The sequence below is a fragment of the Microcaecilia unicolor genome, chromosome 7 (genome assembly GCF_901765095.1).
Source record: "Microcaecilia unicolor chromosome 7, aMicUni1.1, whole genome shotgun sequence".
Classification (NCBI taxonomy): Eukaryota; Metazoa; Chordata; class Amphibia; order Gymnophiona; family Siphonopidae; genus Microcaecilia; species Microcaecilia unicolor.
The window spans coordinates 144,233,725-144,810,440 of record NC_044037.1 but is presented as its reverse complement, the minus strand read 5'-3'; the positions used below and the strand labels follow the sequence as shown (position 1 = coordinate 144,810,440).

Sequence of the window (576,716 nt, the reverse complement as noted above, 5' to 3'; positions counted from 1 at the left end):
TCATTTCCATCTTCCAAAATTCCAGACAGCAGATGTACAGAACAGCAGAACCCAAAGCAGTCCAAAACAAGTAAACCCCCCCCCCCCACCCCATACACACACACACACAAACAACACAGTTTATACGTAATTGTTCAATCACACTTAGAATTAACCTTTGGGTTTAAAAAGCAACACTATGTGTATGTAAGGACTGGATAAACGAATTAAAACAAAGTTTATAGCAAATGCTCTTAATATGTAATACTTGGTATCAATAATGAAACAGTGATGGAATATTCACATAGAAAGCAGCCTGAGCCAACAAATTTATTTTCCATTTAACATAATTAGCTTTGAATAAACTTGGCGGCTAATATTGTGCTGAATTGGACAATGTTGGCACACTACTGTCTCTGGACAGAACATCTGCATGAAGGAAGCCCTTGCCTCATTATTCAATACATATCTGTGAAATAGTAGTAATAAAAAAAAAAAGCAAGTGCATTTTTATAATATGCTACTGCATTCCACAAAACAAAAAGGAGCAAGTTCCCACATGCCATCTTTTTCTTTTGATGTAGGCACAGGAAATAAAAGAGATGTCAAATGCTTCCAGTTTCAACCTAATTAATGCTTTTTTAATCCTACTATATAAATGAGCTTGGACCGACTCACCCGCAAATGCGCAGTAGAGAGCAGCTGTCATCAATGTTCCGCGCATCAGAGCTTAACATAGTAACAGTCCTACTTTGTCGAGAAGAGGAGTAACATAATTTCTCCTTTCCTCAGCAGTCCAACCTTGTCCAGCCGCTACAGCATAGTTCAAATCACTCATGCATACATCTGGACGTGACACTACTTACGACACTCAGATCTGAGTCTTCACAAATAAAAACATGCACTCTTTACCTTAGTCTTCTGTTCCTTCTCTTGTAACCTCTAGGTACAAACCTTGGAAATAGGATAACTATTTGCTTCCCTGAGTCTCCCTCCACAGATACTGCAGCCCAGCCAACAAATTGAGGGATTCCTTCACTCCCAGTCCTCCTCCTCCTGGAGAATTCTTCCATCAGGACCTCTCTTATCGCCTCTGTTCCAAAGCATTTAACCACCTCCTGGCTTGAGCCCTTCCCCTCTGACTCAGCCAAGTTAACACCACCCACTGTAATATCAGTAAAGGAGTGTTCTTAGGAACACCTGCCACTATACCACGAGCTCCCTCACAGTTGTGTTCTGACTGTTAGCTTACTGTAATATATTTGGATGAAACTTTTATAAACCACATTGAATGATTTTTTGTAACAATACATTTTTAATTAAAAGTTTTTGGTTTTCTTATGCGGATTACAAAAGAAAACACCTTCATACTTACAAAAAGAAATGAATATAGAACTATAACAATTGTTCAACCATGAGTACTAAATATCCCATCTCCAATACTAAACCCGTCCCCCCCCCCCCCCCCCCACATCCCATGCCCAGATAGCCATTAAGAAATCTGGACTAAATTCTCAAAGTAGGTCCACAGATCTCAGGTGGGGTCATAATGGCCCCATCTCCGATCTGTAAGTTGTTCCATTTTTCCAATAAAGGAAAGCTTTAAAGTCCAATCAAACTCAGTAGGACCAAAAGATTTCTTCCAATGTGCTGTGGTAATGCTTTTGGCAGCTGTTAAACACATACGCTTTAAGACAACGTTGCCACTTCAGAGCACGCTGATTACCCTTTCCCAATAGGCACCATTTAGCATCATAAGTACATAAGTAATGTCACACTGGGAAAAGACCAAGGGTCCATCGAGCCCAGCTTCCTGTCCATGACAGCAGCCAATCCAGGCCAAGGGCACCTGGCAAGCTTCCTAAACGTACAAACATTCTATACATGTTATTCCTGGAATTGTGGATTTTTCCCAAGTCCATTTGGTAGTGGTTTATGGACTTGTCCTTTAGGAAACCATCTAACCCCTTTTTAAACTCTGCTAAGCTAACCGCCTTCACTAAGTTCTCCGGCAACGAATTCCAGAGTTTAATTATGCGTTGGGTGAAGAAACTTTTCTCCGATTTGTTTTAAATTTACTACACTGTAGTTTCATCGCATCCCCCCTAGTCCTAGTATTTTTGGAAAGCGTGAACAGACGCTTCACATCCACCTGTTCCACTCCACTCATTATTTTATATACCTCTAGCATGTCTCCCCTCAGCCGTCTCTTCTCCAAGCTGAAAAGCCCTAGCCTCCTTAATCTTTCTTCATAGGGAAGTCGTCACATCCCCGCTATCATTTTAGTCGCCCTTTCAGTGTATTATTGACGACGACACCCAGATCCCTTTCTTGGTCCGTAACTCCTAAAGTGGAACTTTGCATGACATAGCTATAATTCGGGTTCTTTTTTCCCCACATGCATCACCTTGCACTTGCTCACATTAAACGTCATCTGCCATTTAGCCGCCCAGTCTCCCAGTCTCGTAAGGTCCTTCTGTAATTTTTCACAATCCTCTTGCGAGTTAACGACTTTGAATAACTTTGTGTCATCAGCAAATTTAATTACCTCGCTAGTTACTCCCATCTCTAAATCATTTATAAATATATTAAAAAGCAGCGGTCCTAGCACAGACCCCTGAGGAACCCCACTAACTACCCTTCACCATTGTGAATACTGCCCATTTAACCCCACTCTCTGTTTCCTATCCTTCAACCAGTTTTTAATTCACAATAGGACATTTCCTCCTATCCCATGACCCTCCAATTTCCTCTGTAGCCTTTCATGAGGTACCTTGTCAAACGACTTTTGAAAATCCAGATACACAATATTAACCGGTTCCCCTTTGTCCACATGTTTGTTTACTCCTTCAAAGAATTGAAGTAAATTGGTCTGGCAAGATTTCCCCACACAAAAGCTGTGCTGACTTGGTCTCAGTAATCCATGTCCTCGGATGTGCTCTGTAATTTTGTTTTTGATAATAGTCTCTACCATTTTCCCCGGCACTGACGTCAGACTCACCGGTCTATAATTTCCTGGATCTCCCCTGGAACCTTTTTTAAAAATCGGCGTTACATTGACCACCCTCCAATCTTCCAGTACCACGCTCGATTTTAAGGATAAATTGCATATCACTAACAGTAGCTCCGCAAGCTCATTTTTCAGTTCTATCAGTACTCTAGGATGAATACCATCTGGTCAAGGAGATTTGCTACTCTTCAGTTTGCTGAACTGCCCCATTATGTCCTCCAGGTTTACCGTGAAGTTAGTAAGTTTCTCTGACTCGTCCACTTGAAATACCATTTCCGACACCGGTATCCCACCCAAATCTTCCTCGGTGAAGACCAAAGCAAAGAATTCATTCAATCTCTCCGCTACGTCTTTATCTTCCTTGATCGCCCCTTTTACCCCTCGGTCATCCAGCGGCCCAACTGATTCTTTTGCTGGCTTCCTGCTTTTAATATACCGAAAAAAGTTTTGCTATGTTTTTTTGCTTCTAATGCTATCTTTTTTTCGTAATCTCTCTTGGCCTTCTTTATCTGCGCCTTGCATTTGCTTTGACACTCCTTATGCTGCTTCTTGTTATTTTCAGACGGATCCTTCTTCCATTTTCTGAAGGTGTTTCTTTTAGCCCTAATAGCTTCCTTCACCTCACTTCTCAACCACGCCGGCTGTCTTTTGGACTTCCGTCTTTCTTTTCTAATTCGTGGAATATGATTGGCCTGGGCCTCCAGGATGGTATTTTTGAACAGCGTCCATGCCTGTTGTACAGTTTTTACCCTCTCAGTTGCCCCCCTAAGTTTTTTTTAACCGTTCTTCTCATTTTATCATAGTCTCCTTTTTTAAAGTTAAACGCTAACGTATTTGACTTCCTGTGTATAGTTACTTCAAGGTTGATATCAAAACTAATCATATTATGATCACTGTTATCAAGTGGCCCCAGTACCATAACGTCCCTCACTAGATCATGTGCTCCACTAAGGACCAAGTCTAGAATTTTTCCTTCTCTCATCGGCTCCTGAACCAGCTGCTCCATAAAGCTGTCTTTGATCTCATCAAGGAATTGTACCTCTCTAGTGTGTCCCGATGTTACATTTACCCAGTCTATATTTGGATAATTGAAGTCACCCATTATTATCACAGTGCCTATTTTGTTTGCGTCTCTGATTTCTTTTATCATTTCTGCGTCTACCTGCTCATCCTGGTGAAGTGGATGGTAGTACACTCCTATCACTGTCCTTTTCCCTTTTATACATGGAATTTCAACCCACAATGATTCAAAGGTGTGATTTGTGTCCTGCTGAATTTGTAATCTATCTGAGTCAAGGCTCTCATTAATATACAATGCTACCCCCTCCACCAGTCCGGTCCACCCTATCACTACGATATACTTTGTACCCCGGTATGACAGTGTCCCACTGGTTATCCTCCTTCCACCAGGTCTCAGTAATGCCTATTATATCTAATTTTTCATTTAGTGCAATATATTCCAACTCTCCCATCTTATTTCTGAGACTCCTAGCATTTGCATATAGACATTTCAAAGTATGAAAAATGCCAACCAACATGAGTAGCAATCCTGATAGCAACCCTCTCCCAAAAAAGTTTTATCTGATCACATGACCACTAGATATGTAAAAAAGAACCAACACCATCTCCACATCGCCAACATTTATTGGAAACTGTGGGGAACATAGCATGTAACTTCTCAGGAGTATAATATCATCATGTTAATACTTTATATGCACTTTCTTTCAGGAGTACACACACTGAGGCTTTTTTCACTTCTAAACATATTGCTTTCCATTCACTCATGGTAAATTCAACATTAAGATCACGCTCCTATTGAGTCATATAAGCATACTTATAGAAGCCTGAACCCCTGATAAATCTATAAAGAACTGAAAGAGTCCCAGAAGTTTCCCCAATGACCCCCACAGGTTTTCAAAGTGTTCACTATCATCTGGGTCTTCTCTCAACCACCCTTGTTAGAGTATATAGTGCTTAACTTGTAAATAAGAAAAAACATCAGAGCTAGATAAATCATAACTCTCCTTAAGCACTGCAAAGGGGCATATTTCACCCACCTCCAAAAAATCCCCAAAACAAAACAAACCCTGAGTTGCCCACCATGTAAAAAAAAGCTGAGTCCCCAAATCCACTCCAGCTTGTGCTTCCAGTCCAGCCAAGCCAAGTCCGCTCTAGCTTGTGGTTCCAGTCCAGTCCAGTCCAGTCAAGCCAAGTCTGCTCCAGCTTTTGGTTCCAGACCAGCCAAGCCAAATCTGTTCTAGTGTGTGGTTCCTGTCCAGTCTGTTGGTGTTTGTCTGCGCCTCCCTGTTGGGTGGTCTTCCTGCTGTTGCTGGTCTCTGGCAGCAGCCCAAGGGCTCACTACTTCAGATCGCTTGCAGCGACGTAACAACGCTTTCCAAAAATACTAGGACTAGGGGGCATGCGATGAAGCTACAAAGTAGTAAATTTAAAGTGAATCAGAGAACATTTTTCTTCACTCAACATGTAATTCAACTCTGGAATTTGTTGCCAGAAAATGTAGTAAAGGCGGTTAGCTTAGCAGAGTTTTAAAAAGGTTTGAACAGCTTCCTAAAGGAAATGTCCATAGACCATTATTAAATTGGACTTGGGGAAAATATTTCTAGGATTAGCAGCATAAAATGTTTTGTACTTTTTTTTCGGATTTTGCCAGGTATTTGTGACCTGGATTGGCCACTGTGGAAACAGGATGCTGGGCTTGATGGACCTTTGGTCTGTCCCAGTATGGCAATACTTATGTACTTCTCTTCCCCCAAGTTCTAAGGCACTCCACATCACCTTTCTATTTAGGTGTGAGGAACGCCCTCCCCATTTATTTCACGCACCAGCACTGGTAAAGTAAGTCTAGGTGCCTGCACATAAAAGAAAACATTATCCGCAAACAATGCCAGTTTATACTCTATCCCACCAAGTTGGACACCCTTAATATCCATCAATGATTGAATTCTCTGGGCCAGAGGTTCTATAAAAAGAGTAAATAGCAAAGGAGAGAGCAGGCACCCCTGTTGGGTACCCCTCTTAATCGAAAAGATAGAAGAGTAACCCCAACTGATTTTAAGCCTCACCACTGGTGCCTCATATAAATGATTTAGCCATCATAAGAAACCCTGACCAAACCCCATATGCTGCAATACCTGACACAAATAGGGCCACTCAACCCTATCAAACACTTTCTCAGTGTCTATACTTTAAAAAGCTACTGGGTCCCCCCTCTGTTGTGCTTCCCGTAACACATGCAATGTGCGTCGAATGTTGTCTGGTACTCGCCTGCGTGCCACAAAGCACGTCTGGTCAGTATGTATCATCTGGGGAAGTACCTGCCCCAGTCGCTCAGCCAAGACCTTGGCCAGGATTTTAATATATAAATTCAACAAGAAGATAGGGTGATAGGATCCACAAAGTGCTGGGTGTCACCCAGGCTTCCCAAGTTTATCCAGCTCCATCAGTGACATCATCTGGTCGGCAATATAGTTTCCCTGAAACCTTTCTCTTGCAGACCAATGATGCTTTCAGAATGATGAAGTAACTGAAGAAGGCAGGCTTGGGAACCTGCAGTGAAGTAGCTGAAGAAGGCAGGCTTGGGAACCTGCAGTAAAGAAACACACAATCAGGCTTGGGATTCTACAGTAAAGAAACCCACAATCAGGCTTGGGATCCTGCAGTAAAGATACCCACCCGTGGCTGTTACTGCATGGCTATCGGGCATGGCCCCTATGGCGATGGGGATGCTGGTTTCAGTGTGATAACCAGTAATGGCTCAGCCATCCTGGACCAACGCAATACATCGCGCACACAAAACATAGCATGCTTTGACCTGAGTGGATGGCTGCTTGGTGGTGACATTGCAGAACGGGAGCGTGTCGGTGTTGTAGAGCACGATTTTCTCTCTGATGGTGCTGTTCGCGATCTGATTCGGGCAGACTCTTTTTTGATGGTTGGCTTTGAACTTTGGTGCATTTTATCATTTGCGCTGACAATGCCAACTTTGAAGAGATCCTGCAGGGCGGTTATAGATGCTGGTTAGTTGCAAATCTGGCAGTATTGTGTCCAGCATAGTGCTTGTTCGGGGTTTCAGGTCCGTGTCTTTGTTTGCGTGGAGGTTGTTGCGGTCTGGGTGTTGGTCCGGATGTGTTCCGATGGGTCGCGACCAATTTTGGTGCACACTTTGGGTCGGCTTGTTTGACTGGATTTTGCATCCATGGTGTTGAGGTGTATTTCGTCGGAGTTGGCATCAGGGACTGTGCGGGATTTGGGTTTTTTGGCCATTCTTGTAGGTGTGTTTGGCTTTTGTTAGACCCCCAGGGTGGCGTTTTGGTGGATGTTGCGCGCTCATGGACTGACAACCTTTCGGAGGGGGGGTCTGGATCTGCGGCTGTTGCGGTTGGAGACCTCGGATTTGGGAGGCTTCGTTTGGCACCTGACTCGCGCAACGGATGGAGTTTGAACGGAATTGGAGACATGATAGTGGGAAGGTTTGGACCACTTGGCATGGAATGACCCTTTTTCCTTTTCAGGTAGCTTTGGAATGCTCTACCAAGACCTATCTGTACCATTAATGGCCTTGTGCCCTTCAGAAAAAGCACTGAAGACCCATCTCTTCAAGATAGCCTATCCTAACGATTCAACCTAACCAAAACTTGCCCACATGATTCTTATTGACAACTGTTATACATTGACCATGTTTCCCATTATCCTTTTTGCTACCACATATCCATTCCTACGCCTACTTCCCAACGCTCATTTCCTTCTGCACCCAATCCCTCCCCTGCTCAATTTACTTATCCGTTAACTCCATTATTTTTGCTTTTACTACAAACTGTATATTCCTCTTACGACTTTATATTGTTACTATGTAAGCCGCATTGAGCCTGCCATGTGTGGGAAAGCGCGGGGTACAAATGTAATAAATAAATAAATAAATATTCCCGCTTCGTGCATACTGCCTGGAAGTGGCTGACCACCAAAGCAGGCATTCCCAACTCGCACCAGGAGCAGACCCACCTCCCCTACAAATACTTTTTAAAATTTTGCCGAGAAACCATCCAATCCTGGAGCCTTCCCTCCCTTAAGTCCTTTTATAGCCAGCATAAGGTCCTCCAATCAAAAAAAAGCCTCTATTTGATCATGTTCATCACTAGACAATTCAGGTAAATCAAACCCATTCAAGAATTCTTGAATCGTTGAAACCTCTATTCCCTCCTCTCTGCTATAAAGTGATTTATAAAACTAGACAAACTGTACCCTGATATCCCTATCTTGATAATATAAGACATTCCCAGAACCTTCAATTTTTGTTATTGTGTTTAGTTGTTGTCAGTGACAGAGATGATTGAACAAGTTTTCTCATACACTCCACATGTTCTACCTGTAGCTTGCTAAGCTCCATATGACATTGCCGCAACTGTAGGAAAACAGTATCAGATCCACCAGCCTGGTGGAGACTCTTCAAGTGAACCAAGTGTGATCTCAACTCTAGTTCTCTACGCTTTCTCTCTCTATTCTTTTGGGCCCCCAATTTTATTAGGTGGCCACATATTACCACCTTAAGAGCATTCCATAGAATTCCATCTGACACATTCCCAGTATCGTTAGAGGTAAGATAACCATGAATTACTTCCCTAATCTCGTTGCATACCTTCTTATCACCCAGAATGTTTACATTGTTTCCCCACCAAAATTGGAGTCTGTAGTCCTCCAGGCCTCCCAAAGTTACACCCACAGGTGCATGGTCAGAAATACAAATACTTTCTATTATAGAATCAGAAACCCTTCCTCACAACTGACGACTACACCATACCATAGCGATTTGTGCATAAGTGGACTGAGAATGAGAATAAAAGGAGAAGGACCTGGCGGAGAGCGGTCGCTGAAAAGCAGAGCTCCCACACTTCCTAGATTACTGATCTGCAAAACCTGCATGTGGTACACGACTTGCTAATATAAAACTTCTGTGGCAAACTGGAACGGAGAGCGAACAAAACAAGAACTTTTACTCACTTCCTAGTAGCAGAATGGCCTCCAGAATTCAAAAAAAAAGAAAAAGAGAAGGGCAAGACCCAGTGGCGTACCTAGGGTAGTTGACATCCGGGGCCGTTTATTTTTTAACACCCCCCCCCCCCCCCAAATCCAGTACTAGGCATACCGAGAATACAAAACATCAGGACCTATAGAGCGATTCTACCATACCATAAGCAGTAATTTCTACGAGTCACACAAGGAAAAGGAAAGCATCTTAAACACTACAGTGAGCACTAGAACATCAATTCACCTATTGTAAAACGAAACCAGACAGAATAATACAGATCGTCGATCCTGCACAGTCAATGCCAACTGAAAGCCATGTCTTTTTCACAAACACAGATACACCCTAATCCACTATAGAATAAGTAGTAATATTTAAACTTTCTATTTAGACAAAAATTAAACTGAACCCCCAAGATGTCAGACTCTGCATACAATGCAACACCACAGAAACAGAAAACGTCCCCTAGTACTGTGCAAAATATAAAGACAGCAGATGTAAATTTGAAAAAACTAACAAATACCAATCACCACTTTACAAATTAACAAATAGAAATAAAACAAATAATATCATTTTATTGGACTAATACATTTAGCTTTCAGAGGCCAAAATCTCCTTCCTCAGGTCAATACAGTATAGTGCTGTTACATTATCCTATCCTGACCTGAGGAAGGGGGTTTTGTTCTCTGAAAGTTAAGTCAAAATGTATTAAAATTAGTCCAATAAAAAGATGACCTTATTTACATGTTCTACTTATAAACATTTATTAACACAGCTACAATACTATATCCTAAAGCAAAATAATTAAAATACATATTTACAGTTTGTTGTCTCTGGTTTCTGCTTTCCTCATCTTCTTTTCACTGTCTTCCTTCCATCCAGCATGTCTTCGCTCACTCTCTGTCATCCAGTGTCTGCCCTCTCTAATGTCCCTTCCATCCAGTGTCTGCCCTCTCTCTCTGCCCCTTCCATCCACTGTCTGCCCTCTCTCTACCTTCCATCCACATCTGCCCTCTATTTCTACCCCTTCTATCCACCATCTGCCCCAGTCTGCCATCTCTCTGTCCCTTCCATCCACATCTGCCCTCTATCTCTGCCCCTTCCATCCACCATTTACCCCAGTCTGCCCTCTTTCTCTCTCCCTCTTCCACCCGCCATCTGCCCTTTCTCTCTGCCCCTTCAATCCGTCTGCCCTCCCTCTCCCATCCATCCAAGGTCTGCCCTCCCTCACGCTCCCCACTTCCATCCAGGGTCTGTCCCCTCTCTCTCTGCCCCCTCTTTTCAGCCCCCTTATTCCACCTGCCCCTAGTTCCAGCCCCAGCCCACATCTCCCACCTGTCCCCCTTTTCAGCCCCACTATCCCACCAGTCCCCAGCCCTTTTCTCCCATCAGTCCCGAGCTTCAGCCCCAGCCAGTTCTCCCTGTCCCCTTTAAAGCCCCCAGTTTCAGCCCCTGCCCCGTTTCAGCCCCCAGTTCCAGCCCCCTTCATCCACCACATGCCTTGCATCCCCCCTTTTCAGCCCCAGACCCATTCTCCCACCTGCCCCAGGCATGGACCCATTTTCCCTCTGCCCCCTTGTCAGACCCCCAGACCCCTTCTCCCATCTGAGCACTCCCCTCCCCAATCCCCTTCTCCCCTATGACCACCCCCACCCTCCCCAATCCCCTTCTTCCCTCTGAGCACCCTCACCCTCCCCAATCCCCTTCTCCCCTCTGAGCTCCCCAATCCCCTTCTCCCCTCTAAGCACCCTCCCCAATCCCCTTCTCCCCTATGAGCACCCCCACCCTCCCCAATCCCCTTCTCCCCTATGACCACCCTCCCCAATCCCCTTCTCCCCTCTGAGCTCCCCTACCCTCCCCAATCCCCTTCTTCCCTCTGAGCACCCTCACCAATCCCCTTCTCCCCTCTGAGCCCCCCCTCTCCCATCTGAGCCCCCCCTCCATCGAGAGGCCTGAGCCCTCTTCACCCTAAAGCCACCACCCTGCTTTTTTTTTTTAATCCGTGCAGCGATGCAGGCAGCGCCTCGCGTCTGCCCTGCATGAACTGAAAAGAGGAAATCGCTTTGCTGACGTCGGGCCTTCCCTCGCTTGTTGTCCCGCCCTCTTTTGAGGTAACTTCCTATTTTCTCGAGGGCGGGACAACAAGCGAGGGAAGGCCCGACGTCAGCAAAGCGATTTCTTCTTTTCAGTTCATGGAGGGGAGACGCGAGGCGCTGCCTGCATCGGCGATCGCTGCATGGATTAAAAAAAAAAAGCTGTTGGCTCTCGCGGAGCACCCCCCACCCGCTGACACCCGGGGCGGACCGCCCCCACCGCCCCCCCTTGGTACGCCACTGGCAAGACCCCGGATCCTAAAATGGCGGACAGCCCTCCGACACAGGGCTCCTCAGTATGCTCCATGTGGACTGCTGAAATAACAGCAGAGGTAACGGCAGCGGTAGAAACTGCACTAGATAAAAAACTAAAAGCTCTCTATGACAGAGCCAAAGCTGCTCACGAACGCTTAGATGGCTTTCATTTAGACTTAGACCATATTCAACAGCGAGTCAGTGACATTGAAGACCGTATGCAGGAGACTGAGGAGCCCAGAGAGACGCTCCAAAAGAAAATGAAGGAGATGGAACAGAAGTTGGACGACTTAGAGAACCGGGCAAGGAGAAATAATCTGCACCTTGTCGGATTACCTGAAAGCCTGAAAGATGCGGATCTGGTGAGTTTTTTGGAATGATGGCTTACAGAGAAGCTGCAATTAAACAACCTGCAAGACCCGTTGCGAATTGAACGCGCCCACCGGATAGGACCCCGCCGTCCATCAACAGAAAAACCCAGAGTGGTCATAATGAAACTTTTACAGTACGAGCAGAAACAGGCGATTTTGAGAGCCATTCGAGTGGGCCACATATTACAATATGAGGGTCGAAAAATCTTATGTTTCCAAGACTACTCGATTAGCGTGGCAACGGTGAGATGCGCTTTTGCTCCGATATGCACTGAGTTGTATGAGCGAAAAATAAAAAATTTTCTGATCTATCCCGCCAAACTGAGAATCTATCAAGAAGGAGTGGAAAAAAATTATGAAACAGTAGGGCCGGCCAAAGATTTCCTGAAGACATTACCAATCAGAACAACGAAATGAGGTAACCTATGGAAGTTTACAGACTGGTAAGCGGACATATTTCATGAGACTGGGAAACTGAAAGGGCCTCTTGAGAGATTAATCAGCAATGTAACGGAGAGACGTATTTGCTCATAGAGGTCCTGGGCGAATAATAGACCATGATAACACATTAAATTTAAATGGAAAAGAGATTGCAGCTCTCCTATGAGAGGACACAGCTACGTCAGATATTTCCATGGGAGATAGCCTCGGAGGACAGGAATAAGAGGTTGGAGAAGCATGAAGCCCCATGAGCTAAGCCTTGCCATGAGACAGCACGTGGCTTAATTTTGAATCGTGAGGACCGCGCAAATTGATCCCACACAGCTCAAGAGAGGGCCAAGCGGAGAATACAACACTCTTGGACCTTTGAGATAAGAAAACTCTAGGAAAGTTATCATTCTTTAAATATCTTTTTTTTTTTTATCTTTTATTTATCAATTTCAAATTTTTTCACAAGCATTTACATCTTGAATAAGTAAAGTAGTACATATTAATAATATAACCATAAATAATAAAGCAAAAATTATATCACTTGCATTAGACCACCAAAGAGTGGGGGATTAAGCAGTTACTCAGGAGATGAGATTCAAATTAAGAAAAAACAGTACAACATAACAGAAAGGCCTAGCCTAATTTGAACCAATTATTACATTATGTCTCTTTCGATCTATTACTTGAGGCAAATTATACCTGTTGGTCACAACATGTATTAAATTATCTTAAATATCTTATGTTTATATAATGTTTGAATGTGAATTAAAGGACAATGCCTTAGGAGGGATATTATAAATGGATATTTAGTAGCTTAAGGTGCCTGTCACTATAGTAACAGGGGAGGAAGTGGGGTACCCATACGTGACGGGTTCTATATAGAACTACATGGGGGCGACAGGGTTTGGGGAGATAGGGACTAGAAAGATTGGGGGGAGGGGCTTTGGGGGAGGTCAGTAAAGGGAGGGGAAGGTGGGTGCTCCAACAGGAAGAAAAAAACTTGACGGGGAAGGGTATGACTCAAGGGACTGGAAGATCACAGAGGACAATTAGGGGGAGGGGTAAGCTAGGATACTCCTCCTTTCTAGAGAATTTGCACCCCTCTAAACACCAGTTTAATGGAATCACCTAAATAGAGATATGATTAAGATATTGTCATGGAATGTGGGGGGTATAACATCACCAATCAAAAGATTTAAGATTTTACAAACATTGAATAGACAAAGGGCACACATAGCATTGCTTCAAGAAACGCATCTGAACGCAATTAAGCACAAAAATCTGGGCCGATGGTGGGTAGGTGGCCTGGTGGACAGTCCCACGACCAATAAAAAAATTGGGGGTGGTAATTTTATTTCAAAAAGGGCTACAATATGTGTTACACCGTAAAGTCACTGACTCTCAAGGGAGATATGTTATTCAACACATAACACTAAACAACAGACCATTGCTATTGGTTAATATATATGCCCCAAATCAATATGACAAACAATTCTATCAGAATATTATCAGGCAGGTGCAGAGTTTTGAGCAGATGCTGGTGATAATGGGTGGAGATTTTAATCAGGTATTTGGCCCAATGGTGGCCCAATGGTGGACAGCACTGGCCTCTCCTGGATTAGACCAGGGAGTGCCCTGGGTGTGTTAGGAGTTAGAGCTGTTGGATTCTTGGCGTCTGTTACACCCAGGAGAGCGTGATTACACCCATTTATCTAGGGCCCACAGTACACAATCGTGTATAGATTATTTGTTAATATCACAATACATTGCGACTCATCTGGAAAAGGCGGAGATAGGCCCATCACAAATATCCGACCATGCAATGATTTGGGTAACATTGAACTGGAACAATGAAGCCCCGAGGCCTTTTTCTTGGAGATTCCCTAGAGCTTTATATTATGATTCCCAGTTTCATGCATTTATGAAAGATAGATGGAGAGATTATGGGGAACTCAATAGAGAAAGCTTTCAATCAAACCCAGTACTTTTTTGGGAAGCCGCTAAGGTGGTGCTGCGGGGATACATAATATCTTACTCAGCTCATAAAAAGAAAGTGAGGGAAGCTGAGATGATACGATTGGAGGGGAGGGTGCGAAAACTCCGATAACTATATGGTAAAACACAATCTAGCACCCATAAGAAATTACTGATGATGTCGCAGGTGGAACTCAACCAACTGATTCATTCCCATACACAAAAATCCTTTACATACTATAAATACCAGTTGTATAAACATGCTAACAAACATGGGAAACTATTAGCGAGATTAGTTAACCAGACAAGGGGGAGGAGATGGGTGACACAAATCAAAGACGAACAAGGAACTAGACACCACACTAATAAAGATATTAATAGAGTATTTGAAGCCTTTTATACTCGATTATACTCACCACCAGAGGAGGAGGGCCTAGAAGCAACATCATATTTAGAGGGGTAGATCCTTCCCCGGCTTGAGAGAAGCCAGCAGGAGGTCTTAAACGCGGCTATTACTGCAGAAGAGGTTCAATGGTGTATACGAGATAGTCCAATGTATAAATCACCGGGAATAGACGGGTTCACCTCAGAGTGGTACAAAATTTTAGTTGATGATATTGGGGTCTCTAATACATATGTTGCACAAGGGGAACTTCCAGATTCACTGAGGACAGCACAAATAATTGTTTTACTGAAACCGGGGAGAGATCCAACTTTGGCAGAATCTTATAGCCCAATATCCCTGATATCCTATGAGGCTAAATTATTTGCTAAAGTTCTGTCAAACAGATTGGCTAGGTTCCTACCTCAATTGGTGCTAGACCCACAGGTAGGATTTGTGCGGGACCGATCGGTTGCGAAAAACTTGAGGAAGATTTTAATGGCATTGGAACAGATAAAACTTGGTAAGATCCCTTCAGTACTGATCAGCTTTGATGCTCATAAGGCCTTTGATCGGGTGTGCTGGGACTTTATGTTTTGTTGTAAATTTAGGGGTCCAGAGCCCCCCAAGAAGGCTGGAGTGACCTTAAATCTGACTCCATCTCTAAATAGCACTAGTACTGGGGTAATCAAGGAGTTGTGAAGTTCTAAAAGGAATTGCCACTAAGAGAGACGTTAGGTCTAAGGAAAAGATACCAGCCTTATGACAAACTGGATTTAGATTACAAGTCATACAATGCAGCGAAAGATAGCCTGATACAGCAAAAGCATTTATACTTACAGCCTTTCATTATTAAGTGAAGCCCACAAATCATCATTTGGAATGAGGAGTTTATTTGCCAAGGTACAAGTCAAATCAGTGATTGACAACAGGCACGTACAATCAATTAGTTATAGGAATATAATAATCCGGCTGCAAACAGGTGTTAATTAGTTCCTAATCTTTTATAATTTCTTTTACCAATTAGAGGTTTTACAAGGGAAAGCAATTAGGTAATTTGTCAATTCTGCTGGACACATTGGTTTCCCTTGGAGAGAGAGAGTGGCAACCCTTTTCTCTAACTTAAACCAGGAAATACCCTGATTTTTATAGGTGCCCTCAGGATATGGATAATATGACAATAGATGTACCTGATTGGATCTATGCTAATGTCATGGTTGTCACTGATTGGCTCATGCTAATGAGTAGCTTCTATCTTACTAACATGGTTTTGTCTCTAGCTCGCTTGACCACAAATCTTAAGCAAGACCCTGCATCCAGCTACACCTTTCCTTTCTCACACCATGGCTGACCACAATCCTGCTCACAGGAAAGTCTCATTTCTCAACTTGTTTTTCTAACTTACATTAGAGAAAATTCCACTTTGCAACAGATACGGCTTCCATTTTGTGCTGAAATCCTCCATTTTGTTTCCATATCTATTGACCTAACTTTTCCTAATTTAGCTTATTTAGGCCTCAATCCAGGCTACAAACTAGGCCATACTTTTCCAGTAAGCTCCCAGTTATGTCAGCCATCAGATTTCTGACTCAGCCAAGGTCTGTAATAGCCTGAGCTCTATGACTGGGCCCGCCACCATTCCAGTGGGGGGGGGGGGGGGGTCTCTGGCTGTACCATAATTATACATTCCCCACTTGTCACCCCATCTGGGGAGGGGTGACACAAAGCTCGTCAAGCTTGTCATCATCCATTCCAGAAGGTGGCAAGCTATCAAACGAGAGGGCGAGTTTTGGTCTTACAAATTGCTAGAAGGTATGGTGCAAGATAGGAAACTTCATTCTCAGGTGATATATTATTTGGGGCGTATGGAATTCCCGTTATATTACCCAACCCCTTGGGCCTCAATCATGATGTCACCCCTCTTGAGACTTGCTCAAACCTGTAGTGAGAGAGGTTTTATGAATGGGACAAATCCATGAGTTCATCTACAAAATCTCATGAAGTATCGGTATGTGGGTAATAGCAATTTCAGGTGGATCATGCTAATAAACACTTTCAGGTCTTTCTATGGCTTCTATTGTATCTGCTGCATAGTGCATGGGGAGATAATCCAATGTATCTGTCTCAGTGGTCCTGGGAAGGAATAGTGGTTTTGATTAAGCATTGTTATGGGCTCAACAAATATATGGTTAGTACTCTGATTGCAGGCTGTTGTAGGTATTCAGAATCCTTAAACAGGTCAGAATTCCTGGACCTTACTATTACTCATCATTGGCATCCAATCATGAGCACTAAAAAGTGGATAGCAAGTATGAGGTTGCCTCATACAGCAAAAATGGTCAATCCTAGGAAAATTTATATTAACAAAGGTCATGCATGGATCTTGACATATGCATAATGACCTGGAAGTATGGGAAGCATTTTATATATCCGTTACCCCACTTGGAGCTTAGTCAAACCTACAGAAAGACATGCAGCTTAAGTAAGCCTACACCAAAGTTAAACAAATGCATAACTGGTTGATTGGTTTACACCTACATTATGATATCTTAGCCAGTATTAGGGTTTGATGTTACCCCTGTGTCTGAGCAATATCAACTTCAATTTAAATTACATAAACAAAAATGGCAGAAAAGAGTTTCAAAACCAATACAACAAGAGAAAATAAAGAAAATTATAGTCCAATTCTGACTGTCCATTCATAATAGAGAGTGTGTCATTAGCTAGAAAGGGAATAACAAAAAAACAAAATAAAATTGAACTTTTCAATCAGGATTATTGCTAAAGTGGAAATAAAACAAAATATGAGTCTATAATGTCCATAAACAGCAACAGTAAATTTCAAATTAAGTATCAGTTGGTTCTGAATTCTCTTTCATCGATCATGGTTGAGGCGGTGGAAGCGCTGAAGAATCTGGACGGAGATCTGGAAGATCTAACAGGGCTGGATTTTCACAGTGACTTGGGCAAGGAATCAGTAGAAGTGACAGTCTTAATACTAGGAATTGGGATTTGCAGAATGTATCCCCACTTCTGGCTTGCATAATGTGCAAGACAGATTGGTAAGTGCTACTAAGAGATAATCAAATAACAATAGTTAAGTATATGGAACAAAAGAAAAGGGTACAAAAAAAACAATAAAAATTAAAATTTTGAGATGATGTTGCTTGTTCAAGTTATTGATGTATGGAGGGTCAGGAATATGGTGCACAAAAATAGTCAAAAGGCACAGGCAATGCGTTGCAATCTATCGCCAGTAGGTATGGAATCTTCACCTGCGATGATTACCATTCACCAAGGGTTGGGCCCTCAGCTGCAGGAGGCCAGCAGGACTTACGAGTTAGATGATTCAGAAAGAAGGGTAGCTTAGGAAATAGTCATAGTCAAAGCAGAAGACTAATGTGCAGAAATTTAAAACTCGTAACTAGTCCAGTTGATGGAAGTATCTTCTGGAATCACGGTCGCTGTCTGTTGTAACAGAGAGCTCACACGTAAAGTGCCATGTAGGTTCTGGAAAAGATGAGCCTGCAAAAATATTTAATACAGTAGAATATTTAAGAGCATAACCAAGAAGGTCTAAATTAATTACATCATTTGGACAAAAGAAAATTCCCATTGGAGAAGTTGGCGCTTCTTTTTCTTGCCAGAGGTCAGTGGTAGCAGAAGTACCAAACTGGAATAGAGGCGGTAGATCAGGAATTGGATTAGCAGTCTTCACTCAACCTACAGGACTTAATAAATAGAGCTGATATAAGAAGTAATATCTAGTAGTCAAATCTCAGCACAGGACCATTAGAAAGAAAAGTCAAAGAATGCATTGTTAGTTCCTTGGGGCACCAGTAGGTGGAGCATAGTCTCAATATATAAAATCACAAGTTACAAGTAGAAAACAATTTTTCTCTGTAAATTAGATTTTGCTGGCACAGGAAGTCAGCAGAGTCTGAGGAAACATTGTGGTCAGAGACTGCTCCAGGAAAATACAGCTTTTAATATGATATTTAGAGAGATAGAGAAAAGCCAATATCAGAAATGTAAAAACTATATATTTCTATGATGCCTCCTCACGTGACCTTTACAAGGTTTAAATAGGTCAAATGAGAAGGACAATAACTTCTAGTCCTCTGTAATAGTTCAGACCCAATTTGGAAAATGAAATTTATATTAAATTCTAAACTGATCCTTTCTATGCTTTCACAATTTGGGCCCTAAATTATGAGAGCATATCAAGATTCACATTCAGAGGGATAGCTAAAAATAAGCTTATATATTCCCAGGAATCAATTTACAATTTAGAGTATGTTTTAAATACAGAGGAGGAGCCGCTTTATAAGCAGGAGACAAGTAGGAGCATTTCTTAAAACATTTTAGTAAAATTCAAAAATCAAGGATATAATCACAAATCTTATTAAGTCAATAAATGCACACAATGGACCATTAGGATATGTTCATATAGACCAGTATGATAAATGGAACAGCTTGTAAGCCTACATTGTAAATTGAATTCTAAACAAAGAGTAGCAAGGATAACACAGAATCATAGAATAACCCATCTAGTTATTAAAAATCTGAAACACGTAATGAATTCCTGTATCATATACTGAGTTCAAAGCTTTTGTAAAAATGAACTTTAGAGAAAATAAGAACTACAAGGGTTAATCTCTGTCATTCGGTCCTAAGGAAATCACGAAATAACCGTGCTTCCTGTGTCTAATTTGAGTTTACTGCTCACTGCAAGCATTGGATATTATGGTGACTGAAAATAGGACTATACATCAAACAAAAACTGTAAGTTCAAGTTTTCGTATTAAAACTTCATGCTGGTGGAATTGGTCTTCATAGAATTAATACTTCAGGAGAGGAAAAGGAGGAAAAGAAGGTTATTACTTTATCTGTTTCCAGAGGTACGGTTCTCAATAAAAAGGAAGTTGGCAATTTTCAAAGAACACATACACGGACGCACACCTATAAATTTAAAACCGTAAGTCGATCTCCTTAAGTAAGAAGTCTGTCATATGATAGCTGAATAAGAATGACAAGTATGCCCAGTATATCTGTCTTATCCAGATTTAGAATCCGGATGTGAGTACCGGAGCCAACAAAGATAAATTATCGAAAACCCTTAATCTATTTATAGCTACTAGAACTAAAAAGTGCTCGGATTTCTAGTGAAAGCAATTTACGGGAAATCAAAAACAATCAGGTATTTAACATCACGTCACAAATCAAACAGACAGTGCTTAAATGAAATAATATACAATCCTGGAAAAAAAAACACTCCTTTGAGATTTACTACCACTGCAGTTGATAGGCAATCTCTCGGGGTAACCTTAGAGCACTAATTTAAAACTAAAGAAATGATTCCTTAATAACTAGCTGGTTTAATTTATGCCATTTATCACAGGACACACAGGAACATACAGACATAAAATTAAAACAGTAACCTAATCCTGATACGTAGAAAACTTAATGCTTAGAAGATGAAGCAAGATATTTCTAAATGTAGTTCAAAACCAATCATTGGAATTGTGCACGGTTAAGGAATTGTTTAGGGTTTCAAAACAAAAGACATAAAAATAAATATTCCAGTAGCCAATCACAAGTCACAGCACACAGACAGAATAGAAAAGGAAAACCACACTCATACACATACACAGTTATTGTCCCACATACAGAGGTATCCCTGTGTATTGAGGACAAAATCTTAATCCTAAATTTGGTAAAATAAAACATTTAAATTAGAGCTAATCCAACAGGCCATGAAAGTATACAACGGCAAGCTTAATAGTAACACATACAATAAATGAAAATATACTCACGATTCGTGCAATGTACTCTCCAGCGCAGAAAATCAATTGAGAAAGAAGGACAGTTGGCGGGATCACTACGCCCTTCCGAACTCTCGGTGGCGCAGGGGGATCAACCACAAAATAGAAAGGTCTGTTTCGGAAAGTCCTTACCAGAGATCTGATGTGATCACCAGTATCTGGTGTTGGGGGCGGAGGAGAAGACATGATATGATGGCTAGTGAACAACATCACCCAATATGTATAATAACGGGACCTAGTGAGCAAGTGGTCTACAAATAAGCTTCAGACCTGTAATCTGCTATAGAAAAATGAACTAGAGTAGTAACATGAGCCTGCCATGAGTGGGAAAGCGCGGGGTACTAATGTAACTAAAATAAAATAAAAATAAATATTGACCAGACCTAGAACCTGGTACAAGGTCAGTGGTTCAAAAGGCAGCTTCAGAGATAGCAGGGAGACCTAGAAATGATAATGTGCTAACAGGTTACAAAAACATGCAATGATTATCCTGATAGTAAAACATGCAGAGACATAATACAATCATACTCACGCATCTGCTAATGTACTCCAACATAGGGACCCAAAATAAAAATTACTAATTGGCGGAAAGCTCAACGCTTTAACCGCAAGTGACATTAGGAGAAAGCAAGACAAAAACTGCAAACAGAAATGTACCTAAAGAGTGGGTGTATAAGTGAATAAATACCTAGTGTCAGCTTACATATGTATCCTACTCTAAAAATACTGCCCTCCAGAGTATGCTTCTATAGAAATTGACCATGGGACTACACTCGCCATGAATTTGGCATGGGATTACACTCGCCATGATATGGGATTACACTCGCCACGAATTAAGCATGGGATTACACTCGCCATAATGAAACCCCAAAAAGCGGGGGAAGCTAAAACCCCTGAAAGATTTCAGAGAACGGCAAAAATAAGTTCCCTAAAATCGAAGGGCAGTGATCTGATGGGTCTTCACCGGTTAGGAGAATGGGAATACACTCGCCAGACTGTCACTAACCCCCAATAGATGCTTAAATATACGTCTAAAAATTTAAAAGGCCCTAGTCAACCAGTCCACAATTGCAACTTAAGGATTTTAGACGTCTCTTTATATCCCCAGCGCGCATCTGTACTAGGTAATTCCTATGTGGGCAATAATCCAGAATAGTGGAAGCAGGCCACTCCGAAAAATGGAATGGAATTTCTGCTCAAAATCTAGTAATGGAGATACCGTCATCCATCGAAGGGTCTCTGACCCTCAGATGGGTGTAAGCCCCAGGCATCGGTATCAAAGCCAATGGTTATAGCGTGACACTGGTAAAAGGAAAAATAAGGGCATAGCATGTCCTAAAGAGAATAGTAAAGCAGGAAAGAGTAAAAAGAGTGAAAAGGAGAATAAATATTCGAAAGCAAAACATATGTAAGCTCATGGGGGAAGGTACAACCATAAAGGAGCCATTAGTTGGAACACATTAGCCAGTATAAAAAATGTGAAAAATTCCACGTTCATCATTCACTAGATAATATATTTTCCATTCAACAAACCACGAGAAGGAAACTCAAAAGCATTAGAACGGAACAGCTGACAGTAAAGAAGCCTGCAATGCAAGGGCAAACACTACAAATAAATTCATTCATGCAGTTAAACCTATAGTTAAAAGAAGAAAACTATTTAGGATAAACAAGGAAAGAAAAAAAAGCTTTGCAGCTTGGCAACAAATCTATATACAATAGTGAGTATTGCTATTCTAGCATTGAAGTCTCAAAGAAAAATGACACACTGTAAAATAGGAAATGGGCGGGATAAATAAAAAAAAATTGACAGACAACCATTGCGAACCAATGAGTAAGCAGTTGTATAAGGCTGAGCTAAACTTAACGCTGGCAGATAGCTCAGAGAAATGGATTTAACATACCAATCAATAAGCAGTACATGAGAGACACAAAAAAAATTTGAAAGCCCTGTAACAGCATGGTGAGCAAGTCTTATTTAAGCTGAATTAAGGGATAGCAAGGGAAAGAAGTGTAAAACCACTAGAGTGAGAGTTGTGAGACAGAGTAACCATCAAGGAAGGGAGGGGCAGTGCTGGAGGAGAGTAAGTAAGAGAAGAAAAGCCCCAGGTAGAAACAAATTGAAATCTCTAATCTTAAGAAACAACTTCAGAAGTTCAGGCTGACAGACTGCCAATAGATTCAGTGAAACAGGAAACAAGTAGTGGAAACTGCTGCCAAGCAATAATGAGCATCTTAGAAACAGTTTCTACAGGAGTGCAACAAAAAAAGTTTAGAAATTAAGTTAGGTAACATAGGGCTGCAAAAAAAAAAAAAAAGACACTAAAAGGAAACCAATTTTAATTACAGGCAATGAACAGTGTAAAGTCACTAAAAAAAAAAGTCACGGAGATGCCTACTAGATATGGGGAGGGAACCGCCCAAGCCAGAAAAGGGGAAGTGAAGAAAAAAAAAATATGACGCAGTAAGCAAAACCTTGTAGCAACAGAGAAAGTGTTCTCAGGAAGTATCAAAAAAAAAAAAGGACTACGCAGGAGAAATAGAGATAAGATTTAGTATTGAGAACTCCTCTATTAAGGGAAAAGAAGCAAACTTTTTTTTTAAACTTTATAACCACATTGTGGAACACGATAAGATCTACCAGGCTGTTTCTTGCAGCATAAGAAAATCTGTCTCTGAGTTTTAACGAAACCGGGCAACAGATTAGATTGCCAAATATAGCATCCTAATTCTGAAAGTCGCACAAACAGTTTTAGAAAGAGACCAGAAAGCAAAAATAAAACAGCAGTTTATAAATTCCGCCAAAAATTATGCTAGTAAGGGCAACATTCAATTGGAAGATAAAACAACAGAATTTTAGTCAAGAGCTATAAGGAACCCCCACTTTGACAAAAATTCTGGTGGCGTGTTTAAATCTAACGCTGGGTCACCAATGTTGTAAATTTAGGGGTCCAGAGCCCCCCAAGAAGGCTGGAGTGACCTTAAATCTGACTCCATCTCTAAATAGCACTAGTACTGGGGTAATCAAGGAGTTGTGAAGTTCTAAAAGGAATTGCCACTAAGAGAGACGTTAGGTCTAAGGAAAAGATACCAGCCTTATGACAAACTGGATTTAGATTACAAGTCATACAATGCAGCGAAAGATAGCCTGATACAGCAAAAGCATTTATACTTACAGCCTTTCATCATTAAGTGAAGCCCACAAATCATCATTTGGAATGAGGAGTTTATTTGCCAAGGTACAAGTCAAATCAGTGATTGACAACAGGCACGTACAATCAATTAGTTATAGGAATATAATAATCCGGCTGCAAACAGGTGTTAATTAGTTCCTAATCTTTTATAATTTCTTTTACCAATTAGAGGTTTTACAAGGGAAAGCAATTAGGTAATTTGTCAATTCTGCTGGACACATTGGTTTCCCTTGGAGAGAGAGAGTGGCAACCCTTTTCTCTAACTTAAACCAGGAAATACCCTGATTTTTATAGGTGCCCTCAGGATATGGATAATATGACAATAGATGTACCTGATTGGATCTATGCTAATGTCATGGTTGTCACTGATTGGCTCATGCTAATGAGTAGCTTCTATCTTACTAACATGGTTTTGTCTCTAGCTCGCTTGACCACAAATCTTAAGCAAGACCCTGCATCCAGCTACACCTTTCCTTTCTCACACCATGGCTGACCACAATCCTGCTCACAGGAAAGTCTCATTTCTCAACTTGTTTTTCTAACTTACATTAGAGAAAATTCCACTTTGCAACAGATACGGCTTCCATTTTGTGCTGAAATCCTCCATTTTGTTTCCATATCTATTGACCTAACTTTTCCTAATTTAGCTTATTTAGGCCTCAATCCGGGCTACAAACTAGGCCATACTTTTCCAGTAAGCTCCCAGTTATGTCAGCCATCAGATTTCTGACTCAGCCAAGGTCTGTAATAGCCTGAGCTCTATGACTGGGCCCGCCACCATTCCAGTGGGGGGGTCTCTGGCTGTACCATAATTATACAGTTTGCGGTGCTGGAGGCATATGGAATAACCAGGTTTTTTGGGGAGGCCATTAAGACTCTGTATCATGGCCCATTGGCAGAGGTGATGGCGAACGGAGTGATATCCCGAAGGTTTGAAATAGCCCAAGGCACTAGACAGGGATGTCCATTGTCCCCTCTCCTGTTTGTGTTGGTGATAGATCCCCTAATTCATGATATTTTGGGGTCAAAAGAAATACAGGGGATACACGTGGGGCTTGAGCATTTTAAAATATCCGCTTTTGCGGATGATTTATTGGTCATCCTCAGACAGCCGAGCGTGTCTCTCCCAGTGGCTCTGGAACTCATTAGGGAATTTGGAGACTTCTCGGGTTTTGGACTTAATTTGGATAAGTCTGAGATCCAACCGCTATATATGACAGATGACAAATGGTCTCGATTAGCTTGCCCACTCAAACGTACAGATAACTCGTTTATCTATTTAGGAATACAACTACCAGGCGATCCCTCAAAGCTATACCAGAGAAACATAGCTGTCTTGTTAGAGTATAAAAAACGCCTCTTAGAGAGATGGTCTAATTTACCGCTATCTCTTTTGGGACGAATCGCCCTATTTAACATGATACTCTTCCCGAAATGGCTTTATTGCCTTCAGGTACTGCCAATATATTTTTTGAGAAGAGACTGGAGGAAATTGATGGGTCTGCTTTCTAAATTCTTTTGGAATAAGAAAAGGCCCCAAATAAACTGGCAAAACCTGTTAGATAATTGGGAGACAGGAGGAATGGGAGTGCTAGACTTAATGCAATACAATAGAGCCTACTTAATGAGACATATAGGGGATTGGCTAATGGGAACAACTTATCATACGCCGAGAGCTGAGGAAGAAAAATGGATTAGTCCGTTTAAACTGCAATATGTGCTGCAAGCCAAACAATCCTCTCTCCTGAAAAATATCAGGAACAGTTTGTTGATTAGGCCGCTTCGGCTGGTGTGGAGAGAACTAGGATGCACATGGGCCTTTGATGCTCATCAAAATGGGCTACTGCCTATAAGAGGGAATGGAGATTTTCTCCCAGGTATGGATAATGTACAATTTAGAATTTGGGGACAAAAGGGGATTCATAGTATACAAGACATGGTAGACTCAACCAGTAAGATTAAGCGGTTGGACTCCTTGGGACTGGGAGTGATAACATTGATGGACACCTTTGCATACCAACAGATTTTCCATTATATGGTAGGAATCCCTAAATAATCGCTTGCTATGGATATACCCAATAAAATAGATAAATTCTATGAACTACCAACAGACGAAGCCATATCAATATCACTGCTACACAAAAGGCTTCTGCAACAGGAAAAGCATAAGCACATAGAACATATAACGAAATGGTCGACGGATACTAAAAGAGTAATAACACTGCAAAGGCTGCTGAGCAATATGAGACAGATTCCCAGAAAAATACATAGTGCAGAATTAAGAGAATGCCAGGGAAGGGTGATTTTTCGAGCCTATACATCTAAATTGAGGCTCTATAAAATGGGAGGCTTGGATTCTCCTACTTGTGAAAGATGTAGAAGGGCCCCCTGTACCTTTTACCATGCCCTGTGGGAATGCCAGAGAATCCAACAGTTCTGGACTAGGATATTTGGGTTTTGGGGATACACAAACACATCTTGCCACGATCAGAGCACGCTCTTCTGGGTGAAGACGTTGTGTTGGGGGCTGGAGCTGTTCACTATAATCTATTGATTTACAAAGCATGTTTAATAGGCAAAAAAAGCATAATGGTCAATTGGGTCAAACCAGAACCTCCCACGTATTGGCAATGGCGTAATAGATTCCATGCCTTGTTGCTGATGGAATTGCGAGACGTCTCCTTGGATTCAAAAGACAAAAAGAATTATACCTTACCTGGAAGAGCTATATACACGTTCTTGCACCTCGAGCCCGTAGTTCTATTCTTAATCGACTGGGGGACCCCCACATTCCTACATGACTTAATCAGTAACATTAGATGGTGATATAAGTTCCCTGAGATTATGGGAAACTTCCTGTTGGGGAGGGGAAGGAGTGGGGTGGGATATAGGGAATTCCAAGAAGAGGAAATTGGAAGAGACATAAGGAGGAGGGAAGCAGAGACCGCTACTCTATCACTGCTAATAAATAGGCAGCACACTAATGACATAAACTGAGACTGGCACCTGTTGCTATATTATGTTTAGTCTACGCTGCAAAGCTTCTGAGATAAATTCAGTTCGGGTCTGCGGCGTACTGCACCTTGGAGGAAGAGCAGAGGAACGAGGAACAACTTTGTTTGTCAATTTCTGGATGATGATTCTTTTGGGGGGAAAAATATTACTAGGCCTGTTAAACAATTGCTTATGTGAGTTACAAATAATATTGGATACTTACAAATGGCTTTGTTTTTACAAAAAAAATACTGTTATAAAGCTTTACAGCAGGGAGAGGGTGGGAGAGGGAGGGATTTGGGCAAGGATAAATAGAAGACCTTGTTTAGACGTTTGAAATAGATCTGATAGTAGACTGCTGTATTAATATTGTTAATTGTTGAAATTTTATGCCTGTGTGGTTTCCTTATGTTATCAATAAACAGATTTAAATATAAAAGGAGAAGGACCTTTGGCCCGGATGCTGCAATCTTCAGACATCCAATAAGTCTAAACTGGTGATCAACTGTTTCAATTTCTTACAATATGCTAAACTAGAACCACCTCCTGTCTTAGAATGATCCAAATCCATAAGTGAAAGATTTATTTATTTGTTTCATTTGTATTCCACATTCTCCCACCTATTTGCAGGCTCAATGTGGCTTACATGGTACCGCGGCAGCGTTCGCCAGTTGTGGTATGAACAAATACAGGTGTTATTGTGGTAAAAGAAGGTTCGTGTTTGGTAGATACATTGGGGAGTTAGGGAGGGGGGGTGAGGGTTAAGGTATGTCCATCACAGTCTTTGGTTTTGCAGTGTCGCTGGAACTTAGGTTTTTATGTTGGGTCAGTGGGGTATGCCTTTTTGAACAGGTTTGTTTTTAGTTCTTTCTGGAAACTTAGGTGGTCGTTTGTTGTTTTTATTATCTATGGCAGAGTGTTCCATAGTTGTGCGCTTAAGTAAGAAAAGCTGAATGCATAAGTTGATTTGTATTTGAGTCCTTTAGTACTTGGGTAGTGAAGATTTAGGTAAGTTCATGCTGATCTTGTTGTGTTTCTGGTTGTTAGGTCTATGAGGTCTGTCATGTATCCTGGGATTTTGCCATATATAATTTTATGAACCATGTTGCACACCTTAAAAGCAATGCAATCTTTGATTGAGAGCCAGTGCAGTTTTTCTCGGAGGGGTTTGGCACTATCATAACGTGTTTTTCCAAATACAAGCCTGGCTGCTGTGTTCTGGGTGGTCCGAAGTTTCTTTATAATTTGTTCTTTGCATCCCGCATAAATTCCATTGCAGTAATCTGCGTGGCTTAGTACCATTGATTGTATTAGGTTGTGAAATATAGCCCTCGGGAAGAATAGTTTCACGCGTTTGAGTTTCCACATTGAATGAAACATTTTCTTTATGGTAGATTTCGCTTGGTTCTCTAGAGTGAGGTTTCGGTCGATTGTTACTCCGAGAATTTTTAGGTTGTCTGAGATGGGGAGGGTGTGACCTGGGATGCTTAGGTTTTTGGGTTTGTATGTTTTGTGTTGGGAAGAGATGATGAGACAGTGTGTTTTTTCTGTGTTGAGATTTAATTAGAATGCATTTGCCCATAATTCCATGATGTTCAAGCTGAGCTGAATTTCGTATATATATTTTTTTGTTTGTTTTTTGTTACATTTGTACCCCGTGCTTTCCCACTCATGGCAGGCTCAATGCAGCTTACATGGGGCAATGGAGGGTTACGTGACTTGCCCAGAGTCACAAGGAGCTGCCTGTGCCTGAAGTGGGAATCGAACTCAGTTCCTCAGTTCCCCAGGACCAAAGTCCACCAGCCTAACCACTAGGCCACTCCTCCACTCGTCTGCATAAATGAATGGGTTGAGGCCTTGAGCGGATAGGGCCTTGGCTAGTGGGGTCATCATGAGGTTAAAAAGGATTGGTGATAATGGTGATCCTTGTGGTACTCCACAGTTTGGTTTCCATGGTGATAAATTAGTGTTAGATTTCACTTGATATGTTCTGGTGGTTAGGAAGCCCTTGATCCATTTGAGTATGCTTCTGCCAATTCCGAAGTAGTCTAGGAGTCTTAGTAATATCTTGTGGTTGACCATGTCGAACGCACTGGATATGTCGAATTGGAGGAGAAGTATACTTTTACCTATTGCTATTTCCTGCTTGAATTTGGTTAGGAGGGTAAGTAGTACTGTTTCGGTGCTGTGTAAGGGACAGAAACCTGACTGAGATTCATGTAGTATTGTGAATTTGTTTATGTAATCGTATAATTGTTTGTTACCAAACCTTCCATTAGTTTGACTACCAGTGGGATAGATGCTACTGGTCAGTAGTTGGTAATGTCATTTGATTTTTTTCTTGGTGTCTTTTCGTATTGGGGTGAGTAGAATGTTGCCTTTTTCTTTTGGGGAAAATACCTTGTTGAAGCATGAAATTTAATTGGGATGTGAGGTCTGTTATGAAGCGGTGGGGGGTGGATATTATTAGATAGTTAGGGCAGGTATCCAATTCACAGTGACTGTTGGAATATCTGTTAATCGCTTGGGTGACAGTGTCGACAGTGAGGAGGGCGAAATTTGACCAGGTTCGATCCGCTGGGTATTTATTGGGGGTTGGGTCCAAGCCATTTATGAAGTTTTCGTTGTCCGTGTTGTCCTGTGGTAGAGTTTTCCGTAGGTTCACTATTTTTTCATTGAATTATTTAGCAAGGTTGTCTGCCGATGGGGTGTTGTTATTGGTTGTGGTGACTGGTGTTATGTCTACTAATTTGTTCACAAGATGGTATAGTTTCCTTGTGTCTTTGTAGTCCGGCCCTATTTTAGTTTTGTAGTATGATCTTTTGGTTTGTCTTATTGCATATTTGTATTTCCTTTGTAATTGTTTCCAAGCGTTAAGTGTATATTCATTTTTTATTTTTTTCCATGCGCGTTCTAGTTTCCTGGATTGTGTTTTTAGTTTTTTCAGTTCTTCATTGAACCACGGTATTCTGTTATGTCTGCGTGAGGTTTTTGTTCGTAAGGGTGCTATTTCGTCTAGTGTCTGTTTACATCTTTTGTCCCATTCTGAGAGGTAGTGTGTGGAGTCCGTTTGTGCAGTCCAGTCATTGTTGTATATCTGTTTTCAGAATGTTTCTGAGTGTATTTGGCCTCTTGTGGTGTAGGTTGTATGTTCTCGTGTGTGGGGTGAGCCCCTTTTCCGCTATTTTAGGTCTAGGTTTAGTTTGTAGTGGTCGGTCCATGGTGTTTCTGTCCATTTGGTTTCTGTTATTAGTAGGTTCTGATCTGAGGACAGTTTGTGTAAGATGAGGTCGTGTCCGCCCTTTCGCATGGGTTATTTGCATATGAGGCCATTTAAGATCACATGAATGAAGGAAATCCTTGCATTCTCATGCGTTGGCAGAGTTTGGGTCTTCTAGGTGAAGGTTTATGTCTCCTAGTACTAGTATATTGGAGTGGGATATACGAGTATTAGAGATGAAGTTCATGAAGTTTGAATGGCTATCGTTCCATCTGCATGGTGGTCTGTAGAACAGGATACAGTTTAGGTGGTCGAGCAGGGTTTTATGTTGGATTCTGATTGAGGCTATTTCGAGTTGGGTTGTTATGGATTTGCCAGTGATTTCGATGGTGAAATGGGTTCGGTGTATAAGCGCTATACCTCCACCTCTCTTTTCTTTTCTGGTCCAGTGGGTGATTTTATATCCTGGAGGGCATAGATTTAGGATGATTGGGTCCTCTTGATTATGGATCCAGGTTTTGGTGATGAAGAGTAGATCAAGTTTAGCTGCCATGATCCAGTCTGTTATTATTGTTGTTTTGTTTACTACGGATCTGGCATTAGTCTAGTCTACATGTATTTTTTTGAATGGGTCTTCTGTACTCGGTGTTATGTGGATTTTTGTCAGTTGTCGTTTCTTAGTTTGTGTGGATTTTTTGTGACCTTTCTTTCCCTTCTGTTGTGGGTGTCCGTTTGTTTGTGTTCTTCCTTCATGTTGGTTGTTGTCGGTGTGATGAGGTGTGGTGTATCTGTTTAGTCCTTGGTGATTGTGTTGTATGAGTATTGTGTTACTTTCTGCGAGTGGGGTGGTAAGTGTTAGGTGGATTAGTGATAAAGAGGGGAAAATTAGGTTCTTACCTTGGTAATTTTCTTTCCTTTAGTCACAGCAGATGAATCCATTACGAATGGGTTGTGTCCACCTACCAGCAGGGGGAGATAGAGAACACTGAAAACCATAGTGCCTCTAGGACGGCTAGCTCCATCTGCCTCTCAGTATTTTGAAGCTTCCAAAGCAGTGTTAAACCGCAAAGTAGCATAACATGAACTTTCCTCACAGCAAACGAACGCCCCAGAACAGGAGCAATAACACAAAGGAGGGACGAACTCAACCTCCTGTAGTAGAACAGAAATCCTGAAGACTGTTTTCCAACTTCTCCCAATGAGGGAACATGTCTGCAGGAAAAACTGAACACAAAACAAAGTCAATCAGGGAGGGATCATGGATTCATCTGCTGTGACTAAAGAAAAGAAAATTACCAAGGTAAGAACCTAATTTTCCCTTCCTTGTCATCAGCAGCAGATGAATCCATTACGAATGGGATATATCAAAGCAATCCCTAGATAGGACGGGAACAAGCCACACCATGCGCAAGTACTTGTGCTCCAAAAAGTGCGTCCCTCCTGGCAGCCACATCCAGCCTGTAATGACGGGCAAAAGAGAGCTTAGAAGCCCAAGTAGCTGCACTACATATCTCTTGAAAAGAGAGTGCTCCCGTCTCAGCCCAAGAGGAAGAAATCGCTCTTGTGGAATGTGCCCTAAAGGCGTCAGGCGGAGGTCAGCCAGATAGCAGATATGCAGAAAAAATGGCTTCCTTAAGCCAACGGGCTATAGTGGCTTTAGACGCTGGAGACCCTCTGTGAGGACCTGACAACAATACAAAAAGGTGATCAGAGGTCCTGAAAGCATTAGACATCTGCAGATACTGCAGATACTGCAACAGAGCCCTGCGCACATCCAGAAGGTGCAACTGCCCAAAAGATTCCGGAAACTCCTCCCTAGTAAAGGAGGGCAGATAAATAGGCTGGTTTAGGTGAAATGCTGAAACCACCTCTGGCAGGAAGGAAGGCACAGTATGTACCATTACTCCAGATTCTGAGAATTGCAGAAATGGGTCTCGACAGGACAGCGCCTGGAGCTCAGACACCCGTCTCGCCGATGTAATGGCCACCAAAAAAATCTGTCTTTAGAGTCACATCCTTCTCCGAAGCTCACCTCAGTGGCTCGAATGGCGAACACTGAAGAGCCTTTAATACTAGCCCCAGGTTCCAAGCCGGACAAGGGGCCCGCATGGGAGGCCGGAGCCGAAGCACCCCTCTAAGAAACCGTGCAATGTCCGGATGCGCAGCCAGGGAGAGGCCAGCGACCTTCCCCTGAAAACATGCCAAGGCTGCCACTTGAACACGCAGGGAATTATAGGCCAAGCCTTTTTGTATACCATCCTGCAAAAAGTCAAGTATCAGCGAGACAGAAGCCCGCATGGGTGTGATCGCTTTAGAAACGCACCAAGCCTCAAACTGGCGCCAGATCCGAGCATAGGCAACAGAAGTGGAACACTTGCGGGCCTGCAAGACAGTGGAGATGACCTTGTTAGAATAGCCCTTGTCTCTCAATTGCGCCCTCTCAATAGCCATGCCGTAAGACCATAGCGACCATGCCATAAGACCATGGTCACCGGACCCTGCGTCAACAGGTTCGGTACCAGAGGCAAAGGAAGGGGAGCCTCCACCAGCATCCGCTGGAGATCCGCATACCACGGCTGCCTGGGCCAATCCGAGGCAATGAGGATCACCACTCCAACCCCGCCGAGTGAGGATCTCTCCGTCTGCTGAAAAAGGACGGGACTTTGGCATTTTTGCTTGAGGCCATAAGATCCGCTACAGGCGTTCCCCATTTGGCACAGATCTGAAGGAACACTTCGTCTGCCAGTTCCCACTCCGCAGGGTCGATTTGATACCTGCTTAGAAAGTCGGCTTGCACGTTGCTCTGACCTGCTATGTGAGCTGCTGACAGAAGCTGCAGATGTAGCTCGGCCCAGTGGCATATCTGAGCGGCCTCTGTGGCCAGTGTTTGACACTGAGTGCCGCCTTGTCGATTTATGTAGGCCACTGCTGTCGTGTTGTCCGACAGAACTCTGACAGCCAGTCCCTCCAGAGTCATGTGAAAGGCCAGAAGAGCCTGGAATATCGCTCTCAGTTCCAAGCGATTGATGGACCACCCCGTTTCCTCGGGTGTCCACAGACCCTGGGCATAGCTTCCCTGGCAATGTGCTCCCCAGCCCTTCAGGCTGGCATCTGTTACCACCAGGCACCAATCGGGAAGTGCTAGCAGCATTCCTCGCCGCAGCATGCTGTCTGAGAGCCACCACTCCATATTGAGTTGGGCCGCAGGGAGCCACGTGAGTCTGCATTGATAATCCTGGGACATAGGAGACCATCGTTGAAGCAGGGCAATCTGCAGAGGTATCATGTGCGCTCTTGCCCATGGCACCACTTCCAAGGTGGCCGTCATCAACCCCCAACAGCTGGACAAAGTCCCAAGCTCGCAGGCGAGGCATCCTCAGGAGCAGACGGACCTGATTCTGAAGCTTGCACCGCCTTTGGTCGGGTAGAAAGACAAACCCCGAGGCCGTGTAGAACCGGACCCCCAAATATTCTAGCGATTGAGAGGGGGTCAGTTGACTTTTGGGTATATTGACGACCCAGCCCAGAGATTGCAGTACTGAGACCTCTCTGGCTGTTACATGACAACTCTCTTCCGCAGAGTCCGCTCTGATGAGCCAGTTGTCGAGGTACGGGTGAACCCGGATACCCTCTTGCCTGAGAAAAGCAGCTACTACTACCATTACCTTGGAAAAGGTTCGGGGAGCTGTGGCAAGGCCAAAAAGGCAAGGCCCGAAATTGGAAATGGTTTCCCAACACCGCAAACCGGAGGAACAGTTGGTGCAGGGGCCATATAGGAATATGCAAGTAAGCTTTTTTTAGGTCCAGAGACGTGAGGAATTCTCCTGGCTGTACCGCCGCAATGACGGAGTGCAGGGTTTCCATGTGAAAATGCCGCACTCTTAGTGACTCGTTGACTTTTTAAAAATCGAGAATGGGTCGAAAAGATCCGCCTTTTCGCGGCACCACAAAATAAATGGAGTAACGACCGCAGCCGTGTTCGGCGGCAGGCACAGGGATCACCGCCCCAAGGTGCAACAAGACTTGTAAGGTCTCCCCTACCGCCGCCCATTTGACGGCAGTACCGCATCGGGACTCCACAAACACGTCTCTCACCGGGGCACCGAATTCCAATTGGTAACCTTCTCTGATCAGGTCCAGGACCCACTGATCTGAGGTAATCTTGGTCCACTCCACGAGAAAGAGGGAAAGGTGTCCTCCTACAGCTGTAAAGGAGGAGTGGACCGGCGTCCCATCATTGTGGAGGACGGCCCTGAACTCCTGGCCTTGAGCCTGCCACTGCGGAGCGTTTGTCCGAATGAAAGGAGTTCCTCTGCTGAAAGCGGGCACGTTGAGTAAACCCAGCAGAGCGCCCCGGGCGATACCTTCTAGCTTCATGGAAGCGAGGTCTGGAGGAGGAGGGAACCACTTGACCCTTGGAAGAAGGCCACGGCCTATCCTTAGGTAACCACTGGGGTTTAGCATCCCCCAGGTCTTTAACAATCTTCTCCAACTCCTCTCCAAATAACAGAAGGCAACTTCACCAGCCTTTGCTTTGAGGCCATGTCAGCCGCCCAATGCCGTAGCCATAGAAGGCGGCAGGCAGACACCACCACAGACATCTGTTTAGCCGAAGCTCTGACCAGATCATAGAGGGCATCAGCTAAAAATGACAAGGCCGACTCCATGCGTGGTGCAACCTGAGCGAGGGACTCCGCACCATCCACGGGCTGTTCCACTGCCTGTTGTAACCAAGAGAGGCAGGCTCAAGCAACATAAGAACTGCAAACAGACGCCCTTAAGGCTAGGCCCGAAATCTCAAAGACCGTTTTAGCGCTGATTCCAGCCGCCGGTCCTGAATGTCCTTCAGGGCGACCCCTCCCTCTACTGGGAGGGTGGTCTTTTTTGTCACCGCAGTGACTAAGGCATCCACTTTAGGCATCCCAAAACGGGCCAAGTGCTCCTCACTCAGAGGGTAAAGATACCCCATTGCCCTGGCCACTTTCAAGGGCCCCTCAGGGTCAGCCCATTGAGCAGAAATAAGCTCTTGGATGAAGTCATGCAAAGGAAAGGCACGAGCAGGCTTCTTAGTACTCGCCATCCTCGGATTGATGGTCATCAATAGAGAGGGCCTGTAAGGCATCAGAGATAAGTGCTGGCAGCTCATCGCGGTGGAAAATCCGAACCGCAGTGGGATCATCCAGATCCAGTGGCAAACCGGCTCCTTCCTCTGGCTCTTCAGACCACAAAGGCCTGCCAGATCCCTCAGAGTCCCCACAGCCTAACCACGGGGGGGGGGGGGGGGGGGGTAGGGGGGAGTGCCACTCTCCGACAGGGAATTTACCCATCTATGCTTAGTGTGCATCCAACGCTCAGGGGCATCCACGTCTGGCATCAGCCCCGGGCCATCATTTGTTGGAGGGGAACCAGGTAGCAACATAGTGTCAGACACCTGCGGCAGAGCTCTTTTCAGCATGAAAGCTTTATGTAAAATAAGCACAAACTCGGGGGAGAAAAACTAACCCTGACCTCCCGTCTCTGAATTAGGAGCCACGGTGAACGGATCTCCTCTGGTAGCCTCGGCCCGAGGCACCCCTCTGCTCTCAGACTCTTCCGCAACCGTGGGGGTCGAGCCATGCGGAGCTTCCAAGATGGCGCCCACTGCCAGCTCCATCACACGGGAAGAATAATCGCTCGCCATGCTCGTACCGGCTCTACTGTCTAAACAGCACGTTTTACAGAGACCCACTGCTGATCTGCGCTTGCCACAATGGGAACAGCACTTAACTCCCTCAGCAGCCATTGCCGAAAAACGGCATAATAAAATTCAAAATGGCGGCTTAGCACCAAAATCACCCCGATCGGAACGCCATCCACGGGCCCTCCCTGGAGAAGCTGAGTATTGCTCTTACCTCAAAGGGCCGAGTCTACGAGCTCCGGTCACGCTGCACAGTCAGGAAAAGCCTCAGACATAGCAGCGCTGAAAAGCGCAGTTTTTTTTGTTATTTTTAACGCTGTGAGGAAAGTTGGAGGCAAACAGCTACAGAGGCACTCCGGAGGCAGAAGAGGGTGGGAAAGGCAGGGAAAGGGCGAACCTATATGCCTACATCCACACAGGGGGAAGGGTAAGGCAGGGAAAGGGCAAACCTATGTGCCTTTAAAGTGGGTTCCACTTAGCCACAACACCCCTGCTATAACTGGCAAAAGCACAGGAGCCACCCCAGGCAGAATCTTCAAGGAGCTGAACAAGCTGCATCCAACCCTGCTGGGAGATAGAGAAATATTGAGAGGCAGATGGAGCTAGCCGCCCTAGAGGCACTATGGTTTTCAGTGTTCTCTATCTCCCCCTGCTGGTAGGTGGACACAACCCATTCATAATGGATTCATTTACTGCTGATGACAAGGAATAGGTTATTATAAGTAGTTTGGCAGTGTTCATTGTGGTTTTGGTGCACTCGGAGTACAGCGTCAGAAAGTTTGATATTTTATGAGTCCTGTCACCCACCAGCACCCGCCCCACACAGCCCCCCCCCCAAGTGCCGGAAACCGCTCCCCCAATGTACAAAGGAGCAGAGGACCCAAAGCAGGTGAAGAGCCCAGAAGGCAGCACACACCCAAACAACAACACAGCCAGCGATGCCACCCACTAGCACCCGCTCCACAGAGGCCGCTTTCTCCCTGTTCTGAGTGCTGGAAACCGCTCCCCCAATGCACAGAGGACCCGAAGCAGGCGAAGAGCCCAAAAGGCAGCACACACCCAAACAACAACACAGCCAGCAATGCCACCCACCAGCACCCGCTCCACAGAGGCCGCTCGCTCCCCCAATGCACAAAGAAGCAGAGGACCTGAAGCAGGCAAAGAGCCCAGAAGGCAGCATACATTCAAAAAATATATATTACTGTCCCTCTCCTAAATTGCACTAGGGTATCATGTATGGACCCAAAAAATTCCCCTTGACAATTGTTGGGTGCACAGAGATTAATTAAAGTAACTTCTTGTCCAGAGAGAAATCCCCGAACTGCTAGACACCTACCCTGCTCATCCCTATGCACAGCATCTTTAATAAAGGGAACCCCCTTGCGAATATAAATTGCTACCCCCCCCCCCCCCCCCCCCCACACACACACACACACACACACTTTTCCCCCTCTGGGGTCCGAATGAACAAAATAATCACTGTAAGCTTTATAATGTAGTAAGGAAATATCTTGCTTGCGAATATGTGTTTCCTGAAGTCCCAGTGAAGGCAGTGTAGCTCCTGATAAAACATAATTCATTTCCTGGAAAATTTAAACCATTAACATTCCATGAACCTACCATCTGCCATGACCCTTTAACCCTCCCCCATCCCCCATGCACCCGCCCACCTGCTGGCTGATCAACACCCCCGCTGGCCAGCTCATACCCTGAGGAAGCACACCAGCACCAGAGCAGATACCTGAATCAAAAGCTTCCTGATCCTTCCCTTTAACCCCTAAATTTTACATATTATCTAACCTTCCAATCCTTTTCCCCAAAACCATTTTCACACCCATTCTCCCATTCACACTCATACCTAATATTTCGTACATTCACCTATGTCACATGCCCACCACTGAGCTCCTCCCACCCCCACCCCCAAAACAAGGGAGGAAAGGGGATAAAGAATGGAAATACATCCATTCCCTGTATCTTGAAAACTGTAGACCCAATAGCAGTCAGAAAACTCAAGTAGTCTCTTCTGCCACTATGAGACCAGTGCACTGAGTCTGAGCTGATTGACCATGTCTACTGCGAACTTTCTGCCAGGTTGATTTCACTGCTGCTGATGTCCCTGTAGAGGCACAGCCTGGGAGATCTTTGCATGCCAAATTCCAGTAGGGCCTTCCAGGCTTCTGCTATGGTTTGCACTCTTCTTAATTGTCCTGCCATAGTGAATATCAACCCAAACAGGTAGAGCCAGTGGTATCGATAGTCAGACTGCTGTAAAAACATAGTGACATCCCTGAATTCCCTCCGCCTCTGAAATGTGGCTCTTGCCAAATCTTGAAATACTGTGACTTTGCAGTTCTCCAACTGAATCTCCCCAAGGGTCCTTGCCTTTTTCCACACCACCTCCTTTACCATAAAGTCATAAAAGCATGCTATGTCTCTGGGGAGGATATCCCAAACTTCTGTGAACCCGGTCAAACTTGATAGCGGGTATAGGCTCATCTCCCGATGAGGACAAGTGTAGTACACAGTTCCCAGACTATGCGAGCATAGTTTTTATATTGGTCCAGTTCTGGAATTCCTTTAAATCTTAAATTACAGTGCCAAGACTGATTCTCCAGGTCCTCAAGCACTAACTGTAAAGTCTCTCACTCTCGTTTCTCACTTTGGAGCTCCACAAGTACCATCTGCAGTTCGCCTTCCACATTCTCTTCAGCCTGCTCCATGCAGTTCCCGACCTCATGCATCTCTCTCTCTCTGCATGTTGGATACTGCTGTTTCAGCACCTTAAACCATCTGGCCACATCATGCTTAGTGAGTTGCCCATCACTCTCAGCGATCTCCACTGGGTCCTCCGTTTCTGATCCCGAATCTTCTGCCACCATTTTAGTACGAACCTTTGCCAGCTTCTGCCCAGAGCAGGTCAAACAGTCTCGTATATCAGCTGCAAATTTATACTTTTCCAGTCGCTTTTGGGCCGACATTTCAGCAGGCAAATCCGACACTAAGGGGAAGAAGAAAAGCTCAGAGATCCAGGAATATAAACAATTTATAAGCTGCTCCGATGGAGCAAGGTAATCATACATCCATCATCTAGCGCTGATGTCACTTCCTCCACATTGAATAATTTTTAACCAGTTTGCATTTTATAATAATTCTGAAATAAATCAAATTTAATTTAGTTTGCTTAACAGAAAAAATTGTTTAGTTTGCTTATAAACTAAGGTGTGTGCCATGATTATTAATTCAAAGAGCATCTCTTGACAATTGCTTTATATAGTCCTCTGGCAAACACACATGTTGCATTAAATTGTATAGATACAGTTTAAACTAATTTTTGATACTAGGAAAAAGAAACATTTAAGCATTTTGCAAAAAATGTTATTGTATTTTAAATTGCATCAACATCAATATTTGTTAAGGGACTGAAAGCTAAACAGAACTTCAAATAAATAAGAACTACTTTAGATTCACTGTAATGAACTTTGAGAAATTTTAAGCAACCATACTCATCTCATTTCTAAAAATTAATAAAATATACTTAGTACTGCAGATTTTAGACCACTGGTTCTCAACCCAGTCCATGGGAATTGCCTGGTTAGTCTGGTTTTCAGGACAACACAACATAGTAACATAGTAGATGAAGGCAGAAAAAGACCTGCACGGTCCATCCAGTCTGCCCAACAAGATAACTCATATTTGCTGCTTTTTGTGTATACCCTACTTTGATTTATACCTGTGCTCTTCAGGGCACAGACCGTATAAGTCTGCCCAGCACTATCCCCGCCTCCCAACCACCCGCCCCTCCTCCCAACCACCGGCTCCGGCACAGACCGCACAAGTCTGCCCAGCACCATCCCCACCTCCCAACCACCAGCCCCTCCTCCCAACCCCGGCTCCGGCACAGACCGTACAAGTCTGTCCAGCACTATCCCCGCCTCCCAACCACCAGTCCCGCTGCCCACCACCGGCCCTGGCACAGACCGTACAAGTCTGTCCAGCACTATCCCCGCCTCCCAACCACCAGCCCCGCCTCCCGATCCTGACTAAGCTCCTGAGGATCCATTCCTTCGGCACAGGATTCCTTTATGCTTATCCCACGCATGTTTGAATTCCGTTACCGTTTTCATCTCCACCACCTCCCGCGGGAGGGCATTCCAAGCATCCACCACTCTCTCCGTGAAAAAATACTTCCTGACATTTTTCTTGAGTCTGCCCCCCTTCAATCTCATTTCATGTCCTCTCGTTCTACCACCTTCCCATCTCCGGAAAAGGTTCGTTTGCAGATTAATACCTTTCAAATATTTGAACGTCTGTATCATATCACCCCTGTTTCTCTTTTCCTCCAGAGTATACATGTTTAGTTCAGCAAGTCTCTGCTCATACGTCTTGTAACGCAAATCCCATACCATTCTCGTAGCTTTTCTTTGCACCGCTTCAATTCTTTTTACATCCTTAACAAGATACGGCCTCCAAAACTGAACACAATACTCCAGGTGGGGCCTCACCAGCGACTTATACAGGGGCATCAACACCCCCTTTCTTCTGCTGGTCACACCTCTCTCTATACAGCCTAACAACCTTCTAGCTACGGCCACCGCCTTGTCACACTGTTTCGTCGCCTTCAAATCCTCAGATACTATCACCCCAAGATCCCTTTCTCCGCCCGTACCTATCAGACTCTCCCCGCCTAACACATACGTCTCCTGTGGATTTCTATTCCCTAAGTGCATCACGTTGCATTTCTTCGCATTGAATTTTAATTGCCAAACCTTAGACCATTCTTCTAGCTTCCTCAGATGTTTTTTCATGTTTTCCACTCCCTCCGTGGTGTCCACTCTGTTACAGATCTTAGTATCATCCGCAAATAGGCAAACTTTACCTTCTAACCCTTCGGCAATGTCACTCACAAATATATTGAACAGAATCGGCCCCAGCACCGATCCCTGAGGCACTCCACTACTCACCTTTCCTTCCTCCGAGCGAATTCCATTCACCACCACCCTCTGGCGTCTGTCCGTCAACCAGTTCCTAATCCAGTTCACCACTTCAGGTCCTATCTTCAGCCCCTCCAGTTTATTTAAGAGCCTCCTGTGGGGAACCGTGTCAAAAGCTTTGCTGAAATCTAAGTAGATTACGTCCATAGCTCGTCCCTGATTCAATTCTCCTGTCACCCAATCAAAGAACTCAATGAGATTCGTTTGGCACGATTTCCCTTTGGTAAAGCCATGTTGTCTCGGATCTTGCAACTTATTGGCTTCCAGAAAATTCACTATCCTTTCCTTCAGCATCGCTTCCATTACTTTTCCAATAACTGAAGTGAGGCTTACCGGCCTGTAGTTTCCAGCTTCTTCCCTATCACCACTTTTGTGAAGAGGGAACACCTCCGCCGTTCTCCAATCCCTCGGAACCTTTCCCGTCTGCAAGGATATATTAAACAAATCTTTAAGAGGACCCGCCAAAACCTCTCTGAGCTCCCTCAATATCCTGGGGTGGATCCCGTCCGGTCCCATGGCTTTGTCCACCTTTAGCTTTTCAAGTTGTTGATACACACTTTCTTCCGTGAACGGTGCTGTATCCACTTCATTCTCAATTGTATTATTTCCAGTCCATCGCGGTCCTTCTCCAGGATTTTCTTCTGTGAAAACAGAACAAAAGTATCTATTTAGCAAATTTGCTTTTTCTTCATCATTTTCCACATAGCGGTTCGCAGTATCTTTTAGTCTCACAATTCCCTTTTTAGTCATTCTCCTTTCACTAATATACCTGAAGAAATTTTTGTCACCCCTCCTTACATTTCTAGCCATTTGTTCTTCAAAAGATTATATATGAGAGAGATGTGAATACACTTTAAGCAGTACATGCAAATATATCTCAAACATATTCGGGCCCGATAGATTCAGTGATAGCTACCTTGCAACAGTGGGTTTTTCAGAATTTGGAAAAAATGGAGAGAGATATGTCTAGAACTTATGGAAATTTATCAGTGAATCATAAAAAAAAGCTCTTAAGGAGTTACAACAGGATGAAACCATAGTTATATCTAGGGCTAAGGGTGGAGGGGTAGTAATCCAGGATAGGAATCAATACATGGAGGAAGGTTGGAGACAACTTCAGGATACTTCATTTTATCAACAGTTAGGGAAAAATCCTACGGGTCATAACATTGACATTCGCACATCAGTCAGTCTCTAACCACTCGACTCCTTATATATATTTTAAATAACACCACAACACTTTATTTGGAATAAAATTTGGCTGCAGCTTTATTCACCATACTAGTAAAAAAGGCCCGTTTCTGTTTGAAAGGAAATGGGCGCTAGCAATGGTTTGTTTGTTTTTTTTGGTAACTATAGAGTTGTTAGGAAAGTATTATAATGAGAAGGAATAATTGTTAAATTTGTAAATCATCTGTTGCTGTGTTGTATCGTCATGTGAAGCAACTGTCTTCCCAGGTGCAGTGTATGTTTGATAGAGTGTGAGAGTGTGTGTGTGTGAGAGAGAGAGAGAGAGTGAATGTGAGCGTGTGTGTGAGCGTGTGTGTGTGTTACAGAGAGATATTTTGAAAGGTCTGTGTTTGTTAGACATGAAACTTGTGCAAGTAAGGTTAGATGACAAAGTTGTTTTTTGTTAACCAAACAGGTTTAATGTTTTTTTTACATTTTTAAAATGTCTTTATATACAATGTTTTTTGTGTAAACTTTTGTACAGTTGTTGAAAAGGTGTCCTTGTTCAGGTCCATTAATGACTTTCACAATTGCATCTGCAGATGTTTTAACTCTTGAGAATGCTACATATAGTTTGCCCATGGGTAAACACAGGTTCTGGTAGATAAATTCCGACTTTGTCAAAAGTTTGTCCTTGTGCTTTGTTTATAGTCATGGCAAAAGCTAGTTTAACTGGAAACTGTTTTCTTAGTAATGTGAAAGGCAGTGTTGGATTGTGCTAGTTCTATGCATGGTATAAAGACAATTGTTCCTGCTGTTGATCCTGTGATTATTTGGCTAATTATTAGATTTTTTTCAAGTCTTTTACTATCAAGTGAGTCCCATTGCATAAACCTTGTGTTTTTCCTACCTCGGGAAGAACTGCCCCTCTTCCATGTTGGACAACAGTCCGGATGACAGAGGGGAGTCTCTCAGAAGGCTTTCAATATACTCCCTGGCCATAACCTCTTTTGTCTGACTCCTGGTATCTGTGAGTATCAGCAAGTGAGTGAGTGTCCTATCCACTAATAATTTAGACCCAAAAGATTTAGCATCCCTCTGGATATTATTTAAGAAGGGGCATAGGCGTAGTTTGACTGTTTCATTTGGGGGGGCAAAGGATGGGGCGGAGCATATTAGCATATCATTTGCATATATACATATGCAAATGAATATGCTAATATGGAGGAAGGAAGGAAGGAAGGGGAAAAAAGCTGGCTTTTTTTGGGAATAACCATAATGAATATGTATAAGATATCAAGCCAGCTCTTTCTCCCTTCCTTCTTTCCTTCTTCCACTCCAGTAGTATTTCCCCACCCCTTTTCCCATACTATGCCACTGTTGACCTTAGAAATGCATAAGCTCTATATGTAGATCCTTCAAGAGGTAGTGTGTCATGATTTAGGCTCTACACCCTTTCTGATGTTTTGGTGCCACCTCAGTAAAGCCAACACACAATCTCTCCACTGCAACACACTATACACAAACTTGTGCAAAAACACACTCATAACAGCACTAATTCCAAGGACAGGACGAGCTGCAACCTTATGCGTGAAAAGGCAGAACTGTAATTACAGCAGGCTCTAAAACACCAATACACTACCTCATGAAAAACACATGACACAACAGACATGACACAAGGAACTAGAAAGCAAAAAATATGAAGGCAAAATACTGAACTGGAAAGTTAACTCAAGAAGTCAGACTCAGCATGCAGCAATACCAGAAAAATTGAAACTTACATGCAAAAAATCACAGAAAGCTGACATATTCCAATTAATAAATTCTGAATAAAATACTTTTTTCTACCTTTGTTGTCTGATCATTTAGTTTTTCTATTCGCTTTGGTCCCAGTGTCTTCTGTTTTATGCAGTGTCTTCTTTCCATTTGATATTCCATTTAATAGATTCAAAATAAAATACTTTTTTGTACCTTTGTTGTCTGGACATTTTACTGTTCAATCATGCTGGTTCCAGTTTCCTCTTTTCCTGTCTTTCTGCTAATTCTCCTTCAACTGCTTGCTATCCATTTGTCTTTTCTCTTCTCTCCTGTCTTATTCCATTCCTTCACTACACCTACCTTTGACACATTATTTCTTTTTTAGCTCTTTCCTCTCTGTTTTGTTTCTTTACTGCCTCTCTGTTCACTTAAATTTCACCCTCGTCCTCATCCTTCTCCTTTTTAGTTTTCAGCTATCAAATTCCATTTCTTTCTCTCACCCACTAGCTGCCCCATTCCTCTTCTCAGTCCTTCCTCCAACCTTTCATTTTTAATCAACTCTCCATTACCACATTTCTGCCCCCCCCCCCCATCACTATCATCCTCTCATTTGTTTCCTTCCCACCTCCCCTTTGGCCTCTCCCAAATAGTTCCACCATTTGCAGCATCTTCCTCCCTCCAACCTTCTAGCCTAGCACGCCTGCTCCCTTTCTCCCATTGTAGCCTAATATCTCCCTGTCCCTTCCACACACACACCCACACCCCAGCATCTTCCAGCCCCCCCTTCCCTGTGGTCCAGCATTTCTTCCTCTCTCTCTTCCCTCCCTCCAATTGTCCAGCATTTCTCCCTCACTCCCTTCTGTCCCTGGATCCACAATCTCCCTCTTTTTCTCTTTCCCCTCTAGTGTATATCTATCCCTCCCTCTCATTCATCCCCATGTACAACCTCTCTTCCCTCCTTCTTCTCTCTCACTGCCCACATCACTCTCAGTATCTCCCTTCCTTGCACCCTGGGCCCAACATCTATCTCTTTCGTTCTCTTCCTTCCCCTTTTAGCATCTCTCCCATCCCCATACAGCATCTCTCTCTGTCTCCCTCCCTCCCACTTCCATGTTCCAACATTTCCCCTTTTCTCTTGCTGTCCCTCCCTCCTCCTCCACATCCAGTATTATTTCTCCCTCTCTCTCCCCCATGCATTTCCCCCCACCAACATTCCCCACCTCTCTCGCTCACCTCTACCTAGCATTACCCCATCACCTCAACAGTGCTCCTGTGACTGTCTCTCCCTGTCTCCCTGCCACCATGCTGCCTCAGTCTTCCCCGCCGGCGCTGCCTCAGTCCCTGACTCCCTGCAGCATTTTTGTCTTCACCCGTCCTGTACCCGTCGCCATCAGCGCTGCCATTCATTCTCACAGGCAGCCTCGTTCCCGCTCCCCTTTGCCGCGTCCTCCGGCTCTCTCTGATGCACTTCCTGTTTAACAGGAAGTGCATCAGAGAAAGCCGGTCGGAGGAGTGGACGCGGCAAAGGGGTGCAGGAACGAAGCTGCCTGTGAGAATGAATGGCAGCGCTGATGGTGACAGGTACAGGACGGGTGAAGACAAAAATGCTGCAGGGAGTCAGAGACCGAGGCAGCGCCGGCGGGGAAGACACAATTAAGCCCCGCCAGTTCGCCGGTGCGACTCGTTTGGGGGGGCAATGCCCCCCCTCGCCCCCCCCCCCAATCTATGCCCATGAGAAGGGGAGAAGACAGGTTGCAAAGATACATAGATTTATTGATTCTTACCAAAGCAATACAGAGCGATCATGAACATCAATCTGATTTCAGGTCTGTCCGTCAGCATCTCTGGATGGAATTTGCAACTTCTCCGACTCCACCCAGATTTGCTCTGTCTTTTATACAATTCTGAGTACATAGAAAACCAATGCATTTACATTGACTCCAATGTTAAGAGTTGTTTATTCCAAACTAGCTTAACTGCAACCTCCAGTACCGCCTCTATTTCAACAGAAAATTTCCCCACACCTGCACCTGGCATGATGTTTTTAGACAAACACTTTTTTTCTCTAACTCAGATGGGGAAATTGGGGAAAATCCACTTTATAACTGACACTTTAGTTTCCATTTTGTTTTCTGATCTTCCATTTTGTTTCATATTTCCCTGACCTATCTTTTCTGTTTCAAGCCTTAGTCTGGCCTTTAAAGCTAGGTCCTGCTTTTCCAGCAGACTTTGGCTGGCTGAGCCAATTTAACTTTATGCCGACCTAGTTTCTAATAGACCAAACCCTTCAAAACCTGGCCTCCCACCATTCTGGTGGGGTCTTCTAGCTGTACCATAATTCTACATTCCCCTCATCACCCCAACTGGGGTGACACCAAGCTCGTTATCATCTGTTCCAGAAGATGCCAAGCTATCACAGGGGAGGATACTTCGTTGCCTCAAACTTTCGACTATGATGTGGATCAAATGAGAGGTATGGTAAACCGATGGTCACATTCACAGCTAAGCAAGATGGGAATTACAACTATGCTATACAAAACATTTTGATTTACACATATTGCTAACTCATTCCTTTAAGCTGATTATACGGATATATATATTTTATCTAGGCTATGCATTGATTACATATTGATTAGCTATTGGTTAAATATTGAATAACTATTGCTTAAGATCATCATTCTGTGTTAACACAAGCAATGTTCCCATGTGCAACATTCCACTAAATAGTGCTAGGTACTTCTACTGGCTCTCTTGCGTTTGCATAGCGATTTGTCCACCGCATGGGGAGATAATCTAATGTATTCTCTCCAGTGGTGTTGGGGAGGAGGTTTTCATACATGACATATTGTCCTGCAGGCCCTTTCTTGCTTATAGCAGTTTCAATTAAGCGTTCTACTAATCCTCTAGCACATGGGATTATACAACATCCTACCAAAATAAAAATGGCAACCACTATTATGATGGTGGTTGCTGGAGTGGCCTAGTGGTTAGGGTGGTGGACTTTGATCCTGGGGAACTGAGGAACTGAGTTCAATTCCCACTTCAGGCACAGGCAGCTCCTTGTGACTCTGGGCAAGTCACTTAACCCTCCATTGCCCCATGTAAGCCGCATTGAGCCTGCCATGAGTGGGAAAGCGTGGGGTACAAATGTAACAATAAATAAATAAAAAATAAATGTCTTCCATTTACCAAAAGCTTTATCCATCCAACTGGTCCAAGATGTATCAACCCCAGAGTTTTCTGCAAGTTCCTCAGAAAGTGAGGTAAGGCCTTCCAAAGCTCTGGTAATTGACCCATCCGGAGCTGTATTATTGGGGATAAAGGTACAACACTGGGTACCTATCATTTTGCACATGCCCCCTTCTGCTGCCAGAAGTTGGTCAAGTGCCAATCGGTTCTCAAACGTCATCCTACTGGTGGCATCTAATTGAGCTGCTATTCCTTTGACAGCATCCCTAGTGTAATTCACAAATCTTTGTTGGTTATAATAGATGTAATTTATCCAGTCTACGTTTTTGTTTATTGTAGACCACCAAAAGAAAACTGACTCAAATCCGGCAGCAATTTGGTTACGGGCTTTAAATTCATCTGGTACCCCTCTTGGAACACCAATCGCATCTATTACACCCGGTTATCGAACCAGAGGGTGAGGCGCTCCATTTTGTTCTGGAGGGGGTCTGAGGCCACAGAGAGGCAATGGTAAGTGGAATAACCAACTTTACCAGGGCACATTTTCCCTTCCACTTCAGATTCAAAGTCTGGTAAAGGGTGTTAGTTCCACAATGCCACCATACATCAGCTCTAGGATGGGTAAAGCTGGTGAAATTCACCAAGTCAAAAGTGTTTTCCAGAGTAACATTGCAGTTGGTCAAATTACCCACAAATTTTGGATTACACTTTGGGCTTCTACCTATGCAGGTTGGGAATACCAATTTTGGATCTGGTTTTCTGATTGTAGGTAGGGATTCCCAATCGAAGGGGTATTTCAGGATACTGCTTACTCAAAGCTAAGCAGGATTTGTTGTCGGACACGACACCCTGAAATAATCGTAGCATACACTTGAAACCCTCTGGATGATGGTTGGAGTGCAGGGGGGAAGGGACGACTATGGGTTCTAATCGGGCCTCCGCACTGGCTGTGGTATAGTGAGCCCATTCTAACCATAGGTTATGTTCACCAAATCCTGTTTCTCCTTGGTACTGCTTACTTGATGGACCTGGAAAGGAATTACCACCTCGGATGCCCTCGTGGGCATCAAAGGGTTTTGGGTTGGTTTCAGGAGAGGCACAATCAGGAAGGTGGCCATCGGATCTCTTCCCGTGGCATCCAACCCCAGGGTATAGGCTCAGTAGGTAGCCAAGGTCACCCATCTGAGTGTGATTGCAATCGGGTTGCACTGATTCACTTGACAATTAGGTGGTGTTCGTGTTCTCATTATTGAGATAGTCTTTACAAAGGAGTCTGGAGGTTGGGGCTTCCAGTCTCCTGCATACCACCATACCTTCGACCAGCTGTCACATGTGGAGGAGGTACACATGTAAATATTGAATGCTGAATAGTATCTTTGGTAAGGCACCTCACCACACCTAGCATAAGCACAAAAGTCGAAAGTAAGGACAACTGTTTCATTAGTTGGGGCTAAGTGTATCTTGTAACGTATCCTCTCAGGCCCCCATGATCTGCGCTCTCAAAGGGAGTGGGGCAATGGTTAAAAAGCATAACAGAAAACCAAGGGTGGTCATTTTGAGTACGGTTGTGAAATCAGTAGTATTAGGTCAGGGCTGAATCAAGGCTGAAGGAATGGCAATTGACGAATGGTAAATATTGTGAGTACCAGGATTAACCCAAAGGTTTCAGCAATAACGGAAATCACAAAGAGAACTATTCCCATATACAATAGGTATGGGTATAACATTGGGTACTGGTGTATTCAGGAAAGATTCTGATGGCTCCTGCTGGGGAAAGAGTGTACACCTCTAGTGGTCTGCTTCCTACTTCTCTAAAGAATAACCAGGGTCTCCAACTAGTGTTGAGGAGATTGAAGGTGAGTAGCCAGAAATCAACTACCTCGTGGGTGTCGGGTCTAACTAGAGGTATGTCTGTCTGTTCTAATCTTAAGGCAACACTTCCTCAAAATAAGGAAAGTAGGTCAATTATATTTCAGCCAGGGCCAATGGTCCATGGATCAAGTAAGGGCTCACACAGTGTCTGGAATCTGGTCAACGGATCCCAATTGGGATTGTCTTCTGGGGCGGGGTCCCAATGAGTCCACCTTACGTCATTCTCAGAATCTGAATCCCAAAGGTTCAGATCGTCCACACTATCCTCAGGGTCAAAGTTTCCAAAATCCCAAGAATCCCATGGGGGCAATGGGCCCCAAGATGGTGTTGGAGAAAACAGGGGGAGAGGTGATGAGTGTATTGGGGAATTCTGGATGGCTGTCTCTTCTGTTTCAGACATGTACTTCCACCACTAGGCTACGGTGTAACCTGGGTGAAGGCACACAGCTGCAAAAGACCCTCTACCGTCAGGGGAAATACAATATTTCTCTAAGGGTCCGTTCCCAATTTTCCTTAAAAAGAGCCAGGGGAGCCACCCAGTGCAATAAAGTCTATAGGTTACTATCCAAAATACAACTTCTTCCCTAGTTTCAGGTCTAAGCAACGGATAGGTGCTTCGTGAAACCTTGACTAATCCTGCATCACGTAATACAGGGAAATTATCTTGTATAATTCTGGCCGGCCCTGTACTGGTGGTTTCCAGTAAAGGTTGGCACAGGATGTGATATCTATCCATCGGGTTCCACGAGGAATTGTCGTCAGGCGCGGGATCCCAGAACTCAAAAATGCTAGGCTCAGGGCTTGGTAGGCTCATATGGGGCCGGGGATACCCACTAAGAGCTTTTGGTGGAAATATAGGAACCAAATGAGGGCTACAAATGTTGAGCTACATATTTTTGAGGGCTGTCAAATCTGCCACTGTGGGTTCCCGTTGAAGGGGAACAGGGGGTGGCGTAATGCTTGTGGCCGTTTTCAAGGGGATTTCTTCTGGCTTAGGATTTTGTTGCATCTAGCTGAGGTCGTTGGGGGAAGAATAGATGCAAAATTTCAAGCAGATCAGAAAGTTTTGTGTGGAGGTTCTGCAAGGTGAAAAAATCAGCAGATTCTGGATCAACCAATTCTCCAATTACAGTCCGTATTCGTACAAGGCGGGCCCGCAGCTCAGTGTGTGGAAGGCAAAGGAGCTGTGTAGGCGTTGGAAACCACTCTTGAGGGGCTGCTGCAGCTTGGGGTGAGAGCGGTGGTGGTGAGTCAGGTGTCTGTGCAATCGCCTGGTCGGAGGTGTCAGGAGAAGTCTAGCAGAGGGAGGTGTGGAAGGGCAGGGTACTCATGGTGACCTGGAATTGGTGTAGGTGGTCGTAGGCTCAGTGGAGGTGGAGGTGGGGTCTGAGATGGGGTTGTTCTCTCCAAGGGCTGCTGGGCTAGCAACATCAAGGAGGCCTGATGTGGTATCCGGGTAAATCCGTACATCCTTCAGATTGACCCAGGACGAGTGATCCTGAAGTTTAGCTGTGGTGGCAGAGAGGGCTTCAACCTTAAAGTGACCCACGTAAATGGGATCACGCCAACTCTTATGAGTATAATAGCGGCGGTGCACCAGGTCTCCCACTTTGAGAGCTGGGGATCTATTGTCATTACAATCCCCTCTTCTATCCGAGACAGCCTGCGAAATCGAGGATAGAGAACCAATTATTGTCTGCAAAACATCCCAATAAACTGAGTACTGATCAGGTAATTGAGTATCTGGATTGCCAGGCAGGAGTCGCATATGGCGACCAGTGCATAATTGGAAGGGTGTCAGTTTCAAGGAGGCAGATAGTGCGGCATGGAGAGATAAAAGTGCCAATGGTAGGGCATCAAGCCAATTTTTAATACCATTCGCCATGAGCTGTCTCAATTTGGTTTTAAGCAATCCATTGTAACGTTCAACTAAACCATTACTGGTGGGTTTGTAAATACAAACAGATCTGTGTGTAATACCTAGAGCCGGGAGAAAAGATTTCAGCAAATCATTAACAAAATGTGTACCATTATCAGTAGTAATCTTACAAGGAATGCCAAATCTAGGGATGATTTCATTGCAAAGAGACTGTGCCATGACATGGGCCGTTTCTCTAGAGCAGGGGAAAGTTTCCACCCACTTAGAGTTATCAATAGAAATCAAACAAAATAAAACATGGAAAAGAAAATAAGATGATACCTTTTTTATTGGACATAATACATTTCTTGATAAAGAAATGTATTAAGTTACAGTATGTCCAATAAAAAAGGTATCATCTTATTTTCTTTTCCATGTTTTATTTTGTTTGATTTCTATTGATAACCTTAAGAGTGGACTAACATGGCTACCATACTCCTCACCCACTTAGAAAAAGCGTCCACGCAGACAAGCAGTTACCGTTTGCCACGGATGGGTATCTGCATGTCAGTGAAGTCAATGTACCAGTGTTGGCCAGGCCCTTGAACTACGGGCAAATGACCAGGAGGGATAGCGGGTCCCCGCTTAGGAGTATACAGAAAACATTTGTAACAATTATGAACCACAGTGTGGAACATTGGTAGCAACTGAGGTGCCCATAGCTTAGGAGAAAGTTGATCATACAATGTTTTAGCATTCAAATGTGAATGTAGGGAACAAAAGACAATCAGAATTGGTTACTATGCTTACATTGGAGTGTAGAGCTTTAAATTGCAAGACATACAGGACTGCAGCAAGTTCAGCTGTTTGGGCAGTGAATGTATCAGGGAGTCTGAATTGCACAGGGTCAAGTATATCCTCTTCCGGCGTATATCTGAGGGCCGCGAAACCAGCAGCGCCATTTTGATATGAGCCATCTGTAAACCAAGTCTCACCATCCTGTAAAATCTCTGAATGTATGTGGAGGAAATCAGGCACCGACAATTGGGTAGTGCACTGATGGGGAAAGATAGCATTCTGAGCTGTCTCATGTACCATGTTCTGTGTGATGGTGAGCATAGGATCAAGGCGTTGAAGATCAGTTAATGTTAGGGGATGTATAGAGTGTACCACACTGAACAAAGGGACTTGATATTTTTGCAATCGTGAAACAGTCATGTGACTAATCTGCTTATCTAACAAATATTTGACAGGAAGGTGTAAAATGACAGGAAGGTGAGGGATGTAACTATAGAATTTAGTGACGGCTGTACTGGCGACCAGTAGGCCCTTCTCAAAGGTGGCGAAAGCTCTTTCAACCGGTGAAAAGGTACCGGAAAGGTAACCACATGCTATATCCTCATGTTCTTGTGTAATCAAACAAGACCATAGGTGCACCTCTTGGGATACATCAATTGTTGCCAATGGTGAGGAAAGCATTACGCTCTTCACCAAGGATATAAGATCTTTAGTTTCCTGAATAGTGAAGTGTAAACATTCGTGTTTAACTTTTTGTTTTCCCTGTAGCTTGACATAGAATGGTTTGGTTCTGGCCGAGTAGTCTGGTATCCAAAGACGGCAGAAATTCAACATACCCAATACCGCTCTGAGATCGGAAACCGTGGAGGGTGCGCAAAGATGAGACGTGTTGTAAGGTTTCGGGTCCAAGGCCTTTCTCACGGGGGCCAATCTGGTGGCCAAGAAAGGTAACATGAGTTTGTGCAACTTTTAATTTCTTCCTATTAACACGGAGATCTTGCACTATCCGCAAGGTTCCGGGCTCCTTCTTCTCTACGGGGAACAATGGGGTATTATATGGGGAGTGGCATTTCTCTATAATGCCTTGCTGCAACAGCAAATTTATTTGTTCCTGTGCTCCAGCAATGACTTCGGGTTTCAGTGGATACTGGCCAATCTTGGGGCCTTTACATTTGGGCAACAGCTGAATATGATGGGAACGGCCAATCACCTCACCGTAGGGTGAATCAGGGGTGGCCCAAAGGAAGCCAGGTAGGTCGTTCAGGGCGTCATTTATTTGCTTGTCAACGAAGGAAGTAACAGCCATCATTAGGGAGGTATTTTCATTAGGACTGGGAAGATCAAAATGAATTTCGAAGTGAAACAGGGGCAGCAGATCTCGGCCAAGTAAATTAACTGGGCATAGGGGTGCATACAAAAGTGGGGCAGAAAGCTGTTTGTCAGCATACTTGATGGGTAGTGGCTCTAATAATAGGGTGTCTGTTGGGACCCCATCAAAGCCTGTGGTGGTGATATTTTCAGAGGACATTTTTAGACTCTTTTGTAATTTATGTGGGACCTGGGCCAAAACCGAGCGAGAAGCGCCCGTATCAATTAAGAACGGGACAGGGACATTGCAAATGAGCAGTGTGATCATGGGATCGTATAGGCCTGCCTGGGTGTGGACTACGCCTAGTCACTGCGGCCGGCATTGGTCAGGGTTCCAAAGGGGGAACGACTGGCAGTCCGGGGGAGGTTGACGTTGCTACATACGGGGGAAAGGAGGCTGAGAGCATTCGGAGGCAAAATGGCCAAAGTTATGACATCAGTAACATTCGACATTGGCACGGTGATTGGGACTAGGCTGGGAGCGGTAGTCCCAAGGTCGCCTATTGTTATTGGAGGGGCCTCTTTGTGGGCCTCTGTGAGGCTGTCTTCCCCGAGAATCGGGGTAATCACTTCTACGGTCCGGGCGGTAAGGCCTTGGAACTAGGTTTCTGGCATTATTATCCATGCGATTGTCTGTATACATGATGGTGGTAGGGGAAGTAAGTTGGCCCAACACAGAGATGAACTTTTTATCCTTGTGCAGTTCCCTCCATGGATTTGGTACCCCGGGGGAGCTGGAATCTGTGGAACTAGAGGAGTCCCGCAAATCAGAATAGGATTCGGGAGTGGGAGGATACCTTGGGGAATCCGGTGGGGAATCCCAGGAAGGGGTGCTGGAGTTTGAGGTGGAAGGACTAGATGGGGATGGGGAGGAATTTTTAGATTTAATATCAGCAATCTGTAACATTGCAAGATGCCTATTTGTGGCCTGATCCTGACGCACAACGCTCTGCTGATTCTTAATGAGCCTTCTACAATGGTGAAGGACATGATCCCGAATCTCTGGCCATTTCTTGTGCTGGAGGCCTACTGTGTTATCCCAGTTTTTTCTGACTTCAGAGGGCAGGGTCTCTTTAAGTAAATGGTAAAATACAGGGAGAGCATTGTCAGAGTCAAATTTCTCTTCGGTCTCTTCCCGGAAGAGTTGTTGCATTCTAATTAAGTAGGTCTCGATAGGTTCTGGACCCGACTCCCATCTTTGGGAGGTTATGACTGAGAAGTCCTTCTGGGCCGGAAATGAAGTACGTATTTCTTGAAACAGCTTGGTTTCAATCTCTGTTAAGGGATTACCGTCATACTGATTATCTGTCACAAACTTAGCATAGCCAGCCTGTGCAAATAAATCAGTAATGCTTGCATGGGCAGTCCTTCCCAATAAAGCCTTAATGTCTCCTACAGATAAGGTGGTCCCCAATGTAATTTCTTGCAACTTGAGTATCCACTTGTTCCTGCCCTTAGCAATATCAGGAAGTTGTAGAACTAGGCCATTCAAATCAGTGGCAGACAGTGGGGTGTACTCTGTGTGGGGAACCCCTGCTGACATTCTGTTTAGTAAGGGCATAAGTTTGGTAGCGGAGGAAGTAGTAGGCCCTACAGTGGCCAGAAATTGATTCTCATGTTTCTTCCATACCTGAAGGCCTTGGATCAGGTAAACCCTGGTGTCATGATAGCGGGGATGGGACGACTTCCCTATGAATAGCGGGGATGGGACGACTTCCCTATGAAGAAAGACTAAGGTGGCTAGGGCTATTCAGCTTGGAGAAGAGACAGCTGAGGGGAGACATGATGAGGTATATAAAATAATGAGTGGAGTGGAACAGGTGGATGTGAAGCGTCTGTTCACGCTTTCCAAAAATACTAGGACTAGGGGGCATGCGATTAAACTACAGTGTAGTAAATTTAAAACAAATCGTAGAAAATTTTTCTTCACCCAACATGTAATTAAACTCTGGAATTCATTGCCAGAAAATGTGGTGAAGGCGGTTAGCTTAGCAGAGTTTAAAAAGGGGTTGGATGGTTTCCTAAAGGACAAGTCCATAAACCGCTACTAAACGGACTTGGAAAAATCCAAAATCCCAGGAATAACATGTATAGAATGTTTGTACGTTTGGGAAGCTTGCCAGGTGCCCTTGGCCTGGATTGGCCACGGTCGTGGACAAGATGCTGGGCTCGATGGACCCTTGGTCTTTTCCCAGTATGGCATTACTTATGTACTTATGTACTTATGTACATGGTTCCAATGAGGATCAGGGTGGTCATAGATTAGATCATGAATCAACTGAAGCTTGTCTGGATGTAAAGACCCGTCACGAGGGTACAGGGCAGACTGGGGCTGGAGAGCCTCAGACCATCCCGCAAGGTTATCAACCCATGGTACTACATGGTACCAGGAATTTTCCTGTTGAGCTACATATTGAGCGGGGGTAGTGGGTGGATTAGATAATCGCGGAGCAGAGGCAGAAACAGGAAGACACTGTTCGGTACAATTGGCAGCAAGGAGAATTTTAGGTTTTCGGTGCCTGATATTATCGATAAGGCACCGATCGGTACCATCTGCGGCAAGGTAGTCCTTAGGTTGCTGATGCCTGGTATTATCGGCAATGCAGCCCGGTTGCTGGGGTAACTCAGAAGTTATACCAGCAACGGCCCCAATATCAGAGGCGACAGGCAAGGAACCTGTGTCAGCCCGAAAGGACTTGTGTAGGGTGGTGAGTCCTTGGGTGACATATGTAAGGTCGTCACCCATTTCTGCTAAGGTCTGGGCAACTGGTGACAAGGTAAATTGAGATAATTGGGGACCTGCTCCTGGTTGACCCTGCACAGCTGGCAAGGGAGCAGAGGGAAGGGTCAAACGAGGTGTGTCATCAGCGAAGGTGGGAATGGGCCCACAATCAGCAAGAGAGGTAAATTGGAGGACCGGCGAGGGTTCTTCATAAGTAAGTAGTCTGTTCCTTAGAGGTAGACTAAGCTTAGTAGGCTGTAACAAGTTGAACTGGGGAAGTTTAAGGAGGTCATACTCCCCTGAATCTTCCTCAGATGACAAGGTAGGGGATGGCAGGCGAGAAGGCGCCATACCCCTTAACTTAGGGTGTGCGCCTAAGTTGTCCCACCCACAGGGATCCTGCAAGGCCTCCTGGGGCGGAGGGACAATGGTAGGTTTTGCAGGGCTCACAGGTGCAGAAGGAAATTTTAGACATCCTCTGTTCTGCAGCTCTTGACAAACAGCTCTGGCATAGGTGGCAGGGCCATAAGATGGCAGTATAAAGCCCATCTGTTGCAATTGTGGAAAAGTATGGCTCGAAGCAGGGATGCCCACTGTGGGGTGACTCTGAGGCATAGGAGGCAAATGGCAAGTCTGGGCAGAGACGTCTAGAAGCTGTGGGGAGGGGGACGTCTGAGTGGCTGCACGTACACCAGGACGTGCAGCAGTCTGAACAGCCGCCTCTGTAGTTGTCAGAGGTAGGGACTCAGGATAGGAGGCCGTGACCCCGCAACTTGGCAGGGACTGTGGCATAACAGATTGGGAAGGAGGACTCGAACTTCTTGTCTGGAGCTGCGACAGCTGAGCAGTGGGGTACAAGGGCCCAGCCACAAGCGGCTGTTCAGGGGTCTGGGTGGAAGTATTATGAATAGTTGAGTTAGTAGTAGCGCATGGATAGTGCTCTATCGTGGTCACAGAGAAAGGATTAGGCTGGGGTTTGGAAAAGGTGTGCAGAGCTACGGGGGGTAGGGCAGACACTACCGGTGAGCCTGCCGAGACAGGTGGTGCAGGCGGATTCTTAGGATCCGGAGGTGCACCGGGGCCTTTGGGTTCTGGTTTGGAAGGAAGGGGAGATAAATCCACAGTGCCAGAGATGTGCACAGCTGTAGGGCTATCAAGGGTAATGAAAGTCAGGGGTTCAGGTAATTCTGAAGGTGATTGGGTTATGGGTGGTTATGCTTGTGAAGGCCTTGGAGATGAAGTCACCTCTGTAGAAGGCTTATCACAGTAGCCAGGGAGTATGGGAGTGTATCCCACAGTGCAAGGTAGCAGCTTGGCAGGACTAGCAGCGAGTGCCACATCGTAAGAAGGAGGGGCACTAGGGGTCACTGCCTCTACACAAGGGGGTTGGTCGGCATCAAAGTTAGCCAACGCTTTGCTATTATCATTTCTTGCAATCAAAATAAATTTATTGATGGCGTCTATATGTTTGATCCGCGATTTTCCAGATTTATGCGATTCGTTATAGCAGACCAAAGCCTGTAGCTTATTTTGGTCAAATGAACCGAACTTCGGCCATTTTAACCCTGGGTCCTGACGGCTCCAGGAGGAGTACCACTTATGGCACAGCTGTGTAAGTTCTTTCCTATCTGAAGGAAAGAAAATTAACACTCTCTCTAAAGGAGTGGGGGATGTGGGTGCGGTCATATTGGTAAAGGTGACAAGTGCTATCTGGGAGGCCTCTAAGATGATGATCTAGAAAGGAAATGGTTCTAGAACTAGGTTCTAGAACATGTATACATTGAATCCTCACTTAATATAAAATATTTGTGGTGGGTTCTAGAGTCAAAGCAGTCTAGAACTATGTTCTATATCAATGTTCTCGACCCATAATATACTCTAGAACAATGTTCTAGAGTAGCAATATATTAGGATCAGACCTGGAACCAGGTTCTAGGTTATAAATTTAGAAGGCAGTTTCAGGGGCTCATATAACAAGGGAATCTACTACAGTGTACAAGAGCATGCAATGGTTATTCTAACAATAAAACATGCAGCATGCAGAAAAATAAAAACCATACTCACGCATCTTCATGTGCTTACCTCCCACATAGAAAATCTAAAACAAAAATGGACCATTGGCGGGAGCTCTACCCCCTGCTGAACACTCAGCAGTGGTGCGCGTCGACTGCAAAGGAAAAAGGACTGAAAGAACTGCTACACTCAAGGGCATATTCCCAGATAGGAGTAATGTCAAAGATATAGTAAAGGTAGGTTCCCAAAAAGGTGGGTATATATATATTTTTTTCTCTTTCTATGAATGGTAAACTCTACAGTGATCCTTAAAGACAGCCCCCTTCCTCCTACCTGCTAAAGGATACAATAATTTAGAAATACTGTTTCCCCAGGGTAAGCCTCAGCAGCCCCCTTCCTCCTACCTGCTAAGTCCTTAAAGAGGATATGCTTAAACCCTTCTGAAGACTCTAGAAGCCGGCGATTAGGGTTCTAGAGCGAGAAAACAGTGCCCCCTAGGGATCACATGCTAAGTACAGTCAAGCACCTAGGGGAACATATTGCTCGCTAAGTATAGTCTGACGTCTAATAGTACCTAAAATAAACCCGTCTGGCAGTCAACTTACTTTGACGCATGCAAACAAGGGCGTCCCCTATGAGTAAGCATGGGACCAAAGGTAAAGCTAATTGTTTCTCAGACCATAATCAAATTAACTAAGATCTAGAGGTGACAATTTAGGTACCATGTGGCCTTGGGCATCAGTGGCAAGCCAATTACCTATAAAGTTATTTACCTAAAAGAATAGGATTAAGAAAAAATAAGAGGAGAGAAAGAGGGAAAAGGGGACAGAAAAAAAGGAAAGAGAAGAGGAGAAAGATATAGATATAACTGTCCAATACTAGAGTGCTGCAAAACATAGGTAAGCACATGAGGGCAAGAGCCATAAATGCATGAGAGGCTGGTAGATCCTTCGTAACAGTTCAGAGCCAAATAAGAAAATGAAGATTTTATTAAAATTTAACCTGATCCATGTTATGCTTCCACGATTAGGGCCCTTAATCATGGGAGCATATCAGGATACAGAAGAAAAGCCACAAATAAGCTTATATATTCCCAGAAAGCCATGGGGAGTTCCAAAATAACCAAAAGGAAAAACAAATCCAACTAATAAAATAAGTATATAATAGAATAGCAAAAAGTGGTAACAGCAAAGCAATGTCGCACCAGTGCCTGCTGATGTCTTAAGCAAGAGATGTGGCCAGCTGCCAGTGAACGAATCAGGAAACGCAGCTAGTGAGGGGAGGGAACAAACTAAGAAAATCAGTAATAATAAAGTCACAGCAAGATTAATCCTAAAAAGAGACACTATAAAGCACTTATAGAAACAAATCAATAGGAAATATATATATAGCTGACACCGTGTCATTCTTAAATTAAAAAAAAAAACATCCATGATATGCTATAAAACCCATTTGACAGAGCCACAAAAAGAGAACATACACTAACTACAGCAGAACAACTGATACGTTTAAGAGGGGGGGGGGGGAGAAAGAAGTGGGTGAGAGACAAAATATAGCAATCAGGAAGACCGACACAGATGTAATGCCGGACATGCCCATACTAAAATCAAGCCAGCCACCAGCAGTAAGAAATCAGCCAAGGTAGGACTGTTATACAATTAGATTATATTAGAAGAAGCACAATAGTTAATCATACTGTAAGCCAAAGCCACCCTGTGAGCTACTGCACGTACTGTTTCCTGCAGATAACAGAAAAGAACCTGGCAGTGGTATACTACAAAGGCATGACTGGCACAACTAATCCTAGTTAATAAAATATTACAATATAAATTGTTAATAGTTAGAATAGCATTAAAGTTGGAAAGCATTTGTTATTTCTGCAAAAACACAAACGTATGCAAATAGCTCTCTAATTTGCTGAGGCATGTTGCTCATGATTGCATCTTCTAACATGTTGTCCCATAGTGCCTCATCTTGAACCCATTCCTCTGGGTCCTGTGTCCCCTCGGGGACACGCGCTCGCGTGATGGCCTCAGCATTTTGTAAAATCTTCCGCCTCTCCTCAGTTGTGAAGAGGGTCAGGAGGAGCTGTTGACAATCAGTCCAAGTTGGGTTATGGGTGGCCATAATACTAGCCACTAGGTCCACCACTGCCTAAGGCTTTTCAGTATAAGAGGGGTAATGCGTCTTCCAATTCAGGAGATCAGTGGTTGTGAAGGGTACATACTGGTAGGCCTGTGCCTGTATAACCTGATCCTGATTATTAGGATCCGGTCGAGTGGTGGTTACCTGACGGAGGGGCAGAGCTCTCGAGGAGGTGGGAATGCAACCTGAGGTAGAGCGAGGAGCTACCCCCTTATCATGCTCAAAGGTGATTGCAGCAGGTCTAACCCGTTCAGGGGAGGTGTGTTGAACCCCTGAGGGATGGGGAGGGGTACTCATAGGCTGAGAGGTGATCACAGGTGATTCAGTCCATTGAAAGGGATGCTGGGCCCCTGATGAGTGGGAAGGGGTAATAGAGGGAGAAGCTGGGCTGTCGGGAGTTGAGGAGTCAGGGAGTGGGGCCCAAAGCGGGTCATGGGAGGTTAGCAGGGAAGGATGTGGCAGAGGAGGGTAGATGCTGGCTGAAAAGTCCAACCTAGGATGTGGCGGGGTTTGCGCAGAAGGGGAGGAACTATCCAGAGAAGCCTGTGCTGGAGAGGCTTGGGCTGGACGCCGTGGATCTCTGGGGGTGGAGCGGAACCCCAACAATGGGCCATAAGGTGGTGGCTCAAGATCTGAGGGGTCATCAGAGAGTATGGGTTTCTCGGACAGGGTAGGGGCGGAAGCCACCGATTGGATGGTGGGCTTCCTGGGGCTCTTTCCCTCCTCCAGTTTAGATTTTCTAATAATCTTTCTTTGAACGCGGCCCAGCATGAACTTTACCGGGGATCCCATATAGGTTTTTAACCAAGAGGGAGGGTCAGTGATAAGGCTGTCCCAGGAATCTATATAGGGGAGCTGTTCAAGATATCCTGGTTCTCCTACAACTATGCTGTAGACCTTCCGGATTACTTCAATATCTAAGCTGCCACCAGGGGGCCACCCCACTCCCATAGATGGCCACTCAACTTCACACAAAGTTCTTAGAGTACTTAAACTTAAAGTCTGTCCATAATCATTAACTAAAAATCCTTTCTTAAAATTCTTAAGCATACAATCTAGGGGAGTACCAGTTTGACTAGACGATGTCCCCCCCATAATGCTTACAGTTACAACACACAGAAAGGAAGGGAAATTTTTGGAAGTGTGGTAAGGGGTCCACACGTCCCGAGACACAAGGTAGACAAACAACAATCGCTTCCTTCCGTCGCTGGCCAGTTGAACTCGCGTTAACTGGAACCGCAGCTATAAGAAGTCCACACTTATTTAACATTCATACATCACACACACTGTACAAAAAATCCCACCCAACAATTTCAGATTTTTCAGATACAGATAAGCTCTGACGGTTTCCCTGCTAGTCCCCACTAGACTAGAAGGTACTAAGGCCTTCGCTGAGAGTTGATCAGACTCCCCTTCCCTCAACTTTTGAGGGGCTGATTACAGTTTCCTAGGATTACAATACAGAATACAGAATACATACCCGGCCAGTGTTCCTCAGTCAGTTGGGCGCCAGGAATTGATGCAGGAATTACCACTATAGTTAGCAGAATCTGTGGTACTTCAGGAGTCAAACACCACACACCAGAATGAGAGAGAAGTCTTCTTTATTTGCCAGCAAACAAAGTAGGACATCAGCGCTAGCCCTCTCTGTGTCCTGTCCTTCTGTGTCCTGTCTCTCTCTCTCTCTGTGTCTCTCCTTCTGAGCTCTCTGGATCCTGCGTCTCCTGTCTGTTGTATAAGCTGCTTCTGTTCTCATTTATATATGGTCCTAAACCCCTCTAGCCCCCCTTTCTCACCAGATGGTAAGGAATAGATTGATTACCCTGTCTTGAACTAATTATCTCTACACATTTACTCAAAATATCAGTTACATAGGTTTCAGATATTTCCTAAACTGACCTACGACCTGGGGCCTCTCAAACTAGAGAATGTGGCACCTATCTCCTGCATTTTATTATTATTAAATTCTCAGATTCCCAGTTAATTTCATAACTAGCTGGATTCATTAAGGGGCTAGTCTTGCTTAATGGCACACAGACATGGTTTGTTATTACTTTCAGAAGACCAGTCCTACACTTAACTATAATCCATCAAGGAAAAGAGTTGACTTTTCCTGACCTCTTTCACCTTTAGCTTCATACACAGAACTAGCTAGGACTGTGGATAATTCAAACCAGATGACCTCTTAAACTGCAGACAAAGACTGAATTAAAAAGATATTTTACAGGGAGAAATAGAACTTATTAAGTAAACAGAATAAAACATATTTTATAATAAGCAGAAATCAGAATTCCTTATAAGACAAAATCTAAATTATCAAGAAATTATTTAAATCTAAACTATCTTCTTCTCTCTAAACAGCATTCAGCCTAATCTTTTAAAACTGCCTGCTTGCTGATCCCCTCGAGACTGTCCAGTATGCCTTGCTTAGAATGGCATCCAGATGTGGTTTATTATTATGCCTATGAACTAGCCTTAACAATCCATCACTCAAAAAGGGACAAAGAAAGTTTTATTTCTTGCTGACCTTTCTAACCTCTAGTCTAGCAAAAGCTAGACATTTGAGTAATTAAACCCAGATGGCATTCTACCACTTTCAGGACTGAACCAAAGTTAAACAGAATTAGCAAATTAATATGATTTCTCTGTCCAGGCTGCCTCAGTCCAATGCCAATCAGGAAGGAATACTATCAAGTACAGAATATAAATATTTGTATAAACAATTTCCAGTTCCAAAAATATATTTTGTACCTAAAATACATAAGTCTATACAGAAATCTCCAAGTAGACCAATTGTTAACGAGAAGGGTTCTTGGTTTGAACCACCTAAAATTGCATCATATGTTAAAGATTCGAGTCATATATTACAAATATTGGAGGGTTTAAAGATGGAGAATCATAAAGTAATTTTGGTTACCTTAGATGTAACAGCACTATACACAAATATCCCTCAGAGGGCTACACTGTATATGATCAAAAGATATTTGGTGAAATTCGATATTTCTGAGAAACAAGTGAAAATGTTATATGAGATAGCAGAAATAATTACTATGGAGAATTATTTTCAATTTGATCAACAGTTTTTTCTCCAAATTAAAGGGGGTAAATATGGGGGCCACTGTAGCCACTACAATTGCTTACTTACATATGGCAGCATATGAATAACAATATGTGTATGATAGTCAGTATAGATCTTATATAGTACAATTGGAAACATTTTATAGATGATCAATTTTTGGTATGGGGCAGAGAGGATATTTTGAAATAATTTTGGGACTATTTGAATTTGTGTGATGAAAACATAAAATTTTAATCGCTTATAGGGGGACAAGAAGTAAATTTTTTGGATATTCAAATTCAGATTTCTCAGGAAATTTTTAGTACTAGGGTATATAGAAAGGAAATGGATAGAAATTCGGTTTTACACTATAGGCACCACCATCCAGCTAAATTAAAGGATAGTATACCTTCTGGACAGTTTTTGCATATAAGAAGGTTATGTACTCATCAATCTGATTTTGTACAACAAGCATGTGATATAAAACAAGGTAGAAACTGTGAAATAAAGTAATGCGGAAGAACCTATAAAAACAAGCTGCAATATGAAGACATAAACAACGTGAAAAAACAGAAACAAAGAAACATACCTTACTGCTTTCTATTGGTAATAAAATGTAAAAACACTTGGACTCTGCGGAGTACAAACTAGAAAAAAACATGGGCAGAAACAGCCACTTTTAAACTGAGTGATGCAACTGTCATCACTACAAAGATATGTGACGTATACAAAGCATGTGACTAGTGGTGAATGAGGATGATGTTAAATGAGAGAACTTGAATATATGACATAATTGCACAGACTATCCAGCTTATAATCGAAAGAGAAAAACGCCTATATTTAGACCCAATTCGGGAGATGGGCGTTTTTCTCGCAAAGGCGCCCAAATTGGTATAATCGAAAGCCGATTTTGGGCGTTTCCAACTGCACTCTGTCGCGGAAATGAATAAAGTTGACGGGGGCGTGTCGGAGGCGGGACTGGGGCATGGTTATCAGCCGAGGAGAGATGGGCGTCTATAGCTGATAATCGGAAAAAAAAGGCGTTTTTACCGCGATTTTGGGTCACTTTTCTTGGATCTTTTTTTTCACGAACAAGGACCCGTTCTCGGAGATAAACGCCAATGGAGATAGGCGTTTGCGTTCGATTATGCCCCTCCACATAATATGCTGCTTAGTATTAGGATAAAGGCTCTCTCATTTCTAGATAATTAAGGATATTATGATCTATTACTATAAATACTTAAAAACAAATAAATACTGATAAAAAGGATAAAACTTAAGCTAATGGCGTTAGGTCCAGTTCAGCATTTAAACCATTAGATATAATGGTATTTAATTTAAAAATAAAATGTTCTTCTTCTCTTAAAAGTATGGTTTCTAAATCTCCACCTCTCCATTTTTTCTGTATCTGTTTTATAACAAAGAATTTGATGTTTTCAGTGGTATGATTTAACTCTTGCCAATGTGACACTATCGGAGCAGATTGTATATTCCTACTGACAACTCCTGTGCTCTATAATTCTCGTTTTGATCATGCGTTTTGTTTTACCTACATAAAGAAGTTGGCACGAATAAATAATCGCATACCATCTTTTGAATTACAATCTGTATTGTATCTGAAAGGGTATTTCTTACTAGTAATTGGATGTTCAGATTTTGCAATAGTGAGGCTATGTTTATATACTGTACATTTGTCACAACAAGAATGGCCAAATGTTACAAGATCAAGTAAATCTGTCTCAGGTAATGTTGAAGGTACTAGCTTTTCTCTGAGATTTTTACTCCTTGAATAAGCTATTGTTGGTTTTACATCTTTAAAGCATGGAAGGACTTCCAATATATGTCAGTTTTTTTATATAATTTTGCGAAAATCTCCTGCATATTGTGAAAACTTCATAGTACATACAATGTCAGGTGTTTTTCTGTCTTGAGACATTGCTTTTAAAAGACATTTATCAATACATGAAGAAGGATATCCACTCTTTTGAAATCATGAGATCATCTCTGCTGATTGTAGTTGAAAATCTTCACAATTTGTACACAAACGACGTACATAAGTATTGCCATACTGGGACAGACCAAAGGTCCATAGAGCCCAGCATCCTGTTTCCAACAGTGGCCAATCCAGGTCACAAATACCTGGCAAGATACCCAAAAAAAGTTTAAAAAAAAAAAACATTTTATGCTGCTTATCCCAGAAATAGTGGATTTTCCCCAAGTCCTATTTAATAATTTTATTTTAATACATTTGTACCCTGCACATTCCAGTCATGGCAGGCTCAATGCGGCTTACATGGGGCAATGGAGGATTAAGTGACTTGCCCAGGGTTACAAGGAGCTGCCTGTGCCTAAAGTTGGAATCGAACTCAGTTCCTCAGGACCAAAGTCCACCACCCTAACCACTAGGCCACTCCTCCTGGTCTATGGACTTTTTCTTTAGGAAGCCATCCAAACCTTTTTTAATCTCTGCTAAGCTAACCATCTTTACCACATTTTCTGGCAACAAATTCCAGAGTTAAATTACAAGTTGAGTGAAGAAACATTTTCTCCGATACTTTTTAAATTTACTACTTTGTAGCTTCATCGCATGCCCCCCTAGTCCTAGTATTTTTGGAAAGAGTAAACAAACGATTCACGTCTACCTGTTCAACTCCACTTATTAGTTTATAGACCTCTATCATATCTCCCCTCAGCCGTCTTTTCTCCAAACTGAAGAGCCCTAGCCACTTTAGCCTTTCCTCATAGGGAAGTCGTCCCATCGCCCTTCTCTGCAACTTTTCTAAATTCCACTATATCTTTTTTGAGATACGGCGACCAGACCTGAACACAATATTCGAGGTGTGGTTGCACCATGGAGCGATACAAAGGCATTATAACATCCTCATTTTTGTTTTCCATTCCTTTCCTAATAATACCTAACATTCTATTTGCTTTCTTAGCCACTGCAGCACACTGAGCAGAAGGTTTCAACGTATCATCAACGATGACACCTAGGTCCCTTTCTTGGTCTGTGACTCCTAAAGTGGAACCTTGCATGACGTAGCTATAATTTGGGTTCCTCTTTCCCACATGCATCATTTTGCACTTCCTCACATTAAATGTCATCTGCCATTTAGACGCACAGTCTCCCAGTCTCGTAAGGTCCTGTTGTAATTTTTCACAATCCTCCCTCGATTTAACTACTTTGAATAATTTTTGTCGTCAGCAAATTTAATTACCTCACTAGTTACTCCTATCTCTAGGTCATTTATAAATATGTTAAAAAGCAGTGATCCCAGCACAGACCCCTGGGGAACTCCACTAACTACCCTTCTCCATTGAGAATACTGACCATTTAACCCTACTCTCTGCTTTCTTTTAACCAGTTTTTCATCCACAATAGGACACTACCTCCTATCCCATGACTCTCCGATTTCCTCTGGAGTCTTTCATGAGGTACTTTGTCAAATGCCTTCTGAAAATCCAGATACACAACATCAACTGGCTCACCCACATGTCTGTTCACCCCCTCAAAGAAATGCAACAGATTGGTGAGGCAAGATTTCCCTTCACTAAATCCATGTTGGCTTTCTCTCATTAATCTATGCTTTTGAATATGGTCTGTAATTTTGTTCTTTATAATAGTTTCTACCATTTTGCCCCGCACCAACATCAGACTCACCGGTCTAAAATTTCCCGGATCTCCTCTGGAACCTTTTTTAAAAATCAGTGTTACATTGGCCACCCTCCAATCTTCCAGTACCATGCTCAATTTTAAGGATAAATTATATATTACTAACAATAATTCCGCAAGTTCATTTTTCAGTTCTATGAGTACTCTGGAATGAATATATTCTGGTCCAGGAGATTTGCTACTCTTCAATTTGTCAAATTGCCCCATTACAGCCTGTAGGCATATAGAGATTTCATTCAGTTTCTCCGACTCGTCAGCACTGAATACCATTTCTGGCACCGGTATTTCTCCCAAATGTTCCTCGGTGAAGACAGAAGCAAAGAATTCATTTAATCTCTCCGCTACGGCTTTCTCTTCCCTGATCGCCCCTTTTACCCCTTGTTCATCTAGCGGTCCAACTGATTCTTTTGCCGGCTTCCTGCTTTTAATATACCTAAAAAAAATTTTACTATGTGTTTTTGCCTCCAACGCAATCTTTTTTTCAAACTCCCTCTTTGCCTTCCTTATCACCGCTTTGCATTTGACTTGACATTCTTTATGCTGTTTCTTATTATTTTCAGTTGGTTCCTTCCATTTTCTGAAGGATTTTAGCTCAAATAGCTTCCTTCACCTCACTTTTTAACCATGCTGGATGTTGTTTGGTCTTCGTCCTCATTTTTTAATACACGGAATATATTTGGCCTGGGCTTCCAGGATGGTGTTTTTGAACAGCATCCACGCCTGATGTAAATTTTTGACCCTCAAAGCCGCTCCTCTAAGTTTTATTTTCACCGTTTTTCTCATTTTATCATAGTCTCCTTCATAGGCGCCCGGTATAAGAGGCTTGGACAGGCTAAGCCTCCCCTGCTGTGCTCTGAGGGGTTTAAATTGTTGATTTACCTCCATCCTCACAGCAGGAGCTGCAGTGAAAGTCCTCTAGCCTTGTCCAGTTGTAGAAATTGGTTTATGGTTTGTTTACCTTACTGCTGGGAGAGCGGGGGAGGGGGGTTGGCTGGAGGTGTCCTGGGTTGCCAGGGAGATATTTAATGAGGATGACTTCCTGACCTGCACTGAGGACTGATAGCAGCAGAATCATACTGGGCCAGCATGATCAGAAAAACTCACCAGACAACAAAGGTAGAAAAGATCATTTTATTTTCATTATAGTGTTTGGAATATGTCCACTTTGAGACTCAGGTGCTCAACATTAAAAGTTTATGTTTATTTACTTATTTATGGCATTTTAATCCACATTAAACATGAATTAGGGTGTTTTGTGGCTCTACATGAGAATTGTGATGATATGATCCCTTGTTTCATATTGTTGACGGTCTGCATTTTCCGTATGGGTGGTATATTGGTGTATTAGGTTCTGCCCAGTGTAATATTTATGGTACAGTAAGGTTCGGAGTGTGTTTTTGCACAAAGTTGTGCATGGTGTTTTGCAGTTGAGCGATTGTGCTTAGAATATGCTTTGAGCAACCACTTTATTCTTTGACATATGATACATATCTAATATCTAAATTTAATAAAAGGTATTAATTGTGATTATTTTTTATTTATTTATTTTTTCTGTGTGTTATCAGATAATTATGTATATAAGCTCCGCCCATGGCTCCACCCCTAACTCCGCCCCCTTTAGCCTCCCCAAACAGTTGGGCCACCTATGGTCTCCTTTTTTTTTAAGTTAAACGCTAACGTATTGGATTTCCTGTGTATACTTACTCCAAAGCTAATATCAAATTTGATCATATTATGATCACTGTTACCATCAGCCCTAGCACCATTACCTCCCGCACCAGATCATGCGCTCCAGTAAGGACTAGAATTTTTCCTTCTCTCGTCGGTTCCTGTAGCAGCTGCTCCATAAAGCTGTCCTTGATTTCGTCAAGGCATTTTACCTCCCTAGCATGCCCCAATGTTACATTTACCCAATTAATATCGGGGTAATTGAAATCACCCATTATTATTGTGTTGCCCAGTTTGTTTGCTTCCCTAATTTCCTTTAACACTTCTACATTCGTCTGTTCATCCTGGCCAGGCGGATGATAGTACACTCCTATCACTATCCTTTTCCCCTTTACACATGGAATTTCAATCCATAGGAATTCCAAGATGTGTTTTGTTTCCTGCAGAATTTTCAATCTATTTGATTCAAGGCTCTCTTTAACATACCATGCTACCCCTCCACCAATTCAATCCACCGTGACACTGCAATATAATATGTACCCCGTTATGACAGTGTCCCACTGGTTGTCCTCCTTCCACCAGGTCTTAGAGATGTCTATTATATCTAATTTTTCATTTAGTGCAATATATTCTAACTCTCCCATCTTATTTCTTAGGCTTCTGGCATTTGCATATAGACATTTCAAACTATGTTTGTTGTTCCTATTTACATCATGCTCAGTACTTGACAGTATTAATTTGCAATCTTTTGTTTGATTTTTATTTTTATTTAAGTACACCTGATCTACTACTGTCGCGTCTTCCGCGCCTACCTGTTCTTCTTCGCCCGCGGAGGGCGGGAGTCGGCGGTCGCGGCGTGGCCGTGGAGGTCGGCGGGCCGAATCGGGGCCGGCGCATGGCGGCGGCGACAGCCGGTCTCGCCGGGGGGGCGCCGTGGAGGATTCGCACCGCCCAAGATGGCGGTGCTAGAGTACGGCCCGACGTCTTCCCCGCCTCGGAGTGGGAAGGCTCTGAGGCTCCGCCTCTCCACTCCTGATTGGTGAGACTTGCCCTCGGGGGGGGGCGGGAAAGCGCGGGATTTAAATCCCGAAGATGACTGCCGTCGGGACTTCCGGGTCGGATGTCAGATGCCGACACAGTGTATTCCCAGAGCGCTAGCCGCCCTTGCTAGCGGCTCTTCAGAGACTGTGTGACTTCTTCCTTACAGCGCTAGCCGCCCTTGCTAGCGGCTCTTCAGAGACTGTGTGACTTCTTCCTTACAGCGCTAGCCGCCCTTGCTAGCGGCTCTTCAGAGACTGTGTGACTTCTTCTTTACAGCGCTAGCCGCCCTTGCTAGCGGCCCTTCAGAGACTGTGTGACTTCTTCTTTACAGCACTAGCCGCCCTTGCTAGCTGCCCGTCAGAGACTGTGTTACTTCCTTCACAGCATGCTAGCCGCCCTCGCTAGCTGCCCTTCAGGGACTGTGATACCAGAGACTGTGTTGCTGACTACCAACCAGGTCAGCCGTCACCCCGCGGTTCCAGCAGTCCTGCTGGCCGCCTGCAGCTGGGGGCTCAACCTCAAGATTCGGGGTGCACGGCTGTCCTCTGAGGTCTCTCGGGCCCTCAGGGAACCTAAGGGCTCACCCATAGTAGAAACAGGACAGGATCCGGAAGTCATGAGCTCGCCTACGCAGCCTGATCTACGGGACCTGGCTAAGGTACTTCAGCAGCAGCAAGAGCAGCTAAACGCCCTGTCAGGGGCGCTCCAGAATGTCTGCTCTCAGCTTTCAACACTTCAGGTACAGAACCAGGCCGCAGCGGCTCCCCGTTCGGGAGGGTTCCGCACGGCGGAATATGATGGGGCCCCCGGAGGTTGCCGGGGGTTCCTCAATCAGTGCAACCTGGCCTTCCGGATGCAACCAGAGGCATTTTCTTCAGACCAAAGTAAGGTGGGATATATCATGGGCCTATGCGAAGGGAAGGCCCTGGCATGGGTGTCTCCGTTAAACGAACAGCAGGACCCCATTTTGGACGATTATGGCGAATTCCAGCGCCGTTTCCGCATGGTGTTCGACCTCCCTGGCAGGCCATCGTCCGTGGCGTCGGAACTGTTGCGGATACAGCAGGGCGAGGGGACGGTGGCTGATTATGCCATTCGTTTTCGGACCTTAGCCACAGAACTGCGTTGGAACCAGGAGTCCCTGGTGGCAATCTTTATGGAAGGATTGCAAGAGCGAATCAAGGACGAATTGGCAGGACGTGAAGTCCCGGGGCAATTGGACGCCCTGATTTTGCTCTGTATACGAGTAGATACCCAGTTCCAGGAGCGGGCCAGAGCCCGGGCAGAACGGCAGAAGTGGGCACGGGAGCGGCCCGGACCGGCAAGGGCCCGTCCCTCGCCAGGGGAACCGGGACTCCAAAGACAATGGGGAGGAGCCGATGGTGATTGGCCGTCAACAGCTGGCTCCTTCCGACAGGAAGAAGCGTCTGTGGGACGGACTATGCCTCTATTGTGGTGAGGCCGGGCATTTTGTCCGTTCTTGTCCCGCTCGGGCGGGAAACGCGTCCCCCAAGGCACCTTGAGGGGAAGGGTCTTGGGGCACTCCGCTCCCCTACCGGATTCCCTGGTAACACTGCCAGTAACTCTACGATGGCACGAGACCATGATCCAGACCCGGGCCCTGGTGGACTCGGGGTCGGGGGGCAACTTCATTGGCCACGAACTACTACTACAGACGGGCTGGCCTACGCTTCCTCATCGACCGGCATTGCAAGTCACCTCCATTCAGGGAACAACCTTACCGCAGCCGGTCACGGAAATCACCCCCTTTTTGGGACTTCAGGTAGGGGAGGATCACCGGGAAGACGTTCAATTCCTGGTACTATCCAGGACCATTCACCCGGTGGTCCTGGGCCTGCCATGGCTACGGCACCATAGTCCCGTTATTGACTGGACCGGGGGGAAGATCCAGTCTTGGGGTGACACCTGTCGGGAGAGCTGTTGTAAGGGCCGGACTGGCAGCTGCCCCGTATTAATTATGACACCCGAGGGGGCACCGGCAGGTCTGGGCTCCCTACCACTGGCCTATCGGGACTTCGCAGATGTCTTCAATCCAGTGGAGGCGGAGATCCTACCGCCTCATCGGTCTTTCGACTGTGCCATTAGATTGATGGCAGACACCATGCCACCCCGGGGCCGACTGTATACCTTGTCCCGGGAGGAATCCAAGGTGATGCAAGAGTATATCCGGGAGAGTCTTCAGAAAGGGTTCATCCGCCCCTCTACGTCCCCTGCCGGGGCCGGGTTCTTTTTTGTGACCAAGAAGGACGGATCCTTGAGGCCCTGTATTGATTATCGAGGGTTAAATGCCATCACGGTAAAGGATCGCTTTCCCCTACCGCTTATTCCAGCCCTCCTGGACAGACTGCAAGGAGCCCAGATTTTTACTAAGTTGGACTTGCGGGGGGCTTATAATTTGGTTCGGATCCGGCAGGGGGACAAATGGAAGACTGCATTTAATACCCACGAGGGGCATTTTGAGTATCGGGTGATGCCGTTTGGCTTATGCAACGCCCCTGCAGTATTCCAGTGATTCATCAATTTCGTACTCGAGGATTTGTTGAACTCCACGGTGATTGTATACCTGGAAGACATCTTGATCTTCTCCAAGGACCCCGCCGAGCATGTGAGTCATGTTCGCGCTGTGCTGCAACGTTTACGGCAATCCCGCTTGTTCACCAAGCTCAGTAAATGCGCTTTTCATCAGCGGTCTCTGCCGTTTTTGGGACAAATCCTGTTCCCCGGGGGGTTGCGGATGGACCCTGATAAACTCTGCGCTATTCGGGACTGGCCTCAACCACTGGGATTGAAAGCATTGCAACGTTTTCTGGGGTTCGCGAACTATTATCGCCAGTTTATTCCCCAGAATTCGCAGCTGACCGCGCCACTGACGGCGCTCACGAGGAAACACGCGAATGTCCGGGACTGGCCACCTGAGGCGCAAGCAGCCTTCCGCCAGGTAAAGGAGGCCTTCAACGCAGCGTCCATCTTGTTGGCCCCGGATCCAAAGAAACCTTTTATTGTGGAGGTGGACGCCTCCGCGTTAGGGGCCGGGGCGGTCCTCTCTCAAGTTAACTCCAAAGGCCGGCGTCAACCTTGCTCCTTCTTCTCTCGTAAATTCTCCCCAGCGGAACGTAATTATACGGTGGGGGATAGGGAGCTCATAGCATTGAAATTAGCCTTGCAAGAATGGAGGCATCTGCTGGAGGGAGCCGAGCACCGGTTTACGGTGATCACTGATCACAAGAATCTTCTGTATCTTCAACAGGCCCAACGGCTGAATCCCCGGCAGGCCCGTTGGTCATTATTTTTTGCCAGATTTCATTTCCAACTGGTGTTCAGGGCTGCTACTCAGAATACCCCGGCGGACTCTCTTTCCAGAGCATTTGAGGTCCCAGAGGAGACAAAGGAGATCCATCCTATGTTGGATCCTGCATGTCTCAGTGCGGTGGCAGGGGGGGTTGCGCCGACGACAGAGTTAGTGCAGCCCGCCGAGCGAGAAAGAGTAATGCAATGGGGACATTCGTCCCGGTGGGCCGGGCATTTCATAGCAAGACAGTATCGGTGGCCTCAAATGAGGCGAGATATTCTCCAATTCGTCACCTCCTGTCCGGTTTGCGCCCGGACTAAGCCGGTAGTTGGGCACCCGGTGGGGGACTTACAACCGCTGTCCGTACCGACAGCCCCTTGGACGGAGTTATCAATGGATTTCGTCACCGACCTCCCCAGCTCCCGGGGACACACATTGATTTGGGTGGTGGTTGACCGTTTTTCCAAAATGGCCCATTTCGTCCCATTACCAGAGCTTCCATCGGCGACTGACTTAGCCCAACACTTCATTCAACACATTTTCCGGCTTCATGGGCTACCCACTCGAATCATCAGCGATTGAGGACCTCAATTCACCTCACGCTTCTGGAGAGCCTTGTGCGCGGCTCTGGGAGTTAAAACTCATTTTTCTTCGGCCTATCATCCCCAGACCAATGGAATGGTCGAACGGATTAATCAAACATTGAAGGGGTTTCTGCGGGCCTTCGTCAATAAGCGTCAAGATAATTGGACCTCTTTGCTCCCTTGGGCCGAGTTTGCCTACAACCACAGTGATCACTCGGCCTCGGGGTACTCCCCCTTCTTCCTAATGTATGGGCGACATCCTCGGCTTCCAGCACCATTTCCTTCTGACTCCCCGGCGCCCATGGTTACTCAGACCTTAACTGACCTATAGAAAGTCTGGAAGATGACTCAAGCGCAACTACAACGAGCGGCTGCCAAGTACAAAAGTTTTGCTGATCGCCACCGGAGAACGGTCCCGGCATTGCAACCGGGCCAGAAGGTATGGCTCAGTACGAAACATCTGAGACTTCGCGTTCCCTCGCGAAGACTGGGACCCCAGTATATTGGGCCCTTTCCGGTCCAATCTCGGATTGGGGCGGTCACGTACCGATTACGCCTACCTAGTACTCTGCAAGTACATAATGCCTTTCATATCTCACTACTGAAGAGTTTCAGAGGCTCTCGGTGGCACCCACAAGACCGGGAGACGGTGGCCCCCGAGGCGGATCCTGATCCGGAGTATGAAGTGGAAGACATTCTGGACTCCCGGAGGCGACGGGGGAAGTTGTACTATCTACTGGCATGGAAGCATTTCGGGTCCGAAGACAATTCCTGGGAACCCGCTGTCAACGTGCATGCCCCGGACCTGGTAAGGGCTTTCCACACCCGGTTCCCTCGTAAACCGGGCCCCGGAGGAGAGGGGGCATCCGGGGGAGATACTGTCGCGTCTTCCGCGCCTACCTGTTCTTCTTCGCCCGCGGAGGGCGGGAGTCGGCGGTCGCGGCGCGGCCGTGGAGGTCGGCGGGCCGAGTCGGGGCCGGCGCACGGTGGCGGCGACCGCCGGTCTCGCCGGGGGGGCGCCATGGAGGATTCACGCCACCCAAGATGGCGGCACTAGAGTACGGCCCGACGTCTTCCCCGCCTCGGAGTGGGAAGGCTCTGAGGCTCCGCCTCTCCACTCCTGATTGGTGAGACTCGCCCTCGGGGGGGTGGGAAGGCGCGGGATTTAAATCCCGAAGATGACTGCCGTCGGGACTTCCGGATCGGATGTCAGATGCCGACACAGTGGATTCCCAGAGCGCTAGCCGCCCTTGCTAGCGGCTCTTCAGAGACTGTGTGACTTCTTCCTTACAGCGCTAGCCGCCCTTGCTAGCGGCTCTTCAGAGACTGTGTGACTTCTTCCTTACAGCGCTAGCCGCCCTTGCTAGCGGCTCTTCAGAGACTGTGTGACTTCTTCCTTACAGCGCTAGCCGCCCTTGCTAGCGGCTCTTCAGAGACTGTGTGACTTCTTCTTTACAGCGCTAGCCGCCCTTGCTAGCTGCTCTTCAGAGACTGTGTGACTTCTTCTTTACAGCGCTAGCCGCCCTTGCTAGCGGCTCTTCAAAGACTGTGTGACTTCTTCCTTACAGCACTAGCCGCCCTTGCTAGTTGCTCTTCAGAGACTGTGTGACTTCTTCTTTACAGCGCTAGCCGCCCTTGCTAGCGGCCCTTCAGAGACTGTGTGACTTCTTCTTTACAGCACTAGCCTCCCTTGCTAGCTGCCCGTCAGAGACTGTGTTACTTCCTTCACAGCGTGCTAGCCGCCCTCGCTAGCTGCCCTTCAGGGACTGTGATACCAGAGACTGTGTTGCTGACTACCAACCAGGTCAGCCGTCACCCCGCGGTTCCAGCAGTCCCGCTGGCCGCCTGCAGCTGGGGGCTCAACCCTTGGTGAACAGCGGCCGCCGCGGGTGAAGATTCGGGGTGCACGGCTGTCCTCCGAGGTCTCTCGGGGCCTCAGGGAACCTAAGGGCTCACCCATAGTAGAAACAGGACAACTACGGTCTCTTTTGCAACCTATCGGGATACCCTTTCTTTCCTGTTTTGATGATATCTTAGAAAGATACCTTATCCCAAACCATGCATTTTTGAGCGATTGTCGGCCTTCCCCAGTTCCTAGTTTAAAAGCTGCTCTATCCCCTTTTTAAATGCCAATGCCAGCAGCCTGGTCCCACTCTGGTTAAGGTGGAGCCCATCTTTTCGGAATAGGCTCCCCCTTCCCCAGAATGTTGAACAGTTCCTAACAAATCTAAAAACCCTCCTCCCTGCACCATCGTCTCATCCAGTCATTGAGACTCTGGAGCTCTGCCTGTCTCTTGGGCCCTGCACATGGAATGGGTAGCACTTCTGAAAAAGCTACCCTAGATGTTCTGGATTTGAGCTTTCTACCTAAGAGCCTAAATTTGGCTTCTAGAACTTCTCTTCCACATTTTCCTATGTCATGTACCAAGACAGCCGGCTTCTCCTCAGCACTATCTAAAATCCTATCTAGGTGACACGTGAGGTCCGCCACCTTCACTCCAGGCAGGCAAGTCACCAGGCAATCCTCACGTCCACCAGCCACCCAGCTATCTATATGCCTAATGATCAAATCACCAACTACACAGATGTCCTAACCCTTCCCTCCTAGGCAGCACTTGGAGACATATCCTCGGTGCAAGAGGATAGTACATCCTCTGGTGGGCAGGTCCTGGCTACAGGAGTACTTCCTACTTCACCAGGGTGATGCTCTCCTTCTAGGAGACCTCCCTCCTCCAAGGTAGCACAGGGGCTACTAGACTGGAGGTGGGACATCTCTACAACATCCCTGTAGGTCTCCTCTATGTACCTCTCTGTCTCCCTCAGCTTCACCAAATCTGCTACTCTAGCCTCAAGAGATAATCACCAACTGGGAGATAATCATACATGTGACACTCAATGCAAAAGACTGGATAGCTCCCCTCTCGCTGCTGGACTGCTGACTCCATCTTAGTACTTTGAGTTTTTCAATAATTTAAAACTTGCTAAAGTATTAAGGATATTAGCCTAGTATAAAAATGTCTTTTAGTTGATACAGTATATTGTGTGATTTATTTAGTGTTTCCTTCTTAGATGTAAGAGCACTCCTTGCTTGTTACCCTAAGTACAATAACTGACTATAAATGAAGAGTTGTCCTAGGGGTGGGTGGGAAGACTAAACTAGATCCTGTAGTGCCTGCTAGAGGCCATCTGTTAATGCTGTGGTACAAAGTTCAAGTTTTAAAACTAAGGGGAAAGACTATGGAGATTAGTTGATAAAATTTGCTTTTTTATATTTTTATTCTGCCTATCACTAACCTACAATTCCTCCTTTAAACCCGAATCTTTAAGTTCCCAAAGCACAAAGCAAAATAGTGTTCACTTACCAGAGAAATATCCTCTTCTCTCAGAACTTCTCAGAAAGAAAGTTCAGTGGGACCTTTCCTCTTTATATAGTTTTGAATCTAAGGGGACCTTTTCAAGACAGGCTCTTTGAACTAACTCAGCAACCTATGCAATTATTCTACTTCCTCACACCTTAGGTAACACCTAATTGAGGTCACGGGCTGTGCTACCTCTCCAGCAACCAAAGAACAGAAAATAACTGTCTTTTAGAACAAGATTTGAGCCAGAGAAATGTCCTCTTCGCTCAGAACCAGAGGAATTGTGAATATGGTAATTGCTTTTTAAACTACAATTAAGGAAACTATTAAAATGTAAATATGTATTTCTGTCAGTTGGCTTATCTGTCTGTTTTGTACTACTATTGCTCCACCTCTACCTGCAGGTTTTATTACAATGTTTGTATTTCTAAGACAAAGAAATCATTTGTTCGTGTTCAATCTTTGTTAAATTATAGAAACACTTTTTTGGCCTATTTTTTTCTAGCTCCTCTATATCTTTGAGTACACATTGGTTAAAAGTGGAGATAATAGGATCTGGTAACCCTGGTGGGACCCACTTTGAATTTTTCTTCACAATAGATGTATCGTATGTTGTTTTTCTGTAAAAAAAAAAAAAAAAATGAACAATTTGTAATTTTCTATGAAAACAGAAAAGGTCAACTCTGGTTTGGAAAGGATCCTGTTGTGGTGTAGGTACAAATGATGATCCTTTTTGTAGCAATTTAATTTGAGACTCTGTGAGATGATGAGCAGAAAGGTTAATAACTGGGATGTCTTCTTCAGTACTTTCTCTTCTTGTATTACAACATTCTCTGTTGCAGGCCTCCTCTGCCTCTTCCTCTTGTGCTTGGAAAAAGTATCTATGATTTTGAAATCCCTCTGTGTCAAGATTTCTTAATGTATTTATTGATTTTATTTAATGCATATGTGTTTTTAGACTCCTGAAGAAGGCCTTTTTAGGCCGAAACAAGACTCGTGTTGAGTCTCGGATGTCATAATAAAGCCAACTGTTTTTTGGACAACGTCTGCTGCGCCTTCTTTTGTGACCTATGCTGTGCCAGAGCCAGTCAAAAATTCATCCCCTGCTATGACTGGTGAGTCATCTGAGACCGCTGCACATGCTGTTAACGTGAACGAATGTTCTGGGGTTGAACTGGTTGAAGTAGGGCGAGAAGGAGTGTTCCTATGCCTTTGATAATAGGGACCTTGCTTCAACTTGCTGCAAAACCTCCTAGAAGAGGAGGGTGCTGAAGGCATCCACTGGGTGAAAGTGTTACGTCTGTGGCCGTGACCACCCTCAGACTTACCCTGTTTCTGGGAGTCAGTGGCTGTGCTGGCTTCTGCTTGTCTCTGTGTCTGTCTCTGTCTTAGTTTCTCTCTGGCTCTGTGTGCTGATTGCCCTACTGAACCTCACCTGTGTGGGCTATGCCTTTTCCAAGATGGCTGCCGCCGACTCCTCTATGCCAGCATCCAAGATGGCTCCCGCTGGGCTGACTGCTCTGTGTGTCAAGCCTCTGTTTGGATGCAAGGTGATTGCTGCAGCTGTGCCTCTGGTGTGGAAGGGCTTTATTAATGACTTAGAGACTACAGCCCTGGCCTTTGCATTTCATCTAGGGCCCTGGTGTATAGAGTGCTCTGTACACTGTTTCAGTGTTTGCTCTGTGTGAGTTTCTATGTTTGACTAGATAGCTTAGGCACCGTGTGGCTTGTTAGCCTGTGTATAGCTTTGCTAGTGCTCTGTGTTTGGTTAGACTAGCCAGCTTAGACACCGTGTGGCTTGTTAGCCTGTGTATAGCTTTGCTAGTGCTCTGTGTTTGTTTCCAGTGCATGACTTGTTAGCTTGGGCACAGCTTTGTTGTTAGCTGGTGTATAGCTTTCAAGTCTCCTGAGTGTGCTCTGTGTATGTTCTTGTGTATGACTGGTTTGCCTGGGTATAGCGTTTCTATTAGCCTAGGTACAGTTTACTAGTCATTGTGTTTAAACCTGCCGACTGCCAGAACCCGGACAGTCCCTGCCTGTCGGCCTTGCCTGCGCCTAGGTGCCAGGGGGCACTCCTAGATCTTCATTCCTGCTGTTCCTGCTTGCAAGTTCCAGTTCCGGGTTTTCCTGTAAGTCCTACCGGCTGCCAGAACCTGAGGGCTCAACCCTCGGGGAAAGGTGGTCAAGCGTAGGTGAAGCCTAGGTCCAGTGTGTTCCAGTCCAGCGGGTTTCACTCCTGTATGTTCCAGTCCTGTGGGGCCCTCCAGTGTGTTCCAGTCCAGCGGGCTCCACTCCAGTGCGCACCCGTCCGGTGCGTTCCAGTTCCGTGTATTCCGGTGTAGAACTCCAGTCCGGGGTTCCAGTCTAGTTTTGTCTCATCTCTACCTTGGAGGTGATCTTGCCTGCCACTGCCGCTCCACGGTAGTGGCCCATGGGCTCACGAACCCAGTGCTCCAGGGGAAGAAGCCTGACAGTATGCCAAGGTCCTCGAGCACGCGACAGAAAGTTTTTTTGATTAGGTTCACAACCTCTTTCACCCTCTGTACAAATCTCCATGGAAAGTGGTGTCCACCAATCTCTGCTGGACCGCCTGGTCTAAGACAGAGACACACAACCATGAGAGTCTGATCAATGCTATACCTTGTGCAGAGATTCTGGACACTATATCAAAAGTGTCAAATGCACCTCTCGCCAGGAATTTACCACAGGCCTTCTGCTTTTAAGCCAACTGGTGAAGGGCCTGCTTGCTCCAGAGATTGTCTGACAAGTCAGTCATACTGCGCACCAAAGACATCAAGTATAGGCTCATGTAGAGCTGGTATGAATGCAGAAAATGAGCATTGAGGCCTGATACATCTTACGCCAAAAGAGCCCAGTGTTCGAGCTTTTCTGCCTGGGGGTGCCAAAGCAAAGTCTTTTGAACTTCTAGCTCATTTGAGCATTAATTCAACTACCAAGGAATGATGAGACAATTGTGGCCTATCAAAACTAGGTGCACTCTGAATCCGGTACATGTTGTGAAGCTTTTTGGGAGGACTGGACAGAGAGAGGGGACTTCCAATTCTTCAGCTGAATCTCACACAATATCTTGTGAACAGAGCCAGTGACAGCCTTTCTAGGAGAGTTGTAATCCAGAACTTTGAATATCTCAGCTCTGGGTTTGCCCTCCATCTTCAACTTAATGGTGAGAGCAGTCATCATCTCCTTTATAAAAGCTGGGAAGGAGAGCTTTCAGGTGGAGACATGCCTCTCCTCTGGTGGGGAGAGATCTGATGGTATTCCATAGAACTCCTCCTCCATGAAGTACCGTGGATCCTCACCAGACACCCATGAATGGTCGGAATCAGAATCAGCAAAGAACTCCAAATGGGAGGGCTGAAACTGTGCCCGCCTCAGATGAGAGGAACCATATCCATGCCTGGAATGGCGTCAAGATGCAGGCTCTCCTGTAGACTATGGCAAAGCTTCCTCCACTGACATTGAGGGAGTACCCACATGGGCTGGTGTTGACATCGATATCCCATGTGGCACCGGCGTTAGTGACCTCACCACAGCATGAAGGCCATGAAGGCCTTGCATGGCAGACTGTGTTAGAGTCATGGCTGGTGCAAGCGCCCCTTGTGCTGATGAGCTCTGCATTTTTAAAAGCCCCAAGTGCTCTTGGAGTATGGCCCAGATCTGTTCATCAAGGGCTGACATCAGTAAAGGCTTGTGTGTCAGTTCAGAGACAGCCTGTAGAGTTGTCTGTGTCATCTCGGGTACCGGGTCTTGGCTACCTGGAGATCTGCGCAAAGGCACCTCCACAGTAAAGGGAGAGTGTTCCAACTGCAACAATGCACCGGAGCTCCTGGCACCATGTGTTAAGGGGGATCAATGCTGATGTCAAGCTTCAAGACCCCTTGGTGCCGAAGAGGACAATATTTAATCAATACGCCTCTTCGGTGTCGGGTCCGATGCTGATCAGTCCCGGGGGAGGGGGGAGGGTCCTGCTCAACAGTCTGTGTCAAGGCAGGTGAATACCCACTCAATGCTCGACCATTCCCAGTGTCAGATGCAGGTCTGGTAGCAATACGGGCCAAGGTCGATACCAATGCAGACATTGACAATTTGGACCTGGCTCCAAAAATCTTCTCTTTCTGAGCCTTTCTGGATTTCTGTGTTCTTTTCTGCATACACAAAGAATATAGTTTAGATGATTATGGTCTCGTCCCAAACACTATATACACCAAGCATGTGTATCAGCTCCAGAGATAGTCCACTGGGAACCTTTGATGACATGAAAGGAAAAACAGCCATGGCTAAATCAAACGACTCAATGGTGATTGAAAAAAGGGGACATATCACCTCAAAAAAGATTGGGGAGTACCCAGCCAATACTCAGGCCTAAGAAGACCCAATGAGCCGAAAAGAAAGAAAAAAAAAAGAAAAAACCAGAGTAAAAAGTAACTAATATAATAGGATTAGATCCCAAAGGAAAAATACTAATTACTCCATGAGGGAAGGCACCAGAAGAACTGGAAAAATATATATTGTTCAGAGGAGCCATTTCAGATGTGTCTTCCCTCACCATGGATGAAAAACGACTAATGGTCCTGTGCTTGTGAGTTGGGCGGGAAGGCACCTGCATATATGCTGTGGGAGCACTGCCTTGAGCTCTTAAAGAAATATTACTCTGGGCAGCATTCCATACTGGGCTCGTAGATGACGTCACCAACATATACAAATAACCTGGCCTGTTTGTTCTCATGTCATCTGAGGAGAAGCAACATAAATCTCTCCACTTCCAGATACATTGTGAAATACAAAAACCTGAAAAAAATCCTAACTTAACCATAAATGTAGCAAACAGGTCATATGACAGTAGCACTAATCCTATGATTCAAACAGTAAGATCCCCACCTATGAATAGGCAGCACAACTGCCATTACACTGGGCTTTAAAACACCAATACACCAACTACAGGCATAACAGAACAAGTGGAACTGCTAATAAGTTTTACACAGAATCTACAGTACATACAAACAGAATACCACAATTACCACAATTCAGTCACATCCAAAACACAGACAGATCCTCATCAAATACAGAAAAAGGCATCTCAAATTACAAATAGAAATATGAAGACAAGAATTGAACTGGGAATCCCAAGAAGTCAAACTCAGCACATATTTGCAACACTGAAGAAATAAAAGCAGAAATGAATGATCATCATACAAAGCCATCTGCAATGCACATTTCCCAAAGCTAACATATTCTTGTTAATAAATTCAAAATAAAACACTTATTTTCTACCTTTGTTGCCTGAATATGCTATTTTCCCATCAGGTTGGTCCCAGTTTCTCTTTTCAGTTTCCTGCCTTCTGCTCTCCTTCCATCAGTTGTTGTCCATTCATTTCTCTCTTCTCCTCCTGTCTTGTTTCATTCCCTCACTATACCATTCCAACACACTGATCTTTCCCTTTTAGCTCTTTCCTCCCTTTTTTCTTTTTTGCCTCTCTGTCCACTCAAGTTTCACCCTCTTTCTTACCTTCCAGTTCTCCATCTCCTGTTTCCTTTCACCATCCTATCAACTTTCCATCTCCTTCTTCAAGCACTCCATTTCTGGTATCACCCCTTCCCCAGCCTTCTTATTCCATTCTGTCTTTCATCTACTCCCAATATCACATTTCTACCCTCTGTACTCACTATCCTCCTCTCACTCATCACCTTGACAATCCCCCATGGCCTCTCCTATATAGTTCCAACATTCCAAATATTGCCCCTCCCCCTGCAGCTTTGTAGTCTGATATACTTTCCCATGTACCCTGTCCCACCCATTGTCCTGCATATCTCCCTCTCTTCTTTCCTTCCATTGTCCAATATCTCTTACTCCCTCCCTTCTGCCCCCAGGTCCAACACCTCTCCCTCCCTCCCTTCTGCCCCAGGTCCAACATCTCTCCCTCCCTCTACCTGTTCCTCTATTTCTCTCCCTCCCTCCACAGGTCCAACCTTTCTCCCTACCCTGGGGATCAACATCTCTACCTCCCTTCCCTCTACACCCACATCCAACATCTCCCACTCCCTCCCCTCCACCCCCATGTCCAATATCTCTTCATCTCTCTTCCTTCAGTGCATTTAATATTTATCTCTCTCTGTTCCCTTTCCCCCTCCTGACCCCGGGTCCAACATCTCACCATCTCTCTTCCTTCCCTTACCCCATCCCATCCAATCCCACCTCACATGTCCAACATGTCTCTCTTCTTCCCCTGCCACCCCTGGGTTCAGCATCTCTCTCTCAATCCCCTCTGTCCCTGGGTACAACATGTCTCTCTCTCTCCTCCTCCACCCCCGTGTCCAACATATTTCCATCTCTTTTCCATCTGTTCCCCCCTGTGTATAACATCCCTCCCTCTTAGCCAATAAGGGGCAATTAGGATCATAGTTGCCTGGCCTAGCTTGAGTTTCAGCAAATCTTCTCTATGAGGGGTAATGGAGGATACACATACAGAAGACGTTCCCACCAATGGAGGAGAAAGGCATCCAACGCTAGTCTGCTGTGTGATCTGAGCCTGGAACAAAACTGGGGGATCTTGCTGTTGAGATAAGAGGCAAAAAGATCCACTGAGGGGGTGCCCTACTCTCATTAGATCTTGCAGGCTATGCCTATGTTGAGAGACCAGCAGTTGCAAAACCCTGCTCAGTGTCTGGCAGACAGTTGTCCTTTCCTGCTAGGTACATGGCTTAGAGGACCATTCTGTGAAGGAGGGCTCACTGCCACCTGACCCATCCACATGAGCTCTCCATCCCAAGCTGGATGCATTTGTTGTTAACACCTTCAGAAAAAGTGGAATTTGGAATGGTAGTCCCACTGTCAAATCTGATCAAATTGTCCACTAGAGAAGAACATGTCAACTCTGCAGGAATCTGGATTATATCCATTAGATTCCCAGCTGCACAAGACCACTAGGAAGCTATGGTCCACTTTGCCTCTCTCAAATTGAGACATGACATGGGAGTGACATGTACTGTTGAGGCCATGTGGTCCATTAATGTCAACATTTGCCAAGCTATGATCTGCTTGCTGCTTCAGACCTGCGAGGTGAGTGTTATGAAGGCCTCTGCTTTTCCTTGTGCAAGAAAACCCCGAGTCTGCAATGTATCGAGCAGGGCTCCTATGTACTCCGATCACTGAACTGGGTGAAGGTGGGACTTGGGTAGTTTATCACAAACCCTAGTATCTCCAATAACCAAATAGTTAGGCACATGGACTCTGTCACTCCCTCCTGCAATGTTCTCTTGACCAGCCAATCATCCAGATAGGGAAACACATATACTCTCAGTCTGTGCAAACATGCTGCAACTACCCCTAGACACTTGGTGAATACTCTGGGAGCTGATGTGAGGCTAAAAGGCAGAACACGATACTGGTAGTGGTGTTTCCCTATTCAGAATTTGAAATACTTTCTGTAACTGAGAAGTATCGAAATGTGGGTATAGATTATCTTTTTCCTAAATCATGGGAAGTAGGGTGACCAGGAAATCGTGAACTTTTCTTTGACAAGGAATTTATTCAGGACAAAATCACCCTCTTATCTTTTTGGTGCAGAAAGTACCTGGAATAGAATCCCTTCCCTCTTCCCACGATGCTCTCAGTGGGCAGTTTGGTGATCTTTGATGCCAATGCAGGGTGTAACTGAGACAATTTGAAGAACCCACCGGTTGGAGGTTACAAGGGGCCATATTTGTTGGAAAAAAAGTTCAGCATCCCACTACTGATAGGCCATATGGGATGGTTACTTGGACTGTGGCTATGCTCTCCTGGAGCAGTCAAAAGCTTGTCCCTTGCTTTGATTGGGGAGCCAGATGGGACTGTTGAGGATGGGACTGGCAAGGCTGAGAACGCTGGGCCTGGGGCTGCTGGGTACAGTGAGAAGGCGGCGGAAACCTATACCTGTTGAGGGTTAGTAGGGTTTGTCGCCTAGGTCCACTCGAATAGATGTAAAAAGATGTTCTATTCTACCTGTGCTGCACTGCCTCCCATCCCACCTCTGTCTTTTCTGTATCTGGTTGTTGGTCTCTGCTAGTAGCCACATGCAGGAATGCAGACATCCCTGGCTAATCACAAGCTGTGATAAGCTTTGGTTACTATGGCAGCCCAGTATCTGGAATATACAGTACATCTTTCTTCAAGTTACCTGAGATGGTCAAGGTCAAATGTACCAATAAGGTGTTGGCAGGACACCTATGCTACCTTCGATTGGTGTAGGAGGGGGGAGAGGTGATGACATCACTTTTTCTATAAGAATACCTGCACACAAAGAAATCTTCAGAATTAGCCATATTTTGCACGAGACTTTTCTCTGTCCTGATTCAGGGCATCATTGCTAATTGGCTATTCTCTAGGAAATATATTTTCCCTTCTTTATTTCTGCATTGCTCCGGGTAAGAACTATTTCTTTATAACAGAGAACTATTCTCTCTTTCTCTTTATATTTATTCACTTCAGGACTGATATATTTCCTGCTAGTGATCCCTCCCTCCAGTGGTGTGCTGGAGCCGGCTCGCACCGGCTCGCAAGAGCCGCTTGTTAAATTTACTGGCATCTTGCGAGCCGGTTGTTGGGCAGTGCGAGCCGGCTCACCTCTGCTCTCCCGTTGCCCCGGTCCATCATCCATCTGCCCTCTGCTCCCACCCCAACAGACCTGGTTTCCTTCCCGCGCCGCTGCTTGCCTTTAAAAATTTTATTTTCCCTCGAGGTGCGCCGCTGTTGAAGCGAAGGCAGCAGGCTCAGCTGAGTTCCAGCCTTCCGTTCCATTCTCTTCCCTCGCATCATGGCTCCGCCCTCTTCGGACGTATTTCCTGTTTGCGCGAGGGCGGAGCCATGATGCGAGGGAAGGATGGAGGGCAGGGGAGAGGAGAGGAGGGCTGCTGGACATGGGTGGGTGGAGGGCAGGGGGGAGAGGAGGTTTGCTGGACATGGATGGAGGGGAGGGAAGAGTGAGGAATGAGATGAGAAGAGGGAAAAGGAAGAGAGGAGAATACCTGAACATGGATGGAGAAAATAGGCTGAAGCTGGATCCACTGGACAGTCAAGTCTGCGGAGGACCCAGCTTTTACTTACAGATGTAGGGCAAGAAATGAAGAAGAAAGGCGGAAAGTAAAGAAAAAAATGAAAAGGAAGTCCTGGAAATGGAGTTAAGAGGACAGATAGCAGAATCGGATACTGGGCCGGCATGATCAGAAAAACAGTCACCAGATAACAAAGGTAGAAAAAATCATTTTATTTTCATTATAGTTGTTTTGGAATATGTCCACTTTGAGAATCAGGTGCTCAACATTAAAAGTTTATTTTTATTTATTTATTATGGCATTTTATCCCACATTAAACATGAATTAGATTGCCCCCCCCCCAGGCTCTCTCCCCAGCTATAACCAGCTCTGCAATTGGGGGAGGGCGCAGAGGTGGACCGGGGGGGGGGGGGGGGCGCAGAGGTGGACCGGGGAGAGAGCCTGTTGTTAAACATTTACCAGCACACCACTGCCTCCCTCTCTCTCTAAGAAAGCATGGTCTCAGGAAACACGCTGTGATCTCTCTCTCTCTCTCTCTCTCTCTCCATACTTCTAGATAACATGTGCTGACCTCTCCATGGTCTCGGATAACATGTGCTGATCTATCTCTCTCATTTTCTTTGTCCTCTTTACAACTGTTCCTTATCAAATTAGTCTGATTGCTTATTATTATTACCTAAGCTATTGATATTAGATTCTGTACATGTGATATTTTTCCAACTGAGATTCTGTACATGTGATATTTTCCCAAGACTTTCAAACTGATATCTGAAGCTGTGCTGGTAAGAATAAAAACCACTTCTAACTCTCTGATTCCTTTAAACTTATTCTATGATATTTTTCTTTATTTTGGTACAAAGTGAATAGCATAAACGCAGCCAGTACATACCTCCTAGAAAAGGAGGCTGCAACTGGAGGTTGCCAAGACAGGGGTGGATGGAATCACTATATCCTATATAATAATTCTCACCTCCAACGTTCTATGCTTGGGACCGTGGCTCCCTGGCTGCAAGTGGTCTGCGAGGCAGACACGCACGGACGTCACTGACGTCAACACAGCTGATTCCAAGGCGAGGGGAGGAGTTTCCCTACTCCTCCTACTGCCTCGGAATCAGCTGTCACCCTCCCCCCCCCCCCGCACTATGGCCCCCTCAAAACCCACCCCCTCCCCCGAACCTGTCGATCCCCCCCCCGGAACGCCAAAAACTGCCACCACCGCCGCCGTTGTTGTGCTACCTTCCCTTCCCGTAGGTTCTTCAATCATCTTCTTAGAAAGTTTAACTCCGTGCGTCTGACGTCAGATGCACGGAGTTAAACTTTCTAAGAAGATGATTGAAGAACCTACGGGAAGGGAAGGTAGCACAACGGCGGCGGCGGTGGCGGCAGTTTTCGCTGGCACGGGGGGGAATGACAGGTTCGCAGAAGGGGGGGGTTCGAGGGGGCCGTAGCACGGGGGGGGGGGGGGGGAATTGCCTGCCTAAGGCCCTTTTCCTTGCCTACAGAATTGGCCTTTTTTACTAGTTTCTTTATAAGATCAGCGACCTACTCCACTATGTCCCCAAAAAGATTGTCTCCTCAGCAAGGTATGTCTGCCAACCTCTCCTGAACCACTTGTTCTAGGTCAGAAACACAGCCATGAGAGTCTGTGAATCCCCACACCCACGGTGGAGAGTCCGGATGCAATATCAAAAGAATCATAAGTGCCCCTGGTCAGATACTTCCTGCACACCAGCTGCTTACTGGCCAACTGGCAAAGCTGTGCAGCCTGCTCCTCAGGGAGAGGATCTGCAAGACTAATGGGCTCATTTCAAAACAGAAAAACATCTAAAAGTGTCATAAAGCAGCATTTGGACGTTTTTCTCACAAAAATGTCCAAATCAGTATTTTCAAAACCTATTTTTAGATGTTTTTCTATGAAGTTCGTCAGAAGTATGTCCAAATCTCAAGGGGCGTGTTCAGGGTGGGACTTGGGTTGTTCCTAAGACATAGAAGTTTTTCAGCCATAATGGAACAAAACAAAAATGTCCAGGACTGAAAGTAAGACATTTTGAGCTAGATCTGTTTTTATAATGAATAAGGCACAAAAGATGCCCTAAATAACCAGATGACCACTGGAGGGAATCAGGGATGACCTCCCCTTATTCCCCCAGTGGTCACTAACCCCCTCCCACCCCCCCCAAAATGTGATGAAAAAACATTACTTGACAGCCTCAGATGTTATACTCAGGTCCCTGAAGTAGTCTAGTAGTGGTGCAGTGCACTGCAGACAGGTGGACACAGGCTGCTACTCCCCCCTACCTGTTACATTTGTGGAGGAAACTGTGAGCTCTCCAAAACTCATGAGAAACCCACTGTACCCACACATAGGTGCCCCCCTTCACCCGTAAGGGATATGGTACTTGACGCATCGTTCACCGCCGTTGTCTTGACTTTCTTTCTTCTCATTCCTATTCTTGACACACTCCAATCTGGTTTCCGCCCACTTCATTCTACTGAAACTGCACTTACCAAAGTCTCTAATGACCTGCTGCTGGCTAAATCCAGAGGTCTCTACTCTATCCTTATCCTCCTTGACCTATCTGCAGCTTTCGACACTGTTGACCACACCATACTCCTAGATACGCTATCCTCGTTGGATTCCAGGGTCCTTTCCTGGTTCTCCCTCCTACCTCTCACGTCGCACTTTCAGTGTTCACTCTGGTGGTTTCTCTTCAACTTCCATCCCGCTTACAGTTGGTGTGCCTCAGGGTTCTGTCCTTGGACCCCTCCTCTTCTCCATCTATACCTCTTCCCTTGGTATCCTGATTTCATCCCACAGCTTTCAGTACCATCTTTACGCTCTTTACGCGGATGATTCTCAGATCTACATCTCCACCCCTGAAATCTCAACCTTAATCCAGGACAAAATTTCATCCTGCTTGTCTGACATTGCTACTTGGATGTCTCTTCGCCATTTGAAGCTAAACATGACTAAAACTGAAGTTCTCATTTTTCCCCCAAGGCCCACCTCCCCTCTTCCCCCATTCTCTGTCTCTGTTAATGGCTCTCACATCCTCCCTGTCTCCTCAGCTCGTAATCTTGGTGTCATCTTTGATTTCTCTCTCTCCTTCTCTACAACATTAACAAAATTCACCCCTTCCTTTCTGAATATGCTGCCAAAACCCTTATCCACACCCTTGTCACCTCTCGCTTGGATTATTGCAATTACTTCTTACTGGTCTTCCGCTCAGTCATCTCTCTCCTCTCCAATGTGTCCAAAAAATCTGCAGCACGGCTTATTTTCCGCCAAAATCATTATACCCACACTAGCCCTCTCCTCAAGTCGTTTCACTGGCTCCCTGTCCGCTTCCGTATACAGTTCAAACTTCTCTTACTGACCTTTAAATGCATCCATTCTGCGCCCCCCACTACCTCTCCACTCTCATCTCTCCCTACATTCCTCCCCGTGATCTCCGCTCGCTGGACAAGTCTCTCTTGTCGTCCCCCTTCTCCTCCACTGCTAACTCCAGGCTTCGTTCCTTTTCTCTCGCGGCACCTTATGCCTGGAATAAACTTCCTGAGCCTGTACGTCTTGCTCCATCTCTACCTATTTTCAAATCTATGCTGAAAACCCACCTTTCACCGCTGCTTTTTGCTCCTAGCCACTACTCATTTGCCTCCCCTGGTTCCTTCTCACCCAGTACTTGCCCTTATTGTCTTGTCTATCTGTATTAGATTGTAAGCTCTATTGAGCAGGGACTGTCTCTCTGTGTCAGGTGTTCAGCGCTGTGTGCGTCTGGTAGCGCTATACAAATGCTAATAATAATAATAATAATAGTGGTGTACAGTTGGGGTTAGTGGGTTTTGGGGGGCTCAGCAGACAAGGTAAGGGAGCAATGGTGAGATGTGTACCTGGGAGCTTTTTCTGAAGTCCACTGCAGTGACCCCTAGGGTGCCCTACTGCTGTCCTGGGATGTCAAGGGGACCAGTCTACTAAAAATGCTGGCTCCTCCTACATCCCAATGGCTTGATTTTGTGCGTTTTGCACTTGGATGTTTTTTTTTTCTTTCGAAAATGTACCAAAAAACAAAACGTCCAAATCACAAAAGAGTATTTTCCAAAAAAATAAAAGGTAAACATTTTTCTTTTTCACAAATGACCTTCTTTCCTATTTAGATTTTGGACGTTTTTTGCCAAAATGCCCAAAGTCGGACTTAGACGTCATATCAAAATGCCCCTCTGTGTACTGCATAGCAAAGATTAAGAATAAAAGAATGGCAAAAGGGACAAAAATACCCACACGAGAAGGCACTGCAATAGCAGAGAAAAAAAAACACACTGTGAGGAGAACATGAAGACGCATCCTCCATGCTCCATGGAAAAACAAAGACTGAGGGATCCGCACTCGCATGTCAAGTGAGAAGGCACCAGCGCATTCATGATGAGATGCTGCTAGAAATTTTTACAATCATCTCACTAGTCAGCATCTGCACTAGGCTTTGTCAGATAACGTCACCAAGATGTGAGAATACGGACAACCTGCTTGTCCTCAGAGAAATTATTTTTTTTAATAATTTTAGGAGGGGATATATCATGGGCAGAGAGTGGACATTCCTGCATTATCCAGTTAGAGCATTATGATTAGCGTGCGCTGACTGGATAATGCAGGGTTAATGCAAGAGTACTTTAAATAGAAGGCAGTAAGTGTTCCTGCATTAATTTTTTGCAGAAATCCTCTACAAAGTATTATGTTTAAATCTGAGCTCAGTGTGCAGGAAAACCTCACATTAGAATGCGCTAAGCCCAAATTTTATCAGACTTTATTAAAAGGGACTCATAGTAATCCCCCCTCCCCCTTTCTCATTTCTAAGAGAAATTATTGAAGTTACCTAAATAATTTTCCTGTTTGGCTAAACCAGAGCATCACATAGGAACAAATCAAATCCATGGTTCACCGAAGAGCTGAAAAAACTTAAAACACAAGTCAGGAAACTAGAACGCGCATGGAACAAAAAGAAAGATGAACAAACACTAAATGCCTGGAAACTAACTTCGGAGGAAATACCAAATATACCATAAAACAGGACTAAAAGACTACATTACAAAACAATGATAGGACCCAACTACAAAGACACACACAAACTCTTCTACCTTGTGAATAAATTGCTAGACACCTCACCAGTTACAAACAACAGCAAAGACACACCAGATGTCGACAACCTTGCAAAATACTTTAAGGAGAAAATTATACAACTACGACTTAAAATACCCGCCAGCACTATTGAATACGCCACACTTCTAGACTGTCTAGACCCAGAAGACGGAATATACCCAGCAGACAGAACCTGGACCGAATTTGAATTACTATCAGAAGACCTCATCTCTGAAACACTTAAAAGATTTGCTAAATCCTACTGCAAACTAGACATATGCCCAAACAACCTCATGAAATCAGCAACTCAACAATTTATAATAGACCTAATGAACCACGTAAACTTCATGCTACAAAACGGACTCTTCCCAAAGGAAAAAGGAAACATTTTACTTACTCCAATACCCAAAGATACAAAGAAAAGCGCAAGTGAAATAACCAATTACAGACCAGTACCATCCATACCACTAATAACCAAAATAACCGAAGGGATGGTAACAAAACAACTCACAAACTATTAAAACAAGTTCTCAATACTGCATGATGCCCAATCAGGATTCCGATTGAATCACAGCACAGAAACAGTATTAATTACCCTTATGACTAAATTCAAACAAATGATCACAACCGGCAACAATATACTCCTCCTACAATTTGACATGTCAAGTTCCTTTGACATGGTTGACCACGGAATTCTTTTGCACATACTTGAATATTTCGGCATCGGAGGAAATGTCCTAAACTGGTTTAAGGGGTTCCTAACCCTGCGTTCATATCAAGTCACATCAAATTCAACTACGTCCGCTTCATGGACATCTGAATGTGGAGTACCACAAGGATCTCCCCCTCTCACCAACCATCTACAACATAATGATGATCCCATTGGCAAAACTTCTATCAAATCAATAACCTTAACCCATATATATATACGCCGACGATGTAACAATTACATCCCTTTCAAACAAGACATCAAAGAAATATCCAATGAAATCAACCAAAGTCTACACATCATGAACACCTGGGCAGATGCATTTCGATTGAAAACTAACGCAGACAAACTCAATGCCTAATACTCACCTCCCAATACGCACGAATGATTACTGCTTTAACACACCAAAACTAAACCTTCCAATCTCAGAAACTTTAAAAATCCTGGTAGTCACTATTGATCGCCATCTAACACTCGAAACCATGCAAACAATACAACCAAAAGATGTTCTACTGCATGTGGAACCTGAAAAGAATAAGACCATTCTTCCCAAGATCCGTCTTTCGCAACCTAGTGCAATCCCTCGTACTTAGCCATCGGATTCCGCATTCACTAAGCAGGTTGTAAAGAGCAAATACTACTTCTAACTATACTACTTATCACACTTAACTCCACGCGAATTACAAGCTGGTCTCAAATTGCTGAGGAGTAAAATTAATCTTGTACACTGTCAAGCCTCATCATAAAATACCTATTCATACCCATTCAACAAATCAAGATGACTTTTATTCTCTGTAATAATTGTGGAGCTTTAGTTTCAAGGCCAATCATCTGGAAACTTAAGGCTTGTCCTAATCTGTAATCAGCTCACTAGTTTAAAACAAGAGGTCAGTAAATTAAAGCAGGAATTAGATGCACTTAAAGCAACTTCTAAGACTGCACAAAATCAACCAAATTCACACCACACTGCCTCAAAGGAGATAAAACCTCCTAAGAATAGATGGTTCACAGTAGGCCTCAGGCAGACTTCATCATGTGACACCGAGGCATACACCCTCACAAGTGTTACCCCTACAGAATCTTTTGCTCCATTAGAGCTCTGTGAGGTTCCTAAAAATAGAACTGAGCCAGAAGAAACAGCAAAAGAAATTAAGGTGGAACAAAAAGATATGGAGGGACCCAAAGACAGAAAACACACCAAAATATCAAATGTTGAAACACATACCAGGAAATGTAAATGTAAATGGAAAGTGATGACCACAAATGCTCATAGTCTTGGCAACAAAGTTCATGACCTTCAAGCCCTGATGTTGGAGGCAGACTTGGACGTTGTTGCAATCACAGAGACATGGCTCAATGGTTCCCATGAATGGGATGCAAACATACCAGGCTATAATCTATTTAGGAAGGATAGAGAGGGTTGTAAAGGTGGAGGAGTAGCTCTATATGTGAGAAATGATATCACAGCAACCAAAATGACAGGGACCTGGGATAAGGAAGAAGCGATATGGATCACCTTAAAAAGAGATGATAGAACCTCTGTCCACGTGGGTGTTGTCTACAGACCTCCAACACAATTGGAAGAATTAGATAAAGACCTGATCGCAGATATTCAAAAGTTGGGAAAGAAGAGAGAGGTGCTGTTGCTGGGAGATTTCAATCTGCCGGATGTAGATTGGAAGGTTCCGTCTGCGGAATCGGAAAGAAGTAGAGAGATTGTGGATGCTTTCCAAAGTGCTCTGCTCAGACAAATGGTCATGGAACCCACGAGGGAGGGAGCGACGCTGGATCTGGTGCTCACAAATGCGGATAGCGTGTCAAATGTCCGAGTGGTTGCCCACCTGGGCGGCAGTGACCATCAAACGGTTTGGTTTGATATGACGGCTGAAGAGGAGGGTTGCCACTCAAAACTCAAAGTCCTGGATTTCAAGCGTGCTGACTTTAGTAAAATGGGGGAATACCTAAGGAGGGAGCTGATGGACTGGGAGGACGTACGAGAAGTGGAAGGACAGTGGTCCAGGCTGAAAGAAGCTATAAATAGGGCCACAAACCTTTATGTAAGGAAAGTAAATAAAAGCAAGAGAAAAAGGAAACCGCTATGGTTCTCCAAGCAAGTGGCTGAGAAAATAAAGGCTAAAGAGTTTGCATTCCAGAAATACAAAAAAACTCAAGACGAGGAACACGGGGAGGAATACCGGAGGAAACTGAAAGAAGCCAAGAGAGAGGTATGTCTGGCGAAAGCGCAAGCGGAAGAACAAATGGCTAGAAAGGTAAGGAGGGGTGACAAAAATTTCTTCAGGTATATTAGTGAAAGGAGAATGACTAAAAAGGGAAATGTGAGACTAAAAGATACTGGAAACCGCTATGTAGATAATGATGAAGAAAAGGCAAATTTGCTAAATAGATACTTTTGTTCTGTTTTTACTGAAAAAAATCCAGGAAAAGGACCGCGATGGACTGGCAAAAGTTCATTTGAGAATGGAGTGGATATAGCACCGTTCACGGAAGAGAGTGTGTATCAACAACTAGAAAAACTAAAGGTGGACAAAGCCATGGGACCGGATGGGATCCACCCCAGGATATTGAGGGAGCTCAGAGAGGTTCTGGCGGGTCCTCTTAAAGATTTATTTAATAAATCCTTAGAAATGGGAGAGGTTCCGAGGGATTGGAGAACGGCGGAGGTTATCCCTCTTCACAAAAGGTGGTGATAGGGAAGAAGCTGGAAACTACAGGCCGGTAAGCCTCACTTCAATTATTGGAAAAGTAATGGAAGCGATGCTGAAGGAAAGGATAGTGAATTTCCTGGAAGAAAATGAGTTGCAAGATCCGAGACAACATGGTTTTACCAAAGGGAAATCGTGCCAAACGAATCTCATTGAATTCTTTGATTGGGTGACTGGAGAATTGAACCGTGGATGTGCTATAGACGTAATCTACTTAGATTTCAGCAAGGCTTTTGACACGGTTCCCCACAGGAGGCTCTTAAATAAACTGGATGGGCTGAAGATAGGACCCAAAGTGGTGAACTGGATTAGGAACTGGTTGACGGACAGGCGCCAGAGGGTGGTGGTGAATGGAGTTCGCTCGGAGGAGGGAAAGGTGAGTAGTGGAGTGCCTCAGGGATCGGTGCTGGGGCCGAAGGATTAGAAGGTAAAGTTTGCCTATTTGCGGATGGTACTAAGATTTGTAACACAGTGGACACCCCGGAGGGAGTGGAAAACATGAAAAAGGATCTGAAAAAGCTAGAAGAATGGTCTAAGGTTTGGCAATTAAAATTCAATGCGAAGAAATGCAAAGTGATGCACTTAGGGAGTAGAAATCCAAGAGAGGCATATGTGTTAGGCGGTGAGAGTCTGCTAGGTACGGATGGGGAGAGGGATCTTGGGGTGATAGTATCTGAGGATCTGAAGGCGATGAAACAGTGTGACAAGGCGGTGGCCGTAGCTAGAAGGTTACTAGGCTGTATAGAGAGAGGTGTGACCAGCAGAAGAAAAGAGGTGTTGATGCCCATGTACAAGTCGTTGGTGAGGCCCACCTGGAGTATTGTGTTCAGTTTTGGAGGCCGTATCTTGCTAAGGATGTAAAAAGAATTGAAACGGTGCAAAGAAAAGCTACGAGGATGGTATGGGATTTGCGTTACAAGACGTATGAGGAGAGACTTGCGGACCTGAACATGTATACCCTGGAGGAAAGGAGGAACAGGGGTGATATGATACAGACGTTCAAATATTTGAAAGGTATTAATCCGCAAACAAACCTTTTCCGGAGATGGGAAGGCGGTAGAACGAGAGGGCATGAAATGAGATTGAAGGGGGGGCAGACTCAAGAAGAATATCAGGAAGTATTTTTTCACAGAGCCAGTGGTGGGAGGCGGGGCTGGTGGTTGGGCAGCGGGGATAGTGCTGGGCAGACTTATACGGTCTGTGCCAGAGCCGGTGGTGGGTGGCAGGGATAATGCTGGGCAGACTTATACGGTCTGTGCCAGAGCTGGTGGTTGGGAGGCGGGGTTGGTGGTTGGGAGGCGGGGATAGTGCTGGGCAGACTTATACGGTTTGTGCCAGAGCCAGTGGTGGGTGGCAGGGATAGTGCTGGGCAGACTTATACGGTCTGTGCCAGAGCTGGTGGTTGGGAGGCGGGGTTGGTGGTTGGGAGGCGGGGATAGGGCTGGCCAGACTTATACGGTCTGTGCACTGAAGAGGACAGTACAAAAAAAAAAAGTAGCCATATGAATTTATCTTCTTGGGCAGACTGGATGGACCGTGCAGGTCTTTTTCTGCCATCATCTACTATGTTACTATGTAAATACTGAGGAAACTTCAAACAGCCCAGAACACAGCAGCCAGACTCATCTTCGGAAAACCAAAATACAAAAGTACAAAACCCTTACGAGAGAAGCTACACTGGCTCCCACTTAAGGAACGCATTACTTTTAAAGTATGCACATTAGTCCACAAAATTATTCACGGTGAAGCCCCAGCCTACATGTCTGACTTAATAGACCTACCTCCCAGAAACGCGAAAAGATCATCTCGAACTTTCCTTAACCTCCACTTCCCTAATTGCAAAGGCTTAAAATACAAGGCGCTGCACGCATCAACCTTTTCTTACATAAGCACGCAATTCTGGAATACACTACCACGCAACTTGAAAGCGATCCACGAACTAACCAACTTCCGCAAACTATTGAAGACTCATCTTTTTGATAAAATTTACTGTAAGGATCAAAACACATGAAGTCCACACTCACTATTCAGAAATACACCAATACATTCTCTTCTGAATTCTCATCCCCCGTAATCTTATCACATTTATACCTTTACTCACAGAAAAATGTTACACCGAATGTTCTCCTGCTAATGTTCTATTACCCTATTAGTTTCCCGTTGTCTCTTTCCACTGTTCCATTGTTCTCTTCCTTTGTCCTTTTCCCTAACGATACTTTGACTTTGTCTTCACATAACTCTTACAATGTAATCCATAACTGAGTTGTAACAAATTGTACTTCCATCATTTACAATGTATTGTAAGCCACACTGAGCCCGCAAATAGGTGGGAAAACGTGGGATACAAATGCAATAAATAAATAAAATTGAGTTTTCCCATTCCATGCTTATAAAAACCAGGTTTTAAATGGGTAACTAAATCTAAGCTATTTAAGATAAGAATCCACTGAAAATAAGTTTTGAGTATTAACAATTATATCTATAACTTCACTGGAAGAGATGGCTGTTAATATTTATACAGTAATGTAAAGCCATAACTTTTAAAAGACTTGTTGGGGTAAATGTTGAATATTGTCATTTAAAAACTGCATCTCCTACAGCTTCACAAGCTACATAAAGGGAATGCAAAAGTCTCAGTCCTATCTATACAGCTCCAAATATCAACTTGTCTGTAATATCTAGTGTTAAGTGAGGAGCTCAGAGTGAGAAGACACTCAGCTCTTGAGCTCTTGACTACCCCTGAAATTATCAACTTTTATCTGAAAATATGATGTTGGTGTTTTGTCTCCTTGTCTCTTTGGATTTCCTAGTACATTATGGCCAGATTTCTAGTGACTCCATGGAAAAGGCATTGACCCCCCCCCAAATAAACAGTGGCCCTCTGAAATAAAGGTGGCAGCGGTGGCAAGTCCAGGCTTTCCGCTAAGCGAGGTTCTCATTGCTCAACTAACAGCCATGGAGGTGAAATCTCTGGAACCTCGCCTGGAGCACCTGTTGACCCAGTTAAGCAAGGTAACCAGATCACTATCAGAATTAAGCAGCAAAATGACTGAAATGGAGAGACACACAACGGAGATATTGAAGTAGGTGCAAATACAAATTGTGCACCTCACCAAAAAGTTAACACATGCAAAGCAAAATGTTTAAAATAGGTCAAGGAGGAATGACGTATGATTAGTGAGGTTCCCAGATAACTTGCAAAATGCTGAACTGGTTAGTTTCCTGGAACAGTGGCTGCCACATGAATTTCTATCCTGCCAAGCTTGGAGCACCTTAGAGTTGAAGGTGCTGTGTGGGCCACAGAGGCAATAACACCAATAGATCTCGGGTTATTATAGCAAAGCTACTTGATTATGCACACAAAGCCGTCATGTTAAGGAATTACAAAAATAAAAGGACTGCGGTGACTTGTGACGGCAAATATTCCTTATTTTACAAGATTATTCAGCAGCAATTTCAGCAAGTTGGTGGGCTTTTCATCCATTCTGTGCCCAATTGGTACAGAAGATTAAAGTTTGCCCTTATTTATCCTGCAATTTTGAAAATCACGAAGGGTAATCATATGGTGACATACGCTTTCCAGAATACAAAAAAAAGAGCTTTGAGTTGCTAAGAATCAACAGTTCCCATCCCAGTTATGAGAACATTTGATACCACTTTGGATATGGATATTTGTTCAGGGGGTTTGGTGAAGGTCCAGATTCTATGAGAAGTCTGCTGACCTTGAACAAGGTTGGATTCTTACAAAGACTGTGGTATTTGAATTGTTTTTGCATAGTTGTTTAAAATACAATTTTTTCTCGTTCCCTTTTCTTGTCTTCTTTTTCTCTTTGCTCTCCTCTTTCTGGAAAGGAGGGGGCATAACTGTTTGCACTATTGTACAGCAATCTATAGTCTTACATGTCTCTGTTTGTGGATTGGATAGAGAGGGTAGATGGGAAGCCTGCATGTGATCATTGCAGTTGAGTCAGTGAATATAAAGGGATCAGAGGATTAGGGTTAGAGGTGGATATAAATACATCACTTCACAGAGCTTAGGGTTGGGGGTGGGTGGAGTCAGTACTCAGGTACAGATGCTAGTAAGGTATCTTGGCAATGTATGTACTGAACAGTCTCAGATTGTCATGCTCCTCCTAGTCACGCTCCCCCTCAATCCCACTCCTCCATACCTCCGTTCCCGCGCTGGGAGGGCACAGTCTTTCTTAATGGAGCCAGCACCTCCTGAGTAACGCTGGTCTTCTGGGCTGGCACCACTCCAATTCAGGCTCACTGTGGGTTGGCTGGTGGTGGGCGTGTGCGCCTGGTGGCGTTTCCGCACACCCCCGCCCCCGCCGTCATCAACCCTGCCATCATCAGCTCCACCCCCGTCGTCATCAACCCCGCCCACATCACTGTCGTTAACACATCGTTGACACGTCATTGACAGGTCTTAACCATGCCCCCCCCTGCAGGGCGAGAAAACCCGCAGCCGGCGGAGAAAAACAACCCGCCCAAAAAATTAAATGCCGCCCAAAAACTGCGACCTGCAGCGGGCCGCGGAAAGCCGCCCAATTAGGCAGGAAAACCGCCCATCTGGCAACTTTGGTTTCCGGCAGCCGGTGAGCCTCCGAGGTCCGGGACACTAGTGCCATGCTCGCTCCGCCCCCAGCTGCGTTTGATTGTAGCCTCGCTCCCAAGCTCCACCTCTGCTGACTACCAGCCTACCGGAGGCCTCCTGCACCAGCTGATTTCTCTTCCTGTGATGGTGGGGGCTATTTTAGGAGCGGCTGTCCTCCACTTGGGTGCTTCGGCTTCTACTTCGGTAGGTTCGCTCGTGCTACTGTGTGACTTTGTTTTCTACTCGCGCTACTGACTACCTGGTTCCTGACCATTGGCTTTATCTGACTACTCTCTGCCTGCTGCCTGAACCCAGATATTCTCTGCCTGCTGCCTGACCTGACCATTGCCTGGACCTGACTACTCTCTGCCTGCTGCCTGACCTGACTACTGCCTGAACCTGGATATTCTCTGCCTGCTGCCTGACCTGACTACTGCTTGAACCTGGATATTCTCTGCCTGCTGCCTGACCTGACTACTCTCTGCCTGCTGCCTGACCTGACTACTGCATGAACCCGGATATTCTCTGCCTGCTGCCTGACCTGACGCTTGCCTGGATCTGACTACTCTCTGCCTGCTGCCTGACCGGACTACTGCCTGGACCCAGATATTCTCTGCCTGCTGCCTGACCTGACCATTGCCTGGACCTGACTACTCTCTGCCTGCTGCCTAACCTGACTACTGCCTGAACCCGGATATTCTCTGCCTGCTGCCTGACCTGACTACTGCCTGAACCCGGATATTCTCTGCCTGCTGCCTGACCCGACCCTTGCCTGGATCTGACTACTCTCTGCCTGTTGCCTGACCTGACTACTGCCTGAACCTGGATATTCTCTGCCTGCTGCCTGACCCTTGCCTGGACCTGACTACTCCCTGCCTGCTGCCTGACCTGACTAACGCCTGAACCCGGATACTCTCTGCCTGCTGCCTGACCTGACCCTTGCCTGGATCTGACTACTCTCTGCCTGCTGCCTGACCGGACTACTGCCTGGACCCGAACTAATCTCTGGTGACTGCCTGCCTCTGCTCTTTACTAGAACCCAGATATTCTCACTGCTTGCTGCCTGCAGCCGTCTGCCGCTGCCTGCATCCAGAAGTCCTGTCGGTTGCCTGCACCTGGTGGCTCAACCCTCGGGGAACAGCGGTCATCACAGGTGAAGCCTCAGGGTTGCTCAGCTGCCCAACAGAGCACAGGTTCATCTCCTCGTGCTCCGCCTGGGCACAAGGACTCATGAACGCGACACAGATTGACAACTTAAGGGATCTGTTACGGGCTGGGTGCTGGACTCCTAGCTTAGGTGAACTTTTTCAAGTGTGCCACACAATATTGTGCTTATAGGGTCCTCTGCCTTGAAGGTATGTTCATAGAACGTAGTTAGGATTAATTGTCTCACAGGGGAAAAACAAGATATGTATTATAGTATACTTACAAGAAACTCATCTGATAATGAACACTTAAAACAAACAAAATGGGGTTGGAGAAGTACTTTATGCATCTGGTACAACGCATAGTACTGGAGTAGTGATATTAATTAGCAATTTTATTCCAGCCCACGAGTGGTATTAAATACTAAGGTTCATGAAAAAGCTGCCAAGTCACACTTCTTTTATAAATTGTATCACTTTGGTAATAGAATGGGGGAAATGTATCTCATTTGGTAAAACCCTGGCTGGATACGCCGTTTTATTGAAGGATAGCCAGTGTGTTTTTTTTCTTTTTTTTTTTTTGAAAATGTTTTTATTAACTTTTTTCTTTAACATTGCATAACAGCATTGTAAACAGCACAATATTCTAATCATCAGCTCATAAAACAACTTCAAATCTCCCCATTCCCTCCCCTTCCCCCCTCAGAGTATCTCAGCCAGTGTGTTTTTTTTTTCTATCAAAAAAGGTGCCGGTACTCAAATGCCAGGTCACCCTTCAGGGGTGGGGTGATTCCTGAGAGACCCACCCCACAATAGCCAGGCCTCCTGCAACCAGTCACAGAATCTGTGACAAGGCAGAATTGGTGTGTAGAGCCTGAGCTCTTTCATTTAAAACTTGGGGACCATGGGTCAATTTTAGCAGACAATGGAAAAGGTGCCGGTACTCAGTACCCCCAAGTACCCCCTCAAAAAAAGCCCTGGGGATAGCCCATCAAAAGTGGGTGTTGACAGATAGGGAGAAACTCATTTTTTTATTCTATCATCTTTTACCAAAGCCTAGCAAACTATACAAATGAATCTCTAGTCGTACTGGCTTCTCTACAGTTGCTTGTGTTTAAAGAGGTGGATCTTCCTGCCCTACATGAAAAGATTTTGACCTATGATATTTTGGAGATAATTAAATGGGCACCAATGGCAGTCTCCTGGATCTGATGGTATGCCCACAGAATTTTATAGATTTTACAGGAACAAATAGCTATTTCTTTGGAGGCATACTTTCAACTAGTGGTTCAAAATAAAACATTCCATGATAATGCTAATTGGTCAATCATAACCCAAGGCCAGAGAGGAATCTATCATCCAGTAGCACTTAGTAAGTTTGAACTAAAGTTACTTGTGAAGATCTTGGCAACTAGATTAGCAAAATTAATACCAGATACTATACATACTGACCAGGTTAGGTTTGTCCAAAATAGGCAGGCAGTATGGAATGTAAGACAGGCTATGGTAGCTTTGGGCTACTGTGCCACACAAGAATTCCCAGCTTTACTGCTTAGCTTGGAGGCTCAAGAAACATTTGACTGTGTTGACTGGAATTTTGTGTTCGCACTGTTGGCAAAGTATAGGTTGCAGGATCCCTTCTCAGATATGATCAAAGTGCTTTGTATGGTCCCTGTGGTGGCAGTAACAGTCAATGGATCTGTGACTTTTTTTCAGTTGGAACAGGGTACCAGGCTGCGTTGTCTCCTGTCCCCACTACTGTTTATTTTATCTTTAGAATGACTATTGCTGCGTCTGAAGGAAGATCAGGGTGTGAAAGTGGGGACTGAAGTTTGCTGCATGGTCTTTGCAGACATGATGGTGACCAAACCGTAAGCTTCACTGCAGAGTGTGTTACAACTAGTTCATACACAAGGTGAGGTTTTGGGTTTGATCCTCAACATGGATAATTCAGAGGCAATGCCAGTTGGTCAGTACTGTTCAGAACTCTGCTGCACGTCTCATATTCCGCCAGAACCGATATACTGATATCACCCCTCTCCTCAGGTCACTTCACTGGCTTCCGATAAGATACCGCATTCAATTCAAGCTTCTCCTTCTTACCTACAAATGCACTCAGTCTGCTGCCCCTCACTATCTTTCTACCCTCATCTCCCCTTACGTTCCCGCCCGTAACCTCCATTCACAGGATAAATCCCTCCTCTCAGTACCCTTCTCCACCACCGCCAACTCCAGGCTCCGCTCATTCTGCCTCGCCTCACCCTATGCTTGGAACAACCTTCTTGAGCCCTTACGCCAAGCCCCCTCCCTGCCCGTCTTCAAGTCTTTGCTTAAAGCCCACCTCTTCAATGCTGCGTTCGGCACCTAACCCTTACCGTTCAGTGAATCCAGTCTGCCGCAATTTGACTGCCCCTATCGGACCGACCGTTCACTTGTCTATTAGATTGTAAGCTCTTTGAGCAGGGACTGTCTCTCTTTGTTAAATTGTACAGCGCTGCGTAACCCTAGTAGCGCTCTAGAAATGTTAAGTAGTAGTAGTAGTAGTAGTCTAATTTTGCTGACAGGCATAGTTCCTTTCCATTAAAAAAGAATTTTAACCAAGTCAAATACTTAACGGTGTATCTCACCAAAAATAATGAGATGCTTAATTTCGGGATCCTCCTGCAAAAATCTATGGAATTACTTACCATGTGGACATCACTGCCACTGTTCACTAATTTCTATTGCATTATATAAAAATAGTATTTTTTCCAAAATGGTTATATGTGCTACTGATATTTCCAAAAGATTCTAAGGAAATTCTTGTGGAATAACAAAAAGCATCAAGCTACTCTACACCAGCTTTCCCTTTTGGACGAGGATACTTATTGTCCCTTTTGGACAGGATGCCTGATTTGAGGAGATACAATGGGACACAGTATTATATGCTAGACTGCTAGAACAGATTCTTACTCCAGTGCATCCTTTGTTTTACTTACATGTCTCTCAGACCTACACTTGCAGGTGGGTCACTATATCTGCTCACTGGACTCTTCACAGCTTAATGAAGATGCAGCTGATCTTATTTCTGAGACATTTATTCTTGCTCAGCAAACTAAAGTGAGTTTGTTATTTCAAAGAGTGTTGCTTGGCCTCTGTCCAAAATGGACTATGATCATGTGGAAGACACCTGGAACAGAGAATTGGCGGGTGTGGGTCAGGTCACTGGAGACAGTCTCTGCATGTCATGCACACCATCACCAACGTTACCGCGGCCCGATCGAGAGTGCAGCACTGAGCGGAGAGTATAATTTGAACTGGCACATTCAACGTTAAGGGCTGCAAACTTTCGATTTCATCCAGTCTGAGAATCCTGGGCATAGAGTTGGATAGTCACTTACAATTGGTCAATCAGGCAAAAATCATCACTAAAAGAATGTTCCATGCAATGTGGAAGCAGAAGCATGTCAGGCAGTCCATTTCAAGAGATCTATTCTGCACCCTTGTTCACTGGTTGGTCCTATCCCATATCGACTACTGTAGCGGGATTTATGCTGGTTGTCGGGACTACATTCTGAAGCGGCTTCAGACTGCTCAAAACACGGCAGCAAGGCTCATTTTGGGCAAATTGCGTTTTGAGCATGCACAGCCACTGCTTTTTAAATTACACTGGCTCCCTGTTAAAGATAGTATTCAATTTAAGATCTGCTCACCAACACACAAGATTATTCATGGGGAAGCCCCAGAATATATGCTCCAACTCATAGATCTACCTTCTCGCAACGCGCTCCCGACTGCAAGGACCTACCTCAATCTCCATTATCCCAGCTGCAGGAATGTTAGATACAAGACCCTTTGCTTCATCCTTCCCCTACATCTGCCCAAAATTCTGGAACATTCTGCCAAGACAACTGAAAGAACTGGCTGACCACCAACTGTTCAAAAAGTCTTTAAAAACATTCTTATTCACCAAAGCACATTCCACAGGCAACTCCTCTGTTTAACCCCTCACCCTTGCTGCCTATATATGATTATCTGCCGGTTGCTTTGCCCCTTTCTCTCATCCCGTGTAGTCCCCTATTCCATTCCCTGCCTGTCTCACTCTGTAACTGTGTCCTCCATGCATTGTATAGTTTCCTCTTGTATTAATGTAAGCCACATTGTGCCTGCTCTTGTGGGAAAATGTGGGGTAAAAATGCACAAAAATAAAATAAATAAAATGTTGATGAAAGACCTCAAGAAACTAACTTGATTGGCTACTGTGCAGGAGAAACAACATACAGTTTTGCTCTGAATGTGTGTTTCTCCATATCGGGTATGCCAGGCCAGACTGACTAAGGAGTCCACATTTCCCAACTACCATGCTATAAATGCTACTTTGGTGCATATGTTTTGGATCTGTGGCCAGATTAAAGTCTTCTGGGCATGTGTAACTATTTACGTGAATGGAATACTGCATAGAAGAATTCCTATGCGAGTGGGCATACAATTATTTACTAATCTGGACAGTTTGGATATGAGAAAAAGTAATAGCATTTTCTTGGCATTAAAGTGTAATTTATGTTCTTGGAGAGCCCAAGAGGCTTCTACATTGACAGGCTGGAAAAATGAACTCTATTAGTTGTTAAAGTGGAAACACCCAAGAACATAAGTATCACCATACTGGGACAGGCTGAAGATCCATGAAGCCTAGTCTCCTGTTTCCAACGGAGGTCAATCCAGTTCATAAGTACTTGTCAAGATCCCAAAAGAGAAACAGATTTTATGCTACTTATCCCAGGAATAAGCAGTAGATTTTCCCAAGGCCATCCTAATAAGGGTTTATGGACATTCATTTAGGAACTTGTCCAAACCTTTTTTAAACCCTGCTAAGCTAAGCGCTTCTACCACATTCTCTGGAAATGAATTCCAGAGTTTAATTACACATTAAGTGAAGAGGTGTGGTAGCTGTGTTAGTCCACTTTTAAAGGTAATCAATAGAAATAAAACAAAATAAAACATGGAAAAGAAAATGATACCTTTTTTTTTAAATTTATTTATTTACTTTCACTTTATAACAAGCATTACACACTTGTGATAGGAAAGGTACATTCGTCAAGAAAAGAAAAAGAAAATTATAAGAAATAATAATTAAAAGTAACATTTCCTGAGTCAGTACACACAAGTCCTCAATATTGATCCAAGATATAACAATATATAGAGGATATCATAAGAAAATATAAGGAAAACTAAACTGGTCAAAAGAGGTTTCTCATTTTACCATATACGAGCTCATTCTCTTCGATCCAACAATTCTTTTTTAGCTGTCATAAATTCACTGAGTTGTACAGACTCAAAGAATACATACTTGACTGATTGATAGCAAACAATGCACTTACAGGGATATCGCAAAAAGAATGTTGCACCCAGGTGGAGAACTCCTGGTTTCTGTAACAAAAACTGCCTACGCTTCTTTTGAGTCTCCTTAGAGACGTCAGGAAAGATACGGACTTTTAGACCTAAAAATTCTCTCTCTTTATTTTTAAAGAATTTTTTCATAATTAAGACTTTATCAATTGACATAGCTAGAGTCACTAACAATGTTCCTGTAGTTACCAAGTCCTCTGTTGGTGCCTCCAGCATCGCTGAGACATCCAATGGTTGCCCTTGTTGTTGGTTAGGAACTTCTGGTAATCGTTGTGGTAAATAGTAAACTTGACTCATTGGAGGAAAATTCCCCTCCGTAAATCCCAATATTTCCTTCATATATCTGGCTAACATCTCTCTTGGAGTGATAGTTATTGTTCTTGGGAAATTCAATAGTCGTATATTATTAGCCCTTTGAGAGTTTTCCAGATTTTCAATTTTCTTTCTCATATTAGTAAGATCTTTTATCATATTTATTTGCAAGTCATTCATTTTATCTATTCTTTGTACTGAAGGTCCAAATTTCCCCAATAAGTGTTTATTCTCTCCTTCTATAGATTCGACAGATTTTTCTAGATTTTTGACTCGTGTCTCCAAGCCCTGAATTTGTGGACATAATACTTTTCCCAAATTAACAATTAACCCTCACAAACTTTCCAGGGTAATCTCCGCTGGTTTATCTTGAAGAAAAGTTAAAGTACCTTGTTTTTGCTTCTCTTCAGCCAATGTAGCCCTTGTTTCTGTATTCCCCGTGACAGCCATGCCTCCTCTTGCTAGCTGAACGTTATCCTCCAGGGTTAATCGGGAGCTCCCAAAACCTTCTGCTCCACTACTCTCCGTTGAAAGATCTTCTGCCCCCTGAGGTTCCATTGCTAAACCAGTTTCTGGGAGCTTCGGAAACGATGCCAGAATCGGAGAGGAAACAGCCTGGGGTTGCAGAGGGGGGGCTCGTTGGTCGGGGCTAAGGGTGACTTCATGCACAGACAGCATCTCGGATCCTCCATTCTTTCCGGACGCTGTCGACGTGCTGCCCTCCGACCCACCCGAAACCTCCGGTCGCCGCACAAAAGCATCAAGAGGGCCAGTCAACGTTGAGGTTAGTCGACCTGGGGGAACATTGGCAGACTTCCCTCTACGCTTTGGCATTTGGAGTAAAAAGAAGGAAATAATCAGTGTGGCGACCTACGGCCAGTTCAGTCAGCCATCTTGGATCCTAGCCTACCGAGCGAAAATGATACCTTTTTTATTGGACATAACTTAATACGTTTCTTGATTAGCTTTCGAAGGTTGCCCTTCTTCGTCAGATCGGAAATAAGCAAATATTGGTAGATGACAGTATATATAAGTGAAACATCAAAGCATTTCAGTGGCAGTCTAACAGGATGGGGGTGGATAGGTGAGAGACAGGGAGATATGCATGGAGACAGGAGGGTGACAAACAAAGAAGTACATTTTTATGGTTTATAATGGGCTAGAAAACCCAGATCTTTAAGTCCTGTCTGGTGGGTGTCAAAATATTTAATCATTCTGACATCAAAGGTCTTACGTTCCTGTATTGTTTTAAAATTACCTTTCAGGATTCTTACTATGAAATCACTGGTACAGTGTTCTGGTTTTGTAAAGTGCAATCTTCTTTTGCAGATTTTTCCGTTTTAACAACTATTGATTTTTTAATTGGAATAGGTCTGGCAAAAACACTGCTTCTATGTATTTTATGAATTGTTTGACGTGTAGATATTTATTTGTCTAAAGTTTACTCCACCTTTTATCTTTGTTTTGATTTCTTTCTTATTGTATGCATTATTTTTATACAAATACTCGTATTTTAATTTGGATTATAATAGGATAGATTTGTGAGTTATATGGACTATTTTAGCTTGGATGTTTAACATTTTGGCGGGAAAAGCATTTGACCTTTGACATTTGCATCAATATAAAGGACACCGTCTCTTACGCCCGGTTTTCCCAGCACTAGATCTTTGCGACCATATGATGTTCCTCCTTTGAGCGCAGTAAGTTGCTGTGTCTATTTCAATTCTATTCTTTTGTAAGATCATGATGTGCCTCATTCTGTTTCATGTATTTTTAGACTTAGTATTGTAAGAAGCTGACTTGCTGGTTTTCTGCTCTGTTGTTCTTTAGCAATTGTAAGGAGTGACCATCTATTATTTACTTTCCTCAGGCACTATTTGTTCTGAGACATTTTTATCACTATTTAATCACTTATTAATTTTGAAGACGTTTTTAGGGTTTAATATCTATACTTATCAAATTATTTATTTAGCCATACTTTTCAGCACCACTTAATTATTTATTTTGCAACACTTTGCACTTTTTTCAGTTTTTAATAGCACATTCTAATATATTTTTCTACTTATGTTTCTCAAAACGTTGCCTTTATATATCATTTGATGAATTGTAGATATTTATTTAAAAGTGACTCTATGTTTTAATTTCTATTGTATGCATTATATACTTTTTACTTTGATTCACAACAGCACAGATCTGTGAGATACATGAACTAATTTGGTTGCTTAACATTTTGGCGGTAAATGCATTTAACATTTGACATTTGCATTAATATAAAGCGCGCCGTTTTCACGCTTGGTTTTTCCAGTACTTGTTTTTTGAGACCATATGATGTCCCTTCATTGAGCACAGTGAGTAGCTGTGTCTATCCCGTTTTATTCTTGTGTAAGATCGCGATGTGCCTCACACTGTTTAATTTACCTTTAGACATTGTATTGGGAGAAGTTGACCTGCTGGTTTTTTTGCTCTGCTGTTCTTTGTTTTTGCAGCGATTGAAGTGACTATTCTTCTTTATTATTCTTTATTAGTTATTGTTTGTCTCCTCGTATATCAATTAATTATATAGTTATTTTGAGACGTTTTAAACATCATTATTTTTTTGTCATTTTTAGAGTCCCATATATTATTCACCCACAATCAAATCATTTTATTTATTTTTAAAATGTTTTTCTGCACTATTTAATTATCTATCTATTTTGAGATGTTTCTAGTGGCCAATATACATAGTAATATATTTTTTTATTTTTATGTTTGTCGTCATGGTATCCTTTTTTTTTTTTAATTTATAGAAGTCTTTATAGGTGTCGTTAAGACCAAAGCAACCCAAGAACAATGCACAACATTTCACACCATAACAAGGTTGCAGTAAATATAGCAAAGTACATTACAATAACAAAAGATAACCACACTATTCCAGCATCCATTTTACTTCAGGATTTAACAGTTTATAGAATTACAAGTCCCTATTCTACTACCCTATTGAGTCCTTAATATCCCCCCCATCTCCCCTCCCTGCACCCCCTACCTTCCCCCCTCCCACCCTTCCAATTCAATCAAACTAATTATCCAGAACCAAGCATTCAAAAGGGTCTCCACACATTTTCCCACTTAGGCAGGGTTTTCTTTTTAACTGCTGTCAATCGCTCCATCTCACATATATAATGCACCTTTGTAATCCAACCCACCAATGAGGGTACCAGCAGAGATTTCCAACTCTTTGCCAGGTTTATACGAGCAGCCTGCAAGGACCCTCTAATCATAAACCACTGGTTACCCGTTAAGCCCACAGGTCTCTGCCCCAGCAAGAATATTAAAGGATGCCACTGCACAGATTTTCCCATCCAGGCTTGAAGGCAAGATCGAACTCCTTTCCAGTAAGCTATAGCTTTAGGACAGGACCACCAAATGTGGCCCATCGTCCCAACTCCTCCACAATTTCTCCAGCAACTCGCAGATACTCTAGGGAACATGTGGTGCAAACGTACCAGAGTAAGATACCACCTATAGAATACCTTAAACGAGTTCTCCTTAACAGCCACTGCTATAGAGGATTTCAAAATGCACTTCTCCAATTGCAGCCAATCCGCATCAGGTAAAGTAAAATTCAACTCCTGTTCCCATCGTCTACGATGCAAGTGGGAGGGTTTTAGATGCGACCCCAAATAACCATATAAAAAAGTTATCATTCCACGTGTACTGCGAGAGTCCACACACACTTCCTCTAAGGGATGAACCTCTCGCCTCCGGCACTCCACATAAGCAGGCTCTTTCAGAAAATGTATCAATTGCCCATAAGCATATTTGTCACAAGTTTGAAACCGATAATCTGCCATCAGTGTCTCAAAGGGCACTAATTGTTCTCCTACATGTAGTTGACCCAACATCTCCACTCCCGAAGCAGCCCACTTACGGAAAACTGTGTTCCCCATTCCCGGACCAAACAGGGGATTGTCAACAATCGGGGCCAATCCAGATACTAGAGGCCGGCGCTCCCGGAACATTCAGTCCCAGTAATAAAAAGTAGCCTACATCATAGGCGGAAATCGGTCAACCTGTCCCCTATATTTACCCGGAAGCCACATCAAGTGCCCCAGTCTACGAGAACCGATTAGATCTTGTTCAAGATGGACCCACAGTTTATGATCTGCCCTTCGGAACCACTCCACAGCCGATCTAGCCTGCGCAGTACAATAGTACCAATACAGATTGGGCACTCCGAGACCTCCAGCTCGCTTACTTTTATACAGGAAGGCTCTTGGCAAGCGCGGTCATTTCTGGTGCCAAACAAAACGGATCAGGCTATCCTGTAGCTTAGATATAAATGCCCTGGGGACACGCAACGGCAGTACCTGAAATAAGTACAGCAAGCGGGGCAAAATGTTCATTTTAAGTGCAGCTATTCGCCCTAACCAGGAAAGATCCATCAAATTCCACCTATCTAAATCCCTCAGGACCTCTTTCTGAAGAGCCGGGTAGTTTACAGCAAACAAATCTGCTAGGTTCCCTGGGATCTGTACCCCCAAGTACCTAATGTCCCGGTCTGTCCACTTAAAAGCAAAGGAGGCCCTCAACGCCTCCAATCGCTCCGGCAACATCCCCACAGCCAGCCCAACAGACTTACTCGCGTTGAGTTTATAGCCAGATATCCTGGAATAGGCCCCTATCTCTTTCATTAAATTTGGAAGGGAAATTACCGGATTAGTTAATGATAAGAGCAAGTCATCCACAAATAAAGCAATCTTGTATTCCTTGGCCCTCACCCGCACTCCAGTAATATCAACATTCTCCCGAATAGCAACCGCCAAGGGCTTCATCGCCAAAGCAAACAGCAGAGGTGACAGAGAGCATCCCTGGCGAGTGCCACGGCCCAGGCCAAATATCCCCGAGTTACCACCATTTACTCTTACACAGGCCTGTGGCGAAGTATATAGTGCTTGAATCCAAGTTCTAAAATAGGGGCCAATTCCCACTCTATTCAAAACTTTATCCAGATATCCCCAGTGGACTCGGTCGAAGGCCTTCTCCGCATCCAACCCCAGTAATACCACTGGCAAGGCCTTCGACCGAGCTGCAAAGAGTAGGTCCAGCGTTCTACGGATGTTGTCCAAAGCCTATTTGCTACAAAACCAACTTGATCTGGGTGCACCAAGCTAGGCAACATATCACTCAACCGGTTTGCCAACACCTTAGCCAAGATTTTTACGTCTGTATTAAGAATCGAAATGGGGCGATACGAAGCACACTCAGTAATATCTTTATCTGGCTTTGGTATCACCGCCACCCAAGCCTCCATCATTGACTTCGGGAAAGGCGCACCATCCCGTACCGAATTAATAACCAACATCAAATAGGGCGCCAATTCCCCCACAAAAAGCTTAAAAAACTCATTGGTAAATCCATCTAATCCCGGCACCTTCCCCGTCGGCAGCGCTTTAATAACTTGAGTTACTTCCTTCACTGACACCGGTGCTTCCAACTCTCTCTTCTGTGAATCAGATAGCACCAACATACCCAGGTCTGCCAAATATTGGTCAATGGCTTCAGTCTGTACAGCAGCATCCTCCTTATAGAGATTCTCATAAAAAAGGGCAAAACGCTCCCTAATCTTGTCTGAGGTATGCAACATGGTACCCCTATCGTCTTTCATTCTCAAGATATGCCTGTCTGCCCTCATCTTCCTTAACTTAGTGGCCAGCATCCTGCCTGGTTTGTTTGTAAATTCATAATGGACTTGTCGCAGACGTGCATTAACAAACTGCAAGCTCTCATCATGTAAGGCTGCCAGCTCCAGTCGTATTGCTTGCAGTTTGCGGAAGTCAGATACCGAGCCAAAGGCCCTATATCTGTCCTCCAGAGCACCTAACCGCTCCATACACTGGACTAATCTCACTTTGTGAGTTCTAGAGCGCTGGCTGGCACACTTAATAAAGTAACCTCTAGATACTGCTTTAAATGCATCCCACACTGTACCCAAAGCTGGCCCTGAATCCAAGTTGAGGTCAAAGTACTCCTTCAACACAGAGCGAAAGTTAGTTACAATTTCTGGGTCCTGTAGTAGACAGTTGTTAAGAGTCCACCTTCTATCTCGCATCTCTTCCTTCAATGAAGGAATTATTGCCCAAACAGGAGCATGGTCTGAAATGGTAGTGTGTCCGATGAATGATCCCCCTCCCCCCCCCCTTCTGACAAGCCCTTATCCAAAAAAACATAGTCCAGTCGGGAGTGAGAGAAGTGTACGTGTGAATGAAATGTATAGTCCCTTCTCCCCGAGTGGTCTAATCTCCATACATCATAAAGTCCCATAGTCTCTACAAAATTCCCCAAAGCTTTAGAAATTCTGTAATCATTGGAGGAGGGTGCAACAGTCTTATCCAACCTAGGTTGCATAGTAGCATTGAAATCTCCCGCCACTATCACCTTGCCCCGAGCAAAGTTCTGCAACTCCTTCCGAAGGTGCAGGAAAAATCGCTCCTGCCGCTCATTTGGAGCATAGACACTTGCCAGCGTATATTCCTTGCTTTCCAACATAACATGCAGGAATAGAAAACGACCCTCGGAATCCCTCTTGGAGTACAGAAGTTGCATTTGTACATTTTTGTGGAACATAATAGCCACTCCCCTTTTCTTGACACCTTTAATATCAGAAGCATGAAAGATTTTTGGGTACTGTAAAGAGGTCACAGGTGCTCATGCTTTTTATGAAAATGAGTTTCTTGTAAGAATACCACTTGGGGACACATTAGCTGTAATTCCTTAAATAAGGAATGCCTTTTAAATGGAGTGTTTAAACCTTTGATATTATATGTGAGAATTTTAAAGTCAACCATCTACCTCACTATATATGGAACACTTGCTGGATAAAAAAATTTGCTTCCTACCTTCCCCTCTACTCCCCTGAACTCCCCCCCCCCATCCCCCCTAGCTATCCCCCCGTTCCTTCCCCAAACCCACCCTCCCAATCCTTCCCTCTTCCCTTCCGACCCCCCACCAAACAGTGCACTAAGCCACTGAATGGGATAGCAGAGGAACAATGACCCAGGAGCCGAACTCATACCCCTCAAACCCCCCACCCACCGCCCCCCTCCTACCTTTAGTTTTCACCTTTATATTATCCTTCTCCTTTCTCATGCATTTCAGTATGTGTTGCAAAAGCAACTCAAGAAAACATTCAAATTTTTCAAAGTCAAGTACCCTTTGCATGTTAACAGCCATCTAACTCTTATCAAACCAGTTCAGACTACCAGTCTCAAGATTGGCTCCTCGCTGCTTTTTCCACTCTCTGCCACTTTTGGAGCCGTTTCTTAGTAGAGGAAGCCATCGCCACTGGTAAAGACTCCTTAAGGGCTAATCCAGCCTCGTGCAGGTGTTTCCACGCAGCTCCCACCGAACGACAACGATGTTGCTCCCCTTTAAGGTCGAAGCAGATCGCAAAGGGGAAAGCCCAGCGATATGCAATTTTTTCTTTTAACAAAATCTCGAGTACTGGCTTCATTGCCCGCCTTTGGTTTAAGGTAAACAAAGAGAGGTCTTGAAAGATGTAAACGCGGGCATCCTTATACTGTAAAACAGGATTCTGACGAGCTTTCTGCCAGAGCTGGTCTTTACACGCATAGGTGGAAAAGCGCACTACAATGTCTCTCGGCTTATTGTCCTTGGGTTTACCCAAAGCTCTGTGGGCACGCTCTATTCCCAGCGTTTCAGCGTCAAAGGTCTCACCCATGAGTTGCGTACATAGGGCCCGCCCACCAAACTGGGACATTCTCCCTTGTCGCCATTTTCTGGCACGCGCCGGAAATCGAAGATTCTGGCGACGGTCCGCGGTTCTCGATGTCGTCCAATTTGTACTGCAGGTCTTCGGCTTGTGCAGCTAATTTAGCCATGCTCACTTCCATAGCCTCATGCTTATCCGCGTGCTCGTCCACTCGCTCTTCAAGCATTTCCACTCTGCCTCCAAGTTCTCGCAAGTCGACGCTGAGCGCATCCACGTGCTCCAGAATCTCATTTTTAGAGGCGCGAATTTCTGCACGTATTGCCTCTAAGCACTTTGTCAAATCCTGTGGGCTCTTAGGTTTAGCCGCACGCTCGCCTCGTTCTACATGTGAAGAGCCAGAATCAGACCCCGAAGACTCCCGCGCCCCGGGGAAAGCATGGCGCGATGAGCCCCGCACTGATTTTCGGACTGCCGCCCGCTCGTTGTCCCGTGGGATCGCTGAGATTTTCTTACTCATTTTGCACCCCGGTCCCGTGGGGTAAGTCTCCGGGCGTCGTGCAGATGTAATATCAAAGGATAATATAGTGCTTATAGCTGTAAAAAGGTAGGGAAGCTCGGGAGCTAGTAGTCTAAGTGGCCATTCATCTCCGTGACGTCACTTCCTCCATGGCATCCTTTTTAACCCCCTTTTTCCCTTCCAAGTATCATGTTCATTTATTCAATTGACACAATATGTTTCTATGTACATTATTTGTGGTTATATAATTTTGTTTATTAAACATCCAGAACATTATTACATTACCATTTCAAAATATTAATTACAATATAGGTTGTTCTTGGGATTTTCCTATAATTCTACTACAGAACCCCTTGCCCCCCCTTTACTACCTCTCCCCATCTTACCTCTTCGCCCCTCCCTCCCAACCCACAGCTACCCCTATCAAACTATCCATTCAAAAGTTTATTTCTGGCAACGGAGGCGAGAGAGTCCCAGAATGGAGACCAGGTTTTGCAGAACTTGTCACCTTTCTTAGAAGCCAAGTCCACAGTTCCTTTCCTCTCCAGTGCACAACAATGAATCATGGCCGAACTCCAATGGGCCACGCTTGGTGACTCTGGGTCCAGCCACAACTGTAGAATCATCTGCTTTGCCATCAAGGTGGATCTTTTCAAAAATCCTTTGTATCCTTCAGACATCGGCCTTTGCGTGCGAAAGATATCAAATAGTTGTTCTGGGGCTGGGCACCAGCGGCAAGACCATAATCATGAGACATGAGTGCCAAGTAATCCCCAAAAGGCATAAACTCTTGGACAGTGCCAGTACATGTGGCCGAAGGTTAGCATTAGTGGCCCCGCACTTCGGGCAAGAGTCTGTCTCGCGGAGGGCGACCCGAATGCTCTATGGGGAGATATATGCAATCTTAGTAGAAATTTGTATTGGATCTCGCCTCACGCTGCATTCTCTGTCAAGGTGTGTGCAGACCTGAGGCACATCTCAAGTTGTTCTGATTGGAGGCCGATGTGCAATTCTTGATTCCAAGCTTGCGTTACCAAGGAAAGGTCCAGGTTAGGTAACGAGTCTCTTAAATGTTTATGAAAGTAGCTCATTGGCACAACGCAATTGTGCATCCAACCCCAGCAACTCCTCAAGTTCGTCCCACGCTTCTGAAGTCAATGCAGCTGAAGGGAGCGATTTGACATAGTGGCGAATCTGATAATAGACAAATATCTCCTGACTACCCAGCCCGTATTCATCACACAATTCCTCAAAGGGCCGAATCCCTCCCTGCTCTGATATCAAATGGTATATATGGCGTATCCCTTGGATGGCCCATCTCCGGAATGTAGCTGAGTCACTCCCCGCCGGGAATGCCCCATTGCCTTGAATCGGCAGCAAAGGTGAAACCTCCCTATTTCTCCGGTAGTGCTTGCACACCCATCTCCATGTGGTTCTTAGTGGCATGAAAATATATTTAAATGGACCTAATTTTGGCAATGTTTCCATGGGGCCTTGTAGCCAATATGCAAAATGGAGGGGGCCTAGCAAGGATGTCTCGGTGAGCGTGCAAGAGAAGAAATGTTTCGAGCAGAACCAGTCTGATATGTGTCTAAGGTTTCTGGCTAACGTGAACAGGCGCAGGTCTAGTAAACCCAGGCTGCCTTTGGGTCGTGGGAGCATCATCTTGGTCATCGGTAATCAGGCCCTCTTACCCTGCCACAAGAAGTATTTTAGTTTCCTCCTCAACCATTGGTCCTCTTTGGCCCGCCACCACATGGGGAGCATTTGAAACATATACGTCCATTGAGGAAATAATACCATGTTGTAAAGTGCAATGCGGCCTGAAAGATTGATCGGGAGTGCCTGCCATCCCTGCAAGACTTCAGTCACCCGCTGCTTCAGTTCAACCACGTTTACTTTATAGAGTTGGGTTAAATCAGATGTTATCTGGACTCCCAGGTATTTTATTTCCGCCCCTTCCCACTGAAAGCTAATCAGAAGTAAACTTCCATCATAGACTGAAAAGGAACAGAAGGGCACACTTCCCTGTAATTTATCCAGTTGCAAACTATGCCAAAATATTTCACAGGACCCCAAAGTCATCCACAAATGAAAGATATTCAACATAAAGGGATCTTTCACTTGCTCATCTTCCAATGTGGTATATATCATTCAGTGTAAAAAATGTAACGAAGGATGCTATATTGGAGAAACAGGCCAGATGCTTAAGACAAGATTCAATTTACATAGATATCACATGAACAGTGCTGGTGCCAGTAGGGTTCCCACACCTGTTGTTCAACATTTTACAGGACCAGGACACTGTACCAGTGACTTCACAGTGAGAATCCTGAAAGGTAACTTTAAAACCATACAAGAACGTAAGACCTTTGAAGTCAGAATGATTGAATATTTTAACACCCAACAGAAAGGACTTAACAAGGATCTGGGGTTCTTAGCCCATTATAAACCATAAAGCTGTATGTCTCTGTTGATCACCCCACCCCTCACCTATCCACACCCATCCTGTTAGAATATCAATGATATGCTTTGATGTCCCCATGCATACCTCCTACCCACCCCCATCCTCCCACCCTGTCAGACTGTCATAGTAATGCTTGAATGTTTTCACTTATATACACTGTCAGCTAGCACATTTGCTTATTTCCAATCTGACGAAGAAGGGCAACCTTCGAAAGCTAATCAAGAAATGTATTAAGTTATGTCCAATAAAAAAGGTATCATCTTATTTTCTTTTCCATGTTTTATTTTGTTTGATTTCTATTGATAACCCACCGAAAGGGAAACTGACCTATCCAGGATGATCTGATTCCATTTGGTACAGGGAGGGCCACTGATTTTGAGAACCCCGTAAGAAAACCAAACTCATCCAGGGCCCCTGTCAACTGTCTCACCGATTGTGCTGGGTGTGTGAGAGTTAGAAGAATGTCATCGGCAAAGGCCAAGACCTTCACTGTCTGGTGTGGCAAGGCTACACCCACGATGTCTGGATCTACTAATATCGTTCTCAAAAGGGGTTCTAAATACAGAAGGAATAATGTCGGCGATAGGGGGCAGCCCTGCCGGGTCCCTCTCTGCACTTCAAAAGCTGCCGATTGAGTGCCGTTAACCACTACGCGCGCCGTGGGAGAATGGTATAGTGTTGTGATAGCCTCCATGATCCACCCCCCTAGTCCAACATATATCAATACCTGGAATAAGTAGTCCCATTGTACTTTATCGAACGCCTTTTCGGCGTCAAAGCTTATTAGCAGTAAGGGGGCTTTAGTGGATTGGCAGTGCGCTATGGATAGAAGTGCTTTTCTTACGTTCAGGGTTGCATGATGGCCTCTCACGAAACCTACTTGATGTTCGCCAACTAGTTGGGGTAGATACTTTGCCAATCTATCCGCTAGTACATGTGCCAAGATTTTTGTGTCAACATTTAATAAGAAGATGGGCCTGTAAGACTCCACTTGGTCCTGGGGCTTGCCGGGTTTGGGGATAAGAGTTATTATTGCTTCGTTCTCCCCTGGTGAGAAGTGTCCCCGCTCAATTGCCGCTTCATAATATGAAATTAGGGGCCCTACAAGATCTTGGTTTAGAATTTTATAATATTCGCTTTTGAGTCCATCTGGACCTGGCGCTGATTTTGTTGGGAGAGTTTTTATAACCCGTTGTATTTCTTGGGTCGTTATAGGAGCAGACAATTGTTCCCTGGCACTCTGGTCTAATCGGGGCATACCCGCATCCTCTAGATAGTCTACCGGAGACTGACCCTGATCCTCCTTCCTTGCTGCGTATACCTCTTTTAAAAAGGTGTAAAATGCGTCTGTTATCTCATCTGGTTTGCTAAGCTGCATCCCATTAGGCCTCTTCAAGACTGGGCTAAAGTGTTTTGCTCTAGCTACCCGAGCCAATCTTCCCGGTTTGTTTCCAAACCTTTGGAAGTTCAAGTGTCTTGCATAAAGATGTTTCTTAGTTTGTTCGTGTATTAGGAAATTTAAAGCTGTCAGTGTTGCAGTCACCTTTTCTCTATTTTCCTGTCGGATTTTTAAGGTGCGCTTTTTTTGCTGTTTTATAGTCCTGTTCTAGGCGGACCACACCCGCCGCTAGGCATTTAGTCCTTGCGCTCACAAATGCTATTATTTCTCCCCGCAAGACTGCTTTGGAAGCTTCCCATAATAACATGGGGGATGTGCATGATTCTTAATTTATGTCTAAGTAAAAGGCCCATCTTGTTTTGATGTGGTCCATAAAAGATCTGTCCTGAGCTAGATAAGAGGGGAACCGCCAGAATCTTGCCGGAGTCCCCCCAGAGTGGAACTCTAGCATTATTCCTATTATAGCGTGATCAGATATTGCAGTTGGGCCTATAAACGCCCCCTGTACTCTAAAAAAACAGGAATTTGTTATCAGGATGTAGTCTATACGAGACCATGAGTGGTGTGCCTTAGATTGGTGGGTATAGTCTCGTGTCGAAGGATGTAGCAAGCGCCAGGGGTCTACCAATTGTAGAGATTTGCACAGAGCTGGAAGACCCTCTCCCTTTCCTGTTGCCGCCCGTGTGGTACTAGAGGATCTATCTAGTGATGGGTCCATCACGATTGAAGTCGCCTGCCCACTCCCACGGTGCATCTGTATATTTCATCCCCAGTGCGGCGAGCAATTGAAAGAATGCTGGGTAATAGGTGTTGGGCCCATATATTGAGCATAGATAACTTTAAATTACCTAGGACAAAAATTTTATCAATACTATCCTCCCTTCTGTGTCCTTGTACACCAGCTTAGATTGACAGGGAATACCTTTTCTCAGCAGGATAATTCCCCCACTCCTCCGCGTCCCCGACGACGAGTAATGACACTCCCTGACCCATTGCTGCCTCAACTTTGCGTATTCACTGTCAGATAACTTTGTCTCTTGTAGGCAGGCTATCGAGACTTTATGTCAGTTTAGCAGTGCTAGAATTTTGCTACGTTTCACCGGAGAGGAGATCCCGACACGTTCCAGGAGAAATTTTTGAGACTAGATTTACCCGTGTCCCTTGGTCTCTATTGGTACTCGTATTCTCTCAACCCATCCTAAAAGGGGATTCCCTGAGGGCCCAGCCTCCCCCAGGGGTGCATTAGGAATCATCGGAGCAGGGACGTTGCCCCCCCCCCCCCCCCATTGTTCCACTCCTTCCCGGTCTCCATTCGCTGCATACACACTTTCTCTCCAGATTTCCCCCTAGTTCCCTCTTCCCCTTCCCTCGCCCCCCTCCCTCCCTCCCTCTCCCCTGCCCTCCCTATCCCCATTCACACTGGCTGCGTCCCGCTCCCAACTGGGAGACGTGACGTGGGTCATCTAGATGCTTTTTGAGGGACATCTCCCCCCTTCTGTTAAACACAGAATAAAAGAAAAAGAAAAACAGCACGTTCATAACAACTATTCATAAGTGGGCTATACAGTTAACCTCCAACACAAATCAGAACTGCGTATACTTAGCCAAACTGCAGCTCTGAGCCAGTCAAGTTAAGTGTCCGGGTCCTTCTGCTGATCTAACCCAAGTGGTAGCTTCCTCTGGAGAGCTGAAAGAGTGCCATTTGTTATTGTGCTGTATCTTCAGCGTCGCTGGGTACTGTAGCAAAAAGTGCATGTGGGTTTTCACCAGCTGTGAGCAAACGCCGGAGTAGGCTCTTCTTTTCGAGGACAACTCTGCAGAGTAGTCCTGGAAGATCCGGAACGGTCGTCCCTCAAACACAACTTCTTCCGGTGCACTTTTATATAGGCGCAGGATCTGTGCTTTTTGTGAGTAATCGTGAAATTTGGCAATCATGATTCTTGGGCGATCCGCTGCTGTGCATACCGGCCCGATCCAGTGAGCTCTGTCTAGATGTATTGGCCTTGCTCCCCCGCCGCCAGGAATTTCTCCAATAGCCAGGCCTCGAGTTTTGTCAACAGGGCGGAGTCCTTCAGCAATTCCGGGAAGCCCACAAATCTCAGGTTCTCTCTTCTTGCTCGATTCTCGAGGTCTTCGAGCTTTTGTTGCTGAGATTTAGTTATTGCTTTCAAGGTCTCCAGGGTTTCTGATTATTCTTGAATGGTGTCTTCTGCGTCCGCCACTCTGCACTCCAATTCTCCTGTCCTGCGGGTGAGGTCCGCCGTGGCTTGTATCATGCCCGCAATCTGCTCTGATAATTGTGCGAATCTTGGATCAAGAGCCTTCACCACTGCCTCGGTGAGCTCTGGAATGAAACTCCGTCGAGGACAGCGTGGGGGTGGGCGAAGCCGCCATTTTCTCCTCGCTGGGGCGCGACTTTTCCACTCCTCTCCGTGGCATTTTAGAGGCCATTTGGCGGTCCGTTTTGGACACTAATTTGTCCATTCACCTCCCCACTTCGCTGCTTGACTCCGTGCTCGTTTGGCATTACAAAGTGCCGGTTGTAAAGTTAAAGGGAGAGAGTCCCCGGAGGAGCTCCGTCTCTGCACGTCCTCCTTTCCTCACAGCATCACGTGACTCATGTTTTTAATTTGTTTTAATATTGTTTGTTATTTTAGAGCCCCTGACTCCGCCCTTAAACACAGTCTGTGTCGGGCGATCATTATTTTTCTAATAAATTTTCAACTACACCACTGATTGATCTGCTCTTTTTTTGCCTTCACTTTGCACTTGTTCATATTAAACGTCATCTGCCATTTCGACACCCAGTCTCGTAAGGTCCTCTTGTAGTTTTTCACAATCTTCCCGCGATTTGACTACTTTGAATAACTTTGTGTCATTGACAAATTTGATTACCTCACTAGTTACTCCCATCTCTAGGTTATTTATGAATATGTTAAGTAGAGGAATGTGGTAGCCGTGTTAGTCCACTCTTAAGGTTTTCCATGTTTTAAAAAAAGGTATCATCTTATTTTCTTTTCCATGTTTTATTTTGTTTGATTTCTATGAATATGTTAAAAAGCAGAGATCCCAGCACTGATCCCTGAGGGACCCCGCTAACTACCCTTCTCCATTGCGAATATTGACCTTTTAATCCTACTCACTGTTTCCTATCTTTCGACCAGTTTTTAATCCACAGTAAGACGCTACCTCCGATCCCATGCCCCTCTAATTTCCCCTGTAGTCTTTCATGAGGGACCTTATCAAATGCCTCCTGAAAATCTAGATACACAATCCAGCTTATAATTGAAAAAGAAAAACGCCTATATTGCGACCCAAATCGGGAGATAGACATTTATCTCACAAAAACGAATAAAGCGGTATAATCGAAAGCCGAATTTGGACGTTTTCAACTGCACTCCGTCGCGGATGCGGACAAAGTTGATGGGGGCGTGTCAAAGGCGTGGTGAAGGCGGAACTGGGGCGTGGTTATCGGCCGATCAGAGAGAGGCGCCTTTCGCCGATAATGGAAAAAAAATATGCGTTTTTAGCGAGAATTTAGGGCACTTTTCCTGGACCCTGTTTTTCCACAAATAGGGCCCCAAAAAGTGCCCTAAATGACCAGATGACCACTGGAGGGAGTCGGGGATGACCTCCCCTGACTCCCCCAGTGGTCACAAACCCCCTCCCACCACAAAAATATGCCATTTCACAACTTTTTATGTTCACCCTCAAATGTCATACCCACCTCCCTGGCAGCAGTATGCAGGTCACTGGAGCAGTTATTAGGGGGTGCAGTGGACGTCAGGCAGGTAGACCCAGGCCCATCCCCCCCCCCCCGTTACACTTGTGCTGGTAAATGGGAGCCCTCCACACCGCCCCCCAAACCCACTGTACCCACATGTAGGTGCCCCCCTTCACCCCTTAGGGCTATAGTAATGGTGTAGACTTGTGGGTGGTGGGTTTTGAGGGGGATTTGGGGGGCTCAACACCAAAGGGAAGGGTGCTATGCACCTGGGAGCTCTTTTACCTTTTTTTTTTTTTGTAAAAGTGCCCCCTAGGGTGCCCGGTTGGTGTCCTGGCATGTGAGGGGGACCAGTGCACTATGACTCCTGGCCCCTCCCACGAACAAATGCCTTGGATTTATTCGTTTTTGAGCTGGGCGCTTTAATTTTCCATTATCGCTGAAAAACAAAAACGCCCAGCTCACAAATTGTCGAATAAAACATGGACGTCTATTTTTTCCCAAAATATGGTTCGGTCCGCCCCTTCACGGATCCGTTCTCGGAGATAAACGCCCATGGAGATAGACGTTTTCGTTCGATTATGCCCCTCAATATCAACCGTCTCACCTTTGTCCACATGTTTGTTTACCCCTTCAAAGAAATGCAGCAGATTGGTGAGGCAAGACTTCCCTTCACTAAATCCATGTTAACTTTGTCCCATTAGTCCATGCTTTTGGAATGTGCTCTGTAATTTTGTTCTTGATTATAGTCTCTACCATTTTGCCCGGCACCGACCTCACACTCACCGGTCTATAATTTCCCGGGTCTCCTCTGGAACCTTTTTTAAATATCGGTGTTACATTGGCCACCCTCCAATCTTCCGGTACCACACTCGATTTTAAGGATAAATTACAAATCAATAACAGTAGCTCTGCCAGCTCATTTTTTAGTTCTATCAGTACCCTAGGGTGAATACCATCTGGTCCAGGAGATTTGCTACTCTTCAGTTTGCTCAGTTTGCAGAACTGCTACATTACGTCTTCCAGATTTACAGATATTTCAATAAGTTTTTCCAACTCTTCAGCTTCGAATACCCTGTTTGGAACCAGTATCACACCCAAATCTTCCTCGGCGAAAACCAAATCAAAGAACTCATTTAGTTTTTCTGCTATTTCTTTGTCTTCCTTGATCACCCCTTTTACACCCTGGTCATTCAGCGGGCCAACTGATTCTTTTGCCGGTTTCCTGCTTTTAATGTATCTAAAAAAAATTTTACTATCAGTTTTCGCCTCTAACGCTATCTTTCTTTCAAAATCCCTCTTTGCCTTTCTTATCAGTGCTTTGCATCTGACTTGACATTCCTTATGCCGCTTCTTATTTTCCTCATTAGGTTCCTTCTTCCATTTTCTGAAAGATTCCTTTTTAGCTCAAATAGCCTCCTTCAGTGGCGTAGCCAGACAGCCAATTTTGGGTGGGCCTGAGCCTAAAGTGGGTGGGCACAAAATTATCTCTGCCCCGCCAAACCTCCACCTCAAAATATAAATACTTTAGCTAATGAGGATCCTCAAGCTCTGTTAGCTGAAGACTTTCTCCGAAGGCAATTAATACCAATCGGTCCACCACTTTTCTCTCTTCCCCGCCTCCAGTCCCCGGTCTGGCACCTCTCCCTAGCTCCACCCCATTGACAATTAATACCTTTAATTAAATTTAGATATTAGATATGTATCAAATGTCAAAGAATTTTAGATATTAGATATGTGTCATATGTCAAAGAATAAAGTGGTTGCTCAAAACATATACTAACCACAATCGCTCAACTGCAAAACACTATGCACAAATTTGTGCAAAAACACACTCAGAACCTTACTGTATCATAAATATTACACTGGGCAGAACCTAATACACCAATATACCACCCATACAGAAAATGCAGACCGTCAACAATATGAAACAAGGGATCATATCACAATTCTCATGTAGAGCCACTAAACACCTTTTTAGGGTGGATAGTGTTCACAATGAGCTCCTTTTATTAACGACCATATTTTATAACGATCCTTCAAGAGGTAGTGTGTCATGATTTAGGCTCTACACCATTTCTGATGTTTTGGTGCCACCTCAGTAAGGCCAGCACACAATCTCTCCACTGCAAAACACTATACACAATCTTGTGCAAAAAACACACTCATAACCTTACCAAACCATAACAGCACTAATTCCAAGGCCAGGACGAGCTACAACCTTATGCGTGGAAAGGCAGCACTATAATTACACCGGGCTCTAAAACACCAGTACACAACCTAGTGAAACAAAAAACAAAACAAAACAAAGAAGGCTGCAAATACTACACACTAGCAGAATACTGCACCTTGATCACACATGAAAAACACATGACAACAGTGTAGCGCTCTAGAAATGTTAAATAGTAGTAGTAGTAGTAATATGAAGGCAAATTTCTGAACTGGAAAGTTACCTCAAGAAGTCAGACTCAGCATGCAGCAATACTAGAAAAATTGAAACTTACATGCAAAATATCACAGATGCACATTTCCAAAAGCTGACATATTCCAATTAATAAATTCTGAATTAAAAAAATGTTTTCTACCTTTGTTGTCTGATCATTTAGTTTTTCTATTCGCGTTTGTCCCAGTGTCTTCTGTTTTATGCAGTGTCTTCTTTCTATTTGATATTTTTTCACTCACCATGTCCACAATCCTCCTGTGTCCTTATGTTCTCTCCCCCTGCCCTCCCCTCTCCACATCCATGTCCAGCAATTTCCTCTCTCCCCTCCATCCATCCATCCATGTCCTGATGTCCAGCAATTTCCTGTCTCCCCTCCCCTCCAGCGATCCGTTCTCTCCCCACCCCGCCCTCCTCTTCATGTCCAGCGATCTGTTCTCTCCCTCTTCCTCCCCCTGCCGTGATGGCCAGCGATTCTCCCTGCCCTCCCTCAGCTCTCCTCTCCCTCTCCCTGCCATCCCATCCCATCCATGGCCAGTGATTCTCCCTCCCATCCCATCCATGACCAGCCATTCTCCCTGCCCTCCCTCAGCCCCCCAACAACCCTCAGAGTACTCTCCGTTCCCCCCTCCCCTCCCATCCATGGTCAGCGATTCTCCCTGCCCTCCCTCAGCTCCCCAACAGCCCTCCGAGTCTTCTCCGTTTCCCCTCCATGGCCAGTGATTCTCCCTGCCCTCCCTCAGCTCCCCAACAGCCCTCCGAGTCCTCTCCGTTCCCCCTCCCCTCCATGGCCAGTGATTCTCCCTGCCCTCCCTCAGCTCCCCAACAGCCCTCCGAGTCCTCTCCATTCCCCCTCCCCTCCCATCCATGGCCAGTGATTCTCCCTGCCCTCCCTCAGCTCCCCAACAGCCCTCCGAGTCCTCTCCGTTCCCCCCTCCCCTCCCATCCATGGCCAGTGATTCTCCCTTCCCTCCCTCAGCTCCCCAACAGCCCGAGTCCTCTCCATCCACCCCCCCCCCCGCATCGAGTCCTCTCCATCCACCCCCCCCCCTCTTAGAGAGCGAGGCCCTGTCAACCGCACCGCCCTAAGACCGACTCGACTCGGGGTGCACCATTCCTGGGTGGGCCCTGGGCTTAAGTGGGTGGGCCTGGGCCCACCCAGGCCCACCCGTGGCTACGCCCCTGGCCTCCTTTACCTCACTTTTTAACCACGCCGGCTGTCGTTTGGTTTTCCGTCCTTCTTTTCAGATACGTGGAATATGTTTGGCCTGGGCCTCCAGGACGGTGTTTTTGAACAGCATCCACGCCTGTTTTAGGTTTCTTACCCTCTCAGTCACTCCTCTAAGTTTGTTTTTTCTTTTTACCGGTCTTCTCATTTTCATAGCTTCCTTTTTTTAAAGTTAAACGCTAACATATTTGACTTCCTATGCTTACCTTTTTGAAAGCAAATTTCAAAGGCGATCATGTTATGATCACTGTTGTCAAGCGGCCCCTGGACCGCTACCTCCAGTACCAGATCATGCGCTCCACAAATGACTAAGTCTAGAATTCTTCCTTCTCTCGTCGGCTCCTGTACCAGTTGCTCCATAAAGCTGTCCTTTATTTAATCGAGGAAGTTTATTCCAATTCTCCATTCTTATGTCTTAGGCTCCTAGCATTTGCATATAGACACTTCAAGCTAGACTTGTTGTTCCTTATCACATGTTGAACTATTTTATTATCTTTTGTCAGGTTTTCATTATTTTTATTTAAGGACATTGAATCCACTACAGTATCTTTTGCAACCTCACTATCAAGAAACCCTGTCTTCCCTCTTTGGACGATATCTTTGCAAGATACCTTATTCCAAACCATACGCTTTTGTGCGACTGTCAGCCTTCCCCCCCCCTCCCCCCCCCCCCCCCCCCCCCCCCCCCCCCCCGTTTCTAGTTTAAAAGCTGCTCTATCTCTTTTTTAAATGATGATGCCAGCAGCCTGGTCCCATCCCGGTTAAGGTGGAGCCCATCCTTTCAGAATAGGCTTCCCCTTCCCCAGAATGTTGCCCAGTTCCTGACAAAACTAAAACCCTCCTCCTTACACCATTGTCTCATCCACTCATTAAGACTCCGGAGCTCTGCCTGTCTCTTGGGCCCTGCGCGTGGAATGGGTAGTATTTCAGAAAACGCCACCCTAGAGGATCTGGATTTGAGCTTTCTTCCTAAGAGCCTGATACAGCCAGTAGGGCCCCCACCCCGGTGGGACAGCACTTCACAGAACCAGGACACTGTACCAGTGATTTCACAGTGAGAATACTGAAAGCTAACTTTAAAACCATACAAGAATGTAAGACCTTTGAAGTCAGAATGATTGAATATTTTAACACCCAACAGAAAGGACTTAACAAGGATCTGGGGTTCCTACCCATTATAAACCATAAAGCTGTATGTCTCTGTTGATCACCCCACCCCTCACCTATCCACACCCATCTTGTTAGAATATCAATGATATGCTTTGATATCCCCATGCATACCTCCTACCCACCCCCATCCTCCCACCCTGTCAGACTGTCATAGTAATGCTTGAATGTTTTCACTTATATACACTGTCAGCTAGCACATTTGCTTATTTCCAATCTGACGAAGAAGGGCAACCTTCGAAAGCTAATCAAGAAATGTATTAAGTTATGTCCAATAAAAAAGGTATCATCTTATTTTCTTTTCCATGTTTTATTTTGTTTGATTTCTATTGATTCCTAAGAGCCTAAATTTGGCTTCCAGAACCTCTCTCCCACATTTTCCTATGTCATTGGTACCCACATGCACCAAGACAGCTGGCTCCTCCCCAGCACTATATAAAATCCCATCTAGGTGACGCGTGAGGTCTGCCACCTTGTCACCAGGTGATCTTCCCGTCCACCAGCCACCCAGCTATCTATATGTCTAATGCTCGAATCACCAACTACAACAGCTGCCCTATCCTTTCCCTTCCAGGCAGTAACTGGAGACATATCCTCAATGCGAGAGAATAGTAAATCCCCTGGTGTGCAGGTCCTGGCTACAGGAGTACTTCCTACCTCACCTTCTGGGAGACCGCCCTCCTCCAAGGCAGCATAGAGGCTACCTGACTGGAGGTAGGACTTATCTACAACATCCCTGTAGGTCTTGTCTATGTATTTCTCTATCTCCCTCATTTCTACCAAGTCTGCTACTCTAGCCTCGAGAGAACGAACACGCTCTCTGAGGTCTAGGAGCTCTTTGCATCGAGCACATACATATGACATCACACCAACCGGGAGATACTCATACATGTGGCACTCAGTGCAAAAGACTGGGTAGCACCCCTCTCGCTGCTGGACTGCTGACTCCATCTTAGTGTTTTCAAGTTTTTCAATCTTGTAGGAGTTGCTACAGTATTAAGAATGTTAGTCTGATATAAAGAGTCTTTTAGTTCATATAGGGTAGTGTATGATCCTTGTAGTGCTTCCTCCTTAAATGGTAATGATTGGTAATGTAAGAGCACTCCTAGCTTATTACCCTAATTACACTACTTGCTATACATGTAGAGCTGTCCCAGGGGTGGGTGGGCGTTGGGGAGGGTGGGTGGGAAGACTAAACTAGATCATGCAGTGCCAACTAGATCATGCAGTGCCTGCTAGAGCCTGTTAATGCAGTTAATTGGATTACTTCCCTCGATAGAAAAACAGTTGCAGGGAACACTTTTAAGACAACTTAGGAATGACCAGCACAGAAATGTTACACAGTTGAAGAAGGATCTACCAGCACAGAATCAAAACCAGTTATTTTAGATTAGTTTATAGGAAAGAGAGGCCATCATCTACTATGTGAATGAATTCTTTGCTTCAGTCTTTATGGAAGATGTAAGGGATCAACCTCTACTAGAAATGGTTTTCAAGGGTGATGATACAGAGAGACTGAAAGAAATCTCAGTGCCCTGGAAGATGTACTGAGCCAAATCGAGAAGTGCTATACACCCCAATATACAGAAAGAACTCAAACATGAAATTGTTGATTTGCTGTTAGTGATCTGTAACCTGTTAAAATCGTCCATTGTATCCAATTTCTTAAGATTTCTAGGGGTGATCTGGGAAATTATAGACCAGCAAGCCTGACTTCAGGGCTAGGCAAAGTAGTGGGAAACTATTATAAAAATAAAGTTGCAGAACACATAGACAAACATAATGTAATGAGAGAGTCAGAATGGCTTCAGTCAGGGGAAGTCTTGCCTCATCAATTTGCTTCATTTCTTAGACGGTATAGATAAAGGTAAGCTGGTTGATGTAGTGTATCTAGATTTTATGAAAGCTTTTGACAAAGTTCCTTATGAAAATCCTGACAAAATTAAGATGTCATAGGATAGGAGGCAGTGTCCTTCTGTGGATTAGGATTTGGTTAGACCGAGAACAGAGGGTAGGGTTAAATGGCCAGTTTTCTCAATGGAAGAGGGTGAATAGTGGTGCCACAGGGATCTGTACAGGGACTGGTGATATTTAAGGGAATGACAAGTGAGGTAATTAAATTTGCAGAGGACATAAAACTATTCAAACTTATCAAAACACATGTGGATGGTGAAAAATTGTAGGAAGAAACTGGAAGACTGGGTATCCAAATGGCAAATTAAATTTAATGTGGACAAATGCAAAGTGATGCACATTGGGAAGAATAATCTGAATCATAGTTACTTGATGCTAGGGTCTACCTTAGGAGTAAGCACTGAAGAAAAAGGTCTTGGTGTCACTGTAGACAATACACTGAAATTTTCTGCCCAGTGTGCAGCAGCGGCCAAAAAAGCAAACAAGCTGCTAGAAATTATTATGAAAGCGATGATAAATAAGACCAAGACTATTATAATGCCTCCATATTGCTCCACGGTGTGACCTCATCTTGAGTATTATGTTCAGTTCTTGTCGCCGTATCTCATTGGTGGGGGCCCACGAAGGAGCTACAAACAGCTGGCTCATCTTTTCACATTCAGTGCATCAGCAATGGTATATAGTGCTGAGGAGAAAAGGGAATAGAGTGTTAAAAACATTAGATGGATGGTTACGTCAGCACAATTGCAATATAATACAACAACTTTTTTTATACCTTTTGTCTCCTCACTCTTCTGCTTTTCTCTTTTTTTCTTCTTAAACCTCTTTTCAGGATCTTGTGTCCTTTTCACATTTCTCCTCTCTTTATTCCTAATATCCATCTTTCTTCTGGATCCCTATCCCAGCATCTACCCCCGTGTTTCTGTCCTTATCCCCATCCAGGTTCAGCACCTACCCTCTCAAGTGTCCTTATCCTTCCCCATGTCTCTACTTTATGATCCTCCATACCCAGCATTCATGTGTCCCTTTCTCTCTGCTTATCCGGCTTGTTGCCTTTCTTCCCATCCTTCCACAACCCCCACTCCAGGCCTAGGATTTCTCCCTTCCCCCCCCCCCCCCCCCCCATCCCCACAGTCTGCCATCACTTTCTCCCTCCACTGGTCTAGTGTATCTCCAACTTCAGGAACTCTTTTTCCTCCGCTTACCCTGGGGGTCCAGCATCCATCACTTGCCCCCTTTTCCAGTCTCACTCTCTCCATCTCCCTATCCTCTTCCCTCAGCTCCTTGGGTCCATCATCATCACTCACCTTTTCTTCCCCAGGTCTCTTTCTCTTCCTTCTACCTCAATTCCCTCCGTCCTGGTATCTATCCCCCTTCTCCCCCTCCCCCGTGATCTGGTATGTGTAATCCCTCATCTCTCCAGCCCCCCTACCCCCTACGGGGGTAGGTCCTGGAATCTCTCCCCTTCTACCCCTCCTCCTGTAACAGGTCCTAGCATATATCCTCCTTTCTCCCCCCACTGCCACTGATATCACCCCTCCCCCCCAAGGGTCCTGGCATCTTTAGCTCCCCCACCTTAGCCCTTGAAACCCGTGGCAGCCGGCTGGCAGCAAAGTAGACTGCGTCCAACCACTGCCATGTCTTATCCACAAGAAGTGACCCACGGGGAGAGGGAAGGAAAAATGCCGGGATCGGGGGCAAGCAACAGCAGGTGGCCCCCTACCATTAGGAGGCCCTGGGCATTTTGCTGGGCTCACTCAATGGTAGCTACGCTCCTGGTAACATTGTAGAAATAAGAGTAACTGCCATGAAGCAGGAAGCTGGTATTTGTTCACTGATTCCAACTCTGCTAACATAAAACTATAATTTAAAAAAAGGACTCACTTATCTTATTGAAAAATCATTTGCAGTTACATAGATTATAAGCCAGAGCTAATTTCACCACACAATCAATAGCATACACATCATACAACAAACCTGTAGACAGTAGGTGCTCCAGAGCGTCTGAGTACTGCAGCATCCGCTGAGTGAACATCCAGAACTGTAAACGGTATGAGTTCCCATCCACACTCTTGGGACTGTTGTAAAACTTCTCCAGGCTGCAGCTGCCACTGAACTTGGGGTCTAAAATTGCTCCGTCACCAGTTGTCCTATCCAAGTAATATACATCTGGCTCTGAGAAATGTCGAAGACCTAAGAATTAATGGGAGATTTAGTCTGTTTGGATTTGGTCTATATTTTTACAACATAAAATTTCCACACAATTCTATTTTATTATTATGTCAATTCTTGTATTCTGCCTATACCTATTCAGTTCAAGGACAGATTACAGTAATCAAGAGCTGTATCAATTTATCCAGAAGCTACAAATAATTAGAACAAACTAATATCACATATTAAACAGTAGGCAACCTCAACACCTATGTACTTTTAAGAAACATGCCATTATCCTGCATAGTGGGGGGGGTCACAGCCACATGAAAATTGATAAGCACATAATTTTGCTCATTAAATCCTGTCAACTGTTTTTTTTCTTTCTGAGAAAGCAAGTAGTCTGCATAGATAAGCTGCTGAGATTCACAAAATCCTGTATTTGTACTGCTTCTTTGAGGCAGCCTGGACAGAGAAATCATATTAATTTGCTAATTCTGTTTAACTTTGGTTCAGTCCTATAAGTGGTAGAATGCCATCTGGTTTTAATTACTCAAATGTCTAGCTTTTGCTAGACTAGAGGTTAGAAAGGTCAGTGAGAAATAAAACTTTCTTTGTCCTTTTTTTGAGTGACGGATTGTTATAGGCATAATAATAAACCACATCTGGATGCCATTCTAAGCAAGGCATACTGGACAGTCTCGAGGGGATCAGCAAGCAGGCAGTTTTAAAAGATTAGGCTGAATGCTGTTTAGAGAGAAGGAGATAGTTTAGATTTAAATAATTTCTTGATAATTTAGATTCTGTCTTATAAGGAATTCTGATTTCTGCTTATTTTAAAATATGTTTTATTCTGTTTAATTTTTAATACTTTCTTTTAATTAATAAGTTCTATTTCTCCCTGTAAATATCTTTTCAATTCAGTGTCTGACTTTCAAGTGAGATTTTCTACAGTTTAAGAGGTCATCTGGTTTGAATTATCCACAGTCCTAGCTAGTTCTGTGTATGAAGCAAAAGGTGAAAGAGGTCAGGAAAAGTCAACTCTTTTCCTTGATTGATTATAGTTAAGTGTAGGACTGGCCCCTTAATGAATGCCAGAGTCCAGTTAGTATTTTAAGTTGTGAAGTTAACTGGGAATCTGAGAATTTAATAATAATAAAATGCAGGAGATAGGTGCCGCATTGTCTAGTTTGAGAGGCCCCAGGTCGTAGGTCAGTTTAGGAAATATCTGAAACCTATGTAACTGATATTGTAAGTAATGTGTAGAGATAATTAGTTCAAGACAGGGTAATCAATCTATTCCTTACCATCTGGTGAGAAAGGGGGGCTAGAGGGGTTTAGGACCATATATAAATGAGAACAGAAGCAGCTTACGTTAGAGACAGAGAGAGAGAGAAGGAGCCAAGACACAGAGAGCTGAAGAGAAGGAGAGGGCTAGCGCTGATGTCCTACTTTGTTTGCTGGCAAATAAAGAAGATTTCTCTCTCATTCTGGTGTGTGGTATTTGACTCCTGAAGTACCATAGATTCTGCTAACAATAGTGGTAATTCCTGCATCATCTTGACATAGTTAAGGGATTTATGTCCCTCTTTTTTTCACATAAAACATTGCCACCTGATTGTCTATTTCAGGAGTGACTGGTCGCAAAGGTGGTATATAAACTCCTAAAGAGAATAACACGTAAAGACAATTCTCATTTCTTGATGAGCAGTTCTGTGTATTGCCAAGACCAAGATGAGCTCTCCAATTTGGGGAGTACACAATGCTAATACTGGAGCCTAAATGGGAATCCTTTGAACAAGTTGGATTCAATGTCTACCGCTGAATTCAACTGTGGGATTTCCAATGGCCACAGGTGCACCCAACACACGTAAAAGGTCACACTCTAGACCTGCTAGCATATAGATTCATGCCAGAGCAAATCTTTTCTACAACAAACCACAAATGGTCAGAGACCCCCTGGTCTGACCATTTCAAACTAAACTGTTCTAGAATTTTCAGGCATAATACTTTTTGTCTCAGTTCTGCTTTCTTTGTTTGCTGTTGTTAGTTTCAGTTGACATCAGCACAGGGAAGGCTTACAACCCTGATAAGGCCCCCCGTTGCCAGGGCAATTCAACTGCTTGGTACAAATAGTTACAGGGATAACTTACAGAGTAAAGTTATGGCAATGACATAGTGCAGGGGTGTACTGTGTATGTCCAGCCCTCATGATTGGCGCACAACAGTGGTCGTGGCTAAGAGAGGCACTATAAAAGTACAGTACATGCAAAGAACCTTGGAATACACCTCCTGGACAAGTTAGAGTTTTATAACCTTGCCAGAGCCTATTTCCCAGGGGGGGGGAGGTATACTCCCCCCCCCCCCCCCCGTAAGTACTAAATCTTTGCAGCTAAAAATCTCATTCTTTCTTTCCTTTCTCAGCCTTGCGAACGTTATTCCTTTCTATTTTGTTACCACTACATGACAGTTTCTATGCATCATACCCTGTAAAACTGCTGATGCTCGGAGCCACTGTTATTTCCTTATTTTCTGTACAAGTGAGTAATAAACATTCCTTTCTTTTTCTCTCTGAGTCCAGTCCAGTGGCGTAGCCAAGGGTGGGCCCAGGCCCACCCACTTTGAGCTCAGGCTCACTCAGTAGCAACACATCTATGACCAATTGCCTGACCAATTTACTTCAATTCTTTGAAGGAGTAAACAAACATGTGGACTAAGGGGAGCCGGTAGATATTGTGTATCTGGATTTTCAAAAGGCGTTTGACAAGGTACCTCATGAAAGGCTACAGAGGAAATTGGAGGGTCATGGGATAGGAAAAAATGTCCTATCGTGGATTAAAAACTGGTTGACGGATAGGAAACAGAGAGTGGGGTTAAATGGGCAGTATTCACAATGGAGAAGGGTAGTTAGTGGGGTTCCTCAGGGGTCTGTGCTAGGACCGCTGCTTTTTAATATATTTATAAATGATTTAGAGATGGGAGTAACTAGCGAGGTAATTAAATTTGTTGATGACACAAAGTTATTCAAAGTCATTAACTCGCGACAGGATTGTGAAAAATTACAAGAGGACCTTACGAGACTGGGAGACTGGGCGGCTAAATGGCAGATGACGTTTAATGTGAGCAAGTGCAAGGTGATGCATGTGGGAAAAAAGAACCCGAATTATAGCTACGTCATGCAAGGTTCCACGTTAGGAGTTACGGACCAAGAAAGGGATCTGGGTGTCGTCGTCGATAACACACTGAAACCTTCTGCTCAGTGTGCTGCTGCAGCTAGGAAAGCGAATAGAATGTTGGGTATTATTAGGAAAGGTATGGAAAACAGGTGTCAGGATGTTATAATGCCGTTGTATCGCTCCATAGTGCGACCGCACCTTGAGTATTGTGTTCAATTCTGGTCGCCGCATCTCAAGAAAGATATAGTAGAATTGGAAGGGCGACTAAAATGATAGCGGGGATGGGACAACTTCCCTATGAAGAAAGACTAAGGAGGCTAGGGCTATTCAGCTTGGAGAAGAGACGGCTGAGGGGAGACATGATAGAGGTTTATAAAATAATGAGTGGAGTGGAACAGGTGGATGTGAAGCGTCTGTTCACGCTTTCCAAAAATACTAGGACTAGGGGGCATGCGATTAAACTACAGTGTAGTAAATTTAAAACAAATCGGAGAAAATTTTTCTTCACCCAACGTGTAATTAAACTCTGGAATTCATTGCCGGAAAATGTGGTGAAGGCGGTTAGCTTAGCAGAGTTTAAAAAGGAATAACATGTATAGAATGTTTGTACGTTTGGGAAGCTTGCCAGGTGCCCTTGGCCTGGATTGGCCGCTGTCGTGGACAAGATGCTGGGCTCGATGGACCCTTGGTCTTTTCCCAGTATGGCATTACTTATGTACTTATGTGGCTGGCAGGTATCCCAAGCCCTACCAGGTGAAAACTCTCAACAACTGCATACCTTGTAAATAGCAGATCTTCACCTGCAGCGAGCAGCAACTCATACATGCTGTGAGGCCAACATGAGCAGTGTGTACTACCTGTTGCTCACTGCCAATGAAAATCTACTATTTAAAAGGTATGCCGGGGCGGGGGATGTTTGAGAGACAATATGGCATGCAGGCGAGAGAGGGCGAGACCATAACACTTGTGGGACAAGGCGGAGTTCTTCTGCCCACCCATCTTGGGCCCAGGCCCACCCAAAATTGGGTGTCTGGCTACGCCCCTGGTCCAGTCCGATTCTTTCTATTTCTGAGAGTAGCATGCAAACACACGCAGCACAACAAAACATGATCCTCCACTGAAAGAAGTTGGTAACTCGCCACACACAAAGCCGCACCACATACAAATCAAGAGGGATTCTGGCAATCACTATACGAAAACCAATGGTCAACACCCACTAACTCCAATCAAACGTATAAAATGTGAGTGACCATACTCACCCGCAAATGCGCAGTAGAGACTTCCCTCTCTGTCCCGCCCCCGCGTCAATATGTGATGACGAGGGCGGGACAGAGAGGGAAACTGCGCGAAGGGGAGGGAGGGTACCGCTCCCCCCTCGAGGTCGCTGCTACCGCTCCCCCCACCCGGAGTCGCCGCCGCCACCGCCCCCCTTCCACCCAGCTCGGGCCCTCTCTTCGCTATTGAACTTACATCGCCGAAAACGCAGCAGGGCAGATCTGCTGAGCTCCCGTCGGCCTTCCTTCCCTGCCTGTGTCCCGCCCTCGCCGACGTTATGTCACACGAGGGCGGAGAGGGCCAGGTGGAGGGGGAGGCGGCGACTCCGGGGGGGGGAGGGACTGGTAGCGGCGCCCTCGGGGGGGAGGGGCAGCGGCGACCTTGGGGGGGGGCGGAGGGCAGGAGAAATGATGGACATGGGAGGTATCAGAAGGAGGGGGGCCTTGGAGCTGGGAGGGAGAGGGACAGAGGGCCTTGCAGCTGGCAGGGAAGGAGGGGGGCCTTGGAGCTGGGAGGGAGGAACAGAAGGGGGCCTTCGAGCTGGCTGGGAGGGACGGAGGGGGGCCCTTGGAGCTGGGAGGGCATGGGGCCTTGGAACTGGGAGGGCAGGCAGGGGGCCTTGAAGCTGGGGAGGGACGGAGGGGGGCCCTTGGAGCTGGGAGGGAATAGGGCCTTGGAATTGGGAGGGAGGGCAGGGGGCCTTGGAGCTGGGAGGGAGGGATGGAGGGGGGCCTTGGAGCTGGCAGGGAAGGAGGGAGAGCAGGGGGCCTTGCAGTGGTGAGGTGGGGGGAAGGGGTCCTGCAGCAGCGAGGGGAGGGGGCCCTGGAAAACCCCCATACCAATACTCACCCGTTTTAACGGGCTTAACGGCTAGTGAGTATATAACAGAATGAGACAAGAGATGTACCATGACTCTAGATGAAATAGCACCCATACGAACCAAAACCACACAAAAACGGAACATAGCCCCATGGTTCAATGAAGAACTGAAAGAACTAAAAGCACAATGCACAAGACAAGACCATTCATGGATAAAAAATAAAAACGACAAAGCGAAATCCACATAGAAGGAAACCCAAAAAAGGTGCAAACACAAAATACGACAGGCCAAAAGGAAATTCTTTAAAGACCAAATAGGCCCAGACTATAAAGACTCGAAGAAACTATTCAAACTAGTGAACCAACTAATAGACACCAAATCAGTGACATCAAAATAAACGAAGATCTCCCACCTGCAGACGACCTAGACAAATACTTTGAGGAAAAAAAATCATCAACCTACGCAAAAAACTGCCGCATGAGACCACCAAACTAGACACCTTTTTAGATGAACGACCCACACCCAGGAGAAACACCAGCGGACCAGACCTGGACAAACTTCACTCACCTCTCCACTGAGACAGTAGCCCTAACAATAAAAAAGTTCTCCTCAGCCCACTGCCCACTAGACACATGCCCTAACTATATTATGAAAACACCCCCCAACCAATATATTGAAGACCTCACATCCCACCTTAACCATGTTTGGCAAAGGAAAATTCCCAATGGAAAAAGGAAACATCCTACTTACACCTATCCCAAAAGACCCCAAGAAAAAAAACAATGATACTTCAAACTACAGACCAGTTGCATCAATACAATTAACGACCAAGATAATGAAAGGTATAGTAGCCAAACAACTAACGGACTACATCAATAGCTTCTCAATACTACATGAATCTCAATCAGGCTTTAGAGCAAACCACAGTAATGAAATGGTCCTAATCACATTACTGGCCAAATTCAAACAGGAAATCGCAAGAGGCAACAACATCCTATTACTCCAGTTTGATATGTCGAGCGCCTTCGACATGGTGGACCACCAAATTCTTCTAAGAATACTAGACAAGGTAGGAATTGGGGGGAAAACACTCTCCTGATTTAAAGGATTCCTAACCACCAGATCATACCATGTCAAGGCAAATTCGGAAATCGCTTCCTGGAAAATGGAATGTGGAGTCTGTCACGTCCGTGGCCGTGACCACCCTCATACTTACCCTGTTTCTGGGAGTCAGTGGCTGTGCTGGCTTCTGCTTGTCTCTGTGTCTGTCTCTGTCTTAGTTTCTCTCTGGCTCTGTGTGCTGATTGCCCTACTGAATCTCACCTGTGTGGGCTTTGCCTCTTCCAAGATGGCTGCCGCTTCCTCCTCCTTGCCAGTATCCAAGATGGCTCCTGCTGTTCCTTCCTATGGGATGACTGCTTTGTGTGTCAAGCCTCTGTTTGGTTGCAAGGTGATTGCTGCAGCTGTGGCTCTGGTGTTGATGAGCTTTATTAGTGACTTGGAGACTACAGTCCTGGCCTTTGCATTGCCATTTCCTCCGCAGTGCCTTAGGTCCCGAGGTTAGTGTGCTGTTAGCACCGTTTGCTTTCCTTGTCTTCTGCTCTGTGGGTTTTCAGCCCTTCTGTGTTTATTGCTCTGTGGGCTTCCTACCCTTCTGTGTTATTTGCTCTGTGGATTTTCAGCCCTTCTGTGTTTATTGCTCTGTGGGCTTCCTACCCTTCTGTGTTATTTGCTCTGTGGGTTTTCAGCCCTTCTGTGGGTTTCCTACCCTTCTGTGTTTTTTGCGCTGTGGGTTTTCTACCCTTCTGTGTTTATCGCTTGTGGGTTTCCAGCCTCTCTGTGTTTATTGCTCTGTGGGTTTTCTGCCCTTCTGTGTTTATTGCTCTGTGGGTTTTCTGCCCTTCTGTGTTTATTGCTCTGTGGGTTTTTTGCCCTTCTGTGTTTATTGCTCTGTGGGTTTTCTGCCCTTCTGTGTTTATTGCTCTGTGGGTTTTCTGCCCTTCTGTGTTTATTGCTTTGTGGGTTTCCCGCCCTTCTGTGTTTATTGCTTTGTGGGTTTCCCGCCCTTCTGTGTTATTGCTCTGTGGGTTTCCAGCCCTTCTGTGACCATTGCTTTGAACCTGCCTACTGCCAGAACCCGGACATTCCCTGCCTGTCTGCCTTGCCATCGCCTAGGGGCCAGGGGGCACTCCTGGACCTTCATTCCTGCGGTTCCTGTAAGTCCTACCGGCTGCCAGAACCTGAGGGCTCAACCCGAGGGGGAAGGCAGTCAAGTGTAGGTGAAGCCTAGGTCCAGTCCGGGTTCCAGTCCAGCGGGTTTCTCTCCTGTATGTTCCAGTCCGGTGGGGCCACTCCAGTGTGTCCAGTCCAGCGGGCCCCACTCCAGTGCGCACCCGTCCGGTGCGTTCCAGTTCTGAGTATTCCTGTGTAGAACTCCAGTCCGGGGTTCCAGTCCAGTCTTGTCTCATCTCTACCTTGTAGGTGATCTTGCCTGCCACTGCCGCTCCACGGTAGTGGCCCAAGGACTCACGAAACCAGTGCTCCCGGGGAAGAAGCCTGACAGTGTGCCAAGGTCCTCGTGCACGCGACAGAATGCAAAGGCCATGAGTCCGGCAAGATCATCACTCCCAGTGGGCTGCCTGCCCATGAGTTCGTTCCCTGTGGACAATCCGGGTGCAGTTTCTGATTTTGACTCTGATCCTTATGTCAGCCCAGTTTCTTTTTTGGGTCCTTTTATGACGCTTCGGGAGTACCGAGATAAACTTTTGTCTGATCCAGCCCTGAAGGCTACTCCTGAAGCAGCAGCTGAAAGAAAGCGTCTCTGGTGGCGTCTGGTCCGCCATAGCCCAGTTTCTGACATGAATCCTGCTATCTTGCTCTGTGAGTACCACCTCAGACTTCTGGAGGAGCCAGCTCTGCGGGATACTCCTGAAGCTGAGGCCGAAAGAAGACGCCGGGGAATTCCTCCGCTCAGGTCTCCTCAGCAGAGCAGCCTGCGGTACCATAGCGGGTTAGTTCCTATTCGGGATTCCAGTCCACCGGCGCTGAGTCCAGTCCAAGGAGAGTTTCAAGTGGAGTCTTCAAATCCTGTTCGAGTGAAGCCGCCAGTTAAGCCTCTGAGTTCGTTCCGAGGGACGGTCCTGACCAGGTCTCTGAGGTCAGGCCGAGTGAGGCGTCGGACCAAGCCCCTGACCCCAGTTCAAGTAGCGCGGCCGCTTAAGAGCCTGAGTCCAGTCCAGGGGATGCTTCATACTGAACCTCCAATTCAAGTCCAAGTAACGATGCCACTTAAGGCTCCGAGTCCAGTCCGAGGGAGGCTTTCGATGGAGCCTCGGATTCCTGTTCGAGTGGTGCTCCAGGTCGAGCCTCCAGTCCTCGTTCAACTGGCACGCCCTCTGAAACCTCTGAGTCCAGTCCGTGGGGTGCTTCTGACGGAGCCTCAGATTCCTATGCAAGTGGCGCTCCAGGTCGAGCCTCCAGTCCTCATTCAAGTGGCACGCCCTTTGAAGTCTCCGAGTCCAGTCCGAGGGGAGCCTTCAATGGAGCCTCAGATTCCTGTGCAGGTGGCGCTTCGGGTCAAGTCTCCGGTTCTTGTTCAAGTGACCCGTCCAGTCAAGCCACTGAGTCCAGTTCGAGGGGGGCTTCTAACCAAGCCTCCGATGCCAGTCCACAGGGTGGTTCAGGTGGCACCTCCGCTTCCAGTCTGGAGGGTACCTCCAATCAAGCTCCGAAGGCCAGTTCGAGTGGCGCTTCCGCTCGAGCCTCCGATCCCTGTCCAAAGGGTGTGTTCTGCCAAGCCTCAGTTAAAGTCCAGTTCGCGGGGCGCTCCCAGCCAAGCTCCTGAGTCCAGTTTGAGGGGCCCTGCCAGTCAAGCTTCTGATTCCAGTCCGGGTTCCAGTCCCAGTTCTACTCCTGTTCAAAGTTCCAGTTCCAGCCAAGATGCTGAGTCTGTTCCAAGTTCCAGTTGCAGCCAAGATGCTGACCCTGCTCCGAGCTCCAGTTCCAGCCAAGATGCTGACCCTGCTCCGAGCTCCAGTTCCAGCCAAGATGCTGAGTCCGTTCCTAGTTCCACTTCCAGCCAAGATGCTGAGCCTGCTCTGAGTTTCAGTTCCAGTCAAGCTCCTGAATCCAGTTCCAGTTACAGTCAAGGGGTTGATTCCAGTCTGGGTCCCAATCCCGGCCCCGTTTTGGATGCCAACCCAGGTTCCAGGTCCAGATCTACTGCTGTTCAGACTTCTAGTTCCTGTCAAGACTGGGTTGCCACCTCGGGCCCCGGCCCAGCTGTTGATGTTAGCTGGGGTAGTGGCTCCAGCTTTGTTCCTGTCATTATATGGAATTGCCAAGAGGTCCAGGACATTGTGGGTTCCCTCGGAGAAGGGTTCCTTTTGAATGTGGTTCCTCTTGATGCATCCAAGTTCCTGAGTGGGCCCAGCGGTGATTGGAAGGAGCCTCCTGTTGACAAGTTCCGCTCCTGTCTGCCAGTTTTGAACTTCTTTGTGACTTCCAGTCCAGTGATCTATGTCGGGCTTTTGAGACCCATCAGGAGGTTTCACCATAGTTACCCCTGGACACCTGAACTCCTCAGGGGGACCGAGAGGGGGGTCTTGAGGAGGGGGTACTGTCACGTCCGTGGCCTTGACCACCCTCATACTTACCCTGTTTCTGGGAGTCAGTGGCTGTGCTGGCTTCTGCTTGTCTCTGTGTCTGTCTCTGTCTTAGTTTCTCTCTGGCTCTGTGTGCTGATTGCCCTACTGAATCTCACCTGTGTGGGCTTTGCCTCTTCCAAGATGGCTGCCGCTTCCTCCTCCTTGCCAGTATCCAAGATGGCTCCCGCTGTTCCTTCCTATGGGATGACTGCTTTGTGTGTCAAGCCTCTGTTTGGTTGCAAGGTGATTGCTGCAGCTGTGGCTCTGGTGTTGATGAGCTTTATTAGTGACTTGGAGACTACAGTCCTGGCCTTTGCATTGCCATTTCCTCCGCAGTGCCTTAGGTCCCGAGGTTAGTGTGCTGTTAGCACCGTTTGCTTTCCTTGTCTTCTGCTCTGTGGGTTTTCAGCCCTTCTGTGTTTATTGCTCTGTGGGCTTCCTACCCTTCTGTGTTATTTGCTCTGTGGATTTTCAGCCCTTCTGTGTTTATTGCTCTGTGGGCTTCCTACCCTTCTGTGTTATTTGCTCTGTGGGTTTTCAGCCCTTCTGTGGGTTTCCTACCCTTCTGTGTTTTTTGCGCTGTGGGTTTTCTGCCCTTCTGTGTTTATCGCTTGTGGGTTTCCAGCCCCTCTGTGTTTATTGCTCTGTGGGTTTTCTGCCCTTCTGTGTTTATTGCTCTGTGGGTTTTTTGCCCTTCTGTGTTTATTGCTTTGTGGGTTTTCTGCCCTTCTGTGTTTATTGCTTTGTGGGTTTCCCGCCCTTCTGTGTTATTGCTCTGTGGGTTTCCAGCCCTTCTGTGACCATTGCTTTGAACCTGCCTACTGCCAGAACCCGGACATTCCCTGCCTGTCTGCCTTGCCATCGCCTAGGGGCCAGGGGGCACTCCTGGACCTTCATTCCTGCGGTTCCTGTAAGTCCTACCGGCTGCCAGAACCTGAGGGCTCAACCCGAGGGGGAAGGCAGTCAAGTGTAGGTGAAGCCTAGGTCCAGTCCGGGTTCCAGTCCAGCGGGTTTCTCTCCTGTATGTTCCAGTCCGGTGGGGCCACTCCAGTGTGTCCAGTCCAGCGGGCCCCACTCCAGTGCGCACCCGTCCGGTGCGTTCCAGTTCTGAGTATTCCTGTGTAGAACTCCAGTCCGGGGTTCCAGTCCAGTCTTGTCTCATCTCTACCTTGTAGGTGATCTTGCCTGCCACTGCCGCTCCACGGTAGTGGCCCAAGGACTCACGAAACCAGTGCTCCCGGGGAAGAAGCCTGACAGTGTGCCAAGGTCCTCGTGCACGCGACAGAGTCCCACAAGGTTCACCACTCTCTCCCATTTTATTCAACCTAATGATGATCCCCTAGCTAAGTCCCTATAAAACCAAAAACTCAACCCATTCCTATACGCCGATGACATCATAATCTACATCCCTTTCAAAAACAACCCATCAGAAATCGACTCCAAAGTCACAACCAGCATGATCATCATGGAAACTTGGGGCATCTGCCTTCAAACTAAAACTCAACAGGGAAAAAACGCATTGCCTTGTACTCTCAACCCCGTACAACACTACACAATTTAAACCAATCAATGCACTGGGCTTATCGCTCCCAATCTCAGACAACCTGAAAATCCTAGGCATCACCATAGACCAGGACTTACCCCTTGAAAAACAAGCCAAGGCCACCACAAAGAAAATGTTCCACTCAATGTGGAAACTCAAACGCATAAATAATACTTCCCATGAGACACATTCCACAATCTGATTCAAACCATGATCCTAGCTCATGTGGACTACTGCAATGGAATTTACGCAAGGTGCAAAGAGCAAATCCTAAAAAAGTTACAAACAGAACAAAACACAGCAGTGAGACATCTTCACAAAAACAAGATTCAAAAGCACCAAACCCCTCCTCCTGAAACTACACTGGTTACCGATTAAGGACCACATAACCTTCAAGATCTGTTCGCAGGAATACAGAATAATCTTCAGCCTCTCACCAGGCTATACGATCAACCTAACAAACTTCCCAATCCGGAACACAAACAAATCAGCAAGATCCTACCTTACCCTCCACTTCTCACCATTTAAAGACATCAAATACAAATAAACTCTTGCAACTAGTTTCTCCTATATTTGCACTAAAACTTGTAATACACTCCTAAAGGACCTAAAACTGAAAGACAACTATGTAACCTCCGAAAACACCTAAAGGCCCACCTATTCAGGAAACACATCCCTGCTGAAGCAACCTAACCATCCAGTGGACCAATCGAATTCCACCCATAAATTTACTACTTTGTAGCTTCATCGCATGCCCCCTAGTCCTAGTATTTTTGTAAAGAGTAAACAAATGATTCACGTCTACCCATTCCACTCCACTCATTATTTTATAGACCTCTATCATATCTCCCCTCAGCCGTCTCTTCTCCAAGCTGAAGAGCCCTAGATGTTTCAGCCTTTCCTCATAGGAAAGTCGTCCCATCCGCTTTATCATTTTCATTGCCCTTCTCTATACCTTTTCTAATTCCTATATATCTTTTTTGAGATGCGGTGACCAGAATTGAACACAATATTTGAGGTGCAGTCACACCATGGACCGATACAAAGGCATTATAACGTCCTCACTTTTGTTTTCCATTCCTTTCCTAATAATACCTTACATTCTATTTGCTTTCTTAGCTGCCACAGCACACTGAGCAGAGGATTTCAACGTATCATCAACAACGACGCCGTGATCCCTTTCTTGGCCGGTGACTCCTAATGTGAAACCTTTTCACTACTTCTGAGTCTAGGAACCACTTGTGTGGTTGTAGCATTTGGCTCAGTCTGCCCAACACAACACTGTCTTTCCCTGCCAGACATGTGGCTCTGGGAACCACCCCATGAGAGATTGCCCAGTTCTACGATCTGACATGTTCTCTATATAGGTGGTGAAAACCTGTTCCTTTGTTTGTTGATATGGTATACAGCTAAGGTCTCATTCACTTAAAGAGACCGCTACCCCTGAAGAATCAGGAGCCCCCATCACTGAGGCAAACACTCCCGCTTGGGGATGCTACCAGAATAGATCAAAGCCAGTGCTAGGGGAGGGAGGGTCGCACACTAGACCAGACTTACAATAGTGTCAGCCTAAAGCAGAGAGATCATTCATCCACCCATAACTGTAGATAGAGCATCAGTCGGTAAATGGTGGGCAAATTGAACCATCAATAACTGCCCTGGTAAGGTCCTTTGAGGAAACAGAGAAACCCCTCTGACTCTAGCATTCCATTTGCCCATACAGGTAAAAGAAGAAAAGAAATACAGCGAGAAGAGATCCAAGATGGCTGCAATTTGAGGTCAGCTTGCTGCACATTTTGTGTTAGGACACGGACTTTCTCCTTTTTGGAGATTTTGGACATTACAATGGCGAAACAGAAGGAGACATCTTCTCTCCCAAACGCAACATTTCACCAGACCGCTATTCGTCTCTTTTTGGTTCAAAGGAAATCTCATGGGGGGGGGGGGGGGGGGTTAGAGCTAGCATTTCAAATAATGGAGCCACTGCAGCGTTTTTCTACACAACTATTAGTTTGTACCCAGTACTGAATTAAACTAAACATTCAAAGTGCTCAAGATAAGACCTGATCAAACTGGGCAGCTCCTTGAGCTAGATTAAGTTTTACTTCTATGCTCCTCTACTCCAGTTACTAGCTCACACTGGAAATCTGATTCAGATGAGGACTTTCTTGCAGCACTTGAGAAGCCTGAAGGGGAGTTTGCTGACTTAGCAGAAGAGCCACTGGAAGTACAGACGCAGTTTTTATCAAAGCTCAAGAGATCATCGATGGCTCAGGTAAGGCAAGTACTGCTTCAAGATCAAGATATTATTGGGAAGAACCAAGTATTTTTGCAAGCTTACCGGCGGCACAACTCCAAAGCTAAGTAAAAGTTTTGTTAAAGTCATTAGTAGCTTGATTGTAGCTGCTGCATCTAAATTTAAGAAGTTTATTAAAGCATTTTTGCACTTGGTACAATGAACGTTTTTTATGCTGATTAATAGTTACTAGCTCTATAGGAAGTTCTTTCCTGGAACTTTTTGAGGCTTTTCTCCTTTCATTGTTTAATATGAGACTGATGCATGGAGATATTTTCCTGAGAGTGATTTTCTAGTTTGGATTACTGAATATTATTTACCTAATAAGGTTAAATTCCTTACTAAAGGGTCACCCTGATTCTAAAAACAATGATGAAAGAAATCAGAAATAGGAAGTGTGGAACTGTCAAAAGTCAGATTTCATTTCAAGTTTCTTGCCAGCAAATATGGATTCTGCTATACTACAGGTGACTTTTCTTTTGAAGACAGATGGGATCGGATATTTTGTCTTTTTTTTTGTTTTCCCCTAATCATGATAATTTTTTAAGGCATACCATAAGGATTTATTCAGATGTTACTTATGAAACCCAGATTCCCAGGATGACGTTTTGGGCTATGAAATCATTAGTTATACCTATGGGAATTTTTTGTTTTTTAATTATCCTTGTTACATAAGATAGTTTATCAGAAGAATGGATATATTTTCTTTGAACTTGAACAACTGAATGACTTTGGCTGCACATTCACAGGAGCCTATGCTGGAAAATTTTGATTATGATTTGTCACTGGAATGTTAGTTTTCTTCTTGATAGGTTCTGATTTAGTAGATGTGGATGCTAACTTGAGAGTACATAAGTATTGCCATACTGGGACAGACTGAAAGTCCATATTCCCAGCATCCTGTTTCCAACAGTGGCCAATCCAGGTTACAAGTACTTGGCAAGATTACAAAACAGTACATTACATTTTATGCTGATTATCCTAGAAACAAGTAGTGTATTTTCCTCAAGTCCATTTTAATAATGGCTTAAATGAAGATACATACCTGTAGCAGGTACTCTCCGAGGACAGCAGGCTCTATATTCTGACTGATGGGTCGTCGTCTGAGACAGCCCAGGGAACCAAAAGAAACTTCAAAAGCACAGGAATCCTCTTGAACGTTCCGTCGCGCAGGCCGACTCACCGCTCATGCTCGAACGGCTTCCCGCCCATGACGCAAACGTACAGTGCTCAGTTTAATAAAAAGTAAAACAATGTAAGTGGAACAACTTCAACAGGGAGGAGGGAGGGTTGTCAGAATATTGAGCCTGCTGTCCTTGGAGAAAGCGAATGATACATACCTGTAGCAGGTGTTCTCCGAGGACAGCAGGCTGATTGTTCTCACGACTGGGTAGACGTCCACGGCAGCCCACTCCAACCGGAAGAAAAGTCTCGTGGGAGGTCCCGAACGCGGGGCACGCCCACCGTGCATGCGCGGCCGTCTTCCCGCCCGTGCGCGACCGCTCCCTCTCAGTTAAATGACAAGCAAAGGAATAAGACAAACACAACTCCAAAGAGGAGGAGGGAGGGATGGTGAGAACAATCAGCCTGCTGTCCTCGGAGAACACCTGCTACAGGTATGTATCATTCGCTTTCTCCGAGGACAAGCAGGCTGCTTGTTCTCACGACTGGGGTATCCCTAGCTCCCAGGCTCACTCAAAACAACAAACAGGGTCAATTGGGCCTCGCAACGGCGAGGACATAACAAAAAATTGACCTACGAAGAACAACTAACTGGGAGTGCAGTCTGAACAGAATAAAACCGGGCCCAGGAGGGTGGAGTTGGATTCAAACCCCGAACAGAATCTGCAGCACCGACTGCCCAAACGGACTGTTGCGTCGGGTATCCTGCTGGAGGCAGTAATGAGATGTGAATGTGTGGACTGATGACCATGTCGCAGCCTTGCAAATCTCTTCAACAGTGGCTGACTTCAAGTGGGCCACTGATGCCGCCATGGCTCTAACACTATGAGCCATGACATGACCCTCAAGAGTCAGCCCAGCCTGGGCGTAAGTGAAGGAAATGCAATCTGCTAGCCAATTGGAGATGGTGCGTTTCCCCGACAGCGACCCCTTTCCTATTGGAGTCAAAAGAAACAAACAATTGGGTGGACTGTCTGTGGGGCTGTGTCCGCTCCAGGTAGAAGGCCAATGCTCGCTTGCAGTACAATGTGTGCAACTGACGTTCAGCAGGGAGGGTATGAGGACGGGGGGAAAATGTTGGCAAGAGAATTGACTGGTTAAGGTGGAACTCCAACACCACCTTTGGCAGGAACTTAGGGTGAGTGCGGAGGACTACTCTGTTATGATGGAATTTTGTATAAGGAGCATGAGCTACCAAGGCTTGAAGCTCACTGACTCTACGAGCTGAAGTGACTGCCACCAGGAAAATGACCTTCCAGGTCAAGTACTTCAGATGGCAGGAATTCAGTGGCTCAAAAGGAGGTTTCATCAGCTGGGTGAGGACGACGTTGAGATCCCATGACACTGCAGGAGGTTTGACAGGGGGCTTTGACAAAAGCAAACCTCTCATGAATCGAACGACTAAAGGCTGTCCAGAGATGGGCTTACCCTCTACACGATAATGGTAAGCACTAATCGTACTAAGGTGATTCCTCATTGAGTTGGTTTTGAGACCAGACTCCGATAAGTGCAGAAGGTATTCAAGCAGGGTCTGCGCAGGACAAGAGCGAGGTTCTAGGGCCTCGCTGTCACACCAGACAACAAACCTCCTCCACTTAAACAAGTAACTCCTCTTAGTGGAATCCTTCCTGGAAGCAAGCAAGACATGGGAGACACCCTCGGACAGACCCAAGGCAGCAAAATCTATGCCCTCAACATCCAGGCCGTGAGAGCCAGAGACTGAAGGTTGGGGTGCAGAAGCGCTCCCTCATTCTGCAAGATGAGGGTTGGAAAACACTCCAATCTCCACGGTTCTTCGGAGGACAACTCCAGAAGAAGAGGGAACCAGATCTGACGGGGCCAAAAGGGCGCAATCAGATTCATGGTGCCGCGGTCTTGCTTGAGTTTCAGTAAGGTCTTCCCCACCAAAGGTATGGGAGGATACGCATACAGGAAGCCCTCCCCCCAATGCAGGAGAAAGGCATCCAACGCTAGTCTGCCGCGGGCCTGTAGTCTGGAACAGAACTGAGGCAGCTTGTGGTTGGTCTGTGAGGCGAAAAGGTCCACTCTTGGAAGATCTTGCGTACCACCCTGGAATGAAGAGACCACTCGTGCGGTTGCATGAGTCTGCTCAGCCTGTCGGCCAGACTGTTGTTTACGCCTGCCAGGTACGTGGCTTGGAGAAGCATGCCATGACGGCGAGCCCAAAGCCACATCCCGACAGCTTCCTGACACAGGGGGCGAGATCCGGTGCCCCCCTGCTTGTTGATGTAATACATTGCAACCTGATTGTCCGGATTTGGATAATTTGGAAGGACAGCCGATCTCTGAAAGCCTTCAGCGCGTTCCAGACCGCTCGGAGCTCCAGGAGATTGATCTGAAGACCTGCTTCCTGGAGTGACCACACCCCTTGGGTGTGGAGCCCATCGACATGGGCCCCCCACCCCAGGAGAGACGCATCCGTCGTCAGCACTTTTTGCGGCTGAGGAATTTGAAACGGGCGTCCCAAGGTCAAATTGGTCCGAATCATCCACCAGCGCAGCGAATTGCGACAACCGGTGGGCAGGTGGATGGCATCTTCTAGATTACCGGTGGCCTGGCACCACTGGGAAGCTAGGGTCCATTGAGTTGATCTCATGTGAAGGCGAGCCATGGGAGTCACATGGACTGTAGAGGCCATGTGGCCCAGAAGTCTCAACATCTGCCGAGCTGTGATCTCCTGGGACACTCTGGCCCGGGAAGCGAGAGACAAAAGGTTCTCTGCCCTCGCCTCGGGGAGATAGGCATGAGCCGTCTGTGAATTCAGCAGAGCTCCTATGAATTCCAGAGGTTGGACTGGCTGGAGATGGGACTTCGGCTAATTTATTACAAACCCCAGTAGCTCCAGAAGTTGAATAGTGCTCTGCATGGACCGGAGAGTTCCTGCCTCCGAGGCGCTCTACACCAGCCAATCGTCGAGATACGGGAACACATGCACCCCCAGCTTGCGGAGGTATGCCGCAACCACTACGAGACACTTTGTGAATACCCGTGGTGCAGAGGCGAGCCCAAAGGGCAGCACACAATACTGGAAGTGCCGTGTTCCCAGACGGAATCGTAGATACTGTCTGTGAGCAGGCAGTATAGGGATGTGGGTATACGCATCCTTTAAATCCAAGGAGCACAGCCAGTCGTCTTTCTGAATCAGGGGAAGCAGGGTGCCCAAGGAAAGCATCCTGAACTTTTCTCGAACCAGATATTTGTTCAGGCCTCTCAGGTCTAGGATGGGACGCATCCCCCCTGTTTTCTTTTCCACAAGGAAGTACCTGGAATAAAATCCCTGTCCTTCCTGCCCGGGTGGCACAGGCTCAACCGCATTGGCGCTGAGAAGGGCGAAGTGTTCCTCTGCAAGTACCTGCTTGTGGTGGGAGCTGAAGGATTGAGCTCCCGGTGGTCAATTTGGCGGAGTGAAGATCAAATTCGGGGTGTACCCGCACCGCACTATCTGGAGAACCCACTGGTTGGAGGTTATGAGAGGTCACCTTTGGTGAAAAACTTTTAACCTCCCCCCGACTGGCAGGCCGTCCGGCACGGGCACGTTTATGGCGGCTATGCTCCCGTGGATCCAGTCAAAAGCCTGTCCCCTGCTTTTGCTGAGGAGATGCAGGGGTCTGCTTGGTCGCACGCTGTTGACGGGAACGAGCGCGCTGGGGCTGGCCCTGTGCCTGAGGAGGCCTTCAGGCCGACTGGTTGTACCTACGCTTACTGTAGGCATAGTGTGCAGACCGCCGGGCCCGGGAAAAACGTCCACCTGCGGAGGTGGATACTGAAGGCGCCCGGTGGGAGAGATTGTCGAGAGCGGTTTCCCGCTGGTGGAGCTGCTCTACCAACTGCTCAACTTTCTCGCCGAAAATATTATCCCCCCCCCCCACAAGGGACATCTGCCAGCCGTTGCTGGGTCCGGTTGTCCAGGTCAGAGGCACGCAGCCAAGAGTGCCTGCACATCACTATACCCTGGGCAGCGGCTCTGGATGCAACATCACAAGTGTCATAAATACCCCTGGACAGGAATTTGCGACACGCCTTCAGCTGCCTGACCACCTCCTGAAGAGGCCTGGCCTGCTCCGGCGGGAGTTTGTCGACCAGGTCCGCCAGTTGCCGCACATTGTTCCGCATGTGGATGCTCGTGTAGGGCTGGTATGATCGGATCTTGATCACGACCATGGAAGAATGATAGGCCTTACTCCCAAATGAGTCCAGAGTGCGAGACTCCCGCCCCGGGGGCACCGAGGCAGTATCCCTCGAACTCTTGGCCCTCTTGAGAGCAGAGTCCACGACTGCTGAGTCATGCGGCAACTGAGGCCGCATCAACTCTGGGTCTGTGTGGACTCTATATTGGGACTACGCATTCTTGGGGATGGTGGGATTAGATAGGGACTTCAACCAGTTCCGAAGCAGTGTCTCCTTCAGGACATTGTGCAACGGTACCGTGGAAGACTCTCTAGGTGGTGATGGATAATCCAGGACCTCGAGCATCTCAGCCCTCGGCTCATCCACAGTGACCACTGGGAAGGGAATGCTCACAGACATGTCCCGGACAAAGGAGGCAAAGGAGAGGCTCTCTGGAGGCGACAGCTTCCTCTCCGGTGAAGGCATGGGGTCAGAGGGAAGACCAGCAGACTCCTCAGAGGAGAAATATCTGGGATCCTCCTCCTCCCCCCACGAGGCCTCCTCCTCGGTGTCGGACATGAGCTCTCTGACCTCAGTCCGCCACCGGGCCCGTCTCGACTCCGAGGAACCACATCCTCGATGATGGTGCCGAGAGGTGGACTCCCGCGCTGGCGGGGACGAAGCTCCCTCCATCGACGTCAACGGGGATTTCACATGAGTGACGGTCGAGACCGGTGCCGCAAGCGGTACCCAGTGTTGAGGGCCGCATCACAGGGCCAGAGCCAGCTGGCGCTTCCATCAACGGCGCTGAGGGCACAAGCACCCTCGGCGCCAGGAGAGACTGGCGCAGCAGCCCCTCCAGGATACCTGGGAGGATGGCCCAGAGGCACTCGTCCAGGACCACTGTCTGGAGAGGCTGGGGGGCCGGTGCAGGCGTCGGGTGCCCGAATCTGCCCGGGTCCAGGAGACGGTACCGCAGTACACGATGACCTGCGCATCAACACCTCTTCAATAGAGGGGGAGCGCTTCTCCCGGCGTCGACGCTTTTCAGGGACCGAGTCTCTCGACGCCCCAGAGCTCCCAGTACCGTGCGCCGGGGGCGACCAATGACGGGGCTTCTTAGCAAGCTTCTTCCGATGCCCGTCATCGGCGCTCTGCGGCACGGACGAGGAGGACGTGGAGTCCCCACGCCTCCTTGGGGTCGGGTCCGACAGGGTTCGGTCCCGATGGCCCTGTACGGCGGGACCAGCCGAGGCGGGTGGAGGCCCACTCGGCTGTTCCCCACTCCCATCGCTGGCAGGTCGTCGGGCCAAATGAACCTGTACTCCTGGGGGTCGATGCCATGCTCGGCACTTAAGTCGTCGCCACCGGTACCAATGCCGAAGTTCCTGCAGGCGGCACCGATGCAGTCGAAGGGCCAGCGCAAGTTCCAAAAAGACAGTCCCAAAGAACTTGCCTCGCAAACTGTGTCCACTTTTTCAAGCCGAGACACAAGGTGCATGCTTTGGAATTATGCTCTGGCCCAAGGCACTGGAGGCACCAAGCATGGGTATCGGATTGCAAGATTTGCCGGCCGCACCAACCACACTTTTTAAAGCCGCTCGGGACCTTCGATGACAGACGGAAAAATGCGTCGGCGAGGTCAAAACCGTCGATGGTGGCGGTAAAAAGGCCACAAAAAGGGAAAAAAAAGTTGAACGCGCAGCCACAAGGCTGTGACGGCGGCGAAAAGAAAGATCGAGAAAAAAAACTCGAAGGGGAAAGGAGACTTCTCTTTTTTTTTTTTTTTAACACGAGGGGAAAGGAAACGTGAAAGCGCTACAATGAAATAAAATAGCGGACAAGGCCGCAAAAACGGTTTTCTGGGGCAAACAGAGGAGAGGGACGAAACTCCGTCTCTCTCCAAGCGTGGAAAAACAGAAACTGAGCGGGAGCAGTCGCGCACGGGCGGGAAGACATGCGCGGTGGGCGTGCCCCACGTGTGGGACTTCCCGCGAGACTTTTCTTCCGGTTGGAGGGGGCTGCCGTGGACGTCTACCTAGTCTTGAGAACAAGCAGCCTGCTTGTCCTCAGAGAATACCACAGGTATGTATTTTCATTTTCTCCGAGGACAAGCAGGCTCAATATTCTGACTGATAGGGTATCCCTAGCCCCCAGGCTCACTCAAAATAATAAACATTGGTCAATTGGGACTCGCAACGGCGAGGACGTAATAGAGATTGACCTGAAAATAAATTCAACTAGGTAAGAGTGCAGCCTGGAACAAAACAGAAATGGGCCTAGGAGGGTGGAGTTGGATTCTAAACCCCGAACAGATTCTGCAGCACCGACTGCCCACACCGACTGTCGCGTCGTGTATCCTGCTGAAGGCTGAAGTGAGATGTGAATGTGTGGACTGATGACCACATTGCAGCCTTGCAAATCTCTTCAATGGAGGCTGACTTTAAGTGAGCCACTGACACAGCCATGGCTCTAACATTGTGAGCCGTGACATGGCCCTCTAAAGTCAGCCCAGCTTGGGCATAAGTGAAGGAAATGCAATATGCTATCCAATTGGAGATGGTGCATTTTCCGATGGTAACTCCCATCCTATTGGGATTAAAAGAAACAAACAGCTGGTCGAATTGTCGGTAGGGCTTTGTCCGCTCCACGTAAAAGGCCAATGCTCTCTTACAGTCCAAGGTGTGCAACTTGTCCTCACCAGGGCGGGTATGTGGACGGGGAAAAAATATTGGCAAGACAATTGACTGGTTCAGATCGAACTCCGACACCACCTTCGGCAAGAACTTAGGGTGAGTGCGGAGGACTACTCTTCTATGGTGAAATTTGATATAAGGTGCATGTACTACCAGGGCTTGGAACTCACTGACTCTGCGAGCTGAAGTAACAGCCACCAAGAAAATGACCTTCTAGGTCAAATACTTCAGATGACAGGAATTCAGTGGCTCAAAAGGATCTTTCATCAGCTGGGTGAGAACAACGTTGAGATCCCATGACACTGGTAGAGGTTTGACAGGGGGCTTTGACAAAAGCAAACCTCTCATGAAACAAACAACTAAAGGCTGTCCAGAGATAGGCTGACCTTGTACACGTTGATGGTAAGAACTGATTGCACTAAGGTGAACCCTTACGGAGTTGGTCTTGAGACCAGACTCTGACAAGTGTAGAAGGTATTCAAGCAGGGTCCGTGTAGGACAAGAAAAGGGATCACCACCAGAGGATGTCGCACCAGATGGCAAACCTCCTCCATTTGAAAGAATAACACTTTTTCATGGAATCTCTCCTGGAAGCAAGCAAGACTCGGGAGACACCCTCCAACAGACCTAAAGAGGCAACCTCTAAGCTCTCAACATCCAGGCCGTGAGAGCCAGAGACCGGAGGTTGGGATGTAGAAGCGACCCGTCGTTTTGTGTGATGAGGGTCGGAAAACACTCCAATCTCCACAGTTCTTCGGAGGACAACTCCAGAAGAAGAGGGAACCAGATCTGACAGGGCCAAAAGGGTGCAATCAGAATCATGGTTCCACGGTCTTGCTTGAGTTTCAGCGAAGTCTTCCCTACTAGAGGTATGGGAGGATACGCATACAGGAAGGCCTGTCCCCCAATGAAGGAGAAAAGCATCTGACACTAGTCTGTCATGGGCCTGAAGTCTGGAACCGAATTGAGGGACCTTGTGATTGGTCTGAGTGGCAAAAAGATCCACCGAGGGAGTGCCCCACGCTCGAAAGATCTTGTGGACAACGTTCATGTTCAGTAACCACTTGTGAGGTTGCATGATCCTGCTCAACCTGTCGGCCAGACTGTTTTTGACGCCTGCCAGATACATGGCTTGGAGAAGCATGCCGTGATGGTGCGCCCAAAGCCACATCTTGACGGATTCCTGAAACAGAGGGCGAGATACAGTGCACCCATGCTTGTTGGTGTAATACATTGCAACCTGGTTGTCTGTCTGAATTGAAATGATTTGATTGGACAGCTGATCTCTGAAAGCCTTGAGAGCGTTCCAGATAACTCGTAATTCCAGGAGGTTGATCTGAAGACCCTTTTCCTGAAAGGACCAAGCTTCTTGAGTGTGAAGTCCATCTACATGAGCTCCCACCCCAGGAGGGATGCATCCGTTGTCAGCACCTTTTGTGGCTGAGGAATTTGGAATGGACGTCCCAAGGTCAAACTGGATTGAATGGTCCACCACCAGTGGCGTACCAAGGGCAGGGTGATGGGGGCGGTCGGCCCCGGGTGTCAGTGGGTGGGTAGGTGCTCCGCTGGCACCCCAGTCCCCACCCGCCTACCAGCTCCATCACCAGACGACCCTCTTCTGCCACCCGGCACCTGACCCAGCCTTTAAAAAAATCTATGAAGCAGCGGCATGGTGCAGCGCCTCGCATCTGCTCTGCGTGTAAAGGAAGAAAAATCGCCTCGTCGGCCGGCCTTCCCTCACTGTGTCCTGTCCTCTGATGTAACTTCCTATTTCCAGGACACAGTGAGAGAAGGCCAGCTGACGAGGAGATATTTCTTCATTTACACGCAGAGCAGAGGCAAGGCGCCACAGCTTCATAGACTTTCTTAAAGGCTGGGTCAGGTGCCGGGTGGCAGAAGAGGGTCATCTGGCGACGGAGCTGGTAGGCAGGTGGGGACTGAGTCGGGGAGGAGGGCTCAGATGGGAGGAGGGCTCAGATGGGAGATGGGGACTGGAACTGGGGTCTGAGAAGGGGGCAGGAGAGAGAATGGGGCTATGCCTGGGACAGGTAGGAGAATGGTTCTGGGGCTGAAAAGGGGGGCCCTAATGCAAAGCATGTGGGTGAAGGGGACTGAAAGTGGGGGTTGAAAAGGAGGGTAGGTGGGATAAGGGGGCCAGTACTGGAACTGAGGGCTGAAAGGGGGCAGGGGCTGAAACTGTGGGGACTGGAGGCTGAAGAGAGGACAGGGAGCAGTGGCTGGGGCTGAAGCTAGGCACTGGTGGGAGAAAAGGGCTGGGGCTGAAACTGGGGGCTAAAAAGGGGGGACAGGGAGAAGTAGCTGGGGCTGAAGCTCGGGACTGGTGGGAAAAAAGGGCTGGGGATGAAACTGGGGACTGATGGGATAGTGGGGCTGAAAAGGGGGGCAGGTCGGAGATGTGGGCTGGGACAGGTGAGATAATGGGGCTAGAACTGGGGGCCAAAAAGAGGCAGCAGAGAGGGGACAGATCCTTGATGGAAGGGGGGGGGGGCGAGAGGGAGGGCAGACCCTGGATGGAAAGGGGAGCGAAAGGGAGGGCAGACCCTGGATGGATGGGAGAGGGAGGACAAATGGTAGATTGAAGGGGCAGAGAGAAAAGGCAGACAGTGGATTGAAGGGGGAGAGAGAGAGGGCAGATGGTGGATGGAAGGGGCAGAGATAGAGGGCAGATGTGGATGGAAGGGGCAGAGATAGAGGGCAGACAGTGGATGGAAGGGAGAGAGGGCAGACAGTGGATGGAAGGAGAGAGAGGGCAGACAGTTGATGGAAAGGGCAGGGAGAGAGGGCAGACATTGGATGGAGGGGACAGCAGCGAGGGCAGACACTGGATGGCAGAGAGAGAGCGAAGATAGATGGTGGATGGAAGGCAGACAGTGAAAAGAAGATGAGGAAAGCAGAAACCAGAGACAACAAAAGGTTTGTTCTCTGTTTCAAAAAAAAAAAAATCCTAAGCTGCACAAGTCTGAGCTGTGTGTTTAAATTTCTCTTACTGTGTGTGTTCACTGAGGACTGTTGAAGCTTATCTGGTAGTCGTAAATCTGTTGCTTTTGCCAGATTTATGACCTGGCAGTGAACCAGGTTTTTTTTGTATGTTTGTATTAGCTGTGTTAATTGCTAGTTGTTTTTTTTTTTTCTTTCTTTCACTTTCCTGTCTGTACAGTGTCAGTATGACGGCACCTAGCCATAGGCTCACGCCTCTAGAAGTAGCAGTGTTTGATGCAATGGTGGCAGGGGGCCAGTCTAAAACACTTACGGAGGGCTTTCTGAAGTCTATGTTGTCCTTATTTCGCAAAGAAGACGCACAAAGTTTCAAAGCATATGAGGTAGTCTTGAACCAAATCTTGAAGGTAAAGCATAGATTGACTGTTCCAGCATTAGTGGAGCTCTCATGCACCCTGCTGGCCAAAATGGAAAGTGCAAGTTGTACTCGCTCTACATTGCAAAATGAAATTCAGCAGTTGCAGACTGAAGTTGACGCCCTAAAGAAAGAGAGACTTGATTTACAATTGGCTCTTGAGAGCAAAACTTCACAGGCAAATGGTGAAGGGGGGGGGGGGGGGTGACTGAGAGTTCCCATGATCATGGTATATGCGCCGAATGTGTGGGTCTTCAGGACAAATGTGCTACTTTAGAGAAAGACAGATTACATTGGGAGCAGACTGCCCAATCTTTACAGACTGATTTGAGGCTGAAAAATGATTCCCTCTCTGCTAAATCATATCAATTAGAGGAGGTAATGCGAACTTTAAGTTTGCGAATGAAAGAAATAAATCACACTCACTCCCGGCTACAGGAGGAGAGAGAAATGCATCAGGATATGATTTCTGCTTTGCATAGGGAGTTACAACATGAGAAAGGGAGTCATAGCTTTGCTCAGCAGGCTTGGCATAAAGCCGAAGGAGAACTAGCGGAGTCCTGGGAGAAAAATAATACACTGTCACTGTAGTTATCTCAGGCTTTGCAGGATAAAGAGATGTGTATAAAAGCACTCAATCAGCATAAAGGAGACCTAGAGATGTTGCGGAAGGAGGTATGTGACTTGGTGGATGAGGCTACTGCTACACCCACGGAGTTGCAGGATAGGGATGACGTGAGATCACACAGCCCTGTACTAGAACAATTTTGCCTGCCTGAATGGGTCCCTTGTAATGAATTAGAGCAGGAATCTAATCCTTTTCAGTTGACAGCGCCTCCCCGATACAGTACTCTTGGTCCACAGACCTTTGACAGCATGCCGGAGCACAGGCTCCACCCAGTCCGGTCACAGAACACTGTATCCCCCGATGAGGACACTGACACTAGTAATCAAAGCCTCCCACCAGTCAGGTCCTGGAATACTATGCCCACTGATGAGAGTCATGATACAATTGGTCCTATGATCCTCCCAGGAAGGGCACAGCACAATGCAACTACTGATGAGGTCACTGGTACCATTGGGCCTATGCTCCTCCCAAGAAGGCCACAGCTTTCTGTCCTGCCTGATGATGTCACCAGGAACAGTCGGCCTGTGCCACACCCAAGGAGGTCACATCCCTCTGCACTACCTGATGACATCAACAGTACACCCGCACCACCATTTTTGTCCCCTACTGGTGAGCAGCGGTATTCCACTCAGACACTTAAAAATAACACTTTATCTAGGGAACAACACTCCCAAACAATGAAGACTATTCACACTATGATCAAACCTTTTAAGGAGTCTTCTAAGGTATCAATACATGCTCATTTGCGGTCAGTCCATGAAATCTTTAAGACTTTACAGGTCACTGCAGAGTCAGATAAACTGACTTTACTTAAGTGGACGTTTGACGAAGAATGTCAGGTGTACTTGGAGGCTATAGTGGAAGACAGCCCAGACCTGTTTACTGTGGAACAAGCTTTGAAGAAGTGATATGGTCTATTTGCAGATGACACGGAAGCAAAACGGGCGGCCTATAATATGCTCTGTGGTCCCAAGGAGAGTCCGCATGAGTGGGCCTTTCGCTTGAAGCAAGCCTTTTTCCAGGAGCAGGCCATACCAGATGCAAAGGATCTTGAATTTGGTGAATTCAGAAATCTTTTCCTGAAAGAGCTGCCTGAATGAGTGAGATTTCACTTGACAGGACAACAGAAAGAACCTTATTCCAAGCTTCTGAAACAGGCAGATGAGGTTTTTGATATGTGTCGCGCCCGGCCTACGGTGGAGGCACCCAAACCCGCATCAAAGCATCGCAGCCCAGGGGCTCAACCCAGTGTTTGTGCAGTCACCTCCACCCTTTCACTGGAAAACAAGGGGTCAAGTCCGTCGACACAATCACGGCCTAGCAATACCCAACCTCGCCAGCCAGGTGGCACCGCACAGCCTGCTGCACGTGAAGGACAACAACAAGACCCGAATAAGAAGCATTTTAACAAAAGGCAGTGGTCTCAGGATAAGATCAGAAAGCAGCAAGCACAGATTGAGCAATTGTTGGCGCAACTACAACGAACAAATTCTGAAACCGCACCTCAGCCATCCTCTTCACAAAACAGAGGAGGCAATTTTTTGAAGAATAAGGAGAAGCCTTTCGGGCCTACCACAACTGGGCCTAGTGTCAACTCCATTGAGGTGGAACCTCTGTCCATGCCTGAGGACGACCAGGCATGACTAGGCTTGGATCCACCTACACCACCATCCATGCCCACAGTGCAGGTGGAAGCTGTGTCGGCTGTCAGTGATGAGTCTCCTGTGACCCAGGCTGATGTCCACCCCTCAAACCCGGAAGGGCCTCTATTATGTGACTCGATTAAGGAAACCAGGTACTTTATGGGTCAACTTACTCCTAAAGGTTACAGATATACCGTGGAGCTGTTGATTCAACAGACATTTTCCTGTCAGGGTCTGCTGGATACAGCCTCATAGGTGACTTTGATTATCCAAGGCCTGTTTCAGAAACTCGAGGCATCTCTAGGGGGGGAGCGGGATGTGCTGAGTGTCACTCCATGCGATTTATCCCTAATGGCCTATGGCAACCAGAACATCGGTACTGTGGGACAGGTTTGGCTTTCATTACAGCTCGGTGAGATGAGTATCAAACATCCTGTCATCATTACCACCAGTGCTGGCGAAGAATTCTTAATTGGAAATGATCTGTTAAAAAGATTGCAGCCTGATTTGGATTATCACCATGAAGTCATCTGGGCTCGTCACAGGTCCCCTTCCATATAGGAAGGTACGGCATATGAGCAGAGTCAGTGGTTCCAGCTCTGTGGGTCTTAGGGATTCTCCATGTCATATTAATTTCCAGACTACAGAAGACCCTCTCACCTGGGAGATCCAGTTGAGTGGTGCACCAGGTGGGGAAGTCCAGAATGCTGAAGTAATCCAAGTCCAGACAGATCGGATAGCTGACATCGTCATCCATGACAAGTTGGAGATTGTTTTGAATAACCCGCCTATGACGCATGACACTCCAGATGATGCTACAGACATACCTCAAGAGATCACGGCATCCTCTTCCAGTCATGAGACACCACATCCTCGCCGGTTGACTGACATCCAGCAAAAGGATGATGCTTTCACCATTCCTGTTCAGATGGCTGACATCCAAACACTTCAGACCACTTTGCTGTTGCCTAGCGATTCCTTCATCAGTGACACTCTGTTCTTCCGTCTGCACAAGTCTGTGCAAACTTCACTTCAGTAAGTGTTCTTCCACTTCGGTGCAGGTACCTGGACAAGGTGCCAAGACGCTCATGGGAATGTGCACTCTCTCTTTGACCGTGGGACAGAAGACATTCACCCACCACTTCTCAATTGTGAAAGGCCTCCAACAGCCCTTATGCCTGGGATCCGATTGCCTTGTGTGACTGTGAGTTTATGTGGATCTGGTGAACCTTGTCTTGTGGAGTAGACTTGATGGCAGCCCCGTGGAATCCGAGGTAACGCCTGTTAGCCTGAAGTCTGGACAGACCATACCCGACCATACCCGAGGTCTGTGAAGTAGTCTGTGATAAAGATGTGATCATTCTGGCAAGAGTGAGGGATTTTTCCATCAAGCTCCGTCTTGCTCAGGGACAGCGTCTGTTGGACAAAGTGGTGTACTTCAACCCTCATGCTCATTTTCGTGACCTAGGGTTGTCCATCGGTGTTCTGCCATGTTTGGAGGTATCTGATGCTCCTTTCCACTTGTTGGTCACCAATCCGCAATCAGATGAAGTTGTTGTGTCTAAAGGAGACCCTTTTGGATTTCTGGTGGGACAATCTTTTCCTGATGTCGAGGTAAGTTTGCCTATGTCACGTCTGTGGCCGTGACCACCCTCAGACTTACCTTATTCCTGGGGGTCAGCTTCCTATCTGGCTCCTGTTTCTTCTGTCTGTCCTTTCTGAGCTAGCTCTGGCTCTCTGTGCTGGCTGCATCCAGCAGCATGACACTAATTGCCTCACTATACTGCACCTGTGAGTGTTGCCTGGGTTAGCTCTCTCTCTCTCTCTCTGTGCTGGCTGCTTCCAGCATGACTCTAATTGCTTCACTACACTACACCTGGGTGTGGGAAGCCTCTCTGTGTTTCACTATGCTTTCTGCCTGCTCTGTGGTTTGTGCCTGAACAGCCTCCGCAGTTGCTTAGAGATTGCTGCAGCTGTGCCTTTGGTGTTGAAGGGCTTTATTAAGCACTTAGAGACTGCAGCCTTGGCCTTTGCATTGCCAATGCCTCCGCAGTGCCTTAGGTCCCGAGGTTAGTGTGCTGTTTGCACAGTTAGCTTTCCTTGTCTTTTCTTGTGGGCTTCCAGCCCTTCTGCTTTGCGAGTTACTATCACCTGTGGGCCTTGCCTTCTGGCCCTTCTGTGTTTATTGCTCTGTGGGCCTTCTGGCCCTTCTGTATTTATTGCTCTGTGGGCTTTCAGCCTTTCTGTGTTTATTATTCCCTGTGGGCTTCTAGCCTTTCTGTTATCCCTGTGCAGTGGTGCTGCTCCCTGTCTGAGGTTGGTCAGCGGCTGATGCTGCAGCCATTTCTCTCCTTTCTATCTGTTAGCTACTGTAGCTCCAGTCTAACCCTTCCTCTGGCAAGCGTAGCTGTCATTCCCATTCCCTTGAGCTTTGCTTGTATATAGCTCCTGTGTCCTCTTCCCTGCCTGTCTGCCTTGCTTTAGCCTAGGTACCTGGGAGCACCACTGGATCCTGACTCCGGTTGTTCTTGTTGCTGGTTCCAGTTCTGGTTTTCCTGTAAGCCCTACCGGCTGCTCGAACCTGAGGGCTCAACCTTCGGGGAAAGGCAGCTAAGCGTAGGTGAAGCCTACTCCAGTGTGTTCCGGTCCAGTGCGTTCCAGTCCCGAGTGTTCCAGTGCAGGACTCCAGTCCGGGGTTCCAGTCCAGCCTTGTCTCTTCTCTGCTCCAGAGGTGATCTTGCCTGCCACTGCCGCTCCTCGGCCGTAGTCCAAGGACTCACGTACCCAGGGTTCCCGGGGAAGAAGCCTGACAGAATGCCAAGGTCCTCGAGAACACGACAGCCTATTATTGGCAGGCTGCCTTCCTCTTGGAACACCTGCCGGGGGGGGGGGGGGGGGGGAGAGACTGAGAGTCTGTTTACCTCTCCCAGAGGCCTCATATCTCTGGAGTTCATGTGGCCATATGATGCAATGGATTCACAGGTGCAGTTGGAAGACGACTTCTTGATTTTGTCCAGAAGGATGTCTCTACCCCAGAGGTCTAGAGGGGTGAATTCTGTTGAAACCTCATCTCTGCAGGCGGATATTGAAGATCAAGTGGAAATTCCATCCAACCAACCTTTCTCAGAGTTTGATGCTATGGTGAAAGATCAAGTGGAACAGGCTGATGCTTGTACTACTGACACAGAGAAGATGCAGTTGACTGAGTTGCTGTACAAATACAAGGAACTTTTTGCTGTAGACTCATATGATTGTGGCCTTACAGACCTGCACATCACCAGAGTGCCTACAGAACCAAATAGTAAGCCTGTCTTTGTGCGCCAGTATAAGATTCCATTGGCTTTTTATGAATCTGTGCAAGAGATTCTCAATACCTTGGAGGCCAGGGGCATCATTAGGCAATGCAACAGCACATACAACTCCCCTCTGTGGCCCATCTTGAAAAAGAACAACAGCTGGAGAATTGCACTGGACTACCGTCAGCTGAATAAGCGAGTACCGTTGTCCAGGTGGCCGATGGCTCCACTGGATCAGAGTCTTGCTACTATCAAGGGGGCTAAGTATTTCACCAGCTTAGACTTGGCATCAGGGTTTTAGACCGTACCTGTACATCCACATGATCAGTATAAACTGGCTTTCACCTTTGGGAAGAAACAGTACACGTGGAACAGAACTCCCTTTGGTTTTCTCAATTCACCGGCTGAATTCAACATCTTCCTACACAAAACACTTCCAGATGCTGAAGCTCAAGGAACTGTAGTCTATGTGGATGATATTTTGATCAAAAGCCCTACCTTTCAAGAACATTTGTCAGAGATTGAGCACGTTTTCAGACAGTTGACAAATGCTGGAGCTAAATTGACATTGGCCAAAGGACAATGGTGCAAGAAATCTCTGAATTACCTAGGGTATGAAATTTCTGCTGAGGGTCTGCGGCCTCAGAAGAAGCGAGTTCAGGCCTTACAACAGCTGAAACAACCTACCAATCTCACAGAACTTCGTTCCTTTCTGGGAATATGCAATTATTCCAGACAGTTCATAAATGAGTATGCAGAGATCACCCAACCATTGGTCAAGTTATTGAAGAAGGATGTACCCTGGACTTGGGGGTCCAGAGCAGGAGTCTGCTATGCAGGAGCTGAAGGAGCAGCTCAGCCGCTTTCCATGCCTCGCGTACCCTGAGGGGGGTCGTGAGTTCTACGTTGACCTGGGATACTCCAATCACTCTATGAGTGCTGTCTTGTATCAGAAATATGATTCTGATAAGTGGGTTGTGGCCTGTGCCAGTAAAGGCCTATCCGAAGTGGAAAAGAAGTATTCAGACTGTGAAAAATCCTTATTGACCACGGTATGGGCTCTGCAACATTTCCGGAGTTATATCCAAGGGGAGAAGCTAATTGTGGAAACTTGTCATCAAATTATTAGTTTCCTGGGTAGCGACCGAATCAAATCTGGTCGGGTGTCCAACAGCAGGATAGTCTCCTGGACACTGGCTCTTCAAGGATGGCCTCTAGAGGTAAGGTATGCTCAAAAACATTGCAATGCAGAAGCCCAAGGTATGGCTGACCTGCATGACTGTGCAGGACATGATTCCTTTGCTGGTAATCCTGAAACAGATATCCCACCACCAGAGGTAGAACCTCATCGACACCACCTGTATGATGAGAAGATTTGTACTACCATGCCCAAAGTCTATGTGGATGGTTGTGCCTGCCGCCGTGACACAGACCATGAGTTGGTTGCAGGTGTGGGAGTGGTATGGAATCCAACCATTCCTGAAGAGACTTTGAAGCACAGCTTGGGTTCACAGACAAATCAGTACGCTGAGATTGCTGCAGCTTTGGTGGCGGTACAGTCTGCCGTTCAGAGAGGAATTAGGGGACTAGTCATCTGTACAGACTCCAATTATGTGAGACAGAACTTTGTCTCTCATCTACCCAACTGGAAGCAGAACAATATGCTAAACTCGAAAGGAAAACTGGTACATCATGGAAGTTTGATTCTGGCCTTAGATCGCCTGGTATGGGATCATGACATGACCATCTATTGGAAGAAGGTTAAGGGTCATGCCAAGGGTGATAGTCTTGACAAGATAGGGAACGACTTAGCAGACCAACTCGCCAAGGAAGGTGCACTCACCGGAGAGCCATGGCAGTTCTCAGAACCTGAGACATTGGCAGTTCATGCTGTCACTCGACGGCAAACAAAACAGTCGAATGAGACTCCCGTGTTCCAGTGGTGCGGTGAAGTCCCATCATTTGATCTTGTAACGGCTCAGAAATCGGATCCAGTGGTTGGACGATTTTATGAGTACATCCAGAATCCGCAAGAACATCCATTGACAGAAGAGGAGTGTCAATCTGAAGAACTGAGGATACTCTATACATCCAGGAAGAAGTTCAAGATCCGACAGGACCTGCTGATTCGGACGAGTAAGCATGGCATTGAGCAATGGGTTGTGCCTCAGACATATCATGGTATCATGTTGCAACATGCTCATGATGAACCATGTGCAGGACATAGAGGAGAAGGCATCACCTATGAGACCTTGAAGCAAGTGGCTTATTGGCCCCATATGCGTCAGGATGTGAAGCTGTATACTCGAGGTTGTCTGACCTGTTGTCAGTTCCAGCCATCTTCTCCATCGCATCGAGCACCACTCAGGAAGAAGGATATTGCTATGCCCTGGTCAGATATCCAGATTGATTGGGTTGGACCTGTGGTTCGATCCACCCGAGGCAACAAGTACATGCTTACTGTCACCTGCATGTTCACCAAGTGGGTGGAGTGCCTACCTGCACCCAATTGCACCACCGAGACTACGGCTACCTTACTCCTGAATCATGTGTTCAGCCGGTGGGGTTTGCCCATGCGAGTGGACTCAGACCAAGGATCCCAGTTTACCGCAGAAGTGACCCAACACATGTGGAAGATGTTAGGCGTGAAGAGTAAACTACACATTGCCTACCGACCTCAGTCCTCAGGACAAGTGGAAAGAGCTAATCGTACCATCGTCACCATTCTGAAGAAGTATGTGTCATCTTCAGGTAAGGATTGGGACATGAAGTTACCATTGGTCCTCATGGCCATCCGTGCCACACCTCATCGGTCTACAGGAGTGTCACCTTTTGAGATGATGACAGGTAGGGAAATGATGTTACCAATTCATTTGCTTTACAGGACTAATGATGTGAACTTGTCCAGTGCTACTTCCTCTCATGAGTATGTCACCCATTTGCGGCAGCATTTGCAAAGTGCCTTTGCCTTTGCCCAAAAGAACTTGGAAAGTAGTGCTAGAAGTAGGAAAGCCTACTATGATCAAGGGACTACCTCCAAAGAATACCAAATTGGCGGCAAGGTATTCTATTTCAATTTTGCCAGAAACAAGGTAAAAGAAAAGAAGTTTCTGCCCAGTTGGCATGGTCCTTTCCCTATAGTGGAAAAAGCTTCACCTGTGGCTTACCAAATTCGCCTCAGAAAAAATTCTCAAGGTGAAGATAACCTTAAATGGGTCCACATCAATCAGTTGAGACCATGTCATCCCAGTCATTTGGTTCCAGATACATGCATTATTGAAATGACACAAACTAACCATGAAGCAGAATAGCTTCGTCTTCTTTTGTTTTTCAGCTACAGAAGAAAAACAAAATCTTGAAGATTTGGTGCAGTTGCCAACCGGAGTAATCCTGTTTCCATTCCTGATGTCGTTCTTCAAGATGTTCCTGACGCCCTGCTTCCTAATCCATTGGTGGTTTTCAACATTCCTTCCCCTTGTTCCTCATGATTTCCATTGTTTAGTCATGACTGTTGGAGTTTTTCTTTGCCCAAGAACCATTCTTCGTGTTGGGGGGGGAATGTGTTTGGTTTTATTTTTATTTCAACTGATCCAGTGTTCCTGAAAGTGAAGTTTTGGATGTGTTTGTTTGTTTTTGGGACATTTGATTGACTTTCTTTTTGAACTGTGTCCAATGCATATGTTTGAAGACTTTCTTCATCATCACCATTACGTGGACCATTTTGTTCCTGTTTGATGTCTTCTTGATGTGAGAAGTTGTCCATTTACACCTCATCATTCATCACGGTCCACCCTATTGACTTTGGTTTGGACATTATCCAGCTTATAATCAAAAGACAAAAACGCCTATATTGCGACCTAATTCGGGAGATAGGCATTTATCTCCCAAAAACGATTAAATCAATATAATGGAAACCAAAGTTTCAGTGCGTCCATGTCGCTCCTACGTTTACTTAAAAATGCCCAAATAAGGGGCGTGTTAGGGGCGCTGATACGACGTGGTCGTGTACAACGTATAACGGATAGCGAAATGGCTCTGGTTGAGAGCGAAGACGGGCGTAATATGTTGGACCCGAAATAAAAGCGACCAGAGCAAGGGGGAAATCGTCTTTAGACCCATTACCGATTGTGTGTAGTTGGAGAGTGGCGAGATTGTTGGTGGAAGAGCTGAATTGGTGGTTGCAGAGAGAAAGCCGAGCGTGCTGAGTACCTGTGACGTTCGTCTGTGTGCCCTGCCTCTTTTGTGACTTACCCTTTGACCTTTCCCTACTCCTACTCCTTTGCTCCATCGCCCCCTTTCCCTCCCCCTATCCCTCCCCATTCACTGTTCCCACGTGTATACTCTATTCCCTGACCTCCATTTGTCTCTGTGTTCTTGTACTGTTTGGCGAGTGAGTGGCCAGAGGGCGTGGTGGCTGGAAGTGAGAGATCTGTGTGTGTTGGTGTTTGACTATTAGTCCTAATACTTGCACTGGTGGTGGGGATATGGATGCACTTAATGCACTTGTGGCATGCATGCTACACGAAGAGGCCACCCACCGCAGGAGGTATTCACGGCCCCGAGTGTTTAGGCCCCGCACCACCTTCCTACAACTCACTGACCAGCAGTGTCTAACAAGGTTCAGGTTTGATAGGGCCACCATTCTTCAGCTGTGTGAGCAGCTGAAACCCCTCCTTCAGCCCCAGACATGTAGGAATAACCCCATCCCTGCCCACCTCAAAATCACTTCCTCTCTCTCTGTCCTGGCCACTGGGAGTTTTCAATCCGTATTAGCTGCTAACACAGGGCTCACCCAGGCTTCTATTTCACACTGTCTCACCCAGTTCCTGGATGCCTTTCTAACTCACACCTCACACTACATCACTTTCCCCACCACCCCCCAGGCCCTGCACAACAACATGGCTGCCTTCTATGCTCTTGCTAGATTCCCCTCGGTCATCGGTGTGATAGACTGCACACACGTAGCCCTCAGACCCCCCCGGCCACACGAAGCCACCTACAGAAATAGGAAGGCATTTCATTCTATGAACATGCAAGTTGTATGTGATGCCCAGGGGGAGATATTAGACATGTGTGCCAGGTACCCCGGGTCCACCCACGATGCCTACATCCTACAGCATTCGGGCATCTTCTGCAGGTTTGAGCGAGGGGAGTTCATTCGTGGATGGCTACTAGGTAAGTGCAACCTGCATGTACCCATACTATACCTCCTCCACTGGGCAACCCTCCACCATGGCTTCTTCCACCTCACTCCACAACCCACTATCCAAATCCCCACCTCCCCCCCCCCCCCCCCATACCTGCTCCAAGCAATACACACTCATCTATCTCATTCTGCTTTTCTCCAAAGGTGACCGAGGCTACCCGCAGAGGACATGGCTCATGACCCCCCTGATCCACCCACAACCAGGGGCAGAAGAAACCTACAACAGGAGACATTGCAGCACCCGGGGGATCATAGAGCGGACCTTTGGTTTGTTGAAAAAACGGTTCCGCAGTCTGGACCGGCCTGGAGGAGAGCTGCTCTACAGTCCAGAAAAGGTGGCCAAGATCTTTGTGGCGTGCTGCATGTTGCACTATTTGGCCCAGCGCAGAGGACAGCCTCTCCCAGAGGAGCCACAGCCACCACCAGAAGAGGCCCCAGATGAGCAGGAAGAGGAGCCCCCTCCACCCCCAGCCCACAGAGCAGAGCTCAATGCTTACCAGCTTGGCGTAAGAGCAAGACAAAGACTCATTGAAACAAGTTTTAGGTGAAAGTAAGTGTACATTTATTGATTTATATTAAGTGCATGTGTTCCTGTGTTCACCCCCACCACCACCACCCCCCTCCCACCCTCACTCTCACCAACCCTAACCCTACAGCATGTGGCATCACTTTCCCCTTCCCTTCCCCCGTCCCCTCCTACCCCTCCCACGGCCTTCCTTTGCAGCTGGTGCTGCACGGGAAGTCTGTTCAGACTCTTCAGAGGTGCTGCTCCCAGTGTCCTCCTCCGTATCCCCACAGCAGCATGCAGCTTCAGCTGCACTGTGGAAATCCGGCCACCTTGTTGGCTGTAGGCTGGCCACACAACCCAGAATGGGAGCAGGTTTGGTGGGTGCTGCAGGAGTGGGTGTGGAGGTGGATGATCGCAACGCCCACCTCTTAGCTGGTGGTTGGTGGTCAGTGGAGGAGGAAATTGATGGCAGGCCCTGCTCCAGCAGCACGGCTGGAGTAGGTGCTGTGACCTGAGGGCGCAGGCATTCGATGCTCTGCTCCAGCCGATTGAGTTGCTGGAGCACCTCCTGGTGGGCTAGGTGTTGTGCGTGGAGCACCTCCTGGTGACCTTCGCGTTGCGCCCGGAGGAGTTCCTGGTGGGCTTGCTGCTGTGCCTTCAGTGCTTGCCGCTGCAGTTCTAGTTTCTGCTGCCGGTACTCCTCCAAGCACACATTGTGGCGTAGCAACTCTGTGGCCAGCCGCAGGAGTTGCCTCCTTTGGCTGGATGGCCTCTGGTGAGGAGCTGGCCCCCTATATGCATCCTCCTCCTCCTCACCAAAGTCATCCGATGCTGGAGGTGCGGCCTCTGCTGGTGGTGCTGGTGGAAGATGAGCCTGTACTGCAGGTTCTGCTGCTGCAGGTGGTGGAGGCAGAGGCTGGACTGGTGCAGGTGGTGGAGGCAGAGGCTGGTGCTGCAGGTGGTGGAGGCAGAGGCTGGACGGCTGGTGCTGCAGGGGTTGGATGCAGAGGCTGGATGGCTGGTGCTGCAGGGGGTGGAGGCAGAGGCTGGACTGCTGGTGTAGGGCGTTGGCCTTGCAGGCCACTAGGGCCAGCCTCCTCTGAGTCATCACCTGTATAGTACAAGAGTGAGGAACTGTGTTGGTGCAAATAACCCACTTTTGTCTTTCAGCATTCATATACATTGGCATGTCCCCCAACCTGATGACCCAGCAAAGAGATGGTGAGGAGGAATGGAATTGACACCGGTGCGAAAGAGAGAGCCCCACAGGCAGCTGGGTAGAGGTGGTGGACGATCAGCCAAGAGAAGGACACCGCTCACAACGTTTTGGACAAGCTGTTTGTTGTATAATTGTTACCTTGAAGAACATTTCAGCATGTGTTGTGTTACTACTGACTTGCTAGACTGCATAGAACTGCTTTATGACCCCCATTACAGGCTCCTTCAGTTGAATGCATGTGGCCCACGCTCACTAGAGCACAGAGGTGACAGAAGGAAATAGGCACAGTTTGGTGATGGGAAAATAGGAGGGAGTAGTAGGGAAGGAAGGCCCCCAAAGTTGTGCCACAGTAGTAACCTACACACACCCATAGGAGCCAACTGAAAAGTATTATTGGGGGTGCTAAGCCCAGTGCACAAAACTCCTCCCTGCACAGCTACATGATCTTTCCTCAATATTGGGGGTGCTCAAACACCCACAGCACCCACCGAGTCTGCTCCTATAACACACATGAACACTACCAGTACTCAAATAGAGCTTACAATTAAATTAAGATGCGCACACAGGACAAGTAGGAGGAAAGCCAATGACAACGGTAGGGATAGGGAGTAAGGGTACAGAGCAAGTGAGTAGGGGTTAACAGGTCACAACACCATCATAAAGGTGGCCTGTTATTGTACATAAAGACAGCCAGAGACACTCTCCCCCACCTCCCTCCTCCTTCCGGGTTGCGGGCTGACGCGGCGGCATTGTACCAATGGGGTTTTCGAAAATACGGAGTGGGCGTTTATATAGTCACCAAGAACGCCCATTGACACGGGGGAATAGGCGTGTCTGATATGGGCGGTTTTTTTTTTCAATTATACACATAATTCCTAAGCGTACCCAGCTCAGATAGCGATTTGGAGCACATGATTTCGATTATGGGTAGATAATTATGGGCGTCCCCACCTGCCTTCCCTTTCTTCATTGCCATCTAATCCGCCATTTCCTGCACTGGGACCTTGCCAGTTGTTCTTAAGAATCGTTTACAGGGTTTTACCCTCACTTATAATAAGGTTTGTGTTTGGCAATGTATGTTTGGGCACACCTGTGTATTTGGGGGGGGGGGGGGAATTATTGCTGGCCCTCAGCCACCACGCCTTCCGTTTCCACTCTTCCACATCCCGTGAGGCTCCCTTACTTTCTCCCATTCCCTCTGCCTGCTTGTAACAGGCAGTCTGTGGGGCCAACGAAATTCCTACACTCGCCCCAAATCAAGCACCCCTCGGTAAGGGACATTTCAATGAGAGAGATGTGAAGCTAATGTTCCAGATGATAAAAGGCGCACTACACAGTCTTGAAACAGACGTTCATGGTAAGCTCTCATTTGTCTGCCATCTCTTCTCTTTGTGCTCATAGTCAAGGAGAGTGCATTCACTGTATGTAGTCTGGAGTCAACTCTTAGCTGGCTGTCTTTTCACCAGGTTCCTGTGCACTGTACTGTGGGGTTGGCAGGTCCTCAGTGGTGTGGGCCAGCTGTTGGAGCTGCTGTATTGGTTCCCGGTAGGTTCCATCTTCCTTGTTTATGTGGTGAACCCCAGTCCCCATTTATGCAGTGCCCACCCATTCTGAAGCTGCATAGGAGGGGGAGGGGGAATGATATATGCAATGGATGTGTTTAGCACATTATGGAACACCTTCCTAAATTCCTCCATAGGTAGGGAACAAGAACATTTTGTCACAATTGGTAGCCTGGAAAATATGCTCAGGTACTGCCACTGAGGCCTTAAGACGTGGTGGTGAGAGAGAGGGTTGTGTGTACAGGTCGCAACCCAAAGTAACTGCAGGTGGCTACAGCCTGGTGGCTGCTGTGGCCTAGTGGTTAGAGCACCAGCCTTATAATCACAAGGTTGCCGGTTCAATTCCCACCTAAGGCAAGTCACTTCACTGTTGGTTGGCTCAGGGACAAACTTTGAGACAGACCCAGAATACCTGAATGTAACACACCTTGATCTGTCCTTCCCCATGTTTTAACTTGTACAGCGCTGCGTAACCCTTGTAGCGCTATAGAAATGCTAAGTAGTAGTAGTAGATCTACTACTGGAGAAAGTGTGATCACAGCTGCAAATAATGAGCACCATTTTTATTTGTGCCCTTCTGTAACACAAGTATTACATTGCAACTGTGATGAAGTAACCATCCATCTAATGGGTTTCCCCTTTTCACCTCAGCACTATATACCATAGCTGATGTATTGAATGTGAAAATATGAGCCAGCTGTTTGTAGGTCCTTCTTGGCCCCCCCCCCCCCCCCCCACCAATGTGGCTTGTGGGTAAGGATGTCTGGCCATCAGACAGCAAACACTGTGTATGTGCTACCTGGGGTTATGTGGACATGTCTACTTGGGAGATCACACGTGCTACACAATTAATCTCTTATTGATGGCACTCTGTGTTGTGGGTCAGTATGGTGGAGGGGACGGAGGGAAAGAGGCTGGCTGGCCATTTGTATTCATGAACACTAATATCCATCCAGCCTCCCCGGCCCACCTCCCCTGCACATATGGCCATGCAGGTTGGAATGAACAGGTGGCCTTCTGTATGGCCAACATTCTCACACATACATCAACTTTCTCATTCACACTGCACATTTCATGCTATGCATATTGCTGCCTGCTTCCTCTCAACTCAACAGCACCATTTGCTTATATGTAATGCACAAGGGAGACAAACACACAGACACCCTGATAGTTAAAGTGTAACAAAAACATTTATTTCCCCCCCCACCCCCACCCCTACAAAACAACCCCGAACAATGCCCTCCCCCCCCACAACTCCCCACAACCCCAACAATTCCCTCCCCCCTCCACACACAACCCCACCAATTCCCCCCCCCCCCACAGAACCCCAACAATTCCCTCCCCCCCACACAGAACCCCAACAATTCCCCCACCCATTTAAGTCGAGGGCGGGCACGCCCTCTGAGTAAGGCCCTCTGTAGCAGGGCAATGAGCAGCCCCAGCAGTACCCTTAGTGGGCCCTGGAGCTGCTCATTTCCCTGCCGTAGGGCTCGGACCTCCTGCAGCAGCTGGTGCTGGCCATCTACCAGCTGCTGCTGGCCATCTACCAGCTGCTGCAGGAGGCGCATCATGGCACCTGCGCCTAGGGCTGGTGGAGGTGGCCCAGGGGCTGGAGCTGGCCCAGGGGACGGAGCAGACCCAGAGGAAGGCGGTGGGGCAGGTGATTGAGCTCCCGCAGGGGATGAGGATGGCCAAGGGGAGGGAGAGGGCTCTTCTGGTGTTACAGGTGGGGAGGAGGCCTCCATATAGTCCTCATCTATGACGAGGACCCCCTCCTCTGAACCCGCCGACTCCTCCTCCTCCTGTGCTGGGGCCACCGCCTCCTCCTCCACGTGGCTTCCCTGCCCTGGATCCTGCTCCTGCTCCTCCTGCAGGTGGTGGCCCTTTTCATCAGCACGCTCGGCTTGCTGCTGGTGGAGCCCTGTGTATGTAAAAGGAGTGTGATTGAGATCAGCACATACAACATGACTTGCATAGTGCAGTAGCTGGGTGGCCTGAGATGGGGGATGGGCCATGGTGTGGTAAGGCGTGGCCTATGCCCATGGGGAATGAGCTGCATCAGATGACATGACAAAGAACCCTGGAACCTCCTCTGACACACACCACACAGGACATGTTGCCATACCACATTCATTGCTGACCAGCATGTTTGCATTGTGAGATGCGACAAGGGGTTGATGGGCAGTTGTTGTTGGTTTTATTGGGGGGGGGGGGCAGTGGGAAGGGTGTTGAGCACAAAACTTTTATGTGAGTTAGGCCATGACATCCACTAAAAGTAGGGCCTCAGGCAGGTCTACCAGGACACACTAATCAGCCACCCCAGAAAGGGGAATAGTAAAGTGAGGCATATCATCTCATTCATCTCAGGGGGATGGTCGGAAGTTGCAACCACACTCATGGGAGGACCCCTGCAACCTGTATCCTTGATCTGGGTCAGATATGTTATTACTTACTAGTTGGCTATTAGCCACATGGGAAATGATATTGTACAGCACATTGGCATTATTCAAGACGTGTATTTAGAAATCTGTACAGGTGTCCTGTTTTTGAATACTTACGCTGAGCCCTGAGGTGCCGTCGCACCGCCCGGATGAGCTCGGGCCTATCACGCCGCACACGGTGGAACCGCCTCCTCAGGGACTCCAGGTCCCGGTGCACTCCGAAGCGTCTGTAAGATATAAGTTTGTAGAGCAGGGGTCAGGAGGGGATGGTCCTTTTTGTCCTCTGCACACATTGATTTGTTATTCAAATAGCAGAGAGAGAGGGTCAACAGTGTTTGGGGGGGGGGGGGGGGAACCACCTCCATTGGTACTGAATCATAGGAGCCACCTTTTTACCATTTTGGGGGGTGCAACCCCCAGTGGAGATTACCCCTCCCTCCATACATACATACAAGACATTTATTTTATATTGGGGGTGCTCAAGCACCCACAGCAGCCACCGAGTTGGTTCCTATGCAGATGATGCCATAGAGGTGGCCATGAGGCCAGAAAGTACCGTTTGTATGCATTATAATGTATGCTTGTAAAACTACTTTATATGTGTTATCATTACCATGTTATAAAGTATGGTATATGTTTAATTGGTATCATGTTTCCACTATTCGGATGTGTTGTAAGCCACATAGAGGCTGCAAAGAGGGATTGGAAATGTGGCCTTCACAGGCAAGATATACATAAATAACAAAATACATTCTTGTAGGGATTTGGGAATGGTCGTCCTTTCAATAACATACATTTTATTAGTGATATTGTGCATATTCCTATATTACTCATTATCCTTGCATGCACACTCCAGTTACTGGTGGTAACATTGATGATGGAGCTGTTATATGTGTAGGTACAGGAGTGGGGGTGGGCCATAACCTTACCTTTCAAGCCTGTCCCTGATGCGGGACCAGGCTCGCATGGCCTGGAGCCTGGGGGGCAGGTGGTGGTGCTGGACGAAGAGCCTGTGCCAGTGCCTTAGGCACAGGCGCACCAGCAGCAGGCTCTCCTCCTGTCCAAAGTTGGGCTCTCGTCGCTGCGCCATTTTTCCACATGTTGGAAAACAAGAGCCTTATATAGACGACCTTGCATGAGGGACGTCGTTTCATGCACAGCTCCATATATGGATGACCATCCCATATATGTCCCTATCAGCACGTGGACGCCGTCGTAAGCATAGACGTCTTTGACGTGCACATGCCTGGTTATGTGTGCGGAACGTGCCTTATATAGATGAGTATGACGCACCCCACCCGACCCCTTTCACATATACACAATATGCATATAGCTGCATGTTCAGTAGGTGTACAGTGCATGCAGGTCCGGACATGCAGATGGGCACATATGAGGAAAATATGGGTGCAGCAGCATGATTTTTCTGTAGTTGACGCATATACGCGTTCCTCATATTTTCCCGTACCTGGATGGCCAGACCAACATGTACTGTACTTGCGGTACACCTATGTACATTATTTTACACACTTTCTGATTTGGTCATTTGCACCTGCAATAATCGACCGTGTTAGGGTGCCCAATTTAGTCACGCTTATGCGCTCCTCATTTGATTGTTTTCCTACAGGGATAATCGATTATCAAAAAACGCCCATACTATTTTTCGATTTTACATGTCTAATTTTGGACGGTTTCTTACGAACGTCCTAATTCGTACTTGAACGTTCTTTCCATTATGCCTCTCCACGTCATTTTACAGTCTAAAGACTCTCATATTATTGACTTTGTTAGACTTTGTGGAGTTCAACCATGAGTAATTCTCCACGATGCAACAGTTTTAGTCTACTATCATATTAAGGACTAATTTGCTGATGCTTTTGCCATGCATTTTATAATAGTATGATAATTGATTGTTGATTATATTTTCATGCGTTAGGACATAACTGCTAACACCCTATGATTTGTTCCTGTATTAATGATCTGCTGTTTTAGCATTTGAATTTACTTGTGAACATAAAGCCATGATTCATGAAGTGCATTAATAGAGTGTTAGTATGGAGTTACTGACCTTTACAGTTCTTGTTTTATTTGGTCCTGACCATGAGTCTTGATGTCAACCGTCTACTTATATTGCTAGTTAGGTTGGAGAAGGCATTTACTCCTTTGTAGTAAATTCCATCTCCAAGGGGGGGAAACTGTAGGGGTATTTCCCTGTGATCTAGCCTAGGCTGGTCTTGGCCTATACAAGCCTATGACATCTTGGTATAATAAGATGGCTGCTGCAACATCTCTGTGTCAGCAAGATCCAGCTTCAGCTTGTGGAAAATCACTGACAGGCTTGCTGAAGCCAAGGACATTCTGTGTTCCAACCATCCCCCTTCTATCTCTGAGACGCTGGGAAGGGAGTCATACTCATGGCACCAGAAGTTACCAACTCCAAGGTCACAAAACAAAGAACTCTTCTTACCCATGCACTGTACGGTACGAGAGGAGAATGGGTCCAGGCTATCACCCGACAGAGAGAGGTCTGAAAAGAACGGGGAGAGAGTGAGAGAAGAAAGTTGTCGGAGACCCTCGGAGGGGTACCTGTGAAGGACCTGTGAAATCCAGCAAGGCTCGGGGTGAGCTAGAGACTGTATGATACCAACCTTGTGACCTGCATAACTGGTGCAAATACCTGTGGCAGAGATATTGGCTCCGAGAACCAAAGGAGAGACTGGAACCTGTGTGTTTGCTGAGAAACTACCAACTACCGCCCCATCTCCCTCATACCCTTCCTCTCCAAGATACTTGAGCGTGCAGTCCACAGCCGCTACCTTGATTTTCTCTCCTCTCATGCCATCCTCGATCCTCTTCAATCCGGTTTTCGCCCTCTTCACTCGACAGAAACAGCACTCTCTAAAGTCTGTAATGACCTGTTCCTTGCCAAATCCAGAGGCCACTACTCCATCCTCATCCTCCTTGATCTATCCGCCGCTTTTGACACTGTCAATCATAACTTACTTCTTGCCACACTGTCCTCATTTGGGTTCCAGGGCTCTGTCCTCTCCTGGTTCTCCTCCTATCTCTCCCACCGCACCTTCAGAGTTCACTCTCATGGATCTTCCTCCACCCCCATCCCCTTATCTGTTGGTGTTCCCCAGGGATCTGTCGTTGGACCCCTTCTCTTCTCAATCTACACCTCTTCCCTGGGCTCCCTGATCTCATCTCATGGTTTCCAGTATCATCTCTACGCTGATGACACCCAACTGTATCTCTCCACACCAGACATCACCGCGGAGACCCAGGCAACGGTATCGGCCTGCTTATCCGACATTGCTGCCTGGATGTCCAACCGCCACCTGAAACTGAACATGTCCAAGACCGAGCTTATCGTCTTTCCACCAAAACCCACTTCTCCTCTTCCTCCACTTTCTATCTCAGTTGATAACACCCTCATCCTCCCCGTCTCATCTGCCCGCAACCTCGGAGTCATCTTTGACTCCTCTCTCTCCTTCTCTGCGTATATCCAGCAGATAGCCAAGACCTGTCGCTTCTTCCTCTTTAACATCAGTAAAATTCGCCCTTTCCTCTCTGAACACACCTCCCGAACTCTCGTCCACGCTCTCATTACCTCTCGCCTGGACTACTGCAACTTACTCCTCACCGGCCTCCCACTTAGCCATCTATCTCCCCTTCAATCTGTTCAGAACTCTGCTGCACGTCTCATATTCCGCCAGAACCAATATACTCATATCACCCCTCTCCTCAGATCACTTCACTGGCTTCCGATCAGATACCGCATTCAATTCAAGCTTCTCCTTCTTACCTACAAATGCACTCAGTCTGCTGCCCCTCACTATCTTTCTACCCTCATCTCCCCTTACGTTCCCGCCTGTAACCTCCGTTCACTGTACCCTTCTCCACCACCGCCAACTCCAGGCTCCGCTCATTCTGCCTCGCCTCACCCTATGCTTGGAACAACTTTCCTGAGCCCTTACACCAAGCCCCCTCCCTGCCCGTCTTCAAGTCTTTGCTTAAAGCCCACCTCTTCAATGCTGCGTTCGGCACCTAACCCTTACCGTTCAGTGAATCCAGACTGCCCCAATTTGACTGCCCCTATCGAACCGACCGTTCACTTGTCTATTAGATTATAAGCTCTTTGAGCAGGGACTGTCTCTCTTTGTTAAATTGTACAGCACTGCAAAACACTAGTAGCACTCTAGAAATGTTAAGTAGTAGTAGTAGTAGAAAGACCTGCACACATAAGACACAGACAGCTGAGATAGCATCTGGGGAGATTCTGCTCCGGTCTTATCTGAAGCCGTCATCAGGACAGCGTGGTAAGATCACAGTGATATATTTCTTGGTCTGGGGTTAGGCAGTGGTTTTATCTAAGTACGACTGGTTTATGTCAGCTCTTGGTCAGGGAAAGCTGCTAATGTGTATTTTGCATAAGATGTGATAAGTTTTCATAAGGATCATTAGGATATCATTTGTACTGTTCTAATCATTACTGTACGTAGTCTCAGGATAATCAGAGTGTAGTTAGACAATATATTTTGTTAGTGTGCATCAGTAAGACATATTATATTACATATAAGCTATTGCAAAGTGTCTATTTTTCTACCTGTAATAAATAATAACAATTATCATCTGTGACGTGGCTTTGGTTCTTTGGCGAAGAACAAAACACTGGCAGGGTGCCAGCACAAGGTTTCTTTATTATATTTCCCCTAGACTGAGCAGAAACCTTGTAATAAGTATTATCAGGGAATAATTATTGCCCAAATTACTTATTTTCATCCTACAGTATATCTGAATCTTGGCTGTGAGCACAGCAGCCTGATACGTCTTTCTCCAAAAAGAATCCAAGGTCCTAGACTCTCTGCCTGGGGGCGCCAAGGCATAGCCCTAATACATAAGTACATAAGTAATGCCACACTGGGAAAAGACCAAGGGTCCATCGAGCCCAGCATCCTGTCCACGACAGTGGCCAATCCAGGCCAAGGGCACCTGGCAAGCTTCCCAAATGTACAAACATTCTATACATGTTATTCCTGGAATTGTGGATTTTTCCCAAGTCCATTTAGTAGCGGTTTATGGACTTGTCCTTTAGGAAATCGTCTAACCCCCTTTTAAACTCTGCCAAGCTAACCGCCTTCACTACGTTCTCCGGCAACGAATTCCAGAGTTTAATTATACGTTGGGTGAAGAAAAATTTTCTCCAATTTGTTTTAAATTTACTACACTGTAGTTTCATCGCATGCCCCCTAGTCCTAGTATTTTTGGATAGTGTGAACAGACGCTTCACATCCACCTGTTCCACTCCACTCATTATTTTAAATACCTCTATCATGTCTCCCCTCAGCCGTCTCTTCTCCAAGCTGAAAAGCCCTAGCCTCCTTAGTCTTTCTTCATAGGGAAGTCGTCCCATCCCCGCTATAATTTTAGTCGCCCTTCACTGCACCTTTTCCAATTCTACTATATCTTTCTTGAGATGCGGCAACCAGAATTGGACACAATACTCAAGGTGCGGTCGCACAATGGAGTGATATAATGGCATTATAACATCCTCACACCTGTTTTCCATACCTTTCCTAATAATACCCAACATTCTATTCGCTTTCCGAGCCGCAGCAGCACACTGAGCAGAAGGTTTCAGTGTATTATCGACGACGACACCCAGATCCCTTTCTTGGTCCGTAACTCCTAAAGTGGAACTTTGCATGACATAGCTATAATTCGGGTTCTTTTTTCCCACATGCATCACCTTGCACTTGCTCACATTAAACGTCATCTGCCATTTAGCCGCCCAGTCTCGTAAGGTCCTTCTGTAAATTTTCACAATCCTCTCGCGAGTTAATGACTTTGAATAACTTTGTGTCATCAGCAAATTTAATTACCTCGCTAGTTACTCCCATCTCTAAATCATTTATAAATATACTAGTAAAAAAGGCCCGTTTCTGTTAGAAATGAAACGGGCGCTAGCAAGGTTTTCCTTGGAGTGTATGTTTCAGAAAGAGCGTGTGTGAGAGATGGAGCGTGTGTGTCAGAGAGAGAATGTGAGAGAGAGAGAGAGAGAGACAGAGTGTATGTGTTTGTGCGAGAGAGAGTGTGTGAGAGACAGTGTTTGTGTTTCTGTGTGACACTGTGTGAGAGAGAGGGACAAAGACAGTGAGTGTGTGAGTGAGAGTGTATGTGGCAGACAGAGAATGAGTGACTGCGTGTGTGGTGTGAGGAACCCCCTCACCCCCTCCCTCTCCCCTGCCCCCTTGCAGCCAGGCATGTGCAGCGACCCTCCTCTCCCCGTGTTCCCCCTGCAGCCACCCATGCCCATCAACCCTCCTCTCCCCCTGCTGCGTCCTTCCTGTCTCCCCTGCTCCCCCTGAAGCCACCCATGTGGTCTCAGGCCCCCCCTCAGCATCCCTCCTGTCCTCCTGCAGGCACACATGTGCAGCATCCTTCCTCTCTCCCCTGTCCCCCCTGCAGCCAGCCATGTCCAGCGACCCTTCTGTCCCCCTGCCCCCCCTGCAGCTACCCATGTCCAGCGACTCTCCTCTCTTGTGCAGCCACCCATGTCTGAGGACACTCCTCTCCTTTTTCCCTGTTCCTCCCCTGTGGCCAGCCATGTCCATCGACCCACCTGTCCCCCCTGATGACCACCAACCCTTCTGTCCCCCTGCCCGCCCTGCAGTGTCCGTCCTGTATCCCCTGTCCCCCTTGCAGGCACCCATGTGGTGTGTGGAGCCCCATCCCTATCTCTCTGTTCCCTGCCCCCCCTGCAGCCACCCATGTGCAGCGACCCTCCCCTCCCCTCCGCCTGCTTCCTTCCAGCCACCCATGTCCAGCGAGACCCCCCCTTCGCCCCCCCAGCTGGCACAGCACCCAAAGAAAGCCCCTTTTCCCCCCTTCACGCATCACCCGACCCCCCCCACCGTGGCACATCACCAAGCCCCTCCCCCCCTCATCAACCCCCTCACCACCCGCAACCGCTAATACAAACTGTGTCCGGCGGCTGCTGCTTCTGCTATTCAGCAGCAGCAGCCCGTACATAAAGAAAACAAAAAAAAAAATCCTCCTAAAACGCACCTCCGTTGAGAAGCATCTCACATTGGCTGAAGTCTCAGCATGCGCTCCTCCTCTCCCCTCTGACGTCTCAGCGTTTCTCCGGGGTCTTCCGGCAGGGGCACTGACGTTGAGGGGAGAGGAGTGTGTGTGTGTGTTTGTATGTGTGTGTGTGTGTGTGTGTTTGTATGTGTTTGTGTGTGTGTGTGTGTGTGTTTGTTTGTGTTTCTGTGTGTGTGTTTGTGTTTCTGTGTGTGTGTTTGTTTGTGTGTGTGTTTTTTTGTGTGTTTGTGTGTATGTTTTTGTGTCATATTGTCTTTATTGAAACTTGCAACAAGACAAACCAAGCATACAAACAAGCGATAAAACAAGCAATAAAACCCGCTAACTAATACATAAATAAAACCTTACTGGCCAATACCCCCGCCCCTCAACAAACCCTCCCACTCAGGGAGGCTGAAACGAAAAACCCCTCCAATGCCTTGCCCACTGTAGTCCAGAACAATGCTCCTTCTCCCTCACTGCCAGCTGCTGGACAAAATGTACCACATCCCCTGCCACCTCCTGTACAGACAGCCACTTCCGATATAATGAAGCTTGGCAGCGTGCCTGCCACAGGAAGTAACAAAGGGCTGCAGCGATGATATACAGTGTCTCCCTACACCACCCCTTTCCTTTTGGAAACCCTCCATAGGCCCATTCTGCATAAGATAGCTGGTGGAAGAAAGGAATCCCTAATTGGCGGGCTACTGCCTGACAGACTTGTTGATTGAACGGGCACTTGAGGAGGAAGTGGTCCATTGTTTCATCCTCCGTCACGCACTCCCCCCTCGGGCACTTACGATCATTGCTGTTTCTATTTTTCATGTTAGCTCGAACATAAAGCCGGCTGTGGAAAGTCAGCCAGGCCATGTCCGCAATCTTCCGGGGGAGGCGTGATGAATTGAGGAAAGCCAGACCTTCCTCCTGTAGTGGACCTGGGCAGTCCCTCAAGGCTAGACGTGTTGAAAAGTGTGTCTGAATAATGCGGTGTTGTAGCTGCCTCCTGTCCTCCTTCTGGATTTCCTGTACTGTGATACCCCATCTCTTCACCAATCTCAACAGAGGTGAGATGTACTGTGGCAAGTATCCCGCCTTCCCTCGCAGGGGCATTGCCTGACCTCCCCTCACCCAATCCCTCAAGTACCGCTGAAGCCAGGAGGCCATGCAGTCTGCCCAAGCCGGCCTCCCTTCCCGCAAGACCCCTCCCAGATTTTGTTGGAAAAAGAAACAACTAAAATGTACCACAGGGTTGACCATTCCCAACCCCCCCTCCCTTTTGGGCAAATAGGTCACCTCCCTCCGGATAATATTCATCCTGTTCCCCCATAGCTGTTGGAAAAACAAGCTGTATACTCTGGCATGTAACGATATAGGCAGTAAACAGACCTTGGATATGAACAGGAGAAGGGGTATCAGATAGGTCTTAATGACATGCAGTTTTTCCACAAACCGCAACTTATATGATTTCCACTGGGCCACCCTTTCCTCGACTCTCCCCAGCCCCTTCTCCCAGTTGATCATATCATAGTCCTGTCTGCCTACCCAGAGACCCAGGATCCGTACTTCATCCCTTGCTACTGGGTACTGACTGGGAAGTTTGAAAGCTGGTCTGCCCTGTCCTACCCAAATTGCGGAGCTCTTTTCCTGGTTTATCTGGGCCCCCGCAGCCTGTGTGTATTCTGCCATCCAGGTCTGAACTCGCTCGGCTTCCTCCTTGCTACTGATTACTACTGTGACATCATCTGCGTAGGCGACACATCGCCATGTGTGTGAACCCAAAGAGATGCCCTCTAGTTGACCGCTAAACCCTCCACTCAACCTTCTGAGGAAAGGATCTAAGGAAAGGACGTACAGCAAGGGGCTGAGGGGACACCCCTGCCGTACCCCTGACCTCACTGCAAAGCTCTTGCCCACCCAACCATTTATTAGAGTGCTACTCCTTGCATTGCGATACAAAGTCTGGATCCACCCTATAAACTGGTCGGGTATCCCATAGCACCGAAGCACTAGCCATAGGTACTCCTGGGACACCCTGTCAAAAGCCTTAGACTGATCAAGGGTCAGCAAATACTTTCCCTTTGTCCCACCTTGACTCCTTTCCACTATTTCACGGATGGTACAAACTGCTTCCACTGCCCCTTTCCCCTTCACCGAGCAAAACTGTGCTGAGGACAAGAGACCACCCACTGCCCCAGCCAGGCGGTTGTAAATAATCCTGGCCATTATTTTCCTATCTACATTCAGAAGACTTATGGGTCTCCAGTTCTCGATAAGTTCCAGATTTCCCTTCTTTGCGAGGAGAACCAAAATAGAACACTGCTGTGAAGGGGCCAAACGCCCGTTCTGCAAACAATTATTAAAAATTGCAGCTAACACTGGAATCAGGACCACACGGAATTTTTTGTAGAACTCTGGGGTCAGCCCATCGGGACCCGGAGTTGTACGTGCTGATAGCGTATCAATAGCATCATCTACCTCTCCTGTGGTAATGGGCCTAAGCAGTTGTTCCATCTCCCCCTCCGAAACCTTTTCCAAGCCTGGGGCACTCTGCACGTATGATAGCATGAAGTTAGAAACCAAGCTCTCTTTCCCCCACAATTGGGTGTAAAACCGAATGACCCTGGCCTCGATTGAACGTTGGTTCGTCAATCGCTGCCCTGCTTCATCTCTCATAGCATAAATGACCTTGTGTCCTACTGCTACCTTGCAATTCTGGAAAGGATCCGGGGAATACCGATGCCCATATTCCCTTTCCAGAAGCAAAGCAGCGTATCGATCATATTGCAACAGCCTCAACTGGGCCTGCAAAGCTTCTATCTCTCCCTTCTCTAGATGGTTGGAGACCGCGTGGTCCAATTGCTTACGAAGACGACAGCACTGTGCCTGTAACCCCAGACTCTGCTTCCTGGCTAGGGACCGGAAAAGGGCCTTGACTCGCCCCTTTACCATGTCCCACCAGGCTCCCTTATCATCCATCACCTCCCATAGTGTTTCTTGGTCTGCTAAAAAACCCTCAAATATTTGTCTGTTTTCCTCTACTTCTAATAACTTTGCACTCAGTTTCCAAAATCCTGGGCCTTTCTGCGCCCCTTCGCATATTGTTAAGACTGTGGAAACTAAGGCATGATCTGAATATTCCGTCCATCTATTCGGCTGCCCCTGAAACTTAGCCAACCCGCCTACAAAGAGCCAGTCAATACGGCTCTCCGTGTCTCCCCTTCTAAAAGTGAACCCCTTCCCTCCCGCCACCTCCAGTCTTGCCTGTTTTACAATTGCTGCCAGCTGGAGGCTGTCATAACCCACCTGACGCCTGGACCCCTTTCTATCTGCTTGCTGTAAGACCATATTAAAGTCTCCTCCAAATACCACCAATTTGCTTGTATATAAATACGGTTTCACCCGGAGCAACAGCTGCTTGCGTTCCCAACTAATCTGGGGCCCATAAAAGTTAATGATTCGCACTGCTACCCCTCTAATGAAAACGTCTAAGACAACACACCTCCCTATCTCCACCTCTATTTCCCTCGTAATCTCCACTTCTCGGGTGGCAAAAAGAATAGCCACCCCTGCGCATCTTTCTTTGGCCAGAGACCAGAATGAGGGCCCCCCTTTCCAATCTCTCTTGGCCCGGTGCAGGAGCTGCAAAGAATCCAAATGAGTCTCCTGCAACAGGATGCAGTCTACCTTGCACTGGGTCAAATCGCTAAAGGCGACAAATCTAGTTCTCTCTGCCTTTATGCTGGCTACATTCAGAGTTGCAAAGATTAAGGACAAGGCAGCCATGGTTTATTTCTTAAATTTCTTACCCCTCCTCATCTCTTCACCGCAATCCCTCTTCACAGATATTCCTGCCCCCATCATTTCTTCAGGATCCTCTATAATTTCTTCTAATTCCAAATCCTCCCACTCTGAGTCATCTTCCCCGGCTTTCTTTCTACCCTTTTTTTTCTTGGTTTCCTCTGGACCAGCCCTTTCCCCTTTCATCCCTTCCTTACCCTCCTCTATTTCCTGCATGAGGCCCTTCGTTAAACTAGTAGGATGTGATGTTAGACTTGGGGGTAACACTGCTGGCTTCTCTCTGTTAAGTCTTTCAGATGATTCATTCCTTGCTCCCCTCCCCTCCCTCCTCTTCTCCTCCAAAACCTCCCTTTGGGGTGGATTCATCTCAAGATCACCCTCTCCTTCACCTGAAACCTGAAACACTGCATATCGATTACTCTGGCTCTTCTCCAGAATATCTGTTCTCCCCGCTCGGGCTAGCCCCCTCCCCTCCTTCCTCCGACCCCCCTTCCCTCCATGTTTCCCTACCAGGGTCCATGCTTCCCCTTCTTCTCCCCCCTTCTCCCCACCTCCTTCTTCCATCCTTTCACAAATACCCCTTCTTTGAATGTGATCCAAACCTGATGCCCTTTTCTCCCCCTTTCCCTTTCCCTTAGTGCCTGCCTCTGTATGAATAGTGGTATTTGATTTATCCATTAATCCCTTTAATGCTTCCCGCTTCTGTCCTTGTATCCTTGTAGTTTCTGCTTGTGCCCCTTCCTCCCCCCTCCTCTCTTCCTCTACCTGATTGTGCGATGCTTGTGGGCACTTGCTAAAAGGGTGCCCCAAGCCTCCACACAGGTTACAGCGTATGGTAGTGCAGTCGCTGGTGTCATGATCTGTACTACCACATCGCGAGCACTTTAACACTGTACATGACATGCTTAAGTGACGGAAAGATCCGCACCTGTAGCACTGTCTGGGTTGTCCTGCATAAAAGCATTGAATTCGATCCCTTCCAATGTATGCGGCTGAAGGTATATGTTGGGTGACATAGCCTGCCTGTTTTAATTTTACAAGGGCACTCCACCCCCCCGCCCACACACGACTCTGGTCTGGTATTTTGCTTAATGGGGTCCTAATTTCGGCATACCGTCCCAACCAGTATGACAGGTCTGCAGCCATAAGAGATTCATTACGTACCAAAATGGTAATCTGGACTGCGTCCTGTCTACTGATGGGGACAGCCTTAAAATCCACCCATCTACCCTGATGCTGCACCTCTGTGTACTTTTCCCAAAACAGGTCCAAACCTCGCCCTGTTAAGAAACTAATATCATATTCAGGGATTCCCACAGGGTGTATGCATGCATACAAATCTTCAGGGATAAAGCCAAGGGAGAATACCATTCTTAAAACAACCTCTCTAGGTGGTGCTACCCCTGTGCCCACCCAACGCAGCTGGACAACATTTCGACGTTTTGGGGTAACACCGCTCCCGGGACCCCGCAACGGACCAGAAAATGGATTTCCCCTTGTCTCCATGTCTGACTCCTGCCTCCCCTCCTCCTTCCCTGTCTCTGCCCCTCCTCCCCGTACTACTGCTGCAAAGGATAAAGGGGCTGATACCAGTATGCTCCCCCCTTCCCCACTCCCTTCCTGCCTTCCTCCCCTCCCCCTCTCTTCCCCTCCCTCCTCTCCCATGTCCACTAACCCCACTATGTTCAGTTCACTTGTGCTGTTTCTGTCTCTTCCCCCTCTGCAATATTCTACTTCCAGTCCTTTGCCAGTTGCTGCTGTTCCCAACCAGCACTCGTTCCCTTGCTCTGCAACTGTCCCACTCAGACCAGGTCTGGGATCTGTCTCCTCTTGTAGCTGACACTCTCCTCCATGCACTTTCTCTGTTTCTGACACTGTCATACTCAGTCTGAGTCTTGGCTCCGCCTCCTGGTGCAGCTGACACTCTCCTTCATGTACTCTCTCTGTATCTGGCACTGTCTTACTCAGTCTGGGTCTTGGCTCTGCCTCCTGGTGCAGCTGACACTCTCCTCCATGCTCTGTCTTACTGGGTCTGGGACTTGGCTCCGCCCCCTGGTGCAACTGACACTCTCCTTCATGTACTCTCTCTGTATCTGGCAATGTCTTACTCAGTCTGGGTCTTGGCTCCACCTCCTGGTGCAGCTGACACTCTCCTCCATGCCCTGTCTCACTCGATCTGGGTCTTGGCTCCGCCTCCTGGTGCAGCTGACACTCTCCACAATTCTCTCTCTCCTTTCTGGGACTCCTGCTTTGATGGGCATGAGTTTCTGAGAAGCTCCCTTCTGCTCTTTCTTCTTGTTTCTGAGTGGCAGAATCTATTGGGAGCCCCTGCCTGTCACTGAGCTTCCCCCATGATGTCATCAGCACTTCTGATTGAGATTGGATGGCAGCTCTTGGACAGCCCTGCTCAGAGGTCTGCCCTATCAATTCTGTCCATGAGTGACTGTGGTGTTCCCACGATGTTCCCGCCCTCTGTCCACCATATTTGCTCTCAGCTTCTTCCATCTCTTGTAGTACTCCACTACTCCATTCCTGTACTTTCCCATCCTCTTTAGTCTCTGTCTCCATCTGCAAAACCCCTTGTTTTTGCTCTACTTTCCCTCCCGTTGTTCCTGGTAACTTCTGTACTTGCTCAGTGTGTAGTGATTCTTCTCCTACCTCAGCATTCAAACTGTTCTGATTCTCCTCAGCATTCAAACTGTTCTGATTCTCCAGGCTGTCTTTCTTCTCTGTCTCTCCCAGCAAACCTGAGCTCTTCTCTGTGGGTTCGGCTATGCCCTGCCAGCTCTCTAAGTATAAGGGACGTTTTTGAATTTTTTTCAGTTTCATAGCTCTTTTGTGTTCCAAACTTGCCAGGCTCTCTTGCTGCATGCAGTGCTGGAGCCCCTCCTTATCCACAGTACCTGCCACAACTGGACTAGGAGCCTCTGTTCTACAAGGCTGGTAAGTGGATGGAGCACCTAGCTCTTGGGAATCCTGTAGGAAATAAAATACTGGTGATAACTGGGAATTATTTGTGTCAGTCTTGTCTTTTCCTCCTTCTGGCTGCTGCTGTTTCTCTTCCCCTGCTGTCCCTTCCAACATAGCCTCTGGGGTGTCTGGAACCACGGAGTCCTGTGTGTCTCTGGGTTCTGCTTCCTGCTGGATCTGGGACTGCGTCTGGGTCTGCTGCATGCGTTCCCTGTTCAGGAAAACCTCACGAAGGGGATTATCTCTGCAGTTCTTTAGTTTTTGCAGCTGCCTTTGTTTTGCTGTAAGCCGCTTCTGGAGCGCTTCAACTCCCTTAACATACTTGTCTCGTGGGCCAGTGGAAGCCAGGTTACACATAGTTTTTGCTAGCTTCAGCCGCTTCCTCAGTACCTCTATTTCACCTTCTACTCGATTCATTTTCTTCACTGATCTAATTACCTCTTCAGGAGTCATATGCTGGGCCTCTTTCTTCTGCCAGGCCCTAGGCCTGGATTCCTTCTCCTCCTCTTCTTCCTCACTAACGTCCTCTTCAGACTCTCTGCTATTCTCTTCCACCACCTCTCCTCTGATACTGGATGCAGAGAACCCTGCTCTGGAACCCAGGCCCTGCCTTCTTGCCCCCTGTTCTTCACCCAGCTTAGGAATGTTATGGCCAGGACTTACAGTCAGGGTGAGCTGGCTCCTCAGCAAGCGCTGCTGGGCTCTGGTCCTTCCTCCGTCCACAGGCCTGGGCTCTCCTGGTTGCATGCTTGGGGCTTGGGTGGAGGAAGCCTCCCCTTCATAGTGTTTCTCAGCTCCAAGTGTGCTAGGCCTTTCAGCCTGGGGCCCTCCTGCAGGGGGGCCCCCTCCCCTCTGCATTGTTCAGCAGCCACAGGGTACAGCAGCTCTCCTTTCAGCACCTCTTCACCACAGGTCTGTACTCTGTGTGTGTGTGTGTGTGTGTGTGTGTGTCTGTGTTTGTGTTTCTGTGTGTGTGTGTGTGCATTTGTGTGTGTGTGTGCGTTTGCGTGTGTGTTTATGTGTGTGTGTGTGTTTGCGTGTGTGTGTTTATGTGTGTGTGTTTAGGTGTGTTTGCATGTGCGTTTGTTTGTGTGTTTGTGTGTGTGTTTGCGTTTGTGTGTGTGTTTGTGTGTGTGTGTGCATGTGTGTGTTTCTGTGTGTGTTTCTGTGTGTGTGTGTGTGTGCATGTGTGTGTTTCTGTGTGTGTTTCTGTGTGTTTGTGTGTGTGTGTTTGCATGTGTGTATGTGTTTGTGTGTGTGTATGTGTTTGTGTGTTTATGTGTTTGTTTGCGTGTTTCTGTGTGTGTATGTGTTTGCATGTGTGTGTGTGTTTCTGTGTGTGTATGTGTGTGTGTGTTTGGTGTATGTGTGTGTGTATGTGTTTGTGTGTGTTTGCGTGTGTGTGTATGTGTGTGTGTGTGTGTGTGTGTGTGTGTGTTTATGTGTGTGTGTGTGTGTGTTTGCGTGTGTGTTTGTGTGTGTGTTTATGTGTGTGTGTGTGTTTGCGCGTGTGTTTGTGTGTTTGCGTGTGTTTGCGTGTGTGTGTGTTTGTGTGTGTGTGTGTGTTTGCGTGTGTGTGTTTGTGTGTGTTTGTGTGTGTGTTTGGGGGGGTTGCGGGTGGCTTTTGTGGTCGTGTGGTTGGGGAGTTTGCCAGCAGTCTGTAGCGATTCCTAGGCAGGGGGAGGAGTACGGAAACACTCCCCCTGCCTGGGTCGTTGTTTGTTGGAGGGGGTTGCCAGTTGGTAGGGGTGCCTTTATGGATCCCTTTACTCTCTGTGTTCCGCCCTTGAGGGCGGGGCAGAGAGACATGGTGAGTTCGATGGCTTCACCACCATGAACTTACGAACTGTTTAGGGATTTTGCAGATGGCTTCAGCAGGTTGTCTTCAGAATGTTGAGGTAGCGTTTTATATACAGATGGGGCGTGGCTGAGGGCGGGTCTATGAGTGAGGGTGACTGGTCCTAGCCTATGAAGACTACAGGATTTTTGTGCTTCTCTGCCTTGGAGTGAGCTTCTCTGCCTTGGAGTGAGCTTCAGGTGGGATTTATTAATATAGATTAAAAAGCAGCAGTCCTAGCACAGACCCCTGAAGAACCCCACTAACTACCCTTCTCCATTGTGAATACTGCCCATTTAACCCCACTCTCTGTTTCCTATCCTTCAACCAGTTTTTAATCCACAATAGGACTTTTCCTCCTATCCCATGACCCTCCAATTTCCTCTGTAGCCTTTCATGAGGTACCTTGTCTAACGCCTTTTGAAAATCCAGATACACAATCAACCGGTTCCCCTTTGTCCACATGTTGGTTTACTCCTTCATAGAATTGAAGTAAATTGGTCAGGCAAGATTTCCCCACACAAAAGCCGTGCTGACTTGGTCTCAGTAATCCATGTCCTTGGATGTGCTCTGTAATTTTGTTTTTAATACTAGCCTCTACCATTTTCCCCGGCACTGACGTCAGACTCACTGGTCTATAATTTCCCGGATCTCCCCTGGAACCTTTTTTAAAAATGGGCGTTACATTGGCCACCCTCCAATCTTCCGGTACCACACTCGATTTTTAGGATAAATTGCATATCACTAGCATTAGCTCCGCAAGCTCATTTTTCAGTTCGATCAGTACTCTAGGATGAATACCATCCGGTCCAGGAGATTTGCTACTCTTCAGTTTGCTGAACTGCCCCATTACGTCCTCCAGTTTTACCGTGAAGTCAGTAAGTTTCTCCGACTCGTCCGCTTGAAATATCATTTCCGACACTGGTATCCCACCCAAATCTTCCTCGGTGAAGACCGAAGCAAAGAATTCATTCAATCTCTCTGCTACGTCTTTGTCTTCCTTGATCGCCCCTTTTACCCCTCATTCATCCAGCGGCCCAACCGATTCTTTTGCCGGCTTCCTGTTTTTAATATACCAAAAAAAAAATTTTACTATGCTTTTTTTATTTATTTTTGTTACATTTGTACCCCGCGCTTTCCCACTCATAGCAGGCTCAATGCGGCAGGCAATGGAAGGTTAAATGACTTGCCCAGAGTCACAAGGAGCTGCCTGTGCTGGGAATCGAACTCAGTTCCTCAGTTCCCCAAGACCAAAGTCCACCACCCTAACCACTAATGCCTCTAATGCTATCTTTTTTTCGTAATCCCTCTTGGCCTTCTTTATCTGCGCCTTGCATTTGCTTTGACATTCCTTATGCTGCTTCTTGTTATTTTCAGACGGTTCCTTCTTCCATTTTCTGAAGGCATTTCTTTTAGCCCTAATAGCTTCCTTCACCTCACTTTTCAACCAGGCCGGCTGTCTTTTGGAGTTCCGTCTTTCTTTTCTAATTTGTGGAATATGTTTGGCCTGGGCCTCCAGGATGGTATTTTTGAACAGCATCCATGCCTGTTGTACAGTTTTTACCCTCTCAGTTGTCCTCCTAAGTTTTTTTTCCACCGTTTTTCTCATTTTATCATAGTCTCCTTTTTTAAAGTTAAACGCTAATGTATTTGACTTCCTGTGTATAGTTACTTCAAGGTTGATATCAAAACTGATCATATTATGATCACTGATATCAAGCAGCCCCAGTACCATAACGTCCCTCACCAGATCATGCGCTCCACTAAGGACCAAGTCTAGAACTTTTCCTTCTCTCGTCGGCTCCTGTACCAGCTGCTCCATAGTACTCTTGGCTCTACCATGGAATCGTTAGGTAGTTAGGACTTTACCATTACCGGCTCTTCATGGACTCTGTACTGGGACTCAGCTTTTTGGGGACAACTGGATTAGGGAGAGGGAACAACCAGTTTCACATAAGAACTTCCCTGAGTGTGTTATGCAAAGGAGCTGTTGCAACCTCTGTAGGTGGAGAAGGATAATCCAAGGCCTTGAGCATCTCATCCCTGGGCTCATCCACAACCTCCATAGGGAAGGGAATATCCTAAACATTTCCCGAACAAAGGAGGAAAAAAGACTTTCAGGTGGAGACATCCTTCTCTCAATGGGCGGAGTAGGATCAGAGGGGACCCCATAGGGCTCTTCTTCAGAAAAGTATCTGGGATCTTCCTTTTCCTCTCACGAATGCTCATCCTTGATATCGGACAAAAGCTCTGTAACAGCAGCCCAAACCCAATCCTGTCTCGACGTTGAGGAACAACAGCCTCGAGGGGGATGTCGAGAAGTCGACCCCTGCCTGGACTGCGGCGAAGCTTCCTCCGCCGACGTCTGAGAGTCGACCCGGGTGGCAGCTGACGCCGCAAGAGGCACCGAGGTCGGGGACCTCACCACAGGCGAAGGACCAGATGCCGCTTCAACAGACGGTGCAGAAGGCGCAAGCACCCCTGGCATCGAAGTAGACTGGCGCAGCAATCCCTCCAGAAGCTCTGGAAGAAGGGCCCTGATGCACTCGTCGAGAGCTACCATCGGAAAAACCTGTGGGGCCGGTGGCAGTATCTGTGGGGGCTCGACATCCGGGACTAGGCTGCCAGAAGACCGATGCATTGGCACCTCCTGTATAAGAGGGTGAGCGGTCCTCTTGGTGCCGATGCTTCTCAGGCTCCTAGCTCTTGGTACCGCGCATGGAAGATCAATGACGGTGCTTCTTATCCTTCGCTTGATACCCGTCATCGAGACTCCTCGGTACCGAAGAGGACGTAGAATCCTCATGCCTCCTCGGGGCTGGGTCCGACGAAGGGTGGTCCCACATAGCAGTAGGCCTTGAAACAGGTGGAGACCCACTCGATGCCTCACTGCTCCCAGCGCGATGTGGTCGTTCGGCAGCCATTACCTGTGCTCTCGAAGTCTACGCTTCCCTTGACTTCAACGCCACCGACCTCGGTACCGATGCAGACGTCGAATGACCGGACCGATCAGCAAAAAGGTTTTCCTGTTGAGCCTCCAGAGACACGTCGGTCTGTTTTTTCATTAAAGGACACAGCTTACAAGCAACTGGAAGATGATCAGGCCCAAGGCACTGGAGACACCACGAGTGGGGATCGGTACCCGAGATGGTCCGGTTGCACCGAGTACAACGCTTGAAGCCACTGGGTGTCTGCAATGACATGGATGGAAAAACGGCAGCTGCGAAATTAAAGGACGCGATTGTGCCAATTAAAAAGGCACAAAAAGGAAAAATAGGGCCGCAACGAAAAGAAAGAAAACATACTCAGTGACTAAAACTAAGGAAAATAAGGGCTAATAAAAAAACCTTTTTTTTTTTAAATTTTGTTTAAAAACTAAACAAAAAAAGTTAAAGAAGGAAAAGAGGAAGCAGTAATGCTAAGATCTCCAGGGCTGAATGTAACACAGTGAAAAGTCTCCGTGTCATCTCAGTCACGGGAAAAAAAAAACCTGAGGATGACATGCTCGTGCAGCGGGCGGGAAGCTGTTCGCGCATGCGCAGTGCGCTCTGGAGCGTTCTCGAAGATTCTTATTTTGCTTGCCGGTCTCCTGGGCCGCCACGGTTGTCGGCCCAATCGTGAGAACAAGTAGTCTGCTTTGCCTCAGAGAATTGAAATCACCAAGTAACAGTAGAGCGAAGGGACCTCTCACAGATGGTGTTCAGAAATGTCTTCATTAAATAGTTCTTCAAAAACAATGAGGGAGACCCGGTGTGACTCTTTCTTTTTGTTACTGCTTTTTTTTATACATTTGTTAATGCTATTATTTTTTTGCAACATATTATTAGTTTTGTCTCTTTCTACGTTTTTTGTTTTTAAATTGTTAATAGGAGATTTTGCCATTTGACAACTAATCTAGGAACACATATTAAATGATAAATTCCTAGGTATGTTATCTTTCCAATTATTTAACTTGTTTATGTTATTTATGTATACAGTTCATATTTTTGATTATTTTGTACAATTTTTAAACTTTTTTAGACCCCCTGATGCAGGCCAGTTAGGCCAAGAAACGAGTCAGGTCGGGTCTCCCTCATTGTTTTTGAAGAACTTTTTAATAAAGACATTTCTTAACACCATCTGTGAGAGGTCCCTTTGCTCTACTGTTACTTGCTTGGTGTTTTCCCTTCAGTGGAGCAACTTGCCTTCTGTTATTGATAATTGAAATCACCCATTATTATACTGTTGCCCAATTTGCCAGCTTTCCTGATTTCTGTAAACATTTCACACATGGAATTTCTATCCTTAAGGATTCCCTCCAGTTAAACCTGTTAAACCTGCACCATAGCTTCAGAGAAAATTTGGGACACTATTACCAGGATGCAGCAAGTAGTTTAGTATTTTTATGCAATAAAAACTTTATGGATACTTCATTGCAAGTGTGTCTTAGAAAAGGCAAAAAGCTTGTAGAGTTACAGTGGGGGAAATAAGTATTTGATCCCTTGCTGATTTTGTAAGTTTGCCCACTGACAAAGACATGAGCAGCCCATAATTGAAGGGTAGGTTATTGGTAACAGTGAGAGATAGCACATCACAAATTAAATCCGGAAAATCACATTGTGGAAAGTATATGAATTTATTTGCATTCTGCAGAGGGAAATAAGTATTTAATCCCTCTGGCAAACAAGACCTAATACTCGGTGGCAAAACCCTTGTTGGCAAGCACAGCGGTCAGACGTCTTCTGTAGTTGATGATGAGGTTTGCACACATGTCAGGAGGAATTTTGGTCCACTCCTCTTTGCAGATCATCTCTAAATCATTAAGAGTTCTGGGCTGTCGCTTGGCAACTCGCAGCTTCAGCTCCCTCCATAAGTTTTCAATGGGATTAAGGTCTGGTGACTGGCTAGGCCACTCCATGACCCTAATGTGCTTCTTCCTGAGCCACTCCTTTGTTGCCTTGGCTGTATGTTTTGGGTCATTGTCGTGCTGGAAGACCCAGCCACGACCCATTTTTAAGGCCCTGGCGGAGGGAAGGAGGTTGTCACTCAGAATTGTACGGTACATGGCCCCATCCATTCTCCCATTGATGCGGTGAAGTAGTCCTGTGCCCTTAGCAGAGAAACACCCCCAAAACATAACATTTCCACCTCCATGCTTGACAGTGGGGACGGTGTTCTTTGGGTCATAGGCAGCATTTCTCTTCCTCCAAACACGGCGAGTTGAGTTCATGCCAAAGAGCTCAATTTTTGTCTCATCTGACCACAGCACCTTCTCCCAATCACTCTCGGCATCATCCAGGTGTTCACTGGCAAACTTCAGACGGGCCGTCACATGTGCCTTCCGGAGCAGGGGGACCTTGCGGGCACTGCAGGATTGCAATCCGTTATGTCGTAATGTGTTACCAATGGTTTTCGTGGTGACAGTGGTCCCAGCTGCCTTGAGATCATTGACAAGTTCCCCCCTTGTAGTTGTGGGCTGATTTCTAACCTTCCTCATGATCAAGGATACCCCACGAGGTGAGATTTTGCGTGGAGCCCCAGATCTTTGTCGATTGACAGTCATTTTGTACTTCTTCCATTTTCTTACTATGGCACCAACAGTTGTCTCCTTCTCGCCCAGCGTCTTACTGATGGTTTTGTAGCCCATTCCAGCCTTGTGCAGGTGTATGATCTTGTCCCTGACATCCTTAGACAGCTCCTTGCTCTTGGCCATTTTGTAGAGGTTAGAGTCTGACTGATTCACTGAGTCTGTGGACAGGTGTCTTTCATACAGGTGACCATTGCCGACAGCTGTCTGTCATGCAGGTAACGAGTTGATTTGGAGCATCTACCTGGTCTGTAGGGGCCAGATCTCTTACTGGTTGGTGGGGGATCAAATACTTATTTCCCTCTGCAGAATGCAAATAAATTCATATACTTTCCACAATGTGATTTTCCGGATTTAATTTGTGATGTGCTATCTCTCACTGTTACCAATAACCTACCCTTCAATTATGGGCTGCTCATGTCTTTGTCAGTGGGCAAACTTACAAAATCAGCAAGGGATCAAATACTTATTTCCCCCACTGTAAATTGAGGAGAAATATGAAGAATTAAAACAGACTGCCTCGGATATACAGAGGTTGGGAGACTTGACGACGAGAGGTGTCTCAGGTTTGAATAGGAAGGTTGAGAAACTAAAAATTCATGTACAGGAACCTTTATATATATTTGGTACACCCCCAGTATATGCCCAAGTGAGGTGTTTAAGAAATATTATGTCTCAAGAAGTTCTACCACCCATCTCCCAATTATACTATCTTCCTGAGTAACAGCATTCTAGATCAAGCGGAAGAAACATCCCGGATAGAGAACAGTTTTAATATCACTCAACTGTGAAAACCCCTATTAAAGAAGTTGTAAATAAAACATAGAAAAGACTAACAATACATTTTTTGATTAGCATTCGAAGGTAACCTTTCTTCTTCAGATAAGAAATAAGCAAATGTTGATAAATAACAGTATATATAAGTGAAACATCAAAGCATTCCAATGACAGTCTGACAGGAAGAGGGTGGTGTGGTTAAGGTGAGAAACATGGGAGCTGGGTGGATGAGAGACAGGGAGAGATGCATGGTGATAAGAGGGTGACAAACCAGTAGAATGTTATGGTTTATAATTGGTTTGAAAACCCTGATCTTTGTTAAGTCCTGTCAGGACTTAAATATAGTCTATTATGGAGTATTATGCAGGCCTGAAATCATATTTTGGTTCAGGCTCTGAAATGACAGTAAAACTGATAGGCCCATTTCTAAGTGACTTTCAGTTGAACTAATGGGTGACTCAAGATCTCATGAGCTGTTGAGACACAATGTCACAAGCTATATGAGGGAGGGTGCAGGTGCAAAATAGCTGACCACAGGCGTTTAGAAATATAAGTTAGTAACTGTTAACAGATGTTCCGGAGAAAGCGGGAACAAAGTAGTTCCTCGGGGAGATGACGATGACAATGCTGTCGAGAAGTGTAGGCCTCTTCATTATCATACAACCAATTATCTGTAACTAATTAATTACCATGAACCTATCATAGGTAACCAATTAATTAACATGTAGCCAATTACCTGTAACCACAATATTACAATATGCAATTGAAATTACCTGTATAAAAGTGATTTTATTAGGAAGTTAGGGCCAGAGTAGCAGATTCAGCCAGTACTTCTGTATAAGCTTGTCTGTACTCTCATGAGAAATTACAATTTGTAATCTGCAATTGGTGAGTAATAAACGACCACATTTCTCATTCTAAACGTAGCCTTGGTTTATTTATTCCACCTATTAGGAGGTGACTGGTCCATACACTTCAGTAAGGAATAGATAAATCTAAAATTCATTGGTGACAACCCGACAGTTGATAGGAGTGATCGTTAACGAACAACCCTCTGGCCGACCCTTTTTGGGGGTCCCAATGAGTGCCCTGGTGTGTGGAGTCGTGACCCTCCAGGTGCACTCGTGTGGTTTTGGTGGATTGATCTGCAGGATCCACGGAACGAGAGACTGTCCTGTTAAGAACGAAGTGTGGTGAGTCTAACAGTTTAAATTTCTATTAAATTTTTGTGTGTAAATTTTTAGTGAATCTTTACGTGCACATATTATGTTTAAATTTCTGTAGTGAATCTAGTGAATCTTAAATAGCAAGAAAAGCTACCAAGTTAGACATTATGGCTAGTACACCACTGGAGATTGTGATCAGGTATTTCCCAATTGAGAAAAAGGAACTGACCCATCTGTGTGATAAACGGCACAAATGGAACAAAAAACAGAATGATCTCTGTTGGCCCCCAAAAGGTTCCTTTGATCCAAGTACATTGCGTAGAATGATCCAATATGAGTCCTTTTAAGAAGGGGAAAGCTCGTTTGAAGCACCTTCAGGCCCTGAACAAATGGATTCTTGTAGGAGATCGCGAAGCAGAAATGAAATCCTTACCAGACTCTTCTGCGTTTCCACCGCCTCCTCTATCTGTGGGTCTGACTGCACCTTCGGCCCCTCCACCGTACGATGACCCACCTAAAAATGGTACAACCAAAGTTATGGCATGTGGCACTGCCATCGGCTATAAAAAATTTGGCAGGGAGCCTAACTCTGCACCAGTCTTAGAAACTGCTACATGCCCACTCCCAGTAGATGCTTTGACAGTACAGATTAAAGGTGTTGTAGATTTAATCCAGATGCCTGATGAGCGAAATGCCCAGGAACCGGAGCTTATTCCTGCTCAGAGCCAGGACTTAAGTCAGAACGAGGAAACTTATGGCCTCCCTAACCCTGGGCCAGAAAGAGTTATTTTAAATTGTTATCCTACAGAGGATGACAATCACATGACACTTACTCCATGCCAGATAGCCCAATTGCACCAGAGCCAGGTTACGCCCATTACCCAACAGACATCCCAGTTGAACCAAAGTTCTACCTCATTTGTTGATCCTCACATCGATGAAGCTATCGATGATGCTATTGCGAATCTTCAACGTGACATTGACACACTCTGTCAGGAAGCAATCACATATCAAGCTTTTAAAAATACTCAGTCACGTATTGCTGACAATACCAGGTCCAAAGTTCCCAAGGTCCCGTTTACTGAACCTGTGGCTCGCCCCAAGATCAAGACCACTCCTCAAAGTTCAATTTCATATGTTTAATGGTACTGTCTCTTAGACCCCTTGTGAATATGTATCTCAGCAGGAGCATTCTTATTATTGGGTCCAACTTGGGCCGATAATCTTGCATCTTGGTCTGAATCCTTACGCCCTCAATCTACTGCTTTTCCCAGACGCCCTCCGCCTTGCTCACGACCTTATTTTCTCTTACCCCGACCCCGGCTGGGGTCCTAGGGTTATAACCTATATGCAAGAAGGTCTTAAGATCTGGAAAAAATATGAAAACCAATTTCCTCCACAAGAATGTAGCTCCAGCTGCCAAACAAAACTTTTGCCCCTTTTTAACAAGTTATCTGGGGGAGTCCCGCATAGTGAATATGTGCCCTACACTAATGTTGATTTAACTAGTTTAACTCAGCAGCTGCCTGATCTCACTGAGGGAGGTAACAAGTGGATACGTAAGTTTCACAAGCTTACCATGGGTTCTACTCTTGCTATAGGTGACATAAAGGCACTGTTTGGGCGAATCCCTCAAGCTAATGTCTTAGAACTTTTTAATACTGCTGCCCTCACCAATGTTGCCTCTCAGAATGAATGGGATGATGATCAATTTGATACAATTAAAAATAGATTGTTTAATGCCATTCGCTATTGTTTTCCTATTCAGAAAGACTTCTCTGTCATTACTTCCCAGCACTGGGACGGGATAGAGCCCATAAAAAAATATATGCTCAAGTTACAGCAGTTATACAGAGATGAGACTGAAGAACGCTTTGATGCTCCTAACTGCCTCCCAGTTTTCTATCTCCTTTTTAAAGAAACTTTCCCAGTTAAAGTTAGGGAGGGACTTGACAATATTGTAGGTCTCTCACAGAAGCAGTGGCCAGAAATGAAGGAACACATTTTACACCATTGCCGTAATTTTCTTAAAAATGCACAGAACCAGAACAATCAGCTGCAAAAAACGCAGACTCATTTAATGTCCCTGCAAATAAAACAAACTGAAGATCAGAAAACACTTGATCAACAAGAATCTAAATTTTATGCAAAACGCATACACAATGATGACCCTTTTTGCCATGACCCTCTTGCAATACCCGCTGACATTTTTTATTTAAATAATAGAGATAGAGATCCTACCCGAGGAAATTTTAGGGGGAGACAAAGAAATTCTTGTTACTTTAGAAATGACAGAGACTTTAGCCAACCTAGTCCTTCTAGACACCCAGGGGTCCAGTGTTGGCACTGCAACAAATTTGGACACTATGCTGATGAGTGTATATCTTCTCAACGTCCCAGAAAGACAAATCGTAATGCATGGTTCCATAATTCCAATCCTGGAAATCAATCCTTTCCCCTGTGGGACCCTGAGAACCAAAATTCACCACGACTAGGTGTGGTACACACACATGCTGGGTATACGACCCCATGAGTTCCAGTACCTTTTTTAGTTGATACCAGAGCCTCACGGTCAGTTTTGGCCAACGCCCCTACAAATCTGAAAAGTAAACTCAAATTTTCCAAAGAATCGCTTACCACAATGGGTTTTAATGGAGTACCAACTGATACTCCTATGTTGGAACCCATGACTATTAATTTTGCGGGTCAGGATATCACTGCTCCCTTGTTGTTTGCCCCCTCTTGCCCTGTTAATCTTTTAGGGAGAGATTTGCTAACACAGTTTAAATTTCAAATTCACTTCGATATCCCTGAACCCACCAGCAGTACTTCTCTTATATTTGCTGTTACCACTTTTACTGAGCAAACCATCTCCCGTGCTTTGGAAAGATTGCCCCTTTACTTGTGGACTTCTCCTGAGGTTCCATATGGAGAGGTAGATGCCCGACCACATCGCATCGAGCTACAACCAGGATGTAATGGCCCCAAAATAGGACAATACCCTCTGAAACCTGAGGTTATATGGGGAGCTAGGGACCAGATACAGCAATTGTTAGACCAAGGCATCATAGAAGTTAGTCATTCCCCGAACAATACCCCACTTTTTCCTGTTAAAAAGAAGGAACCAGGACAATTTAGAATTGTCCAGGATTTACGTGCTTTAAATGATGCTGTTAAACACATTTATCCTAATGTTGAGAACCCTACCACTTTGTTACAGAGTGTTACCTTGCAGTCCTGTCACTCCACTATTGATTTATCTAATGTTTTTTTTTCTATCCCCTTAAACCCTGATAGCAGACCCCTTACTGCCTTTCAATTTGATAATGTTACATACCACTGGGCCCGTTTACCACAAGGTTTTACTGATAGTCCCACAGTTTTCTCTCAAACACTTGCACGAGATATAAAAGAGTTTGGAACATTATGTTATGTTTGGCCCAAGAACACTCATTTGTTACAGTATGTGGATGATATGTTGATAACCGCTCCTGATTTTGATACTTGTATTAGGGTTAACTGTGATTTCTTAGGATTTTTGGCTAGCAAAGGCTATAAAATTAATAAAAAGTTGAGAGTTGCTCAGACGCAGGTCACCTTTCTGGGACACAAAATTGGTACCCAGAAACGTGCCCTTGGTCCTGATGCGTTGAAACATGTTGCTAAATTGAAAACGCCCTCTTCGGTTACAGAGCTAAGAGCTGTGTTAGGAATGTTAAACTTTTGTCGGTTGTGGATACCAAATTACTCCGAGCGCACTAGGCTGTTTTACCAGAAGCTGTCAGGAAAGCATAATTCTAAACATGAAGTTCTTGATTTTGCTGCTGATGAAAAAACTTTACTGCTTGCTCTGGTTAAGGATGTAATGGGTAGTTCCCCACTTGCTACAATTGATGTTTCTCAGGATGTACACTTATGGATTGCCCACAATAATACAACATGGGCTGCCTTGATAACACAAGACGAAGATGTTTCTTGTGGGTACTTATCTGGTAGCTTTACCCCTGTAGAGTTAAGTTTTGCCCCTTGCGAGTGTGGATTGGTTGCTGCATCTACAGCCGTATTGAAGCTATACAGTTATATTCCACACCTCCCAGTAATCCTTCATACTTCTCATGATGTTAAGTACTTGTTGGACAGAAACATTAGCCACGACTCCTTCTAGGCTGCAAAAGTATCAGGTTATCTTACTCAGCGCTGTACACAGACTACAGCCTCTTACATCCGCTGACACAGAAAATTAGACCTTTGTTTGCTATCACAGAATCTGATAGTTTACTTCCTACCAGTGCACAGCTCAGCTTCCAGTCCTTCCTGAATCTTGAACTGTTCCATTTGAGATTCTGCAGAACAGAAGTGTGTGGTTCACTGATGGTTCATGCCAGAATGGCTGCATGAGTTTTGCAGCCATACATTACACACCAGACGAGAATATACTTGAAACGCTGCAGTTTAGGCTCCCTAAATCTTACACTGCCCAAGCTGCTGAATTAGCAGCTGTTTTATATGTGCTGTTATTTAAATCCACATCTGAACCCTCCATTGCCCCTGATACAAAATAAGTACCTGAATATATGTAAACCACTTTGAATGTAGTTGCAAAAACCTCAGAAAGGCGGTATTATCAAGTCCCATTTCCCTTCCCTTAATTGTTCCTCAGGTTTCATCTCACAGTTTCTTCTGTTAGATTATTTTTCTCTCGTCACAGATGGTGTTTATCAACATCTTTATATTTTTCACTCTCTATTTATGTTGTTTTCATTATTCCATAATCCTTTTATATTTTTTATATACCTTTTCTGGAATAGATGGTTGTTATTACAATTTTTGCTGTATCCAGATTACTACAAAATTGGTATACTGATTCATCCTTGTATGTATTATTCACATCATGTTTTCTGTACATTTTATACTTTTTACATTAAGATTCTTAACTATATGATCTGTATGATTTAATTGAATATTTTATTGATGTACATGCGGAGCCCTGTCCTATCCAATATTGTAGTTTCTTTTCTACTTTGATGTTTGTTTTTTTAAAGTCTGTTAAACCGCTTAGATCTGCCAGTTAGGTTAGGCAGTATAGCAAATATTAATAAACTATAAACTGTGCCTTTCTTAAAATAGGTAAAACATATGTGCCTTCCCTGCCTAGATACCATATTGAAAAACATTACCTGCTATGGGGATATTTTATAAGCCTTTTTTTGTCTGAGGATCTTCAGGATAGCAAGTCCTCATAAATTGATGTCATTCAACAGAGCCTGTGTTGAGAAGCTTACAGAAACTTAGCCGAGATTGGGTGGCAGAGCCGGTGGGAGGAGGCGGGGCTGGTGGTTAGGAGGCGGGGCTAGTACTGGGCAGACTTACATGGGCTGTGCCCTGACAATGGCAGATACAAATCAAGGTAAGGTATACACAAAAAGTAGCAAATATGAGTTTATCTTGATGGGCAGACTGGATGGACCGTGCAGGTCTTTTTCTGCTGTCATCTACTATGTATCCATTGTCACAGACTCCAGTTATGTTTTCTCATCATTACAATCTCACATACATAAATGGAACTTGAGGGGTTTAGTATCTTCCACAGGCCACCCTTTAGCTCACCTTAAACTCTGGAATAAGGATTTTGAATCTCTGCAACAGCGCCATAAAAATAAACTGCGCACAGCCATACACTGGATTAGAGCCCACCAAGAGAGAGTCTTTTCTTTTGAAATTAATGGGAATTTTCTGGCAGACGAATTGGCCAGAGAAGTTACTGTTTCCCTCCCATGATGAGGATTGTTATGCAGATGCCTCTTCCTTGTGTGTAAAAATTTCCCGACCTGTGCTCCAATAATCAGATCTCCACACCACTTTACAGGCTTCTGCAACTCAAGCTGAGTTGCGCGCCTGGCAACAAGCAGGATGTATGCAGAACTCTAACAAGCTGTGGGTTCACCCGGCTGGTCAGATTTGTATCACATTTGATAAATTGTCATTGATTCTTCACTCCTTACACTATCCGTTACACCTAAATGCATCCACTCTTTATGACACTTTGTTCCCCAAAGTTTGGGCCCCGCAAATGATGTCACTGTGTCATGATATAGTCCGGGGATGTTGTGTTTTCTGAACACCCCCAAACGTGGCTCCGTTGTCCCTCTTGGGAAATTACCTGTTATTCAAGGCCCTGGTTTGCACTGGTATTGTGATTTTACTGATATGGTTTCACCTGTGAAAGGGAAGAGATTTTACTAGTCTGTGTAGATGGTTTCTCTAAGTGGGTCGAAGCAATTCCCTGTACCCGCGAGACAGGGCAGGTGATGATGGCACAAGTACTATGTAATCATATCATTCCCCGATTTGGCATTCCTTGTAAAATTACTACTGATAATGGTTCACATTTTGTCAGTAAGTTAATCCAGACTCTCACTGCAAAATTACAGATTTCTCACCGGACGGTATCTATAAACCCACTAGTAATGGACTGGTGGAAAGATATAATGGTCTTTTAAAGACAAAACTGAAACAAGCTCATGGCAAATGGAATTAAATCCTGGCTAGATGCCTTCCCACTAGCCCTTTTAACTTTACGGGCTACACCTTAGGCCACTTTAAAATTGACCCCTTTCCAATTGTGCACTGGCCGCAAAATGCGCCTGGTTCCTGGAAATCCAGAACATCACTTGCCTGATACTTACTCGGTGTACTGGGACCAACTGCAATTTGTCATAACATCTCTGCCTTCTTTCCGGACTCGTCAGACAGAAGGGGGGATGCTAGTCCGAAGGGCTTGGAAAACACCAATACTGTGAAGACAGGAGACCTTGTCCATAGGAAATATTACATACACAAGACCTGGAAAGATCCTATTTACGTTGGTCCATTTAAGGTAGAAGCTGTAACCGCAACTGCAGTCAAGTTACAAGACCATAATTCCTGGGTCCATCTGAAAGATAGTTGAGTCTTCAGAAAGACACATGTCCCTGGATCCCTCGGAAATACCACTCCAAGTAATACGCTCACAAAAGAACTAACAGATAGAGCAGAGTCAAGGAGTACTGCAGACACAGCAAAACCTGGACATAGCAAGTGAACAGAGACAACTTACTTTTTGCATTTATAAACTTTATGGACTCATTAGTTGCTTCATACTCATTTCAGCATTAATCATTTACTTATTATATCTGTTTAAGGTTTAGTGTTTAAGGCTTAATTGCATTTTAGTTATTTTCAGTTTTTACATTAAGAATAGTTAAGATTTAGTTTAGGTCAACATTTTTAGATAATATTTGCTTAACGTATAGCTGCCTGATCCAGCCTGTTCCAGCCCGCCTGATCCAGCTTGCTCCAGTCCATTTGTTTCAGCTTGTTCTAGTCCGCCAGCTCCTGCTTCATACCATTCCAGCTTGTTCCAGTACTGCTACTGTGCTCTCCACCGCACTCACCTGCTCCTGCCTGCCTGCTGCCCAATCCACCTTGTTCCAGTCCGACTGATCCGGCCTCTTCCTGCTTGTTCCAGCCCGCCTGATCCAGCTTCTCCCTGCTTGTTCCAGTCCATCTGATCCGGCTTCTCCCTGCTGTTCCAGTCCACCGATCCGGCTTCCTGCTTGTTCCAGTCCATCTGATCTGGCTTCTTCCTGCTTGTTCCAGTCCGCCTGATCCGGCTTCTTCCTGCTTGTTCCAGTCCATCTGCTCCAGTTTGTTTCAGTCTGCCTGATCCAGCTTCTCCCTGCTTACTCCAGGCCTTCTGCTCCAGCCTGCCTGCTCCAGGCCTCTGCTCCAGCCTGCCTGATCCAGCCCGCCTGATCCAGCTTGCTCCAGTCCATTTGTTTCAGCTTGTTCTAGTCCGCCAGCTCCTGCTTCATACCATTCCAGCTTGTTCCAGTACTGCTACTGTGCTCTCCACCGCACTCATCTGCTCCTGCCTGCCTGCTGCCCAATCCACCTGCTCCTGCCCACAAGCCGATCACATGACTGACTGACTGACTAGCCAATCACCTGACTGACTGCCCACCCTGAAACCTGCCTGCCTCCCAGCCCATCTTCCTACCAGCTCATCACTCCCTGCCCGACTGCTCACCCTCACCTGCCTGTCTCCCAGCCCATCTACCTGCCCTGTGAACACCTCAGTTACTACTCATGGCCACCATTCACATTCTACTCCTTGCCCTGTCCCTCCCTAATCTTTTCCCCCTCCCACCGCTGTATACCACACGATCTCACTACCCATCCATGTCCTCTCCCGTCCTGCTCACTACTGCAATACCCTACCTACCCCTGTCCCCCACCACCTCACCATCCCTATTGTCCTCCTCCTCCTTCTTAGCTCTCAACCTTCAACACCTCCTTCCTGCCATGAATCCTTCCCCATTCCTCCTAAGCACATCCCGTGTTCGTCGCCCTTCCTCACCCACCCTTCTCCGCACTCTCTTGCTCCTTCTCCTGCTATCCGCGGGAGACATCAATCCCAACCCAGGTCCCCCACACCTGTCCTCGTCCTCATCTCATCTATGCAAACGTTCCCGTGATATCTCCGATCTCATCTCTATTCCCCTCCTCCCTCCCCTTCTCGTGCGCCCTGTGGAGTGCCTGCTCAATCTGCAACAAACTTCCCTTCACCCACGATCTCTTCATCTCCCATTCCCTTCAACTGCTCGCCCTAACTGAAACCTGGCTCACCCCTGACGACTCTGCCTCAATTGCGGCCCTATGCCACGGAGACTATCTTTTCTCCCATTCGCCCCGCCCAGTTGGTCGCAGAGGCGGCGTCGGGCTACTACTTTCGCCCTCCTGCAGTTTTCAACCTCTCCACCTACCTCAGTCTCACAGCTTCTCATCCTTTGAAGTTCACTCCATCCGTCTATTCCACCCGCTGCCACTCAGAGTTGCAGTCATTTACCGCCCCCCTAATAAGTCCCTCCCTTCCTTCCTTACCGACTTCGATGCATGGCTCTCCATTTTTCTTGAGCCCTCATCCCCATCCCTCATTCTTGGTGACTTCAACATACACATTGATAACCCATCCGACTCATATGCTTCTCAGTTCCTCACTCTTACCTCCTCCTTCAACCTCCAACTGAGCTCTTCCACCCCTACTCACAAATCTGGCCACTGTCTTGATCTCGTCCTCTCTTCTACTTGCTCACCCTCCAATTTCCGCGCATCAGCTCTTCCTCTCTCTGACCATCACCTAATCACATTCACACTTCAGCACCCTCCCCCTCATTCTCGCCCAACATTACTTCCAGAAATCTCCAGGCTGTTGACCCCCCTCACCTTATCCTCTAGTATCTCTGATCTCCTCCCTTCCATCACGTCCTCCGAATCTGTTGACAAAGCTGTTTCCACTTACAATGCCACTCTCTCCTCTGCTCTAGACACCCTTGCACCGTCCATCTCCCATCCCACAAGGCGTACCAATCCCGATACCTTCGCTCCTGCGCCCGTTCGGCTGAACGCCTCTGGAGGAAATCTCGCACCCATACTGATTTCATTCACTTCAAATTCATGCTATCCTCCTTCCAATCCTCCCTATTCCTCGCCAAACAGGACTATTATACCCAATTGACTAATTCCCTCAGCTCTAATCCTCGTCGTCTCTTCACCACCCTCAACTCCCTCCTCAAAGTGCCCTCTGCTCCCACCCCCCCCCCCCTCTCACTCTCTCCTCAATCTCTGGCCGACTACTTCCGTGACAAGGTCCAGAAGATCAACCTCGAATTCACCACCAAACCTTCTCCTCCTCTTCATCCTATAACCCACTCTCTCAACCAACCAACCCAGGCCTCCTTCTCCTCTTTTCCTGATATCACCGAAGAGGAAACCGCCCATCTCCTCTCCTCCTCGAAATCCACCACCTGTTCCTCAGACCCCTTCCCCACCAACCTACTTAGCACCATCGCTCCTACTATCATCCCCATCATCTGTCATATCCTCAACCTCTCTCTCTCCACTGCAACTGTCCCGGACACCTTCAAGCATGCTGTGGTCACACCACTCCTCAAAAAACCATCTCTTGACCCTACCTGTCCCTCCAACTACCGCCCCATTTCCCTCCTACCCTTCCTCTCCAAGATACTTGAACGCACCGTTCACAGCCGCTGCATTGATTTTCTCTCCTCTCATGCCATCCTCGATCCGCTTCAATCCGGCTTTCGCCCCCTACACTCAACAGAAACGGCACTATCTAAAGTCTGCAATGACCTGTTCCTCGCCAAATCCAAAGGTCACTACTCCATCCTCATCCTCCTCGACCTATCCGCCGCTTTTGACACTGTCAGTCACAACCTACTTCTTGACACACTGTCCTCCTTTGGGTTCCAGGGCTCTGTCCTCTCCTGGTTCTCCTCTTATCTCTCCCATCGTACCTTCAGAGTACACTCTCATGGTTCATCTTCCTCCCCTATCCCGCTGTTGGAGTTCCTCAGGGATCTGTCCTTGGGCCCCTCCTTTTTTCAATCTACACCTCTTCCTTAGGCTCCCTGATCTCATCTCATGGTTTCCACTATCATCTTTATGCTGACGACACCCAGCTAGCTGTATCTCTCCACACCAGACATCACTGCGGAAACCCAGGCCAAAGTATCGGCCTGCTTATCTGACATTGCCGCCTGGATGTCCAACCGCCACCTGAAACTGAACATGGCCAAGACTGAACTTATTGTTTTCCCATCCAAACCCACTTCTCCTCTCCCTTCACTCTCTATCTCAGTTGATAACACCCTCATCATCCCCGTCTCATCTGCCCGCAACCTCGGTGTCATCTTCAACTCCTCCCTCTCCTTCTCTGCGCAGATCCAGCAGATAGCCAAGACTTGTCGCTTCTTCCTCTACAACATTAGCAAAATTTGTCCCTTCCTTTCTGAGCACACCACCCGAACTCTCATCCACTCTCTCATTACCTCTCGCCTTGACTACTGCAACCTACTCCTCACCAGCCTCCCACTTAGCCACCTATCCCCCTTCAGTCCATCCAGAACTCTGCCACACGTCTTATCTTCCGCCTTGACCGATATACTCATATCACCCCTCTCCTCAAGTCACTTCTCTGGCTTCCGATCAAATACCGCATATAGTTCAAGCTTCTCCTACTAACCTACAAATGCACTCGATCTGCAGCCCCTCCTTACTTCTCTACCCTCATCTCCCCTTACGTCCCTACCCGTAACCTCCGCTCTCAAGACAAACCCCTCCTTTCAGTACCCTTCTCCACCACCGCCAACTCTAGGCTCCGCCCTTTCTACCTCCCTGAGCACATACGCCAGGACCCCTCCCTACCCATCTTCAAATCATTGCTCAAAGCCCACCTCTTCAATGTCGCTTTTGGCACTTAATCACACCTCTACTCAGGAAATCGAGACTACCCCAACTTGACATTTCATCCTTTAGATTGTAAGCTCTTCAGAGCAGGGACCGTCCTTAGTTTTTAATTTGTACAGCGCTGCATAACCCTAGTAGCGCTCTAGAAATGTTTAGTAGTAGTAGCTGCAACATTTAAGTGATACAGTCACGGTTTAGAATAAGATTACATTTTAGCTATTTTTTAGTGTTAAGATTAAGGTTTAGTTTAAGAATCAGTTTAGGATAGTATCTGCTTAAAGTTTAAATTAACTCTTGTAGGATTTTTCATTATTTCATATTTGCTTTTATGCTAATGTTCTATTACCCTATCAGTTTCCCGCTGTCTCTTTCCACTGTTCCATTGTTCTTTTCCTCGGTCCTATTCCCTTAATGATACTTTGACTTTGTCTCCGCATAACTTCTCATAATGTAATGCATAACTGAGTTGTAACAAATCGTATTTCCATCATTTACAATGTATTGTAAGCCACACTGAGCCCGCAAATAGGTGGGAAAATGTGGGATACAAATGCAACAAAATAAATAAATAATTTTTTCTTTTTGGAACCCTATTATTTGCAGTCTAGGAGCCCTTTACAGTATGCTCCTATGCCACACTGATAACATACTGCTGCTTGTGATCTTTTACTTACTAGGTTTCGCTTTTAGCTTTACACTTGTGTTTGCCCTCATTCTGTTTATGCTGGAACAGTATCAATACATTGGACAAATCTCTGACTAATTTAGCAGTACAAATAGTTGCTTGACTCTGCCCATCTGATTTGCAGGTCCTCCAGAGAAAGTTTTCCAGAGAATGCTTGGTATCCCCATTAATAATTTAGTACTTCTGGTTTCCTTTATCCACTTTTTTGCTATTACATTCACTCTTATTTTCACTTTTGTCTGGTTCCTTCTGGAGATATTTAAACTTTACATTGATAACATTCATAACATTCCCTTTTAAACACACTGCATAACACATACAGTTTCCTCGAAATCTGTATACCATTTAATACTACAATGTTTGCTGCTAAACTTTTTCTACTATCCCTTACACTCCTATATGCCCAAACATTTTCCAAGAAAAAGCCAAAAGGTGATGACAGATACTTCAACTATCCTGTTGTGACCACCAAATACCTTACTAAGTCCCCTGAAACTGTTACCCTGCAATATTGCCCTTTGTGGCGTCCTTGAGGCCCAGAGGCAATTTGCTCGAGTCAAAGCCAATGTTTACCTTTGTACAAAAGTGACCCTGACATTTAAGGATTATCGGAACCCCTGTGCCTCATGGAATGATATCTGGTGGTATACGGGACCTAATCACCCAACTGAGAGTCACCCTCATTGGAAGGACCCCTTCCGCCAAGAATTTCTATAATTCGACAACCCGGTGTTAATCCCAACACCTGCCAAATGTCACATTGCAATCCTGTGCTGATCACCTTTAGAGGTGTAATTGTTGCCATGAACCGTACTTATGGCATCGGCCTAGATGTGGAAGGAAAAGACCCTATTGGACGCTTCCGCATCACTGTTATCCCTGCACCAAATAATCCTCTTTTGCCTAATCTCTTTGATATCCAATGTTTTCCAGGAACTAACACCTCCATTAAGGTCCTTTCCATTACAGATCTCAGAGATCTTTGCCCTTGAGACTGGATTCACTGATTCCAACTAATGGTTAGAATGGATTCGCTATACCACTAACAGCTTGAATGTTTCTGTTACGTTTGCTCTACCCCTCGTCCTGAACCTATTGTTCCCTTCCCCTTGGATTTTGATAATGACTCTAATGGTACCTTGTACATTCTAAAGCTGTTACAAAGCCACACCCCTTGTTGATCCCTTTTGTCTCTTCATTTACTTTTTCCTCCAGTCCCCCAGGATGAGGTCTTCACCAAACCACCACCTTTCCGTGTTCCTTCTAAAACTGTACATTTCTCCTTTTGTTTATTGTGATCTAATGTCACAGACCCTTATTTTGTTGGAAACCTGTCTTTGTGTTCTTCCAGAATTACTAAGATCCTTCCTTTCCTTGATTTTTCAAAATGTTCTACTCCCCATGCTGATGTGTGGTGGTACTGTGCATTGTACATTGTACCCTACCTTACCTCCCAATTGGCAAAGGCAATGTGCCCTAGTGCAACTTATAATCCCACTCACTATTGCTAGTGGAGGAGTGGCCTAGTGGTTAGGGTGGTGGACTTTGGTCCTTGTGAACTGAGGAACTGAGTTCGATTCCTGGCTTGTGATTCTGGGCAAGTCACTTAACCCTCCATTGCCCCATGTAAGCCGCATTGAGCCTGCCATGAGTGGGAAAGCGCAGGGTACAAATGTAACAATCAGTACTCATCATACTAACACCACTTCGCCTTCTAAGTCTCGTAGGGAACTTAAATTCTGTCATCAAACGAACCCTTATCTTGATTCCATTGGAGTGCCAAGGGGGGTGCCAGATGAATTCAAGGCCTGCAATCAGATTGCTGCCGGTTATGAATCCATATTCTGGTGGGTAACCGTGAACAAAAACATTGATTGAATAAACTACATATACTACATTGCAGAATTGGATGCTCCCAGCCGCATGGCATGGGAGAACCGGATGGTTCTCGATATCATGTTGGCTGAAAAGGGAGGCGTGTGTACTATGTTAGGTGGCCATTGCTGCACCTACATTCCCAACACTGCCCCTGATGGCACTATTACAAAAGCTTTACAGGGCCTTACTACTTTAGCAGAAGAACTTGCTGAAAATTCTGGTGTAGATACATCTTGGGCTGGATGGATAGACAATGTTTTTGGAAAATGGAAAAATTTTATTATTTCTAGTATTACTACTCTGATCGTTGTGGTAGCTGTGCTTGCATTTGTAGGGTGTTGCATTATACCATGCGTTAGAGGATTAGTACAACACTTGATTGAAACTGCTTTAACTAAGAGAGATCCTGTAGGGTAAGCTATGACCCTATATGAACCATTAAAACCTACTGATTATGCCAATACCATTTATACCCAGATGTGCCCCATTTCTGTTAATGCCAACACCCCTGCTTCTGATATTGAATCTCCTGTGTAATTTGTTTTAATTTCTTAGAGGCATTGTCATCTTTCAATCAAATTAACGCACCATCCTTTTTGTGGTACGGTTTTGCTTCTTGCACCTCTACATTCCTATGTGGCCCATTTTTTGTACACTCTCCCCCTAATATTTCCACCTCTCTAGTACTCATGAAGATCGATTGCCCATGACGGGTAAGTAGGACTAAGTGTCCCAACCTAAGACAGCCTACAGGCAGGGTACACTTTTCCATAACCCTGAGGTGTGAACATAAGGCCTAGATGCATGACCTGGCCTAATACTAAGACTTATGTAATCATATATTCTTGAAGCCCTTTCCATAAAGGCCTTCAAAGGGAGGAGATGTCTATTATGGAGTATTATGCAGGCCTGAAATCATATTTATTTATTCATTTATTGCACTTGTATCCCACATTTTCCCCCCTCTTTGCAGGCGCAATGTGGCTTACAAAACATCATGGCTAACGGAAATCAATATATATAAAAGGCGAGTGTCGTACTCACTCGCAAACGCGCAGTAGAGACCATCTCTGCCCCGCCCCCGCGTCAATACGTGATGACGGGGGGCAGAACAGAGAGGGTCTGTACTGCGCATTTCTGAGGGAGGGACACCGCCGTCTAACGCTCCCCCCACCCGAGTCACCGTCGCCACCCACCTTCTACCCGGTCGGGCCCTCGCTCCACGATTAAAACAGCGAGGGTCCAGGAACGCAGCACTGAGCTCTGCTGAGCTGCCGACATCGCCCTTCCTTCTTCTTCTCTGCCTCTGTCCCGCCCTCGACGACGTTACGGCACACAAGGGCAGGACAGGCAGAGAAGAAGGAAGGCCGACGTCGGCAGCTCTGCAGAGCTCAGTGCTGCATTCCCGGACCCTCGCTGTTTCAAATAGCGGAGAGAGGGCCCGGCCGGGTGGAAGGTGGGTGGTGACGACTCGGGGGGGGGGGGGCGAATTCGGAGGGGGAGGGGCAGCAGCGAACTCGGCGGCGGGGGCAGGCCTTTCAACCCCCCTTCCTATAATAGCCCGTTTTTACGGGCTCAAAGGCTAGTGAAAAGAGAATAGGCATTTGGTGTTACAGAAGGATGTTGAATTGCATGGTAATGGAATACATGATAGTAATATAATAGAAGGCATTATTTTGGTTCAAGCTCTGAAATGACAGTAAAACTGACAGGCCCACTTCTAAGTAACTTTCAGTTGAACTAATGGGTGACTCAAGATCTCGAGAGCTGTTGAGACACAATGTCACAAGCTATATGAGGAAGGGTGCAGGTGCAAAATAGCTGACCACAGGCGTTTAGAAATATAACAGTTAGCAACTGTTAACAGATGTTCTGGAGAAAGCGGGAACAAAGTAGTTCCTCAGGAAGATGAAATCACAATGACAATGCTGTCGAGAAGTGTAGGCCTCTTCATTATCATACAACCAATTATCTGTAACTAATTAATTACCATGAACCTATCATATGTAACCAATTAACATGTAGTCAATTACCTGTAACCACAATATTACAATATGTAACTGAAATTACCTGTATAAAAGTGATTGTATTAGGAAGTTAGGGCCAGAGTAGCAGATTCGGCCAGTACTTCTGTATAAGCTTGTCTGTACTCTCATGAGAAATTACAATTTGTAATCTGCAATTGGTGAAAAATAAATAATCACATTTCTTATTCTAAACGTAGCCTTGGTTTATTTATTGCACAAATTAGGAGGTGGCTGGTCCATACACTTTAGTAAGGAATAGATAAACCTAAAATTCAATATCTGGGTTTTCTAGCCCATTATAAACCATAAAATTCTGAAAAAGTTACCTTTGAAAGCTAATCAAAAGATTTATTGTAGTCCAATAAAAATGGCATCATCTTATTTTCCTTTCTATGTTTTATTTTATTTCTATTTATTACCTTCAGATGACAGGACTCAAGTGGCTCAAAAGGAGCATTCATCAGCTGGGTGAGGACACTGTTGAGATCCCATGACATAGAGGTTTGACAGAGGGGCTTTGTTAACAAACCTCTCTTGAAATGAACTAGAGGCTGTACAGAGATGGACTTAACTCTTACACAGTGGAGCTCTGAGATAAATCCTTACAGAGTTGGTTTTCAAACCAGACTCAAAGAGGTGTAGAAAGTACTCAGGCAATTTTTGTGTAGGCCACGAGACGAGATCTAGGATCTTGCCCTCAAACCAGACAGCAAACTTCCTCCACTCTTAGTGGAATCTATCCTGGAAGATAGCAAGATGCGAGAGACACCCTCTAACAAAGTCAAGGATTTGAATTCTACATTCTCAACATCCAAGCCATGAGAGCCAGGGATTGGAAGTTGGCATGCAGAAGGGCACTCTTGTTCTGTTTGATGAGGGTCGGAACACATTCCAATCTCCACAGATCCTTGGAGGACAATTCCAGAACAGGGAACCTGATTTGCTTTGGCAAGTAAAGAGTGATTAGAATCACGGTTCCTTGATCTTGCTGACTTTCAGCAAAGTCTTCTCTATGAGAGGTATTTGAAGATACACATACAGAAGAATTTCCCCCAAAGAAGGAGAAAGCCATCTGACGCTAGTCTGTGATCCAAGCCTGAAGCAGAACTGAGGTGCCTTACTGTTGAGATAAATGGCAAAAAGATCCACCAATGGGGTATCACATGTTCAGAAGATCTTGCGGGCTATTGTAGAAATATACTAGCCCTTGCTCTCAGTAAAATACAGGCCAATGGCTCAGGCTAAAGAGCCAGGCCTCTGAAAAATCAAAATCATCTCTAACACAAAATACATTTCACTGCAGCTCAAGCTGAAGTGAGTTCCCAGAGAGCTGGCAAGGGAGGGGGCATTTGCTCTTCTCCACAATCCTGGGACTGGCACCTGCGAGAAGTCATGAGCTAAGATATTTTGATTAAAATGAAAGATAGTAGAGGGTCAGATGCAAGTAGAGAGAGGGGGGAGCTGAAGAGAGCAAGATGACCTGTGAAGTCATCTCACAAGATGCGCTCTGAGCATATCTTGTTTATAGTTAGAGCTTTAGAATATGTGAAGTCATTTCTTATCAACTGATAAGGGCCAAAAGCCCTGGTGAGAAAGCTAGGGTCCACTGGAATCAATAGGGCCAAAATAGTATAAAAGAAGCAGTCTGAGGGGTGTTAAATCAGAAGAGAAGAGAGAAGGAAGGCTACAAGAGAAGGCGGGTGACAGACCTGTTGTGAACTGCTGCTCAATCATATGAGTGACTGAACTGCTTGTACTGTCTTTGGGTAAGATATCAATGCTAATAAACTATATTTCTTTATCTACTCAATACTGGGTTCCTTTCTAATTACATAAGTTTATACTGCCTTGACTGTGTAACACTGTCATGTGCAGATACAAGGTTAGGATAATTAAGTATCTAGAGGGGATAGGCAATTCTGTCCAGGGTAGTAAAAGGGTCATGGCTCCGCTGCGCACCAGAGATGGCAGACCTAATAAATAAACACTATGCCTATATTGAGAGACCACTATTACTACTACTTATCATTTCTATAGCGCTACTAGACGTACGCAGCGCTGTATACTTGAACATGAAGAGACAGTCCCTGCTCGACAGAGCTTACAATCTAATTAGGACAGACAAACAGGACAAACAAGAGATAAGGGAATATTAAAGTGAGGATGATAAAATAAGGGTTCTGAACAAGTGAATAAGGGTTAGGAGTTAAAAGCAGCATCAAAAAGGTGGGCTTTTAGCTTAGATTTGAAGACAGTCAGAGATGGAGCTTGACGTACTGGTTCAGGAAGTCTAATCCAGGCATATGGTGCAGCAAGATAAAAGGAACGGAGTCTGGCGTTAGCAGTGGAGGAGAAGGGTGCAGATAAGAGAGATTTACCCAGTGAACGGAGTTCCCGGGGAGGAATGTAGGGACAGATGAGAGTGGAGAGGTACTGAGGAGCTGCAGAGTGAATGCACTTATAGGTCAATAAGAGGAATTTGAACTGTATGCGGAAATGGATAGGAAGCCAGCGAAGTGACTTGAGGAGAGGGCTAATATGAGCATAACGACCCTGGCGGAATATTAGTCGTGCAGCAGAATTTTGAACAGATTGAAGAGGAGAGAGATGGCTAAGTGGGAGACCTGTGAGAAGCAAGTTGCAATAGTCTAAGCGAGAGGTGATAAGAGCGTGGATGAGGGTTCTGGTAGTGTGCTCAGAAAGGAAAGGGCGATTTTTGCAGATATTATAAATGACAGATTTTAGCAGTCTGTTGAATATGTGCAGAGAAGGAGAGGGAGGAGTCGAAGATGACCCCAAGGTTACGAGCTGATGAGACAGGAAGGATGAGAGTGTTATCCACAGAAACAGAGAATGGGGGAGGAGGCGAGGTTGGTTTAGGGGGAAAGATAAGAAGCTCAGTCTTGGTCATGTATAGTTTCAGATGGCGCTGAGACATCCAGGCAGCAATGTCAGACAGGCAGGCTGATACTTTGGCCTGGATTCCTGCTGAGATTTCTGGTGTGGAGAGGTAGATCTGGGAGTCATCAGCATAAAGATGATACTGAAAACCATGGGATGAGATCAGAGTACCAAGAGAAGAAGTATAGATGGAGAAGAGAAGAGGTCCCAGGACAGATCCCTGAGGTACACCACCTGACAGTGGGATAGAAGTAGAAGAGGATCCACTACAGTATATACTAAAGGTACGCTGGGAGAGATAAGAAGAAAACCAGGAAAGAGCAGAGCCCTGAAATCCAAGTGAGGACAGCGTATCAAGGAGTAGGCTGTGATCAACAGTGACAAAAGATCGAGAAGGATAAGGATAGAATAGAGACCTTTGGATCTGGCTAGGAACAGATTATTGGAGACTTTAGCAAGCGTTGTTTCAGTTGAAGGGGGCAAAAAGCCAGATTGAAGTGGATCAAGAATAGCTTGAGATGAAAGGAAGTCAAGGCAACGGCGGTGAACAGCACACGTTCAAGTATCTTGGATAGGAAAGGGAGGAGGGAGATGGGGTGATAGTTGGAAGGACAGGTAGGGTCCAATGAAGGTTTTTTAAGGAATGGTGTGACTACGGCATGTTTGAAGGCATCAGGAACAGTCGCAGTGGACAGTGAAAGATTGAGGATATGACAGATAAACGGAATGACAGAAGGAGAGATAGTGTTAAGTAGATGGGTGGGAATAGGATCAGAGAACAGGTAGTTAGCAGCATCCTGCTCAGTCTGTCCGCCAGGTAGGTTGTTTTTCCCCGAGCAGGTATGTGTCTCGGAGGTCCATTCTGTGAAGGAAGGTCCACTGCTACATCCCCACTGCTTCCTGACAAAAGGGGTATGATTCCGTACCCCCCCCCCCCCCCCCCCACTTGTTCACATAGAACACTGCAACCTGGTTTTTGTTTGGATAAGAACAATTTGGCTCTGTAGCTGATTTCTGAAAGCCTTTAGAGAGCATGCCAGATAGCCCTGAGCTCGAGGAAGTCGATATGAAGTTGAGAATCCTGAATACACCACATGCCTTGAGTGTGAAGCTCATCTACACAAGCTCCCCATCCCAGGTTGGATGCATCCATTGTCAACACCTTCTAAGGCGGTGGAATTTGGAATGGTACTCTCATAGTCAAATTGGGCCAAATTGTTCACTAGAAAAGGGTGAGTCAACTCTGGGGGGATCTGGATGACACCAGCTAGATTCCCAGTCGCCTGAGACCACTTGGAAGCTAGAGTACACTAAGCAACTCTCAAGTGGAGATATGCTATGGGAGTGACATTGGCCCATCAATCTCAACATTTGTTGAGCTGAAACGTGCTTTCTGCTGCAGACTTGTGAGGCGAGCACCACTAAGGTATCTACTCTTGCTTGTGGAAGAAAAGCCCAAGCTTGCAATGTGTCTAGCAGGGCTCCTGTGTACACCAATTGGAGAACTGGATGAAGGTAGGATTTGGGGTAGTTTTTGACAAACCCTAGTAGCTCTTTTTTTCTTTTTTTAATAATTGTTTTTATTGACTTTTTCTTTGCCTTGACATTACAACAATCAACGCTAACATAACATTCTACCTAAACCCGTTTGCATAACATCAAGTTCCCCCCTCCCTTCCCCTCCCCCTCAGAGTATCTCAGTAGTATATCAGTCTCTCCGTACACTAGACGTCTCCCAGTGTTCACTTGTCATGTATTTAGGCCTCGCCACTCCAGATATGGGGTCCATGTTTTTAAAAATCTCACCATTCCTCCTCGCCTTAAGGCTGTGAGCTTATCCATCAGGCAACAATAATCCACCTTAGTCAGCACTTGGTCCACCGTGGGTGCCACTAGTTGTTTCCATTGTCTTGCAATTAATATCCTGGCTGCTGTAAGAATATACGTTAGAAGACCGTGATGAGAGCCACGGCTCCCTCTTACCGGTACATTCAGCAAACATAGGCCAGGATTTAATATAACCTCAGAACCCAGGCCACTCTGCAATCTCACCTGCAAGTCCTTCCAGAACTGCTGAATCACCGGACATTCCCACCACACATGCCAAAAAGTGCCCTCTGCCCACATTTGCGCTAGCAGTTCGCCTCGTCTGTCTTGAAAATGTGAGACAATCGGCTGGGGGTCAAATACCACTGGTACAACATCTTATATCCATTTTCCAACAGTGGGGTTGCCACTGTGAATGACAATAGTCGTTTAAATATCTTTTTCCATGTACCCGGTTCATACGTATTTCCCAGTAGTGACTCCCATGTGTTTATACATTTAACTAATGGTTGGGATTTGCGGAGCAAGGCTCTATAGATTCGAGAGATCCCCCCTTTTCCTTCCCCAGATCTCATTGCCAACTTAAGCTCCGTGGCCGTCAGGGACAGATCTCCTTTAGCCTTCCTCTGTACAAAATCTCTAATCTGCATGTAATGAAATCTGTCCCTGTCCGTCAGGCCAAATTCATCTTTTAAAAAGTCTCAAATGAGTGGAACTTCCCATCTTCCCAAATCTGTCCCAGCAACCGTAGAGAGGCCGCTGACCAGTGCCCATACACCCCCTCTGCTCTACCTGGGCCAAAGTCCGTGGCATATATGATAGGTGTGGTCAAGTGATATTTGCGCTCCAGGAACCATACCGCTCTACATCTAGCCCACTCTCCCAAGGCAACCCTCATTTGACCCCTCAAGCCCTATACCAATCCTCTCAACAACGGTAAGAGAAGCCACGACACCACCCAGATCGGGCACCCCCTTCAAACCCCATTGCGCTGCATACGTCCATAATTTAGTTGGACCTTTCTGCACAGTCGAGAGCATTTGAAATAGAGTCGCTCTGTAATATAGCCTAAAATTGGGTACTCCCATTCCTCCGTCCTTCCTAAGTTGATATAATATTCAGCGATTCACCCGCGGTGGTCTTTTATGCCAAATGAAAGCAAACACTTTCTTGTTAAGTGTACAAAAAAAAGTGTGCGGTATAAAAGTCGACACTGCCATGAATAAGTAAAGCAACTTAGGAAGTACTGTCATCTTCACCCCTGCTATTCTGCCCATCCACGACATCTGCAGTCCCCCCCATCTCTCCAAATCTTGCAAGAGCTCCCGCATTTTAGGGACAAAGTTCTCCCTAAATAGATCCCCAGTATTTGGTGTTAAATTAACCCCCAGATATCGAATACTCGTAGGGGACCACTTGAATGAGAAGAAAGATTGTAGTTAATCTTGTAACCCAGCAGGAAACTGTATAGGCATAATTTCTGATTTTTGAATGTTAATTTTAAGACCTGCTACCTGATCATATGACTGAAGTATCTCCATCACCGCCCTCAGTGAGGTCTCAGGGTGTGATAACGTGAGTAGGACATCATCAGCATAAAGCATAAGTTTAGTTTCTTGTCTCCCTATTCGAATGCCTTGCACCAATGGGTTATTTCTCACTAGAATTGCTAGAGGCTCCATAGCAAGTGCAAACAGTAGCGGGGATAGAGCACACCCCCCTGTCGTGTCCCATGAAATAATTCAAAAGCCTCAGTGTTTGTACCATTAATCCGCAACTGAGACAAAGGGTGTTGGTAGAGAGCCGCAACCCAGTGTAAGTATTGTCCACTAATGCCCACCTTTTGCAACAATTGAAAAAGAAAGGGCCACAGCACCCTATCGAACGCCTTCTCAGCGTCTAGGGAGAGAAATACTGCCGGGCGTCCCACCTGTTCAATTCTATCCAATATATATTGTGCCCATCTGGTGTTATCAAAAGTTTGCCTATTTGCTATAAACCCCGCCTGGTCCTCATGTACCAGACGGGGCAGCACCTTTTGTAATCGGGTGGCCAGAATTGTAGTTAGGATTTTATAATCAGTCCCGAATACAGATATTGGCCGATAGGAACTACAGCTTTGTGGATCTTTATGTGGTTTAAGAAGCAAAACCACAGTGGCTAACCTCCAGGACTGCGGGAGCTCCGTGTCAGACTGAATGGCATTAAACATTCTGAGTAATAATGGTGCTAATAAGGAGTTAAAGCATTTATAGAACCGATTACTATATCCATCGGCTCCAGGGGCTTTCCCCCTAGGCAGACCTTTAATCACCAAGATCACCTCCTCCAGTTCTATAGGTGCTGATAACAATTCCTGCTCTGTTCCCATCAGCCTCGGTACATCCACTTTGTCCAAAAAGCTATGTTCTCCTCCGCCACTGGGTTATCTGGTTGATATAACTTCTGATAGTAATTTAGAAATACTCTCTGAATATCCTCTATTTGATCCCAGCTCTGCCCCTCCTCGGATCTCACTCTACCAATCATATTACGGCCCTTAAATTGTTGCAATTTATAAGCTAGTAACTTACTCGCTTTATTATTAAATTCATAATACTCCTGTTGTACCCGCTGCATTTGTTCCTTAATGATTGTAAGTTCCAGGTCCAAGAGCTGCACTCTAGATCTATGTAAGTCCTCCTGTTGTCTAGCCATAGCCTGCTGTTGTTTAGCAAGCATTTCCAGGTGGTGTACTGTTTGTATAAGCTCTTTTTCTTTCTCCTTATTATCTTTCTGTATGTGCGATTGTAGTGAGATTATATGCCCTCTAATCACCGCCTTCAACTCTCCCAAAGTATCTCTGGGGCTATTTCCAGGGTACCATTAAATGTATAAACTCCCGGATCTCCCTTTCAATTCTTTGAACATTCTTTGGGTCATCCAGAACCCCCATCAGGAAATTGCCAGCTTCTAGCCCATCTATTCATTACAGCTTCCCGTATTGCTATAGATATTGGAGCATGATCCGAAAAAGAACGTGTGTGAATCTCTATAGACTCTACCTATCTATCCTTGAATATGTATCATGCGGGGCCGAATAGCATGTATAGTCTCTCTCCTTCCCATGCATTACCCTCCAAACGTCTACCAGCCTCCAGTGGTTCAGAAATTGAAGTAATTTGTCCCGTTCTAATTGGGCATACCCAGCCATCCCAATCGAGTTGTCTACCGTGGAGTCCATCGTCAAGTTGAAATCTCCCCCGAGCAATATCTCCCCCTGCACATGCCTAGAGAGCTGAGCGCTAATTCATAGAATTCTCCCTGGGAGTGATTGGGAGCGTATATGTTGACCAGGGTATATACGCGTCCCCCGAAGGTCAGGACCACAATCACATATCCCCCCGGTATCCATTTTAACTGCTTGTATCTCCCAGTTACGGCCCTATTTAAAGAGAATCCTCACTCCCGCTGTTTTTGTCTGTTGCCGATTAGATGCTAAATATTGATGTGGGTATTTAGAGTGGCATAACAGGTGCTCATGTCTGGGAAGCAGGTGTGTCTCCTGAATGAACAATATGTCCGCTTTCAGCCGCAGCGCTTCTCTGAACAGCCTCTTGCGTTTAATAGGGGAATTAAGACCTCGTGCATTCAGTGACACACACCTCAATTGCATGATGGCGGTTCTATATATTCAGACCTGTTATCTTTCCCGAGGACCTTACTGTGCCTCCAGTGCATACATCTACTGATTGCCCCCCCCCCCACTGAGATACCCCTCTATCCCCTCCCCCTTTCCTCCTCCCCCCTGTCAAACCGATGGGTCATCTTTATCCCACCACTGACAGTTGAGAACGGTAACCAATCACATGCCATAAATGCATACATCTTCCCCATGAACACATATATAACCTTTCATATACATACCCACCCTCTTATGAACTATATCAAAAATTCTTTCTAATACCAAAACACATATCCCCATGTTCAGGTCGCATTGTTCTGTAAGGGTGACAGCTTCTGATCAGATTGTTGTCTGGTGAGACGGCCCTTGCCTCTCGCCACTCGGGTCCAGCGCTGACGAGTCGGGCAGGATCCCGACTCCGGTCTACTGTGCATCTCTGAACCTCCCGTGGGTACCTCCACCTCCAGCCAGGTCGCACGTGCTTCCTCCACAGTCACGATCCAACTCCATTTTCCTTCTTGATTATATGCCAAAGCAAATGGGTGCTGCCATCTATATGCAATCCCTTTGTCGCGTAGATATCTGGTGAAGTTCCTCAGCTCCGCTCGTCTTTTCAATGTAGCTGGGGCCAAATCTTGATACAGTTCAATAGGAAAGGAGTCCCACTGCAACCTCTCTCTTTTGCGCGCCTTGCGGAGTACAGCTTCTTTCACTTTATATTCTGATAAGCAGGCAATAATATCTCGTGGTGCATTGGCTCTCACCCGCGCCATCACTCTGTGGGCGCTATCAACTTTAATTGTATTAGGGGCCACTTCTTGCCCTTCTTCAGTATCATGCTAGCAATTTGCTGGGTGACCCACTCGCAGTCCAGGTATTCCGCCTGTTCTGGTATGCCCAGAATACGGATGTTTGATCACCTGCCCCGATTTTCCAGATCTTCAATTTTATCTCCCAAAGATCTGCACAGGGCCTGTTGTTCTTTCAATGCATTTTCCACAGAGCTCAGTGCTTCCTGTTGTTCCTCCACGTGTTCGTCAATATCCTCCACCCGTCGGCCCAGCTCAGTCATCTCTCCGCGGAGTTCTGCAGTTAGTGTCGCGAAATCCTCTCGCACTCCTTTTATGTCGGAGCGGATCACTTCCAGCAAAGCCCAGAAATCTTTGGCCGACAGCTCGCCTTCCTCCACACTCTCACCCAGCGGGCCAGTACACTCTACGTTGGGCTTTTTTCCCTGCTCCTCCACTGGCACCATATTGTCCGAGGCTGTGTGTAGTACAAAGGTAAAGTCTTTCAATGATTTACGGGGTCCTGCGGGGTCTCTTCCAGACATTTTTGCCCTTTGTAAGTCCTCCGATATCTATATATTAGCGCTGCAATCGCCACATCCGCCAATAGTGGTTATATATTAGGAATCTTCCGAGATGGCATGCGGAGCTGTGCTCTCACACCGCCATTGCTCAGCGTGACGTCACCGCTCTCCCAACCCTAGTAGCTCTAAGACCTGAATAATTAGGTACGCTGACTGTTGCTCCTTCCTGCAACGTGCTCTTGGATCAGCCAATTGTCCAGGTAGGGAAACACATACACTCCCAGTCTGCGAAAATACGCTGCAACTACCATTAGACACTTGGTGAATGCCCACGATGCAAGGGCAAATGGTGCTTCCCTACACGGAACTGGAAATACTTCCTGTGACTGGAAAGTATCGAAATGTGGGTATAGCCACCTTTTAAGTCCAGAGAGCATAGCTAATCATTTGCCTGAATCATAGGAAGTAGAGTGCCCAGAGAAATCATCCTGAACTTTTCCTTGACCAGGAATTTGTTCGGGGCCCTCAGGTCAAGGATGGGACAAAATCCCCTCATCTTCTGGGGCACAAAGAAGTACCTGGAATAGAATCCCTTCCCTTCTTCCCCTGATGGCATGGGCTCGTTCGCATTGGCCTGTAGAAGGATGGAGACTTTCTCTACAAGTACCTGCTTGTGCTGACAGCTGATGTAAGCTGGGCAATTGGTGGGCAATTTGGTGGTCTTTGATGCCAGTTCAGGGCATAACAAAGATGGACTATTTGAAGAACCCAGCAGTTGGAGTTACAAAGGGCCATCTGAGCTGGTAAAAATTCAGCTTCCCTCTACAGGTAAGCTCTGGAGTGCGGCTATGCTCTTCTGGAGCCAGTCAAAAGCCTGCTCCCCACTTTGGGGAGCCAGATGACACTTCTGGGGGTGGGGTTGGTGAAGCCTGGGAAGACTGGGCATAGTGCAAGAGAGGCAGAAACCTACACCTTTGAGAGTAGTAGGGTTGCTGCCTAGGCCCACTTGAAAACCTTCTAACCTCTTCCACCTTATTGCCAAACAGATTGTCCCCTCAGCACAGCACATCTGCAAGTTTCTCCTGAACTGCTGGTTCCAGGTCAGAGCCATGCAGCCATAAGAGTCTGCACATCCCACACCCCCATGGTGGAGAGTCTGGATGCAAAAGTACCATAAGCACCCCTGGACAGATATGTATGACACTCCATCTGCTGACCAGCTGAAAAAGCTCTGCGGCCTGCTCCTCAGGAAGAGAATCTGCAAGACTCGGTATGCTGTTAACCAAAGACTGCAAGTATAGGCTCATTTAGAGCTGGTAGGACTGGATGCATTGAGGCCTGAAAAGTCTCTCTTCCAAACAAGTCTAAGGTCCTAGCCTCCCTACCTGGGGAAGATGAGGCATGAAACCTGAACTCATAGTCCATTTTGACAATGAATTCGACCACCATAGAATGGTGTGGCAATTCTGCCCTCTCAAATCTGGGAGCCTTCTGAATATGGTATTGTATATCCACCTTCTTGGGTGTGACCTGCACTTAGAGGGGATAGTCCTAGTTCTTCATCAGTGTGTCCTGAATAGGGTGCAATGGGACAGCAGAAGCCATTTGCTTTACAAATCCAGTGAAAGAGTCCCTCAAGAGAGGATTTTCATCTCTCTTGAGATGGGGAGGGATCAGAGGGTATTCCATAAGACTCCTCCTCCAAGAAAAAAATGTGGATCCTCCTCTGATTCCCATGAGCAGTCCCAATCAGACTCTTCAGCATATTCAGATCTAGCTGAGTGGGTATGCACTGGCCTCAGCCCAGTAGATCCATGTCTACACCCCAAAGGTATAGCTCTACCCTCAGACTCTGGAGAAGCTTCCTTCCGCAACTTCAAGAGCAGTACTATACGTGTTGATGTTGACACCCTTTGAGGAGCAGCGTCAAAAATCTCTGCACTGGCATAGAGTCTCAGTGGGGGGGGGGGGGGGGGGGCTGGGGCTGTTCCGCTGAATGTGCAAGTGCCTTGATGCCTGTGCGGTGGACCTCTGCAGCAACTGCATCAGCTCCTGAATAGGGTCCGGAACTGCTCACTAAAAGAAAGCATTGGCAAAGGCGAGGGAGTCTGAGAAAGCAACAGTGTTGCACCAGTGCAAGGACCTGGCTGCTAGATGACTTTTACACCAGCATCTCTTCAAAGAGGGCTAGCGTTCCTCTTGATGCCAGCGCTTCTTAGGTATTGGTGACTCCTATGCCCCAGCGCTCCCGACACTGTGCATCAAGGATAGGTGCTCATGCTTATCAGGCTTCCCTGATGTACAGTGTCCCAGTCCCTCAGTGTCGACGAGGATGGCACCAAACCCACACCAGCCTCAGTGACGGATCCAATGCTGACTGGTCCCGGGGCCTGCTATCAGTGCCTGATCATGAAAAGGTGGAGACCTCCTCGATGTCAGTGCACTTCTACTGGATGTAGAAGTCTTAGCAGCCATGGAGGTTGATGCTTCCAGTGCCAACATCAATGTATTGGCCTTTGAGGAGCTAAAAAAAAATACACTCCTGTTGAACCTTCCACACCCGCTGAGTTCTCAACAGCATTTTCAAATAGAGAGAACAGGAATTAGGCTCATGGCCAGATCCAAGGCACCCGATGCACCAATATGGGTCCATGACAGAAATCACCCAATTTCATTGGGCGCACCTTTTGAAGCCACTGGGGAGTCTTCTGAGACACTGAAAAAAAAATTGCGCTTAAACTCCTCAATCTTGAAAAAAACAAAAAGGGGCAGCGTTCAAATTGAGGCCAGGGCTGCGGCCGAACTGGCCCCGAGATTCGCAAAAAAGAAAGGAAACTTAAAAGTGCCGTAAACACTTGAAAATAAAAGGAAAGAGGAAATTTATTAAAAAACTGAAGAAAAATGAAGAAAGAAAGGGGCAAAACCCCTCAGAGGAAGGCACTTCTGAAAAATGAGTATGCTCGTAGAAGGAAAACACAAGATGCATTCTACCCGCTCCACGAAAAAATGAAGACTTAGGTACCCGCGCTTGTGTGGCAGGCAGGAATGCACAGCGCATGAACAGTGGGATGCTGCTAGAAGCTTCTACATTACTCACTTGTCAGTGTCCATGCCAGGCTCTGTCAGATGACATCACCCAGCTGTGTGCTTACAAAGGCCTGCTTGTTCTTGGAGAACAAAAATTAGGGGAAACAATTTACTAAGTACCCAAGCAACAAAAAAAGGGTGGCTAAATCTAGAGAAAACCAGGAATTATAAGGAACAGAGAAAAATGTAGGCAGATAAAAACATATGGTCTATCCATTCTGTCCATCCATACCACTTATTCACTCTCCCTTAGAGATCCCCATGTACTTGTCCTAAGCTCTCTTGAACTCTCTCCACCACTTCCATCAGGAGGCTGTTCGATGAATTTACCACACTTTCCATGAAGAAGTATTTCCTTCTGAGTCTATCCTCTTTCACCTTCATCCTATGCCCCTTCGTTCACTCGCCTCCTGTGCATTTATGCCAGGTAGGTTTTAAAATGTCTCTATTGTATCTTCCCTCTCCTGCTTTTCTTCCAAAGTATACATATTGAGATCTTTAGGTCTGTCCCAATACGCTTTATGAATAAGATCTCTGACCCTTTTAGTAGCTACCCTCTGGACCAACTCCATCCTGTTTATAGCATCAGGGGTATCATCAACTCCTTCCTACTGGCCATTCCTCTCCCTATGCACCCAAGCATCTTCTAGTGTTTGCTGTTGTCTTTTCTACCTTTTTGGATACCTTAAGATCATCACATACCATCACAGACTGGAAAACTAAAATAGAACTTTCAGAAATAAAGTGTCATGCGTAAGCATTTGACTTAGACCAGTGATTCTCTAATCTTCCCTGGTGGCCCACCAGCCAGTCAGGTTTTCAGGATATCCCTAATGAATATGCATGAAACAGATTTCCATGCCTGTCATCTCCATTATATGCAAATCTGTCTCATGCATTCTTATTAGGGATACCCTGAAAACCTGGCTTGAGAACCTTTTAGACTGTGCTTACCTAGTGAGCACCATAGGTACAACATAACAACATTTTAATTTATATTCCGCTACAATCAAGTGGATTACAATAAAATGTCAGCTAGAACAATGTTAGTGAAAAAAAACCCCAACGTCAATATAGAACAGCCACAAATTAGTACAGTACAATGCCGATTATCTAGATTATCCTCAGCAGGGGATGGTCCAGATAATAATAAATCCAGATGATTGAATAATCCTTAATTCCACTGGGCCTTTCTACAGATGGGATCAACTACCCAAACCTATGAAAAAATTAAATTGCTCACCAAAAGGATATGGCACCATCTGGAGATGGATAGAAAGGCCTTGCGAAGCTCCAATGGGTAGCACGTGCCTCATATTGTACACGCATGCACGTAAATATGACCACAAGTGGAAAGTAGGTTCTCACGAAACAGTGGAGGGCCTTCTTTATCCACCTCTGGATGATGCCATATCCTTCTGGTGAGCAATTTTAATTTTTCAGCTATAGATGGGAAATCGGGGGGGGGGGGGGGGGGGGTGATGTGCTGCAACTGGGTGGGCCTGTTTCCACTATGGCCTACCCATATGTACACTGTTGTCCAGATTATTTGACATCAGGATAATCTGTGTTCAGATAACTGACGTTATACTGTACATGTTTTTTGCCCTTTTACTGTACTCTCAGAAGCCTCTCAATTTGAACTCAGAAGTACAATGCTTTTGAACATGCTTTGAGCTCTGCTTAACTCTGGGACCCAATGATGCTAACCCACAGAATAGAGTATTTATGCGATGGATCCTCATTCAACAGGCAGAGAATAGATTGACCTGGTTTCAGGAGAACTCTCCCAAAGCATGATGCTTGAATGTTTAGGAGGTAGATTAGATTTTGAAACTGAGAAGTTCATATTCATTCTTCATCTTTGGCATTATTTCTCTGGCAAAGCCAGTCCACTTATTGTTTATGAATGAATATATTATGTCTGCTTACAAATGAGCAACATGAGGTGAAAGACAGGTAAAGTCTGGAATCACCAGCTTGGCTCTCAAGCAACGAGAAAGAGCCAAGCTGCTGTCAAAGTCCACTCACCACAGGTCAGGTGAACTGACATTAGTCTGGTTTATTTCACACAAAATAGAGCCTGCTGGGTTATGGTTATATCCATCTAAACCTGAAATTCCTAGAATACCCAAACTAGGATGACAAACTACGGTGGGGAATATTAGACAAAACATATGTGTGAGTGCACAAGTGAGATAGAGCTCACTCCACCTAGATCCCAAGCAAGCATAAACTATGAAAACATTTCAGCTAAGAAAGCATATGTGAAAGGCTTCATTCCTTGAAATGCCATCTTTCCTTAAGTGAACGTGTATTTGTCAATTTATTTCACCAGTATTTTGATATGGTGCCATTATATTTCAATGTAGAGGGAAAATATTACATGCAATACAGCAAACTTATTTAGGCGTCCATCTAGGTTGGTGACGTCACTTCCTCCCCACAGCAAACTTATTTAAAAAATATTTCAGTCTAATTTCATTGGAGGTAGAAAACAGAAGCTAATACACACATTTCCCACACCATGTAGATCACTTTGTTTACAGAGATGAGAGCATTATGGGTATTATTTATTCTGGTCTCCTTTTGTATGGTAGTCCTCTGGTCCTTAGAGAAATGCAGATACCCTAAACTAACACCTGAGGAACATTTCTGAAAAGCAAAATGTGAGCAAATCTATTCTAGTGTGCTCTAAACAATTATGAAAATGTGGATCTGGTAGAAGAAAAAAAGTAAAGAGTTAAGGCCCTGTTTACTAAGGTCTGCTAGCATTTTTAGTGCACGCTAAAATCGCTAGCGCGCCTACAGCGCAACATAGTAAACAGGGCCCTTAGTAATTCTACTGTTAATTAACCATGTCACAGAAAAGAAAATGTGTGTTTATATTTCTGCTAAGGAGAACAGATTCTAAAATAGAACATTTTTTTGTTGCACACACTCTCAAGTCTAGGGGATTACTAAATTTGGAACTCCATCAGCAGAAAGAACAAAATTAGGGATGTGGGAGGGCGATATCAGTTTTCAAGAAAAGCCACATAGTCTGTCAATCTGGCCAGCTGCTGCTCATTTGGAATTAGTGCAACTGCAGCACATTCTGTGTAAAGAAAAAAAAGGGAGAGGGAGAGAGAGAGAGAGAGAGGCATAAATCATTGTGAATCAAATGTTCAAAGCATCCCCACAAGTAAGAAATGTTTTAAAAAAGGAAAAAAGTTATTAGAAACGATGTGCACTAGGAAACTGAAAAGAAAACAGTCAGCAAAACACACTGGTTGTCTTCCTCCCCCATCCATGTCATGTTCTGTATGACATACTATAGAAAATTTAATCTCTGGCTATAGTTTTTAGAAAGGGTAGTGTCTTATACTTTGGCTCTAATGCTTATCTTACTTTTCCTGCTTCTCATAAAATTAGATGATTATAATGCAGATGAAATAGACCATATTAAATGACCATTAATCTACAGTGCTGATGGTATTAAGCAGACTCTCCATTCAACCCCATTTGTTCCTGATTAAGATTATTTCAATTCCCAGACACACACACAAAATTCTGTAAACGCATCTCAATCCCTATCTGCAGCACCTCCCGTTATTACAGTACTGAGATTCACACAGCTCCTTCCTGGCCTATGGACACCCTCTAATAATCCCCATAATGAGAACTATATATAAAATTTTGTTAATACATCTCAACTCTGACCCATAACAAAGTAGATGATGACATACAAATAAGAATTGGTTCATCCAGTATTCCCATCCACAATCATAAAGATATATCCCACCTGACAGCTTTGAGCATGAGCATGACTGTCTATATTGCTCCTTATCCCACTAGTTCAATCCCAGCATCCCTGTTCATTTCCAAAGAAAAAAAAAATCACACAATCTACAGTTATAGATTCTGATTTCAGAGTTCTGTTCTTCTACAGTTCTGATTTGATTAGTTGCCTCCATCCCTCTGCTGAACCATTACATTGTACTAATTTACATTTTGTAGGCCTTCCAAGACTTGTTTGTAAACTGAATGTAACTATAACAGATCTTAAAATTGATCAGATTATGGAACAGTGAAAACAACAAAAAACAGAGAGAGTGAAAAGTATAAAGATGCTGATAAACACCATCTATGACTAGAGAGAAATAATGTACTAACATTACTGTTTAATTAGAAGAAAGTGTGAGATGAAAAGGAAACCTGAGAAACAATAAAAAGAGCAGGAACAAAAATATCAACCATATGAAGTGAAGCCAAAAGCAGTTATGGAGCAAAACTGCCACCTACCTGGCTTTTTAGGCATTACCATTCGAGTAGCTGAATCTGCTTGCCAGCCTTGTTCTAATACTCCTGAAAATCACAAAAAAATGCATAATTAGATATATTTTGAGTAGTATGTCTTAAGAACATAAGACTAGCCATACTGGGTCAGATCAATATCCTGCTTCCAACAGTGGCCAATCCAGGTCACAAGTACCTGGTAGAAACCCAATTAGTAGCAATATTCCATAGTACCAATCCCAGGGAAAGCAGTGGCTTCCCCCATGTCTACTTCAATAACAGAGTACAGACTTTTCCTCCAGGAACTTGTCCAAACCTTTTTTAAACCCAGATATGCTAACCGCTGTTACCACATCCTTTGGCAGCAAGTTCCCGAGCTTAACTATTCTTTGAGTGAAAAAATATTTCCTTCTATTTGTGTTTAAAGTATTTTCATGTAATTTCGAGTATACGTTTTGAAAGAGTGAAAAATCAATTCACTTTTACCCATCCTACACCACTCAGGATTTTATAGACCTCAATCATATCCCCTTCAGCCGTCTCTTTTCAAAGCTAAAGAGCCCTAACCTCTTTAGCCTTTCCTATATGGAAGGAGTTCCATCTCCTTTATCATTTTGGTCGCTCTTCTTTGAACCTTTTCTAATTCTGCTATGTCTTTTTTGAGATACAGGAGTTGAAGAAAAACAGTATTCAGACATCTACGTTTTGAGCATGTGATTGCAATTTTATATTCCCTCTAAATTTTAGCCTACAGGTATCATGGCTACTGCCTCCTTTTTCCTCAACAACCCAATTCAGGTTATACCACACTAAGGGCCCTGTTTACTAAGACACATTATAGGCATGCTAGCGTTTTTAACGTGCGTTAACAGTGTATGCACCTAAAATATCCTTATAGGCGCCTACACAGTTCGCGTGCGCACTAATTGTAGGCGCGTTAAAAACACTAACGTGCCTTAGTAAACAGGGTCCTACATGTCTAAAAATATAACCCTACTAATGAAAGTTTTTACTGCATTACTAGATGTATTCAATGCTGTACATATAGCCTTGGTTTCTTTCAAAACAAGACCATATATGCAGTGAAGGAAAACTCAGACTGGATAAATCAGTCTGTGTTATGGGAGTCAGATGTCAATCCTATTTACTGATAAGTCACAAAAAATGCTACATCTCATCCTTATGGATCTGGATGCCGATTAACTACTCCTTCTCCTTTCTAATTTTTTAGAATAACTGAGACCAGCAAGACTAGCAGAGGTTGGGGGGGGGGGGGGGGGGGGGGGGGGGACTGAGCAATGACAATGAAAAACAATAAAGGGAAATGGGACTTGATATACCGCCTTTCTGAGGTTTTTGCAACTACATTCAAAGCAGTTTACATATATTCAGGTACTTATTTTGTACCAGGGGCAATGGAGGGTTAAGTGATTTGCCCAGAGTCACAAGGTGCTGCAGTGGGAATTGAACTCAGTTCCCCAGGATCAAAGTCCACTGCACTAACCACTGGGCCCCTTTTGAAAAAAACAACATAGAACACAAAACAGAAAAGGGGAGAAACCACGGAGGGATATTTATTAAAATATAAAGAAACCCTAAATATGACTCAACACAGTCCTGTATTTCGGCGCAGCGAGTGCTTGCTTCAGGAGTCTTCTGTAATTAACAAAAATAATACATGAATACATAAATACAAAACATAATATTTAAATTATTAAAAATCTTACAACTTAATTAAAATATACATAACTATTAAATCATACAGATCATAGAGTCATGTGATCACTATGGTCGGGAGCAGCTGAGGCTAGCTCCTGAGATCTCCCTCCTGATCAGCTCATATTCGGCATACTTAACTGCTGATTCCCCCTCAGATCATTGTGGGAAGCGAAGAAAACAGAGCGGACATTATTTAAAGACAAAAGGCTGAGGCTATGGCTTCGAAACCACCGCATAAAGAGCAGGACAAGCAGAAACGGATATAACCTAAAATGGCAGAATGGCAGACACACGCGCAGCCGCGAGTCCTCAGAGATCCGAGCTATGGACAGCAGAATTGGTGGTTGAGGCAGTTGAGGAGGCGTTGGACTCTAGGCTGCAGCAGTTAATGGATAGACCAGAGGAGGCACATGAGAGCCTTGATGTCTGCTTGGAGCTAGATGCTGGCCTGCATAGAACGTCAGCATTAAAACGCAGACACAGACTATGGCAGAAGAACAGGAGAGCCTGAGAAAGCAGGTGCTCGATCTAGAAAGTAAACTAGATTTAGAAAATCGTTCACGATGTAACAATCTGCGTTTGGTTGGATTACCTGAATCTGCTGGTGGTACGGATTTGGTGAAGTTTTTGGATTAATGGCTGCCTGCGGCGCTGCATTTGGAGGACCACATGATGCATTTTCATATTGAGAGGGCCCACAGATTAGGTCCCACGAACGGGGTGAGAGAGAAACCCATTGTGATGATTTTCAGAATCTTGAATTATTCGCATAAGCAGCTGATTCTTCGCACGGTTCGAGAAGAGACGACGCTTCAGCATCAAAACACTAAGGTACTGTGTTTCCAAGATTATTCCTTACACGTGCAACAACAAAGGAAGGCTTTCACACCAGTGTGCACTTTGCTGATTGCAAGCCAAATGCGATTTGCATTATTGTACCCAGCAAAACTTAGGATTATTCATAAGAACCAAACACACATATTTACTAAAGCTGGAGATGCTCTTGCTTTCCTGGAGGCTCTGCCAAAATCGACCTCCTCATCGGAGTCCGTATCCTGAATCGTTGGTCTAATGGGGCCAGAGATGGCTGCTGGAATTACAATTTGATGGCTAGACAGATAAAATCTGCTTCTATAGGATGACTCTGTTTAAATATGCTGAAGAAGATTTGCATACGCCTTGAAGTCTTACTGACTATTGATCACAACACAGAGTTTTTTTTTAACGTTAGAGAACTATACCCTTTCAATAACACAAGTCTATATTTCTTGTTAATGACTAGGCTTAATGGTCTTATAGGTTCCCTGAGTTAAACTGTATTAATATAGACTTTCTGTAATAATGACTATGGCAACCAGATATGAATGGCTTGTTAGAATATATGCATATATGTTGGCTTCACTGAGCTAAACTCTCTGACCTCCAGCTGCTAGTGAATACATAATGTTTATTTAATTTTTATTACATTTGTACCCTGTGCTTTCCCACTCATGGCAGGCTCAATGCGGCGGGCAAAGGAGGGTTAAGTGACTTGCCCAGAGTCACAAGGAGCTGCCTGTGCCGGGAATCGAACTCAGTTCCTCAGGACCAAAGTCCACCACCCTAACCACTAGGCCACTCCTCCACTCCACACTGGGTGGGTAACTTGAGGACACGAGGACAATGTGCGTGGATTACATAAGAAGCTATGGAAGTAAGAAGACTGTGGAGGTAGAGTGGCTGCTTAGTAGGAATGCGTGGCATTAGTGCTATAATATCTTGATTACATAGTTTTGGTGTTTTTTTTTTTATAAGGGAAACATTATGTAAGGAGGATGTATGGTAAAGGGCAATGTATAGTAGGGGGGATTCATAGCTGGGATGGAGGGGGGAGGCGATTTATACGTGACTGCCTCTGAGAGGGGTAGGGATAGAAGAGGGATTTGGTTGTGGGGTGTACGGGCGGGGGAAGGGGGTATGGTGAGGAAGGGAAACATAGGGATTCTTGCATAGGAGCAGGGCCGACGAGAGGGAGGGGCAAAATTCCCAGGGCCCAGTGCCGCAGTCCCCTCCACCCGCCCCCTCTGCCCACCACCGTGCCGGGCCCCCCTGAATTCAAATCATAGCGCCTCACCTTGACCTCGCTCCATGTGAAAGAAGCGCAGCAGCAGCAGCAGTCTGCAGATCGCCTCCCTTTGGGCCTTCCCTCCCTGTCCCGCCCTCGTCTGATGTAACTTGCGCGAAGGCGGGACACAGGGAGGGAAGGTCCAAAGGGAGGCGATCTTCAGACTGCCACTGCTGTGCTTCTTTCACAAGGAGCGAGGTCGAGGTGAGGAGCTATGATTTGAATTCAGGGGGGCACGGCCTGGTGGTGGACGGGTGGAGACAACGACGACGATGACCTCAAAGGGGGGGGGGGGGCGGCAGTGGCGGGGCCCAGGGGGTGGCCTTGCCCCGGGCCCGGCCCAGTCTCTCGGCAGCCCTGCATAGGAGGGAATGAATGGAATAGGACACTTCCTTTGTTATGGAGAATAAGGGTAGGCTGGTGGCATTATAGCAGTGGGGATAGCAGTTTGGCCAGGGTATGTTGGAGGCTGGGACAATGTACCTGGATTGTATGGGGAATTGATCTGCCTTATAGGTCCTACATAGGGGCTGTCACATGAGAGATTGGAAAGTGTACTGTTGGAATGGGGGAGGCATATCATCTCCCATAAAAAGGAAAAAATTTTGCACAACCTTCATTGTAAAGGAGCTGCCATTACTCTGATTCAGGAGACTCATCTTTCTGCAGTGGAACATCGTAAATTACAAACCTGGTGGGTTGGGGAGTATACTGAAGCTCCAGCTAGAGGGAAGAAAGCTGACGTTGTAATATTATTTCACAAAAGCCTGCATATTGAGAAGGTATCGGTGGAGACAGATCCAGAGGGCCGTTACATTATAGCCCATTTGGTGATTGACTGGTTTTCTTGTGTTTTGTGTAATATTTACGCTCCCAATAACTATGATAAAGTTTTGGGGAAAATTCACAAAATTCAAAAGCTGGCTGGACCGCCGATCATTATGGGAGGAGATTTTAATGTAGTGGCAGATCCGAACTTAGATAAATCGCATTCCCTAGGGGGTGTGAGATATCATGGTACAAAAGGGATTCCATTGTTGTGTGAAACGCTAGAACTCTTGGATGTTTGGAGGATGTTACACCCGAATGAAAGGGATTACACGCATTTATCACGAGCTCATCAAACCCAATCTCGTATAGATTAGCTCTTTACTAGAACTTGCTCTGCTACCATCGACCCCACTGCGACATCGGATCATGCCCCAATCTGGGTTGAATTGAGGGGGGTGCACACTGGGACGCCGTTTCGCCGTTGGGCCTTTCCTTTGGGCTTACATCAGGGTAGGGAGTTCATGGAATATATCAGACGTAAGTGGAAGGACTTTCGAGAGTTTAATGACCAACATAGTGATGACATTGTTTTGTATTGGGAAACAGCTAAGGCTGTCCTTAGAGGAGATATTATTGCATATAGCGTTCTAAAAAGAAAACGCGGCTATACTTCAGCTGGAAAAACAAGTGCGTTCTTGTCGTCAACAATATGGACGAAAGTCATTTGCTGAAGTTCGAGATCGCTATTTAGCCGCACAAAGTTCCCTTAATGAGCTGATACACCAAAGAGCCAAAAAGTCGGCCATATATTATCAATATCAGATTTATAAGTATGGGAGTAAGACTGGGAAAATGTTGGCAAGGATGGTACGTCATAGTCAAGGACCAAGAAAGGTGTTGACCCTTCGGGCTGATTCTGGGCGGCTGATTCACTCTGATAGAGATATTGTTCAGACTTTTAAGTCATATTATCAACAGTTATATAACAGTTAGTCAGGACTTGGACCCGGATGTCTATTTGCATAGCGCGGATCTACAAAATTTTCGGTGACTCAGGTGGCAAAACTTAATGTTCCAATAGATCTGGAGGAAGTGCAGAGGGTCGTAAGTAAGAGCATGCTATATAAGGCCCCAGGGCCCGATGGATATAGAGCTGAGTTTTACAAGATAATGCTTCCAGATATTCAAAAAAGGTGGGATAATGTGGGATACAAATGTAACAAATAAATAAAAAAATAAATAAAAACATGTTCTGGTTCAATTATTAAACATGTTTATAGAGAATCAACAGCTGCCTGACACTTTAAACATAGCAGAGATAGTAGTTTTTCCAAATGTTCCAAAACTGGGAAGAGATCCAACTCTCCTGGAATCCTGTAGACTGATATCGCTGATTGGGTATGAGGAGAAACTTTTGGCTGGCATTCTGGTTAATCGTTTAGCGTGTCTTGCCCTCGGTGATAGCTGAACCTCAGGTGGGCTTTATTCGTGGGAGACAAGTGATAAAGAATATTTGTATTATTTTGGCCTCGCTAGAGCAAATACAGAAGACGCGCACTCCCACGCTTTTAATTAGTTTCGACGCTGAGAAAGCGTTTGATAGGGTTCGGTCGGACTTCTTGTTTGCAGTATTGCGGGCATATGGCATTGAAGATTTCTTTGCGCGAGCTATTCGGGCACTATATACTAAGTCGTCCCATCCCTTTTATCATTTTCGTCACCTGGTAGTTGGGAGGCGGGGATAGTGCTGGGCAGACTTATACAGTCTGTGCCAGAGCTGGTGGTGGGAGGCGGGGCTGGTGGTTGGGAGGCGGGGATAATGCTGGCCAGACTTATAAAAAGTAGCACATATGAATTTGTCTTGTTGGGCAGACTGGATGGACCGTGCAGGTCTTTTTCTGCCGTCATCTACTATGTTACTATGTAATCCAATTGCACATGTTATGGTTAATGGACATGTCTCGGATTCCTTTCCCATCCTCAGGGGAACTCGACAAGTCTGCCCGTTATCTCCGCTATTATTTGCCCTTACATTGGATCCCTTGATTAGGGAGATCATAGGTAATTCAGATATCTGTGGAGTTCAATTGGGAGCTTATGAGTTTAAGGTGTCGGCATTTGCTGATGACCTAATAGTACATCTCTCTCTCCCTGATCGGTCTCTGCCAGTGCTTTTAGAAAGTTTTACTGAATATGGTTCATTTTCTGGCTTTCGACTTAACATGCACAAATCAGAGGGATTACCAACATTTCCGGAAGTACGCATTCGTTGGAAGGGCCCATTCCCATTAAAATGGGATGCAGAACATTTTCGTTACTTGGGCATTTTATTAACTAGCAACATGAAGAATCTATATAGACTAAACATTGATCAGATAATGCGACACCCGAAAGCAGTTAACCGTTTGGCATAATTTACCGTTGTCCTTCAGTGGAAGAATCAGCTTATACCGCATGATTATATTTCCTAGATGGCTGTATTTGCTACATCTGCCTCTTTGCCTTCAACAGAAGGATCTTTGGAGGCTCCGACGAATATTCACATATTATTGTTGGGGAGGTAAAAAAACCTAAATGCCCTTTCGAAAGATTGTATGGTCCTTGGAGGGAGGGAGGATTTGGCTTGCCCAATTTACGAATATATAACTTGGCATGTTTGTTGAGACATTTAGCAGATTGGGTACTCAGCACAGAAAACTATACGAATTGGTCACTAGAAAAAGAATTATTTTTACCAGGACACCCGCATTATTTGGTGCAGGTTCTGCAGTTGAGATTGTCACCTGGGTTGAAGAAACATGTTCTTTTGCAGCCAATGCATTATGTTTGGAATTTCTTATTAACAGCATTGCATTAAAAGCCTTCTAGTATGGATTTCCTTCCACTGGTGGGGAATTCGGATTTTGAACCAGGGCGGGAGACAGGAATATTTAACAAGTGGGCAGATGTATTGAAAGATGATGGCACTTTGCAGGCGTTTTAAAGGATGTGGCAGCAAATGTCCCTGTATAATTTCAATTTACTTGCGTACTCACAGGTGACACATTATGTCAAATCTATTCTATCAGGTTGCTCTCGAGTTTACAGTTTATTTGAGGAATTTTTTCAACCAATGACTCAGACTGGCATCTCGGTAGCCAATCTTCATAAGGTTTTAATGCAAATTATTCCTTCTAAAGACTTTACAGGGCTGGCACATAAGTGGTATTTAGATTCTAAATGTTCCATTCCCGGTGGGGGGGGGGGGGGGGGGGATTTCTACATCTCATTCCACAGATCCCGAAGTATGTACATAGTGGTCATTATAGGGAATGTCAATTTAGGATAATTATGAGGGCTTATATGTCTCCCAGACAGGCACATTATGCGGGATGCAGAGATACTAAGGAATGTACTAAATGTGGGGATCCCGCTGCTACTCTGGCTCACGCTCTCTGGTTTTGTCCAGCTATCCATAGATTTTGGTCACAGTTAATTCAATATTGGGAGCGTTTATTGCACAAAACAATTACAGCCACACCAAAGACAATTCTATTAGGTTGGATGGGGATGGGACAAGATGCTACACTTGTTCAGAAAAAGCAGCTGTAGTAGGGAAAAAATGCTTCTTGCAGTGTTGGACTCAAGAAGCAGCTCCCAGTTTTTGGGCTTGAAAGAATGCATTTCATAGTCTATTACTTATGGCAGCAAGAGATGTAGGGCAGACCCCAAAATGAAAGAAAAAATTCTGGTCTGTTTGGGAGCCATATATTATGGCGCTGTCTCCGAGGATACGTAGTCTTCTCCTGAATCAAGTTTCCCTATAATATATTGAGAAGATGATAATTATTCTCATGTGACAGATTGGAAGGTAGTACTTAGGGGGTGTTAGCCACAGTGTATGGTTATAATCTGTTGTTAAGGGGGGCCCTACTGTTGGAAGCTCTGATTAAGGAATAAGTGGGACTTCCTAAAAAAGAGGCCACTGGTTTTTTATTTTTTGTGTAGTTAGGTTGGGTTTAGGAGGAGAGGAGGGGGGTGGGGGTGGATGGGGAGGTGGAGGGGTTGGGGGGGGGGGGGGTAGAAGATGTCAAAGGCATTGGTTATAGTTTCCTGAATGGAACTGGAGGTTACTTAAACTTGGGACCTGGAATATCCAAGCCTATTCTTGCTAGTATAGTAATTTCATAACTGTGATTGTAATGTTATGGGGTGTTTCATAATCGGGCGATGTAACATCTTTTTCTTGTCATTAATAAAAAGTATTTACCATAAAGGTCACATTGAAGGGAGAGTCAACAGTCTAGATGGGGAGGAGAGAAAAACTGTAAAAACCTTGATGATACAAATGTATTATCTTGTTTCAGTTTGATGGGGTTTTTGATGTTCAATCTGTTGAATATTGCAATTTTTGGATGTGTTTTGACATGCTGGATCATCATAGTAACATAGTAGAGGACAGCAGAAAAAGACCTGCACGGTCCATCCAGTCTGCCCAACAAGATAAGCTCGCTCATATGTGCTACTTTTTGTGTATACCTTACCTTGATTTGTATCTGCCATTGTCAGGGCACAGCCCGTGTAAGTCTGCCCAGTACTAGCCCCGCCTCCCAACCACCAGCCCCGCCTCTCCCACCGGCTCTGCCACCCAATCTCGGCTAAGCTTCTGGAAGCTTCTCAACACAGGCTCTGTTGAATGACATCACCAATTTATGAGGACTTGCTATCCTGAAGATCCTCAGACAAAAAAAGGCTTATAAAATTATCCCCATAGCAGGTAATGTTTTTCAATATGGTATCTAGGCAAAGAAGGCACATATGTTTTACCTATTTTAAGAAAGGCACAGTTTATAGTTTATTAATATTTGCTATACTGCCTAACCTAACTGGCAGATCTAAGCGGTTTAACAGACTTTAAAAAAACAAACATCAAAGTAGAAAAGAAACTACAATATCGGATAGGACAGGGCTCTGCACGTACATCAATAAAATATTATTCAATTAAATCATACAGATCATATAGTTAAGAATCTTAATGTAAAAAGTATAAAATGTACAGAAAACATTATGTGAATAATACATACAAGGATGAATCAGTATACCAATTTTGTAGTAATTGGGATACAGCAAAAATTGCAATAACAACCATCTATTCCAGAAAAGGTATATAAAAAAATAAAAGGATTATGGAATAATGAAAACAACATAGAGAGTGAAAAATATAAAGATGTTGATAAACATCATCTGTGACGAGAGAAAAATAATCTACTAACATTACTGTTTAATTAGAAGAAAGTGTGAGATGAAACCTGAGAAACAATTAAGGGAAGGGAAATGGGACTTGATATACCGCCTTTCTGAGGTTTTTGCAACTACATTCAAAGCGGTTTACATATATTCAGGTACTTATTTTGTACCAGGGGCAATGGAGGGTTAAGTGACTTGCCCAGAGTCCCAAGGAGCTGCAGTGGGAATTGAACTCAGTTCCCAAGGATCAAAGTCCACTGCACTAACCACTAGGCTACTCCTCCAGCAGGAACAAATAATAATAGAGCAGCAAAAAATGTGCAGAGAAAAGGTCAATAAATCTTTACCTAGAAGAGTAGCGTTTCCAACCGACACTGGAGAAAAAAGGGGAACCGATATGAATTGAAAAGAACACTGAAAAGTGTCTAGTGCGAGGACCAAAAACATGTGTATGATCTACAAGGAAGAGGAAGTACAGGCCAGAATAGAGGTCTAATCTGTTTCACCCCCACAAGAACTGATCAAACCACAATTTCTGCCACCAGGGAGAATCCCTGGGTCTCGCCCTTAAGGATGAGAGCACCATTATCTGGACCTTTGATGAGTCAAGGACGGACCATTTTCCAGCCCTCTCTTCGAAAATTCCAAAAATTCAGAGACTCAAACAAGCTAAGGGGATATTATATGCTCCCCACACCTGCACTCAAAGACCCATCAAACCCTGATGTACGCCAAAGAGGTGAACCACAGACAAGTCATGAGCAGTGTGGAGATGACAGAGGATGAGTAATTCCTGTTTCTCAGATGCCTCCCTTCAAAGGCTATGCCATAAGCCAGAAACATTCTTGTTCCTCCATGACAACTGGGCCTTACAGCAAAATGCCCCAGCCTCTCGAAAGGGGACCTACCAGGAAGCATACTAAGTTCTCATACCAGGGACAGCGTGGCCAGTCGGGGCCCTTAAAAGGACCAGGAATGGATGACTGGCAATCCTGCTAAGGATTCTGCCTACTAGAGGCCATGGAAACACACATAAGGAAAGCGCCTATGGAACCAGGCTACTGACACCAACATTGAAAAATGAGATAGAGCACCTTCCAAACTAGAAACTGGGGGAAGGCTGACAGTCACTCACAAACAAATGGTTCAGTACAAGGTATACTTAAATGATAACACCAAAACAGGGAAGATAAGGCATCTCAATAGTGAGGTTGCAATGAAGATTATAGTAGACCAGCAGGCTCATTTTCGAAAGAGAAGGACGCCCATCTTTCGACATAAATCGGAAGATGGGCGTCCTTCTCAGAGGGTCGTCCAAATCGGTATAATCGAAAGCCGATTTTGGACGTCCCCGACTGCTTTCCGTCACAGGGATGACCAAAGTTCACGGGGGCGTGTCAGAGGCGTAGCGAAGGCGGGACTTGGGCGTGCCTAACACATGGACGTCCTCGACCGATAATGGAAAAAAAAGGGTGTCCCTGACGAGCACTTGGACGACTTTACCTGGTCCTGTTTTACTTATGACCAAGGCACAAAAAGGTGCACGAACTGACCAGATGACCACCGAAGAGAATCGGGGATGGCCTCCCCTTACTCCCCCACTGGTCACTAACCCCCTCGCACCCTCAAAAAAATCTTTAAAAATATTTTGTGCCAGCCTCTATGCCAGCCTCAAATTCATACTCAGGTCCATGACAGCAGTATGCAGGTCCCTGGAGCAGTTTTAGTGGGTACTGCAGTGCACTTCAGGCAGGCGGACCCAGGTCCATCCCCCTACTACCTGTTACACTTGTGGTGGTAAATGTGAGCCCTCCAAAACCCACCAGAAATCCACTGTACCCACATCTAGGTGCCCCCCCCCCCCTTCACCCGTAAGGGCTATGGTAGTGGTGTGCAGTTGTGGGTAGTGGGCTTTGGGGGGCTCAGCACACAAGGTAAGGGAGCTAAGCACCTGGAAGCAATTTCTGAAGTCCACTACAATGCCCCCTAGGGTGACCGGTTGGTATCCTAGCATGTCAGGGGGACAAGTGCACTACGAATGCTGGCTCCTCCCATGACCAAGGGTCGTTTCTGAGATGTGTGTCCTTGGTTTCCATTATCACCGAAAATCAGAAACGACCAAGTCTAGGGATGACCATCTCTAAGGACGACCTAAATTTCAAGATTTGGGCGTCCCCAACCATATTATCGAAATGAAAGATGGACGCACATCTTGTTTCGATAATATGGGTTTTCCCGCCCCTCCATCGGGACGTTTTGCGAGGACGTCCTCAGCAAAACTTGGGCGTCCCTTTCGATTATGCCCCTCCAGGTGTCTTTAAATAAAGAGAAAGCAGATTTTCAAGATGGCAAATTATCACCGTCAACTGCTGAGCAAGTTGTAAATTGGAATAACAAACATTGTTTGAAATGTCTTTATGCAAATGCCAGAAGCCTAAGAAATAAGATGGGAGAGTTAGAATACATTGCACTCAATGAAAAAATAGATATAAGGCATCTCTGAGACCTGATGGAAGGAAAATAACCAATAAGACACTGACATACCAGTGTACAAATTATATAGAAGTAATAGGGTGGACCTCATTGGTGGGGGGTAACATTATACGTTAAAGATGGCCTTGAATCAAATAGACATAAAGCACACCTTGGAATACCTATGACTAGAAACTCCATGTGTGAAAGGGAAAAGGATAGTGACGGCCAGAATGAACAGTCAGATGCAGAAATGTTAGCAGAAATTAGGAAGGCTAACAACCTGGGGAACACATTAATAATAGGCGATTTTAATTGCCTTTCTACATGAAATCAAGGACCGCTTTATGGAGCAGCTGATTCAGGAACCAACAAGAGGGGAAACAATTTTAGACCTAGTCCTTAGTGGCCCACATGATCTAATGCAGGAAGTAATGGTGCTGGGTCCACTTGCTAACCATGATCATAACACGATCAGATTTGATATAATATCTGGAGTAAATATAAAAAGGAAATCCAATAGGTAAGCATTTAACTTTCAAAAAGGAGACTTTGATAAAATGAGGATAATGGTTAAACTTAGATGAGCAGCTGCAAAGGTCAAAAATTTACATCAGGCGTAGATGTTGTTCAAAAATACCATCCTGGTCCAGACCAGGTATATTCCACGTATTAAAAAACATGGAAATGGCATGGTTAAAAAGTGAGGTGAAGGAAGTTATTAGAGCTAGAACAACATCCTTCAGAAAATGGGAGAAGGATCCAACTGAAGATAACAGAAAACAGCATAACGAATGTCAAGTCTACTACTAGACGTACGCAGCGCTGTACACTTGAACATGAAGAGACAGTCCCTGCTCGACTGAGCTTACAATCTAATTAGGACAAACAGGACAAATAAGGGATAAGGACAAAGAGTAGCAAGATTCTAGAATCCCAAAGACTAGCAAGATTCTGGAATCCCAAAGAGTAACAAGATTCTGGAATCCCAAAGACTACTACTACTAATCATTTCCAAAGCACTACTAGATGTACGCAGCGCTGTATACTTGAACATGAAGAGACAGTCCCTGCTCGACAGAGCTTACAATCTAATTAGGACAGACAAACAGGACAAATAAGGGATAAGGACAAAGAGTAGCGATATTCCAGAATCCTAAAGAGTAGCAAGATCCCGGAATCCCAAAGACTACTACTAATCATTTCTAAAGCGCTACTAGACGTACGCAGCGCTGTACACTTGAACATGAAGAGACAGCCCTGCTCCACAGAATGCAAAGCGCTGATAAGGAAGACAAAGAGACTTCGAAAAGAAGCTTGTGTTAGAGGCAAAACACATAATAAAATCTTTAGGTATATTAGAAGCAAGAAGCCAGTAAAAGAATTGGTTGAACTGCTAGAAGACCAAGGCATAAAAGAAGCGCTCAGGGAAGACAAGGCCACAGCAGAAAGACTAAATTAATCCTTTGCTTCGTTCTTTACCAAGGAAGATGCAGGGCAGATACCAGTGCCAGAGATGGTATTTCATGCTGAAACAAATCTCTGTAAACCTGAAAGATGTAATGGGACAAATCTGACAAACTGAAGAGTAGCAAATCACATGGACTGGATGGTATACATCCCAGAATACTGACAAAACTGAGAAATGAACTTTCAGAGTTATTGTTAGTAATATGTAATATATTTTTTTAAATCAAGCATGGTACCCAGAAGATTGGAGGTGATCCAGGAAATTATAGACCGGTGAGCGTGACGTCGGTGCCAGACAAAATGGTAGAGACTATTATAAAGAACAAAATTACTGATAATATACATAGGCATGGATTAATAAAACAAAGACAACATGGATTTAGTCAAGGGAAACCTTGCCTCACCAATCTAAATTTCTTTGAAGGAGTGAATAAAACATGTGAATAAATGTGAGCAGGCCAATACTGTATATCTGGATTTTCAAAAGACATTTGACAAAGTACCTCATGTACAACTTTTGAGGAAATCAGAAAGTCATAGGATAGGAGGCAATGTTCTACTGTGGATTAAGAACTGGTTAAAGATAGAAAACAGAGTAGGGTTAAATGGTCAGTATTCCCAATGGAGAAGGGTAGATTATGGTGTTCCCAGGGGACCGTGCTGGGCCTGCTGCTTTTTAACATATTTATAAATGATCTAAAGATGGGAATAACTAGAGAGGTAATTAAATTTGTTGATGACAAAGTTATTCAAAGTCGTTAAATCACAAAAGGATTGTAAAAAATTGCAAGAGGACCTTACGAGAATGGGAGACTGGGCATTCCAAAGGTAGATGACATTTAATGTAACGTGAAGGGGCATAATCGAACGCAAACGCCTATCTCCATGGGCGTCTATGTCCGAAAACGGGTACGTGAAGAGGCGGGACAGACCGTATTTTTGAAAAAAATGGACGTTTTTCAGCTGGGTGTTTTTTTTTTTTTTAACGATAATAGAAACTAAAAACGCCCAGCTCAAAAACGTCCTAATCCAAGCCATATGGTCGTGGGAGGGGCCACGGTTCGTAGTACACTCGCCCCCCTGACATGCCAGGACACCAACTGGGCACCCTAAAGGTCAGTGCGGTGAACTTCAGACAATGCTCCCACATGCATAGCTCCCTTACCATGGGTGCTCAGCCAACCCCCTTCCCCCAAAACCCACTACCCACAAATGTACAACACTACCATAGCTCTTAGGGGTGAAGGGGGCACCTACATGTGGGTACAGTGGGTTTTGCAGACCTCCCATTTACCAGCACAAGTGTTACAGGTAGGGGGGGATGGGCCTGGGTCCGCCTGGCTGAAGTGCACTGTGGTACCCACTAAAAGTGCTTCAGGGACCTGCATACACGCTGGCCTCTAGGACTTGTTGCTGCTATATAACACTGGCACACCAGTTGACACCTTAAGACTAATCTCTCCGAAAACGTCCTTTATTGGAATAAGCACGCTTACTTACAGTTTAACTGCAGATCAGAGGTTGTGCCCCACTGGCAACGAGTCTCCCTGGTACTGAGATGAGCAGTAGGTCACAGCTGGCAGAATGCTGTACAATGTCCTCTTTCAGCCACATTCAAGGTAAGAACTAAGTTCTGTAGCGTGGCTAACACGTGAAAGGGATCTAAAACTGGCTTACAAAAATGACCACTACCTCATGGACTACCGGAAACAAAACAGGGCACACTCTGACCCAGTAAGCAGGGGGAAAAGCACCATGGGAGTAGAGCCTACCAACTACCAACATCGTGAGCATTTGCCACAAGCTAGTGGAATCAAGGAGCCCAATACCCTACACCCACCACAATGCATTGCTGATGTGACTCTGCAGTGCCCTTAACAGAAAAGGTGTCACACTCACCCGAGAGCCACATCAGAAAGGCTGTCACAGGATAGAACACATTCTGCTGTCATGGAGGTGGGTACGGCATTTGAGGCTGGCATAGAGGCTGGAAAAAAAGTTTGGAAACTGGGTTTTTTTTTGGTGGGAGGGGGTTAGTGACCATTGGGGGAGTCCGGGGAGGTCATCCCCGATTCCCTCCAGTGGTCATTTGGTCAGTTGGGGCACTTTTTGGGACCTGTTCGTGAAAAAAAAGGGTCCAAAAAAAGTGACCCAAAATCACGGTAAAAACGCCTTTTTTTTTTTGATTATCAGCTAAAGACGCCCATCTCTCCTCGGCCGATAACCACACCCCAGTTCTACCTTCACCACGCCTCCAACACGCCCCCGTCAACTTTACCCGTTTCCGTGACGGATTGCAGTTGGAAACGCCCAAAATCGGCTTTCGATTATACCGATTTGGGCGCCCATGGGAGAAAGACGCACATCTCCCGATTTGGGTCGCAATATAGGCGTTTTTCTCTTTCGATTATAAGCTGGATAGTAACATAGTAGATGACGGCAGAAAAAGACCTGCACGGTCCATCCAGTCTGCCCAACAAGATAAACTCACATGTGCTACTTTTTGTGTATACTTTACCTTGATTTGTATCTGTCATTTTCAGGGCACAGACCATATAAGTCTGCCCAGCACTATCCCCACCTACCAACCACCAGCCCCGCCTCCCACAACCGGCTCTGCCACCCAATCTCCGCTAAGCTTCTGAGGATCCATTCCCTCGAAACAGGATTCCTTTATGTTTATCTCATGCATGTTTGAATTCCGTTACCGTTTTCCTCTCCACCACTTCCCGTGGGACAGCATTCCAAGCATCTACCACTCTCTCCGTGAAAAAATATTTCCTGACATTTTTCTTGAGCCTGCCCCCCTTCAATCTCATATCATGCCCTCTAGTTCTTCCCATCTCCGGAAAAGGTTCGTTTGCGGTTTAATACCTTTCAGATATTTGAACGTCTGTATCATATCTACTACTACTATTAAACATTTCTATAGCGCTACTAGACTTACGGAGCGTTGTACAAATCAACATGAAAAAGACAGTCCCTGCTCAACAGAGCTTACAATCTAAATTGGACAGACAAACAGACAGCTAGGGGTGGGGAAACTGCAGTGGTAGGGGTGATAAGTGAGGGTGTTGAGTAAAGAGTCATGTTTCTCCTTTCCTCCAGGGTATACATGTTCAGGTCCGCAAGTCTCTTCTCATACGTCTTGTAACGCAAATCCCATACCATTCTCGTAGCTTTTCTTTGCACCGCTTCAATTCTTTTTACATCCTTAGCAAGATACGGCCTCCAGAACTGAACACAATACTCCAGGTGGGGCCTCACTAACGACTTATACAGGGGCATTAAAACCTCTTTTCTTCTGCTGGTCACTCCCCTCTCTATGCAGCCTAGCAACATTCTACTTATGGCCACCGCCTTGTCACACTGTTTTGTCGCCTTCAGATCCTCAGATACTATCACCCCAAGATCCCTCTCCCCGTCGGTACCTATCAGACTCTCACCGCCTAACACATATGTCTCCTGTGGATTTCTACGCCCTAAGTGCATCACTTTGCATTTCTTCGCATTGAATTTTAATTGCCAAACCTTAGACCATTCTTCTAGCTTCCGCAGATCCTTTTTCATGTTTTCCATTCCCTCCCGGGTATCCACTCTGTTACAAATCTTAGTATCATCCGCAAAAAGGCAAACTTTACCTTCTAACCCTTCAGCAATGTCACTCACAAATATATTAAACAGAATCGGCCCCTGAGGCACTCCACTACTCACCTTTCCCTCCTCCGAGCGAATTCCATTTACCACCACCCTCTGGCGTCTGTCCGTCAACCAGTTCCTAATCCAGTTCACCACTTCGAGTTCTATCTTCAGCCCGTCCAGTTTGTTCAAGAGCCTCCTGTGGGGAACCGTGTCAAAAGCTTTGCTGAAATCTAGGTAGATTATATCTATAGCACATCCCTGATTTAATTCTCCAGTTACAAAGCTCCCAATGTCTTGCGACAACCAGGAGTTGTCAGTCTAGATTGTGGCAAGCATATTGGGTGTGGGCGCTGTCATAGGTTGGGCCATTTTTCTGCCATATGTCGACAGTCTTTTCATAAGCATGCCCGGCGTAATAATCCCCCTGTAAAGCAATCGTTCCCCTTGTGGAACCCGGACCAAAGCCATTCTCAATAACTAGGCGTGGACCGTACCTGAGCAAATTATTTGGACCCTATAATCACTTTGCCATGGTTTAATGCCATTACTTTATCTGATATTTACTTAGGAATAAAATGGTCCCAGTTCATCAGGCTTTTCAACTCCAGAATTCCCTGTAATAGATTTGTTTTTAGCTAACTTTTTAAATATATTGTGCAACTCATTCTTAGAGAAAAAAAATACAACAGAATGGTCTTGTGTCCATCTGGTTTGAGCCCGAGTTACTCAGACCTACAAATGCATTCTTCTGTGCTTCATGCTTGAAGCTGCATCTCTGCTTTTCTCTGTGTAAATGCTCACACTGGGAAAGCCTGACAGTTTCATTTTTCTGTACTTCAAGGTTATGCTGAGTACTCTTCCCCCTCCCCCTCCCCTAGCAGAAGTGCTGCTACTTCCAAACCTTTATTACCTGATTGAGACAGAATTCTACGGCGCTTCCCCCTAAGTTCACTATGAACTCCCGCAAACTAGTGGTTTACAGATAGAGTTATCTATTCTGTTACTTTTTTCCTTACCTTGTTATTCACAGACTGGAAACAAAAAGGGAAAAAAAGAAAAAATTTGATCCTCTGTTTATTTTTTCCTTTATTTCACACATCTGAATAATGAAGTCTCACTGTTCACTGTCTTCTAACTTTCTTTTGATTAACAGCTGTATTTTCTTCTGCTACTTGTCTATAATACTTGTCTGTAGCACTGAACAGTTTTCTTTAAACTTTTAAAGATAAGCAATGCCGCTGACAAGATAAAACTCATTATTTCTCACTTTTGATTTTTAATAAATTCCCACCGTTTACTGCTTTCTGTTCAACTCTCTTTTGATTTATATTTGTATTTTCTGCTACCGGAGAACTTTAAAGGAAATTCTTTCCCTTCCATTTTCTCTCCGACGTCACTGTGTGTGTAGAAGATTTGTGAAATGTCTTAATCTTAGCAAGCGCAGATTCGTTTGCCCACAAATTAACTATTTTCTGTTTCACAGCTGCTGAATTACCGGACAGAGGAATATTTAAAATGCACTGTAATTTTTCATGTCCATATTCTAGATTCATTCTTACTTGATCTATATATTATACAGATCAATCAAGGATGCAGGCTTATTTACTTAATTACCCCCCTCCTTCCTATCCCTCCTCAGCCCCCCTCTCTTCTCCCTCAGCTCCCCTCCCTTTCTCTTCCCCCTCAGCCCTCCCCTTTCTCTCCCTCCACAGCCCCCCCTCTTCCCCCTCAGCCCTCCCTTTCTCTACCCCTCAGCCCTCCCTTCCTCTCCCTCCATAGCCCCCCCTCTTCCCTCTCAGCCCTCCCTTCCTCTCCCTCCACAGCCCCCCTCTTCCCCCTCAGCCCTCCCTTTCTCTCCCTTCACAGCCCCCCTCTTCCCCCGCAGCCCTCCCTTCCTCTCCCTCCTCTACCCCTCCCCTATCCCCCGCTACCCTCCCTTCCTCTCCCTCCTCTACCCCTCCCCTATCCCCCGCTGCCCTCCCTTCCTCTCCCTCCTCTACCCCTCCCCTATCCCCCGTAGCCATCCCTTTCTCTCCCTACACAGCCCCCCTCTTCCCCCTCAGCCCTCCCTTTCTCTTCCCCCTCAGCCCTCCCTTTCTCTCCCTCCATGGCCCCCCCTCTTCCCCCTCAGCCCTCCCTTTCTCTACCCCTCAGCCCTCCCTTCCTCTCCCTCCATAGCCCCTCCTCTTCCCTCAGCCTTCCCTTCCTCTCCCCGCACAGCCCCTCCTTCCTCTATGCCTCCTACCCCCTCCCCCTGACGTCCCCTCCACAAGGTTTTTTTATTTTTTTCTCTATTTTGCAGTCTTCAGTTACACAAGCAGAACTTATGCAATGGAAATGAACAGGCTGCTTTCTCAATCCTGATCATTTACTCAGTCCATACTCTCTTTTCTACTGCACTCATTCCATATGACCAAGTTGATGGGTTCAAAGCCTGCCATTCAACTTTATTTATTTTTAATTATTTTTATTTTTCTGACTTTGCGAACTGTATTTTTCCTTCTTTTTAGCCACCATGGGGGCTATCATGATACACATTTCCAGTATAATTTTGATTAAGTTGCGGAGGAAGGGAATTGGATGTGAGAATCCCATTCATTTTTGGGATAATTATAAAGGTTATAAGGAAATGATATTTTCAAATATGATAGGTTTCAGAAATGTTTGCAATGTAAAATGGTTTAGCTGTTCATGTATCATTGGATGTGATTTCTATAAGTGCATATAAGTAGACATTCACATGACAGACCCTTAAGAAAGATTTTCGCAAGTCGAGTGGGTGCAGAGAAAAGTCGTAGAAGGTCCAGAGGAATTTTGACAAGTTTGAATGTGGTAATGTATCTGCTATCCTCTGTGCTCTATTTATGTGAGGCCTTCTATTCTACCTTAAAGCTTTTTGAGTTATAATGCTTTTTGTCTGTCTACACAATAACAACAAACAGTGTTATGCCCATATAATATCTATATCTTGTTTCTATTTCTCTGTATATGCTCTCAAACAGATCACATTTATTTACACACAACAATAGTTGAAGTCTCTACACAAACTGCTTATTTCTTTTTCATAATAATAAGTACCCTTTCCTGGATTAGGTATTTCACAAGAATGGGTATCCCTTACAATTTACCCAATACTGTATTTCCCTAATTCTCTAAAGTTTTCTTAGCTACAAAGGCAATGTATAAGAATTACTGGCAACAAATTTAAATCCCACATGAGCAAGCTTCTCTATCTAATGTCATTCCAGATCAGTGTATCATCTGCTGTATACCTACTGGTCACTTGTGCAAGGGCCTGGCCTATACTAATTTTACAGATATGCAGATACCTGTGAAAGATAAAAGGTACCTGCTTGTCTGAGTAGATGCTTTCTAAAATATTTTTTAAAACAAAATAATAATAATAAATAGAAACTTATCCTTGCATTAAAGAGATTATTCCTATATTTGGCAAACCCTGCAAAATTACTACAGACAATGGTTTTCATTTTTGATGAGTTCCTAAAGTATTTTTATTCCTGCACTGGGTATTTCACACCATACTGTTTGTATTTACAAACCTACTAGCAATGGCCTAGTTGAGCACTACAATGCACTTTTAAAATACTAAATTAATATAACTTATGGTAAATTGAATTAACAAATGGCTCAATGCTCTGCCGCTTGCCTTGATGGCTCTTCAAGCCACCCCATCTGCCTTCTTAAAGCTAATCCTGATAACCACTTGCCTGCCAATATTAGGATGTGTTACCCAATATCATTACTTTTTCTGTCTTCGATTTTCACAGGCAATCTCAGTCAGAAGAGGGGAGGGTAATGATAGCCCTTCCCCTGCCACCGGTTATCCAAAAGCTCTCAAAGTTGGAGATTTGGTTCACCGGAAGTACTACATCCCTATTTACGTAGGACCCTTCCAAATTAGTCAAGTTGCAAGACCACACATCCTGGGTCCACCTAACAGACATCTGCATCTACAAGGTTCCTGATTCAGTCCCTTTCAAACCATCCCCACCAGCTCAGCAGTTACCACTGATTCTGCAGCCTCCGCCACCACTTCAAGTTCATGAACTAAAAGAACATTTTCCAAGCATCTGACAACTACAGACGTTACCACCTTACCTGAATGGAACATTGCCCATCAAAGAGAGCCTACTACTGCACTTGCCATTTTTTCCAGTGGAACCGTGTGATGCAAGTCCACCTACCCACAAGAGGACACTGTACTCTGTACTCCAAAGACTGTATTGGGACTTGTTGTACTTCTATTATTCCAAATTTTGTTTCCAGGACTAATCTGCTATACATTTGAAAAGACTCACCGGTTTTTTCAGTATACATAGTAATAATCACAAGAATCTACCCTAGGTATCCCAACAGTTGACTTACCCTGTTTTAATTGAAACCCTATATCTAATCATTACTTGCCTTTTTGATTCTATTTAATTCTATTATTCCTGACAATACGAATCGTCATTTGTTTTGTTTGATAACTTTGAAATTTTTCAGGGATGTGGACAAATCAAAATTAACAGAGTACACATCCAATAATCAGACCCTCTAACAGAGAACCTGTATATTTTTGGTATGCCACTTATAACATTGATTAAAGTGGGTGGCATCCTTGGTTTTTCATCCTCTATTGTCACTATCAAGAGGGGTAATTGATTAATTTAAAACCAGAAATTATTGTTATACTTACATTCCTAGTAATACTGACACTGATGATTCCTTTATAAAGGCATTACAAGACCTTTCTGCCTGAGTCTACAAAACTAGCTACTAAATCAGGTGTTGATACTGTTGTCCGGTACATTATTCCCTATGTTCAGAGGTTTGTTTTAAGCCTCCTTGTTACTACTCTCAGTACAAGACAAACTACATTTCCACCATAAATGTAGGACCACTGCTGTTTATTTTACCTATTAATGCCTGTAACGCAAGTACACCTCTTTTATTAAGGAAGATATTTATTCTGCTTATGCTGTTTAATCGAACTATCATATGTTTCTTTCTAGTTTGTTACATTTTGCTAATTTGTATAAACAGGTTTAGATTGTTTTCCTTCCATTTTTTTTTAACTGTTGTACCTTTCATCACTATACCTCAAATAGTAACTAAGCAGACTGTTTTCTACTGTTGATGATTTCTTAATCATCAAGTGAAAGTGAAGCAGATCAATTCATTTCTTTAACACATATTTGCTTCATATTCTGTATAAAGGAACAAGAAGATTATGTTCCTATGTATTTTCCAAAAACACTATAACTCAATAGTGCCTTCATATATGATCTAGATCCATTACACCTAGCAGTAAGATAATTACAAAACTATTATCCTGCCCATAATTATAAGACTACTGCAGGTTAAGCAGCAGGCCCTTCATATATAATGTAGGCCTATAACACCCATAGCTTAGCCTTCGCAATACTTGTAATGCTCCTGAATTTGCAGTAGTTATTCATTATTTGGCCAATATTAATCCTTTTTAAATGCTAAAATGAAATATTTGTTCCCTATTAACACCAGTTTTAGCTATATTTACACTAATGATAAACTTTGATTGAAAGCTTTCTTTCCCCCGCCTTCCAACATCAGCTTTGTAATCATGATATATTAATCAATCACAATCATATACACTCAACCTTATTGATTTCATTGTATGGTACCTAGACTTAATTGACTTCACATGTTTCCAAGTCTCGCTCCGCCCTAGAGGGGTGGGTGTAAGATAGTTAGGCCCCTTGGTTATGATAAAAGGGGAAACCTAACGCTGCATTTCATCCAGCATATAATTATATATCCACATGCTGACTCTTGCTATGGCCTTGTCCCTTATTGTGCCAGAGCACCCCTGTCACCTCAATCCTATACATTCCCCCCCACAGAACTCTAAGAGCCCTCTGGAAAGGACGGCCACACCCACTAGTAGTCATGTGTGCCAGCCCCCTCTGAGGGGCCTGGCAAGAGGGGAAATGTATATATATGGCCGCCCTTGCTCTCAGTAAAATACAGGTCAATGGCTCAGGCTAAAGAGCTAGGCCTCTGCAAGCAAATGGCTCATAATAAGAGCTAGGCTTCTTAAAATCAGAATCATCTCTGATATAAAAGAGAGCTAGCTTGTAAAAATCAGAGATCACCTTTGACAGTTACATTTCACTGTGGCAAGTGCTGAACTGGCAAGGGTGGGGGCAATCTACTCTATAAACAATCCTGAGATTGGCACCTGCAAGACGTCATAAGCAAGAGTTGCTATGGTTATGTAGAGATAGTGCTGGGTCAGCTGCACCCCAGGTGAGAACATCCAAAGGGGGGGGCTAGAGGAAGGTTTGGGAACATGTGAAGTCATTCTGATCAACTGATAAGGACTAGGAGCCCTGTTGAGACAGCTGGGGTCCATTGAAATGAATAGGGCCAAAATTGTATATAAGCAGCAGTTTGAGGAGTATTAGTTCAGACGAGACGAGACGAGAAGAAGAAGGAGATGAGAGGAGAAGACGAACAGAGAAGGGAGACTCCAGAAGGCTAGAGAGAGAGGACGTGCCATGATATGCGGTTCCATTATGTGAATGCTTAACCTACCTGTATTACCATTGGTAAGATTGTAATAAACTATCTTATTATATCTACTACATACTGGGTTCCTTTCTAATTACAAGAGTCCATACTGCCTGATGGTGTAAGCCTGTCATGAGCAGATTCAAGGTTGGGAAAGCTAGATATTTGGAGGGCATATGTAACTTTGCCCAGAGAGAGATGAGACGGGCCACTGCTTCCGCTGCTGGATTAGCAAAGGCAGATTCGGAGAAAATAAACACCAGTCAAAGAATTCAATGAGGTTCGTTTGGCACGATTTACCTTTGGTAAAACCATGTTGTCTCGGATCTTGCAACTTACTGGCTTCCAGGAAATTCACTATCCTTTCCTTCAGCATCACTTCCATTACTTTTCCAATAATTGAAGTGAGGCTTACCGGCCTGTAGTTTCCAGCTTCTTCCTTATCACCACTTTTGTGAAGAGGGACCACATCCGCTGTTCTCCAATCCCACGGAACCTCTCCCGTTTCCAATGATTTATTAAACAAATCTTTAAGAGGACCCGCCAGTACCTCTCTGAGCTCCTTTAATATCCTGGGGTGGATCCCGTCCGGTCCCACGGCTTTGTCCACCTTTAGCTTTTCAAGTTGTTTATACACACTCTAGCAATTGCAGAGGAACTCAAGCTATAACTAAATGATGCAAGGTTCCACACTAGGACTCACTGTCCAGGAAAAAACCTAAGTGTTATTGTTGAAACCCTCTGCTCAGTGTACAGCGGCAGCTAAGAAAGCAAATAGAATGTTAGGAATTATTAGGTAAGGAATAGAAAACAAAACTGAGAATAATGTAACGCCTTCATATCGCCCCACGTTGCAACCGTACCTCCAACAGTGTGTGCAATTCTGGTCACTGCATCTAAAAAAGAAATACAGCGGAATTAGAAAAGGAACAGAGAATGGCGACAAAAATGATAAAGGGGATGGGATGATTTCCCTATGAGGAAAGGCTGAAGTGGCTAGGGCTCTTCAGATTGGAGAAAAGGCGGCAGGGGGGAAATATGATAGAGGTCTATAAAATAATGAGTGGAGCGAACAGGTAGACGTGAATCGCTTGTTTACTCTTTCCAAAAATACAAGGAATAGAGGGCACGCAATGAAGCTACTAAGTAGTAAATTTTTAAAAATCGGAGAAAATATTTCTTCACTCAATGCGTAATTTATCTCTGGAATTCGTTGCCAGAGAATGTGGTAAAGGCAATTAGCTTAGAAGGTTTAAAAAAGTTTTGGATAATTTCGTAAAAGAAAAGTCCATAAGCTATTATTAAGATAGACTAGGGAAAATCCACTACTTAAGCAGCATAAAAAAATGTTTTACTCTTTTGAGATCTTACCAGGCACATGTGACCTAGATTGCCCATTGTTGAAAACAAGATACTGGGTTTGATGGACCTTTGGTCTGTCCCAGTATAGCAGCGCTTATATTCTTATAAGCCAGAGCTGTAATGACACATCAATTCTCACCAAGTCAGCTTCTTTCCTGCAGGTCAAAAAATGGGCCCACTTGGAGTTTTGCAAAGTTGCTATGAGATCACAAGTTGGCACCCCAGCTGGAATGCTGCAGGGCTCAGTTCCCACTTCCCTAGACTAAAGTGTTCAGGCTTAGGAAGTCTGCCTTAAAGTTTGGGGGGGGGGGGGGGGTTTGTCAACAATGTGCACTGCCAATATGGCTGAGAGATGAGCAACAACCCCACTAGCTTTAAAGGCTGTCACGCTTTGGGTCCCTCCTACTACTCCTTCTGAGTGGGAGTCCTCCATGTACGGTCCTGTCAGTGGGAGGTGCTGTTTCAATATTACATTTTCAATAGAAAAGGACAGGTAAGCACTACAGGACTCCAGGGAACCTGCCCCTAGTGATCCAAAACAGAATATTGAAACACCACTCTCAACTGGCAGCAATGCAGTTAGAGGACTGCTGCTCAGCATGGAAGGAACAGTAGTCCCTCCTTGCTTGTTGATGTGACCAACTGCCAAGGCTTTGTCAAACATCACCAAGACTGTCTTCCCTCTATCAACTGGCGATAAAATGATTTAACAACATGGACCTGGTCTCCAGTTGACTGTCTGAGCCAGGCAGTGAGCTCCCCATCCCTGGAAGCTTGCATCAATCACATAATCCACTTGGGAGGCTCCACAGGAACCTCTTGAGCAGAATGCTGTGCAGTCCACCCATCCCACAAATCAGTACAAGGTCCCTGGCACAGGCAAATGCACCTTGAATTCGTGGGACTGAGGAGCCCAGTGCAACAGCAATGTCCATGGCAGCAAAAACATGTGCGTTCTGACCTATGGAACCGCTTCCAAGGTTGCCACTATGGAGCCCAGGATGTAAAGGTAATCCCAGGCCTATAGAACCCTTTAGCAACATTGCTCTCATTTCTGAACTTGCACTGTTGGGGAAGAAATATGAATCCCCATTTACTGTTGAACCAGACTCCGAAGTACTCACGCTCTTAGGAGGAAGAAAGCTGACTCTTATATGATTTATCACCCAGCCCCTCAAAAGGATTACAACTGCTGCAGCTGGCATGGATGCCTCCTCCGAGTCAGCCAAGACCAACCAGTTGTCCATCCAGGTAGGAATGTCCTTGGGTTCCCTGCTTGCAGAAATGAGCTGCCATCACTAATATTACCTTGGTGAATGTTTGGGGAAGAAGTCGCCAACCTGAAAAGGAGGGCTTTTAATTAAGGGTTCTTGTCCAACATGCTTAAGTAGAGGCTCTGCGTGTTGGACCATTACACATCCCCATTCAGGAGTCTGGGAGGCTCCAAATGGGGATGTGTAAATAGGCTTTCATCAAATCTAGAGAGATTAAGAACTCTTCTAGCTGGACCCATAATTACTGATCGCATGTGGAAGTAAGGGGTGCAAAGAGAGGCACTGACTCCTTTGCAATCCAGAATGGGCTTGTAAGAGCCCCCTTTCTTGGGCACCATGAAATACCGCCCCCGGCCTTCCTGCTGTTGGGGAACTGGTCTCACAGTTGCAGCAATTATTATAGACTGGCCTGTACAATCTGCCCTTTGCTGACAGAGTCACAGGAGGATGCCATAAAGGCTGTAGAGATGGGTTCTGTGCATTCCCGCTGATGCACCACCTCTAGAATCCACTGGTCTGAGATGATGCAGGACCACTCATGGTAGAAAAGGGAGCATCTTGCACCCTAACCTCCCTCGCCCCTCCTTTTGTGACTTATGTTCAGTCCCGAGACCTGAGGGACACCACCCAAACAAACAGCAGCACCCCATCCCTATGCTTAGGCCCTGGACCCCAAGATGCAAAACACCCAGGCCCAGTCACCTAGGAAGTAGGAAGTGCTGTGGCCTGGCATCCCCAGGTCCTTCATCAAAAAGGGAAAATCATTCAAGCATGATTTGAAGGCAGGGCAGCCACCCATTGCTAAACCCACAGCCACCTCTAAGCTACCAGCACAGATGCCACCAAGCAGGAAGAAATGCAAGCGAGATCATAGAGAACATCTGCACAGAAGGCCACCCCAGACTCCAAGCATTCTGCCTCTGGGAATTCCTGGAGATGCTGAACCAAGCACAGGAGGACACAGGTCACAAAGCTGGGGCAGAACGAACAGACAGATGAAGAAATGTTTACAGAGATTAGGAAAGCTGGCAAACTGGGCAACACTATAATAATGGGTGATTTCCGATATTGGCTGGATAAATGTTACATCAAGGGAGTGCCAGGGAGATAAAATTTCTAAATGTAATAAATGACTGCTTCTTGGAACAACTGGTCCAGCACCTGACAAGAGGGGGAGCCATTTTGGATCTGGTTCTTGGTGGCATGCAGGGCATAGTGCGAGAGTTGGCAGTGTTGGGTCCCCAGGGAAACAGTGATCATAACATGATCAAGGCTGAGCTACTATCTGGGATGAACCTGCAAAGGAAATCTACTCTAGCTGTATTTAACTTTAGAAAGGTCAACTATAATAAGAAGAGGAAAATGGTTAAAAAGAAGCTAAAAGGATCAGTTGCTAAGGTTAGGACACTAAATCATGCATGGACATTATTCAAAAATACTGTCTTGGAAGCCCAGACCAGATGCATTCCACATATTTGCAAAGGTGGAAAGAAGAGAAAACAACTGACAGTACGGTTAAAAGATGAAGTAAAAGAGGCTATTGCGTCCAAAAGATTGTCCTTCAAAGAATGGAGAAAGGACCCAAAAGAAGAAAATAGTAAGCAACATAAGTACTGGGAAGTCAAATGCAAAGCATTAATAAAGAAGGCTAAAAGAATATGAACAGAAACTTGCCGCAGAGACTGAAACTCATAATAACAACTTTTTCAGGTACATCAGAAGCAGAAAGCCTGGAAGGGAATCCATGGGACCATTAGATCACGGAGGAGCAAAAAGGGAACTCAGAGAGGACAAGGCTACAGCGGAGAAACTGAATGAATTCTTTGCTTCTGTCTTTACGGAAGAAGATGTAAGAGATCTGCCTGTAACGGAAATGGTTTTCAAGGGTGATGATGCTGAGGAACCGAAAGAAATATCGGTGAACCTGGAAGATGTACTGAGCCAAATTGACAAATTAAAGAGTAGTAAATCACCAGGACCGGATGCAATACATCTAAGGGTACTCAAAGAACTCAAGCATGAAATTGCTGATCTGCTGTTAGTAATATGTAACCTGTCATTAAAATCGTCCGTAGTACGATTTTAACAAGAGTGGCCAGTGTGATGCCAATTTTTAAAAAGGGTTCTAGGAATGATCTGGGAAATTACAGACTGGTAATCTTGACTTCAGTGCAGGACAAAATAGTGGAAACTATTATAAAGAATAAAATTACGGAACACACAGACAAGCATGGTTTAATGGGGCAGAGTCAGCATGGGTTCAGCCATGGGAAGTCTTGTCTCACCAATTCGCTTCATTTCCTTGAAGGTGTGAATAAACATGTGGATACAAGTGAGCTGGTTGATGCAGTATATCTAGATTTTCAGGAAGCTTTGATAAAGCTCCTCATGAAAGACTCTTGAGAAAATTAAAGAATTATGAGATAGGAGGCAAGGTTCTGGTGTAGATTAAAAATTGGTTATTGGACAGAAAACAGAGGGTAGGGCTAAATGGTCATTTCTCTCAATGGAGGAGGGTGAATAGTGGAGTGCCGCAGGGATCAGTACCAAGAACAGTGCTATTTAACATATTTTTAAATGATATGGAAATAGGAACGACAAGTGAGGTAATTAAATTTGCAGATGACACAAAACTATTCAAGGTTTTAAAATATCTACCTACTTATTTACTTTAAACATTTCAATTTAAGTTCTCTCTGAATTAAATACAACTGCTTTACGATTGATAATTTAATTGCCATTGATTATTGTTACATATTCAATGACACTGGATTGAATGTACTTCTAATTCTCATGTTGTTGTGTATTTTTCTCTCTGTTTTTTAAAAAATTTTATTTCTTTATAAATTTTCATATGATACAAAGATATAACAATCTTTGATTGAATACACCAATTCTTAAGCAATATTCTCCAAGAAAAAAATAAAAACAATATAATAATAAAGTATTAGTTAACAGAGAAAAGAAAAAATGATATAGTAATAAAATTTTGGTTAACAGTCCACAAATAGGGAGAATATCCAATAACTATACCAAAGGAAGTTGGTCTAAGAAGCTTAATTTTAACGAAGAAAAAAAAAAGCAGGAGGTTACCCCTATCAAATTAAACAGCGTCACATCTGATTCTCCTCCTTATTACCTTGCATATTTAAAAAGCTACGTAACTGATCTGGTTCAAAGAAAACATATCTTTTGTCCTTAAAGGATAATAAACGTTTGCAAGGAAATCTCAATTGAAAACAAGCATTTAACCCAAAAGATTCTTGTTTCATTTCAAGAAACTTCTTCCTCCTGTTAAGTCCATTTGGATATATCTGGGAAACTTGAAACTTTGCTCTCCATAAATTCAGGATGAATATTTTTAAAATAAAGCCTTAATAAGGCCTCTTTATCTTGAAGAAATACTAATGAAAAAAATCAAGGTTGCTCTAGCTTTAATTTCCTCTTCTGATTGTTCCAGAAAGTCCATAATATCCAGTGTTTCTGTTGAAATATCCTGTTGTATTGGAATTTTTTGTTGTACGTTAACATCTTGTTGCTTTGATTTTACTTTTAAATAATATAATCTCTGAAGAGGTGGAAGAGACTGATCTAAATATTTAAAGTTCTCTTTTAAGACTTTAAAGAACATCTCTCGGAGTAACATATTGAGATTGTGGAAAATTTAATATACGAATATTTAAATTTCTTGTCATGTTCCCTAGATTTTCTATTTTCCGATACAATACTAATCGATCTCCTGATATTTCAGCTTGCAGTTCTTGTATTTTAACCATGCCTGTTTCCAAAATAGTCTGTTTAGTTAAGACACCTTCAATCTTTTCTTTTTCATCTCTTACTTGAGTAGCATTAATGACACTGATACAAGAGAGACACAAACCTTGTGCAAGGATTCAAGAGCAGTCCAGATAGATTCCAGCGTTATTTCCTGGGGTCTCACAAGTGGCTGAATCGCCGAGGCACACAGGGAAATTTCCTCTTGCAACCCAACAGTTCAAATCCCTTTCACCGTCGCCTCCTCCGATGCCATTCCTGGAAGTCGCTGATCACCCTCCACTAAAAAATTAACTATAACTGAGGAATATCCTCAGAAAAGATCTCATCTGCTGCTTCCACTGACAAGATCCGCCGCCCCTTCGAGTCGGTATCTGCATCAATACTCGGTACTTTAATCCCGTCTGGTTGCTGGTCCAAACGGGCTGAGCGACAAATCGCTCTCCTGAACGGGGCTCTTCCTTGCCCCGGTAGTGGAAAGGCCCGTGCTCAGGGTTGAAACCAAAAATGTTGAGATTGAAGTCTGTCCCAATGAGGGAGCTATTAGCTTCGGGGGGTGGGGGGGGGGGGTGGGGGGGGGGGTCCCTTGAGCTTACCCTTCCTCTTCGGCATGCTCATTCCAAATAAAAAGGTATATTTTTAGAGTATTGAAGAGAGCGTTCATCTCACACAACCCGCTTTGTCGCCATCTTGGATTTTCTCGTATTTTTATTGCATTTTGTTACTGAAAACTTCAATAAAATTTATTTTTAAAAAAAAAACACGTGCGGACTGTGAAATATTGCAGGAAGAACTTAGGAAATTAAAAGGCTGGGCATTCAAATGGCAGATGAAATTTAATGTGGACAAATGCAAAGTGATGTATATTGGAGGGAATAATCAAAATCACAGTTAAATGATGCTAGTGTCCAACTTGGGGGTCAGCGCTCAGGAAAAAAATCTAGGTGTCATAGATAATACACTGAAATCTGCTCAGTGTGCAGCGGCAGCCAAAAAAGCAAACAGGATGCTAGGAATTATTAGGAAAGGGATGGTGAATAAGACCAAAAACATTATAATTATCGCTCCATGGTGCAACTGCACCTTGAGTACTGCATTCAGTTCTGGGCGCTGTATCTCAAAAAAGATATAGTGGAATTAGAAAAGGTTCAAAGAAGAGCGACTAAAATGATAAAGGGGATGGAACTCCTCTCGTATGAGGAATGGCTAAAGAGGTTAGGGCTCTTCAGCTTGAAAGCGATGGATGAGGGGAAATATGATTGAGGTCTACAAAATCCTGAGTGGTGTAGAACGAGAAGAAGTGAATCAATTTTTTACTCGTTCCAAAAGCACACAAAGGCTAGGGGACACTCGAGGAATGGTAATACTGGATTTGTAGCATGGAATGTTGGCACAATTTGGGTTTCTGCCAGGTTCTTGTGACCTGGCTTGGCCACTGTTGGAAACAGGATACTGGGCTAAATGGACCATTGGTCTGACCCACTATGGCTACTCTTATGTTTTAGCCCCCACATATGAAGGCTTGAATCCCCAAGGCTGTGGAAGCAAAGGCCTGCTTCAGTATCTGTTCCACCTTCCTACCATTGGCACATCCTTCAGTGCCAAACCCACTTTAATTGGGATTGTTGTCTTCTTGGGCACTGCCATGACCAGTGCATCCACCTTGGGCAGCTGCAACATCTTGTCCAATCCTGCATGAGGCAGTGAAAACGAACTACTCAGGAGCCTGGTGCCTCCAAGTGCATTGTGAAGGGGAAAGCCTTCAGGGGCCAGCACAGCTCTTCCAGGATAAGGTTCCTGTCTTGAAGTACCTCCAGGGAAAAACAGTCAGGATGTAGAGGACCTCAGTCAAGAAATCAAAGAACTGCCTGAGCTCCTCCCATCTAAACAAGCTGACCACAGCTTCCTCAGCCAGGGAGAGAGCCTGGAGCCGGGGATCCCTCTTGGTACTGTTCCTTCTAAGTTGAGACGGAGTCCTCAAACTATATGCTGCCAGGCAGGGAGAGGTGCTTCATCAGAGATACCAAGTTACCCAGTTCCAGGGTGGAGACTTTATGGCCAGTACTGGTTTTGAACTTACACCCCAAAGCAGTGTAGGATTTGTAGTGCCTGATCCTGCCCACTGAATCAGTGTAGCAAGTCCCATAATGCATCAATATGGGGTTGTCAGAAATCCAGGAGTACCCCAAAATCTCCATGCTAGAACTGGGAAACAGCATCTCTGCTTCAATACTGTGTTTTTATTTGTTAGGAACAGGCAGGTTCCCTGGAGTCCTACAGACCTTGCCTGTCCTTCACTATTGAAAATGTGATAGTGAAACAGCACCTCCCACTGGCAGGACTGTAGGTGGAAGACTGTTGCTCAGCTTAGAGGAACCCAAGGAATGCTTAAGGTCAATTCTCTCCAAATACTTGACCTGCTCACCTCTGTACTTACAAGCATACTTCAAACAGCAAACAAAGGAAATCAACAACTCTATAACATGATTGCCTGATATAAACTCTCCCTACTGCTGCACAACTGACTTTGGAAGAATGGCAGCTTAAATGAGGAACCCTACCTAATTACAGTGAGTCATAGCATCATTTTGAAGTCTGCCACACCAGAACATCCCCACCTCCCCACCTTAAGTTCCTGAGACATCATGACCTCTCCTCACTATCGGTAGCTTCTACCATCAAGGAGAGCTCGGTTCTTAAATCTTTATCAGCGCACATTTAAAAAAGACAAAGAGCACTAAACCCAACTGACTTAAACTAGCTCAAAAAGCTATCATCATGAAGTGGCTCACATGGATTTACTTAGCCCTCTTGAGCACATTGTGCAGCAACTTACCAGATAACTTAGTGCCCAATCCTATCCCTGTAAAAATCAGTCTAGAAAACCCTGTATTATAAAATTAAGATACATAACTGTAGCAGGTATTCTCCGAGGACAGCAGGCTCAATATTCTCACTGATGGGTCGTCCTCCGCGACGGCCCAGGAGACCGGAACAACTTGAATGGAAAAAAGAAGTCTCTAGAACACTCCGTCGCGTGGGTCGAACGCACCGCGCATTTGCGAACGGCTTCCCGCCTGCGATGCGAGCGTGCCCCTACTTAGTTTAATAAAAAGCAAATTAAGGAACTGTAACAACTACAACGGGGAGGAGGGAGGGTTTGTGAGAATATTGAGCCTGCTGTCCTCAGAGAATACCTGCTACAGGTATGCATCTTCATTTTCTCCGAGGACAAGCAGGCTCAATATTCTCACTGATGGGGTATCCCTAGCCCCCAGGCTCACTCAAAACAATGAACATTGGTCAATTGGGTCTCGCAACGGCAAGGACATAACACAGTTTGACCTAAAAAGAAACATAACTAAGTGAGAGTGCAGCCTGGAACAGAACAGAAAATGGGCCTAGAAGGGTGGAGTTGGATTCTAAACCCCGAACAGATTCTGCAGCACCGACTGCCCAAACTAGGGTTACCATATGGCTCCAGAAAAAGGAGGACGGATTGAGCCAGCCGGGTTTTACTTCCATTGCTTTCAATGGAAAGCAATTGCTTTCAATGGAAGTAATTGAGCCAGCCGGGTTTTACTTCCATTGCTTTCAAAGCAATGGAAGTAAAACCCGGCTGGCTCAATCCGTCCTCCTTTTTCTGGAGCCATATGGTAACCCTAGCCCAAACTGACTATCGCATCGGGTATCCTGCTGAAGGCAATAGTGAGATGTGAATGTGTGGACTGATGACCACATTTGCAGCCTTGCAAATCTCTTCAATAGAAGCTGACTTCAAATGAGCCACTGACGCAGCCATGGTTCGGACATTTTGAGCCGTGACATGACCCTCAAGAGTCAGCCCAGCTTGGGCTAAGTGAAGGAAATGCAATCTGCTAGCCAATTAGAGATGGTGCGTTTTCCAATGGCAACTCCCCTCCTGTTGGAATTGAAAGAAACAAACAGCTGGGTGGACTGTCTATAGGGCTTTGTCAGTTCCACGTAAAAGGCAAATGCTCTCTTACAGACCAAGGTGTGCAATTTGTCTTCACCAGGACGGGTATGTGGACAGGGAAAAAATGTTGCCAAGACAATTGACTGGTTCAGATGCAACTCCGGCACCACCTTCGGCAAGAACTTAGGGTGAGTGCGGAGGACTACTCTGTTATGATGAAACTTGATATAAGGTGCATGCACTACCAGGGCTTGGATCTCACTGACTCTATGAGCTGAAGTAACAGCCACCAAGAAAATGACCTTCCAGGTCAAGTACTTCAGATGGCAGGAATTCAGTGGCTCAAAAGGAGCTTTCATCAGCTGGGTGAGAACGACGTTGAGATCCCATGACACTGGTGGAGGTTTGACAGGGGGCTTTGACAAAAGCAAACCTCTCATGAAGCGAACAACTAAAGGCTGTCCAGAGATAGGCTGACCTTCTACACGCTGATGATAAGTACTAATTGCACTAAGATGAACCCTTACAGAGTTGGTCTTGAGACCAGACTCTGATAAGTGTAGAAGGTATTCAAGCAGGTTCCTTTGTAGGACAAGAAAAAGGATCTAGGGCCCTGCTGTCACACCAGATGGCAAACCTCCTCCATTTGAAAGAGTAACACTTTCTCGTGGAATCTTTTCTGGAAGCAAGCAAGACTCAGGAGACACCCTCTGAAAGACCCAAGGAGGCAACTTCTAAGCTCTCAACATCCAGGCCGTGAGAGCCAGACACTGGAGGTTGGGATGCATAAGCAACCCCTCGTTCTGGGTGATGAGGGTCGGAAAACACTCCAATTTCTACGGTTCTTCGGAGGACAACCGAGGGAACCATATTTGACGGAGCCAAAAAGGTGCAATCTGAATCATGGTTCCGCGGTCTTGCTTGAGTTGTAGCAGAGTCTTCCCTACTAGAGCTATGGGAGGATCCGCATACAGAAGGCCTGTCCCCCAATGAAGGAGAAAGGCATCAGACGCTAGTCTGTCGTGGGCCTGAAGTCTGGAACAGAATTGACGGACTTTGTGATTGATCTGAGTGGCAAAAAGGTCCACCGAGGGGGTGCCCCACTCTCAGAAGATCTTGTGGACAACATTCACGTTGAGCGACCACTCGTGAGGTTGCATAATCCTGCTCAACCTGTCGGCCAGACTGTTTTTTACACCTGCCAGATATGTGGCCTGGAGAAGCATGCTGTGATGGTGCACCCAAAGCCACATCCCGACGGCTTCCTGACACAGAAGGCGAGATCCGGTGCCCCCCTGCTTGTTGGTGTAATACATAGCAACCTGATTGTCTGTCTGAATTAGAATGATTTGGTTGGACAGCCGATCTCTGAAAGCCTTGAGAGCATTCCAGATCGCTCGTAATTCCAGGAGGTTGATCTGAAGATCTTTTTCCTGAAAGGACCAAGCTCCTTGAGTGTGAAATCCATCTACATGAGCTCCCCACCCCAGGACGGATGCATCCGTTGTCAGCACTTTTTTTGTGGCTGAGGAATTTGGAATGGACGTCCCAAGGTCAAATTGGATCGAATGGTACACCAGTGAAGGGATCTGCAAAACTCAGTGGAGAAATAATTACATCATCTTGATCCCCTGTGGCCTGACACCACTGAGAAGCTAGGGTCCATTGAGCTGCTCATATGTAGACGTGCCATGGGAGTTACATGAACTGTGGAGGCCATGTGTCCTAAGAGTCTCAACATCTGCCGAGCTGTGTTGAGACACTCGAGCCATGGACACGAGGGCCAGGAGATTGTCTGCCCTTGCCTAGGGAAGATAAGCTTGAGACGTCCATGTGTCCAACAGAGCTCCAATGAACTCCAATTTCTGTACAGGGACAAGGTGGGACTTGGGATAATTGATCACAAACTCCAGTAGCTCCAGCAGTCAAATAGTAATCCGCATGGACTGTAGAGCCCCTGCCTCCGAAGTGCTCTTCACCAGCCAATAGTCAAGCTAAGGGAACACATGCACTCCCAGTCTGCGTAGCGATGCTGCGACAACTGCCAGACACTTTGTGAAGACCCTGGGCGCAGAAGCGAGGTCAAAGGGTAGTACATAGTACTGAAAGTGCCGAGTTCCCAACCGAAATCGAAGATACTTCCTGTGAGCTAGAAGTATCGAGATGTGGGTGTAAGCATCCTTTAAGTCCAGAGAGCATAGCCAATCGTTTTCCTGAATCATGGGAAGAAGGGTGCCCAGGGATACCATCCTAAACTTTTCTCGGACTAGGAATTTGTTCAGGGCCCTTAGGTCTAGGATGGGACGCATACCCCGTTTTCTTTTGCACAAGGAAGTACCTGGAATAGAATCCCAGCCTTTCTTGCCCTGGTAGAACGGACTCGACTGCATTGGCCTTCAGAAGGGCGGAGAGTTCCTCTGCAAGTACCTGCTTGTGCTGGGAGCTGAAGGACTGAGCTCCCGGTGGGCAATTTGGAGGCTTGGTTACCAGAATGAGAGCGTATCCTAACCGGACTATTTGAAGAACCCACCTGTCGGAGGTTATAACAGGTCACCTTTGGTGAAAAAATATCAACCTCCCCCCGACGGGCAAGTCGTCCGGCACAGACACCTTTTCTGAGGCTAAGCTGCACTGGAGCCAGTCAAAAGCCCGTCCCTTGCTTTTGCTGGGGAGCCCTAGGGGCCTTACGCACACGGCGTTGACGAGAACACGCATGCTCGGACTGAGCCTGAACCGGCTGCTGAGAAGCAGGAGTGTACCTATGCCTATTATAGGAATAGGGAGCACTCCTCCTCTTCTCCAAAAAACCTCTTGGATGAGGAGTAGGTGATAGCAGAAGACGCCCGGCGGGAGAAAGAATCCATAGCATCATGGTGCTTTTTGATCTGATCGACCATGTCCTCTACCTTCTCTCCAAAAAGATTATCCCCCCGGCAAGTAACATCCGCCATTCGCTGCTGGGTCTTATGATCCAGGTCAGAGACACGCAGCTATGAGAGTTTGTGCATCACTATACCTTGAGCAGCTACTCGAGATGCTACATCAAAAGTATCGTAAGTCCCCCTGGCCAGGAATTTGCGACAAGCCTTCTGCTGCCTGACCACCTGGTGAAAAGGTTCGATGAGCTCCGGAGAAAGTGCTTCAACCAAACTACACAGTTGCCTCACCGAGTTCCGCAAGTGGATGCTCGTGTAGAGCTGGTAAGTTTGGATCTTGGCGGCGAGCATAGTGGCCTGATACGTTCTCCTCCCAAAAGAATCCAAGGTCCTAGAAACTCTGCCTGGGGGCACCAAGGCATAGTTTCTAGTACTCTTGGCTCTTCTAAGAGCAGAGTCCACCACCATGGAATCATGAGGAAGTTGAGCCTTCACCATTACAGGCTCTCTATGGACTCTGTACAGGGACTCAGATTTTTTGGGTACCACAGGATTAGAAAGAGGGCACGACCAATTTCGCATAAGCACTTCCCTCAGGGGGCCGTTGAAACCTCAGCAGGCGGAGAAGGATAATCCAAGACCTCAAGCATCTCAGCCCTGGGCTTATCCACAACCTCCATAGAGAATGGAATGTCCTTAGACATTTCCCAAACAAAAGATGACAAAGAAAGACTCTCAGGTGGAGACATTCTACTTTCAATTGGCGGAGTAGGATCAGAGGGAACCCCACAGGACTCTTCCGTCGAAAAGTATCTGGGGTCTTCCTCGTCTTCCCACGAACGCTCCTCATCGATGTCGGACAAAAGCTCCCTAACAGCAGCCCGAACCTGAGCCTGTCTCGACGTCGAGAAGTCGACCCCTGCCTGGACTCCGGCGAAGCTTCCTCCACCGATGTCGAGGGGACATCGACCCGGGTGGCGGCCGACGCCAGTACCGCAAGCGGCACTGAGGACGGGGACCTCACCACAGGCGAAAGCCCAGATGCCGCCTCCGCAGTCGGTACAGAAGGCACAAGCACCCCCGTCACCGAAGCAGATTGGCGCAGCAATCCCTCCAGAAGCTCTGGAAGAAGAGCCCTGATGCGCTCGTCGAGAGCTTCCATCGGAAAAGGCTGGGGGGCCGGTGCAGGAGTCGGTGCCAGAATCTGAGGAGGTTCGAGAGCCGGTACCAGGCTGCCATATGACCGACGCATCGGCACTTCTTGTATGGAGGGTGAGCGGTCCTCTCGGTGCCGACTGCCTCGGTTCCCCAGAGCTCTCGGTACCGTGCAAGGAAGGAGATCGATGACGGTGCTTCTTAGCCTTCGCTCGACGCCCATCATCTAGACTCCTCGGTACCGAAGAGGAGGACGTGGAATCCTCACGCCTCCTCGGGGCCGGGTCCGACAAAGGTCGGTCCTGGGGGGCCTGCATAGCAGGAGGCCTCGAGATAGGTGGAGACCCACTCGATGTCTCGCTGTTCCCAGCGCGATGCAGTTGCTCGGCAGCCATTACCTGCACTCTCGATGTCGCTGCTTCCTTCAACATCGATGCCGCTGATCTCGGTAGCGATGTCAATGTCGAAGGATCAGACCGATCTGGAAAAAGTTTCTCACATTGAACCTCCCAAGCCACTTGGGTCTGTTTCTTCATCAACAGGCACTGAAGACACCACGTGTGGGAGTCGGTACTTCAGATGGTCCGGTTGCAGCGAGTACAATGCTTGGAGCCGCTGGGAGTCTTCGATGACATGGGTGGAAAAATAGTGGCTGCAAAATTAAAAGGCTCGATGGTGTCAAATAAAAAGGCACACAAAAAAAAAAGGAAAAATATAACCCGGCCGAGCAGCCTAAAGGGCGGCCATGCCGAAAAAGAAAGGAAACTTCAAATTTTGAAGAAAACTAAGAAATAAAGGTGGGGGGAAATATATATATATATATATATATATATATATATATATATATATATATATATATATATATATATTTTTTTTTTTTTTGTATAACTGAAAAAACTACAAAGCTAAAAGAAAAAAGAAGAAAAAATAAAGCGGTAAACACTAATTGAGTCTCCTGTGCACACAAGAGCACAGCGAAAATTAATGTCTCTCAGACCGCGGAAAGAAAAGAAGTAGGGGCACGCTCGCGTCACGTGCGGGGAAGCCGTTCACGTATGCGTGGTGCATTTGGCCCGCACGACGGAGTGATCTAGAGACTTCTTTTTGCTTTCAAGTTGTTCCGGTCTCCTGGGCCGTCGCGGAGGACGACCCATCAGTGAGAATATTGAGCCTGCTTGTCCTCGGAGAATAATAAACACCCTAATTGTAATGTCAGATACCTGCTAGATAATGCCAATATATACTGTCTGAATACTACTATAGTTATGGAGCAGAAGAAAAAGGTTAACATTTGATGGCCTAAAAAAAACCTCACCACGTCTTACAATTAACCAAACAACTCTCAACTCACTCCTGTCCCAGCCATCTATATCAATGCTAGATCTGTGGGGAAAAAGGCTCTCTTACTCAGGAACCTGCTAGAATCTTCAGATCTGGGCTTTCTGTTTATCTCAGAAACATGGCTCACTGAAGTCGATAGTCTGATACTGCCCCACATCTATCCACCCGGTTATGGTATTCTTCATTCTCCAAGACAGGGTAAAAAAAGGAGGCGGACTTGCTCTTATCTTTAAGAGTTTTCTCCACGTGTCTTTAGTTAGTTCCGGGGATTTTCCTTGAACTGAATATATGCTATGCAAATTCTGCGATGCTTCAAAAGAGGTAAATCAAATCACCCTACTCCTCATTTACCGTCATCTGGGAGCTTGGTCCAAGGCAGGACCACTACTTATAGAGATTACTTCCTATGCCATGCCACAATTTTCAAGGATTATCTTCCTGGGAGACAAACATACACTTGGAAAATTATGCAGACACCACTGTCCACAAATTGACATCATTCCTGAAGGACTGCAAACTAACTACATTCTCCAAGGGTGAAACTCATTAAAAAGGACATATGTTAGACTTTATGACGTCCTACCCTAATAGCTTGATTAGTTCATTCAAATGAAGCCAGTACCATGGTTTGATCATTTCCAACTAGATTTCACCATTGAAATCTGTATGTCAAGCTTAACCAGACACAAGTCATTTAAACTCATCTCCACCAGAGGTAAAATCAATCAAGTCACTTTCTGGTCGGAGCTAACAGATTCCCTCACTACTGCATCTCCTATACGATTCGATCAAATCCTGCTGGGACACCAAGGTGAAAGCCATACCAGACAAAATTGCTCCATTTACCACTAAAAAAGTCGACATCTAGAAATTCGCCACGGTTTACAGAGGAACTATCCATCCTAAAAAAGGAATGTTGATGCCTTGAAAAGCAATGGAGAAAGAACAAAGATACTACTGATAAATCCAAATGGAAGTCAGCCTTCTGGCGCTACAAAAAGAATGTAGCTGACTCAAAATGCCAATACTATAGCAGATTAATAGGTCGAGATGATCTTGACAGAAAAAAAAACTGTTCTCCTTAGGTAAAACACTAGCTTCCATTAATAAGGATGAACATTCATAGAAAACATGTCCCACCACCCAAGATCTCACTGATCATTTTGTCAAATAAGATCCTCCATATTAGGTCAGAACTATTCTAAGGCTACTCCAACAGAGGAAAATAGCTCAACCCATAGTTCAGCCTTAATCGCCTGAGATCCTACAATCCAAGGACTCAAAACTGACCAAAACTAGGAATCTTTTCAATCACTAACAGCTGAGGATATAAGATCAATACTGTTGAAATGTTCCTGAGCTAACTGCTCCCCAGATCAATGCCCAAAACACCTACTCTAATTCATCCCTATGGAAGCAGTAAACTGGTTACTCGATGATCTCAATGAGCTGTTAAAAACTGGCTCTCTTCCTCCCAATATGGGCAAAATTGTTCTTGCTCCACAACTGAAGGGATCTGGGCTAGATGTAACATCACCTGCAAACTACCGTCCAGTGGCAAGCATACCTCTTTTTACTAAAGCATTAGAAACCTACATTAGTAAACAACTCTCTTTTTATCTGGAAAATTTTTCTATTTTATACTGGTCACAATTTGGCATCAGATCGCCACATAGTACGGAAACATTGCTGCTAGTTCTATCTACATATGTCAAACAACACCTATGCAAAGGTGACCAAGTAATTCTTCTCCAATTCGATATATCAGCAGCATTCCAAACAGTTGACCACACACTGCTACTCAAAACGCCTGGATCAGATAGGAATAACAGGGACTGTGTTCAAATGGTTCAGTTAATTCCTTTCAAATCAAAGCTATTCTGTCAAGTAAAACAACCACTACTGGTCTACTAACTGCTGGGTCCCATCGGGATTTCCCCTCTCACCGATCCTATTCAACCTCTTTATGTCATCCCTTGCCTCAATACACCTGGGACTTAATGAACTACTATTATCCTATGAAGATGACATCCTGCTTCTCATACCAGTAACAGCATCAAACAAAGATCCAACTCAGTCTGCAGCGAATGGTATGACTGCTGTTAGCATCTGGGCCCTGACCAATAAACAAACTGAATGTACAAAAAACCAAGGTCATGTGGTTCTGAAATCAGGGAGTTGAGGTCCCACCGTCAATATCTTTGTCCAATGGTCAAAGCTTTACAGTCAAATCTGAAACCAGAGTTAGGAGTCTTGCTTGATTCTTCACTCACCTTCTCTTCCCATATTAATCAGCTTTGAAAGAAAACACTATTCAAAATGAGACAGCTACATCTAGTCAGACCATTCTTCGACCAAAAAGCCTTCGCACTACTAGTTAGAATGTTACAGTAATCCAAGTGAGGTAGGACTATTTCTTGGTATAAAGTATCAATATCAGAAAAAAACTGCAAATCATAAAGAATACAGCTGCAAGACTAATATACAGATTGAATAGATATACTAGTGTTTCAACTCATCTAAACAAACTGCACTGGCTTCCCATAACAGAAAGACTCAGGTTCAAAGCTGCTTGTTCACCTCTGAACTACTAAGACCACTTAGCTATATCTGGTCCAGTCTAACAGATCGAAACATAATCTAATGCTAGCATCACCATTACAAAAGACAATTTTAAATCAGAAGATTTTCAGCTCTTTATTCCCCATACTTGGAGTCAAAATATGGAACTCTCTACCTATTCCCATCAGAACAGAAAACAGCTACCTCAACTTCAGGAAGAGACTAAAAACATTAAAGGAAAGGATAATGGATGATACTAGGAAGTAGAAGTCATGATGGATTATTATGAAGCAGTCTTTGGGAAGAGAGAGATTTTTAGTCTCATGCATTACACCAATGATCTCTAATGTTTCTCATACCTTACACTAACACTGTCTGCATTTGTCTCACCAAGAAGGTAAACTGCACTGAACACTGGAAAGGGGATATTAGCGGTATACAAGAACTGAACTGAATAGAGGGAACAGTGCCTCTTGGTGAGGGAATTCCTTTTCAATCTCCTCCTTGGGCCCCCAAGGTCTTTCAGATAAGAACTGGGCCATTTCATGGCTGAATCCTCACTGCACTGCCACTAACCCCAGAACTCCTTCTCACAAAGCCGATGTGTAGCCGGAAGGTACTTTTCCCCAACCTTGCAAGGAGGAAAACCTTTGCCCACGAGGGCAGCTATGGCTTGAGGCCCTCTGGCCACTGGCTATGGAATCAAATGAGCTCTACCAGGCTCAGCATTGCCAGCTACCTGCACTGCTCTGTACATTAGTGGAATGGGCACCAAGATGGCCATATTTTCCACCAGAAAGCACAGGCTCACCACCATTCTGGCTGTACTGGACGGATTTTGAGAATGCTGTGAAACCCCAAATCTAATCGGGCCTAGTCCAGGAAGCACCCCTATGCTGGATTGTAGCAGCCAGCAGCAGTACTGAACCACCAGGTAACACATGCACATCATCAGCACCAGAAATTCCCGTGCCCGCAGAAATGAGCCAAATCCCCCTCCTCCCCCCACCCCCCCAGGATAAATCAGACCCTAACTTGATACTTACTGAGGTCTCTTGACTTATTTGTCAACTGCCTTCATTGCTCCTCCCAAATCACTTAAAATGGTTTAAGTTTTCTTTTTAGTTCTTTTCCTTTTTTAGGGAGGGAGACTTTATTCCCCTTACAAACAAGGAAAATAAAGTGTAAGGCTAATTTAAAGATACATTTATTTATTTATTTATTTATGCTGCACGAGCTCTGGAGTGAAGGGAGAGGGGAGGAGGAAGGTGGAGGGCACCACATACACATCCCTGTTGGCAAGGGCCCAGCAAGGAGGTTTGTCAGCTAGCCTCTTCAAGCTAAAGCTAGAGCTTAGGGCTGTAGAGGGTTAAAACCACTCCAGCTCAACTGGGATAAGGACCATTGTGTATGGATTCAACCTGAAAAAGACAGGCAGTGGATTGCATCTTGAAGAGTCAAACCTAGACAACGGCAAAACTAGACCAACCTACACCATGCGCTGGAGGTAGAGAAACACTGAAGAATCCAAGTTGTACCAGCCGTTATACTGCTGTCATCACTGGAATATAGTTCAGTATCTCTACCTCCATCTGCTGGTAGGAGACTCAACCCATTTGTCTCGACTGGCCTACCAGGATGAAAAAGGACCAACACTGATCTCTCTAAGCATGGTATCTCTTTTGTTAAGAGAAGACCTATCTCGAGATCCATTATGGTTTAATGATTGGAAGTGGTGATAAAAAATGTTTTCTCTGTTGGAAGATACAGATTTTAATGTAATCCACTAAGTGGCATCCCACCTTTTACAGCATCTTCTACTGGAAGCCCCACAAAGGCTGCAAAATCATCTGCAGAAATTGAGGTATACGCCTGAGAAACCAATTCGAAGGCTCGTCTCCTGGTTGCATCTGGAGTTGGGATGGAAAATAAAATTCATTAATAGCTTTTTTTTCTCCTGCCAACAGTCTTTATAATATTAACCTTCAAAACCACCTTTGGAGTAGACGATCTGAGTAAACACATTAGCTATCAGGATAACATCCCATATGGAAAACAGAGTATGATATCAGATGTCTGCAAGTTACTATCTCATCTTCCCATTCTCCCTACCTACCACAGATTTGCAACTTTATGATTGCATTTCTACCATTTAGGATTCATGCTTTTCTGAATTTATTTTAAACATTTCTAACTCTACCATGAATGCATATGTTGCTTTTCAGTCTATCATCCTCCAGTTTCATATTATGTTCTCTTTTTATACAGCTATCCAGATCAACTGGATAAACTGCAAGAGAGCAAAAGAAAGTTCCACAAAAATAGAAGTCAAATTTCTTGTCAGAGTTCATCCAGCCAGTGAGAACACAAGCCTCAGCAAACTGTTTAACTACATCAACTGCAGCCAACACAAAATTAGTCACCAGCAATTACTGAGATCAATAGTCAGGACATGTTGTATAGAAAAAAACATGACTTCAGGTACTAATTTTGTTCTTGTAGTCATTGTTTTTATGCTCACTGTTTACCTGTATTATGCACATTCAAAAAGAGAGAGAGATACAAGCTGCCCAAAAAAAAAAAAAAAAAAAAAAAACAATAAGCCTACAAACGTGCTTACATATCACTCAAAATCAAATAATTTCCAAACACTTATAGGATAGACCAGCAGGGCTCAGCCTCATCAGAACGGCAGTGCAGTTGCATCTCTTTAGAGAGCAAACAGCTTAAGACTGGAGGAATAACCCCTGCTGGTCAGAAAGGGTACGGAATGATTCAGCCTTTCAGGAAGATTCCCTTCCAGCTCTCTATAACCAAAGGACTGGGAGTGAATGTCACGGATTCAAGGAAGGTGAGCCCTTGTGCCTGTTAGTAGAAGAAAGGAACAAGCGGCCAACGAAGCCCAGGGGTCTTCACTTGAACCAACCACCGTTCCCCGAGAGCTGCACTCTCAGGTTCAGGTAGCCAGCAGGACTTAAGGGTCCTCAGAAGGGCTGACAGCAGGCGTAGAACAAGTCAGATTGCTAGCAAGGTGTCGTCCAGGTACAGGCACGTGTCAGGTCAGGCAACGAGCAAGAAGAATCCAGGTACAGGCACGGGTCAGGTCAAATCAAGCAGACAGCAGAACAAACGCACCAGCAGGTAGGAACAAGCCACCTGTTGCTGAGGCATCTTCCTGGAGACAGAGATCCATTTAAATTCCCAAAGGGGGAGGTGTCCTTGGTGTCTCTGCCAGAGTTTCCTGGTCCTGACCCTTTAAGAATAGGTCAGAGATGAGCTCCCACTGAGGCCAGAAATGCTGCAGGCCGGCTGGGCACAGAAGCAAGCAGGGACTCTACCAATCATGCAGTGGGTAGGAATGTCGCCGGCCAGCACCACCCGAAGTGGTGAAAGGATTCTGGCTCAGGGCACAGGAGCGGAGAGTCGATGGGGCAAGTGGAAGCCATGACAGGACCCCCCCTTCCCTACCTGTTCGGTCCAGGTTTTAAAGGATGATGACAATAGAAGGCCCGGAGGGCCAGGGCATGGACGAGCAGCAGATTCCCATGTGTTAGCTTTAGGACTGAAGCCCTCCCAGGAAATCAAGTATTACAGCCGTCCATGACAATGTTTTGAGTCCAGGATCTCTGCCACCTCAAATTCAGGGTCAGGATCGGCATCAGGAGAATGCCGAAAGGGCCAATCTGAATGCCATCTGGAGGATACATGGTTTAAGAGGGGATACATGGAAAGTGTTGTGAACTTTCGTAGCTAGGGGTAGTCGGAGGCACCAGGATGGCAAAGCGTCCTATATAAGGAGGGGCGAACCTTTGAGTAGGAAAGCGAAGTCGTAGATGTTGTGTGCTTAACCATACTTTCTGTCCTGCCAGTAGGACCGGGGCCTTCCTGCAGAAGAAATCGGCTCATCGCTTGTACGCAGTTGCAGTCTGCTGAAGCTGTTAGACTCGGTTCCAGACATCCTGTATGTTATTGGCTATAAGTCAGGCAAAGGAGGTATCAGGGGTCTCAGGAATAGACATGGGTGTGTACGAACAAATGTGAGTGGATGGCGGCCGTATAGAGCAAAGAAGGGAGATGTCCGGGTGAAATCATGGATATGATTATTGTATGCAAATTCGGCACAAAGGAGCAAGGAAGACCAGTTATCCTGCTGCTTGTTGATATAAAGCCGGAGGAATTGAGTATTTGGTTTATACGTTCCGTCTGTCCATTAGTCTGGGGGTGAAATGCAGAAGACAAGTCTAACTTAACTCCTAACTAAGGGCACACTTTTCACCAGAATCGGGAGGTGAACTGTGCTTCATGACCGCTGAGAATGTATGAAGGGAGACCATGTAAGCAAAAGATGTTCTGAAAGAAAACGTGTGATAATGTGGCTACAGTGGGAAAGCCTTCCAAAGGAATGACATGACTCATCTTTGTGAAACCATCAACTATGACCCAGATAGTAGTATACCTTGTGGAGACTGAAAGATCAGTGATAAAATCCATAGAAATCTCACTCCACGGTGTTTCGGGGATGGGTAGTGGCTGAATTAAACCCCAAAGATGGGAACAAGGTATCTTGTGCTGGGGTCAGTGCAGGACAAAACAAACTCTCGGACATACGATCTCATCTTCGTCCACCAATAATGTCTGATAATCTGATGTAAAGTTTCCAAGGACGGATGGCCACTTGAGAGGAATAAACCCAGAGCATTACCTTCCAACGGGATCTGAGAGGCACAAGACTTCTTCCGAGGGGGGTTGTTATCGTCAAGAGTGCCAGGATTCTAGCATGATCCAGGCACACAGCTCTGGAATGCACTACTAAAAGACTTGAAAACCACGAATAATCTCCTAAACTTCCGAAAAAACCTAAAGACTCACCTTTTCAGAAAGGCATACCCCTCAGAACCAACATAGTCATCAAAAATGAATGACAGCACCAAAAACAGGAAACGAATAACACCTGATCCTCTGCCACAGGATCCAACCCCTTGCAATCTGCTCGGAACAGTCCTTACCTGATCTATTTTACTATATTTCACACTTTGTATGTGCTGACCCCGGAGTCCGCAACTACCTCTCCGGAATTATGTAAGCCACATTGAGCCTACAAATGGGTGGGAAAATGTGGGATACAAATGTAACAAATAAATAAATAAAACAAATATATATTGGGGTTTCTATCTGTTTTTGGCAGTTTCAAAAGACCTAGAGAGGGCATCTGCCTGGGTATTTTTCTAAGCGGGGCAAAAAGTCAGGTGAAAACCAAATCTGGCAAAAAAACAAATACCAACAGGCTTGCCAGGCGATTAGCCACTTGGCTTATTATAAATACGGGAGGTTCTTATGGTCGATAATTACAGTAAAGGGATGAGCGGCACCCTCCAGCAGGTGTCTCCATTCTTCTAGGGCTAACAGTTCTCGATCCCCGACTGTGTAGTTTCTCTCTGTGAGGAGTGGATTTTCCCACCCTGTCAGACTGACATAGTAATGCTTGAATGTTTTCACTTATATACACTGTCAGCTAGCACATTTGCTTATTTCCGATCTGACGAAGGGCAACCTTCGAAAGCTAATCAAGAAATGTATTAAGTTATGTCCAATAAAAAAGGTATCATCTTATTTTCTTTTCCATGTTTTATTTTGTTTGATTTCTATTGATAACTTTTAGAGAAAAAGAAACAGGGACGTAGATGTCCTCCAGAGGAGGAATGAAAAGAACAGCCCCAGTCCCCAGTGATGAAGTGTCTACTTCCAGAATGAAAGGCCATGTCAGGTCTGGTCGTTGTAACTCGGGGGCTGTGAGGAAGGCCTGCTTCAGAGCGCGGAATGTATGCTTACTTCTAAAGACCACTTATCAAGATTGGCTCCTTTCTTGGTAAGAGCAGTGAGGGGCGCTGTGATTGTGGAATAATGGTTGATAAACTGCCGGTAATAATGAACAAATCCAAGGAATCGCTGAAGAGCATGAAAGCCAGCTGGCTGTGGTCAGTCTTGATTGGCCTGGAACGTCTTGGGGTCCATCTGTAGACGATCCTGATATAATGTACACCAAAAAGGGTATAGTTTTCTGGTGAAAGGCACACTTTTCCAGTGTGGCAAAGAGACCAATGTCCCCAAGCCATTGGAGAACCGTTCTAACATGTTGTATATGTTCCTCGGGAGAGGAGAAGAAAATTAATATATCATCTAGGTAAATGATGACAAAAGAGTGAGGTCTCTGAAGATTTCATTGACAAAATGTTGAAACACAGCAGGGGCACTGCATAATCCAAAAGGCATTACCAAGTATTCATAATGCCCATTGCAGGTGTTAAATGTGGTTTTCCATTCATCCCCTTCTTTTACTCAAACTACTACTACAAGATTGTATGCGCCCCGTAAATTCAACTTGGTAAAGATAATGGCTCCTTGCAGCCAATCAATTAAAAGAGCATCAGAATAAGCAGTAATAGGTATAGATTGATAGTGAAGTTATTTAAACCCCGATAATAGGGGGATCATGTGATGGATTGAGGAGAGAGGACGTGTTTTCTCTATCCTCCTGAACCGGCCCCCCAGCCAGTAAAGAAAAATCAGCCTGAACCCGCATACGACTTGGGGAGAATCAAACCAGAGTCAACAGGGTGTATGGACCTTTATGTGATCAGAGGGGAAAAGGTGATGAACGACCAAGAAAGAGATGGAAAAACAGCAAGGAGCTGGAGATGCCAAGATGGCACCCAGTCCAACGGCAGTGACCCCGCCACTATTCATGCCGTCCCAACTGATGCAACTTACAGACATGGTGAAGATGGTGATGGCGCCCCAATTTGCCCAAATATCAGAACAACTCACCAGTATGGAGACGCTATTAGAAGACACGACGCAGAGAACCGTAGAATTGGAGACCCGCGTCTCACTACTAGAGGATGCAGAACCTACTACGCAGGCAACAATACAAGAATTGAAAAATTCCCTAAAAGCACAGGCACAGCTAATAGACGACCTGGAAAACAGGTCGCGAAGATCAAACTTACGACTTGTGGGAATCCCATAATCGGTCCCAGATAATACGCTACCAACCTTACTGGAACGGTGGATGAAAGCGGAGTTCGCGCTATCGGACAGTGTGGGCCCACTGTGCCTGGAACACGAACACAGAGTGGGGCGGAAAACTGGAGATCGGAACCGCTCACGTGTGGTGATAATAAAAGTACATAATTTTAATCATAAGACAGAAATCCTGAGAGGAGCGAGGTTCAAATGGGACACATTAAACTATGAAGGAAACAGTATAAAAAGTTTTCAAGACTACTCGGTAGCAGTGCAAGAGAGACTGAGATCTTTTGGACAGATCTGCAAAAACTTAACAGAGAAGAAACAGAGATTCATGGTAAGTTATCCAGCCCAATTAAAGGTGCTGATGAATGGCACTTGGAATATTTTTCAATCGCCAAAAGAGACGCAAGAACTTGTGGAAAACCTGCCTGCTTGCGAGAACATGGACACATAAGATGCAGAACTTGGTGAAGGTGAATAAATGAGGAATAATCAACAGGAGGGCATCACAATGATAAAGATAAAGGTATTAGGGAAGAATCATTGGAGGATGGAAGGTTGATAAGGGGAAAGGTGCTCATTTAGTAACAGTAATCCACTTAGGGAGGGTATGAGGCCAGAACGGAAGGAAGGGGTGGCTGGGGGGCGGGGGACCATCATTCACGATCTCATCTTCACAACCAGAGGAGGCGGGTGAGAAGAGTAGGGTTATTGGAGGGGGGGGGAGTTGCGAAGGGGGGGAGGTGGGAGGGAGTAAGGGAAAGGAGGGAGGGATGGGTAATGCTGGAAGGGGAGGGGCCAGGAACAAAACAAAAGGAAGAGCTAGGAAGCATAAGGGGGGAGTCTCCCCAGGGGAAGACGGGGAATTAGATGGAGCTGGGCACCAGGATTCCCAATATCAAGCGCACCATGTAGAAGAGTAGAGAAACGGACAAGATATGACACAGGTTAAGGTATCCCAATTCATAACATGGAATGTGGGCGGAATCTCAAGCCCAATTAAACGAGCTAAAATTCTTGCAGCACTTAAGAGACACAAAGCAGATATAGCCTGCTTACAGGAGACGCAGTTAACTGAGGTAGAGCATCAAAAATTAAGAAGAGTGGGTGGGGGAAGTGCACGCTTTGTCAACAGAGGGGCGACATAGAGGAGTAGCTATACTATTGCGGAAGGGTCTAGCAGTGAAATTGAAGCTGATTGCAAAGGACCCTCAAGGTTGGTATGTGTTGGTGCATTTGTGGTTGCAGAACTCGGAATTTTTGGTGGTGGCTATTTATGGACCAAATGACCAGAAGTTTTACAATCATATCTCACAGCAATGTAATCAATATCCTAACCTCCGGCAACGGATAATGGGGGATTTCAATATGGTAGCAGACCCCAAGTGTCAGGTACTCAGGTTCGGCGCATGTGGGCGTGGACTCTGGAGCAATCGTGAGCCCTTGGGCTGCTGACGGGGAGCAGCAGCAGCAGGCAAAACTCACCAACCAACACTGGGCTAGCACACCGGCAAAGGCAAGGACTGCAGATGCGGACAAGCGAGCCGGAACACACGGACTGGAACCCACTGGACTGGAACTCACGGGACTGGAACCCACGGGACTGAAACACACAGGACTGAAACACACGGGACTAGATCTAGGCTTCACCTACACTTAGCCGCCATTCCCCGGGGGTTGAGCCCCCGGGTGCAGGCAGTCGGCAGGACTTGGAGGAAGACTGGTACTGGAACTAGCAGGCAGGACCACCCGAGAACTCACACTAGGAGGGACACTAAACAAGCCAGACCACAACAGGGTTCACGATAAGAATCAGGATACCGGATTACCAAACAGACCGGACTAGAAGAAAACTGAAAGCAAGCAGGGCAGACACAAGCAGGAGGGGTACTGAAGCTGAAGCCAACCAGCCCCAACAGAGGAAATACCGATACTATACAGAGAGAAGGACTTTAAGACAAGCTTGACTAACCAGGGTGGGGCAGAAGCCCAAGGAAACAGGGAACCAGGATACAGCAGTGCCCACAGGCACCCAGACAAAAAGCAAGGTAGAAGTGCTAACTGCACAAAGGGTTCAAGGTTCTCAGACAGGAGGGAAAGGGAGCCAACAGAATAGGATTCCAGATACAAACAAGGAATACAAACTAGGAACAATACCTATGAAAAGAGCAATTGTGGTGGTAAAGAAAACCTGAAGAATGGTTTTCTTTACCACCACAATTGCTCTTTTCACAAATTCTATAAATCCTTTCGGGGCAGGCTTGCCTAAACATGGTCTTCCAAACAGTAGCATTGGATCATAGCCCCAGTTCGCTAACCAGAGGTTCGCCACCTGCCGAATAATGCTCTTCCAGAACAGTACCACTTTTGGACAATACCAACACATATGAGCTAGTGTAGCCCCCTCTTGGTGGCACTTACTACTACTACTTAACATTTCTAAAGCGCTACTAGGGTTACGCAGCGCTGTACAGTTTAACAGAGAAGGACAGTCCCTGCTCAAGGAGCTTACAATCTAAAGGACAAATGTACAGTCAGTCAAATAGGGCAGTCAAATTGGGGCAGTCTAGATTTCCTGAATAGAGGTATAAAGGTTAGGTGCCAAAGGCTACATTGAAGAGGTGGGCTTTGAGCAAGGATTTGAAGATGGGCAGGGAGGGGGCTTGGCGAATGGGCTGGGGAACCATCCCCCGTCAACACAGAAATGGCGGTCTCAGATGGTGACAACTCTTGTGTGTGGAGCAATAGGCGGCACGGAACATCCCGCAGGCTGAAAAACAACAATTTAAGAACAGGTGGTCTCCATTCTGGGAGTCTCTGACCCCTACAGCACGGAGTCAAATTTTGAACTTATGAACAAGAATAATCTAGTATGTTCCTGGCTCATAGAATAAGGGAGGTTGAGGGGTAGGCTTGGGAATTGAAATTATGTAAGGAACCAATGGAGACATTGAATACAGAGGGGGGGGGGGGGGTTAAAGGTTATTAAGGGGAGTAAAGATAAAACAGAATACTTTGTTGTTGTTCCAGTAAGTATTCAATTACTTGTACCACTGGTAGAACTGTATATTGTTATGCGGTTAATAAAAACTATTGAAACATAAACCCCGATAATCGATACATGGCTGTAGCGACCCATCTTTCTTCCCAACAAAGAAATAAACCTGCTCCGGCTGAAGACGTAGAGGATCGGATGAAGCCCCATTGTAAGTGCTCTCTGATATATTCCGCCATGGCCTGAGTCTCAGGACTGGAGAGGGTATATGCGTGCCTCCTGAGGAAGCATATTCCCTGGAATTAAGTCAATGGCGCAGTCACAGTCTGTATGAGACAGAAGTTTCTCAGCCTGACTCTTGCTGAAGACATCATTGAAGACTAAATGGAAACACCTTATAAAGGCTGGTATGTCCGAGAGGAGGGGATCCTGCTCCCACAAACAGACATGGAGGCTCCGCCTGGAGGCCTCAAGATTGAGTGTGTCCATTGTGTTGGGTCTCAGTGCACTGAACATCAGCGCCCTAGGCCAGTACTGGCTCGGGTACTCAATTTTGTGGAGAAAGAACACTTGATGGTTCTCTATAGACAAACTCGCTCTCTGAAATACGAAGGTTGTAAATTACTTCTGTTTAGTGACTATTCTGGTCAGGTGGCATTCAGCAGACATGCTCTGGCCCCTTACTACACAGACCTTTGGAATCGGGGAATAAAGTTTGTAGTTCAATACGCTGCAAAGGTGTGGATCATGCAGGGCGCGACCATAAAGAAAAAGTTACTTACTTGTAGAAGGTGTTCTCTGAGAACAGCAGGCATATATTCTCACATGTGGGGTGACATTATCCACGGAGTCCAGTGTGGATACTGCCATAGTGTTCTGACACTTTAAAACTCAGAGACAGTGCTCCTACCACACATGCATGGGTGCCTTCCTGCCTGGCACTCGAGCACGGGACCAGCAGTACAATACTAAAACTAAGACAACAACTCCAGGGGGAGGTGGGAGGGATGTGAGAATATATGCCTGCTGTCCTCAGAGAACACCTGCTATATGTAAGTAACTTTGCTTTCTTTGAGGAAAAGCAGGCATGGTATTCTCACATGTGGGACTCACTAGCTGCCAGGCTCACAATATAATAATGAACCTGGCTGAGAAAAGTGCCTAAAAAGCTGCTCCAGACAGTAGTAAGCAGAGAAGGTATGGATAGAAAACTACATTCCTGCTTTGCAAATTTCTTCAATAAAGGGGGAGTGGAGGAGTGGCCTAGTGGTTAGGGTGGTGTACTTTGGTCCTGGGGAACTGAGAAACTGAGTTTGATTCCCACTTCAGGCACAGGCAGCTCCTTGTGACTCTGGGCAAGTCACTTAACCCTCCATTGCCCCATGTAAGCCGCATTGAGCCTGCCATGAGTGGGAAAGCGCGTGGTACAAATATAACAAAAAAAAATGGGCTACTGAAGCAGTCATGGCTCATACACTGAGCAGTGACCCGGCCTTGAAGGGTCAGCCCAGCCTGAACATAAGTGTAGAAGATACAGTCAGCCAAGAAGAAATGGTTCATTTAGTGATGGACGTCCTCAATCTGTTAGGGTCAAAGGATACAAAAAGCTGGGAGGACTTCCTATGAGGTTTTACATGATCCAGATAATAGGTTAGAGCACACTTGCAGTCTAAGGTATGCAGTGCTGCTTCTCTCTAGGATGAGAGTGTGGTTTAGGGAAGAAGTCAGCAAGTACAATGGATTGATTGAGGTGGAACTCTGATACCACTTTAGGATGGGTTCGGAAAACAACCCTGTCATGGGCAGAACCTGTTGAAAGGTGGGTCTGCCACAAGGGCTTTAAGTTGCTTACTCTTCTGGCAGAAGTAAGTGCTATTAAAAACAATACTTTATACGTGTGTAACTTCAGGGAACAGGAATGGAGTGGTTCAAATGGAGGTTTCATGAGAGCTGTGAGGATGACATTGAGATCCCATGCCACCAGAGGTGATTTGATAAAAGGTTTGGTATAAAATAAACCTTTTCAGGAATCTAACTATCAAGGGATGAATGGAAACTGGTTTATTATCAACCTTAGAGTGAAAAGCAATAATGGAACTCAAGTGTACTCTGAGTTTGAGGCCAGAAAACCAAAAGAATGGAGGAAGTACTCCATAAGGGTAGAAAGAGCGCCTAGTAGGGTCGCATGTTCTGGCTGCATACGAGAGGGGAAATCGCCACTTAAAAGGTACATTTCTGTGTATAAGGTTTCCTAGAGGCTAGAAGTATACTAGAGAAGGCACCTGGAAGGTTTAAGGAATGTAACTCTATGTTGTCAAGAACCACGTAATCAGGGCCAGAGAGCGAGAGTTGAGAAGGATCTAATGATAACTAGGAGAAGAGGAAACCACAATTGGCATGACCAGTAGGGAGTAATTAGAATCATGGTCCCTTGGTCTTGATGTAGTTTGAGACAAGTTTTCCCAATGAGAGGCAGTGAGGGAAAGGCCTCTCATTGGGATAGAATATCTGTTCCCCAATGGAGCAGGAAGGCATCTGGGGCTACATGGATGGGAGAATAAATTCTAGAACAAAAGCAGGGAAGCTTGCTGTTCTGGGGAGAAGAAACAGTCTATTGCTGGGGTCCCCCATGGCTGGAATATTTTATGAGCTATAGGCATTCTGAGGGATCAATTTGTGAGACTAAAGGACCCTGCTTTGTCCACCACAGCATTCTGTCTGCCAGCTAGATAAACAGCTCTTACAGAGATGTTTCGAGAAGCTGCCCAATTCCATATCTGGATTGCCGGTCAACAGAGGTGATAAGAACCACTTCTTCCTTGTTTGTTCAGGTAATACATTGCAACCTGGTTGTCCATGCAAACGAGTATTATCTGATTGAGGATATGGTCTTGGACATTTTGAGGGTGTTCCAGACTGCTCGCAATTCCAGGAGATTGGTATGACATTTTCCCATGGAGACCAAGAACCCTGTGTGTGAAAACCATCGAGGTGAGTGAGCACCCCTACCCACCACGGAGGCATCCATGGTAAGGACTGAAATGGAAGACCCTGGGTGAGATTCTGGGAAATCATCCCTGTGTATTGATAACACAGAGTCCCAGAGCAGAAGCATAGGAACTTTCTGTGCGCAGGAAGAATAGGTATGTGATTGAATGCCTCTTTCAGATCTTGAGAGCAAAGCCAACCATTGAGCGGGATCATGGGAAAAGTGATACCAAGGAAACCATACAAAGTTTTTCACTGAATAGAAATTTGTTTAAATCTCACAGGTCGAGAATTGGTCGCGCTCCCCCTGTCCTTTTTTGTACGATTTAAGTATATGGAGTAAAATCCTTAATCCCTCTCTGGCAGCGAAACTGGTTCTATTACATTCTGCCGGAGGAGGGCAGAGAGCTCTTCTTGTGGTCGGGAGATCTTTTTTCCGCAACGCAGAGTATAACTGCACCGTACGACAAGTAGTACCCAACGATCAGAGGATATGAGCAGCCACCTCTGTTGAAAGAGGATAAGTCTGCATCCTACCGGTAGGTTGTTTGGCACAGACAACTGAGCGATGGCGATGCTCTATAGGAAACAGTCAAAAACTGGATTGTTTAGACTGAGGTCTGTTAATGATGTCCCTGTTGCTGCCACGGATGAGAGTGTTGGGGCATAGTCCTTTGAAGTGGAGGTGGTGTGGGAGTATAACGATGCTTAGATGTATAGTAATCACAGCATCAATGTCCTCCTGCAAATCTTGTAGAAGAGGCGGTAGAAGTGTGTGGCCTGGATACAGTTTTAATACCTGTATGTTTAATTAGGTTGGCCAATTCCTCAACCTTTGTCACCGAATAAGTTGTCTCCATGACAAAGGACATCTGCTAGATGCTCCTGGACAGCATAATCGAGGTCAAGGAAGATAATGCATCACTACTCCTAGAGCAGAAATGCGAGAAAAGACATCATAGAGACTTGCCAAATATTTATAACAATCTAGAAGTTTCCTGTGAAGCTTGAGGAACTCATCAACCTTTTCAGGAAGGAAGGAAGAAAGTTTACAAAGGAGAGAGTACTCTGTATTAGAGACTTCAAGTAAATTGTAGAGTAAAGTTGATAATCTAATATGTGGTTGGTTAGAATGAGGTTTGAAATGTTCTGACAAAAGAATCTACTGTTCTAACTTCTTCTGCCTGGAGGGGCAGAAGCATGAGATCTCATACTGCGACTACGCTTCAAAGCAGATTCCACAACAAAGGAATGATGGGGGTAACTGCATTTTCTCAAACCCTGTGCATTTCTGTATCCTGTACATTGTATCAATTTTCTTTGGGGCAACTTGCAGTTCATGGAATCTTCCAGTTTTTGATCAGAGTATTCCTCATAATTGCATGAAATGGAACAGTGATTCCTTCTCTAGGAGGAGAGTTAATCTAGAACCTCACAGTTAAAAGCCATGAAGATGTAAACCTCCGCTGGAAAGTATATCCTATCAGGCAGTGGAGAAGGATCAGATGGAATTCCATAGGATCCTCAGCTGAGAGGTCCTGTGACTCCTGTTGTATCTCCCAGGAGAGGTCTCAGCCTGACTCTTCAAAGTACTGTTCTTGGGAAGCACATGGAAGAGAGCATTGACTAGAATGTCAACTCTGTGTCAGAGTGCATTGAGGTAGATGAGTTTCTGAGGCAGGAGAAAGTTCCTCTGCCAACATTGACGCATGTGTCAGTCAGGTTAGTGGTGCCTCTAACAACTGACATCGAGCTGGTGTGCAGGACCTCTCTCGGACTGTCTCTCCAATGCATTTATGGGCTGGGCTGGGCTGAGGCTGGTGTAAGCAGCCTGTAAACCTGAATAGGCTGCATATGCAGTAGCCCCAAGAGCTCCTCTGAGCATAGCCAGGATTTCCTCCTGTAGAGTAGGCGTTGGTACCAGCTGAGACAGCAGTGTGGAGGCAGCTCGAGTTATAGCCTATGCAAGCTTAGGTGATCGAGGACCTCGAAGGTTCTCAATGACAAATAAGTTGTAGAGAAGGCGAGCAGTCACTGTCGCATGGACACTTTCCATGCATTGAGGATGCTAATGAAGGAGAAGTGTTGGCAGAATGCCTGGAGGGAGAACAATGGCAATGTTTCTTAGGTTCTTTACGCTACAGGTCCTTTGATACATGTGGCACCAATGAAGAGGACGTGGAGTTCTTACGCAGGCGTGGTACCGAGTCCAATGTCGGACATTCTTGATGTTATGTCAGTGCACCTGATGTCGATGCAGGTTCTGCGTCGAAATTGAATACCCTGCCATGCTGGATGCAGAACCAAAAGGTTTTTCATGTTGGACTCTGCAGGATTTAAGTGTCCTTGCTTGCTTGCTTGCATGCATAGACAGAGGCCACACTGTATGTCCTGGTGCAAGCACTCAACACACCAGTTATGGGGTTCTGTGCCTAAAATGGTCCTACTGCATCAAGTATACTTCTTAAAGCCTCTTGGCACCATCGTTGACATGGAAGGAAAAAAGCCAATGCAAGATCAAAAAGTCCAATCTCCCTGGGAGAACATAGTAACATAGTAGATGATGGCAGAAAAAGACATGCACGGTCCATCCAGTCTGCCCAACAAGATAAACTCATATGTGCTACTTTTTGTGTATACCTTACCTTGATTTGTATCAGTCATTTTCAGGGCACAGACCATATAAGTCTGCCCAGCACTATCCCTGCCTCCCAATCACTGGCTCTGGCACAGACCGTATAAGTCTGCCCAGCACTATCCCCGCCTCCCAACCACAAGCCCCACCTCCCACTACCGGCTCTGCCACCCAATCTCCGCTAAGCTTCTGAGGATCCATTCCCTCGGAACAGGATTCCTTTATGTTTATCCCATGCATGTTTGAATTCCGTTACCGTTTTCCTCTCCACCACTTCCCGTGGGACAGCATTCCAAGCATCCACCACTCTCTCCGTGAAAAAATACTTCCTGACGTTTTTCTTGAGTCTGCCCCCCTTCAATCTCATATCATGCCCTCTAGTTCTTCCCATCTCCAGAAAAGGTTCATTTGCGGATTAATACCTTTCAGATATTTGAACGTCTGTATCATATCACCCCTGTTTCTCCTTTCCTCCAGGGTATACATGTTCAGGTCAGCAAGTCTATCCTCATACATCTTGTAATGCAAATCCCATACCATTCTCGTAGCTTTTCCTTGCACCGCTTCAATTCTTTTTACATCCTTAGCAAGATACGGCCTCCAGAACTGAACACAATACTCCAGGTGGGGCCTCACTAACGACTTATACAGGAGCATTAAAACCTCTTTTCTTCTGCTGGTCACTCCCCTCTCTATGCAGCCTAGCAACATTCTACTTATGGCCACCGCCTTGTCACACTGTTTTGTCGCCTTCAGATCCTCAGATACTATCACCCCAAGATCCCTCTCCCCGCCTACACATTCGTCTCCCGTGGATTTCTACTCCTTAAGTGCATCACTTTGCATTTCTTCACATTGAATTTTAATTGCCAACCTTAGACCATTCTTCTAGCTCCGCAGATCTTTTTCATGTTTTCCATTCCCTCCTGGGTGTCCACTCTGTTACAAATCTTAGTATCATCCGCAAAAAGGCAAACTTTACCTTCTAACCCTTCAGCAATGTCACTCACAAGTACATTGAACAGAATCAGTCCCAGCACCGATCCCTGAGGCACTCCACTACTCACCTTTCCCTCCTCCGAGCGAATTCCATTACCACCACCCTCTGGCGTCTGTCCGTCAACCAGTTTCTAATCCAGTTCACCACTTCGGGTCCTATCTTCAGCCCGTCCAGTTTGTTCAAGAGCCTCCTGTGGGGAACCGTGTCAAAAGTTTGCTGAAATCTAGGTAGATTACGTCTATAGCACATCCCTGATTTAATTCTCCAGTCACCCAGTCAAAGAATTCAATGAGGTTCGTTTGGCACGATTTACCTTTGGTAAAACCATGTTGTCTTGGATCTTGCAACTTATTGGCTTCCAGGAAATTCATTATCCTTTCCTTCAGCATCGCTTCCATTACTTTTCCAATAATTGAAGTGAGGCTTACTGGCCTGTAGTTTCCAGCTTCTTCCCTATCACCACTTTTGTGAAGAGGGGCCACATCCGCTGTTCTCCAATCCCACGGAACCTCTCCCGTTTCCAATGATTTATTAAACAAATCTTTAAGAAGACCCACCAGAACTTCTCTGAGCTCCTTTAATATCCTGGGGTGGATCCTGTCCGGTCCCACGGCTTTGTCCACCTTTAGCTTTTCAAGTTGTTTATACACACTCTCTTCCGTGAACGGTGCTATATCTACTCCATTTTCATTTGTACTTTTGCCAGTCCATCGCGGTCCTTCTCCAGGATTTTCTTCTGTGAAAACAGAACAAAAGTATCTATTTAGCAAATTTGCTTTTTCTTCATCATTATCTACATAGCGGTTCGCGTCTTTCAGTCTCACAATTCCCTTATTTGTCTTCCTCCTTTCACTAATATACCTGAAGAAATTTTTGTCACCCCTTCTTACATTTCTAGCCATTTTTTCTTCCGCTTGCGCTTTCGCCAGACGTATCTCTCTCTTGGCTTCTTTCAGTTTCCTCTGGTATTCCTCTCCGTGTTCGGTTTCTTGAGTTTTTGTGTATTTCAGGAATGCCAACTCTTTAGCCTTTATTTTCTCAGCAACTTGCTTGGAGAACTATACCGGTTTCCTTTTTCTCTTGCTTTTATTTACTCTCCTTACATAAATGCTTGTGGCTCTATTTATAGCTTCTTTCAGCCTGGACCACTGTCCTTCCACTTCTTGTTCGTTCTCCCAGCCCATCAGCTCCTTCCTCAGGTATTCCCCCATTTTACTAAAGTCAGCACGCTTGAAATCTAAGACTTTGAGTTTTGAGTGGCCGCCCTCCACTTCAGCTGTCATATCGAACCAAACCATTTGATGGTCACTGCCGCCCAAGCTGGGCACCCACTCGGACATTTGATACACTATCCCCATTTGTGAGCACCAGATCCAGCGTTGCTCCCTCCCTCGTGGGTTCCGTCACCACCCTCGTAGGTTCCGTCACCATTTGTCTGAGCAGAGCACTTTGAAAAGCATCCACTATCTCTCTACTTCTTTCCGATTCCGCAGACGGACCCTTCCAATCTACATCTGGCAGATTGAAATCTCCGATCAACAGAACCTCTCTCTTCTTTCCCAACTTTTGAATATCTGCGATCAGATCTTTATCTAGTTCCTCTAATTGTGTCGGGGGGTCTGTAGACAACACCCAAGTGGACAGAGGTTCTATCCTCTCTTTTTAAGGTGATCCATATCGCTTCTTCCTTTCCCCAGGTCCCTGTCATTTCAGTCGCCATGATATCATTCCTCACATACAGAGCTACTCCTCCACCTTTACGACCCTCTCTATCCTTCCTAAATAGATTATAGCCTGGTATGTTCACAAATGGGAACCACTGAGCCACGTCTCCGTGATTGCAACAACATCCAAGTCTGCCTCCAACATCAGGGCCTGAAGGTCATGAACTTTATTGCTTAGACTGCGAGCATTTGTGGTCATCGCTTTCCATCTACATTTCCTGGTATGCGTTTCAACATTAGTGATTTGGGAGTTTCTTTTCTCTTTGGGTACCTTCATATCCTTTTGTTCCACTTTCATTGCTTTTTCTTCGGCTTCTGTTCTGTTTTCAAGAACATCACAGTGCTATAATGGAGCAAAAGAATTTTGTAGGGGCAACACTTGAGAGGGCGGATGCTTTCTTGTCACATAACGAAGTCTGCCTGAACCTACTGTGATCCATCTATTCTTAGGTGGTTTTATCCTTTATGGTAGTGGTGATAATATGGTATGATTCTGTGCAGTATGATGTTGTGCGGTCCTAGATGCTGCTTTAAGTGCATCTAGTTCCTGTTTTACTTTACTGAGCTCGTGTTTTAATCTAGTGAGCTGTAGACAGATAGGACAAGCCTTAAGTCTCCAGATGATTGGTCTTGAAACTAAAGCACCACAATTATTACAGAGAATAAAAGTCATCCTGATTGGTTGAAATAGGTATGAACAGGTGTACTATGATGGAGTTACCAGTCTGGAAGACTGCCTGTATGTGACCGTGGAGTAAAGCCAATGAATTTTCGCTTTATATATGACTGGGAAACCCTGAGGTGGGTGGGATTATTACTCCCAGTGAGTCAGCCAAGTGCTGTGTTAAAAAGTTCTCTAGGTATGACCACAACTGATACAGTCTGATCAAGAATTTTCAATTGATTTAACTTTCAAATTGCACTATAATATAACTAGCACTGGTAGAGCCTTTCCTCAAAGTTAGAATGCTACAGGACCAGAAGCAGTTATAAAGCCTATTATCTATCAGAGCTAGGCAGGAAAAGGAAAGAGAGTAGATCTATGGGTATAGTTGATTAACAATGATTTTTTGATTATCCTGCCAATATGGTACTGCCAACAGCGAGAGAAGCTTGATGAACAAGTTTAAGGAAGAGAAGGTAAAATGGTATCCTATGTGATATATAGTGAGAACAGCAGCCTATGGATATGTTAACAGAGGTCCTTATTATCTAGAGCAGTAATCCTTAGCTGGTGAGTAGAAGACTGGGGATTCCTGTGATAATGAGGGTTTTCTTTTCAGAGACAGCTGTAATTTGGGTGGAGTTAATTTATAAGTAGTGTATTTGGGAAAGTTATTTATGAAGTGTCAGTCTTGGGGTGGGTGGGCTTAAGCTTAAGACCTTTGGAATGTGTTTGCTGCAACCTATCTGTAGAGCTGCATTTAAATACACCAGAAGAAATGTCCAGGTCCACAACCAAATCACAATTTTAGCAGAGTAGAAAAAAACAGGGTTTTTTGGAAAGATATAAAGATATAAATGCAGAATTAAAGCCAGAGCAACTCTTATCTGTGAGTGTCCTTTAGGCAGGAGTCAAGAAAAGACCTTGTGGATTAAATGCACCTCCTTCAACAGAAGCTATCAGCCACACCTGAGCCTACAGATTGTCTTTTACAAAGCCAGATGGGGGGAGGGCTCAGCACACTTTTAGGAAGCAAACAAAAGAGATCTAATTCTTTTGGTAGTTATTATATCTAGTTTTCAGATTAAACAGATATCAAACCAGTTTAAAACACAGCAAGCAAATCACAATATTAGCAGAGTAGATATAAACAGGTTTTTTTCTTTTTCTGGGAAAGCTTAAGACCTTTGGAATGTGTTTGCTGCAACCTATCTGTAGAGCTGCATTTAAATGTACCAGAAGAAATGTCCAGGTCCACAACTCTAAGGATTGGGTCAAGCAAATCACAATTTTAGCAGAGTAGATAAAAACAGGTGACTTTGTAGCTAAAAGTGGTTGATGCTTCCTGGCCAAAAGAAGTGCTCCAGAAGCCTCAAAGGCAGAAAAAATGAAAAATAATTTGAAAAAAAAAAAAAAAAAACAATAAATTGAACAAAAATAATAAAGAAAAAGAAGAATATTATGAATAAAAAAAGGGAGGGAAGGCACCAAAAAGGAAACATTTGACACACTGGTCTTGTGCTCAAGTGACAGGCGGGAAAGCACCTGCGCATGCATGGTGGGGGCACTGCCTCAAAATTTTAAAGTGACAGAACACCAGGCTCCATGGATGATGTCACTCCACATGTGAGAATATCATGCCTGCTTGTTCTTGGAGAATGACGTGTACTGCCTTAGAGGAGCTGAAGGGGATTTGTGGAGTAGGTATGGGGGGTATGGGTTTGGGAGAAGGGGAATCAAGGTTGCGGAGGGGAGGGGGTGTATGACTGGCAGTAGTAAGTGTCTGGAGTATATGTGAGTGGACGATAGATATTCTGCAAGGATGTAATGGGGGGGGGGGGGGGGAGTGTCAGGATTTGCAAACGGCTCCTACTGCTCAGTTTTTGAGCTCTTCTGGTACATGGAAAGGGAGAGGTGAGCCACTGCCCTAAACAGGTTAGGGCTCTTCATTTTGGACAAGAGACGGCTGGGGGGGGGGGGGGGGGGGGGAATATGACTGAGGTCTACAAAATCCTGAGTGGTGTAGAAGTGAATTGATTTTTCACTTTCAAAAAGTACAAAGATTTACTTTTAAAATAAATAGGAGGAAATATTTTTTCACTCAAAGAATATATAAGTTCTGGAACTCGTTGCCAGAGGATGTGATAATAGTGGTTAGTGTATCTGGGTTTAAAAAAGTCCATAGTCTGCTATTGAGATGGACATGGGGGAAAGCCACTGCTTGGACATGGGGAAAAGCCACTGCTTGGACATGGGGAAAAGCCACTGCTTGCCCCGAGATTGGTTGCATGGAATGTTCCTACTAATTTGGTTTCTGCCATGTACTTGTGACCTAGATTGGCCACTGGGGGGGTAGATGGACCCATGGCAAGTCTCGTGTTCTTATGTACCATTATCTATAGCCATCTGCTACCCCTTATTTTCTATCATTTATTGTAGTTCTTTTATCTCCCTCCATACTATTTTCTTCTCCTCCTGACCTTTACTAGCTTTAGTTTAGTTTAATGAGATTTGATATACCGCCCTTCCAAACACATCAGATCACTGAACAATTAGAAAAATGAAGGAAATGAGAAAGGAACAACAAAATCAAGAGACAGAAACTACAAAAATCATAAAAAGTAAAAGGGAAAGAGATAAAATTAAAATTGGAGCTACATTAAAATTGGAGGCAGCGAGTCCAACACCAAGTTCCTCCCATGCTAGTGAAGGGAAAGGTCACCTGAAATAAATGGGCTTTTAGTAAGGCCTTAAAATGAGAGCAGGAGCGCACAGAACAAAGAGGAACGGGAAGAGCATACCAGAGGGAAGGGACCAGGCAGAACAAAACAGAGTAGCGGGAAGATTCCAAATGTGAGAGGGGAACAGGGGGAACAGAAAGCTGGGAAGCACAAGAGGAACGCAGGGAATAGGAAGGAACATAAGGAGACATCAAAGAATTAAGGTAGGAGGGAATACCAAAATGAAGAGCCTTGAAAGGCAACAAAAGTACCTTATAATTGAACCCTAAAGAAAACAGGAAGCTAGTGATGATGATGTATATGATGTGTGGGATATTAAGCATTAAATAAACTTGGAAGTTGGTCAATATGAAGGTTATGACCTAGTACAGGGTTGTCCAACCTCGTCTGGTCAGGTTTTCCCCAATGAATATGCATGAGATCTATTTGCATACAATGGAGGCAGTGCATGCAAATAGATCTCATGCATATTCATTGGGGAAATCCTGAAAATCCAACTGGATTGCAGCCCTTGAGGACCGAGGTTGGACAACCCTGCCATAGTACTTGGGGGTGAATTTAATGTGGTGGTGAACCCTCAGTTTGATTGTAACCCGCCCCAATTGCCCATTCCTAATCATTGTAACAGAGGGGTAAATTTTCTTATTTCTCAATTGCAGCGTATGGCTGCTTGGCATACCTTGCATCCTTTAGATACAGAGTACGTTTTTTTATTCTGAAGTCCATAATGTATACAAGTAGGCTGGACTATTTTCTAGTATCAGAATCTTTGTTCCCCTCCATAGCACCAGTTGATACAGCTTCTCCAACTATGTCTGACCATTCTGCCCTGGTGTTAGATTTCCAGTTCCACCTTTGCAATGAGAACTTTATATGGCACTCAAGTCCAACCTGATATCAGGATTGTACCTTTCAGGTGTATATTAGGAATGCTTGGAAGGAATTTTTAGATACTAATTTTGTACCACACAATGGGGGAGAGGATACCTTTAATGCTACCTGCTCAAGCAGTGATGAGAGAGAGAATTATAGGGTATGTTAGTCATGTAAAAAAGCGCAGAGACGAATAAATATTAGACCTTACCACTGAGCTTCAATATTGGAGGGAAAAACATAATGCTACGCTATGTGGGCCAGATGGAGAGGAGATGCAGAAGATTAAGAATGAGCTGGATTCCCTATTAACTGAAAAGGTTAAATATAATCTTTTCATGTATAAATTGTACAAATGAAGGAATATGACAGGAAGGCTGTTAGCTAACTTTGTCTGTCTAACTAAGGTTAAGAAAAGTATGGTGATTTAGTGCAGGACCCAGCCTCCATAGCGCAGACGTTTGACTTTTTTTTTTATTTCAGTTTTTGTTAGCCTTTATTTCTGTATTGTGTGTTTATATTTTAGTGTAGCAGTGGTAATTTTGCTTTTTTTTTTTTTTTGATTTGAAAAAGAATTTTTTATTCAACACACCATTAATATAATATACTCACATTCAGCCATCCGGCTGCATAGTTGTACAAACAGTGTAAACTTCAATTCAACCTATTTCTACACATAAATGATTTTCTCCCCCCCCTCCCCCCCTCCCCCCCTACTGTCCTATTCATGGCTTAATCCCCTATGCATTTGTATCAGTGGTCCATAAACGTGCCAAATGCATCCACTCCGTCGCTTCAGGCTTATATTTGCCCTTCATTCTATCAGTCAGTTGCTCTAGACCCACAATGTTCCGGAGTCTCATTTTCCAGTCCGAGATTGAGGAGCTCACTGGTTGCTTCCAGTGCGCCGCAATTTCCAACTTTGCGGCTGCCAAACAGTCTTTTTAACCGCTTCTGCCACTTCTGGCCGCTTTTATTTCCCCACCCTAACAAACACCACTTTGGCTCTGCTGGGAATTGGGTGTCTAGTATAGATGTCATATGCATAGCTATTGCTTCCCAGAAAGAGTGTAGAGGGGTACATGTCCACCACACATGCAGAACATTGCCCAAAGTCTCTCCACATCGCCAACACCGCTCTGATGCAGTGGGGTACATTCGGTGTAACCTATCCGGTGTATAATACCATCTACTTAAGACTTTGTAGGCATTTTCTTTTATCAACACACATATTGATGCCTTTTTCACCTCCAGGCACACCTGCTCCCATTCCTTCACACTCAATTCAGTATTGAAATCACACTCCCAAGCTTTCATATAAGGTAATTTGACCAAAGTATTTCCCCTGATGTACCTATAAAGTTTGGAAATACCTCTCCTCCCATTCTCCAATGTTACCCATATATTTTCCAGCTCTTGTTCCCTCTGGTCACCTTGCAGCCACCCCTGCCCTCTGTTAATGTGTGTCCCAACTTGAAACCCACCCACTGGAATAGTGGTGGGCCAAGTTCTATAGCCTAAGCTGCTGAAAAGCACTGACTAGGCCTGAAAATCTGATGATGGCCTTGTAGCTGAGCGCCTGCGGAAGCAGGACCGCTTGGTAAGCCTTATTAGAATCTAGTGTGACATTCAAAAGCAGTGTAAGGGCCAAGATGGAGGAATTAATGGCAAAAATTATAAGAAGTTTGGTTCATAAAATGGAGTCTGCTTTTGTAAAGATGGCATCCAGGATCATGAGATATGAATACTATTCTCTCTATATTAGGAAAGATGTTTACAGTTCAGGAAATGGCAGTTATTAAGAAATATCATAAAGGAGGGGGGAAGGAGGGAGAAGATGAGCACCTGATCTGCGGTTAAGCATGATTCACAGATGAAAAAAAATTGTCTCTCTATTGAATTGTATGGACAGCAGATACTATTTAAGATTTGCAAATCTGGGTGGGAATTGGAATTTTCCCCAACTCTACCCAGAGGTCAGGACTACGGTCGGTCAACCTGAGAATCTGACTGACGAGTGTGCCAGATTGAAGTTCCAATTGGTGAGAATAAAGATTCTCTCTATCATTTGCTTTTCTAGTCTATGCCTCAATTTCTTGATTGTCTATCTGTTTCTTAGAACATTCTTACACAAATAGTGTTCACATAAGTGAGGTATCTTTTACCCCTCAGTACATTATGTGGGAGAATAGATGGCCAAAGATCCACCTAGACACTAGAAATCAGAAAGCCGAGGTCCTGGGTCTTAGATTTAAATTGAGCCTTCTGACACCCCCTCTACACCTCCGTGTCAAAATGCGGTCCTCTGAAACCTACCCTTCATCCCCATGGGCAGGGATTCCCCGGAGGTCTAGAGAGGGGTGATTAAAAACACCTCTCATATAGTGCCTGACCTGCAGATATGCATAATAATCAGACTCCCGCAGATCAAACTTCCTCCACAACGTCCCAAACTCTCTCAATACCCCATCAGACATAAGACACCTGAATCTCCTCAGGCCTTTTCCATACCACTCGCGAAATGTGCTCCCCTCTTGCCCTGCTGGGAACTCAGCTTCATGGATAATATGAGCTAGGGTTGAGATTTTAACTCCCCTCTTAAATATACTTTTCAGTGCATCCCATGTTCGCTGCAAATGCACTAGAAAAGGATTTACAAGTCCTTGTTGGGAGGTGTACATCTACCTAGACCCCCACAATCCCCTTTCCAAGTTACACTCTGGCACTAAATTCTGTTCCAGGGTGGCCACTGGTGCCCTGTCTCCCTTACTCCATTCTGCCACCTGCTTTAATTGAGCTGCTTGGTAGTACCATTTGATGTTGGGTAGCCCTCTCCCCCCTTCCTCCACTCCGCCCCACATAACTCGCTGTGATAACCTTGCCCTCCTCCCCACCACAGGCAAACCGTGATATATCTGACTGCAATTTGTTCAAGACCGCTACAGGAACTTTCACTGGTAATGTATGGAAGAGGAACAGCAGCCGCGGGAGCAAATTCATCTTAATCACATCTATCTTGCCCCACCAAGATAACAACCCATTTTTCCATCTACTCATGTCTGTGCGAATTTCTCTAATTAAGGGAGCATAATTAAGACCGTATAAGGACGCGAGGTCCCTAGGAAGTCGTAAGCCTAAAAATTTAAAGCTATCCCTGGCACGTTTAAAAGAGAAGTTTAACATCAAATAGTCCAAGTCGGAGGTGAGCCCCGCAATACCCAAAACTTCCGACTTATCATAAATTTACTTTAAAGCCAGACACTGCACCAAATGTTCGAATCTCTTTACAGATTTAGTGACTCTTCAGGGTGGCTCACATAGAACAGAATATCGTCCGCAAATAGAGCTAACTTATGCTCCTTATCTTCTACTGAAAGCCCTTTGATTTGCGCTGTCTCTCTAATCTTCTGCACCAGTGGTTCAATGGCTAATGCAAAAAGTAAGGGTGAGAGGGGGCAACCCTGTCGCATACCCCTGTGTATCTGAACCTGATCTGAGTATCCCCCATTGACTTTTATCCGCGCCACTGGTGCCACATATAGGCCCTTAAGCCAGGTCAAAAACTCCAGGCCAAACCCCATAATCTCCAAAACCTTCCACAAGTAGTTCCATTCGACCCTATCAAAGGCCTTTTCTGCGTCAGTTGTTAAGAGCACAAAGGCCTCATCATGTTGTTGAGTCTCCCATATTATATGTTCTCCTAATATTATCAGCTACTTGTCGCCGGGGCACAAAACCTGATTGGTCTTCATGAATTAACTGGGGCAGGAAAGCATTAATCCTCTCCGCCATTACTTTAGCCAATATCTTGATGTCAACGTTTATGAGGGATATAGGCCTATAAGAGCCACATATTGTAGGGTCACGCCCCGGCTTTGGAATAACCGAGATCCCTGCCTCATACATGCTCGTCGGCAAGGACCCTGTTTTAAAACATTCATTCCCTACTCTCACTAGAAGCGGTCCTAACTCTTTGCCCAATAATTTATAAAATTTAGCGGTGTATCCATCGAGCCCGGGCGCCTTACCCACCCCTTCAGGCTCTTTATAACTCTTTCTATCTCATCTAATGTTATAGGTTTATCCAGGTTCTCCCTTTGCCTCTCTGTTAACTTCTGCAGATGTAACCCTCCCAGATCCAGATAATCCTGAATCTCTCCCTCGGATGCTCTTGTTTCCTTAGTATACAAAGTCGAGTAAAATTGGGCAAACCTTTCCTGAAGCTCCTTATCTTGATATATCAGTGTATCCCCTTCACCCTTTAGTTTCGTTATAGTATTGCCGACCTGTCGCCTGCGCAAACAGCGCGTCAGCATCCTTGCAGCCTTATTACTATACTCAAAGAATTTTTGTCGAACTAGCTTCCTATGAAACTCCATCTGTTTTATTTGGATTTGATGCAGCGCTGCTCTACACTCCCTCAATTCTTTAAGTACCACAGGGCTCTGCCCCCCCTGATGTTGGGCCTCCAACGTGGCCAATCACTGTCTCACTCTCAATTCATGCATTTGTCCCTCTCGCTTCCGTTTACTTCCTCTCTGGATCAAGTGACCTCTCACCAACGCTTTGAGGGCATCCCACAGTGTCCCCTCTGACACATCCCCTTTATCGTTGTCAGATAAAGCGAAGCTTCTTACCTGAAGCAGGTATTCTCAGAGGACAGCAGGCTGGATATTCTCATATGTGGGTGATGTCACGTCGGCCCCGGAGGATTTTCAAGCAAAATCTCCAAAACTCTCTTCTAGAGCGTTCCGTCACGCGAGACAAACACACCGCGCATGTGCGCGCACTATTTCCTGCCCGCCACACGGACACGCTCTTCAGTTGAATCCAAAAGATGAAAGAAATACAACTCCAAAGGGGAGGTGGGAGGGTTTGTGAGAATCTCCAGCCTGCTGTCCTCGGAGAATACATGCTTCAGGTAAGAAACTTCGCTTTCTCCGAGGACAAGCAGGCTGATATTCTCACATGTGGGGGTATCCCTAGCTCCCAGGCTCACTCAAAACAACAAACATTGGTCAATTGGACCTCGCAATGGCGAGGACATAACAAAAGTTGACCTGAAACAAGAAACATCTGAGAGTGCAGCCAGGAACAGAATAAAAATGGGCCTAGGAGGGTTGGAGTTGGATTCTAAACCCCAAACAGATTCTACAGCACCGACTGTCGCGTCGACTGTCCTGCTGAAGGCAGTAATGAGATGTGAATGTGTGGACTGATGACCACGTCGCAGCCTTGCAGATCTCTTCAATAGTGGCTGACCTCAGATAAGCCACTGACGCAGCCATGGCTCTAACATTATGAGCCGTGACAGGGCCCTCTAAAGTCAGCCCAGCTTGGGCATAAGTGAAAGAAATGCAATCTGCTAGCCAATTTGATATGGTGCGTTTCCAGACAGCAACTCCCCTCTTGTTGGGATTAAAAGAAATAAACAACTGGGCGGATTGTCTGTGGGGGCTTGTCCGCTCCACGTAAAAAGCCAATGCTCTTTTGCAGTCCAAAGTGTGCAGCTTGCTTTCGCCAGGACTTGTACGACAGGGAAAAAATGTTGGCAAGACAACTGACTGGTTCAAATGGAACTCCGACACCACCTTTGGCAAGAACCTAGGGTGCATGCGGAGGACTACTCTGTTATGATGAAATTTAAGGTAAGGAGCATGAACCACTAGAGCCTGAAGCTCACTGATCCTACGAGCTGAAGTAACAGCCACCAAGAAAATGACCTTCCAGGTCAAGTACTTCAGATGGCAGGAATTCAGTGGCTCGAATGGGGGTTTCATCAGCTGGGTGAGAATGACATTGAGATCCCATGACACAGGAGGAGGTTTGACAGGGGGCTTTGACAAAAGCAAACCTCTCATGAAGCAAACAACTAAAGGCTGTCCAGAGATAGGCTGACCTTCTACACGTTGATGGTAAGCACTAATCGCACTAAGGTGAACTCTTACGGAGTTGGTCTTGAGACCAGACTCTGATAAACGCAGAAGGTACTCAAGCAAGGTCTGTGTAGGACAAGAAAAGGGATCTAGGGCCCTGCTGTCACACCAGACGGCAATCCTCTTCCATTTAAAAGAGTAACATCTTTTAGTGGCATCTTTCCTGGAAGCAAGCAAGACTCATGAGACATCCTCAGAAAGACCCAAGGAGGCAAATTCTAAGCTCTCAACATCCAGGCCGTGAGAGCCAGAGACTGGAGGTTGGGATGTAGAAGCGCCCCCTCATTCTGAGTAATGAGGGTTGGAAAACACTCCAATCTCCACGGTTCTTCGGAGGACAACTCTAGAAGAAGAGGGAACCAGATCTGACGCGGCCAGAAAGGCGCAATCAGAATCATGGTTCTGCGGTCTTGCTTGAGTTTCAGCAAAGTCTTCCCCACCAGAGGTATGGGAGGATACGCGTACAGAAGGCCTGTTACCCAATGAAGGAGAAAGGCATCCGACGCTAGCCTGCCGTGGGCCCGAGTCTGGACAGAACTGAGGGACCTTGTGATTGAATTGAGTGGCAAAATGATCCACCGAGGGGGTGCCCCACGCTCAGAAGATCTTTCTGGCAACAGCCATGCTCAGTGACCACTCATGAGGTTGCATTATCCTGCTCAACCTGTCGGCCAGACTGTTGTTTACGCCGGCTAGATAAATGGCTTGGAGAAACATGCCGTGTTGGCGAGCCCAAAGCCACTTCTGTACGGCTTCCTGACACAAAAGGCGAGATCCGGTGCCCCCTTGCTTTTTTGTGTAGTACATCGCAACCTGATTGTCTGTTTGAATCAGAATAATTTGGTTGGATAACTGATCTCTGAAAGCCTTTAGAGCGTTCCAGATCGCTCAAAACTCCAGGAGGTTGATCTGAAGACGCTTTTCCTGAAGGGACCAAGCTCCTTGAGTGTGAAGCCCATCTACATGCGCTCCCCACCTGAGAAGGGATGCATCCATCGTCAGCACTTTTTGTGGCTGAGGAATTTGGAATGGGCGCCCCAAAACCAGACTGGATCGAATTGTCCACCACTGAAGTGAATTCCGAAAGTCGATGGGCAGCTGGATCACATCTTCTAGATTCCCTGCAGCTTGAAACCACTGGGAAACTAGGATCCACTGAGCCGATCTCATGTGAAGACGTGCCATGGGAGTTACATGAACTGTAGAAGCCATGTGGCCCAGAAGTCTCAACATCTGCCGAGCTGTGATCTGCTGAGACGCTTGAACCTTGGAGACTAGAGACAGAAGGTTGTCCACTCTTGGCTCGGGAAAGTAGGCACAAGCTGTCTTCGTGCACAACAGAGCCCCAATGAATTCCAATTTTTGAACTGGGTTGAGATGACAAACCCTAGTAGCTCCAGCACTTGAATAGTCATCCACATTGTAACCAGGCGCCTCTCTTGTGCAGCCAGGGATAGAACAATCTCCTCTAACCACAGGCTCCCGGTACAATGAAGAAACAGATATCCACCAGTAACTTCAAACTCAATGACTTTATTCCATGCCAGTTTCTAGTACACAGTTCCAACAGCAGCATAGCACATACCAGGATTCCATACAGGCTTACAGGCTCCAGTCTGGGCTCTTTATCCAGTGCACAATAAACAGTAATTCAATTCCCAAGACAAACAGTTCAGTCATCAAGCAGCATTTTCTACCTTCTATCCTCTTTACCTTCAGGAGAGTTCAATATTTTAGGGACTCCTTCTACCCAAGGGTTTTCCCCTGCATCAGCTTCACAGTGAATTCAATATTTTTGGGACTTCCTCTCACCCAAGGAATTTCAGCCTGCTTCAGTACTTTAGGGACCTCCCTGCCCAAGGGTTTTCAGCCTGCAACTGCTTCTCTCCTTCTGCTTCTCTCTCCTGAAGTGAACTCAACTCCTGGGACTCCTTCCCACCTGCCTAATCAATCCCTGGCTTCAGCTACCACCACCAATCATTCTCCTTCCATTAGCTTCCTCACACCCAAACCAGCTGAGTTAAGCATTAGACTAATGAGACCAATGATGAGCTCCTGCACACAGGGTTTCCCAACTCTCTTTCCGCCTAGTGGCAGCCACTCTACACAACCTGCCAGCTTACACCTATGTCTTCCCCAATTGCAGCTAGGAGTCCAGTCCGGGTTCTTCATATCACCCTCTGGCTCCTTGCCTGCAATGCCTTCTGGGACTTGTATTTCAGACTGAAACTGCCTTAACCTAACTATCCTGGAGGTGACTTTATCACAGCATGGACTGTAAAGCCCCGTCGTGGGAGGTGCTCTTCACCAGCCAATCGTCCAGATAAGGGAACACATGCACTCCCAGTCTGTGTAGAGACGCTGCAACAACTGCCAGGCACTTGGTAAAGACCCTGGGTGCAGACGCCAAGCCAAAAGGCAGCACACAGTACTGAAAGTGCTGCATTCCCAGCCAAAACCGCAGATACTTCCTGTGAGCTGAAAGTATCGAGATGCGAGTGTAAGCATCCTTTAAGTCCAGAGAGCATAGCCAATCATTTTCCTGAATCATGGGTGCCCAGGGAAAGCATCCTGAACTTTTCTCGAACCAGATATTTGTTCAGGCCCCTTAGGTCTAGGATGGGACGCATCAGTGGAGGAGTGGCCTAGTGGTTAGGGTGGTGGACTTTGGTCCTGGGGAACTGAGGAACTGAGTTCGATTCCTGGCACAAGCAGCTCCTTGTGACTCTGGGCAAGTCACTTAACCCTCCATTGCCCGCCGCATTGAGCCTGCCATGAGTGGGAAAGTGCAGGGTACAAATGTAACAAAAAAAATAAATAAATAAATAAATCCCCCGTCTTCTTTTCCACAAGGAAGTACCTGGAATAGAATCCCAGCCCTTCTTGCCCTGGTGGAACGGGCTCGACCGCACTGGCACTGAGAAGGGCGAAGAGTTCCTCTGCAAGTACCTGCTTGTGTTGGGAGCTGAAAGACTGAGCTCCCGGTGGGCAATTTGGAGGTTTGGTTTCCAGATTTAGGGTGTATCCTAACTGGACTATTTGAAGAACCCACCGGTCGGAGGTTATCAGAGGCCACCTTTGGTGAAAAAATTTTAACCTCCCCCCAACAGGCAGATCGTCCGGCACGGACACATTTATGGTGGCTATGCTCAACTGGAGCCAGTCAAAAACCCGTCCCTGGTTTTTGCTGGGGAGCTGCAGGGGCCTGTTTGGGCACACGCTGTTGACGAGAACGAGCATGCTGTGGCAGCCTGAACCGGCTGTCGAGAAATAGGAGTGTACTTACGGCCCCTAGAGGCGTAAGGCGCACTTCTCTTCTCTTTGAAAAACTTCCTGGATGAGGAAGCGGATGCAGAAGGCGCCCGGCGGGAGAGAGAGTCCATAGCGTTATCACGCTGATAGAGATGATCAATCAACTCTTCGACCTTCTCACCAAAAAGATGATCCCCCCGGCAATTTTCTGCTGAGTTCGTTCCTCCAGGTTAGAGGCACGCAGCCATGAGAGTCTGCGCATCATTATACCCATAGCAGAAAATCTGGATGTCACATCGCAAGTATCGTAAATGCCCCTGGACAGGAACTTGCGACACGCCTTCTGCTGCCTGACCACTTGGCGAAAAGGCTCAGCCTGCTCCGGTGGGAGTGCATCAACCAAGCTCTCAAGCTGCCGCACTGAGTTCCACAAATGAATGCTCGTGAAGAGCTGGTACGACTGAATTTTGGAAGCGAGCATGACAGCCTGATACGCCTTCCTCCCAAAAGAATCCAAGGTTCTATGTTCTCGCCCCGCGGGCGCCGAGGCAAAGTTCCTAGAACTCTTAGCTCTTCTGAGAGCGGAATCAACCACCGCAGAGTCATGAGGCAACTGAGGCCGGATGAAACTGGGTTCCCCATGGATCTGATACTGGGATTCAGCCTTTTTGGGGATAGTTGGACATGAAAGAGGCTTCTCCCAGTTCCTCATCAGCACTTCCCTGAGTGTATCATGAAAAGGAGCTGTGGTAGAAGACTTAGGTGGAGATGGATAATCCAGGACCTCGAACATCTTGGCCCTGGGCTCATCCACAGTCTCCACAGGGAAGGGAATGACCTCAGACATTTCCCGCACAAAAGATGAAAAAGACAAGCTCTCCGGAGGGGAGAGCTGCCTCTGAGGTGAGGGGGTTGAATCAGATGGAAGACCTAGAGAATCCTCAGCAGAAAAAACTCCATGACCCTCATCTTCAATCAGGAGCCATCATCGGATGGGGCTAGCAACTCAGAAAGAGCAGCCCAGATCCGAGCCCGTCTCGACATGGAGGTGTGGTGACCTCGATGACAGTGTCGAGAAGTCGACTCCCCAGGAGACTCCGGTGAAGCTTCCTCCACCGAAGGCAATGGAGAGTCGACCCGGGAGGCTACCGACCCCGATACTGGAAGCGGTAACGGAGAAGGGGACCTCACCACCGGCAAAAGGCTAGGTGCCACAGGAACCTCCGGCACCATCGGTACCGGTACCTACGGTGCCGGATGCAAATGGTGCAGCACCGCTTCCATAAAATCAAGAAAAATAGCCTTGATACGCTCATCTACAGAAGCTGTCGGGGAAGGCTGTGGTGTCGGTGCGGGCTTCAGAGGCAGAATCTGCAGAGGCTGGGGAGCCGGTACTGGGCTGCCAGACGACCTGCGCGTCGATACCTCCATAACAGAGGGAGAGCGATCCTCTCGGCATCGACGCTTCTCGGGTGCTGAATGCCTCGACGACCCGGAGCTCGCGGTACCGTGTTAAGAAGGAGAACGATGACTGTGCTTCTTGGCCTTCGCCCGACGCCCGTCATCGAGACTCCTCGGTACCAGTGAGGAAGACGTGGAATCCACACACTTCCTCGGGGCCAGGTCCGATAGAGGTCGGTCCCGGGGGGCCTGCAAAGCAGGAGGCGCCGAGGCAGGTGGAGACCAGCTCGATGCATCACTGCTCCCAGCATGCATCGGTCTTTTGGCAGCCTGTGCCCGGTCTCCCGATGCCAACGCTGCCCTCGACATCGACGGTACCGGACCCAAAAAGCTTTTCTCTTTGGGCCTCTCGAGAAAGCTGAGTGCGCTTTTTCATTTTTAGGCACAACTTACAGCTTTCCTGAAGATGGTTGGGCCCAAGGCACTGAAGGCACCAGGAGTGCGGATCAGTGCCAGAGATGGTCCAGTTGCAGCGGGCGCATGGCTTGAAGCCGTTGGGCGTCTTCGATGACATCGCGGGAAAAATCACCTCCGCCAAATCAAAGGACGCAATGGTGTCTGAAAAAAGGGACACAAAACAGGGAAAAACCCGACCGAGCAACCTAAGAGCGGTCGCAAACGAAAAAGAAAGAAAACTTTAAAACGAAGAAAAAATTAAGGAAATAAAGGAAATTTGTTTTTAAAACAAGCAAATTCAATTCGAAGAAACTTTCACTCCGGGGACCCGAAGAAAACGTGAAGTGCGCGAAGCGAAACTCCGTGTCTCCTCAGACGCGGAAAGAAAACTGAGGAGCGTGTCCACGCATCGGGCGGGAAATCGTGCACGCGCATGCGCGGTGTGTTCGTCTCGCGGGACGGAACGCTCTAGACGAGACTTTTGGTGATTTTGCTTGAAAATCCTCCAGGGCCGACGTGACGTCACCCACATGTGAGAATATCAGCCTGCTTGTCCTCGGAGAAGTATTCTTTCACCACCCTGCTGATTTCCCCACATGCCCACATGCCTCTGCTGAATCAAGTAAAGATTCATTCAATCTCCAAAATGTGCTACCCCGTTCTCTCCCTAGTTCCTTCCACGAGATCCAGATTGGAGCATGATCTGATGAATGTATGCTCCCTATATCAGAGTCCCGAGCCTCCCCCCCACAAATTGCAGGAACTCTAGATTGTATCAATCCTTGTATATGTTTGCTTGGCATGCAAGTAGAAGGTGTAAGTCCTTTGCCCGGGATGCTGCATCCTCCAAACATCTATCAGATCCAGCTCCTTAACTAACCCCAACAATTTGGCCGTATTTGCCTGTCCTCCTCCCTCCCTCCCTTTAGAATGATCTGGATCTGTCAGTGCCCAATTAAAGTCCCCACCTAAGATGACCTCACCTCCCACAAAGTGCACCAACTCTGGGGGCAAGTGTTCAAAGAATGCTCCCTGGCTCTCATTAGGCGCACATATATTTACTAATGTAATTTGCTGGTTGTTGATCCGGCCTCTGACCGCAATACATCTACCTTGACTCTCGAAATATGTTTGCTCATGGACAAAAGGAATCTGATCTTTTATATAAATTACCAAACCTCCCTTTTTCCCCCCTCTAGGACCATGTTTTTATATTGTACTAGTAAAAAAGGCCCGTTTCTGACACAAATGAAACGGGCGCTAGCAAGGTTTTCCTCGGAGTGTGTATGTTTCAGAGAGTGTGTGTGAGAGATGGAGTGTGTGTGTCATAGAGAGAATGAGAGAGAGACAGAGATAGCGTGTGTGTGTGTTTGTGTGAGAGACAGTGTCTGTGTGACAGAGAGATAGAGTGTGATAGACAGGGAGTGTGTCAGAGAGAGTGTATGTGAGAAACAGTGAGTGAGTGAGTGAGAGTAAAAGCAATGAAACGGCGCTAGCAAGCTTTTCCTCGGTGTGTGTGTGAGACTGAGTGTGTGATAGAGAGAGAGTGAATGTGTGATTGTGTGTGACAGAGAGTGAGACTGGGGGCGAGAGTGTGCCACCCCCTCCCAGTTTTAGGGTTGTCAACCCCCCTCCCTCCCTCCCTCCCTCGCATTGCCATGGTTATTGGACCCCTTTCCTTCCCTCCCTTCGTCCCTCCCAGTTGTATGGTTTTCCCACCCCCTCCCTGCCTCCCTCCCAGTTCCAGGGTCCTGAACCCCCTTCCCTTCCAGTTCCATGGTCCTCCCTCCCTCCCAGTTACAGGGTTTTTTGTCCCAGTTCCTGTGTTTTCCCTCCCCCCTCACTCCTAGTTACAGGGTTTTGCGTCCCAGTTCCTGTGTTTTCCTTTCCCCCCCCCCCCCCTCGCAGTTCCATGGTTTTCCCACCCCCCCTCCCAGTTCCAGGGTCGTCACCCATCCTTCCTCCCTCCCTCCCAATTCGAGTTTCTTTTTTTTTTTTTGTTACATTTGTATCCCGCGCTTTCCCACTCATGGCAGGGTCAATGCAGCTTACATGGGGCAATGGAGGGTTAAGTGACTTGCCTAGAGTCTCAAGTGTTGCCCAGTTGCAGTGTTTTCCCTCCCCCTCTGTCCGTCCCAGTTTGTGCCTGTTCCTGCAGTACCATCGCCAGGTTGGGGGGGGGGGGGTGGAACCCCTAAAACAGCTTCAGAATGAGACCTTCCATCAGCATTAAAATAGGTGCCTTCTATATAGAGAGAAGATTTTAGTTTCTGAGACACACCTTGAATAATGTCTCTGTTTGGTCTGGAAAGGCTACTTTGTTAAAATCCATTCCCTGACAGCGATAGATGGCTTATTAGTAGCAGTGCTGTGAAAAGGGATATTTTCGGGTGCTTCCTGCTTTGTGTGTGATCTCTTATTGAATACCTGTTTCCTAACACAGTCAGTTTGTACGGTGGGGGGAAGGGGAGTGTTTTTTGCATTGCATAAGACCCTTTAATGTAAACCAGAAAGCAGGTGTTTCCCGTATGGCTTCTGCCCTTCCCTTCTTTTAGAAATAGCCTGTGTTCTTTAGAAGTGAAAGTGAAAGTACCTAGCGAGCACATAGAAGACTTTCTGTTGTTATTCGCCAGAGAGAGGGACGGGACTTCTGCTTCTGAGGAGAGACAATTAAATCCTACAGTCCTCCTAATGCCAGGAAGCAAAGCAGAAACACCGGCAGGCAGGCAAGGGAATTCACTGCAAAGCAAATGATGAACATCGACAGCGCAGCCGCCCTCATGTACCTCAGTTTGCCCTTCATCCCCTGCAGACCACGCCTCCTCCTGCCCCGGACTTGGTGGTGATTGTCATTGCTCCGCCATCGACGTCATCACGTTTGACGCGTGGGCGGAGCAGACACTCATGGAGGCAAATTGGTCTCAGCCACCTCACTTTTGGAACTTTGGGAAAGTGAGGCTTCATTAGAACGCTGGAGGTGCGTTTTATATAGAGAGATTAGCCTTTCATCCTTCTTTTGAATGTGTCTCTCCTGAAACATAATGATATCCCATTGCATTTTATGAATCTCCCTGTATATAATACTTCTTTTTTCAGGGGTATTCAAGCCATTCACATTCCATGATCCTACTGTAACCCCGCCCCTTCCCTTCCCCCCCTCCCCCCAACAGTTCCCCTCAACTGGCCACTACTCCTAGCTGCCAGATGTATCCCTAAGGAAGTGTGTTCCGATGGGGTCTGTAGGATCGTTAGCCACAGGTAATAAATTATCCGTGACTCATGTCCCCACTGCATTCAAACTTTCATCCCCAATCATTTCAGGCATATTCTTAACTTATCACATATTTAAAAAAACAGTTACCATTACTAACAGAAAGTCACCTGCAACAAATAAGCATAGAACCAATCTGATCTCCGGGCTATGGCCCTCTAACTTCAGTCCATTCAAGTTTCTCCTTGTCGCTCATTTCCATGTTCCTCCGTCGCGGGACTCGCACTGGCTTGGCCATTTCCCTGCTTGGTCCATCCTGCATTAGCAGTAGGGGGATTGCCTTTACTGTTTCGTTGATGAGCCTTTGCCACTTCTGGGAGATCTGTGCATCACATCTCCACCAGGGTTTTCCACGCTGTTTCTGGCTGCAGGAGTTTCCTCGTCTGGCCGCCCACTGTAACCAATACTCCCCTGGGGTAGATCCATTTGTAGCGTAGACCAGCTGTTTGTAAATATCTCATCACCTCTCTGAATTCCCGCCTTTTTTGTAAAGTAGATTTCGCCAAGTCTTGAAAAATTTGCACCTTGATGTTCCGCCATTGAATTTCTCGCATCATACGGGCTTTCCGCCACACCGACTCCTTCACATGGAAATCATGGAAGCAAGCTACGATATCTCTGGGGTTTTCCCCCCACGGCGGTCCCAAACTCCGATGCACCCCGTCAATTTTTATTTCAGTCCTGTCCAAACCCTCAGGTGGGTCCTTTCCTTGACTCAAATAAAGCGGCTGATCTCCTGCACCGCCTTCTCAGTGTCTTTATATTGGGCATCCTCAGGAAGTCCTTTAAAACGTAAATCACACCGCCGAGAGCGGTTCTCAAGATCCTCCAGCCGGTAATCCATATCAATTCGCAGTTGCTGCTCTGCGCTGACACTTTTAATCAAATTCTGTACCTCCTCCGCCATCGCTTCCACGCACTCCTCAGTCTCACCCATGCAATTTCCCACGTCCTTTACTTCTTCTCGAAGTTCCGTTACTGCAGCCTGGATGCTTTTCCTGGTACTGATCATTTCCATTTTTAGATCCTTAACCCATTTTATTATTTCGTTTCTTTCTACCTCTACCTCCTCACCGCACTGCTTCTCTATGTCATTCTCGGACTCGAGGTCATCCGACGCCATCTTGGTTCCTCGTGAGGGCAATGCTGCAGGCACCCTGTTCACCGCTCGCGTCGGTTCCACCGCAAATTTATATTTTGCGAGCTTCTTTCTTGCTGCCATGTTGCCCGGCAAGTATGATCACTCGCTTACTGAAATGTATTACGCGCTTATTCGGGGGTTTTTACACTATTATCATCGCGTCCCCGCGGAGCTCGATATTCAGGCTACCAAACACATCGGTGACGTCACGTCCTCAGACGTTTGACTTTTTATCAACAACTGTATGGTAGAGAAAATATGGATGCTATTCAGACGGATCAATTTTTGGGGGGTGGGGGGGAGATATCCAGGTTCCCCAAGTAACACCTCAGGCGTCTATTATGCTAGGGCGCCCTATTATGCTAGGAGAGATCAAACAATTAAGAATTAAAAATGAAAGACCCCAGGCCCTGATGGATTTGGTAGTGAATTTTACGAGTTTATGGCAGATCTGGTGGTGGCACCGTTGTGAACCATGTTTCAAGAATTCCTCACTGGAGCTATGGGTTTTGTATCAAAACTAGTCAAAAAGGCCCGTTTCTGAAACCAATGAAACGGGCGCTAGCAAGGTATTGGCTTCCTGCAATTATTGTTTTGTAAGGGTTTGTTAGGAGAAATGTGTTGTCATGGTAATGAATAATTGACGTTGTATTATGCAAGGTATTGGTTTCCTGTGTTTTTTTCTTTGTGTTGTGTGTGGGTGTGAGTGAGTGAGTGAGTAAGAGATGCTGATTCTGCATTTTGGAGCTTGTGTATTTATTGTGGGTGATGGGGGGGGGGGGGGAGTGTGTGAGGGTGTGAGGAAGAGATAGAGATCTTGATTCACCATGGCAGAGTTTGTGGGTGATGTTGTGGTGTTGTTTGAGAGGAATGTGTGTGTGTATGTGTGTCTTAGTGAGTGATTGAGATCTTGGGGTTTTTTTTTGAGTTTGTGTATTAAGGGGGGGTGGGAGGGGAGTGTGAGTGATTAAGATCTTGTTTGTCCATGGCACATTGTGTTAAAAAGGCCCTTTTTTTACGCAAATGAAACGGGCGGTAGCAAGTTTTCCCTTGGAGTGTGTATGTTTGAGAGAGTATTTCTGTGACAGTGACTGTGTGTGAGAGAGAGAGTGAATGTGCAAGTGTGTGTGTTACAGAGTGGAAGTGGTTGCGAGTGTGTCTGTGTGCGAGTGTGTAAGTGAGACCGTGAGTGTCCTCCCCTCCCCCCTCTTTGAGGACCCCCCCTTTCCCTCGTCTCTGTGTTCTTAGGGACCCCCCCTTCCCCCCTCTCTGGTCCCATGAACTAATTGTTGTGACTTGAGTATTTTATATGTAGAGAGATTTTTTTTAATGATTTTAGACAGAATTTAGGCGATGATCCTACTACATTTTCTGATCTTTCACAAAGGACAATATCAGATTTGAACTCACTGTAGTCTGTTAGAATCTTAATCTCTCAGGGTCCAGGTTTTTCTGCCGTGTCATTTTCAGTCCTATGTCGCATCCTCCATTCACTCGGGACCTGTAGCTCCGCCCCTGACTCCACCCCACTGTTTTCAGTTCTCCCGTGGCTCCACCCCTCCTCTTTTTTCTCCCTTTTGTCTATTTTGGCTCCGCCCATGACTCCACTCCGCTTCAGATCTCCTTGGCTCCACCCCTCATCCTTTTTGCTGTTTTGTTTTTAGCTCCGCCCTCCTCGTCGGTCAGTCTCTTATTTTACCCCTTCTTCTCTCACTGTTGCTTCCTAGCCTCCGCCCCCTCCTGTGTATCCGGCCTGCTGCCCTCGATGTAGCTCCGCCCCTCCCATTCTCTCCGCCTTTAGTCTCCTGTACGCTGCCCCTCTCTGGTTTTTCCCTAGCTGTGACCCTCCGCTAGCCTGTCTTTGTTCCGTCCCTCGGTCTCCGTGGCCCCGCCCCTCCCGGTTTCCCTGCATTGTTCCTGCAGCTCGGAGCTAGACAGCCACTGCTTCCCGCTATGGCCACTGTGAGTTTCTGCGCGCACCGGTCCGGGTCCTGCTGGCCGCTTATGTGGATGTGAGAGCTCCAGGTACAGGTGAGAGTCACTACCTCGCCCCTCTTTTCTTTGTTTGTGGAGCACCCTCATCCATCTCTGTCTCCACCCAGGCTGTGTCCCAACCATATCCTTCTCCTCGATGTGGCCTTTTCCCCACAATTCCCCCTTCTCGATGCAATTCCACATACTCCGCTTGCTCCACATGCTCCGCCAGCGATTCCTAGTCAGGGGGAGGAGTAGGGAAACACGCATGTTTCCCTACTCCTCCCCCTGCCTGGGTCACGGTTTGTTGCTGTGCATCGGGCTGGTGACGTCATTCGTGTCGCAGCCGATCAGCTGGATGATCTACTCCACTTTCCAGTTTTCCACGGTTCCAGGTAGCCTCAGAATGTTGGAGGTGAGAATTATTATATAGGATAGGGCTAATGTAGTACTTCTTCCAAACCCAGGAAAAGATCCAGATTTAGTGGGATCACACCGCCCAATTTCCTTGATTAACCAAGATCTGAAAATATTAACATCTGTTTTAACGTTCAGGCTGAACAGTCCTCCCTAAGTTGATTCATGAAGAACAAACTGGTTTTGTTCTAGGCCGTTATGCTTCAACTAATGTTATCAAGGCACTGCTGGTGCTTAAGGTCTGGGAGAGTATTAGGGATGGGGCAGCGTCGCTGAAAAAGCTTTTGATAGGGTTGGATCTTGGAGCAGTTTGGGATGGGAAAGGGTTGTTTCTTTTTTTAATGACTTTATGTTTCGTATGCAGCCCTGGAAGCACAACTTTTTCTGAATGGGACCACAAAGCAAACAATACATCTTTTTGCTGAAGACATTGGGAGGGACCAGGTTAGGGACTTGCCTCAAGTGATCAAACTCATAGATAAATTTGATTCTTTTCAGGAAGAAACAAATTATAACTTGGAAATCTTGAGTGACCAGGCAATAAACTTTACTGAAACAAATTCCTGGGGTTCTTAAATATCTGGAGATTTTCATTCATGCTGATGCCAAGCAATTTTACACACTGAATGTATGGGATAACAGATTATTATTATTATTTATTGCATTTGTATCCCATATTCCCCCAGCTATTTGCAGGCTCAATGTGGCTTACATAAATTTATTGACATTGTCATATCAGGATATCAGATATATATAAAAAAAAAACTATGTGAAAAGAGGAAGGATTTGCCACAAAAGCTCATAAAAAATTGTAAGTTAGTCCAATTAAAAAAAAGGTATCATCTTATTTTCTCTACAATGTTTTATTTTATTTCTATTGATTACCTTTAAAAGTGGACTAACACGGCTACCACATCACTCTACTTGTTAGGAAGAAATGCCCTTATTTAAAATGGTGGCCTTACCTAAAATTTACCTACCCTTTACATAAGTACATAAGTATTGCCATATTTTATTTCTCCAATTTTGCTTTTCAAGAACGCGATTAATTTTTCCAAGAATGCGTGTACAGCAACTGCATCATGCCGCAAGCTGTCACTTATTATGCAAACACTTATGCACTGAATGGTGGTTGGGAGGCGGGACTAGTGCTGGGCAGACTTATACCTTCTGTGCCGGGGCTGGTGGTTGGCCGGCGGGGATAGTGCTGGCCAGACTTATATGGTCTGTGCACTGGAGAGGACAGTACAAATAAAAAAGTAGCACATATGAATTTATCTTCTTGGGCAGACTGGATGGACCGTGCAGGTCTTTTTCTGCTGTCATCTACTATGTTACTATATACTGGGACAGACCAAAGGTCCATCAAGCCCAGCATCCTGTTTCCAACAGTGGTCAATCCAGGTCACAAATACCTGGCAAGATCCCAAAAAAGTACAACAACATTTTATACTGCTTATCCCAGAAATATTTTCCTCAAGTCCAATTTAATAATGGTCTATGGACTTTTCCTTTAGGAAGCTGTCCAAACCTTTTTTAAACTCTGCTAAGCTAACCGCCTTTACCACATTCTCTGGCAACAAATTCCAGAGTTTAATTACACGTTGAGTGAAGAAAAATGATCTCAGATTCGTTTTAATTTTACTGCTTTGTAGCTTCATCGCATCCCCCTAGTCCTAGTATTTTGGAAACTGTAAACAGACGCTTCACGTCTACCTGTTCCACGCCACTCATTATTTTATAGAGCTCTATCATATCTCAGCCGTTTTTTCTTCAAGCTGAAGTGCCCTAGCCACTTTAGCCTTTCCTCATAGGGAAGTCGTCCCATCCCCTTTATCATTTTCGTCGTCTTTTCAAACCTTTTCTAATTCCACTATATCTTTTTTGAGATGCGGCGACCAGAATTGAACACAATATTTGAGATGTGGTCGCACCATGGAGCGATGCAAAGGCATTATAACGTCCTCATTTTTGTTTTCCATTCCTTTTCTAATAATACCTAACATTCTATTTGCTTTCTTAGCAGCAGCAGCACCACGACGACACCTAGATCCCTTTCCTGGTCGGTGACTCCTAACGTGGAACCTTGCATGATGTAGCTATAAAGCGAATGATACATACCTGTAGCAGGTGTTCTCCGAGGACAGCAGGCTGATTGTTCTCACGACTGGGTTGACGTCCACGGCAGCCCCCATCAACCGGAACAAAAACTTTGCGGGCAGTCCCGCACGCAGGGCACGCCCACCGCACATGCGCGGCCGTCTTCCTGTCCATACGCGACCATTCCCGCTCAGTTGAATGACAAGCAAAGGAATGAGGAAAAAAACACAACTCCAAAGGGGAGGAGGGAGGGTAGGTGAGAACAATCAGCCTGCTGTCCTCGGAGAACACCTGCTACAGGTATGTATCATTCGCTTTCTCCGAGGACAAGCAGGCTGCTTGTTCTCACGACTGGGGTATCCCTAGCTCTCAGGCTCACTCAAAACAAGAACCCAGGTCAATTGAACCTCGCAATGGCGAGGGTATAACAGAAATTGACCTACGAAGAACAACTAACTGAGACTGCAGCCTGACCAGAATAAATTCAGGTCCTGGAGGGTGGAGTTGGATTTAAACCCCAAACAGATTCTGCAGCACCGACTGCCCGAACCGACTGTCGCGTCGGGTATCCTGCTGTAGGCAGTAATGAGATGTGAATGTGTGGACAGATGACCACGTCGCAGCTTTGCAGATCTCTTCAATAGTGGCTGACTTCAAGTGGGCCACCGACGCTGCCATAGCTCTAACACTATGAGCCGTGACATGACCCTCAAGAGTCAGCCCAGCCTGGGCGTAAGTGAAGGAAATGCAATCTGCTAGCCAATTGGAGATGGTGCGTTTCCCGACAGCGACCCCTTTCCTATTGGGGTCGAAAGAAATAAACAATTGTGCGGACTGTCTGTGGGGCTGTGTCCGCTCCAGATAGAAGGCCAAAGCTCGCTTGCAGTCCAATGTGTGCAACTGACGTTCAGCAGGGCAGGTATGCGGTCTGGGAAAGAATGTTGGCAAGACAATTGACTGGTTAAGATGGAACTCCGACACCACCTTTGGCAGGAACTTAGGGTGAGTGCGGAGTACTACTCTGTTATGATGAAATTTGATATAAGGAGCATGAGCTACCAGGGCTTGAAGCTCACTGACTCTACGAGCTGAATTAACTGCCACCAAGAAAATGACCTTCCAGGTCAAGTACTTCAGATGGCAAGAATTCAGTGGCTCAAAAGGAGGTTTCATCAGCTGGGTGAGGACGACGTTGAGATCCCATGACACTGCAGGAGGCTTGACAGGGGGCCTTGACAAAAGCAAGCCTCTCATGAATCGAACGACTAAAGGCTCTCCAGAGATGGCTTTACCCTCTACACGATGATGGTAAGCACTAATCGCACTAAGGCGATTCCTTACTGAGTTGGTCTTGAGGCCAGACTCTGATAAATGCAGAAGGTATTCAAGCAGGCTCTGTGCAGGGCAAGAACGAGGTTCTAGGGCCTTGCTCTCACAACGACAAACCTCCTCCACTTGAAAAAGTAACTCTTTTTAGTGGAATCCTTTCTAGAGGCAAGCAAGACACGGGAGACACCTTCAGACAGACCCAACGAAGTGAAGTCTACGCCCTCAACATCCAGGCCGTGAGAGCCAGAGACTGAAGGTTGGGGTGCAGAAGTGCTCCATCGTTCTGCGAAATGAGAGTCGGAAAACACTCCAATCTCCACGGTTCTTCGGAGGACAACTCCAGAAGAAGAGGGAACCAGATCTGGCGGGGCCAAAAAGGCGTTATCAGAATCATGGTGCCGTGGTCTTGCTTGAGCTTCAGTAAGGTCTTCCCCACCAAAGGTATGGGAGGATAAGCATACAGGAGGCCGGTCCCCCAATGGAGGAGAAAGGCATCCGACGTTAGTCTGCCGTGTGCCTGTAGTCTGGAACAGAACAGAGGCAGCTTGTGGTTGGTCTGAGAGGCGAAAAGGTCCACCGAGGGAGTGCCCCACTCTCGGAAGATCTTGCGTACCACTCTGGAATGGAGCGACCACTCGTGCGGTTGCATGACTCTGCTCAGTCTGTCGGCCAGACTTGTTTACACCTGCCAGGTATGTGGCTTGAATAAGCATGCCGAACTGGCAGGCCCAACGCCACATCCCGACGGCTTCCTGACACAGGGGGCGAGATCCGGTGCCCCCTGCTTGTTGATGTAATACATTGCAACCTGATTGTCTGTCCGAATTTGGATAATTTGATAGGACAGCCGATCTCTGAAGGCCTTCAGTGCGTTCCAGACTGCTCGGAGCTCCAGGAGGTTGATCTGAAGATCTTGTTCCTGGAGGGACTACAGTCCCTGGGTGTGGAGCCCATCGACATGAGCTCCCCACCCCAGGCAAGATGCATCCGTCGTCAGCACTTTCATGGGCTGCGGAATTTGGAATGGACGTCCCAGGGTCAAATTGGTCCGAAGTGTCCACCAGTGCAGCGAATTGCAGCAACTGAGGGACAGGCGGATGACATCTTCTAGATTCCCGGTGGCCTGACACCACTGGGAAGCTAGGGTCCATTGAGCAGATCTCATGTGAAGACGAGCCATGGGAGTCACATGAACTGTGGAGGCCATATGACCTAGTAGTCTCAACATCTGCCGAGCTGTGACCTGCTGAGACGCTCTGGTCTGGGAAGCGAGGGACAGGAAGTTGTGGGCCCTCGCTTTGGGAAGAAAGGCCTAAGCCATCTGTGAATTCAGCAGAGCTCCTATGAATTCCAGAGATTGGACTGGCTGGAGATGGGACTTTGGGTAATTTATCACAAACCCCAGCAGCTCCAGGAGGTGAATAGTGCACTGCATGGACCGGAGAGCTCCTGCCTCCGAGGTGTTCTTGACCAGCCCATCGTCGAGATATGGGAACACGTGCACTCCCAGCTTGCGTAGATACGCCGCGACCACCACGAGGCACTTCGTGAACACCCGTGGGGCAGAGGCGAGCCCAAAGGGCAGCACACAATACTGAAAGTGCCGTGTCCCCAGGCGGAATTTGAGATACTGTCTGTGAGCTGGCAGTATCGGGATGTGAGTGTATGCGTCCTTTAAATCCAGGGAACATAGCCAATCGTTTTTCTGAATCATTGGTAGAAGGGTGCCCAAGGAAAGCATTCTGAACTTCTCTTTGACCAGATATTTGTTCAGGCCTCTCAGGTCTAGGATGGGGCGCATCCCCCCTGTTTTCTTTCCACAAGGAAGTACCTGGAATAGAATCCCTGCCCTTCCTGCCCGGGTGGCACGGGCTCGACCGCATTGGCGCTGAGAAGGGCGGAGAGTTCCTCTGCAAGTACCTGCTTGTGATGGGAGCTGAAGGATTGGGCTCCCGGAGGACAATTTGGTGGTGGGGAGGCCAAATTCAGGGTGTATCCGCACCGCACTATTTGGAGAACCCACTGGTCGGAGGTTATTAGAGGCCACCTTTGGTGAAAAAATTTTAACCTCTCCCCGACTGGCAGATCGTCCGGTACAGACACTTTGATGGCGGCTATGTTCCCATGGATCCAGTCAAAAACCCTTCCCCGGTTTTTGCTGTGGAGGCGCAGGGGGCTGCTTAGGCGCACGCTGTTGATAGGAACGAACGCGCTGGGACTGTCCCTGTGCCTGATGAGGCCTTCGGGCCGGCTGGGTGTACCTACGCTTGTTGTAGGCATAGGGCGCAGCCTACCTGGCCCGGGAAAAATGTCCACCTGCTGAGGTGGATGCTGAAGGCGCCCGGTGGGAGAGCTTGTCGAAGGCGGTTTCCCGCTGGTGTAGTTGGTCCACCAACTGCTCGACCTTCTCACCAAAAATATTATCCCCCCGGCAAGGGACATCGGCCAGCCGCTGCTGGGTGCGGTTGTCCAGGTCAGAGGCACGCAGCCACGAGAGTCTGTGCATCACTATACCTTGGGCCGCAGCTCGAGATGCCACATCACAGGTGTCATAAATACAGGACAGGAACTTTCTGCACGCCTTCAGCTGCCTGACCACCTCCTGAAAAGGCCTGGACTGCTCCGGGGGGAGTTTGTCGACCAGGTCCGCCAGTTGCTTCACATTATTCCGCATGTGTATGCTCGTGTAGAGCTGGTAGGATTGGATGCGGGTCACGAGCATTGAAGATTGGTAGGCCTTCCTCCCAAACGAGTCCAGAGTGCGAGACTCCCACCCCGGGGGCGCCGAAGCGGTATCCCTCGAACTCCGTGCCCTCTTGAGAGCAGAGTCCACGACCGCTGAGTCATGAGGCAATTGAGGCCACATTAACTCTGGGTCTGAGTGGATCCTGTATTGGGACTCCGCTTTCTTGGGGATGGTGGGATTAGATAAAGGTCTCAACCAGTTCCGATGCAGTGTCTCTTTGAGGACATTGTGCAACGGCACCGTGGAGGACTCTCTAGGTGGTGATGGATAGTCGAGGACCTCGAGCATCTCAGCCCTAGGCTCATCCACAGAGACCACGGGAAAGGGAATGCAGATAGACATATCCCTGACCAAGGAGGCAAAGGAGAGACTCTCAGGGGGTGAGAGCTTCCTCTCCGGTGAAGGAGTGGGGTCAGAGCAAAGGCCCTCAGACTCCTCTGAGGAGAAATATCTGGGGTCCTCCTCCTCCCCCCACGAGGCCTCTTCCTCGGTGTCGGACATGAGCTCTTGCAGCTCAGACCTGAACCGGGCCCGTCTCGACTGCAAGGAACCATGTCCTCGATGATGGCATCGAGCGGTGGACTCCCGCGCCGGCGGGGATGAAGCTCCCTCCATCGACGTCGACGGGGACTCCACCTGCGTGGCGGTCGAGACCGGCGCCGCAAGCGGCGTCGGAGGCCTTGGCACCAGGCTAGAGCACGCCGGCGCCTCCATCAACGGCGCCGGGGGCGCAAGCACCCCCAGCGCCGGAACAGTCTGACACATCAGCCCTTCCAGGATCCCCGGAAGGATGGCTTGGAGGCACTCATCAAGGCCCGCTGTCGAGAAAGGCGAGGGGGCCGGTGCCAGAATCTGCTCGGGTCCAGGAGACGGCACCAAAGTGCCCATGCCCTGACGCAGCGATACCTCTACCACCGAGGGGGAACGCTCCTCCCGGCGCTGTCGCTTCCTCGGCGTCGAGTCATCCTTGGAGCCGGTAGCCACATGCGCCGTGGGCGACCGATGACGGTGCTTTTTGGCTTTCTTCCAGTGCCCGTTATCGGTGCTCGGCGGTACCGAAGAGGAGGAGGTAGATCCCCCTCGGCCTCGAGGGATCGGGTCCGACAGGGTTCGGTCCCGATGGCCCTGGGTAGAGGGAGTGACCGAGGCCAATTGCCCGCGCGGCCGCTCACCCCTGCCATCTCCGGAAGACCGGCGGGCCAACGGAACCTGTGCTCCTGGGGTCGGTGCCGATTTTGTCGACATCGGTACCGGTACCGAAGATCCGCCCGTCGACGTCGAAGGGCCGGCGCAAGTTCCAAAAAGACGGTCCCGTAGAACTTGCCTCGCCACCTGTGTCCGTTTTCGTAAACCGAGACAAGGTGCACGTCTTGGTATCGTGCTCCGGCCCGAGGCACTGGAGGCACCAAGCGTGAGTGTCGGTCTGCGAGATATGCCGGCCGCACCGACCACACTTCTTAAATCCACTCGGGACCTTCGAGGACATCGACGGAAAAATCACGTCGGCGAAGTCAAAGTCGTCGATGGTGGCGGTAAAAAGCACACCCGAAAAAATAAATCGACCGCGCGGCCACAAGGCCGCAACGAGGCGCCCCCCCTGCTAAACGTACGAGGGGAGATAAACAAAGTTTTTTTTTTTTTTTTTTTGAAAAGGAAAACAAAACTAAAGAAACAACGAATAAGAAAAAAAATTTGCGTCGAAGGCGCGATCCGGTTTCCGGGGCTGACAGAGAGAGAGACGAACACGGCTCTCTCCAGCGCGGAAAAGAAAAGACTGAGCGGGAACAGTCGCGCACGGGCGGGAAGACGGCCGCGCATGCGCGGTGGGCGTGACCTGCGTGCGGGACCGCCCGCAAAGTTTTTGTTCCGGTTGGTGGGGGCTGCCATGGACGTCAACCCAGTCGTGAGAACAAGCAGCCTGCTTGTCCTCGGAGAATTCAGGTTCTTCTTTCCCACATGCATCACTCTGCACTTGCTCACATTAAACGTCATCTGCCATTTAGACGCCCAGTCTCCCAGTCTCGTAAGGTCCTCTTGTAATTTTTCACAATCCTCCCACAATTTAACGACTTTGAAAAGCTTTGTGTCGTCAGCAAATTTAATTACCTCACTAGTCACTCCCATCAACAAGTCATTTATAAATATGTTAAAAAGCAGCAGTCCCAACACAGACCCCTGGGGAACCCCACTAACTACTCTTCTCCATTGAGAACACTGACCATTTAACCCTACTCTCTGTTTTCTATCTTTTAACCAGTTTTTAATCCACAATAGGACAGTACCTCCCAACCCATGACTCTCCAATTTCCTCTGGAGTCTTTCATGAGGTTCACTTTTGGATAAAAACTAAAGATGAACAATGGTTTAGGAGCATCCTTGAGCGGTTTCTATAGAGATGTCGAATAGAACGTAAATCTCCGACTTGTCCCCACCGGAATCTTACCCATCCCCACAAGAATTTAACCTGTCCCCACTAAGAGGTAGATGCACTAAACGTTTTTCATCGTTAAATGAGCCCTCAGGGAAGAATTTCCTATCCTTTCCATGCACTTAAGCCTATTTTCCGACGACAGTAGCAGCTAACGAAAACGGAATGGAGATGAGCAATTAGTGTGAAAACCCCATTGAAACGACATGCACTAACCTTTTCCGATTGCCTTTACGCAGGAAAAAGGCAGGAAAACTAACGAGAGGTCTGGACCTCTCGTTAGGACAGCTCTGTGCCAGGAAAAAGTGTTAAGTGAAAAAATAAACAAACTTTGAGCCAATCCCAGCGCATTAGCAGAGCTAAAAGCGCTGTGATTGGTCCAAAGGACCTCAGAAAACACATAAAAAAGTAAAAATAAAAAAAGGATCGGGAGGGGGCAAGGGCGCTCATCAGGAGCGTCCTGTACGGACGGCCTTGCCCCCCCCCCCCGCTGCTCCCCACTTTCCGCCGCTCCCCCCACCCCGAAAAAGCAAACTTCTAGAAGCCCCTGCCCCCCTCCCTTACTCACTACTCTCTCACCTCAGCTCCGCCTCCCGACATCCTCCGTCCGTGCCCCGCCCCCTTTTGGGGTCGTCGCCGCCATTCCCCTCCTCCATCGGGCCCCCTTCCTCTTACCGGGCCCGTGCAGCGCCTCTCTCCTCTGTCCGAAGGCGCTGCACGGGCAAGAAGAAAGCTGAATCAGCTGATGCCTGCCTTCGCCTAGCTTCGATAGAGCGTCTTTCTCCTCCTGGGCCCGCCCCTGTCTGACGTCAGTAACCTACGTAGGTTACTGACGTCAGACAGGGGCGGGCGCAGCAGGAGAAAGACGCGCCATCGCGAAGGCAGGCATCAGCTGATTCAGCTTTCTTCTTGCCCGTGCAGCGCCTTCGGACAGAGGAGAGAGGCGCTGCACGGGCCCGGTAAGAGGGAGGGGGGCCCGATGGAAGAGGGGAATGGCGGCGACGACCCCAAAAGGGGGCGGGGCACGGACGGAGGATGTCGGGAGGCGGAGCTGAGGTGAGAGAGTAGTGAGGAAGGGAGGGGGGCAGGGGCTGCTCGAATTTTGCTTTTTCGGGGTGGGGGGAGCGGCAGAAAGTGGGGAGCAGCGGGGGGGGGGGGGGGGGGGGCAAGGCCGTCTGTACAGGACGCTCCTGATGAGCGCCCTTGCCCCCTCCCGACCCTTTTTTTTTTTTGTTTTGATTTGGGAGCCATGTGCTTGTGTTTGACTGTTTGTGGCATGCGCAGAGCAGCTAACATAACGCTTGGCTGCTCTGCGCATGATTTGGGGGCCGATTAACGATGTGTATTGTGATTGTTTGATACATTGTACGTTTCTATACCGATCTGAGCATGTGTGACTTTTTTTTTTGGTGCATTCTTCGTTTTTTAAAAATCGTTAGGGCCTTTAACGATTTTGATTTTTTTACGTTTGCTTGATGCATCTACCCCTAAGTACTGTAAGAATTTAATGGTACATAAAAAAAAAAATTCTGGTCAGTTCTCTCAGGCTCTCTCTGGGTTCGAGCTACAGCACTAAAGGCATGGAAGGAACAGAAGTTAGAACTTAGAACACTTTGGTGCGCACATGTAAGACTTGTCTCTGATTCACTGACACTGTGTGCTAAGAGGTCACCATGTGCACACACCAGTAGGTCAGGTGACATATGATGCTCGTGCCTGTGTCACAGCTTAGGCATGCGCATCAGCTTGGGAGCAGAGAGAATTAATAGTAACATAGTAAGTCACAGCAGATAAAAACCAGTCTGCCCTATAGTCACACTCATTATCAATTCATGATTAAATCAACAATGAATGTGATATTATATACTTGATTATGGTCTCTCTTTGGCATTTCTTGGACATAGACCAAAGAAGTCCGTCCAGCCCTATCCTTATGTTCCAACTGCTGGAGTTCCCATCAAAGCCTACTCCAGTCTATTTGTCTTCTCATTTGCGGGCCAAAGATTGTAAAAATCTGTCCAGCACTATCCTCATGTTCCAGCCACCAAAGTTGAGTGTCTAAGTCCTTTCCAGCCCATCCTAAACCAGACTGCCATATATTTATTTATGACATTTATATCCCACATTATCTCAAACAAGTTTGAGTTCAATGTGGCTTACATAAAAAAGAATAATGCATAAGAAAGTCATTTGTTTTAAGAATCCAATTTTACAATACAGTATTAATAAAAATCAAACAAAATAAAACATGGAAAAGAAAATAAGATGATACCTTTTTTATTGGACATAACTTAATACATTTCTTGATTAGCTTTCGAAGGTTGCCCTTCTTCGTCAGATCGGAAATAAGCAAATGTGCTAGCTGACAGTGTATATAAGTGAAAACATTCAAGCATTACTAGCAACACTCATCATTACTACTAGAGCAGCTACATAAATTGCGCCATGAGTTACATGAGTTGCAATTGGCTCACATTGGTGAACAACTGCAACGAGTTCGGCAGTGCCAGTTTGAATTCGGTAATAAATCGAGTAAGCTTTTAGCTCATAAGCTTAAAAAACAAGCCTTGCGGAATCATGTCTCTAGTCTTAAAACTAAGGAGGGCATGTAGTAACATCGGAGCAGTTGCGCATACAAAGACTATTTCAACAGTTTTACGAAACTCTTTATACTCCTGTTATTGATCCTTCGGTGGAGACTATCGCCACGTTTTGGAACAAGTCACGATGCCTGTGCTATCTGCAGGGGCTCAATGCCAATTATTTCATCCTGTTGAGTTAGATGAGATTCTTCAGGCAATCCGCACTCTGTCTTTGGGCAAAGCCCCGGGACCAGATGGTTTCTCAAGTAAGTTTTATAAGACCTTTGCTAAAATCTTGGGCCCGCTGCATTTGAGTCTATTTAATTCTTTTAGTGAAGGCCAGCCGATACCAAAAACTTGGAATCTGGCAACTATCTCAGTCATACTCAGTCATGCCGGGTAAGTACCCCCTAAGTTGCGGATCTTATCATCCCATTTCACTATTAGGGGTTGACTATAAAATCTTTACTAAGATCTTAGCCACCCGTCTGCAACGCCATCTCCCCTCTTTGGTTCATGAAGATCAGGCAGGCTTTATTACTGGTCGACAAACTTTTGATAATGTAAGGCGGGGGCTCCACCTCATATACTATGCTAGATCAGCACAAGTCCCCCTGGGTTTGCTTTCCTTAGATGCAGAAAAAGCGTTCGACAGAGTGCACTGGCCATTTATGTTTGCAGTTCTAGAAAAAGTGGGTATTGGTGATCAATTTTTGTCTTGGCTCCATCTATTGTATGCAATGCCCTATGCCTCAGTGAAGGTTAATGGCCGGAGTTTTGCTTCATTTCTTCTGAGCAGGGGCACTAGGCAGGGGTGTGCTTTGTCACCTCTGCTTTTTGCATTGGTGGTGGAGCTCCTGGCTTGCTGTATTCGGGAACATCCGGCTAAGTGTAGATGGTTTAGAAACACGAGTCCTGCTGTTCGCAGATATCATCTTATTAACTTTAACCAGTCTGGATGTGTCTTTTCCTGCATTATCGTCTATTCTAAAGCGCTAGGTTTCGGGTTTTATGATTAACATGGTGAAATCGGTGGTGGACTTTGGTCCTGAGGAACTGAGTTCAATTCCTACTTCAGGCACAGGCAGCTCCTTGTGACTCTGGGCAAGTCTCAACCCTCCATTGCCCCATGTAAGCCACATTGAGCCTGCCATGAGTCGGAAAGCGCGGGTTACAAATGTAACAAAAATAAAATAAAAATAAATCAGAAGCTTTGAACATCAACTTACCTGTTGCTCAGGTGGAAAGATTGAAATCCACCTTCCCCTTTCGTTGGGTGAAAAAACTTATTCGCTATCTGGGGACTAACTTGACACACGACTTAGCTGATCTATATGATGAAAATTTCCCTGGAAAACTGCGTGAACTATTCTCGGAGTTGGACCGCTGGGAGGGGTTGACAATTTCTTGGATGGGTCGCATTAGTGTGGTCAAGATGATAGTACTCCCCAAATTGCTTTATCTGTTTATGGCTCTTCCTATTTCTCTGCCTGACCAATTTTTTCAGGGCCTGAGGCGAAAGGTTTTCTCTTATATCTGGAAAAAAAAGACCACCTAGAGTGCGAGCGGAGGTGATGTTCCACCTGCTGCTTTTGACACTGTTGATCACAGCCTACTCCTTGATACGCTATCCTTATTTGGATTTCAGGGCTCTGTTCTTTCCTGGTTTTCTTCTTATCTCTCCCAGCGTACCTTTAGTGTATACTCTAGTGCAGGGGTAGGCAACTCCGGTCATCGAGAGCCGCAGGCAGGTCAGGTTTTCAGGATATCCACAATGAATATGCAGGAGATAGATTTGCATACCATGGAGGCAGTGCTCGCAAATCTATCTCCTGCATATTCATTGCGGATATCCTGAAAACCTAACCTGCCTGCGGCTCTCGAGGATCGGAGTTGCCTACCCCTGCTCTAGTGGATCCTCCTATACTTCTATCCCACTGTCAGGTGGTGTACCTCAGGGATCTGTCCTGGGACCTCTTCTTTTCTCCATCTATACTTCTTCCCTTGGTACTCTGATCTCATCCCATAGTTTTCAGTATCATCTTTATGCTGATGACTCCCAGATCTACCTCCACACCAGAAATCTCAACTGAAATCCATGCCAAAATATCAGCCTGCCTGTCTGACATTGCTGCCTGGATCTCTCAGCACCATCTGAAACTAAACATGACCAAGACTGAGCTTCTTATCTTTCCCCCTAAACCAACCTCTCCTCCTCCCCCATTCTCTAGTTAGTGAATGATACATACCTGTAGCAGGTGTTCTCCGAGGACAGCAGGCTGATTGTTCTCACGACTAGGTGACGTCCGCGGCAGCCCCCACCAACCGGAAGAAGCTTCGCGGGCGGTCCGCACGCGGGGCACGCCCACCGCGCATGCGCGGCCGTCTTCCCGCTCGTGCGTGACCGTTCCCACCAGTTGAATGACAAGCAAGAAAACAACATGAAAACGCAACTCCAAAGGGGAGGAGGGAGGGTAGGTGAGAACAATCAGCCTGCTGTCCTCGGAGAACACCTGCTACAGGTATGTATCATTCACTTTCTCAGAGGACAAGCAGGCTGCTTGTTCTCACGACTGGGGTATCCCTAGCTCTCAGGCTCACTCAAAACAAGAACCCAGGTCAATTGAACCTCGCAACGGCGAGGGTATAACAGAAATTGACCTACGAAGAACAACTAACTGAGAGTGCAGCCTGACCAGAATAAATTCGGGTCCTGGAGGGTGGAGTTGGATTTACACCCCAAACAGATTCTGCAGCACCGACTGCCCGAACCGACTGTCGCGTCGGGTATCCTGCTGGAGGCAGTAATGCGATGTGAATGTGTGGACAGATGACCATGTCGCAGCCTTGCAAATCTCTTCAATAGTGGCTGACTTCAAGTGGGCCACTGACGCCGCCATGGCTCTGACACTATGAGCTGTGACATGACCCTCAAGAGCCAGCCCAGCCTGGGCGTAAGTGAAGGAAATGCAATCTGCTAGCCAATTGGAGATGGTGCGTTTCCCGACAGCGACCCCTAGCCTGTTAGGGTCGAAAGAAAAACAATTGGGCGGACTGTCTGTGGGGCTGTGTCCGCTCCAAGTAGAAGGCCAATGCTCTCTTGCAGTCCAATGTGTGCAACTGACGTTCAGCAGGGCGGTTATGCGGCCTGGGGAAGAATGTTGGCAAGACAATTGACTGGTTAAGATGGAACTCCGACACCACCTTCGGCAGGAACTTTGGGTGGGTGCAGAGCACTACTCTGTTGTGATGAAATTTGGTATATGGAGCATGAGCTACTAGGGCTTGAAGCTCACTGACCCTACGAGCTGAAGTAACTGCCACCAAGAAAATGACCTTCCAGGTCAAGTACTTCAGATGGCAGGTATTCAGCGGCTCAAAAGGAGGTTTCATCAGCTGGGTGAGGACGACGTTGAGATCCCATGACACTGCAGGAGGCTTGATAGGGGGCTTTGACAAAAGCAAGCCTCTCATGAATCGAACGACTAAAGGCTCTCCAGAGATGGCTTTACCTTCCACACGATAATGGTAAGCACTAATCGCACTAAGGTGATTCCTTACTGAGTTGGTCTTGAGGCCAGACTCCGATAAGTGCAGAAGGTATTCAAGCAGGTTCTGTGCAGGGCAAGAACGAGGTTCTAGGGCCTTGCTCTCACACCAAACGACAAACCTCCTCCACTTGAAAAAGTAACTCTTTTTAGTGGAATCCTTCCTAGAGGCAAGTAAGACACGGGAGACACCCTCAGACAGACCCAACGCAGTGAAGTCTACGCCCTCAACATCCAGGCCGTGAGAGCCAGGGACTGAAGGTTGGGGTGCAGCAACGCTCCGTCGTTCTGCGAGATGAGAGTCGGAAAACACTCCAATCTCCACGGTTCTTCTGAGGACAACTCCAGAAGAAGAGGGAACCAGATCTGACGGGGCCAAAAGGGCGCTATCAGAATCATGGTGCCGTGGTCTTGCTTGAGCTTCAGTAAGGTCTTCCCCACCAAAGGTATGGGAGGATAAGCATACAGGAGGCCGGTCCCCCAATGGAGGAGAAAGGCATCCGACGCCAGTCTGCCGTGGGCCTGTAGTCTGGAACAGAACAGAGGCAGCTTGTGATTCGTCTGAGAGGCGAAAAGGTCCACCGAGGGGGTGCCCCACTCTCGGAAGATCTTGCGTACCACTCTGGAATGAAGCGACCACTCGTGCGATTGCATGACTCTGCTCAGTCTGTCGGCCAGACTGTTGTTTACACCTGCCAGGTATGTGGCCTGGAGGAGCATGCCGAACTGGCAAGCCCACCGCCACATGCCGACGGCTTCCTGACACAAGGGGCGAGATCCGGTGCCCTCCTGCTTGTTGGTGTAATACATTGCAACCTGATTGTCTGTCCGAATTTGAATAATTTGGTAGGACAGCCGGTCTCTGAAAGCCTTCAGCGCGTTCCAGATCGCTCGGAGCTCCAGGAGGTTGATCTGCAGATCCTTTTCCTGGAGGGACCACAGACCCTGGGTGTGAAGCCCATCGACATGAGCTCCCCACCCCAGGCGAGATGCATCCGTCGTCAGCACTTTCGTGGGCTGCGGAATTTGGAATGGACGTCCCAGGGTCAAATTGGTCCGGATGGTCCACCAGAGCAGTGAAGTGCGGCAACTGGTGGAGAGGCGGATGACATCTTCTAGATTCCCGGTGGCTTGGAACCACTGGGAAGCTAGGGTCCATTGAGCAGATCTCATGTGAAGACGAGCCATGGGAGTCACATGAACTGTGGAGGCCATATGACCCAGAAGTCTCAACATCTGCCGAGCTGTGACCTGCTGAGACGCTCTGGTCTGGGAAGCGAGGGACAGGAAGTTGTGGGCCCTCGCTTTGGGAAGAAAGGCCTAAGCCATCTGTGAATTCAGCAGAGCTCCTATGAATTCCAGAGATTGGACTGGCTGGAGATGGGACTTTGGGTAATTTATCACAAACCCCAGCAGCTCCAGGAGGTGAATAGTGCACTGCATGGACCGGAGAGCTCCTGCCTCCGAGGTGTTCTTGACCAGCCCATCGTCGAGATATGGGAACACGTGCACTCCCAGCTTGCGTAGATACGCCGCGACCACCACGAGGCACTTCGTGAACACCCGTGGGGCAGAGGCGAGCCCAAAGGGCAGCACACAATACTGAAAGTGCCGTGCGCCCAGGCGGAATCTGAGATACTGTCTGTGAGCTGGCAGTATCGGGATGTGAGTGTATGCGTCCTTTAAATCCAGGGAACATAGCCAATCGTTTTTCTGAATCATTGGCAGAAGGGTGCCCAAGGAAAGCATCCTGAACTTTTCTTTGACCAGGAATTTGTTCAGGCCTCTCAGGTCTAGGATGGGACGCATCCCCCCTGTTTTCTTTTCCACAAGGAAGTACCTGGAATAGAATCCCTGCCCTTCTTGCCCGGGTGGTACGGGCTCGACCGCATTGGCGCTGAGAAGGGCGAAGAGTTCCTCTGCAAGTACCTGCTTGTGATGGGAGCTGAAGGATTGAGATCCCGGAGGACAATTTGGTGGCAGGGAGGCCAAATTCAGGGCGTATCCGGACCGCACTATTTGGAAAACCCACTGATCGGAGGTTATGAGAGGCCACCTTTGGTGAAAAAATTTTAACCTCCCTCCGACCGGCAGATCGTCCGGTACGGACACTTTGAGGGCGGCTATGTTCCCGTGGATCCAGTCAAAAGCCCGTCCCCGGCTTTTGCTTTGGAGGCGCAGGGGGCTGCTTAGGCGCATGCTGTTGACGAGAACGAGCGCGCTGGGGCTGTCCCTGTGCCTGACGAGGCCTTCGGGCCGGCTGGGTGTACCTACGCCTTGCAAAGGAATAGGGCGCAGCCTGCCTGGCCCGGGAAAAACGTCCACCTGCTGAGGTGGATGCTGAAGGCACCCGGTGGGAGAGCTTGTCGAGGGCGGTTTCCCGCTGATGCAGTTGGTCCACCAACTGCTCGACCTTCTCACCAAAAATATTATCCCCCCGGCAAGGGACATCGGCCAGCCGCTGCTGGGTGCGGTTGTCCAGGTCAGAGGCACGCAGCCACGAGAGTCTGTGCATCACTATACCTTGGGCCGCAGCACGAGATGCCACGTCACAGGTGTCATAGATACCCCTGGACAGGAACTTTCTGCACGCCTTCAGCTGCCTGACCACCTCCTGATAAGGCCTGGACTGCTCCGGCGGGAGCTTATCGACCAGGTCCGCCAGCTGCTTCACATTGTTCCGCATGTGGATGCTCGTATAGAGCTGGTATGACTGGATGCGGGTCACGAGCATGGAGGATTGGTAGGCCTTCCTCCCAAACGAGTCCAGAGTGCGAGACTCCCGCCCCGGGGGCGCCGAGGCGGTATCCCTCGAACTCCGTGCCCTCTTGAGAGCAGAATCCACGACCACCGAGACATGGGGCAATTGTGGCCGCATTAACTCTGGGTCCGAGTGGATCCTGTACTGGGACTCTGCTTTCTTGGGGATGGTGGGATTAGATAATGGTCGCATCCAGTTCCGAAGCAGTGTCTCCTTGAGGACATTGTGCAGTGGCACTGTGGTGGACTCTCTAGGTGGTGATGGATAGTCGAGGACCTCGAGCATCTCAGCCCTCGGCTCATCCACAGAGACCACGGGAAAGGGAATGCAAATAGACATATCCCGCACAAAGGAGGCAAAAGAGAGACTCTCAGGAGGCGAGAGCTTCCTCTCTGGTGAAAGCGTGGGTTCCGAGGGAAGACCCGCAGACTCCTCGGAGGAGAAATATCTGGGGTCCTCCTCTTCCCCCCACGAGGCCTCTTCCTCGGTATCGGACATAAGCTCATGTAGCTGAGTCCTGAACCGGGCCCGGCTCGACATCGAGGCACCGGGGCCTCGATGTCGTCGAGCGGTGGACTCCCGCGCCGGCGGGGACGAAGCTCCCTCCATCGACGTCGACTCCACCTGCGTGGCGGTCGAGACCGGCGCCGCAAGCGGCGGCGGCGTCGACAGCCTCGGCACCGGGCTAGAGCTCGCCGGCGCCACAGTCATCGGCGCCGAGGGCGCAAGCACCCCCGGCGCCGGCACAACCTGGCGCATCTGCCCTTCCAGGATCCCCGGAATGATGGCTCGGAGGCACTCGTCCAGGCCCGCTGTCGGGAAAGACGTGGGGGCCGGTAGAGGCATCGGTGCCGGAAGCTGCTCGGGTCCAGGAGACTGCACCGAAGTGCTGGGACCCTGACGTGGCGGTACCTCCACCACCGAGGGGGACCTCTCCTCTCGACGCGGACGCTTCGGCGTCGACTCCTCTCCGGTACCGAGAGCCGGATGCGTCGAGGGCGACCGGTGACGGTGCTTCTTTGCCTTCTTACGGTGCCCGTCACCGGTGCCGGGTGGTATGGAGGAGGAGGAGGTCGATCCCCCTCGGTCCCGAGGAACCGGGTCAGACAGGGTTCGGTCCCGAGGGCCACGGGCTGAAGGAGTGACCGGGGCCGACTGCCCACGCGGTCTCTCACCTCTACCCTCACCGGAGGACCGGCGGGCCGACGGGACCTGTTCTCCTGGGATCGATGCCATCGATGCCGATTTTTCGGGCATCGATACCGGTACCGAAGGACCGGGCGTCGATACCGATGCCGTCGAAGTCGAGGGGCCGGCGCAAGTTCCAAAAAGACGGTCCCGCAGAACTTGCCTCGCAACCTGAGTCCGTTTCCGGAGACCGAGACACAGAGAACACGACTTGATGTTGTGCTCTGGCCCGAGGCACTGGAGGCACCAAGCGTGGGTGTCGGTCTGCGAGATCGGCCGGCCGCACCGACCACACTTCTTAAATCCACTCGGGACCTTCGAGGACATCGACGGAAAAATCGTGTCGGCGAAGTTAAAGTCGTCGATGGTGGCGGAAATCACACCTCGAAAAAATAAATCTATCGCGCGGCCACAAGGCCGCAACGCGACGCCCTCGCTAGAAACGAGGGAAAAAGGAGCGCGTGTTTTTTTTTGTTTTTTTTTTTAAAGAAAAGAAAAACTGGGGCGCGCGGCAACCGAATAAAATGAAATTAAACAAAATCGCGTAAACGCAACGGTCTTTCCGGGGCTGCGAAGGGAGAGCGGCGACGGCACGACTCTCCCCAGGCGCGGAAAAGAAAAGACTGGCGGGAACGGTCACGCACGAGCGGGAAGACGGCCGCGCATGCGCGGTGGGCGTGCCCCGTGTGCGGACCGCCCGCGAAGCTTCTTCCGGTTGGTGGGGGCTGCCGCGGACGTCACCCAGTCGTGAGAACAAGCAGCCTGCTTGTCCTCGGAGAACTGTGGATAACACTATCATCCTTCCTGTCTCATCAGCTCGTAACCTTGGGGCCATCTTCGACTCCTCCCTCTCCTTCTCTGCACATATTACAACAGACTGCTAAAACCTTTCATTTCTTTCTCTATCACCAAAATTCACCCTTTCCTTTCTGAGCATACTACCAGAACCCTCATCCACACTCTTATCACCTCTGGCTTAGACTATTGCAACTTGCTTCTCACAGGTCTCCCACTTAGCCATCTCTCTCCAATCTGTTCAAAATTTAGCTGCATGACTAATATTCTGCCAGTGTCGTTATGCTCATATTAGCCCTCTCATCAAGTCACTTCACTGGCTTCCTATCCATTTCCGCATACAGTTCAAACTCCTCTTATTGACCTATAAGTGCATTCACTCTGCAGCTCCTCAGTACCTCTCCACTCTAATCTCTCCCTACATTCCTCCCCGGGAACTCCGTTCATTGGGTAAATCTCTCTTATCTGCATCCTTCTCCTCCACTGCTAACTCCAGACTCCATTCCTTTTATCTTGCTGCACCATATGCCTGGAATAGACTTCCTGAGCCGGTACGTCAAGCTCCATCTCTGGCAGTCTTCAAATCTAAGCTAAAAGCCCACCTTTTGATGCTGATTTAACTCCTAACCTTTACTCACTTGTTCAGAACCCTTATTTTATCATCCTCACTTTAATATTCCCTTATCTTTTGTTTGTCCTGTTTGTCTGTCCTAATTAGATTGTAAGCTCTGTCAAGTAGGGACTGTCTCTTCATGTTCAAGTGTACAGCGCTGCGTACATCTAGTAGCACTTTAGAAATGATAAGTAGTAGTAGTAATAGGTGTCCCTTCTTTTGTAGATTACTATCAAGCTGCCCATCTCTGAGTTTTGGCAGAGTGGCTCCATGGGTCGGGTAAGATTTGGCAATCCATTGAGCAAATAGTGCTTGCCACCTATCCTCTGAGGGCTATCCCTTGGTTGCCGGATCAACGCTTGAGAATGGTAGCTCATGAAGCCCTGCCACTCCTCCGCTGGCTCTTGTTGATCTGGGCTGCAGTCCGGAAAAAAGTTTTTCCAGGGCAAAAGTATTTTTTGCACATGTACATTCGATTTGCTACACAGTTTGCCCCGGGGGGTATAGATCCCTGCTTTCGCTCCTGGGAGAGGATGGGTCTGCATACACTGGGCCAAATTTGGGAAGATGGAGAATTTATATCATTTCAGGATAATCAAGAGGAATACGGGCTCCTGGATCTTCATGCATTTCAGTACCAGCAGGTGTGGGATTTTATTTCTAGGCTAGCCAAGGGTGAGCTGAGTCTAACTGAGTCATCTTTGGAGCAGGCTATGATGAGTGGAGCAAATAGGGGTTGTATTTCCAGAATTTATAGGGCCCTTTTAGCTTATCAAAAACCAATTATATACTACCTGTCAAAATGGGAAATTGCATTGGGTGATTCCTTTGAATATTGGCAATGGGAACTTATATTCAAATCTTTGCTTAAAGTTTCGATATCTAGTAATTTGATAGAAAATGGGCATAAGATTTTATATAGCTGGTATTATATGCCCAAGCAATTATCCAAAATGTTTCCGGGAAGTTCAGCCTTGTGCTCGCGTCAATATGGCCTGGTGGATGACATGTTTCATATTTGGTGGACTTGCCCACGGGCCCAAGAGTTCTGGACCGCAATATAAAATTTTGTGTTCACTCTAACAAAGATCCAGTATCCTTTGAAGATAGAATACTGCCCTCTACATGCCAGACCTCGAGATGTGAAAACATCTACACATCAGTTGTCCGCTTATGTGTTTGTTGCTGGTAAATTGGCGCTTGCTGCTGCTTGGAAACAACCAACCCTGCCAGGCCTCCGACAGATCCTGCGCAAAATGGACTATATTAACTTAATGTCTAAACTAACAGCTTTACGAACTGGAAACTTAATGCCATATTATCAGGTTAGGAACCCTTAGGTCCAATGGTCTTCTGTGATATCAACATAGCTGTGATACTAGAGGATATTGCTTAATGTTGGGGGGGATGGGGGGGAGGGAGGGAGGGGGTGAGAATAACTGTAACATCCTTTTGCAATTTAGTGTTTGTACTGAAGAATTTATCCAATTGGGTACTTTGTTATATTTCTTATTGTAAAAGTTCAAAAAATATCAAACATATAAACGGCGAGTGACCGTACTCACTCGCAAATGCGCAGTAGAGACTTCCCTCTCTGTCCCGCCCCCGCGTCAATACGTGATGACGGGGTCGGGACAGAGAGGGAAACTGTGCTCTCCCCCCCCCCGAGGTCGCCGCCACCAGTAACCCCCCCACCTCGAGTCACCGCCGCCACCCCTCCATCCGAGGTTGCCGCCACTGGTGCCCCCCCCCCCACACGCCCCATCGCTATTCAACTTACATCTCTGCAGCAGGCAGATCAGCTGAGCTGCCGTTGGCCTTCCTTCCCTGCCTGTGTCCCGCCCTCGCCGACGTTACGTCACACGAGGGCGGGACACAGGCAGAGATTGAAGGCCAACGGCAGCTCAGCTGATCTGCCTGCTGCGGAGATGTAAGTTGAATAGCGATGAGACGGGGCGGCGAACTCGGGGGGGGGGGGGGGGGGGGGGGAAGCGGACAGTGGCGACCCACCAGCCTGTTTTAACAGGCTCAATGGCTAGTATATATATATATATAAAAAGAAAATTAAATGCCCTGGAAATCAGAATGATGACTGAGGTGATTAGCTTTGCAGATGACAACTACTCAAAGTTGTCAAAACACATGCAGACTGTGAAAAATTGCAGGAAGACCTTAGGAAATTGGAAGACTGGGCATCCAAATGGCTGATGAAATTTAATGTGGACAAACGCAAAGTGATGCACATTGGGAAGAATAATCCAAATCATAGTTATCTGATGCTAAGATCCACCTCAGGAGCCAGCACCCAAAAAATGATCTAGGTATCAATGTAGACAATATGCTGAAATCTTCTGCCCAGTGTGCAGCACGGGCCAAAAAAGCAAACAGGATGCTAGGATTATTAGAAAAAGGTATGGTAAATAAGACCAAGAATATTATAATGCCTCTGTACAGTGGTGCAACCTCACCTTGAATACTGTGTTCAATTCTGACTGCTGTATCTCAAAAGAGATATAGCATAATTAGAAAAGGTTCAAAGAAGAGTGGCTAAAATGATAAAGGGGACGGAACTCCTCTCATATGAGGAAAGGCTAAAGAGGTAAGGGCTCTTCAGTTTAGAAAAGACACAGCTGAGGGAGGATATGCTTGAGGTCTACAAAATCCTGAGTGGTGTAGAAAGAGTAAAAGTGAATAGATTTTTTACTCTTTGAAAAAGTACAAAGACAAGGGGACACAATGAAATCACATGGAAGTTCTGGAACTTGTTGTTGGAGGATACTGTAACATTGGTTAGCTTATCAGGGTTTAGAAAAGGTTTGGACAAGTTCCTGGAGGAAAAGTACAGAGTCTCTTTTTAAGATAGACGTGGGGGAAACTACTGCTTACCCTGGGAATTTTAGCATGGAATGTTATTTTTATTAGGGTTTCTATCAGGTACTTGTGACCTGGACTGGCCACTGTTGGAAGAAGATACTGGGTTAGATGGACTATTGGTCTGACCCAGTATGGCTATTACTACTACTTAACATTTCTAGAGCGCTACTAGGGTTACGCAGCGCTGTACAAAATAAACAAAAAGGACGGTCCCTGCTCAAAGGAGCTTACAATCTAAAGAACGAAATGTCAAGTTGGGGCAGTCTAGATTTCTTGGGTAGAGGTGAAGAGGTTAGGTGCCGAAGGCGACCTTGAAGAGGTGGGCTTTAAGCAGAGATTTGAAGATGGGCAGGGAGGGGACCTGGCGTATGGGCTCGGGGAGTTTGTTCCATGCGTGGGGTGAGGCGAGGCAGAAAGGGCGGAGCCTGGAGTTGGCGGTGGAGAAGGGTACTGAAAGGAGGGATTTGTCTTGAGAGCGGAGGTTACGGGTAGGAATGTAAGGGCTATTCTTATGTTCTTATGAACAGCCAATCGTCTAGGTAGAAAACACAAACTCCCAGTCTATATAGTGATGCGACTTCTGCTAAACATTTAGTGAAGACCCTGGGAGTAGATGCGAGGCAAAAGGTAGAACATGATACTAGTAGTGGTGTTTCCCTTCTCGGAATCTAAGATAAGTATCGAAATGTGGGTATGGCCTTCCTTTCAATAAAGAGAGAATAGCTAATCTTGTTCCTCAATCATGGGGGGAAAGGTGCCCAAGAAAATAATCCTGAACCTTTCCTTGACAAGGATTTTGTTCAGGGCCCCTAGGACAAAATCTCCCAGTCCTTTTGGGCACAAGGAAGTACCTATAATAGAATCCCTTCCCGTTTTCCTGGGTGCATTGGGTTCAACCGCACTGGCCTGTAGAAGGGTTGACATTTCCTCACTAAGGACCTGCTTGTGCTGAGAGCTGATGTAAGACACTCTTGATGGGCAATTTTGTGGTTTCTGATGCCAATGAAGCGCTTAACCCAGATGGACTATTTGAAGAAGTTATAAGAGGCCACCTTTGTTGATAAAAATGCAGCCTCCCTCCCACCAATACACTGCTCAGGATTGTTTCATGGATGGTGGCTATGCTCACCTGAAGCCCGTCAAAAGTCCATTCCTTGCTTTGACTGGGGAGCTGGCTGCATCTTCTGTGGATGGGACTGATGTGGTCAGGAGTACTGGGTAGAGTGGGAAGACAGCAGAAACCTATACCTTTGAGAATAATAGGTTCACCATCAAGCTCACCGGCCAAGTCAAAAACCTCCTAGTAGAGGAGGACAAGGCTGGAGTTTGCCGAGAAGGACTTAAAGTTGTCAGTATGATTCTTCCTGAGGTCTGCGACCTCCTCTACATTGATCCCAAAAAGCTTATCTCTTTAGCATGGTACGTCTGCTAACTTCTCCTGATCTGCACATCCCCACACCCATAGCAGAGAGTCTGGACGCAATATCAAAGGTGTCATAATCGCCCCTGGCCAGTTATTTCCTGCACTCAAGCTGTTTGTTGACCACTGGGTGAAGCTCTGCAGCCTGCTCCTGATGGAGCAAGTCCATGAGACTGAGTGTACTGCGCACCAAACAAGTATACGCTCGTATAGAGCTGGTAGGACTGGATGCTGTTAATGAGCATCGAGGCCTGATAAACCTTTCTCCCAAATGAATCCAGAGTCTGAGCCTCTCTACCTGGGGGAGCAAAGGCATGAGTCCTAGAACTTCTGGCTCGTTTCAGAGCAGATTTGACCTCCAGAGAGTGGTAAGACAATTGCATCCTCTTGAATCTGAATGACTTCTGGATTAAATACTGAGTATCCATCTTCTTTGTTACAACCTGTACCGAGAGGGAAGATTCCCAATTTCTTCACCAGCGCATCTTTTAGGATAGGGTGCAACAGAAATGTGACTCCTTCCTCTGGGAGAGATTCACAGTCCAGAACAAACATCTCTGCCCTAGGCTCTTCTTCCATCTCCAATTTAAATGACATGGCTGAAGCCATCTCCCTCACAAAACCTGTGAGTGATTCTCAGGTGGAAATTTACATCTCTCTTGAGGTAGGGAGGGGGACAGAAGGGACTCCATATGACTCCTCCTCCGAGAAGTAATGTGGATCATCATCTGACTCCCATGAGTGGTCCAAGTTTAACACCCCATTGTCCAGATGGGCAGAGTAAGACTGTGTCTGCCCCGGTTTAGTGGAATCATGTCCATACCCCAGAGGACACCAAGGTACAGCCCTACTCTCAGACTTCATGGTATTTTCCTCCCCCGATGTAGAGAGCAGTACTGCATGGACTGATATTGACACCCATCAAGACACTGGTGTCGAAGATGCTCCATAGGTAGACTAGGTGCCTCATGAAGGAAGTGAGGAGGATGAGCTGCAGTTGGTACAGGCACCCTTACCTGAGCAGCATGCAGCTGAAACACCTGCAACAGTTCCTCACTGAGCATGGCCCAGTATGGCTCATTGAGGGTAAGCATCAGCAAAGGCTGGGGAGCTGGTTCAGAGACAGCCTGAGAAAGAACCAGTGTCTAACTAGAAGCGGGAACCTGGCTGCTCAGAGACTGGCACACCAGCACCTCCACCAAAGAGGGGGAACTATCCTCTCTATGCCAATGCTTCTTGGGTACCAATGTTACTGATGCCCCGGCACTCCCTGCACCATGCTTCAAAGAGGAGTTTATTAAAATTTCAATGTGCTGAACATAGTTCATAGCGGTGTACAAACATTAAGACAATATAAAACAATACGAAAACAACTCCATTAATTGACAGAAAAAAAATCACTCACACAATCTCTAGGGAAATAGTACGAGGAAGAGGTACGGAAGTGGCAGAAGGTGAGAGAATGGGAAAGGGGTAATATATAGACTCTGCAGCCACAATTACGGAGTCTGGTATTTTATGGGTACGGCTGTAAGCTTATATATAAAAGTGGGTTTTCAACTTAAATCTTAAAATCTTTAAAGGAGAGTTCTGACCTAAAATTAGGGGGGGAAGATCATTCCAAAGTTTGAGGGGACAAGAAAAAGGCAGAGTTATGCGTAGATCTTTGGAGGAGGAAGTATGAAACAATGAGCATCTGTGGACCTTAGCTGTCAGTATGGGGTACATGGTATATGGTCCCTTGGAACCAAACTTGTACACATCGTCGGTATCGGGTCTGATGCTGACTCATCCCGGGGCCTACTATCAGCGCCTGATGTCGAGGGAAGTGGAGATCCCCTTGATGCCAGTGCACTTCCAGTGGCAAATGAAGTCTGGGCAGTCATCGAAAGTGTCAATTTCATATCTTAACCTTCCATTGGCTTTGAGACGAGTGCCATATGACAGTCTTCATGTGCCAAAGCCACCAGACAAACATACTTTAGACACTAATGATGACAAAGCAGCAGATGAGACATTGGACTTCAACAGTAAAAATGATCCAGATTTTTTTCTCTCATCACAATCAGACAAACTTCACCTAAGAACTTAAATTAAATTACTTGGAGAGTGAAGTATACAATTTCAGCTAAACCCTGCATGACAGAAATATTGTGAAGATATATTAGTGTTGCAAATTCTATTAGATTTAACCCAAATCTGTTGAAAAAAATATTTTCCTGAGATGTGTTCTCCAGTATTATGCAGGAATGTGGGTTGCTATCAAAGACTTCCTTATAGTTAATCCATGTGTAGAGACTTCTAGGGTTCTACAGTGGACAGCAGAGTGGCTCTACTACAATACTTTCACTTGTTTCCAGAAGAAAGGGAGGTACTCCTAACCAGTGAAGTAATGGTAGGAGACTATCCTTTTTGGAGTGAAACTGAGATTGGTATAAAACCTCAGCCCTGTTTGAATTCTTTGTCTTTGGTTGCGATCCCCTGGCTAGTACACCAGGTTTTGTGAAGGGATCAAAGACTTTGGCTACTTTAACCACAGTGCCATAAGTAACAAAGTGGTACTTAGGATTCTGCATTTGCTCGGAAGTGTGTACTGGAATGGAAGAACCAGTGCACACTGGTTCTATGGAGGAGAGAGGAGTTGAGCAGCCGGACAATCAGTAAAACAACAGAGGACACCATTCCTGAAAAAAGAAGAAACAGGAAAGGACTACAAGGAAAGAGTCATAGTAACATAGTAGATGACGGCAGAAAAAGACCTGCATGGTCCATCCAGTCTGCCCAACAAGATAAACTCATATATGCTACTTTTTGTGTATACCTTACCTTGATTTGTACCTACCGTGTAAGTCTGCCCAGCACTATCCCCGCCTCCCAACCACCAGCCCCGCTTCCCACCACCGGTTCTGGCACAAACCGTGTAAGTCTGCCCAGCACTATCCCCGCCTCCCAACCACCAGCCCCGCTTCCCACCACCGGTTCTGGCACAAACCGTATAAGTCTGCCCAGCACTATCCCCGCATCCCAACCACCGGCTCTGCCACCCAATCTCGGCTAAGCTCCTTAGGATCCATTCCTTCTAAACAGGATTCCTTTATGTTTATCCCACGCGTGCTTGAATTTGGTTACCGTTTTCATTTCCACCACCTCCCATGGGAGGGCATTCCAAGCATCCACTACTCTCTCCGTGAAAAAATACTTCCTGACATTTTTCTTGAGTCTGCCCCCCTTCAATCTCATTTCATGTCCTCTCGTTCTACCTCCTTCGCATCTCCGGAAAAGGTTCGTTTGCGGATTAATACTTTTCAAATATTTGAACGTCTATCATATCACCCCTGTTTCTTTCTTCCAGAGTATACATGTTCAGGTCATCAAGTCTCTCCTCATACGTCTTGTAACGCAAATCCCTTACCATTCTCGTAGCTTCTCTTTGCACCGCTTCAATTCTTTTTACATCCTTCGCAAGGTACGGCCTCCAAAACTGAACACAATACTCTAGGTGGGGCCTCACCAACGACTTATACAGGGGCATCAACACCCCTTTTCTTCTGCTGGTCACACCTCTCTCTATAAAGTAGTGAAAAACTATAGCAGCAACACCTCTGCATGCACAGGAGAAAGAGGAAGAAAAGAGGTGTCTATTAGGATCTGGAGAGTCCTCAAAGAGAAATAATCAGCTGTGTTTGCTGTTATTTATACCCTCTGCCTTTGTGATTTTTCTCCTTTTTGCTTACATAAACCCTTAAAGCAAGAAGCTGAAGGAGTTGAGAATAAGTGGCCTGTGAGGAACACAGTTTTTCAATTTATCTGAAAGATAAAGTGGAGTTCCCAAATGCAATCATTTGTACACCAAACATATCTAAAATGTAATTCTTGCAGACTCAGGAAGTCAGTGTAATTTAAACAAAGCAGAACTGCATTACCTTCCTAAGGTCCCAAGCAAAGCATGAAGCAAAGATTTCACCAACGGAACTCGCTGGTCACGTCTAAATAGTTTAGGAGTACATGGTGAACATCCAAGAAGCAGAAAGAGACAAAGGCGGAATGGGATGGAAAACAGAAACCACAGTATGCAGAAAAGACAGGACTCTGTGCCTTGTTACCCCTTCACTAGAAATCTGGAGGATCTCGAACGGATGAAGTCGGGAGTTGAGACCCTGCCTGAATTGCTGAAGAAAATTAGGCTGCCCCAGTAGATAGTCCTGGTGTTGTAAAGATAAGGGTGAGCCTGACCCAACCAAAAAGAACGTGTAGACATGTCCTCAGGAAGACGCTGAGTCTATGAGTCACCCAGATCTTCCGCCAACTTCACCGAGTCCTCAAACAGTAGCTTGCCCTGAAAAGGGAAACGAATCAGCCGCCGTTAGAAGCTGCATCTACTGACCAGTAGCGCAACCACATCAAACGACAGGCTGCGATTGCCAAAAACATCTGCTTATTAGACACCTGAAACAAATCATAGAAGAAAACTGTTAACTAAGCTGGTCTTGACTCCACATCTGACAAGTGAGGAGGCGGTCGACTGTCTGCCCTTGAAGGGATCCGAAATCTGTTGCCACTAGTTAAAGCACACCATAGTAGCCTATGAGCTGCAGATAGCAACTTCTAGAGAGAGAACTTCTGAAATATCAGCGGGAGGCTGTATTGAAATCACCCACTGAGACTAAGTTGGCTTGAAGGGAATCATAGAGATGGGGACCAAAGCAGAGAAGGAACCCCTGAAGTGGTCTGATAGGGAATAAGGCCCATGGGGGAAATGTCCAAGAAAGAGACCCTTGTGCCATAACTTGAACCTATTCCCATATCCCTGGACCTGGTATGGAAAGTAGAACCTGACTTGGGTTGGCACCTATTGCTGAGGGGCAAAAGGAAGAAAGGACTTCCAAAGCCTATATGGAACATCACTCCCCGATAAGCCAAGATTTGTGCTGGAAACAACTCACTCTTGGCGGCATTGATTACCAGTCCTAAGGACTGAAGAAGGGTAGGTATCTTGGATGAAATTTGAAGAGTCTCTTGATAGAGAGACACAAATCAGCCAGTCACAAGGTATGGATGAATCTGCAATCCATCCTCACAAAGGAAAGCTGCCACTACCACCATGATCTTGAAAAAATGTCTTTGGTAACATGAAATGGCTGACTATGACATTGTCATAAATCGCTTAAGTCCCTCGGTGGAAAGGAGCACTGGGAATATGAAAGTACTTTTCCTTGAGGTCCAGGGAAGCTAAAAATTCTCCCCACCAGACTGAACTAATACACACTGCAAGGTTCCCATTGTGAAAAGCTGAATCGTAAACACCCTAGACTCTTATGATGTCCAAACTCAGCTGGAAGGAGGCCCCCTTGTTGGAACTACAAAGCAAAGGGAACTTCCCATTCCCCCAATTGCAACTGGGGACAGACTCGACTGTGCATAAAGGCAGAAACGTTGGCAAGAACTGCCTGATATTAGCATTTGAGATTGCATATAGACTCCAAGAAAAATCTGTAGATTGTAACTGTGTGATAGAAAAAAATAAGACACATTGAGCTGAGGCAATCTTGGTCCACTCCTCCTGAAACCCGTAGAGGAGTGAACATTATTGGCAGATGCAGCAGGCATACGTAGACCTGGAGTTGAAACCGAGCTCATTCTACCAGCTGGCTTGTCGTAGTGGAAGCGGAAACCTTGAAAGTGGTTTTCCTGGCCCCACGAAACCTACGACAAAACTGAGAGGATTAATAAATCATCCTTAGACTCGTCCCCTGGCAACCTCCAAGACTTGGAAGTCCCTCAGGTCTTTACCCAACTGCCCTAGATCTTCTCCAGTCCCAAAAGACAGGTTGCCAAATGTGACTTGGAAGCCACATCAGTGGTCTGATGCCTAAGTAAGCTTCTTGCAGAGAGGGTCAAAAATTGGCTGGAGTGACTGTGCACTAGAACTGATGCGCATTGGAGCTAATAAGTGCGGATGAGAACAAGAGCCAGATGGCACAGCAGAATATGGCTGTTACTCCATTGTGCACTACAGATAGCAAGCTGCAGCAGGGCATGAAACAGCACCTCTAGAGTTCTGTGCTCACTCTCAGCTGGTTGCAACAACTATTAAGCTAACTCTCAGGTGACCCAAGATGGCGGACTGAACCTGTCTTGGACCTCCGTGTTCCTCTTTTTTTCTTCGTGATGCCGAAGCATAGAGGAAGGTCGGCAGCTATGGGGACCCCTAGCTGGCCCTCTGTTTCAACGCCAGGTCCACTAGAATCCTTTTTGTGGACGCCTGAAGTGTTACCCGGATCGATAGGCGGCACGCTTGCGACGGCCAGGGCATGTGGAGACCCGGGAACGCCGTTTGTGCTTGATGTTACCTTGAGCCCCGACCAGAGAGCTCCTCCCCCGCAGCCCCAAAGTGCCAGTTCTCCAGTGTTGGAGTCTCTCGTTCGGCGGTCGGGATGTGAAGATGAAGAGGAGAGACTAGGGGTTCGGGAAGAACCTCTGGAGAACAAAGGAGTGTTAAACTCCTTTAATTTTGAGTGAGCCCTGGAGAAGTCTACGGGAGATCATTTGGCTGCAGGTGAAGAGACTGCTGAAGTTAACCTTTCAACTGACAAGGTATAGGCTTTAAACTTTCCACATTTCTTAGAGGAAAAACCAGCTGAAGTTACTCTGGAAAATCTTTGGGCCCTAACTGTAAACTTGGGTAAGGTTTTATGTCCTCAAACCCAGGTTCTTGAGACCCGAACAAAAAAAGTTAGAAGAGGAAGTGGAAATAGTTAATAATGACGAAGAAAATTTCCGCGAAAATGGAGACTCAGGAGAAGGACTTTGTAAAATTTCAAGAAACTCAAATAGCTATGGATTAAAGATAATGCAAATATGCGAAGGAAAATTGAATCCCTGGAAAATTTCCTGAGCTCTAACAATTTAAGATTTTTGAATTTTCCCAGGGTGCCATCGATTACACCTAGGGAAATGTTGAACAGATATATAAAGTAAATCTGTGGGGTAAAGGATGATGCTATTCCCCCCTTCTCTCAAGTATACTATTTACCAAGTAAGCCAACCAGAGCACAATTGTCCACTCAACAAGCTGAACCCCCTTTGGATGTGTCAGCAATTTTGGAGTCTTCAGACTCTGATTTGGCAGTTCCTTCTACTTTATTGGCAACTGTGGCACTAACTTTGGATAAAGTATAGATTATGAAAATGTTCTTTAAGAATAAAGATAAAGAATTTATTGGCCTTAAAACACATATATTTCCGGATGTATCTAGAGAGACTCAGAAAAGACGTAGGCAGTTTTTATTACTTAAGTTAGGAGTTCTTCAGATTGGGGCTACTTTCCATTTGCGGTCCTCATGTAAGTGTATAGTCCGGTACCAGTCAGTAAAATATGTTTTCTTTGAGCCATCACAGCTTACAGAATTTCTTGTAACCAAACGATCTTTGGGGTTAAGAGAATGTTAATGTTTATTGACATTTGTTTTGAGCTTTATTAACATGAGACACTTTGATGTTAGACAGGTTTTTCTAACTTCCTTGAAATGTTTTCTATAAAATAATTTGCATCTATAGACTTGAGGACTTGAGTGTATCTATTCATAATTTTATTTTGCTTATTATTATTGAATTGTATACCTTTCTGTACAAGCTTTGGCTTGATAAGTATGTTAATTAATTATAATTGAAAAAAAAAAAAAAAAAAGCTAACTCTACACTGAAGTAGTTCCTGGACCATCCCTCATGAAATTTACGTGCCCCATACCATGAAAAAATGCCAAAAATGCCATAGACGCAATTAGAGGTAACGGGTATGCTGCAGATACCGGGGGTAGCTGGGGCTAGTATGCAAAGATGTGGTCAGTATCAGTGTGCAAAAAGAGAGGAGGGCAATCTTTAGTACAGTAGTGTAGTGATAACTGTTCCAGTCATGCAAAAACTGCTTCACCAAGCAAATAGTAAGAAAGAATGAAATAAAATATGCCCCACTGGAAACATAGGTGAGTCCACAGTTTCTAATAGGATGGATTTTTATTTATTTTATTGCATTTGTATCCCACGTTATCCTACCTCTTTGCAGGCTCAATGTGGCTTACAATTCATCATGGATACTGGAGGTAGAAGAGAATATACAATTGGTTTTACAGAGAGTTTTGGGTTACATGGTGGTGAAATACATGATAGTTTTAAAGCAAAAGATATTAAAGAACATTTCTGGATATATTAAGATAGTGCAGTTACACGTGTTGATCTTTGTGATATATTTTGTCAAAGATATAAGTTTTCAATAGTTTGCGGAAGTTGGTCAATTCATAGACCGTTTTCAGGTTGCGTGGCAACGCGTTCCAGAGTTGTGTGCATGTATAGGAAAAGGTTGATGCATGCATTAATTTATATTTCAAGCCTTTGCACTTGGAAGGATGAAGATTGAGGAATGTGCGAGAAGATTTTTTTGCGTTTCTGGGTGGTAGTTCTATTAGGTCTGACATATATGCTGGGGCATCACCATGGATGATTTTATGGACTAGGGTACAAATTTTGAACATGATGCGTTCGAGTGGGAGCCAGTGTAGTGTTTCACGTAGGAGTTTTGCGCTTTCGAATTTTGATTTGCCGAATATTAGTCTGGCTGCCGTGTTCTGGGCTGTCTGGAGTTTGTTTTTTTTTTTTAAGTATTTGCTCTTTGCAGCCGGCACAGAGTGAGTTACAATAGTCCAGATGACTAAGTACCAATGATTGTACTAGGTTGCAGAACACACTCCTTGGAAAAAATGGTCTGACTCTTTTTAGTTTCCACATTGAATGAAACATCTTTGAACCTATAATCTTAAGGAAGAAAAGCCAGCCACCTTCCTGAATAAAAGTAATTTGATGTAAACAGTGTACACAGAGCAAATGCCACCAGGGCAGCACAGAGAGTGCAGATTACCACAGAGACCAAGAAAAACCAGAGATGAGTACACTAGCCTCAAAATGTAACATTTCTAAGAAATATGGAGTCAACAGGAGTCAACAGCCCTAAGCCTGACTAACTAAACACCATCTGTACTGCCATGATCTGAGAAAAGGAGAGAGAAAACCTATAGTAGGACCCCTAATCCTGATCCCTTTCTCCCCTCCATTAATGATGTATGTACACACCATGAACCTCCTTGAAGAGGGTCCAGAAATATTCTTAGTGCAACTGTAAGAGTGTACCCAAACCATAAATCACCTAGTGAGGCACACCACCAGAAGACTTTCAGATAGTCAGTACTTTCCAAGGTAAAATTATGTATCATACCTGTTAATTTTCTTTCCATTAATCATAGCTGATCAATCCATAGACTGGTGGGTTGTGTCCATCTACCAGCAGGTGGAGATAGAGAGCAATCCTTTTGCCTCCCTATATGTGGTCATGTGCTGCCGGAAACTCCTCAGTATGTCGATATCCAAGCTCCATCCGCAGGACTCAGCACTTAGAGAATTACACCCACAAAGGGACACTCTGCCCAGCTCACCACCGCCGAAACGGGGGAGGGGAATTAACCCAGCTCATCCCCACACAAGTGGGGGAGGGGAATCCGTCCAGCTCATCCCCGCGGAGCGGGGGAGGGACACCACACCCGCCGATGCGGGGGGGATCTGGCTTATCCTGCAACCGCAACCGCGGGAGGAGCTGACTGACCCTAACACCGCCGAAGCGGGAGGGGTACAAAGCTGCCCTACAGCCGCACAAAGCGGGAGGGAGCGCCGGCAGAATTTAAGTCTCAATCCAGCCCCGTAAAACAGAGGGGAGAGGAATACAGCAGCTCACTGTAACACAAATTCGTCTCAACTCTTGAAGAATCCATTGAAAAACTTGAACACGAAGTCCTCCTGAACAGGAACTGAAGACTAAACTTGAACCTGAAATGCAACCAGAATATAAACAATACAGATATCTGGGAGGGGCTATGGATTGATCAGCTATGATTAATGGAAAGAAAATTATCAGGTATGATACATAATTTTACCTTCCATATCATCATGCTGATCAATCCATAGACTGGTGGGATGTACCGAAGCAGTACTCACCCAGGGCGGGACAAAGAAATCCCTGACCGCAACACTGAAGCTCCAAACCGGGCCTCCGCCCGAGCAGCCACAGTCAAGCGGTAATGCCTGGAGAAGGTATGGGCCGATGCCCAAGTTGCCGCCTTCCAAATCTCTTCCAAGGAGACGGACCCGGCCTCTGCCATCGAGGCCGCCTGAGCTCTAGTGGAGTGAGCCTTCAGCTGGATAGGCGGCACCTTGGGCATCGGCCCATACCTTCTCCAGGCATTACTGCTTGACTGTGGCTGCTCGGGCGCTGCAATGGCTTCCTTGACCCATCTTGCCACTGTAGGCTTAGCAGCCTGCAGACCCTTACGAGGACCTGCAAACAGGACAAACAGATGATCCGACTTCCGGAAATCATTGGTCACTTCCAAGTATCTGATGATGACTCGTCTCACATCCAGATATTTGAGAGCAGAGTATTCCTCTGGGTAGTCCTCCCTACGAAAGGAAGGGAGACAGAGCTGCTGATTCACATGGAAGCGAGAAACAATCTTGGGCAGGAAGGAAGGCACTGTGCGAATAGACACTCCTGCCTCCGTGAACTGCAGAAAGGGCTCTCGACATGAGAGTGCCTGGAGCTCGGAAACTCTTCTGGCTGAAGTGATAGCCACCAAAAACACTGCTTTCAACGTCACGTCTTTCAGAGATGCCCTTGACAAGGGTTCAAAAGACGGCTTCTGCAAGGCTCTTAGCACCAGGTTGAGATTCCACGCAGGCACCACTGAGTGCAGAGGAGGGCGCAGGTGATTAACTCCCTTGAGAAAGCGCACCACATCTGGCTGCGAAGCCAGGGAAGCACCCTTCAGGCGGCCCCTAAAGCAAGCCAGAGCCGCTACCTGGACTTTAAGGGAACTGAGCGACAGGCCTTTCTCCAGACCTTCTTGCAGGAACGCCAACACTGAAGAAATTGGAGCAGTGAAGGGAGAAAGTGAGCCTGCTTCACACCACGCTGCAAAGGTACGCCAAACCCTGGCGTAAGCAGTAGAAGTAGAGCGCTTCCTCGCTCTCAGCATAGTGGCAATGACCTTGTCTGAGAAGCCCTTCTTTCTCAGACGCTGCCGCTCAATAGCCAAAGGGGGAGGGATCCTCCATCACCACGGGACCCTGATGCAATAGGCCCTGCTCCACTGGCAGCCGCAGAGGATCGTCCACTGAGAACCTGATCAAGTCCGCATACCAGGGACGTCTGGGCCAGTCCGGACCCACCAGGATTATCCGGCCCGGATGCTTTGCCACCCGGTCTAGCACCCTGCCCAACATGGGCCAGATCGGGAACACATAGAGAAGCTCCTGTGTCGGCCACTGTTGGAGAAGAGCATCTACTCCCAGGGATCGAGGGTCCCGTCCTCTGCTGAAAAAGCGCGGCACTTGGCAATTGGCCGATGACGCCATCAGATCTAGGCTCGGCTGGCCCCAGTGCTTCGTGATGTCCAAGAACGCCTGAGCAGATAGCTGCCACTCTCCGGGATCCAAGGTATGGCGACTGAGAAAGTCCGCCTTGACATTCATGACTCCGGCAATGTGGGCCGCTGACAGCTGTTCCAGGTTCGCTTCCGCCCACTGGCATAGATTCATGGCCTCCTTGGCTAGAGGGGCGCTCTTGGTACCTCCCTGGCGGTTGACATAGGCCACAGCCGTGGCATTGTCCGACAGGACTCGTACTGGCTTCTACGCCAGTACCGGGATGAACACCAAAAGCGCCAACCGAATGGCTCTGAGTTCCAGGAGGTTGATAGACCACTTTGCCTCTGCAGGAGACCAGAGCCCCTGCGCTGTCCTTCCCAAGCAGTGGGCTCCCCAGCCCGACAAAGAGGCGTCCGTCGTGACGACAATCCACTCCGGGGTCACCAGAGGCATTCCTGCAGACAACTTGTCTGTCTGCAGCCACCAGCTCAGCGCCTTGCGCACTGCTGGGTCCAAGGGAAGGCGCACAGCATAATCCTCCGACATCGGAGTCCAGCGCTGCAGCAGAGAGTGTTGTAGTGGTCTCATATGAGCCCTGGCCCAGGGCACTACTTCCATCGTGGTCGTCATAGAGCCCAACAGCTGCACATAGTCCCAAGCCCGAAGGGGAGAGGCTACTAGGAACTGGTCCACCTGAGCCTGAAGTTTGACAATCCGATTGTCTGGCAGGAACACTCTGCCCACTTGGGTGTCGAATCGAACTCCCAGATACTCCAGGGACTGAGTCGGGCACAGCTGGCTCTTCTCCCAGTTGATGATCCACCCCAGAGAGCTCAAAAGAGCAACCACCCGGTCCACAGCTTTGCCGCACTCTGTATAAGACGGGGCTCGGATCAACCAGTCGTCCAGATAAGGATGGACTTGTACTCCTTCCTTTCGCAGGAAGGCCGCGATGACCACCATTACTTTGGAGAAGGTCCGCGGAGCAGTAGCCAACCCGAAAGGGAGGGCTCTGAACTGGAAGTGTCGGCCCAGGACTGCAAAACGCAGAAAGCGTTGATGAGGAGGCCAGATGGGAATATGCAGATACGCTTCCTTGATGTCCAAGGAAGCCAAGAACTCTCCTGCCTTCACTGCCGCTATAACAGAGCGGAGAGTCTCCATGCGAAAGTGCCGCACTTTCAAGGCCCGATTGACCCCTTTGAGGTCGAGGATAGGCCGGACAGAACCTCCTTTCTTTGGTACCACAAAGTAAATGGAGTAACGTCCCTTGCCAATCTGATTTTCTGGCACCGGAACGACCGCACCCAGGCGTATCAGGTTGTCCAAGGTCTGCTGCACTGCCACAGCTTTGACCGGAGACTTGCAGGGAGAGAGTACAAACCCGTCTCTTAAGGGTCGGCAGAACTCTAACTTGTAGCCGTCTCTGATGACTTCCAGCACCCAAGCGTCTGAAGTTACTCTGGTCCACTCGCCCAGAAACGAGGACAGGCGTCCTCCAATCCGCACTGGGCCATGGACCAGGACCCCGTCATTGGGTACGAGACCCTGGGGGAGGACCGGAGGGCGTACCTCCGGGACGGCGGTCTCTGCGAAAGGAATGCTGCTTGGGGGAGAAGTTCATTTTGAAGGAAGAGGGGGCAGAGGAGCCCGACTTGCCCGGGTGGTACCGACGGGCTTCCTGAAACCGTCCTCTGGAGATACCGGGGCGAGCACTGGCCTGAGCCCTGACCTCTGGTAACCTCTTGCCCTTAGACGTGCCGAGATCGGTCACGATTTTGTCCAGCTCGACCCCAAAGAGCAGCTTGCCTTTAAAAGGCAACTTAGCCAGGCGGGACTTAGAGGCGTGGTCCGCAGACCAATGTTTCAGCCAAAGCCAGCGCCGCGCAGAGACTGTCTGAGCCATGCCTTTAGCCGAGGCTCTCAAGACATCATACAGTAAGTCTGCCAAATAAGCCAAGCCCGATTCCAGGGCCGGCCAGTCAGCCCTCAAGGAAGGATCCGAGGGGGAAGCCCGCTGCACCATCGTCAGGCACGCCCTGGCCACATAGGAGCCGCAAACTGAGGCCTGCAAACTTAAGGCAGCCGCCTCGAAGGACGACCTTAAAGCCGCTTCCAATCTTCTGTCTTGGGCGTCCTTTAGTGCCGTGCCACCTTCCACCGGCAACGCCGTTTTCTTAGTCACCGCAGTGATTAAAGAATCCACGGTAGGCCAAATAAAGGCCTCATGCTCACTTTCAGGCAAAGGATAGAGGCGGGACATAGCCCTAGCCACTTTGAGGCTCGCTTCCGGGACATCCCATTGAGCCGAAATTAAGGTGTGCATGGCATCATGCACGTGGAAGGTTCTAGGCGGGCGCTTCGTCCCCAGCATAATGGCAGAGCCAACAGGGGCTGAGGGAGAGACGTCCTCTGGCGAGGAAATCTTCAAAATGCTCATGGCCTGCAGTAACAGGTTGGGCAAATCCTCTGAGCGAAAGATCCGCGCTGCAGAGGGATCATCCGCTCCATCCGAGCGGGAATCCGCCTCCTCCAAGGAATCCCCAAAGGACCATTGGGAGAACTCAGATACGCTGCCCTCATCTACATCAGAGGAAACAGCGTCCTCTAAGGCCTGGGAATCCACCCGAGGGCGTTTACTTCCGGGGGCCTCAACCCCGTTATCAGACAAGGGAGAAGGGGCAGCGTTTTGCATAAGGAAGGCCTGATGCAGCAGCAAAATAAACTCGGGGGAGAAACCCCCCAGACTGTGAATTTCAGCAGCCTGGGCCACAGCCCTAGACGCACCCTCAACCGGCGCTCGCAAGAGCGGGGGAGCAACATGCTGCGCATCCAAGATGGCGTCCGGCACGACACTCCGCGAAGGAGCCGCGCGGGAAGAACGGCGCTTAACTTTAGCCGCTTTTTTGCCGTCGCCCAAATCAAGGGCGGCCATGGCATGAACGTCTCCCAGCTCAAGGGCGGCCCAAGAAGAAGCCGTCCGAGCAGAGTGGCCGGCCAAGATGGCGGAGGCGAGCAGCGGGAGATGGGCGCTTATGGCGGGAAAAACCGCCGCGCCGGAGGAAGACCCGGGACACTGACCGGCCTCCAAACTGACACCCAACAAGGGCGAATCAGACTTTAAAATCCCCGCATCCCCGCTAGAAGCGCACACGCGGTCCGGGGAGCAATTCTTCGCGCCCTCGCCCTCCGACGCCATAGGCCACGTGGAGATCAATCGGGGAACCCCCTGCCCGCTATAAAAAGGTAAAAATTACCTTCTTCTCGCTCCGAGCTGTAACGACCTGGTGTCCCAGTGAGTAGCTGCAATAAACGTTTAAATAAACGTCGAAATAAACACCCTTAAGGACGTCCAAAATTCTTTTTTTTTAACGGAGCCAGCGGGAGGGGAGAGAAAAGGAGGGACCTGGCGCCACCAGATTTGCACTTGCTCAAGAAGAGCCCTCAACCCCAGGCACTCAACAAAACCTAAAAATTAGGCTTGGAGGCCTAGCCAGAGCTGCTGCTGTGTGTGACCACCACCTGCTGAGATAGAGAACATACTGAGGAGTTTCCGGCAGCACATGACCACATATAGGGAGGCAAAAGGATTGCTCTCTATCTCCACCTGCTGGTAGATGGACACAACCCACCAGTCTATGGATTGATCAGCATGATGATATGGAAGCTGCAATTAAGATTCTTGTGGTCACAGTACAGCCACACAGGTCTACTGGGCCTCTGACCTCGCCCTTGGGAAGCTGCGGGAGACTCAAAGCTGTGGGAGATCCGAGGAGTCCCATAGGAGTCTGCAAACTGCCTCAGGCCTCCTTCTCAGAAGCCCTTAAATACCAAATATGAAGAAACTGGAAGCGATCCACCCCAGTTCCATCTTCTGAAAGGCCTGCACTTAAAAATGCTGAAATCGCAGGCGAATTGGGCCCCAAGGGAGTACTGGCGCTTCAGCCTTGCCATATGGCACGGCAGAAAAGACAGCCCAAGAAAAGAGAGGCCCTGAGCCCACCAAAACGAGCCAGGAAGGAGTACAACGCTCCATGGAGTAGGGCTGTACAGTGGAGCTCTCACACGGGAAACAGCAGCACCCTTGCGACTCCCATGCCGAGAGCCGCTTTTGATCTCCCCCACAGGCACAGGTAGGGTAACGTCAACCCACCCCCTTTTGAATCGTTGTCACATGCCAAGTCGGTCATCACACCCTTCAGCAGGTACTGCAAACCGGCATCAGCTTGCCGTGCTGGATGAATCAGGCTGAGGATTTTTTTTTTTTTTTAATACAGTGCTCAAACGGCTTTTTTTTTTTTTTTTTTTTAAAGCAAGGCAGGAGAGGACACCAAAACAAAAGAAACCTTTTTAAAGCCAGGAGAGTGAGAACCACAAACCCTGGCCAGGCAGAGAAGAGGGGGCAAAGGAGGAGGAAGGGAAGGACCTGGCACCACCAGGTGTGCACCCAATCCCAGGACACCACAGACCCCAGAAACTCAACGACCCAGGGGACCAGGCCAGGAGCCAACCAGTCCAGCGATGCACGGTTATGACCATCCACCTGCTAGATAGAGAGAATACTGAAGTTAAGGTGGGTGCATATGACCACCCACCCAACCTCCAAAGTTCTCTCTGTCTCCACCTCCTGGTAGAGGGACATAACCCACAAGTCTCTGGATTGATCTGCGGGACGCTATGGAACAGTATTTACTGTCTTCCATCAGTTCAACTAGGTTCTAGACTACAAGTTTTACAAAATACGGCAGCAAAGTTGGTGTTTGGGGGGCAAAAAAACAAGTTGGCCATGCTACACCGTTCTAATTTGCCATGCAAGAAGTGATGGTATAGTAAATAAACGATTATAACGTCCTCATTTTTGTTTTTCATTACTTTCTTAATACCTAACATTCTATTTTCTTTCTTTGCGACCGAACACTGAGCAGAGGGTTTCAATGTATCATCAACGATGACGCCTAGATCCCTTTTCTGCTCGGTGACTCCTAATATGGAATCTTGCATTACGTAGCTATAATTTGGGTTCCACTTTTCCAAATGCATCACTTTGCACTTGCTCACCATGCCCAGTTTCCCAGTCTAGTAAGGTCCTCTTGTAAGATTTAACAACTCTGAATAACTTTGTGTTGTCAGCAAATTTAATTACCTCACTAGTTACTCCCATCTCTACATCATTTATAAATATGTTAAAAAGAAGTGGTTCCAGCACAGACCCCGGGGGACCCCACTATCTACTCTTCTCCATTGACAATACTGACCATTTAACCCTACTCTCGGTTTTCTACCTTTTAACAAGTTTTTAATCCTCCTATCCCCATGACTCTCCAATTTCTTCTGGAGTCCTTCATGAGGTACTTTGTCAAATGCCTTTTGAAAATCCAGACACACAATATCGACCAGCTCACCTTTATCCACATGTCTGTTCACCCCTTCAAAGAAATGTAATAGATTGTTGAGGCAAGATTTCCCTTCACTAAATCCATGTTGGCTTTGTCTTATTAATCCGTGCTTTTGAATATGCTCTGTAAATTTTGTTCTTTATAATAGTTTCTACCATTTTGCCCGGCACCAACGTCAGGGTCACAGGTCTATAATTTCCCGGATCACCTCTGGAACCTTTTTTAAAAGTCGGCATTACATTAGCCACCCTCCAATCTTCCGGTACCATGCTTGATTTTAAAGATAAATTACAGATTACTAACAATAGTTCCGCCAGTTCATTTTTCAATTCTATCAGTACTCCGGTCCAGGAGATTTGCTACTCTTCAATTTGTAAAATTAAGCCATTACATCCTCCAGGTTTATAGAGATTTCATTCAGTTTCTGACTCACCAGATTTGAATACCATTTCTGGCACCGGCATCTCTCCCAAATCTTCCTTGGTGAAGACTGAAGCAAAGAATTTATTTAATCTCTCCGCTATGGCTTTGTCTTCCCTTAGTGCCCCTTTTACCCCTCGGTCATCTACTACTACTACTTATCATTTCTAAAGCGCTACTAGACGTACGCAGTGCTGTACGCTTGAACATGAAGAGACAGTCCCTGCTCGACAGAGCTTACAATCTAATTAGGACAGACAGAACAAACAAGAGATAAGGGAATATTAAAGTGAGGATGATAAAATAAGGGTTCTGAACAAAGTGAATAAGGGTTAGGAGTTAAAAGCAGCATCAAAAAGGTGGGCCTTTAGCTTAGATTTGAAGACAGCCAGAGATGGAGCTTGACGTACCGGCTCAGGAAGTCTATTCCAGGCATATGGTGCAGCAAGATAAAAGGAACTGAGTCTGGAGTTAGCAGTGGAGGAGAAGGGTGCAGATAAGAGAGATTTACCCAGTGAATGGAATTCCCGGGGAGGAATGTAGGGAGAGATTAGAGTGGAGAGGAGAGGTACTGAGGAGCTGCAGAGTGAATGCACTTATAGGTCAATAAGAGGAGTTTGAACATATGCGGAAACGGATAGGAAGCCAGTGAAGTGACTTGAGGAGAGGGCTAATATGAGCAATCTAGGAGTCCTACTGATTCTTTTGCCGGCTTCTTGCTTTTAATATACCTAAAACATTTTTTACTCTGTGCTTGTGCCTCCAACGCAATCTTTTTTTCAAACTCATTCTTTGCCTTCTTTATCAGCACTTTGCATTTGACTTGACATTCCTTATGCTGTTTCTTATTATTTTCAGTCGGTTCCTTCTTCTATTTTCTGAACGATTTTCTATTAGCTCTAATAGCTTCCTTCACCTCACTTTTTAACCATGTTGGCTGTCCTTTGGTCTTCCTTCCTTCTTTTTTTAATGCATGGAATATATTTGGTCTGGGCTTCCAGGATGGTATTTTTGAACAGCATCCACACCTGATGTACATGTTTTACCTTGTCAGCTGCTCCTCTAAGTTATTTTTTCAACATTCTTCTCATTTTATCATAGTCTCCTTTTTGAAAGTTAAATGCTAATGTATTGGATTTCCTGTGTGTACTTACTCCAAAGCTAATATCAAATCTGATCATGTTATGATCACTGTTATCAAGCGGCCCCAGCACCATTACCTCCTACACCAGATCACGCGATCCACTAAGGACTAGGTCTAGAATTTTTCCTTCTCTTGTTGGCTCCTGAACCAGCTGCTCCATAAAGCATTCCTTGTTTTCTTCAAGGAATTTGACCTCCCTAGTATGCCCTGATGTTATATTTACCCAGTCAATATCAGGGTAATTGAAATCACCCATTATTATTATGTTGTCCAGTTTGTTTAGCCTCCCTAATTTCTGATAACATTTCTACATCCATCTGTTCATCCTGACCAGGTGGACGATAGTACACTCCTATCACTATTCTTTTCCCCCTTACATATTTTTTTGTTACATTTGTACCCCACGCTTTCCCACTCATGGCAGGCTCAATGCGGCTTACATGGGGCAATGGAGGATTAAGAGACTTGCCCAGAGTCACAAGGAGCTGCCTGTGCCTGAAGTAGGAATTGAACTCAGTTCCTCAGATCCCCAGGACCAAAGTCCAGCACCCTAACCACTAGGCCACTCCTCCACTCCATATGGAATTTCAATCCATAGGGATTCCAAGATATATGTTTTGTTTCCTGCAGATTTTCAGTCTATTTGATTCAAGGCCTTCTTTAACATGCAATGCTACCCCTCCACCAATTCGATCCACCCTATCACTATGATATAATTTATGCCCTGATAGGACAGTGTCCCACTGGTTATCCTCCTTCCACCAGGTCTTGGAGATACCTATTATATCTAATTTTTCATTTAGTGCAATATATTCTAACTCTCCTATCTTATTTCTTAGGCTTCTGGCATTTCCCTATAGACATTTCAAACTATGTTTGCTGTTCCTATTTACATCTTGCTCAGTAGCTGACAGTGTTAATTTGCAATCTTTTGTCAGATTTTTATTTAAAGACACCTTATCTACTATGGTCTCTGTTGCAACCTTGCTATCAGGATACCCTATCATCCCTGTTTTGGTGATATCTTTGAAAGATACCTTGTTCCGAACCATGCATTTTTGAATAACTGTCGGCCTTCCCCCAGGTTCTTGTTTAAAAGCTGCTCTATCTCCTTTTTAAATGCTGACGCCAGCAGCCTGGTCCCACCCTGGTTAAGGTGGAACCCATCCTTCCGGAATAGGCTCCCCCTTCCCCAGAATGTTGCCCAGTTCCTTACAAATCTAAAACCCTCCTCCCTGCACCATCGCCTCATCCACGCATTGAGACTCCGGAGCTCTGCCTGTCTCTTGGGCCCTACATGTGGTGCAGAAAGCATAGGTGGAGGAATAGATGGACAGCAATGTAAGGAGGGGAAACAAGGGCGATCCAAGATGGCGGCGTAACAAGTTGTGTGAAGAGAAGCTCTGAATCCTGGTTTGGAATACAAATCTTTCTGTGAAAAATGCCGCATTCTAAAAGAAAGGGGGTGACGCGGACAGTTCCCCCACCTACCTCGACTCCCTCGACGATCCAAACAGGCCTCGAACGCTTCTTCGCGCCAGTCTCCCAATCATTCGGAGGTATGGATCCCATAGCGGGGATCTCTGGGGAAGCAGGGACCCTGCTGGGAGAGGAAATATCTCTCTCTCCACCGACAACTATGAAACCTCCGTGTCCAGCGTCAGTAGCGAAACCCGATGAGGAGCGTAGCCCTACCGGAAGTGTTGTGGGCAGAGCTCCCAGTGAGGGTCGGGAGACGCTAGAGCAGACGCTGGGAATAAAGGCAGGAGCCTCAGGACGAACGAAGGAGGTAAATCTAGATATGATATGGACAATGTTGAATAGAATGGATGTGACGTTACAACAGACCTCAGGAGAAGTCAGCACCTTTGATAAAAAATTTCAAGATTTGAATTCAAAGATAGACCTGATTAAAGGGGAAATAGCACAAAAAGTAACTGCTCTTCAGCAGAAAGTAGACTCTATTCAAGAATTTAAAAGTGGAGTGATAAAAGATAATCTTGAGATGCGAAGAAAAGTGGAACAAATTGAAAATTTTAATAGGAGACTTAATCTGCGACTATTGAATTTTCCCCAACTCCCTGGGATTAACCCACATGACTTGTTCAAAAAATACCTCAATGAAGTTTTGAAAATACCCCTGGATGCAATACCCCCGGTTAACAAATTATATTATATTTCAGCTTCTAAGGGAGAATTGGGAAAAAAACAAGAAGTACCACACACTTTAGATCTTGATGATATATCAGCTATTTTGGAACAAACTGTAGATGAGACTACGCAAAGGTCAACTTTGATTGTTTCCTTAATTTTTGAACAGGACTTGAATAATATTATGAAAATGTACTTTAGGAACTTACAAACCTGTTTTGGAGGAATAAAGGTGCAGATTTTTCCTGATGTTACAAAATCGACCCAACAGAGAAGGAAAGCCTTCTTGGCATTTAAAAAAAGAACGCTTGAGATAGGAGGGATGTTTTTTCTTGCCTATCCATGTAAATGCCTTGTTAGGTTGGGCCAGGTTAAATACATCTTTTATTCACCAGATAGTCTAAAATCATTTCTTGATTCTAAACAACTGTAATAGTTAGAAATATTATGGGAGAATATATGCCGCCTTAATTTCTTTGATTAAAGATTTGTAATAATTCTTCCCTAACTCTGATCGCCCCCTTTAATAATGGGGTCTAAGAAAGCTTAAAGAATCATGATTAAAAGAAAAAGTTTTATGTTTAGCGAAACATATTATTATTTTCTCTTGAAGATTTAATTTTGAATGTTGTTATGGTTTCTTAAATAATGTGTTATGGCTGTATTTCAAAGCAAGTGTATTCTTGTTTAAATGAAAAAATTAATAAACAAATTGAAATATAAGGAGGGGAAACAAGAATATTTTTGAGGTATATTAGAGAAAGGAGGAAGACTAAAAATGGAATTGTGAGACTGAAAGATGCTGTGGACAGCTATGAGGATAGCTGTGAGGCATACACAGTTACACTCTTTCTGAGGTGTACGTGGGAATGTGATACTCAGTAAAGATTACAGAAAAGCATAACACCGCTATGTTTTAATACCAGACAGTGTAGAGTCTGAAAAGTAGCTGTTCCCTTTATCTACAGGCCAGAATTCATAAGATCTAGACAATAACACACTAACTCCACACCCAAAGGTATTGTAAAATTATATCGCTTCTTTATTTACAATAGCAACAAGAACAGTGAAGGAGATGCAAGGATAACGACATAGATGGACCTATCTTTATTCAGCCTAAAGCGAATGAACAAGAAACCCTAAAATAGGTTACACTAACCCCGAGCACTATACAACAATTACATGCCAACTATACAACCTGAATATAGATGAAATCAGACGTCCAAAAGGTGTTCCTCTGGAAGGTCAGTCAAACAGGCAGAGACAAGCCTGCACTTAAGATCCAAAGGAAGCAAAACCAGTCCTTTGCTCAGGTTTACAGCCTCTTATCATAGCTGCAGCTGGGCTGGTGATGTGCCAACCCTATTTTTCATGCACAGATCCTGATTGGTTCTTATAAAGATGTTGGGGCTTGAGGGGTCACAACACTGTCCCACTGGCACCATGTTGAAGGGCTTTTTAATTATGAGGTAATTATTCAAGTAAATGAGGTGCTCTTCTCGGATGGAAAAGAGCCTCAACATCTGCAACCACCAGTTTGTGAACACTTCTTTAGGGTGGTGATATGTGGTTGTTAATCTCCTCATTCATCGGCAACAGAGTTGTTCTCATCCTGAAGTTACTGTTCCAGTAAACATTGCTGCTATTATTGCTCTCAGTACTGTATCCTTGGTCACATTTAGCCAGCTTCTTCTATATGTAAGCTAAGACCTATTAAACAACAAGCCTTGGCAGTGAAAGATGGAAGTTAGCCAAAGTCTGTATTTTAATATCAGATTGGTAATGTTGGAAGGTGCCCTGTATTAATTCTATTTAACTCTGATATATAGTGGCAAGTAGTGCTGCATATTAGTGCTTTTTGCTCCTATATTCCCACCCCCCACCCCTTTTTTCAAGGGGTTCAGCTCTAAAAAAAGAGCTGAGCAGCTTGAAACACTATCTAGCAAACAGTGTGGGTTTACTCACAATAAATGTCATACATTGATGAAGCTGACAAGATGGTCAGCGAGAAATTTGGCTTGTCTGGTGACAACTGAAGTGGGGGTGAATATCCATGGATTACCTGAAAGAGCACCTTCCTTAGCTAGCTGGTCAGTTAAATCGTTTCCTACTCTGTCTGGGTGGTCTACTTTGTCTATTGAAGAAAGGTAAAGGGGCAGGCCAATCATGTCATTATCCAGAACTGAGCATGCCTTTGGTCTTCCAGGTGGGCAGGTGGGTCACAAATGCATGGCAGATATAATCAGAGTAAGTGCAGATGATGACTGATCTGACTCCTTTCTTGAGAGTGGAATGCACAGCTGCAACTGCGATGGCGATTTCAACATACTGGTTGGTTCTAGGTCCCAGTTAAAATTTAAGCTGTTCTTGTAGGTCCATAGTATCCTAAACCACACCCACTCCGGCCACCATTCACTTATCACCCTCTCTCCAAAAGGCACATCCGTCCACATACAACCAAGAGGCTTGTTCACTGTGCTTCTCACCATAAAGGAAATAAGAAATTCTTCCAACGGAGGAGTGGTCTAGTGGTTAGAGTGGTGGACTTTGGTCCTGGGGAACTGGGTTTGATTCCCACTGCAGGCACAGGCAGCTCCTTGTGACTCTGGGCAAGTCACTTAACCCTCCATTGCCCCAGGTACAAACAAGTACCTGTATATAATATGTAAGCCGCATTGAACCTGCTATGAGTGGGAAAGCGCGGGGTACAAATGTAAGAAAAATAAATTAAATAAATAAAAATACACAGGAAGAGGTGGAAGTCAGCATCTTCTAAGCCATGCTCTCCTACAATGCAGTTCAGCTAAGCCCTGTGCTATCGTACTCTTGTGCCTTTGAGCATAACTTATCTTCTTTATGGATCATCCCTATAGTATAGGAAACCGATATGGTTCTCAAAGCAAGTGGCTGAGAAAATAAAGATTAAAGAGTTAGCGTTCCAGAAATATAGAAAATCTCAAGAGGAGAAACACGGGGAGGAATACCGGATGAAACTGAAAGAAGCCAAGAGAGAGGTACGTCTGGCGAAGGCGCAAGCGGAAGAACAAATGGCTAGAAATGTAAGGAGGGGAGACAAAAACTTCTTCAGGTATATTAGTGAAAGGAGAAAGACTATAAAGGGAATTGTGAGACTAAAAGAAACAACAAAACGCTATGTAGAAAATGATGAAGAAAAAGCCAATTTGCTAAATAGATACTTTTGTTCTGTTTTCACTGACGAAAACCCTGGGGAAGGACCGAGAGGGACTGGCAAAAGTACACCTGAGAATGAGGTGGATAGAGCGCCGTTCACGGAAGAGAGTGTGTATCCACCCCAGAATACTGAGGGAGCTCAGAGAGGTTCTGGCGGGTCCTCTTAAAGACTTGTTTAATAAATCCTTGGAGACGGGAGAGGTTCCGAGGGATTGGAGAACGGCGGAGGTGGTCCCTCTTCACAAAAGTGGGGATAGGGAAGAAGCTGGAAACTACAGGCCGGTAAGCCTCACTTCGGTTATTGGAAAAGTAATGGAAGCCATGCTGAAGGAAAGGATAGTGAATTTCCTGGAAGCCAATAAGTTGCAAGATCTGAGACAACATGGTTTCACCAAAGGGAAATCGTGCCAAACGAATCTCATTGAATTCTTTGACTGGGTGACGGGAGAATTAAATCAAGGACGTGCTATGGACGTCATCTACTTAGATTTCAGCAAGGCTTTTGACACGGTTCCCCACAGGAGGCTCTTAAATAAACTAGACGGCCTGAAGATAGGACCCGAAGTGGTGAACTGGATTAGGAACTGGTTGACGGACAGACGCCAGAGGGTGGTGGTGAATGGAGTTCGCTCGGAGGAGGGAAAGGTGAGTAGTGGAGTGCCTCAGGGATCGGTGCTGGGGCCGATTCTGTTCAATATATTTGTGAGTGACATTGCCGAGGGGTTACAAGGTAAGGTTTGCCTTTTTGCGGATGACACCAAGATTTCCAACAGAGTGGACACCCCGGAGGGTGTGGAAAACATGAAAAAAGATCTGAAGAAGCTAGAAGAATGGTCTAACGTTTGGCAATTAAAATTCAATGCGAAGAAATGCAAAGTGATGCACTTGGGGAGTAGAAATCCAAGGGAGACGTATGTGTTAGGCGGGGAGAGTCTGATAGGCACGGACGGGGAGAGGGATCTTGGGGTGATAGTATCTGAGGACATGAAGGCGACAAAACAGTGCGACAAGGCGGTGGCAGTAGCTAGAAGATTGCTAGGCTGTATAGAGAGAGGAGTGACCAGCAGAAGAAAGGAGGTTTTAATGCCCCTGTATAAGATGTTGGTGAGGCCCCACCTGGAGTATTGTGTTCAGTTTTGGAGGCCGTATCTTGCTAAGGATGTTAAAAAAATGGAAGCGGTGCAAAGAAAAGCTACGAGGATGGTATGGGATTTACGTTCCAAGACGTATAAAGAAAGGCTTACTGACCTGAACATGTACACCCTGGAGGAAAGGAGGAACAGGGGTGATATGATACAGACGTTCAAATATTTGAAAGGTATTAATCCGCAAACGCACCTTTTCCGGAGATGGGAAGGCGGTAGAACGAGAGGACATGAAATGAGATTGAAGGGGGGCAGACTCAGGAAAGATGTCAGAAAGTATTTTTTCACGGAGAGGGTGGTGGACGCTTGGAATGCCCTCCCGCGGGAGGTGGTGGAGATGAAAACGGTAACGGAGTTCAAACATGCGTGGGATATGCATAGAGGAATCCTGTGCAGAAGGAATGGATCCTCAGAAGCTTAGCTGAAATTGGGTGGCGGAGCAGTTGGGGGGAAGAGGCGAGGATAGGGGAGGGCAGACTTATACGGTCTGTACCAGAGCCGGTGATGGGAGGCGGGACTGGTGGTTGGGAGGCGGGAAATACTGCTAGGCAGACTTATATGGTCTGTGCCCTGAAAAGGACAGGTACAAATTCAAGGTAAGGTATACACATATGAGTTTGTCATGGGCAGACTGGATGGACCATGCAGGTCTTTATCTGCCGTCATCTACTATGTTACTATGTTACTATCCCTATAGTGTTAACATCCAAGATATAATTCAACTGTTGGTAACCCAGCCAGTCTTGAGACGCTTACTTCCCAGGAAATTTAAGACTTAATAACCAGTCTCCACAACCAGTTCTTCCCCTTGGACATAACGAAAGTGTTGTAAAGCCCATACAGCTGTCAACATCGCTTTTTCACAATCATATTTATTTTCAGCTTTGGAAGGGTTTTGCTGGCATTAGCCACCACACGACAGTTAGCATCCTATTTTTGATAGAAAACTGCACTCAAGCAGTCCCAGGTAAACTCAATTTGTAAGTAGAACTCCTTGGCTCTGTGAGGACAAGCTAGGCACAGGGCATGACTCAAGATGTCTTTCAGCTCTTGTACAGCAGATTTCTGCTCCGGTCCCCATTCCCAGGGTACATCCTTATTTATTTATTTTCAGCACTTGATACACCGCAAGTGACCCTGAGGCGACTAGGTGGTTTACAATTTCTATTATAGATATTTTGTACTGTCCCTAATGGGTTCACAATCTAAGTTATATATTGTACATGGGGCTGTGGAGGTCTAAGTGACTTGCCCTCCTTTAAGAGACTGCTAATGGTTGTGTAATCTCTGCATACTGATCCACGAACTGACGTGAATAGCTGCAGATCCGTAGGAAGGACCATAATTTAGTGATATTCATAGATGTTCTTAACTGTTGCAACACCTTAATCCGCCTCTTCTGAGGACGAAGTCCCTCAACCAACACCTCATACCCTAAGTAACTGAGTGAACTGCGACACCACTGTCCCTTTGCCAGAGATAATTTAGTACCTGCATCTTTTAACTGTTGAAAGATGTGTTCGATCTCTATATGATGTTCTGAGAGTGGTACTCTTTATCAAGATGTCATCTAAATACACTAGAGTGCCCCTAGCCTCGGCATCTGGAAGCGGCTATGTATGAATATGTTAAAATCTGCTGAGGAATTAAGATATCCAAAAGGAGTCCTATTCCAGGTATATTGTTTGTTGCCAAAAGTAAAAGCTTGCTTGTGTTGATCATGAGGATGCACAGGTATGGTCCAGAAACCTTAAGCTAGATCTAGGCTGTTGAAATATTTATTTATTTATTTCGATTTTGCTCACACCTTTTTCAGTAGTAGATCAAGGTGAGTTACATTCAGGTACACTGAGCATTTCTCTGCTTGGAACCTCTTATGGTGGCCAAATTGATCTAGTGGGGCCATTGGCCTCTGGGCCAGTGGTATTCACTTATTTAGTTGATGATAGTCCAGAGCAATTCTCTATGTGCTGTTCTTCAGCATAAGCCATATGGGCAAATTATAGGTGCTATTACATTGTCGGATAATGCCTCAAGCTTCCAAGGTATTCAGACTCATAAGATGCCAATGGGATCTTATACTGGCGAACAAAGACAGGGTTACTGTTGGGTCTGGTTGGAACACAAGTGGCATGGAGGTTGATTAGCCCATAATCATAAGAGTCAACAGCAAAGAGATCCTGATATTTATCAGGTTCTTAAGCTGCTGCTGTTCTTCTATTGTACAGGCATTTGCCTGGGTGACCTGTTCCTTTATCATACTCTTGAACCCAGGAAAGGGTTGATTGATGCCTATTTCTATGGATTCTTCTACTCTGTCATGCAAAGTGGTTGTCTGAGGAGTAGAGTGGGGAGGATCAGAAGATGCCCCACCACCTTCTGAGCCATATGAGAGGAGCAGATGCCCTCTACCTTCCTCAAGTTGCCCCATTCTTATATGGCCAAACAAACAACACATTCACAAGACCCCTTGGACCGGTATAAACACACTTAGGTGTCTCCCCCCTCCCTCCCCCCACCCCCTCTGGAAGCAGTCAAAGGTTTTGGGTGCCGGGTCAATGACTGGTAAACTGACCTCAACTCCAGGGAAGAATTCCCCAAGGCCTCCTTTCTATGGACAGTGATAGACTCTGGCAGATGGTTTATAACCAGTAGATGAATAGGAGTCTCACTTGTTTCCATGCATGGCACAGCACAAGTAGTTAAATACTCGAGTTTTAGGAATTGAGATTGAGTTGAAGGAGGCCATTTTATCAAGGGCTTTATGACCTGGAAGAATACAGAGCTTTGGAGGAACATCCTGCACAGCTCCAGGTATTGTGACATCTTTGGCGCTCTCAACCTCACGCACGTGGTACTATCTGACTGGATGCAAGGGCTTCCCAAGTCCCCGACAGGCACACTGGGCTTCTTTCCAGTCTAGTCCACAATACTTTGTATAAGAGATTAACTACTGCTTCCAACTGTACCAGACAGTCCGATCCCAGGAGGAGCAGCTGTTGGGCGTTTTCGCACAACATAACAGTTGTGCACAAACAATTTATTCCCCATTCTCATGGGGACACCAGGACATGCTTGACCTATAGGTCAGGGACAAGAAGGGTCTTGGGTTGGCACTTCACCCATTCGACAAGCCCTTGCTCTGCGTTGTCGAGAAAGAGTGGTGTTAATGAGTGACATCACTGGGTACAAGCAACCTGGCCTTTACCAGCTGGATGTTCAACAGCATAAGTCCACCTGTACCTCATCTTCCTCTCTTGATAATTCACTCAACATTCGTGGGTGAGTACCAAGGGTGGAGACTGTGCAGAATGTTTGAGACTCAGGACGTTCCTGGCAGCCACTTTGCCAGGCCCCCAGTCCCTCTCAGCTTTAACATTATACTATCAGGACTCAACTTCACATTGGATATAGACCTTCTTGGAACCACCATCATATTTTCCTGACCAGATTGACCTAGAAGGCAGGGGTCCACCGACCTTTGGACGTTAATATGGATTAATTCCTTCGTCCACTCAATCCAAGATCTATTAACTCCTTTGACTTGTTTTACTCATCCATACAGGATGATTAACCTGCGTCCACATTATCTCCTGAAAATAATCCAGAACAGGTTGGAACCTTTTTAAAAATTCACTGCTCCCCTCCGAAGGGACACCACCTTGTAAGGGTGGAGGGGCTTCTGTGTTTCAATGACTCAGAGGGCTATGCTGAAGGGTTACCCATATCAGACAGGCCTCGGAGGAGAAACCAGACAAAGAGTGTCCCAAACTGGGAGAGTGGTGAGATGGTGACCTGGAGTTCGTATGCCCAACGGCCCAGCTGCCCTCTGAGGTTCTGTCTTTATGTAAATTTCATCTCTGCAATTGCATTTTCCTTAACTGAGAGGAAGGGAACAATCGGCGGTCAGCCGCTGATGGCCAGCGTTTTGTCCCCTGAGCAGCAAGTGCGGGACCGCTGCGCATCAAACTGCCCACAGATGAAAGGGTTGGCGAGTCCTTTGATTAGCGCCGGCGAAGGAGTGTTGACGCTCTTGGACCTGGAAAAACAACTCCATCGCTCCCGAATTATTCAACCACCATGTCCAAAGGAGTGGAGGAGTGAGTTAGAGGCATATGCTGAAACGGAGGACGTTTACAGCAGAACCCAAATCGGCGGAACCACTCCTAAACACCTCAAGAGAAAACATCTTGGAGTTTTTGGCTTCCGTTGAGGTTACATTGAATACCACCTGGAAGGTGCTTAATAGTAAATAACTTTGTTTCAGATATGATCTTATTGGAGAGTTGCATGGACAATTTGACTGAACCCTCTGAGAGTGAAAAAATTGAAATGACAAATGAAGTTCTGTACAAGCAAGAAGTGGTTATGATCTTGAAAATGATAATGGACCAGAAATTTTGAATAAATAAGGTGGATGTTTTTGTGGATGATTAATGTCGAGATTATTGTTTTTCCCAGAGTTCCAAGTATGACTCCTAAAGTTTTCCTCAGAAATATTTCCTTAATTATTACTTCGAAAGGAGTGAAGCCTGTGAAAACTGGGATTGCTTTAATCAGTGGGATTTGAATTAGAGACTTGAGTATGTATCGTTAAATAATTTCTGATTTTTTAAAAGAGAGAGAATGTAATCATAAGTATTATTTCTAACTAAAACCTGGACAATAAGTATGTTCTCAATGAAATGAATTGACTATACACTGTATTTGGTCTTGAGGAAGCCAACCAGATGATCAATGTGGAATAATGTATTAGATGAGTAATATCTGGGGATAATCAGGTCAATACCATGTTTTCTTTTTTCTGTTTACTGTTTAATTGATCTCCTTGTCTTATCTCACTCTCCCTATTTTTCTTCACTTTGTGGTCTAACAAAGAGAAAGATTGTATATAATCCATATATCTAGATGGGATTGTTTTCTTCTTATATTGTATTAATGTGCAGTCATCTCTGTATTACTGTTTGCAAGTGACCCTTTTAAAATGAAAAATTATAAATAAAACTAGTAAAAAAGCCCCGTTTCTGATGCAAATGAAACGGGGGCTAGCAAGGTTTTCTTCTGTGTGCATGTGGGAGTGTGTGTGTCCCTGCCCTCTGCCCTCTCTCCCTACCCCTGTGCTGTCTGTCCCCTCTGTTCTCTGTCCCCTCCCCCCTCGGAGTCGAGTCCTTCAGTGTTAAGTTTCCTGCTGTGCTGTGTTTGTGTTACAGAGATAGTGAGGGCTTCTGCCCTCTCTCCCCTCCCCCTCAGAGTCCTTCACTGTTACAGAGAGAGCGATTTGATTTCGTGCTTTGTTGTGTTTTCCTTGACTGTTTGAGAGAGCGAGGGCGGGGCAGACACTCATGGGGAAAACGGATATCTCTCCCCCTTCACACTTCCGGCTGGAGGCTTCATTTAGAACGTTGGTGGTGCCTTTTATATAGAGAGATGATTTAAAAAAAAGTTCACTGCTTAACAATACTTTGTTTCCTGAATATTTGGTCATAATGGTTGGGTGTTTGACTCGCATCTTACCCAAATGAAGACTGACCCATACTTGACCCACGGTTTCTACGGATTGATTACCATGGGCCACCAGTAGGGCATTACAGGGAGACAAATGTAGGATATGAGGACCCCTCAAAGAGGCCTCTAATTTCTCAAGAAGGTTATGGGTCATTAGTGTGACTTCTGATGCCATATCAATCAACCCCCCACACCAGAAGGTTCCCCGCAGCAAAACAGAAAGGGTATACCCTTGTCTCTTCAGATGAAGGGCACCCAGGAAGTACTGGTGACTAGACAAGGGAGTCTTTAGTCTCGGTGGAGTTCTTAGGGGATAAACCCTTACTCCCAGTGTCAGGTGAATATACGTGGCAAAAAAGAAATCTATAACCTATAAGGGAATATCAGGAGTCAGTGATTCACAGGCTTCAGCTTGTCACTTGCTCAGTTTTTCCATAGAATAACCAGCCTTTACTTCCAATGCAGAGGAACCAGAGGCTTCTGGTTCAGTTTTCTTGGGAAACTTCTTCCACTTCCCCTTAGAAAGTTGATTCTGTTTTGTGTCCTTCTGCTCCACAAAGTGCAAAATGAGGGACTCGAGACCTTCCAAACACTTCAGATATGTTACATCAGGCTTACCCATATTCCAACTTGAAATCCTTGGTCTTCCACTGGTTCTCTCTTCCTCTCTCTTGATTTGTCGTGCCACTGGACTTAGTCTAATACAACTTCTCAGCTCAACTCACCAAGATGGAGATGGGTTTATGTTCCTTATCTGCCAGACAGGTCTTCAGATCAGGTGTGTAAGTTCTTAAAAATAAGGCCTTGAACTCCACATCTTCCATTTCCTGGGGATTGGGCTCAACATAATAGTAGGGCTGTCTTAACTCAAATGCATAACTTCTGGGTGACTGGCCTTCTTTACACTTCATTTTGTAGGCTGCCTGTTGGGCCTCAAATGGGTCCTCATATGGCCCATAATACTTGACTAGCGTCTGCTCAAATGCAGCTAGATGTGTCTTTTCATAAGTCGACATGATGGCCAAACCCTGTCGGCAAGAGTCTGAAAATGTACATCACTTCTCAACCCTACAGCCTCTACTGCATCATGGACCTGACTCAAATTGATCCTTTATGGAGATCACTCATTAACTAAAATGGGTAACCGTCTTCCTAAGTTTTGTTATCCTCTTGCTACAGTTCACTGGCTTGGCCTCCTGGGATGATGACAGGGACTGCGCAGAAGGGCCAACTCTCTCATACTCCAGAAACCGTGTATGGGCCCATGACCTTCTGCGCCTGCAGACATCCTTGGGTCCTTCAAAAGGAATACTACCCGCTAGGGGTTCAGATCCCATCCCGAATGACCAATGGATTCCTCTTTGGAAGCCACTCCATAATCCTCACCTGCATGAGTCACGCTCCGACTCTCGTCTGAGAAAGGCTTCCAGAACTATGGGGTACCCTCTCGGGGATTGTTGCCCTTCGACCTTCCTCTTGCAGGACCTGGATGTCTAGGTTTGCGAGCACAACCATTCTTTCTTCCAAGATCTTTAGTTCTTGCCCTGTTTGTTTCGCCCATTTTGCTAGATCCTCCAACTCCAGCCACCCTCCGTTGGCCAGGGCTTACACATTCTAGTACTGGTCACCCAAGTCATTAGCCTGTGTCTGAAGATAATAAAGGCGTCCTATCACTGTGTCATCCATCCGAATTCACTTGCAAGGCCATGGCCAAATCTCATTCCTCCTTCACACATTTGAGTTCTTTGCTCAGCGCAGACACCGCTTGACTTAGAAGGTCCAGGTACCTTCTAGGGTACATTTCTCTTGGAAGAGGTGCTCCATATCTCTCTGGATCTGGAAGTACTGGTCCCATATCTTTTTAAGTAGCGGAGTTTCCTTCTCTTTTCCCCAATGGCCTATCTGATGTTGCCCTAATGTGGACATTCTAGTTTCTAACTTACAAAGACAAAACTTCAGAGCCTCATCATGAAATTCAAGATCATTCACTTTACTTTCAACAGTCTCATTGAGCATCCGTATCTGCTCCAGGACCTTTTCAGTCCCTCCACAATTTCCCACTAGCGAAGCGTTCTTTTTCTCCAGAGTCGGACTCTGCAAGTGCAAACTGGCAGCCCTCTTATTTAAGTGTCTATCTGCTGGAAAGCAAAACTATGAGCCTGACTCAAAACTAACCCCAAATTTTACTATACCCTCTCTTTTCTCGCTCATGTTTTATATGTTCCTCCTTCAGGCCACTGAGTAACTTCTGGAGGGAGCTTTGCTGTTCTCCAAGATTGCCTAGGCCTTTACCAGCGTGATATTCTCACTCTTCAGACCCTGTATTTCTTCCTGCAACACTTCCTGAATTTCCTTGGCAGCAACCAGGCATGTCTGGAGAGCCTCACACTTTTGTACCCCTCCCCAAGGTCAGCACTTATGGTATCCAGCTCGCTCTGCAGCTCACTTATACGCACACTGGTTGCCTTCAATGCGCATGCTTGCAATTCCTCTGGCACTATGTGCAGCTCCATATGCACCTGTGGGCATCAAAGTGGGGCATCTCTCCCCTCCCCCCATCACACCGGCATCCATTGAGTTGAGGAGCTCATGGCCAACACATCCTCTACAGTGATAGAGTTCTGCATTATACCTTTAACATGTATGCGTGACTCACTGCTGTTGCCCAATGTGATCATCCTATCCAGGACCTGGCCAACTAACTGAGCAAAATCTGCCACCACTGGGGCTGTGCCCAGCTTCCTAGGGGAAGGGAACATAGCTGACACAATAAGACTGCCAGGGAGTTACACTGTCCTATTAATTAGGCGTAGGGCAGACTCAATCACATGCCCCTTTTTAATAGGCTCAGTACATTGTAACACAATAAGGTAACAGCAGCTCTGTCTAACTGATCTATACAAATATTCTACTGCTCCGGCTAAAATAAGAATTGACAGTATGCTGGGAAACTGAATATAGCAGAAAATTAAGAAACCAGAAACATTGTTTCATTAATAACAGAAGAAATTAATGTGTTTTCACTCTGCTTACAGAATTTTTTTTATTTTGCACTGCTATTATTCAGTAGTTTCTAGTTCACATTAAAACCTATTAGTATTAATCTAAGTTACTATGATTAATTGTTCTGATGGAGGGGAGGAGCTCTAACACTCGCAATTTATTTTTCTTATGCAGTAAAAAAAAAAAAAAAAAAGGCACCCATGTTGCAAACATAAGAAACAGTGCTGTCTCAGGGTGATTTCTGCTTCTAGGGCAGTCTTTTGTGGATGCTGTTAACTAAACAAAAAACTCTGTCTCCAAGGACTCCTTTTCTGGAAAAACTGTCAAAGCAGAATTATTTACCAAATATCTTCTCAAAGTAGATACTTCAACGAGAAAATTATAAAACTATGAACCACGTTACCACTTAACGCCACTGACCACGTAAAATTCATTGAATGTCTGGACCCAATACCCAATGAATATCCAGCAGACCGAATCTGGACAAACTTCGCTCTACTCACTGAGGAAACTGTCACCCAAGCGATCAACAGGTTTGCCAAATCCCACTGCAAACTGGACGTATGCCCCAACAACCTAATAAAATCCGCCCCTCAACACTTCATAACAGACCTTACGTCACACCTAAACTACATGCTACAACACGGACTCTTCCCTAAGGATAAAGGAAACATACTACTCACCCCAATACCTAAAGATTCAAAGAAAAAAAGCAAATGATATAACCAACTACCGCCCAGTAGCATCCATCCCTCTGGCAGTCAAACTAATGGAAAGTATGGTAACCAAACAGCTTACCGACTATTTAAACAAATTCTCAATATTACACCAATCACAATCAGGATTTCGATCCAACCACAGTACCGAAACAGTACTAATCACTCTCCTAACCAAATTCAAACAAGCAATTGCAACTGGCAACAGCATACTTCTCCTAAAATTTGACATGTCCAGCGCGTTCAACATGTTAAGACATAAAATACTATTAAACATTCTTGAATACTTCGGGATTGGAGGAAGCGTACTCAGCTGGATCAAAGGCTTCCTGACCGTAAGAACATACTAAGAGATATCAAATTTGAACACATCAACACCATGGAAACCAGAATGCAGAGTACCCCAAGGATCACCACTTTCATCGACCCTTTTCAACCTCATGATGACACCTCTAGCCAAATCACTATCCAACCAAGGCCTTAACCCATACATCTACACAGATAATGTCACGATTTATATCCCATTCAAACATGATATAAAGCGAATGCTACATACCTGTAGAACGTATTCTTCGAGGACAGAAGGCTGATTGTTCTCACTGATGGGTGACGTCCACGGCAGCCCCTCCAATCGGAACACTTTACTAGCAAAGGCCTTTGCTAGTCCTCGCGCGCCGATGCGCACCGCGCATGCGCGGCCGTCTTCCCGCCCGAACCGGCTCGTGTTCGTCAGTCCCATATGTAGCAAGACAAAGACAAGGGAAGACAACTCCAAAGGGGAGGCGGGCAGGTTTGTGAGAACAATCAGCCTGCTGTCCTCGGAGAATACCTTCTACAGGTATGTAGCATTCGCTTTCTCCGAGGACAAGCAGGCTGCTTGTTCTCACTGATGGGGTATCCCTAGCCCCCAGGCTCACTCAAAACAACAAACATGGTCAATTGGGCCTCGCAACGGCGAGGACATAACTGAGATTGACCTACCAATTTTTCCAACTAACTGAGAGTGTAGCCTGGAACAGAACAAACATGGGCCTAGGGGGGTGGAGTTGGATTCTAAACCCCGAACAGATTCTGAAGCACTGACTGCCCGAACCGACTGTCGCGTCGGGTATCCTGCTGCAGGCAGTAATGAGATGTGAATGTGTGGACAGATGACCACGTCGCAGCTTTGCAAATCTCTTCAATAGTGGCTGACTTCAAGTGGGCCACTGACGCAGCCATGGCTCTGACATTGTGAGCCGTGACATGACCCTCAAGAGCCAGCCCAGCCTGGGCGTAAGTGAAGGAAATGCAATCTGCTAGCCAATTGGATATGGTGCGTTTCCTCACAGCCACTCCCCTCCTGTTGGGATCAAAAGAAACAAACAATTGGGCGGACTGTCTGTTGGGCTGTGTCCGCTCCAGATAGAAGGCCAATGCTCTTTTGCAGTCCAATGTGTGCAGCTGACGTTCAGCAGGGCAGGCATGAGGACGGGGAAATAATGTTGGCAAGACAATTGACTGGTTCAGATGGAACTCCGACACTACCTTCGGCAAGAACTTAGGGTGAGTGCGGAGGACTACTCTGTTATGATGAAATTTGGTGTAAGGGGCCTGGGCTACCAGGGCCTGAAGCTCACTGACTCTACGAGCTGAAGTAACTGCCACCAAGAAAATGACATTCCAGGTCAAGTACTTCAGATGGCAGGAGTTCAGTGGCTCAAAAGGAGGTTTCATCAGCTGGGTGAGAACGACATTGAGATCCCATGACACTGTAGGAGGTTTGACGGGGGGCTTTGACAAAAGCAAACCTCTCATGAAGCGAACAACTAAAGGCTGTCCTGAGATCGGCTTACCTTCCACACGGTAATGGTATGCACTGATTGCGCTAAGGTGAACCCTTACAGAGTTGGTCTTGAGACCAGACTCAGACAAGTGCAGAAGGTATTCAAGCAGGGTCTGTGTAGGACAAGAGCGAGGATCTAAGGCCTTGCTGTCACACCAGACGGCAAACCTCCTCCATAGAAAGAAGTAACTCCTCTTAGTGGAATCTTTCCTGGAAGCAAGCAAGATGCGGGAGACACCCTCTGACAGACCCAAAGAGGCAAAGTCTACGCCCTCAACATCCAGGCCGTGAGAGCCAGAGACTGGAGGTTGGGATGCAGAAGCGCCCCTTCGTCCTGCGTGATGAGGATCGGAAAACACTCCAATCTCCACGGTTCTTCGGAGGACAACTCCAGAAGAAGAGAACCAGATCTGACGCGGCCAAAAGGGAGCAATCAGAATCATGGTGCCTCGGTCTTGCTTGAGTTTCAACAAAGTCTTCCCCACCAGAGGTATGGGAGGATAAGCATACAGCAGACCTTCCCCCCAGTCCAGGAGGAAGGCATCCGATGCCAGTCTGCCGTTGGCCTGAAGCCTGGAACAGAACTGAGGGACCTTGTGGTTGGCTCGAGCCGCTGGAAGACTTCGATGACATGGGCGGAAAAATCACACCAGCGAAATCAAAACTCCTAATGGCGGTAAAGGCACCAAAAAGAGGGAGAGAAAAAACTCGAATCGAGGCCTCAAAAGGGCCTACACCGAAAACGAAAGGAAACTTAGCGGGGCAAAAACTGGAAACACGGGAAGGGAAAAAAAGACCGAAAGAGTCTTTCTCCAAGATCCCCTTGTTTTTTGGTTTTTTTTTTAAGCAAAAAGCTCAAAGACGCGCGAGGGTCAACTTAAGGGGAGCGAACGGCGCAAACACGACCGTCCCGAGCGCGGACAAAAGAAGACTGACGAACACGAGCCGGTTCGGGCGGGAAGACGGCCGCGCATGCGCGGTGCGCATCGGCGCGCGAGGACTAGCAAAGGCCTTTGCTAGTAAAGTGTTCCGATTGGAGGGGCTGCCGTGGACGTCACCCATCAGTCAGAACAAGCAGCCTGCTTGTCCTCTGAGAACAGAAATCACACATGAAATCAAACATAGCTTCCAAATCATGAATTCATGGGCGGATGCATTTCAATTAAAACAATGCAGAAAAAACACAATGTCTCATCCTATCATCACAATATAACACGAACAAACCCACTACTATAAACATAGTAAACATAGTAGATGACGGCAGAAAAAGACATGCACGGTCCATCCAGTCTGCCGAAGAAGATAAATTCATATGTGCTACTTTTTTATTTGTACTGTCCTCTTCAGTGCACAGACCGTATAAGTCTGGCCAGCCCTATCCCCGCCTCCCAACTACCAGCCCCGCCTCCCAACCACCAGCTGGCACAGACCCTATAAGGCTGCCCAGCACTATCCCCGCCTCCCAACTACCAGTCCCGCCTCCCACCACCAGCTCTGGCACAGACCGTATAAGTCTGCCCAGCACTATCCCTGCCTCCCACCACTGGCTCTGGCACAGACCGTATAAGTCTGCCCAGCACTAGCCCCGCCTCCCAACCACCAGCTCTGCCACCCATTCTAGGCTAAGCTCCTGAGGATCCCTTCCTTCTGCACAGGATTCCTTTATGTTTATCCCACGCATGTTTGAATTCCGTTACCGTTTTCATCTCCACCACCTCCCGCGGGAGGGCATTCCAAGCATCCACCATCCTCTCCGTGAAAAAATACTTCCTGACATTCTTCTTGAGTCTGCCCCCCTTCAATCTCATTTCATGCCCTCTCGTTCTACCGCCTTCCCATCTCCGGAAAAGGTTTGTTTGCGGATTAATACCTTTCAAATATTTGAACGTCTGTATCATATCACCCCTGTTTCTTCTTTCCTCCAGGATATACATGTTCAGATCCGCAAGTCTCTCCTCATATGTCTTGTAACGCAAATCCCATACCATCCTCGTTGCTTTTCTTTGCACCGCTTCAATTCTTTTTACATCCTTAGCAAGATACGGCCTCCAAAACTGAACACAATACTCCAGATGGGGCGCCTCACCAACTACTTGTACAGGGGCATCAACACCTCTTTTCTTCTGCTGGTCACACCTCTCTCTATACAGCCTAATAACCTTCTAGCTACGGCCACCGCCTTGTCAACTGTTTCATCGCCTTCAGATCCTCAGATACTATCACCCCAAGATCCCCATCCGTACCTACATCCCTTCCTAATTCTCTGAGTCACAATTGACCGAAATCTCACACTAGAAAGCCATGTGAAAAATACAACAAAAAAAATGTTCCATTCAATGTGGAAACTCAAAAGAATAAAACCCTTTTTCCCAAGGGAAATATCCCGCAGCCTGGTACAATCAATAGTACTAAGTCACCTAGATTACTGCAATTCAATCTTTGCTGTATGCAAAGAACAAATCATTAAGAAACTCCAAACGGCCCAAAACACAGCAGCCAGACTCATTTTGGGAAAAACGAAATACAAAAGCACCAAACCCCTAAGAGAAAAACTACACTGGCTCCCACTTAAAGAACGTATTACGTTCAAAATCTGTACTTTGGTTCATAAAATCATTCATATCGAAGCCCCGGCCTACAATGCAAGCCTCATCGACTTACCAACCAGGAACAAAAAAAGGTCAGCACGCACATTCCTGAACCTTCATTACCCCAGCTGTAAAGGACTAAAATATAAAGCAACTAATGCTTCAAGCTTCTCCTACATAAGCAAGCAACTATGGAATGCACTACCAAACGCCGTAAAGAATGCATGACCTAACTTCCAAAAATCGCTAAAAACCAACCTGTTCAATAAGGCATACTACAATGCTCCATCCTAAACACCAGACAACGAAACTTATACCACACCTGACAATACCGAACTCTCTATACCTGACTGCATCAGTTACTTTGACACGAATGAACTTTAACACACTACCTCTTTATTTCTCGTCCCAAAAATGAATTCTCTATATTTGACTGCTTAATCTACTCTATCACCTATGATCTGTAATGCAATACCAATTTGTATTTCTCATGCCGGGAATGGAGATCCCATTACGGAATAATGTAAGCCACATTGAGCCTGCAAATAGGTGGGAAAATGTGGGATACAAATCAACAAATAAAGTACTATCAAACATAACACAGCCCAGGAAGAGTTCCAAAACTTCCCTCAAGCTAAAACAGCATGAACAGAGAAAGACAAGTAAACTTAAACCTCCTGAACACTAAGAATTTAACACCAGGGTACGGTTAGTTCTTATCTGACAAGAGATCTCATCTCTTATCTACCAGTTGGGTATTATTATGAAAGGGATGGAAAACAAACACAAGGGGTGTTATAATGCCGTTGTATCGCTCCATGGTGCGACCGCATCTTGAATACTGGGTCCAATTCTGGTCGCCGCATCTCAAAAAAGATATAAAGGAATTGGAGAAGGTGCAGAGAAGGGCAACGAAAATGATAAAAGGGATGGAACGACTTCCCTATGAGGAAAGGAAGAGAAGGTTAGGGCTCTTCAGCTTGGAGAAAAGGCGGCTGAGGGGTGATATGATAGAAGTCTACAAGATAATGAGCGGAGTAGAGCGGACAGATGTGAAGCGTTTGTTTACACTTTCAAACAATAGAACCAGGGGGCACAAGATGAAGCTAGAATATGGTAGATTTAAAACAGGAGAAAGTTTTTCTTTACTCAGTGTGTAGTTGGACTCTGGAACTCGTTGCCGGAGAATGTAGTGACAGCAGCTGGCCTTACAGAGTTTAAAGGGGGTTTGGACAGATTCTTGAGGGGAAGTTCATTGAACATTATTATTATTATTTTTTTTTTTTTTTTGGGGGGGGGGGGGGGGGGGTTGCCGGGTTCTTGAAGCCTGGATTGGCCGCTGTAGGAGTCAGGATGCTGGGCTTGATGGACCATTGGTCTTTTCCCAGTATGGCAGTGCTTATGTTCTTATGTAGTGAAATCCTCCAAACTGTGAGGCATACACAGTTACACTTTTTCTGGGTTATAAGTGAGAATGTGACAAGATTATAGAAAAACGTGACAACCACTACGTTTTGGTATCAGACAGTGTGGAGTCTGAAAAGTAATTATTCCCTTTATCTAAGTAAACAAGGTGCTTTTCTTGGATGGAAAGGAGACTCAACATCTGTAACCACCAGTCTGTGAACACACTTTTGTGGTGATGTAGTGTAGTTGTTATTCTCTTCGTCCACCAGCAGCAGAGTTGTTCTGACCCAGAGGTCACTGTTCTAGTAAACAACGCTGTCGCTGTTACTGCTCTCAGTTCTGTAGCCTTGGCCACATCTTATTTTATTTATTTACACAGGCTCGATACACCACTAGGGTCTGGAAAATAGGCAAAAAGCATTTTACAAAAATAAAAAATCAAAAATGTTAAAAGCAGAAAGGTTAAAATAAAATATACAGAGTTTTAAAAAAGACAAAAGTGAAGGATGTAGGAAAATTCTAAGAAGGCAGGAAAGGAAATAGAAAAAAAAAACGACTTGTTTGAATTTGGGAAGTAAGGGCCTATTTCTGATGGACAGCGTAACTTATTCCACAATTTACGACCAAGGTAACAGAAAGCAGACTTACGGGTGGAGAATAGTCATATGCGAGTGGGAGGAGGAAGAGTGAGGAGGTTCTGATCAGCAAAGCCTAAGAAGCAGAGGGGTGTGTAGGGAATAAGAAGATTGTTAAGGTAGGCAGTAGCAGATGGGAGTCTTGATTTGTATACTAAACACAAGGACCTTGAAAGTGATGCGTGATGAGACTGGGAGCCAGTGTTTAGTATGGAGGAGTGGGGTTACATGGTCAAAACAATGTGTATTATGAAGAAATTTAACCGCTGTTGATTGAACAAGCTGCGTACATTTTACTGAAGTGGGAGGCCAGCATAGAGGGAATTTACAGTAATTTATGACATTTATATCCCACATTATCTCAAATAGGATTCAAGTTCAATGTAGCTCACAATATAACAAGGTGATTTGATTACACAGAACAAGTAGATCTTATATATATACTAGCCGTTAAGCCCATTAAAACGGGCAAGTATTGGTATGCTCTATTTTGATGTATAACTCCCTCCCTCCCTCCCCTCGGCTCCCCGCCCTTCCTCCTTTCCTCCCTCCCAGCTCCAAGGCCCGATTCCCTCCCAGCTCCAAGGGCCCCCCCTCCGTCCCTCCCAGCCAGCTGCAAGGCCCCCCTCTGTACATCCCTCCCAGCTCCAAGGCCCCCCCTACTTCTGACCTCCCATGTCCAGCATCCTCCCTCCTTCCCTGCCAGCTTCAAGGCCCCCAGTCTCTCCCTCCCTCCTAGCTCCAAGGCCCCATTCCCTCCCCTCCCAGCTCCAAGGCCCCCCGTCCAAGCCAGCTCCAAGGCCCCCCTCCGTCCCTCCCCTCCCTCGCAGCTCCAAGGCCCCCCTCCTCCTTCTGAGCATTTCTCCTGCCTTCCCCTCCCCCCCCCGAGGTCGCCGCTACCGCTCCCCCCCCCCCCCCCCGAGGTCGCCACCGGTCCCCTCCACCCGGGCCCTCCCTCCCAGCTCCAAGGGCCCCCCCTCCGTCCCTCCCAGCCAGCTGCAAGGCCCCCCTCTGTACATCCCTCCCAGCTCCAAGGCCCCCCTACTTCTGACCTCCCATGTCCAGCATCCTCCCTCCTTCCCTGCCAGCTTCAAGGCCCCTGTCTCTCCCTCCCTCCTAGCTCCAAGGCCCCCTTCCCTCCCCTCCCAGCTCCATGGCCTCCCCTCCCAGCTCCAAGGCCCCCCGTCCAAGCCAGCTCCACGGCCCCCCTCCGTCCCTCCCCTCCCTCGCAGCTCCAAGGACCCCCTCCTCCTTCTGAGCATTTCTCCTGCCTTCCCCTCCCCCCCCCGAGGTCGCTGCTATCGCCCCTCCCCCCCAAGGTCGCCGCTACCGCTCCCCCCCCCCGAGGTCGCCACCGGCCCCCTCCACCCGGGCCCTCTGTTCTACATTTAACTTACAGCACCGAAACCGCAGGCAGATCAGCTCCGTCGGCCTTCCTTCTCTGCCTGTGTCCCGCCCTCGTGTGACGTAACGTCAGCGAGGGCGGGGGACACAGGCTGGGAAGGAAGGCCGACGGGAGCTGATCTGCCTGCGGTTTCGGCGCTGTAAGTTAAATGTAGAAGAGAGGGCCTGGCCTGGTGGAGGGGGTTGGCTGCGACCTTGGGGGGGGGGGGGGGGGGGGGCAGCGGCGACCTGCAGGGGGGGAGCGGTAGCATTAGCGGCAGTGTCGACGTCCGTGTGGCAGTGACTGCACTCCTCCTCAGCGCAGAGTTTCCCTCTCTGTTCCGTCATCACGTCTTGACGTGGGGGCGGGACAGAGAGGGAAGTCTCTACTGCGCATTTGCAGGTGAGTCGGTCACTTGCCATTTATATGTTATATATATATATATATATATATATATATATATATACACACACACACATACACACACAAAATTACTAATAACAGCATATAATGTTTGTAATACATAGGATAGAATGTGAATATGGGCTGCTTCAGGGGCTACAAAATAAATAATATACAGAATTACATAAATAAATCTCAAATAAAAACATCAAAATTCCACAGACTTAGAAACAGAGATAACAATAGTTATTAAAATAGGCTAATATGTACAGATAAATGCATACAAAATGTGACACTGTGCTTAGAGTTATTAAAAGTTAGCTAAATATATCTATCTTCAATAATAACCAACATACAGAAAAAAGAAAAAAGACGAAATAAATAATCCTATACTGCATGTATGGCAATTATAAATGAATGATATGTTCACAACATGTATAGATAAATATATAAAAAATACATAAAAAATGCATAACCGGTTTATAATCAATAAAGGATAACTTGAAACATCTATCCTCACTAATGACTTAATGAAAAGTAAATCATATAATATATTAAGCAAAAAAAAATGATATATGAATAAAATCAAAATAAAAATCAAAAGGACACCCACCTACACAATAATCCTTCACTATTGATATATAATGATAACAAGGAAAACGACTGTAAGTGACTGAAAAACAAAAATCAACTATGAGAAATGCCAAAGAAAGACCATGATCAAGTATTTTACATCACATTCATTGTTGATTTAATCATAAATTGACTGTGATAGTTGGGCAGACTGGATGGCCCATTCAGGTCTTTATCTGCCGTCACTTACTATGTTACTACATTATTATGGACTACTAGACACTAACTAAATCCACTGTATCAGACATCACTTAAAGAGGAGACTAGAAATTGTTTAGTAAAACAGGAACTTTTTTCTTAATAAATGTAATTCACACATCTTGTCGACTACTACTACTTCAGCTTTTTCCATGAATGCCCTCCATTTTCCAAGCTCCCCACAGCTGTCCACAATACACTTACTTATATGAATATTTCTATATCACAAGCAATTTACAAAACAAAATATAATAAAATGTATCCCTCATGACAGAATCCTACAGAAACAGATATTTGTCGTCTCTGGAACATAAGTATACCTCACGCCTTTGTACCTTTCAGTGCTTCCATAATGGACTGGATATTCTCAGACCAAGGCTGAGCATTGATTGTGGTGTAAATCCCTGGATAATCTCTCTGCCAGATCCTCTGCCCTACTGACCAAATTCCACCCAGTTCAGAATTTGCCTGTAGAAATATAACAGAGTTGTAAGCTTTTCTCAATTCCATTGCTGTCAGTTATAGATGTACACATGTATTCTTTGAATGAACAGCATATTTATTTATCTGACTTACCACCTTTTTGAAGGAATTCACTCAAGATGGTGTACAATAAGAATAAATCAAACATGAGCAATAGACAATTACAGCAGTAAAAACATTCAATTAACAATACAAAGTACGGCATAATATACTACTTACAATGCCAACACAATACGTAATATAACATTTTAATTTACAGTGCAGGGTATAAGCAAATCCATTGCCCCATGTAAGCCGCATTGAGACTGCCATGAGTGGGACAGCGCGGGGTACAAATGTAACAAAAATGAAATACATAGGTAAGACAGTAAAAGGAATTAGAAAAGAAGGCGACTAATTTAAAGAAAGGTGCACATGAGGTCAGAGAGATGGTTAAATATTGTGATTGTGTGTGTGTGATTGTGTGTGTGTGTGTGTGTGTGATTGTGTGTGTGATTGTGTGTGTGATTGTGTGTGTGATTGTGTGTGTGTGTGTGTGATTGTGTGTGTGATTGTGATTGTGTGTGTGATTGTGATTGTGAGTGTGATTGTGTGTGTGTGTGTGTGTGTGTGTGTGTGACTAACAAGTTAGTTACTTCTTCCATTAAAGGCTTGGTTGAAGAGCCAACCGTTCACCTGTTTCCTAAAATACAGATAGTCTTGTATCCAACGGCACCAGCCAAATCGATGGCCAGCCATCTTCGGAACCAGCGCCATAAATGGCCGAAGCCAAGTGTATTTTCAAAATGCGCGAAGGAGGACCCAAGATGGCGGCCTGAAGGGAGCGCAGCGCGGCAGCTCAGTAGAGATCGATTGCCTAAAATAAGCTTACCTACGGAATGCCGAAGCGGAAGGGCAAGCGGGTGCCTGGTTCAGCGGCACCCGCAGGGCCTGCTTCTGGTACAATGGATCGCTTCGTTGTGGTGGGAGGAAGTCAGCTGAGTTCGGGTGCCTCGGTGTCGGGAGGGACGGAGAGAGGCGAAGCGTCCCTGCCGCTTGAGACGGAGCTTAGCCCGGAGGTGAGGGAGCCGCCTCCCATGCCTGCCTCGGTGCGAGATGCGGCCGGACAGGGTTTCCTGGCCTCCGAGGAGGGGGCGGAGGGCCCTGGGACAGGACCTGGATCGGATCGCAGAGAACAGCAGTCCCTGGAAGGGAGAAGGGTCAGCATGTCGGGAGGCGGTGCTCCGGGGGGGAAGACTGCTGGAGGAGGGGGCCAGTCTCCCCATGGGGTCAGTGAGGAGCGTTGACGAACTATGTAAGTCTTCACTTTACCTAAACCGCCGAATTTTACTTTGGAAACAATATGGGAGGCGTTGCTGACATTGGAAACTTCTCTTTCTAAGAAAATGTTGCTTTTGTCACAGACCTCACAGCTCCCATTAGAGACTATTACTGTTATGGGACAGCAATTGAAGGAGGTTGGAGAAAGATCTGAGGCCCAGGAGTTGGCCATTAAGTCAGTGCAATCGGTGCACGCTACCCTTATTAAAGAAAATAAGTGGTTACATGGGAAGATTGAGGCTCTTGAAAATCGGCAGAGGGCTAACACTCTGCGAGTGATAAATTTTCCTAAACAACAACTGACTGCACCTATTCTGACTTTTAAAAAATACCTCTTGGAAGTGTTAAAAGTGCCGGAACTAGCATGTCCGGCTATTTCACAGATATACTATTTGCAACCATTTAAACGAGTGGCGCAAGGTGTGCAGGCTGGTGTTGAGGAGTCTGCTGTGCGGTTTGACACCTTGGACTTCATTAGGGAGCTGGAGGGTGAGGAGGAGCGGCAGGAGCGCGCTACTCTTATTGTGACATTTATTTCTCATTTTGATAGAGATCGGATTTTGAAGCTGTTTTTTAAGTTTCGGAAAGAAAAGTTTTTGAATGTTCAAGTTCGGATGTATCCTGATGTGACCAAGGTGACGCAGAAGAGGCGGCAAGCTTTTCTTAAGCTGCGCCCTACTGTGTTTCAGTTGGGGGGCCTTTTTTGGCTCAATTATCCCTGTAAATGTGTGGTGAAGATGGAGGCTGTGAAGTATGTGTTTTTTGAACCTTTGCAGTTGAAAACGTTCCTGGACTCTCGGGGGGGTGCGGGTGCCCCTTCTCTGTTACCTGGAGCAGAGATAAGATCAGCACCTCAGTTATAATAATCCTCTACAGCTCCTTTTTGAGTCGCTTTATTTGTGTCTCCCCCTTTCGGGGGGGTTTTGATTTAAAATTATTTTCCTAGAATTGTGGCTTGGGTTCTCTAGGTGTGGACTAAGGAGGGAGGCGGGATAGTAATTGTGAGTTTGGTTATTTCCTGTATAACATGTACATACTGTTCTCCTGTAGTGGTACAAGAGGTGTTCTTGGTGTATTTATGAAAATCTAATAAATATATTGAAATACAAAATGCGCTTGGCACCGGCCAAATCACTCACCGGGTTTAGAGAAGGATGGGAAAATTAGGTTCTTACCTTGGTAATTTTCTTTCCTTTAGTCATAGCAGATGAAGCCATTATGTATGGGTTATGTCCATCAACCAGCAGGGGAGATAGAGAGCACTCAAACTTTCACAGTGCCCTCTTGGCCAGCTAGCTCCACTGCCTCTTCAGTATTTGAAGCTTCCAAAGCAGTATGGCAAACCGCAATGGGAATCACAAGAGCTTTCCTCACAGCGAACGATGGCCCATCACAAGGGCATGAACTCATAAAGGAGGGAATGCACATCCTCCTGGAGGGAATAAACTCATCCTCCTTATTGTATAAGTGGAGGGGAACACACGCGCCTCCTGGAGAGAATCAACACATCCTCCAAAAAAAACATGCTGGAGGGAATGAACACATCCTCCTAAATTTAAACTGAACATGAATCCTGAAGATTGTTTTCCAACTTTCTCCCAAGGAAGGAACTTCAGGAAATTAGAACAGAACCTGAAAAACAGATTCACAGCATACAGACAATCATACAGGGAGGGCTCATGGCTTCATCTGCTATGACTAAAGGAAAGAAAATTACCAAGGTAAGAACCTAATTTTCCCTTCCTTGTCATCAAGCAGATGAAGCCATTACATATGGGATGTAACAAAGCAATCCCTAGATAGGGTGGGAACAAGCCACACCACGCGCTAGCACTTGTGCACCAAAACGCGCATCCCTCCTGGCAGCCACATCCAGCCTGTAATGTCGGGCAAAGGAGAGCTTAGAAGCCCATGTTGCTGCACTGCATATCTCTTGAAGAGAGAGTGCTCCAGTTTCAGCCCAAGAGGAAGAAATCGCTCTAGTAGAATGTGCCTTAAAGGCTACAGGCGAAACCCTGCCGGCCAGCAGATAAGCTGAAAAGATAGTTTCTTTGAGCCAGCGGGCAATAGTGGCTTTAGACGCTGGAGACCCTCTGCGAGAACCGGATAGCAAAACAAACAGATGATCAGAAGTCCTGAAAGAGTTAATAACTCGCAGATACTGCAGCAGAGTCCTGCGCACATCCAAAAGGTGCAGCTGCCCAAAAGATTCTGGAAACTCTTCCTCTGAAAAAGAGGGCAAGAAAATAGGCTGGTTTAGGTGAAAGGCTGAAACCACCTTAGGCATAAAGGAAGGCACAGTCCGAACCGTGACTCCAGACTCTGAAAATTGCAGAAATGGGTCTCTACAGGACAGCGCCTGGAGCTCTGACACCCGTCTCGCCGAGGTAATGGCCACCAGAAAAACGGCCTTCAGTGTCAAATCTTTCTCCGATGCTCGCCGAAGTGGCTCAAAAGGAGATGCCTGCAGGGTTTTCAAAACTAGCCCCAGGTTCCAAGCTGGACAGGGTGCTCGCACTGGAGGTCGGAGCCGAAGCACCCCTCTAAGAAACCGTGCCACATCTGGGTGAGCAGCCAAAGACACGCCTTCCACCTTACCACGAAGGGAGGCCAACGCTGCCACCTGCACCCGCAGGGAATTATAGGCCAAGCCTTTTTGTACACCTTCCTGCAAAAAGTCCAGAATCGGCGAGACAGAAGCCCGCATTGGAGCAATGGCTCTGGAAGCACACCAAGACTCAAACAGGCACCAAATCCTGGCATAAGCCACGGAAGTGGACCGCTTGCGGGCTTGCAGGAGAGTGGAAATAACTTTATTGGAAAAACCTTTATCCCTCAATTGCGCCCTCTCAATAGCCATGCCGTAAGACCAAAACGGCTAGCGTCCTCCATGGCTACCGGTCCCTGAGTCAACAGGTTCGGTACCAGAGGTAACAGCAGAGGAGCCTCCAGGAGCATCTGTCGGAGGTCTGCATACCAAGGTCTCCTTGGCCAATCGGGGGCGATGAGGACCACTTCTCCTGGGTGCAGCCAAATCCGCAAGAGCAGGTGCCCTATCAAGGACCATGGGGGAAACACATAAAGTAGACCCGGAGGCCAGGGTTGAGCCAAGGCATCCAACCCCGCCGAGCGAGGAACTCTCCGTCTGCTGAAGAAGCACGGGACTTTGGTATTGGCACTTGTCGCCATTAGATCCATCACGGGCTTGCCCCATTTGGCACAGATCTGCAGGAATACTTCGTCTGCCAGATTCCATTCTGCTGGATCGATCTGATGCCTGCTCAGATAATCGGCCTGCACATTGCTCTGACCTGCAATATGAGCTGCCGACAGACACTGAAGATGCAGCTCGGCCCAGTGGCAAATCAGTTCGGCCTGCGCGGCTAGTGCTCTGCACCTTGTTCCGCCTTGTCGATTTATATAGGCCACCGTTGTCGTGTTGTCCGACATCACTCTGACAGCCAATCCTTCCAGGGTCACTTGAAAGGCCAGAAGCGCCTGAAACACCGCTTTCAACTCTAGGCGGTTGATGGACCACTCCGACTCCTCGGGTGTCCACAGACCCTGGGCATGCTTCCCCTTGCAGTGTGCGCCCCAGCCCTTCAGGCTGGCATCTGTTACCACTAGGCACCAAACGGGGAGCGTCAGCGGCATTCCTCGCCGCAGCATGCTGTCCGAGAGCCACCACTCCATGCTGAGACGGGCCACAGGGAGCCAAGTAAGTCTGCATTGGTAATCCTGAGAAATAGGAGACCATCTCCGGAGTAGGGAATACTGTAGAGGTCTCAGGTGCGCTCTCGCCAAGGGTACCACTTCCATCGTGGCTGTCATCGATCCCAGCAGCTGGACAATGTCCCAAGCTCGCGGGCGGGGCATCCTCAGGAGCAGACGGACCTGATTCTGAAGCTTGCACCGCCTTAGCTCAGGTAGGAACACATAGCCCGAGACTGTGTCGAACCTGGCCCCCAAAAACTCTAGAGATTGTGAAGGGGACAGGTGACTTTTGGCCATATTGACGACCCAGCCTAGAGATTGCAGTACTGAGACCACTCTGGCTGTAGCTTGTAAGCTCTCTGTTGCAGAGTCTGCTCTGATGAGCCAGTCGTCTAGGTACGGGTGAACTCTGATACCTTCTCGCCTGAGAAAAGCAGCTACTACCACCATTACCTTCGAAAAGGTTCGGGGAGCTGTGGCGAGGCCAAAAGGCAAGGCCCTGAACTGGAAATGTTTTCCCAACACCACAAACCTCAGAAACTTCTGGTGCGGGGGCCAAATAGGTATGTGCAAGTAAGCTTCTTTCAGGTCTAGAGACGTGAGAAACTCTCCTGGCTGAACCGCCGCAATGACGGAGCGCAGGGATTCCATGTGGAAATGCCGCACTCTCAGTGACTTGTTCACTTCTTTTAAGTCCAGAATAGGGCGAAAGGACCCACCTTTTCGCGGCACCACAAAGTAGATGGAGTATCGGCCGCAGCCTTGCTCGGCGGGAGGCACCGGGGTCACTGCCCCTAACTGAATCAGACCTTGTAAAGTCTCCTCCACCGCTGCCCGTTTGACAGCAGAACCGCATCGGGACTCCACAAACACGTCTATTACTGGGGCGTTGAATTCTATTCTGTATCCATCTCTGATCAGGTCCTTAACCCACTGATCTGAGGAAATCTTGGCCCACTCCTCGACAAAGAGGGAAAGCCGTCCTCCGATGACAGGCATCGAGGAGCGGGCCGGCGCACCATCATTGAGAGGGTCGCCCCTGAACTCCTGGTCTTGAGCCACCGGCTGCGGAACGCTTGTCTGAGCGAAAGGAGTTCCTCTGCTGACCACGGGCACGTGAAGTGAACCCAGCAGAACGCCCCGGGCGGTACCTTCTAGCTTCAAGGAAGCGAGGTCTGTACGAGGAGTGGACCGCCTGGCCCTTAGAGGAAGGCCTCTGCCTATCTTCGGGCAAGCGCTGGGGTTTTGGATCACCCAGGCCTTTCACAATTTTCTCCAACTCCTCACCAAATAGGAGAAGTCCTTGAAAAGGCAACTTCACCAACCTTTGCTTAGAGGCCATGTCCGCTGCCCAGTGTTGTAGCCACAGACGATGGCGAGCCGCCACTGCTACTGCCATTTGTTTAGCCGAAGCTCTGACAAGGTCATAAAGGGCATCAGCCAGAAAGGACAAGGCCACCTCCATCCGCGGAGCCACATCCAAGAAGGGCTCCGCTCCATCTCCGGGCTGAGCCACTGCCTGTTGCAGCCAAGCTAGGCAGGCTCTCACAGCATAACAGCTGCATGCAGACGCCCGAACAGTGAGACCTGCAATTTCAAAGGACCGTTTCAATGCTGTTTCCAGCCTACGGTCTTGAACATCCTTCAGGGCAACACCTCCTTCAACAGGGAGGGTAGTTCTCTTTGTCACCGCAGTGACTAGGGCATCCACTGTAGGCATTTGAAAACGAGCCATATGTCCCTCACGCAGAGGGTATAACTGCCCCATAGCCCTGGAAACTCTCAAAGGTCCCTCGGGGTCAGCCCACTGAGCCGAAACAAGTTCTAGGATGGAGTCATGCAAAGGGAAGGCCCGAGCAGCTTTCTTGGTACTAGCCATCCTGGGATTACCCGAGGAGGCCATGCCACTGTCAGGATCTTCAATCGAGAGGGCTGGCAGCTCATCACGGTGGAAAATCCTCACCGCGGAGGGATCATCCAGATCCTGTGGTAAATCTGCACCTGACTCTGGTTCCTCAGACCAAGAACGTCTGTCAGAGTTCTCTGAATCCTCACACCCCGACCACGGGGGGGAAAAAGGTGCACCACAATCTGAAGGGGAATTAACCCTTCTGCGCTTATCTTTAGGCCAAGCATCCGGGGAAAAAAGCCTCACTGGGCAGTCCCAGGCCAGAATCCATCGGGGGGGCAATCAGAGGAGCCTCAGGCGACCCTTGAGGAAGGGCTCTTTTCATCATGTATGCTTTATGCAGCAAAAGCACAAAATCCGGGGAGAAAATCTCACCCTGGGCACCCAAATCCTGTCCGGTGCTAGCCACTCCTGAAATAACCTCATCTCGAGGGTGCCCCACCCGGCTCAGGTCTCTCCGTGTCCACGGAGGCCGCGCCATGCGGTGTAAGAAAAATGGCGCCCGCTGCCAGCTCAGAGCGGGAAGAAACATCGCTCACCATGCTCGGGCCGGCTCCTACGCCAGTACAGCACGATTTACAGAGCCCTGCTGCTGATTTGCGCTTGCCACAAGTGGAACAGCGCTTTACATTGTCCGCAGCCATCGCCGAAAAACGGCGGTTTCGCCCCAAAATCGCCCCGATCGCGGGCCCACCCCGGAGGAGTTGGAAAACACTCTTACCTCAAAGGATCTAGTGTACAACTACGATCCTGCTGAAAATCAGGTCAAAAACCTCTGTTCCAGCGTCTCTGCGTTTAAAAACGCGACGCGACTTTTTTTTTTTTTTTTTTTTTAAGCTGTGAGGAAAGCAGAGGTATTGAAGACTCTGGAGGCTCAGATGAGTGGGAAAGGCAGGGAAAGGGCGAACCTATATGCCTGCATCCACTGTTGGTGGGTAAGGACAGGGAAAGCAAGACAATATGTCCACATCCACAGAGGTATGGGTAAGGCAGGGAAAGGGCTAACCTATGTGCCTTTAAAGTGAAGCTGCTATAGCCTCCAACACCCCGGTTAACAACTGGCAAGCCAGGAACCACATCCCGGCAGATTTTTCTGGAGCTCGAACAAGCTGCAGCCACCCTGCTAGGGGAGATAGAGAATACTGAAGAGGCAGTGGAGCTAGCTGGCCAAGAGGGCACTGTGAAAGTTTGAGTGCTCTCTATCTCCCCTGCTGGTTGATGGACATAACCCATACGTAATGGCTTCATCTGCTTGATGACAAGGAACGCCGTGTTTATAGGAGTGGCCTAGTGGTTAGGGTGGTGGACTTTGGTCCTGGGGTACTGAGGAACTGAGTTCGATTCCCGGCACAGGCAGCTCCTTGTGACTCTGGGCAAGTCACTTAACCCTCCATTGCCTGCCGCATTGAGCCTGCCATGAGTGGGAAAGCGCGGGGTACAAATGTACAAAAATTAAAAAAATAAAAATACGAGATGGCCGGCTTTGTTTTTTAGCCATAATGGAAACGGGGCCCGGCCATCTCAAACCCGGCAAAATGCAAGTCATTTGGGCGTGGGAGGAGCCAGCATTTGTAGTGCACTGGCCCCTCTCACATGCCAGGACACCGACCGGGCACCCTAGGGGGCACTTAAAAAAAAAAAAAAAAAATAGCTTCCAGGTGCATAGCATCCTTACCTTGTGTTCTGTGTCCCTCAAATCCCCCCCAAAACCCACTCGCCACAACTCTACACCATTGCCATAGCCCTAAGGGGTGAAGGGGGGCACTTACATGTGGGTACAGTGGGTTTTGGGGTTTTTAGAAGGGCTCTAAATTAACCACCACAAGTGGAACAAGTAGGGGGGAGGATGGGCCTGGGTCCACCTGCCTGAAGTGCACTGCACCCACTAAAAACTGCTCCAGGGACCTACATACTGCTGTCAAGAAGCTGGGTATGACATTTGAGGCTGGCATACAGGCTGGCAAAAAACGTTTTAGGTTTTTTTTTGGGTGGGAGGGGGTTGGTGACCACTGGGAGAGTAAAGGGAGGTGATCCCCGCTTCCCTCCGGTGGTCATCTGGTCAATTGGGGCACTTTTTCCAAACTTGGTCCTAAAAATAAATGGACCAAGTCCCCCGGCGAAATGCTCATTCGAGCCGGCCTCTTTTTTTTCCATTATAAGGCGAAGCCGGCCATCTCATACCCACGCCCCCGCCCCTCATCCCGCTTTCACTACCCTACCAACACGCCCCCTTGAAGGTTGGCCATCGCCACGAAGAAACAGCAGTTGAAGCCGGCCAAAATTGGCTTTCGATAATACCGATTTGGCCGGGATCAGGAGATCACTGGCGATCTCCCGATTTGTTTCGGAAGGTCGTCGGCGATCCCTTTTGAAAATGAGCCTGTTAGTGTCCTTGGGGGTGTGTAGAGGATCATCCTATTCTTCAGTTTAGTCATAAATAAATAACATAGTAACATAGTAGATGACGGCAGAAAAAGACCTGCATGGTCCATCCAGTCTGCCCAACAAGATAAACTCATATGTGCTACTTTTTGTGTATACCTTATCTTGATTTGTACCTTCCTTTTCAGGGCACAGACCATGTAAGTCTGCCCAGCACTATCCCCGCCTCCCAACCACCGGCTCTGCCACCCAATCTCGGCTAAGCTCCTTAGGATCCATTCCTTCTGAACAGGATTCCTTTATGTTTATCCTACGCGTGCTTGAATTCTGTTACTGTTTTCATTTCCACCACCTCCCACGGGACGGCATTCCAAGTATCCACTACTCTCTCCATGAAAAAATACTTCCTGACATTTTTCTTGAGTCTGCCCCCCTTCAATCTCATTTCATGTCCTCTCGTTCTACCTCCTTCGCACCTCCGGAAAAGGTTCGTTTGCGGATTAATACTTTTCAAATATTTGAACGTCTGTATCATATCATCCCTGTTTCTCCTTTCTTCCAGAGTATACATGTTCAGGTCATCAAGTCTCTCCTCATACGTCTTGTAACGCAAATCCCTTACCATTCTCGTAGCTTTTCTTTGCACCGCTTCAATTCTTTTTACATCCTTCGCAAGGTACGGCCTCCAAAACTGAACACAATACTCTAGGTGGGGCCTCACCAACGACTTATACAGGGGCATCAACACCCCCTTTCTTCTGCTGGTCACACCTCTCTCTATACAGCCTAACAACCTTCTAGCTACGGCCACCGCCTTGTCACACTGTTTCATCGCCTTCAGATCCTCAGATACTATCACCCCAAGATCCCTCTCCCCGTCCGTTCCTATCAGACTCTCCCCGCCTAACACATACGTCTCCCAAGGATTTCTATTCCCTAAGTGTATCACTTTGCATTTCTTCGTATTGAATTTTAATTGCCAAACCTTAAACCATTCTTCTAGCTTCCTCAGATCCTTTCATGTTTTCCACTCCCTCCCGGGTGTCCACTCTGTTACAGATCTTAGTATCATCGGCAAATAGGCAAACTTTACCTTCTAACCCTTCGGCAATGTCACTCACAAATATACTGAACAGAATCGGTCCCAGCACCGATCCTTGAAGCACAACATTACACTTACTGCCCTCAGTCTTGTGAGATGCCACAAAATTAATACATTAACATAAGTAAATGGCTCCCCACCAGGGAGATTATTTCCCAGCATTTTGCCAAAAACAGATACTTTCTCTTGCAGGAATACCATGTGGAAGCTTACCGTCTCTTTCACATATCAAATCATATTCCCACTAGCTGGAAAGATAGTCAGCTTAGATGGGAAAGGGGCTGAGCTAGATTTAAAATAAAGGAGCCCAGTGAGAGCAGGAAAGGAGGGAAGCAGTGTTCCTTCTAAGCTAAGGGCTGATGGCTTGTATGCAAAATTTTCAGCCCATGTACAAAAATTTCCACTAGCCAAATTTGTGAGCAATTTTGTTCAGAAGAAGCTCTTGATTAAAAATCCTAATCATAAAAGGCACAAAATTTGGGAAAATATTACATTTCCACCTCCTTAAATAATAATATAATTTATGTCTGTGTTAATATGAATTATAAATACAAAAAAGAAGGTATTTCAGGTTTGTGATGGAAAGTTCATTAAGAACTGTATACCATCCCCTCCGCCCCCGCCCCCCCCCCAAAAAACCCTCTCACATCAAGGCTTTTTAAAACAAACCCAGCGAGCGAAGCCACCCCAACTCCACCCCCCCCCCCCCCCCAGCATTGTCATACGAATCCCTGGTGGTCCAGCGTGAGTCAAAGTAGTGACAATGCCCCTCCCAGCCCCCCTACCTTTAGTTGGAGGAGGGACACAGCCTGCCTCCCTCCTCTTCCAGTGGATGACACCGCAAAATGGCGGCGCCCAGCCCCGCCCATTGCATCCAGGGATACGCTGGGCGGGGCTACAAACCACATGGTACTACAATGCGGGGGGGAGTTGGGGTGGACCTCCAGCCCCCCCCCCCCTCGCTGGGTGGGAGGGTGGGAGAGGGTTTGTCCGCCGGCAGCCACTTGATATTTTCTGGGGGTTTGGGGGGCTTGCACTGTTAGGGAAGGTTTCTGCAGCCTGTGCTGCTGCCTGAAAGTCTGGTCACCTGGATGGCTTGGGGTCAGATGTTGCAGGTTGGCCCGGAACAGCTGATGCAGCACCGGTGGAGGTTGCTGGCGGGGGCTTGGTGGCCTCTGGCTGTGAAATGGCAGCTGTGTACCCCTGGAGATCCCTGCAGATCCCCAGGAGCTGGCACCAGATGTTTTCACTCACCTTGAGGCTCTCATGGCGCATGCTGCTCAGCACAATCCTGCTGCACCTGCACCCCCTGCCACAGTAACTACTGTTTTGGTGTGGCCTAGTGGTTAGGGTGGTGGACTTTGGTCCTGGGGAACTGAGGAACTGAGTCCGATTCCCACTTCAGGCACAGGCAGCTCCTTGTGACTCTGGGCAAGTCACTTAACCCTCCATTGCCCGCCGCATTGAGCCTGCCATGTGGGAAAGCGCGGGGTACAAATGTAATATAAATAAATAAAATAAATAAATAAATTAGTTTGCTGGCAAGGAGTACCACCTGACACCTGTGGTGTTGTGGCCCCCTCTAGGCGGCCTGTGCCTTATCAGCAAATTTTGGCAAGGGGAGGGGGTGCAGGTTCCAGTAGTTCTTCACCTGCAGGCAGCTCCTCAATGGCCCATTCATCTGCCTGTTGCTCTTCTCCACCAGTGCCCTCCTGTGATGTTACAGCTGTCACCATTGCCGTCTCCTGCTCCTTAGTATGTGGCTGTTGGCCACTGGGTCCCAGCTCACCCTCAGATTCAGTATCATCACCTGCATAGGGAAAGCGTAGGATATGTTTTTGTTGCACTACCTAACCTGCCACTGTGTTGCAGCATTCCTATACATACTTCTCTATGTGCAAGTCCAGCCCACAGATGAGGAATGGAATTGTCATGCAACCCAAAAATGTCTCTCTTTACATGCAACACTGCTGGAGGAAAGGGGTATGGTGCATTGTGTACCTGAGAGACCAATGTACCAGACTGTGGAAGGGGTGCAGAGGGCACAGTGACAAGAACACAGATGTAGAAAGCAAATATATGCACTGGTTGGTGATGGGTCAGGGTGGAGGGGGGGAAAGAAGGCACCAAAATATGACAGATATGGGGCTCTCCACCCACCTGAGTGGCCCCTGACCTGCCCATTAACCACTACTACCTGTTGAATTGTTGGGCCTCTGACAACCAGCCTTTCAACATGCCTTTCTGGTGAGCCTTCTCACCCCCTTCCCCCCCACCTACCTGTGAACCTGGTCTACACATGGGAGTGGTATCAATGAGGTTGCTCACACTGTCCCCACTTGTGGAAGAGGGTGAAACACAACAGACGTACCTGACAGGCTGTGCTGAGGTGTCCTGGCTCCAGACCCGATGGATCTACTCCTGGGAGAGGAGGGTATGCACCATCCGCTCCTGGGGGGATGAGATTGCTGTTGTCATGATCTGGGCAGTTGGTGACAGCCTTGCGCCTGACCTTCTGCTTGAACTGGCACCATTTGCGCTTGCAGTCCTCCATCTCCCAGTTGCAGTGGTACACTGCATTTATGTGGTCCCGAGCTACCTCCCACTCATGGTGGCTACAAGCCTCTGGCCCTTGGGGGCAAACAGATTCGCATGCCTATTGGCAATCTCCATTAGCAGGAGCTCTATTTCATCATCAGCGAAGTTTCCCTTACGGCTTGGAGCCTGCCAGATGTGGTAACAGTGGTTCGCGTATCTAGGTTTTAAAAAGGTTTGGACAAGTCCCTGGAGGGAAATTCCACAGTCTATTATTGAGATGAACATGGGGGAAGCTACTGCTTGCCCCAGGATCGGTACCATACAATGTTGCTACTAATTGGGTTTCTACCAGGTACTTGTAACCTAAATTGGCCAATGTTGGAAGCAGGATACTGGGCTAGATGGACCATTGTTCTGACCCAATATGGATATTCTTATGTTCTTATGATAGGAATGGCATACAGAGGTTTGAAAATCCCAACGTAAATATTTAAATAGGTCCCCAGAAATGTCCTGGGTGGGGCCAACTAGACGTTTGTGAGATGGACTTTTTTTTTTTATGACCCACACATGAAACTATTTCAGAGAGATTGTTTCCGACAAGGACGTTTGGAATCTATTATGACCCACATGTGGGAACGTTTTGGGGAGACTGATGTCTCAAATCTGTGCTTTATATTTCCTGTTGTTATCTCCCCCTTACTATAATGTTGCCAACGTTTGAGGTGGCTTTTCATCTGCTCTCCATTCTGTCTCCCCAGTATCAGGCAGCTGAACCCAGGAAGCCATGAGCTACTGGACTCCACTCTTGCCACTGTCTGCAGTTAAGAACAGACTCCTTATTCTACAATTCCTCTTCTGTAAGGGAGCTGACCTGACACCTGGTCTGCCTTATGTCTCTGCTAACCAAGGACTCATTGCTTTTTCCAGGACCTGGCTGCTGGACAAGAGCAAGTACAGGCACTGGTCATCAGAAACACAAGGAACTGCACTGCACTGTGATACACAGCATTAAAACAGTTTTGTACCTATTTATTGTTTTCAAAGCAATAGGACTGTGGGGATATAGGAACCTGTGAACGTACTGGAGACACCCCTTTGTAGCTGGCTGGCCACCTGACCAGAGGAGGAGGGGGGGAGATGATGCCCTGGGAATGGGTCTGTGCACCATGGTCTCCATAGGTGTGAAGTTCACAGGGTCCACATATCTGCTGCCTTCTCCCCAGACTTCGCCTTGTCTTTCGCCTCCACATCTCTAGTTCTCTGCTAAACCCCATTAAACATGGTGCTTGCGCGCCCACCCATTCCCAGGGTTGAGGGGGGGGGGGGACCTCTGTATGTATTGATTGGCATTTCCTACTCACCCCCACAGGGTTTCTGTAGTTTTAACCTTCTTCCTGCCATGCTCCTTCTGTTCTGTAGGCCCAGAGGTGGAGCCCCACACCCTCTACAGGAACATCTGCATATTTCACAGGGAGGGGGTGAGGGGTCATACAGTAACTATTCCTGATCTACATCCCCTACAGGTGGCTCCTGCTGGGGGCTACACTATTCCCCAGCCCTCTGGCCTGCTGAACACAGATTTAAGCCTAGTATGTCCTATGGGCAAGCTCACGTGCTGGCTATGACCTGACTGGATGCAACTAGTAGAAAACAGTTCCTTTTCCTGCTCATGTATATTTCCCCTATAGTTGTATATAGTTGCTTTTCCTTCCCTCAGGCCTAATGTGGCCCATTGCTGTATACATGCAAATGTGTTTAGAGGAAGCAGCTGTTTGGCATCTTCCCAAGCCCTCAGCCATGTTGGTTGTTTGGTAATGTTAATATATGGGAAGCATGCAGAACAGAGAGTAACCCAGAGTCTAGGCATTGCCTATGCATATCTGCTGGTTAGGATCAGGCGGCTTACTGGCGAAGACAACATACCTTTACTCTGAGTAGCTCTGTAGTGTGTCCAAAGGGTGTGCGGCTAAGGGATCAGGGGGTTTCTGGGGCTGGTCTCTTGATGCAAGATGTAAGGAACAGACAGGGAAAGGCTTCAAAGTAGGCTAATTGTGGCCCACATCAGTACACGTGGCCCTCTACCTGGGCCCAGCAGGGCACCTATATACCTAGGATCTTTCTGGATGTTATTTCTTGGAGGAATAGTATAAAGTGAGGCAGAGGGGTCAAACACTTCTCCTGATGTACTGCGTAATCTTTCCTTTTCCCTTACACTATCAGGGCTAGATGGATCTTACCTAGGTATATTCTTAGTATTATTTGATGGTATGGGTCTATTTCTTTTTTTTTTTTTGCCATGCATAAACTATGCCAAACTTGTAATCTTGCTCATCTCATATTATACTTTTGACGTGTCATAGTGGTGATAATTTTATGATCTGCCAGGACACGGAAGATGATTTGAAAAAATGTTATCAGTAGTTAAATAACCTAGATAACAACGTTAAATTTCAGATTAATTTTAACAGTAAGATGATTCCGTTCTTAACTATCCAGATTATTTACAGTGACGCCAGCTTTTCCACAGACATATACAGATGTTAATAAATTAGTGGATTATAGGAGCTGTCACAGCAGAGTTTACCATACACTCAGTTTCTCAGGATTAAAAGATTTTGCTCAGACCCAGGACACATAAAAATGTTTCCTTGAAAAGTGATATTCCATATGTATCAATGATGGATACAAAAGGGCAGCAGCTTTAAACAGACAATTGCTTCTCCAACCTGCCACAAATTCCAAAGTTGATAAATTAATCTGCACGATGTTCTTTACACACTTATCCAAGGATATCTCAAAGATCTTAAAACAATCACACATCATTCAAAGCCTGAGCCACTTCTCTGAGAAGAAACTCATAGTGGCATAGAAGAGAGAATGGAAAGATATTGGTATCATCAAACCTATTTGGACCAATGACCATCCATAAGAAACAATTGTTTGGCCATTTTAAGTAAGTGAGAATTAGCACTTTCACTCACCCTAAGAATCAGAAAAATACAACCTTAGACACTTCCTTAATTACAAGAATGGGGAACTTTATCCATCACTCTGTCCATGTGGACTTCTACATCAGTTAAGCCGACGAGAGAAGGAAAAATTCTAGACTTGGTCCTTAGTGGAGCGCATGATCTGGTGCGGGACGTTATGGTACTGGGGCTGATTGATAACAGTGATCATAATATGATCAGTTTTGATATCAACCTTGAAGTAACTATACACAGGAAGTCAAATACGTTAGTGCTTAACTTTAAAAAAAGGAGACTACGATAAAATGATAAGAACAGTTAAAAAAAACCTTGGGGCAACTGAGAGGGTAAAAACTGTACAACAGGCATGGACGCTGTTCAAAAATACCATCCTGGAGGCCCAGGCCAAACATATTCCGCGAATTAGAAAAGAAAGACGGAAGTCCAAAAGACAGCCGGCATAGTTGAAAAGTGAGGTGAAGGAAGCTATTAGGGCTAAAAGAAATGCCTTCAGAAAATGGAAGAAGGAACAGTCTGAAAACAACAAGCAGCAGCATAAGGAGTGTCAAAGCAAATGCAAGGCGCAGATAAAGAAGGCCAAGACGGATTACGAAAAAAAGATAGCATTAGAGGCAAAAAAAAAAAAAAACATAGCAAAATTTTTTTCGGTATATTAAAAGCAGGAAGCCGGCAAAAGAATCGGTTGAGCCGCTGGATGACCGAGGGGTAAAAGGGGCAATCAAGGAAGATAAAGACGTAGTGGAGAGACTGAATGAATTCTTTGCTTCGGTCTTCACCGAGAAAGATTTGAGTGGGATATCGGTGTCAGAAATAGTATTTCAAGCGGACAAGACAGAGAAACTTACTGATTTCACGGTAAACCTGGAGGACGTAATGGGGCAGTTCAGAAAACTAAAGAGTAGCAAATCTCCTGGACCGGATGCTATTCATCCTAGAGTACTGATAGAACTGAAAAATGAGCTTGCGGAGCTACTGTTAGTGATATGCAATATATCCTTAAAATTGAGCATGGTACCAGAAGATTGGAGGGTGGCCAATGTAACTCCAATTTTTAAAAAAGGTTCCAGAGGAAATCCGGGAAATTATAGACAGGTGAGTCTGACGTCGGTGCCGGGGAAAATGGTAGAGGCTATTATCAAAAACAAAATTACAGAGCACATCCAAGGACATGGATTACTGAGACCAAGTCAGCATGGCTTTTGTGTGGGGAAATCTTGCCTGACCAATTTACTTCAATTCTTTGAAGGAGTAAACAAACATGTGGACAAAGGGGAGCCGGTTGATATTGTGTATCTAGATTTTCAAAAGGCGTTTGACAAGGTACCTCATGAAAGGCTACAGAGGAAATTGGAGGGTCATGGGATAGGAGGAAATGTCCTATTGTGGATTAAAAACTGGTTGAAGGATAGGAAACAGAGTGGGGTTAAATGGGCAGTATTCACAATGGAGAAGGGTAGTTAGTGGGGTTCCTCAGGGGTCTGTGCTAGGACCGCTGCTTTTTAATATATTTATAAATGATTTAGAGATGGGAGTAACTAGAGAGGTAATAAAATTTGCTGATGACACAAAGTTATTCAAGTCGTTAACTCGCGACAGGATTGTGAAAAATTACAGAAGGACCTTACTAGACTGGGAGACTGGGCAGCAAAATGGCAGATGACGGTTAACGTGAGCAAGTGCAAGGTGGTGCATGTGGGGGAAAAAAGAACCCGAATTATAGCTACGTCATGCAAGGTTCCACGTTAGAAAGCAAACGAGAAGAAGAAGATCTCCTCCAAAGGGGAGAAGGATGGGTTGTGATGATGTCCAGCCTGCTGTCCTCAGTGAATACCTGCTACAGGTATGTATCTTCATTTTCTCAGAGGACAAGCAGGCTGGACATCATCACGCATCGGGTATCCCTATATCAGGTTCTCGAGGGCCTTTGCATTCTGTCTGGGCCTCGAGGCAGAACCGGAATACGTGAGCCCTTGGACCATTGCCGAGGAGCGGCAGCGGCAGGCAAGACCACCCTGGAACTGGATACACGGAAGGACAGGGCTGGACCTCTGGACTGAAGTAGGCAACTGGAACCGGCATAACAGGAACAGCTTCACCTGCACTTGGTCCCCGTTCCCTGGAGTTGAGCTCCAGCGTGCGGGGGGCCGGCAGGACTTGCAGGACGAGGCCGGTATTGGAGATCCAGAGGACCCACCCTGGGTCAGGGAACACGAGGAAGCTAGACTAACTACTAGACTCAGACTGAAAGCTGCTGCGCTGCCACTAGCAAGGAACACAAGACAGACCAGGGAGACAAGACGAACAAAAGAACAGGAGCAAGGACTAGGGCACGCAGCAAGCTAGGCAGAACGGGGTTCAGGGAATACTCACAGGGTAAACCCACTAGCTAGGTAGAGGCAGGATTCTGATCCCAACCTCACCAACTTACTTATCTCTCATACTGTCACCCCCTCCATCTGTCATATCCTCAACCTCTCTCTCTCTACTGCAACCGTCCCTGACACCTTCAAGCACGCCGTAGTCACACCTCTCCTCAAAAAACCATCACTTGACCCTACCTGTCCCTCCAACTACCGCCCCATCTCCCTCCTACCCTTCCTCTTCAAAATACTTGAGGAAGAAGCGACAGGTCTTGGCTATCTGTTGGATATGCGCAGAGAAGGAGAGGGAGGAGTCAAAGATGACTCCGAGGTTGCGGGCAGATGAGACGGGGAGGATGAGGGTGTTATCAACTGAGATAGAAAGTGGAGGAAGAGGAGACATGGGTTTTGGTGGAAAGACGATGAGCTCGGTCTTGGACATGTTCAGTTTCAGGTGGCGGTTGGACATACAGGCAGCAATGTCAGATAAGCAGGCCGATACCTTTGCCTGGGTCTCCGCGGTGATGTCTGGTGTGGAGAGAGACAGCTGGGTGTCATCAGCATAGAGATGATACTGGAAACCATGAGATGAGATCAGGGAGCCCAGGGAGGAGGTGTAGATTGAGAAGAGAAGGGGTCCAAGGACAGATCCCTGGGGAACACCAACAGATAGGGGGATGGGGGTGGAGGAAGGTCCAAAAGACTGAACTCTGAAGGTGCGGTGGGAGAGATAGGAGGAGAACCAGGAGAGGACAGAGCCCTGGAACCCAAATGAGGACAGTGTGGCAAGAATTAAGTCAAATCCAGTGTGCCAAATCCAGAGGCCACTACTCCATCCTCATCCTCCTCGATCTATCCGCCGCTTTTGACACTGTCAATCATGACTTACTTCTTGCCACACTGTCCTTATTTGGGTTCCAGGGCTCTGTCCTCTCCTGGTTCTCCTCCTATCTCTCCCACCGCACCTTCAGAGTTCAGTCTCATGGATCTTCCTCCACCCCCATCCCCCTATCTGTTGGTGTTCCCCAGGGATCTGTCCTTGGACCCCTTCTCTTCTCAATCTACACGTCCTCCCTGGGCTCCCTGATCTCATCTCATGGTTTCCAGTATCATCTCTATGCTGATGACACCCAGCTGTCTCTCTCCACACCAGACATCACCGCGGAGACCCAAGCAAAGGTATCAGCCTGCTTATCCGACATTGCTGCCTGTATGTCCAACCGCCACCTGAAACTGAACATGTCCAAGACCGAGCTCATCGTCTTTCCACCAAAACTCATGTCTCCTCTTCCTCCACTTTCTATCTCAGTTGATAACACCCTCATCCTCCCCGTCTCATCTGCCCACAACCTCGGAGTCATCTTTGACTCCTCCCTCTCCTTCTCTGCGCATATCCAACAGATAGCCAAGACCTGTCGCTTCTTCCTCTTTAACATCAGCAAAATTCGCCCTTTCCTCTCTGAACAAACCAACCGAACTCTCGTCCACGCTCTTATTACCTCTCGCCTTGACTACTGCAACTTACTCCTCACCGGCCTCCCACTTAGCCATCTATCCCCCCTTCAATCTGTTCAGAACTCTGCTGCACGTCTTATATTCCGCCAGAACCAATATACTCATATCACCCCTCTCCTCAGGTCACTTCACTGGCTTCCAATCAGATACCGCATTCAATTCAAGCTTCTCCTTCTTACCTACAAATGCACTCAGTCTGCTGCCCTTCACTACCTTTCTACCCTCACTCCCCTTACGTTCCCGCCCGAAACCTCCGTTCACAGGACAAATCTCTCCTCTTTGTACCCTTCTCCACCACCGCCAACTCCAGGCTCCGCTCATTCTGCTTCGCCTCACCCTCTGCTTGGAACAACCTTCCTGAGCCCATACACCAAGCCCCCTCCCTGCCCATCTTCAAGTCTCTGCTTAAAACCCACCTCTTCATTGCTGCGTTCGGCACCTAACTCTTACCGTTCAGTAAATCCAGACTGCCCCAATTTGACCGTTCACTTGTCTTCTAGATTGTAAGCTCTTTGAGCAGGAACTGTCCCTCTATGTAAATTGTACAGCGCTGCGTAACCCTAGTAGCGCTTTAGAAATGTTAAGTAGTAGTAGTAGGATACAGGATAAACACCCAGGAAATACACACTAGCTAGACAGAGATAGGATTCAGGATGTACGCTCAGGATATCCAAGCAGGATTCAGGATATACAAGGATTCAGGATATACACTCAGGGTAAACGCCCTAGCTAGGCAGAGGCAGGGTTCAGGATATACCCTCAGAATAAACGCCCTAGCTAGGCAGAAGCAAGGTTTGACAGGAACCGGCAGAGGTCAGGGCTGGCAGCAACCGAGGAAAGACAGGAACAAGCAGGAGTCAAACTAGTCAGGCAAACAGGAGAATCAGGAACTAATGGAGTCTTAGGGCTGGCAGCAGGCAGAAGAGTATATCGGGGTTCAGGCAATAGTCAGGCAGCAAGCAGAGGGTATCGGGGTTCAGGCAATAGTCAGACAGGCAGCAAACTGAGAATATCGGGGTTCAGGCAATAGTCAGACAGGCAGCAGACGATAGAATACACCAGGAACTAGCAGAGTCAGGCTGAAGCTACAGACTCCCACCCCAAACCGAGGGAGAGTGGCTGAAGGCTTCAGACTCCAAACACAGAGCAAGGGAGTAGAAGGACAAGCAGTCCACAGACACAGAGTAGCAGGGCAGAGCCCCCCACGGAAGGACTAGCAGTCCACAGACACAAGCAGAAGGGCAGAGCCCACACAGGACGACTAGCAGTCCACAGACACAAAGAGAAGCTGGGCCAGAACCCTGAGAAAGACTAAGCAGTAGTGCAGCAGAACACTAACTAATCTGACCTGGCCTAAAGGCATAACACCATGCAAAGGCCCTGCATGCAACCAAAGCACTTCCTTATGAAGGCCCTCACTGATGATGTAACCTGCACAGGACAGGAGCAGGAAACACTCACACCAAGGGAAGGCTGGGAACCCATAGGAAGTGAACATACAGAAAAGACAAGCAGGAGCCATCTTGGAAGCTGGCACAAAGTGAGTGGCAGCCATCTTAGATGCTGGCTCCCCAGAGAGGCATAGCCCACACAGGTGAGGTCTAGTGAGGTAATCAGCACACAGAGCCAGAGACAACACTAACACAGAGACAAACAGAAATCAGCACAGAGGCTGACCCCCAGAAACAAGGTAAGGCTGAGGGTGGTCACGGCCACAGACATGACACCCTAGCACCCAGGCTCACACAAAACAATGAACATTGGTCAATTGGGCCTCGCAACGGTGAGGACATAACAGAGATTGACCTGAAAACAAACACAACTAAGTGTGAGTGAAGCCTGGAACAGAACAGAAATGGGTCTAGGAGGGTGGAGTTGGACTCTAAACCCCAAACAGATACGTTAACACCAACTGCCCAAACCGACTGTCACGTCAAGTATCCTGCTGAAGGCAGTAGTGAGATGTGAATGTGTGGACAAATGACCATGCTGCAGCCTTGCAAATTTCTTCAATGGAGGCTGACTTTATGTGAGCCACTGACGCAGCCATGGCTCTAACATTATGAGCCATGACATGGCCTTCTAAAGTCAACCCAGCTTAAGCATAAGTGAAGGAAATGCAATCCTCTAGCCAACTGGAGATGGTGCATTTTCCGATGGCAACTCCCATCCTGTTGGGATAAGAAAAAAAACAAATAACTGGGCGGACTGTCAATAGGGCTTTGTCCGCTCCACGTAAAAGGCCAATGCTCTCTTACAGTCCAAGGTGTGCAACTTGTCCTCACCAGGGCGGGTGTGTGGATGGGGAAAGAATGTTGGCAAGACAATTGACTGGTTCAGATGGAACTCCAACACCACCTTCGGCAAGAACTTAGGATGAGTACGGAGAACTACTCTGTTATGATGAAATTTAATATAAGGCGCATGGACTACCAGGGCTTGGAGCTCACTGACTCTACGAGCTGAAGTAACAGCCACCAAGAAAATGACCTTCCAGGTCAAATACTTCAGATGGCAGGAATTCAGTGGCTCAAAAGGAGCTATCATCAGCTGGGTGAGAATGACGTTGAGGTCCCATGACACTGGTGGAGGTTTGACAGGGGGCTTTGACAAAAGCAAACCTCTCATGAAATGAACAACTTAAGGCTGTCCAGAGATAGGCTGACCCTCTACACGTTGATGATAAGCACTGATTGCACTAAGATGGACCCTTACTGAGTTAGTCTTAAGACCAGACTCTGATAAGCGTAGAAGGTATTCAAGCAGGGTTCATGTAGGAGAAGAAAAAGGATCTAGGGCCTTACTGTCACACCAGACGGCAAACCTCCTCCATTTACAAGAGCCACTCTTTTTCGTGGAATCTTTCCTGGAACCAAGCAAGACTCGAAAGACACCCTCCGAAAGACCTAAAGAGGCAACTTCTAAGTTCTCAACATCCAGGCCGTGAGAGCCAGAGACTGAAGGTTTGGATGTAGAAGCGACCCCTTGTTCTGAGTGTCGGAAAACACTCCAATCTCCACGGTTCTTCGGAGGACAAGTCCAGAAGAAGAGGGAACCATATCTGACAGGGCCAGAAAAGTGCTATCAGAATCATGGTTCCGCGGTCTTGCCTGAGTTTCAGCAAAGTCTTCCCTACTAAAGGTATGGGAGGATACGCATACAGAAGGCCTGTCCCCCAATGTAGAAGAAAGGCATCTGATGCTAGTCTGTCGTGGGCCTGAAGCCTGGAACAGAATTGAGGTACCTTGTGATTGGTCTGAGTGGCAAAAAGATCCACCGAGGGGGTGCCCCACACTCGGAAGATCTCTCGGACAGCGTCCATGCTCAGCGACCACTCGTGAGGTTGCATTATCCTGCTCAACTTGTCAGCCAGACTGTTTGTTTACGCCTGCCAGGTATGTGGAGAAGCATGCCGTGCTGGTGCGCCCAAAGTCGCTTCCTGACATAAAGGGTGAGATCCGGTGCCCCCCTGCTTGTTGGTGTAATATATTGCAACCTGATTGTCTGTCTGAATTAGAATAATTTGATTGGAAAGCCAGTCTCTGAAAGCCTTTAGAGCATTCCAGATCGCTCGCAATTCCAGGAGATTGATCTGAAGACCTCTTTCCTGGAAGGACCAAGCTCCTTAAGTGTGAAGCCCATCTACATGAGCACCCCACCCCAGGAGGGATGCATCCGTCGTCAGCACTTTTTATGACTGAGGAATTTGGAAGGGACGTCCCAAGGTCAGACCACCAAATGGTCCACCACTGAAGGGATCTGCAAAACTCAGTGGACAGTTGGATTACATCCTCTTGATCCCCTGTGGACTGGCACCACTGGGAAGCTAGGGTCCATTGAGCTGATCTCATATGTAGGCGTGCCATGGGAGTCACATGAACTGTGGAGGCCATGTGGCCAAGAAGCCTCAACATTTGCAGAGCTGTGACCTGTTGAGACGTTTGAGCCGAGGACACTAAGGCCAGAAGATTGTACGCCCTTGCCTGGGGGAGATAAGCTCGAGACGTCCGTGTGTTAAACAGAGCTCCTATGAATTCCAATTTCTGTACTGGAACTAGGTGAGACTTGGGATAATTTATTACAAACCCCAGTAGTTTGAACAGTTGAACAGTCATCTGCATGGATCGTAGAACTCCTGCCTTCGTGGTGTTCTTTACCAGCCAATCGTCAAGATAAGGAAACACATGCACTCCCAGTCTGCGTAGCGATGCTGCGACAACTGCCAAGCACTTTGTAAAGACCCTGGGCGCAGCTGCTAGACCAAAGGGCAGCACGCAGTACTGAAAATGCTGAGTTCCCAGACGAAACCGAAGGTACTTCCTGTGAGCTGGAAGCACCGAGATGTGAGTATAGGCATCCTTTAAGTCCAGAGAGCATAGCCAATCGTTTTCCTGAATCATAGGAAGAAGGGTGCCCAGGGAAAGCATCCTGAACTTTTCTCGGAGTAGAAATTTGTTCAGGGCCCTTAAGTCTAGGATGGGATGCATCCCCTGTTTTCTTTTGCACAAGGAAGTACCTGGAATAAAATCCCAGCCCTTCTTCTCCTGGTGGAACGGGTTCGACTGCATTGGCCTTTAGAAGGGCGGAGAGTTCCTCTGCAAGTACCTGCTTGTGCTGGGAGCTGAAGGATTGAGCTCCCGGTGGGCAATTTGGAGGTTTTGATTCCAGATTGAGAGCGTATCCTAACCGGACTATTTGAAGAACCCACCTGTTGGAGGTTATAAGAGGCCACCTTTGGTGAAAAAATATCAACCTCCCCCCAACAGGCAGATCGTCAAGCATGGATACTCTTAGCTCAGCTATGCTGCTCCGGAGCCAGTCATAAACCTGTCCCTTGTTTTTGCTGGGGAGCCGGAGGGGCCTTTGGCGCACACCGCTGACGAGAGCGAGCCTGCTGGGAGCGAGCTTGAATAGGCTGTCGAGAGGTACGAGTGTACCTACGCCTATTATAGGAATAGGGAGCACTCCTCCTAGCACCAAAAAACCTCCTAGAGGAGGAGGTAGTAGCAGAAGGCGTCCGGTGGGAGAGAGAATCCATAGCATCATGATGCTTCTTGAGGGTATCGACCATATCCTCAACCCAGTGGCGTTCCTAGAGGGGCTGACACCCGGGGCGGATCGCCGATGCACCCCACCCCCCGGTGCAGTGCGACCCCCCCCCCCCGGGCGAAAGCCCCCCCCCCCCCCCAGCAAAAGAACCCCCCCCCCCGGGTGCACGCTGCTGGGGGGGGTGGGGGTGCCACGCGCCAGTCAGCGTTGTTCATTTCCATGCTCCCTCTGCCCTGGAACAGGTTACTTCCTGTTCCGGGGCAGAGGGAGCATGGAAACGAATGACGCTGACCGGCGCCAGGCACCCCCCCCCCCCCCCAGAAGCGTGCACCAGGGGCGAAACGCCCCCCCCCCCTTCTGTCCAAAAAGGTTATCCCTCCCAGCAAGGAACATCCGCCATTCGCTGCTGGTTCTTCTGATCCAGGTCCGAGACACGCAGCCATGAGAGTCTGCGCATGACGATACCCTGAGCAGCTACTCGGGATGTGGCATCAAAAGTGTCGTAAGCCCCCCTGGCCAGGAATTTGCGACACGTCTTTTGCTGCCTGACCACCTGGTGAAAAGGCTCAGCAAGCTCCGGAGGGAGAGCTTCAACTAAACTGGACAGTTGCTTAATTGAGTTCCGTAAGTGAATGCTGGTGTACAGCTGGTATGTTTGGATCTTGGCGGCGAGCATTCCAGCCTGATACGTACGCCTCCCAAAAGAATCCAAGGTCCTAGACTCTCTGCCCAGGGTCACCGACACATAGTCTCTAGTACTCTTGGCTCTTCTGAGAGCAGAGTCCACCACCATAGAATTGTGAGGAAGTTGGGCCTTCATCATCACAGGCTCACCATGGACTCTGTACTGGGATTCGGACTTCTTGTTGACCACTGAATTAGAGAGAGGGCAAGACCAATTCTGCAACATCACTTCCCTGAGTGTATTGTGCAGGAGGGCCGTTGCAACCTCTGCAGGCGAAGGAGGATAATCCAGAACCTCAACATCTCAGCCCTGGGCTCATCCACAGCCTCCATTGAAATGAAATGTCTTTAGAAAATTTCCCGCACAAAAGACAAAAAAAGAAAGACTCTCAGGTGGAGATTGTCTAACTTCAATAGGCAGAGTAGGATCAGAAGGAAGCCCCTGAGAGTCTTCTTCCGAAAAATACCTGGGGTCTTCCTCCTCTCCCCATGAGTGCTCCTCTTCGGTATCGGACAAAAGCTCTCGAAGAGCAGCCCAAACCCGAGCCTGTCTTGACTTCAAGGATCGACGTCCTTGTGGGGGATGTCGAGAAGTCGACTCCTGCCGGGACTCCGGCGAAGCTTCCTCTACTGACGTCAAAAGGAGAGTCAACCTGGGTGATAACCGGCTCCGGTACCACAAGCGGTACCGAGGGCGGGGACCTCCTCACAGGAGATGTGCCAAACGCCGTCTCAGCAGGACGGGAGGCGCAAGAACCTCCGGTACCAAAGCAGGCTGACTGAGCAGTCCTTCCAGAAGCCCTGGAAGAATGGCCCGGAGACACTCATCGAGAGCTGCGGGGCCGGTGCAGGAGTCAGTGCCAGAATCTGAAGGGGCTCGAGAGCCAGTACCAGGCTGCCGGACGACCGACGCATCTGCACCTCCTGAATGGACGGTGAGCGGTCCTCCCGGTGCCGACGCTTCTTGGGTGCCGACTCCCTCGGCTCCCCGGAACTCTCAGTACCGTGAGAACGATGACTGTGCTTCTTCACCTTCACTCGACGCCCGTCATCGATACTTCTCGGTACCGAGGAGGAGGATGTGGAATCCTCACGCCTCCTCTGGGCCTGGTCCGATGAAGGTCCGGTCCCAGGGGGCCTGCATAGCAGTAGGCCTCGAGACAGGTGGAAACCCACTCGATGCCTCGCTGCTCCCAGCTCGAAGTGGTCTTTCGGCAGCCATACCTGGACTCTCGGTGCTGCTTCCCTCGACGTCGACGCCTATGCCGCCGACCTTGGTACCGATGTTGATGCAGATGTCGAAGGACCAGACCGATCCGAAAAAAGCCTGTCACGCTCAGCCTCTCGAGCCATCTGGGTCCTCTTCTTCATTAACTTACACAGCTTAAAAGCAGCTGTAAGATGATCGGGCCCCGAGGCACTGGAGACACCACGCGTGAGGGTCAGTAGACGAGATGGTCCGGTTGCAGGGAGTACAGCGTTTGGAAGTCTTCGATGACATGGGCAGGAAAATAGCGTCCGCTAAATTAAACGACTCAATTGTGCCAAGAAAAATGGCACGAAAAAGGGAAAAAGAAAGGCAGCTGCGACGAAACGAAAGGAAACTTAGAAAAGATGAGGAAAAATAAGAAAATAAGGGAAAAACTTTTTTTTTCTTCTTCTAATAACGGAAGAAAAATCAAAGCAAGAGAAGAAGAAAAAAGGGCACGATAAATGCGAAAAAAAATTCTCCTGGGCCAAATATGCAAAGGAGCAGCGAAAAAAACACTACCCCCTCGCGAAGCGGAAAAAAGAGAACTGAGGGAAGTGCGTGGGCGGGAAGTCACTCGTGCATGCGCAGTGCGTTGTCCCCGCGCGCCCGTCGCTTCTAGAATTTTAAAAAAAGTTTTGCTTTTAACTCCCGGTCTCCTGGGCCGTCACGGACGACGACCCATGCGTGAGGATGTCCAGCCTGCTTGTCCCCAGAGAAAAAGTAGCTGCAAAGTAAAACCAAAAACCATTTCAAATGGAAATAATAAAAGCTTTTTTTTTTTCCCTAAAAAAAAAACAACTTCCTTTTTGTAGGCAGGTAATTTATATATTTCCGGATCAACTCATTTCAGGAAGAAAACTTTCTTGCAAGTAAAAGCAAAAGTTCAAGCAATTGGTGAGATTTTTTCTTAAATGTCCTTGTAAATGTTTGGTTTCTTATCAAGGTAATTAATATGCGGGATAAGGAAATGGAAGCTAATGTATTTTCTTTATGTTTAGTCCAGGAAGAGTATGTTGGGGTTCTTGAATTATTGTATTCTGTCGGTTAAAATTAATAGATTTAATTATATCCTATTAAAGGTTTTCTTTTTATATAGCTCAGGCTGCTTTCTATGATTTGTAGATACCTATTTTCTTCCGTGATATAATTTTTCCTTATGGTATATTCTTTTATTCAGTTGTAATACAAAGATCTATAATTAATTTTTTTTTTAAAAAGGATTTCAGAGGTGATCCAGGAAATTATAGACTGCTGAGCCTGAAGTCGGTATGGTGGGAAAATGTGGGATACAAATGCTACAAATAAATAAAGTAGAAACTATTATGAAGATAAAAATTACAGAGCATATACATAAGCATGGATTAATGAGAGAAAACCAGCATGGAGTTAGTGAAGGGAAATCTTGCATCACCAATCCACTACATTTCTTTGAAGGGGGGAATAAATATGTTGATAAATGTGAGCCGGTTGATATTGTGTATCTGGATTTTCAAAAGGCATTTGACAAAATACCTCACGAAAGACTCGAGAGGAAACTGGAGAGTCATGGGATAGGAGGTAGTGTCCTATTGTGGATTAAAAACTAGTTTAAAAGATAGAAAACAGAGTAGAGTTAAGTGGTCTGTATTACCAATGGAGAAGGGTAGAGTGGGGTTCCCCAGGGGTCAGTGTTGAGACTGCTGCTTTTTAACATTCATAAACGATCTAGAGATGGGTGTAATTAGTGAGGTAATTAAATTTGCTGACAAAACAAAGTTATTCTAAGTTGCTACATCACAAGAGAATTGTGAAAAATAACAAGAGGGCTTTATGAGACTGGGAGACTGGGCATCTAAATGGCAGATGGCATTTATTATTATTTGTTGGTGATGCATGTGGGAAAGAGGGGCCCAAACTATAGCTACATGATGCAAAGTTTCAAATTAGGAGTCACCACCCAGGAAAATATGTCATCGTTGATACCCTCTGCTCAGTGTGCAGCGACAGCTAAGCAAGCAAACAGAATGTTAGCTATTATTAGGAAAGGTTTGAAAAACAAAAATGAGAATGTTATAATACCTTTGTATCAATCCATAGTGCGACCAAACCTCAAATACTGTGTGTAAATCTGGTCACCGCATCTCAAAAAAGATCTAATGGAATTAGAAAAGGTACAGAGAAGAGTGACAAAAATGATAACGAGGAATGGGAAGACTTCCCTATGAGGAGAGACTAAAGCCGCCAGTGCTCTTCAGCTTGCAGAGGAGACTGCTGAGTGGGCAATATGATAGAGGTCTATAAAATAATAAGTGCAGTGGAATGGGTAGACACAGGAGTGTGCTGGTAAATTTTTAACAACGGGCTCTCTCTCCAGGCATAGCCAGCCCTGAAATTCTTTTTTTGGGGGGGGGGGGTGGGGGGGGGGGGGGGGGGGGGGGAATACATGCCTCTCTCTCCCCTCCCTTGTGCGGGCACGCTAGGCATACCTTTGTCGAGCCCCACCAGCCAATAAATGGACTGCCACCATTCTCTGCTGCTTGTTTCTGGCTCTGAGCAGCATGATGGAACCTTCTTGCGCTTGCATGAAAAGTCTCAGCCTGATGCTCAGAGTCAGAAACAAGGAGCAGGGAGCAGCAGCAGCAGTCTATTTACTTGGCTGGTGGGGCCAGCATTACTGCCAGCAAAGTAAAAATGAATTCAGGAGGGGGCCCAAGCCCACATTTTGGAGTCAGTTGTTAAAGTGGCCATGGGGAGGCCTACTTAACAACCGGCTCCCAAAATTCTTAAAAACTTAACAAACGGCTCTCGCGAGCCCGTGAGATCCTGCTCCAGCACACCACTGGGTAGACATGAATGGCTTTTTTACAGTTTCCGAAAATATTAGGGACTAGGGGGCACGCAATGAAGCTACGAAGTAGTAAACAAAACAAATTGGAGAAAATATTTTTTTACTCAACATGTAATTAAACTCTGGAGTTTGTTGGCAGAGAATGTGGTAAAAGCAGTTAGCTTAGCAGGGTTTAAAAAAGGTTTGGATAAATTCCTAAAAGAAAAAGTCCATAAACCATTATTAAGATGGACTTGGGAAATCCACTGCTTATTTCTTGGATAAGCAGCATAAAATCTATTTTACTCTTTGGGATTTTGCCAGTACTTGTAACCTAGATTAGCCACTGTTGGAAACAGTATACCGATCTATCCCAGTATGGCAACACTTATGAACTTATGTTAAGTACTACCTCCAGCGCATCACTTCCAGAAGCTTCCCCAACTGGGGCCTGAACTCGAGCAACTTCTGCAGAGACTAGACTCCCTACCATTGCACAGTCAGAAGGGCATGGTGTTGGATTGAGCACCGGAGGGGAGAGTATCACAACCAATCCAAGGACTACAGGCTCTCCTTCGCCCAAAGCCACTGCCAGTTATTCAACTCTGGGCCATTGAGTGGGGGTCCTGGCTGTGTATTGGGCAATTTACTGCTGTACCAAAGAGGAGGTTCTAGTGGTCAAGGGAACAGCATTCACCACCCCTTTTCTTTTGGTATGGCACATAGCACGATACAAAGAAGCAAAGGCTGGTACAGCAGGTAAGACGTGTTGCAAACGTGGACAGGCTTACAACTCCATCTTGGCCACTCCCCCATTTTTATCATATTTTACCCTTTCAAGTTAGGAAGTCATGTGACTTTTGGGCATATAAGTAGAGTGCTTTGTCACCCAAGTTTGATCGTTGCTACAATGCACTGCTTAAGGAAGAGAGATTGGCAAGTCTGCCATTTTTATCCCTATCTACTGAAGTCTTATCTCCATCTCCTGCAATTTTTGTGATACTATAATACTGATTTGTCTCCCCCTTTTTTCAGTTATACCTTAGCAGTGAATCCAATTTATATACCACCTTGGGTACATATGACACCCCTTTTGGTACTTTAAGTGTCTGGGTATTTATTCATCCTTGCAGAATATGAGGGGTTTTATATATGTCCAGTCTCATATATGTAACTTAACTGACATACTATGTTCATATACAAATTCATTTGTTTGTGTATATTTAGATATGATTTCAGACCTTGCAACATCTGAAACCTTGTAATATCTTTGTGAATTAAGGGGCTTATTTTTGAAACAGAATAGCATCCAAAAAGCAGCATTTGGATATTTCCCAAAACTTCCAAATCAATATTTTAGAAACACGTGTCTAAATTACAAGGGGCATGTCTAGGGGCGGGATTTGGTCATTCCCAAAACTTGGATATTTTTCTGCCATAATGGGAAAAAAAACTAAAACGTTCAGTGCTACAATTTAATGTTTTGGCCTAGACCTATTTTTACCACAATTAAATCGGAAAAAGGTGCCCTAAATGATCAGATGACCACTGGAGGGATTAAGGCATGACCGTCCCTTACTCTCCCAGTGGTCACCAACCCCCTCAGAGCAGCAGGCAGGTCCCTGGAGTAGTCTATACGTCGGTGCAGTGAATGTAGAGAAGGGGACCCAAGCCCATATCCCACACTAACTGGTACACTTATGGTGGAATATGTAAGCTCTCCAAAACTCACCAAAAACCTAAAGAACCTACATATAAGTGACACCTGAAAGCTTAGAGGGTACTGTAGTGGTGTACAGTTGAGTACAGTAGGTTTTTGGAGGGCTCACCATAAAATATAAGGGAGTAACAGTGAGATGTGTACCTGGGCCATTTTACGTGAAGTCCACTGCAGTGACTCCTGGAGTGCTCCACTACCCTGCTCGGATGTCTGAGAAGTTCTGAGAGAAGAAGCTATTTCTCTGGTAAGTGACATTATTTTGCTTTGTGCTTTGGGAACTTAAGATTGGGGTTTAAAGGAGGAATTTTAGGTTAGTGATAGGCAGAAGAAAAGTATAAAAAAGTAAACTTTATCAACTAATCTTCATACTCTTTTCCCCCTAGTTTTAGAACTTGAACTTTGTACCACAGCATTAACAGATAGCCTCTAGCAGGCACTGCAGGACCTAGTTTAGTATTGGGGGAGGGGGGAGAGAGTGAGAAAAGCAAGCATTACTAACTAGTTTCTATAGTGTACAACCCTTGAAGTAGACACTATTCCCATAGTTTTAAACTGAAACTTTTTCTAGAGGTAGAAACTTAACAGCCAAAGAACTTTAAAAGGATAGAAGGAAGGCTCAAATCTTGTTCTAAAAGACAGTTATTTTCTGTTCTTTGGTTGCTGGATAGGTAGCATTGCTACTGACCTCAATCAGGTGTTAATTAAGGCGTGAGGAAGTCGAATATTTGCAGAGGTTATTACCTGATTACTGAGTTAGCTTGAAAGGGCCTGTTTGAAGCAGTCCCCTTAGATTCAAAACTATATAAAGAGGAAAGGTCCCACTGAACTTTCTTTCTGAGAAGTTCTGAGAGAAGAGGGCATTTCTCTGATAAGTGATTATTTTGCTTTGTGCTTTGGGAAGTCATAGACTGGGGTTTAAAGGAGCAATTGTAGGTTAGTGATAGGCAGAAGAAAAATATTTTTAAAAAAGCAACTCTCTCTTTTTCCCCTAGTTTTAAAACTTTTATTTTCTGTTCTTTGGTTGCTGGAGAGGTAACACTGCTACTGACCTCAATTATGTGTTAATTAAGGTGTGAGGGTGTAGAACAAGTAGAAGTAAATCGATTTTTTTTTTACTCATTCCAAAAGTACAAAGACTAGGGGACACTCGAGGACGTTTCATGGAAATACTTTTAAAACTAATAGGAGGAAATATTTTTTCACTCAACGAGTAGTTAAGCTTTGGAACTCTTTGCCGGAGGAGGTGGTAACAGCGGCTAGCGTATCTGGATTTAAAAAAGGTTTGGACAAATTCCTGGAGGAAAAGTCCATAGTCTGCTATTGAGACAGACATGGGAAGCAACTGTTTGCCCTGGGATTTGTAGTATGGAGTGTTGCCACGATTTGAGTTTCTGCCAGGTACTTGTGACCTGGCTTGGCCACTGTTTGGAAAACAGGATACTGGGCTAGATGGACCATTGGTCTGACCCAGTATGACTACTCTTATGTTCTTATGTCTGTGTGGCCAGTCTACTGCTGGCTACTCCTACTTTCCAATGGCTTGGTTTTGTGAGTTTGAAGCAGTCCTCTTAGATTCAAAACTATATAAAGAGGAAAGGTTCCACTGAACTTACTGAGAAGTTCTGAGAGAAGAGGGCATTTCTCTGGTAAGTGAACATTATTTTGCTTTGTACTTTGGGAAATTAAAGATTGAGGTTTAAAGGAGGAATTCTAGGTTAGTGATAGGCAGAAGAAAAATATAAAAAAAGCAAACTTTATCAACCAATCTCCATACTCCTGTCCCCCTAGTTTTAAAACTTGAACTTTGTACCACAGCATTAAGAGATAGCCTCTAGCAGGCACTGAAGGACCTAATTTAGTATTTTTTTTTTTTGGGGGGGGGGGGGGGGGGAGAGAAAGAGAAAGAAATGACTAAACTAGGTCCTGTGCATTTTTCATTTGGACTTTTTTGTTGCCGAAAATGGTCCAAAATGATAGATGCACTGAGCATATGGCCATTTTCGAAACAAAAAAAAGATAAGACCTTTTCTGTTTTGAAAATGGCCATGTTCGCTACTGGAGTTTTGGATATTTTTTTGCAGAAGGCTAGAATCTATATATCAAGCCTAAATTTGGCACCAAAATGAAATTCGCCTAAACAAAACTACACCTCCATTTAGGCGTACTTTACAGAATAACCATAAATTTCCACGTGGTTCACAGAATACGCATAAATTTCCACGTGGTTCACAGAATACACCAAATGCCCATATGCATGACTAAGTTTAGTCGTGGGCAGTTATACCAAGTAAAATCTGGTGTGTAAATGCCGATGCCTAAATTAAGAGCAGACCGGGTGTATTCCATAACACCACACATATATTTCAGAAACGCCCACAATCCACCTATGCCACGCCCATGGCCACACCCCCTTTTTAACTATGCAACTTAGAATTTACACGCAGCATAGAATACACCTAGAGAGTTCTGCAAGTAAATTCTAATTAATGCCAATTAGTGTCAATAATTTACTGTTAAGGTAAAATTATGTATAATCATACCTGATAATTTTCTTTCCATTAATCATAGCTGATCAATCCATAGACTGGTGGGTTGTGGTCCATCTACCAGCAGGTGGAGATAGAGAGCAAACTTTTGCCTCCCTATATGTGGTCATGTGCTGCCGGAAACTCCTCAGTATGTCGATATCAAAGCTCCATCCGCAGGACTCAGCACTTAGAGAATTACACCCACGAAGGGACACTCTGCCCAGCTCACCACCGCCGAAACGGGGGAGGGGAATTAACCCAGCTCATCCCCACACAAGTGGGGGAGGGGGAATCCGTCCAGCTCATCCCCGCGGAGCGGGGGAGGGACACCACACCCGCCGATGCGGGGGGATCTGGCTTATTCCTGCAACCGCAACCGCAGGAGGAGCTGACTGACCCTAACACCGCCGAAGCGGGAGGGTACAAAGCTGCCCTACAGCCGCACGAAGCGGGAGGGAGTGCCGGCAGAATTTTAAGTCTCAATCCAGCCCCGTAAAACGGAGGGGAGAGGAATGCAGCAGCTCACTGTAACACAAACTCGTCTTAACTCTTGAAGAATCCAAGTGAAAAAACTGAACACGAAGTCTTTCTGAAGTAACTGAAGACTAAACTTGAACCTGAAATGCAACCAGAATAAAAACAGTACAGATATCTGGGAGGGGCTATGGATTGATCAGCTATGATTAATGGAAAGAAAATTATCAGGTATGATTATACATAATTTTACCTTCCATATCATCAAGCTGATCAATCCATAGACTGGTGGGATGTACCGAAGCAGTACTCACCCAGGGCGGGACATTGAAATCCCTGACCTCAACACTGAAGCTCCAAACCGGGCCTCCGCCCGTGCAGCCACAGTCAAACGGTAATGCTTGGAGAATGTATGAGCCGAAGCCCAAGTTGCCGCCTTGCATATCTCTTCCAAGGAGACGGATCCGGCCTATGCCATCGAGGCCGCCTGAGCTCTCGTGGAGTGAGCCTTCAGCTGGATAGGCGGCACCTTCCCCGCGGCCACATAAGCCGCTGCAATGGCTTCCTTGACCCATCTTGCCACTGTAGGCTTAGCAGCCTGCAGACCCTTACGAGGACCTGCAAACAGGACAAACAGATGATCCGATTTCCGGAAATCATTGGTCACTTCCAAGTATCTGATGATGACTCGTCTCACATCCAGATATTTAAGAGCAGAGTACTCCTCTGGGTAGTCCTCCCTACGAAAGGAAGGGAGACAGAGCTGCTGATTCACATGGAAGCGAGAAACAATCTTGGGCAGGAAGGAAGGCACTGTGCGAATAGTCACTCCTGCCTCAGTGAACTGCAGAAAAGGCTCTCGACATGAGAGCGCCTGGAGCTCGGAAACTCTTCTGGCTGAAGTGATAGCCACCAAAAGACTGCTTTCAAAGTCAGGTCTTTTCAGAGATGCCCCCGACAAGGGTTCAAAAGGCGGCTTCTGCAATGCTCTTAGCACCAGGTTGAGATTCCACGCAGGCACCACTGAGTGCAGAGGAGGGCGCAGGTGATTAACCTCCCTTGAGAAAGCGCACCACATCTGGCTGCGAAGCCAGGGAAGCACCCTTCAGGCGGCCCCTGAAGCAAGCCAGAGCCGCTACCTGGACTTTAAGGGAACTGAGCGACAGGCCTTTCTCCAGACCTTCTTGCAGGAACGCCAACACTGAAGAAATTGGAGCAGTGAAGGGAGAAAGTGAGCCTGCTTCACACCACGCTGCAAAGATACGCCAAACCCTGGCGTAAGCAGTAGAAGTAGAGCGCTTCCTCGCTCTCAGCATAGTGGCGATGACCTTGTCCGAGAAGCCCTTCTTCCTCAGACGCTGCCGCTCAATAGCCAGGCCGTAAGACCAAAGGGGGAGGGATCCTCCATCACCACGGGACCCTGATGTAACAGGCCCTGCTCCACTGGCAGCCGCAGAGGATCGTCGACTGAGAGCCTGATCAAGTCCGCATACCAGGGACTTCTGGGCCAATCCGGACCCACCAGGATTACCCTGCCGGGATGCTTTGCCACCCGGTCTAGCACCCTGCCCAACATGGGCCAGGGCGGGAACACATAGAGAAGCTCTTGTGTCGGCCACTGTTGGAGAAGAGCATCTACTCCCAAGGATCGAGGGTCCCGTCCTCTGCTGAAAAAGCGCGGCACTTGGCAATTGGCCGATGACGCCATCAGATCTAGGCTCGGCTGGCCCCAGCGCTTCGTGATGTCCAAGAACGCCTGAGCAGATAGCTGCCACTCTCCGGGCTCCAAGGTATGGCGACTGAGAAAGTCCGCCTTGACATTCATGACTCCGGCAATGTGGGCCGCTGAAAGCTGCTCCAGGTTCGCTTCCGCCCACTGGCAAAGATTCATAGCCTCCTTGGCTAGAGGGGCGCTCTTGGTACCTCCCTGGCGGTTGACATAGGCCACAGCCATGGCATTGTCCGACAGGACCCGTACAGGCTTCAACACCAGTACCGGGATGAACTCCAAAAGCGCCAACCGAATGGCTCTGAGTTCCAGGAGGTTGATAGACCACTTTGCCTCTGCAGGAGACCAGAGCCCCTGCGCTGTCCTTCCCAAACAGTGGGCTCCCCAGCCCGACAAAGAGGCGTCCGTCGTGACGACAATCCACTCTGGAGTCACCAGAGGCATTCCCGCAGACAACTTGTCTGTCTGCACCACCAGCTCAGCGCCTTGCGCACTGCTGGATCCAGGGAAGGCGCACAGCATAATCCTCCGACATCGGAGTCCAGCGCTGCAGCAGAGAGTGTGTAGTGGTCTCATATGAGCCCTGGCCCAGGGCACTACTTCCATCGTGGCCTCATAGAGCCCAACAGCTGCACATAGTCCAAGCCCGAAGAGGAGAGAGGCTACTAGGAACTGGTCCACCTGAGCCTGAAGTTTGACAATCCGATTGTCTGGCAGGAACACTCTGCCCACTTGGGTGTCGAATCGAAACTCCCAGATACTCCAGGGACTGAGTCGGGCGCAGCTGGCTCTTCTCCCAGTTGATGATCCATCCCAGGGAGCTCAAAAGAGCAACTACCCCGGTCCACAGCTTTGCCGCACTCTGCATAAGAGGGGGCTCGGATCAACCAGTTCATCCAGATAAGGATGGACTTGTACCCCTTCCTTTCGTAGGAAGGCCGCTATGACCACCATTACTTTGGAAAAGGTCCGCGGAGCAGTAGCCAACCCGAATGGGAGGGCTCTGAACTGGAAGTGTCGTCCCAGGACTGCAAAACGCAGAAAGCGTTGATGAGGAGGCCAGATGGGAATATGCAGGTACGCTTCCTTGATGTCCAAGGATGCCAGGAACTCTCCTGCCTTCACTGCCGCTATAACAGAACGGAGAGTCTCCATGCGAAAGTGCCGCACTTTCAAGGCCCGATTGACCCCTTTGAGGTCGAGGATAGGCCGGACAGAACCTCCTTTCTTTGGTACCACAAAGTAAATGGAGTAACGCCCCTTGCCAAGCTGACTTTCTGGCACCGGAACGACCGCGCCAGGCGGATCAGATTGTCCAAGGTCTGCTGCACTGCCACAGCTTTGACCGGAGACTTGCAGGGAGAGAGTACAAACCGTCTTTTAAGGGTCGGCAGAACTCTAGCTTGTAGCCGTCTCTGATGACTTCTAGCACCCACGCTGTCTGAAGTTATTGTGGTCCACTCGCCCAGAACGAGGACAAGCCGTCCTCCAATCTGCACTGGGGCGTGGACCAAGGCCCCGTCATTGGGTACGAGACCCTGGGGGAGACGGAGGGAGCACCTCCGGGACGGCGGTCTCTGCGAAAGGATGCTGCTTTGGGGGAGAAATTCCTCTTGAAGGAAGAGGGGGCAGAGGAACCCGACTTGCCAGGGCGGGTACCCGACGGGCTTCCTGCAACGTCCTCGGAGGTACCGGGACGAGTTACTAGCCCGAGCCTGACCTCTGGTAATTTCTTGCCCTTAGACGTGCAAGATCGGTCACGATTTTGTCCAGCTCGACCCAAAAGAGCAGCTTGCCTTTAAAAGGCAATCTAGCCAGGCGGGATTTAGAGGCGTGGTCAGCAGACCAATGTTTCAGCCAAAGCCACCGCCGCGCAGATATTGTCTGAGCCACGCCTTTCGCTGAGGCCCTCAAGACATCATACAGCAAGTCTGCCAATAGGCTAAGCCCGATTCCAGGGCGGCCAATCAGCCCTCAAGGAATGATCCGAGGGGTAAGCCCGCTGCACCATAGTCAGGCACACCCTGGCCACATAGGAGCCGCAAACTGAGGCCTGCAAACTTAAAGCAGCCGCCTCAAAGGACGACCTTAAGGCCGCCTCCAATCTTCTGTCTTGGGCGTCCTTTAGGGCCGTGCCACCTTCCACCGGCAACGCCGTTTTCTTAGTCACCGCAGTGATTAAAGAATCCACGGTAGGCCACAGATAGGCCTCACGTTCACTCACGGCCAAGGATAGAGGCGGGACATAGCCCTAGCCACTTTAAGGCTCGCTTCCGGGACATCCCATTGAGCCGAAATTAAGGTGTGCATGGCATCATGCACGTGGAAGGTTCTAGGCGGCGCGCTTCGTCCCCAGCATAATGGCAGAGCCAACAGGGGCTGAGGGAGAGACGTCCTCCGGAGAGGAAATCTTCAAAGTGTCCATGGCCTGTAACAACAGGTTGGGCAAATCCTCTGGGCTAAAAAGCCGCGCTGCAGAGGGGTCATCCGCTCCATCCGAGCGGGGATCCGTCTCCTCCAAGGAATCCGCAAGGACCGTTGGGAGACCTCAGACACGCTGCCCTCATCTACATCGGAGGAGACAAATTCCTCCAAGGCCTGGGAATCAACCCGAGGGCGTTTACCTCTGGGAACCTCAACCTCTTTACCAGACGAGGGAGCAGGGGCAGCGTTGTGCATGAGGAAGGCCTGATGCAGCAGCAAAACAAACTCGGGGGAGAAACCCCCCAGACTGTGCACTTCCGCAGCCTGGGCAACAGCCCTAGACGCACCCTCAACCGGCGCTCGCAATAGCGGGGGAGAGACATGCTGCGCATCCAAAATGGCGTCCGGCCGCGAAACTCCGCGAAGGAGCCGCGCGGGAAGAACGGCTCTTAACTTTAGCCGCTTCTGTGCCGTCGCCCAAATTAAGGGCGTTCATGGCATTAATGTCTCCAACCTCAAGGGCGGCCCAAGAAGAAGCCGTCCGAGCCGCGTGGCCGGCCAAGATGGCGGAGGCGAGGAGCGGGGGATGGGCGTTTATGGCGGGGAAAACCGCCACGCCGGAGGAAGGACCGGGACATTCATCGGTCACGAAACTGTCACCCAACAAGGGCGAATCAGGCTTTAAGACCCCCGCATCCCCTCTAGAAGCGCTCAAGCGACCCGGGGAGCGACCCTTTGCGCCCCTCGCCCTCCGACGCCATATGCCACGAGGAGAAGAATCGGGGAACCCCCTGCCCGCTATAAAAAGGTAAAAATTACCTGCTGTCCGCTCCGAGTTGTAACGACCTGGTGTCCCAGTGAGTAGCTGCAATAGACGCTTAAATAAACGTCGAAATAAACGCCTTTAAGGACGTTCAAAATTTTTTTTTTTTTTTTTTTTTTTTTTTTTAAACGGAGCCAGCGGGAGGGGGGAGAAAAGGAGGGACCTGGCACCACCAGGTTTGCACTTGCTCAAAGAGCCCCTCAACCCCAGGCACTCAACAAAACCTAAAAATTAGGCTTGGAGGCCTAGCCAGAGCTGCTGCTGTGTGTGACCACCACCTGCTGAGATAGAGAACATACTGAGGAGTTTCCGGCAGCACATGACCACATATAGGGAGGCAAAAGTTTGCTCTCTATCTCCACCTGCTGGTAGATGGACACAACCCACCAGTCTATGGATTGATCAGCTTGATGATATGTAAGTGACAATTATCTGGACTAGTTGGCTTGTTAGCCAATAAGGTTATGCTCAATGCTATGGAATACACTTTGATTTTCACGAGATGCGAGATATAGAATCCGGGGGAATACATCCAAAGTCGGAATTAGTCATTATATCGAAAATACCCCATGTATGTTAAATTCTTCTTTATCCAAAACATCCAGGCAATACAACAGCAATATCAACAGATACAGTAAAGCTGTCACGATAAAATATGATACTCAAATATGATACCCTTGACTGATAACTCATCTCCCTCCACCCCAAAGCTGATATTTGATATATAAACTCTCCAGTCAATTAGGAGGTAGACAATGTAGACTGAAGCAGATTTGGGGGAGGGGAAATTTTTCTTATTTTTTAAAGCAACAAATGCTGTGCCAGATTTATGTATTTTAGGAACAGGTTTATTATCTTACTAGTGAAAAAAGGCCCGTTTGTGAAGGCAAGGAAACGGGCCCTAGGCAGGCAATTCCCCCCCCCTCCCCGCCGCGACCCTGTCGAGCCCCCCCGGCTTGCCGAAAAACGCCCCCCGCCACCGTTGTGGACTACCTGTGCTGACGGGGGACCCAAACCCCTGACAGCCAAAGTGCTGTTGTGCCTTTCACGTTGCTTCCTCAATCATCTTCTCTGCAAGTTCCTCTGCGTGTGTCCGCCCCCCGTACCTTTTTCCAGCAGCAGCGCCTTGAAAATGGTGGCACCCAGTCCTGCCCAGTGCATCCTGGGATGCGCTGGGCGGGGCTTCACACCATATAAGGGAGACAGTGAGCCCATTAGGGACAGACCCATTACCTGTAAGAATGACACTGTAAACCACTTTGGTCTAAAGCGGTATATAAATACTGAAATGAATTAATGAAGATACGGCAACTAGAATTCCTCACAATACTCAAGGTGTGGTTACACAAAGGAGTGGTGCAGAGTCATTATAATTGTCTTATTTTCTATCCCTTTCCTAATAATTCCTAGCATTCTGTTTATAGCATTCTGTTTACTTTTTTGGCTACCGCCACACTGTGGGTAGAAAATTTCAGCGTATTCTCCATGATGGCACCTAGATCTTTTTCTCTAGTCCTGACTCTTAGGGTGCAAGAGGTTATTGTATCCCCTGGGGGGGGGGGGCAGATCCTAGCTAGAGGAGTACTACCTGCCTCTCCAAGGTTAGGTCGCCTGAAGGGAGAGCATTTCTCCTCCTTGGCAGCACAGAGGATTGCCAGATTGGAGGTGAGACTTCTCTACTACGTCCCAGTAGTTATAGTTTATTAAAACAGACTACAGTATACCGCTCTGTAAGTGTGGAGTACAGCGAAGTGCAATCTCAATTTAAACAGCAAGAAAAGAACTCCAATAAAAACAAGACAGCAATACATACACACTGAAAAGATAGGTAAGAAAAGGGCTAGGAAAGGGAAAGGTAGGAGCAAAGAAATTTAGAAAGGTGCAGGACAGAGTGGAAGGTTATAAACTCATAGAAAACAGTCCCAGTCAGCGTGTATTATTACCCTATGCTTGATTGAATAACCAAGTCTTTAATTCTGTTTTTAAACTTTTAAATGACAGATTACTACGGATGAATAGAGAAGGATTATTTCAGGTATGTGGCAAAGAGAAAAAAAAAAAAAGCGCTATGTCTAATTGATTCTAATTGTGCAATCTTGGAAGTACTAGGCATTGGTCATTTAAGGGCTTAACTGGGAGAATAAAAAATTGTGAGGCTTGATAAATAATCTGGGACACCTAATCTGAAAGCTTTGAAACTAAGTAAGAACAGCAACTTTGTAGATAATCCTCTGTTCCACGAGTAGCCAGTAATGTTTTTTCAATAAATGGGTTATATGATCTGAATGGTGTGCATAACAAAGTAATCTGATGGCCATATTCTGAAGGGTGGTGTTTTTTCAATGTCATTCGAGGTAAACTAACAATATTATAGTAGTCAGTTATGATATAAAAAATATAAGAATAATCTATGAAAACTATTGTGATGAAAAAGATGTCTAATGGCATGAAATTGACGGAATATAAAGAACATGATTTTCTATAAATGTGAGATCTGAGGTCAAAAGGATAGTGAAAATCTGAGATGATCCAAAGGTAGCGAAAACTTGCTGCCAAAGTGATCAAGGTTTCGAAGAGATTAACGGGGAGTGTAGGCTGTGGGAAGATTCCACTAAATCAGCAGGCTACAGTTTTGTCCTTGTTCAGTACTAATTATGTTCTGATAGCCAACTTGCTACTGAATCTAGGCATGCCTGGAATGGAGTAATAAGATGGAGAAAAAAGGAATGGTATGATATATAAAGAGGATATCAGCAGCAGACTGAATGAAACAAGCAAGAGGACTCAGAAATAACTGAAGAGGAGGGGAGAAAGAATTAAACCCTGATGACCACCACACTGCAATTTTCATTTCAGTTGTTCTGTAAATTGACAACTCCGTGCTCAAAACAATGACACTTTAGGGCTCATTTTCAAAGCACTTAGATTTACAAAGTTCCATAGTAATCTATGGAACTTTGTAAGTCTAAGTGCCCTATCTCTCAGTCCGTCAGCAGATAAAATGGCTGTGTGTATATATATATATATATATATATATATATATTTTTTTTTTTTTTTTTTTTTTTTAATTATTATTATTTTTAGAAAAGACTGAGAAAATTAGAATTGCAATTTCATCTAAATTAGATTTTACTGTGGATTTTCATAATCATTATAATTTTATTGTAAGTCCAAAGCCTATTGGCTGGACAGACTTCACCGCTCACGTCTTGTAAAGTTAGCACACTATTACATAGACTGTCCAAATCCAACTGCCTTTTAAATAGTTGCCCTATGTATCTTATGAATGATCCTCCAAAGCAGATAACTGTCTTTTTTGAATAATTTCTTAGCATCAGGTTCATTTCCTTTTCAGTTGGGGGGGGGGTGGGTATCATTTTAACACTTAAGAATGCTAATCTGGATATTACTGTACCTGCAAACTAAAGACCAGTAGCAAGTATTCCACTTCTTGCCAAATACTATCAAGATTATTTAGCCAGGTTGACTGTTTCAATCCATTATCGTTCATATTTAGGCCTTGCCATTCTACTGAAACGGTACTATTGGCAATTATCTCAGAGGCAAAGGTCCTACTTGCTCAAGGAAAAACAGTTGTACTTTACAATTGACCTACGGCTGCTTTTGATACAGTTGACCCATCATATTTTACTCTACAAGAGAAGTTCTCTGGGCTTGCTGGGTAAGGTCTCAAATTGAATGAGTGCATTTTCTGACTCATAGCATTATAAAGTTAAAAAATCTAATCAAGTTCTAATGCTGGATATCAGTGTGTGGGGTGCCCCATGGCTCCCCACTCTCTCCAGCTTTAATATTTATACGACTTCTTTCCATTATGTTATTCTCAGCTGGGTGCAAAATTATTCTTACGCAAATGATATGTTCTTATAATACCCATAGATCTAGACTTATCCTCTGCCCTTTCTACTATTTCTCAATGCATATATAGAATTGAACAACAAAGCTTAGTCCACAGTTACAAACTAAACAAAGACAAAACTAACGTTTTATGGAATCAGAGTTAACTTTAGTTAATAATATGGTATTAAAAGTGGAGAAAGTCTCCAAGGTTCTTGGAATACGTTTTGGATACCACTTTGTCTTTAACATCACCAATTAATGCATTGTCAGTATTTTTCAAGTTGCATCAATTTAGAAATATCTGTTCTTTGCTTATACAAAACACTTTGCAATTTTAATTCAGGTCTCTATATCATACTTTAATTGCAACGGTTATGTGTTTGTTATCAGTTCAGGCACTCTCCCACTTACAAGTATTACAAACACTGTGGACAAGATGATTTTTGGTAAAAAAAAAAAAAAAAAAAGATCAGACCATACTACTCCTTGTCTGCTGAATCTGAATTGGTTGCCTGTTAAAGGCTTGTATATCTTACAAACCAGAATGCTGGGTTCATAAGCTTTTTGAGCTATCTTGCACAGATTTAATGAATTACTTTTTCTACATCTCCTTCAATTTCAAGAGCAGGAGGCTCACACCTTCTTTACTTACCGTCTATATTAGGAATAAACTATAAAAGCACTTAGAGTCTCTTATATACCGAGTGGTTCAAGATTTGGAATTCATTACCACTAGAAATCAAAACTATGCCAGCATACCTGTCTTTTTGCAAAAAATTTAAAACTTATTTTTTTGCTGAATTTCATTGATTTTTAATATATTCATTGAGGTCTCTGGATTTTCTAATGTTTTGTCATCCTCTTTGAACCAACTTTGTTGGGAGTTGGCAGACCATAAATACCGTGTCGTATCATATCACATAAAATAGTTATACATAAATAAAAAGGAAAATACTCACAGATCTGATAGCAGGGGGTATTCGTTTCCAAAGATATCGTGCATTATCCCTAATTAAACAAACAAAATTAAAGAAAAAATGCAATCAACATACTTCTTAACCCCTCCCCCCCCCATGGAACAGAAGTGGGTCTGCCTTTCTACAATAGTCAATTATAATCCCTCAAAATTTGGCAAGATAGGGCTTAAGAGACTTAATATGGACTATATACTTAATTGTGCACCTGTATCAGCAGATTAGTGGTTGTAGGAACAATTTAGAAAAGCCACTAGGACCCAGAAAGCTAGATATGCACTTAATAGATACAAAAGCCACTAAGGGTAAGTGTATTACTGTAGGACCTTGCAGCTGGACATGGACAAGAAGGTGTGCAGTGTTGTGAAACAAGAAAGCAGATCTTGCAAGCTCAGTTAGCCAGAAGGGTGATGTACAATGACAAACTGTCTCTGATAAGGAGTGGAGGTTACACTCTACTGCTGGCAGGTGGTATATTACTCATGGTAATGTGGACAGGAAAAACTCAGAAGACTGGCAATTCAGGGGCGTAGCCACGGGTGGGCCTGGGCCCACACCACTTTGGGCTCAGGTCCACCCAGCAACAGTGCACCTCAGACAACCAAACCGCGACTTTCAGCTTTCCCTCCTCCCAGCCACCGCCCAGCGCGCTGCAGGTTTTGTTCCCTTCCTGCTCCCTCCCCTGTCATCCCCGTCCTACAGTGGTGTTAGCGCCTGCGGTTTTGTTCTCTCCCACCTCCCAGCCACCCGTCGGCGCGCCGCAGGCCCTCCCTCCCCCTTCCATCCCCGCAATCCAGCTCTGAACGTCTGCAGCGGCACCAGGGCCATCCGCACGCTGCTACGAGTGCTTCCTCTGCGCTTGCCCCGCCTCTTCAGAAAGAGTATCGGAGAAGGTGAGGCCGGCCGGGAGGAAGCAGTTGTGTAGCGGCAGCATGCGCCTCCACTGCAGACGTGCAGAGTTGGACCGCGGCGGGGATGGACCGGGAGAGCGGGCCTGCGGCGCACTGGCGGGTAGCTGGGAGAGAACAAAAACCGCAGCGGGTGGCTGGCGGGGGCGGTGGGGAAGAGGGGATAAAAACCTACAGCATGCTGGCAGGTGGCTTGAGGGGTCCACAGGAGCACTGTTGGGATGAGGGAGTGCTAGGTGGGGTGGAGGAATAATGTTCGATGTGGGAAGAGGGATGGAGAGATGCTGCAAGGGGAAAGAGGGGGAGAATGGTTGGATAGGGGGGGGGTGGGATGGGGAAAGGGAGGGAAAGGCTGCATAGGAGTGGTAAAGGGCCAGAGAGAAAAAAAAAGTGCTGGACATGGAAGTGGAAGGAAAGAAGGGAGAGATGAGAGGGGAAATGTTGAACATGGCATTGGAGGTGAGGGGAAGGATGGAGAGATGCGTGTGGCAGGGGGAGGGGGGAGTGAGATGTTTAGACCAGGGTCTCAAGGCAGGGAGAGGGAGAAAAAGTTGGACATGAAGATGGAGGAGAGGAGAGGAAGCGGGAAGATGGATCCAGGGAGAGAAGATGGACAATGGATGGTAGGGAAGAGAAAGGGAAAAATGCTGAACAATGGGGAGGGAAGAGAGATGGGACAGGAAGATGCTGGTATGTGGAGGTAAAGGGGATAGGGAGATATCAGGTTAGAGGTGAGGATGGGAGAAAGAGGGAACAGATGATGGGCTGGAAGGGTGGAGGGAGGGAGATACTGGGAATGGTGGAAAGCATGGGGGAGAGGCCTAGGGAGTGGAGATGGCAAGGAATAAATGAGGAGAACAGTGATTACAGGGGTAGTAATATGGTAATGGTGCATAGATGAAGATGGAAAGGAATGATAGGCTGGGAAGGAGGAGATGGGGAATGGGAGAGCTAGTGGATGAAAGGAAATGGAAATGTGATAGATATCTTAAAGTAAAAAGAAGGAAAGATTTAGAAAGAGGATGAAATTTGAGTGTACAGGGGCAGAAATGAAAAAAGAAAGAAAGGAAAGATAAAATGGAAAGATCAATATTTCAGAGGCAGGTGTAGTGATGAAATGAAATGAAATGAAAGGAGGAAAAAAGACAAATGGACAGCCGCTTGAAGGATCAGCAGAAAACAGACAGGCAAAGCAGGAAAGAGAAATTGGAACCAACATGATGGAAAAATAAATGTCCAGACAATAAAGGTAGAAAAATCATTTATTTTGAATGTTTAAATGGAATGTGTTAGTTCTGGGAAATGTGCATAGTGGATGTTTTTTATTGTGTTAAATAGAAAAGGTTAGTGCATGCTGAGGTTACCAGTTCAATTTTGTCTACATATTTTTATTTCTAATTTGTGATCCCTTGTTCTGTAATTTGTGAGGGTCTGTCAGTGTGACTGTAACAGCAGATGAAGAGATTGGAGAGGAGAGGGAATTGGGGGAGGGGCTTCTTTATTTTCTGCCCTGGTCACCAGCATGGTTAACAGCACCCTGAACCTTGCTGTGGCTAGTGGGGATCCCCAAGCCCTGCCAGCTGGGGATCTCTTCCGGGCTGGCCGGAGCTGCCCTTCCGCCGAGCTTGGCAGATGGGGGCAGCATCCTGGAGCCACTGACAACTAAGCATGTATGGGGTGCTGGCATCAGCGGCTCGAAGAGTTGCTACTGCCTGCTGGGCTTGGTGGGGAGGAGTTCTGGCCATCTCTGGTGGAGGTCCCCAGCTGACGGAGATTGGGGATCCTCATCAGCTAAAGTATTATATTTTGAGTTGGGAAGTGCTGGGAAGAGAGAGAAAAATTTGTGCCCATCCACTTTGTGCTCAGGCCCACCCAAAATTGGTTTGTCTGGCTATGCCACTGGGGCAAGTATCAACAAGCCTTTTCAACCATCATCTACTTTGGAGTTCTGAACACCACATAAATGAACTGACTGGGACTCCAAAGACTAAATTTCTAAATTCTGGGCTGCTCTTAGAGAACACTGAAGAACAAATAGTCTTGAGTTTCAATTTCAAAACGGTTTCAAAATAGTCAAAACGTACTCGAATAAACTGCTGGCTACATTGTGGAATTTTGCTCTTACTTACAGATAAGAACTCGGCAAAAAAGCTTGCAAATGATAGCCTAGTGGTTAGAGTGGTTGGACTTTGGTCTAGGGAACTGGGTTTGATTCCCACTGCAGGCACAGGCAGCTCCTTGTCACTCTGGGCAAGTCACTTAACCCTCCATTGCCCAGGTACAATAAGTACCTAAGCTGTACTGAGCCTGCCATGAGTGGGAAAGCACGGGGTACAAATTTTAAAAAAAAAATGGTTCATACAAACAACTGTAAGATGAACATCTTTCAATGGAATGAATTATACTAATGTTTTTATGTCTTAGAATTTCATAAATTTCTAAACATTTTACACAAAAACTGAATCCTTATATAGTAAGGCCTACAAAAATGGCAGTATGCCACATAGAAATATTAACAAAAGTCTCCAGAAAATCTCTATTCCTTTTTGTCTTTTCCGAACCAGTGCCAAACAGATTATGTTCCCTTCTTACCAGCAAACAGAGATGATGACATTTTTACACTGACATTCCACTGATAACAAGGGCTAGTACAGCCTGGAAACCTCCAGCAGATAGTAGGATTGATCTAGTGGAACAGGTCTTTTCCTTGGCTAGACTCCCCAAGACGCAATCGAGACCTACGTCCCTTATGTTGACTCGAACCTGTGGGTCCAAAAGCTCCAGAGGCTCAGATTAACAGTCTTTACTTCCAGTTTACTATTATTATTTCTAAAGCGATACTAGACGTACGCAGCGCTGTACACTTAGCACAGTGCACCAAGCTATAACCGTCAGGCTTTACTCTGGCAAGGCCTTGTAGTGATCTGTGGGGCCTATCCCTGGGGTTAGGGAGTCTGCAGATCCCCATCCTGCCACTTTACCGAGTTCTCCTTCAGCACTACATTTTTTTTAAATGTCCTCAATTGTCAGGGGAATAAAAGAATATTTATTTATTACATTTGTACCCCGCGCTTTCCCACAGATGGCAGGCTCAATGCGGCTTACATAGTAACAATATAAAGAAATACAAAGTCGTAAGAAGATATACAGTTTGTAGTAAAAGGCAAAATTAATGGAGTTAACGGATAAGTAAATTGAGCAGGGGACTAAAAAAGCCAAAGTCCACAACAGAGCTCCAGAAAAACAGCCATGATGGGAGACAGCAGCTCAGCTCTGTTGATTTCTTTTCTCAGATGTCAGAAGGGGAGGCTCCTCATTTTGGGCCCTATCGGCCGGTGAACCTAGGCACACGGTCCCCTGGGGTCCCTAATTTGTTGGAATGGCAGCCATTTGGTGGACGCACTGGTCACAGCCTTAACCAAGAAAACGACCATCCTTAAAGGAACTCATGATGGAAAGGTGAAACAGTTCCTGAAGCAGGCCTTCACCTCCCCAACTATGGAGTCCAGGTAACAACTCACCGGGGGCAGGTCCTAGGATGAAAGATGGGAACCAGTTTCCAGTGGGTAAGACCATAAGAGCATAAATGTTGCCATACTAGGGACAGACCAAAGATCCATCAAGCTAACTGCTTTTACTAAATTCTCTGGCAAAGGAATTCCAGAGTTTAATCACACATCGAGTGAAGAATAGTTCTCCAATTTGTTCTAAATTTACTGCTTTGTAACTTCATTGCATGCCCCCTAGTCCTAGTATTTTTTGGAAAGAGTAAACCAAGTGATTCACGTCTACCTGTCTTTTCTCCAAGCTGTAGAGCTCTAAAAGCTTTAGCCTTTCCTTATAAAGAAGTCATCCCATATCCCCTTTATCATGTCGCCCTCCTCTGTACATTTTCTAGTTTCACTATATCTTTTTTTGAGATGCAGTGACCAGAATTGCACACAGTATTTGAGGTGCGGGTCGCACCATGGAATGATACAAAGGCATCCTCATTTTTGTTTTCCATTCCTTTCCTAATAATACCCAAATTTTATTATTTATTTAGATCATTTATACCCCGCCTTTTGCCACAGTTGTGCAGCCTCAAAGCGGCTTACAATGAACTAGCCGAAATAAATACAATTACAGTTGAATAGTTGGGGACATAAAAACAGGGTAAGAAGGGAAGGGAAAGGGGGGAAGAAACTAAGATGGTCTCCAGGCGAGTCAGGAGGGATGATGGAGATCCAGACATTCTATTTGTTTTCTTACCTGAAGCTGCATAATGAGAAAAGGGTTTCGACGTATCATCAACAATGACACCTAGATCTCTTTCCTGGTCAGTGACCTCCTAACATAGGAGCCTTGCATCACGTAAGTATAGTTTGGGTTCCTCTTTCCCGTATGCATCACTTTGCACTTGCTCACATTAAAGCCATCTATCATTTAGATGCCCACTCTCCCGGTCTATTAAGGTCCTCTTGTAATTTTTCACAATACTCTTGTGATTTAACAACTTTGAATAACTTTGTGCTGTCAGCAATTTAATTAGCTCACTAATTACTTCCATCTCTAGATCATTTATAAATATGTTAAAAGGCAGCGGTCCCAGCACACACCCCTGCGGAACCCCACTATCTACTCTTCTCCATTGAGAATACTGAACATTTAAGCCTACTCTCTGTTTTCTATCTTTAACCAGTTTTTAATCCACAATAGAAAACTACCCAGCCTATACCATGACTCTCTAGCTTCCTCTGGAGTCTTTCATGAGGTTTCTTTGTCAAATGCCTTTTTCAAAATCCAGATATCGACCGGCTTATCTTTATCTACATGTTTGGTGAGGCAAGATTTCCCTTCACTAAATCCGTTGGCTTTGTCTCAATTAATCCATGCTTTTGAATATGTTCTGTAATTTTGTTCTTTATAGCAGTCTCTACCATGTTGCCTGGCACTGACGTCACTGTCTATAATTTCCCGGATCACCTCTGGAACCTTTTTTAAAACTCTGAGTTACACTGGCCATCCTCCAGTCTTCTGGTACATGTTTGATTTTAAAGATAAATTACATATTACTAACAATAGTTCTGAAAGTTCATTTTTCAATTCTGTCAGTACTCTGGAATGAATACAATCCAATCCAGGCAATTTGCTACTCTTCAATTTGTCAAATTGCCCCATTACATCCTCCATGTTTATAGAGATTTCATTCAGTTTATCCAACTCATCAGCTTTGAATACCATTTCTGGCACTGGTATCTCTCCCAAATCTTCCTCGATGAAGACCCAAGCAAAGAATTCATTTAATCTCTCCGCTATGGCTGTGTCTTCTCTGAGTGCTGCAAAGTAGCAAAGCCCCTATAAAGGCCAAGACTCAGAAGCTGGGGCCCTTTTAGGGCACAAGGCTGCCACGGAACTCTGATCCTTCTGCTACCTCTGTCCCCTCTAAAAGACCCCAATGAGTAAGCCGTACCCCTTGCTGGTGTGTGGGGGGGGGGGGGGGGCAGGCTATTCTTGTTCCATCGCAAGTGGGCCCAAATCACTTCAGATCAGTGTGTCCTGGAGTTGGTGAGCCAAGGGTATGCCCTGGAATTTGCAGACCCAGTGTCTGATACCTAACATAGGTTACAGCTGGGTGTGGGTATGTAACCTTCCAGCAGTAATAGGGTTGAGACTGCTACTCAAATCTATTTCTTGGTACTCAAGAAGAGGGATGTTTCAAGCCCATCCTGGATCTCAAGGGAGTAAAATGCTTCCCTTTGACCTCCCACACTTATGCACGGAAACCTTCCAGTCAGTGATTGTGTCAGTTCAGCTGAGTGAATTCCTTACCTCCTTATACCAGGCAGAGGCTTACCTCCATGCTGTCATCTGGGGTTCACACAGAAGCTTTCTGCACTTATGAATGTTGGGCAACACTTTCAATTCAGTGCTCTTCCCTTTGGCCTAGCAACAGCCCCACATCTTCTCCAAGATAATGGTTCATCTAAGCAAGCAAGACATCCATGACCATCCATACTTGGAAGATTGGTTGATTTGAGCTGATTCAGAATCAATATGTCTCCTTGAGCACCTGGGCTGGGTTGTGAATTACCCCAAGAGTCAACTGACTCCCTCGGAGTACCTCAGGGTGGCTTTATCACATTTTCTCCTTGAGGAGTGTATGCAACAGCTACAGGCCTAGAAAGAGCAGCTGTATAAACAGGGGAGCATCCTCAGGTTTGAGATTATCTTCAGCTCCTTAGGGTCCACGATAGCAACCTTGGAAATACTACCCTAGGAAAAGGCACACAAGCACCCACTCCAGCGAGTCCTACTCGTCCATTGGGCCCTCATTCCCAAAAACCTCAAGGTGTACCTCCCTCTCCCAGGATCCCCACCACCTCCTCAAAATATATTCTGCTGGGAGTGCACAGGGCCAGTGATGAGGCAGATGCAGAGCTGCCCATCAATTACTTGGAGGCAAGATTGATTCACCTGGCACTGTAGAAGTTTCTTCAGTACAGGGGAGAGAGGCAATCCACATGACAACGACACAGTGGTTGCTTACATCAGATGGACCTGGAGTGCAGCAGTAGCTCTGAAAGCAGCCTCGATATGCTCCTAGGCCTCGACACATTGCCATCTCAGTGATCCATATCTGGAGACAGAGAATGTGCAAGCGAACTTCTTCAGTCAGAGTACTGGACACAGGGAAATGGAGCTGTCCCCTTGGTCTTTCATCTCCTAGTGGACCACTGGGGCATGCCATGCTCTGATCTGGTGATTCAGCAGAATGCCAAGTGCCACAGTTCAGTATCAGAAAGGACAGCAACTCAGCAGGGGCTAGACACACTGGTGCATCCCTGGTTTTTCACCCTTGGCCATTAAACAGCAGGTTTATTTAAAGAGTAGCCAATATTTTTTTCTCGTTTCTGCCCCCCCCCCCCCCCGAGTGGCCACGCTGACCCTAGTACACAGACCTTATTCGCCTACTAGTAGGCCCCATGCTCTTGCTTCCGCAGGGCTCTTCAGACATGGCAAAATAGAGATGGCGGATCCCAATCCTTGAGAAGCAATGCTTGAGATGCAGAGGATTTTTGACCATGGGTACTTCAACCTTCCTCAAGGCCCCGAGCAAATCTATGTACCTGCCATATGCCCAGGTCTACCAAGTTTTTGAGCACTGATGTGTGGAGAGGGACCTCTCGTAGCAGATATTTCTAAGTGACATTCCTAAAATCATGCAGAGAGGTCTGGAGCAAAGGCTAGCCCTAGGGCTCTCTACAAGTCCAAGTGGTGGCACTTCCCTGTTTCAGGTATAATATCCTTTGCAGCTCCCTAGAGGCACATTTTGATATAATACGGTTCTTGTTGAAGTTTCACTCACACCCTCCCTAACCCCCATTCTCCCACAGTAGGATCTTAACCTGGTTCTCAATGTTCTGGCAGGGCCTTCCTTTCTACCTCTGAAGTAGGATACTAAAGCAGGCTTGTCCAATGTAATGCTGATTTTTAAAAGGTTCCAGAGGAGATCAGGTAACTATAGACCTGACGTTGGTGCCGGTGAAAATGGTAGAGAATATTATAAGGAACAAAATTACAGAGCATATTCAAAAGCATGGATTAATGAGACAAAGACAACACGGATTTAGTGAAGGGAAATCTTGCCTCACCCAATCTATTACATTTCTTTGAAGGGGTAAACATGTGGATAAAGGTGAGCCAGTCGATATTGTGTATCTGGATTTTCAAAAGGCATTTGACAAAGTACCTCATTAAAGACTCCAGAGGAAATTAGAGAGTCATGGGATAGAAGGCAGTGTCCTATTATGGATTAAAAACTGTTAAAATATAGAAAACAGAGAGTAGGGTTAAATGGAAAGAGTTCTCAATGGAAAAGGGTATATAGTGGGGTTCCCAGGGGTGTGTGCTGGGACCGCTGCTTTTCAACTTATTTATAAATTATCTATAGATGGGTGTAATTAGTGAGGTAATTAAATTTGCTGACAAAAGTTATTCAAAGTTGTTAAATCGCAAGAGAATTATGAAAAATTACAAGGGGCCTTATGAGACTAGGAGTCTAAATGGCAGATGACGTTTACTGTGAGCAAGTGCAAAGTGATGATTGTGGGAAAGAGGAACCCAAATTATCAAACATATAAACGATGAGTGACCGACTCACTCGCAAATGCGCAGTAGAGACTTCCCTCTCTATCCCGCCCCCGCGTCAATACGTGATGACGGGGGCGGGACAGAGAGGGAAACTGCGCAAAGCCGCCGAGGTCAGTACCTCTCCCCCCCCCGCCCGAGGTCGCCGCTACCGCTCCCCCCACCCAGTGTCGCCGCCGCCAGCCCACCACCCGGCCCAGGCCCTCTCTCCGCTACTGATCTTACATCCATTCCCCGGAACGCAGCACGTTTATCAGCTGAACTGCCGTCCGCCTTCCTTCCCTGCCTGTGCCTGGCCCTCGCTGACATTACATCACACAAGGGCGGGACACAGGCAGAGAAGGAAGGCCGACGGCAGCTCAGCTGATCTGCCCTGCTGCGTTCCGGCGAATGGATGTAAGTTCAGTAGCGGAGAGAGGGCCTGGGCCGGGTGGAAGGCTGGCGGCGGTGACTCCGGGGGTGGGGGGGCCAGCGTCGACCTCCGAAAACCCCAATACCAGCCCGTTTTAACGGGCTCAACGGCTAGTAGCTACATAATGCAAGGTTGCACATTAGGAATCTCCGACTAGGAAAGGGATCTAAGCATCATCGTTGATGATATGTTGAAACCCTCTGTTCAGTGTGCGGTGGCTAAAAAAGTAAATAGAATGTTGGGTATTATTAGACAAGGAATGGAAAACAAAAATGAGGATGTTATAATGCCTTTGTAGCGCTCCATGATGCAACCGCACCTCGAATATTGTGCTCTATTCTGGTCACCTAAACTCAAAAAAGATATAGTGGAATTTAAAAAAGGTACCGAGAAGGGCAACAAAAACGATAACGGGGATGGGACGACTTCTCTATGAGGAAAGGTTAAAGCGGCTTCTTCAGCTTGGAGAAAAGATGGTTGAGGGGAGATATGATAGAGATCTATAAAATAATGAGTGGAGTGGAACGGGTAGATATGAATCAATTGTTTACTCTTTCCAAAAATACTAGGGACTAGGCAGCATGAAATGAAACTACAAAATAGTAAATGTAGGAGAAATCGAAGAAAGTATTTCTTCACTCAACGTGTAATTAAACTCTGGAATTGCCAATGTAGTAAAAGCAGTTAGCTTAGCGGGGTTTAAAAAAGGGTTGGATGGCTTCCTAAAGGAAAAGTCCATAGACCATTATTAAAATGGACAAGGAAAATCCACAGCTTATTTCTAGGATAAGCAGCTTAAAATGTATTGTACTTTTCTGGGATCTTGCCAGGTACTTGTGACCTGGATTGGCCACCATTGGAAACAGGATTACTACTACTACTTATTTCTAAAGCGCTACTAGACGTACACAGCGCTATACACTTGAACATGAAGAGACAGTCCCTGCTCGACAGGACAAACAAGAGATAAGGGAATATTAAAGTGAGGATGATAAAATAAGGGTTCTGAACAAGTGAGTAAGGGTTAGGAGTTAAAAGCAGCTTCAAAAAGGTGGGCATTTAGCTTAGATTTGAAGACAGCCAGAGATGGAGCTTGACGTACCGGCTCAGGAAGTCTATTCCAGGCATATGGTGCAGCAAGATAAAAGGAATGGAGTCTGGAGTTAGCAGTGGAAGAGAAGGGTGCAGATAAGAGATTTACCCAGTGAAAGGAGTTCCCTGGGAGGAATGTAGGGAGAGATGAGAGTGGAGAGGTACTGAGGAGCTGCAGAGTGAATGCACTTATAGGTCAATAAGAGGAGTTTGTACTGTATGCAGAAACGAATAGGAAGCCAGTGAAGTGACTTGAGGAGAGGGCATATGAACATAACGACACTGGCAGAATATTAGTCGTGCAGCAGAATTTTGAACAGATTGAAGAGGAGAGAGATGGCTAAGTGGGAGACCTGTGAGAAGCAAGTTGCAACACTGAATGTAGCACTTTCTTTAGCCCTGCCATAAAGATTCACAGACCATGCATCTTTTCCCAGTTTCTATGTATCATTGCTGCACATGTTGGACTTGATGGACCTTAGGTCTGGTCTAGTATGGCAGTACTTATGTATGTACTAAGTCCTAGAGGGATGTAAAGCAGACCTGGTTTTCAGGATATCCCTAATGAATAAGCATATTAACATCAAATGAGTAAATCCTCTCTCCTAGTTACATTCAGTATACTATAAAATAGTAACTAATTGCTATTTATCATTACAAAATTCACTTTATTCAAAACACTTTTTAGAACAAATAAAATCTCCTCTCATTCATAACTAAAATCAAAATTATTTGTCAGACAGATGCCATTTTCTCCCAGCACCGGGAAGCTCACGCTGTTTATGCAGTTTGTAAGAAGAGTGTAATTATTTTCAGTTTGCAAGAAGAGTGTAATTATTTTCAGTTGAACCCCTAACAACGCTATTGCAAAACACAGTAACTGTGTCAAAGGGTTTCATAAAGAGGAGAGAAACTGCTAAGCAAGCATATCGAAGCTGGTGCGGTTTTGTGAGTGTGTGATGTCTCAACATAATTTGGAGGTGCTTTGAGTAGCCCGTGGATGACATTACAATTGTGAGATAATACACTCTCATTGGCTGGAGTTTGTAAAGTGACACTATGAGAATATCTTGATTGGATGTTTTTGGCGACTGACATTAAAAGAAGGAGGAGCCTTGGATTTTCATCTTCTATGCGGATAAATTATAGTTCAGATTTTCTCACAGAGCTTTATAAGCTTATAAGTGTATATGTCACATAAAGTGGTGTGTAAAACTCCAGGGATAGTATTACTCCAAATAATTTTGTAATGATAAACAGCAATTAGTTACTATTTGATAGTATAATGAATAAGCATGAGATCGATCTTCATATAACAGCAGCAGCAGCAGCTATGGTCCAAAGTGGAAGACCTGGAAAACAGAGGCCATCGGAACAACCTGCACTTCCGGGGCCTCCCAGAGACGCCCACATACCAAGATAGTATAACAGTGACTCAGAAGTTGGTGGGAGAACTGTTGGCAGTGAATGGCACGGCCATTGAGGCAGATGCAGTCCAACTAGAAAGGGCTCATAGAGCAATCGGCTCGGGTCGCAACAACATACCAAAGGATATTATAGCCTGTTTCACTAACTATAAGTTTAAAGAACAGGTACTAAAAGCAGTGCGTCAAGTCCAAGACTTCAAATGGGACTCATATAGAATTGAAGTATACCAGGATGTGGCAGCAGCAACGTTAAAGAGAAGAGGCGAACTGAAGCCTTTTACAAGAAAGCTGCGAGATTTGAACATTCAATATGACTGTCTCTCGATTGTTGCAGGCTACTACAGAGAGGTTGCGAGCTTGGATATCTCTACCTCTGTCACTTTGTGGGCGGATCAGTTTGTTTCGAATGGTGGAATTTCCCCGATGGTTGTATCTGATGCAGTTGTTACCAATATATCTTGCAGGGGGAGATCTCAAACTGCTTCAGAGAGCGCTCCGGCGCTTCTGTTGGGGGGGGAAAAAAGGCAAAGCTCCCGTTGAACATTCTGATGGGATCCTGGGGTGAGGGTGGCCTTGGTTTACCAGATGTGAGGCGCTATAACTGGGCATGCCTTTTGAGGTATTTTGGAGACTGGTTCTTGGCAAGGGATGATTATACTTGTAGGCAACTGGAAAGCCAGTACTATGCACCCTGTCAGTTTCAGTTCCTAGTGCAAGCCCCCAGCAAGATGGTTCCGGCCTTGCTGCATAATAGCATATTGTTGACTCCTTTACGGAATCTTTGGAGAGATATGATGAAGGTGTTTGGGTTAAGCAGATGGGTGTCGGATTTCCTCCCTATCAGGGGGAACATGTCATTTCAACCGGGTATGGAAAATGTGGTTTTTCGGAAATGGGCGCAGCAAGGCATTACAAGGTTAGAACATGTGTTAACTGTGCAGGGTTCAGTGTTAAATCTTGGAGCCCTGGGTGTGGGCTATGACATGGGGAACATCTTTGCTTACAATCAGTTGACACATTATGTTGCCTCCTTAGACAAATTGGCTTTGGGGTCTAGACATAGTCACTTCCTGCGGCAGTTTTTTCATTCGGTGCAGGGAAAGCGTCTTTCTATTTCTGGCTTACACAGGGTGCTGGGAAAGTTTTTGGGATCGAGGGATCAAGAGCATATTCGACAGCGATGGGCGGGCGATTTGTTGAGACCGCATCTTTCCTTGGATTTTAATGTGTTGACATCTAGAATTCCTGGTCTGACGGGGAATGCGGGATTGCGTGAATGTCAGTATAGGATTTTGCATAGGGCCTACCTTACAAAGGCCCAGATTTTTAAGATGGAGGGACAGGGACGCCTCTGTGTGGAAAATGTGGGAGAGCTCCGGGGTCGTTTTTTCATTGTTTATGGGAATGTCACAAGGTAAGGCAATTTTGGGGTTCCATAGTTCAATATTTGGAATCCCTTTTGGGATCGAGAGTGGTATGTTCCCCTATGGGGATTTTGCTGGACAAACATGAGCTTTTCATTTTGCAGGGGCGTTCGGCCCGTCAGTTGATTCAGAAAGCCTGTTTGGTGGGTAAGAGGCTTATAATGGGCCAGTGGGTGGTAGACTCTCCACCAGATTTTTGGCACTGGCGGAACAAACTGCACGAATTTATGTTATTCGAAAGAAGAGGTGTGGGCAGTTCCCCCAGGCGGCGGAGATTGTTTCTTGAAACTTGGGGGCCATACGTTCAAAGCTTGTCTGCTAGAGGGAGGAGTTTGGTGGTAAATTCACTTTAGGAGTGGAGTAAGGTATAAGCCACTCACCTTGTATTTAGATTGGGGGTTCGGGCATCTCCTCGGGGGGGGGGGGGGGGGGTGAGGGAGTTGTTTTGATTGATGTTAATGTAAGTTTGGTCAAGGGAAGGAGGGGGGAACACTGTTGAAACTTAAATGATGAGCTTAGTAGTGTGCTGTTAGAACCATTTTTTTTAAACCTTGCTGTGATCTGTGTCTGGTGGTTATTTCTTATATTGCATCATCCATAATAATTGTTGAAATATAAAACATCAAATAATAGCGGTGATACCGTTAGGTGCAGGGGATAACAGCCAAGACCCTTTGCAATATGTTACTCTGAATGGCAGTTTGCTTCAATTATTAGACAGATTTCTGTCTTGTTGCCGACACTTTGTTAGGCACTATGTTGATGGCATCTTTCTTTACACTGCAAGACACAGCTTTACGTCTGCAATGTGACTGCAGAATATGATGGCACTATAGAATATGTATGGGGGGAAGGGGGAGGGGTTGGGAGGTAGGGAGAAAATGAAAACCTGTATAGTGACACTAGCTACGATGTTGATATCTGGTGAATGTGTTCTGCTTTGAGATGTTGTACCTATTATGATACTGTCAATAAAAAAGATTTAAACTCAATATAAATATAATAGAGATATCCATTTGCCCTGGCCTTCTATAAAGATGGTAAGATGCACCAGGTGAGATCTCTAGAGGAGGCCAAAGAGATTTGCCCTGAAGCGGGAATGGAAGCAGAAATGGTGGATACCAGAGGGGAAAAAAGAAGTGGCACACAAAACGCCCCGCCAAAATGGAGAAGAGTGGGTAAGGGCCCACGGAGACTACAATGACAAAAGTCCGCCACAAAAATCACCTGAGAGCCTTGGTCATTGAGGACAAGGAATGAGTGAATTACTAGGGCATCACAGGACATCAGAGTGACTAAAAGGGGCCATGTTTGGTGTTGAGTTAAAGTATTATTGGTTTGGTTAAGACTTGCTGAAAGATATCAAAGGGGTATGCGGTAAGTGATCGGTGAGTCACGGAATCTCTGTTTAGGTGCCTAGTGGTTTACCATGAGGTGCCAAAATTATGTAGAGGGAAAGAGGAGGGAGGGGGGAGGTAGGGGGGGTATGGAGCAACAAAGAGAGAGGGCAAGGGTATGCAATAGAGAAAAGAGAAGGTGAAGAGGAGAGGGAAACCGAGTTTTGTTAAAAAATGGCTGATATAACATGGTTGTCATTGAATGTAAAAGGTTTGAATATCCCCAGGAAGCGTCAGCTGTTGTTTCGGGAGCTATGCCGCCTTCAGATAGATGTAGCCCTAATTCAAAAAACCCACCTTAAACTGAGATTTGAGAGACTGTGTTCACATAAACAATACGCCTGTATATACTTTGTCTCCAATACCGAGAATATAACAAGCAAAGGGGTGATGATAGCACTTAGCAACTCTAAGCCCTGGGTGATACGAAAAATAATACGAGATAAAAGGGGGAGATATCTAAATAGTGATTTATGGAAAAGTTTACACGGTAATATATGTGTATGGGCCCAATATAAACCACAAACAATTTTTCTTAGAATTAGATCGACAAATCACACAGCATGTCGAGGGATCCCTGTTAATAGGGGGGGGGGGGGGGGGAGAGACTTTAATATTACAACACACCCACATCTAGATAACTCCTTCACAAAAGTAAAATATGCTAAGCAGAGTAGACGTCAGCTTCAAGAGCTCTTAACACGTTGGCAACTGATTGATTTATGGCGAAGGAATAATCCCACAGCGCGTAGCTATACATATTTCACTCCAGTCCATCAGAGTTCTTCCAGGATAGATATGTGGCTGGGGGGATGCCATAGTTCTGGTATTAGTTGCCACACATCAAATATTGCCGCGCATTTGGTCGGATCACTCCCCAGTGCTGTTGCGCTTTTTAGGGGTATTACGAAAAGAGCGTATCTGGCGTCTGGATGACGCACTGTTAGCAAACGCCAACAATGTACTTCAAATATTATCTTTAATGATAATGGGGAAGTGTCCCCGGTCACCCTTTGGGAGGGCCTTAAAGCAGTGCTACGGGGTCAGCTGATAGCACTACGCTCCTACTGCTGGAAAAAGAGATCTGCAGTAGAGCAGAGACTGAGGGAGGAGTTGTTGGAGGTGGAGGGGCAGGTGCAGCAGGGGGGGGGCGCACAGCCAATTACAGCTTTATTAGCACAGGATCAAGACATATGTAACCACATCTATGATCTGGAATTAGCGGACTTGTTGGAACAACTGCAGAGGGCACATCCAACACACTTCGAATTTGGCAATAAAGCCAGTCGGCTATTAGCATAAAAATTGAAACAGAGGGCCACCAGAAATGGAATGGGGGGTCTACTAGATGAAAGAGGGTAGCTACACTCAGACTTAGTACGTGAAATCAGCCTTCAGAACCTTTTATAAGAATTTATACACGCCAGAGAATGCCCAGGATCGGGAGGCTATAGCGCGCTATTTGGCGGAAGTTGAGCTTCCACAGCTGTCTTAACGGCGCTAAACAAATTTTGTCAAGCCCTATTAAGGTAGAAGAGATTGAACAAATAATTAAAGCACTGGCCCCAAATAAAGCGCCGGGGCCCGATGGGTATACAAACCGGTTCTACAAAGTCTTTGGTAGGCTGCTGGCTCCCTTGTTGGTGAGGGTCTTTAATTCACTGGACATGGAAACTGGGCACCCGCCAACATGGGACCTTGGTACTATAATAGTTATCCCCAAGCCATGCAAGGACCCACAAAAATGTGGCTCATACAGACCCATCTCCCTAGTGGGAGTGGACTATAAAATATTCACTAAGATATTGGCGACTAGACTGCAGAAATATCTCCCGATATTAATCCATAAGGACCAAGCAGGATTTATGGAGGGTAGGCAAACCTTTGATAATAGAAGAGCCCTCTATATGGTACAAAATGCGTACATTGATTACACCCCACTATGTATTTTATCACTGAATGCTGAAAAGGCATTTGACTGGGTGAGCTGGCCCTTTTTATTCGCAGTGATGAAACAGGCAGGCATCACGGGGCGATTTGCGACATGGTTGCACATGATATACAAGTCTCCTAAAGCGGCAGTGTGAGTGAATGGTTACCTCTCTCAGACATTCCAGCTGCATAGGGGTACTAGGTAGGGTTGTGCATTATCCCCATTACTCTTTGCTCTAGTAATGGAACCTTTGGCTATACAACTTAGAGCCCAGAAAGAGAATAGAGGTCCAAGGTGGGGAGGAATAGAGACCAAGGTTCTCTCGTTTGCTGACGTTATTCTACTTACCTTTGAAGGAGCCCTTGATCTCCTTTCCAAAAATAAACGAATACAAAGATATGAGGAGGTATCCGGCTTTAAGATCAATTTTGACAAATCAGAAGCATTAGAGGTGAATATTTCCGGTGAACAATTAGAGCAGTTGCAACATCAATTTCCGTACAGATGGGCAACAAAATACATTCGTTATCTTGGGGTTAATATCCCGCGCAGATTAGATTAACTTTTTAAGAGCAATTACACAAAGTACGGGACTTATTTATGAAGCTGGAAAAGAAGCCAGAGGGCTTCTTAAGAAATTTGCAGAGGAAAACATTTGCATTCATATGGAGGAAGAGGCCTCCTCAGGTGAGAAGGGAGGTGATGTACCAATCGCATGAGAAAGGGGGGATGGGGGTCCCATCTTTTCAGGCATATCAGGCAGCTCATTTAAAACTTTTAGCAGCATGGCTGCAAAAAACAGAAAAGATAGGAACCAAACTGGAACAGAGATGGTTAGACCCAATCCCATTGAGGGCAGTGCCATGGCTCCCGAGACGTCAGCTAGAAGAGATAATCAAGGAAAGTCCTCCCCTGTTGCAGAGGCCTCTTTCGACCTGGAGGAAGATAAGAGAACAATTTTTCCCAGAAAGGATATACTTTAAACACGTTTCTTAGATTCGCTCCCCAGTTTGGGCCGGGACAGCTAGATGGTGCATATTTGGAATGGGAAAAAATGGGTCTATGCAAGCTGGGACAAATGTGGGAACAAGGGGTAATGGCCTCATACAAAGAATTATGCCAAGAACATGGGCTTTCCCCCCTACAAACCTTTCAGTTTTACCAGGTGCGTGACTTCATTAAGAAATGGGCGGAGGAAGAACTTAGCTTGAGACATTAATGGAACAGGGACTGACAAGGGGAGGCGGCAAAGGAGGGATAACTAGAATCTATAAGGCCCTGCTATCATATGACAACCCAGTAGAGCACTATACTGCTAAGTGGGAGACTGCTCTGGGATCCGCCTATGAGCCCTCTCAGTGGGCGCAGGCCTTTAGGTCCTTACTACGTGTATCAGTATCAAGCGCGCTGGTAGAAAATGGGCATAAAATTCTGTACTGGTGGTACTATACGCCCAGCCGCCTGGTAAAAATGTACAACGCAGGCTCTAACCTGTGTTGGCAACAGTGTGGGGTAAGAAGGGATATGTTTCATATCTGGTGGGCATGCAGGCATACACAAAACAGTTCTGGATGGAGGTGGTAAGCTTCCTGAACAAGGTAGCGGACTTGGTATACCCTATGGCGGTGGACAGCTGTTTGTTACATTTTAAACCAACTGGTGTAAAAAGGCCCACGCACTGCTTTGCCACTCAACTTTTTGTGGCAAGTAAATTGGTCATTACGTCAGCATGGAAGAAGCCAACGCTACCAGGGATACAAACAGTTCGGGAAAAGTTAGATAAGGTTCAGCTGATGTCAAAGCTCACAGCTATGAGAAAAGGCCAGATTATTCAACATTATAAAATATGGGATGCATATGATAACTGGAAAGCAGCTAATAAGTATAAATCTCCTAGCACAACTAGATTGGTATGGGGGGGGAGGGTTATGGGTATGTTTGTGGTTATACATGGCTGTCTAAGCTTATGGGTTATGGTTTTGTATGAAGCTTTTATGATGTTATATAATGCTTCAAGGCACAGGAACAATGTGCAGATTTGTAAGTGTATTGAAATGGAAAAATCAAACAATAAAAAAAAAAAAAGAATGCATTTGCCCATGATGTTCAGGCTGAGCTTGATTTCGTTGATTTCTGTTAGGTCGTATTTATAAGGAATGTATAGTGTTACGTCGTCTGCATAGATGAAAGGGTTGAGACCTTGGTTGGATAGTGACTTGGCTGGGGGGGGGGGGGGGGGGGGGGGGGGGGTCATCATTAAGTTGAAGAGGATCGGTGATAGCGGTGATCCTTGAAGTACTCCACAGTCTGCTTTCCATGGTGATGATATTTTCAAGTTTGATTTCACCTGATATGTTCTTCTGATTAGGAAACCCTTGATCCAACTAAGGATGCTTCCACCAATCCCGAAGTAATCAAGTAGTCCTAGTAGTATATTGTGATTTACCATGTCGAATGCACTAGACATGTCGAATTGGAGGAGGAGGATACTTTTACCTGATGCTATTTCTTGCTTGTTGGGGTTCCTCAAGGATCTGTCCTTGGACCGCTTCTTTTCTCGATCTACACCTCTTCCCTGGGCTCGCTGATCTCATCACATGGTTTCCAGTACCATCTCTATGCTGATGACTCCCAGCTTTATCTCTCCACTCCCGACATCACAGTCGAAACCCAGGCCAAAGTTTCGGCCTGCCTCTCAGACATCGCTGTCTGGATGTCCAATCGGCATCTGAAACTGAACATGGCAAAGACTGAGCTCCTTGTCTTTCCACCCAAACCCTCTTCTCCTCTTCCCCCACTTTCCGTCTCTGTTGACAACGCCCTCATCCTCCCAGTCTCTTCAGCCTGCAATCTCGGAGTCATCTTCGACTCCTCCCTCTCCTTCTCTGCCCATATCCAGCAGACAGCTAAGACCTGTCGCTTCTTCCTCTATAATATTAGCAAAATTCGCCCATTCCTCTCTGAACAGACCACCCGAACCCTCGTCCACTCGCTCGTTACCTCTCGTCTTGACTATTGCAACCTTCTTCTCGCTGGCCTCCCGCTTAGCCATCTATCCCCCCTTCAATCTGTCCAAAATTCCGCCGCACGTCTTATCTACCGCGTGAACCGATACTCTCACACCACCCCTCTCCTCAAGTCGCTTCACTGGCTCCCGATCCGCTTCCGTATACAGTTCAAGCTTCTCCTATTGACCTTCAAGTGCACTCAATCTGCAGCCCCCCATTACCTCTCTACCCTCCTCTCCCCGTATGTTCCCACCCGTAACCTCCGCTCTCAGGACAAATCACTCCTATCTGTACCCTTCTCTACCACCGCTAACTCCAGACTCCGCCCCTTCTGCCTCGCATCACCTTATATGCCTGGAACAGACTTCCCGAGCCCATACGCCATGCGCCCTCCCTGCCTATCTTCAAGTCCTTACTCAAAGCCCATCTCTTCTCCCTTGCTTTTGGCGCCTAACCATCTTCCCCATTCATGTTACCTACACTGACTACAGAGTTTGTAACCTCTAGATTGTAAGCTACCTCCACTTACTACATAGTTTGTAACCGTTGGATTGTAAGCTCTCTTGAGCAGGGACTATCCTTCCCCATGTTAACCTTGTACAGCGCTGCGTAACCCTGGCAGCGCTATAGAAATGCTAAGTAGTAGTAGTAGTGAAATTGGCAATGAGGGTTATTAGTAGTACTGTTTCAGTGCTGTGGAGGGCGCGGAAACGTGATTGTGATTTGTGTAGAATTGAGTATTTGTTTATGCAATCGAGTTGTTTGGTTACCATGCTTTCCATCAATTTGATTACCAGCGGGATAGATGCTACTGGACGGTAGTTGGTTATTTCATTTGGGTTTTTTTTCTTAGTATCTTTTGGTATTGGGGTGAGCAGAATATTGCCATTTTCCTTTGGGAAGAGGCTTTGCTTTAACATGTAATTTAAGTGGGAAGTGAGGTCTGCTATGAAGCGGTCGGGGGCAGATTTTATTAGGTACCTGGGACAGATGTCCAGTTTATAGTGTGTGTTGGAGAACCTTCTGATCGCCCGGGTAACTGTTTCGACAGTGAGGGGAGCAAAGTCTGATCAGGTTCGATCGGCCGGGTATTCTCCCAAGATTGGATCCAGTTCGTTGAGGAAGTTTTCGATATTGGTACTGTCCTAAGGTAGTGTGCTGCATAGGTTTATAATTTTTTCATTGAAGTACTTGGCAAGTTTGTCTACGGATGGGGTGTCTGTAGTAGTTCTCGAGACCAAGAAGGTGTCTAGTAGTTTGTTCACGAGTTGGTATAGTTTCTTTGAGTCTTTCCCTATTTTAGTTTTATAGTATATTCTTTTGGTCTGTTTTATTGCATATTTGTATTTTCTTTGGGTTTGTTTCCATGAGTTAAGAGTGTGCATCTTTTGTTTTCTTCCATGCTCATTCAAGTTTCCTGGCTTGAGTTTTTAGCTTTTTCAGTTCCTCGTTGAACCATGGTAACGAGTTATGCTCGCGTGAGGTTTTTGTACGTAAGGGTGCTATTTCGTCTAGTATGTTTTTCATCTTTTGTCCCATTCCATGAGATAGTTTATGGGGTCCGTTTGTGCTGTCCATTCGTTATTGTATATTTGTTGCCAGAATATTTGCGTGACTTGTGCTGTAGGTTGTGCACTCTTGTGTATGGTATGAACCCTTTTTCCGCCAGTTTATAGTTATGTTTAGTATGTAGTGGTCTTTCCATGGTGTTTCTGTCCAGCTTCACATGTATATTCCTTTATATGTTATGGCTTTCAATATATTTCATTCATATAGGCTGTTTTTAACTTAGTATGTTCATAAGTAATGCCATATTGGGAAAGACCAAGGGTCCATCGAGCCCAGCATCCTGTCCACGACAGCGGCCAATCCAGGCCAAGGGCACCTGGCAAGCTTCCCAAACGTAAAAACATTCTATACGTTATTTCTGGAATTGTGGATTTTTCCCAAGTCCATTTAGTAGCGGTTTATGGACTTGTCCTTTAGGAAACCGTCCAACCCCTTTTTAAACTCTGCTAAGCTAACCGCCTTCATCACTTTCTCCAGCAACGAATTCCAGAGTTTAATTATGCGTTGGGTGAAGAAACATTTTCTCCAATTTGTTTTAAATTTACTACACTGTAGTTCCATCGCATGCCCCCTAATCCTAGTATTTTTAGAAAAAGTGAACAGACGCTTCACATCCACCTGTTCCACTCCACTCATTATTTTATATACCTCTATCATGTCTCCCCTCAGCCGTCTCTTCTCCAAGCTGAATAGCCCTAGCCTCCTTAATCTTTCTTCATAGGGAAGTCGTCCCATCCCCGCTATCATTTTAGTCACCTCTGCACCTTTTCCAATTCTACTATATCTTTCTTGAGATGCGGCGACCAGAATTGAACACAATACTCAAGCTGCGGTCGCACCATGGAGCAATACAACGGCATTATAACATCCTCACACCTGTTTTCCATACCTTTCCTAATAATACTCAGCATTCTATTCGCTTTCCTAGCCGCAGCAGCACACTGAGCAGAAGGTTTCAGTGTATTATCGACGACGACGACACCCACATCCCTTTCTTGGTCCGTAACTCCTAACATGGAACCTTGCACATGACGTAGCTATAATTCGGGTTCTTTTTTCCCACATGCATCACCTTGCACTTGCTCACATTAAACGTCATCTGCCATTTAGCCGCCCAGTCTCCCAGTCTTGTAAGGTCCTCTTGTAATTTTTCACAATCCTGTCGCGATTTAACAACTTTGAATAACTTTGTGTCATCAGCAAATTTAATTACCTTGCTAGTTACTCCCATCTCTAAATCATTTATAAATATATTAAAAAGCAGCGGTCCTAGCACAGACACCCTTCTCCATTGTGAATACTGCCCATTTAACCCCACTCCTATCCTTCAACCAGTTTTTCATCCACAATAGGACATTTCCTCCTATCCCATAACCCTCCAAATTTCCTCTGTAGCCTTTCATGAGGTACCTTGTCAAACGCCTTTTGGAAATCCAGATACACAATATCAACCGGTTCCCCTTTGTCCACATGTTTGTTTACTCCTTCAAAGAATTGAAGTAAATTGGTCAGGCAAGATTTCCACACACAAAAGCCATGCTGACTCGGTCTCAGTAATGCATGTCCTCGGATGTGCTCTGTAATTTTGTTTTTAATAGCAGCCTCTACCATTTTCCCCGGCACTGACGTCAGACTCACCTGTCTATAATTTCCCGGATCTCCCCTGGAGCCTTTTTTAAATATCGGTGCCCTCTTTCAGCCACATTCAAGGGAAGAACTAAGTGCTGTAACGTGGCTAACACATGAAAGGGATCTAAAACTGTGTTACAAAAGGTAAAATTATGTATCATACCTGATAATTTTCTTTCCATTAATCATAGCTGATCAATCCATAGACTGGTGGTTGTGTCCATCTATCAGCAGGTGGAGAAAGAGAGCAATCCTTTTGCCTCCCTATATGTGGTCATGTGCTGCCGGAAACTCCTCAGTATGTCGATATCAAAGCTCCATCCACAGGACTCAGCACTTAGAGAATTACACCCACAAAGGGACACTCTGCCCAGCTCACCACCGCCGAAACGGGGGAGGGGAATTAACCCAGCTCATCCCCACACAAGTGGGGGAGGGGAATCCGTCCAGCTCATCCCCGCGGAGCGGGGGAGGGACACCTCACCCGCCAATGCGGGGGGATCTGGCTTATCCTGCAACCGCGGGAGGAGCTGACTGACCCTAACACCGCCGAAGCGGGAGGGGTACAAAGCTGACCTACAGCCGCATGAAGCGGGAGGGAGCACCGGCAGAATTTAAGTCTCAATCCAGCCCCGTAAAACGGAGGGGAGAGGAATGCAGCAGCTCACTGTAATACAAAATCGTCTCAACTCCTGAAGAATCCAATTGAAAAAACTTGAACACGAAGTCCTCCTGAACAGGAACTGAAGACTAACTTGAACCTGAAATGCAACCAGAATATAAACAGTACAGATATCTGGGAGGGGCTATGGATTGATCAGCTATGATTAATGGAAAGAAAATTATCAGGTATGATACATAATTTTACCTTCCATATCATCATGCTGATCAATCCATAGACTGGTGGGATGTACCGAAGCAGTACTCACCCAGGGCGGGACATAGAAATCCCTGACCGCAACACTGAAGCTCCAAACCGGGCCTCCGCCCGAGCAGCCACAGTCAAGCGGTAATGCCTGGAGAAGGTATGAGCCGATGCCCAAGTTGCCGCCTTGCAAATCTCTTCCAAGGAGACGGACCCGGCCTCTGCCATCGAGGCCGCCTGAGCTCTAGTGGAGTGAGCCTTCAGCTGGATAGGCGGCACCTTCCCCGCGGCCACATAAGCCGCTGCAATGGCTTCCTTGACCCATCTTGCTATTGTAGGCTTAGCAACCTGCAGACCCTTACGAGGACCTGCAAACAGGACAAACAGATGATCCGACTTCCGGAAATCATTGGTCACTTCCAAGTATCTGATGATGACTCGTCTCACATCTAGATATTTGAGAGCAGAGTACTCCTCTGGGTAGTCCTCCCTAGGAAAGGATGGGAGACAGAGCTGCTGATTCACATGGAAGCGAGAAACAATCTTGGGCAGGAAGGAAGGCACTGTGCGAATAGACACCCCTGCCTCAGTGAACCGTAGAAAGGGCTCTCGACATGATAGCGCCTGGAGCTCGGAAACTCTTCTGGCTGAAGTGATAGCCACCAAAAAGACTGCCTTCAACGTCAGGTCTTTCAGAGATGCCCTCGACAAGGGTTCAAAAGGCGGCTTCTGCAAGGCTCTTAGCACCAGATTGAGATTCCACGCAGGTACCACTGAGTGCAGAGGAGGGCGCAGGTGATTAACTCCCTTGAGAAAGCGCACCACATCTGGCTGCGAAGCCAGGGAAGCACCCTTCAGGCGGCCCCTGAAGCAAGCCAGAGCCGCTACCTGGACTTTAAGGGAACTGAGCGACAGGCCTTTCTCCAGACCTTCTTGCAGGAACGCCAACACTGAAGAAATTGGAGCAGTGAAGGGAGAAAGTGAGCCTACCTCACACCACGATGCAAAGGTACACCAAACCCTGGCGTAAGCAGTAGAAGTAGAGCGCTTCCTCGCTCTCAGCATACTGGCGATGACCTTGTCTGAGAAGCCCTTCTTCCTCAGACGCTGCCGCTCAATAGCCAGGCCGTAAGACCAAAGGGGGAGGGATCCTCCATCACAACGGGACCCTGATGCAACAGGCCCTGTTCCGCTGGCAGCCGCAGAGGGCCGTCCACTGAGAGCCTGATCAAGTCCGCATACCAGGGACGTCTGGGCCAGTCCGCACCCACCAGGATTACCCGGCCCAGATGCTTTGCCACCCAGTCTAGCACCCTGCCCAACATGGGCCAGGGCGGGAACACATAGAGAAGCTCCTGGGTCGGCCACTGTTGGAGGAGAGCATCTACTCCCAGAGATCGAGGGTCCCGTCCTCTGCTGAAAAAGCGCGGCACTTGGCAATTGGCCGATGACACCATCAGATCTAGGCTCGGCTGACCCCAGTGCATCGTGATGTCCAAGAACGCCTGAGCCGATAGCTGCCACTCTCCGGGATCCAAGGTATGGCGACTGAGAAAGTCCGCCTTGACATTCATGACTCCGGCAATGTGGGCCGCCGACAGCTGTTCCAGGTTCGCTTCCGCCCACTGGCATAGATTCATGGCCTCCTTGGCTAGAGGGGCGCTCTTGGTACCTTCCCTGGCGATTGACATAGGCCACAGCCGTGGCATTGTCCGACAGAACCCGTACTGGCTTCAACGTCAGTACCGGGAGAAACTCCAAAAGTGCCAACCGAATGGCTCTGAGTTCCAGGAGCTTGATAGACCACTTTGCCTCTGCAGGAGACCAGAGCCCGTGCGCTGCTCTTCCCAAGCAGTGGGCTCCCCAGCCCGTCAAAGAGGCGTCCGTCGTGACAACCCACTCCGGGGTCAAAAGAGGCATCCCTGCGGACAACTTGTCTGTCCTCAGCCACCAGCTCAGCGCCTTGCGCACCGGTAAGTCCAAGGGAAGGTGCACAGCGTAATCCTCCGACACTGGAGTCCAGCGCTGCAGCAGAGAGAGTTCTAGTGGTCTCATATGAGCCCTGGCCCAGGGCACTACTTCCATCGTGGTCGTCATAGAGCCCAACAGCTGCACATAGTCCCAAGCCCGAAGAGGAGAGGCTACTAGGAACTGGTCCACCTGAGCCTGAAGCTTGACAATTCGATTGTCCGGCAGGAACACTCTGCCCACTTGGGTGTCGAAACGAACTCCCAGAAATTCCAGGGACTGAGTCGGGCGCAGCTGGCTTTTCTCCCAGTTGATGATCCACCCCAGGGAGTACTACTACTACTACTATTTAGCATTTCTATAGCGCTACAAGGCATACGCAGCGCTGCACAAACATAGAAGAAAGACAGTCCCTGCTCAAAGAGCTTACAATCTAATAGACAAAAAATAAATAAAGTAAGCAAATCAAATCAATTAATGTGAACGGGAAGGAAGAGAGGAGGGTAGGTGGAGGCGAGTGGTTACAAGTGGTTACGAGTCAAAAGCAATGTTAAAGAGGTGGGCTTTCAGTCTAGATTTAAAGGTGGCCAAGGATGGGGCAAGACGTAGGGGCTCAGGAAGTTTATTCCAGGCGTAGGGTGCAGCGAGACAGAAGGCGCAAAGTCTGGAGTTGGCAGTAGTGGAGAAGGGAACAGAAGAAGGATTTATCCATGGAGCGGAGTGCACGGGAAGGGGTGTAGGGAAGGACGAGTGTGGAGAGATACTGGGGAGCAGCAGAAGTGAGTACATTTATAGGTTAGTAGAAGAAGTTTGAACAGGATGCAAAAACGGATAGGGAGCCAGTGAAGGGTCTTGAGGAGAGGGGTAGTATGAGTAAAGCGACCCTGGCGGAAGATGAGACGGGCAGCAGAGTTTTGAACCGACTGGAGAGGGGAGAGGTGACTAAGTGGGAGGCCAGCAAGAAGCAGATTCCAGTAGTCTAAACGAGAGGTGACAAGGGTGTGGATGAGGGTTTTGGTAGAGTGCTCGGAAAGAAAGGGGCGGATTTTACGGATGTTGTAAAGAAAGAAACGACAGGTCTTGGCGGTCTGCTGGATATGAGCAGAGAAGGAGAGAGAAGAGTCAAAGATGACCCCAAGGTTTCGAGCTGAGGAGACAGGGAGAATGAGAGAGCCATCAACAGAAATAGAAAACGGGGTGAGCGGGGAGGTGGGTTTGGGGGGGGGAAAATGAGAAGCTCGGTTTTGGTCATATTTAATTTCAGGTGGCGTTGAGACATCCAGGCAGCAATGTCAGACAAGCACGCTGAAACTTTGGTTTGGATGCAAGGTGAGATATCAGGGGTAGAAAGGTAGATTTGGGAGTCATCAGCATAGAGATGGTAGGAAAAGCCATGGGATGAGATTAATGAACCAAGGGAAGAAGTGTAGATAGAAAAGAGGAGGGGACCAAGAACAGAACCCTGAGGTACGCCGACAGGCAGAGGGATAGAAGTAGAAGAGGATCCACCAGAGTGAACACTAAAGGTGCGGAGGGAGAGGTAGGAAGAGAACCAGGAAAGGACAGAGCCCTGGAATCCAAGTGAGGACAGGGTATCGAGAAGTATGCTGTGATCGACAGTGTCAAAAGCAGCGGAAAGATCAAGAAGAATGAGGATGGAATATTGACCTCTGGATTTAGCCAGTAATAGGTCATTGGAGACTTTAGTAAGCGCAGTTTCGGTTGAGTGGAGAGGGCGAAAACCAGATTGTAATGGGTCAAGAATAGCATGTGAGGAGAGAAAATCAAGGCAGCGGTGGTGAACAGCACGCTCAAGTAATTTGGAGAGAAAAGGAAGGAGGGAGATGGGTCGGTAATTAGAGGGACAAGTAGGGTCAAGTGAAGGCTTCTTAAGGAGAGGTGTGACCACAGCATGTTTAAAGGCAGCAGGGACAGTCGCAGTGGAAAGTGAGAGGTTGAGAATGTGACAGATAAAAGGAATAAGAGTAGGAGAGATGGCATTAAGAAGGTGGGTGGGAATGGGATCAGAGGAACAGGTGGTACATTTTGAGGAAGAAAGGAGAAGTGTAGTTTCCTCAATAGTAACTTCAGGAAAGGAGGAAAGGGAATGAGGGGAAGGAGAGAGAGGGGAACGGACTAGTGGAAGGAGAGCTGGTGAGGTAGAGAAAGCAAGGTTTATCTTTTGAACCTTGTTGTGAAAGAATTCAGCAAGGGTCTGAGGAGATAATGAAGGGGGAGTTGGGGGAGGGGGCACCTTGAGGAGAGAGTTCAATGTGGTGAAGAGAAGTCGAGGATTAGAGCCAAGAGAGTTGGTCAGTTGAATATAATAATCCTGTTTGGCACGTAAAAGAGCAGATTGGAAGGAGGTCAGCATGAACTTAAAGTGTAAGAAATCAGCAAGGGCCCGAGATTTCCGCCAGAGGCGTTCGGCGGAGCGGGTACAGGAACGTAGGTAGCGGATATTAGAAGTCAGCCAAGGTTGGGGTTTTGTACGCCTTACAGGGCGGGTCATCAAAGGTGCAAGAGTGTCTAAGGCAGAGGACAGAGTATTGTTGTAAGAAGAAACAGCCTCGTTGACAGACGTGGATGGTGCCACAGTAGAGAGGAGGTTTGAAACATGGGAGGATAGAGATGAAGGGTCAATATCGTGAAGATTCCTAGATAAATTAGATAGGATAGGACGGGACTGGGAGGGAGGAGATTTAAGTGTGAAAGTTATAAGATGGTGATCAGAGAGGGGAAGATCGGAGGCAAGGAAACTAGAGGGTGAACAGTTGGAGGAGAAGATGAGATCAAGACAGTGACCATTTTGATGAGTGGGGGAGGTGGAGCATAGTTGGAGATTAAAGGACGACGTTAAAGCGAGTAACTTGGAAATATAAGAGTTGGAAGGATCATTAGCAGGAATATTAAAGTCACCAAGGATGAGAGAGGGGGAGGAAGGATCATGGAAGAAGGCAAGCCAGGCATCAAAGTCACTGAGAAAGGATGAAAGGGACTTATCAGGGGGACGATAAATGACCGCTATTCGAAGAGGCAGAGGAGAGAAAAGGTGGATAGAGTGGACTTCAAAGGAGGAAAAACAGTGAGATTGAGGTGGAAGAAGGGGCTCTGAACTGGAAGTGTCGGCCCAGAACTGCAAAACGCAGAAAGCGTTGATGAGGAGGCCAGATGGGAATATGCAGGTAAGCTTCCTTGATGTCCAAGGATGCCAGGAACTCCCCTGCCTTCACTGCCACTATAACAGAGCGGAGAGTCTCCATCCGGAAGTGCCGAACTTTCAAGGCCCGATTGACCCCTTTGAGGTCGAGGATAGGCCATACAGAACCTCATTTCTTTGGTACCACAAAGTAAATGGAGTAACGTCCCTTGCCAAGCTGATCTTCTGGCACCGGAACGACCGCACCCAGGCGGATCAGATTGTCCAAAGTCTGCTGCACTGCCACAGCTTTGACCGGAGACTTGCAGGGAGAGTGCACAAACCCGTCTCTTAAGGGTCGGCAGAACTCTAGCTTGTAGCCGTCTCTGATGACTTCCAGCACCCAAGCGTCTGAAGTTACCCTGGTCCACTCGCCCAGAAACGAGGACAGGCGTCCTCCAATCTGCACTGGGCCATGGACCAGGGCCCCGTCATTTGGTACGAGACCCTGAGGGAGGACCGGAGGACGCACCTCCGGGACGGCGGTCTCTGCGAAAGGAATGCTGCTTGGGGGAGAAGTTCCTCTTGAAGGAAGAGGGGTCAGAGAAGCCCGACTTGCCCGGGCGATACCGACGGGCTTCCTGAAAACGTCCTTTGGAGGAACCGGGGCGAGCACCACTGGCCCGAGCCCTGACCTCTGGTAACCTCTTGCCCTTAGACGTGCTGAGATCGGTCACAATTTTGTCCAGCTAGACCCCAAAGAGCAGCTTGCCTTTAAAAGGCAACTTAGCCAGGCGAGACTTAGAGGCGTGGTCAGCAGACCAATGCTTCAGCCAAAGCCAACGCCGCGCAGAGACTGTCTGAGCCATACCTTTAGCTGAGGCTCTCAAGACATCATACAGCAAGTCTGCCAAATAAGCCAAGCCCGATTCCAGGGCCGGCCAATCAGCCCTCAAGGAAGGCTTCAAGGGGGAAGCCCGCTGCACAATCGTCAGGCACGCCCTGGCCACATAGGAACCGCAAACTGAGGCCTGCAAACTTAAAGCAGCCGCCTCGAAGGACGACCTTAAAGCCGCCTCCAATCTTCTATCTTGGGCGTCCTTTAGGGCCGTGCCACCTTCCACCGGCAACGCCGTTTTCTTAGTCACCGCAGTGATTAAAGAATCCACGGTAGGCCAAAGAAAGGCCTCCCGTTCACCTTCAGGCAGAGGATAGAGGCGGGACATAGCCCTAACCACTTTGAGGCTCGCTTCTGGGACATTCCATTGAGCCGAAATCAAGGTGCGCATGGCCTCATGCACGTGGAAGGTTCTAGGCGGGCGCTTCGTCCCCAGCATAATGGCGGAGCCAACAGAGGCTGAGGGAAAGACGTCCTCCGGAGAGGAAATCTTCAAAATGCTCATGGCCTGCACTAACAGGTTGGGCAAATCCTCTGAGCGAAAGATCCGCGCTGCAGAGGGGTCATCCGCTCCATCCGAGCGGGAATCCGTCTCCTCCAAGGAATCCCCAAAGGACCGTTGGGAGAACTCAGATACGCTGCCCTCATCTACATCAGAGGAGACAGAGTCCTCTAGGGCCTGGAAATCCACCCGAGAGCATTTGCTTCCGGAGGCCTCAACCCCTTTATCAGACAGGGGGGCAGGGGCAGAGTTTTGCATAAGAAAAGCCTGATGCAGCAGCAAAATAAACTCAGGGGAGAATCCCCCCGAACTGTGCACTTCTGCAGCTTGGGCCACGGCCCTAGCCGCACCCTCAACCGGAGCTCATAAGAGCGGGGGAGAAACGTGCTGCGCATCCAAAATGGTGTCCGACGCGAAACTCCGAGAAGGAGCCGCGCGGGAAGAATGGCGCTTAACTTTGGCCGCTTTCTTACCATCGCCCGAATCAAGGGCGACCATAGTATTAACGTCTCCCAGCTCGAGGGCAGCCCAAGAAGAAGCCGTCCGAGCAGAGTGGCCAGCCAACATGGAGTGGGCGAGCAGCGGGGGATGGGCGCTTATGGCGGGAAAAACCGCCGCACCGGAGGAAGAACCGGGACACTGACCGGACTCCAAACTGATGCTCAACAAAGGCGATTCAGGCTTTGAAACCCCCGCATCCCCGCTAGACGCACACACATGGTCCGGGGAGCGAATCTTCGTGCCCTCGCCCTCAGACGCCATAAGCCACTTGGAGACCAAACAGGGAACCCCCTGCCCGCTATAAAAAGGTAAAATTACCTGCTTCTCGCTCCGAGCTGTAACGAACTGGTGTCCCAGTGAGCAGCTGCAATAAACGTTGAACTTAAACGTTGAAATTAAACGCCCTTAAAGGACGTCCAATTTTTTTTTTTTTTTTAAACGGAGCCAGCGGGAGGGGGGAGAAAAGGAGGGACCTGGCACCATCAGGTTTGCACTTGCTCAAGAAGAGCCCTCAACCCCAGGTACTCAACAAAACCTAAAAATTAGGCTTGGAGAGCTAGCCAGAGCTGCTGCTGTGTGTGACCACCACCTGCTGAGATAGAGAACATACTGAGGAGTTTCCGGCAGCACATGACCACATATAGGGAGGCAAAAGGATTGCTCTCTATCTCCACCTGCTGGTAGATGGACACAACCACCAGTCTATGGATTGATCAGCATGATGATATGGAAATGGCCACTACCTCATGGACTACCGGAAACAAAACAGGGCACAGTCTGACCCAGTAAGCTGGGGGAAAAGCACCATGGGAGTAGAGCCTACCAACTACCAACATCGTGAGCATTTAACACAAGCTACTGGAATCACGGAGCCCAATACCCTACACCCACCACAATGCATTACTGATGTGACTCTGCAGTGCGCATAACAGAAAAGGTGTCACACTCACCCGAGAGCTACATCAGAACCAGGGAAAGGCTGTCACAGGATAGAACACATTCTGCTGTCATGGAGGTGGGTACGGCATTTGAGGCTGGCGTAGAGGCTGGAAAACAAAGTTTTTAAAGTGTTTTTTTTTTGTGGGAGGGGGTTAGTGACCACTGGGGGAGGTGATCCCCGAATCCCTCCGGTGGTCATCTGGTCAGTTGGGGCACTTTTTTGGGACTTGGACCTGAAAAAAAAAGGGTCCAAATAAAGCGGACCAAATTCTCGTCCAAAATGCCCTTCTTGTTTCGATTATCAGCTAAAGACGCCCATCTCTCCTTGGCCGATAACCACGCCCCAGTCCCGCCTTCGCCACGCCTCCAACACGCCCCCGTCGTGCCCCCATCAACTTTGTTCGTTCCTGCAACGGAATGCAGTTGAAGATGACCAAAATCGGCATTTGATTATACCGATTTGGTCGCACCCGGGAGAAAGACGCCCATCTCCCGATTTGGGTCGAAATATGGGCGTCTTTCTCTTTCGAAAATAAGCTGGAAAGTGCATCAAAACTTTATTCATTAAATATATTGAGGTAAACTGTTTAATGTTTCAGCATCTGTATGTGTATTTTTATTTTAGTGACATCATCACTTAAGAAGTACATTTGTTCCACATTGTTTTTACGATTCTGTGAAGTTTACCGATTTAAACAGATTTGGTATGTGCTTCACACCATTATCTACTGTTCAACATTTATGTCTATGCGGTGTGATAGATATTTCTATGTATTATGCTGTATATTTATTTCTTGTACACCCGAGGAAGGCTCTTCAGCCAAAACACAGCCTGTGTTGGGTCTTTTCTTTTGGTGAGGTTTACCACTGGCAAACGTTTGGACTCTTTCTATCCGTGGCTTGCCTTGGTTATTTGGTACAGTCCCACTTCCACCTTTGCTTTGTTTCTTGACTTTTCCTGTGGAAGGCATGTGGGACTCCATCTGTTCATTTTATTTTTCAAATCATGTTGGTCCCAAGCACTGTTTTCTGTTTCCCTCTGTCTTTTCTTAACTCACTCACCAGGATCTCCTGCCCATTTAACATTTCTTCTTTCTCCATCTTCCATCTGTGTACCTATCTTTCCCTATGTCCAGCATCTCCTCTGTGTCCATCTCCCCTCTATGTCCCTATCACGTTCACCTCTGTCCAGCATCACTCCTGTATCCTTATCCCAGTCCAACTCCAGCATCTCCCTTCTGTGTTCCTATTCTCCATGTCTAGCATCTTCCCTCTGTGTCCATATACCCCCTCCCACGTTTGGCATTGCCATTCTGTGACCATATACCATCCGCATGCAGTATCTCCTCTGTGATCCTGTCCCTATGCTACCATCATCTCCCTTCTGTTTCTGTATACCACCTTGTGTTCAGCTTCTCCCCTCTCTTCCTCCACCACACCAATGTGTCTCCCTCCTTCTGCTGTATGTTCAGTATTTCATTCCCTTCATCCCCTTGGTTCAGCATCTCTTTCCCTTTCCTTTTCTTCCTACCCCCTGCAAGTCCAGCACCCCTCCTATAGGTCCAGCACTTCTCTACCTTCCATCCAGCAGTTTCTCCACACAGGTCCAGCACCTCTTTCCCTGCCCCCAGCCCCCCCTCCCTGGGTCCAACATCTGTCCTCCTTCCATAGATCCAGCGCCTCTCTCCCTTCCTTCCTTCCAGCCACCCCCAAGGGGTCCAGTCCCTCTCTCCCTCCTTCCAGCCCCCACCCCCCATGGGTACAGCACTCTCTCTGCTAAACATGAAGTTGCTTCAGAAAGCAGGACCCGGCAGAAGGCCTGTGGAGATTACCTTATTGCTGTCAGCTGCATAAGGAACAGCTACTGTGGGCAAGAGAGGGAGGAAGACACAGAGATGATGGATATGTGGTAACCACGTTTTGTTCCTTTTTTTTACTGCAGGATCAAAGCTTTCTACAGTTCCCATGAGGCGGTAAAAGGTTTTGCTTCTGCACCCACTATAAACACACCAAATTATTTTCCTGCATCTACATATTTAATGCAGGTCCCGATCCCCATGTCATTCTCTAACTATAAGCTCAAAGTTCTCACCTTTGGGTCATTCCATGTCAATTCAACCAAAATTTGGAAACATCCCCATTCACCATTTTAGAAATTGATAATCTACCAGTACCCCTTTGCCAGTTAGGATTTCCGGATATCAACAATGAATATGCATAAATAATTTGCATACAATGGAAACACTGTATGCTAATCAATCTCATGCATATTTATTGTGGATATCCTGAAAAACTAACTGGCAAGGGGATACTCCAGGACAGACTTGGAAAACACTGCATTATAGAACCGTGAAATATCTCTCTGCCAGCTGCTACCCCGCATTGCCTTTTCCAACTGTGTCTCTGCAAGCTGGAGTTCGCCCTGGGCTCTACCCTGAATATAGTCACTAATCTGTCTATACTGAAAAGCATGATATGGGGGGTGGGGGGGAGCCTATATTCTTCCTGAAGCTCTAACAAAAGCAAAGTCCCCCCTCTTCCCAAATCTGATCCAAAAAACGAAACTCTGGTTGTTCCCAGAGGCAGTACAGGATATTCAAACCTCCTGGGTGGAACCTTGGTGCAAAGCAAATTGTCATATGTAAAAAGCACAGCCTCCCAGAAAATAACACCCATATGGCATCCCAAGTTTGCAGAGGGTTTTTGAGGATTTATGGAGCTCGCTTGATCACCTCATGCAACTCACATTCTCATGTTTAGGCAGCCATACTACAGCACATAAGGGTGTCAAACCTACATAGCTCTGTTCTAAGACAACCCAAGACTTCTGAGAATTGACCAACCTGTCAGTTAAAATACAGAGATTGGCAGCTTAGTAATATAAACAAAAATATGGAACACTCATCCCACCCTTCAGTCTAGTTTGATAGAACATGGCAGGTTTTACTAGTGGAGGTTGCCTTTTCCAGTTAAAGGCAAATGTTTTGCACTGCAGCTTGAAGAAAAATTGTTTAGGAACTGAAAGTGGCAGGGCTATAAAAAGGTATAAAAGTTTTGGTAAAATTATCATCTTTATGGCTGTGATATGGCCACTCCACAAAAGATTAAAGTCCTCCCACCTGTTCAAGTCATCAAAAAGCTCTCAGGTTCTTTTTAGGGGAAAATTGCCATGTATAAGTCAAACTCTTTACTTATATTAATATCAAAATAATGGATAGAGTGGGTAGCCCAGCTGAAGGGAAACTGGTGTCATAAGAGGATCGTCACCCGTGGTTCCAGAGAAATGTTAAGAACTTCTGACAGTCGTGGAGAGGCATTTTCGAAAGGGACGTCCACATTTCGATTTGGACGTCCTTACAAAACATCCCAATCCAGGGGCAGGGAAACCCATATTTTCGAAACAAGACGGACGTCAATCTTTCATTTCGATAATACGGTCGGGGACGCCCAAATCTTGAAATTTAGGTTGTCCTTAGAGATGGTTGTCCCTAGACTTGGTCGTTTCTGATTTTCGGTAATAATTGAAACCAAGGACACCCATCTCAGAAACAACCGAATGCAAGCCCCTTGGTCGTGGGAGGAGCCAGCATTTGTAATGCACTGGTCCCCCTGACATGCCAGGACACCAACCGGGCACCCTAGGGGGCACTGCAGTGGACTTCAGAAATTGCTCCCAGGTACAAAGCTCCCTTACCTTGTGTGCTGAGCCCCCCCAACCCCCCCCCCCCAAAAAAAAAAAAAAAACACTACCATAGCCCTTAGAGGTGAAGGGGGCACCTATATGTGGGTACAGAGGGTTTCTGGTAGGTTTTGGAGAGCTCGCTGTTTCCTCTACAAACCTAACAGGTGGGGAGGGGGGGCTGGGTCCGCCTGTCTGAAGTGCACTCACCCACAAAAACTGCTCCAGAGACCTGCATACTGCTGTCATGGACCAGAGTATGACATCTGAGGCTGGCACGAAATATTTTGAAAGATGGTTTTTGAGGGTGAGAGGGGGTTAGTGACCACTGTGGGAGTAACGGGAAGTCATCCCCGATTCTCTCCGGTGGTCATCTGGTCAGTTTGGACACCTTTTTGTGTCTTAGTCGTAATAAAAACGGGTCCGGGTGAAAACGTCCAAGTGTTCGTCAGGGTCGTCCTTTTTTTCCATTATGGGTCAAGGACATCCAAGTATTAGGCACGCCCAAGTCCCACCTTCGCTACACCTCCAACACGCCCCCTTGAACTTTGGCCGTCCCCGTGACGGAGTGCAGTTGGGGACGTCCAAAATCGGCTTTCAATTATACCGATTTGGACGACCATGTGAGAAGGACGTCCATCTTCCGATTTATGTCGAAAGATGAGTGTCCTTCTCTTTCAAAAATGAACCCAATAGTCACCTTGAAGCCCAAGTAATTCCCACCAAAGATGCTTGGGGATTCAATAAAGTCAGAAGGAAACTGTCTGTGAACAGCATGAGCTTGAGCTCTACCTGCCCATAATGAATGCCCTGGATATGCCTCTGAGCTTGAATGGCACTCGCTAAAGATTCAATGGTGAGGGCAAACAGTAAGGGTGTGAGGGCCCACCCTTGTCAGGTTCCCCTATGCAATGGGAAAGCATGGCAATAAGACCAATCAAGCTTTATAAAAGCCTGCAGCTAAGAATAGGGCAACAGGAGCCATTTAAGATATTGACCGGTAAATCCTATCTTCCCCAACATGGAGAACCGGTTGAACGTTTTTTTCAGAGTCAAAGGGAAGCACGATCGCCAGAACCACTTCCATCTGGGCCTTAAAAAAAATCAAGTGGAAGTTCCTCTGGATGTTGTTAAACATTTGTCTGCTGTGGATAAATCCTGCCTGGTCTTCATAAACCAGGAGATATCAACCTCAAACTGAGCAGCCAGAATTTTAGTGAAAGGCTTGTAATCTGAACCAAGGAGCAAGATGGGCCCATAGGAGCTGCAAAACTGCAGGTCACGACCTGGCTTAACAAAAACTGTAACCACGGTCTGGTTCCAAGTGGAGGAGGAGCCAGATGGGCCCGAAGGAGCTGCAAAATTGCAGGTCACGACCTAGCTTAACAAAAACTGTAACCAAGGCCAGGTTCCAAGTGGAGGGCAATGCAGAATTTTCCTCCAGCGTATTAAAAACTCTAACACAGGGGTCATAATCTTATGAGAAGATTTGTAGAATTTACTTGTAAACCCATCAGAGCCCAGGGCCTCCCCGTTAGGCAAGTCTTGTATGGTATGGCCCAATATATCTCACCCAGCTCTATAGGTTTAGAAAGAGTTAACCTCTCAAGGTCAGCCAAACAGGGAAAGGACACGCTATCTAAATTCTTTTAACTATCAGAATCTGTGAGGTGGATATATGAGAGGTATAAAGGTGTTCATAATAGGCCACAAAATGACTATCATCATCTTTGTGTAGCATACCCCATTCCCTCCCTGGATCCCAGCCACATGTTGACTGCTTTTTCAGTTTAAATGCCAGTAGGCAGCAAGCCCAGCTCCCAAACTCATTGTGTTTTTGATGTACACAATGCAATTGCTCTGAAATATCAGCTAGGGAAAGCTCAGTGAGCTCAAGACGCAACTGATGGGTCTGTTTTTCCAAGTCAGCCGATCCCCCTCTGCACCTGAACTGTGACTCCAGTTGGTCTAGTTGACTCCGTAACTCCCGTTCATGTGAAAACTGACCTTTATGCATGTGGGTTTCCAACACAATAAATTTACTGCACATCACTGCCTTGAGGCCCTCCCAGAGTACCACTGCAGTGTCCTCATCACTAATTTGAAGGTTTTCCTGTAGATCTTTCTCCAATTGAATAATATGTATTTGGATCAGCTAGTGAGGCATCATTCAGGTGCCAATAGACCAAACCACTAGGTTCCCTGGCAAAGCACAATTTAAGAACTATGGGTGTATGATTCGACCAAGTTGTGGGGCAATATGTTGGCCAGCGAAAAGTTGTGTTAAGTAGGGTGCCTTAGCCATAATCTATACATGAATAAGTGCAATGCACTGGGAATAGTCTCTCAGTGGGGTGAGAGTTATGCCAGAAATCAAGCAAATTCCACCAAGAAAGCAAGCTAAGGAGTAAAGCCATATCCTTTTGGGTATTTTTTTTTTTTGTTATATTTGTACCCCGCGCTTTCCCACTCATAGCAGGCTCAATGCGGCGGGCAATGGAGGGTTAAGTGACTTGCCCAGAGTCACAAGGAGCTGCCTGTGCCGGGAATTGAACTCAGTTCCTCAGGACCAAAGTCGACCACCCTAACCACTAGGCCACTACTCCACTCCTCAATTGAGCTGAGTTACCTAGCCTGGGATTAAAATCTCCCCCAAAGAGAAGAATACCCTCAAGCATGGCAGAACAGAAGTGGATTAAGGCGTTCTAAAAAAAATCTGCATATTCCACATTAGGTTCATATATGTTCACCAAGATGTATAGTTCAATATCAATCACCACAACTATCACAAGGTATTGCCTCACTTTATCTCATATCACTTTTGTGAGCTGTCAGGATCTAGATACATGCAAGGCGATAAAAGACGCATCTAATTTTGATATCTGCCAAATTGGAAGCAAAGTAAATAGATGGAAATTTTTTATTTCAAAACATTCGCTGATGAGAGGGTTTAAAATGGGTCTCTTGAATGAACGAAATGTCAGCTTTTCAAGTGAAGGAGATCCCAAAAGAGGAGCTGCCGCTTCATTGGAGTTTTTTTACCTCCCTAGCATTAATAGTCACTAGAGTGTAAACACCCACTGGTTAATTAAGGGCAAAGCCAATATAAAACGAGGATAGCCCCTCCCACCCCAAGATCCATGGCGGAAATGGGTAGCCCTCCTCACCTCTTGGTTACCTCTCCCATCTCTACACCCCTATTAATACCCTCCCCACCCCTGCCAAACCAATGATGTCCTCTACTAGAAAGCAAATCGCCATGAGGAAGTGCACCCCGAAAAAAAGATACCCCAATCATCATAAATGTGCAATGGGACCCAGGTACAAATCCCACCTTAATCTTACTGTGAGCCCTCCAGGAACAGATAAAACCCTACTGTACAGCGAAAGATACATACCTGTAGCAGGTATTCTCCGAGGACAGCAGGCTGATTGTTCTCACTGATGGGTGACGTCCAACGGCAGCCCCAGGATCGGAAGATCTCCTAGCAACAAAGTTTGCTAGCCCGCGCATGCGCGACCGTCTTCCCGCCCAAACGCGAGCATGCTCCTCAGTCAAGTAGAAAGCAAAGACAAGGGAAGACAACTCCAAAGGGGAGGCGGGCGGGTTTGTGAGAACAATCAGCCTGTTGTCCTCGGAGAATACCTGCTACAGGTATGTATCTTTCGCTTTCTCCGAGGACAAGCAGGTTGCTTGTTCTCACTGATGGGGTATCCCCAGCACCCAGGCTCACTCAAAACAACAAACAGAGGTCATAACTGAGATTGACCTAAAACCAGAACCAACTAACAGAGTGCAGACTGGAACAGAATAAAAAAGGGCCTAGGGGGGTGGAGTTGGATTCTAAATCCCAAACAGATTCTGCAGCACGGACTGTCCGAACCGACTGTCGCGTCGGGTACCCTGCTGTAGGCAATAATGAGATGTGAATGTGTGGACAGAAGACCACGTCACAGCCTTGCAAATCTCTTCAATAGTGGCTGACTTCAAGTGGGCCACTGACGCTGCCATGGCTCTAACACTATGAGCCGTGACATAACCCTCAAGAGCCAGCCCAGCTTGGGCGTAAGTGAAGGATATGCAATCTGCTAGCCAATTGGAGATGGTGCGATCAAAAGAAACAAACATTTGGACGGACTGTCTGAATGGGCTTGTCCGCTCCAGATAGAAGGCCAATGTTCGCTTGAAGTCCAATGTGTGCAACTGACGTTCAGCAGGGCGGGTATGAGGACAGGGAAAGAATGTTGGCAAGACAATTGACTGGTTCAGATGGAACTCTGACACCACCTTTGGCAAGAACTTAGGGTGAGTGCGGAGGACTACTCTGTTATGATGAAATTTAGTATAAGGAGCAAGAGCTACCAAGGCTTGAAGCTCACTGACTCTACGAGCTGAAGTGACTGTCACCAAGAAAATGACCTTCCAGGTCAAGTACTTCAGATGGCAGGAATGCAGTGGCTCAAAAGGAGGTTTCATCAGCTGGGTGAGAACGACATTGAGATCCCATGACACTGTAGGAGGCTTGATAGGGGGCTTTGACAAAAGCAAACCTCTCATAAAGCGAACAACTAAAGGCTACCCAGAGATAGGCTTACGCTCTACACGATAATGAAAAGCACTAATTGAGCTAAGGTGAACCCTTACAGAGTTGGTTTTGAGACCAGACTCGGACAAGTGCAGAAGGTATTCAAGCAAGGTCTGTGTAGGACAAAAACGAGGATCTAGGGCATTGCTGTCACACCAGACAGCAAACCTCTTCCATTTGAAAGAACAACACCTCTTTGTGGAATCTTTTCTGGAAGCAATACTAGGGAGACACCCTCAGAAAGACCCAAGAAGGCCAAGTCTATGCTCTCAACATCCAGGCCGTGAGAGCCAGGGACTGGAGGCTGGTATGCAGAAGCGCCCCCTCGTTCTGAGAGATGAGGGTTGGAAAACACTCCAATCTCCACGGTTCTTTGGAGGACAACTCCAGAAGAAGAGGGAACCAGATCTGATGCAGCCAGAAGGGAGCGATCAGAATCATGGTTCCACGGTCATGCTTGAGTTTCAGCAAAGTCCTCCCTACCAAAGGTATGGGAGGATATGTGTACAGAAGGCCCTTCCCCCAATGAAAGAGAAAGGCATCCAACGCTAGTCTGCCGTGGACCTGAAGTCTGGAACAGAACTGAAGGGCCTTGTGGTTGACCTGAGTGGCAAAAAGATCTACCAAGGGGGTGCCCCACGCTTGAAAGATCTTGTGTACTACCCTCCAGTTGAGAACACTCGTGAGGTTGCATTATCCTCCTCAACCTGTCGGCCAGACTGTTGTTTACGCCTGCCAGATACGTGGCTTAGAGAAACATGCCACATTCTGACGGCTTCCTGACACTAGGGGCGAGATCCGGTGCCCCCCTGCTTGTTGATGTAGTACATAGCAACCTGGCTGTCTGTCTGAATTTGAATAATTTGATGAGACAGCCGATCTCTGAAAGCCTTTAACGCGTTCCAGACCACTCACAACTCCAGGAGATTGATCTGAAATCTCGTTTCCTGGAAGGACCAACTTCCTTGAGTGTGAAGCCCATCGACATGAGCTCCCCACCCCCGGAGAGACGTGTCCGTCAACAGCACTTTTTGCAGCTGAGGAATTTGAAAAGGACGTCCCAGGGTCAAACTGGAGCGAATTGTCCACCAATGTAGGGAGGTGAGAAAACTCGAGGACAGTTGGATCACGTCCTCTAGATTCCCCGCAGCTTGAAACCACTGGGAAGCTAGGGTCCATTGAGCTGATCGCATGTGAAGACGGGCCATGGGAGTCACATGAACTGTGGAGGCCATGTGGCCAAGCAATCTCAAAATCTGCCGATCTGTGATCTGCCGAGAGGCCCGTACCCAGGAAACAAGGGACAGAAGATTGTCTGTCCTCGCCTTGGGAAGGTAGGCATGAGCAGTCTGGGAGTCCAGCAGAGCTCCTATAAATTCGAGTCTTTGCACTGGAAGAAGATGGGACTTTGGATAATTTATCACAAACCCTAGTAGCTCCAGGAGTTGAATAGTCATCTGCATGGACCGTAGAGCTCCTGCCTCGGAGGTGTTCTTCACCAGCCAATCGTCAAGATAAGGGAACACATGCACTCCCAGCCTGCGTAGAGACACCGCCACGACTGCCAGGCATTTTGTGAACACTCTGGGTGCAGAGGCAAGACCAAATGGTAGCACACAGTACTGAAAATGCTGTGTTCCCAGACAAAATCGAAGATACTGTCTGTGAGCTGGCAGTATCGGGATGTGAGTATAAGCATCCTTTAAGTCCAGAGAGCATAGCCAATCATTTTTTCTGAATCATGGGAAGAAGGGTGCCCAGGGAAACCATCCTGAACTTTTCTCGAACCAGATATTTGTTCAGGGCCCTTAGGTCTAGGATGGGACGCATCCCCCCTGTTTTCTTTTCCACAAGGAAGTACCTGGAATAGAATCCCAGCCCTTTCTGCCCCGGTGGCACGAGCTCAACCGCATTGGCGCTGAGAAGGGCGGAGAGTACCTCTGCAAGTACCTGCCTGTGCTGGAAGCTGAAAGACTGAGCTCCCTGTGGGCAATTTGGAGGTTTGGAGATCAAACTGAGGGAGTATCCCAGCCGGACTATTTGAAGAACCCACCTGTCGGAGGTTACAAGAGGCCACATTTGGTGAAAAAAAATTTAACCTCCCCCCAACCGGTAGATCGTCCGGCACAGACACTTTTATGTCGGCTATGCTCTCCTGGAGCCAGTCAAAAGCCAGCCCCTTGCTTTTGCTCGGTTGCTGCAGGGGTCTGTTGAGGCGCACGCTGTTGACGTGAACGAGCACGCTGTGGCTTAGCCTGAGCAGACTGGTGGGAAGGAGGATTGTACCTGCGCTTATTGTAAGCTTAAGGAGCATTCTTCCGACCCCCGTAAAAACGTCTACCTGAAGAGATAGATGCTGAAGCCGTCCGGTGGGAGAGTTTGTCGAATGCAGTGTCCCGCTGGTGGAGCTGTTCTACCACCTGTTCGACCCGCTCACCAAAAATGTTATCCCTCCGGCAAGGAGCATCCGCAATCCGCTGCTGGACTCTATTCTCCAGGTCAGAGGCACGCAGCCATGAGAGTCTGCGCATCACTATACCTTGAGCAGCGGCCCTGGACGCGACATCAAAAGTGTCGTAAACACCCCTGGACAGGAATTTGCGACATGCCTTCAGCTGTCTGACCACCTCCTGAAAAGGCTTGGCCTGCTCCGATGGGAGCTTATCGACCAAGTCCGTCAGCTGCCTCACATTGTTCCACAAGTGGATGCTCGTGTAGAGCTGGTAGGACTGAATCTTGGACACGAGCATAGCAGAATGGTAGGCCTTCCTCCCAAAAGAGTCCAGAGTCCTAGACTCCTGCCCTGGGGCCGCCGAGGCGTAATCCCTAGTACTCTTGACTTTCTTGAGAGCCAGATCCACAACTCCAGAGTCATGAGGCAACTGGGTCTTCATCAACTCTGGGTCCCCGTGGATCTGATACTGGGACTCAATCTTCTTGGAAATAGTGGGATTACTTAAGGGTTTCGTCCAGTTCGCCATCAATGTCTGCTTCAGGACATTATTAAGGGGAACGGTGGACAACTCCTTAGGTGGCGAAGGATAGTCCAAGACCTCGAACATCTCAGCCCTGGGCTCATCCTCAGTAACCATTGGGAAGGGAATGGCCATAGACATTTCCCGGACAAATGACGAGAAAGATAGACTCTCAGGGGGAGAAAGCTTTCTCTCTGGTGAAGGAGAGGGATCAGAAGGAAGACCACAAGACTCATCAGAGAAATATCTGGGATCTTCCTCTGCCTCCCACGAGGCCTCACCTTTGGTATCGGACACCAGTTCTCGAACTTCGGAATGAAGCCGAGCCCGTCTCGACGCCGAGGAACTTGGTCCTCTATGGTGGTGCTGAGAAAAAGACTCCCACACCGGCGGCGACGAAGCTCCCTCCAGCGACGTTGACGGGGAGTCAACTTGGGTGGCAGCGGACGCTGATGCCGCAAGCGGTACCAGCATCGCAGTCCTCACCACGGGCAGGGAGCCAACCGCCACATCTCTCGACGGTACCGACAGCGCAAGCACCTGCGGTACCGGAGCAGATGGTCGCAGCAGCCCTTCCAGAATCTCTGGAAGTATGGCTCGGAGGCACTCGTCTAGAGTGTCAGTCGAGCAAGGCAGTGGGGCTGGTACCGGCGATGAGGTGAGAATCTGCCTGGGGCGCAGAGGCGGTACCGGGCTGTCCGGAGCAGAGTGCATCGACACCTCCTGGATGGAGGGTGAGCGGTCCTCCTGGCGTCGACGCTTTCCAGGTGCTGAGTCCCTCGGTGCCCCAGAGCTCTCGGTACCGTGGCGGGAAGGTGACCGATGACTGTGCTTCTTCGCCTTCGCTCGAAGCACATCAGTGGTACCTCCCGGTACCGACGAGGACGTGGAATCCACATGTCTCCTCGGGGCCGGGTCCGAAGGAGGTTGGTCCCGGGGGGCCTGTACCGCAGGAGCCCTCGAGGCAGGTGGAGACCCACTCGATGGCTCACTGCTACCAGCGTGGGATCTCTAGACAGCCATCACCTGTGCTCCAGATGTCGATGCACCCTCTGATGCCGACATCGATACCATCGATGACCTCGGTACCGCTGGCTCCGTTGACATCAAAAGACCGGACTGGGCTCCGAACAACAGGTTCCACTGAGCCGATCTCGCCACCTGGTTCCTCTTTTTTAGCTGAAGACACAGCATGCAGGCGTTGGGACGATGACCAGGCCCCAAACACTGAAGGCACGAGTCGTGTCTATCAGTGAGCGAGATTGTTCGGTTGCACCGCGTGCACTTCTTGAAGCCGCTGGCAGGCTTCGAGGACATGGGCGGAAAAATCGCGCTGGTGAGGTCAAAATTCACGATGGTGCCGAAAGAAAGACACCAAAAGAGGGGGGGAAACCCGCACGGGCGGCGAACAAGGCCGCTCAAAAAAAGAAGGAAACTTACGGGCAACACTAAAGAAATAGAGGAAAACTTTTTTTTTTTTTTTGACAGAAACACGAGCGAACTCGAACATGCCGAAACTCGGTGAAAAAGCGGCGAAAACACAGCGAGGGCCTCTCTGGGACTCAGAACCACTGTAAACAGCCATCCTGAGCAGCGGAAAAGAAGAGACTGAGGAGTTCGCTCGCGTTCGGGCGGGAAGACAGTCACGCATGCGCGGTTTGCGCATGTGCACGCGAGGGCTAGCAAACTTTGTTGCTAGGAAGATCTTCCGATCCTGGGGCTGCCATTAGACATCACCCATCAGTGAGAACAAGCAGCCTGTTTGTCCTCGGAGAACTAAAGGTACACCACTACAATAGCCAACACGCTTGCAGGTGTCTTACAAATTCAGGTATGGAAAGTTATTTCTATGTTCCAGGACAATTCACATTTGTACAGAAATAAAAGAGTTAATAAAGTGGGAGTTAAACTTGGGTCCCATTGTTCAAAGTCCATTGCACTGACCACTAGGCTACTCCTTACACTTGTTTGCTGCTCTATTAGGACTGGCCACTTAGGAGGGGGTCAGTAACCAATGAGAGATTAAAGAGTGGTCATGCCTTCATCCCTCCTGTGCTCACCTGCTCAATCAGGGAATCTTTCTGTATCCTGGACGTGACTGAAAACAGGTCTAAATAAAAATGTCTTGTCTTGGATGTTTCTTCCCGTTCAATCATCGCTACAAGATGTCCTAATTTTGGGCCTGCTCTAATCCCACCCAAAACACGCATCCAACAGACCCCCCTTGTTATCTGGGCAAACCACAGTGTAAAATGCCTAAATTCTGCCTTTCGAAAATTTGGAAGTTTTCATCAGATAGACTTTTTTTGGCCATTTTGAGACGCCCCTCTGACCACATCGCTATCTGGAGAGTGTACATGGGTGAAGCCTGAGTATGTGTGCTATTCAAACTACCAACCCAGTGATTTTCAACCTTTTTAATCTCATGGAAGACTTACAAGGAACAAAAATTATCAAGGAACACCATCACTTTAAGGATTTATTTATTTATATTACTATTTAACAAACGAGTCCTGCACACCGTGACTCCAGTTCTGCTTGCTGTAACTCAGACCTGCCTCCTTCTGCACAAGCTCGGAGCAGCACTGGCCCCAGATTCTAGATCTAGCATGTGGGTCCAACCAGCACCCAGACTTCCTGCACCCCACCGTTCACTGCAGTTTCCAGGAACTGTGCCAAAGGGCGGGGTGCAGGAAGTCTGGGTACCAGTTGGTCCCATGTGCTGGATTTTCCTTCTTAGCCTGGACTGAGGTTGGTCCAACTCGGGTTCCTTTCTGGCTGGTACTCTCCAGAAATCCTGCTCAAGTCTGATTCCCAACTGGTAAATGTGAAACACAAGTTATGTAGTGGAGCTGATTTAGGTGGCTCCATAAATGTCACACAATTTTGGTTCAAAACTGACTCTGACCTCGCCTCCAAAATAACATCACAAGCTTAAGCTACCCCCCCTCCCCCCCCCCAAACATTTGAAATGCCTATCCAAGGTAAAACCCAATACTTACACAAGGATCTGAAGATCACAGTTGGGGGACGGGCTGGAGGAGTGTTTATGACAGAGTCATTTTACTGAGTACAGAAAAATAGGATACTCATTGTGTAGGACTGAAAAAGCCTTACTATCTCCAACCATGATCCTCCCAGCACTGCCCTCCTTCAATTATGCTCCTCTCTGCTCTCACTCAACTCACCTAGACTAGTCACTCAGTAACTAACAATTACTTCTATACTGACAATCACCACTCGCCCGACACTCGCTGCCACACGCTGTACCCCACAAAATGGCCTGCCCTTGCCACACACTATTTAACTGTATGAGGAAGTGCCAGGAAATGTAGCTAAAGCATGGGACCAATCAGAGTCCTCTATCTGGGAGCATCACTGCAGTGGTCCAGTGAAGAGCATGGCAGGAAAAGCGGTGTGGGGAAATCAGTGGGTGGAAGTGAAACTGGATGCTGGAGGAAAATGCAGTTTGTTTGTTTTTTTTAATGCAGGAATGGTAAAAAGCTTTGTTCTCACGGTAAAAAAACAACACAAAAACAACCAACCTACATTTACCACTATCATGGAGTTTAATTTCCAGCCACCAGCATCCATGGTGAAGCAAATTGTGGCAGCTCTACAGAGCAGAGTTGTCCTTGTCTTTTAATGAAAGTTCCTGGCTGCCTGTTTCCATAGGATCTGTGCCTTTCAGGCACATTCAGAGCTCAGGCTTTATTTTATCCCCCTTTGCTGCATCTGGTCTGCAAGCATTGAAGAAGCAGGCGTGGCACAAAAGAATTGGAGGACTGGGGGTAGAGATGCAGGATCCCTGTGAGGGGGCGGTGTTGGACTACTTCTCTCTCCCTCCTCCAGATTTCAACCCCTTCTTCCACCTCAATCTCACTGTTTTTCCTCCTTTGAAGTCCACTCTATCCGCCTTTTCTCTCCTCTGCCTCTTCGAATAGTGGTCATTTATCGTCCCCCTGATAAGTCCCTTTCATCCTCTCTCAGTGACTTTGACGCCTGGCTTGCCTTCTTCCATGATCCTTCCTCCCCCTCTCTCATCCTTGGTGACTTTAATATTCCTGCTAATGATCCTTCCAACTCTTATATTTCCAAGTTACTCGCTTTAACGTCCTCCTTTAATCTCCAACTATGCTCCACCTCCCCCACTCATCAAAATGGTCATTGTCTTGATCTCATCTTCTCCTCCAACTGTTCACCTTCTAGTTTAATTGCCTCTGATCTTCCCTCCTCTGATCACCATCTTATAACTTTCACACTTAAATCTTCCCCTCCCAGTCCCGTCCTATCTTATCTAATTTATCTAGAAATCTTCACGATATTGACCCTTCATCTCTATCCTCCCACGTTTCAAACCTCCTCTCTACTGTGGCACCATCCACGTCTCTCAACGAGGCTGTTTCTTCTTACAACAATACTCTATCCTCTGCCTTAGACACTCTTGCACCTTTGATGACCTGCCCTGTAAGGCGTACAAAACCCCAACCTTGGCTGACTTCTAATATCCGCTACCTACGTTCCTGTACCCGCTCTGCTGAACGCCTCTGGCGGAAATCTCGGGCCCTTGCTGATTTCTTACACTAAGTTCATGCTGACCTCCTTCCAATCTGCTCTTTTACGTGCCAAACAGGACTATTATATCCAACTGACCAACTCTCTTGGCTCTAATCCTCAACTTCTCACCACCACATTGAACTCTCTCCTCAAGGTGCCCCCTCCCCCAACTCCCCCCTTCATTATCTCCTCAGACCCTTGCTGAATTCTTTCACAACAAGGTTCAAAAGATAAACCTTGCTTTCTCTACCTCACCAGCTCTCCTTCCACTAGTCCGTTCCCCTCTCTCTCCTTCCCCTCATTCCCTTTCCTCCTTTCCTGAAGTTACTATTGAGGAAACTACACTTCTCCTTTCTTCCTCAAAATGTACCACCTGTTCCTCTGATCCCATTCCCACCCACCTTCTTAATGCCATCTCTCCTGCTCTTATTCCTTTTATCTGTCACATTCTCAACCTCTCACTTTCCACTGCGACTGTCCCTGCTGCCTTTAAACATGCTGTGGTCACACCTCTCCTTAAGAAGCCTTCACTCGAACCTACTTGTCCCTCTAATTACCGACCCATCTCCCTCCTTCCTTTTCTCTCCAAATTACTTGAGCGTGCTGTTCACCACCGCTGCCTTGATTTTCTCTCCTCACATGCTATTCTTGACCCACTACAATCTGGTTTTCGCCCTCTCCACTCAACCGAAACTGCGCTTACTAAAGTCTCCAATGACCTATTACTGGCTAAATCCAGAGGTCAATATTCCATCCTCATTCTTCTTGATCTTTCCGCTGCTTTTGACACTGTCGATCACAACATACTTCTCGATACCCTGTCCTCACTTGGATTCCAGGGCTCTGTCCTTTCCTGGTTCTCTTCCTACCTCTCCCTCCGCACCTTTAGTGTTCACTCTGGTGGATCCTCTTCTACTTCTATCCCTCTGCCTGTCGGCGTACCTCAGGGTTCTGTTCTTGGTCCCCTCCTCTTTTCTATCTACACTTCTTCCCTTGGTTCATTAATCTCATCCCATGGCTTTTCCTACCATCTCTATGCTGATGACTCCCAAATCTACCTTTCTACCCCTGATATCTCACCTTGCATCCAAACCAAAGTTTCAGCGTGCTTGTCTGACATTGCTGTCTGGATGTCTCAACGCCACCTGAAATTAAATATGACCAAAACCGAGCTTCTCATCCCCCCACCCCCCCAAACCCACCTCCCCGCTCCCCCTGTTTTCTATTTCTGTTGATGGCTCTCTCATTCTCCCTGTCTCCTCAGCTCGAAACCTTGGGGTCATCTTTGACTCTTCTCTCTCCTCTGCTCATATCCAGCAGATTGCCAAGACCTGTCGTTTCTTTCTTTACAACATCCGTAAAATCCGCCCCTTTCTTTCCGAGCACTCTACCAAAACCCTCATCCACACCCTTGTCACCTCTCGTTTAGACTACTGCAATCTGCTTCTTGCTGGCCTCCCACTTAGTCACCTCTCCCCTCTCCAGTCGGTTCAAAACTCTGCTGCCCGTCTCATCTTCCGCCAGGGTCGCTTTACTCATACTACCCCTCTCCTCAAGACCCTTCACTGGCTCCCTATCCGTTTTCGCATCCTGTTCAAACTTCTTCTACTAACCTATAAATGTACTCACTCTGCTGCTCCCCAGTATCTCTCCACACTCGTCCTTCCCTACACCCCTTCCCGTGCACTCCGCTCCATGGATAAATCCTTATTATCTGTTCCCTTCTCCACTACTGCCAACTCCAGACTTCGCGCCTTCTGTCTCGCTGCACCCTACGCCTGGAATAAACTTCCTGAGCCCCTAAGTCTTGCCCCATCCTTGGCCACCTTTAAATCTAGACTGAAAGCCCACCTCTTTAACATTGCTTTTGACTCGTAACCACTTGTAACAACTCGCCTCCACCTACCCTCCTCTCTTCCTTCCCGTTCACATTAATTGATTTGATTACTTTATTTATTTTTTGTCTATTAGATTGTAAGCTCTTTGAGCAGGGACTGTCTTTCTTCTATGTTTGTGCAGCACTGCGTATGCCTTGTAGTGCTATAGAAATGCTAAATAGTAGTAATAGTAGTAATACTACAGGTTTCTTCACCATCTCCAAGGGCAACAGCAGGCCAAGCTCACTGAAAACAACAATAGGTCAACTGAACTCACAATGGCGAGTTCAAAACAATCAACCTGAAAATATATACATGCTGAGTGCAGCCTGGAACAGAACAAAACGGGCCTAGGAGGGTGGAGTTGGATTCTAGACCCCAAACAAATTCTGAAAAACTGTCTCTCCAAACAGACTATCACGTCGGGTATCCTGCTCAAGGCAGCAGTGAGATGTGAATGTGTGGACTGAAAACTACATTACTGCCTTACAAATGTCATCTATGGAGGCTGACCTCAAGTGGTATACTGATGCAGCCAAGGCTCTGACATTGGGAGCCTTGATGTGAGCCTCAAGAATCAACCCAGCCTCGGCGTAAGTGAAAAAAAAATGCAATCTGACAGCCAATCAGAGATAGTGAGCTTCAAGATGACTACCCTCATCCTGTTGGGATCAAAAGAAAAAAAGCTGGGTGGTCTGTAGAGCCTAGTCCACTCCAAGTAAAAGTGGAATGTTCTCCTGCAGTACAAGTGTAGGATGGGCATGAAGTTTGGGAAAGAATGTTCGAAAAATAATTGACTGGTTCAGATGAAACTCCAATACAAACTTTGGTAGGAACTTAGAATGCATATGGAGGACTACTCTGATGAGGAGGTGGATCTGCCACTAGGGACAAAAGTTCACAGACTATGCAAGCTGAAGTAACAGCTACCAAAAAAAAGACGTTGAGATCCCATGACACAGGCAGAGATGACTGACAGGGGGTTTTGTCGAAAGCAGACCTCTCATGAAGTGAACAACTAGAGGCTGGCCAGAGATAGTGCTTACCATCACTGTATAGAAGATAAGCCTAACTACACTAAAGTGAACCCTTACATAATAGCTGATCTTAAAACCAGACTCGGAAAGGTGCAGAAGGTATTCAAACAGTCTGTGTAGGGCAAGAATAGGATCTAAGGCCCTGTCCACACAACAGACGCCAAACCTCCTCCATTTGAAAGAGTAACGCCTATTACCGGAAACTTTCCTGAAGCCAGCAAGACATAAGAACCTATAAGAACGTAAGACTAACCATACTGGCTCAGACTAAATGTCCATCTAGCCAGTATCCTATTTTCCAAACAGTGGCCAAGCCAGGTCACAAGTACCTGGCAGAAACCCAAATCACGGCAACACTCCATACTACAAATCCCAGGGCAAGCAGTTGCTTCCCATGTCTGTCTCAATAGCAGACTATGGACTTTTCCTCCAGGAATTTGTCCAAATCTTTTTTAAACCCAGATATGCTAACCGCTGTTACTACCTCCTCCAGCAAAGAGTTCCAGAGCTTAACTACTCGCTGAGTGAAAAAATATTTCCTATTTGTTTTAAAAAAGTATTTCCATGTAACGCCCGAGTGCCCCCTAATCTTTGTACTTTTGGAACAAGTAAAAAATCGATTTACTTCTACTTGTTCTAAACCACTCAGGATTTTGTAGACCTCAATCATATCTCCCCTCAACAGTCTCTTTTCCAAGCTTAACAGCCCTAACCTCTTTAGCCTTTCCTCATATGAGGGGAGTTCCACCCCCTTTATCATTTTAGTCGCTCTTCTTTGAACCTTTTCTAATTCCGCTATATCTTTTTTGAGATACAGTGACCAGAACTGAACACAATACTCAAGGTGCGGATGCACCATGGATCGATACAAGGACATTATAGTATTTTCAATCTTACTCACCATCCCTTTCCTAATAATTCCTAGCATCCCATTTACTTTTCTGACCGCCGCTGCCGCCGCAAACTGAGCAGAAGATTTCAGCGTATTATCTACAATGACACCCAGATCTTTTTCTTGAGTGCTGACCCCCAAGGTGGACCCTAACATCAGATAACTATGATTTGGATAATTATTTCGAATGTGCATCACCCTACATTTGTCCACCCAATTTCCTAAGGTTTTCCTGCAATATTTTACAGTACGCATGTGTTTTAACAACCTTGAATAGTTTTGCATCTGCAAATTTGATCACCTCATTCGACGATCCAATTTCCATATCATTTATAAATATGTTAAAAATAGTACCGGTCCCAGTGGCACTCCACTGTTCACTCTCCTCCACTGAGAGAAATGACCATTTAACCCTAATCTCTGTTTTCTGTCCAATAACCAATTGCTAATCCATACTAGAACAATGCCTACTATCCCATGACTTAATTTTCTCAGGAGTCTCTCATAAGGAGCTTTAGCAAAAGCTTTCTGAAAATCTAGATACACTACATCAACAGGCTCATCTTTATCCACATGTTTACTCATGCCTTGAAAGAAATTTATAATAGTTTCCACTATTTTGCCCAGCACCGACATCGAGCTTACCAGTCTATAATATCCAGGATCACCCCTACAACCCTTTTTAAAAATCGACGTCACATTCGCCACCCTCCAATCTTCAGGTACTACAGACGATTTTAATGACAGGTTACATATTACTAACAGCAGATCAACAATTTCATGCTTGAGTTCTTAAGTGCCCTTAGATGTATACAATCCGGTCCAGGTGATTTACTACTCTTTAATTTGTCAATTTGGCTCAGTACATCTTCCAGGTTCACCGAGATTTCTTTCAGTTCCTCTTCATCACCCTTGAAAACCATTTTTTTTTTATTTGTACGCTTTCCCACTCATGGCAGGCTCAATGCGGCTTAGGTACTTATTTGTACCTGGGGCAATGGAGGGTTAAGTGACTTGCCCAGAGTCACAAGGAGCTGCCTGTGCCTGCAGTGGGAATCGAACCCAGTTCCCCAGGACCAAAGTCCACCACTCTAACCACTAGGCCACTCCTGGTACACCCTCATACATCTTCTTCCATAAAGACAGCAGCAAGAATTCATTCAGTTTCTCCACTATGGCCTTATCCCCCAAAGCACTCCTTTTGCTCCTTCGTAATCTAACAGTCCCACAGATTCCCTCGCAGGCTTTCTGCTTCTGATGTACCTGAAAAAGTTGTTACTGTGAGTTTTAGAATCTGCGGCAAGTTTCTCTTCATACTCTTTTAAGCCTTCTCTATTAATGCTTTGCATCTGACTTGCCAGTGCTTATGCTGCTTCTTATTTTCTTCGCTTGGGTCCTTTTTCCATTTATTGAAGGACAATCTTTTGTCTCTAATGGACTCTTACTTCACCTTTTAACCATGCTGGCTAATGTTTTCTCTTCTTTCCACCTTTGCAAATACGTGGAATGCATCTGGACTGTGCTTCTAAGATGGTATTTTTGAATAACGTCCACACCTGATGTGGAGGGGCATAATCGAACGCGAATGCCTATCTCCATGGGCATCTATGTCTGAAAACGGGTACGTGAAGAGGCGGGACAGACCGTATTTTCGAAAAAATGGACGTTTTTCAGCTGAGTGGTTTTTTTTTTTAGCGATAATTGAAACTAAAAAACCGCCGAGCTCAAAAACGTCCTAATCCGAGCCATTTGGTCATGGGAGGGGCCAGGATTCGTAGTACACTCGCCCCCCTGATATGCCAGGACACCAACTGGGCACCCTAGAGGTCAGTGCGGTGGACTTCAGAAAAAGCTCCCACATGCATAGCTCCCTTACCACGGGTGCTGAGCCCCCAACCCCCCTCCCCCAAAACCCACTACCCACAAATGTACAACACTATCATAGATCTTAGGGGTGAAGAGGGCACCTACATGTGGATACAGTGGGTTTTGCAGACCTCCCATTTACCAGCACAAGTGTTACAGGTAGGGGGGAATGGGCCTGGGTCCGCCTGGCTGAAGTGCACTGCGGTACCCACTAAAAGTGCTCCAGGGACCTGCATACACGCAGGCCTCTAGGACTGGTTGCTGCTATATAACATTGGCACAGCAGTTGACACCTGAAGACTAATCTCTCCGAAAATGTCCTTTATTGTAATAAGCATGCTTACTGACAGTTAACTACAGATCAGAGGTTGTGCCCCACTGGCAATGAGTCTCCCTGGTACTGAGATGAGCAGTAGGTCAGAGCTGGCAGAATGCTGTACAATGCCCTCTTTCAGCCACATTCAAGGGAAGAACTAAGTGCTGTAATGTGGCTAACACGTGAAAGGGATCTAAAACTGGTTTACAAACATGGCCACTACCTCATGGACTACCGGAAACAAAACAGGGCACACACTGACCCAGTAAGCTGGGGGGAAAGCACCATGGGAGTAGAGCCTACCAACTACCAACATCGTGAGCATTTGCCACAAGCTACTGGAATCATGGAGCCTAATACCCTACACCCACCACAATGCATTGCTGATGTGACTCTGCAGTGCGCATAACAGAAAAGGTGTCACACTCACCCGAGAGCCACATCAGAACCAGGGAAAGGCTGTCACAGGATAGAACACATTCTGCTGTCATGGAGGTGGGTACGGCATTTGAGGCTGGCATAGAGGCTGGAAAAAAAGCTTGTAAAGTAGGGGTTTTTTTGGTGGGAGGGGGTTAGTGACCACTGGGGGAATCCGGGGAGGTCATCCACGATTCCCTCCAGTGGCCATCTGGTCAGTTGGGGCACTTTTTTGGGACATGTTCATGAAAAAAAAGGGTCCAAAAAAGTGACCCAAAATCGCGGTAAAAACACCTTTTTTTCCCCGATTATCAGCTAAAGACGCCCATCTCTCCTCAGCCGATAACCACACCCCAGTTCCGCCTTCACCACGCCTCCAACACGCCCCCATCAACTTTACCCGTTTCCGCGATGGATTGCAGTTGGAAACACCCCAAATCGGCTTTCGATTATACCGATTTGGGCGCCCACGGGAGAAAGACGCACATCTCCCGATTTGGGTCGCAATATAGGTGTTTTTCTCTTTCGATTATAAGCTGGTTAGTGTCCTAACCTTTGCAGTGGATCCTTTTAATTTCTTTTTAACTGTTTTCCTCATTTTATTATAGTCGCCCTTTCGAAAATTAAATGTAGCTACAGTATATTCTTTTGTGGATTCATCCGAGATGGTAGCTCAAACTTAATCATGTTATGATCACAGTTTCCCAGGGGACCCAACACCACCACCACCTCTCGCAGTATGCCCTGCATGCCACCAAGGACCAGATACAAAATGGCTCCCCCTCATGTTGGTTCCTGGACCAGCTGCTCCAAGAAGCAGTCGTTTATTACATTTAGAACTTTCAACTCCCTGGCACTCCCCGATGTAATATTTATCCAGTCAATATTGGGGAATTGAAATCACCCATTATTACAGCACGGCCCAGTTTGCCAGCTTTCCTAATTTCTGTAAACATTTCTTCATCCGTCTGTTCGTTCTGTCCTGACAAACAGTAGTACAGCCCTACAAGAATACTCCTTCCCTTCACACATGGAATTTCTATCCATAATGATTCCACTCTGCTATCTGTGTCATGTGGAATATGGACCTTGGAGACACCCTCAGGAAGATGCAAGGAATAAAAATCTAAGCCCACAAAATTCAGGCTGTGATGGCCAGGGACTACAGGTTTCGATGCAGAAGAGATCCCTCATTCTGCTGATTGAGTTGTAACACACACCAATCTCCAAGGTTCCTCAGAAGAGATCTGCCTGGGCCAATAGGGGGGCCATCAGGATCATGGTTCCGCAGTCTTGTCTGAGTTTCAGCAAACTCTTCCCCACAAGAGAAATGAAATGATATGCATGCAGAAGGCCGTTCCCCCAATGGAGAAGGAAGGCATCCGATGCTACTCTGCCATGTGCCTAGACCCTGGAGCCGTACTGAGCCTTTAGAAGGGCGGAGAGCTCCTCTGCACATGCTCACAGAGGACAATTTGATGGTCTTTGAGAGTAATGAACAGCATAACCAAGACAGACGTGGCATTGTCCGACAGGACCCGTACTGGCTTCAACGCCAGTACCGGGATGAACTCCAAAAGCGCCAACCAAATGGCTCTGAGTTCCAGGAGGTTGATAGACCACTTTGCCTCTGCAGGAGACCAGAGCCCCTGCGCTGTCCTTCCCAAGCAGTGGGCTCCCCAGCCCGACAAAGAGGCGTCCGTTGTGACGACAATCCACTCCGGGGTCACCAGAGGCATTCCTGCAGACAACTTGTCTGTCTGCAGCCATCAGCTCAGCGCCTTGCGCACTGCTGGGTCCAAGGGAAGGCGCACAGCATAATCCTCCGACACCGGAGTCCAGCGCTGCAGCAGAGAGTGTTGTAGTGGTCTCATATGAGCCCTGGCCCAGGGCACTACTTCCATCGTGGCCGTCATAGAGCCCAACAGCTGCACATAGTCCCAAGCCCGAAGAGGAGAGGCTACTAGGAACTGGTCCACCTGAGCCTGAAGTTTCACAATCCGATTGTCTGGCAGGAACACTCTGCCCACTTGGGTGTCGAATCGAACTCCCAGATACTCCAGGAACTGAGTCGGGCACAGCTGGCTCTTCTCCCAGTTGATGATCCACCCCAGAGAGCTCAAAAGAGCAATCACCCGGTCCACAGCTTTGCCGCACTCTGCATAAGAGGGGGCTCGGATCAACCAGTCGTCCAGATAAGGATGGACTTGTACTCCTTCCTTTCGCAGGAAGGCCGCGATGACCACCATTACTTTGGAGAAGGTCCGCGGAGCAGTAGCCAACCCGAAAGGGAGGGCTCTGAACTGGAAGTGTCGGCCCAGGACTTCAAAACGCAGAAAGCATTGATGAGGAGGCCAGATGGGAATATGTAGGTACGCTTCCTTGATGTCCAAGGAAGCCAAGAACTCCCCTGCCTTCACTGCCACTATAACAGAGCGGAGAGTCTCCATGCGAAAGTGCCGCACTTTCAAGGCCCGATTGACCCCTTTGAGGTCGAGGATAGGCCGGACAGAACCTTTCTTTGGTACTACAAAGTAAATGGAGTAACGTCCCTTGCCAATCTGATTTTCTGGCACCGGAACGACCACACCCAGGCGTATCAGGTTGTCCAAGGTCTGCTGCACTGCCACAGCTTTGACCGGAGACTTGCAGGGAGAGAGTACAAACCCGTCTCTTAAGGGTCGGCAGAACTCTAGCTTGTAGCCGTCTCTGATGACTTCCAGCACCCAAGTGTCTGAAGTTACCCTGGTCCACTCGCCCAGAAACAAGAACAGGCGTCCTCCAATCTGCACTGGGCCATGGACCAGGACCCCGTCATTGGGTACGAGACCCTGGGGGAGGACCGGAGGGCGCACCTCCGGGACGGTGGTCTCTGCGAAATGAATGCTGCTTGGGGGAGAAGCTCCTCTTGAAGGAAGAGGGGGCAGAGGAGCCCGACTTGCCCGGGCGGTACCGACGGGCTTCCTGAAACCGTCCTCTGGAGATACCGGGGCGAGCACTGGCCTGAGCCCTGACCTCTGGTAACCTCTTGCCCTTAGACGTGCCGAGATCGGTCACAATTTTGTCCAGCTCGACCCCAAAGAGCAGCTTGCCTTTAAAAGGCAACTTAGCCAGGCGGGACTTAGAGGCGTGGTCCGCAGACCAATGTTTCAGCCAAAGCCACCGCCGCGCAGAGACTGTCTGAGCCATACCTTTAGCAGAGGCTCTCAAGACATCATACAGTAAGTCTGCCAAATAAGCCAGGCCCGATTCCAGGGCCGGCCAGTCAGCCCTCAAGGAAGGATCCGAGGGGGAAGCCCGCTGCACAATCGTCAGGCACGCCCTGGCCACATAGGAGCCACAAACTGAGGCCTGCAAACTTAAAGCAGCCGCCTCGAAGGACGACCTTAAAGCCGCCTCCAATCTTCTGTCTTGGGCGTCCTTTAGGGCCGTGCCACCTTTCACCGGCAACGCCGTTTTCTTAGTCACCGCAGTGATTAAAGAATCCACAGTAGGCCAAAGAAAGGTCTCCCATTCACTTTCAGGCAAAGGATAGAGGCGGGACATAGCCCTAGCCACTTTGAGGCTCGCTTCCGGGACATCCCATTGAGCCGAAATCAAGGTGCGCATGGCATCATGCACGTGGAAGGTTCTAGGCGGGCGCTTCGTCCCCAGCATAATGGCGGAGCCAACAGGGGCTGAGGGAGAGACGTCCTCTGGAGAGGAAATCTTCAAAATGCTCATGGCCTGCATTAACAGGTTGGGCAAGTCCTCTGAGCGAAAGATCCGCGCTGCAGAGGGGTCATCCGCTCCATCCGAGCAGGAATCCGTCTCCTCCAAGGAATCCCCAAAGGACCGTTGTGAGAACTCAGATACGCTGCCCTCATCTACATCAGAGGAGACAGAGTCCTCTAAGGCCTGGAAATCCACCCGAGAGCGTTTACTTCCGGGGGCCTCAATCCCTTTATCGGACAAGGGAGCAGGGGCAGCGTCTTGCATAAGGAAGGCCTGATGCAGCAGCAAAATAAACTCGGGGGAGAAACCCCCCAGACTGTGCACTTCAGCAGCCTGCGCCACAGCCCTAGACGCACCCTCAACCAGCGCTCGCAAGAGCGGGGGAGAAACATGCTGCGCATCCAAGATGGCGTCCGGCGCAACACTCCGCGAAGGAGCCGCGCGGGAAGAACGGCGCTTAACTTTAGCCGCTTTTCTGCCATCGCCCAAATGAAGGGCGGCCATGGCATTAACGTCTCCCACCTCAAGGGCGGCCCAAGAAGAAGCCGTCCGAGCAGCGGGGCCGGCCAAGATGGCGGAGGTGAGCAGCGGGGGATGGGCGTTTATGGTGGGAAAAAACCGCCGCACCGGAGGAAGAACCGGAACCCTGACCGGCCTCCAAACTGACACCCAACAAAGGCGAATCAGACTTTAAAACCCCCGCATCCCCGCTAGACGCGCACACGCGGTCTGGGGAGCGATTCTTTGCGCCCTCGCCCTCCGACGCCATCAGCCACGTGGAGATCAATCGGGGAACCCCCCTGCCCGCTACAAAAAAGGTAAAATTACCTGCTTTCCGCTCCGAGCTGTAACGACCTGGTGTCCCAGTGAGTAGCTGCAATAAACGTTTAAATAAACGTCGAAATAAACGCCCTTAAGGACGTCCAAAAATTTTTTTTTTTTTTTTTCTTAAACGGAGCCAGCAGGAGGGGGGAGAAAAGGAGGGACCTGGCACCACCAGGTTTGCACTTGCTCAAGAAGAGCCCTCAACCCCAGGCACTCAACAAAACCTAAAAATTAGGCTTGGAGGCCTAGCCAGAGCTGCTGCTGTGTGTGACCACCACCTGCTGAGATAGAGAACATACTGGGGAGTTTCCGGCAGCACATGACCACATATAGGGAGGCAAAAGGATTGCTCTCTATCTCCACCTGCTGGTAGATGGACACAACCCACCAGTCTATGAATTGATCAGCATGATGATATGGAATTTATCTTTAAAAATTCAGCATGGTTCTGGAAGATTTTTACAAAAGGTTCCAGAGGAGATCTGGGAAATTATAGACCGGTGAGCCTGACGTTGGTGCCGGGCAAAATGGTAAAGACTATTATACAGAAGAAAATTACAGAGTGTATGCAAAAGCATGGATTAATGAGACAAAGCCAGCATGAATTTAGTGACGGAAAATCTTGCCTCACCAATCTATGACATTTCTTTGAAGGGGTGAACAAACATGTGGATAAAAGGTGAGCCAGTCGATATTGTGTATCTGGATTTTCAAAAGGCGTTTCACAAAGTACCTCATGAAAGACTCCAGAGGAAATTGGAGAGGCATAGAATAGGAGGTAGCGCCTGATTGTGGATTAAAAACTGGTTAAAAGATAGAAAACAGAGGGAAGGGTTAAATGGTCAGTATTCTCAATGGAGAAAGTAGATAACTGGGTTCCGCAGGGGTCTGTGCTGGGACTGCTGCTATTTAACATTTATAAATGATCTAGAAATGGAAATAACTAGTGAGGTAATTAAATTTGCTGACGACACACAAAGTTATTCAAAGTTGTTAAATCGCAAGATGACTGTGAAAAATTATAAGTGGGCCTTAGAAGAATGGGAGACTGGGCATCTAAACGGCAGATGGCGTTTAATGTGAGCAAGTGCAAACTGATGCATGTGGGAAAGAGGAACCTGAATTATAGTTATGTAATGCAAGGTTCTACATTAGGAGTCACCAACCAGAAAAGGGATCTAGGCGTCATCGTTGATACGTTGAAACAGTCTGCTTAGTGTTTGGCGGCAGCTAAGAAAGCAAACAGAAGTGTTCTATATTATCTTTGCTTCAATACTATCATTTTACCCACAATTCCTTGTAACCAAATGTATTTTCTCTTCTATTTCCCATATCCTCGATGAATTGTAGGCCACATTGAGCCTGCAAAAAGGTGAGATAATGTGGGATACAAATGCAATAAATAATAATAATGCTAGGTATTATAAGAAAAGGAATGGAAAACAAAAATGAGGACATTATAATGCCTTTGTATCGCTCCATGGTACAACCGCACCTCGAATATTATGTGCAATCCTGGTCGCCAAATCTCAAAAAACATATAGTGGAATTAGAAAAGGTACAGAGAAGGGTGACGAAAATGATAAAGGGGATGGGATGACTTCCCTATGAGGAAAGGCTAAAACGGCTAGGGCTCTTCAGCTTGAAGAAAAGACGGCTGAGGGGAGATATGATAGAGGTCTACAAAATAATGAGTGGAGTGGAACGGGTAGATGTGAATCGTTTGTTTACTCTTTCCAAAAATACTAGGACTAGGAGGCATGCAATGAAGCTACAAAGTAGTAAATTTAAAACGAATCTGATAAAATTTTTCTTCACTCAACATGTAATTAAACTCTGGAATTCGTTGTCACAGAATGTAGTAAAAGCAGTTAGCATAGCGGGGTTTTAAAAAAAAGGTTTGGATGGCTTCCTAAAGGAAAAGTCCATAGACCATTATTAAAATGACGAAGAAAATCCACTGCTATTTCTGGGATAAGCAGCATAACATACATAGTGGATGACGGCAGAAAAAGACCTGCACGGTCCAGTCTGCCCAACAAGATAAACTCATATGTGCTACTTTTTGTGTATACCCTACCTTGATTTGTCCCTGTCCTCTTCAGGGCACAGACCATATAAAGTCTGCCCAGCACTATCCCTGCCTCCCAACCGCCAGCCCCGCCTCTGCCACCCAATCTCGGCTAAGCTCCTGAGGATCCATTCCTTCTGACCAGGATTTCTTTAGCATAAAATGTATTGAACTTTTTTGTGATCTTGCCAGGTATTTGTGACCTGGATTGGCCACTGTTGGAAACAGGAACCTGGGCTTGATGGACCTTTGGTCTGTCCCAGTGTGGCAATACTTATGTACTTAAGTACCACCACCATGACCTTGGAAAATGTGCAGGGTGCTGTATCCAGACCAAAAGAGAGAGCATAAAACTGATAATGCCTCCCCAAAACGGCAAAATGCAGAAACCTCTGATGAGTCTGCCTGATGGGAATGTGATAAGTTTCGGTGAGATCTAACTGCCCAGACTGGACCGCTGTTATGACCGAACACAGCATCTCCATCTGGAAAGACGGAAGTCATAAGGCCAGATTCACCAAGTGCAAAATGGGTCAAAAGGAGCTTCCTTCTTGGGAACCATGAAACAGATGGAGTATCAACTGCAACCCAACTTGCCAGCAAGAAGGGCACCACTGCCTAAAAAGCCAGGATCTGGTCAAGAATCTCCCAAACAGCCCAGGACTTCAACCTTGCCTGGCAAGGAAACTCCAAAAACACATCTGCCAAAGGATGGGCAAACTAAGGAATAACCACCTCGAATGACCTCTAGCACCCACTGGTCCGAGATAATGTGGGTCTACCTCTGGTAAAACCTCTGCAGCCGAGCTCCCACCAACACCAGATGCTGAACCCCCCCCCCCCCCTCCCCACCTTCATTGGGTGGGTCGACTAGAGGCACCAGAGGGACCAGAATCCCGACCTAACCCATGAAAGGGTTGTACCCTCTGTTAGAACACAACTGCGTTGCTGACCTTCACCTCTGCCAGGACGATACCAACAAGTTTCTCTGAACTGACCCCTAGAGGCACTGGGCCGAGACCCCAACCAAGGTCTATCTTCTGGAAGCCGGGGAACTTTAGAATCCCCCAACTCTTGGCCAGCTTCTCCAACTTCTCCCCAAAGAGAAAAGAATCATGAAACTTGTTGAGCTTGGACTGCGGTCATATCAGTGGACCATCCCCACAGCCAGAGGGATCTCAGCAGCCACACTAAGAGCCATGGACTTCACAGAGGCCCGAAGATCATAAAGAGCATCAGGAAAAAACAACATTCCCCCATCCCTATCTTAGCCACTTTCTCATCCACCAGAAACCAGACTGCAGCGTCCCAATCAGGGACACTCAGCCCAACTAATACAGGCTGAGCAACCAAGCCACCACAAATGGCAACCCAAATGCCCACGGCCACGACATCAAAACCCTACTTAAGTAGTCTCTCCATGCGACGATCCTGTGGGTCTCTCAGGGCCATGCCCCCATTCACCAGGGCCATATTCTTGTCACAGCAGACACTATCTCATCCACAGTGGGAGGACACAAGAACTCCCTATCCTCCTCAGGAATAGGGTAGAGGCGGACTATAGACCTAACCAGGCGAAAGGACACCTCAGGCACCTTTCCACTTGGTCTGAATAACAACTCTAATGTCCTGATGCAAAGGAAAAATTTGGACAACTTACGGATGCCCTTCAAAAGGAAATCCATGTCTGAGGGGACTCTTTAGGCGCCTCTTCAAATTTCAAGGTGGAAGAAACAGAGATGACACGGACCACGGACGAGTCCTCACCAGGAGGCAGCTCATCTGACCAGTCACCCTCTGTACCCAACTGCTTTTCGTCCAGGACATCCACCATAAGTACATAAGTACATAAGTAGTGCCATACTGGGAAAGACCAAAGGTCCATCTAGCCCAGCATCCTGTCACCGACAGTGGCCAATCCAGGTCAAGGGCACCTGGCACGCTCCCCAAACGTAAAAACATTCCAGACAAGTTATACCTAAAAATGCGGAATTTTTCCAAGTCCATTTAATAGTGGTCTATGGACTTGTCCTTTAGGAATCTATCTAACCCCTTTTTAAACTCCGTCAAGCTAACCGCCCGTACCACGTTCTCCGGCAACGAATTCCAGAGTCTAATTACACGTTGGGTGAAGAAAAATTTTCTCCGATTCGTTTTAAATTTACCACACTGTAGCTTCAACTCATGCCCTCTAGTCCTAGTATTTTTGGATAGCGTGAACAGTCGCTTCACATCCACCCGTTCCATTCCACTCATTATTTTATACACTTCTATCATATCTCCCCTCAGCCGTCTCTTCTCCAAGCTGAAAAGCCCTAGCCTTCTCAGCCTCTCTTCATAGGAAAGTCGTCCCATCCCCACTATCATTTTCGTCGCCCTTCGCTGTACCTTTTCCAATTCTACTATATCTTTTTTGAGATACGGAGACCAGTACTGAACACAATACTCCAGGTGCGGTCGCACCATGGAGCGATACAACGGCATTATAACATCCGCACACCTGGACTCCATACCCTTCCTAATAACACCCAACATTCTATTCGCTTTCCTAGCCGCAGCAGCACACTGAGCAGAAGGTTTCAGCGTATCATCGACGACGACACCCAGATCCCTTTCTTGATCCGTAACTCCTAACGCGGAACCTTGCAAGACGTAGCTATAATTCGGGTTCCTCTTACCCACATGCATCACTTTGCACTTGTCAACATTGAACTTCATCTGCCACTTGCACGCCCATTCTCCCAGTCTCGCAAGGTCCTCCTGTAATCGTTCACATTCCTCCTGCGACTTGACGACCCTGAATAATTTTGTGTCATCGGCGAATTTAATTACCTCACTAGTTATTCCCATCTCTAGGTCATTTATAAATACATTAAAAAGCAACGGACCCAGCACAGACCCCTGCGGGACCCCACTAACTACCCTCCTCCACTGAGAATACTGGCCACGCAATCCTACTCTCTGCTTCCTATCTTTCAACCAGTTCTTAATCCATAATAATACCCTACCTCCGATTCCATGACTCTGCAATTTCTTCAGGAGTCTTTCGTGCGGCACTTTGTCAAACGCCTTCTGAAAATCCAGATATACAATATCAACCGGCTCCCCATTGTCCACATGTTTGCTTACCCCCTCAAAAAAATGCATTAGATTGGTGAGGCAAGACTTCCCTTCACTAAATCCGTGCTGACTTTGTCTCATCAGTCCATGTTTTTCTATATGCTCTGCAATTTTATTCTTAATAATAGCCTCCACCATCTTGCCCGGCACCGACGTCAGACTCACCGGTCTATAATTTCCCGGATCTCCTCTGGAACCCTTCTTAAAAATCGGAGTAACATTGGCTACCCTCCAGTCTTCCGGTACTACACTCGATTTTAGGGACAGATTGCATATTTCTAACAGTAGCTCCGCAAGTTCATTTTTTAGTTCTATTAATACTCTGGGATGAATACCATCAGGTCCCGGTGATTTACTACTCTTCAGCTTGCTGAACTGACCCATTACATCCTCCAAGGTTACAGAGAATTTGTTTAGTTTCTCCGACTCCCCCGCTTCAAATATTCTTTCCGGCACCGGTGTCCCCCCCCAAATCCTCCTCGGTGAAGACCGAAGCAAAGAATTCATTTAATTTCTCCGCTACGGCTTTGTCCTCCTTGATCGCCCCTTTAACACCATTTTCGTCCAGCGGCCCAACCGACTCTTTGGCCGGTTTCCTGCTTTTAATGTATCTAAAAAAATTTTTACTATGTATTTTTGCTTCCAACGCTAATTTCTTCTCAAAGTCCTTTTTGCCCTCCTTATCTCCGCTTTGCATTTGGCTTGGCATTCCTTATGATCTATCCTGTTACTTTCAGTTGGTTCTCTTCTCCACTTTCTGAAGGATTGTTTTTTGGCTCTAATGATTTCCTTTATCTTACTGTTTAGCCACGCCGGCTGACGTATAGTCTTTTTTTCCCTTTTTTCTAATACGTGGAATATATTTGTCCTGAACCTCCAGGATGGTGTTTTTAAACAGCATCCACGCCTGATGCAAGTTTTTTACTCTGCGAGCTGCTCCTTTCCGTCTTTTTTTCACCATTTTTCTCATTTTGTCGTAATCACCTTTTCTATAGTTAAACGCTAGCGTACTTGATTTCCTAGTTTCACTTCCTTCAATGCCAATATCAAAACCGATCATATTATGATCACTGTTATCAAGCGGCCCTCGTATCGTTACCCCCTGCACTAGATCATGAGCACCACTAAGGACTAAGTCTAGTATTTTTCCTTCTCTTGTCGGCTCCTGAACTAGCTGTTCCATGAAGCTGTCCTTGATTTCATCAAGAAATCTTATGTCCCTTGCGTGTACAGATGTTACATTAACCCAGTCTATATGCGGGTAATTGAAATCCCCCATTATTATTGTGTTGCCCAGTTTGTTTGCGTCCCTGATTTCCTTTAACATTTCCGCATCCGTCTGTTCGTCCTGGCCAGGCGGACGGTAGTACACTCCTATCACTATCCTTTTCCCCTTTGCACATGGAATTTCAATCCACAGTGATTCCAAGGAGTGTTTTGTTTCCTGCAGAATTTTCAATCTATTTGATTCAAGGCTCTCGTTAATATACAATGCTACCCCTCCACCAATCCGATTCACCCTATCACTACGATATAATTTGTACCCCGGTATGACAGTGTCCCACTGGTTATCCTCCTTCCACCAGGTCTCAGAGATGCCTGAACCATAGTTCAGTCCAAGGTCCTACTCTGAAAGAGAAGATCCTAAATCCAGCGCATTCTGTAGATTGCAGTCCACATGGTGTTTTATAGGAGCCCTCAGAAGACAACCCTGGGATAGGGCCTCAAAGATAACTTTCCCCTGCAGCACTGTATCTCTGAGAAAAGGCCCTATACATGGCCAGGACAAAATCCGGATGGAAATTCACTTTACTTGTGTACTGTGCCTGCAAAGACTCTTCCCGCGGAGCCTAGCTCCTACCACGGTGGTGGGTCAAAAGGCAGCATTCAAAATGGTGGCATTTCCCACCAAAAGTGGGGCTGCCGCCACCACCACCACCCCCAGCAGCTGCTCTGCTGCAGGCCTGGCTGCAGCCAATGCACTCGCGGCCTCCTGCTCCTGAGCCACCATATCCAAAAGTCGGGGAACACCGAGGCCTGCTCCTCTTCACAAAAAGCACAACGCAGAGATGCATCGATGGTGCGGCACTGACACACTGGGCAACGCTTGAGGAATGGCATTGAAATCATATGACCATAGGAAAAGGCCCAGACACCAAAATGAGCAGCAGCACGAGCACTCTTAAAGGACTACAACAGACGGCTGCAGAGGTCTGGCTACCTTCTTAAACTACACTGCACAGATGTTCTCTGGTGGGAAACCAGAGTGCTCACTCCCTCTCTCACCCAAAATGTAGGCCCCATTTTTTTCTTTTCTTTTTGCAGCCAAGAACCATCACGTCCAAAGGTAAGGCAGCTCAGAAAAACCTACAAGGGGGAAGAGGGGGTGGATGACTCGGCCACCTGAGTGTAGCACCTCCAGGGCAAGTAGGAAAGAAAGGGCTTTATCCTTTTTATTTTATATATTTTTATATTTTATACTATTAATAATAATTTGTTTTCTTCCCTTCAAAATGATTGAAGTTTACCTTATTCTAACAGTTGCCCTCTGTGGTCTCCCCTGCCTGCACCTGCCAAAATTGTATTAGCTGACCAAAAATTCTAAACAAAATGGGACTGCACAGATTTACCACTGCAACTATCTGCTGAGATCGAGAACAGACTTTTAGGGGACTGCACAGCCCATTTATTCGACTACTTAAAGTTCAGTGTGTTCTCAGTCTCCATAACCCATCTGTGCCAGTCTAGAGGGACACTGGGGAAACAAGCTCTAAAACGCTCCTCACCAGGCAACATGTCACCCACATATGAGAATATGGTCTGCTTGTCCTCCAAGTAATCAGTGTGCCATCCATTTCTATATATCATGAATATGAAGATTCTCTTAGGCCTGGCATGGAGATCTCAAGGTACACTGGCTACTCCTGGGGGAATTTTGCACAACTTAATTATTTTATTTATTCATTTTATATTACATTTATGTCCAATACATAAATGGGAAAGAAAAGAGAAAATATCAATTAAAACATTAAGGAAAAATATCATCTTTGTTAGTCCACAATTGGGGGATCCAAGATCAGGAAAACAATCTCAAAGAAAATAAGAAAAACACGGAATGGTTAATCTTACAATTCATATTTTCTGAGGGAGGAAGGTTAATCGGTAATTGCAGCCGGTACAGTGGTAACTTAAAGGAAGTTGCTGCAGAGGGTTCTTCATCTGTTCTTTTAACTCCACAAACTCTTGTAATTTCCTGGGTTCAACAAATAAGTAATCAGGAAATAAAACACTTACAAGGGAATCGCTCTAGGAAGGTCCCACCCAGGGCAATGATTCTTGGCTTAAAAGCCAAGAGTTCACACCTCCTAGTCTGCAATTCCCTTGATATGTCAGGAAATATATTTATCTTTGAACCCCAAAAAACTATCAGCCATATGTCGGAAATACAATTTCAAAACATTGTTCCTATCTAAATCAAAGGCAAAAGTCACTAATAATATAACTCTATATACAGGGTATTTTAGGAAAATTTATCTCTCTCAAGTTATTTTCCTTAATTGGTTCTCCAGAAGTTCCAATTTTTTACAAGAAACATAAATTGTCCTTCATTACCAGATTAACTGATTTTCATAGAGAAACCATTTCCGAAATCAAAGTCTTTATTTTTTATCTTGGACTTCCACTTTGTTAGATAAGTATTGATATAATCATATTTATTCCAAAAATAATTTTGACATCTGAAGAAGAAGAGAGTTATTCACACTCTGCAGCACTTCCCATAGTGCGTCCTTTGTGACATTGTTTGGCTTCACCAGGTCCAATTTCTCCACAGAAACTGCTCCAGATATCTTCGGGGGGGAAGAGCTCACTCTCCAATCCCCCAGTTGGTTTATTATCCGGAGTCAATGCTGTGCCAGGAACTCCTCGGATTGAGTGAAAATCCTAACCCACTTCGGGCGTTTCCACTGTCGACCTCCATAGCAAAGCGTTACTGTTTCCGGGTCTTGGAGAGGTCATGCCAACAGGGGGACTCAAAGTCACTCCCTCTCCACTGAGATTTGGCAATAAAGCCTTGCTGTTCCCCGAAGCAGGAACCGATATCCCCGATGTTATGACCCTGAATCTCTCCAAAGTAGACTGAGAAGTGGTGGGAACCCCAGCCGTGTTCGAGGAGGGCAACACCACGGCTTTGCCTTTCTTCTTCCCCATTCTCTGGGGAGCGCGCCTACTTCTTCAGGTATTCTGGTGTAAAACGGGAACTCAACTAACGTACATCCTCCCTCGACGCCATCTTGGATCCTCCAGTTTGGGACACTCGTCTGATTTCTCCCCAGAGGCCTGTCTGATATGGGTAACCCTTCAGCATAGCCCTCTGAGTCATTGAAACACGGAAGCCCCTCCACCACTTACAAGGTGGTGTCCCTTTGGAGGGGGAATTTTGCACAACTGTATATCGCAGAATTTGCACAAAATTCCCCACACCTGGACAAGATGGCGGCATGAATTTTTCGTGGCATACAAGCTCTGGAAGTTTGTTTCCTAAAACAACTTCTTATCGATAATGCCCCATATACCAAGCCCCTGGAGGACAACAAACAGAGAGATATGCCACGATAGTACCTACTCTAATATGCGGGGGGGGGGGGGGGGGGGAGTCCCGCTGCCACGTGGGAAGGAGCCCAAGGAGGCTTGGGTCTTGATACCACCTTATCTCCCCCGGACCACCAACCGCCGTCTCAGCCCGAAGGGCGCTTCTTCCAACAGGGGCAGAGCGGACCGAACTTGGTTGCGCAGCAGCCTCTGGATCGAGGATTGGAGGTGGCGATGACCGACGGAGGGAAGAAACGAGAAGTTCTTCTTCCTGTGCCTAGTGCTTTGAGTAAGCGAACTGGGACGGCGATGCTGGAGAATATTTTAGAAGCTCTCCAGCGCTTGGACATATCAGTAGCCAATTTCACAAAAGAAATCTCATCCCTTGTAAGTAAAATGGACTTACTTTCTAAAACACTGGAAAACACTAAACAAGAATTTAACATCCAGATGAATGATTTAAAACAAGAGGTGAAGACTATACAGGAATTTAATGTTACAACAGTAAGAGACAGACTTTCTCCACCGGAAAATAGAACAGCTTGAAAATTTTCACCGTAGATTGACACTACGCTTTTTGAATTTTCCTAGATCTATTGGAGTTAGCCCACTGGAAGCATTAAAAAAAATACCTAACGGAGATATTACAATATACCCCAGAAATGTTTCCACCAATAAATAAGATATACTATATACAGCCAAAAAAATTACCTGACTTACATTCAACCCCAGAAGCTCACTCCACACAGAAAAAGGATGTATTGAATATAACAGAGATTCTAGAAACTTCCATGACCGAAGAATCTGAAAGGTGGACTTTGATAGTCTCTTTTGTTTTTGACCAGGATTTGGAACATGTTAAACGATTGTATTTTAGAAATGCAAAAACACTTTTCTTAGGTAAAAACGTATGGATGTTCCCAGATGTAACAAGATCAACCCAGGAGATCTAGCCATGAGAGCGGAAACTATAGCTCTGGGAGCATCCTTTTACTTAAAACTATATGTGTTTTTCCAGCCTGAGCATTTGAAATAATTTAAAGTGAAGAAATTGGCTGCTGGTTAGAACAAGTTAAGTGGTAATTCAGTAGAGATCTGCTAAGATATAGAGCTTTAAGTTTTGTTTGTACTTTTTTTATGTACTTCCTTTTTTTTTTCCTCACGGGTCACCCGGGTTTAGTGGTCTAAAGAGGATTAATTAGTATGCTTCTATAAAGATGTGTTAATATTATTTTGTAATATAAGTCCGCATTGCCTGTTCAAGTTTGTGTATGACTTGTAATATATATTGAAAATGCAAATAAAAAAATACGAAAAAAATTCCCCACACCTCCAGAACGTGCAGAATTCTACAAAGCTGCATTACCAGACTGGGCGTCTAAATGGCAGATGTTTAATGTGAGCAAGTGCAAAGTGATGCATGTGGGAAAGAGGAACCCAAATTATAGTTACGTCATGCAAGGTTCCACGTTAGGTGTAACCGATCGAGAAAGGGATCTAGGTGTCGTTGTTGAGGATACATTAAAACCTTCTGCTCAGTGTACTACTGCGACTAAGAAAGCAAATAGAATGCTAGGTATTATTAGGAAAGGAATGAAAAACAAAAATGAGGACATTATGATGCCTTTGTATCGCTACATTGTGCGACCGCACCTCGAATAGTGTGTTCAATTCTGGTCACCACATCTCAAAAAAGATATAGTGGAATTAAAAAAGGTGCAGAGAAGGCGACGAAAATGATAAAGGGGATTAGATGACTTCCCTATGAGGAAAAGCTAAAGCGGCTGGGGCTCTTCAGCTTGGAGAAAAGACGGCTGAGGGGAGATATGATAGAGGTCTATAAAATAATGAGTGGAGTGGAGCAGGTTGATGTGAAGTGTTTGTTTATAATTTCCAAAAATACTAGGACTAGGGGAAAAGCGATGAAGCTACAAAGTAGTAAATTTAAAACGAATCTGAGAACATTTTTCTTCACTCAACGTGTAATTCAACTCTGTAATTTGTTGCCAGAAAATGTGGTAAAGGTGGTTAGCTTAGCAGAGTTTTAAAAGATTGGACGGCTTCCTAAAGGAAAATTCCACAGACCATTATTAAATTGGACTTCAGGAAAATTCACTATTTCTGGGATAAGCAGCATAAAATGTTTTGTACTTTTTTGGGGATCTTGCCAGTTATTTGTGACCTGGATTGGCCACTGCTGGAAACAGGATGCTGGGCTTGATGGACCTTTGGTCTGTCCCAGTATGGCAATACTTAAGTAGCTACTCTCTCACCCTCCCCCACAGAGATTACACTGAAGGAAGAGAAGGAGGAGGAAGTGAACTGCTGCACATCCGGTCACTTCCTTCCCCTCTGCCAGATTAGACATAACTGTGTATAACCACACAGTTATAATATACCAAGTCATGTCTAGGCTTGCAGAGGAAGAAGTGACCCAGTGTGCAGGGGTTCACATCCTCTGCCTACTACTGACGCACAAGGAGGTTGGTTGAAAACAGGAGACGGGATGACGTCAAAAAGTTGAAGCCAATTAGATTAAACTTCCCCTTCCTCATGCAGCCAACATCCCAGTACACAAAACAAAGTATACAAACCTATGAGCTAATGCATCCACGTTGTAGCTCTTTATTGTTGGTAGCATTTTTATTTAATCTCACTTATATTTTCAAACATGCCAGCTTGTACAGCATACGGATGTACACAGAGGAAGTATAACAACAGAAAAACATTTCATAGGTAGAGTAGTAATCCTATATAATAATTCTCACCTCCAATGTTCTGACTTGCCTGGGACCATGGCTCATTCCGAGTTGGTCTGCTAGGCTCCGTAGATCAGGCTGACATCACCGTAGCCATTATGATGTCAACTTCAGAACCCGGAAAGGGGGGGGGGGGGGGGGAACATGCCTCACAGCTGAACCATGTCCAAAGGAGGGTCGCTGGACATGGGTGGCTGCAGGGGGGCAGGGAAGAGAGGAGGGTCATTGGACATTGGTGGCAGGAGGGGGGGCAGGGGAGAGAGGAGGTTCGCTGGACATGGGTGGCTGCAGGGGGAGAGGAGGGTCGCTAGACATGGGTGGCGGCAGGGCAGCCGAAGAAAACCTTGCTAGCGCCCGTTTCATTTGTGTCAGAAACAGGCCTTTTTTACTAGTTTGTTATAAATCTTAATCAGCGTGTCATTTGGAAGGGCTGGTTACAAGGACACCCTAGCACGTGTTATATTCATGCAGGGATTTTTTTTCTCCTGGTAAAGAGCCATTAAAACAGACACCAATGTTATGAGAATTAGAGTTTCTATTTATTTACTTATTTATGACATTTATATCCCCCATCAAACATGAAATATATTGAAACCTGAAACCATTTAAAATCTTTTATTTTCCCTGAGCCTAGATCGAAAGAAAACGATGGCAAGTGGGAACTAGGGACTACGGGGCATGCGATGAAACTACAGTGTAGTAAATTTAAAACAAATTGGAGAAAAGTTTTCTTAACCCAACACATAATTAAACTCTGGAATTCGTTGCCGGAGAACGTGGTGAAGGCGGTTAGCTTGGCAGAGTTTAAACAGGGGTTAGACGGTTTCCTACAGGACAAGTCCATAAACCGCTACTAAATGGACTTGGAAAAAATCCATAATTCCAGGAATAACATGTATAGAATGTTTGTACGTTTGGGAAGCTTGCCAGGTGCCCTTGGCCTGGATTGGCCGCTGTCGTGGATAGGATGCTGGGCTCGATGGACCCTTGGTCTTTTCCCAGTGTGGCATTACTTATGTACTAACTTGCTCCTTTTGTTTTGTGGACTGCAGTGGTAGTAATAAAAAATAAATGCATTTTTATAATATATTTAAAAGACATTAATAATGAGGGCAGAGCTACCTTCTAGAGTGAGTCTAAATGTGCCAACATGGTCCAGTTCAGCACACTATTACCGCCAAGTTCATACAAAGCTAATTATGTTAAATGGAAAATAAATCTGTTGGCTCAGCCTGCTTGCTGTGCGAATATTCCATCATTGTTTCATTAATGATACCAAGTATTACATATTAAGAGCATTTGCTTTAAACTTTGAATTAATTTATCCAGTCCTTACATGCACATGGTTTTGCTTTTTAAACCCAAGGGTGAATCCCAAGGGTGGTAGAACAATTAGGTATAAACTGTGCTGTTTCTGACTTTACTAGTTTTGGACTGCTTTGGGTCCTGCTCATCTGTACATCTGCTGTCTGGAATTTGGGATGATGGAAATAAGAAAATAAAAATTAAGTTTAGGATGTACTCTGCAGAAGTTGTTTACTTTTGCAATGTGTGTATGGATGCCTGTTCTGGTGTATGCATGTGATAAAGTGAAGATACTTAGCAGGTATTCTCCAAGGACAGCAGGCTGAATATTCTCACACATGAGTCAGCGATCCACACAGGCCTGGGAATCTGCATAAAAATATAGCAAAAACAAAAGATTTGCCAGAGCCTTCTACACGCATGCAGCGACGCACCACACATGCGCGTACTGACTTCTCACTCGCCGCGCGAGCACGTACCTCAGTTAAGTCCAAAAGCATAAACAAATAAACAACTCCAAGGGGAGGTGGGCAGGATTGTGAGAATATTCAGACTGCTGTCCTCAAAGCATAACAGCTACAGGTAAGTATCTTCGCTTTCTCCGAGGACAAGCAGGCTGAAATATTCTCACACATGGGGTATCCCTGAAATCTAAGCTCACCCAAAACAATCAACATTGGTCAATTGGGCCTCACAACAGCGAGGACATAACAGAAATTAACCTGAAACTATATACAACTAGTCAGAGCGCAGCCTGGAACAGAATAAAACAGGCCTAGGTGGGTGGTGTTGGACTCTAAACCCCAAACAGATTCTGTAGCACCGACTGCCCAAACCAACTGTCGCGTTGGGTATTCTGCTCAAGGCAGTAGTGTGATGTGAATGTGCAGACAGAAGACCACGTTGCAGCTTTGCAAATTTCTTCAATGCAGGCTAAGTGAGCCACTGACATAGCCATGGCTCTGACATTATGAGCCGTGACATGACCCTCTAGAGTCATCCCAGCCTGGGCATAAACGAAGGAAATGGAATCTGCTGGCCAACTGGAGACAGTGCATTTTCCGATGGCGACTCCCCTCCTGTTGGGATCTAAAACAACAAACAACTGGGCGGACTGTTTGAAGGGCTTTGTCTGCTCCACGTAAAAGGCCAATGCTCTCTTGCAGTCCAAGGTATGCAAACAGCTTTCGCCAGGGTGGGTAAGAGGACAGGGAAAAAATGTTGGCAAGACAACTGGCTGGTTCAGATGGAACTCTCACACCACCTTCGGTAGGAACTTAGGGTGCATGCGGAGGACTACTCTGATGTGATGAAACTTAGTATAAGGTGCATTCACTACTAGGGCCAGAAGCTCACTGACCCTAAGAGCTGAAGTAACCACCACCAAGAAAATGACCTTCCAGGTCAAGTACTTCAGATGGCAGGAATTCAGTGGCTCAAAAGGAGCTTTCATCAGCTGGGTGAGAACGACGTTGACATCCCATGACACTGGTGGAGGTTTGACAGGGGGCTTTGACAAAAGCAAACCTCTCATGAAGCGAACAACTAAAAGCTGTCCAGAGATAGGATTACCTTCTACACGCTGATAAGCACTAATTTCACTAAGGTGAATCCTTACGGTCTTGAGACCAGACTCTGACAAGTGTAGAAGGTGTTTTAATTTCCCCCTCTTGGACCTCTTTCTGACTCCAGATCACACGGGGGACTAAAGATACCTATTTTACCTAACAGGTTCTGTATGGTTTCTCCAACCTCCATTGTCACCCAATCACAAGGAGGTCTGCTCTGGGTTTGCATTAAGGGCTGTAATCGAATTCTAATTCCCATAACTACTGCTTTCTGTCTTCCTGGATCTAGGTATACTCTGGGCCATTTATGTTCCCAGATAATGCCTATTAAAATTCTGTCTAAGTTTCTCCAGAAAGTGAGTGTATGTGATTTGCCTTGTAAACTAAATGTGAGGTAAAGAGAAGATAGAATAAAGACAGAGATAGATTTGAATAGATAGATACATTTTATTTCTTACCCAAAGACAAGTCTTCAAGTTGGTACAAATACAGACATCAGACTTTAATCCGGTACATTCAGCAGGCAGATTCTGGGTACAACCGGACAGAGCTTCGCCGTCTGAGATAAGCGTTGGGGCAGATACCAAAGCTATGGCAAATTGTCCCCTCTTTTATACACAAACTCTCCATAGAAGTCAATGGTGAGATACCTAGCTCTCAATTTCTGAGATGATACTTTCCCATGCAGTCTTATCAGCATGTTTTGAGAAGCTTTGAGATAACAGTTCCACATCTGTCTGTGTCGCAATACTTTTCACACCATCTTAAGAACCCTGTATAACCTCTGTAGCCTTCTATACAAAACTAATAGACTCCATTTTGTTCATCTGATTTAAAGTGACAGTTGTACCTGTTTGTGTCAGAACTCATGGTTCAGACCTGCTTTTTACAGATATTTGGCCTAGTCAGTACTTCTTCATTTATTTTAGGCTTCATAGCTTTGGCACTCACTATTCCAGTGGTAGATCCAAAGCTAGGCCATATATTAACAAAGGGTATTCAAGAAGGGTCTGTGTAGGACAAGAAAGAGGATCTAGGGCCTTGCTGTCACACCAGACGGCAAACCTCCTCCATTTGAAAGAGCAACACCTCAGTGGAATCTTTTCTGGAAGCAAGACCCGGGAGACAACCTCCGAAAGACTCAAGGAAGCAAATTCTAGACTCTCAACATTCAGGCCGTGAAAGCCAGAGACTGGAGGTTGGGATGTAGAAGCGATCCCTCGTTCTGGGTGATGAGGGTTGGAAACACTCCAATCTCCAAGGTTCTTCAAAAGACAATTTCAGAAGAACAGGGAATCAAATCCCACATGGCCAGCAAGATGCGACCAAGATCATGATTCCGCAGTCTTACTTGAGTTTCAGCAAAGTCTTTCCCACCAGAGGTATGGGAGGATATGCATACAGAAGACCTGTTCCCCAATGTAGGAGAAAGGCATCTGACGCTAGTCTGTCGTGGGCCTGAAACCTGGAACAGAACTGAGGGAACTTGTAATTGATTTGAGTGGCAAAAAGATCCACCAAGGGGGTGCCCCATGCTCAGAAGATCTTGCGCGCAACGCCCATATTCAGCAAACACTCGTGAGGTTGTATTACCTTGCTCAGCCTCTCGGGAAGACTGCTGTTTACGCCTGCCAAATAAGTGGCTTGGAGAAACATGCCGTCACAGCGTGCCCAACGCCATAGCTGGACGGCTTCCCAACAGAGAGGGCGAGATCCAGTGCCACCCTGCTTGTTGGTGTAGTACATCACAACCTGATTGTCTGTTTGAATCAAGATGATCTGGTTGGACAGCCGATCTCTGAAAGCCTTTAGCGCGTTCCAGATCACTCGAAGCTCCAGGAGGTTGATCTGAAGACCTGTTTCCTGGAAGGACCAGGCTCCCTGAGTGTTAAGCTCATCCACATGAGCTCCCCACCCCAGGAGGGACGCATCAGTCATCAGCACTTTCTACAGCTGAGGAATTTGGAATGGTCATCCCCTGGTCAAACTGGGCTGGATTATCCACCACTGAAGAGAATTGCGAAAGTCAGTGGACAGTTGGATCACATCCTCTAGATTCCCCGTAGCTTGGAACCAAAGAGAAGCTAGGGTCCATTGAGCAGATCTCATGTGTAGACGTGCCATGGGTGTAACATGAACTGTGGAGGCAAAGTCTCAACATCTGCCGAGCTGTGACCTGCCTAAGGCATTCGAACTGTGGACACTAGGGACAGAAGGTTGTCTGCCCGTGCCTCGGGGAGATAGGCTCGAGCCGTCCTTGTGTCCAGCTGTGCTCCAATGTACTCCAATTTCTGAACAGAAGTGAGATGGGACAGCGTTATTAATAAACCCCAGTAGTCATCCACATAGACTCCCGAGCACCGTCCTCAGAGGTGCTCTTCACTAGCCAATCGTCAAGATAAGGGAACACATGCACTCCCAGTCTGCACAGCGATGCTGCAACTACTGCTAGACATTTTGTGAAAACTCGGAGCTGATGCCAGACCAAATAGCAGTACGCGGTACTGAAAGTGCTGCGTTCCCAGTCGAAACCGAAGATACTGCCTGTGAGCTGGAAGTATCGGCATGTGAGTATAAGCCTCCTTCAAGTCCAGACAGCATAGCCAATCGTTTTCCTGAATCATTGGAAGAAGGGTGCCCAGAGATACCATCCTGAACTTTTCTCAGACAAGGAATTTGTTCAGGGCCCTTAGGTTAAGATGGAACCCATCCACCTATTTTCTTTTGCACAAGGAAGTACCTGGAATAGAATCCCAGCCCTTCTTCCCCTGGTGGAACAGGTTCGACCGCATGGGCCTTTAGAAGGGCAGAGAGGTCCTCTGCAAGTACCTGCCTGTGCTGGGAGCTGGTGGGCAATTTGGACGTTTGTATTCCAGATTGAGTGTGTATCCTAACCTGACTATTTGAAGAACCCACCGGTCGGTTATGAGAGGCCACGTTTGGTTATTGCGGCTATGCTTTTCTGGAGCCAGTCAAAAGCCTGTGGGTGCAAGCTGTTGACCAGAGTGAACCTACGCCTCGCATAGGAATAGGGGGCACTTCGTGACCCCCCAAAAAACCTTCCATATGAGGGAGGATGTAGCAGGTGGCCTCCGGCAGGAGACAGAAGTCATAGCATCTGTGTGCTTCTTGATCTGGTCGACCAGGTCTTCTACCTTCTCTCCGAAAAGGTTATTCCCCCCGGCAAGGTACATCCACCATACTCTGCCAGACCGAATGGTCTAGGTCAGAGACACACAGCCATGAGAGTCTGCGCATCGCTATACCTTGAGCAGAGATTCTGGATGCCACATCAAAAGTGTCATAAGCGCCCCTGGACAGGAATTTACGACACACCTTCTGCTGCCTGACAACCTGGGAAAAAAAAGTTAGGCCTGCTCCGGAGGGAGGGTACCGACCAAACTAGACAGCTGCCTCACAGAGTTCCGCAAGTGAATGCTCGTGTAGAGCTGGTAAGATTGGATAAAGACAGCAAGCATAGCAGCCTGATACGTCTTCCTCCCAAAAGAATCCAAGGCATTAGCTTCTCTGCCTGGGGGCGCCGAGGCAGTTTCTAGTACTACTACTACTATTTAGCATTTCTATAGCGCTACAAGGCATACGCAGCGCTGCACAAACATAGAAGAAAGACAGTCCCTGCTCAAAGAGCTTACAATCTAATTGAGAGTGGAGTCCACCACCATGGAGTTATGGGATAACTGAGAACTCATCAACCCAGGTTCACCGTGGATTCGATACTGGGACTCCTTCTTAGGGATCACGGGGCCAGACAGAGGAAATGACCAGTTCGCATAAGGACTTCCCGGAATACCATATGCAAAGGAGCCATTACTGCCTCCTTAGGTGGAGAGGTGTAGTCCAGGACGTCGAGCATCTCAGCCCTGGGCTCATCCTCCACATCAGTAGGGAACGGATTTCCTGCACAACAATGAAAAGGAGAGGTTCGCAGGAGAAGGCACTCTCCTTTCAGGTGGAGGGGAAGGTTCAGAGGGAATCCCAAAGGACTCATCGGAAGAAAAGTACCTGGGATCTTCCTCTGACTCTCCCACGAGCGCTCCTCCTCAGTGTCGGAAAGCACGCTCCCTCAGGGACCTCAGAGACTGAGCCTGTCTCGACACCGAGGACCTACAGTCTTGGTGATGTCGAGGGGCCGACACCCGCACAGACTGCGGTGAAGCTTCCTCTGGAAGCAGGGCTCAGATGCACTTGTCGAGAGCAGGCATCGGATAAGGCTGTGGGGCCGGTGGAGCAGTAGGTGGCAGAGTCTGTGAGGCTCAGAACAATGAGCTCCTTTTATTATCAATCAGATTGAGATGGGAAAATTAGGTTCTTACCTTGGTAATTTTCTTTCCTTTAGTCATAGCAGATGAAGCCATTACGTATGGGTTGTGTCCATCAACCAGCAGGGGGAGATAGAGAGCACTCAACTTTTCACAGTGCCTCATGGCCAGCCAGCTCCACTGCCTCTTCAGTATTTGAAACTTCCAAAGCAGTATGGCAAACCACAATGGGAATAACATGAACTTTCCTCACAGCGAACAATGGCCCCTTAACAAGGGCATGAACTCAAAAGGAGGGAATGAACACATCCTCCTGGAGGGAATAAACTTGTCCTCCTTATTGTATAACTGGAGGGGATACACGCAACCTCCTGGAGGGAATACACTCATCCTCCAAAACATAAACTGGAGGGAATGGACTCATCCTCCTATAAGTGAACATGAATCCTGAAGACTGTTTTCAAACTTTCTCCCAAGGAAGGAACTTCAGGAAACGAACAGAACCTGAAACAGATTCACAGCATACAGACAATCATACAGGGAGGGCTCATGGCTTCATCTGCTATGACTAAAGGAAAGAAAATTACCAAGGCAAGAACCTAATTTTCCCTTCCTTGTCATCAAGCAGATGAAGCCATTACATATGGGATGTAACAAAGCAATCCCTATATAGGGTGGGAACAGGTCACACCACACGCTAGCACTTGTGCTCCAAAACGCGCATCCCTCCTAGCAGCCACATCCAGCCTGTAATGTCGGGCAAAAGAGAGCTTAGAAGCCCATGTTGCTGCACTGCATATCTCTTGACGAGAGAGTGCTCCAGTTTCAGACCAAGAGAAAGAAATCGCTCGGATGGAATGCGCCTTAAAGGCTACAGGAGGAGACCGGCCGGCCAGCAGATAAGCTGAAAAGATAGTTTCTTTGAGCCAGCGGGCAATAGTGGCTTTAGACGCTGGAGATCCTCTGTGAGGACCTGATAGCAAAACAAACAGATGATCATAGATCCTGAAAGAGATAGTAACTCGCAGATATTGCAGCAGAGTCCTGCGCACATCCAACAGGTGCAACTGCCCAAAAGATTCTGGAAACTCCTCCTTAAAGGAGGACAAGAAAATAGGCTGGTTTAGGTGAAACGCTAAAAACCACCTTAGGCATGAAGAAAGGCACAATCTGAACAGTGACCACGGACTCTGAGAATTGCAGAAATGGGTCTCTACAGGACAGCGCCTGGAGCTCTGACACCCGTCTCGCCGAAGTAATGGCCAAAAGAAAAACAGCCTTTAGTGTCAAATCTTTCTCCGATGCTAGCCGAAGCAGCTCAAAAGGAGAAGCCTGTAGGGCCTTCAAAACTAGCCCCAGGTTCCAAGCTGGACAGGGTGCTCGCATGGAAGGCCGGAGCCGAAGCACCCCACTAACAAACCGTGCCACATCTGGATGAGCAGCTAAAGACACGCCTTCAACCTTACCACGAAGGGAGGCCAACGCTACCACTTGCACCCGCAGAGAATTATAGGCCAAGCCTTTGTGTACACCATCCTGCAAAAAGTCCAGAATCGGCGAAACAGGAGCTCACATGGGTGTGATCGCTTTTGAAGCACCCCAAGACTCAAACTGGCGCCAAATCCTGGTATAAGCCACAGAAGTGAAACACTTGCAGGCCTGCAGGAGAGTGGAAATGAATGTGTTTGAATAGCCTTTGTCCCTCAATTGCGCCCTCTCAATCGCCATGCCATAAGACCAAAGCGGCAGGCGTCCTCCATGGCCAACGGACCCTGTGGCAACAGGTTCGGTACCAGAGGTAAAGGAAGGGGAGCCTCCACTAGCATCTGTCGGAGGTCCACATACCAAGGCCTCCTGGGCCAATCCGGGGCGATGAGGACCACTTCTCCTTGGTGCAGCCAAATCCGCAGGAGCACGCACCCTATCAAGGGCCACGGAGGGAATACATATATTAGACCCGGAGGCCAGGGCTGAGTCAAGGCATCCAATCCTGCCGAGCAAGGATCTCTCCGTCTGCTGAAGAAGCACGGGACTTTGGCATTTGAACTTGTCGCCATAAGATCCATCACGGGCTTGCCCCATTTCGCACATATCTGCAGGAATACTTTGTCTGCTAGTTCCCATTCTGCTGGATCAATCTGATGCCTGCTTAGATAATCGGCTTGCACGTTGCTCTGACCTGCAATGTGAGCTGCCGTCAAACTGAAGATGCAGCTCGGCCCAGTGGCAAATCTGTTCGGCCTGCGCGGCCAGTGCTCTGCACTGAGTGCCGCCTTGTCGATTTATGTAGGCCACTGCTGTCATGTTGTCAGACATCACTCGGACAGCCAATCCTTCCAGGGTCACTTGAATGGCCAGAAGCGCCTGAAACACCGCTTTCAACTCCAGGCGGTTGATGGACCACTCCGACTCCTCGTGTGTCCATAGACCCTGGGCATGCTTCCCCTTGCAATGTGCGCCCCAGCCCTTCAGGCTGGCATCTGTCACTACTAGACACCAATCGGGGAGTGCCAGCGGCATTCCTCGCCGCAGCATGCTGTCTGAGAGCCACCATTCCATGCTGAGTCGGGCCACAGGGAGCCAAGAAAGTCTGCATTGATAATCCTGAGAAACTGGAGACAATCTTTGAAGTAGGGAATACTGTAGAGGTCTCAGGTGCGCTCTCGCCAAGGGCACCACTTACAATGTGGCTGTCATCGATCCCAGCATCTGGACAATGTCCCAAGCTCGCGGGCGGGGCATCCTCAGGAGCAGACGGACCTGATTCTGAAGCTTGCACCGCCTTTACTCGGGAAGAAACACATAGCCCGAGTCTGTGTCAAACCTGGCTCCCAAATATTCTAGAGATTGCGAGGGGGTCAGGTGACTTTTGGCCATATTGACGACCCAGCCTAGAGATTGAAGTACTGAGACCACTCTGGCTGTAGCTTGATAGCTCTCTGTTACAGAGTCTGCTCTGATGAGCCAGTTGTCTAGGTACGGGTGAACCCTGATACCTTCTCGCCTGAGCAAAGCAGCTACTACCACCATTACCTTCGAAAAGGTTCGAGGAGCTGTGGTGAGGCCAAAAGGCAAGGCCCGGAACTGGAAATGTTTTCCCAACACCACAAACCTCAGAAACTTCTGGTGCGGGGGCCAAATAGGTATGTGCAAGTAAGCTTCTTTCAGGTCTAGAGATGTGAAAAACTCTCCTGGCTGTACCGCAGCAATGATGGAGCGCAGGGTTTCCATGTGGAAATGCCGCACTCTCAGGGACTTGTTTAATTCTTTTAAGTCCAGAATAGGGCGAAAAAACCCACCTTTTCGCGGCACCACAAAGTAGATGGAGTATCAGCCGTAGCCGTGTTCGACGGGAGGTACCGGGGACACGGCCCCTAACTGAATCAGACCTTGCAAAGTCTCCTCTACCGCCGCCCATTTGGCGGCAGAACCGCATCGGGACTCCACAAATACGTCTCTTACTGGGGCGTTGAATTCTATTCTGTAGCCATCTCTGATCAGGTCCAGAACCCACTGATCTGAGGAAATATTGGCCCACTCCTCGGCAAAGAGGGAAAGACGTCCTCCGATGACAGGAAGCGAGGAGAGGGCCGGCGCACCATCATTGAGAGGTGCACCACAATCTGTAGGGGAATTAGCCCTTCTACGCTTTTCTTTATGCCAATTATCAGGGAAAATAGCCTCAGCGGGCAGTCGCAGGCCAGAATCCGCCGGGGGGGGGGGACAATAGAAGGGGCCTCAGACGACCCTTGAGGGAGAGCTCTTTTCAGCATGTATGCTTTATGCAATAACAACACAAAAATCAGGGGAGAAAAACTCGCCCTGGGCACCCAGATCCCGTCCGGGGCTAGCCGCTCCCTGAATAGCCTCAATTGGAGGTCCCCCCAGCCCCAGGCTCAGGGCTCTTCAACTCTACAGAGGCCGCGTCATGCGGAGAATTCAAAATGGCGTCCGCTGCCAGCTCTGAGCGGGAAGAATCATCGCTCGCCATGCTCGGGCCGGCTCTTACACCTGTACAGCACGATTTACAGAGCCCCGCTGCTGATTTGCGCTTGCCACACCGGGAACAGCACTTTACATTCTCTGCAGCCATCGCCGAAAACGGCGGGAAAATTCAAAATGGCAGTTTCACGCCAAAAACGCCCCGATCGCGGGCCCACCCCGGAGGAGTTAGAAAACACTCCTACCTCACCGGACCGAGTATCACAGCTCCGGTCCCACAGAAGAATCAAAGGAAAACCTCTGTTCCATTTTTATTTTTTTTATTTTATTTTATTTTTAACGCTGTGAGGAAAGCAGAGGTAATAAGAACTCCGGAGGCTCAGATGAGTGGGAAGGGCAGGGAAAGGCGAACCAATGTGCCTGCATCCACTGAGTGGGAAAGGACAGGGAAAGGGCTAACCTATGTGCCTTCAAAGTGAAGCTGCTATAGCCTCTAACACCCCGGCTAACAACTGGCAAGCCAGGAGCCACCCCCAGGCAGATTTTTGATGGAGCTCGAATAAGCTGCAGCCACCCTGCTTGGGGAGATAGAGAATACTGAAGAGGCAGTGGAGCTGGCTGGCCATGAGGCACTGTGAAAAGTTGAGTGCTCTCTATCTCCCCCTGCTGGTTGATGCACACAACCCATACGTAATGGCTTCATCTGCTTGATGACAAGGAAACGAGTTTTCAGTTTTGGCACAGTATAAGTCATCTCAAGAACAAAAAATATAAGAAAACCAATGGACTGCATTAGGGGCTTATAGACCATTTAGTTATGTTTAAACAAAAGAGATCTGCATGAAACAAAATATTTTTATTTTGCCTTTAAAAAAAACTTGCCACTGAAACAAGTTCAGAACAGAAAATTTATATATCTAAAATATAAACTTCTACAGAACAGATGAAGATGTGATTCTATGTGCCCCAATGAAAGGAGAGTTTAATTTTTCCTCCATTTAATTTCAATATATTCCATTTTTATAACACCAGGCTTCCCAAGGCAGATTACAACAGTTAAGATGAACCCATTAGGAAACAAGATATCCTTATGGAAATTGGCCATCTGTACTGTATAGAACACTGTAGAAAAATGAGCACAAAATACAGAGTTTGTAACTGCGGTTTCTACCAGCTATAATTTTTTAAGCTGTTTTAAGTGATATTCAATTTTTCTTTTGTAATATTTATATATTTCATATTTAAGTTAAAAAGCTGTCAAACAAAAAAAGAAATAAAATCTTTTGTCCTCCACCTTTTAAGGCACTGCCTATCCAACTGGAACAGTTTTAGACTACTGGCTTCAGGTCATATAATGGACTAGATAGGCTCACTCCATTTCCTGTTTGCTGAAGCAGCATACCTGCAGGGTAAGAGGGTAGAGCAAGGTGAGTGTGCCATGTGAGGAGTATGTGGAGAGCAAGGTGAGCATGTGCCCTGGAGTTTGGGGGAAAGGACTGGGATAAAGCTTGTGCCATGATTGCTGGGGGCAGAAGCTAAGACTGTGCCACTGGTGTGGAGGGCAATCAAGATTGAGTGTGTGTCACAGGGAGAGTGGGAGAGATAGAATGATAGCTGGAGAGGAAGAATAAAAAAGTGGGCATGGGCATGAGTGCCTTAAGAGGAGAAAGAGGTGGGGGTAGTGTGTGTGATAAGACTTTGGAGGCAAAATTAGGGGTCTTGTTGGGAGTTAGAGAGAGAGATGGAACAAGGGAAGCTGAGGAGGAAATTTCAAGCCTTATGATAGGTAAACTTTTGTGCAAGCACACTACAAATAAACAATGCGGAGTTTTCAAACATTTTGCATAGAATGCCCCCAGGAGTAAATGGCTCAGTGATCATCACCTAGAAGGATCCTTTCTGGCTGCCTAAAATGAGTGTGAACCTTAAAAATAATTAACAGCTTTCATTTTACTCAATGTTAAAGTTCCTTTTTAGTTCCTATGGGGGTCTTTTACTAAAGCTTAGCTCGAGTTATCTACAGCAGAACCCATTTTATTTCTATGGGACCTGCTGCAGATAACTCAAGAAAAGCTTTAGTAAAAGACCTACTATATTCACAAATTTAATGGCAGCAAACATAAAAAAAACAACCAAACAAAAAAACAAAGACAAAGCAAGCAACAATTACTTACATATCATTGTGAAGAAGATATAAGGCTAGAAGCCGACCATAAACCTGAGGTGTTGCAATCCCTCCAGGGGCCTAGAACAGACACAATTTTAATTTTGCTCACATAGCCATTTTAAATTCTGCATAATAAAGGATTAGATGGCTACTAGACCAACAAAGACATTGGTTCATATCTGGCTCAGCTCCACGATAAACACAATTATTTACTGCCATTTGACATTTGGGGGGGGGGGGGGGGGGGGTAAATTTTATAACAGGATGCATTAGGATTTATACCATTTTACTGTATGAATCCATTTCAAGATGGTTTACAATAAAACAAAAAACAGTAAAGATTAAAAAATAACAGAATGCCAGTGAGAAACTGAATATCTTCCCAGGTTTTCAACACACTAAAAAGTAGAACCTTAACCAATAAGGCTGACTACTATAATAGCCTCAAAGAAGAAAATGTTTTCAGACCCTTCCTAAAAAGATAATTATGTTCCCATTTCACATAGCTTTACGATTAATTTATTCCAGCAACTGGGACCTCACCCATTAAGAGCCTCTTTTACTAAGCTACACTGGCAATTCCCAGTGTGGAAAATGCACCACAGCCCATTTCTGCGTCAAATTTGCCGCACAGGAATCGTTAGCGTGGTTTGGTAAGAGAGGCCCTAAAAGTCTTCTTTAACAGAATTCCTTAGATGGAATTTCTAATAATCTCCTAGCCTTGTAGAGCATTTTACAAGCAAAAAGTTTTCTCACTCTCATGAAGCATACGTAAATTAAATTGAGGCATCTCAGTCAGATTCTCAGGTGGAAAGGTAATCCATCATTACAAGGCTTGCCCCATGGCTGAGGCTCAAATTCAGGTCTCCCAGCCAATGAAGCCGACTGTGGCAGAGGCAGGTCATAGAACCAAAATGCTCGATTCCATGGAACAAAGAATAAATGGTGATTTGAAAATATAATGTTTTCTCAAAATCAGTTGGCAACAGAGGAATGCCCAAGGACTAAACAAACAGCGAATCAACAATATCAATGTCTCTGGTAACATCCAATGGAAAGTACGCAAACCAGGACTCAAGCCACCAAAAATATAAACTCAATGTCACAGCTTACACACGTGTCAACTTATACATCTAGTATATAAATAGAGTACCCTCAGATATATTCCACTATTGATGCAGACAATAATGCTGCTATAAAGTGGTATAGCACTTTTCATCGGGTTACTCTAAATGTTTTTTTGGGGAGGGTTTTTTCATTTTGATTACATCCCATGGGAAAATTAGGTTCTTACCATGATACTTTTCTTTCCTTTAGTCATAGCAGATGAAGCCATTACGTGTAGGTTGTGTCCATCAACCAGCAGGGGGAGATAGAGAGCACTCAATTTTTCACAGTGCCTCATGGCCAGCTAGCTCCACTGCCTCTTCAGTATTTGAAGCTTCCAAAGCAGTATGGCAAACCACAATGGGAATAACATGAACTTTCCTCACAGCGAACGATGGCCCCTTAACAAGGGCATAAACTCAACAAAAGGAGGGAATGAACTTATCCTCCTGGAGGGAATAAACTCGTCCTCCCAAAACATGAACTGGAGGGAATGAACTAATCCTCCTATAACTGTAACAAGAATCCTGACGACTGTTTTCCGACTCCCCAAGGAAGAAATATAACTTCAGGAAACAAGAACAGCACCTAACATCAGAATCACTGCAATACACAGGGAGGGCTCATGGCTTCATCTGCTATGACTTAAGGAAAGAAAATTATCATGGTAAGAACCTAATTTTCCCTTCCTTGTCATCAAGCAGATGAAGCCATTACATATGGGATGTAACAAAGCAATCCATAAATAGGGTGGGAACAAGCCACACCACGCGCTAGCACCTGTGCTCCAAAACGCGCATCCCTCCTGGCAGCCACATCCAGCCTGTAATGTCGGGCGAAAGAGAGCTTAGAAGCCCAGGTTGCAGCACTGCAAATCTTATGAAGAGATAGTGCTCCAGTTTCCACCCAGGAAGAGGAAATCGCTCTTGTGGAATGTGCCTTAAAGGCTTCAGGCGGAGCCTGGCCAGACAGCAGATATGCTGAAAAGATAGCTTCTTTGAGCCAACGGGCAATAGTGGCTTTAGACGCTGAAGACCCTCTGCGAGGACCTGCAAACAGCACAAAAAGATGATCAGAGGTCCTGAAAGAATTTGTAATTCGCAGATACTGCAACAGAGTCCTGCGCACATCCAAAGGTGCAACTGCCCAAATGAATCTGGAAACTCCTCCTCAACAAAGGAGGCAAGAAAAACAGGCTGGTTTAGGTGAAACGCTGAAACCACCTTAGGCATGAAGGAAGGCACGGTCCGAACCGTGACCCCTGACTCTGAGAATTGTAGAAAAGGGTCTCTACAGGACAGCGCCTGGAGCTCTGACATGTCTCGCCGAGGTAATGGCCACTAAACAGACGGCCTTCAGTGTCAAATCTTTCTCTGAAGCACGCCAAAGCGGTTCAATGGAGCCCCCTGAAGGGCCTTCAATACTAACCCCAGGTTCCAAGCTGGACAAGGTGCCCGCACGGGAGGACAGAGCCAAAGCACCCCTCTAAGAAACCGCGCCACATCTGAATGAGCAGCTAAGGACACGCCTTCAACCTTGCCACGCAGGGAGGCCAATGCTGCCACTTGCACCCGCAGGGAAGGCCAAGCCTTTGTGTACACCATCCTGCAAAAAGTCCAGAATCGGCGAAACAGGAGCCCGCAACGGAGAAAGCGCTCTTGAAACACACCAGACTTCAAACTGGCGCCAAATCCTGGCATAAGCCACGGAAGTGGAGCGCTTACGGGCCTGCAGGAGAGTGGAAATTACCTTATTTGAGTAGCCTTTATCTCTCAATTGCGCCCTCTCAATCGCCATGCCATAAGACCAAAGTGGCAGGCGTCCTCCATGGCCACCGGACCCTGTGGCAACAGGTGCGGAACCAGAGGTAATGGAAAGGGAGCCTCCAACAGTATCTGTCGGAGGTCCGCATACCAAGGCCTCCTGGGCCAATCCGGGGCGATGAGCACCACTTCTCCTGGATGCAGCCGAATCCGCAGGAGCACTCGCCCTATCAAGGGCCACAGAGGGAAAACATACAGCAAGCCCAGGAGCCAGGGTTGAGCCAAGGCATCCAACCCGGCAGAGTGAGGATCCCTCCGTCTGCTGAAGAAGCACGGGACTTTGGCATTGGCACTGGTCACCATAAGATCCATCACTGGCTTGCCCCATTTCGCACATATCTGCAGGAATACATCGTCTGCTAGTTCCCACTCCGCAGGATCGATCTGATGCCTGCTTAGATAGTCGGCTTGCACGTTGCTCTGACCTGCAATGTGAGCTGCTGACAGGGACTGTAGATGCAGCTCAGCCCAGTGGCAAATTTGTTCGGCCTGCGCGGCTAGAGCTCTGCAATGAGTGCCACCTTGTCGATTTATGTAGGCCACTGCTGTCGTGTTGTCCGACATCACTCGGACAGCCAATCCTTCCAGGGTCACTTGAAAGGCCAGAAGAGCCAGAAACACCGCTTTCAACTCCAGGTGGTTGATAGACCACTCCGATTCGTCGGGCGTCCACAGACCCTGGGCATGCTTCCCCTTGCAATGTGCGCCCCAGCCCTTCAGGCTGGCATCTGACACCACTAGGCACCAATCGGGGAGCGCCAGCGGCATTCCCCGCCGCAACATGCTGTCCGAGAGCCACCACTCCATACTGAGGCGGGCCACAGGGAGCCAAGAAAGTCTGCACTGATAATCCTGAGATACTGGAGACCATCGTTGAAGTAGAGAATACTGTAGAGGTCTCAGGTGCGCTCTCGCCCATGGCACCACTTCCAAGGTGGCCGTCATCGATCCCAACAGCTGGACAATGTCCCAAGCTCGTGGGCTGGGCATCCTCAGGAGCAGACGGGCCTGATTCTGAAGCTTACACCGCCTTTGCTCGGGAAGAAACACATAGCCCAGGGCTGTGTCGAACCTGGCCCCCAAATATTCAAGAGATTGCGAGGGGGTCAGGTAACTTTTGGCCATGTTGACAACCCAGCCCAGAGATTGAAGGACTGAAATCACTCTGGCTGTAGCTAGATGACTCTATTTCTGAGTCTGCTCTGATGAGCCAGTCGTCTAGGTACGAGTGAACCCGGATACCCTCTCGCCTGAGAAAGGCAGCTACTACCACCATTACCTTGGAGAAGGTTCCGGGAGCTGTGGCGAGGCCAAAAGGCAAGGCCTGAAACTGGAAATGTTTTCCCAACACCGCAAACCGCAGAAACTTCTGGTGCGGGGGCCAAATTGGTATGTGCAAGTAAGCTTCTTTCAGGTCCAGAGACGTGAGAAACTCTCCTGGCTGTACCACCGCAATGACAGAGTGCAGGGTTTCCATGTGAAAATGCCGCACTCTTAAGGACTTGTTTAGCTCTTTTAAGTCCAGGATCGGGCGAAAAGACCCGCCTTTTCGTGGCACCACAAAGTAAATGGAGTAGCGGCCTAGACCTTGCTCGGCGGGAGGCACCGGGGTCAGAGCCCCTATCCGGCACAGACTGTGCAAAGTCTCCTCTACCGCCGCTCATTTGGCGGCAGAACCACATCAGGACTCCACAAACACGTCTCTCACCAGGGCATCGAATTCTATTCAGGATCCGTCTCTGATCAGGTCCAAGACCCACTGATCTGCGGAGATTTTGGCCCACTACTTGAAAAAGAGGGAAAGTCTTCCTCCAATGACAGGAAACGAGGAGGGGGCCGGCGCACCATCATTAAGAGGGTCGCCCCTGAACTCCAGGCCTTGAACCAGCAGCTGCGGAACGTTTGTCCGAGCAAAAGGAGTTTCTCTGCTGAAAGCAAGCAAGCGAAGTGAACCCAGCAGCACACTCAGAAGGGGAATTAGCCCTTCTGCGTTTATCAGGAGGATAAGAAACAGGCAAAGCCAACTCCAAAAGGCCAGGATCCACCGGGGGGCAGGCAGAGGGTCCGAAGAACCCTGTGGAAGAGCTCTTTTAAGCATGTACGCTCTATGCAGCATTAAAACAGGGGAGAAAACTGCTCCCTGACCGCCCAGATCCTGCCCAGGGCTATCAGCTGTATTAGCCTCACTCAGAGGACCCCCCCCCCCCGGACCCCCCCGGATTCAGGGCTCTCCGTCGCAACGGAGGCCGCACCATTTGGAAAATCCAAAATGGCGTCCGCTGCCAGCTCAGAGCGCAAAAGATCGCCGCTCGCCATGCTCAGGCCGGCTCTACTGTCTATACAGCACGAATTACAGAGCCCCGCTGCTGATTTGCGCTTGACACATTTAGAACAGTGCTTTACAGTCTCAGCAGACATGGCAGTAAAGGAGGGAAGCTGCTGGCCAGATTGATTGCTCGTAAGCAAGCTTCGCGAACAGTTACATCGTTAAAAGATGGGACCGGTAAATTATGTCACACAGACAAAGAGATCAGAGACACATTTAAAATGTTTTATCAGAGGTCACGTGATGCTAGGCAAGGGGGAGGACGCCGCACGTTGTAGCTCCGCGGACCCTCGGTTAACACCAACCCGTAGCGACATAAAAATCGGGAGAAAACTCAGCGAAAACCGCAGCAAGAGCAGTGGGAATTCCCCCGCAGTAAAACTTCTCAAAATTGCCGCGGCAAACGGGCTGGAATGGCGTCAAAATCGAGCCGCAAAGAAGGAACGAGGAGCCGCGTGGGAGATGGCAAAATGGCGGACGCAGGCTCCTCGGGTGAATCGCTGAGCTCGATCTGGGCGACAGAGATTGCGGGGGAAGTATCGAGCCTCCTGGAGGTATCGGTGGACAAGAAACTGCAGCGGATCTCAGACCAAATTGAGCAGCTGGACGGAAAAATAGAAGGCTTAAAAACGGACATGTCAGGCTTTCAGCAGCGCCTCTCGGATATGGAAGACCAGAGTATGCAGCATGAAAGCCAGCAGAAAGAGATGTTAAAAAGACTGGAAAGTCTAAAGTCTAAACTTGAAGATTTAGAGAACCGCTCGCGCCGCAATAACCTAAGGCTTGTGGGATTGCCGGAATCCATTCGGGAAGTGGACCTCCGGCAGTTCTTGGAGAAATGGCTGCCCAAGGTTTTGAATTTGAAAGAGCTGGAGAACTGTTTGAAGACTGAGCGGGCACACCGGCTGGGCAGTGTCAGACAAGAGAAGGAGAGACCGAGAATTGTAATCTGCAGAGTCCTGAATTATACCCACAAGCAGGATATTTTACACACATGGTGCTCGCGGGGCAAGATCCAGTATGAAGCTTCTACAGTACTTTGTTTCCAAGATTTCTCAGCAGCCGTGGTGGCCCAGCGCAGACAGTTCACGGAGGTCTGCAAGCAGCTCTACGAGAGGCAAGCACGTTTTGCACTGCTATTTCCCGCCAAGCTGCGCATCCAGTTTGAAGGCAAGCCACATTTTTTCACATCCCCTGCGGAGGTGAAGCAATTTGTGGAGCGAATGGAAGTTCACGAGCAGGAGAGCGGAGACGTGGAAGCATCTGGCAATCTGCCAGATCAGCGCCCGGCGGGGAAAAATGTAAGCAGAGAAGAACACAAGTCGCAAAGGGAAGATCATTGAGAGGAAGCACAAGGAGCAACAGAGGACAGTGCATTGAAGGTGTCAATTACTGGTGGACATGAGGGCAAATTAGCAAGGTAACTGCTCATAATTTGAAAATTTTTTCTAGAGTTGAGTTGTTAAAAGTTATACTGTACAGGTGATGTCACCGGGTGAGGGGAGGGGCAGGGGGCGTGACCAGTTCTCAGTGAGGACGCAGTTACTACTGATGAGGGGATGGGGAAGAGGGAGGGGGGGGCGTATAAGTGTGTGCCTAAGTATTTTTTGAGTCTAGTATGGTTTGTTTTGTTTTTTCTTATTGTAATTCTTCCTTCCGAGCAGCATAGGCTGAAAGTTATAAAATGATCTGCTTCCAATGGAATGGTGGATGGAGGTCGCACCCAGGGGCTGGGGGGTGCGGTCTCACAAGGAGAGCTCTACAATCTGAATATAGCACAGGGGTCCTTCAGGCCGATGGGATCAGTTAAATTAGTATCCTGGAACGTGGGGGGGATATCCTCGCCCATTAAGCGCACTAAGGTGCTGCAGGCCCTGCGGCGACAAAGCAGATCTTGCATTTTTGCAGGAGACACATTTGACAACTCAGGAACACAATAAATTCCAGCAGGGATGGGTAGAACAGGCAGTAGGATCCCCAGCGGTAGGTAAGAAAGGGGGGGTCTTGATATTAATCCGTAAAGGCCTGCAGTTTCGGGTAAAACGAGTTGAGCGGGATTCCGAGGGCAGATATGTATTAGTTGAAGTGGAGTTGGGGCAATCTACGTATATTTTATGTAATGTGTATGCACCCAATGTGTATGATTGTAGATTCCACCGATCTCTTATTGAGCTGTTGGGTCCCTATCAGGGGGGAAATGTGATCCTGGGAGGAGACTTTAATCTGGTGTACGATGCTCACAGAACAGGCCCTTCGGCATCAGTTCAGAGTCCAGGGGTGGGAGGCTTACCCTTTCTCTGCTCCACATTGGATCTGATTGATGTATGGAGAGAGTGTTACACCCGAATGTAAGGGACTACACACCTAGAGCACATCTCACGCAATCGCGTATAGATTACTTCCTCATCTCGAGAGCTCTCTTCTCAAAAGTACTAGTAGCAGAGATAGGGCCGTGCGAGGTGTTGGATCACTCACTCATCTGGTTCCAGTTACAGGGTCTAGGGACTGGGGGAGGAGGGGGGGGGGGGTTGGAGATTCCCCTTTGAGTTATTTTGGGACCCCCAATTTAAAGCATACGTAAATGAAAAATGGAAGGAATATGCAACCCACAACAAGCAACATCAAAACCAACCTAGTTTATATTGGGAAACATCTAAAGCGGTGATACGGGGAGAGATAATTGCTTACAGGGCTAGAGTTAAGAAGATGAGGGACAAAGAGATCATCAGACTGGAGAAGGAGGTCCGTTCACAGAGGGTTAGGTGTGGGACGCATATGACACTTGAGGAGAAGGGAGCTCTCTTAACCACTCAGAAAGCACTGAATGAACTACTCCATCAAAGGGCGGTTAAGTCCCATAAGTACTATCAATATCAATTTTTCATTCATGGTAACAAAGCTGGGGCACTGCTGGGGAGATTGGTGCGGGGGAAAAGAGGTACCCAGAGAATTTTAGAGGTAAAAGATGAGGGTGGCCAGCTTCGCAGGGAATCTAAAGACATTGCAGATTGTTTCAAACGGTATTATGAGAAATTGTATAGGGAACCACTAGACATAATGCAAGATAGTATGCTATACTTAATTAACCAGGCCTTGCCTCGGGTATCAGAATCCCAGATGTATTTAAATAGTCCAATTACAGAGGGGGAGCTGATGCTGGCGCTCCAGCAGAGTAATATACAAAAGGCACCGGGGCCTGATGGATACACCATAGCATATTACAAGTTAGTCCAAGATCAGGTGACAATCCCTCTGTTAAATCTTTATAATGACATGGCAACTTCTGGGGTAATGTCAGATGCCTTGAACGTGGCAAAAGTAATAGTGTTATTGAAGCCTGGAAAAGATGGGTCTGAGGTAGGGTCGTATAGGCCCATATCGCTAATAAATTGTGATGTCAAAATTTATTCTAAGATTTTGGCCAACAGACTGTCTCGAGTACTACCAGACTTGATTGCACCCCCACAGGTGGGATTTGTGAAAGGCAGGTCGGTAGGGAGTAATGTTCGGGCACTATTGGCATCCCTGGAGATTGTGGAGAGGCAGAAAAGGCCTTCCCTGTTGGTCAGTTTCGACGCAGAGAAGACCTTTGATCGGGTGATATGGAATTTCATGTTCGCGGTTATGGAAAGAGTCGGAGTGGACGGTTACTTCCGTATGGCAGTGGGTGCGCTCTACTCTAACCCACAGGCATTCATGTGGGTCAATGGGGAGAAATCGGCACTGTTTCAGATCAGAAGAGGCACCCAGCAGGGGTGTCCACTGTCCCCATTGCTGTTTGTGCTAGCTCTAGACCCATTGATTAGGGAAATTGAGAACCATCCAGAAGTGGAGGGGGTAACTTGGGGCACCTCCGCGTTTAAGGTATCCGCGTTCGCGGACGATATATTAGTACATCTAACCCACCCCGCTCGATCGTTGAGAGCTCTGTTGGAATTGTTTCAGGAATATGGCGACTTTGCAGGGCTCAAAATCATTACTCTAAATCTTTGGCGTTGACAGCCCACACAAGTGTGAAGACAGAATGGGAAGCCGGATTCCCGCTCAAGTGGGCTTCGGACTTCCTTCCCTATTTAGGGGTGAGGGTCTCTATGAAAACGTCCATGTTATACCAGCTTAATTTTAATAATCTGTTAGACAAGTTAAAGGGTCGGTTGAGCTTGTGGAGGACGCTACCGCTTACGTTGCATGGGCGGATACATTTGTTTCGAATGGTTGAATTCCCGAGGTGGCTATATACATTCCAGGTGCTACCCCTGAGGCTTCGGCGTAAAGACCTAGGCCAGCTTTATTGCTTTCTGAGGAGGTTTGTGTGGAGAGATACTAAACCGAAACTTCCATTGAACTTACTCATGGGCTCATGGAGGGAGGGAGGTATGGGACTTCCTAATATCCGAAGATATAACCAAGCTTGTCTGCTGCGCCATTTAGGGGACTGGCTAATGGGGAGGCAGGACTACACACCACAGGGTATGGAATATGAGTTTTTTAAACCGTTCCATCCACATTACTTATTGCATTGTGAGACGAGAGCAATTCCGATACAAATACGTAATAGCGTGCTGTTGGGCCCCTTGCGGGAGGTCTGGAGGGACCTGAATAGGATATGGGGCTTGGAGGCAGATGTATCAGACTTACTGCCACTGCAGGACAACCCACAATTTGCCCCAGGGTCTGAAAATAAAATATTTCGCAGATGGGTGGATCTGGGGATCACGATGCTTGAACATGTTCTGGACACAAAGGGGAAGATCCTATCATTAGGAGCCTTAGGAGTTGGTATTTGTATGAATCATCTATTTGCATATCATCAATTGGCTCATTATGTACGCTCTCTGAACCAAAGTAAGCTGGAAAGTGGACATGGGCGTAGAATTAGGGCCTTTTTTTGGGATGGTCATCAGGGATAGGTTGACGGTATCGGACCTGCAGAAAGCTATAGGGGTGCAGGAGGGAAAGAGAGACACAGAGGCTATTCGCCAAAGATGGGGAGTAGATTTGGGACAACCAAATTTGCAGTTAGACTTTCCTAAGCTGATAGCACGCATTCCCCAGTTGTCGGTAAATGCAGGCCTTTGGGAGTGTCAGTACCATATAACGTACAGGGCGTATATGGCTAAAAGTCAATTGTTCAAATTTGGGGGGGGTTGAGGACCCACTTTGTGCGAAATGTGAGCAGGGGGAGGGTACGCTATTGCATTCTTTTTGGACATGCCATAAGATTCAGGCATTTTGGAGACAGATATTTCTCTATCTGGAGTCTCTGGTGAAGCTTCGGATTCCATTCTCACCAGAGGGGGTTATTGGATAAGTATGAAGTATTTCGACTTCATGGTAAGGGGACCCAGCAGCTCATTCGTAAGGCAAGTCTGGTCGGGAAGAAGCTCATAATGGGCGCTTGGACGAGTGAGTCCCCACCAGATTTCTGGCATTGGAGGAATAAATTACATGAACTTCTCTTGTTGGAACACAGGGGAGTTGGGTCTTCCCCCAAAAGGCGAAAAGCATTTTTGGCGGTGTGGGAACCCTATATACAATCCTTGTCACATAAAGCTCGTAGTTTAATATTTAACAAGCTCTGAAAGGAAGATGTGTGTATGTGGTTTGGTTTTTTTTTATACTGCTGTGATAGTTGAAGATTCCACTATTTATGGTTTTTGATGCAGCATTGCAATATAGTTTTTATTCTAGATGGTAATAAATGGATTTCAATACAATGAGGGGATCGGTGTAGGAGGGACTTTTGATGGGGAGGGGGGAGGAGAATGTTGGGAGAAATGTTTGATGGTAGATTGTACTATTCTGTTAGAGTTGCACACATATTTGAACTGTGTATTCTATTTCCATTTGTTACTTGGAAATGTTCTTTCTGAATTACCATCAATAAAACTGTTGTAACTTTAAGGGGGGGAGGGGGGAGGAAGGGGGGGAAGAAAATGTAAAATGTTCTTGGAGAGCGAAGTCATTCTCTCTTTTTCTCTGTGTTAACTTGCTAAATGGAAGTTGTCTCTTCAATAAAATATATTTAAACATAAAATGTTTTATCAGAAATTATATCAGGCAGAGGAAGACGCAAGTCTTTCAAGTAGTCTATACCTGGAGGGAGTGAAACACCCAACCCTTTCGGATAAAGAACAAAAATATCTAAACGCCTCAATTACAGTGGAGGAAGTTCATTGGGCGATTGCTAACAGCCAAATGGGGAAAGCGCCTGGACCGGATGGCAAGCGAGTTGAGCTCTATAAGATGATGGGTGCAGAGATAGAACCAGTACTGGTGGACGTCTTTACTGGATGGGTGGAAAAGGGTCACTTGCCTAGTCAATTAAATACGGCTCAAATTATTTAAGTTCTTTCACTAGCCAGTCCTCCAAAAATGAACGCAGGTCCCGATCGCTTAAGTCTTCTGGTATCCCCACCAAACGCGTTATTGCGTCGGGACCTGTTCTCTAGGTCCTCAAGCTTTTCAGCCTGCGTTTCTACCAGCTTTAGCATTTTTGCATATTTATGCTCCATAGCAGAGACTTGGTCCTCCAAAGCCCCCCGTTCGCTGCTGGAATCCTGCCATGTCCTGGTTAAGTTGGGTCATATTAGTCTTTAAGCTTTCCAGCTTTTGATCCAGCCCCTATAATTTCCTATCCAATATACCCTCTAAAGCTGCAGTTACCTCTCCAACTATTTCTGCAGTCCATGCAGAGCTGACTGCCAAGCTCGAGGGACTCGCCGGAACCGCCATTTTGTCATCTCCGACTCCGCCACGGTCTCTGTCTTTCCGCAGTGATTTTGCCGCCATCGCCAGCTGGAATCCCCGATCGCAGCTCTAGTACAGTAGGGCAAGCTGTCCCAGGTAAACTGCGACGGTTCTTTCCGTTTTTGTAAGGATTTAGCACGGATGAATGCGGGATTAGGCACGGAGCAGATCTTTTAGCGTCCGCTCGCGTGCATTGCGTCATGTGACCCCTAGTTTTTCAATTTAAAACTTGCTAAGGTATTAAAGATATTAGTCTAATATTAAAAGATATATTGTGTGAGTTTACTCTTTTCTTTTTAGAAAGTAATGAAATGTAATTATAACTCTAAGAGCACTCTCCCTTGTTATCCTAAGGAGAATAACAGACTATAAATAAAGAGTTGTGCTAGGGGTGGGTGCAATCTTCGGAACCATTCCTGATGGCACAAATGATATAAAAGGAGCACTCCTCCAGGACCTTTTACCTTAGCCTCTCTAGGTTCTTTTGGCTCTCTACAAGTTTTCATCTCATTAGTTGATCTACATTGAACACGCCCAAACTAGAACTGCCTGTGACTACTGCCAGCAGTTTCAGCTGTACCCATGAGCCAGAGACTTGCTCAACCAAGTACAGGCCAAGCTCCATGTTCACTCACACTGAAGTACAGATAGGAACACTTATTGTATTTAAGGAAGTGGGTGTTTTAAATAATATCTAATCCATATTTATTATAGCAGTTTTAAACTGACATTTTACTTTTCCTCTGCAAGGGCCCACACTGAGGGTAACATAGTAACATAGTAGATGACGGCAGAAAAAGACCTGCATGGTCCATCCAGTCTGCCCAAGACAAACTCATATGTGTTTACCTTACCTTGAATTTGTACCTGTCCTTTTCAGGGCACAGACCATATAAGTCTGCCCAGCAGTATTTCCCGCCTCCCAACCACCAGTCCCTCCTCCCATCACCGGCTCTGGTACAGACCGTACAAGTCTGCCCTCCCCTATCCTCTCCTCCCAATCACCACCCCCCCTCTTCCCCCCACCTGCTCCGCCACCCAATTTCAGCTAAGCTTCTGAGGATCCATTCCTTCTGCACAGGATTCCTCTATGCATATCCCACGCATGTTTGAACTCCGTTACCGTTTTCATCTCCACCACCTCCCGCGGGAGGGCATTCCAAGCGTCCACCACCCTCTCCGTGAAAAAATACTTCCTGACATCTTTCCTGAGTCTGCCCCCTTCAATCTCATTTCATGTCCTCTCGTTCTACCGCCTTCCCATCTCTGGAAAAGATTTGTTTGCGGATTAATACCTTTCAAATATTTGAACGTCTGTATCATATCACCCCTGTTCCTCCTTTCCTCCAGGGTGTACATGTTCAGGTCAGCAAGCCTCTCTTCATACGTCTTGGAACGTAAATCCCATACCATCCTCGTAGCTTTTCTTTGCACCGCTTCCATTTTTTTAACATCCTTCGCAAGGTACGGCCTCCAAAACTGAACACAATATTCCAGGTGGGGCCTCACCAACGTCTTATACAGGGGCATTAAAACCTCCTTTCTTCTGCTGGTCACTCCTCTCTCTATACAGCCTAGCAATCTTCTAGCTACGGCCACCGCCTTGTCGCACTGTTTCGTCACCTTCAGGTCCTCAGATACTATCACCCCAAGATCCCTCTCCCCGTCCGTGCCTATCAGACTCTCCCCGCCTAACACATACGTCTCCCTTGGATTTCTACTCCCTAAGTGCATCACTTTGCATTTCTTCGCATTGAATTTTAATTGCCAAACGTTAGACCATTCTTCTAGCTTCTTCAGATCTTTTTTTCATGTTTTCGGTATTTAGTTTATTAGTTGTCTAAGTGGAAGCATGTCAAAGGTTTTGTTAAAAATCTGGTATGTTTGCCTTACTCATTTGTATGTAGTCCTCTTTGCTTGTTATAGTCACACTAGCCGTTGAGCCCGTAAAAACGGGCTGGTATAGAGGTTTTCCTCCCCCCGCGGTCACCACCGCTCCCCCCCCCTCGAAGTAGTCGCCGCCGCCACCCCTCCACCTGGTCCGGGCCCTCTCTTCACTTCTGAACTTACAGATCCATTCGCCGAACGCAGCAACGCACATCAGCTGAGCTGCCCCTTCCTTCTCTGACTGTGTGTCCCGCCCTCGCTGACGTTACGTCACAGCAGGGCGGGGCCACAGGCAAAGAAGGGCGGGCTCACTGCAGCTCAGCTGATGTGCGTTGCTGCGTTCGGCGAATGGATCTGTAAGTTCAGAAGGGAAGAGAGGGCCCGGGCCGGGTGGAGGGGTGGCGGCGACGGCGTCTCCGAGTGGGGGGGGAGCGGTAGCAACGTCGGCGGCGCAGTTTTCCTCTCTGTCCCGCCCCCCCGTCATCACGTATTGACGCGGGGGCGGGACAGAGAGGGAAGTCTCTACTGCGCATTTGCAGTGAGTACGGTCACTCGCCGTTTATATGTTTGATGTTCATATGATCTATCAATACAGAACAAAGGGTGAACTTAGAAAGCTGCTGGGACATGGTGTATCTTATTTCCAAAGTGTGTACCATAATACGTCTGCCTACCATATTTGCTGAGACTTTGGGACAAAACAATATAAAGCCTGATTTTCAATTATCATGACTTACTTCCATTAGATATAATCCTCTAATCAGTCTAATGTGGTCCGCTCCTATTAAGCGGTGGGAAGGCCTGGGATTATCAAGGTGGGAGCAGCTATTTGAGGACTCAGCTTTGGTCTCATTTGATATCCTGGTGCATGACAATCAGATTCCCCAAATATACTACTTTGCTTATGTTCAAATATATATACACATACATACGTATGTATATACACACACACACATACATATTACATATACTCGTATACTCAAGAGGCAATCAGCCAAATTTGAGAGATGCGTATGGGAGCATGAATTGGGAATAAGGGATGAACTTCCTGAACGGGAGACTATGAAGTCTATATTGGCTGGCAAATCAGAAGCATCTAATGCCTAAGAAAATAGTGCTAAATTAATCTATCATTGGTATTTTACTCCAAATAGACACCAAAAGTGGCATCTACAAGCTACCTTTACCGGCTGGAAGAAATGTGCAAGAGTATATTAGGCCATATTTTGGTGACTATGCCCTAAGGCCAAAGCATACTGGAAGAGTATACAATTTCAAATGGGTAAGATCATATAGCTTTGGGTCCTCTGGGATCCAGGGATCTTTTTGCTCAACAGACATACCAGGGATGACCTGGCCACAGAAATCCTTGGTCTGCCACCACCTAAGTGCTGCTAATAATATAGTAACAGTATATGAGGGGCATAATCGAACGAGGGCGGTCATCTATAAGGGCAGCTATCGCAGCCCCGTTAAGCGGCGTACCCGACTGTATTATCAAAACAAGATGGCCGGCCATCTTTCGTTTCGATAATACAGTTGGGGCCGGCCAAATCTCAACATTTGGCCTGCCCTTAGAGATCACCGGCGTTAGAGATGGCCACCATTGGTTTTCGCCGATAATGGAAACTAATGGCAGCCATCTCAAACTCGGCCAAATCCAAGGCATTTGGTCGTGGGAGGAGCCAACATTTGTAGTGCACTGGTCCCCCTCACATGCCAGGACACCAACCGGGTACCCTAGGGGGCACTGCAGTGGACTTCACAAATTGATCCCAGTTGCATAGCTCCCTTACCTTGTGTGCTGAGCCCCCCAAACCCACAACCCACAACTATACACCACTACCATAGCTCTTACGGGTGAAGGGGGCACCTAGATGTGGGTACAGTGGGTTTGTGGTAGGTTTTGGAGGGCTCACATTTATCACCACTAGTGTAACAGGTAGTGGGGGATGGGCCTGGCTCCGCCTGCCTGAAGTGCACTGCAGTACCCACTAAAAACTGCTCCAGGGACCTGCACAGTGCTGTGATGGAGCTGGGTATGACATTTGAGGCTGGCAAAAAAATGTTTTTAGTATTTTTTTTGGGTGGGAGGGGGTCATCCCCGATTCCCTCCGTTGGTCATCCGGTCATTTAGGGCACATTTTTGAGGCTTTGTCGTGAACAAAAAAGGACCAAGTAAAGTCGGCCAAATGCTCTCAGAGCCGGCCTTCTTTTTTCCATTATCGGCCGAGGGCGGCCATCTCTTAACCACGCCCTGCCCCACCTTCGGTACACTACCAACACACCCCCTTTAACTCTGGCCGGCCCTGAGACGGAAAGCAGTTGAAGCCGGCCAAAATCGGCTTTCAATTGTACCGATTTGGCCGGCCTTAGGAGAAGGCCGGCCATCTCCTGATTTGTGTCAGATGGCCGCCCTTCTCCTTCGAAAATAAACAGGATAGTAAGTGACAGCAGATAAAGACCTGTATGATTCATCCAGTCTGCCCAACAAGATTATTATTATTAGCATTTGTATTGCGCCACCAGACGCACGCAGCGCTGAACACCTGATACAAAGAGACAGTCCCTGCTCAAAAGAGCTTACAATCTAAGTAATACAGACAAACAAAACAGTTACGGGTGAGGGAAGTAATGGGTGAGAAGGGAGGAGGGGACAAGGGGAGGGCAATTGTGGCTAGGAGCTAAAAGCAGCAGTGAAAAGGTGGGTTTTCAGCATAGATTTGGAAACAGGTAGAGATGGAGCTAGACGTACAGTGGTGGAAATAAGTATTTGATCCCTTGCTGATTTTGTAAGTTTGCCCACTGACAAAGACATGAGCAGCCCATAATTGAAGGGTAGGTTATTGGTAACAGTGAGAGATAGCACATCACAAATTAAATCCGGAAAATCACATTGTGGAAAGTATATGAATTTATTTGCATTCTGCAGAGGGAAATAAGTATTTAATCCCTCTGGCAAACAAGACCTAATACTTGGTGGCAAAACCCTTGTTGGCAAGCACAGCGGTCAGACGTCTTCTGTAGTTGATGATGAGGTTTGCACACATGTCAGGAGGAATTTTGGTCCACTCCTCTTTGCAGATCATCTCTAAATCATTAAGAGTTCTGGGCTGTCGCTTGGCAACTCGCAGCTTCAGCTCCCTCCATAAGTTTTCAATGGGATTAAGGTCTGGTGACTGGCTAGGCCACTCCATGACCCTAATGTGCTTCTTCCTGAGCCACTCCTTTGTTGCCTTGGCTGTATGTTTTGGGTCATTGTCGTGCTGGAAGACCCAGCCACGACCCATTTTTAAGGCCCTGGCGGAGGGAAGGAGGTTGTCACTCAGAATTGTATGGTACATGGCCCCATCCATTCTCCCATTGATGCGGTGAAGTAGTCCTGTGCCCTTAGCAGAGAAACACCCCCAAAACATAACATTTCCACCTCCATGCTTGACAGTGGGGACGGTGTTCTTTAGGTCATAGGCAGCATTTCTCTTCCTCCAAACACGGCGAGTTGAGTTCATGCCAAAGAGCTCAATTTTTGTCTCATCTGACCACAGCACCTTCTCCCAATCACTCTCGGCATCATCCAGGTGTTCACTGGCAAACTTCAGACGGGCCGTCACATGTGCCTTCCGGAGCAGGGGGACCTTGCGGGCACTGCAGGATTGCAATCCGTTATGTCGTAATGTGTTACCAATGGTTTTCGTGGTGACAGTGGTCCCAGCTGCCTTGAGATCATTGACAAGTTCCCCCCTTGTAGTTGTAGGCTGATTTCTAACCTTCCTCATGATCAAGGATACCCCACGAGGTGAGATTTTGCGTGGAGCCCCAGATCTTTGTCGATTGACAGTCATTTTGTACTTCTTCCATTTTCTTACTATGGCACCAACAGTTGTCTCCTTCTCGCCCAGCGTCTTACTGATGGTTTTGTAGCCCATTCCAGCCTTGTGCAGGTGTATGATCTTGTCCCTGACATCCTTAGACAGCTCCTTGCTCTTGGCCATTTTGTAGAGGTTAGAGTCTGACTGATTCACTGAGTCTGTGGACAGGTGTCTTTCATACAGGTGACCATTGCCGACAGCTGTCTGTCATGCAGGTAACGAGTTGATTTGGAGCATCTACCTGGTCTGTAGGGGCCAGATCTCTTACTGGTTGGTGGGGGATCAAATACTTATTTCCCTCTGCAGAATGCAAATAAATTCATATACTTTCCACAATGTGATTTTCCGGATTTAATTTGTGATGTGCTATCTCTCACTGTTACCAATAACCTACCCTTCAATTATGGGCTGCTCATGTCTTTGTCAGTGGGCAAACTTACAAAATCAGCAAGGGATCAAATACTTATTTCCACCACTGTATAGGTCCAGGAAGATAAACTCATTTTACTTGAAATGTGATACTTTATATGTATACCCAAGTTTGATTTGTCTTTGCCATTCTCAGGGCACAGACCGTAGAAATCTGCCCAGCACTCTTCTTGTACTAAAAGTTCTGAAGCACTCGAGCCCATCCATATCTATTCAGTCACGATCAGGGCGTAGACCGTAGAAGTCTGCACAGCACCGGTTTTGCTTCCCAATTACCAGCGTCGCCACCCAATCTCCGCTAAGATTCCGTGGATCCATTCCTTCTAAACAGGATTCCTTTGTGTTTATCCCACGTACATTTGAATTCCATTACCGTATTCATCTCCACCACCTCCCACGGGAGGGCATTCCACATATCCACCACCCTCTCTGTGAAAAAATTCTTCCTGACATTACTTCTGAGTCTGCCCCACTCCAACTCAATTCATGTCCTCTAGTTCTACCACCTTCCAGTCTCCAGAAAAGGTTTGATTGCAGATTAATACCTTTCAAAATATTTGAACTTCTGTATCTTGTCACCCCTGTTTCTCCTTTTCTCCAAAGTATACGTGTTCAGGTCGGCAAGTCTCTCCTCATACGGTTTGCAGCATAAATCCCAAACCATTTTTGTAGCTTTTCTTTGCACTGCTTCCAGTCTTCTTACATCCTTAGCTAGATACGGCCTCCAAAACTGAACACAATAATGCAAGTGGGATCTCACCAATGACTTGTAGAGGGGCATCAACACCTCCTTTCTTCTGCTGGTTATACCCCTGTCTATGCACCCTACCATCCTTCTGGCCACGGCCGTCGCCTTGTCACATACTTTCTTCACCTTCAGATCCTCGGACACCAACACCCCAAGGTCTCTCTCCTGAGTCGAGCTTACTAATCTCTCCCCTCCTATCTGGTATCTCTCTTTCGGGTTTCTTCACCTGAAGTGCATCACTACACTTCTTGGCATTCATTTTTACCTAGTATAAACATCACAGGACCTCAATTCCTCTTACACTATTAACGCCTTAAATGATATATTTACATTATATTAGGTGGAAAAAATTAAGTATTTCATAATACTCTTAATGTTCATAAGATTTGTCTTACTAAGAGCTAACTTCATATTAATATTGGTCATATGCATCTATAAAATCTAAGTACAATCAGCTCTAAAACTAGACATGGTCATAAGTATCATGGTCAGGTCTCATCGTCTAAAAAAAGTAGCGTTTAAACTTTCCTCCTCTACTGAATCTTCAGGTGAGGAAGGTTCAATAAGTAAACCCTATAAGGAAGGTGAAGGTATACAACAGAATCCTCAAGGGCTGTCAGATTCATTTTTGCAGCTACCATCTACTAACATGACAGCCCCTTTAGATACAGTACAACCCATAATACAGAAAGTGAGCAAGTTGAAACGACAGGGCAGGAACCGATAACAGGGGTAAAATGAAAAAACATACCTGTAGCAGGTATTCTCCGAGGACAGCAGGCTGCTTCTTCTCACTGATGGGCGACGTCCATGGCAGCCCCGAGACCGGAATCTTCCTAGCAACAAAAGTTTGCTAGAGCCTTCGATCACGCGCGGGCGCCCGTACCTCGCATGCACGGCCATCAGCTTCCCGCCCATCGCGCGAGAGCCATGTCAGTTTGATAGCAAAGAAGGAAAGACAACTTCAAAGGGGAGGCGGGCTGGTATGTGAGAACAAGCAGCCTGCTGTTCTCGGAGAATACCTGCTACAAGTATGTATCTTCATTCTCTCCGAGGACAAATGCTAGGAATCTAAAAAATAAGATGGGAGAGTTGGAATATATTACACTAAATGAAGGATAATAGGCATTACTGAGACCTGGTGGAAGGAGGATAACCAGTGGGAACACTGTCATACCGGGGTACAAAGTATATCGTAGTGATAGGTTGGACCGGACTGGTGGAGGGGTAGCATTGTATATTAACGAGAGCCTTGACTCAGATAGATTACAAATTCAGCAGGACACAAATCACACCTTTGAATCATTGTGTGAAGATAGGGTTTCTGGATAGTGAGGTTGCACAACAGACCATGGTAGGCCAGGTGCCCTTAAATACAACTAAAGATCAGACAAAAGATGGCAAATCAATAGTGGCAAGTACTAAGCATCATACAAATAGGAACAAACACTCTGAAATGTCTATATGCAAATGCTAGGAGTCTAAGAAATAAGATGGGAGAGTTGGAATATATTGCACTAAATGAAAAATTGGATATAATAGGCATTACTGAGACCTGGTGGAAGGACGATAACCAGTGGGACACTGTCATACCGGGGTACAAAGTATATCGTAGTGATAGGGTGGACCGGACTGGTGGAGGGGTAGCATTGTATATTAATGAGAGCCTTGACTCAGATAGATTACAAATTCAGCAGGACACAAATCACACCTTTGAATCATTGTGGGTTGAAATTCCATGTATAAAAGGGAAAAGGACAGTGATAGGAGTGTACTACCACCCACCTCGCCAGGATGAGCAGGTAGATGCAGAAATGATAAAAGAAATCAGAGACACCAACAAAATGGGCAATGTGATAATAATGGGTGACTTCAATTATCCAAATACTAGCCGTTAAGCCCGTTAAAACGGGCAAGTATTGGTATGCTCTATTTTGATGTATAACTCCCTCCCTCCCTCCCTCCCCTTGGCTCCCCGCCCTTCCTCCTTCCCTCCCTCCCAGCTCCAAGGCCCGATTCCCTCCCAGCTCCAAGGGCCCCCCCTCCATCCCTCCCAGCCAGCTGCAAGGCCCCCCTCTGTACATCCCTCCCAGCTCCAAAGCCCCCCTACTTCTGACCTCCCATGTCCAGCATCCTCCCTCCTTCCCTGCCAGCTTCAAGGCCCCCAGTCTCTCCCTCCCTCCCTAGCTCCAAGGCCCCATTCCCTCCCCTCCCAGCTCCAAGGCCCTCCGGCCCTCCCCTCCCTCGCAGCTCCAAGGCCCCCCTCCTCCTTCTGAGCATTTATCCTGCCTTCCCCTCCCCCCCCCGAGGTCGCTGCTGTCGCCGCTACCGCTCCCCCCCCCCCCCGAGGTCGCCACCGGCCCCTCCCTCCCAGCTCCAAGGCCCGATTCCCTCCCAGCTCCAAGGGCCCCCCTACTTCTGACCTCCCATGTCCAGCATCCTCCCTCCTTCCCTGCCAGCTTCAAGGCCCCCAGTCTCTCCCTCCCTCCTAGCTCCAAGGCCCCATTCCCTCCCCTCCCAGCTCCAAGGCCCCCCGTCCAAGCCAGCTCCAAGGCCCCCCTCCATCCCTCCCCTCCCTCGCAGCTCCAAGGCCCCCCTCCTCCTTCTGAGCATTTCTCCTGCCTTCCCCTCCCCCCCGAGGTTGCTGCTATCGCCCCTCCCCCCCGAGGTCGCCGCTACCGTTCCCCCCCCCCCCCCCTCCGAGATCGCCACCGGCCCCCTCCACCCGGGCCCTCTGTTCTACATTTAACTTGCAGCACCGAAACCGCAGGCAGATCAGCTCCGTCGGCCTTCCTTCTCTGCCTGTGTCCCGCCCTCGTGTGACGTAACATCAGCGAGGGCGGGGCACACAGGCTGGGAAGGAAGGCCGACGGGAGCTGATCTGCCTGCGGTTTCGGTGCTGTAAGTTAAATGTAGAAGAGAGGGCCTGGCAGCGGCGACCTCCGGGGGGGGGAGCGGTACCATTAGCGGCAGCGTCGACATCCGTGTGGCAGTGACTGCACTCCTCCTCAGCGCAGAGTTTCCCTCTCTGTTCCGTCATCACATCTTGACGTGGGGGCGGGACAGAGAGGGAAGTCTCTACTGCGCATTTGCAGGTGAGTCGGTCATTTGCCATTTATATGTTTGATAGACTGGGTAAATGTAACATCGGGACACGCTAGAGAGGTACAATTCCTTGATGAAATCAAGGACAGCTTTATGGAGCAGCTGGTGCAGGAGCCGACGAGAGAAGGAAAAATTCTAGACTTGGTCCTTAGTGGAGCGCATGATCTGGTGAGGGACGTTATGGTACTGGGGCCGCTTGATAACAGTGATCATATGATCAGTTTTGATATCAACCTTGAAGTACCTATACACAGGAAGTCAAATACGTTAGCATTTAACTTTAAAAAAAAAAGGAGACTATGATAAAATGAGAAGAACAGTGGGGGGGGGGGGGGGGGGGAGAGAAAAAAAAAAAAAAAAAAAAAAAAAAACTTAGGGGGGCAGCTGAGAGGGTAAAAACTGTACAACATGTATGGACGCTGTTCAAAAATACCATCCTGGAGGCCCAGGCCAAACATATTCCACAAATTAGAAAAGAAAGACGGAAGTCCAAAAGACAGCCGGCCTGGTTGACAAGTGAGGTGAAGGAAGCTATTAGGGCTAAAAGAAACGCCTTCAGAAAATGGAAGAAGGAACAATCTGAAAATAACAAGAAGCAGCATAAGGAGTGTCAAAGCAAATGCAAGGCGCAGATAAAGAAGGCCAAGAGGGATTACGAAAAAAAGATAGCATTAGAGGCAAAAAAAAAAAAAAAAAAAAAATAGTAAAAAAATTTTTTCAGTATATTAAAAGCAGGAAGCCGGCAAAAGAATCGGCTGGGCTGCTGGATGACCGAGGGGTAAAAGGGGCGATCAAGGAAGACAATGATGTAGCAGAGAGATTGAATGAATTCTTTGCTTCGGTCTTCACTGAAGAAGATTTGAGTGGGATACCGGTGTCGGAAATGGTATTTCAAGCGGACGAGTCGGAGAAACTTACTGACTTCACGGTAAACCTGGAGGACGTAATGGGGCAGTTCAGCAAACTGAAGAGTAGCAAATCTCCTGGACCGGATGGTATTCATCCTAGAGTACTGATAGAACTGAAAAATGAGCTTGCGGAGCTACTGGTAGTGATATGCAATTTAGCCTTAAAATCAAGCGTGGTACCGGAAGATTGGAGGGTGGCCAATGTAACACCGTTTTTTTTTTAAGATGATATGGTTTAACGTTTTTATTGAAGACAAATCCAAAGATACATTGTCACATCAGGTTACAACACTTATATAGTCCTCTAGTTTTATTCATTTTGTTCCCTCCCTTCCCCCCATTATACAGCAAACAATTAACATTTCAACAATATACTTATTTGACATTGTTCCCTCCCTCCCTCCCTCCTGTAGATACTTCTCTTGTATTAGCGGTGCATTGTAATTTACTACTATTTACTACTACTATTTAGTATTTCTATAGCGCTACAAGGCATACGCTATACATTTCAACCTTAAGTATTAACCTCTCCTCCCCCCCTAACCGCCCTCCCCCCTTGCTCTATGTCCCCCCCCCCCCCCTTGAGTTTGGGACTTCTGCCTCCTCTATCTCCGTATTTTTGTATTCTATATGCTATATTCATTACTTAACTTTCACTAAGAAAGAGTTCAACACCAAGCTTCTAGCTCTGTGGGACAAAGATTGTATATAATAGTCCCAAACTTTAAAAAAAAGTGTTTTCTTTTCAATGTGAGTTTGGCATATTGTGCTTCTAATAGCATCAAATTATGCAGCCTATTCCTCCAGTGCCAATAGGAGGGGGCTAAGTCGCTGGTCCATACCCCTAAGATAACTTTTTTGCCCAGCATCCCAGCTTTTCGGATTAAACTTATAAAATACCTGTTTTGTGGTCCCAAGTTCCCGTTGGTGACAGCCTGATAGGTCTCCCTCCCAAGTTTGCTAAATATCTAATTATTCCCACCCAAAATTTCCAGATCAGGGGGCAATTCCAAAAGGCATGTATAAAGGAATTGATGTCTGTCTTACATTTTTTACAAATTGGGGTATCTATGCCTCCTGCTTTGAAAAGTCTTTCCTGTGTAAAATATGCTCTATGCAGGATGTGGAAATTACACTCTCTTAATTCTGCACTCACCGATCCGGATGGTATCCGTCCCACTAGTTGGCTTAGGTTGATCGAGCCCCCTGGAATGCCTAAATCCTGAGCCCATTTATTTTGCAGTTCCTCTTTCTCTGAGTGTATTTGTATATCTTCCAATGCCTTTTTCAGGGCAGATACTGATATTCCTCGGTCTTGTATAGGTTCAAAAAAGTTCAATAATCTCTGTCTAACCGAGAATCCCTCATCCTGTAAATCTATAGTGGAAATGTAATGTTGTATCTGTCTATATGCAAACATATCTCTGCCCTCTATCTTCCCTGAGCTCACTAGTGTCTCGTATGGTGTAAGTTTCCCTTCCTCGTCCAAGAGATCTCCCACATATTTAATCCCAACTTGCGGCCATCTCTTAAAACTTTGATTATCCATTCCTGGAATAAATTCTACATTGCCAACTAATGGTAGTATATCCGATTGTTGTTCATTCCCTTTTAATAAAGGAATCAAATACTTCCATGTCAGCCTTATAGATTTCAGCAGAAGACCGGACCTCTGTTCCTTGGGGACCTGGGCCCTGGAGCATTGGACTAGAGAGACAGAATATTCCAGTTACCATATAACGCTTGTTCCATCGCCCTAGGTGTGTATTGTTGAGTATCTAGCACCTCCCTGTCTCCAAGATCCTATTAAATATCTAAATGGGGTTCGTGGTTTTTGCCCCTGCCAACAGAAGCGTGATAACAGTTTGTTTAATTCTCTTTCTTTGTGAGCTTAAGTGGCAATGTTTGCAGCAGGTATAACCATCTGGGGAATATAATCATATTAAATAGCTGGATCCACCCATATAATGAAATCGGCAACATTGACCAATATGATAAGGATTGTTTCGTCTGGTCTAAAAGGTGGCCAACATTGAGGTCATGTATCAAAAACGTTTTGTAGGGGAGTTTGATACCTAGATATTGACGTGTAGCCCACTTCAGAGGAAAGTTACCTTCCCACTGCCTTCGTATCAAGCTACTGGTGGGCAGCGCCATTGACTTATCTAAATTTAATTTAAACTCAGAGAAGTCTCCAAATTCTTTAAAACTCTCCATCAACACTGGTAAAGAATCCCTAGGCCTGGTCAAGTGAACCAAGAGATCATCAGCAAACGCCAATATCTTGAACTCTTGGTTCTTCATCTTAACTCCCCTAATCTCCGGGTTAATCACAATCTCCCTAATCAATGGATCTATACTAAGCACAAACAGTAGTGGGGACAGCGGGCAACCTTGCCTGGTCCCCCTTTGTAGTGTAATTGGTTCCGAGATGGTTCCATTAACCCATATCACTGCCGTTGGTCTATTATACAATGCCTGCACTGCTCAGACCCAAGCTCCCGCGAAACCATAAGCTTTCAAGGTGGCAAACAAACTCCCAGCTGACTCTGTCGAATGCCTTCTCCGCATCAAAACTAATGGGCAGAGAAGGCGTTTCATGTCTTTCTACCCATTCCATTGATGCCAAAATTTCTCATATTTTTAGCAATTGTCCTCTCTCTTACAAATCCCGCTTGGCTGTTTTCTATTAACGAGGGCAATAGTACCGCTAGCCTATTTGCTAAAATGTTTGCATACATTTATCAAGGATATGGGTCTGTAGGATGTTGTGCATTCTGGGTCCCTGCCTGGTTTAAGCAAAACCACAATCCTGGCCTCCTTCAGGGATTCAGAAATGTCCCCATTCTCTATAAGTTTATTAAACTGAGCTTGTAGGGGTATACTAATTTGCTGTTGCAGGATTTTATAGAATTCATACCGAAATCCATCTGGACCCGGTGCCTTACCTAAAGCCCCTTGTTGTATTACCTAGAGTATTTCATCTTCTGTGATTTTTTGTTTCAGCTTATCTCGGTCCACTTCCCTTAACTTTGGTAATGTACATCCGTCTAAGTAGGCCCGGCCTTCCAAATTATTATCTAATGAGCGAGTATAGAGCTCCTGATAATATTTTTGGAAAGTGGCGGCTATGTCCCTATCTGTTCTTACTTTTATTCCCCTTGTTGTCTTAAGTTGCAGGACCTTTTGTTTTCCGGTTTTCCGCTTAACCAACCCAGCCAGCATTCTCCCTTGTTTATTACCATGGAGGTATAACTGATTGTAACGATTTAACAGCTCGAGCATGCAGCTGGGTATTCAAAGCAGCCTGTACAGCCAGGAGGTTCGTTTTATTTTGTGCTGAAGGCCTTACAGCCCACTGTCTCCTGGCCTCTTCCACTTGCCTATTCAATCTAATAATAGCTTTGTCTCTCATCTTTTTCTTGCGGCTGGTGTAAGCAATTATCACCCCTCCTAACACTGCTTTCGCGGTGTCCCAAAAGAGTATGGGATCATCCCCATGTTCTGCATTATGTATTTGGTATTCTTTCCACTATTTCCCTACATGTTCTTGAAATTCCTTATCATGTATCAGATATGTTGGGAATTGCCATTGGAATCGCTGTCCCTGTCCCAGTTGTCCCCTCAGTGTCCACCATATATATGCATGATCTGAAACCTCATAAGGTCCGATTCCTGCATCTTGAACTCTGGCAAACAGGGGGCTGGATAAAAGCCAATAATCTATTCGGGCCTGCGAGGAGTGAGCTCTAGAGAGATGGGTATAATCTCTTTCGTTCGGGTAAAGCAATCGCCATACATCTATTAAATCTAAGGCCTCACAGAGCATTGGGATCCCTTTCTTGATTGTCCCCCTATCTGCCCTCTGGCCTTTCGAAGAATCCATATTAGGATCATTAACTGTTCAAATCTCCCCCCATTATCACAGAGATTCCTTCATGTTGAGCAAGGGCATGGACCAGCGACCTGAAGAATTTCTGATTAAATGTATTTGGCGCATAAATGTTAGCCAATATAAAGGTCTGTCTATTAATTAACACTGGCGATAACATATCTGCCATCTATTGCCTTCCAGCAATCTATTATTTGAATAGCCGTTTTCCGAAATAATATCATTACTCCTGCCTTGCGATTTTGAGCCGGAGCCTCCACCAAAGACCCCACCCACCATCGTTTAAACTTAGCATGTTCTTCTGATGAAAGGTGGGTCTCTTGCAGAAACGTTATGTCTGCTTTCTGTCTATTTAACAGTTGTAAAACTTTCTGCCTCATAATCGGTGACGTTATGCCTTCCACATTCCAAGAGATGAATCTCAATGGGGTCATCCTTCCCCCTTCAAATTCCAATTAAGCTTAATGTCCATCTCTTCCCCAATCAAGAGAGTCAGCCCAGCCTCCAACCCTCTCTCCTCAGTCCACAGATCCCTAATATATTGTTTTCTTCATATCCCTCTTCCTCCCTGGTGAACATAGAGCTACTTCCACCCTCCCTCCCTCTCTTCCCCTCCATTGAATCCCCCCTCCCACCCTTGATCATTCCCTCGGTATCTTGTATTCCCTTAACCAACCTCCTTAGAGGTTTGCCATTCCACAGCTTCCCCGTGGTTGGCATCTCCTATCTGGTCACCCCCAGAGAGGTACCCCCCCCCCCCCCAGAACCTTTCAATCGCTCATTACCGGCCCTTTGTAGTTATTCTATGAAGGGCCTATTATAACATATTTCCCCTGCCTGCCCCGAACCTCTCATTTCCAACATTCTTGGTCATTTAATGTAGTGCATTCCCTTCAACAAATGTAACTGACCATACATTGTACATATCATATCTCATCCAGCTCTGTTGTTACTTTGACATCCTTCCTGTCTTTTACATTCATGCATCTCTAAACACACATCTACCTCCCTCATGCATCTCACCAAATATCGTCCCATTCTTCCTTCATTAGGAGTTTCTTTTAGTTCACAAGCTTCCTCTTCAGTTTATCTGTCCTCGTTTCATAGCCACACGGTCAATAGATCCCTGGATGCATCAACGGGTTCCACAGGTCTACCCATCTTGTTAGTTTCTGTTTATATATTTATTTGTCTAGTCTCCGTCCGTGGGCTAGAAGGGAATGAACTCTGCAAGTATATTCGGTTTGTATCTCCCGCATTGGTATCCCCTCTGTCCTTTCCTTGCCACTGTATGGGCTGGGAGATATCGTGTGTAGGATGACTCTTCAACCTCCGCTTTCCTCCTTTTTTTCCCAGCTGTGGGTTACGAGGTTGACTTAAGTTTCTTGCCATAAAATTATAATCCATAGAGTTCCATACCATTTAGCATGATATGATGTATGGTAATGCCAAATCAACCATAGCATTCCATATTTCTAAAAGATCATGAGTTGTATTCGTTAGGCTGTTATCAACCAAAAACGTTATCTGCCGTCTCATCTTTGTGTATGTTTCCCCCGATCCTTGCTTGTCCCAGTTAGTTCTTCGCCCCTCGTTGTACCAATGCATGATTGTTCAAAAATTCTCACGCTGCTTCAGGTGTCTCCAGAAAGGTCGCTCTCCCATCCATAAAAACCTTTAAGCGGGCTGGGTATAATAATGCAAATTGTATTTGTCGCTGATGTAAGGCCGAACATATGAGCGAGTATGCTTTCCGCAGCTGTGAGACCCTGGCTGAGAAGTCCTGGAAGGAAAGTATCGATTTGTTCTCGTATGTCAGCGGAACTTGTGCCCTAACAGCTTTCAAAATCTCCGTCTTATGCGCATAATTCAGCAGCTTCAAAATGACCACCCTGGGTTTAGCTTCGCTCCTCTTAGGGCCTAACCTATGGGCCCCCTCAATCCTAAGTAGTCCTATTGTGGATTGTATTTGAAGCTTGATCCGCAGCCATTCCTCCAGAAAACGGGCGCAACTCAGCATCCAGGATAGTTTCGGGTATGCCCACTAACTGGAGGTTTGCTCTTCTGGACCTATTTTCTAGATCGTCCAGTTTGATCGTCCGTAATCCTTGTGCTGGTCGCCTCTATCGCTTTCAACTTTTTGCACGTGGTCCTCCAGGTCAGAAATTCACTGGCACGAGGCGGTAAACTCGCCCGTCAGCGCTTCCATTTTGCCATCTAGTTTTTCAAGTTTATCTGACAGTTTTTGAAATTTTTGATCCAGCGATGTATTTAGGGCCTGGGTGACTTCTGCAATGATTTCTGCCACCCAAGCAGAACTTACGGAGCTTGGGCCTTCCTCCTCCACAGGCGCCATTTTGTGAATTTCCATCGCCTTTGCTTTCTCGCCCTGTTTCTGCGGTGTTTTGGCTGCCATCAGCACTCTGTTTCCGATGTCCGGTCACTCGTTTATTATGCTGTATAGGCTCCCCAAAGAGGTGATGTTCCGGTTCTGATTTTCAGCGTTAATCAGCTGCTCTAGCAGTTGGGGGACGGGAGCTCCTCTCTGCCACGTCTGCTATTCAGCGTGGCATCACGTGACCTTAACACCGATTTTTTTTTTTTTATCTCTTTATTTATAGTCAGATTATTTACAAGTTGAAAACCATGTTTAACAGTTAGTCTCGTCTCAGAATAAACAAATAAGTATGTTACTATGTTTTCTCCCTCTCCCATCCTCCCCCCTCCCATTCCCCCCTCCCTCCGAACAGTTGCCTATTCCTGCTATTGCATATCTATCTCTTTGCGTTCAGTCCAGCTTATAAATTCAAAATCTTGCTTCGTGCTGATGAAGTCAATGTGTCCCAAAAGGTGCCCAAGTGGTACAAAATATATCCCCTTTTTTGAGGCTAGGTCTGATATTCCTGAATGTTCCAAAGTACAAAATTGAATCAGTGACGAGTCGCCAGTGCGCAATCGTGGGCCCAGCCGGATCTAACCACAGCTGCATATTACCTTCCTTGCCATCAACATAGCTTTTTTCAGGAAGAGTTTCATGCCTCGTGGTATAGGGCTCTGTATGTGGAAGATGTCAAACAATTGCTCCGGTGATGGGCGCCACACAGCTTTCCAAAGGTAGAAACATGTCTTGTGAGAGCTACCCAAAATGGCTTGATTCTCCTGCAGGTCCAAAACATATGGCCCAAGTGGGCTTGCTCCTCTGTACATCTTGGGCAGTTGCCTATTTTCTCGCAGGTAGCCCGATATGCCCTGTGTGGTGAGATATGTAATCGTAGTACAAACTTATAATGTAACTCCCACCAACTGGCATTGTCTGTTAGATGATAAACTGACATTAGACAAGACTCTACCTGGTCTGGTCTCATATTTAAGACTAACTCTTGACTCCATTTCTGTGCTTCTTTTCGAATAATCATATTGTTCCAATTCTATCTCTCAACATGCCATGAAAGTATTTTAGTGGGGTGCGGAGTTGGGCCTCTAAATCCAATATATCCTTCAGTCTCTCCCACACTTCTGAAGTGAGCATCCTACTATCCAAGGACTCCTTAACAACCGATTTTAAAAAAGGTTCCAGGGGAGATCCGGGAAATTATAGACCGGTGAGTCTGACGTCGGTACTGGAGAAAATGGTAAAGGCTATTATTAAAAACAAAATTACAGAGCACATCCAAGACATGGATTACTGAGACCAAGTCAGCATGGGCTTTTGTGTGGGAAAATCTTGCCTGACCACATTACTTCAATTCTTGAAGGAGTAAACGAACATGAGGACAAAGGGGAGCCGGTTGATATTGTGTATCTGGATTTTCAAAAGGCGTTTGACAAGGTACCACATGAAAGGCTACAGAGGAAATTGGAGGGTCATGGGATAGGAGGAAATGTCCTATTGTGGATTAAAAACTGGTTGAAGGATAGGAAACAGAGAGTTGGGTTTAAATGGGCAGTATTCACAATGGAGAAGGGTAGTTAGTGGGGTCCTCAGGGTCTGTGCTAGGACCTCTGCTTTTAATATTTATAAATGATTAGAGATGGGAGTAACCAGCGAGGGTAATTAAATTTGCTGATGACACAAAGTTATTCAAAGTCGTTAACTCCCGAAAGGATTGTGAAAAATTACAGAAGACCTTACGAGACAGGGGAGACTGGGCGCTAAATAGCAGATGACGTTTAATGTGAGCAAGTGCAAAGGTGATCAATGTGGGAAAAAAGAACCCGAATTAATAGCTACGTCATGCAAGGTTCCACATTAGGAGTTACGGACCAAGAAAGGGATCTGGGTGTCGTCGTCGATAATACACTGAAACCTTCTGCTCAGTGTGCTAACTGCGGCTAGGAAATGTGAACAGAATGCTGGGTATTATTAGGAAAGGTAGGAAAACAGGTTTGAGGATGTCATAGGCCGTTATATCGCTCCATGGTGCGACCGCAACTTCAGTATTGTGTTTAATTCTGGTCGCCGCATCTCAAGAAAGATATAGTAGAATTGGAAAAGGTGCAGCGAACGGCGACTAAAATGATAGAGGGAATGGGACGACTTCCCTATGAAGAAAGACTAAGCAGGCTAGGGCTCTTCAGCTTGGAGAAGAGACGGCTGAGGGGAGACATGATAGAAGTATATAAAATAATGAGTGAGGGGATGTGAAGCGTCTGTTCACGCTTTCCAAAAATACTAGGACTAGGGGGCATGCGATGAAACTAGTATAGTAAATTTAAAGGAAATCGGAGAAAATATTTCTTCACCCGACGCATAATTAAACTCTGGAATTCGTTGCTGGAGAATGTGGTGAAGGCAGTTAGCTTGACAGAGTTTAAAAGGGGTTAGACGGTTTCCTAAAGAATAAGTCCATAAACCACTACTAAATGGACTTGGGAAAAATCCACAATTCCAGGAACAACATGTATAGAATGTTTGTACACGTCACGATGGTGACTGTTCCTTGTCTGTGCTCACCTCGCCCTCTGGTGGCCAGAACCGGTGGCAGTTATGGACTACCTCATGTTCCAGATTTCAGCCCACTCCGGTCCAGATCTTCCGGGCTGCCAGACTTGCTTTTCTTGTTTGTGCCTGAACAGCACCCCTAGCTGCCTTGTGATTCCTGCAGCTGACCTTCAGCAGCTGATGGGCTTTATTAATCACCTGGAAACTTCTGTGTTTGCCTTTGCATCGTCTAAGGTCCCTGGTTTGTTGGTGCTTTGTTGCACTTCTGCCTAGTCTGGTTTCTGGTTTGAGTTTCTTGTCCTGTTCAGCTTAGGTTTTTGCTTATTTCTTAGTCTTGTTTCTGGTTTGTGTTTCTGGCCTAGTTTCTGTTGTCTGTGTCTCTTGCTTAATGGCTGCTCTGCAGCTTTCAGTCCTAACTCTTGTCTGTCAGTATTTGTACCCTGTTTCAGTGGCTGCTTGGCAGCTTTCAGTTCCTGTCCTTTAGCTTGTCCATTTCCTGCCTTGTGTAGTATTGTCTGTCTGTGAGTCCTAGCCCAGTTTCCTGCCTTGCTGCCCATTGTATATTTCCTTTCCCCTCGGACCCTCAGTCTCTGTTCAGCCTAGTTGGTATCCAGTTCCTGCCCGGTAAGTCCTGCCGGCCGCCCTGCACCCAGGGGCTCAACTCCTGGGGAAGGGCAGTCAAGTGCAGGTGAAGTCTAGCTATTTCTGTCAGAGTTGTGCCTTGTCTCTGGTGTGGGGTGGTTTTGCCTGCCACTGCCTGAGAACGTGGTGAAGGCAGTTAGCTTAGCAGAGTTTAAAAAGGGGTTAGATGGTTTCCTAAAGAAGTCCATAAACCACTACTAATGGACTTGGAAAAAATCCACAATTCCAGGAACACGTATAGAATGTTTGTACGTTTGGGAAGCTCGCCAGGTGCCCTTGGCCTGGATTGGCCGCTGTTGTGGACAGGATGCTGGGCTCGATGGGCCCTTGGTCTTTTCCCAGTGTGGCATTACTTATGTACTTATGCTGCTTCCATCAACGGTACCAAAGGCGCAAGCACCCCCGGTACCGGAACAGACTGGCGAAGCAGCCCTTCCAGGAGACCTGGAAGAATGGCCTCTGAGGCGCTCGTCAAGAGTGTCTGCCAGGAAAGGCTGTGGGGCCGGTGCAGGAGTCGGAGGTAGAACCGGACTGTCCAAAGACCGTCGCACCGACACCTCTTGGATGGAGGGTGAGCGGACCTCCCAGCATCGACGCTTCTCAGGTGCCGAGTCCCTCAACGCCCCAGAGCTCCCGGTACTACGTGTAGATCGATGCCGATGCTTCTTAGCCTTCGCTCGATGCATGCCATCGGTACTCCTCGGTATCGACGAGGAGGACATGGAATTCACACGCCTCCTCGGGGTCGGGTCCAAAAGTGGTCAGTTCCGGTGGGCCTTTGCAGCAGGAGCCTTCGAGACAGATGGAGACCCACTCGACGGCTCACTGCTCCCAGCGTGCGGTGATCTGCAGACAGGTATTACCTGCTCTCCCGATGTCGATGCCATCTCCGATGCTGACGCCAATGACAAAGTGCCGGGCAAGTTCCAAACAGACGTTCCCGCTGAGTCTGTCTTGACGCCTGTGTCCGCTTTTTAAGGCGGAGACACAACTTACACGCGGTCTGGGCGATGGTCGGGCCCAAGGCACTGGATGCACCATGAATGGGGATCGGTACCTGAGATTGCCCGGCTGCACCGACCGCACTTCTTAAAGCCGCTGGGAATCCTCAATGTCATGGACAGAAAAATAGCAGCGGCGAAGTCAAAATTCGCGATGGTGCCAAGAAAAAAGGGAACGTAAACGCGCAGGCCACAAAGGGGCCGCGACGGCGGCAAAGAAAACTTAAGAGGCCCAACTAAGAAAATAAGGACTAGAAAAAGTTTGTTTTTTGTTGTTTTTTTTTTTTTTTTTTTTTTATTAACTTTCTTCAAGAGGAGAAGAAAGAAAAAAAGGCGCTACTCGCGACTAACAACGAAGGCTTTTCTCGGGCACAGAGAGAGACGGCTATTCTACACAACCGCTCTCTACTGCGGAAAAAAAGAAAAAACTGAACAGGGCTCTCGCACAACAGGCGGGAAGCTGATGCCCCACGCGGATCGAAGGCTCTAGCAAACTTTGTTGCTAGGAAGATTCCGGTCTCAGGGCTGCAGTGGACGTCACCATCAGTGAGAACAAGCAGCCTGCTTGTCCTCGGAGAATTACTATTTCATCACATTTTTCTCCTGAGCAGCTATCACTTTTGGAACATGGTGTATCATATGTGCCTACGGAATGATACGATGGGTATGAAATGTGCAGTCATTGCATAGATTTTTAGGACTTTGAAATTGAAAGCTTATTTTCACAATCATGGGGTGTTGGAGTCTTTTATTAAAAAGAACCTTACGATCGAGTAGGTACCACCAGGGGCTCCAGACTTTCAATAGTGGCTTTTGAACGATTAGTATTACAGGAGGTCCAAACAATTGAACATCATGCCCAAAGAGTACATTCAAATTTATCCCACAAGCAAAAGCGTTTAGAAGAGATTCCTCCATCATAATTAAAAGGTCAGATAAGGGGGGGGAGAAGTCATGCGACAGGATAAAAGTTCATATTTACACAAGGCAGCACAACACATTACGGATACTACATATTATCGGTTTGTTAGATAAGACCTGTCTCCATCTATGCAGGTACAAGCTATGGAATTGCTTTCCCAGACTGAGAATGCGGGTACGATTACCATCGAAGAACATCAGTATTTGTTAGGAAATATATTCCATTCCCTATTATTTACTTTGTTCCCAAGGGCACAAATCCTTGAGTTGCCCTCCGGGCCACCCCCATAGTATCAGGTTGAGGCTCAATGTTGGAGCCTCTGAGTATATAGATTATCACCTTAAACTTTTGTAGGTCAAGCACATTCTTATGTCAGAGATTCTTCTCATTATTTGGAACATTTAAACACAATAAGCATTCCTAAGAGGGATTCGGTTTGGTTGGTTACGATGGATGTCAATGCATATATACCAACATCCCCCAGGATACGGCATTGCAAATTATTGATCAGTATTTACAATAAGTGCAACTATCTGAACAAAAGCGGTCTTTACTTCATAGTATGAGTGAATTGGTGGTTAAACATAATTATTTTATCTTTGAAGGGCAATATATATTCAGACCAACGGCGTGGCAATGGGGGCTACAGTAGCGCCCTCCATTGCCTGCCTATGACCCAGTTCGAAGAACTTTGTTTATGGATCACGGTATTACAGTCATCCTATGATATCTTGGATGAGGTATATAGATGATATCATTATGATACGGAGGGGCTCGGAGGAACAACTCAAAAATTTCATAAACATATTAATCATAAGGATCATAATATCACATTTACTGCTCAGTGGGATAAGGAGAAAGTTACCTTTCTGGCTATACCTATAACTCTGACCAACCGTGGGGAATTCAGTACCTCAGTTTATAGGGAGGCTTCAGATAGAAACACAGACCTTCACTATACTAGCTATCATCCCAAATCTTTACGTAACAGTGTCCCGATAGGACAGTTCCTCGGCTGAAAATATTGTGTTCTTGATGTTGATCAATTTAAAGTACAAGTTAAGGGATGTTTTTGAGGTTCTGTCAACAGGATATCACCAGGAATGTGGTGAACAAAGCCTATAAAAAGCATTATACGCAGACTGACAGTGGTTGTTACAAACGTCGGTGGCGAAAGAAAAAAGTAATGAACCAGTCTGTGTGTTGCCTCACTCTCCCCAGGCTAATAAACTAGCACAAATTAAACATTATTGGCATTTTTTTGGGTATGATTGGAGTTTTTACCAGTTATCCACATTTTTGCTTACTGTCGAGGAAGGAATCTTGGACAGCTTGTTGACTAATTACATAAGTCCCTTTACGACTGATAAAGGTCATTTTTAATTGTGGGGAACTGCAATATGTGCCAATATGAGATTCAGACCACAGGAGGTACAGATTCCTCATTCGCAGAGAAAATTTTGCTTAAATTTCAGAATGTATTGCAATTCAGAGGGGGTAATCTACTGTGTAGTGTGCCCCTGTGGTTTTATTATATTGGACAGACCCTGAGGATAACAAGGGTTCGCACAGGGGAAACATGTCAGTAACATCAGAACTAATAAATTAAAAAATAAATAAATAAAATAAAAAAGAGGCTCCTTTATCTGCTTATTGGAGGGAGCATCGGCATAAACATATCGGAATTAAGATTTGTGGTTGTTGTTGAAGTTCCAATCTCCGTGGTACAATTAATCCAGATAGCTGTTCTTTCTGAAATAAGCCAATTGATCTACAATGTGGAACACTACCAGCCAGGGGGACTTAATAGGGAGATCAAATGGGATAGGTAATTGGTATGACGTCCCTCTTGTATAATGAAGAAAGGAGGGCACTGGCAGTATGAACTGCCAAACTGTGGGACTCACTGGTTTGAAGACCCATCCAGATTTAATGGTTACTGCAGTATGCTAAGAAACATTAATGTAAGTGTTTGGTTTTGATATTATTAAGGTAATGAGGGTGGAAAAATTCAACAAGGTAAAGTGATGTGATTTGTATATGTCTGTAGGCAATGACACAGCATGCCTTTTGAGAAAGTGTTACGAGCGAAATCGGCCAGGAGCAAGGAGCACAATATTGAAGACTCTATTGTAAGCAGTGAATGATCACTTCAAGAGGAGTATTTATCAAGTACAAACTTTGGAATTCTTGGATGTGTTATGTTGATTACAATTTAGAAGAAACCATGATGAAAGGAAGATGAGATGAACATATTGGCAAACCAATGTTCACCGTTCGCAGTTGAACTGAATGAATAAATCTGACTCTAACCAATAAGGAGGATTCAGTGGATTTGCCACATATATTAAGGTCTTCCTAAGCTATTAAGTCATCAGATGGAAGAGCATGGCTCTGATATAGAGCAATAGAGCCAATTGTTAACACACAGGAGGACCAAGTGGTATGGTCACATGAATTGTTAAATTTTGTGTGATATTCAACAGCTTTTGATTTCTCTATGTGTTACCCAGTGAATGCTAACTGAAGGGTCCATTGCAATTTAGAGCTGATTGTATTTAGATTTTTAATGCTATGAATATTAATATGAAGTTAGCTCTTAAGACAAAAATCTTATGATCAAGAGTATTACAAAATACTTAATTTTTCCACCTAATATGATGTAAATATATCATTTAAGGCGTTAATAGTGTAATGGCGATCGCCATTGTGGGATACACATACTACAATAGAGGAACTGAGGTCCTGAGTTTATACTAGTATTACAGCACAGGTGATTGTATATTAATCTGTACTGTTTAGGTAATTGTTATATTAAATTTTAACTGCCAGACCTTTGACCATTCTTCTAACGTTCGGAGATCCCTTCTCATCATTTCTACTCTCTCCAGGTATCCACTCATTGCCTATTTTCATGTCATCCGCAAAAAGGCAACCTTTCCTTCCAACCCTTCAGCAATATCTCCCACAAATATTAAACAGAATAGCCCCAGCACCGACCCCTGAGGAACTCCCTGCTCACCTTTCTTTCTCCGAGCGGATTCCATTTACCACCACCCTCTGCCACCTGTCGGTCAACCAGTTTCCTATCCAATTCACCACTTTCGGTCCTAAGTTCAGCCCTTTCAACTTATTCACGAGTCTTCTGTGGGGACCATATCAAAAGCTTTGCTGAAAGTCAAGTAGATTACATCTAGCACACGTCCTTCATCCAGTTCTTTGGTCACCCAGTCAAAGAAGTCAATAAGATTTGTTTGGCAGGATTTTCCTTTGGTAAGCCATGTTGCCTCAGGTCCTGTACCATTGGTTTCTAGAAAGTTAACTATCCTTTCTTTCAGGAGCGACGCCATTATTTTTCCTACCACTGACGTGAGACTTACGTGAGACAGAGGTAGCTGTTTGGAAAGAACGGGGCGTCTCTCCTCTTTGCAAATGGCAAGCCAGCTATGGAAAAGCTTACCACTAATATGGCACCATACCATTAAGAAATGGGAAAAAGATTGGGGACTGATTGAAAAGTCTCACACTGGTTATACTTTTATTATTTCTTAGCTGCGGCTGAGCTGTTGCGAAAGTGGGGTTCTGTTATAGGCCCTAATTCCTCTTCCTTGCCCCTCCCCCCTATCTTTACGTTGACAGTATTAAGAGGTATGTGGTTAGTGATGTAAATTACATTTCAAAATGCACAACAGTTTGCCTTCTTGAGTTATGTTTCTGCAACTTGTACATGACTTAAGTTATGCACATAAACATTTCTATTAAGATGGACTGATATATCCATAAAGATTGAGCATTACGGAAATGTAATGTTAAAATTGCATTTAAATCCTGTTCAAACAAAACAAAAAAACAAAAAAAACCAACAATGTGGTTTTCTCAGTCAGCTCAATAAAAGATTCTTCCAAAATACCTAATATCATTAACAATCTTTAAATTTGCTCTCCCGGATTTATCCAGGTACCACCAAGACCGAGGGAAGAAGGAAAGCATTTTGGCAATGCGGCAGGAGGCAATGGACTTGAGATTGACCTTCCTATGGAGTTATCCACAGAAGCTTAGCTGAAATTGGGTGGGGCGGGGGAAGGGGGTTGGTGGTTGAGGGCTAGGATAGGGGAGGGCAGACTTATACGGGGACTGTGCCAGAGCCAGTGATGGGAGGCGGGAAATACTGCTGGACAGACTTATACGGTCTGTGCCCTGAAAAAGACAAGTACAAATCAGGTAAGGTATACACATATGAGTTTATCGTGGGCAGACTAGATGGACCGTGCAGGTCTTTTCTGCCGTCATCTACTATGTTACTATGTATATGTTTGTTTGCTGGAACTAAATTTTTTTTTCTTCACCAGAGCATTTGTGCACCTTTCTCAATTGAAGATGATCTCAGTTGGGTATACTGGTGGTAGTAATTAATAAGTGGGGGTTTTTCATGTTATAAACTTTTGGTAATTATTAATGTTTCCTTGAAATTCTCCTTAGTTTTCTTTATCTCCCTCCCCTTACTTTGATTGTGGTCTAAGAAGAGCTGACCGTTTCTTATAAGGCTCCTTTTACAAAGTAGTGCTACCGATCAGCAGCGCGCTGAACGCAAAGAAGCCCATTCAATTACTATGGGCTTCTTCATATTCAGTCCACGCTAATCTGTAGTGCTGCTTTGTAAAAGATCAATAATTTTTTACGTATATGAAAGATTTTCCTCTATGTTTTTTTTTTTTTAAGTTTATACTTGTGTTGTTGTTACGTCTGTGGCCGTGACCACCCTCAGACTTACCCTGTTTCTGGGAGTCAGTGGCTGTGCGGCTTCTGCTTGTCTGTGTCTGTCTCTGTCTTAGTTTCTCTCTGGCTCTGTGTGCTGATTGCCCTACTGAACCTCACCTGTGTGGCTATGCCTTTTCCAAGATGGCTGCCCCAACTCCTCTATGCCAGTATCCAAGATGGCTCCCGCTGGGCTGACTTCTCTGTGTGGTCAAGCCTCTGTTTGGATGCAAGGTGTTGCTGCCGCTGTGCCTCTGGTGTGGAAGGGCTTTATTAATCACTTAGAGACTACAGCACTGGCTTTGCATTTCATCTAGGGCCCTGGTTATAGAGGCTCTGTACACTGTTTCAGTGTTTGCTCTTGTGAGTTTCTATGTTTGACTAGCCAGCTAGGCACGTGTGGCTGTTGCCTGTGTATAGCTTGCTAGTGCTCGGTACACTGTTCAGTGCATGACTTGTTAGCTTGGGCACAGCTTTGTTAGCTGGTGTATAGCTTTCAAGTCTCCTGAGTGTGCTCTGTGTATGACTGGTTTGCCTGGGTATAGCGTTTCTATTAGCCTAGTACAGTTTACTAGTCATTGTGTTTAAACCTGCCGACTGCCAGAACCCGGACAGTCCCCTGCCTGTCGGCCTTGCCTGCGCCTAGGTGCCAGGGGGCACTCCTGGATCTTCATTCCTGCTGTTCCTGCTTGCAAGTTCCAGTTCCGGGTTTCCTGCAAGTCCTACCGGCTGCCAGAACCTGAGGGCCTCAACCCTCGGGGAAAGGTGGTCAAGCGTAGGTGAAGCCTAGGTCCAGTGTGTTCCAGTCCAGCGGGTTTCCATCCTGTATGTTCCAGTCCTGTGGGGCCCCTCCAGTGTGTTCCAGTCCAGCGGGCTCCACTCCAGTGCGCACCCGTCCGGTGCGTTCCAGTTCCGTGTATTCCGGGTGTAGAACTCCAGTCCGGGGTTCCGGTCCAGTTTTGTCTCATCTCTACCTTGGAGGTGATCTTGCCTGCCACTGCCGCTCCACGGTAGTGGCCATGGGCTCACGAAACCAGTGCTCCCGGGGAAAGAAGCCTGACAGTATGCCAAGGTCCTCGAGCACGCGACAGAATGCAAAGGCCATGAGCCCGGCAAGAACCCCCACCCAGCCGACCCAGCTGGGGTCCAGCTCCGTCATTGTGCTTAATCCTTCTATGACTCTTCGTCAGTATCGTGGAAACTGTTGTCTCATCCTGTTTTGAAGAAGACCCCTGAAGCGGCAGCTGAGAGAAAACGTGTCCGGTGGCTTGGAATCACTGAAAGCCTAGTTTCAGATATGGACCCTTTCATCACGCTCTCAGAGTATCGCCGCAGCCTTGTCTGAATCCAGCTTTGAGGGATACTCCCGAAGCTGTCGCTGAGAGAAGATGTCTTGGGAATGTCCCGCTCTGGGCCCAGCAGGGTCCAGTCCAGACAAGCCTCTGAATCAGTCCGAGCAGCGCGTTCAGCCAAGCTTCAGAGTCCAGTCCGAGGGAAGCTCCTAACCGAGTCCACCAACTCCAGTTTCAAGTGGCGCTTCCACTCAAGCCTCTGAGTCCAGTCCGAGGGGTACTTCTGACCGAGTCTCCGATTCAAGTCCAAGCAGCACGTCAAGCCAAGTCTCTGCGTCCAGTTCAAGTGGCGCTGTCTACGGAGTCTCCTAGTACCAGTATGGATCCATTCCAACCCCATTTTTGAGTGGATCCGTTATGACGCTCCAGGAGTACCGGGTTTCCCTTTTGTCTGATCCAGCCTTGAAGGATACCCCTGAAGCTGCGCAGAGAGAAAGCGTGTCTCCTGGCTTGGGTTTGAAGGAAAAACCCAGTTTCTGCTATGGATCCCTCTACCAAGCTGTTCTTTTACCGCTTCCAACTCCTCTCGGAGCAACCCATACGGGATACTCCTGAAGCCAAGCTGAAAGAAGGTGGCTTAGTAGTCCCGGACCAAGTGCCAGTCCCAGCCGAGATGCTGAGTCTGTGCTGTGGGCTGAGTCTACACCCAGTACTGAGGCCAGCCGTGATGCTGTGTCCACTCCGAGTTGCAGTTCCAGTCAAGATGCTGAGCCTGGGTCGAGTTGCAGTTCCAGTCAAGCTCCTGAATCCAGTTCCAGTTACAGTCAAGGGGTTGATTTCCAGTCCGGGCCAAATCCCGGCTCCGTTTGGATGCCAACCCAGGTTCCAGTTCCAGATCTGCTTCTGTTCAGACTCTAGTTCCTGTCCAAGACTGGGATGCCACTTCGGGCCCAGCCCGGCTTCTGATGTCAGCTGGGGTAGTGGCTTCAGCCTTGCTCTTGCCATTACACGGAATTGCCAAGAGGTCCAGGACCATGTGGGTTCCCTCTGGGAAGGGTTACTTTTGAATTTGTTCCTCTTGATGCATCCATGTTCCTGAGGTTGCCCCGTGGTGATTCGAAGGAGCCTCCTGGTCACAGGTTCTACTTTTGTCTGCCAGTTTTGAACTCCTTGTGACTTCCAGTCCAGTGATCTATGTCTGGCTTTTGAGACCCATCAGGAGGTTTCACCATAGTTACCCCGGACACCTGAAACTCCTCAGGGAGACCGAGAGGGGGGTCTGAGGAGGTGGGTACTGTTACGTCTGTGGCCGTGACCACCCTCAGACTTACCCTGTTTCTGGGAGTCAGTGGCTGTGCTGGCTTCTGCTTGTGTCTGTGTCTGTCTCTGTCTTAGTTTTCTCTTGGCTCTGTGTGCTGATTGCCCTACTGAACCTCACCTGTGTGGGCTATGCCTTTTCCAAGATGGCTGCCACCGACGCCTCTATGCCAGTATCCAAGATGGCTCCCGCTGGGCTGACTTCTCTGGGTGTCAAGCTCTGTTTGGATGCAAGGTGATTGCTGCCGCTGTGCTCTGGTGTGGAAGGGCTTTATTAATCACTAGAGACTACAGCCTGGCCTTTGCATTTCATCTAGGCCCTGGTGTATAGAGTGCTCTGTACACTGTTTGCTCTGTGTGAGTTTCTATGTTTGACTAGCCAGCTTAGGCACCGTGTGGCTTGTTAGCCTGTGTATAGCTTTGCTAGTGCTCTGTACACTGTTTCAGTGCATGACTTGTTAGCTTGGGCACAGCTTTGTTGTTAGCTGGTGTATAGCTTCAAGTCTCCTGAGTGTGCTCTGTGTATGTTTTCTTGTGTATGACTGGTTTGCCCTGGGTATAGCGTTTCTATTAGCCTAGGTACGTTTACTAGTCATTGTGTTTAAACCTGCGACTGCCAGAACCCGGACAGTCCTGCCTGTCGGCCTTGCCTGCGCCTAGGTGCCAGGGGGCACTCCTGGATCTCATTCCCGCTGTTCCTGCTGGCAAGTTTCCAGTTCCGTGGTTTCCTGTAAGTCCTACCAGCTGCCAGAACCTGAGGGCTCAACCCCTCGGGAAAGGTGGTGCAGCGTAGGTGAAAGCCTAGGTCTAGTGTGTTCCAGTCCAGCTGGTTTCACTCCTGTATGTTCCAGTCCTGTGGGGGGCCCTCCAGTGTGTTCCAGTCCAGCGGGCTCCACTCCAGTGCGCACCCGTCCGGTGCGTTCCAGTTCCGTGTATTCCATGTAGAACTCCAGTCCGGGGTTCCGGTCCATAGTTTTGTCTCATCTCTACCTTGGAGGTGATCTTGCCTGCCACTGCCGCTCCACGGTAGTGGCCCATGGGCTCACGAACCCAGTGCTCCCGGGGAAGAAGCCTGACAGTATGCCAAGGTCCTCGAGCACGCGACAGTTGTCAGTTACTAAATGCAATAAAATCAAAGAAAGAGAAGGGCTGATATAGAGGGACTGAGAAAGGAGCTAGATGAAAAAGATGAGGAAGAGGAGAATGAGGGAGGTCAGGGTGGGACAAACAAATTTTTTTTACTGAACTGGAGGATGGGGAAAGAGAATGAGAGGTGGCTGAGGAAGGACAAGGTGGTGGAGACCTATACCACAGCTAAATAAATCAATCACCTCTGGCACAGGTACCAGTAGGCACTAGCTTGCTGCAGACAAAATGCTTCAGAAAAGGGGCTGCTGCCACCTTTTGCCAGTATAGCAGTGGCACATTAGAATCCCGATTTACTAAGCTGTATGGGAATGGGAAAACAAATTTAGTGAATAACTCCTTGAAGGAACTGAGGCAGACTTCCAAAAAGGATACATCTGCATCCATCTTGAATTCTGGTTGGGATAACAGGGGACGGGGGAGGGTGGTTGGGGGCTCAGAGATCTCATCCACTGACTACCAAATTTTCAGGCTGGCTCCTAGACGTAAAGAACATTTGTCAAGACCTGAACATCGGAATTTTAGTTTATTTTTTTAAAGAAAGTGTAATAGATGCCTGGAGTTGATAAACAAGTAGATATGTTACTTGTTTATTTGTAAACATGTAAATCACATTGATACCTGTTTTGCATTATTCATAAAAAAAACAGCACATAATAATCACAAATAATCAAACACATCAGGTGGGGAACAACTGCATAGCACAACAATTATAAGCCAGAGCCAAGAAATGTACAAAACAAACCGGAACAGAAAAGGATATAGGATACGAACATTATGAAGAAATATTTCCCTAAAAAGCCATGTTAAAAAGAACCGGCACAAGAACCAAACCTTGCAGCACACCCCTTTCCTCAGAGTGAGCTCCATTTATGACTACCCTCTGTTGCATTCCACTCAACCAGTTCCTAACCCAGTCAGTCACTTTAGGGCCCATACTGAGGATATTTAGCTTATTTCTTAGTTGTCTACATGGAACCATGTCAAAAGCTTTGTTAAAAATCTGGTTACCCAGTCAAAGAAATTGACTCGTGAAACCATGTCCCTTATATCAATGAAATGCTTTGATGTCCCCATGCATATCTCCTACCCACCCCCACCCTGTCAGACTATCAAAGTAATGCTTGGATGTCTCACTTATATATACTATCTGCTACCACATTTGCTTATTTCCGATCTGACGAAGAAGGGAACCTTCGAAAGCTAATCAAGAAATGTATTAAGTTATGTCCAATAAAAAAAGGTATCTTATTTTCTTTTCCATGTTTTATTTGTTTGATTTCTATTGATAACCTTAAGAGTGGAGTAACACTGCTACTACATCTGTGTGTGTGTGTGTGTATACATATATATATATATATATAGCTTCCTCCGGCCCTCCGGAACCACTCCCGACTCTACAGAAGTATTAAAAAGGTTAGCCAGTGGAGCCGCCAGAACTTCCCTAAGTTCCTTCAGTACCCTTGGACATATGCGCTTTTGTCCACTTTTATTTAGCTAGCTCCTCATAAACACAGTCCTCTGAAAATCATTCAGTGTCTATCACACCTCCATTCTTATTTATGTTTGTCTTCTGTAGTCCTGCTCTTGGCCCTTCAACCATGAACACAGAACAGAAATATCTGTTAAACAATTCTGCCTTATATCAGCTTCTATATATTCCTCCCCTTCACCTTTGAGTCTCACAGTGCCGTTTTTGTACTTCCTCCTATCTAAAAACCATCTAAGCCAATACAGTAAAATGGGAGGACATTTTTTCTTTCCTGACTCCTCTACCGGCTACTCTTAGCTTGCCAGATATGTCACTTTACCTTTTCAGGTACTACTTTTGAGCCTTCTTACTTTTATTTACTTTCCTTACAAAAAGTTTGTTTCCCTTACAATAGCCCTTTCAGATTTGCCCACTGCTTTCCTACTTCTAAATGTTCCTATCCAAATAACAATTTGAGGTAATCCCCCATCCGAACAAAGTTAGTTTTTTGAGTCTAGAACCTTCACTTTGGAATGAACTCTCTCTACACCTGTTTTACTATTAAGACACTATCCAGTAACTTAAACACAAGCCCTTATGCTAGCCCTAGAGTTGGTATAAGTGCTCAGAGATACACATGAAACTTATAAAATTCTGCATATGCGAGTCCCACCCCTGCTCCACATACAAAACTTCCTGTAAAAATACATGTTATGTAAGATATCGGTATATTAAAAGGACAGTACTTAGGTGGAATTTTAGTCTTCACATACATGTGCACTTCTATGCTATTACTCTAATCAGTGGCATACCTATTTGGTGTGTAAATGTTAGCATCCACTTTATTACCCCAAATGCTATGGTGGAGTAACAGTTGTCAATAACCGCCTCCACCTTAACACCACATCAGCTATGGATAGCTCTGAAGTGGATAGACCAATTTTTGCAGACACTGAAAAAAAAAAAAATCAGACGCCAGTAGAATAAGTCCTATACAGACACTATATATATATATATAATATATATACACCACACCTCACTAAGTAATTCACTAACCAGTTTACACAACATATACCCCACTACAGTCAGCCTGACACATATTTGCAGGCATATTTTCAAAGCACTTAGCCTTCCAAAGTTCCATACAAACCTAGAACTTTGGAAGGCTAAGTGCTTTGAAAATACGCCTCATGCATCACTGACTATATACGTGCAGCAGGCTAGCAGCACCGAATATACACTTATTTTTATTTCCCACAACAGGCGTTTTAAAAGTACTTGAACCGCTGATAATTAATATTGACCCATACGCTTATATAACCTCATAATAGAATATTCTGATACCTCCGATGAATATGCATGATATACGTTTGTATACACAGCAAATCCAGGATATCCAAAATGTAACTTTATGCACAATTACCTCGTGTCTGAAACACTAGGCTAATCAAGATACAAGAACGGGTGTAATCTGGAGGAAAATGCATCCTGAATACCCAGATCAAAGGATAGTAAAGGAAAAGGAAAATCTGGGCAACAAGTCTCAATCTAACACACAAACCCCAAACCCAGATCCTCTCACTAATTCTCTTCCCGTTGTTTTAGCTCCAAGCACGGGTCCCACTGTGTTCGTACCATTAAAGTACTCCTATTTGAACCCCAGTACCTCCAGCTCTTGGTCCTCGCACTGTTCCAGAAGTTTCCTGAAACTGATGGAATTTTCCGACATCACAGCCACCGGCATCTTCCAAATTCCCTACAAGAAAATCCCTGACTGCAAAACTAACCCGTTGGCGTACAACAGCCGTTTCCACCAGCTACTCCGTCCTCACTCACATACAGCTACTCTTCCGCTTCTGCTTTCACCACCACAGTGACGATATTCCGGCACACGCTGCGTGCTATAAGACACGATCAAGGAGGTTTAGACAGGAGCTAAAGTGACGTCAGAACGCTGAAACCTATTAATTAGGTTAATCTAACTTTCACCTTCCCAATGCAGCTGTCATTTCTATTCACTCAAAACAAAGCAAACAAACCGATGAGCTGTTCCATTCACCTTGTCGTGTTGATATGATTTTTATTTAATCTCACTTATATTTTCAAACATGCCGGCTTGTACACAGAGGAAGTATAATAACAGAATAACTTTTAAATCTTAATCAGTGGTCAGTTGGAGGGCTGGTTACAGGAACACCCTAGCACGTGTTATATTCGTGCAGAGACTTTTTTTCTCCGGGTAATGGGCCACTAAAACAGACCTCATGTTATGAGAATCAGGAGCACAACATTGAGTTTCTATCTATTTATTTATTTATTTATGACATTCATATCCCATTTAACAAGCATTAGGTCAAACCAGGGCGCAATTGAAAGCTTTTTTTTTCCTGTGCTAGATCAAAAGAGAAAGATGGTTTGTGAGAACTTGCGCCTTCTGTTTTGAAGAATGCAGTGATATATTATAAAAATGCCTGCAAATAGGTGGGAAAATGTAGGGTACAAATGCAATAAATAAATAAAAAATAATATTGTTTATTACTATTATTTACTACTGGTTGATATACAGCAGAAGTTAACCAAGTCAACTTCATGTTTTGTAATATAATTTTCAATAGCATTTCTCAGTTACTACCCAAATACAAATAAAATTATAATGTTAATTATACAACCGTGTTTGCCTCCTATGGTAGTTAGGATAACCTGGTCCTGGAGTTACCCAAGGCAGTCAGGTTTGTCAGGATTGACAATGAATATTCATGAGAGAGATTTGCAGGGCCGTGCCTAGGGTCTCTGGCGCCCCCTGCAGACCATCAGTTGGCGCCCCCCTGCTAGTATAAGCCTCACTCTTTGGTACACGTTCCATTTTATTTAAATCATTTAATGCATTAGCTTGGCAACAAATGTTAAAAACAAATTAATTTCTCATGCTAATAAAGTTTTTATTGTGCTGACGGGTCATTTTAGCGCACAAGCAAACGAATGCTAAAGACACATGCTTCTCAGTGCGTGTTCCTTTTATCAAAGACTGGTCACACTGAAATTAGCTAAACGAAAAAATAGCAGCTCTTTTTATCTCAGAATTCCGCGAGACGCCGAGACCTTAGCGAATTGCCTCCTCCTCGATGACATCAAACCCTTCCGCGCGGCGCATGCGAGTTATAACTTCTTTAATTCCCTTTTGTGACTTTGTCAGCTTCGCGCGCACAATCTCCTTGAGGTTTGTTATCCAACAACTACCAACTTCCTTGCAGACAGCTGCAGTGAAGCGGAGGTGTCACAAGCCACGGTCCCCTGTGTCGTCCACTCACCATGGGCTAAACCACTCACTCGAAAAGATGGGGGAGGGAAGAGACAAATGACATTTTTAAGAATTATATCCCCCTCTACAACACTCAGAATGAAACAGGCCCTCGGCTAGTAAATCAGGAGACAAGAGGCAAATGATTCCGAAAGCAGGACACCTTTATTTGCTAGCAATGAACAGTACTGAGTTCAGTCTCAGGATACTGCCTCCTGAGTGTCATCTGACATTCGGTCTTATACAAATTAGTGATCATGCGCATAAAACACACCATACGTCACACATGCACATGCGCTGTACCTGCACATGCGCAATACATTAGTAATTCTGTAGTTCTCACAGAGAAAAGATACGTCAGTTTCATGTCATAGCTTTCATAGAAATTGTTACTTTGCAAGAAAATGTAACTTATTGCAATGTTCCAGCACATTCACACAATACAGCCTCTATACATGGGTCACGAGACTGCCTTGGCAGAGCCCGCTGCCTTCCTACAAACCTGAATTGCTGACTATTACAACTTGTTATCTGACTACTGGTTAACAAATATATACTAAAAGTCCAAACTGCACAGATTTAGGTTTAGTCTAGGCTCATTATATGAAAGCTGAGGTTTTGAGTCATACAAAGCAAGGTGCAAGTGTGAATTCAAGGTCCAAACAGAAAATCCTGTTAGTGCAAAAGTTCACAAAAGTCCAAAGTTCACAGTAGTTATTCAAAGGTGGAGCATGTCACAGGTAAGGCAGAAGTTCATAAGTGTTATACACAAGGGCGGAGGTCATCTTGGCAGTCCGTAGATGCTACATTACAGTTGTCCACTCCTACAATTCCCCCCTTTTGATACTTGAACATCCGGTCCGGTGGAGAGTATCACCTCCAAGGAATCCTGAAAGGAAGAGAAAGACAAGAAAGTTAGCGTAAGAGGCAATAAGAGGGCCCTAGGTCCTTGCGCAGCCGTTGGGTACTTCGCCGGGTTGAGACGGAGGGTCCCTAATGGTGCCCCCCCCCCCCTTTGTAGCCGGACTTTGCTGTCACAAGGAGGGCAGCCCATCGATCACCTCAGGAAAGAGCTTCAACGTCATCAACCTCGGATTGCGATAGGGAGAGTACCTCTGTAAGGCCATAATCTGAGCGGCCAACGCCGATCGCAATGGTTTCCATGGTGGACCGGAGACACCTGAAAACAAGGGAGAGACAAAGGGATTAATAAACAAGACAGCAGAAACAGGCCCACCGTACAAGGATGCTCTTAGCCCCCGAAGTTGGCAACCAATCGGTGAGGGAAGAAGTCCAATCCCAAGCACTGTTCCAGGTCTGAACAGGGACATGTGCCAATTCACCATGCGGTCGGTGATATCTTAATGAACGTGACTCTGGTCGTCAATCTGCAGACAGCAGTTACTGAGATTAATTTGCCACACACCCCGCCCTCTGGGCCAATAAGTAGTCAAGGGCGAGGCGGTTCTGATAGACTGCAGTGATTAGCTTGGTATTCTGTCGTGCCAAGACGTTGAGCGCAAGGCCGAGTCATTCGTGAGTATTTCGAGTACTGCTTGCAGACGAATGATACGATTTAACATATAGATAGGTACGATATCCATATGTACCATCTTCAGCCCAGGTGGCAGGGCCATAATAATGGATTATGCGTTCCGGCGGCCACTCGTTGTCTTTCCAATCTCCGATCTGGACCTTTGTGGCGCGGGTAGCCCGTCGCCGTCTGTTTCCAGGCCCCTGCTCCATGTAGAGGGGAATACCAAGCGTCTCACCCGCCCGAAGGGGTAAGAGGAAGAAACTGGGTCGGACTGTGCCCAAGAGGCAGGTACCAAACCAGCGGGCCGGAGCTGTTCATAGGCCCTGCGGCCGCATATATAATAGTAGCCTGCTGGGGCTATCCATTTAAGTCCACGTTCTATTCAAGGTAGGTTCAGTCCACATAGGCGTGGGTATGGGCAAATTGTCAGTCTGCCACCAGACAGCTCGACTACCATTGTATTGGATGACTCCTGTGCAGGCTGAGTCACCAACGGGAACAGAGTATTGTTTGGAGGGGGCCCGGCTGGCACACATAGAGCCTATGATGTTTGTTCTCAGCGCCCATTCATAAGGGCGCGGGTTGTGGGAAGGTGATATTAGTGGAATTCAAGGCATCCCACATTTGCTGGTGGACCTCCTTCGCTTCCCAGGGCCACTGTTCTCCCATATCGGTGCCACCACAAACAAAACAGTTAGTAATTCCAAGGGAGAGGGCAACATTTCGGCCAGGTGAGGAACATATTTCGAGCTTCGGGGGATACGGGAACTTAGTAGCTACTTCCTCAGCGTGAGCGATTTCGTCGAATACCTCCTGGTATCCGACTACGGTTCTGATAGTGCGTGGGAGGCTTTGCGTCAAGGCTTTGGCATATGGTAATGTAAGTCATCGGATCCATTCCAGTACCGTCAATGCCGAGGCCCCAGGTTTCTTCCAGGGGGTACCATGGCCTCGGAGGGGCCAGTCTAGAGATACAGTGTTCCAGGACCTCGACAAATTCCCTAGGCCAGTACATCCAGGATATCCTCCTCCCGTATAGGCGCATACTCGTTTCCATCCCGAGGCCCGGGTGTCTGCGGCACATGGAAGCCAGGTCCAGGGGAACCATATCTCCAATCTAAGGTTAGGGGACAAACATATTTGTTGTTTGCATAGGTCTTCCGCCAACTTTGGCTTCCACACTTGTGAGACAAGGATGCTTGTCCATAGCGGTACAAACGTCGAAGATGAGGGTGGCCACTGTCTGGGCACCGGCAACCAGGACAGGGTAGAATTAACATAATATAGGAGGCCATCTCCCTCAATCCCAGTAGACGACGTACGATACGCCCTCGATACGCTGGGATTTGTACTGAGGAAGTCCAACGCTCAAAGTGACATTGTAATATCTGGGGGCTGAGGGGAATGGCAGACAGTGCGATTCTTGTTTCAAGACATCTGTGAAACTGGTGAGGGCCGTCCGGTGTAATGACACAGGGAGGAAGGGGATGACAGTCCTTCTCTGGAGGTTGAGACTGGTGAATGAGGGTGGTAATGAGATACCCTCCATCCGTTCGGTGGCGCACCAGGCGCAAACACTCAGTACAGTTCAAACTAAGGGCCGGCGGTCCCACTGAAATAGGACAGAGGTGGAGGATGGAGATCAGCTGGAATATCATGATGGGGAATGATGTCCAAATTGTTGCAGCAAGAAAAGGATGAGACTTAGGATGACACTCCGATAACCAGTGATTCGAAGGTGCAATATGTCCAAAACTGAGTTGCTGGCTGGACATTAACTGGTTCACTTTCTCTTTAGGGTAAGCCGCAGGGGAGCATCCGGTGGCTGTAGGCCGTCCAGGCTCTGGATGCGTCACCGGTGGGCGCAGCCGGCTTCAGCCTGGTCCAATGGATCCACACAGGGCTCCCTGCAATTTTAACAGCGTTGGGGTAGTTAGGAGGACAAGAGATGGCCCCTTCCATTTGGGCTTCAAACAATCAGATTCGTCCCATTCTTTCACCCACACTTCATCTCCCACCTTAAACTGGTGTGTAGGGCTAGTAAGGACCAAGGGGCCTGCACTCTCAGTGTATTGTTGGATATCTGCACTACCTCCCTAGGGCCCTTAACTGTTTTACTAAGGAACTCTCACCCTGTACTTGCAAGGAATCGGGAAAGGAAGGCAAAGGTGGTGGTCTGGCGTACATCATTTCGTATGGAGTGAGACCAGTAGCTTTGGGGGTGCATCTAAGGTGTAGTAACGCTAGGGGAAGTAGGTCGGGCCATTTAGCTTTGGCTTCCTGACATATTTGGCTAGCTGGTTCTTTAGGAGCGGTTGGCTCTTTCCACTACCCCACTGCTCTGGGGTCTCCAAGCACAATGCAGCTTCCAATCGAGGCCCAATCTCGTACTAAGTTGCTGGGTTACTTCACCAGCAAATGCAGGTCCTTATCCGAGTTGATCTGTTTTGGAAGGCCATAACGAGGTAGGATGTAGTGCATGAGCAAGGAAGTAACCTCTTAGCCATCTCCGTCCTGGTGGGCACGGCTTCAATCCATCCAGTATAGTACACACTGCCACGAGGATAGCTTTGTAGCCGCGGGCCGGAGGCATGTGGGTGAAATCAACCTGGCAGACTTGGAATGGGCTGGTGCCCCGGAGGAGGTGGCCAGGCGCAGGACTGGTCCTGTTCGGGGGTTGTTCCGGGTGCAAGTTGTGCACCGGCTGGAAGCATTCTTGGTCCAGAGGGATAGTTTGTTGACATAGTAGGTCTTTCGAGTAGGCGTCCCAAGGCGTCTCTGCCCAGGTGGGTACGATTGTGTGCTTCCCTGACCACCGTCCAGGCCAGGGCTTCGGGTATCCATATCGGCCATCTTGTAGTAGCCACCATCCATTCGCGATTCCAGGCCCTCTGCTGGCCCACTCGATTTCTTGGGGGGCATAGATGGGGGCTCGTTGGGAGATGGACGAAAAGCACGGGGTTAGGGCCATAGGGAGCTGACTTGCCCTTTTGGCTGCATCATCCGCCCGTTGATTTCCCCGGGCAATGGGATCCGTCCGCCTGTATGAGCCCTGCAGTGTATCACAGCTACCTTCCTTGGTTTCCATACAGCCTCGAGTAGTTGGCAGATCTCAGTGGCGTTTGCGAGCCCTTTTCCCTCAGCTGTTAGGAAGCCCCTTTCTTTGTACAATGCCCCATGCACCTGGAGGGTGAGGAAGGCATATTTGGAATCAGTGTAGATATTCACAACTTTTCCTTCTGCCCAGAGGAGGGCCCAGTGAGGGCGATCAGTTCAGCTTTCTGGGCTGACGTTCCGGGTGGCAAGGCCATGGCCTCAATCACATGGTCCTCAGTCACGACGGCATAGCCAGCTTTCCGGATCCCTTCGATCACTTGGCTACTTCCGTCCGTGAACAAGGTGATTCCCCCCTGCCAGGCTGGTCTTTAAGGTCGGGTCTGCTAGAATGTACAGTGGCCATCACCTCGTCACAGTCGTGGAGTGGCGGTTCTGGAGCCGGAAGAAGAGGCAGGGTTTAAGTTGGTGGTGTCCTGGATATGCACCTCCGGATTCTCGCATAGGAGGGCTTGGTACTTGACTAGTCGGGAATTGGTCATCCATCGGGGCCCATGACTCTCGAGTAGGCCACGAATAGTATGGGGTGTAGTCACCAGAGCGTTTGGCCAAAGTGAGTTTGTTGGCCTCGTGTATCAACAGGCATGCAGCCCAATGCTTCGGAGACATCCTGGCCAACCTCTGGCCACGTTGTCCATGCCCTTGGAAAGGTATGCTACGGGCCGTTGCCAGGTGCCAACCGTTTGGGTGAGACCCCAATGCCAACCCTTCTTCTCGTCGACAAAAGTGGAAGGTTTAGTCACATCTGGCAATCCGAGCGCTGGTGGGGCCACGGGCCTCTTGAGGTCCTGAAGAGCCTTCAGTTCGTGTTTCTCCCACTGGAGGTTTGGCCCTCGAGTTCAGGTCCTTTCAGCTTGGGTACAAGTCCTGGGTCAAACAGCGAAGTTAATGATCCAGATCCGGCAATATCCAGCTGCTCCTAGTAACGCACGCAATTCTTTCTTATTTGCAGGAACGGGTTGGTTGCGGATAGCTTGGGTACGGGGTGTACCGAGCCTTCGGGTTCCTTCTCGGAGGCGGAATCCCAGATACTCGACTTCGATCTCGCATATCTGGGCTTTCTTGCGGCTGGCTCGGTACCCCTGAGCTTCCAGGGTTTTCAAGAGGTAAAGGGTGGCTGCTGCACAATCCGTATGTTTCTCGGGCTACCAACAGGTCGTCCACGTACTGAACGACAGGCCCATGCTCGTCCTGGTAGATCTTCCTGGGCAAGTTGGTCACCGAAAAGGGTAGGTGAATTCTTGAATCCCTGGGGGAGCGGGTCCAGGTGAATTGCTGCTTACTCCCAGTTTGTAAGTCTTCCCACGTGAAGGCAAACAACTGCTGACTGTCGGCAGCAAGGAGAATGGAGAAGAAGCATCCTTCAAATCAACACTATACCACTTGGTTTGGGCTGGCACTTGGGCTAAGATGAGTATGGGTTGGGTACTAGGGCAACTATGTCGGCCACCTGGTTGTTGACCTTCCTCAGGTCCTGGACGGGTCTGTACTCTGAGTTCCTGGCTTCTTAACGGCAGCAGTGGGGTGTTCCAAGCAGATCTGGTAAGTTTGAGGACCCCTTGTTCACGGAGTTTCTGTAGATGTTTGCATGCTGTGTCGGGCTGCATAGGGGATGTGATACTGTCCTTGGTTGACAATCTGGGCATTTGGTTTGAGTTCGACCAGATGGGGATGGCGTTGACAGCAAGTCCGCCGGGGTTCACTTCTGCCCACCACCGGGCACCCCAGCCATGAGGGTTCTTCTCTGTCGCGCAAAGAGGTGTCCTGGGAGTACCGGCAGTCGTTGAGGCCCGTAAGCAGGGGGGCGTGTAGTCTCCATTCTTCTCGGACAGGGCAGATAAGTGTCACTGGCCGGCCTTCGAACTGGCTTCCACTTCTCCTGTGGCTTGAATCGTAGTGGCTTGAAGCTTGCACAGCAGGTCCCGACCAATCAGGGGGATTGGACATTCGGGGATATGTATGAACTGATGACACCATTGTTCCTCCGATTTGGACATGGCGTTCCTTGAGGAGCGGGGCCGTGAGAGACTTCCTGAGGCTCCCACAATCGGTATAGTTTGTTTCGTGGGAGGAGCAATGGCAGTGGTGATGACAGATCGTTGGGCCCCTGTGTCTAATAGGGCCCTCATTAGTTGCGTCCCCACTCGAATTTCCACCAGAGGGTCAGTGGGGACTCTGCCCTCCCGGCCGCTTCATGCAGAGTAGCCCTGAGCCGCGTCCAGGGCCATTTGCCACTCCTGTGATTCAATGTGTCCCCGGCCTCGGCCTCGCTGTCCTTGCCCGGGGCCTCTTGGCTGGTCGTCATTTACCTCCTCTTGACTCTGGTCTCGTGGCTTTCCGGGCAATCAGCCCACCAGTGTCCTTCTTGTCGGCAGTTGGCGCACTGATTCCGTCCGATGGGGACCTTGATCCCTACCCCTTCGGCCTCTGCCCCTGCCCCGTGGTCTTGATCCCAATCGCTCTTCCAGGACAGCAGCCAACACATCTGCATTTTCACGCATCCGTCTGCTGGCCTCCTTGCGAGCCTCGGATTTCTCCTCCTGATCGCGGTATCCGAACACGCGATCGGCTATAGCCTTCAGCTGGCTTATGCTCATTCCTTCAAATCCTTCAGTTTCTGAGTTTCTTTCTGATGTCTGGTGCCGCCTGGCTAACGAAGCTCATGACCACTGTGGGGAGATTTTTTGGATCTTCGGGATTTATTGGACTATGTCTTCTGTACGCTCCATGAGGCGTTCGAGGAAATCCCCTGGGCTCTCGTTTTTCTGTTGGACAATATTGTGGATTTTTCCCATGTTAGTGATTTTCTGCTTTCCCTTTTTAAAGCGTTAGATAGGCCTGCTGATATTGACGGGTGCGATTCTGACCATCCTCGGTCCGGTAATCCCAATCGGGACGTGCGATGGGCACCTCCCTTCTTAACGATCTTCTATCTGCGCTTCGTCTGGGTGGGCTCTTCTGACTGCTTCTTCCATATTCTGTTGCAGTAACGGCGTTCTTCCGTGGTTAGGATGTGGGCACTCAACTGTCGGAGGTCACCCCAGGTCGGGTTGTAACTGTATATTATGCCTTCCACCAGTTCTACCAGCTGTTCAGGTTTCTGTTCGTAAGAAGGTCCATGTACCTTCCAGTTGTACAAATCAGCACTAGAAAATGGGACGTGCATGTAAACCGTTGACTCAATGGGCTGGCCTTCCGGGGTCGGAGTGTAGGTAGTTGATTGTCGATAGGAAACAGATCGGTGACTTTCGCTTGCTGATTTGGGGGAGGGTGCTTATCGGACTTGATTGGGGAAAGCGAGTATCGGTTTGGTAACCCGCTGGCTCTTCCGAGATGTCCCGGGTGCTGCCGCCTCGGAAGAATCTTCGGCGTCCGATTCCGAGGCGGAGGCTTCGGCGTTGCCCGGTCCTCTACCAAGTTCACGAGGTTAGGATATATAGGACTATAAGGAGGGGGCGCTGGTTCAGGTTCCTCCTCGTATGTCTCTCCCGTACTAAGGATAGGGGCCTTTGAGGCCTTCTCGGAGGTTTGGGGGCCCTGAGCTTTCCCTCGAATGCCTCCTGTCTTGGGAAGGTGTTGGTAGCACGGGGCGTGGTCTCAGCGCTAGTGAGACGGGCGTGCTAGCAGTGCGGGTGGTCTCAGTGCTAGTAGCGCGGGCGTGGCTCAGTGCTAGTGGCGCTTCGTACGACCTTCGCAACGGCAACGGTTGCCGGGGATTGGGGAACGAAGGTCGTGGGCGGTCTGAGCTTTCAACTTGATCTTGCGGCCTTTCTTTGGCTTATTACCATAAGGGCGGCCTTTCCACCTTATGCTGAGCCCAGGCCGGCGGGTTCCGGACTACGTTAAGCCACCCTTCCACATAAGGAATATCCTCTGGGCAGCCTGGGTTCCCTTCAACTATAACCACATCCATAACTGCAGCCACTTTCTCGTAGTCGAATGACCCCTCCGGTGGCCAATCGACAAATCTCCCTAAGCCGGGCCACATAAACTGACATCGCTGTATCATTCCGCTCTACTGCACTGTTCCTGGTCGAACACTTCGCTAAAGTGTTCCGTCATTAAGTCTAACGGAGTAGACCCACCCCGCCCATCCTAACCTGAGTGCCAAAGATAGGAGACAGACAGAGGGGGAAAGGGGTGGTGGAGGAGTAAGGGGTCTCGTTCCACTGAACACAAAAGGGTCAACAAGCGGCCTGACCGGAATGCGGTCGCCCGATCCGATCTGCAGGCCCAATCACTCAATCTTTCATACGCCACAAGAAACCCTCCCGTTCGGTTTCTTCGCAATGCCTAGTGGGTTTCGGGACCTAGTCCGTATTAGCCACTGGCCAAGAGGGTGATCAAGCCTCTTCTTCGACCCTTTACCGGGTCGGTCGCTACCCAGTATACTCGCCTGTCCGTCGTCGTTCCAGGCCCGTCGACGCTTCTCTCCGGAGTCGAGTAAAAGGTGTCTTGCCGGAACCACACAGCCCCACCGCCAGTCAGCCAGCGTCTATCAGCCCTCCCTCGGGAGATGGACGCTGAAATCAGCGGTGGCCACTCACCACCTTCTCGGGGGGGGACAGATCACCCGACCCGACTGCGGCAGGGGAGGGGAAAGAATATAATCCGTTTCCCTGTTGTACTCCTGGCTGGCTCGCCAAATGAAACAGGCCCTCGGCTAGTAAATCAGGAGACAAGAGGCAAATGATTCCGAAAGCAGGACACCTTTATTTGCTAGCAATGAACAGTACTGAGTTCAGTCTCAGGATACTGCCTCCGAGTGCATCTGACATTCGGTCTTATACAAATTAGTGATCATGCGCATAAAACACACCATACGTCACACATGCACATGCGCTGTACCTGCACATGCGCAATACATTAGTAATTCTGTAGTTCTCACAGAGAAAAGATACGTCAGTTTCATAGTCATAGCTTTCATAGAAATTGTTACTTTGCAAGAAAATGTAACTTATTGCAATGTTCCAGCACATTCACACAATACAGCCTCTATACATGGGTCACGAGACTGCCTTGGCAGAGCCCGCTGCCTTTCCTACAAACCTGAATTGCTGACTATTACAACTTGTTATCTGACTACTGGTTAACAAATATATACTACTAGTAAAAGTCCAAACTGCACAGATTTAGGTCTGAGTCTAGGCTCATTATATGAAAGCAGCTGAGGTTTTGAGGTCTTGATACAAAGCAAAGGTGCAAGTGTGAATTCAAGGTCCAAACTGAAAATCCTGTTAGTGCAAAAGTTCACAAAAGTCCAAAGTTCACAGTAGTTATTCAAAGGTGGAGCATGTCACAGGTAAGGCAGAAGTTCATAAGTGTTATACACAAGGGCGGAGGTCATCTTGGCAGTCCCGTAGATGCTACATTACAGTCGTCCACTCCTACAAGAACACTTAGAGCTAGTGTATTCTAAAAATTGGTTCGCATGACGAGGTTTTCCTCCCGTGCACCTGCCTCTCTTTCCATCGAAACAGGAGTCCAAGCCATCCTTCAGCTTCCCTTTTAGAGATGTGCGACTGGCGGACCCTGGCAAGGAGGTTTTCTTTTACCCTTGCCGTGGGCTTATTTTTCAATAATAACTTTATGAAGCCACGCATATCGTAGTTACGGGGAGCTAGGTCAGAGAGGCTTCTCCCTGGGCTGGGGTGAGTGGGGTGGGGAAGGGACTCATCTGAAATTTAGTGATGAATGTCCTTTCCTTCCACGTGACTCATCCTGATGTGCTTTATAGGGGGGTAGGGGTGACTATAGGACAAAATGGCAGATAACGGTCACCTCTGGGATGGGGGAATTGTATGCATTATCTGGTGATCAGCTAGAAGCAGTATGTTCACAGAGGCACTAAGAACTTGGTTCTGCTTCAGGTTGTTAGCAAATGAAAAAGGATTTAGTAGGGACCGTGGGTGCCAGCTCTGGGGGGTGCAATCACTTTAAATTTACCTCTCTCCACCTCCGACATCTGCGCAGCATCAGTGAAAGTGCTGCCTGTCTGACATCTCTTCACCAGCCTTCTCTTCGCTCGTTCATTCCCTCTGTGTCCCGCCTTCTTCTGATGTCATTTCCTTGAGGGCGTGACACAGAGGGAACGAACGTGCGAAGGAAAGGCTGGTGGAGAGACATCAGACAGGCAGCGCTTTCACTGACACTGCGCTTTCACTGACACCGTCATCGAGGCGGAGTGAGGTAAATTTAAAGCACCGGGGAATCGGGGATGGAGCGGAGGAGTAAGGTTTTTTTCTTTAAATACAACTACGGCGCGGCGCCCTTGAAGGCAGGCACCCCCCTGAGGTGCTTACCACGCTTACCGTGTTGGCACGGCCCTGGAGATTTGCATTCAGTGGAGGCAGTGCTTGTTATGAAATGCTTTGAGTCCTACTGATGTTTTGGATGTTACTGAATTCTATTATTCTTTCTCACTGTATTTCCTGTTTTGGCACAGTATATGTACAAATCTCCTAAGACCTGTTACCTGAAAGTCTCCGTATCTTGCAGTTAACCTTGACATACCAGCACACCTGAAGTCTCTTTCTTTTCTGATATTTTCATTATTGAATAACACAACAATGTACTCACAGCCAGCAGCTCAGAAGGATTGCCTCATGGCACAGAGACTTCGTGATTCTGACAGTTGCTTCAGTGGATGGAGACAGAAATCTGAGAAACCCAGCTTGCTGAACAGGTGAAAAAACACAGCTGGGTTTACAGGAGAGGATCAGAGCTGGTCTGCTGGAAATGTTATCTTAACATAAAGATATGTCCAAGGTAAAAAAAAAAAAAAACAAGTTCTCTTTAGAGCGTTTAACAGGACATAAGCTGACTGAAAGTAAAAATGGAGACAGAATCATAGAGAGGGAGAAAGAGAGAGGGCCAGAAAGTAGGGCACACATAAGCCCAGAGGAGAATAAGAAGGTAACGACCAATAGAAACAGAGCTTGTCAATGAGGTAGCAAGAGTGGTTGCATTAACATTAACTACACTACACACAATGCCTAGCTCACATGACCTAGCAGTGAAATAATAACAAACATTAACCCATTCCAGAGTTCCACTGTAACTTAGGCAAGGCTGTCAAAAGACAGAACACTCCCCACCTGGTATCGGTAGATACCACTATCATTATCATCATTATTTATACATGCACAGCATATAAGTCCATTAACTATAATCAGGACAACCATCAGTTGTGGAGTCATCTTCTTCAGGACCTGAAACGAGAGACAAACAACACAACAACTAAACACAAAGAGAGAGAGAAAGTCTTTGAGTTTCTGATCTTCATGGCTGGATGCTAGCTCTCGGTGCTCATGCCTCTTCATACGGTACAAGGAGCACAATTTCAGTGATGGGTCTGCAGAAGTTCTTTGCTGTTCCTTGTTTCACAGTTCTGACTTCAACTTTCCTGATGTTTCCGTCTTTACTGGGGATGGTTTTGGTGACTAATGCCAGGGGCCAATCATTGCGTTGAGTCTCTTTGTCCCTGAGTAAGACAATGTTGCCCTCGTGGATGTTTGTCTTACTGATCTGCCATTTGCTGCGGATCTGTAGGGTCGGGAGGTATTCTCATCTCCAGCGGCTCCAGAAAGTGTTGGCAAGGCTCTGGACTTGTCTCCATTGTCGTCTGCATAAGTCTTTATCATTGAAATCGCCAGGTGGGTTTGGAGGCACGCCTATCTTTTGTGTTAGGAACGTAGCTTGGTCAGGATCAAAGGCAACTCTGGATCAGAGGAAACTGGGATCAGAGGTCTTGCGTTGATGATGGCAGACACTTCTGCCAGGAGTGTGGTTAGAACTTCATGGATGAGGCGGTTAACCCCTGTCTCTGATAACATGGAATCAAGGATGCGTTGAGCAATCCAATCATGCGCTCCCAAACTCCCCCATATGTGAAGAATGGGGAGGATTGAATATCCACGTGCAGTGGTGGTCGTTCAAGTATCTGTTAATGGCAGGTGCGCCATTCTTCTCTGAGTTTATTTCAGTTCTTTGCATGCACTCATGAAGTTGGACCCACAATCAGAGCGGATCTGCTTGGCTGGACCACGTATTGAGAAAAACCTTCTGAGAGTATTTATGAAGCTTGAAGTGTCCATCGACTCTGCAACTTCGATGTGGAACGCGCGTATGCTCATGCATGTGAACATAACGGCCCATCGTTTGCTGTTCGCACTTCTTCCTGTGGTCCATCTCGAGATAACTGACCATGGCCCAAAGATGTCTAGCCCCAAGTGAATGGTGGGTCAACACTTTCAGGTGGTAAACCTGCCATTCTTTGGTCTTGATATTTGCCACGCAGTTTACGGCACTTTACGCATCTGTGGATGGTTGCAGTAATACAACGCTTTGCCCCGACGATCCACACTCCTGCGGCCCTGATTGCTCCTTCAGTAAAGTGTCGACCTTGGTGCTTGACTTGCTCATGGTAATAGCGCACGAGTAGGGCGGATACCGGATGTCGACCTGAGATGATCAGAGGGTTCCTCTCATTCCTGTCTATCTTGGCATGGGTGAGATGGCCGCCTTCTCTCAACATGCCATTCTCATCTTTGAAGGGGTTTAGCTTCCAAAGGGGGCTTGTTTTCGGAATGTTCTTCCCTTTGTTAATGCACTGAAACTCTGTAACATATGTTTCTCGTTGCACCCAAAGCAGGACTACCTTCTCTGCACATAACAAATCCTCCACTGCTAAAGGTTTGGTGCAGAGATGCCAGTGATGACACTCGCTCATTCTTCTATTAGATTTTTGCTGGAAAAAACGTATGACGTGGATAAGGTGGGCTATGGCTCTTCTAAGTGTCACCCACCACGAAAATCGATTAAAACGGTGTGTCCCCAGATTAACATTAGCTGAGACACTTGTGGTAAGGGCCTTCACGACCGAATGAACTTCGACATCGACTTCTGGGTTCACCAGTTCAAAGGATCTTGCAGTAGTTAAAGGATCACTTACTGGCAGTGTGAGAAACTTTGGTCCTGTTAGCCAAGTCATTTGCATTAGGTGCGTTGCTGAGACTACTCTGGTGGCATGATCTGCTGGGTTCTGATCAGTTGACACGTATTGCCATTGCTCAGGTTTGGTAGACTTCCGGATGTGTTCTACTCGATTACTGACATATACATAGAATCTTATACTCTGGTTGTATATGTAGCCTAGCACAACCCTGCTGTCTGTTTAGAACTTAACTGAGTCTAAGCAGGTGTCCATCTTGCTTACAATCAGTTCAGCTATTTCTACTGCCAGAACTGCTCCACATAGTTCCAAGCGCGGTACTGTCTGACTAGGCCATGGGGCTAACTTTGCTTTGCCAAAGATGAATCCCACATGGACACCGACGATGGCATCTATGGTTTTCAGGTAAGCCACTGCAGCTATAGCTTTCTCTGATGCATCCGAGAAGACACAAACCTCCTTGTGGCAAGCGTTCATGAGGGACATGGAGACGTATGTCCATGGGACATGGATTTCTTCTAGTGATTTCAGGGAGTTTCTCCATGTATTCCACGCTTGTTTTTCCTTTTGTGGCAATGGGCCATCCCATTCTTTTGAACTTAAAGAGAGCTCAAGAAGCAACAATCTCCCTTGGATAGAGATTGGCGCCACAAATCCTAGTGGGTCATACAGGCTGTTCACTGTAGACAAGACGCCTCGTCGGGTGTACGGTTTCTCTTGCATGTAGACCCGGAAGGTGAAGGTGTCCTTTTTTAAATCCCAATTTAAGCCAAGACTGCGTTGAAGTGGGGGAATATCCACTCCTAAGTCTAGATTCTTCAAGTTTGTAGTGTGGTCTACTGAAGGGAACGCTCTCATTATATTGGCGTTGTTGGATGCGATTTTGTGAAGCCTCAAATTAGTTTCTGCTAACATCATCTGCGTTTTTTTCAGCAGGTTAGCTTCTGTTTCAGTGGGCAGGGACTTCAACCCATCATCCACATAGAAATCTCTTTCTATGAACTGTCTGGCATCAGCACCATATTTCTTCTCTCCTTCTCATGTAGTTTGTCTAAGCCCATAAGTGGCTACTGCTGGTGATGGGCTGTTTCCAAAGACATGAACTCACATTCTGTATTCAACCACCTTCCTGGTGATGTCATTGTCATGGAACCATAAGAACCTCAAGTAATTTCTGTGGTCTTCGTGAACAGTGAAGCAGTAGAACATTTGTTGAATGTCAGCCATTATGGCAATCGGCTCCTTTCTGAAGCGAATTAGAATTCCCAATAGGCTATTGGCTAAATAGGGCCCAGTGAATAGCATGCTGTTCAGTGAGGTTCCTTGAAACTGAGCGCTAGAGTCAAACACAATTCGGATTTTTGTGACTTCTGTGGGTGGTATACTCCGAAGATAGGTAGATACCAGCACTCTTCATTCTTTCCCAATGGTGGGGCCAGCTCTGCATGACCCCTGGATCTCTGCAATGAGGCAAGACGAGACATGGCTTGACTTCTGTTGTTTGGGAGTCGAGACCTGGGCTTACGGAATGGGAGTGGTGCTACCCAGCTGTTTGACTCGTCTTTCTTGAACTCTTTGCTCATAATGTTCAGGAATTCTTTATCTTCTATGGAGAAGGCAGGTTTGTCGTCATCCTTGGTGGTCTGGAACACTGAGCTTCCCAAGTGCTCTCCTAAATCTACTGTGGATAGGTTTTTATAAAGTGCTAAGACAACCCTCCGTTCTTTGTAGGCAGGAACTTCTTTCGTGGTTAGGTGGTTGGTACACGATTCAAACAGTGAAGTGCTTCTGCCTTCTACAACATTGATGGAAAGCACACTGACATTTGCCTTTCTTGTTCGATTGAGACAGACATCGCCTACTATTGTCCAACCCAGCTCAAGACGGTGTGCATAGGGGGCACCACGTGGGCCTTTGCGCGATTCATGGATTTCCAGGAGTTCTGGCGCGTCTCGGCCCAGCAAGAGTAAGATCTCAGCGTTTGCATCCAACGGTGTGAGTTGGTTAGCTATGGGCCTCAGATGGGAATGATTCCATGCAACCTCCGGTGTAGGAATCTCATCCTTGTCATCTGGTATCTGGTCGCATTCAATTAACCTAGGTAATCGTAGCTTGGTGCTTCCATCTATCGATTCTATTACACAGCCACTTGCTACTCTTCCTGACATTTGCACCACTCCTGCACAAGTTTTGATACTATATGAAGTAGCCTTGCTGGATATCAAACAGGTCGTAAAACTCTGATCTTGCAAGGAACCGGTTACTCTGCTCATCTATGATGGCGTACATCCTCGCCCTTCAGGGTATACCTTGGCCAGACATATTTTAGTGCAGGATCTACCTTCGCGGGTTTTCTCACACACCCTTGTGCATTTCGGAGTGACTTGAAGTGTCGGTGTGCTTCCCTCTTACGTCTCCCCACCATGATTCACCTCGGAATTGGGATACGGCTTTGCGTCATCTGGGTGTAGGACAGAGACATGTTGGTTGCTACCACACTTTAAACATAGGACAGGCACTCAGCAGTCTTTGGCCAGATGATTTGAGGAAGAACAGCACCTATAACAGAATCAAATCTTCTGAGCAATGCTTTGCGCTCCTTTAAAGGCTTCCCTATGAACCCTTGACAGTTCCTGAGAGGGTGAGGTGTCCTGTGTATAGGGCACTGTTCCTTGGGTTCCTCTGTGTTCTCTGTGAAGGAAGAAGGGTCAGACAGCATAGACGTTGCAGATGATACTTCCGTCTTATGTATGGATATAGGTTTCTTGAACGGTTTGACTGGTTTCCCCTCCAGAAACTGGCTCGACTCAGATGGCTCCACCATGAACCAGGGATCATTTCTTCTCTTGGCAATGTCTCTTATATACTTTATGAAGATGTTGAAGGGAGGATATTTCCCTTGGTTCTCTTCTTTGTATTGTGTACCAACTACTGACCACTTTTCCCTTATATCGTTTGGTAGCTTTCCTAAGATGCTCTTAGTGCTTCGAGGTGTGTCTAGCTGACTGAGGTTCTGAAAGCTGTTCTCGGCCTTGACTGCTTCCAGCTCATAAAGGAGGTTTCCCAATTCTTGCAGCTTGTAGTTGTATCTGCCTGATATAATTGGGAATTTATCCAACCTATGGAACAGTGAATTCTCTATGGCTTCTGGGCTGCCATAGTACTCCTCGAGTCTTTCCCATATTTCTTTCAACCCCTTAGAAGGGTCATTCAAATATGAGTACTTCAACTCCTCCACCCATACAGCTGTTTCCTTTCCCAGCCAGTGTAGCATCATATTCATTTCCTGCTTAGGATTAAGCTTCATATTCACGATGGTGTCCTTGAAATCTGATTTCCAAGCCCTGTAACGCTCAGGACGACCGTTAAACTGGGTGAGCCCTGAGCCTCCCAGGTCCTTGCGTGCTAGATACCTTACTAGCTCGTCTCTTGTTGAGATTTCAGGTTGAGCGATTGACACTGCTGCAAGTTGGCTGGTCTTGTCCATCGCGGGAATGGACCCAGCAGATGACCACCCTGCCACTTCTGGGTTGCGTGAAGAGTGTGCATGATCATATAAATTAGTGAGGTGAGAATTGGTTCCCATAGCATGTTTCCGCTCTGGCCATCTTTCCTCATGTGGCATTCCCACCAATGAAGATGGGTTTTTTTCTCATGATCCGAAGACTCATCTGGATCAAACTGTATCAATGCCCTAGTAAGTGGTGGGGTGTGTGCCATCATGTAAGCTTTGGTTCTAGAGCAGGGTCTTCAGGGACCAAATAGTTAAGTCGATTGTTTCCATCATTCTGCCCCAAAGTGTCTTCAAAGACATTAGCCTTTGCTTCAAGCTCGGCAATTTCTTTGTCTTGCTGGAGCACCTCTATCATGATGTCCAACTCAGCCTTTCGATGTGCTGCCTCAGCTTCCATTACAGCTTTTGCACGTGCTGCTTCAGCTTCCATTTCAGCTTTTGCACATGCTGCTTCAATTTCCAACTCAGCCCTTTGCAACTTCAGGGCGGTTTCTTTCTCACTGTGGTGACGGCGAACCTTGGCCATTTCCACCATAGCCCACGCCTGCAGGACTGCCGAACTGGCTGACAACTGACTGGAGCAGATTGTTGCATGTGATTGGGAGGATCTTGAACTTTTGAACGTATGCTTAGATGAGTAAGAGCTCAGGGAGACACTGTCCTGAGGATCTGCAATTACAGTCTCTGACTTCTTTACGGCATCGGCTCCGTATTTGTCTCACCTAATAACTGACAATACTCTTCTATCTTCTGCTGATAACTTGCATAACTGATCTGAATTGATGAAAAACAGGTTTCCTTGTTTACCCTTCCCTTTGAATCATTCATCATATGTTTCTCCACCTCTTCCCAAAGCTTACTTAAATTCTCCTTATACTTTTGCTGTTTAGCTTGGTAAATTTCCAGAGCCTTTTGGGTTAACTTTCGAGTTCTTCTACACTTGACTCCGGTTTGGGACTGAAGAGGGAGGGTGTCCATCGTATCTGCACTACCCCCTGGCTGCTCCTGCTTGACTGGTACAGGGGCTACTTCATCTGATACAGTCTGTTTGGTAGTAAGATCTGCCATCCTGTGCTTATCTCTGACAACTAACTGCTTCTGACTCAGACAATCTTAGAACTGCTTTCCTGAGGTGTTACAGGTGCAGCACAAGGAACTCAAAATTGGCAGATTACCTCTCACTTTGGAATCCTAAGACACAGATTCAGAAACTTCAGTAACAGTCACTTAACTGGATTCAAACTTCCTTAACTTTTCAGTCTATTCATAAACTCAACCTCTGATAAATGCATCTACAGCTCAAGCATAGCTTTCTTAGGAAAGTCTCATTTGCAAGCAGCTTAATCAATGTCCAGAACAATACAAGCAGTTTACTGGCTTCTCCTTTCTGGTATGATTAACTTATACAGTCTGCCTCTTCACAAGCTCAGCTTTCTGGTTTGACTGAGTGCAATTCAGAAGTCTTGTCCTGCTGAACTTTCTTTATAACTAATCAGTTTTATCTTGGTTTTTTACTGTACAAGTCGCCTAAGACCTGTTACCTAAAAGTCTCAGTATCTTGCAGTTAACCTTGACATACCAGCACACCTGAAGTCTCTTTCTTTTCTGATATTTTCTTTATTAAATAACACAACAATGTACTCACAAGTCAGCAGCTCAGAAAGATTGCCTCATGGCACAGAGACTTCGTGATTCTCTTTGAGGACTCTCCAGATCCTAATAGACACCTCTTTTCTTCATCTTTCTCCTGTACATGCAGAGGTGCTGCTGCTATAGTTTTTCACTACTTTATAAAGAGAGGTGTGACCAGCAGAAGAAAGGGGGTGTTGATGCTCCTGTATAAGTCGTTGGTGAGGCCCCACCTAGAGTATTGTGTTCAGTTTTGGAGGCCGTACCTTGTGAAGGATGTAAAAAGAATTGAAGCGGTGCAAAGAAAAGCTACGAGAATGGTAAGGGATTTGCGTTACAAGACGTATGAGGAGAGACTTGATGACCTGAACATGTATACTCTGGAAGAAAGGAGAAACAGGGGTGATATGATACAGACGTTCAAATATTTGAAAAGTATTAATCCGCAAACGAACCTTTTCCGGAGATGCGAAGGAGGTAGAACGAGAGGGCATGAAATGAGATTGAAGGGGGGCAGACTCAAGAAAAATGTCAGGAAGTATTTTTTCACGGAGAGAGTAGTGGATGCTTGGAATGCCCTCCCATGGGAGGTGGTGGAAATGAAAACGGTAACCGAATTCAAGCACGCGTGGGATAAACATAAAGGAATCCTGTTTAGAAGGAATGGATCCTAAGGAGCTTAGCCGAGATTGGGTGGCAGAGCCGGTGGTTGGGAGGCGGGGATAGTGCTGGGCAGACTTATACGGTCTGTGCCAGAACTGGTGGTGGGAAGCGGGGCTGGTGGTTGGGAGGCGGGGATAGTGCTGAGCAGACTTACACGGTCTGTGCCCTGAAAAGGACATGTACAAATCAAAGTAAGTTATACACAAAAAGTAGCACATATGAGTTTATCTTGTTGGACAGACTGGATGGACCATGCAGGTCTTTTTCTGCCATCATCTACTATGTTACTATGTTACTATGTTCTGACAGTTGCTTCAGTGGATGGAGACAGAAATCTGAGAAACCCAGCTTTGCTGAACAGGTGAAAAAACACAGCTGGGTTTACAGGAGAGGATCAGAGCTGGTCTACTGGAATTGTTATATCTTAACATAAAGATATGTCCAAGGTAAAAAAAAAAACAAGTTCTCTTCAGAGCATTTAACAGGACATAAGCTGACTGAAAGTAAATGGAGACAGAATCATAGAGAGGGAGAAAGAGAGAGGGCCAGAAAGTAGGGCACACACAAGCCCAGAGGAGAAGGTAAAGACCAATAGAAACAGAGCTTGTCAATGAGGTAGCAAGTGTGGTTGCATTAATATTACACTACACACAATGCCTAGCTCACATGACCTAGCAGTGAAATAATAACAACATTACCCATTTCAGGGTTCCACTGTAACTTAGGCAAGGCTGTCAAAAGACAGGACACCCACCCCTAGTACAACTCTTCATTTATAGTCAGTTATTTTAATTAGGGTAACAAGCAAGGAGTGCTGTTAAAGAGTTTTAAAAACATTTCATTACCATCTAAGAAGGAAACACTGAGAAGTTCCGAGAGAAGAGGACATTTCTCCGATAAGTGAACGCTATTTTGCTTTGTGCTTTGGGAACTTAAAGATTGGGGTTTAAAGGAAATTGTAGGTTAGTGTTAGGCAAAATAAAAATATAAAAAGCAAATTTTATCAACTAATCTCCATAGTCTTTTCCACTTAGTTTTAAAAACTTTGTACCACAGCATTAACAGATAGAATCTACCAGGCACTGCAGGATCCAGTTTAGTATTAAGGGGGAATAAAACAGAGAGAAAGAGAGGGAAAAGCAAGCAGGACCTAGTTTAGCATTAAGGGGGGAATAAAAAGAGAGAGAGGGAGAGAGAGAAAAGCAAGTATCATTAACTAGTTGCCAGAGAGGGGCATAATCGAACGCGAACGCCCATATCCATGGGCGTCTATGTCCAAGAACGGTACATGAAGGGGCAGGACAGACCGTATTTTCGTAAAAAATGGGTGTCCATCTTTTTTTTCCAATAATACGGTTTGTGCCAGGCAAATGCATTGGATTTGTGCGGATTTGAGCTGGGAGGTTTTGTTTTCCAGCGATAATGGAAACCGAAGGCGCCCAGCTCAAAAACGAACAAATCCAAGGCATTGGGTCGTGGGAGGGGCCAGGATTCGTAGTGCACTGGTCCCGCTCACATGCCAGGACACCAACCGGGCACCCTAGGGGGCAATTGTAATAAGTAAAAAAAAAAAAATTAATACCTCCCAAGTCCATAGTTCCCACTCCTTGGGTACTGAGCCCCTCAAATCCCCCCCCCCCCCCAAAACCCACTGCCCACAACTCTACACCATTACCATAGCCCTTATGGCTGAAGGGGGCACCTACATGTGGGCACAGTGAGTTTTGAGAGCGGTTTGGAGGGCTCCCATTTACCAGCACAAGTGTAACAGGTAAGGGGGGATGGGCCTGGGGCCACCTGCCTGAAGTGCACTGCACCCACTAACAACTGCTCCAGGGACCTGCATACTGCTGTGATGGAGCTGGATATGGCATTTGAGGGTGGCATACAGGCTGGAAAAAAAAGTTCTTAAAGTTTGTTATTTTATGGTGGGAAGGGGTTAGTGACCACTGGGGCAGTCAGGGGTGATCATCTCCGATTCCCTCCTGTGGTCATGTGGTCATTTAGGGTACTTGTTCGTGAAAAAAAAGGGTCCAAAAAATGACCCAAATTTGCGGCAAAAACGCCTTTCTTTTTTTGATTATCGGCCGAGGGCGCCCATCTCTCCTCAGCCGATAACCACGCCCCAGTCCCACCTTCACCACACCTCCAACACACCCCCGTCAACTCTGCCCGTTTCCGCGACAGATAGCAGTTGAAGACGCCCAAAATCGGCTTTCGATTATACCAATTTGGGCGTCCACGGGAGAAAGGCGCCCATCTCCCGATTTGGGTCGAAATCTGGGCGCCCATCACTTTTGAAAATAAGGCAGATAGTGTACAAACCCTTTTCCCATAGTTTTAAACTGAAATTTTCTCTAGAAATAGGCATTTTCCCAGTAGTTTTAAACTGAAACCTTTTCTAGAGGTAGAAACTAAACAGCCAAAAACTCTTGTTCTAAAAGGCAGCTATTTTGTTCCTTGGCTGCTGGAGAGGTAGCTCATCCAGCGACCTCAATTAAGTGTTAATTAAGGTGTGGGGAAGTAGAATACTAGCATAGTTGTTGAGTCAGCTTCAAAGAGCCTGTTTAAAAGAGGCCCCTTAGATTCAAAACTATATAAAGAAGAAAGGTCCCACTGAACTTTCTTTCTGAGAAGTTCCGAGAAAAGAGGACATTTCTCTGGTAAGTGAACACTATTTTGCTTTGTGCTTTGGGAACTTAAAGATTGGGGTTTAAAGGAGGAATTGGAGGTTAGTGTTAGGCAAAATAAAAATATAAAAAGCAAATTTTATCAACTAATCTCCATAGTCTTTTTCACTTAGTTTTAAAAACTTTGTACCACAGCATT

At 46.5% G+C, this 576,716-nt stretch overlaps 1 protein-coding gene across 2 annotated transcripts; it reads right to left on the bottom strand.

Moving 5' to 3' along the window:
• Positions 1–225,621: 225,621 nt before the first annotated feature.
• COPS8 (COP9 signalosome subunit 8) lies at positions 225,622–553,060 on the bottom strand. Of its 2 annotated transcripts, XM_030209866.1 has the most exons (7): positions 552,846–553,059; positions 506,855–506,925; positions 422,549–422,597; positions 378,259–378,391; positions 271,635–271,742; positions 227,599–227,661; positions 225,622–226,411 (listed from the first exon to the last, which is right to left on the bottom strand). In XM_030209866.1, exons 1-7 carry the CDS (start codon positions 552,921–552,923, stop codon positions 226,332–226,334), a joined length of 582 nt encoding a protein of 193 aa, XP_030065726.1. In that variant the 5' UTR covers positions 552,924–553,059; the 3' UTR covers positions 225,622–226,331. The 2 variants fall into 2 exon arrangements, with proteins under 2 accessions (XP_030065726.1, XP_030065727.1); XM_030209867.1 differs by lacking the exon at positions 271,635–271,742 and having other exon boundaries at positions 552,846–553,060.
• Between the last annotated feature and the right edge of the window lie 23,656 nt (positions 553,061–576,716).

What these genes read in the sequence shown, in the direction of transcription:
- COPS8 (XM_030209866.1), bottom strand. Translation starts at nt 552,923, where the DNA reads ATGCCGGTGGCTGTGATGTCGGAAAATTCCATCAGTTTCAGGAAACTT. An exon ending in GCGAGGACCAAGAGCTGGAG is followed by an intron (nt 506,926 to 552,845) that starts GTACTGGGGTTC and finishes TGTCTGTTCTAG; the next exon opens with GCCCCTGGAGGGATTGCAAC. An exon ending in GGTAATGCCTAAAAAGCCAG is followed by an intron (nt 226,412 to 227,598) that starts GTAGGTGGCAGT and finishes TTCTTTACACAG; the next exon opens with AATGTGCTGCAGTTGCACTA.